At 42.4% G+C, this 576,716-nt stretch overlaps 8 protein-coding genes and 2 long non-coding RNA genes across 19 annotated transcripts in view; 7 read left to right on the forward strand and 3 right to left on the reverse strand.

Moving 5' to 3' along the window:
* Window positions 1-1,069, forward strand: part of FBXO48 (F-box protein 48) — a 2,570-nt gene extending 1,501 nt beyond the window's left edge. Inside the window, exon 3 of the mRNA XM_082755684.1 lies at window positions 608-1,069. Coding sequence (XP_082611810.1) covers window positions 608-769 — 162 coding nt within the window. The 3' untranslated portion in view covers window positions 770-1,069. The remainder of the gene's footprint in view (window positions 1-607) is intronic.
* A 12,112-nt stretch (window positions 1,070-13,181) lies between these two features.
* PLEK (pleckstrin) lies at window positions 13,182-59,436 on the reverse strand. Of its 2 annotated transcripts, none has more exons than XM_082757736.1 (11): window positions 59,219-59,436; window positions 30,096-30,208; window positions 29,620-29,731; window positions 25,887-26,042; window positions 20,503-20,684; window positions 19,177-19,268; window positions 18,694-18,878; window positions 17,109-17,213; window positions 15,634-15,717; window positions 14,321-14,390; window positions 13,182-13,442 (listed from the first exon to the last, which is right to left on the reverse strand). In XM_082757736.1, the coding sequence occupies exons 3-11, from the start codon at window positions 29,665-29,667 to the stop codon at window positions 13,303-13,305; spliced, it is 1,062 nt and encodes a 353-aa protein (XP_082613862.1). In that variant the 5' UTR covers window positions 29,668-29,731; window positions 30,096-30,208; window positions 59,219-59,436; the 3' UTR covers window positions 13,182-13,302. The 2 variants fall into 2 exon arrangements, with proteins under 2 accessions (XP_082613862.1, XP_082613861.1); XM_082757735.1 differs by having other exon boundaries at window positions 29,620-29,789.
* CNRIP1 (cannabinoid receptor interacting protein 1) lies at window positions 36,683-42,615 on the forward strand (the record flags this gene model as incomplete). Its single annotated transcript, XM_082755749.1, has 3 exons — window positions 36,683-36,861; window positions 37,444-37,588; window positions 41,205-42,615. 3 exons carry the CDS (start codon window positions 36,683-36,685, stop codon window positions 41,367-41,369), a joined length of 489 nt encoding a protein of 162 aa, XP_082611875.1. The 3' UTR covers window positions 41,370-42,615.
* Window positions 59,437-71,582: 12,146 nt separating the features above from the next.
* On the forward strand, window positions 71,583-109,193 carry PPP3R1 (protein phosphatase 3 regulatory subunit B, alpha). Of its 3 annotated transcripts, XM_082756233.1 has the most exons (8): window positions 71,583-71,832; window positions 92,507-92,651; window positions 92,756-92,780; window positions 95,015-95,054; window positions 102,578-102,754; window positions 104,518-104,577; window positions 105,543-105,727; window positions 107,030-109,193. In XM_082756233.1, the coding sequence occupies exons 4-8, from the start codon at window positions 95,042-95,044 to the stop codon at window positions 107,075-107,077; spliced, it is 483 nt and encodes a 160-aa protein (XP_082612359.1). In that variant the 5' UTR covers window positions 71,583-71,832; window positions 92,507-92,651; window positions 92,756-92,780; window positions 95,015-95,041; the 3' UTR covers window positions 107,078-109,193. The 3 variants fall into 3 exon arrangements, with proteins under 3 accessions (XP_082612359.1, XP_082612358.1, XP_082612360.1); XM_082756232.1 differs by lacking the exons at window positions 92,507-92,651; window positions 92,756-92,780; XM_082756234.1 differs by lacking the exons at window positions 71,583-71,832; window positions 92,507-92,651 and having other exon boundaries at window positions 92,747-92,780.
* Window positions 109,194-110,675: 1,482 nt separating this feature from the next.
* PNO1 (partner of NOB1 homolog) lies at window positions 110,676-115,111 on the reverse strand (the record flags this gene model as incomplete). The annotated part of the gene is made up of 7 exons (XM_082756897.1): window positions 110,676-110,963; window positions 111,530-111,600; window positions 112,107-112,224; window positions 112,981-113,041; window positions 113,627-113,710; window positions 114,723-114,872; window positions 114,953-115,111. The coding sequence occupies 7 exons, from the start codon at window positions 115,109-115,111 to the stop codon at window positions 110,896-110,898; spliced, it is 711 nt and encodes a 236-aa protein (XP_082613023.1). The 3' UTR covers window positions 110,676-110,895.
* DNAAF10 (dynein axonemal assembly factor 10) lies at window positions 115,110-122,226 on the forward strand (the record flags this gene model as incomplete). Of its 3 annotated transcripts, XM_082756896.1 has the most annotated exons (9): window positions 115,438-115,452; window positions 115,594-115,694; window positions 115,927-116,186; window positions 116,545-116,675; window positions 117,142-117,243; window positions 118,546-118,661; window positions 118,852-118,986; window positions 120,449-120,546; window positions 121,308-122,226. In XM_082756896.1, the coding sequence occupies 7 exons, from the start codon at window positions 116,074-116,076 to the stop codon at window positions 121,513-121,515; spliced, it is 903 nt and encodes a 300-aa protein (XP_082613022.1). In that variant the 3' UTR covers window positions 121,516-122,226. The 3 variants fall into 3 exon arrangements, with proteins under 3 accessions (XP_082613021.1, XP_082613020.1, XP_082613022.1); XM_082756894.1 differs by lacking the exon at window positions 115,927-116,186 and having other exon boundaries at window positions 115,114-115,452; window positions 121,308-122,225; XM_082756895.1 differs by lacking the exons at window positions 115,594-115,694; window positions 115,927-116,186; window positions 116,545-116,675 and having other exon boundaries at window positions 115,110-115,452.
* A 10,016-nt stretch (window positions 122,227-132,242) lies between these two features.
* C1D (C1D nuclear receptor corepressor) lies at window positions 132,243-145,039 on the forward strand. 4 transcript variants are annotated; one of them, XM_082755686.1, is made up of 5 exons: window positions 132,243-132,315; window positions 139,791-139,937; window positions 141,273-141,339; window positions 141,827-141,882; window positions 144,453-145,039. In XM_082755686.1, the coding sequence occupies exons 2-5, from the start codon at window positions 139,791-139,793 to the stop codon at window positions 144,627-144,629; spliced, it is 447 nt and encodes a 148-aa protein (XP_082611812.1). In that variant the 5' UTR covers window positions 132,243-132,315; the 3' UTR covers window positions 144,630-145,039. The 4 variants fall into 4 exon arrangements, with proteins under 4 accessions (XP_082611812.1, XP_082611814.1, XP_082611811.1 ...); XM_082755688.1 differs by lacking the exon at window positions 132,243-132,315 and adding an exon at window positions 132,586-133,140; XM_082755685.1 differs by lacking the exon at window positions 132,243-132,315 and adding an exon at window positions 134,415-134,679.
* A 15,768-nt stretch (window positions 145,040-160,807) lies between these two features.
* Window positions 160,808-432,869, forward strand: LOC309876768. Its single transcript, XR_014317250.1, has 6 exons — window positions 160,808-160,943; window positions 164,790-164,967; window positions 166,211-166,491; window positions 273,695-273,809; window positions 414,354-414,442; window positions 431,397-432,869. It is a non-coding gene; the product is annotated as an uncharacterized lncRNA (long non-coding RNA).
* A 2,142-nt stretch (window positions 432,870-435,011) lies between these two features.
* ETAA1 (ETAA1 activator of ATR kinase) lies at window positions 435,012-443,696 on the reverse strand. 2 transcript variants are annotated; one of them, XM_082757451.1, is made up of 6 exons: window positions 443,475-443,696; window positions 442,631-442,768; window positions 442,282-442,358; window positions 440,613-440,731; window positions 438,160-440,261; window positions 435,012-436,219 (listed from the first exon to the last, which is right to left on the reverse strand). In XM_082757451.1, exons 1-6 carry the CDS (start codon window positions 443,683-443,685, stop codon window positions 436,104-436,106), a joined length of 2,763 nt encoding a protein of 920 aa, XP_082613577.1. In that variant the 5' UTR covers window positions 443,686-443,696; the 3' UTR covers window positions 435,012-436,103. The 2 variants fall into 2 exon arrangements, with proteins under 2 accessions (XP_082613577.1, XP_082613578.1); XM_082757452.1 differs by lacking the exon at window positions 443,475-443,696 and adding an exon at window positions 442,898-443,071.
* The window catches only part of LOC309876769, a 148,784-nt gene continuing 14,724 nt past the window's right edge, over window positions 442,657-576,716 (forward strand). The window contains exons 1-2 of the long non-coding RNA XR_014317251.1: window positions 442,657-442,710; window positions 490,671-490,807. This is a non-coding gene — a long non-coding RNA (uncharacterized lncRNA). The remainder of the gene's footprint in view (window positions 442,711-490,670; window positions 490,808-576,716) is intronic.

Genomic DNA, 576,716 nt, shown 5'->3' on the forward strand with positions numbered 1-576,716 from the left:
CAGGGGATCTGTGAGAAAGAGCAAAATAAAATATAAAAAAAAATCTGGACTCCCACACTTGTTGCCTTGAGCAGGGAGTTGTTGCCCTCCAACTATCTTTCCTCTCTTGCACAACAGTTTCCAAAGGGCTCCCCTCTGGTTCTCTATTTTGCGTCTATTACAAATTCCCCTCCAACAAATACACTGAGCTAGCATTTTCTTGCACTAAAAGGCTGGCTGAGTAGAAGAACCAGTCCAACCTTCACTAATAGCCCAAGCAAGAGGTAGAAGTCATAAACCTAAACAGGAAGAGAAAGTGAAAGCCATTTCTTTTAAAGAGTAAGGAGGAAGATTAATTCCTGTTTAGGGTTTTCATTTCCCCATCATCTTCACCCTCTAAGAATTGAGGCAAGAAGTGACTCTCTACCCAACTTAGGATAGAAAGATGGAAGTAGACCAAAGTCTACTTGTTGGCAGCAGTACAGCTTTCTGGGCTTAGCATCCAGGTACCAGAGACATGTCCCAAATCGTTTTTCTGGCACTACTCTTCCAATGTAAAACTTACTCATATTGAATGCAGCTTGAATTGGTTTACTTCCAAGATTTTTGCTGTCTGTTTTTCCTTCAGATCACATTACTAAGAAACTACTGGAAAAGCAAAGTAAAGCAAGAATGGCTGAGTGGGAAATACAGTAACATTCACTCACAAAACAACTTGCCAGAGAAAAGCATGTATCCAATGGATGTTGACACGTGGGGAGAAATCCTGGAAGCAGAACTAGAGAGATAAGAAGCCAGTACAGCTTCTTGCAACTCAAGAACCTTACATCAACAACTCATGGACAGCCAAACTGTAAATATTTTGACATTTAAATTAGTTGTGTTTGCAAGCATGTGATGAAAGCTCTGAAGAAAAAGAGATACTTTTATTTGCACTTTATTAGACTGAGTGATATGAAAAGTAAATTCTAAATAAGACTAAGTATTCAGTCGTAATTTTATGTTTGTAAATTTTACATTCTGCTGTATTGTTGAAAATGTTGAATGTACTTTCAGTTTGCACTTCTTTTGGAAAAAAACGTTTTTTTAAAAAAAAGTGTGTCACTCTGTGTATCGTATCAGCAGCACAACATGGTGTTCCACAAAGGAAGGCTGGGGGGAGGACAAATCCAGATATTGGAAAGGAATGGGCAGCCACCGATCAGCTGATCCATCCCCAGGGGCTGCATCAAGGGACAGAGCCTTCACAGAGCTTTTCTGAGCCTGCACACGTGGAGGCGCTGGTGCTCAGCAGCTCTGCATTTCTATTGCCCAGCTGTAGGAGTTCTGAATTAGGACTCACAGATTGAAGCAACAGGTAGGACTGAGGCAGCCACTTAATGCCCAGCCTTGCTGTCATTAGCTACACATTTTTTTCCCCCACTTATATAACAATGTGATAGGGAATAAAAAAAAAAAAATCATTTTAAACACAGTAAGTCAACTTTACGATTGTAGCCAGGGTATCTCACACAGTTAAAACATTCAGAAACTTTTTTTCCTGCAGTAGGATCTCCCATGACATGAACTCTGCTTTACCAGCACTGATTTTTGCCACTGACATTAAAAATTGCTCCTAGGAAAAGATATGCCTATTACATTACATAACAAAAAAAAAAAAAAAAAACCTACAAGAACAGTTTATTACAATTTGGTTTAAATGTCACATCATCTTTCCCTACCTACATTTTGCACTGAAGAGTAGAAAACAGTGGAAGAGTCCATATTGGTTTAGGTATTCCTATAAAATTCAGTGACCTATCTAGGTCCAATTTTATATAGAAAATTCTTACTTAGAATTAAACTAAGAATGCTTAGAATATTAACTAAGAAAAAATTTAGTTAATATGAAAAACAAGTTTACTACTGCAGACTTTTGCAAAAGATTTCCTGGCAACACACAAACAAGCATCCTGCTGAGAACTCGAGGTTCACTAGCTCTAGATCCAGCCTTTAAACTAGATGCAAGGGTTACTGAAGCAAGGTCCAACTCTTCCATTAGTAGGGCCCAGTAACACTAGATGGAGCAGTAGAGCAGTTCATCTCAGGGAAAAATAAATGCCATCATCCTCTGGGTTAAGATCCAATACCATTTTTTAAATGGTGGTGGTACTTAGACAACACAACAGTGAGAAAATAAATACAAGGAAATTGTAAATGGTTTTGAACTGTTATTTAACCACTGCAAACTATCTAGTGAAAACTTATTTTTATCCCCCTTTCTTGTAAGAGCCTAGGCTCACAGTCTGTCGGGTAGGTGCCCTTACCAAGGCAAAAGAAGAGCAGAACAGCCAAGTGAAGCTAGTAGTTTTAAAATGCTTCCAAGAGCAATATATTATTTGATTCCCTTCCTACTTTGGAGCATTCAGAGTTGACTAAAACTGTTCCACTTCCCTTAGCTTCCTGTATTTCCCCCATTAAAATAGCTTTTTCAATTCATAAGCAGTGACTTTTCTAAATCATCAGTTAAAAAAAAAAAATAAATTCTAACAGACACTGTTCTTGTCAACAACATTGCATGGCAGGTGATGACCGGATAACGTAAGGTAGCAGTGGACACTGCTGCTGTAAGGTTTATAAGATGCATAGCCTCTCTCTTTTCTGCCTAAAGAGGTGACGCTGTTCTTGTGGGATGACTGCAGCATTAACCGTAATGGGTGCAACACTCAAAGTTCACACTACCACCATGGCTAAAGTGTAATTTGGAGCTAAGTACGGTGGGTGTAGCGCAAAGTTCAATGAACTGTGAACACTGCTTCCTTTATTTTTAGCTATTCTGCTCTAAGACTACAGCTAGTTACCACAGTTTATAAAAAAAATTCCACTGAAGATGCTGCCTTACTCCCTGCTCACCACGTCCCCAACTTCAAGAGAGACAGAAATGAAAAAGGTGCATATAAATTATGAATAACGCTAACAGTATATTCTCAAGTTATTAATTGTAATACAGAAGTGTACAATAGTCTCTCACCGTTCTCCTCAGCTCCCAGCTAGTTATCAGCACCTCCTTCGTGCCCCTTCCCTACACATCAGCTATCAAGTTTTATATCCTGAGACAAACATATACCTCTTTGAACACGTTAGGTGTTAAGCACTCAGCTACACACTTAGACAAGGCCTAGATCTTAACATGGAGTAGCAGTAGTGTGAGCTTCTCACAAACAGCTCCCACATGCTTTTCTTTCAGTAAGCATGAGTTCTCATGAAAATAAGCTTGCTTCCTCTCCCCTCTTAAGGGAGGTTTTAATTCCCTCCTGAGATTTTGTTTAATCTGTTTTGGTCTTCTTCAATCACTTTTGGTCTTCCCCTACTTGCCCTCATACCACCTACTCAGCTTTCAGCCCAACTAGCGGCTGAACACACCCTTTCCTTTAAACACACCCCAGCAGCATCCCTACCTCCAAGCAGCAGCACCTCCTACACCACCAGCTGTCATTCCTGCCTGCCTCTTCACCCTCCTAGCTCCAAACAAAAATGCCTAAACTAGTGCTAATGCTTTGCTCCCTGGGGAGGGATGCCTTTCTCACCTGCTAAGCCTACTCCCGCACAAGCCACCTGGACACGCACCAGCTATCCTCACACCGAGGTGGCCGGTGAAGCCTTCCTTCTGCTTCAGTACCAAGCTCTCTTACCCATAGCTTCTGAGGAAGTGGAAAGTTGTATTTTAGCATACACCACCTACCTTCCCTGAAATACCCACACCACCCTGCTACTCTGAGATTTCAGCTGCAGAAGGATGCTGCAGGCACCCTCTTAGCCACACGGCCTTACTGCCTTTCATCGTCCTGCCCTCCAATCTCCCTCAGAAGAGGCTTTCTGAGAGAGTACGTGAAGTCTGTGTGCAGAGCAAATATCACACCCTCTCCCAGCACCCAACTCAAACCAGGCTGGTTTCTAGGATGAAAAGGCAGGTTCTCCACTGCACAAAATGTCTCCAGCTGCTGCACGCAGCTTAACGTCAAAATACCCAGCATCAAAGCTGAACCTGAGGTAAATATTTTATTTCTGTATTTCCAAAATGTCTGTGGTTTTAGAACCTCCTCTGCAACTACTCACTACTGCAGTGCTCCATTTCTAGAGGGAGGAGCCGTAAGTGTGGCTTTATTTCATCATGGTGCAGGATGTGGCTTAGGGCCACTGGCATTAACACTCAGACTAATTGAAAAAGAAAGCACCATTATGTTTAATTAACACAGACTTTTCTTCATTAGACCAGTAACATTTCTAAGTGAATTTTGTCAGGAAAAATGTTTCTCCAAATGGGCAGGCAATAGCATTTCATATCTTTATCATGTTCGCCTCTGGGATGTTAGTCTCAAGTGAGTTATCCCATCTGAAGGCAGAGCAGTGAAGCTTAAATCCACCCATCAGCATGCCTTGATCACATTTTTCACAGACCTTATGCACTGAGGCAGCTGACCCTGTCCTGAGCCTTTCCACCCCCTATGTTAATTTGGATGGAGGCATTTCAGATTCTCAAGAGTGTCCTGACACTTTTCTGAACAAGCAGTACAATGAGAAACAACTGCAAAGTCTGCCACAAAAACCTTGGACAAAATCACCCACTGTACTTAAAGCTGAGACTCAGAGGCTTCGGAACATTAAAAAAAAAAATAAGAATTATTTGGTGGTGTGTTTTTTCCCCCCCCCCCCCTCTCAGGCCTCAGGGTAAGTGGCCAGTCCCACTTCTATTATTCTGGTAAGCCAAAAAAAACACAAACTATAGCTGTGGGTAGAAGGGTGAGAAGGGGAGAGGTGAGGGACAGCAAAACAGAGGAATGTATCAAGATGAGAACTGGGAGGGCATCTCTATATACCAAGTAGTTATCTGCAGTCCCCTCTAACTCCTAAGAATTGTCCTGTTCTTTAGTGCCACCGACTTTCAACAGCCATTCATTTACAAAGCTGGTTTACGTGTATAAAAACCAGCCTGCAGGGGTATGCAAATCAGGTGCAACATAAGCTTTTTTTGATCCACATTTAAAAATACTGTTAGAACCGTATGTGCTGGTTTTCATGTGTAGTTCTTAAAAAAAAAAAAAAAAAAAAAAAAGCAGCCAAAAGAACTGCTGTTTGCCACTACAGGCCACACAATCTCTTAGCCATGGTACTAAATGCTGTTTTTAAACATCTCAGCGACCTCAGAATACCAAATTCAGAAGACCAAAGGATGTTATCAGCTACTTGTTGGAAGACTCAAGTGGAAATCTGAATTGAAGGTATACATGGAACAACTTGGAAACAGAGGGAAAACAGCAAACAAACAAAACAGCCACCTTAAGCTTTTAACCCTAAAAAAAGGGGGGGGAAAAAGCTGAGAAAAGTAAAAACATATCAGCTACGTAAGATAATGCTAAAAAAAAAAAAAAAAAAAAAAAAAAAAAAAAAGTGTGACAGTACTCCCACAGAAACTTTGTTCATCTGCTCGTTTGAGGAACTTTTTAAAATAGAAAAATAGTGGAAGCTATGATAATGCTAAAGAAAAAAGAGCACTACACAAGTTAGCTAGGAAGATCCAATGACAACATTTCCTGAGATACTACATATAGCCATTTGTGGCATATTGCTGTTATCAGCTGTACTGTCAAGTTTCATATTGAGTTTTGACCAAACTAATCAGCTTCCATAATGCACCTTTATTCTTAAAGACCACCATTCTGTAGACATTACAGATGAGCAGTTACACTGCTCATTAAAATTATAGTTAATGTGCAAATCTGCTACCAACACACGCACTTAAGAGATAGTCATGCCAGGACTTACTCAAATGCTTAAATAAGGGAGACTATGCCACTTGAGACCCATGAAGCAACCAAACATCTACGTAACATAAGCAGATGTGAGGAGATAGAGGAAATTTCTGTTCTTCTAGAGGGGTGACTAAAGACCATGTGGTGATGTATTGTAGGACATCTAAAAATACCACTAGACATTTATGTTTAGGTATCTGAATTTTACTCTGTTTCATCGCCACAAACTCTTAGCCCCTTTTAGACTAGGAAGTTTAGTTCAAAATAACTAAGAAAGAGGAGAAAGGGGAAACAGTATATGTAACTGGAAAAAAAAAAATCCTTCCTTAAATGACAAGATTAATTTTGAAGAAAGGCATTACTTTATTTTACCACTGGTATAACAGAAAAATGAAGTATTTCCTTCTATTAATCAGAAAGCTGCATAAGTGTTAAATATCTGATAATGACAATGGTTCATATTATTCCAAAATTTCATACGTGTGTGTGTTATTGTACTTTTACAATCACATAAAATGCATCTAGAGAGATCCATCAGTTTAAGTAGTTGAGGGCAGAACACCTCCGTTAACACGTAGCAGAAGCACTGGAGGACAAAACTGATGATTTTCTTACCTTGCTGAGTGCTTAAAGAATTTTCAAGCTTCTCCTTGTTATGTAGAAGGAGGTATGAAAAAGCTGATTATGCACTGATATGTATAGTGGATTCTCCAGTAGTCTGTAATAGGTCATTCTTGTAGGCTTGATAAAGAGGCTAACAGTAATACTCTTAAGTTCTTTATGTTCTTTTAATATCTGGGTTTGGGAATAGGAAAAGACTGGGGCACCAAGTTTAGGATTTTTTTGTTATTATTAAACTATATGACCTCCAGTTCTTTCTCCCCTTCTCCTTTAATTCCAGTGTATTGAAGATTTTGGTGAAAAACACACAGAAGGCAAATAAAAAAAAAAATAATAAGTTCTCTCTCTTTCAACTGTTATCAAAAACTATCAGTTTCATCAGCATTTACCTTTGATTGTTTTCCCTCCTACATTCTCAGTCATCTTGTAATGGGATAAAAAACGAGAGGGAAATTGTGTTACCATCTTAGAGGCAGAGTATGTAGGGAAGGGGAAGAGTTTTACTAAACCCTACTTCACTTAAAATGGAAGCCAGCTGAAGCATGAGAAGTGTCTTTCTCCACTCAGCCTTCATACACTGTTACTCTCCCAAATAGAATGGAAAAAAAGTCAGAAGCCTACCAGAGCCAGATACACCGTGGGGAAAGCCACAGTTCCATTTCTAAACACAAAGCAGGAAGTTTTATGTTCCAATCCAGGAAAAATACTTATTCTAATGCCAAGTCAGAACTTCTATTTCAAGAAGTCCAACAATCAACAAGAAAAGAACCTTGTCTTCAGCCAAAGATTTTCAAGGGTGTTTTCTGTTTACTTGGCCTGCAGGTTACCAATCCACTATTTTAAAGCATAAAGCAGTTCCTAAAATAACATATAGCTCCAAAGGGTCATGAGGTAACCACATTCAAATTATCTTCACGCCTCAGATTCACACTTCACCATCCCATACAACAACAAAAAAGCCTGACAGATACAGATAGTTGTGTGTTGGCTCCCTTTCAAATTCTTTTTGCACATCAACCAGGAGTAAGCCTCATTTTCCTGAGGAAGGTATTTTTCTCTTCACCAGTGAATGTTTCCGAAGAGGTGGCAAGAGATGTTCTCTTTCAGGCACCAATCCACCAACTCCTGAGGCCAGGTGGGAGCATTACAAGGGCTCCACAACACAGAGAGGCTCTCCTTGAGCAGCTGAGCCACATGTGGCTGTAAGGCAAAGAAATCTGGGAAGGCACCAGCACATTAGCATTCAGAACACTGATCCTACCCCTATTGCTTGCTTTTTAAGTCATCTTTGTGCTCCACATTGTCACACTAGTAAAACCAGAAGGATAGCAGCAAGATACTCAGCAACCATGCTGCTGGGTAGTGGAGAAAGCAGTTTTATTCATTATCAACATCAGTCCACAAAAAGCAGAACAGTTTTCCACTCCATGTCCTGCTGCTGAAGGGAGAATATCTGGCACTTAATTAAGAAATGCTCAGCATACAGCTTAAGTAATATAAGTATGTAATTGATTACTTATATAATCTAGAAGCAGTCCTTCAAAACAGAAGCTTTTTCTTTTATCATAGCTTTTGAAAAGAAATGGAGAAGAATATTGCAGCATATTGCTAACACGTAAGAGCACATACATATTCCTCTTTTATTTAACCTAGGACAAATTCAACACAGCTTTCTCAGACTGCTAAAACTACCAAACCCCTAACTCCAAAAAGAGAGGCTGTTTGGTGAGAAGAAAAAACTACAGCACGTATCCCCTTCTCAGGCAGCAGGAAACCCAAATAGGAGGGGAAAATTATAAGCCCAGCTTCAAGCTTTCTACTGTGCACAGAAGTTCATACCGAGTACAATCAAACCTCTATAGAGCAACAAGACCACAACAGTTCACAAGCAAAATATCTACACTTTTTGAAATGCAAACTGAAGGCATTTACAGAAATACTGACTGCAAAAGCCAGCATAGGACTGTTATCTACTCCTTTTGTTTTTCATGCTTCACTCCTATTTTCTTTTACAGTTTAAAAGGAAGAAGAAGAACAACAACATAACAACAGTACAAGTTTTTTGACCCTTGCTAAAAAGGACATCTAAGGAACTTTGTTATCATTCAAGCCTAAAACTCAGAAGAAATACAGGCATGTTACAAAGGACAACAGTTACCCAGACCCCTGTACAGCAAGTTCCTTAAACTTAAAATAACCTCTATGACCTTCTAAAGCATTTGAGAACAAGTTAGTAAAAAACAAACAAACAAACAAAAACCTGTTATTTAGCATTTGTAATAAAACAAGATCTAAAACCAAAAACACAAACAGTATTACTGCACTAAAGCATTATTTGTACCATAACCACAAATACAAACCTCATCTAGAAGAAAAACTTGATAGTACGTGCTAAATTATACCTCAGAAGCCTTCACTGTTTTTTCCTCTTCCTTATGAACAAACTTACATTAAAGACTCATAAACAAACAACAATTACACATCTAGAAACGCATTTTCATTCTTTCATGTAGAAGCAAAGACAATACACTGCAAAAAAAACACCACAAGATTAACGACATTTATCAACAAAATAATACTAATCTTACCCGTCAAGAGAAAGTCACAGAAAAAGTAAAAAGCTCTTGAAATCCACTGCTATATACACATGAAAACAGAACTACTTCCACCTGGGGTGGGAGGTTATCAGATTATGGGAAGAAGCAACACCTGTGGCTGAATGATTCATAGGCTGTTGCAGGCCTTAGGGATATTATTTTTTCAGTGTATGCAAAAGTTTTCTATTAAACCACGGAATAAGGAGGTTTGTGTTTACATATGTTTTTTTGGATGCATAATTAATAAATATCCCTGAAAACCTGGCTGTAGTAACCACTTGTTCAGCATTCCAGGGAAGGGAAAACTATGGCAAGTCAAGGACTAGCAAAAGAGGATCTTTCTTGTAGATGATACCAGACATGTCTTATAGTAATTGAAGGCTATAAATATAGTCCTTCTCCACAATGTTTTTGTTTGTACGTTTGGTTGGTTCTTTTTTCTTGCTGTCCGTTAGTCTACAACACAGGAGTAATTCATGTCAAAAGTGAGAAAAGGAACTGGTGTTGAAAGAATATTTGCTGCATGTGTGGAAGTATGATTAAATAGAAGGTGAAAACAGATGGAGGAAGCATGGAACATGAAGGCCTACTCTTTTTTTTTTTTCTCTTGCAGTTATTATTTCCTTGTGCTAGGCCTGCTCTCTCTTCTCTAGTGCAAGCATTCAGTACATGCCTCTTTCCTTCCACATCTCCGGAGTGACTGGACTGGCCTCATAATCTATATACTTGTAGTTGCTTTTTAACATTTAATTCCCTTGGACAAGACCTATTTGGTATCTCTGGAAATCGTACCGGCATAAAACTGATCTTCCTTTTTCCTCACAGACATCTATTTGAGTAGCCTTTGTCACCTTGTTGCAACTCCAGTGGCTGTCTGCTGAATGACTTTATTCCGTTCAAGGGTTGTGACAATTCTAGTCGTATCACACACAATTCTTAAGGTCCAGCTACTGGTGGCATTGAGAGACCTCCTTTGATTTTCAAAAGCACTGCCATGAGTTTGAAAATGGAGCATCTTTGAAAACTAGCCCCATATTAACACCTGTCTCCAATTCCTTCCTTGTGAAAAGCTTATCAGAGAGGTGCCTCAACCAAAAAAAGGCTGGGCCCTGCTGAAATGTACTTTTTTTTCCTTGTTGTGACTGTTTTGAGGATGCACCAGAACACATTCATCCTGGAACATGAAGCTCATTATTCACGTGAAGACTTTTGAGAACTTGATTTAAAGAAAGAACAGTCTGGAGTCATTTATAGTACCAGTGTCAGGCAAATAAAAGCATTTATGGAAAGGAAATGAGAGTAGGGTAGCATCAAACATAAATTTCCAATCCTTCTCCAAGAAAGAAAGAAAGCTTTAAATCCTCATGATGTATGTTAAGAAGAACCACCTGAGGGTCCATATTGAGAGAACTTACTGGCATAGACTGGTGCAAACACCAGAGCTCTTCCACAAATACACTGATTACCATTGCCTACCAGAGAAAACATCACTAGTAAGTGGGCAATTGTACCCTTAACTGGGTCCAGAGAAAAGTGACAAGGTATAATACTAGTAAATTTATTTTTTTTTTTTAATAGACAGTTACACCCCTTGTTTGCTAAGTTGGGTGAGTTTCTATTTTTCATTTTCCTGTGCTGTAGGGTATTTTTGCGTTAGTGAGCTCTGAAGCAAAAATGAGCAGCAACCACAAAGCAATTATCAAGAAAGCAGGGCTGAGCAAACTGTATCTTTGCGCCATGAGGCTTCCTTCCTCAGAACGACAGACCAGGCTTCAGTGATCCTGTCAGCCTCCGTGAGACACAGGAAATGCCTGCTAGAAGCCCATTTCCTCTGATGTCCTAAATGGACGTGAGGATGCTGTCTGTGCCAGCCTGCTGCCTCAGTGGGACTGCATTTTCTTTGTTATTTCTGAGGCGAAACTCAGCTTATTAAAGAACAGGATCTGATCATTTACCTGAGGTAATTCAAGGAAGTGCACGGGGTGCTCTACCACGCTTACAGGAGACCTACCCAGATTCAACCCCAAGGACAAGAAGCTTCTTGAGCAAAATTCATGTTTCCTTTAGGATAATGGACAATTGCCAGTGTTCACTGTGCTCTACCACTGAGGTCATAGATCTGCCAAGGCCTGCAAATCCTGAAATTCCAAGCACTTTGTGGTTAAAAAAATAAATAATAAAGGCCAAACTGTCTGTTGTCTCCATAAACAAAGAAATTGGGGTTCAAGTGAGGGAGAAACAGTACAAAGGGCACCTGAGCTATGAGCCTAATTTAAGACCCAAGACCTTTGGGGCTGGTGAAATCCTCTGAGGTCCAAATCTCATCACTCTGCACTAGCTGATACCTATGGAGTTTCAGAAGTGTCAGAGGAACTCTGTGCTGGGGTGCAGAAAAGAGGCACCTGTTCTTCCGCAGGTATGTGAGACCAATGTCCAACTACATCTCCATGACATGAACATACCCACAGGGAGTTCCTCAGGCAAGAGGGAGAGGCAGTTGCATTAATATAATGTTTGAGGATAATAAGCAAAGGATCTTCAGACATATTAGGCTCACATCTCTTTAGACCTGCTCTGTATGAACTGTTTTTACTGCCTTTGTGAATTAGAAGATGATACATTCATATCCTTTCTCCTCACAATTAAAAACAAAACAAAACAAAGAAAATGCATTTATCCTGAATTACTTTTAAGTCCACATAGTGGTCTGTCACTGTATTTATAGCTTTCCATTGTGTTAATAATTATATTGACCCAAATGCATGAAGTAGATCACCAAAATCATAGTTTCATGTTGAACCTAAGCTCCAGACCCCAACAGGCTTGTATCGCCAGGCTGGTCCAGCAGACCAAGACACAGTCCAGCTACAGCAAAATATATTCATACTACATAACTAAAATAACCAAAAACATTGTGTAACACTACAGCTTCAGCGAACCAGAGAGAGTTTCTTCTTGAACACCAATTAGAATACCCTAGGCTGAAATGACAGCAGCTCCTGGCTTCTTATTCCTTGCTTCTTATATGCATATACATGCATATAAGGGTATAATGAAACAGAATTGAAGGTAAGCTTTAGTTCCACATTTATTTTTAAAGATATCTGAATAAGAACTCTTAAGGATAAGGTACCTTATTTAAAATTTTGAGGTTGTGAAGTTTACTTGCACACAGAACATCCTTCTGCAACAGGAACAGGCTACATGCAGAATCTGGTATTACTTTGACTTCCAGCTCTTGCTTAAAGACTTCAAAGTTTGATGCATACAGTAAGACAAAAAATAAAAAGATTACTCAGGTAACCTGATACCATCAAATTATAACATTTATTTCAGTTACAAAAATAATAAGGTTTCTTTTACATAACTCAGGCACAGAGCCAAGCATTGAATATATTGCTCTAGGTTAAAAAAGAAAAACCCTAAACAGCACCACCTCTGTTGGAAGTTCAGTTGGTAGTTCAAGTAATGCATAGATCCTTTCCCTTCTCCTGCAAGACCCTGAATTCAAATACAGGTCATATCAGCAGTAGATGACGCCCTAGCAACTGTTTTGGAGACCTCGATGAAGAAAAACAATGGTCCTGGAGCAGGGTCTTATGGAGAAATTTAGCAAGGGTCAAAATCAAGTGGATATGGAAGACAGATTGCTTCATGTTTGAAATACCACAAGAGATTTGTAAGTGCTTTCCACATGTTTTTTTCCATAATTGTCTGCATTCTCCCTTTCCTTAACACTAAAGGATTATCAAGGTTTGGTTCAGGTTTTCAAATTAGTAAATTTCTTTCCTCAAACCTATTTTATATTACTTGGATGGGAGAACATGGCAGTAGAAAAACTACTGGCTGGTAAAGAAGCAAGTGTAAAGTTTGTCTGAAGAAGCCTTTGAATTATTAGAAGATACTGAAACACAACACAGGCTGAATTATAGGTGACTAGTTGAGCTCCGTACAGTCAGCAACATGATTCTGTCCCCTGGTAATGGTGAAATTCTTGCTGTCTGCAGTGGCAGCAGGGAAAGGCATAAGGCATAACCTTCCCAAGGTAGACTAATTCTTACAAGAAGCACACACTAATGTGACATGTTCTATGCTGTAATTTAGTAGAGATATTACCATAACAGAAGTGGAAAGTGTTAGCTTGTTAGTGCCCACGATAGAACTGAAGCTTACTACCCATCCCTCCCTCCCGCCCCAACCCACAAGCCTTAGGAGGCCTTTCTGGATGATACAGCTTTCTCAGTGAAATGTTAAAATTCCTGCTTTGTTTGGAGTGATTCATTTCAGTTATCTGTCTTCTGGCTGGTGGATCATCTTCATTTCCCAGTCCTAGAAACTGCCTGAATTGCTTTGATCCACTCTGTACGCTCTGTGGACGAAGCTGCTTGCAAGTAATAGTGGACATCATTTGCTGTGATGATTTCAAACAGGTTGTTTTCAACATCACACTTCTTGGCTACAGGGAAGAAATAAGGAAGTCAGCTATGAGAGAATAAATTCCTGTATGTAAAATGTTTCTTCCTTTGCATCCTGTAAAGAGATTCCCTTCCTTTCTACAGCTGTGCCTGATCATGCCTTTGGAAACCATTTGCAAGATAGGATCCATGAGATCTGTCACTGTCTTGGAGAGAAAAAATCCACGAGTTCTGCACATTTCACTTTCAGGAGTCCTTGTTCAACTGATACCCAACCATGGAAAAATCTGCAGCTCTGCAGAGAGCTTTCATTACCCAAGCCCTCCGGTGCTTTGCCAGGTACAAAAACAAGAGATTTAAGTCATGTCAGAAATCTCTGGCACTTTTCATAGACGGTAGCACAGCCTACACAGGCACTGAGATGACAACAGACTTTCTGGCTGTTGATGATAGCCTGTCTCTCCTGTGGGGCAGAGTATGCATTGAACAAACACTTCTCGTTCCTTGCAGCAACGCTTAACCATTGCTGTTCCCACAAGTTCTAGCTTCGGGAGGGAACAGAACATGTAGAGTAACAAGTCGTTGGCACAACCATTTGTAACGTAAAGCTTCCACATGAAATTCATGAATTAAAATGAGAACTCAGCTTATTTTGTCTAAGGCCAGTTATCCTAACATAGGGACACCATGTCATCATTTTGACAAGTCTGAACAGCTGACAAACAAGATTCCCACTTGCTACCTTTATCACAGTACCCTCCTCCAGTAATTAAGAGAGCCTAGTAATTAGAAGAATTACTGCATCATTGCAAATTGTTTTTGAATAAAAAAAAAACACTTGTGGTTTCAGGCAGATTTAAAGAACGCAGCAAAAACTTGTAACACAAAACCTATAACTCTTTTCAGTAAGGTTCCTTACAGTCTGGCATATCTTCCACTGCTGTCACCACGCAGCCCCTCAAGTGAATTGCTCCGAGAGGATCTTCTCCCTGGGGAAGATAAGAAATCCAAATGAAATACAACTCATCTGAAACTTTTCACATGTGAATATCTGACTAAAACTCCAGAATGAAAACAAAAACATTTGGTGATTTTGTATGTCAAATGAGAAAACCAGGGTATCCTCAGTCTGTCTGATACGGAAGGTAGGAGGTGTGCAAATTTGCAAATAAATAGGAAATCATTCAGAATTTGGAATTCAGGATCTACAGATTATTTACCATGCTCTGAGCAAAGGTGTGGAAAAAAATAATAAACCTTTTGCCACCAATAGTCTTTCCTTTGATGTTACAGTGAAAAGCAGGTTAGTTATAAGGAAGAGATCTTTATAAGTTTTTGTTGTCGTTTGTTTATTAAAAAACAAGCAGCAGGAGCAGATATACATTTGTTTACAATTTTGCCTTCTTCTACACTTCAGGAAGAAGTATTGCAATAGCCAAGGATTGGGTGAAGAAGCACTTTTGTTGACATAAGCCTGAAACCAGCAGTTCCTATGAGCTGACACACTTCAGCCTTTTGGGACAAGAAGCCAGGAGTGGGAAAGATGCTGGAAACAGAGGTCAAACTCCTCAGCATTGATTCTCCAGTACATCTAGGCAGCTTCTGCCAAGCAGGACAGACACAGCCTAGAGAACCCAAACTCACAACAATAGCTCTGCCCCTGCTGCAGTGCTGGGCAAAATAAATATTGTGGTCTGAATCCATCTGGACACTAGCTTTTGTGGGTCAGGTTTTGTCTACGGTGATGCCCCTTCCTTTCTCAGAACTGGCCTTGACCCATAAGAATTACATGAGAAACAAAATGCCATGTTTCAGTCTGACACAGAAAACACCTTGATTACAAACTGCAAAATGATGGTATAGCCTTGATTTGCTCTTTTAACCTCATCCACTTTAATCAAATGGGACCACACATTAATTCTAATTAATCACAAAGAAGAGGTGAGAGCACAGTTCAGCGCTGCCTGTTCCCAGGTCTGAATGTCACATGCCAGCCCCAGAAACCATCCTTCCCTCTGCTTTTCCAGAAGGCAGCCAGATAGTGTGAGCGCAAGCAGCTCCACTATCCTGCTTGACTTTTTCCATCACACATCCCCAAGCAAATACTCCACTTATATTTCTAGAAGAATGCAGCTTTAAAAAATAAAAAAAAAAAAAAAAAATAAAACAACCCAAAACAAAACCCACCAAATAAACAGGGAAATAAACCAAAGTTGAACAAATCTATCTTACTCCAGCAGGATCATAGTAGTGAAGATATGCAGGGTCCTCTCTTAAAACAAACTTCCTCACTTTCCAGTTTTTCCTTCGATGTCCCTAGAAAAATTAAAATAAATTCACATGAGATGTCAGAACAAGGTTTAAATGCCACAAAACATGGCTGCAATATATCCTGCAGGAAGGGTTCAGACCCTAACCTTTCTCCACAGTACCCCTCGCTGGCTGGCTTAGGAAGCTTCCCTGCCAGTTTGCTGCCTTCCAGCAATGCTGTTCTGAGGCACCCAGCCTTTGCAGGGCCTCTCACACAGGTGTAGACCAAGCAGAAAGACAGCAAATAGATTTAGCTCCAAGTGGTATAGGCATCCAAATCACATTAAGAAGTCAGCCTGGCTTATAGTCCACCAACTCCAATCAGTGTTGTTTAAGAGCTTTCAAGCTCTGGGAGATCTCATCCTGGGAGCTCTGGGAGAGCTCAGTCTGGGCCAGCCCACAGTCTCACAGACTCGTACTGGACACATGGACTCTAAGCTCTCATGGACTACATCCAGGTCATCTAGTCCTCCCCTTTCTTCCTAGAAGACAGGAAATTTCCCCTCCAATGCAAACAACCATCCTGCAATTCATAGCCTGAGCCTGATGAGAAATCATAGAAGTTGCAGGGAGAACAGCCTGGGAGACATCCCAGGAAATCAAACCCTGTGACCAGGGAAGATGAAACCTTCTTACTCATTTTACAAAGTAACACAAAGTAACTGGGGTAACAGCACTTCCCAGCAGATCTAGGTTTTCCCCATCTTTTGCTGCAGTCTTGAGAACACGCATTATCTGCAGAAATGGTGACACTCTCAAGCAGTGATCCATAGTTTACTGAAGGTGACCAAATCCAGATTAACTGCTGGAGACTGTTGTGAATCATTTCCTCTCAGTATTTCAAAATATTAGTTTCTCAATTAACTACTGCTGTTTGCAAGAAGTTCCTACTAACTAGACAGAGGTGGATGTGACAGGGTAAACGTTAGCAGAAAGACTCACATCCAGTTTCTTCCGTTGCTTTTGAGTAATGTGGTTGAACAAGAGAAATACAAGTGAGTACCACCAGAAAGTACTTATGGTCCCAACAGATATTTTCTGGTTTCCTTCATGGCACCAAACGTCCAGTTTGTGTAATTTAAGCAGATATCCTTGCTAAAACACCTCCTGCTTGTCACATCTCTTGCTTTAGCACTCTCATATTTAATTAAAACACTAAGCTGTCTTGTTCTGTACTAAGAAAATAAACCATGCAACTCTGGACAAAAGCCCTGCTGCCATGCTACAAAATGGGTTAATTGAGTAAAAAGGAGGAAGGACAAAGATTAAACCTGTCAAATGCAGACATGGCATAAGCTAATTTTTCTCTCTTCTTTAAAACTTTTAGGTATAGAAGAGTAATTTTTTATTTATTGATCATCATCCCAGTGAGAAAACAGAAGGTGTGCAATACTGACCTGTTTCAGTAAACATCCTTGTTTGACTACTAAGCCTCTGAATTCTTCTTTCAGGACCACATCATCGTCACTAGAATTCCCCTCGCAGTAAAAACCACTGTCTGGCTGCATGACCACAAGAGAAAATTCAGAAGTTACACAAATGGTGCCTGTTTATATATATATATATATATATATATGTACAAATCTGGCTTCTCTTTGGCATCCTTTCACCCTGTTTCTGTTACCAAAAAATTAAGATTTTTTTTTTAAATCACCTTTTCTACTGGAAAACCATCCTGTAAAGTTGAGGACCTCACCAAGTCACCATTTCAGTATGAGATAGGACTACACCAGGTCTTAGGGCATCTGAAGGCAGCTGGAGGATCTACATCTACCTCAGTTCCTATGAAGCCGTATGAAGCAATGTTGGCACTGCCAATACCCCCAGGCTGTCCATTCCCCAACCCAATATAACCTTCCTTTCCCTACATCCATCACAACCACCTGAAGTTTGAGAAGAAGAGGAAACTCTCATCTAGGCCATCTTCTCCACACCAGATAAATTGTGATGCTGGTTACTGAAGCCTTACACTGCTCAAATGGTATGAATAAAGGTATGAATAACCACACGTATTGCATGTAGTAAGCTTTTGTGTTTACTGTTTACCTGACACCAAATCAGACACTGACCTGCTACAACCTCCTCACACCACATTGATACTGAATCAAACTAAAAGCAAGCTGAAAGCAAGCAAATTACACATGAGGTATCAAAAGAAGTGTCCCTGGTAGCAAGGAACTGTGATGGCCACATGGCTGCCTTCACCAGCACTGTCTGTGCTTCCATTTCTGCACAGGTAAAGTCTTCCTACCACAGAGGTGTTCTAGGAAAACAAATGAAGTAATGGGAGATTCATTTTTTTCCATGGAGTGATTCGATATGGTAAGTATAAACAAAACTGTAATATTTAAGGCCATTCTACTTAACAGTAAGAAGACCCTTCGTTAGCATCATTCCATAAACCAAACATTTTTTAAAATGTTTGGCTGTGATTGTGGTATTACAAGTTCTACAAATCCATCCACAGAATATGAAAAAATTTGAAAAGGTTGGGTAAGCTACCCAGGACAGGTGTTATCAGGTAGATTTAAAAAAAATAAAACATCTCTTGCTTTTTTGCTCACAGGCAAGCTCTGTGTGTGTGTGCATGCCTGTGCTGAGTCAGATCTGCCAGCTCAGTGCACAAAAATGTGTTTCCAGCTTGAGCCACTCTGAGAAGCCCCATGATGATGAATTACTCTCTTCCATTCCACTGAATCATCAGGGGAACTGGTGGCTAAGTCCTCGTCACTGCCGAAATTACTGGGAATAATGCCCAAGTTAAGAAAATCTCTGCACTCGGTTCAGAGTGCCAGAAGAACTGTCTTGGTTACAGATGTGAAAGTGAGACAGTGTATTCTGAGTGCCACATAAAGACAATTAACATAGATCTCTAGTTCTGTACACTCTTTCCCTCCAGGACTTAAGAATCCCAACTCAAACCTGAGAAGAACAGAGTATCTGCAAGTCTGGGACAAAGGAAAACCAGAATACAACACTCACAAAGTAGTAATAGGCATCGCTGAGATCTAAGAAGGGGGTGTCTGAGAGTCCCTCAGCTGCGGCCTTGGATGTGTCTCCTGCAGGCTGTAGGTAGCCTTCACTCAAGAGGGAAGAGGCGAGCATGAGGCCTTCTTTGCGATTTCGGGTGGAGTTGCTAGACACCAGCCAGTCAATCACAGAAGTGCCTGGTTACAAGGAAATAAACATTATCAGCCACAACCCAAGCCAGACAGGCAGAAACCTAAAAATACTTGCTGGCACTGGCTTAATTTCCTCCTCCTCTTGCTTAACTTGGCAATATCTGAACACTTTCTTAAGCTTCATCCTTTTAGCATCTCTCCTGTTGGTCAAGATGACCTCTGCCAGGTTTTTTCCTAAAACTTCTCTGTGCTCTACAGAGCTTAGAGCTGCTTTGATCTATCTTGAGACTCTTAGCTCTCTGCTCTTTTTATTAAGTGGAAAAGAGGAACAAGAGCTTCTTACCTGTAAAGCAGTGATTGAATACTTTCTTATCTTTTTCCAGTTTCAACTCCTTTATTCCCTTTTCAGGATCTTTCATTGAGAGGTACAAAGCACTGTGCATAAAAAGAACCACAGAAACTGTTAGCAAATAAAAAGCTTTAGCCAGCTGGTACAGTAATATCATTCTCTTTCACAGGGTCTTCATATTTTATGAGCATAGCAATCTTTATAGACCTACAGTATGACTTAGTTTGGTCTCCTGAAAAGTTTACTGTGCAAAGCACAGAGACCTCACCACCTCGCTATCATAACTGTAGGAACAGAAGAGTAACTGCACAAAGGGCTCACCACACCTCTACTTTAAGACTGTACCAACTTGTGATGACTGCAGTGTGAACAGAGGAACACCCACTGCTGAGGCTCCTCTGCAGAGCTTCACAGCCCTGGTGCTTTGCTATGTTCTCCGAAAGGTCCTCAGCAGAGCAAAAACACTGTGACATCCCCAAAACCTGCATGCTCTCAGAGGCCCTGAGTAACTTCAGTGACCCCTGGTCTGACTTCCTTTTTCCCCCTTGCTTTTCACTTGCTCAAAACTAATTGCCCTTGGGGCTCTGAAATGACAAGAAGGACGAACACTAAATGTCACAAGCTAAATCCTTTGGTTCATTATTCAGTCAGGGTGATCCCGCTGCAGAAGCCACTGAAGACAGATTTAGTTGGATCTTGGTCTTGCGCAGTGTTACACAGTGCTTTAAGAAGCACAACGGGCTCACTTATACCTTGGTATTTACTGTGCTAAGACAAAAGTCACAGTGTCCTTATTTTTTTATTTATTTTTTTTAAAGTACTGACAAGCAGATGGCTTTCTGTATGTACTCTTTATCTCTTCTTCTCCCTTTGCCAGTTCCAAGACCTCTGGCAGGCACCACTCTCATCACCATCCAAAAACTATTGCTAACAATAGCATCTGCCTGCAGAGCAAACAAATGTATAAACTATTTCTAAAATAAACTCTATACTGTACAAAAATGCCTCTGCTGAAAGAATCACGCTTTGACTGGGGTCTCCTTTTGCGCTGCAGTATGCTCAGAAGATTCCTCATAAGTAGAATCCTTTGACAAATACACGTGCTTTGATGAAAGTCAATGTATTAAAATGATTTACTGAGCTCTAACCACTAGCTCATTTCGACCATGCTGCATGCTCTAAAACAGTTACACAGAAAGGACTCCAAGGGAAGCTAGCTAGGTAGCAGAAATGGGTATAGCTCCTCCACACCAAGGTTGTGCATATGCCACACTGGGTGCTGATGGAAGTAAACATGGGTGCAGAGCTACAAGAACAAACCTCAGGTTGATTGTTTCAGGCAGTCTGATAGATTTTCTTGTGGATTTTCTGGCAAACCTTTGGCCTCCATCTATGCACTGAATTGCTTTCTTGATATCCCGTACCCAAGCATCTCTCTCTTCCAGGTAGGCAGCTTGAAAAAAGTGGTCCTGCTGCTTGGCTGCAGTGAGCTTGAAGACAAACTGAAAGGATAAACATAAAAAGGATTAAAATGTTTTTTTTAATGTTACTTTGGTGTAGCTGGTTGGATATGATTAACTTGGTATCACCATGGCATACCACCTACCTGTGCCTAAGGGCTACAGAAAGTGCTTTAGAGCCAGCTGAATAAAAATACTCTGAAGAAAAACATGGACACGCAGAGCGGGTAACTAACTCCTTTAGTTACTTCCCAGTGAGCATTCCTGATTCAGCAAAAGTGAGTGGCACTGCTATAACTGGTGATTTGGGAAGTTCAAAACAGCTGAAAGACTGAAATGCCCAGTCCCTGCAGGCTTACAGTGGGCATAAACTTGTCTTAATATATTTAGAGATGTCCTCAGTTTGAGGAGAACAGCAACGTTAAAACAAACAGACTGCATCATGCTGCTTAGGTACTGACTCACACAGGAAGAAAAGGACACAGTCACACTGTAGAGTAACTGAACACATTTGCAGTCTTTTAAGGGCTTGGTAGGTAGATGAAACATCTGACCCTTACGTACACTTTATGATCACTGCTTTTCTAAATGGATCACAGTGGAAAGCCTGTATTCCCCAAGACCCCAGAAGTAAGAACAGATCTTTTATGGTAGGTCTAGGCAGAAAAAGACAGCACCAACCTGAAGAAGAAAAATAATTTAGACTGCTTGATCTCATTTTCATCCAGTGATCTTTTAGATGGAAAATACAGATCTAAGTACTCAGTCAAGAGGGCTTCCATTTCCTCTAAAAATGTAGTTCCCCATAAGTGGAACCGTTATTTGTTCCACTGGTTGTGGAACAAACCAGGTTTCTGGTTGTACTAAAATATATAGACCCAGTGGGCATCTAACTAAAAAGCGCAGTTTAGCAGCGAATCTAAAATACTGACATCAAAACACCAAAGTCTACTGAAGCCTGCTTTTGTAAATGGCATGGTTCTGAACATCCCAAATATCTATCTACCAGGCTGGTAAATAGAAAATATCCTGATGCCCTGAAACCATGCAGAAGTCCCAGTGAGTTCTATGAAAGAGATTTTGAAATCACAAAGCACTGGATACTCAAAATCTCAGTGAAAAGTTAGAGTTTTTATTTCTAGTATGAGGATAAAGGCCTTTCCGAGTCTTCTCTTAACTCCAGCTTTCAGATACCTAGGCCACTAGGCTAGACAACCAGGCTTCCTCTGAAGTTGTTGGAAAGGTTAAGTCTCCAATCCTAGAACTGACCAGTCTTCTTTCTGGAGATGTTTCTGTTTGTATTTTTGAGAAAATTAGAACATTAACTTGAACTAAACACCAACAATTTAGCTAAATTAAGAGAACACCGTCCCTGGGGGTGTTCAAGGAAAGGTTGGATGTGGTGCTTAGGGACACAGTTTAGTGGGTGACATTGGTAGTAGGGGGATGGTTGGACCAGGTGATCTTGGAGGTCTCTTCCAACCCTAACGATTCTATGATTCTATTGTATAAAATGAATCCTACTACGAGCAACCATACATGATAACACTATCCAGAGGAAAGCCAAGGGAAAAGCGAAAAAGAAGAATGGCAGCAGAATTAACATCAGATTAAGTAGTGATGAAATAGATCAACAACAGTGAACAGTGGTGACTATATTTTACAATAAAATCTTCAAATATATCCTGTTCACAAGAGGCTGTGACTGTGTATCTCTTTAACAAATCCAAGGTTGCTTCCTTTTCCCTCAACATCTGCTTTTTGCAGTTGATTTAATACACCAAGTGTGCTGATGATGTGCCATGAGGTTTCAGACAGGCCTCGAGGCAGAGACACTTTCCAATTCAACAAGCCAAAGTAAAATCAGATGAATACAAAAGTCTGCTCACAGCTTGATGGGTCCAATTTGGGGCAAGGACTAAGTGAGAAAGACTAGACTTAAAATTGACCTAATGAGAATTATCCCACTTCTTACCCTACAGAAGTCTTGCTAGAAATGAAAGTTTAGTTTTAGGTCGATATGAATGTACACAAACCACTGCAAAACAGAATAATTCACACAAGAAGCAGAACCATACGTTTTAGCATGTAACCAACTAGAACATAGTATGCAATGCAGAGGCTTTGCATTCAGCTGTAAAATACAGCTGTAAGATTTAAGATACAACAATAATAACTCTGTATTTTCAAGGAATACATGCAATAAATGAATCATTTTGGGCAGTAACCGCTTTTTAGAACAATCCCAGCGACAGTATTGCTTGTACAGATAAGCATGTTGCAGTTTTGGCTGTCTGAACAGTACAAGGTTTCAAAGTGTCTCCAGGGCTGCTGGTCTCTGGGCTTGCAGAAACATACCACTGACCCAAGGAGGATCCGCTCCAACACCTGCTGAAGTCGTTCGTATCACTTCTGCTGACTTCAGACTCTGCAGCAGATCTTCCTTATGAAAAGACATTTTGGGTGCCTTGTCCCCCAAGTCTGACACTGAACACTTCGGACCCTGCCTGAAGTTGTAGAGTGCACACACGCTGGTGAATTATCTTTTCATCACTGCTAAGTATGATACCGTTACTGACGCTTCCAAGCAACCACTACAGAACTGCTTTGATCTTAGTGCCTTTGTGGGACCTAAAAACAAGCAAAACTGTCTGGAAAGCAATACTTTATGAGAAAAGCTTTACTTCTAGCATTATGTTGTAGGACTGTAATACTCTTGAACATGGTACCCTCCTTCCCATGAGTTACACCTCACACAAAGAGTAAGAAGAGCTGTACAGAGGATTGTTAATTAGATAATGTAGAAACACGGTTTCAAATTAGCTGAATCAGAGCTAAATGTGTGCAGATAAACTGAGTTCCTTTATCTGGTTATTTAATGTCCTGCCTCATGCTCTAGTCCTGCATATAGTTATACTTCATCCTTATTATTCACGGTTTGCAAAAGAGGTGGAGACAAGTGCAAAATGCAGAGCTCCTGCCTTGTGCTGGGGCAATCCACTGACACAAAGCTGTGCCTGCTGAAGCAGAAGGTCAGGTGCAAAGCTCAAGGAGTCAAACAGTAAGGATTGCCCAGCCATGGGTGAGCTGTTGGGGAGACAAAAGAGTAAATGGGTTTGATCTCAACTGCTTCTGAATCAATTGGATGCTCTCCCTTGCCAGTTCAGGTAGTGCAATATCTATGACGGGTGTGGGACGGGTTAGGGATGCATGATCAGGAAATTCTCTGTCCAGGCACAATAATGGTTTCCTTCCGTGGGCAACTCCCAGTGCCTACAGAGATCTAGGAAGAGCTGGCAGCTCTTGATGATCCCGCCCACAGTGGGATTTACACAGTAATGGTCCTCTAAAACCTTTTGTCCCCAGGAGAAGAAGCCACCCATCACTTTCCTGACTCAGCCCATGAGTAACAACAATCTTATTCTCTGTTAGTACTGGCTCAAGCAGAGCTTTTAAGTTAAGAGCCTCTAAACATGATCAAGTCTAAAAAGACTCTATAAAATCAACATATTTTTTTCACATAAATATTGGTCAGAGCACAGAAAGAAAGAAAGAAAGAAAAAAAAAAAGAAGTAAAAAAAAGGAGAAGAAAAAAGAAAGTAAGCAGGTCTAAACCCTGGCTCCACTCACCACAGAACTGAAGGACAGGTAATTCTCCTCAGTTTATACATATGAGAAATTCAAGTGCTCTCTGAAGTGCACTCTCTCACACTATTTCTACTTTTCTAACACTCCCTGAGATTCTTTTTGTTTGTTTGTTTGTTTTTCAGTCATCCTCCTGCAAGTTTCTTTGAATTGCAATTGGATAATCTCCCAGATTCTGGGGGAAACTCTCTGTGAGAGGAATTCCTGGGTCTATAGCACCTATTTAACAAACTGAAATTGAGAGTTGTTAAGTTATCAAAGGGCTAAATATATTATTCTTTGCTCATGGAAATCCTGTTTCACCAACAGGATCTTTTCTTTTCTGGAACCCTGTAACCACACACATATGCTTGCATTTTCCTGCATTTTATTTTCTTTCAAATAAGACTCGATTTATGAATATCATGATCTATGCATCTCATTGAGAACTGAGAATCAAAAAATGTTTTGGGTTGGAAGGGACCTTAACAATCATCTAATTCCAACCCCCCTGCCATGGGCAGGGACACCTTCCTCTACACCAGGTTGCCCAAAGCCCCATCCAGCCTGGCCTTGAACGCTGTGAAGGATGGAGCATCCACAGCTTCTCTGAGCAACCTGTGCCAGTGCCTCACCACCGACACAGTAAAGCCTTTCTTCTGAATATCTAATCTTAATCTATCCTTTCTTAGGATAAGGAGTAATGGCTTTAAACTATCTCTACACTCCCTAATACCTTTAGGTACTGGAAGGCCTCTGTAAGGTCTCCTCATAGCCTTCTCTTCTCCAGGCTGAACAACCCCAACTCCCTCAGCCTGTCTTCATAGGAGAGGTGCTCTCTGAGCATCTCTGAGCATCCTCATGGCCCTCCTCTGGACTTGTTCTAATACGTCCAGTTTAGACCTTATCCATGTGCTTGCTGTGCTCGGCCACAGACAGCCCAAATATGTACATCATTTGAACTCATTTCCCCCAATTATTTTCCTCTCTCCCCCCAAGTATACACGTGGCTAGCTCTTAGTCACACACAAAAGCGCTACACATAACCACACAGCGTGCAATTCATACACATCATGTGAATGTGAAATATGTGGGGTCAGGTAGTTACCAAAGGGTAATGAAACAGGAATCACAGCTTTTTGGAGGGGCATTTGTACCACAGCATTTATCTCCCTCCTGTCCAAATAAGGTAGTCATGGCTCTTTGCCATGATAATTAATTATTAATCAGTAATTAATAATTATTTTTTTCTGTTGCTCATGAAATAGTTTTCCACAATTTTATTCTGTGGATCTTAGCAGCTAAATTTATATTTAATATATAAGTTGCCCCACTCAGCTGCTAAGTGTCCCATGACAATATAATTTAGCTCTGCTCTGACAGATTTAGAAGAAAAAAAAAATCCACTGTCTGAATTGCTCCTCCTGAAATATCCTGAGTTTTAACTCAGTCACACCTTTCAAACTCTACGCAAGTCCAGCCTTGCTTCCAACCTTCTAAGACAAGGGAAGGTGACTACCAGGATAAATGTAAAGAATCTAACCAGCAGCCTTGTGCCCCTTTGCTGCCTCCAGGAGTTCAGTTGTACTGTCAATCATTGTTATAAAAAAACTTACTTACCGTTCTTTTACCAAAATCTTGGCATGGGCTGTTAATAGTGCTTCCTTTTAGTGGGACCATCCCTTTGGGGCTGTTGTCAGACTTCCGCTTATAGAATTCAATTCCATCTTCTAAGAGCACGACCCACATTGGCTTCCAGGTATTAAACATGCTGCCCTGCATCAATAAATCATGGTGTACATTATGTTTGATAAATCACTGATTATATGATATCCACCAAAGACCAGGGAACATCTGATTGACTCTAAAATAATTATAGGGTCTCAAGGGAAATAATGAGCCACAACCACACCCATCTCACCATGCTGTTAAAATATGTTGTTATTCTTCTGACAACCATTTATTTCCCCTCCTAGTCACCTCTGCTGTGAATTTTTCACAAATTGCACCACGACCCCAGATGATGTTTCTTTTCCGTACGTTTGTGATTTCAAAATGACCCAGTGACAACACTAGGAACGATCCTCAAAAAATCCAGATGCGAACTGACCCGTTAGGGCTCTCTCATTAACTCCGGGCTTCCTGTGCTGTGTTTAGGACTTGGTGCCACAATACAGTCAGCTCTTGAGGCCTGGCTGTCAGATAAGAAAGCACATATCTCAGAGGACTTCTAGACTTAAGAAAGCAATAGTAAGCATAATGAGTAGTTCAAAGGCCTCGGGCTGTGGATCTCCAACTGCTGCGGTGAGAAATTGAGGTGCTTCGTTTCATCTTTTAAGGCTTTTACTTCCTGTTTCTGAATCACAGCAGTTAGACGTGAAAAATTCAGAAATAAAGCCTGGGCCAGACCCTACGTATAGTGAAACATATGGCAAAATCCACAGGGCCTCAAAGAGGAACGACCTGTGCTCTCTCTGTGCTGAGCACAATTAAGTGCTAGAATTATTAAGACTGTCATGTCCTAGCTAGCTTCCCTCTGGTCCTGCCTGCAGACGGCTTCAAAAATGGTCACAATCCCAGACACCCAAGTGACTCACTGCTCAGCCAAATGAGCACTTAGATGTGCTGAAAATCAACATTTCTGAGGAGTTACTGATCCACACTCGATATTTGTAGGCCTCAAATCAGAGGCTATCCTCCAAAAACATTTGATTTCCTTATCTTTCTAGCATGCAGAGAGACCTCAGTTTATGCTCCCTCTCCTACCATGGTGGCTAAGCAGAGCTAAAGCTGCAGACAGAAATGAGGTGGCCACCATCACGCTGTGCAAGTGGCTTGTTTTGATTTTAAAATTGGCAGTTACTTCTATTTGCATTTCTGCAGAAGTGAACAGGATAGAAACACTGAGTCTTTCCCTCTTTCCCCTCCATGATGAAACCTTTGATCATCATGTCCTTTTTTTCCTGCCTTAGCTGTCAAGAAAGGCCTTTTGCACTCTGAATCAGACCTTACAGGATGGAGAGGAAAAACCGTGAAAGATCTGACTGAGCATGGGACCTGCTTCCAGCCTCTGCAGCGCTCACTGCAAGCAGAAGGTAGCCCACAAGTGAATGCTGCCTTCCAAAGGTAAACTGCTGTGCTGGAGGCTCTCTGGAAACCCAGATGAGCAGAGAACTGAACGAACAGTCCAACCTTGATGTGGATACCACATAGGGATTGAATGTTGTTTTCTTTTGTTTGATTTTTTGTTTGAGCCATAAGAATTTATCATTTTTGGAGAACCCAAATTGACCCACAGGTGGATTTTCTGCTAAGCAATCAAGTGAGATGGGGAGCCAATACAAGAACCACTGCAATTTCCTTTTGCCAGTTTATTGCATCTTACGGTACTTCTGCTCATGGAGAAACAAGTCCAGTACTTCCTGAAGACTCTGACATGCTCTGTCAGTGGAAGCCACTGCGGAGCAGGGTTAGACTGGCAGTCTCGGATCCACACCATCAGCAAGCCTGAACATAGCCATGTCGGTCTCGGCTAAAACAGCTCACAAAAGACAAATGCAGGATGCTGGATTTCATTTTCCCAGACTAAAAACCAAATCATCTCCCTTGCTCCAAAGGCTGCAGATAAAGATGGGTGTTCCCTGAACTGTTCTCTGAAATCATTAGCCACTTTAAAAGCTCACACAACCTCCCTTTGGTAGAACTATTTATTTTTAAAAAAATATCGGTAACACTAGATGAGTAGAAAATGAGCTGTTTTGCTTGCTCAGATGACCCAAGGTCCCCCACATATACAGTGGCTTAGGCTGACATAAGATCAACTCTTAAATCTGAATCCATATTCACTGAAGATCATGTTGTACCAGCCAAAACACTAACCCCAAGCACGTTCCTAGCCTAATGTACATAACAAGAAAATCAGTGAAAAATCACCTCCACCCTTTTAGAAGATGATTGTGGTTGCACAGGTGATTACTCTGGCAGGTCTGATCAGGAGTTTCACTTTACAGGTACAGAGAAGAGGAGGAGATTACTTAATTGGCAGATAAGGGTAACTGAGAACATGCCCATCCTAGCTGGAAGCGCTGGCTGTGGAGTTCACAGCAGCCTCACTGATGGATCTGTGTTAGCTGGTACCACTAAAATCTGCATCTTCTGCTTCTTTTGCCCGCCAGCCTCCCTCTAAGCACACTGCTGCTCCTCACCAGCAGCATAAGCTCACTTCTGCAAAGACAGAGCCACCTACGAGGCTGTTAGAGAACAGGAGCACAATTTCCACTTCCCCGTTGCCATTGCAATAGCACCCAGCTGCAACTTTCCATTAGCAACACCCACAGAGAAACTTCTTGGGGACCCAGAACTCAGAGGAACAGCAGGGACTCACACTGACACGTCTGTATGCATCTTTTCCCTGGCATACCCAGCCAGACACACTACTTGGGATCGTCCGCCCCAGTGTCTAAGTTCCCAGCCACTCCCCTGCCATGGAGAAATATGGATCGTGAGCCATCTGCTTTCAAATTGGGCCATGGGAACTAGACATCTGCAACCTGCTCTGCATGAATTTGGTCGTCTCCTTCCTCATGACGGCGTTGGTGCCGCTTTGAGATTACTTTATGAACTTGCTTCCTCTCAGTGTCGGTAGAAATAAGACTGATGAGTGCCCTTTTTGCAACAGCGGTCCCAGATTAGAGACCCCTCCAGCCAGCAGCTCTGATGAGTGAAATTCTAGTCTTGATGAGCACAGACACCGCAGCACAGAGCTCCAGAACTGACACAATTTAAACTGCTTTACCCCACTACAGATTTACATAAAAATCTTGACCTTATCCTGTGGGCTCTACCACAAAAGACTCCAGAGCAGAGGTTGCAGTGGGGCAGTGACTACCTTCACAGAGGAGAGGTGTGTCCAAAGCCCCACAAACTCTCCCTAGGCCAGACTCTGACCCGTGATATCACTATGCACCCCCAACGTTTAACTCTGATTAAGTGCAGTAAAGTAGGCTGTGGCCATTTCAAGCTGTTACCTCTTTTGCCAAGCTTCAAATAAAGGCATTCTTCAAGAAAATAAGAATTTTTGACCCAGAGGTACATCTAAGATAAATGCAAAGTACCTTATATAGTACACTAGCAAGATATAAGTGCTAGCAAGTACCTCTATAATCACTAATATCACATTGTTCTATTGCTTAAGGAATTGGTTCATTTGCCTTCTTTTTTAGAAAAATAGGGAAAAAAAAAAAAAAAAAAGACACCTCTTCTGTTTAAGTAACTGAAACCAAAGTACATTTACCCATAGTCCCACAACCCATTCAGTCAGCTCCCTCCCCCTCTGTCCAAAGCCACCCCTTACCTTCTTTACCAAGTAGCCCTCTCTTATGCGCATTGGTTCTCGCTCCATGGCTCGGGCGGTCCTGCTCTGAGGTCTATCGGAGACAGCAGTTAGGCTCCTCTGGCAGCAAGGTCTGTGGGGTAGAGTTTTTTACAGCCCAGCTGTGTCACTTTCACAAGTTCCTCTGCCTGCTAATCACATGAAAACAAGCCCATTTCCTCTTAGGGTAAGAGATAGGGAAACGCAGAAGCACGCGTGTATTTATAGGCTGCCTCTGACAGAGCAGGCAGCGGCATGACAGAACGCCCCACTGTATCAAACACTGCCAGCCTTGGTGACAGAGCCCTGGGAAACTGAATAAGCATTTTAATGCCTAATCCCAAGGTCTCAAGCCCACTCTGTGAATACATGAGCTCTAGGAAAACAACAGAGGGTGGTGTACCATGTGGCTGCCTGACGCACACCAAGAGGATCCCAGAGACAGGTTTCTAACTCACCAGCTCTGTCAGTGTTACTTCATCCCATCTTTGAAGCCCGACTCCCAGGGCATGAGCAGGTAGGGTTGGCGGTAAACTGGAGAGCCTTCGCTTGGTTAATGGTGCTGCGCCCTCTGCTGATACAAGAAAATTGTTTATCCAGACCTGGTCAGGTTTGGGAGCTTGACGCTGAGGCTTCCCACCGAGGTTAGGTGTCGAACAGCACAAATGGGTGAGAGCAGCACACTGTGTGAAGCGCCACTGAAGGTCACCTTCTGTGAGCATCTTTCACTTGTCACACAGCCCATCTGGCTGTTTGGTAAAAGATAAGGTAAAAACATTTTCTGGCATGTGGTATAGAGCAGTCACACTCCCCCTTTCCCATACAGGAGGAGGGGTGGTGGGACACAGGAGGCAGTGGTGCATTGCCGAGTGCTCTCCCACATGCAAGACTCCGTATCACTTCACAGCTGAACCCAGTGTTACCTCATCTGTCACCCCTGCTACTTGCAGAGGTATTTCACCCTGACAGGCACAAGGCATGGAGCTTCCTCCCAGCAGCAGCATTGTGCAGGTGACAGCCACTGCGTCCTGAAGTGCTCCATTGCCAAATGCCCTCCCCAAAAACGTGACTTTTTCCTCAGACAAATTCCTGTTCTCCATTTGGCTCCTGTCTTCTCCCAGCTTTTACTTAGAAGTGTATGCAAGTCCAACAAGGTCTACAACAGAGGATTAAAAAAGCTCAGAGACTTTCTCTAGCCATTCTCCAGCAATGCCTATCTATTGGTTTTACCACAGATAAGCGTCCACTCCCTCCTTTGTAATGTTCACTACCCCAACTGCTCAGTGTTTCTCCTGGCTGTCCGAACTGACATTTTCCTGTAATGATTTCCACTCGCTGTAACTTGTCCTGTCCACCACGGGCACGAAAACTGGATTACTCCCTTCTATGTGCCAGCTGTGATGCACAGTTTGCATGCTGTAAAGAAGTCTTCTTCTAGCTGGGATGCTCTGCTGAGCCCCAGGATCAGGTCAGCAATCTGTTTAGCAATTTGTGAAGATGTGACAAGCTCCACAAGCTACCAGACAAGCTCCACAGCCAAACTGCTTGCTCTAATTTTCTCAAACCTTTCTCTGCTAGCTGCTGTTTAAATAATCTCTCTAGGCCCATCATAATGCCTGATGTACTCAGAAGCTTGTGGACTCCTTGTGGACTTTAAAAAAAAAAAAAAAAAGAAAAGAAAAAAAAGGCACCCATAAAGCTACGGAGCCTGGGGGTGAACATTAAAGACCACAAAGTATCTCACAGTTAGCTCTTACTTATTTCTCTACCTTGCTCCCCTTTAGTCCTGAGGAAAGAAAACCCCTTCCCCATCTGGAAGGGCTTATGAGAACAAAGACTAAATTGCCAGTGTCTTTCTCTCTGCAGGCAGCTTTTGTACAGATTTCCCCCTTGGCATCCCTGCCCACCTGCTCCTGCCGGTTTGGTGTTTATGCTTAGTCAGGATTACAGTGATGAACTAATGATATGAAATGCCCAGGGACAGTCCTTTGATAGAGCATCTATATGACCTTATACTAGAAAGTGGTTTACTGTGAAGATAAAAGGATGCTGACCACACCAGTAAGCAAAGGACACTCAATTTCTCATTTACCTGCATAAAAAGTCCTTGAAGATGTGTGAAATGAAATTAGAGATACAGTGGCACCAAGCCAACGACTCCAGAATTTACCATTAGGTACTTAAGCAACTCACTGTCAAGGCATAAAATTATCTTCATTGAGTTTTAGCTGGATGCAGCTACTTTTATAACGTTTATTTTCTCTGCATTGTTTCTCTCATCTTCAAAGCTCAGCTATTCTTTTTGCCCTTCTGACTTTGTTTCATTTATCACCCATCATCACAGGGGAATCAACGCTTTGTCATCCCCGGGCAGAAATGTGCTAATCAACTAAATCACTCGCGCAAAGCAAGATGGTCCTTAACCATGCAGTGACTGTGGCCGATGTGAAGGACACGGTGCTGATGCACATCTTCTTTAACAAGCTGGTCATAAAGAGCAGCAGGCCTAGGGAAGAGGAAGGCCTGCATTCTTCTGGCTTTCCATAGAAGGGCTGATTTCTGGCAGCAAAAGGATCATAACCTGAATTGTGGAAATCTGCTGTAAGTTACCATGTTCTCCCCATTTCTGCCCGAAGTAAAGGTGCTTGATGGCAGATTACAAACATTTGCCACAACAACACAATCTGCAGCAGAGATCACAGATGAATATCTTAGCTCAGCTTATTGGCAACTAAACCGTTCCTGTAAGTGACATCTTGCTGCTGTACTTCCTCAGAAAATTATGTTTCTTTCTGCTACTTCAGGACTCGCTCCTGCAAGCATTAAAAAAAAGCAATCACTTGAATTTATGTGAGCAAGGGATCTAGCTGAGAGACTGATGGGCACTTACACCCAGCCATCTCTCTGCAAGTAAATGTGTCGGCTGCAAGGAACACAGGCAGCTCTTCAGCTTGTTACATCAGCTTTGCTGCTCTCGGTGCTAGCCCTTGCATGGCTGGATTTCAGATCTGCCTGCTGCACTTTAAGTGCTGTAAGCCCACTCCATCTGTAACAGAATGGTTGAGTTCTCCAAAAACATGCATCTCTCCAGCAAATCAAGTCAGATTTCCTAGAGAAATTAAATCAGATGCGATACAATCAAAATGATTGTCTACATTCAAAAACATAACATAAGGTTTGCAAAGGTCCAGCTGCAAGTAAAACCCTTTCTGACTTCTACTCAGAGGCAGCGATCTCAGAAGAATTACAGCATTAAACTGAGAGCTGGCAGATGCACGGCTCAGCACAATTCACTCCATGTGGCACCACACACGGCTATTTTTAGCAAATGAGCGACTGTGGCTTTACATCCACTTCTTGAAAAGAAACCCAAAACCAGAACATTCACAGTTAGAGTGGTATTAAGAAAGGAATTGAAGAGAAGAAAGCAGGAAAATATTACAGGAATTGTTCGTGTCACCTTGGAACCTAAATGCTGCGTGTCGTCTGTCATAAAGGAGCCATCTTATTCTGACCTCTAGGCACATTTCATGTATTTAATTCTTGTAGAGCCATGCAGCAGGATTAACATATTAAATGGAAAATGGGGAGATCTACATAAATAGTGATACTGAAACGTTCATGCACCTGACACGTCACACACAGAATGACCATTTAGAGCGGATTCAAGACACCAGATGGACCAACCCTGAATGTTTTCTAGGCAAGCTGGACCAGCACATAGCATACGCCATGGCTTGCATGCATATAAGCTCTGACTTTTCACTGAATACATCCAACCTCACCTGTGACCTACCTCTTCCCTAGGGTATTTCTCCATCAGCAACACACGTGGGTGATGCAGGCAAAGCAGAGAAGGCCTAGGCACAACAGAGATGTCTAGAAAGGTGAAACTGCAGCATGCAACCCTCATAGCTCTCGGAAGAAAAAGAGATGAGGATGAATGAACACGTTGGTAGTTGCTCACCTGAGGAAGCTCACCGCCCTCTTCATGAGCACTAAGGGGCTCATCAGTGCACATGGGAACTTTGCAGTATCCCTGCCCCCAAAGGAAAGGGAATTAGCTTAGTGTATCCTACTGACTCCAGATAATAGCCTGTGAAGTCTCAGATGCCAGAGAAACAAAAAGCAGACTTGAAAGAATAAAAAATAATAATAATGAAGGGAAGGACACATAAACCTATGTATTTGCTTCTAGAAATAAACTACTGTTGTGACTTAAGACATGGTGTAGGCCCTATAACAACATATTTAATTTTGACCCTTGTAGGGGTCACTGCATTTGCTCTGTGCTCAGAGCAATTTTTCATTTTTTTCAGCAAAAAGCACACTGCCTCCTTATTCCTGCAGTTATCTTATTCCACATGGAAAAATCAAGCATGTAATATCAGGGAACTATGCAGACCAGCATCTCCCTAGGGCCTGGAACGCACAGAAAATCCCTGTGAGAACTGGCAGGGCATTGCCTGTAGCAAAACTTAAGACCAGCACATAGCTCAGGCAAAGACTGAAGACTCAGGACTGACCTGAAATAGGGTCCACAGGTGGAGGTGTGGGGTGGAGAGTCCAGGTGAAGCTAGTCACAACTATTAAGGGCAGTTGTTATGCTGCAGCAACAAAAATAACCTCCCAGAAAGACTTATGAAAGGTAGCCTCTCCCCTGTCATCTACAATGATAAAGAACATCTGGTAGGGGCAGATAAATGTAAGCACTAAAGGCATGTGAAGTTATCAAATCAATAAAAAGAAAGACAATGCTTACATTTAAAACTGCTTCTGCATAAATGCTCCACCCTCACCGCATTTCACTTTCACACAGTAAAACAGTTACTCAGCCTATGTATACGTGATCCATATTACGATGCTTATTAAGTTCTCCCTTGTGTTTGCTATTTTGCCATAGTGGTCTGGAATACAATCACAGCCTGAGCTGTGCCCAGAGAAAGGTGATCATGCAGGCAGAAATAATAAGGGGAAAAAAAACTCGTTATAGATCTGACCTCTCGTGTACTTGGGAAGCTAATTGCAATCAATGCCTTTAGCCACACACAATTTACTACAACATGATATGTCTGGCCTGTGAGGGGAGTAAAACTGATCCCTGGCAATGGCCATTATTCTTCACACCGCTTTAAGTGATGCTATCAGATTCCCAGGTGTAAGGCCTCTGTGGTTTCTTACTGAATTACATTTAAACTTACAGAAGTGGGAATTGCTGCAAGCAAAACTTTCAACAAGCCACAAAACCAGCAGAGTTGTATTCTCAGCAGAATATAATGAAAAAAGGGAAGTCTCTTGCAACAATCAAACAAGATAAGGAGAAATGCACACCTGGTGTTTTCTGAGCCATAAAGTTATATTTGTCTAAATATCACAGGTGCTTCCTCATGTGAAAATCTGTACATACCACTTGATTGATGACTTCCAAGATATTTTCGAGACCATTCACTGCTGACTTAGACAATGGTTGGAGTGTTGGAGGGATTCATTTTACCCAATTTTTGATGTCTGTTCTTGAGGACCTTTAAAGTCAGCAAAGATCTGGGCAGTAAATCGACAAAGTTCAGTGTATGACTTGTGATGAAACATAGTCTCCCCCTGTGGGATGAGTTGCTCCTGGAACTTACTACTTGATTAAATGCAACTACTTTTTGATTAGTTATCCTGTGACAATACAAGAGTCTTAGGTGACTCACCGAGCCCGTAAGATTCTTGTCATGTATTAATGTTGATAATGCAGCTATCTCACCATACATAAAGAACTGGTTTGGTTTGGTTTGGTTTGGTTTTGCTTTATTTTGTTTTTAAATGGCATTTATTTCACTCTTGACTGTTCAGTGGGAGAAGTAATGACTGCATCATGTAACAACTTTCCTATAGGATAATCCCTGCTACCTATGACTGCTACCAAAGGTGGAATGTTATTTACAGAGCTTGCTATATACGCAGTTCTGAGATGTAGGAATCACACCCTGCTCTTATTTTTGTGAAAACCTTGCATGCATAAAAAATTATGAAGCCTATTCTTAGCTGGATAATTAATCAAAGCAAATATATTAAGATTTCTGTTGCAGAAGTCAAGCTTTCAGCAGTATGTGTTATTTGGCTTGTTACAAAACAAATAAAAATAAAAATATTTGTAATTAACTTGCATACAGAATGAAAAGAAGCTGGGTAATGCCTGATCTTCCATATGACTTAACAATACTACATTTTACCACCCTGTGTACATCCCTGCTTTAGGAAAACAAAGAAAACATCAGGCCCAGCACAACATGTAGGTGAACGAGCTGTGCAATGCTCCTAATGAAATCATGAACTGTTGTATTGCTCATTCAAACAAAAAATACATTTATGGTCCAGATCCTGTGTCAGCTGTGAGAATGCTGCAGTTTTAACAGTAAATAGAACAGATATGGAAAAGGAAAAAAATATGTATTCTTTGCAGAAGAATGGAAAGGGTGCCTGAGCCTCCTGCTGCTCTACAAGCAATCTCTGAGCCTTAGGCTGGAACAGGAGCGGCGTAGAGCTGAATTAAGGTAGGACGGGCACAGATCCTTGAAGGGATGGTGGCAGCCATTGGTAAAGGGCTGAAGAATTGCCATGCCGGCCTGACACCGCCTTTGTGGTGGGGTTTTCCCTGTGAAAATAAAGGAGTGGGACGGGGAGGGAGGGAAGGCGCCGGGGATGCCCGGGCTCGGGGCCGCTGTCCGGGGCCGCGGTGCTGAACGGGGCGGGCCGGGGCGGGGGCCACCGGCTGGGAACGGGGCCAGGGGGGACAGCGGGACAGGGAAGGACAGGAGGGACACGGAGGGACAGCGGGGAAGAGGAAACCCGGCGCCCAGACGCTGCGCCGTGATTAGAGGGGAAGGGCAAACTAAATCCATCGTGCGCTGCTTTGGGGAAGGGCTGTGCCGGCTGCGCTCCGGCAGCCCCTCCTCTTCCTCCTCCCTCCTCCTCTTCCTCTCCCTCGCCGCCTCGGTCTGCTCTGCCCTGCTGCGGAGGGGGGAGAGACGAGGACAGCCCCCCCCCCCCCCCTCTCGCCATGGGCGACATCCCCAGCCTGGTGAAGATCAGCGTGTCGCTGCGCATCCAGCCCAACGACGGCGCCGTGTACTTCAAGGTGGACGGGCAGCGCTTCGGCCAGAACCGCACCATCAAGCTGCTCACCGGGGCCAAGTACAAGATCGACATCGCCCTCCGGCCCGGCACCGTCCAGGCCACGTAAGTGCATCCAAAGCTTTTATTTTTAGAGGTTTAAGAGGGTTTCCTGGCAGGCTGACAGCGCGGGGTTGCCGTGATTTCTCCCTCTCCGCCCTCTCGCCGCCGCGTTTCTGGGTCTCTGGGCAGCCTTTCCCTTGCTGGCTCCGCAGGGAGGCTGCGTTTGGGAGTCGCTTCTTTCCCCTTTCCTCCCTCCGTAGCTTATTAGGGCCTGGCTCCTTTTCTCCCTCCTTCCCCGTGGTTTGCCCTGGGGGCAGAAGGATGGGCTCCTCCAGCTCGGGGATGCTCCCAGCCCAGCCCCGCTGCACCCTGCCAAAGCAGAGACCAGCACCGGGGAGGACACAGACAAGAAAATGTCCTCCAGCCACGGAGAAGGGATTCACCCAAGCCCTCCCCAGCTCCTGGGGATCCTCACATTCCTTTCTCACCTTCCTTGGGTGATTGCAGAGCCCTGATTTTATCATTTTTTGGGGGGGGAGCCCCGGTGAGTCAGCAGCACCTGCAGGTCTGCTGAAACCACTGCCACATCCCCGGCTCTGAGGGGCCTGCAGGGCTGCTGAAAGGCCGGATCCTGTCTCTTTGCAGGACGATGGGCATCGGGGGCGTCAATGTGCCACTAGAGGAGAAATCGAGGGATGCTCAGGTGGCCTCGTACACGGGGATCTACGACACAGAAGGGGTGCCCCACACCAAGAGCGGGGAGAGACAGCCCATCCAGGTCAACATGCAGGTACGTGGTCCTCCGCGCACGGAGGGACGAGGGCGGGCGGCAGGGACGTGACGCCCACGGAGGAAAGCGTGGCAGAGAAATATTTCAGGGCAAATCCTGCTCACAGCTGCTGCCCTCTTTGCTTTCCATCAGTCTTCTCCCCGCCCCGATTACAGCTGTGAGGGATTTGTGGTGTTTGTCCTGCAGCTCCCGTACCACAGAGAGGAAACGGAGCAGGATGTCATCTTCGGCTGAAGCCCTCCTAAGGGTCTGCTCTAATTTCTATGAGTTTAGGACCCTACCAAGGTTTCCAAGCCTCCCAGATTTCAGCTTTTTCTCACATTTGCTTGCTGCACTCAAGATTTCTTCTTAACTTTATCTTGCGTTTGGTTTTTATTCTGGAATGTTCTGCCATTTGGCACAGCAATACCCTTCTGGATAACTGTAACAGCTTAATTTAAAGTTTCTGACAATTACACAATGTGTAACTTTGGGGACCAACATCCCACTAACAGTTACCACTCCCTAATCTTAGGCTAATGAGGCTACCCTGCAGTATTTGTCCATGTTAATCCCTTCTCTATATATTTGCCTCCTAACACCCCAAAAAAACGAATGCCTAGGATGACTCTGAGCAGCAGACTCGCTGTTCCTCTAACAAATACAGAAACTATAGGCTGGTGATTTTCTTCTCGGGGGAAGGAGAAGAGTGAGAATTTTTACAGCACCAACATTGAGCAGGGTTGTTGGAAACCACTTGTTCAGCACAGCAGTTCTGTTTCATAATGGCTTTACTCCAGGAGGTTAAAGGGCACTGACCCAAAAACACACGTGCTCTGATTGAGGCAGCTCTATTTTGATATCTATGTGGACTGTACCCTCCACATTACTGAGGTGAACTCTGAAAATCTGGAAATTTAACTTCTGTGCAGAAAACTAAGACCGATAAAACACAAATGAAGGAATTCCAAGCAATGGAAGGAGGGTCTGGTTTTCAGCCACAAGCTCCTGGTTGTTTTCTTGCAACATAAGAACGAGCAGCCACAATATTTATCCAAACAGCAGCTTTACAAATCAAATCCTGATATTCTAAACCATGAAACTAATAGGATTTGCAAGTGTTTAGCAAGTCCTCAACCTCTTTTATGGTTTGATCTTGACAGATTGGTTCTTCAGTACAGACTTAGAAGTCCACAACTGATACTTTTAAGTATCAAATATAGGCACCTCAACAGGGATTTACATGCCTAACTCATCATTTAGCTGCTTAGCTAGCCAGAGCTATGACAGATTTAGGGAACAAGCCTCAGGCACCCCAGTTCAAAAACTGCTTCTAATACCTACTTCCTGAATCTTCAAAACTAGGCTCACTGTACGCTGCTTTACATTTTCCTATTTCTTTCAATTATAAGGAACTTCTGCCTCCACTTCCTTTTCTGTAACTGGCAGGATCATGACATATCCTAGGGAGAAAAGGACTATTTAAAGCTTAAAAGTCTGAACTCACATTAGGAATAGACTGAGAGGTCAGTCCCAATGTTGAGCTGGTCTGATACTGCCAATTTAATGCCCAGAAGACAGAGTATCCATGAAAGTGATAAATGTATTTCCTGTCTGCTCTGAAATTTTAAATGCATAACTTTTTTGTGCTCCTACTTTTATCTTACCTCTTACAGACAGAGTATATATATGTAAAACGACAATCCCATGTGTGGATTCCAGAAAATGAGGATGTGTTGCTGTTAGCTGACTGTTCACTTGCGCCCACTAACCAGAAAACTCTCAACTGTCTAACAGATGGTGTAAACCCAGTTAGATACCTCTCTTTGGTCTGATTTTATTCTTGGTCAGATCAGACCAAGACTGATTAAGAAGCAAGACCTCTCTTCCCATAACAAATAGCCACCAAGTCATCCTAGCACGCAGATTCAGAGGGAACAATTAAATAATTACTCCTGCCTACAGCACCAAGCTGAGCCTGCCCAAGGGTAGGGATACCCTTCTTCCCTGGGGATGGCCACATGTTGGCTCAGTGGAGGAGCCAGGATTAAGTCTCAGGAGCCACGGGAATTCAGGGGAGCTCAGAGGATGCAGAACATTCGCTATGCCACAGAGCTGCTGCACATGCTAAGAACTGGGCTTGTGGAGAGGTACACGGTAGTAGAAAAGCTCTGCAATTTAATTCTTTCCTTCTCCTGGAAATCCCCAGCAGTCAGACAAACTACTCTGAGTAGCTCAGCAAAGTGGGTCAGTGAAGGAAGAAAACTTGTTTTCCTCCTTCATCTCTTCAGAAATTCAGATGTTTCTGTACATCAATGAAATGCAATACTGCTCTTGATCGTACCTCCTTTACAAATACTTTTGTAAAGAAACACTTCTTCTTCTTGATCAATCCATTTTCTTCCTCAGTTTTTGGGCAAGGGTGCTTGGTGTTCCTCCCTACTGAGGATTTCTCCATGTAGGTTGTGCCCAGTAATATTCAATGTGCTTCACTTTTACTATCTTGCATTACTGCTGGTTTCAGGATTACCATCAGAGGGGAATAATGAATCTTAATTAAGATTTTGATTGCTGGGAGGGGTAAAATAGCTTGTATGTCTGATTTTTGCCTCCTTCAATGGAAGCAACAGAAATATTTCAACTACACCTTTAAGGTAACACTTGCAACTAGAGTCAAGTAAAAACCTTCCACTTTCAGCACGCAGCAACTCCTGCCATCATCAGGCTAAATTTAAGATACCACAGTGGGCTGGGGGAGGTTTAAAGCAATGTCCATTAGGTAGCAGCAGCTTAAAAACCACATCTTGGATTAAAAACAAAAAACGAGCAAAAAAACCTCCATGCCCTTCTGAGAAAACTGAGTACAAAAGGCTCTGCTTGCAATTGAGAAAGAATAGAGCTTTCATACTGACTTTGTGAGTGTGATTACCCTAGGTAGATGATCTAAGGTCAGCTTCCAGGCACATGATGAGAATGGAAAAAAGTCAAGTGAAGAGGTTGTCATTAGTGAGTGATGGAAATTCTTGAAAGAAAAAAAAATGTTAAAAAACAAGTTAGAGATCTTATTACACAGAACTTACTACAGCCATAGTCTTATCCACTGAGTTGCACACACAGACAACTTACAGTCAGTGTCTCGCTATTCCTTCACTGTATTAGACTCTTAGCTACTAACGTGTGCTGATCATCTCCTTCCTGCCCTCTGGTACTTGTATCTAAGTTGGAAAAGCTGTGCTACCACAGTACAACTAGAAATTGCAGAAACATAGAAACGGGAACTTTTGCTTAAGTTTCATGTAAAACGTGGAACAAAAACCCAGAGGAGGAGTAAATGCTCTGATAGCAGCAGGTCTCAGTCATGACACTGAGACAGAGGGCTACAAAGAAGGAATCTTCCCTATCCTAACTGCAGCCTCTAGGTATGGTATGTAGTTGAAGCAATAGCCTATTTCACTAGGGATCACTGCTACACGATCTATGGTATATACAAGCCACTTCGAGGTCATCCTGCCACTACTGCTGTGTCATCTTGAGGATTATAGCTTTGATTCTTGCTGTTAGTAACATTTACCAATATGGGAACTTGAACATTTTTACCCCATTCATTATTAACACTGATGCTCCCTTTTCCTCACAGTTTAATGACATTGGCACTTTTGAAACGGTCTGGCAAGTCAAATTCTACAACTACCACAAACGGGATCACTGCCAGTGGGGAAACAGTTTTGGCAGCATTGAGTACGAATGCAAACCGAATGAGACACGCAGTCTTATGTGGATCAACAAAGAGACCTTCCACTGAAGAGAAGTGCAACCAACACTGCTGGACAAACTCCTTAAAAAAAATCTACCTTTTTAAACCAGCAAGAAGCCTTAACAAAGGCATACTGTAACGTCGCTTTGTTCCGTAAGGTTCCAATAACTCAGTTGTATGTACTGGTGGTGCCACTGAAATCTTTGCCTGTTACTGTATTTCAAGTTTACCTTGGCATCTGCAACGCTCTTTACCTATACCCTGGGAATACTGTAGGCATCATGGTAAAGAGTAATTGATTCCTGGGTAGAAAGTCATCCTATCATAATAGTGTCATAACTATCTGGATTATGCCCACTAGATCTAACACCCTTTGTGAAGTGTTTTGCTTTATTGCTTAGAATTTGGATGCGATATCTATCATGTTGGAAATTTCCATATTTGTATTTGTTTGCTCCTAAATGAGTGTGCTCCTTCAGGAATTTTGTTTACATGTCATCCCAGTGGACAGCAAAAAAAGTGCAAATTATGGATGTCTGTAGGTTTAGATAAATGGCAGCTACTGCACTGTTGGTATCAAGGGATGTCATAGCAAGGGATTTGGAAACTCTCCTTTTGTCAAGTGCTGTAAGTTACCCTGGTACAAATTTCCTATTTTGTGAGATTTGGTAAATTAGCATTCTTTGATGTTAACTTTCCCAGTCTCTGAAATAGCTTTAGAGAACACTATAAAACATGCTAACCTAAATGAAAGAAAAGCAATAAATCAGTTGTGGTATTAAAGACATCTAACAACATGGCTAGTGTCTATGTCAAGGTTATATAGTCTTGAAAGATACAGCAGCCATCCTTAATTTAGTTCTTACAGTAAGAGTTCTGATAGTAATCTCTGGTTTTCTTTGAATGAAATATTGCTCAAATCAGTGAAATCACATAAATCAACTTTTTTTTTAAGCCTGACTACTGTATTACACTAAAATCTACAGGATTTCCAGCCAACAAAAACTCCTCACTCATTGTGATCAAACTGCAGATTGCTCTTTCACATAAGGATAAGCATGTAAGCAATTGCACAGTCATGACTAAAGGTGCTACATAAACACTAGGTCAGTGTTTAACATATACAGGCAACAACAACAAAGAAAACAAATACCTTTTCTTTCAGTAAATACACCAGGGAAACAACTATACTGTCCCATCCCCTACTTGGGCTGAAGTAAGCTGTCAGTTCTTGCATATCTGTTACTCCCTTTGTGAATAATTTGTAAATGGTGTATGTAAATGGTAACCATGACTTTTGATCTTTGTAATAAAGGACTTAAAACATTTTTTCTCTAGTGTGACCATTTAAACGAGCAGAAAATATTATATCAAAAATGGCAGTGGTTCTAAAAAGTCAAACAGGAGAGACATAGTCAGTGCTTTCTGAGAATTCAGTCTGAGGCACTTCATGTTCAGTGCCCAAAGCTGCTCCTTCTAGGAAATACAAATCCAATGTGCTAGAATGCAGGATGTGAATGCGATAATGCCCAGTAGAAATTGAAAAAAAAATCAACAGCATTTTGCTGCGCTAACGGTATGGCAAATCAAGATTTAGGACAGAGGTGAAATAATAATTTTTTTTTCACCCATTTAATTCTTAATCAAAAAACTTGACTGTTTGAAATTTCTAGAGACAAAAAAGGCTGACCGTAGCACTGATGTAATATAGTACCAGAGCAGTAAGCTAGGCAGCTGCATCCCTGCTCTGAGGCAGTATTTCACAGGCACATTTCATTGCTATGAAATTCTAGGAAGTATTCTAAGCTAACTTCTTTCCTGGACTTTCCCTAGTCTACAGGCAAATGATGTGGACAAAGGCCCATCCAGATTGGAGGGGTCACCTAGAGCAAGTCAGCCTACCCCTGTATCACGACCACCTCCATCCCAAAAAATGAAGAATTTTGGTCACAGTCACCATGAAGTAGTCCAGTTTAAAATCTTTGATGATAGGAGGAAAACTGCCACTTTCAACCCTGGAGATAGGGAGAGGGGGGGTCCTGCGTGGAGCCAAGAGTTGATGATTCGGTCAATGATTCTGGTGGGTCCCTTCCAACTTGGGATATTCTATGATTCTACAGAAACATTTTTTCTCTGAAATAATAATTCAGAGACATAATAAATAATACCAAATGTTCAGCTGTCAATCAGTTCCATCTCTGCACTACTAAAGCATTATTTTCTTCTGCAACACTTGGTATATTTTGTTTTGTTTGTACACAGAAGCACATCAGCATGAAGTGTTTGATACATAAATTAGCAGTTGTTTTTGTCCTACTAAAATTAAAATGTGTAAGACAGGCCTGCAACTCTTGAGTTCAGCTTCTGTGAAATCCTCAGCCTACAGTATCTGAGCTCTCCAGCATTTATGAAATGTTACAGCAAATCCAGCCTATGCTGACATGGGAGGGATGTTATCATCAGCTAAAGAAAAGCACACCTTTCCCAAGGTAAATACTTACGTCTACATTAATGGCAAATAGGGCAGCTCTTTCTCATGTCTTAGCAAGCCCCTAGCACTTCGACTGCAATTCAGTGCAGAGGGTGGTCAAGAAGGAGGGCAGATGGAGCTGCTTTTAAAAGGAAGGAGAGAGCACTCAGACCAACCGTGTCCTGCAGACTCTGCACCCTGAAACTGAACATTGCTGTCCAGGACTGAAGCCCCCCTTTTAGAGACAGTGGCAGTGATTAAAATAAAATAATTAAAAAAAAAAAAAAGAAAAGGGCGGGGAGAAGTGGGGGGAAGTAGTCTGCTTAACAGCTATATTAAAAAAGGTAAATAACTTTTATCAGCTGTTACTTCCTCCTCCCCTGCATGATTTTTAAGGGTGAAGGAATGTGGCTTGATAGCCTCGCATTATTCCTGCCTAATAAAAAGATTATTTGTGGGGTATTTGTTGTTTATTTATACTGCTAAGGACAACAGCACTGATACTCCCCACGTGTAAAGGAACACAGTCCCACAAACTTCCCCTTCCTCAACAAACATTTGCTCCTAGTAAAGGAGACCCATGTCTTTAAAAAGCATCTCCTTCCAAGTAATCTTCTGAAATATCTTACATTCAGGACAGCTCTGGTAAACGTTCATAAAGCTTGTGGGTAATCTCATAAAGCTTGTGGGTAATCAACTCAAGTAACTGTCACTGTGACAGTTTGATGCATTATTTAATCAGCAGCATTTAATCCCCAGACAAGTTTGTTCTTTACACACCTTTTTCTAATTAGTATTTCCATTTCTTGAGAGAACTCCAAAATTCAGAACAGGACACAATATACTAAGCTTAAAGATAGTTTTTATCATTATCCAACACACTGTCAGAAAATGCTGACAATGTGTCAATCCAGCTGAAACCACAAAGCACTGATACCTGAAGGTTTTCTACATGAAAGCCTTACAGATTTTTCTCTTTTGTCCCTTGTGTTCCCATGAAAGTTTCCAGCTTTCATTTTCATAAGAAAGATTGAAATGAATATATTGAACCTTCCAGAGTTACTTTTTCATCTATATTTAGGTAGCTGTTAGCACTTTCAGACAGCTGAGTAAAAGGATCCAAGAGCAAGTTATTAGTCATGATTATTATGGTTGTAGTCTGGCATAGGGCTTACATGAAATCAGAAGAGTCTGTGCATTGCTTTTTGTTTAGCACAATTACTACAGGCTTTGGATATCTCCTACCATCTTACTATAGCTGAAAAAAATAATACTGCCGAAGTCTCCAAGCATTACTGATCAAGCCAGTGAGGTCTCACTGGCTTCAGCTTCAGAAAGCCTCATTTGTGACATTCTTCCTGTAGAAGATGTGAACAAAACCGCTGTACAATGAAGCTGTAAGTTTTTTAACGCAAGGTTTTCACGTGCCAGCAGAAACTGGTTTCCATTTCTTTAAGAGCAGCTGGCTGATTTGCTATGTAAAACTTTGAGGTATGTGCTATTTTGAACAGTTCCATTTTTCTGGAGCCTCCACATAAGAATAAGAGCATGGCACTGTTGTCAATGCTAATCTTTTTCTGAGGTTTGAAGTAAGTGCCGTGGCTTTCAGAAATCAAAACATTGCCCTATAAGTGTGCCAACCCTGAAGCACAAAGCAGTAGTGTAACGAGTCCTAGAGCATTGATGTTTTCCCTTATTTCGACAAAGCTCACAAGCAATGACTGGGAAATTTGTGCCGGGCAGCTAATCCTAGTCTTGAGCTAGGGAAGATGGCCACTCCTGCCCACAGGCTGCATGCTGCATGCTTGGCAGCTTTCACCAGCGTTCTTTGGACTGCTTCCTCTTCTTCTCTTCCTGAGGCCAGCAGTTAAGGCTTCAAATCCCCGTGAGACCTGGCTTTTGGCCTCAGGAAGGCAAGGCTGCACCAACACAGAAAGAACCACGCCAACTCTCTCCGCATTGCCTTCTCTGCACCTACCCCAAATTTTTTGATTATTTCTCTCAGTGATGGACACAGATTATTTCTGTTCATTCACAAAGAATAATCCCATGAATGATGTAAGTGACCTTATAGGTTACATATAACCTTCTCTGCCTCTTCATGGCAAAGAAATTCACAGACCATATTCCTGCTGTAGAATAGGAAGAAAATGCTCAGCTACCAGAAAAATGAAGGGAAGCTAGACTACAGAAAGCACTGCTGATGGTTAGTGGTGGAAGTCCTGTAGCACCTGCCATTACAGTGCTGGAGAGCTCAGACAGCTACACACCACAGCACTCTCACGCTCCCTGACCTCCTCTGTATAATAAGATACACACAAGTGAGGAGCTGGAAACTTCTGCAAGTTCTCCTGCTGCACTTTGTTTCTCCCCCACTGAAAACAAACACTGCTACTGCCTTTATCCCAAATAGTAAGGAACAATCCAGTGCCCCCACTGGGTAAATTCTGCAGCCTTTGAACCATTCAGAGAGAAGCAAAAACAAGCTATCAGATGATGGTAGTGAAGACAGCACAAGTAAGAACCGTGTGACAGTGCTGGAGGTGAGATGGACCTTCTGCCAATTCTCCCCACACTAACTGCAAGGTCAGGTGCCGTTCTGCTGTCAGGAAGGGACTGTGATAATGCCTGTGATAATACCTACATTAAACTGTGGCATAAAGGGACGAGATGTTCTCAGAAGCTGGAAACAAAACATTATGAGTTTAATTTGAACCCCAGAGGGCTTTGTCTGCAGAGAAATGGCAGTATGATTCTACAATATCAGAACATACACTATATCGACTCTGATGGCAATCTTCCACTCAGTCTATGTTGCTAGGCCAATCAAGTAACCTAAGGTACTTCCAAATTCCAGGGTCTTTTTGTAGAAAACAAGCCTTGGCCAATCCTATGTCCAGTTGGTGGGGATTGTTTGGTTGTTGTTGTGTCCCCTTTTCTAATGATCTGTATGATTTTTACTTCTAGCTTCAGAGACATCTCTCTGCCTAAATACTACACGATAAGCAAGCTGAGAAAATAATGCAGAGAGTACCACTGTGTGAAAACAAAACTGCAGTCGTCCCAGTTCTGTACGGCAACTATGCGCCTGCACTGCAAAGATTTAATGGCACTAAAATGAAGAAATGGCTTCATGAGTCTATCAGTTCTGGTGCAGACTGAACCATGTTCAAGAGGCTGGCAATGTTTTGTCTATCAGCACAATGCAACAGTCATATGTAAGTATTTCTTTTCAAAGGCACAACGCTTACACTCAACTTTGCTACTCTTGAGGTAGATGGTTAAGAAGCCAAGAAAAGGTGCCAAATTCACTCCAGGTACAGAGCTCCCCATAAGGAATGGAGTTAACACAAGGGACAAATTTGTCCCAATAGGCTAAAATGTGGATTAATACTGGCCTTGCTTAAAATAGAACTGTAAGAACTGAGACCTAACCATCTTAATACAAATGAAATACAATCCATTGAGGAAATAGTTCCAAGGGGGTTGTTTAAATACCATGAAAAGATTTCCTCTACAGATCATTTGCCCTATCTTATAAAATCTTTATTTTCCTCAAGGGACCAACTAACACTTTGTGCTTGCATTCTGGCACAAAAATCAGTTACATAATGACCTAGCAGAGCTGAAAAACTACTTCTTGCAGGTTTGGTTTTGTTTTGTTTTTTAATAAAAACCGCTATCAATTCTTACTTGCTTTAAAAATAAAGTCTTATAAGTAAAAATGAACCAAGCATCTTTTTCCACAAACTTCCCATAAAAATGAGAAGTTGAGAAAAATAACTTTGAGAACTTTCATTAGGCTTGCCAGCTGAGCCCTGCGATGCCAGAAACAGAGGCACTCAGGCACAAATAAGCCAGCAAAGGAGGAGCACTGGAATATGCTTAGCTCCAGGACTGACATACGATCTGAACAGCACAGCAAAGAGCGAGTATTAGCCCCTCCATCAGTCCTCCTGTGGCTTTCAGTCTGGAAAAACACATGTAGGATGGGTACGTACACATTCTTGCCATGCACTCCATTGCACAAATCCATGTGTGATCGTGCCTTATCTTAGAAATCAGCTTCTGTCCAGATGTCCAAAGGGAAAACAGTGGAGGGGCATGAACTTGGAGTCATGATACTACAGAAACAGAGAGAGAGAGAGAGAGAGAGAGAGAGAGAGAGACCCAGAGCACAAAGACACTGAGATGTTGCTTCTAGTAAATCCCCAGACAGTTGGGGCACACTCATGAGGAGGCTTCGTATAAAATATAACAATGTCAGAGAACCAGAAGAAAATTCTTTTGGTAGACTCCATCTCAGTCCCCTCTAATACTCCTCCCAGATTCTGCTAGGACTGCAGCTAACCTCAGAAATCTTCAGAATTCCCCACATCTTTCACCAGTAACTAGCTGTAAGCTTCTGGCTTGCTAAGCTCAATGTCAATCACTTACACCACTGATTTCTTGTCGATCTGAGTAACTTCTCCCATCTCACCACAGTGTTCTCCAGGCAGTCAGTAGTTGCTAGTAAATACTGTCATAATTTACTCACCTCCCTCTAATGTTCTGTCTGTCTTTTATCTGTAAGGGGGACAGAGAGAAGGGAGGGGAAGGGGAGAGAAAGGAAAAAGGGAGAGAAGGCTTTCTTCTCTTACCATTTGCTGTTCAATCTATTACTCATATTTGCCTTGAAGGCTCTGCAGAAAGGAGCTATTTATGAAACTTGTAAGGTCCCCAGTCATTCAGTGGCTTGTACTAGAATAATCTGGAGGGGTGGGTGAAGAAGCACCATATTCCATATTTTGGGTTGGGCAAGGGAGCCCTTGTACATCCCCCACAGAGGCATGTAAGGGCATAGCAATGAGTGCATCGACACCCTGTGGGGCAGCACCACTCAGCAATACCGGGAAGTACGCAGAGCACGAGTGTCATGTGAGGCTGGCACAGCACAGACAGGCTGGGTGCCGTGCTCCAGCTTTCTGCCACTTTCTGCTCTGGTTCACGCAGCCCCGCTGCAGCCTTTGAGCTTCCCGTGAGGCACGGCTACAACCAAGAGAAGAAGCAGCTAAGGAAACTGGGGAGCGTGTAAAACTCCTGGGTTAGGGTACAACTCCTGTGGCGTGGCTGAACCCAAATTCAACACCAGGGTAAAGTCTGGACGTGCTCCCTTCCTCCAGCTCCTGCAGCCTGTTTTCCCACAAAAAGGGAAAACTGTTGTGTGTACAACAAGACTGAGGGACTTGCTATAAGGAAGTCTGGATAGAGCACAACGTTCATCTGTATTATATCATGGCCTGGCTTACCTCTTTGCAACTACCTCATCCAGCCTTATTCTCATCAGAACACCAAAACCTAGACATTTGCCATGTTACCACCACAACCTTCTTCCCTGCTGTGATGATTCTCCGGAACAGACTATGAAGAGAATAACCTTGTACTGGAGAAAAGGCACAGATTCTCCCTGGTTTGCTCCCACTACCTGTTTTTACATCTCTGGCTCCAAATAAAGGAGAAATCTAAACTATTTTGCAGCCCACCTTCTGACAAATACTTCACACAACCTACACTTGGCTGTGAACAATCTAGAAACTGGAGTCCTAAAATCAAAGTGGCTAGTCCTGCAGAAGGCATTGTACAGAGGGTAGCAGCCTAGGTCTTTGACATTACAACATGAGGGGAATTCTTCCCACCTTCATTAGATCCCAGGATGAGGCTTAGGTTATGGCTTCTAATGGTCCTGACAGTGAGAAATCCTGTAACCCCACCAGGATCCAGACTGTTATGCTCTTGTCACATGAGACACCAACGTTGCCTAAGCAGGTCAACCTCTTCTGGCCAGTGATGTCAACTAAAGCAAGTCCAAGGATCACAGAAACACCTTTTTACATCACTCTCCCTACAGAAACGAAGTGGAGGCAATGTGAGGTAGCCCAGGATAATTCGGAGACTAATCAACATCACTATTCTCATTTGCTTGTTCTGAAGACTATATTCATTTTCTTTTATTTTTTAACTTAATTTCTTCAAGCTACAAACCTTGAACATATGGTCAAACAGAGCAAATACTTAAATAGCCACCTGATTTTCTCTTTTTCCATACACCCAGCAAAACAGTTTTCACCTGGAGAGAAAAATGGCAAGAACTTACATACTGATATGCAGGTCACACACAAGCACAGGTAAAGAAGTGTTTTGATGTGCTGAACATTAGCCCTAATTCTGAAGACGTTTACAAATTAAGGGCCAAAAAACAAGTTAACAACAAATTCAAGTGTCTTGCTGGAAAGGAAACCTTTCTCCTTTATGCGCTCTTTACAAGCTCCACGCAAACACCTCCCACTCTACGAGATTCAAGCTTGTTTTACTGAACATTTTACTTGACACAAGAGAGCCAGGAGAAAAAAAGCTGGAAACAGTTTTAGCCAATTTCCTTTTTTTTTTTTTTTTTTTTACCTGCTGGGCTTTTAACACAAATCATAGACATGAAGAATTAAGTGACGCAATGGAAGCTGTGAAAAAAGTAAGCTGACTATCGTATCTCAGGCCAGTTATGAGTTACCTGCTGTGTAGCCCCTTTGATGCAGAATTCCTGGAGGACGGACAAGGTTTTATTGCAATCTACATCAAGCAGTCCAAACCAACGCTTTAAGTAATCAATGTAAAATAGCAGAACATTTCTCTGTAACATTGTTTCATCCACAATACACACATTTTCAAACAAGACTTCATTTGGTGTGAGCAGTTGCAAATTATTAGTCATTACAGCTAAGAATAAACTCCCAGCTCTGGTTATGCTTTCTCCCCTGTATTTTTAATCATTATTTCAAATCCCACAGCTCCAGTAAAAGAAAATTAACTGCTGAGGATTTAGGGATTTGAATCAGTGTTCTTCCAGCTCACAGTTGCTTTACAGAAATCAGTGCCATGTGAATACTAAAAACATAGCAAAAAAAAATTTGACTTTACTTTTGTTCTCAGTAATATATCAGAATGAATTGTGGAACTTATGCAATCTAATTTCTTGTCCGTCTCATGTGGATTCTCTTGTGTTTTAATTTTATGGTTTGACTCATACTGCAGCCCTTCTGGCATCATGGATAAATGTTTCAACCACTGTACTGTCTTCAGAGAAGTAACTTCATAAAACTCAAAGCAACTCAGTGTGGTATCTCAGCCTTTCTTTCCATTTTCATGAAAAACATTGAATGTTGTGAGTGGAGGGCTGCGGAGGAGGAAGAGCAGGACAAAGTGTTCTCAACACAAGCTTCAGTTTAAGAAGCCAGGCGAGAATTGCCAGAGGAAAAAAGCAGCAATAAAAAAAAAATACAGCAGGATACCGCTAGATGGTGGTACTAAGAGGAAATATCTACCACGATGGAACTCCAAGGATGCAGGAATTGTCTGTAAGGTGTAAAGCACATCAAAAATCTCCTAATCCCACTCCTGACTGCATCGACCACCTCCCCGCCCACTCAAACACCCTGTGATCCTGCAGGAGCTAATACAAGCACCTACGTGCAGAAGGAGCTACTTTGCTACTGCTGAGTTTCTTTGGATTCAAATGGACACCTGAGGAGCAGCAGTGCTCCGTGACACAGCCGTGGATCACATCTGGATGGAGGTCCAGCGAGCTCACGCAGTACTGAGCCTCGTCCCTGGCACTTCTCCCAGCACCCCGCATTACCCTGATTTTAGCCGTCCTCGTGTGCAGCCTCACGAGGAGTTTCTGCTTTCCTGCAAGTTCAGGCACATGCATTTCTTGACAAGCGTGACCACAGGGACTACTCATCCAATTACTCATCATTCACAGTTCTTATAAAGGAGGATACTAGTTTCTTACAAGAGCTACTATCCCCCACTGCACAGGTAACTCCAAACTGTCTCAAAATGTGCAGATGCACCAGAAATTTCTACAGACAGGACCAAGCCTCACTTCACCATTATATGTTGAAAAAAAAAACAAAAACATGACAGAAGCCTGTGATGTCCTAAAAGCTACGTACCATGAGCTGTAACCCAGCTATCTGTGAACAAAATCCTAATTTATCATTCTGCTGGTCAGCAGGCTCCCAATACCCAATCTCAGGACAGCAGCCTTTTTTTTTTTGCAGTGGATCAGCACTCTGTGCTGTCTCAGTCATCTACCTGCCAATGAAACTGAGATGATAAATGTAAACCTCCACTGCAATGCTAAATGATCTGTCGCTCCCCACCCCCTCCAAAGTGCTTCATTCTCAGGGGAATAACATTAGCATTTATGGAAGCAAATGCCTCAGGGTTTTGCTAATGAGTTAGAACCTTCTACCTTCAGATCACAGGCATGAATCCTACTCATCTCAAAGGTAAAATACTGGGTCTAACAGAAATTTGATATCAAGATGAATTCTAGTTCCAGCTCCTCCATCACAAGTTCATCTTTATGCTTGCTGCGCAGCTGTATTTTGTAAGTCAGATAGGGCTTGGAGCTCAGAGTCTTCTACCAAGGACTCCCAATTGCAGCAAGAACCAAAATCTCTTTGGTACAGATTTTTGGGATACACAGAACAGATTATCTCACTTCGGAAAGGGAAAAATAAAAAGAACTTAAAACCCACAAAACACAAGTTCTGTGAACTGGAATTCACAGATGTTTCAGAAATACTGAGGTTTTTGTATGCATGTAAAATATAAATTTGTATTTATACATAAAATTTGATATAAGCATTACTGCTTTAACACTAAAGATTCCACTGTGGCTGCAAGATGTCATTTAAAGTAGTCAGATCTGCCTACACGCAACCAGCTATAACTGATAAACATTTTTAGAAAGAAGCTCACACAAAACTTGAAGGACTTGCTTTGGGGAAAAAATAAGAGGGAACGGGATTCTGAATTCCAGCATCTGCAAACACCAACAGAGATTGTGCCCCTTTTTTTCGCCCTGATAATTTAAAATCACGGTATTAGGCCGTAACGCTGCTCCTAACCAGTGCAGAGGTTCCTCTCATCCACAGGAGGGAGCTTCTCTCTTGCAAAGATGACGAGCTCTTTTGCAGTTCTCATTTTGGAAATGTGTAGGAGCTCTAAACAGCTCTGGAGGGCCCCACGCCTGACAGCTTCCACGCAGGATTAGCAAAGCAGATTCAAAAGAAAAAAAGAAAAAAGAAAAAAAAAAAAAAAAAAAAAAAAACCACAGAAAACCAAAGATCAAGCATTTCTGAGCTAAACCCTTTCTTGGATCCCTGTGTTATGTCACACTATTAGCACTCCCCATCACCCTCTCCCTAATACAGAAAAAGCAGAGAATACATAGGGCAGAAAAACCTGAGAATTTCAAGTCCAGCGGCACCATTTATGTCCAGACAAATGACTCAAGCTTGACACACAACAACTGAAGCTATCAGCTGACCAGACAGTGCACTTTAGGAGGAACAGTAAGTCCCAGTAATACAAAGAACATAGCATCTTCAGAAGACATTTGGCCTAATAACTGAAATTTCTGAACCAAATTTGAAAATATTTTTTAAAGGAAACAAGCAAAACCAATCCCCTCTCTGGAAATCCACTTACTAATCCAACCTCAAGTGACATTCAGATTTCACTAGAGTTAACCTCAAAGGCAGTTTTTCTCTAGATAAATGGCTCACTTCCACTGCTCCGAATTGTCTCTCACTTGATTTGGAGCACTGAGCTGCAGTTTCTATCAAGGTAGCACTGTGCTATCATCGGGTTTCACAGTTGCTGCTTCCACTACTGTTTCCTTAGCGAAAAAGAAAAAAAAAATCACGAAAATCACAGGTGACAAGCCAACAGGGAGCAATGCTTAAGCTGTGCTGATCTCATCATCTAGTAGCTAGAGAATTTCATATTCCCTGCTGTCTAAGTTACAGAACTGTGGGTATATCCTCCTCCTCTTGTGTATAGCTAATTCCCACTGTCAGCAGTGGGAATAACATAAGCACACCAAGGGGACAATGAGCCCTTGAGGCCTGTTGCAGTACTAATTTCAAAATATCAGAGTAAACATATTTTGCATGAGATAGGCAATAAGCCTGGGCACCAGCTTCTGTGTTTAAGAATGTGTCATGAGGCTGTGCACTCGGATCACGTTATAAACTAGAGGTAACCTAGTCGCCTAGCTCCCAGTTTTGTATGTGTTTGAAGAAATGGTTCTGCCATGAATAACTAACTGCTATTTATACAGTTCTATATATACAGATCTATACGCACAGATCTAATCACAGATCAAAGCACCGTGGAGCCAAATGCGGTGGGAAGGATTAGGTGAAATGCATCTTCTGCTCCAAAGGTCTCACCATCTTGATTTATGACTAGGCACACAAAAAATAGCACCTGCTGCTCACAACTCTCTCCTCCAGGCACGTAAAGTAATAACACCCCCAAATATTGCAGGTCTTCACTGCCTCCAGTACTTGCTGTTACTTCAAAACCAACTATGCTATGACCATGGGTGCTGGGTTTTGGCTCATGCATAAACAACACCAGCAAAGACAGATTCAGCCACAGGCAGCAGTCAACTAAACACAAGGTTAGGTGTTAACTCAGAAAACACTTCTGGTTTGATAACCTAATGTTGATTGTACTTCTTTATCAAAGCCCTATCTAACATTTCTCGAAAAAATACATCCAATCTGCAGACCCCCAGATCACACACACTCTGCTCAGGGTAATTTTTCAGAACAAAACTTTCCCTGCTCACAGGTGATTAACCCTGCAAAATTATCGTGCTATATGGTGAAAGTAAACTGCTAACAGATTATTAATAATGAAACAACACAGGCTAGAGAGCATAGTTTGAGAAAAGACTGCGAGTCCCAGTACAAGCTAACGCAATCAAAGAGAGTCTTGTTTGTATAACACTTAATAAGTCCCAGAGGGAAAAGGGACAGCTGTGTAAAGCTACTCTGGTTGTCCAATTTTTTTTCCACCATAATTACTTGTTACTGATGTTTCGTAAAATCAATTGTCCAGAGAACCTCGTGAAAGTTCAGTGTGAATACTGATAAAGCCTGAACATAGAAACCAAGTAAAAAAGCATCCTCAGCAGTACATTTTGGAACACAGACATGATCTTAGAAGGGTAATTCTTTTCTTTACATCAAGTAAAAATCCTTACTGAGGAACATTGCATTTTCAGCATTCATTTGACACATCTTGAATATGAGAACTTAAAGTGAACCTGATATCAAATTGCTCAGCAGGACCTGCAGCTAACAAAGACAGCATCCATATTTTCACCCGTTCATGATTCCTGTTTTTTTTCCCCTCCACATTTTAAAGAGAAATGATGGATCTTTTAAAGGTCCTGAGAAGAATCATTCTCTTACAACTTGAAACTGCAACTGAGAAACACAAAACACTGGTGTAGATTTTACTCTAAGATAAACAGGCAAATGACAGAGTACAAGGTGGGCAATTACAACTTGAGCCTAGTAAACAGGACTTACTTGGGTTGACTCCAATATTAGTAATCACTCTTAAAGTGATCCAAAATGTTTTGGCCAAAGCTAGATACTTAGATATATAGCCTGAATTTCAGAGTTGCTAAGCACCCATCTGTTTTAATTGACTTGAAAGAAAAAGGGACATGAGGAGATGTAAGAATCAGAGGAGTCCCAGTTCCAAAAAGAGAGCAGTTTTCCCCTGTTATTTGAAGTGTTTCCCAATATTAAAGATATCTGAAAAAAAAATGAGTTATTTTTCAAATAAAGTTTAGCAAAACACATGCCAACTGAAACCTTTTCATTTTCAAGTACAGTTAGCAGAAATGAAATACTTTAAAAAGTTAACCAAAATATTGATTGCTTAACTTGTTTGATCAAGCAGTTGGACATTCTTATAACAGATTTTTTTTTTTTTACAAAAACTGTTTTGGTCTAAAGAGCTATTTCTCTCAAAGAAGCATTTTGTAATTAGGATTGTACTTTAAATAATACTGTAGACTTATCTCTGTATCATTCTTGTAAAATTAACATGGTTCATAGGCATTAGACTGATAAACATCAAGAGCATGAAGAGAAATACTTTTTTCCCTTCTAAGTATTGCTTTCTAACAAGATGAAATGTTAAAATAACCATTTGGCCCTCTAAGGTTCTCATGGCCCTCAACCCGTTCCCTCATTACAAGTTAGCAAAAACAAATGGCAGAGTACGGTCCCTGTAAGCTACATATCTACTAAACTCTGAACAATAATGACAACCAGATCTTTTATCCCAATATGGTTCCTTTTTGTGCTACTCCTGCATAGGAGGCATACCGCAATTTTAATTAAAGCAAAGGGACGTGACTGGAGAATCCAACTGCAGTCTCCAGAGGGCATGATTTAACTCCTGCCTTGCACTCTAAGTGCTGAAAGCAAGCACGGTGAAACAGAATGGTGATCAAGGCTTTCCTGCTCCAGTTTCTGCACAAATCACAGCTCCCAGGACTTAGACTGGTGTCCGATTGTGAAACTTGAACTTGGGCAACTACAGTGCCTGCCACCCAGGAGCTGCAGTCAATGCATGAATTTGGGAGCTCATGTATAGAACACAAAATACTCACATGATGCTTGGACATCACCATAACATGTATGAAGCTTTACAGAAGGCATTCGATCCTATTACATTTTTTTACGAGCCAGAACAGCTTTATTTAACGTATTTGCTCTGCCTGGTGAAAGAAAGCATATGCAACATTCTCTGTAATGAGCTGCCATTTCTAAATAATTTGCATCTGTGAAGCATCAATGAAGACAAAACTGTTCTTACTTTCCATACATTGAACACAACAATTAAATAAGAGCAGGAGCCTGCAAACATGTCTGCATTAAAGTAGAAGCATAGGGAACTAAACATTAAAAATTTCCCCAAAGATGCTGATATTAAAGATATTTAGAAAGCACGTGGGAATCTTTCCTGAGATTTGAAACGTATTAAAACAGAAGAACCAAAATTGATTCCTTTTTAGTAGTTTAGTCCTTCCCTGATACACATGAGGACTGGAGTTACTAAAACAGCTTTAACCTTGTCTAACCTTCCTATACTGGAAAATAATACTAAAAAATAGATAAGTGAAAGTAATTTGCTGTGGAAGAAAGGGCTCAGTCCAGTTGTGATAAATGGTTTCAGACTCTGTTGGGTTCACTGGGATTTGACAGTACATAAACCATACTGAGTCAGGCCAGAAATCCTATTATATCTGCAATTCTGCTATAGTTTTGTGAGCTCTTACATGTTTATTTGCAACACACCAAAAAGCTGGCACAATAATCCCCCCCAAATACCAGTTCTCTCAGCTTTTAAGGAACTAAAAACTGGAAAAAAAAAGTCTGTCCACAGTACAGGAAACAAGGAAGTTTGGTTTCCCCATACACTACTGGCCCATACTTGTTTGACTGGTCATTACAATGTTGAGATCTCCAGCTGAAGATTTTCTTACAAGGGGGACATTAAGGTCTTGCTTCTCTAATTTTTTTTGCTGTCTAATAAAAACAAGGTTTACATCATTCCTCCCCTAACTGGGGATAATAATAATAAAAAAAAACACGTCTCCTCTGCTCTGCAGCCTGTTTTCACACAGTTGCTTAGAACTTAGTATTTTGGAGAATTTTATCTCCAAAAAAAACCTGTCAAATGCAGCTGAAATTGACTAACACGTTCAGGTTTATTGGAAGGGCATACACACCATCATCGCGTACACCTCATTCATTATAGTCAGCTAAAAAAGGCTTCTCAAAATGGCAGTGGCTGTGATATTCCTTCTCTGCCTTTTTTGTTTGTTTGTTTTCCTTTTTTTTTTTTTTTTTCCTCTTTTAGATACATCTTGGCTGTAATTAATGCCAGTAACTATTTGAGTTTTATGTATAAAACTTTAACCAAAAAGGAGCGTGTGGGTGTGGATGTCTAATCCGCAACAGTTATTATAGTCATAATGTAAGCTCCATTGCAGCTCACTGCTAACATACCCTAACCCTCATCTGGGAGAAAGACATTTAGCCTTTGCATCTATTCCCTGGAAGAGTAACAGGAACTCAAATGTTCCAACAACTGCATTCTTTTCATCAGCGGTGCCAGAAATTTAAAGTGCAGAGATCTTCTAGGAGGCTACCAGATCACTCAGTCTGGCTATGAGATGAAAACCTTGCACAGTTCTAACACCACATATGGAGAGCTGTGGACTCCTGTTTTCTTATATCTGTGTTCTCTTTTAAACAGTACTCAAAACATGCACAAAATGTTTTTATTAGAGCCGCAGTCAAGGACACATCAGCTATAATGAAGCAGTAAAATTTAACTGCTGCCAACAACATTCTGCTTTGGTCTACAGTCAGTTGAGTTTCTGCCCAACATCCACTAGCTATCAGGCTCTCATAGAGTGACACTAAGCTGCTTTGTCAAGAGTCTTAAAGTTTATTTTGCTTTTACTGCAACTCTTCACTATGCAGTTGCGCAGTAGTAAACATGACCTTAAGTTAGAGTGGAAGTTTGGCAACAACGTGATTGCAAATGTAATCTACAACAGCCACAGAAGTTAACCAAGCCAAAAGCAGAGTTACAGCTCTTAAAAACTCGGACTATAAATGGCTATACAAGATCACATTTCACACTGTGGTTTGCTAGCATGATTAACTGTAGTGCTGTGTTACACCTGCAAATCATTTATCTTTTTGCAGATACTGCACAAGTCACTTAGATAGTCTAATACCTGACTGTCCTCAAATCAGCCAGCAGCGCACGAAGAGCAATAAATCAGCAGTAGCACTTGAAACATACATTGTTAAGCGAGTGTGCAACTTTCCACGGGATCAGGACCTTGGATGGTGAAGTGAGCTGAAGTGTGCGGGGAAATAAAATGGCAGCATGATTTCCAAGGCTCCAAATGAAGGCCTGGTTAATGTAGCAAATAAAAAATAAAAGCCCTCACCAAGTTTCTAGGATAAATATGTTTTAAAGGCTTGGTCTGTAAAGTTCTGTTCAATACAGTGTAGTTCTAAAACATATTCAACCGCAATGTTTTATAAGGCAGAGTGGCAAAAAAAAATAATACACCTGAGATTTATTTACAAATAAGCTACAGAAATAACTAGACACTGCCTCTGCTGCTGTTACCAAGAAAGCTACAGTGAAAAGATGAGGCTTTCCTCAAAGCAATTGTTTAGGTACAGATATAAAGATAAAAAAGAAAATAAAGTTGATTGTAGCAGAGCAGAATCTACCTCCTGAAGCAAACATCCTGTTAAAATTGTGCGGCCACTTTTCAAAGATTACCACAAGACAAGTCAGCATGTGAGACTTTGAATTTCCATCCCTTTAACATTTTCCTTTCTCAAGGCACCGTTTCAATATAGGCAGAAGATATGCTTGGCTCAGGAACGTGTTGCTGAAGTCACAAAAACACTTCAAAACGAATAGGGTTTAGATCACTTCCTCACTCCGACTAACTGAACTCCCAAGCCAATACCTGTTTTCCAATGATTTCAGCTACCTCGTCATCAGGCCCCAAACAAGCAGCTCTAGCAGCAGCTTCATAATCAGCTTAACTTGTAGCCGTCGGGGAAAGACACCGTCTCTCCCCACACTTCTCACAATTGTTTGCTCTTGTCCCTTCCCGCTGCCTCACAAGTGCTCAGGCAACCGTGTGGCCGGCCAGAGCAGAAAGCTGGTTCGGCACGCGCTGATTTTTGGAGAGGTTATTTTGCAGTCCCGTTGGCTGCCTGATCCCACCGCTTTTGCAGCCACAGGAGTACAAACACTGGCACAAGGAAGAGGTCAAGAATGCATAGCAGGAACTAGCTGTGCCTCAACCAGCTGAGGAACTGCACTTTCATACAGAAGTTCAGGCCTTGGCTCACGACAGTATTTGCAACCCTGCTCAGTAAAGCACACTGACTTGAGGCCTCAGTTACTATGGTGATGAGCATGGAATAAATGTTTATGTATAATTAGATAAATCCTCCCTTCAAGAAACTAGTTGTCCTTCTCACAGGCAGCTATTCATATTTCTTCCTTTTTTTTTTTTTTTTAACAAAGCAGATGTAAAAAGAAAATGTATTAACATTTTAAAGCTTAATGGTCACTATTAGGCATTAGTAAATTAATAATTTAAACCTACAGCAAGAATTAACAAAAAGCATGTGAAAAAATGGGGAAAGAGAATCCCAGCTCTTCTGAAAACTGCCTAACTCCCCAGAGAGGAAGATAATGCTTGGTTTTATGTGTTTTCTCACTTATGAAAAACGGGAATGATTACAGAAAACTTTATTTCATTGTTTAACAGAACTTAAGCCGTAACTATTATTTGAATCAAAAATGAATGAGTCGTTTACTTCTGTGCAACCACTAAATTAATCACCCCTACTTGCAAAACAGAAGCAAAGTTTCCCAACTCTCAGATTATTGTAAAAGCAGTAAGCTGATATACAGATCGATCTAGTTAAAATACTTAGCTCCTAAACTCATGAGTATCTTTCCTTTTCAAAGGCTTATGAATCAGTAATTACAGCAGAACTATTTGCCACAGAGATGAATGCTCTGCCTTGGGTTTGGGGAAATGCTTTGCCACATTTATCATTTATGTCTAACTGACTTTTTTTTTTTTTCATTCAGAAAATCCGATCCTAAAATCTGATCATTAGTTATATTCTCTGGTATCTAAAATTGCTTTAAACTTACGGAATACTAAATTCAGAGCAGACAAGATGGCTTCCTAGGACTAGTGACTATAAAAACTAATGACAAAATTTAACCGAACCCTGAATTCCTCCCTGAAGAAAAACAAATGATTGGCAAAACGCAGTAGAAATGTTGCCAGCTGATGAGCTGCCTCATTCTTTCCACTATGATGCCATCTGTTGCCAGCTCTTCCCTGTCCATTTGCACTGAACTCCCTCTGAATCTCAGCCTGACCCAGATCCAACACTGGTGTCAGAAGTCTGAGAATAAAATCCAGCTTTACCCGCCCAATGGATGTCAATAACCACAGCTGTGGTTGGAGGTGGGGCTTTGGTGACAGTGGGCAAGTAAAGAGGCTTCTGCTCCCAGCCACATATTATCACTCTTTGCTTTCACTGATTTTTTTGTCCATTCTCCCCAGTCCACCAACAGAACTTCATATGCTTTCACTCCCCAACATGACTGTCAAAGTAACAGAATCACAGAATCACAGAATTTTCTAGGTTGGAAGAGACCTCAAGGTCATCGAGTCCAACCTCCAACCTAACGCTAACAGCCCTCCACTAAACCATATCCCTAAGCTCTACATCTAAACGTCTTTTGAAGACTTCCAAGGATGGTGACTCCACCACTTCCCTGGGCAGCCTGTTCCAATGCCTCACAACCCTTTCAGTGAAGAAGTTCTTCCTAACATCTAGCCTAAAACTCCCCTGGCTCAACTTAAACCCATTCCCCCTCGTCCTGTCACCAGGCAGACTTTGGACAGACTTAACTTTGGACAAACTTCAGCTACACAGAGTAAGCTAACACAGATAATATCTTAAGAACTGAGTTAGGAAGCAGCCACATGCAAGTTCATGCAAATAGATCTTATCGGGGAAACTTTCAGTAAGAGGGGCAGCAATGACAACTTGCATATACTCTTCTTTTCCTGAAGCCCAGCAGGAGCCTGGCATCTATCTGAATATTATAACCTCATAGTAAAGAATAATGAGATCTTAACGAAAGCATTGAGTAACATTTCAGCCTTCGTATTTAGGCTGTAAATTCCTCCAAGGCAAAGACTTTCCTCTCTGCCTTGCATACATTGTTGATACACAAGAGATAATACAAAGATGTACAGCTGTTCATGAAGAGGCAAAGTAATTTTGACTTGCTCTAAGAATAGGCCAAGCTCCTTCCTCCAGTTTGTATGCAAATTTATTACTGAAGACAATGTGGGTATTTGAGTGAAGAAATTCAGCTTGGAATCTGAATGCCTCTTCAGGGACCACTGGAATCAAAGACAGCCTTCTCAAGCAGCACGGTTTAGCCTCTTTCTGTGCAAAGACTTGTAAGTGACAAATATTTAAATATTTATAGAAGAGATCCTCATATCAATTGAGTAGTGATAGCTACAAGGAGCAGAGTGCAAAGGACAATAACTAGGCCAAACAATCTCCATTTATCCTTAGAAAACTCGCATTACTCTCAACTCACAAAGCATTCACTGAAGGCTACAGGATAACCCATAGCAAGGGACCAAACTGTGAAATAATACATTGTGGAAATGTTTTAAGTCAAGAAGAAACCTTAACCACTTCTGTTTTTTTCCACATAAAAGTATTTAGGCTAGACACATCAGGTGATGTTGAATATACCATGGTTGGTACATAATGTATATGACATTCAAATATAAGTAATTATGAAATATACTATGGCAATATTGGTACATATACAAATACACTACATATTTGTATAAGAATTTCTGAATCTTCCATCTAGTATTGCTATTGCCTTACCATTGCAGAAGAGCCCATTAAGTTTATGTGCCCACCTAAGATACCTAATGTGTATGGTCACAAAGCAAATGAGTGACAAACCTGGTGATAAAAATCTTCTATTTAAACTTGCTGGCATGAACAAAATATTAGTTGAGGTGTTCCTAAAGCGACATTCAGAAAACCATGCATACTAAATAACTTGTCTCGGAATCATAGGGTCAACACTCACCTACCTCACAGAAGTTAAAATGCCTCATTTTTTAATAGCTGTAAGCAAAGAATCACCGTGGTCCTGATCAAAGTTTGGAATACCCAGCTCCACAGGAAACTTTGTACTCCAGTGCTTGGTAATCCCACAAAACAGAACAGAGTTAATGGGGTGTAAACTAAAGCCTATGCAATTAAGAATGTCTAGAGCTTTTCCTGTAGTCTTCATTGCTACAGCATCAGGTAGGAACATATTGCTACAGGATACATTAGGACACACTGTTCTTTACCCACAGATCCCAAGCACTTCACAGGATTTCAGCTCTGACTGCTTTGATGATGGAGGGTTTTTTTTACCTTAATACCAAAAGCTTTGCTGGATTTAGACATTCTCTGATTTTCTCTAGCACTTTCAGGGACCTTGATCAGCTAGCAGCATTTCCTCTTTAAAAGACCACGCACAGGGTCACTCAGACTTTCCAGCAACTGCGAAGCTCTGAAAGCAGGACAGCTCAGATCTAGGGAAGCCTTTGGTTTTATTTTTAAAACACTGCTTACTCCACACAACTATTTCAAAGGCTGTGACCTCCCAAGATGTGTAACAAACAAACAGTTCTAGGCTATATTCAAAGGTTTCTGAGTGCTGACAACCATTTTATAATGAAAATGGCTTCCCTGGAGAATTCATCTAAAACATGCTCTATTTATTGCACTGAGAACTGCAGTGCTTAAGGAAAAAAAAAAAAAAAAAAAAAAAGCTACCAGCCCACACAAGAAGGGCTGCAGGTTGTTCAGCAAAGGTGGATTTCCATTTATGTGTCTGAGTGGAAAGAAAAAGAGGAAGCCTCCATACATGCTGGCCAAATTCTGTACCAGATGTACCTGCACCTGCCACACTGTTGATCAAGACCACCCTGGTCAGCAGAGGGACAACAGGGTTCACTCCCAAGAGGATTATATACACCCTCCTCCTACTGCTCCCTAACAGCGGTCCTTTTCTCTTTTCCCCCACACCCCGAGCTAAACCTAGTACACTGCCACTGCATTCAATCAGTAGAAGACTGAGCACGTGTTCCCTAGTATAGAGGCATTAATTAGTCCCTTTCATCCCAGGCTAGGATTACAGTATCCAGGCACAGGGAATGAAAGCTGTCAAGTGCTTGCTGCTGAGCTCCTGAAGTATTGCTAGAGTTAGAGAGTTCATATCTAGAAGGGCAAGGCAGCGTTGATGATCTGTATTATTCTTAGCTATATATGTCAAAATCCCTACATAGCGTGCTGCCTCACCGTGCCATGAGGGGTGTTTCTCAGAATTGTTCCTATTTGAAAAAAGGCCAGAACATAAACATTTCCCAGACGTGGCCTACACTTTTAGCTCTGGTGGGTAGCAACAGGAAGGTAGCAAAATACTCCTGTGAACATAAATCAGCCAGAAAACTGCAAATTATGTTGACCAAAAAGCCACTAGAGTGTTGTTTATCCTAGTCCAAAATTGGTGGAGGCCATAAAAGGGAAAGGACACCTGCAATGTCACTAGGAAGGCTCGTCAGAGTGGTGACAGTGTCTCACCCACAGGCTGCTACTACCTTCAGGTCCACCAGAACTGGACACACTGCAGCAGATCTTTGTCCAGTGCAATTGTAGGATAACTCAGAGGTGACATGCTTATTATAACATTAAGCAAGTTTGCCTTTTTCAATACCAAGATTTCCATGCTTTACAGAGCCCTCACAGCACTGGGAAATACAGTTATGTACTTCACCTACTTGTGCATCGGCTCTTTGTGGTAATTTTACCAGCTACCCCTATATCTACACAAACAGTTATGCAGCAACTTCAGATGAATGGGAAAAGGCATAAAGAAGCTGAAGTTCTTTACCAGATAACTGTCTTTTTTTTTTTTTTTTTCCAACACAATACTAATGAGATTATACTACTTAGTTATACAAAAAATTATTAGTCTGCACTGTTCTTTTTTGTGCAACATTGCTCTTTTAAACATCCATTTGGTTATAGACACATGTATCTACACCACAAAATACGCTGTTGAGTTTTCCACCAGCTAAAAAGCACTAGAACCACTACTGGTCTTATTCTTCCTGCATCAGACAAGACTTACAGGAGGTTTTGTTTTTGTCTCTTTTGGTGCTTTTTGGTTCATTTTTCTTTTTTCAGTGAAACCACATTTTATATTAAGAACTGCTTGGAATATCTTATATATGCTGCTCAAACTAGAGACAGCACATTTGAGGAGTTTGTCATCAAGTGGTGAAATTGGTTAGGTTGTGGTTGAATTCCAGTGGTGGGTCTTTACAGCACATAACCTGAAGTTGTTCTCAGTGTGCAAAGCAGGGTGCAAAATACAAAGCACAATCTCCAAACAAAGAGCAGAACTCATCCCTATTGACAGAGGGAAGAAAAAGAGTACTGTATAACTAAGCCACCCAAAATTTCATGGTATTTACTTAGGAATTTATGCCTATCTTTTGTCTGTAGTGGGACAGAAGTAGCGGAGGAAAGTTTGGTAGGAAAGCATGATCAAATGCCTTTGACTTCAGCAAGTCCTTCTGGAAAAGGAAAATCTTCATTCTAGCAACTTCTTGTGGGAGAGTTCAGCAACAGCATGACTGATCAGAAACTGACTTTAAATCCACTGAAGTTACAAATCCATTCCACACCAGAGAGTGGATGGTACTTTGCCAAACAGGTAGGAGGCAGAATGACTTACAGTGTACCACAGTGAAAAGCTGCACCCCACCCCTGGCCAGTGCCCTTTTTCATTAGGCAGTCTTTTGCAACACGGAGGCCCAAAGACTTAAAGCACACAAAATCTTCAGATTAAGAGATTAACAGTGAGACCAGACAAGTTATAATTCCTGAAAGGGATTCTTTACCCTCCCTGCAGAGTAAGAGCTCCCAGCAGCTATAACGACTGTACACAGAACAGTTGCTGTTTCATAATTCCTTTTTCTTCAAGGAAGAGGATGATGCAGGGAAGCTAGATCTTTTAGTTATTCCTTCAGTGACTGTTCTACACTAAATGCATGGACCAAGTATTCAGCAACTAAATCTATCCCTTCCAGCATCACAGTGAAAAGATGAAAACAAGGATGTTGAAACTCTTTGGATTCAGAACAAACCCTTTGGATTCAGAACCTGCTTTATGGGAACAGACCAAGGAGACCCCATCCAGTGAGAGAATAACTTCACTCTTCTACTGAGAGCAGCAGAGCAGGACTGAAATTTCACCCACCACCAAAGAGAAAAAGAGGAACTGAGGAAATTCTCTAGTCCAGTGCTGCGGACATCGTATCTGAAGATTGCTGTTGTAAAAAAAAAAAAAAAAAAAAAAAAGTTGTATCCAATGATGATCAAAACACTGACAGACAGGCACAGTTGATAGACCAGGTGCTTTGAACCTTAAGAGCATCTCCAAAACCAGTTTTGCCATGTTTAAAGTAGTAAAAATTGTCATAGCTATAAAAATATAGGTGATATTCTACATTAGCACCAAATGAGTTCCTCAAGTTCTTAGATGCACTTCTGAATCTCCATGACAAAAAATCGCATCCTGTGCCAGACTTAATTGGCACCCAGGATTAACTTCCTCCCAGTTCTCAAATTGAAGCTACAAACCACACAGGCCTCAATACATGCTACTGAGGAAGTCCCTGCATGGAACTGAGGCACACAATGGAGAATCACACAAGCACAGTGATCAGAAAAAGAGAGAATATTACTTACCACCATGTGGTCTCATCTCCTCAGCTGAGGGGATCTTTAAACATTCATTTACATGAATACATGTGATGATGCTGCATCACATTTTTTCTTGAAAACTCTGGCAACTTCATTTTTCACACAGATGATGGCACTGCAAATTAAAACAGATTATATGAGCACTGAGAACGTGTGTGGCAATCAAAGTTATAGAAAAACACACGGCTAAGATGGACACAATTTACTGTATGATACTACAGCATTTGTTAATGCAACTCTTTTATTCTTCCGTGATGACAGAAGGAGATAACACACATAGAACTCCATACTACATTAATTTAACTCCCCACAACACAAACTGGTATGCTAAAAGGTGTTCTATGTGACAGTAACATCTACTTTGATTAGTTTTGAAAGAGTCATGTAACTTACTGGTATTTAAATCTTGTCCCCAACTCATTAAGGGATCAACAAGCAAGCAGTTCCCCGGTTTTCTCTCTGCTACAAGAGAAAGAAGGAAATTGAGACATTTGGGCATTGTTTCAGTTCAGTTCACTACTAAATTATCAGTCTGTTTGTTATTTAAGTCATCACCTTCAGAATTTGTACTGGCCAGAACCTGAATCAGTCAGCCAGTGATAGAAAGAGGTACAACTTTAATATAATCCAAGTGATTGTTTTCACAATATTGAAGTTATGTTCATTAATAGCTCATTAAAATCCTGTGCATGCCAATCTCTGCTTCATAATCAGTTACTGCAGAAAGATAAAATCTTCACAATGCAGACCAATGCATGCACATCCCTAGTAGAATTAAACATAAGCAACAATCCTTTACACCCATGGAAGACAAGTACATCAGTGAAAAATCAAATGCTGTACTCGTGTTTGCAACATTTACCTCCAGTTGCTGTGAGAAGTCAGCTCACAGTTCTTACCAGAGTTCCCCTGAACAAATGTCCCTACCCACTTCCCCCCAAAAAACAGAACAAAACAAAACAAAACAAAAGCAAAAGTCAGTTATACCAAGCCCAGCTATAGCTGGATGCCATTGAGAAACCTTATCAACTGTTAAGCAAATAAGATAACCATATTAAATTATTATGCCAAGAGTATAGTCTCCAGAAAAAAAAAAAAATGTAAGCTTTTAGTCTCAGCCATCCTTGCAGATTGTTTCCATATATTTGTTCTGCAAAGAGCTATCTGATACAGTGGTATAATCACAAGCAGAGGGGCAAAGATGCAGAAAGCATTTTTGTCCCCAGCTTATCCTAGCCATCAGCACCAAATAAGTATAGGAAATCAGAAGATTAATCTTTAAAACCCAGTTACGATTAAAGAAAAAAAAATACACTCAGTGATTTTCAAACTGTGACTTCAACTTCTCATGAGCCGTTAATTACCACTAAGAGCTCAAAGGGATACCTAAAGAAATAATCCTACTCTCGGGATATTTAATTCCACAACACCTTGGGCAGCAAGATGCACAGATCAGAAATATTCACTGTTTTAGTAAGCGCGCATGCTCAAGACGACTTCACATCCAAGGCAGTTCTAGCAATTTGAAATCTACTGTCCTGCAGTGCTGCAAAATGACCCAACAGGTTACCAAAAATCACCCTTATCAACCCACAACTTCCCAAAGATTCCGTGCCTTTCACCTTGCTCCCAGTTTTAAGACAAGTCCCCTTCTTAATTTTCTAGGTAAAGAGAACAGTGTTCCCCTGTGTCCCCAACCCTTTTATTTGGCCATTTTTTTTCTATTGTACCATACTTGATCTGAGAAGTATTATCTTCCTCTCCTCCCAAATCTTGGCAATTTATATACGCTCTCACAAATATGCAAGAAAATAAGGGCAGACTCCTTTTGATTTCTTTCAACTGAAAAGACAGATGTAGGTGTAAGAGAAATACAGCGAGAGAGGTACTTTATCTTTCCACCTATTTGTCAGTTCCAGTCAGTATTATATCTTTAGACTTGCTTATTATTCTACCCGTTATTACAAATGGAAGGAGATGAATAAATATGGTGCATCAGTTTTACAGACTTAACAATTCAGGATCTGCAGCACCAGGGCAATTCAAACATGCTGAGAAAGGGTAGCTTTCATTTCTGCCTAAACAGCCTTCCTCTTTTGCTGATAAAATATAGCCCTCCCCCCAACCCCTGGTAGCTAAAAGTACGTTCCCTCGAAGTCAGGTCATAAAAGGTAGCTTCCCTTTTTACCTTCTAGAGCATTAAAGAAGAATAATAATTTATTTTAAAACAAAACACCACTGGAGCCAATAAGAACATACAGATGCCTAAAAATGGCATATTTTCAAGCTTTACTGCACTGTCCCAAGAGTTTACCTGCTTTGCTGGGAAAAGCTGCTTATGGCCTTTTAAGGGTCAGGACAGAAGATTATTTAATTAGGTGGCAGCCCTAACCCTGGGTTAGCAGAGAGAAGAATGCTCCATACAAAATACATCCTGTGACATCTACAAGTAACGAATATTTTTATGAAGTCCAGCACAAGGCAAGATAAAGGACATGCTAAAACGATCAAAGATACATATATATATGTATATTTATTTTTTTTCAAAATTAGATAGATGAAGCACCACAAACAGCACTTTAAAAGCATGCTATGAAAAGAACTGCAGCTAGAGTCCAGTCACATAAGCAGGGGTATGGAAATTGTTATCCAGCCCAAATTTTCTCCAGGTCAAGCACCATGCAAACCACATCATTACTGTTTACGACACTGAAGAACCTAAACAGGTACCGAGTTAACTTACTTCTTTATTTATCTGAAACTAAAACAGCTTTCCATCCCATGGAAACACATCTTATCCTAGTTTGAATGGTTGTAATTATTCTGCAAAGGAGCTTTATTAAAAACCAGAAAGTGAGAAAATACAGCATTGCCTGGAACTTACTCTAAAAATACATTTGAATATTGCTATTTGCAAGAATGCATTAATGTTGTCTGCATTTCTGAGTAGTAAAGTGTTAAATGCAAGTCACGGCTTTCTACAGATTGTTAGCTACGCTCTAACAAATGCCATCTTGCATTTTTAACATCTTTAAGAAGCCAGATATAAAGGAAAAGTAATTTTGACACGTCGAGACAACAGAAAAAAAAAAAAAAAAGAATTAAAAATTAATTAGCATGTCTTTGTACTGCATCTAGAGGTTCAAAATTGCTAGCAACAACCTAACTGCATAGCAAGATAAAAATTATATTTTCATAAGCTCTTGGCTGTCTCTACTCAAAACCTAAAAAGGTAACAATTAAGGTATTGTATTCCTCAATTCTGTTTTAGTCCCATTACTTTATGCAATAAAAATTCTAGTCATTTCCAACTTCAGTTAGCTGATTTTACTCCATACTTGCATCTGCTAGATAAGGCCACACTGACAGAGATGTAAGCAGCAAGGCTGTTTGACATCAGAATTTATTTTTCTTTTGGAGTTCTTAAACTTTTATTATTACTAGTTTTGTCTAGCTTTCCATAAAAGTCTAAGATTTTTTTTATTTTTAGACATCCTAACAACTAGATCTATTTATTTATTTATTTATTTTTCCCAGGAGAATGGTTATCCTACACACCTTTATCTGTCTGAGGAGAGGCAGGAACTTCCCCACCTGGATCAGACCATTTCACACTGTGCAACCTCTCACTGTAGCAAGGCTTAGGTTCTTATCACCAAGGCCTTTTCTCTGGTTTTCCTATTAACTTAAAGCTTATAAGTTATGCACTACTGTTTGTTTTGCTTTCTTTTGGTGCAAATTACTTTTTGTTTGATGCCATTTAGTTTCGCTCATTGCCATGTTGTTCATTTCCTCATCTTTGTTATGTTTTTTCTCTGCAATGTCCCTAGCTTACTCTTTATTCTTTTATTTATTATTTATTAAGCTTCTAGAACAAGCTTTTGTACAGGAGATTCCCTGTTCCTCTTCGTATTTACGCATTAGCATTTTAAGATTCTAGGTTTGTCCAGGAACTTTTAAGGTAATGTTTGCTAGCCTTTGACCAGCTCAAACTCTCACAAACACGGCAACAGTGATGAGGCAGTCAGTTCCTTTTCCATAAAGCTAAAGAAAGAGGAAATTACTATTTTAGACTGGGAAGCTCAAGCTCAGCTATGATCCAAATAAATCAGCCTGGTTTTAAACTAATAATCCAGTTTCACCTTTCCCCACAAGTAACGTTGCCATTCACCTCAAAGTTGGCAAGATTGATTTGCCTTTCCCTGGCAAGGCATCTAGTTATTGTGAGCCAAATATCAAATGCCTGAAAAACAACATCAACGTGGTACTGAATCTACTCTTTGGCAGTATTAACGCAGTAATATTTTATATGTAATTATTATTTTCACATCACCACTTCATTTGTCACAGTGCTATGCACTGTTATGGTGCTCCAAAATAAACACATTCAACACTGCGAGCCCAGAGAGAAGAGCAAAAGCAGCAATGAGAATGTAAAATCCACCCATCCTTATTTGCTATTTCACATTACCCTTCACAGAGGTTTTTAAAGGCATCCTCTGGCCTACTTGAAACTTCACAATATAGATAGATCATTCCCTGAGGGTCAGCCTTACTTACACAAGTAGTTACATTGCCCTAAATCTTGCCTCAGAGGTGTTATTAAACCTCTTTTATCTTAGTTTGCATTCAACAGCATCAGACATTTTATTTTGTAAATTATCCAGGATACAAAGCCTAACTACTGGTAAGGAAACCACAGATAGATATGTAAACACTTCAGATTTACCTCATCAAAGCACATCTCTGTTAATTCGGTCTAAGTACCTATTAGTGTTACAGAAACACAATTCACTAAAAACCTGTTAAATAAGGAGCACCTCTTGCAACGTTTATGCTAAAACTTGAGGAAGGCAACAGCCAGAAAATGAGGAGGCTCCAATTAGGAAGGCCTACCTGAGGCTATGTCCCTGCCTGGTTTTCCATGGAGAGAAGTACAACATATTTTAATCTTTAAGCTAGGGCAGCGAGGGCCCTGACAAGGAGGTTTACACAGCAGCTGATGGGGATGAATCTCCATTGAGGTGTGTGGTGTTGGTACAAAGCACAACTGCAAAGCCTTGCAGAGCACCTGAGCAGATCGACAGGGCCGCTCCCTGAGCGAGGGGCTTCATGGAGCACGCTCAAGCCCATCCTGTGGCAACACCCAACCAGCGAAGCTTCCTTACAGTGTGGCAACCTTTCACTTGGACTCCCCACTACCAGCTTTTCATTTATGTGTGTGTATGTAGGTAACAGATACATTTAACTTCATTTTATTTATTTTATTTGCGGGGAGGGGAGAACCCAGCGCAGCACCTCCCCGCCCTCTCAGCCCGGCCGCCATTTTGTGCTCCCCTCCCGCCGCGGCCGCCATGTCGGCGCCCCGCCCCGTTCCCCGTTCCCCGCTCCCCGGCGCGGTGCCCGGATGTGGGAGGCGCCGCCCCCGCCGCCGAGCCTCAGCGCCGCTCGCCCCCGCCCTCGCTCTCCCTCCTCTCCTCTCTCTTCTCCGCTCCGCTCCTCTCCCTGCGCCGCCGTTGCGGGTCAGCGCCAGCCGCTGCCGCAGTGAGGGGGCAGCGGGAGCCGGCAGCGGGCCCGGCGGCGACGCCGAACAGGCTGACAGCGAGGCCGGGGCTCGGCGGATTCGCGACCGCAGGGGGGGGGAAGCAGCGCCTGACGCCCAGCCGCCGCCATGGTGAGGAGCCGAGCCCCCCGCTGCCGCCCCGGCGGAATATTCCAGGCTGCGTGTGAGGGGGGCGGCGGTCGGGGAAGAGGGGGGGATAAAGGGGGGCGACGGCGGCCGCTGCCCTGCCTCCGAGCCGGCTCCTCCGCCCCCAAGCCATCCACGTCCTCCGCCGGGCTTCCCCCTTCCTCCCCTCCCTCCTTCCCCGGGGGCGGGCGCGGCCCCCCCGCCGCCGCCCACAGCCGCCGCCTCGCCCCCGCTGTGGGGCTCAGCCCTTCCCTCAGCCCCCCTCAGCCCCGGGGTCCCTCTCCCTTTCCCCTCACCACCACCGCCACCCACCCCGGGTCTCCCCTCAGCCCCCGGGGTGCTGTGGGGGTGCTGCTGCAGCCCCCGAGGCCGCCCCCTCGTTGCTGCGGCGGCGTTTTGCTGCTCGTGTGGAGGGCGGAGAGCTCCCGGAGCACGTAGCCCATGGCAGGAGCCGGGCGATTTTATAATGTCCACGGGGATTTATTATTTTTTTTTTTTTAGCTTAAAAATGCGAGAGGCAGGGGGTGTTGGGAGCCTGCGGGTGAGGGAAATGTAGGGTGTTCCTGTGTGTGTGTGTGTTGAGCTGCTCTGCTGTTCTTATTTTTATTATTATTATTATTAATAATAATCATGGCGATTTAAATTTCCCTTTTACTGCCGTAAAATTAATCCAGAGATACAGTATGGAGTCCTGTAGTATTTTACGTCGACACTAGGGGTGTCTCCTGCTTGCCACCACTGCCAAGAAATCAACGCCCTTTTTTTTAATAAACATCTATCCTAGCCTAAATTATCCGGTACCCTGGCTTCAGGAAGACTCTGGCAATATTTTGGGTTTTTATAACTGGAGAAATACAGATGGTTTAAGCTTTTCCATTCTGACCTCTTAAAGAGCGAAGCCAGCTGTTTATCACCATTTCACATGAGACCTCACAGGGCCTAGGAGCCAGAAATGGGTTTCCTTTTCTTTTTAAGCAGGGGGTTGCAGCCTCTGCTTTTAAAAAATAAAACTGTAGCCAAAACTGATGTGGCATACTCTTTGCACGTACGCTTCAATGTCTTTTAGATGTGCATTTGAATAAATATTTTGAAACATGCAGAGGTTGGGTTTATTTTCAGTTGTGGACTAAAGCAATGTATTTAACGAATGCCTTTACACACTCTTAGAATAATATAAGGCTGAGAAAAGAAGGTTTGTATTCTGAGAGCAAGAATCAGTGAGATTGAGCCTTGGAAAAAAAAAGTTATGATTAGAAATTATGCCATAGTTGCAGCAATGCTAGTACTGCTGTGAATGTACAGATGAATGGTGATAATGTGCTACACAGTGGTTGGGTTCGTACTGCAATTAGTTGGGTCTTTTGTGAAAATTCTGCTCTCGAAGAGTTGTCTGATGAGACATGCCGACATGCATGAAAGGAAAGAAAATGTTACTCGATGGTGATGTCCATGTGTGTATCGGTGACCTGTAACGAAACTAACTTTCATATATCATTAATTTTATTTTTTTCCCTTTGTTTTGCCTCAGCTGAAGATACATTAGCATCTTTTGCTGGCATAACCATGCTGGTTATTACTTTGACTTCTTGAACAGTGTTTCTATATGATCAATTACCACGTGTAAATACAGATGCGTGAAAAAGGTGTTCTGAATGTTATCTCCACCAGTAAAGCTGTTTCATTGCTACAGTAAGCAGTAACAACAAGTGGAAGGTTTTGACCACAGCTGTATCAGTACATTGTTTGACAGCACCTGATCTTAGGTACCTTGTAAAAATCATGCTAAAAGTAAACAGTTAAATGATGGTTTGTTTCTTCTTTCAAATACATATTAAGTTGCCATTCTTTCTACTGTTGTTACCTGTGGATGTTTGCACTGAAGGAGTTCACTTTTAATGACAAAATAGAGTAGATCTTGTTTCAACTGTTAATTACAATAGAGCAGCCCTTTTTTGCAGTTTGGAGTAACTTTTCTTTTGTGTTCTTGCAGGACCAGGGAGCTGAGAGTTCTAGTGAAGAACAAGAGGTGAACATATTGTTGTGTTCATAGTAGGTAGCTTAAGATAAACATCTAGTAAGTAAAAGAACATAGCTCTGGATGTTTTGGGATAGCCAGTTCTAAAATAATAACCTATCAAGCAGAGAGTATAATATGATGCATTACGTAATTCTAGAAGTAATACAGATGAGCTGTTTATGTCAGAGTTGGCTTAGAAAATACTACTCATAGCAAGACTTACTAGAAAAAGGTAAATAGCGCAGATGTTAATAAACAATCTTGGATTTGGTTAAATGTTTTGTTGGGACCATCTGTATTCTCGTAGGTCCTCGTTCGTATCTAGCTCTTGAGCTTTATACTTGTAGGACGGAAAAGACAAATGCACTGAAGTCACCCAAACCATGTTACATAATGCACACATCTTTTTAGCAAGCCGAGAGAGTCTTTGGAAAATTGAGGAGACCAGTTTAAATTTGGACACTGCTGGTGCTAGACTCTTCTTCGAAGTTGTGACTCACTTGAGTAGTGGTGCTTCTGGCACTTGAGCATTTTCTCCAGATGAAGCGATTCATTCACAGGCTGATCTAGAACAGGGTTTTTAATTTATGGAATCCAAGAACCACCAAAACTCTTATTTTTCTGAAATGAAACAAACATAAATACACCAGAAGACCAAGTTGTGTCTTTCTTTACTACTTATCAGTAAAGGTACTAAATAAGTTCTTGAAGAAAAAACAGCTACTCTGCTGCCAAATCGCAATTTGACTGCTATCATTACAAGCATTTGGATAGTCGTTTGAGTTTTGTAATCATTCTATCTGTGCCTGAGTACAGACATGAATGGTAGGAACAGAGAGGCCATCAAGCAATCCCTCTGTTGTGTTGGACTTGCTGGTGGTCTACTACCACAGGTAGAATAATAGTCTAGGATTCAAGATGGGAAACTCACGTGTAGGTCTTAAGAAAAAAGTATGTGGTAGGCTTATTTAAGCCACTTCGATAAACAGAGGAATTTGTTGTGGCAGTAAATGTTCAGGGGCTGCCTTTTGAGGCTGATTGGAATATTTGAGTTCACTTAGCTTTGTGATCTGCTAAGGAAGAGACTGTTGATTGAGGAAAGAGACTTTTAAAAAATAATTATAATATTCCAGTGGAATCAAAGTGGAATTCTGTCTTTCTGTGGTGCAAGGTGCTAACTTTTAAATCTAAGATTTAAATCTTTAAATACTCCCTAGGAGGGAAAATGGAGTAGTTTAAGGGAAAATGATGTGTGATGGGCATGCCTCAGGAGCTTTATTCATCTTCTAAGGTACCAGACCTAGCACTAATGCTTTAAGGGAGTGAGATGAATAACACATAAATTAGGATTTTTACTGGTATGTTAAAGATGGGGCTGCCTTTTGCCCATCGGTGCTGCAGGAACAGGCAGTGTCAGTAATCTGGTATTTCTGGGGAAACAAATAAGGCAGGTATGTGCATTTTAATGCTAAACTGTTCTTCAGTCTGCTTCTGCCTCATTGTTTCTTCATTTTTTATGTCATGTAGACATACAAAAAGTTGCTGAGGTGTAGCCAGACTAAGAAATATTTATGAATTTTTGTTGCTGTAATAATACGTGCTGTTAAGAAAAAGAAAATTAATCTAGCAGTGAAGATTTTGCATCTTTCCTCTAGTTGGGTATTACAGCAGTACCTATCTGGCAGCATCATAGACAGAAGAGATTTTTTAGCTGTAGGTATGCTTTATAGTGTTCTGCTACTGTAATTCTTAAGTTGCACTTGCGTGAGATTTTTCAACATTACTTTGATTTCCCTGCTGGTAAAAGAATTCCTTTCCTACCCTTTTTTTTACGGCCTGCGATTCTTGAAGTTTTGTTAAAGAAAATTGTATCCTTTCCTAAATTGTAAGTCTGAATGGTGATTTGACTGAGCATGAAGCTGTTAAGACCTTAATTTAGTTATAGGAAATGGTGACCAAAAGTTGTGTTCATGGAAGACTTTTTTTTTTTTTTTTTTTTTTTTTGCAATTTGAGATAATGTATGATTTCTTGAAAGCCGTTTGCTCTTGATTTTCTTGCCCCTTCTTTTTCCTCCCAAGCCTGTTCTCCCTGCTCTGGGTAGTATCTTTTGTAAATTGCTAATAGGGGGAAAAATTATGCTGCACTGTTACTTGTTGTTAACCAGCCAATTCGTTTAGCAACACATCTCCCTATTTTTCCATCTTTTCTTTCATCTGGCTTACATTTTTTTCTTCTCCTCCTAAACTTGATTATTCCTGTGTGTTCCTTACAGAAGGACCACAGAGGCAAAGGGAGCTGTTTGTTCCCGTGCTTCCTACATGCTTGTTCTTTCCCAGAATCATAAGCAGAAATAGGGAAGGTGCTACTGTACAAAGGCCTTGTCACGATCAAACTCCTCTGCTTCTGGAGGAGCAAGTACTGGAAGGATGGGGGAGTAAAGATTGGAGTGATGGGAAAGGGATGATGAGAGGCATGGATCTACATCAGAAGAGAGGAGGGAAAAGTGCTTGCACTTAAAGGGTAAGCAGCTGGAACCTTCTGTGCAGCGTATCGCAAGAAAATAAGTATCTTGTTTTACTTGCGTGTAAGTCTGGTAATTAAAACAGAAAAAAAGTTGGAACTCCTTACTTCTGGAAACTGTAAGAATTTTATTGGCTGACTTGATTGTATAAATTACTTACACATGTTCTTTCTTTCCCAAAGACCGTAAGAGCTTATCTTGCAGTGCTGTCACGAAGCTGGTAAATATTGCCCTTGTTCTACAAATGCAAAAGGTTGAGGTAACAGCCGGGTAATAACTTATCCAAGGCCCTTCTTGTCATTTAGAAGTTAACAGTAATATGTGATCTGGGAAGTGGATAATGTGTTTGTAGTTCTGAAAAAAATGCTAAGTCTAAATCAAATGAACTGCTCAGAAGTTGAAGTCTTGGGGCTGGTGGATTGGTTTGCGTGCAGTCCTGAGGAATCTTGCAGTACGTTGTCCGGTTGGTTTAAGGCATTTGGCATTCACTGTACCTGAAATTTTGGTCATATGCTTCAAGTGTCTTTGTAACCTTGTGTTAGCCATTTTCTTTTAGAGATTAGACTTGGAAATGCACCTTTTATATCCAGTGGAAGCTATTCAGTTGCCTAGATGTCCATGGCCTAAAGTAATCTTAACACCAGCTGTTTGAGAAAAGATCTGCTGCAAAGATTGCTTTGCTGTGGTGAATGAAGAGGGACAGACTTGGATATGGACCAACATCTTTTAATCTGGCATAGATAGATATTTTAGTATATGAGTTCAAGTATTCTGGGGACATTTTCACTGATGTTTCCCTAGATTAATTCTCAGTGAGCTTAAATGACTTGACATTCACAATTTCATAATGATTTAAGTACCGGGCTAGAAGCATTATATACTGCTCTGACATACAATGTAACTAGATTCTTTTGGTCACCATGTGAAACCTTATTTCCTTAGTAATTCTGAATATCAAGATAAGTTTAACCAGAGTTAAACTGTGGCTTGTCTTCCTGTTCAGATGTTATATACAAGTTGAATGGCGAAAGTCTGTGCAGTGTTTAGAGTGGGAGGTGGAGGGGGTGTTCGGGTCTTTTTAAGAATAAAACCCACATCTTTCAAGGGAAGTCACTTCGGGGGTGAAAGTTCTTTTAAACAAATTGGGAAAAATATTGGTGACATTTAAAATAGCTTTCAAAATGCATAACTAGAAAATTTTAGTTTGGTGCCGAACTTTATTAGGCCTCTTGCACATACAGGAAGGCCATAAAAATGTTTCGTGTTGCTTTTAGATTGTACCTAGCAGAGCCACAAGCACTTTTTTTATTATAACTGCTTGAGAAAACTACATAGGTGCTGCAAAGAGGCTGGAGACTGTATCTGGCTTGCTTGTGATTTCACAACTGGTTGAGCCTGCTATTGATACTCTATTCCACAAGTAGTGAACAGCCCCCAGTTATAGAAATAGTAATTCTTACCTATGTTAAGAAGTCTCAGAAGTCATTTAGATGCTTTGGATTAAAGAACAGCATTGCTCAGGAAGTGCCAATGAAAATCTTGGCTTCCAAGCTGTAAACAGGTTATGGCAGCTAATACTCAGGTGAATATTTGTGAAGTCTGTGTTGATGGACATTTTTAAGCAAACTGTTAAGGCAAAGAACCGGAACTCCCCCAGTAAGCTGATATTGTGTCTATTTTGAAAAGCTTATGTAGCCAGCTTGAAGTTCACGAGCACTTTATATCATTGCCAAAGTTAGTTAAAGTAGGAATTAACAAACGGCTTCCCACAGTTTTAGCTGAAGAACTTCAGAGAGAGTTTGGGGGAGCATGGGGATGGAAGGGGTGAAGGGGTGGGATGGGATAGGAAAACAGATAGAAAGCCCAGAAATGAAAACCAGGGATAATGTGTTTCTGGAAAGAAACCAGGCTACTGGAAAAGTGGAATTCAGCTGTGATGTGCACAAGAATATGATCTTAGTTCCCCAGCTTTTAAAGATGATCCTTTCTTCCTTCAATATGTCTATGACAAATACAGAGGCTTCTTACTGTTTATTTTAAGTAGCTGGAAACCTTGGGAAGGAAAACCTCTGCTACAGTATTTGTACCTTTTCTGTCTTCTTACGTCTTTTCATATGTCGTCTTGTGAACAGCTTCTCTGCATTTATCAGGTGTTTTGTTTTCTTCATAATAGGTAGTAAAAGCCAGAACAACTGTTGTTCCACTGCTGACTGGATAGGTTTTGAATAGCATCACTGAAGCTGACACAAGTCACCTGAAGTCCCTCAGCTCAATGATACTGTGGTTAGCAGAGAGAACTTCAAAAGGAACATTTTGGAAACAAATTCCGTGGGGTTGAAACAAACTGCATGATACAACTTCAGCCCCTTGAATTTACAAAGAATAACTCCTCATACTTGGTAGGCATGATGACTGAACAGCTTTTTCAGTGTTGTAATGAAACTTTCAGTGTGTAATGATGTTCCCTTGGGGAACTTTAATTCAGTATTGGGTCACTGCCTAACAAGCTTAACACCTTGGTGTCTGAGCAGTAATGGGTCAGTTTTGTTGGTAACGCTGGAAGGACACTTTGCAGATTTCACAGATCAAAGCTTGATTATATGTAGCCTGTTAAATTTTAAACAGCAAAAAGAAAAAAGCCATGTGAATTAAATAGACTTGATTTCTATGATTGACTTCAGTTGATTATATTGGCACTCCAATCACTGTATTAGACAGGGGTATCTGATAAAAATCTGTTCCTTATATGGATTAGGGTTTATAGTGCCAGCAGTTTTCCCTGCTTGGGAAGGCAAAGTGTTTTACTCAGAACACGAAGTTTGATTCTTCTAATAATGAAACGGATTAAAGCATTTGCATGGGATGTTGTTATATTTCATACAGTGTATTGAAAAATCAAGTTAATGACAAAAGTAATTTATAAAACTTGAAAGTTTAGTAAGTTAAATCTTCTGTAGTTGTGAGCATTGGAGTGCAGTTCTCATGTTAAAACTGAGTTGCTGGAGCTCAGCTGTGAAAAGCTTTCTTTTGAGAGGCCTGAGTTAGCTTGAAGGTGGTCAGATTCCATTTACTGATGAGAAAGCAAAAGGTCATCTGAGTAAAAGGGACTAAAATTGACAGGATGTAGCAGATGATGTTTTTTAAAATGTCAGTGTTGTATATAGTGGCAGCGCTGGATTGTTTTCTTAATATTAAAGATTCCAGGAGAATTTGGAAGAGTTGGTCTGAGCAAGAGATTTTTAGCAGTGGCTTTATTCTGGGTTCTTTCTCAGGGGTATTGTTTAACATCTGTGCTGTTGTTTGTTTTGTAAAGTCAATTAATCCATGTTTCCCAACATCTCTCAAACAGCACTGAAAACACTCATTTTAAAATTAGAAGTGTTTTATCACATGCCTCCATTAAGGCTTGCAAGCAGTAAACTTCAGAAAGCATAGCCTAGAAGAGAGAAGATGGGAAGCAGCAGAAAGACAGTAGTTTGTGGTTCTGTGGGTAAATTGTGTATGCGTGCACAGTTGTGTCAGTCTTCGGGGGATGGATGCAATTATTTGTGCTGTGCTTTGGACTAGGATGACTAGATTCTTGATTGTGAGCCTCCAGAGCAACTGGTAATTATTACTGGAAGTCACTGGGGCTCTGCAGGGGTGCGTCTACTTGGCTTATTTTGGGAGACTGTGGACCCTATAAATAGCAGTAAATTTTTAATGCTGCTTTGTGTGTACTTTCATGCTTGCTTTTATGTGCGTTTACAACTTAATGTTTACAAATCTTTTTTGGGACGGCTGTTTTTAATCTTACTGCTAGTTACAATTAATGGGCTTTGATTTCAGAGAGGTTGAAGGAATCTTTTCTTTACCAGGTGCTATGAATCATTACAAAAATGCAAGCTAAAAGTAATTTAGACTTGTGGATAATTCTTCAAACATCTGACATATCCATCATTGTTTATAAACTACCAAAACACGGTTTGAATTCTCATCCAATCTGTTGAGTACCCTCATTTTATTAGCTTGTAGTAAAGGTGCTACATGTCTGTATTTGCTACTGAATGGTAAATATTTGCATTTCCTTGTATAAAAACGTGAAACAAGTCAGTCACTGCCCTGAGGAACATAACCTAAAATATTCCTTCTAATTGTGCTCAAATATTATATCACATAACTAACTCTTGAATGGATATCACCTCTCCATTATGATACGAAAAAATCAGTATTTCATCCATCATTCGGGTCAAACAACAAAAACTGTGTCAGGCTTTGAAGTGTTCCTTAGCTGTGAAAACCTTAATTGAAAGTAGTGTGGTGTTCTTGTGTCTTACTATTTTTCAGTTTGCATTCCTTTGATCTGAAAGACTAATAATCATAATTGTAAGACTTTGGAAATACGCAATGCATCTTTTTCAGAAAATAAATTCTTAATTTGCTGGAGCAGCAGTACTAGAAATTCTGCAGATTCCCTTAGAAGGTGAGATGGTAATGCGCCCAAAGACCTATTTAATGTTTTGTTAAATTCTTGTTATTTTAATTATACTGGTTTTGATTCCTCTGTATTGGATCACTGTCTTGGTAGGGCCTGTTTTCAAACCATGACTCATCTTTATTCTTTACTGAATTAATTCTTCATGCATCCGTGAATGTCATAAACCAAACCAGAGCTTGTTAAAATGTCTCAGTATCTGACAGCTGTAAGTTCTGATGAAGTTATTTTCTTTTTGGAAGGAAGAGCTAAGTATTAAGATGAGTTTTAACTATTAGAGACAGGAATACTGGAATACAGTCTTTTTCAGATATTGTGTATGAGCAACTGTTCTTCTTCAGCACAGTCTGGCTCTCCTTTGGTTTGCGCATCTTGCCCAATTCTGTGTCTTTGCCTCCTTGGTTTCTTTTCTTGTCAGTTCATGAATCAAATCCTGTTTCTTTTCTGTTCTCAGATGCATGTCCTTTACTCAGTTCTTTGTAATGTTCTTCAGCCCTTTTTGTGACAGATTGTGAAGGACGTTCTATTAGTTGTCTACTTTCTCTTATCTTCTTTTGATGTGCACTTTCCATTTTCTCTCTCTCCTTCTGGCCACCCACAAGACTCTCATCTCGTTTCAAACTCAGACTTCCATTTTTCACTCTAAGTGTGGTATCAAACTCTTTGTAAGCTGCTTAAACAAGGATGGCTGATGACAGCATCTATTTCTGCAGCTTGTTCTGTGCTTGTTCGCTACCATTGATTAAGTACTGTGCATTGACCTGTGTGACTTTCCTGAAACTTTGAAGTTCTTGTGCCATAGCCTTTGTGAATTGATGATTCTCTCAAATTTGCACTTAAACCTCCCTGCTCAAGGACACTTGCCTCTTTTAAACTGTTACTAGGCTGTGCTATGCTGTAGAGTTGCATCAGCTTTCTTTTTCTTCTAGGCCCTCTCAGATCCATTTCAGCGTATCTGTGCAACCGGTTCCATAGCTTTAACTTTTGCAGTCAACACAGTACTGGATAAACTCTTGAAATCTAAAAACTTGAAGTGATCTGTTGGTAGACAGATACATTGGTCACGTTGTTTTTCAGTATTTATAACCTATTTACTTGAATAGGGAGTTACATTAAACCGCAATACAAAGTAGAGCCTTTAATACCAAGCAGTGCGCTATTGCAAGATGTAGAAAAATCTGTTATTTTTGTTTGTTATAGAATGTATCTTCGCTATTTTTTTGCTCTCCAAATACAACTTGGAGCAGTACAATAATATGTTATGTCTAAACCACACAAAAAAAACGAAGCCTTTATAGCTGATTTTCTGATACCAGTCTCCCGTCTTCAGTTGCACAGTTCAGATAAGTGTTTATGGCAAGAAAACTTTGTTTTGGGAACAAATAAGTTAATTTATATGTTTGTCTGCTGTCAGAGGATAACATGCTCCACTTAATTTCCAGCTAGGTTCTCATCTTTCATATTTGCCTCAGTCTCGTACGTACCTCAGATAGATCTGATTAGTCACAAGCAGGACTGTAGCCTTTTCTTGCCAAAGTTAGGAAGATTTGTTTTCTCTCCTGGGAGTTCTCTGACTGCTATAGCTCACTTTCTGCTTTTGGAAAATCCTCTGCAAAGAGAAGTATTATTACTCCTTCCTAATGCTTGTAGCTTTGAGTATTAGTGAAAGTGATCTAATGATTAGCAGTTTTCTTGCTGCATGCTTAGAGTTATGGCTTTGTGTTAATATCTGACTTTGGTACAAGCAAACTAAGGTAGTTCAGAAACTTCAGAAGACTGGACCACCGTTAACTGTGCTCACTTTTTTTTGTATTGTCACAAGTCATATTTTTAAGAGGTAGAATTTTTGGTTCTACAGATACTGAAAATGCTTAGCTACAGCTTTTTCAAAATTATTCCAAAAATAAGTTTAAATTTCCAAACATAGTAACAAATAACAGTGATTTCCACGACATACTAGAGCACGTTTAAAAACAATTCAGAGGATCAGAGGATAAAAAACCTGCTTGTACAGCTCTCATTGATCCTGTGACAAGAGTTTGGTTAGAAGTACTATAGGCAATAAAACATTTTATTTTTTTGTTTGTTTTTTTGTTTCTTTTTTTAACTATTTCTGGTAAATTTGGAGGGAGGTATTGAAATACCAGTTAACTTGGCCGAGTTTTTGTTCAGATTGTTCTTGAGGAGCTGTTTGCTAAAGCTCCCTGGCTTTTTCTTGTTTTTATAGTACCTGGAAGTGCTGAGAATTAAATTGGCATAATTGAAAGCAGCCTCATGAGAGCATCTCTATAAAGCAAATTATAGTTCAATATGGCTTTAGGTCAAATTAATATCTTTATAAAAAGTAACTCTTCTGTTCCTATTTTCTATGTAGGTCAGCCAGTGATTAATCCTCAGTTTTGTTGGACCACTCTTTTAAGACTTCGTGTTGGAGAGGAAGTCTCGAACATTGTCAGTTTTCTGGGAGGTTACTTTGTACAAAAACCTTTGTTTCCAGATGTTTACAGAGAAAGGGAGAAGCTGACAGAGCTTTAAGTACCTACTAAATATTTTACCTGCAAAGCAGGTGTTTTGACTCTTCAGTTTTGTTTCATCATTTGACAGGCTGTAAGATGCTAGATAATAGCTTAAGTGCAATCTGTTTTTTATTACTAGCTGAAATTGTGACTTCTATCCTAGTCTGTCCAATTTTTCAGTGATGCTTGTATACTTTGGCCTAATGTTGAATCAAGTCTTGTTTCCTTTGCTGTACAGGTTACTTATTTTTTCCAAATTGGAAGTTGTTATTCTGTCACACAAGCGCATGCAATTTACTGTTTGCAGTTTCTTGATTTTCCTGTGTTCGTAATCACCAATGAAGAGAAAAACATTCCTTTTTATAAGTCAAAGCTTTAAACCAAAGAAGATTATAAATCACTATTAATGGCCAATTTATATCCACTAATTTCCCTAAGAACAAGATCAATGTGCTATGCTTTGTTTTTCTTTTTTGTTATATATTATCCTATGAAGTATAAGTTGTACTTGCTTTGGAAGGGATTTTTTTTTTTGACATATTTGGTGCCTTACTGTCATTTCTTCACCATTAACTGTGAAAATCCTGTGATACTTCAGTCACTTGTGGTCTTCAGTCAGGTATTTTGCTTTCTTCCATGATGTTAATTACAAGCTTCTGCCAACTTTAAATAAACAAATAAATGCCTTCCTTGAGATGCTCTATAAAACTCTTCAGCACAACTTTGTTGTTCATAAAGATCTATGTAGTTTTAAAACGTGTCATTGATACGTCTGTTTCCTTGTAGGCTTCTCTGTGTCTTTTACCTGGCTTTGTACTTGGATTACAACTTTTCTGGTTTGGCAGTGGGGTCTTGCTTTTGTTTTCCCTGGCATGTAGCACAAGGTATCCTTGTGTAAGGGCAGTGTCTTAGAGTGGGTTGGTGGGGCAAGTCCCTTGCGTTTATCTTTTAAGTCCCTGAAGAAGGCTGCTGTGGTCATTGAGTAAATTTCAGTAAAGAGCATTGTGTGTTTGTTTCCTATGTTTCTGTGATAGCATTCCTAAACAGAAAGGATTGTTAGCACAGTTATCTATCACTAGGTTGTTTTTTTTTCCGACTTTGATAATTTCTTCTATCTTCTAGAGTGAGGTGCTGTTTTGGTGCTGTCTTTTTTGGACCCTCTCTCAAGACGTTATGGTGAATGTGTCTGAAAGAGTGGTTAGAGCCAGGCTTCGGAATGTGGGTGTATATCCTCATCTAGAGTATCAGTTTGGAATACAATTAACAATTTTTGGACAGTGCAAATCTGATTTATTTTGTGGTTTGAAAACAGAAGTTGTAACTTGTGAGAAATCATTACTGTTTTTGAGAGCACATCTGGCTTGCCACTAGCAATTGCCTCTGTTTGCCAAGAGTTTTCAAGCCTCCTCGTGGCTTGTATAGTGGTCAACTGGGGAGAACCAGGGACAATCTGCCAAGCTCTTCTGGATCTGGGGCTTGAACTTGAGTGCCTGGAAGGTCTCCACTGTTCCCAGTAAACCTTGTAAGAAGTTTTATGGGTGCAACCAATATGTTAATGTAATCAGAGCAATTAAATTGGCATCTCGTAAACTTCTTATGCCTTATCCAGTAGCTATGGAGGACCAACCTGCCTTACTCCAAAGACTTCCTAAAGTGAACTCTAAATTGCATCAGAACTTTGATGTAGCGACGACAGAACCTTATTGTTCCCCTACAAAAGGTTGAGTTGCTTCAGCATCTTTCTGGGAAAATGTCCTGTCCTTGGCTTTTGGAGGATTCATTATTTATGTACTGAAAATTACAGGCTTTTGAGTTTTTTTTTTGAGACTGATGCAAGCTTTAGAAATGCTAACTCTGCAGTGATTGCAAAGCAGACTGGGTTGTTGCCTCTGAAGAGCAGTAGCTGGAAACTGCCAAAAGTGAAATTGTCTCATAGCTCATAAAGTCACCACTCATGTTCCTCTCAGTATGTTTCTCTCAAGATTCATTTACAGGTCGTGGTACTTAGGTAGGTTTCTGCAATGACAGATCTTGTTCTGTACGGGAGTTTGATTACTCATGCATATCGGGTTTTCATCTTCAAGTAACGAGGATTATTTGTTTCTTTTCTTAATGTAAGGTAGAGGCAGGATTGTACCATACCTTGTTTTAAACACAGCAGTATGTTTGTCTCCAGTGCTGTTAATCATCTCCCTGCTAGACTTCTTGTAAATGCTTCCAGGAAGTTCTTCAGGTAGACCAGAAGACTTAAACATGTCAAAGATACAACAGTTCGGTTATATTAAGTTTAAAGCAACCCAGTTACCTTTTTAGGTTTTTATGTAAACCTGCATAAGAATACATGCGGGGGTAGACACAATAACTGGTGTTACTGATGCTGACTGTACCCTCAGACCTGATGGATCATTTTCACCTGCAGGCTTAGGAAAAGGACTTTGCAGTAGAACTGTTCTGTCACTGATCGTGCTTTCTGCTTCAGTGGTTTTGTGAACTGTTCACTGGCATTTCTGCTGAGTCCTTATAAATTGGTATGTCTTAGGTGACAGGTTTTTTTCTTGGAGGCACCTTTAGATTATCTGCAGATGAGTGTTGTGTGTGCATGTGTAGATACGATTATTTTACCTTTTAAGATCATGAAAGCTTAGATCTTTTTCTGAAAGCTGTGCAGTTGTAATTATATTTAGATTTTAAAAGCTGTGATGTTTATATGAATATAAATCGTAGTCCCTGCTGTAACTGCACAGATTTTCGATTGCTTTTTTGGTCCTGAACACTTCAAATTCAAAGAAAAAAAAAAACACTTTTTTTAAATTTTAATACATATATGCTTTGTTTTTCTATCTTCCCTTTGACACTAATAAAGCAAGAGGGCATGTTAAAGTTAAAGGCTGAACTTCAACTCTGCTCTTGATTCTTTCAGTTTTCCTGTCTGGTCGAGGTTTTGGCAGCAGCAGCTCTCTCGAATATCGGGTTCACTTCTTGCTTCATTGGTCTAGGGCTTCCCTGTGGTATCCTAGAATAGCTACTTGCCTGTGATGGCCTTAAGCCATTAATACCTCATTTTGGAGGAGACCCCTGGGCAGTGTAGGATTTAAAGCATAGCAGAAGTGACTGGCCAACTGCCAGCCAGAGGACAAGTGGCTTCCCTTGAAATGACTGGCAGAGCCCGAGCACAGCCACGGCTGGTGGTGGCTGAGAAGTAAACTGCGGCCTTACCCTGAGACCTGAGCCATCTTCCTGGCCTGCTGCACCTTGGAGTGAGGGGGGTGTGTGGAGGAACCTGATGTACAAGCAAGAGGATAATCTTCTAAAGAATCATCACCTGTTTCATCGTGAACAAATCAAATTAAAAAAAAAAGGTGTCAAAAATAAGTTTTTCATAATACTAATTTTTTAAATGCGTCCAAGTGAACTGTAACACCTCTTTTTGCATTTGTGCAAAGAACAACAATGCCAGAATACTGTAACAGCTTTAACCTGACTTGATCCCTACAGTAATCCCAAATCCAGCAATCCCCTTTGCCTTGGTTCATTATCTCTGATGTCTGCAATTTAAATGCCATGTTCAAGAATTAGGTATTAATCTTTTTTGAATTCCTTTGGTACTGAAGGTCAGAGTGTTTTCTTTAGAGGCAGGATTAATGAATTCTGGCTTTTTTGTAGATAACACATTTTAAACCTGAAATCTTCCAAAGGTAACTCGAAACAAGCTGCATTTTTTCCTAGCAGTGCCCATTTTTGACTGCAAAATGCTCCTACGGTTTTTCTTGATGTTTGCTGTTGGTCAGTGCTCAGATGGGATGCTGAGTTAGCAACAGCTGTGAGACCTGGCTCTTGGAACTTTGTAATTGTTTCAGTTGTATTAAGATGATTAAAAACTGAGAGCAGGAAGTTCAGAGGTTTATCAGAATTCAAGCAGCTAAACTGAAAGTGTTGAGTGAAGTAATACCGCAGCTACAAGGAACGATGGTTATGGTTGTCAGTGGGTATTTGAGAGGTCACAGTTGATGCTGTGGTCTCAGAGTGGAGCCTGTAGCAAATGCAAGAGAATAATCATTTATTTTTTTTTTTTTAATCCCAAATGAAATGCCTGTTTTTTCTCTTTTAGATTCAAGGTGCGTGTGAGGGAGAGAAGATGTTACTGTCTAAGGCATTTAACAATTCAGTTCTTATCTTGGCCCTTAAAAATATATGTAACAGTTTCGTCAACTATTGTAGAATCAATATTTGGAGAATATTTCTGTTTGAGTAAAAAGTAGAGGAGAGCACATTAGCGGTACCTTGGCAAATTTAGAGTTGAAAAATACTTACTTTTCTGCATGAAGATGTGAGCATTATGTGACGGCAGTTTTCAGTTTCTGTTTTTCTTTATTGTGGGATGCATTTGGTTTAGTGTCCTCAACATGAGAAGCTTCAAGAACTTGGGTTGTAGCTGAGTCAAAGAGATGGGAATCATTAGAGAAATTCCTAAATAAAATAAACTTTTGTACTAGAACAAACAGCCTTTCTGTAACTTCTATTTCTCGTGCTATTTTCCTAATAGGCAGCAGTCATAGTTGGGAAAGCAAATGTATCCCAAAAGCACTTGTTGGAGGAACTTAAAAGCAAATGACTGAAGTCTGGTTTTTGTTTTTTTTAACACTTAGGGAACATCCTAAAACTTGATTGGTTTTAAATCCATTCCTTATCTCTGTATCCCTAGGAGACTTTTCCTTTTATGACTTTTCATAGGAACTGCTCGGTACAGAGACTTCTGGTCAATACGTAACTTCATAGTTCATTTCTGTAGATGTAAGTTCTGTAGATTTTTATTTCTGGTTTACTGAAGAATAAGAAACAAATGGTGGATGCTAGTCTGTTTAAAAATATATATATATTTGCTAACAAAATCTTGCAAAATCTTTTTGGTAAAGACTATGTTCTGTTTCTTCCATGACCGATACCATTCTGTGAATTCAATATTGATGGTAACTCCAGCTTTTGTTAATAATCATTAATTTTTTTTAAACTTGGAATTTTACCCGGAGGAGAGCAGGAAAGCACAACTCTTAAGTATCAGATGAATGCCAGAGTGCTTTACTGTCACATTGGGGGTCTGTGCTACTTACTGGGTACCAATACTGCTGCTTTTGTGATTTTCTTTCTTGCCTTTTTTTCCTCCTCCCTAAGTTTATTTTCTGTAATTTCCTGCTTGTCTGGATACCCTGTAAGAATTCCTTGCTTGTACTTCCTTGCTGCTTAATCCCTTCTGTTGCGCGTGTGGATAATCTAAATGCTCACACCAAAGTGTAACGTGGAGGCCGGATCTGACAGTCCAAATGCCAGAAGAGAAATGAGATCGTTGCCAACTTCCAGGTGCTATATTGGACTTCTGGATGGAGAAGGGGCTGGCCATGAAATAGCAGAGGGATTCTTCCACAGCTTTGAGCACAAAAATGAGGGGCGTAAGCAGAGCTGAGGCTCTGAAAATACAAATTCTTGCGGAGGTTCCACAAGGCATGTTCTGAGTTGGGTTCAGCTTGGAAGTAATGCATCCTGAATTTCTGTCCTAGTGTTTTAGTTCCATGAGTTGAGGGTAGTATTTTAGTTCCATAAGTTGCCCCTCAGAAGAGTAACAGGATTTGTGGATGGCCTGGAAAAATAATGTAGGATTGCCAGTGCAGTACCACTAGGTGATACTTCATTTTGGGAACTTACTGGGGCAGGTGTCAGGCATTTTTATGCATTTCTTTAACTCTTTCTGTGGGTCAGAATCTCAAGAATGAGGTTGAGAGTTTGGAGTAAACAGTGAAGCTCACTGCTCTTGAGTTGCTCCAACTTTCATGTATATTTTTAAGACATTTGATTTCTTGTCTTAACTTCTTTTGCATCACAACATCAAACTCAAAATTCTTATTGTTCTAAAAGGACCTTGGGGTAGATTTATTTGTTCAATATTTTTGGAGAAGTGCCGGAGAGCTGCTAATTCTGAGCTTGTGTTTGGGCTCTGCCTGGTGGACTTCTATGGAAAGCAAGTACGTTGCTTTTATATGAAGCAAGTACTGTGTAGCAACGACCGAGCTATGTTAAATGTTAATGTCTACATTTTGGCAGTTAGTCTGCCGTATTATCAGCTCTTAATTTTAGTCATTGTTTTCCGGTAACTATGCTGTGATATCCCAATTTTAAGTAGACTTTTTTTTTTTTTTTACTCTTAATGGCTGCAATGAAAAGCTTAAAAGGTAGCTTAATTACCAAACACAAATGCTGAATTTGCTGGCAGTCTTATCTATGACATTATCACAAGCAAACTCGTAAAGAAGATCAGTAAGATCTTTTTCTTGACTTGTTGGTCTTTCTGGTATTACAGGCTCCACTCAGGCTAAGACACAACTTCTGTATGTTGAGTAACTTGTTTAAAAACAAAACAAAACACAAACCCTCATCCATTGGATTTAAACAAGAAGTATATTTTTGTGGTTTTTGAGTGGGGTGGGTGATGTTCTTGCTGCTTTTTCCAGTTGTACCTTATTCCTGCTTGTCTTGTTCTAAGCCATACTTCTCTGATTTGTTGGGGTGTCTACAGAAACTTTGGGCGTGTCTTTCCTCTGTGCTGTGGTAAGCTCCTTGTAGGTTTTCATTGCTCTCATAAGTCACATATGAAATATACAAATTACAAAAGGTGAGATCTTGCGTGTTTTTCTGACCGTGAATTCAGATACTTGAATATTAGTGTGTCTTGAAGCCTCTAGGGCTTTGTCTGAAACTTATTTTAACAAATATTTAAACCGATGTGGATGTGTGGCATGTTCTTTTCAGGCAAAAGTTCTTGCAGTCTTGGTAAGAAACACCATTTGTCTTAAATTAGCTTGCCAATTTGCTTGTTGGTTGTTAATGGAGAATACAGTGCCAATCTATATGACAGCCAAAATTCAGGTAACATGTTAAATAATGGTCATTATGTTAAAAAACAAACAAACAAACAAAAACTCTTCACCAAGCTGACAATTCATCATTAAAGCTATGAAAATAGCAATATGTGGAAGATGAGCTTGGAGGAGGAAAAATTCTCTGTAAGAGGTAGTAATTTTCATTAATTGTTAATTTAGGTGATATGGAGAATAAGGAGAAAAGATAGAGAAGCACTTTGCTTGTTTGTGAAGGAGGAGTAGTTCTTTGAATGCTGACTACAAGCCTCTGCTGTCTTACCTTACCACTTGCACTTTGCAGAAGAAATAGCAGATCTTGAACAGCTACTCCTGTGCATGTACTTAAATGTTGACCACTCAGCATTTCATTGAATTAATTCTTGACATTTCAGTGAATTCATTTGTTGTCTGGCTGTAGAACCAGAAGCTTTGAAACAACCTAGCTTCTCACCTCTTGCAGGTGTTTGTACTGGTAGGCACTCAAGCTTAACTTTTTGAGGACTTTCTTTTTAGGACTCTTGCTGACATTTAAAATATTTTATAAAAGCAAAAAAAGTATATGGAGGCTGACACTTCACCCTTTGAACATTTGACAAAAAGATGTGCAGACAAGTTGCATACAAACAGATCCAGAAATGTTACTAATGTAGAACAGTTTTGTTGATTTTGTGAAGTGCAGTTTTGCTTTCGTTTGTCCACAGCTTTTTGTCTTTCAGTAAGATGAAGCTGTCATAAACATAATGACCTTAACTAGCCTGCCATGGAGGAGTATGTACAAAACTGATCTTAAGAAGAGAGAATGATTAGTATTTGAAATAGTTGCTGAAGAAAGGAATCAAGAAACATATATTTTTTTAATGGATGATATATGGGAGAAATAAAGACTAAAGGCCATTGGGTTATCCTTAATCAGTAAAAAGCCAGAGCTGCCAAAAGAAGAGAGATTAGTACAGAATATAACTGCAAAGCTCACTTTTTTCTTAAATGAGCAAACTACATGTCATACGAACTTCTGAAATTGCTTCCGTGGTGTGCTTTGATTCATCTTTAGTGAACTGATATTTCTGCAGCATTCAGAATTCGGTCAGCTTTCTTGTTACTAGACTTAGGACTGTTCCTTGATAGGTAATTATTTTGTCTAGGAGTCATGATGTTGCTGGTGGTTAATGAGGAAAGAACTTGCAGGGATTTAAGAGTGTTCAAGAAGGTCTCAGGACTGTTTCAAAAGGAAAAGGATTAGAAAATATCAGTTGTTTTCCAGCCACTTGTTTTAATCGCGTAACTCAAGAGAAAAGAGTTAAACTCGAGCAGCGTGGAAGTAATCCCCAGATGCAGCTAGGGAAAGCACGTTTTACACTAGGTGTAGGTGCCAAATAAAGCTGGTGGGGAGTGTTGATGCTGTACGAGCTGCATTTCTTCAAGAGGCTGCGTCACTCATCTCTAAATGTGCTAATATGGTGTACATGACAGGATACTCGCTTATGTGAGGTATGCTAAATATATATCTGGCAGGAAGTACTAATAATGTAATGTGCTTTTTTAATTGGCAATCTTGGAGTTTTGTCAGAACCTTTTACGCTACACATTACAAGTATCGCTGCATCAGAGAATAAATGACAGCCTCTGTTTGGAGATTTTACAATAACTTCTGTCTTTATAAATGAGTATCACATTAAAATCTTAGAAATAAAGTCAGTGCAGTGTCGATTTGCTGAATAAGGTTTACAATTATAAAATGTGATAACTGTCAACTTTTCTGTTAGCGTGTGGAATCTAATATTTTCCAGCATTCTGTAGAATACTGCCTGGTGTTAAATCTTAACCCTGCATTAAAACCATGCAAATAACAATGTGCACCCATTTTTTTTCCTTTTCTTAAAGGGCTCATTTGATATTTCATGAAGTTCTGTAGCTGTGCTTACTTGCCTGCTTGTTTTAAGTCATTAAGGTGGGTGTTGTTGTAGGCCTTAATCTTACCCACCACCTATCTGTCATTCAACAGCAAGAAAATATTCAACCTATTTTAGCACTTGTGTTTCAGGGCTTATGTTTCACTTCATGCTGTCTGAACACATGCTGATTGCATCTGGAGACAAATAAGGGACATTTCTTTACTGCTTTTCAAAACGCAATGAAAAATGCCAGCTCCCAAGACCAAATCATTAAACTCACCTATGAGGAAAAAGTCTTTGGTACATTGGAAAACCTTTGTGTTTGTCCAGCTCACAGGTGTGTAAACAGGAATCTCAGCCATGGCATGAGTAGGTTGAGCCTCTATTCAACAAAAAAGGGGAATTAAAACATTTTTGAAAATCTAGTGGATTTTTGGATTCTCCTGTGGAAGTGAACACAGCATATCAAAACCAGGTAACTACTTTTTAAAATACCCTATTCAAATACAGCAAATACTGAATAGTCATATGCTTTGCACTGCTGCTCATTAGATTTTTCTTTTTTTTTTTTTTTTGTAGAGATCCAAGTTCCAGTCCTGGATAGGTAAGTATTCCTAACATTTCTTGTTAGCATTAACTATTTCACAGAAAAACTAAACTGAAGTTGAATCACTTTTTTCTCTACTCTCCAAACAATTCCTAGGCTACTTCACGTAGATAACTTGATTATGGCTTAGCATGTGCATCTAGATGTATAGTAAGACTGCTTATAAACATTATACCTCATTAACTGAAGAAAGCTACTCCCATTTCCTTCCCAGTTTTCAGAAGTATTTTATGCTGTTTTAGCCAGATTGATTTCAGTGGCCTGCACTAGAAATTAACTTTGTCCCAACACCTCAGCAAGTATATAAGTTCCCAGAATAGGCTTTTAACGTAGTTCTGATTGTGTATTTGTATGTGTATGTGCACAAGTGCACTGGTTTTAATTCAACTTTTCTCCTTTAATTTGCAGCCTTCCAGTCTGGTGTCTTTTTTGCCTCTTCATGGCCTCGTGTCTTAAGAGCAGCCTAGCTGGATCCCCTGGTTCCTGTTTCTTCTTGTTTCAAAATTCTGTTTTCCCCAATGTTAAATCCTATACCTTTTTATATTCATATACATACACTAGGCTTTTACTGCTTGTTTTGGTCTTCACTGGTTTTCGAAGACTTCAGTTGGGTTCCATCCAAGATTTTCCACGTGGCACCGTTCTCTTTGATTCCCAGCTGCAGTGAAAGAAGTTGCTCTTGCAGAATAAAGAAGTTTCTCTTGCAGAATATCTCAGTCATGGTTTTTAGGTTTAGGGACCTGACTGTTCCCTCCCTGTCAGTTCCTATTCTGCTACTTTGACTTGCTGTAAGTAGACATTGGGGAAGATGTTAAGGCTCTCTTCTGCTACTCTACTTATAAAGCAAGTGTATGAACTTTTTTAAAGAAGTAAGAAGACTTGTGTGTTATGGGGACATACGGGTAGTGAATGTGTGTTCTGGATGCAAAAAAAAAGAAAAAAGCAAACAACACACACAACCCAACACATCTCTTCTCAGACATGTTTAGATTCATGAGATGTTTGTTATGCCTCTTTCCGTCCTTAATAGGAAATGCAGTTGCATGCTTCCAGGCTAAATGTGGTTCTTCTCTTTTTTTCTTCTGTCAAGTAATCTCTTATTTGTGTATAATTTGCATAATTTTAAGGACTCTTTCTGTGCCAGAGCTCAGCTGTGGAATCCCTTACACTCCACACCAAAAGAGAACTGCTTATGAATAGAATGTGTTCTATATTCGTCTTAAATATGTTTTCTTCTATAAAACATATAGAAGATATACTCAAATAATCAAATAATTTTTGGGAAGGTCTGGTTGTGAATCTCTTCAGCTACATGGTCACTCCTTTGCTGACCGAATCCACATAAATATTAAGTGAGCGTGCATTGCGATCTTCTCTGGCTCCAAGGCATTTGAGGAAAAATACCAGCATATATGTCTACTGTCTTTTGGAATTCATGTTACGGTAGTTGTGGTTTCCTCTTAAGTTCTGTATGTTTCTGTATGATTTAAGTTCAAAGTGACTGTACCCCCATAAAGTTTTAATTTTTGTTGCTGTGGATATTGTAGTACAGCAAGGATTTTAAATCTTAGTGTTTAACTTTCCATTCAGCTACGATGTAGGAACACATTAAGATACAAAATAATATTTGAATGTCAAGTTAATTTCTGGACATGTAAACCTCATTTTCCCATTGCTTTTCCTGTGTGAATCTTTTGGGGAGGGGGAGAACATACACTGGGATTTTCTTCTGCTAATCGGGTAAAGTTTGTCATGGCAATTCATAAGGACATGTATGTTTTTGTTCTTAAAATAAAATGGTAAAGCAGCTTCCATGTGTGTGAAGTCTTGAAGTTAAATCCTATCTTAGCTTGAAAAGTAGCATTTGTGTAATTTGGAAGTAACTGGCGATTTCAGTTTTGGTTTTTACAATACAGGGTTGAAGGTACTACTCTGTATCATGAGGACTGCTGATATTTTCATGGGAATTCTCATCAGAGGGACACATCAGTGGTTTTATATTACTTTGTATATTTCGGTGACATAGAACTATCCAAATAAAATAACAAGCTGGTGTTCTTGGTTTACTGTGTGTGTGTATGTGTGTATATATGTGTGTGTGTATATATATATATATATAAATAAATATGGATAACTTGTATTACCCAAGATACTTACAATACTGAAACTTAAAATAGTTCCTCGAAGTGAACCTGGGAATAATTGCGGCTTTGTTCTTTTTTGTGTTGCAGGGAAATGAGGCAAGCTACCCTTTGGAAATGTGCTCGCACTGTAAGTTTTTTTGACCACTACATTATATTGTTACAGGATATTACTTGTGTACAGCTTCTCATGTGAATTTACAGAATTTGCTGCTTGAAAAGTTAACGCAGTTTATACAGTAAGCGCAAAATTTAAAAGGTGAAAAATTGCCTTTGGAAAATGTAGGCTTTTGCTGTTGGACTGATTTTTTTTTTCTATTTTTCTATGGACTTTATAAGTTTTTCGTACTCAGGTGTCCATACAATGAAGCGTTAACTGGTAGTTCAACCAGTCAGGCTTTTCCACGGGTCCCAATGCCAGTTTCTCAGGGCTGTGGAACAGCTTGTGGCGCAGTATGTGCTATCTCAGGAGCTAAGTATATTGCCTAGGCTGTCTTGGCACCCTTGGAGAAAGAGAGGTTGAAGCTGTAAGAGGATTTTTTTTCTCCCCTTCCTGTGTATGCTTGCAGCCAGGCATTTAGGTGAGAAGCCACTTAAGTTGGTGTTATTTGCTTTTGGCCATGTGACAATAAAACTCATTGCTCTGTCTCATGAGGTTAGGCTACCCTGTAAAAATACTGAAATACTTCTTGCCTAAAGCTGCCCAAAGAAAGGGCTGTCTTGTGAAATGTCCTGGAAGCGTTATGCTGAATGTACTTATTTTTAACTGTTTTTTTTCCTTGACCATTTCAGTTCAGCACTAAATCATGCATAGGCCTGTGCATGTATGTATGAACTCTTAATAGAATTACTATTCTTTGGTTAATTGGTTCCTAATTTGAAGATTTTTTTTGTTTAAAAATAAGAATTAACTTCTAGACTACTTTCACAATGCTAGTCATTGAATTCCAGCTCTCATCATAACTCAAGCAGTAATGTGAAATAAGTAGATGCAGAGGCATCTTTTTCTAAGCTTTTTTTCAGAGACATGAGGCTTTTGTTAATAACTTGCAAGTCTGCAATGCCTAGTGCATGTCCATGTTAATTAGTTTGTCATCAGCTAGCAAAGACTTGCAGGAGCAGCTTACCCACTTCACTAAAGCACTGCACTGTGGTGTTACGCTCTCAATCTATATCTTGTTAAGTACGTGTATGTGGGTAGAACTTCCTAGGCAGTGAAGACATTATCAGTCTTTTTCTGCATCTTGTATCTGCTTTTATGCTACTGCTCTACTGGTCAGATTTTCCTTAGGGACAAGTTGACCTTTGAAGATTTTTATTAGCCATATCTCTCTGTGAGTTGTAAGCAGTAAGTTGCTATTAACTTTTAATTCTGGGACAAGCTGTATTTATTTGTGGCTACTATTAACCTAAAAGTTCATTGCTGAGCTTGTTTACCCACTTCTATTGCAGAGGAGATCATTTCTGTGTTATATTCTGTGGTTAAACAGTATTTTGAGGATATCATGTAAATCTGAGGTTTTGCATGATTAAAACTTTCTGCTCTGATGGACCTTCTCACGGTAGAGAGCGTGTCACTGCTTGTCTGGGCAACGCGACTACAAACAGTGGGGAAGATGGAGTTATTGTAGAAGTCCCTCTTGTTTGTGACTGGTCTCCGGAATGGGTGCACTGTGCTTCAAGATTCTGCGTGCCTGAGTAAAGTGAAAGATCTAGGGATTGAGGGCCACGGGTACAGACTGGACAGTGTTCTTAAAGATCATTTGATAAGGATTTTTGACTGGAAAACTTCTGGGTGACTGAAAGCAGTAACAAATTTATGCTATTCCCCTGGTGGCAGGGTCATAACCCCCCTACCTGGCCCTGCAGTCACTGCTGTCTTGGTGTCTGACTTTATAAGAATTTTGTTTTGAAGTTTGCAGTAATGGAAAGGAAATTCAGGATATTATGCAGGGTATGTATACCATTAACAGAATACTATTATTTTTCTGTAGGTAAATTGGCATTGCTGGATTTCTTAAAAATAAATAAATAAATAATGTTACTTTCTTGGCCATGCTGTTTGAGAAATTACTGAAAATCTACTGCTGTTTCATATGGAAAAAATTGATTTGAACCAAATTGTCAAATTATCCACAAGAAAAAAATATCATAGCAAAAAAACTGAAGAAAACAGTTTTAGATTTATGTTTTGGTTTTAGGTTAAGGAGACTGGTACCTCTTTTCTAACTTAGAAATTGTAATTGACACATCTGAAGTCATGAAAAGGATTAGACCAGCTGCGTGTAAGCATATACAAGACAAGTGGTTGAATGTGTTCTCAAGGGCGTCATCTTTTTGAAATTTGATCTCCAAGACTGAAATGGCTGTCTTGGTTGCTGCTCTGAAACATTATATTCCTGCACCAGACAAGGCTGTGGCTAGACCTTCAGCAACAGCTCTCACCTCTGTTTTATTTTGAGATCTCTGCAGTCCATTCTTATAGAAAATGTGTAATTTTTTTTATCTGGAAACACTTCAAATTTAGTAATGTTCTCTTTCTATAAAGCTTTTTTTTAATGTTTCACAAGCATGTTAAAGCATTAGAAAAGTATTTTCACTGATATTTTAAGAAGTGTAATACAGGCTTTCTGTCACCATATTTTCTCTTCAGTTTTTCTCATTATGAGTTAAAGCTAGTATTTTAAGAGTATCTGAAAAGCCCTGAAAAGCCAATCTTTTATGTGCATCTTTAAATATTTAGATAAACATTTAGATTTCAGAAGTGGACCTCTTTGCTGAGATGTACAGCTTTTCTCAGGTTAGTGCACTGTGCAGATGCCTACATACATATCGTGTATCTGCAACAATGAATGCACAGCACTTTTGAAGACACAAGCAGCTACCCTGTTAAAATATCACTGAATCTAGTGGATTTTAAAGAGATGGGGATTTTAAGGTATTCTTTTACTTGTGGCTCTCACATTAATAGCAAACTAACCATGCAGGTGCACCTTGACTTTGACTGGAAAAAATAACACTAAAACAGATTTTCTGAAATAACTTAATTCGAAGTAGAGTGCAATGCTCTTCAGATGCGCTTTTAATGAGGCTTTTTGAGTTGCTACTTGAATGCCTTTTATAGTACTACTTGAGCATCAGTGATGTGAATAACAGCTTGAAACAAACTTATTTTTTAAAATGCTTTATGGATCATCTTCTCTGCTGTTCTGTGTTGAGGAAAGGAGTGGTATATTCAGTAGTCTGTAGCAGCATATTAGATAGCATCCAGGTAGAAGATAAAGCTGGTGTACTAAAATGGAGTTACACAGATCTGTTCGCATGTTGTCTCATGGAAGTGTGTAGTTCTTGTGTTTTAACCTGATTCATAGCATTTCTAGGTGTACACAAATGAGTTCAGAATATGAAGCAGGTATTGTTGCCTCTGGAATTGTAATACTTGCTTGGAAGAGGAATCTTTTGGAAATACTGATATTTCTTTAATTAAAAAGGTGAATTAAATAAATTGGATTATGAAAAAACTTAAAACTGAATAACTTGATATTTTTAGAGGGTTATGAGCAAAGCATTCTTAAGAAAATCACCAGGTATAATTCCTGGCTAGTTAGTATCTTCTGTAAGGCCAGGCGTGAGCGATAAGCTGATGGGATATTTTTCTGTGTAAAAGCCATGGGAAGCACACAGCCTTACATCAGTGGCTGAGCGGAGCACAAAAAAGGCCAACTTGAGTTTGAGGTTAGAAGAACGCTCGCTGCAGCCAGAGCTCGAGGAAGCTCAGACCACTGTGATGAGTCACAGGCGAGCTCTGCCTCAAATGATGTAAACAAAGCTTGATCCTCCTTATTCTGCTCAGTGATGTTATCACCCTGTTTACACTTTAGTGGACTTGGACCTCCTTGGATTTCCCAGTGTTTTCATCTCTATCCTGGTCTTCTGAGCTTGAGTCTTGTAAAATTCTGCCTGCTACTGCCACCATCAGTCCTTCTGGCTCAAATACCTTCATCAGGATTATCCTATGCCTTGCATTCCAGTAGAGCTTCGGGATGTTTGTGTGAGCATTAGGTTGCCTGTAAGGAGACCTTAGAGAAGAAGGAAAGAAGTATTTTTGTTCAGCCTCTGATAACTTAATTCACTGCTCTGGTCTTTAGTGATAGCTATGTGAAATTCTAGGAGAGTCAGCCTGCTGCTAAATACTAAGGAAAGAGCAGCGCTTGTAAAAAAATAATAATAATAATAATAATAAAAAAAAAAAAGGGTATGTTCATTATAGGTGAGGACTGTTTTGTAGGTGTGTATTTGTAGAGGAAGTCTGAACAAAAAATGCATAGGATAATACTGGAGTTTGCTCTTACAATAAATGTTTGCCTTTTTTCCTTAAAAGCTAGCCAGGCAAAATCTCTACGCGGTTCAGCTCAGCCAGAGAGAATTGTCACAGGTGATGGCTGAACTGAAGGAAAAAGGATAGGCAAAACCTCTTCAAATTTCAAAGAAGGCTTTAAAGTTTAAAATACAATTTGTTTTATTATTTTTTGATTTTTTGAAAGCTGTGTTATAAAGACAAGTATTTACTAAAATATGATTTTAAGTGTATAAGCTCTTTAAGTTAGGCCTTTTAAAAATCTAGGTGATGCTTGCAGTGTATTTAAAGAAAAAATTGTTCTGATAGGAGATGCTCAGTCAATTAAAATTCAGAAACTGATCTGCAGATGCTGATTTTTATCTATACGCTTGTGATGAACAGCAGCTTTTATACATGTGAACTGTTAAAGGAAACTTGCCTGTTCCCATAATTACTCTGATTACCATGAAATTTTTTCTCCCAGTATGCCCATCCATGGTATATCTGCTGCCAGAAACAAAGCTTTGGACAAAACCTATGCATGGCCAGCTTTGGCAGAGATGCAGTTTCCTTACTCCTGTTCTCTGACCTCCCTGTCCCTGCACGCCCTGCTCTGCCCCTCCCAAGGGTAGCACCTCCTCAGCTCTGCACCGCAGGCAAACTCTTGTTTGAATGTGTCAAAGTTAGGAGTGAAAAATTTCTATTACTCCTTTCTCCTAGAATCTCTGCTCAGCATCTGCATTCTGTACTACAATTGAACTGTCTGGAGACTTATTTCATAGTTTGAGTGGTTGCTGCTTTGCCACTGTTCAGCAAAACACACAAAGCATTCTGGAGTAGTTTCCTTAGGTGCCTCTCCAGTGTCTTCACATTTCTGATGCTTGTCTTCATTGTCCTTAATCTTGAAATCCTTGACGGTGATCCTCAAAAAAAGAATAGATTAAAAAATAGTGCTTCATCTCCTCTTAAGTATTGTGATTGTGTAAGTTGAAGTCTCATGCATGACTGGTTAACAGGGGTTTGTACGCCTAGCAGGTGATGTTAGAGCACTGTTACAGCACACAATCCTGACAAGCAGTGCTGTAGATCAGTCTCTGAATATCCTAGTAAGATGTGGCTTTTGAATTCATATTGGTAGGTCCTGTTAAAACATAGAGACTAGCTTGAGATAAAATACCCTTGTAGTTTGCCTTCTTAGCACCCCTTGTGGAAGTTCTGCTCTATCTCTTGGAGCAGGTGAGTGTGATGGCAGAACTGGTCCAGTACTTCAGTGTCATTTTTTGTGTAATAATGGAGTGTAAAGCTGTGTTGGACTGGCTTGTGGATGAGGTGATCAGCGCAACTTAGGGCAGGCTGTTGACAGAACTCTGGGTTTCATTTTTGGTCTCCTCTTATATATTTAAGAGGAAAAATACCATGGACTTCAGCTTCCAAAGGAGGAAATGGACTGGAGTCGTCATGAGACAGGACTCTACTGAATGCTGCTTTGGCATTCTGAGGCAGTGATGCTGTGGCTGCCGGTCTTCAGGCCTGGCTCAGACATCTCTTTGTTTGTGTTCTGGTTTGGTATTTTTTTTGTAGTTGTTTTTGGATACGTGTGGTTTTCTTAAATGTAACTTAATGGTTCAAAACTTGCAATTCATAGCTCATTGATTTGTGTGGCAGGGGAGGTAAGATCAGGTATATTACTGCTTCTTTAATTTTTCTCCATTGTCATTTTGTGAAATTACAGAACTATAAAGTATTTCAGGTTGCTTAGGGAGCAATAGTTCAATTTTAGTCAGTGTTACCCTTTTTATTAAGACTGGAAGTGACAGACACTTCACTGATCTGGTAAGAGGACAGTATTATGTACACAATAGATAATACTTTGAATTTGCTTTTTAGATATTCTAAAGTGAAGTTAAATATTGTTACTAAATAATGCATGTATCTTCATTGGTTGTAAACACTGATATCAAGGAACTTAATTGAAAGTTTGTGACCACTTTGGTAGAGGAATCTTTTGGTCTCTGAATCTGCTACAATTTCTAAACATAAAGTTCTGCATGTTGGCAGTCCTTAAATATCAGAAAGTGCTATTTGTTTTTATGTTGTGCTTGTGCAAAAGCCTAAGAGGGTATTAATGTGATGTGAAATGGATGAGGTGGTATGCCTGTGCCTCACAGAAGTTGAGAAACAATTTATTTTGCTATCAGAGGAAATGCATTAAACACAGCTAAGAAATTTTGAGGAGATTGTTAATGTTAGGAAAGAAACGTGTATGGCAAGCTGGAAACCTTCAGGTGCTGTAAGATATATTTGCTGTGGTTGGTTGTATGCTAGCCACTTTCTAGTACTTCCTATGAACCACAGTTCCTCCTTCATACCCAAACATGGTGAGTAATTTGTGAACTAACTTCAGTGTGTTAAATCAAGCTGCTGATAGGAAATTTCTAGGTTGTTATGGAGAAAAAAATTTCAAGCTTTTCAGCACTGACAGGGAGAGAGAGGTGGGGTGTGTTTTTTTTTTTTTTTTTTTTTAAAGGAGTGATTATGTGCTTATAGCTTTAGTCTACTCTAGAAATCAGATGCGAAGTAGGGTACGAGGTATATGCTGTAACTAAGGGTTGCTTTAAATGTGAAGAGAGGTGAAGCAGAACCTGAACCTGTTCTAACTTCTGTGACAGAAAATAGGTGTACGAATATTATGGCTACATGCGTGTCCATTTCCTATTTGTGATGGACAGACACAAATTATCTTAGATCTGTCAGGGTGATGAGTGAGTAGGTGAGTGGTAGCTGGGCAGCAGCCAGCCTGCTAACCTGCTTCACTTGGCATGTGTGCCAGGAGGTCTCGTGTTTGGTGTGCTAATACATTCACTAATGTAACTGTCTTCATAACTTACTATGTTGTTTACTGTAAACTTAATGCTGGTTGCTTGTAAGGAAATTTGGTCTCTTTTTTTTATTTCTTTATACCTGGTATTTATAAGAGCTCTCTGACTAAGAACTAGGTAAGCATCTGCAATCCTTTAAAATGTTGTGTCAGCATGTGGTGTTCAGTGAGTCACAAGGCTAACTGTATTATGGCTGGTGCAGGGAGGAAAAAAGGTAAGTTTTAATTAAAATAAAATGAAAAGGCTTGTTTTTTTTCAGAGTTTGGCATTATAATCTTCCATGCAAGTGTTTTGTGGTCCTAATACTATAGGAGAAATGCTGATTAGGAAGCTAGGGAGAAACGTGCGGTGGGGTTTAACTGGCAAAGGGTTTACTGTGAAGCCAAAAATACTAAGAATAGGTGTTGTGTTTTTTTTTTTTTTTTCTCCTTCCAGTTGATGCTGATGAGATTAAACGACTAGGAAAGAGATTTAAGAAGCTTGATTTGGACAACTCTGGTTCTTTGAGTGTGGAAGAGTTCATGTCTTTACCTGAATTGCAACAGAATCCGTTAGTACAGCGAGTAATAGATATATTTGACACAGATGGCAATGGAGAAGTGGACTTCAAAGGTAAGATACAATGCTTTCTGAAAGGTGGTGGCATTTTTATCAGATTAACTGGAGACTCAGAATTTAAATTTCACTTCTGTTAAGAAAGGATGGGTGTAGAAAACTTCTTAATCAAAATAAATACTAATTTCTAATGAAATTGAGTGCCAGTAAAACTGCCAGCCAGAAAAATTCTCTGGTGTGTTAGGGCAACGGTTCAGCCTAAATTGATTAAAAGAGCAAAGTCTTTAGTAATATGCTTTCCTGATCCTATTGATTTATGACTACTCATTAAGCATCTCTTACGTGCACTGATTTAGACTTTCAGTCATGGTGCTATCTGAAGTATTATGAAAGAAAGTGGGGTAGACTGCAAATGCTGTGTTTCTGCTTGAATTGTATTTACCCAGAACTTGCTACAAGATATCCTTTGAAGTATTTTGAAAATGTTTTTCTGAATTGTGAAAGTGATGTATATTTTTCTGTTGATACTTCCCTTACAGGAGTCTTTTTTATGGTTTTGGGTAGACACTTGGGGCAAAACCAAGAGCTTTGACTTAGATTTTTCCAAAGCTTTAGATTTATCTTAACTATTTCTGGTTAAAAGAATCAGCAGTCAAAAAACTTTTTTTTCTACTTTGTTAAAACAACCTTACTCTTGGAAGTGATGGTGTCCAAGCTATTACAGGTCTCTTATAGATCATGAATAGAAAAAGTTGTTCAGATATTTTTTGCTTTTTATTTTAAATTGAAGAAAGTTAATAAATCTCATACTGACAGACTGACCTTTCAAATTATTATCCATGTTAATGAACACAGGAAAAAAATAATGACAAAGATTTTGACTTTACAAACCCCCTCAAACTTCTACAGACTTACAGTATAACTGGAATGTTGATTTTCGTGACTTTTTCCATTGTATCTGTTTCCAAAACGATGTTGTTTTACAGTTCAAAATCCCCATGTGAAAAATATGCAGTGAGGAAAGATGATGCTATATTGTGTGTGACATTGAGCTGTGATTAGCAAAATTACCAAGAGCTGTTTCTCTTGGGTGGGAACAGGAAGTTGTCAAAATCAGTTTGCTGTAGTAAAATCATGCTGTTGCAATCAGTGGTAATGAATTCTGCTGTTGTCATCTGGCAAAGTTTGACTCGCTTGACTTCAGCCTCAGGGAAGCTCAAAAAAAAATCACTGGTGTGAGGAAACTTGTATTGCTTTGTTAAAGGACCTGAGATTTTCTTAACCTGTCAGAAACACAATGGTTCAAGAAAGAAAAAATTACTAGCCCAGTATTGAGTTGTTCACTTAATTTCACAAAATTTGCTGAAGCTGTGGCAGGCCTTTCAATCTAATGCTATATTGCCATACCGCTGTTTTTCTGTACCATGGTTGCAGTTTCACACCGTTGTCACTTTCACCATTCAAAGCGCTGGGTAGTCTAGTTATGGGAACTCATCCAGGTGCATCACGTCTCAAGGTTTTATATTTTTGGTGAGAGATTTAGTAGAGATGGGGTTTTATGAGACTGCTGAAAACATAGTTCAGAATTACTTAATACTGACATGGAAAAATCTGTTCAGTGAGTGCAGTGCTGGGTTTGAAGTACATCCCACTAAACAGTGTCCAAGTACGTGAGTTGAAGTGTTGCAGGGTAAGCAATGTATTAAAGATTTTGCAGTAATTTAGAGTCTTAAAATATCTCCAGTTCTGAACACTGTTTCCTTTGGTTTATTAAAAAATATACTATTTTTGTAAATGTTTTTCTGTGCTGTATCCCTTAGAATTTATAGAAGGAGTCTCCCAGTTCAGTGTCAAAGGAGATAAGGAACAGAAGTTGAGGTGTAAGTATTTTGATTTTTCCTTAACAAAACTGACTGCTCAAAAATGTACTTTCATTAGTTAATATTGATAAAACAGTAAGTCCAGATTGTTCTTGAAAGTGGGAAATTATGAAGGTAGTTTGGAAGCTTTTATTCACATTTTTCATTTGTGCGAGGAGTTTGCCAGCGTTCGTTTCTTCATGGAAGGTTTCAGGAGGGTGCCTCAATTGTTTCTGATTTCAGCGGTGGGGGAAGTGCAAATAATATTTAAGTATACTTCAGAAAACTGTTAGCAGTGTGATTTGCTTTACAGGAGCATAAAAATAAGATGGCTTTTTGGATGCTGCAGTAGAACAGCACTAATTTCTTCTTGTTTGAGAACTGCATCTCAGGAACACGTCCTAATCCTTTGGTGTTGGGAGGGGAGAGGCTCAGTCATGGACATAGCTTTCAGTAGCGTAAGACACAATAGAGGTTTAGGAAAGAAATCTGCTCTATTTAAATGTTTAAAAATAAATTCAGTCCTATGTCAAACTGCAGCAAAGTAGCAGGGTGGGATTTTGATTCATCCTTCCTTAGAAGGTTGCAATTTTTTTTGTCTTCCTTGCAAATTAACTGCTACCTCGGTACTTTAATTCTGGTAGTGAAGAGTTTCCAATTTAGTGTTTATAAGGTGGTTCTACTGTTGGGGCTTAAAAACAGTATTAGCTGACATTAGCTGACACTTCCAAAGTATATTTTCTTCTAAGTCCTGTAGTAATACTGTTCGTTTTGTTCCTGATATTTCATGCTTTTTTAGAATGAAACTGAAAAGGTGTTAAAAGTATATCCCACTTAAATTGCAGTATGGTTTTCTGTTTGTGATGACACAATCCTGCACAGCCTTGTTGCAAAGCACACAAATTCTTATTGCTCTTTTCTGACCCCGTTTGTTGTTGAAAGTTGTTTTTTAATCTTTTTTTTTTTTTAATGTTTTACTTCTGCAGTTGCTTTTCGCATTTATGATATGGACAAAGATGGGTATATCTCAAATGGAGAGCTCTTCCAGGTGCTGAAGATGATGGTTGGGAACAATCTCAAAGACACTCAGTTACAGCAAATTGTAGATAAAACCATAATTAATGCAGATAAGGATGGTGATGGAAGAATATCTTTTGAAGAATTCTGTGCTGTAAGTAACCTCTAAGGAAAACTTTTTTAAAATAAAAGGAGGGTAAACAGTATAAAGGGTAAGGTTGTAAAAGCAGAGCGTTTCTTCTGATCTGGCCACAGCTCCTCACAACGCAGCATTATTATAGATGGCATTGTTGTCTTCTGGCTTTCAGTAGAGTGCAGCGTGTCTTCTGATGTGTGAGTCAGTCATGAGTTGGTTCGTTGGGGATGCAATTTTCCCACTGAATCTAGTGCCTCTGAAGGGGAGGAGGGTTTCATTCAGAGAATAGCAACTTTTGCAACACAATTCCTATGCTGTTTTATGGCATACTAAATGCAAGACCAGTCTGAAATAATCTCTAATACAGAGACAAAACAAGCTAGCTTTAAGATGTGTGTTGGTTTCTACCAGGCCTTATGCTGGTAGAAAATAGCAAATTTAAAGATGATTTGCAAGTGACTGGCTTGTCGTAGGAGGCTGGTTTTCTTTGTTTTCAATGGTTTGATTAAAAAAGAAACAGCACTTCCAGTTGTTCTGTCTCTAGCTGTTTAACAGAATAGACTGGAAAAATCAAAGAACAGTGGGCAGGCATGTAAGTCTGCTGAGTGAAGACAAATGCTTCAAACGATCTGGAAGCTGTGAAAGCAGTACTTCACAGCGGATCTCTCTTTTACCAAGTGTCTTTCTCAGAGGTGGTAGCTAGAGGGGAGAGGTGTGTTCCCCAGAGGTTAACTTCAGGTTAATCTCCTGTCTCTAAACTAGGTGTCTGCTCCAAATCACTCTTGAGAAAGGTTTATCTTTGCACAGAGCAGAGAGAGCCTGGGGAGATTATCAGGTCTGCAGCACACAGGGATTTTGCAGAGGCCGGGGTAGTGGGATTTGTCAGTTACAGGGTGAGTAACTCCTTGAGTGCTGCTCTTGAAACAGGACAGGCAGATGAAAGGCACGTCTTAAAAACTGAGGGTGTTGCTTTGCTGTTGCTCCTTGCTTCTCTTTGTAAAGCTGCACGGTTTTGTAGGATGTTTTAGAAATGAGTTAGCGTTTCAGTTAACATGTAGCAGCATAATACAAGGTCAGACTATGAGATGAGGGGGAGGAAAGCCAAGATGGTGTAACTTACATGATTGTCTAACCTGTACAATATAATTACCTTGGGTAATATCTTATTAATTTGCATATCATGCAGTGTTTAGATTGAAGAGGCCAGAGGAGTATTGTGATTATACTAGAGATAAATGCATCTTTTTGAATGAAGCGTGCTTGTTCTGTCTTGCCAATTTTCAATTCTTGCCTACTTACGAGCGCTTGTTTTTCTCCCAGGTTGTAGGAGGCCTAGATATCCACAAAAAGATGGTGGTAGATGTGTGACTCTGTAGGGCACCACCCAACACTTTTGCTTTCTTCTCCATCTCTGAAGATCTGCTCAAGACGTCCAGCAATGCTCTCTGTGTATTTAAATGGAAGTATTTTTCTCTGTGAAGCCACATTTTCCAACATGAGCCTCATGAAGCCAACTAAGTGTTATTGAACTTTTATTCTCTCAATAACTCGGTGTAGCACTTTAAAGTCTGAAGGACAGCAAAGATGGAAAGAGCATATCAGTGTGGTGGAGAAAGGGAAGGGGTTGGCTTTTTAATTTATTTTTCTTCATCTTTTATAACAAGGAAATATCTATCTATATATATATATGTGTGTGTGTATTTATATATAGATATATATGTAGCTTTCTATATGTAGTAGCTAGGTGGGCTTTAATTTAATATACTTGATTCAGAAACAAAACTAGAGTACAAAGTGCCAAGCAGAATATTAACAGTTCAATATATGGATATACATCCTTACTTTTATTTCACACAGTTTTATATATATAGTAGAAGAATGTAAAATTTTAACTGGGTGTTAGGTCAACTCTTTTCCTTTTCCTGTGACTGTTCAGATGTTTCTATATATTGACTGGCTGACAAAGCATTGCTTCTTATTACTTTACCTTAATGACATTTTTTGTAACACAGGAGACTAAGTTTATTTATACCTGTTAATATATTACCAGGGACTGTGTCTCTTTGCTAAATAACTTAGTACAATTCTACTTAATATGAGAATATAGTTTAATGCTACTGCCAAGAACTAGCCCTCATGTGCATATAGTAACTGCAGAATGCTTCGGTGGCCACTAGATTTTGTCACTTAGGGATCGGGAGCAGTTAGAGCTGTCCCACGGTTAGTGCACATCTGCTGTTTTGGATTCATTTTAGATACGGCTGCTCAAGGTGTTAGACACATTCATGATTTTCTCTTGTGCTTAGCTTAATGGAATTAGGACCTACGTAAGTGTGCAGGATTCCCATCTACTTATTTTATACAGTTCTTAGACTATAAAGTGTTCTTGCCATTTAAATTCTGTTGTTTCAACAGTGATAGTTTCCCCTCTGCATTTAAAGAATACTACAGGTAGCATAAATAACTGGTAATGTTTTATATATAATATATATATGTATATAGGATTCATACAGGGGGAAAATCTTGTTAACCTATGCCATAGAGGAGGAAAACTTCACACTATCTAAATTTATACCTCTTGCGGTTCTCCAGTCCTTTGCCTGGAGAATTTTTTTTCTTTTCTAGATTTGTCCATATCATAATTTGTAATGGATGGTAACTTGATATATTTGTGTGATATAAAAGTAGCGAGCCATGTTTTACAACTTTATATCATCCCTTCCCTTTTCTGCAATGGTACTATTGGCTGGAAGACAAACATTTGCTAGATTTTTTAGGACAGTACATCTTTCCTGTATAGTAGTTTTTCTATTAAAAACAATTGTTTTATAATCAGCAGTGGAAAGTGCAGGTTGTCTGAACCTACTTCTATCGAGCACCTGTCTGCCATAGCTGTTCCTTCAACTGAGTGCTGCACATCATGGGCTCTGTCTGTGAGAGAGAAATCCAGGTGCTTGGTGTCCTTGCATGACATGAAGTTTTGCATGTAGATCGATTTGAAATGTTCCTCTTGTTTACATAATTTGCATAATTTAAGATAATGTTGCCAAACTTTGGTAAATGTTAATGTTCAAAACAAAAATCTCCACTACATGTAACTTTCTTCCTCTGGATCAGTACGTGGCTTGTAATCCCAGCCAGTGGTTGTATCTGTTCCAGTGTCAACTGCCATGTGCTCTGCTTCAAGGGGGAACTAGTCTTTTGTGAATTTTTTGTACATAAGTATTTGTTACAAACATTTTAGCAAATGCTTTTGATTTTCTCTTACTTGCTTGTGCATATCTTGGCTGGCGTTATAGAAATTTAGTGCTACCGTTATTTCCTTAGGGGGATTGGAAGGGGAGGGATGAGGTTTTTTAGTTTGTGTGGGGAAAAATGATTTACGTTGAATGTTTAGTTTTTCCTCTGCATGCTACATCATATGTTGTGGGAACTATAAGAACCTTCATACTATATGAATATAAAATAAAATATTTGAACCTTGGCTGGGGTGCTTCAGTACTTACCTAAATGCTTCTTGTTAACCTTAGGGCAGCTCTGCACCCTGCTCTAAGAAGAAAAGTTGTTCAGTTTTTTGTTCCTTGGTAAAGACTGACCGTCAGCGGCACAGGGTGCAGACAGTCCCCTGAACACTCCCAGGCTTTTTGTGTTTCAAGACCAATCTTTAATGTTTTTCATAAAGGCACATGTGAAACTTTGTTAAATGCCCAAATGAGATAAAATACCTTGTTTAAATCTTACTAAATTGGGAATGATTGCTTTTTAAGCTGTGTCACACCGAAACAACAACAACCCTAACCGAAATAGGTGGAAACCCAATGGCAGCTTCTTTCTCAGGGAAATGTCTGAGACCCCTGCTGGTGGAACCAACCCTCCCTGTAGGCAGGTATTTCCTTTTACAGAAGCAGCCCGGGAGCCCTTTGCTCTTGCTCTTTGCGTTGCCTCCGTTGCTTCATGCATCCTAAAAGGCAGCCTTCAAAGTCTTCAAGTTATCTGGGCCTTCTGCATGCTGCCCTGTTGCCTTCCACAGCTTTTGGCCAGGATCAGTATGTACCTGCTGAAGGAGGAGGGCTTATCACCTCTGTGTCCTTGGCTCACTCTCACCTCTTACCTTTCAAGTTAATTGAGATGAATGACACAAGCAACAACCGAACAAACTGCGTTGGTAGTGCGCTGTTTTACCTTGAGCTGCTCGAAGTGGAAGCTCTTTCCTCTCTACAGCTTGGGCTTCAGAGGTAACTGAAGGTAACCGATTTAGGCAACTCAGCAAGTCTTAAATCTCAGGAGCTGAAGGCTTGAATGATTTCAGCTGTAAAAATATTGCTGGGCTATAAAGTGCTGCAGTGTTTATGTGGACAAAGAAATGCTTACTTGTTGATTCTTTTGATAATCTCATTTCACTTTCTGTTTTGATTCACAGACCTAAGCCGAGTTATTTTGCAAGATCTGTAACAAGGCTGGTGGAAGGCAGGAGAAAAGAGCCCTTGTTCAATAAATCAACTCAGTATGGTTACTGCAGCCCCCTGTTCTGTCACATGCAGCATTTTAAGAGGCAAGACATCCAGCACTGACAGCTGGTGGTGCTCCAGTCCCTGGCACTGCCCAGCATCTGGACTGGGAGGTTCTCAGCCTCACTAGGCTGCCCTTGCACATCAGTTCTGAGAACAGAATGAGAATCCTGGTAGGTGCAGATTCTAGAACCAAGTGCAAATAAGCTCTTTACCTCTTAGTCTTCAAACTGTTTCTTTCTGTGACAGCATTGCAGCAGCAGCAGTCTTCCAGCAGCCTGTTGTTAAACTGTGCATTAGCTGACTCTTCTTTTCCCTAGGAAGATGCTGATCCATGCGTGGTTGTAAATGCTCAACTATGCTGATTAGTTCTGGCTCAAAACTTAAAGGCTTTCTGATGTACCGTGAGCAGTCTCTTAATGCTTAGATAAACGTCAGGCACCCACACCTCAGTATAGCACTTTAGATACACAACTTTTAATGGCTTTTCAATACAAAGACTGTTCAAATCAGATGGTGTGCCTGAAGGAAGTCAGACCGCACAAACAGTCCCATTTCTCTTCTGGGCTTCCAAGGCAGAGGGCTGAGCGCTTCTGCAGCCCCCATGAACGCGCAGCTTGTGCTTGTGGTGAGCACGCTTCCCAGCCCCAGTCCTTCATAAAGCAGCCAGACCGCACCTCAGAACCTTTCAGCTGCTCTGCTGGCCACAGCCCTGATATTGCCATAAACTTTTGATGGAGGACTTCCTGCAGAAGAAAAACCAAGTCAGCAAATGTGGTAACACGTTACAGAAACAGCTCCCCTGCTGGCGTGCTTCAGTCTGTGTTAGTGGGGAGAACTTGCCCAGGAGTAAGAGATACTCATGGTCAGCTACTTCATTGATTACTACAAGCTCTGCGTCAGTCCTGCTGGCAGCAGCTCTGCAGAGCAGCACCAAGCACTTTACGGCTGGTAAATGCTCCTTTACAGTGTGTTCAAAACAGCACTGCTCCCTGACACAGCACCCTTCGGGGAATGCAGCAGCAGGAGCAAAAAGCTAAAAATCTTCTGCATCATACAGAGGGCTTTGCAGGCAGAAACCAAGCCCTAGGCTAAAGGAAGGAGGAAGAAAACTAGGAATGAACAGAGTTCCTCCCTGTGTCTTCCCCTGACTTCCCCTGACTCTTAAGCGCAGCAGGCAAGTCTCAGCAAGCTCCACACCCCCAAAAGCAGCTGTGGACACACTAGGGCACAACAGGGGTCCCCCAGAAAGCAGTCTGAAACTGCAGAGTCTCTCTTCCTGTAATGGAGAAGGTTAACTAACAGGACTTACCTAAAATTAGATTACAAATTGCTGTCCGTGCCATTTTGATGTTCTGAAAAGATCCTAAAATATGAATTTTCCTAAGAAAAAAATAGAGCAATGTTAACGGGGGATAAAGATTCTCCGTGGTTGCATAGTTAATAGCACATAGCTCAAGCAGGAGTTCAGAAGTGAGTATAGCATTCTGGATCAGTGTACTACTTTTTTCTCCACAGCTATAATTAAGAAAACTACAGCATAGAACCCATCCTCTAAATCTTTTTAGAAATAGATGTTTACAATTTGCAAGCTTAAGGCTATAGCAGCTTTAGAAAAGAGTGTTGCAGGGTTGGTGGGTTCAACTTTGATTACTCAGAGGAAGGAATTCTTCAGCAGTGTGGAAACAATGCTTGATGAGCTGGTATCATTGTTGCCATAACAAAAGGTCAAATACTCAATTAATGTTCATTAAAAATTGCACTTAAAATATTTGTCTCACTGATGCTCTACCAAAGTTTATGGTAACTTGAACCATGGTGGTTCCTAGGAGACAAGATAGGTCAGTGAAGGGATTATACTGTCGAGAAGGAAGGAAGTCAATACTTACGAGTCAGCAAGAACTATTCGTGTCCTTGTTACATTTTCTATTGTGAATTTTGTTTTTCCACCTTTCCCTGCTATTCTCCCTATTGCTCTCGACAGATGATCTCCTTTCAAAGGTTTGACTAAAATGAGAACAAAACACTCGGTAAAACAGCAGTAGCACACAGCCCTCTGTAATGCTTCCCTCGTTCAAGTTTTTATTGAAATAACTCACTTTAAGTAACACTAAGGCAATTTTACTATTGGTGAAATATTACCTACGTTCACCTGTGTGACTAGAAGGGAAAAATCACACCAGTGATAAGTGACCATGAGGTCTGTCAGAGAAATCCACAACAGAAGGCATTCCCTTTGTTACAGGGCGATTAAGATTGAAGAAAGAAACAAGCAAGAGCACATGGTTAACATGAGTGGAAGTGACACAATTAAGTTTAGATGCTACTCTTCTTGGAGCCAGCTCCCTGGAGTCCCAGTAATGTGCAAAACAAACACTTTGCCTGCTTCCTACCTCTCTGTCATACTTGGAGGAACAGAGCCTGTTCCAGTTTAAAAATTTTAAAAAAATTATATATTCCCCAAAACACTCCTCCATGTGATGTTTATGTTAAAAAAAATAATTCCTGTAACGAGTCACATCAGTGGACGGTCTGACGAAGTGCTATACTTCTAAGGATGAAGATTTTGAGCATTTTCTTGGGAAATCATTAAAAAAATGACAATCCCTTTAAGCCTCCTGTACCTAGACAATAATTTCATGTATTGACATGAAGATTTTCCTGCTCCACAAGGATAAATGACACAAATGGAGCACGGAAAAAGACAGCAAGAACTCGCAGATGGTACACACAACTACGGGAACAGGAGCAGAAGCCACTTACCATCTGTAACTTCAAAGGACTCTAGAAAAAGATCATCTAATCTGATGAGAGCAAGAGCATCCTAGAATATTAAGAGATTTGTTATCAGCACAAGTGTTACAGCACCACAACACAGGGCAAGCTTGTGTTTTCTTTCTCAGCAGATCACATGAATATTTCTCCATTTGATGTCTCAAACAGTTGGCTAAAGCTAGATCAGCTTCTTTTCAGTAGAAATAAAAACTTCTGTGTAGAGAACCCTGGAAATGCTTAGATCCTACAACATTTACCCAGACCCACCTTTACTACCAGAGTCAGTACAAGCCTGTGACAACAACCTGACTGTTCTGTACTACAAAAGCTTTGTTTTTTTTCCAAGTAAAGTTTGAGTTTTGAACACAAATGGCTATTGGCTTGGATGAAAGCAAAATGAACACTCATATACTACCAGGTATTTCCTTCATTTCACAATTTTACTTGTGTGCTTTTTGAAGGCTTTTTATTCTGAATTAGTTTCAGAAATTAGCCTCCCACTTGTCATAATTCCAAACAAGCTTGTTTATAGGAAACCACCCTGAAGATTTTCATTTCTTAATACAATTTCTGGAGAGGCCAAAGATTTCAAGCAAGTTCATCCAACCTCCCAATCCAGCTGCCGGGGACTCACCTCTACTTGGAAGCCAAGTATAAATGCTTTCACAAAATCGGCTGCTTTCGTTAGAGCACTGAGATCCTTTGTCTCCTGACAAGTCTGCAAGACACAAAGTTCAGTTCGCAAATTAAGAACATGCAAGTAGGGTCAGGCCTTGAAAACTGTTAGGATATGAAAGCTAACCATAAAGGACACACTGAGGTAACGCCCCTTCTATGTTGTATAAAACAAACAAACAAACAAAAAAATTAGACCACAGAACAGCAGAGAGAAGAGATGGACGATGGTGGGAGACAATTTGAGGAACTTATTGAGATGCCAGTAGCATTGAGATGTTTTAGCACGTTACAAAACATGGACAGGTTCAATACAACATACAGAATAAAAAGATTAACAAGGTATTTGAAACATGTAGAAACCAACCTAGCAAAGCATCAAATATTTGAGTTTTTGTTTTTAAGTTTTAGACTTTTTTTTCACCCTAGGAGAGGCAGCAGCATCTGCTGTCAGGCAGCATTCTTTACTGCTTGTCCTAAAACTCGGCCAAGGCCTTCTTCTGCTGCCAGGGGAAAAAATTGTGTATGCATCTACATTTACAGACCTCAGGGGTGTATAAACGTAGATGCATACACAACGCAGTAAAAACGCAGGGAAAAGTGAGAAAGCATAGTCACTGAAGCAGCAGAAAAAGCAAGGCAGGATAACTCACAAAACCCACTGTTAACCAGCATTCCTGGATCTTCCGTAAGAAGCCAGAGATATCGAAAGTTTTGGTGCCCCCTCCAAAGTCAGCTGGCTGCTGAGTGCCACATGTGCGCTTAGTCAGCTTCCGTGTCGGGGAAACGCCTCACAAATCACGTTCAGCACAGACACTGGGGCTCTTCCTTAATTCTCAAGTAAATGTTCTCCTATAAAAGTCCTCCCAAAAAAAAACACCACCCACTTCTAGAAGAGCCTTAATGCTTTTAGATTTTACGTGTGCAAATTATTTGCTTCTAAACACGTTTATTTTGGCCGCCGGTGCGGGTTTCCCCTCCCGGCTATGCCGCTGGACGCCCCGAAGCCGCCGGGCCCCCCAGGGGAGCAGCCGCGGCCGCCCCACGGCCCCCACCTTGATCTCCACGTTCCTCGTCTTCAGGTTGAAGCGGATCTGCAGCTGCAGGTGCTCCACCACGGGCGTGAAGATCTTCATCCAGTTCTCCTTCAGCGGCGTGTACCTGTTGGCGGGCACGGCCACCTTCCGCACCTCCCCGCCGCCGACCTGTCGCGACAGAGCCCTCAGGACCCCGCTCCGGGCGCCTCAGCCGGGCCGGCCCCGAGCCCTCCCCGCTCCCCGCTCACCCCCAGGCTCTCTGCGGGCAGCGCGGGGAAGGCCGGCCTCTTGCGGGGCCGCGGCTCCGCCATCTCCTCATCCTCCCCCTTCCTCTCCTCCTCCCGCCGCCGCCGCCGCCGGCTGACTGAGGTGAACCCATCCCCTCCCGGCGCCGCTTCAGTCTCCATGACGACCCCCGTTAGCCGCTCTCCGCGCCCCAACCGCCGCAACGGCCGCACGCGGCCCAACCGCCGGAAAGCAGCCGTGAGGGGGCCGCTTCCGCCGCGCCTCAGCCCGCCCCTTCCCGCCGGGCGCGATGGCGGCGGCGGCCGGTGCGGGTGGTGCGGGTGCGGGTGCGGATCGTCCGCAGGTGGTGTCGCACGTGCAGCAGGCGCTGAGCTACACGCTGTTCGACTGCAAGTGGGTGCCGCGCAGCGCGCGCCTCCTCTGCCTGGGCAGCGCCGCGCGCGGCACCGGCGTCCTGCAGCTGTACGAGCTGCGCGCCGGCCGCCTGGCGCTGCTGCGCGAGGTGAGCGGCGGGAAGGGGAAAGGGCGGGAACGGCCGCGCCTCAGCGCTGAGGGGGGGATAAGGGAGGAGGGGGGGGGGGGGGGGGGTCCTGAGGGGAGCTGCGCGCCCCCCGCTGAGCCCCGCGTGTGCTTTCCTGGCAAGATCGAGAAGGCCAAGCCCATCAAATGCGGGACCTTCGGCGCCGCCTCGCTGCAGCAGAGATACCTGGCGACCGGGGACTTCGCGGGGAGCCTCAATGTGTGGTAAGCGGCCCGCCGCTTGTCGCCCCAAAATATGGGTGCTTCGGTCGGTGCTGCCCCTGCCGTGGTCGAAAGCGCCTCAGCGAGGCCCTTGGGCTGTAAAAGGGGCTGCTGCGTGGGTGCGCGGCTCTAGGAGGCTGCCTCCAGCCTTAATGTGACACCTGTGTTGCATGCACTTAGTGGGATTGATGGGTTTTCCTGGTCCCTCAGTGGTTTGTGTAATAAGTCTTTGTAGGTACGTCAATCATCAATTAAGCAAGAGGGTCCAGAAAGCATTTTTTAAAGAAATTACTGCTGTATTTCATGCAAAGAACTATTGGTTCTGTGTTGGTGGAACACTGAGAATGGTGTGGATCAGTCCCTCCTTGAAAAGAGATTAAAGATGCAGCACGATGAGGGGTTCTCCAAGGATGAGAATCAGCAGGAAAGCCACAAAACCCAGAGGTGGATGCAAAGCTCCTTTGGAGGCCACTTGTCAGAGCTAGGTGGGAATAGGTGAGAGGTCACCTTAAATGCTTGCTGGAAGTAAAGCTCATGAGAGTGTTTTGCAGTAAAGCATTTTGATCTGCAACATGACTTGCTTTGAGCCCAGCATAAAAACCCGTTCCCAAGGGTTGCTGTGGCAAATCCCCGACTGTTTTACAAATAGAGGAATCCAGACCTGAGCAAAAGCTTTCAGACCCGTCTAAAGAATCAGCCAAAAGAATCAAAAACATGTTCATAACATTGACACCCGTTATTTGAGTTCACGTACTTTGTGCTCACATTTAAATTTTTATACAGATCCTGACTGTCAAGGTAAATGCCATATTGTCTGTTCTTTTTTTTTTTTTTTTTTTTTTTTCTTGCCTAGGAATTTAGAAGCTCCTGAAATACCAGTGTACTCTGTGAAAGGTCATAAGGAAATCATAAACAGTATAGATGGTGTAGGTGGCTTAGGAATTGGGGAAGGTGCACCAGAAATTGTGACTGGCAGTCGAGATGGTGAGTTAGTGACCTCTACAAGTCTTTTTAATTATTCCAAGAAAGCAGCCTGTGAGCTGTGATGGCAGGGGACGCTCTGCCATCTGAACCAGTTACAAACCTGTTGCAACTGGTTCTTGTATGAAGTCTGTCTTTTGAATCTTGTCTGGGACAAGGGACATGTAACTCTTGTAGAAGCTGTAGAGAAGCAAAAGATATTCTTGTCACTGAGCGTGGGACAGAAGGAACGCAAAGCAGAATAAACACAAAATACCAGCTAGAGAACATACATCCTTAGCATACTTTTCATTTATTTCTGTTGTTTTGTTTTGCTTTGCTGTCCACTAAACCAGTCTGGCTTTCTGGAATTTAAAGAGATGCTCCTGTGTTTTGAATGACCAGGCTGAAGAGCAAAGGCCTTTCCTGAGAAAATGAGTGCAGCGTGGCAGCGTGTCCCTAATACAGAATCCCCTGCCCTCCTTTACAGGGACCGTGAAGGTGTGGGACCCAAGGCAGAAAGATACTCCTGTGGCTAACATGGAGCCTGTGCAGGGAGAGAGCAAGAGAGACTGCTGGACAGTAGCATTTGGTAAGGTACCAGATAATTACTGTTCCCCCCTCTAATGTGACCTCTATTTCAAGGTGTTATGGAATGGTTATTTGTATGGATGAGTCAGTAGCAGGTTTTGTTTTTCAGCATTATCAAATTACGTGTTTTTAATGTGTTTTTCAAAAGATGCCTGTTTTGTGATACTTGGATTTGGCCTAATTTTCTTACAGTCTTTGGTCAATCACTTCCCAGATAAACTGTGCAAGCTTTATTCCTAGGTACTTCTACAGTCCTAGGTGCGGGAATTTAAAATTTGTGTGTCTAGGAATGTAAAAGCAGACAAGCTGCCTTGTCCTAACGTAGTGTAACTGTTGCAGTGCATGGAGAGCCAGCCGATCACTGGTGTAGCATAATTCCAACTGTCAAGCATTAAGGCATTAATTTAAGAGAAAATCCTCAAAGCTAGGAGCTAATTAAAGACAGAGATGCTTCACTTGGGCCCAGTGTTTTTCCTTTGAAGAGAACAAGCTGTCTGCGTAGTACACGGGCTGGTATTTCTGGATTAGCTCCATTTCTGCCTCCAGACTCAGGCAGTAAGTCTTACAAACTGCGAATAAGTGCATGGATTATAATAACAAAATTGATAGTAGGGAGATGACATTTCTTGGCAAGAAGGTCCAGCTAAGCTATAATGCTCCTTGCTATTGAGACCTTTGTCTTCTGCTTTGACTAAGGGAGAGAAAAGTGGCCTCATACTTTCTTCTGCTTGCTTTTGAGTTCCTGCTGGTTGAGCCAAGGCCGGGTCCATCCCGAGCTATGCACTGTCCATGCAGGTTAACTGCTCCCAGGTGCTGATGCGCCTCCTTGAGCCTGTCTGCTGGGAGTCAGGTTTTGGAGGCAGGCTTCTGTGTGTGTGTCTGAGGGCTACTGTAACACCCAGGGCCCCCCTAAATGCCCGTGTCCTCAAAGGAGTCTTGTCCCTGCAACACTTCATGCATGAGGGACCAGTTAGTGAACCGCTGGACTGCTCTGTGCTGCGGGGCCATTGTCCTGCCTGGGGAGCGTGGTTTATAGCAGCTGAAGCAGTCTGTGCAATTTAGGCAGTGCTTGGCAGGGGAGTAAGAATTTGTTCACGCTGTTTAAAGAAACAGACTGCCAGTGTTGAAGCTGTGTTTGCTGTACCTTTTGGGTTAGAAAACTGGCCTGTTCATTCAGTCTTACTGTCCCAATAGTAATGCTTTTCTGGCGTAAATCTAAGTTGAAATTGCAGACTTAGGAGATCTGAAATTTATAGCCTAAGGAGGGTTTCTGTATTCTAACTATTTCTGTCTCTGTGTCCAGGTAACGCTTACAATCAAGAGGAGCGTGTTGTTTGTGCTGGGTACGACAATGGGGACATTAAACTGTTTGACTTAAAAACTATGTCACTGCGATGGGAGACCAACATTAAGAATGGGGTAAGGTGCCATAAAAATACGGTTTCATTCCAGCTTCAGTGTATTTGTGTTTTTGGGTGATCTCGTTAAGTCCAAGTTGGTAGCGATGTTGTTGTAAAGATAACCAGAGATTTACAGATCTCACACAAAACATTATTTTTAGCAGTGGCTAGTTTGAAGGCTGAATGCATTTAATTTTATGCGTTTCCAGGTCTGCAGTGTGGAGTTTGACAGAAAAGATGTGAATATGAACAAGCTAGTGGCTACGTCACTTGAGGGAAAATTCCACGTTTTTGATATGAGGACTCAGCACCCAACTAAAGGCTTTGCTTCTGTTTCAGAAAAGGTATGTGGAGACAGATAACTTCTTAAGAGACGAACTTTTGCAATATATGCTGCTAAAGTAGTTGGAAGCACTGCAGGTGTAAAATTACTGATAGGTGAGAGATGCCCAGGTTCCTAGGAACAAGCTGTGCAGTGGTGTGGCTGGTGTGGCCCAGGTGCAAGCAGCAAAAGGGCTCCTATCTGTCCTGCCAGTGTTCACTGAAGCTTCCTCTCTTATACCTGGATTTTGGGTCCTGTTGCAGTTTCAAGTTTGTGCACTCAGCTGTGCCCCTAGTCCAGGAGTCTTGTATGTCGGAGGAGTATATCAAAGTGGGATGAGCATGCAGATTCAAATCTTAAATATATCCAAAAATAAAGTAAGCCCTATGCAAATGTTGTTTTATCCTGCATCACAAGACCTTGTATGAGCCACAGAAATCATTATTTCTCTTCAGAACCAAAGGCTTTTGGCTTGCTATACTGAGGATGAGCGAAAGGAATATGTAGGGGAAACTTAGGGCCCTGAAAGCTCTTTAATGTGGAGAACTTAAAATAATCAACAAGAGTGGTCATAGACAGAAGACACAAGGTTGCGAGTTCTTTATAAAGCCGTATGATTATTTTTGGTGAACAAAATCTGATGTCAATTAGAAAAACTAATTTTTTTTTGTGGTTAAGTTCTCTAGGACTGCCTAAATTAGAAAAATCTGAATTTCAGCTGAATATCTTTAAATCCCTATTTAACACATCTCCAGGCAAAGCAGATCAGATGTTGGAAGTATTTTGATTAGATAACACAGAAGTATTTTCCAAATTAGAGTTTGTAATAATCAAAATACGAAAGTAGGATTTGTTATCATTCATTAGTTGCATCTAAGTTTTTTGTTTGTTTGTTTTTGTTTTGTTTTGTTTTTGGACACTTGTAGGCAGGTATGCATAAGGTCAGAGTATGAGTGTTAAGACTTTTCTTCAAGTGATTTCTGTTGCTGTGCGATCTTCCGTGCCCTGGCTGAGATATAAATGTGAATTGTAGGTGTGTGTGTTGTGTTTGCGTAGTGTTTCTAGTATGTTCACTTGCAGTAATGATATTTAAGAGTTGTCAGACGTTGAAATTCCCCTTGTGGTGACCATGTCACTTAAGAGCCTGGGAATCAAGTAGCTCTAGAACTGTTCCAGAGGAACTGCAGCCACTTCACCTCCGTTTAGCTTTGCTCAGATGGCCCAAGAAGCTGAAGTATCCCTGGTGGCCTTGGTAGGGCTGCTGCCACCTTATCTCTGTGGAGGAATGGGGCACATTGGGGACCTGACTTGGCCTTTTCTGTGTGGGGACTGGCAGGAGCAGGGGAAGGGGCCTCAGAATGGACGTTCCAGTGTCCACCGTGAGAAGGATGGGGTCTCCAGTGACTCCAGTTTAAAGAGTCTGCGTCCTTGTGAAGCTCATCTGTAAATGACTTCAGTATGATGCTTTTGTTTTTTCTTATTAGGCCCACAAATCCACCATATGGCAGGTTCGGCACCTACCGCAGAACAGAGATATATTTATGACGAGCGGAGGAGCTGGGACCCTTCATCTCTGGAAATAGTAAGTGATCACTCTCCAGCCTACAACAGGGGAATAAGAAACCAAAACAATAATTTCTTGTTTTAAGAAGGAACCTTTCTGAAAATGGTGAGTTGGGGTCCTGCTTCCAAGCTCAGAATATCAAGTTAAAATTATTGCTTACAGGTACAGTAGAAATGGTGATTTTGGTGTCAGTACCCAATTCAGAATCTTGAATTGATTCCTTAAAAAAAAGAGATTGACAGCAGCACAGGTGAATTCTGCCCTTGTCACTTTTTGTAACATATTCAAGATCTAATTATATCTTCAGTTAACATGGTAATAAATGGAAGAAAATAGGTTTCTTAAAGTTTTTGTATGGTTGCAGTTGCATCTGTGAAAAATATCGAAAGCCTGGATTTGTAACGATCTTGTTGTAATGTTTTATTATATCAAAATAACTTAATCATCCCAAATACAGTGAAGTAGGTGCATCAGGTTTCAGAGGGATAGCTCTGAGATGAAATTTTTTTGCCTGTGGCAAAAGCCAAACTGTTAAAAAATAAAGGGCTATAGGAGAGACATGCCAGGATTCAGAATTTCCTACCTCATTGTTTTGTCATGAAATATTTGCTAAGTATGTACTATAGATACAGCTGGATATGATGGCTCATTATTTGGAAGATGTTTCTTTGCCCTATCTTGAGAACAGCCCCTTTTGTGTGGTCTTTTGCAAACAAAATGATAACGATGTGTTTGTATCGGTAAATGTTAAGTGCGTGTTTTACTTTTCTTATTGCCAGCGAGTACCCTGCTCAGCGCTCCAAGAAGGATTCTGAAGGAGCTGAGATGGGGGTGGCAGGTTCTGTCAGCCTCTTGCAGAACGTGACCCTGTCAACGCAGCCGATCTCTAGCCTAGACTGGAGCCCTGACAAAAAGGGGCTGTGTGTTTGTGGTGCCTTTGACCAAACTGTGAGGGTACTGATAGTTACCAAGCTTAACAAAGTCTGACAGGAGAACTTGGATCTCTGATGAGAAAGCAATATAGTTTGCAGTCTGTAAATATGGTAGGGAGAGACCTCCTGGTTCTAATTTAATTTCTCCCTTATTAAAACTGGATTAAAGAAATAGAAACCAGATCTTTCTATTGAAAGTTCAGATACGTGCACTTAGAGTTGTTTGGCTGATTGCACTGCGATGACTTGAAGTGGCCTGGGCACGCAACTTTCACCGTCTGGAAATGTGAATTTACGTTAAAACAAGATGTGCCTTCGTGTTAACGCAGCCTGTAACTTCAGCGGTAACTTGAAATTGCTTGTGTTGGGTTTAACCGCAGCGCAGATCTGTTGGTGCTTGTTGAATGGTCTGGCTCTTCTGCATATAGTATTGTCCACATGCACTCGTGCAATGGGAACTACTGTGTGCTCCCCATAGGAACTCTTTGTGCTTGTTAGTTAGAATGTTTGTTAAAGTGACTTAGGGGTCTTCAATACACTAGAAACCATAACGAATACTAAAATATTCAGGTTTAATTGAGTAGACTTCTTACTGAAGATGGTATTGCAATTAAGCTATTGAGCAAAATGCACTGTTTAACCATTTTAGTTTGGTTTTGTAACGAGTTTTTATGTTCTGTTGATTTTATATCTGTTTTTAACTTTGTATTCTACAAATAAAATTATATGGAGTGTTGTCTTGATATAAACAAAATATGTTATTCAAACATCCGGACATGTAGGGAAGGAATAGACTTCTGTAGGTTTAAAAGAACAGCCTGTAATAGTTAGAAGTTCATCATTTTGCAGCAAAAGTTACTAAAACTTATATTTTTTTTTTTTTCAAAAGGGAGGTAAGTTTGCCAAATCACTTTTTATTTTTTTTTAACATTCAGTATTTCTTCAAAACCTGCTGTGACAAAGTGGCTTTGTGCTGTAGTTGCACCTGAACTCTTTGTAATTCCTCTTACCCACAGTCTGTTTCTGATTTTAACACTGTATGTTGCTGCCAGCTGTTTTAACAGGCACACCCACTTAGCCTCTATTTGTGCGTGTGTGGTGGGGGGCTTCCTAATTTCAGCAAGCATTAGTAATTTCACTGGTCACTTTCTTTGTCTGGTCTTAGCCTACAGCTCGCTTATTTGTGTAAATGCAAGTTTCAGGTAAAAGTATTCAACTGTTTTTGAAAACAGATTGAGGTGGAAAAATGTCAACTTTGTCCGTGCCAACAGCAAAAGAGCCCTTGTGCCCATTTATGAAGAAGTTCAGTTTCCTTAGGCTTCAGAATGAGGAATTGCTCTCTGACAAATCCAGGTGAGCTGCCTGCATGGCTTTTCCAGCCTGGCTTTCTGCTGACAGCTCCTGACAACCAACTAGAGGCTGCTTGGCAGAGAGAGAGGCACCAGCTGTGTCTGTGCTGGTCCTGCCACCAGCTGGAGAACAGGCAAGATGTAGGAAGAACAGGAAACAGCAAAATGTGGAAGGAAAGTTCTTCTGAGGAAGAACTAAGGAGGTCTGTCCATCTGTCAAAAATGCAGCTCTAACCTCTGGTGTGGCACAGGCATGCGCAGGTTTCATTCTGGCTCAGCAAGCGGCAGGTTGTGTCGTGTGCGAGGTGTGTATTGGCCCGCAAGTGCTCTTTCAAGCAACGTAGGCTAAAGATTTGGCAGAAAGCAGAGATTTATGAGATCCAGCTGTCTTCCTGAGACTTGATGGTTTGCTTGCAAGTGTAATATTTAGCATACTTTTTTTTTTTTTTTTGACACAAGTAATCCCATCTGCTTACATACATAGCATAACACTGAGTGTATCCTGAAATTATTTTAAATGTTGTCCTTTTTAACGTGCATCATGGGGTGGGAGGGATTACAGGGAACCACTGCTCTGCAATCTTGGCTGCAGATTTCTTTGAAAAGCTGGGATCTGAACTTCAAAGAATCAGTTCAAGCACTTGAGTTAAAAAGCATTTTTTAAAGATGAGCTCCATTAGCTTTGTCCTGTAAATGCTTTGTACTCACTGCAAGGTACGCTGGGCAGCACAAGTTTGTGGAAAACAGCTTTTCTCTCTTTAACAGCAATTCGGAGTGAAGTAGAGTGAGGGAAGAAATAGCTCTCACTGTAGGTACCTGTGAGCAAAACCAAACAATTGCAAGTGCAGGACCAGGCTCTCGGTGATATTTCCTGTTACGTACTTAGCCTGCTGCAGCAATTTTCTTTCCTTATACAAGCAACTTCAGGGAGAGCTCCTAGAGAGCCTAGATGATAATAATTAAACAACACTTCTTAGTGCTTCGTGGGCCTCAAAGAAGATTAAATTTGTGCTACCTCTAGATGCTTAATTATGGGATTCATTTTATTTGTTACTTTGAGAATGAAGGAATGGTTTTCCCTCATGAGTAGCTTGTTTCATGGAGATGTGGCAGCCTTGCATGGTGAGAGTTTGCAAAAAACTAAGCTAGAGGAAAGCGTAGACAAATGATGGTGCTGCCCCTGTTCAGGAAAGGTGAGTGGCTGTTTCTGCGTACCTAAAAAATGAAAGGTAGTGGTTGGAAGAGAAGAGCTGCTGCCAGTGCCTTTTTCTATGCTTTATCTCCTCAGCAGATTGAATTTCTGCTTCTCCCAGGCTAAACAAGAAACTTAAGCAGACCAAAGAGCTGCCCAGAGCGGCCTAGCTTGCTCTATTTATAGCTCTCCCCCTCTCTTGCTGAAGACTGGCACCTTGCCTCTGCAGCCTGGAGGCTGAGGAGCTGAAGTGTGTTCTAAATAAAATCATAACGCATCAGGGATGAAATGCACGAGTCCCCTCTGATGCAGTACCGCGGCGTGCTCTGGAAAACCCCTGCTTGGTCCAGGGGCAGGGAATGGAATGTGCTGCTGGGTTGTTTGGCTTTACCATCAGCGACCACATTTACTAAGTATACCTGCTTGGCAGCTCTCTCCTGCTTCCTGTGCAAAACATCCCCATGTGTGCTTGGCAGAGAAGAACCTGTTTATGGGCATGGCTGCAAACAGAACGTAGGTATGCGTCACACAGGTTTTTATCAGGTGCCACCCAGTTATTTCAAATCAGGGGCTCTTCTTTCACATCAGTGACACTGATTTTCATCATTCATACGGATCCTTGGTGATTACAGTTTTCTGTGCAGGTATCCTATGTGAGGTCTATAGCTCATACTTTTTGCCACCAAAAAAATAAATGAAGGCTTATCCATGCTTTGGGTTGAATTTCAAGCAAAGTAACACAGGTGATAACTCTGTAGGGGAAGCCTCAGTACAGCGCCGGTGAGGGAGATGAAACATCACCTTTCGTGTCTGACTTCTGAAGTTCATCCGTGGTATGGAAGGTATTCAAAACCAGCATCAAAAGAAACATCAGACAAAAGAAAAGACTGTGAAAGCTTTTGGAACATGGCAGCATTTGAGGATTTACCCCAATAAAGCAGCCAATGTGCTGGTTGATTGAGGACGACAGCATGAGCAGGGGCTGCTTCCCAGAGGCAGCCTGCACGTGGCAGCCCTGCCTTGGAGACCAGCTCGATTTTAAGGTGGGTCACAAGCTGCCCCGGCTGCTCTCTAAGCTGGGTAGCAAGCCCATCGCTGTTTGCTGGGTACAGCCGCAGTTCCTGGAAGAGGTGTGTGCTCCAGTTTCCTCTACCTCCAAAAGATGCGTGTCCTGCCCACCTGTACTCCCAGGCCTGCAGGATGTCAGGAACTCTCCCCACCCCCAGTCACCATCTCCGTGTGAGGGGCTACGGAACCACGCGGCACTACCTCCAAGTTCCCCTGGCAGTAAGAACAGCCTGTCCAGAAGGCACACACAGGGCTTCCCATCCCACACCAACAGCTCCTTCCTCTCTCGTCAGCGTGCAAGAAGCCTCCCAAGGTTGCCAGCCTCTCAGGACGTTTCCTGATCAGAACATTACACCCTGACCTTAAGCGTGGCAGTGAACCTGAATGTTTTTCATCACTATAAAAAGCCCGTCAGCAGCATAAATAAAACAGGCACAGGCAAGCTCTCCTAGGTTGCCTGGGATTTTAAGGTTACGAAACAGTGAAGACGCTCTGAAGCTAGGGGACGCGTGGTTTGCAGAATGGCAGTAAGGCCCACGGTACTTTAAGTAAAGCACAGATGAGGTCTCTGGGTCCCAGCTGCTTCCAGTTTTTCCTCTCGCAGGTAGGGGCTGCCTACGTGAAACCCCCCTGCTAGCTATGTTTGTGTCTCAGAAAATACTTGGGGCACGATTTTTATTATTTTTGTGTGTTAAAGGTTCTATTAATACAACATAAATGCAACTTCATTCTCACTTTGCACAGATGCGAATGACCACGCGTGGTGCAAAGCCTTAAATTCTTATTTGTGGATTTGCTGGGGGCTAAGGAAGCTGTGCCCTCCTACCCCCTTCCTGATACCCTAGGGCATAACGGGGCTGTGCCCCTCTCCTGCAGCTGTAGCTGTTTCTGGCTCTGATTTTGCTGGGATGTTGCTCCAGCATCTGTCCCTCAGAAATATTCCAACGCTAGTGATGTGCTCTATTTATGAGAGGCTTTTTCCCTCCTGCTATCTTCATTTTTTTTTTGTCTGTTGGAAGATTTCTGAGACAAAGGCAATTTTTTCCTGAGGGTTTCCAGCTTGGAGCACCACGAGGTTCAGGTTTCTAGGCAGCACTGCTGAAAAATAATAAAATGTAGGTGCAGTTAATGAAATCTGCTCAGTTCAGGTGCATCCCATGCTAAACCTCTCATTTTCTGAGTCATCAATCTTCCTGCAGAGCTGACAGAATTTCTCCTTCATGCTTCTTGCTGGTGTAGCTCGGCCAGGCAGGGCTGCCTGCTCAGCAGATGTGGAGACAGACCCCTCCTGCTGCCTTGCAGAAGCGCACGGTGGCACAGGCCTCTGGCATCTTCCTAGCCATCAGTGTTTTCCCTTCCTGACATTCACATTCTCTTCCTCGCACATCTGTTGTTGCAGAACGTGTGACAAACACAAAAGCAGCCACAGTGGTCTTCCAGCCCAGCGTCCTGCCTCTTCAGGGGACGTGCGCAGGTAAATAACTACCAAGGAAAAAATCCTTTAAAATGACAACAGCAATTTGGGTTCTAATTTTGATTTACTCCTGAAATTGTCCCAGGCTTCATGCTAAACTGAAGTTGGAGAATGAAATATATGGTTCTATTGAGTTTATGCACAGAAGCTAGGAAGTGAGAATGGTGGAATGCTAATGCCTTTAGAAATAACATCTCAATTTCTAATACAATTTTCTTTTACAATCTTAGTGAGAGAGACAGCTATAAAAAATTACAGCTTTACATACTAATTGGAAAAAATGCAATCTTGGAACAATATCAGAACAAACACTCCACGCATGGTAGATTGCCTTCCATTTATTTCTCCGGGTTTCATATATAAATACATATAACCTAATAGATATATCTGCATTCATCAAATAAAGCTTTGTACGTGAAGTAACCAGATATGGTACCCAGCACTTCACCACATCCTGTCATTTAATCTCGCTGGCATGAACACAAGCTCTTTTGATCTGTGCTAACTATCTTTATCTCAGCAGAGATCTCAGCCTCCCTATCTGTTATGTTCAAAAAGCTTTAATCAGAGAGTTTAAGCTAGTCTTATTGAATTATATTATTTTTCCTCCCTAAAACAAAGTTACATCAAGCTCAGTTTCCTTCTTTCCATGTACTTTCACATCTGTATTTTGATTAGAAATGTTATGTTTTCAAAAGGGAAAAGAGTCTGTGTTTAGTATGTTTAAAGCCATTCTAATCTAATTTGAGTGCATGGAAAAGAAAAAAAAAAAGATATTTCCAGAGCATTTTAACTGAAAGGTGAGTCTAAGTTCATCTGGGCCTGGGGTGCCACATACACTACCCCCACACTACCGCAACAGGGAAAAAATTGAGGTTACACTTCTTTGCCACTGCCCTGCATTGCTGGCACAGTTTTTTTGTTTGGTTGTTCTTTAGCTCCTGAAGATGTGAGACATCCCTGGGGTTAGCTTCTTCAAGACTCTATTTCCCTCCTCACTCAAGTGGTTGGGGTACAGACCTGGCAGGTCCGATTATTTTGGTCCATCTTCATTGACTCGCTGTCTGCCTTGTAATAAATCACTGAATTCTCTATTCCTGCCTTGATTTCCTGCTCCCTGCATACCTCTGATCTCTGCAGAATGAAGACAGAGACATAAATTACCGTAAACGTGCCAGTGAGCTGCCTGAAATCGTCCATTTGCAAGCGTTTGTCTTGTGATGTGCCAGGGACACGGCAGGTACTCACCCCTTGTCCGCTGAGTGGCAAGCGCAGGCAGGCAGGTATCGGCGAGCAGATGGATGTCGATGCTTCAGCTTACTCCTGCTACATGCTCCTCTGGTAATTGGTTGCTCTGACCATTGAACAGATGGGAGAGAAACAGGCCTCAAAATCACAAAATGCCTGTCTCAGGGATTTCTTTACATGGTTGAGGCCTTCAGACATGAGTGCGCTATAAAGACCAGGATCTCCCAAACTGGTCTGCTTGCCCTGACCTGGAATTTTAAAAGGTATCTTCTGCTACTCTGCGTTTTAATGCCATTAGGCATAACTTTACTTCAGTTGTGAAATGGTTTGCAGGTCAGGTACCCAGGTGTAGACTAACTCATTCTTTAAATAGTTTAAATGTGATGTTGCACAGTTTTACACAGACACACTTCTTTAAACCTAAGCTACAGACTTACCAGAGGTAGCACAACATTTCACAGTTTAGCTTCAAAATATTGTAGCTGTATCCTCACCAAACTAAATCTCATTTTAAGTCAGAATTAGTTTTGCATTTTCAGCACAGCCAGTGAATCTCTGGAGGTTCAAGAGACTGCCAGAATAAAAGGGAATGCTCTCTGTACTGCCTCTCCAGTAATTGATAGAAAGGGCTTGTGGTGGACACCTGATAAAAATATCCACTTATGCTAAATTATTTAATGGAGTATATCTGCTGCTCTTGCTAAGACTCATTAAAAGGCCAAAAGGAGCAGTTAGTGTCGGAAGAGGCTGGACTTGAAAACAAAGTAATACCATTCCTTTATTTTTCTCCATTAGGATGACTGCAGATGCCTTTTCTTTCTGGTCTGTTTTTATTAATTGAACATTTATGCTGCCAATGATTCATTGACCCTTTTGTTACAAGTGGCTTCTAGTATCCTTCTTTGGATTTATACCAGATTCTCAGAAGAATCCTAACAATTTTTGTATTCATCTTGTCTTCTACATGAGAATCTTCAAATGCTGTGTGAGCTTTTTCAGTGGCATTATTTTTCTGGGCCTTTGGAGTTGCCACAGCTGGTCTGTACTTCAGGCTGTGGTGCTTAGCATGACCCAGGCTTAAGTGATCAGAAGTAGAACTGCGTATTTTTGGTTGGAATGAGATTTTTAACTCATCTGCACCAACAAGCGTGATTTGGACATCAGCTACACTGGCCATTTTCAAGGCACCCTGGATGATTTTTTGTTACAGCTTTCCTGTTGCTGCAGATGCAAAGTGGGGGCTTTGTGTAACACGGCCAGGCTCCATAAAATTATCTGTCCGTCCTACAAGCAGGTCTGCATGCAGCCTTGCTGGCTGAAGATCTCATTCCTTGTGAATCTTTCTTTTCCTGAACAAGGTGATCATCCATAACCTTGCTGATCTTTCACAGTGTGCACAGCCACTGCTAATGCTGTGTTTTGTGGCATTAGCTACAAAGGGCAGAAGGATGGTTTGCTGGGAATCCTCACGGTTGTGGGCTGAGCTGCACCCTGGTGGCTCTTTCTTCCTGCCCAGCCCACAGCATCGAGTCGTTCCTTACTGCCTTCTGCCGTTCATCCTGTAGTGACCGGAGTTCTGTGAAGCTCTGTGCTGTCACACCGTTCCTCCTCAGGAGTATGGAGCCAGTGTCAGGATTAATTTCATTTCCCGAGCTGTGATGTCATCCAGCTTTCGGTGAACAGCAAAGGTGAAGGGTTTTTTCCACGTGGTTGGCTGAGCCAGAGTTTTCAGCACGGATGGCCTGCCTGCCAATCCGGATTACTGAGTGATGCTGGAGGAACCTGCTGAGAAGGGAGAGGGGCTGTAACCACCTCTCATCCCCTTCAGAGTAACATGGGATGCCTCAGCTGCCCTAAGTGACTAAAAGCTACTCCCCATCTACATGTATGTAGAGCAACACTGTTACTCTTTCTGCTTTATGAGATTTTAATCGTAAGGCACGTTTCAGGAAACAATGAAGTTTACAGATAATCTGGAGGATTTCATTCTAGTATAATTTAATGAGATTCATTTTGCTTTCAAATGTAATAATGTCCAAAGAAGGAGTAGTGTAATTAGTAAATTGTATCATTCAAACCACAGGAATGCAATTGAGGACTCAACAGACATTACAAAGAGTAGAATAGGGAGAGAATTTGGACATAAAAAATGAACAAACTGCAGCAGACCATTTTTTTTTTGCACTGCTGAAGCTGACACAATCTTAGAATTTAGCCCTGGGGATGTCTGAGGACATTAGGGCAGCTTGCACACAGTGGTCTTCTACAAGGACTGTACAAAATCTGTGTTTCTCTGGAGCTCTGATTTTCACCTAAGCAGTGAAAAGCCTTCTTAATCCAAGGCTCAATGGTAATTTACTTGTAATTGTCAGCAAGTCTTTTTATGTAGTCACTGGACACCCTGGGCTTCTGCTGATATCAAAGCATGTGGCTTCTGTCATGCTTGGAAAGATGACGTCTGGCTGTGACTTAAAAGAATCTCATCAATGTCACTATCCTTGATATGCTGAGTAAGTGCTCTTATTTACCACATTTTAATTGAAAATGCACCTTGGAAATACATTTACCAAAAATGTTCTGTTAATACAGATCAGATACTGTTCCTCATTCTTTTAATCAAAGGCATCAGAAAGCTTTCTTTTTCACAAAGTCTGTGGGCCTCACTCTCCAAGGTGAAAAGTCAAGGCAGTTCAGCAGTTTGAAAGAAATGTTTATAAAATATTACTGCATGTCTTAAATACAGCAAATATGTTTATCTTAAATAATTATCGTCCTGATAAGAATACTGCAAGTGACCTCAGAACAGAAATCCTGCTTACATGTAAGCATTATGGTTCCAGCCAAGTGGAGACTACAGGATTTGGCCTCCATGTCTGCTCTGCAAAGAACGTTGACTTTGAAGGGGTCGATATATAGCGTGTGCAATGAATGAGATACATCATAATAAAGGAGTAATTATGTTAAAGATGCCTGTCATTTTGACTGTTTTGGCAAAAATATTTAGGATTGTTTTATGTTGTTTTGGGAATGATAGAGAAAAATCAATAATCATTCATAGTCCTCTCAAATGAAATGGCTTCCATTAAGTACTGGATGGCTGTATAGCTTTTCCTGGATAGATTTTTGTATAGATATCCACACATAAAATCATAATATACTTTCACAGTGACACCAACATAAAACAACTGAATTACATAAGCTGTATTCAATCATATTTTGGCTGGGATGAAGACAAACCCTTAACTCATCATTCAATCATTCACTGCTCTGAAAAACAAACAAGCATCACAGTCATTTTAGGCAGAAAACAAATACACGTACATATATACCTAGCAACCTTCCTAGTGAACTGCCTCTAGAAATTCCAAGATCTATGGCACTGAAGTATACAAATTCTCGTTACTCAAATAAAAGCATAAATCTGTAGCAATTTGGAGGCAGTAGCAAATCTATAACGTGTGTAAACCACCAGAAGGCGACAAAGAGCCACACTGTATGACCGTGAAACACTCCAACCTGTACTGCATTAATGCTGTATGTGGTTATCCACAGACGGTTGAATCTGGACGTTGATCAGCATGTGTTGCATTTTCCTTTCATCTTGTAACTGGAAAAAAAAAAATATAAGCTTTAGGAAATACGACTCTGGCAGAAATGTCCTACCTAACATTTGGTAAATCAATTAGTCTATCGATCAACTTCCCGCTCTGTGCTTCCAAACCTGTGGCACGTGAATACAAAGGTAGGAAGGAGTTAACATACATCAGGTGTTCTGTGGTTCTTGTAGACACCTTGGCAGTCTGGAAGTGCAAACTTTGTATATTTAGGAGTTCAGGTCTTGCTGTTTTTGTTTGTTTGTTTTTGTTTTGTTTAGTTCACATTTATTCTATTGCATTTCTAAGCCTTATAAACTGAATCCCTCTTCAATTTACTTTTACACAGAGTGCACAATTCTGTAGTTGTACTTGGAAAACTGGACAAGATAAAGGCATTAGGCTGTGTTCTTTACGAAACAATTATGAAATTCAGTGAGATGGGTTATACTCCTCTGGTGAGGGATGTGCAGGCAGTAGGGCTACCCCTCCTCACCCCAGTGTTTCCACTATCCGTGTGCGCATCCCCCATACAATCAGAAGGTTCTTAAAGCATCCCCGTGTTTGCTACTTTCATAAGTAATGTTACATCTGAAAAAGCTGCATTTTCAGCCATTTTGGTAGGAACCGCAAACTTAAACCTCTAAATCTCCATGAGGACAAGGCGGTGACAAGACTTGTACAAGTACAACGCCTGAAGGGCTTTAGATACGCTTCCAACATTAGGGGAAAGACTGGTTTGGGCTCACACCAGCCTTATCAGAGCACGGAGCAGCAAGCCAAACAATTAATAAAATGCTCACGTTTTGTGCAGGAGCCCCCTGAGGGGCGCCCCGCCCCGCTCCCTCACAGGCGGGGCCCCAACGGCCGCCCCTCGCGCCCAACGGCCCCGGTGTGACGTCAGAGCCGCGCGACGGAGCCGCGCGCGGAGGTAAGAGCGGCAGCCCCACCTGGGAGACCTCCCTCCCCCCCCCCCCTTCCCGCTCTGCGGCGCGTGGCGCGGCCGTTGGGCGGCCCTGAGGGGACGCCGTGAGGGGACGGCCCTGAGGGGGGGGCTTCGTGGGGTCTGTGAGGGCGTTTCGAGGCTGAATAACGCTAAAATTGCGCTGCCGCTTGCGGAATGTTAAATAGTGAGCGCTAGTTAGTGATTGCTGTGAGAAAAGCCTGTTTTTTTTTTTTTTTTTCCACGGGAAAATCCGCCGTGCACGTGCAGGCCGTGGGTAAAGTGGTTGAGTAGCTCCGTCCCGTCGGGAGGCAGGCAGCAGTTTGTATAAGAGCTCTCGTGAAGGCGAAGCTGTGCTCTTCCTGTGTCACAGCGTCGTGGTTGGACCTTTAGTTGCCACTAGTGACTTACTAGGGGACTCGCAAACTGAACTTTAGCTTATGTCGGTTAAAAAGCCTTGTTTTTAACAACTTTAAGGTGTTTGTTGGCATTCTTAGGCTTCCTATCAGAAATGCAGGCGTTTGGATAATTTGCAGAAATTGCACAGCCCGTTTTGACAGGCATGTTTCTAGTTGGTTCTTCATGTGTGCGCAGATGATCGGATTTTTATATAAAATGCCAGCGTTTAGCAAAGGTTAGTTTGTTTTTAATAACATCAGTAGAAAAATGTGGGATATGTATGGGATGCAGTGGTGAGCAGAGAAAAGCATGAAGCCCTCCAAATAAAACAGGATGCTGGAATAGTGCTGGTCACCACGTTTGCAGGCTGCAGAACCAGAGCTGGAGAAGGCAGCACAGCAAGAAGAAATAAAGGTGATTGACTGAGGGGTAAGAATGAGAGCGAGGCTTCATATTGTTAACTTCAGAACTGATGCCAAAGGGATGTGGTAACGGACTAGGAAAGCTTTGAGGTTGTAGATTCTACTACATTTGTCTGAGCTTCCTTTGTGCACTCCATTTGCTTTTCTCCATTCTTCGTGCAGGCCTGCTGTGGGTCATCCTGCTGGGCCTTGGGGTGCACACCGCATTTAGTTACCTCTTCACACAGGCAGTGTTCTTCTCACTCACTTGTATAAGCTCAATTTTTCTCTGCTGGAAAATTGTTTTGCTGTGTTCCTTTTTCCATATATCCTCTATTCTCCCAGTTCTCTATTCTCCCTCCTGTGTCAGGCTATCGTGACTGCCATGCACTTTCTTCCTGTGTCAGGCCAGCGCACATCTCTTCTCCATCCTACAAGGATTTCTTATTTAATTCTCTCCTTGTGAAAACTCCAGGTCCCAGGTTAGTTTTCTGTATTATTCACTCACTTCAGTGATATTCTGCATATCCCTTTTCTTTGCTGATAGGGGTTGTTCTCCTTTTTGTCAGTTTATTAGTTATTAGTTAGTGTCTAGAGGAAACAAGTGGCAGCAAATTTTGGTAGCAGCACTAAACTCCATGGTTTGGAGCATATGTCAGCTGCGGACTGGAGGCTGGTTATTTTCGGAGAATTTTGGTTGGACAGAAGTATTGACTGCTGTCACAAACAAATTGGGTTACAGATAAATTGTCAGAGTGGTTCAGACTATGCAAGGGGATAGCATTTTGCTGTAGAAGTTCTTGAGAGGTTCAGTGCGACCAAAAGTATTTTTAGAAACCACTTTAGACATTCAAATTTAACATCACGTTAAAGTCCCAGTCTTGAATTGGACAGTGCTAAAATAGTCTGGAGTGTGAGAGCTCTTTGGAAAACCTCTCACTAGGAAGTGTTCTGGACATACCTAAAGAAAGCTGTCTTTATCCTTGTACTTGTTGATGGAAGTACTAACAGGTTCGAGCTGAGCAAGAGCCAGTGTATGCTGCATTTGTCCAGCAGAGGAAATGATGGTGTCATCAGCCTCGTGGAATCCAGGACAGCTGATGACACTCCACAGAGAATAAAAATGTTTTGGGAATCATACAGATCAAGTTGAAGGTTTATATCAAAGCTGGTTTCTGTGTATATAAGGGGCTGAAGTGAATAAGGGCCAGGATGAGATACCCCGTTTCTCATGTCATATCCCCCATGGGCTGAAGCGTTAAGGCTCACTTGCAATATTAGTCCTTTCCTTGAAATTTTGATAGTCTTTTAAGACAGAGCAAAATAAACTTTGCGGATCCTCTGAGGCTGAAGAAATTGGATCTCAGTGCCATCAGCCAGAGCCTGTGGCTGTGAGCTGTTTAACAGGGTATTTTTGTGCACATTGGGACACAGACTGGAGCCTAGCTTTGGAGGTGGGGTTGAAAATGATTGCTTGGTTGTTGCCCATTTGCATTGTAGCGCAAGGGGCATGTTGGAGAGCTCAAGTTGGGATATTTTTAAGGGGATCAAGGTAAGCCTGTTGGTGCATACTTGATATTTCATGGTAGGCTTAATTGCTTTTGCAATGGAAATCTTTCTTGCAAACAAGACTGTGAGTTGGTGTTTCAAGAGTGCTCTGACTACTTGTACTAGATGCACTCTCCAGCTGCCCCAAGCTGGCTTGAAGGGCATCAGTGGCAAAACAGGTCTGTGGACATGGTGATGAGTAGCAGGTAACTAAGGAGTTGTTACGCTGCAGTAATGCTGAGGAGTCTCTCTCACAGATCAGAGCCTATTGTACTACGGCTTTGCAAATAGAATGGGTATCTCTGTCCAAAATAAAATGGGTTTCTTTGCCCCAAAGAGGTTTGTAATCAAAGAACTTTGTTGTCATCTCTGGTAGATTTAAATTGAAATGCTTGTTGTGTGTTCCAAGTGCTTGGTCCTACAGCTGTGGCAGGGAATTCAGGTTAGAGCAGAAGGGACAGACTCTGCTGTGTTTGCATATCACCTGCATTTGCTGCAGGTTGTGAGTCGGAACTCCAGAGAGGGAGGACACACATTGTCCTGAGAGCTGGTGGAGATGGTTGATCATACTGATGTTGCTAGTGCATTTGATTTAAGTTTGAAAGCATTTTAGCTACCCGGATCAAAAGGGTTTGGGTTTCTTTTGGTTTTCTTCATGTAGCCTGCAGATATTAATGAAAAGGAAGAAAGTCTCATCTGATTTTTGTTAGCTGAATGATCTAAAAAAAAAAAAAAAAAAGATTTGAGCTCAATATGAAGATAAGGCCTTCTAGTGCTTAAAAAAACACAAGAGTTAACATGAAGTGTTGAGATGCAGTAGTAAATGCAAAGGATGCTGAATTACTTCTGTTTTTTGTTTGCTTTTTAGAAACTATTTCAGACATAATTTTTATCCTGAACATGCATTTTTAATTCCAGGTGAAAACCATGTGCGTGACACTAAGAGCATATTTTAATTCTATCTTTTGTGGATTCCTGTTACCACCTCGATCTATGCCTGTAGCTTCTGTTACCTTCACCATGCATCTTCAGTGAAATCTCTCACAGGTGTACCCAGGGCCTAATTAGGGTTTATATCTTTCAGTATGAGAGATATGATTTTGGTCTTGGGGTGGGCAGGAGGGAATGTTTGTTTTTTGTTTTTTTTTTAAGCCAGCTGGCAGTTGATTTCTGAGGCTTGTGCTTAAGCACCACGTAAATTCAGAGAATATTCATAAAAGCCACCTGCAAATTATCCACAGTTCTACTTTTTCCTTTTCTTACCTTTGTGTGCCAGCCATGGTTGTGCTTTTCTTGAAAGGAGGAGTCTGCAGAGTTTTTTTTTCCTTCTCCTGGCAGATAAATATGGACATAGACAGTTTTGCTAATTGCTTTGTGTGTAGTCATCTGCTTTTTTAATATAAAATTCCTTAACGCAGAATTTAATGCAGTTAGATCTTAGATCAATAGCCATGTTAGCACTGCAGCAAACTGCATTTAGTCATTTTTATATAGCCTGCAGAAGATGACATTTCTCTTGCTTTCCCCTTTTCATGTTTCTTTTATGTATTTCTTTTCCAATGTTTCTGTCCCTCCCCCTTCTGAATGCTGAGTGTATTCCTCCTCACTGTTTATACTGTGTTAACGGGAGAGAAAACAAGATGTTCCTTGCTTTCTAAGTAGTTCACATAAATGTAGTCATGTTGGTGAATAAATGAGAATTACCACCTGTGAAAACTCATTTTCTGGCACTTCTTAATCAGACTTAAATGCAATTAAATCCTTTTCATGAGAAAACTTGTTACTTTTGTGATTTAAATTTCTTTTCTTCCTCAAGTACAGTATCTCTTCTAGCCTTTTTTCCCCCGTAAACTACATGAGAGTTTTTGACCTCAGAGTTAAAAGGGAGAGGTGTTTTGGCTGGATGTTATGAAGTCATGCCACGTTTTTCATCACTTCTGGTTTGCCTCATTGTCCTTAATCAAAGTAGACCTTTTCTATTTTATGCTTATGGGTTGTGAACTTTCCTTTCTGTTCTCAAAATTAAAGATCTTATAAAGTACTATCATCACGCAACCGCAGTTTATGCGTTCTGCATTATGTTATTACTTGATATTGAAAATACTTTATTATCCATATTTCCCCGAGTTTTCCCCATTATTCAAATGTTTATCCAGCAAATATTTTCATTATCTTCACTTATCTTAATATTTGCACTATGTCTAATTTTTGAAGTCTGATCTCTGTGGCAAATAAAATACAGTTGAAATCCAACAAAGAAATCCTGTGCAGTAAACATCCACTTCAGGAACAGAATTAAAATTCTGCTTGCATGAAGTGCATAGGGAAACACTTGCAGTGCTTTGAGGAAATCTTGTTTGTGGTTTAATCACTGAAACATAGCTATCGAGGGCAGCGTAGCCTTTAGGCATGTTTACAGAGCCACTGATAGGTCTTAGTTCCTTGCATCCTTGGCTTTGTCATTCAGCAGGTGTGACTGTGCAGTCTGTGTGTTGATTTTGGCAGAAACACTTTCCGGTGTCCTTGTTTTCTGATGCAGTGTAAAGTTTGTTCTTGTTGATTTAATGCTCTCAAAACTATTTTAGGCTGTTGACTGCTGCCGTATTGTTGGCATGTGCCAACGCTGCAATGTATCCTGCTTAGAGATTAGTAATGCTGAAACAATAGTCTAATGAAAAGAGAGAAGTCCCTACACAGCAGGAGGAGGAACTTGCTCTAGTTCCTATTGAAATGAACAGAAAACACAAGTCCAACAAACTCTTCCTTCTCCCAGGGCAGCAGCAGCAGACAGCCTGTGCGTGGTAGACTTCATGGTAACGTGCAGCCTTGTTCCATGGAAGGCTGAAGCAGTTTTTCCCTTTCTTTGCTAATTAAATGCCAAGTAAATACATCATGTTACCAGGGCAGCTCTTTCTGATTCATGAGGCAGCAATCAGAGAAAAATGTATTTTGGGCTGCATCTGTTCTTTCCTTCTATCTTCCTGTAGTTTTTCTGCCTCGTTCTTTAGGTCTAGCTTGGGATACTGAGAAGAATGTCGTGTATGTTGCAGTGCCTGTTTGTCCACGTTTTTTTTTTTTTCTTATCACATTTTTTGTGGTAAAAAAGCTGGGACTAGTTTTGGTGACATATTCCTGCTGTAGGAATTTGCTGTGTTTTTTTTTTTCTGTAGTTGCTGGTGCTGGATGGCCTGATAAAGGGAGAGAGAAAAGTTGGAATTTGTCAGTGTTTTCACGCGTGTCTGTAAAATTTAGACCGTAGTAGATAAGGGATCGGAGAGAATGGCAAAGCCCCATATATTGTTGGATTGGATTACACCTCTGTCCCTGTGTGAGTAAGTATAGTAACTGTGTGCTGACAGATAGCTTCTAACCAGGCTTAACTGTATCAGCAGCTGGGAGAGTCTAGTTCCTTCTGTAGCTTTGCATGGTTTTTGTGCTGTGTTTTAAGACTACAACACAGCAACAGAGACAGTGGACTTGCTCAGTCAGTGTAAGAAGGGTGCAGGTAGCCAGGACAGAATGAAATGCAAACAATATTATGATAAAGGGCAGAAATAACTGTGTTGGTATCTCGCCTTTCTGTGACAGTATCTCGTCAGTTCAACTCAGCTTTCTTGCTCAGATATGCTGCAGGTGGCTGAAATGGTATTTAGATGGAGTGAGTTAAGTGCTGGGGTAGCGAGGGGACCTTCAACAAATTGTAACACTATACGAACTCTGACCAGGATGCAAAGTCATGCAGCAGAGTAGGATTATAATTCTAAACCGTGCAAATAACAGCAGTGGAACTGGGCTTGTTAACTGGCTGATCATATGCTTGGCATCGCGCTGCTGTGGTTAAAAACAAGTTGTAGGCAAGCCTGAGTAAAATAGCTCCACACTGTTTTTCCTCCCAATCTTTGTCCTGCTTGACCTCCAGCAGACAACATAAATAAAAAGAAACCTCTCTCACACAAACCAAGCTCCTGCCAGGAAAAGGGAAGGATCAAACCTTTAAAACAAACTCCAGCGATGTGACAGCTGTTTGCTGTTTCCTTGCTGTTTGCATGGGCTGTATGGCTTGGTGTTCATAGATCAAACTTGCAAAGTGCAGTTTCTCCAACCGATGCTCTCGCCCCCTGTACTCAGCAGCTGGCAGTGAGATTATCACACTGACCCCACGTAGAAGGGGCTGCGGTGCTCCAGGTGCTCACGCTGTTCTTGATGCAGCCCAGCAAATGGGCAGGAAAATGATATATTTCATTTCTTTCCTTGTAACATTTTTTAAAAAATCATTGCTCAATCAGTAGAAGCTGTAGAAAATAACACAGCTTTAAGTAACATCAACTCCCCAAGATAATAAGTGATTTATGATTAGAGAGGAATTAAAGATCTTGATCGTAAGCCAGCAGCCAGATGGCTTGGCAGTAGCCATGCCATGTTACCACGAATGCTGGGATCAAAAATGGAAGGCTCTGGGATTTTTCACATCCTTGCTGATCTCACAGTTGCTTTGCATAGATATGTCCTCAAGATTTGCAGCATATTCTGAAATCAAAATGAGCTCAGCATCATTTACTGGTAGAGTTATATCGCAGATTATAATACCCCATAGAGAATTCCAAAAACAGGGTCTACAAGAAGAGTTTCTTGGACCAAATCCTAAATTTAGGATTGGAAGATGTAACTGACCCTGACATAACTGGTGCTGGATAACTGCTCTGAGGCTGAAGTAATGTCTGTTCCTAAGATGGGCTGAAGCCCTGTCACTGCTTTCTTAGTGCTCTGCCTGTTGCTTGGTGCAGCTCTCTGTGTACCGTGATTTATGGAGCACTTTTTTTACGCAAGCAAATAATTTCTGTCACAGACCATAAAAGTTAAAAACTGGTTTAGGGCTGGTACAAGAACAGGTACTCCAGTCACGTCATTTGTAATGCTCCTTCATGCAGTTCTGCACATCAGTTGAGAGATCCCTGAAACCACAGGACCTTTAACTGTGTCAGCACTGATGTTACTTGCTAGAACTCTTCAGAAGATGTTTTTTGTAATGTTTAATGTATAAATGTTAACGCGTTGTATTTTAAGAGTCTTTTTGAGTCTGTAGGGAGGATTATTAGTTCTGTTTCTTTTTTCCAGATGGAAACGTCAGAAGATGATATTAACGCAGAAGAATATCCCACTGAAATTCATGATTATCTTACAACATTTGAAAAATCTCTTAGTTCTGTAGATGAGATGCTGAAGACAATGATGTCTGTTCCTAGAAGTGAGCTTCTCTACAAGGTAAATCATCTTCCTTTTGACAGCCTTTCTGTTATTAAAACAGGAGTAGTTTGGAACCTGAATTGAATAAAAGGGTCTGTTTGGCTAGCCATTGTACAGACAAATAACAAATATGACACTTCCTACCCTGTTTGAAACTCACATTGCTAAGGTACCCAGAGGGTGTTACAAACGAAGCAATGAAATATATGTTCTTCTAAGGTAAAAAGTGATGATTCTACCAGCAAATCGTTTAGGTAAAGGGCATTCCACCTTATTCCAGATCTTCCTGAAAGTGCATGCTAGTTTTCTGGACTGGAGAGCTCACTAACAGTTGTCTGAGACCTTTTTGCTACAAACTTTCGTGGAACTTGGTTAATACAGAAGGATGCAAAGATGATTTGGCAACACTAAGGATTGATCTTCTGATTCTAGAAGTCCAGACTTGCAGAATCTGATGCTTGAAAACCTGAGCTATCTCCTCTAGCTGTGTTATAAGCACAAGTCTGAAAAATTTGTGTTGTTTCATCAGGACACAAAGGTAGAGGACGGTACTGCTTGAAGACCTCATACAAGCCTGCCTTTTAACATTTAAGATCTAACATGTAACTTCCTTTTTTTTTTTTTTTTTTTTTTTTTTAAGGCAAGAAAAAGCTAACATGTGAGGGAACTTCTTTATTCTCTGAGGATTTCTAACATAAATAAATGAAGAAAATGGTCTTGACAACACCAATCTTTTGACAGTATCCATGTTGGAACTAGTGCGCTGTACAATGATCTTATCAGAGTTTCTGGAAATCCTATAGGACTAAAACAGTAAATTGACTTTGACAGTTGGATGGGGAAAAAAAAAAAAACACAACTCATTACCTTTATTCTTCCTTTGCTGTGCAGCCCTAAGTATTCCAGCATGCGTTGAACACAGTCTAACATGTGTAGTGTTAACGTTCATACTTGCATTTGAGCTTCAGCAATCGTAAGACGTTATTTTTAATTCCAGTGGTAGCAGAAACTATTTTGAATTAAGTTTCTGTGGAAAAAATAGGGACTTTCCCTGACTATGGGAACAATAGTCTGAGCTATGTGCTAATCGATTTTGTGCTTTCGGCTATCGGGGATTGTGGCATTTAATATTGAACTGGAAAAATGGTGTGAATACTTGAAGAGGAGGGAATGGTTCTGTGATGGCAGGAAAGTAGGCTTGGATATGTTCTTAGTGAACTTGTGTTTGTTTTTGTTTTTTTAAGTGCTCATTCAGTGTATATGAATGCATTCATATACAATTATAAAATGGGAATATTACTAAAATCTGTGCACATCTTGCTTAATGTGTAATTTTTTTTTTTTTCATTCTAGTTAGAGCCTCTTGAGCAAGCAAAGCTGGATTTGGTTTCAGCATACACATTAAATTCAATGTTTTGGGGTAAGTATATGATAAGAAATAGTTCAAATGATCACCATTTGAACATTTCTAGACAGCTGCAAACATTAAATAACCATATTTCATAGCCAAATAATTAGAAACTAGTAATTACCCTGAGGACCCAAATTACTGCCATTCTTGGGGTAAATGATGTTGAAAATCCAAATCAAAAATTGCTAATTACAAAGGCTGACTTTGTACATGCATGAAGATCTTTGTGCCTTTTTTTCCTGTTATTGGCAACCTTTTCAGTCCTTCTTGAAAGGACAAGGTTTAACCACGCTATGTATTTTTATTTATTTATTATATATATATGCATTTTTAAACTGCAATATTTTGTGACCGTAGTGCATCAGATACTTAACCATACAGTTAACACTAAGGTTAATAGTTTTATGTGGAAACTACACTTCCCTATATAACCAATTGACTGGGCCCTTGGTCATCACAGCCTTCCATTTCAAAAAAATGTGTTTTCTTCTTGTAGTGTACTTGGCTACTCAGGGAATCAATCCAAAGGAACATCCAGTGAAACAAGAACTGGTAAGATTCTTATGATGCATGCATTGCCATACTTTACTTTCCCAGGACAGTTAACTCACACAGAAATAAATGTATATTTAAAATCTATGTTTAAAATTGGTATGTTGCCATAATAGTGCGCATATGCTACATAGTGTTACATCATTGCCTGTTCATATGCCCTGCTGGGTTCTCTACATTAAGGAAGTCATATTTTCAGTTCCCAACAATACGGTTTAAAGCATCACTGTAGAGCCTGCTGAAATAAGAACAAGATAAAGTGTCATCATCTTATTTGTTCCCCACCTTTGTTTTGAGAATTGAATTCTGAACAGAATAGCTTTTCACTTGTATCTGTTAAATGGAAAAATGTTACATGTCTGATAATAATTTATCACTTCCAATATGGCATTTTTTTCTTATAAATACTTGGAATCATGTTAATCTCTGAGGCTGCCTTTTCTTGCTTTTGTGTGACTCTGAAAGTATAGTGTGGTTGATTTACTAGCAGAGACGGGAAAGAGCCCCCCCCTTCCAAGTCCTCCATTAATTCATTTTCTCAGCAGTAAAGAATCTAGTTCAGCAACAAAGCTAAAAGCTTTTTTGGCACCAGTTGTATGTGTATTGTCCAGTAACTCTGCATTAGTGACATATTTACAACCTATAATAAATCTTTTAGGTTTGTCTCTATATTCCATTTAGATGCATGACTACAGTATAGAAACCCTGGTATCTTGAAAATTCTGCTGACTTTAAAAAAAAAAAAAAAAATCAAATCATTTAGCGTGAAGAAAAAAATAGAAATCAAAACTTACAGCTACACATTTTAATTCCTGTATAAATGAAAACATTAAATCTGGGCAATTGTCATATACTTAGATTAAATGTAATCCTTACGTAACCTGGGCAATGGAAGATAGGACTGAAAAATGTGGAAGGCTGAATAGCAATACTTCTATTTTTAATTTTGTGAGATTTTCAGTAGTCTAGACTGTATCATATTAAAAAATGGATCAGTTAATATTTCATGAGCTTTCAATCAGTTTCTTGTTCCTCCTATATTATATAGCGTCTGAATATTGCGTTAATTTAGCTATACTAAAAATAAATTGTAACTCTTCTGCTGTGGATATTTTATGCTGGTATTTTACTTCACAATTGCCAGTCATTTTAACTTGAAGAATGAGTGAATTATCATAGGCTAGATTCATATCCAGGTTTCTTTTCCTTTTACAAGTATGAAGGTGAATGAATGTGCTTTCCTTCCTTCCAAGAGCATTGTAATGTTCTTATTTGTGTGGAAAGGGAGTAAAAAAGACTGTTCTGTCATGATTGTTTTGCTTTTAGAATTGCTCCTTCTGTATATACAGAGAGTACACTGGAATTCAAACGATATTAATAAAGCTCACGTTCAAGCTATCAGAGTTCATTTCTTTTGCCACTTTGACATCTGTCAGCTCCTTCTTCCCATGCCGATACATGTAGGCTTGCCACCTGTTCTCATTCGCCATATCAGTCACCAAAGAAATACTGCAGTCTGTCATGATTTCGGGCTCTGTAAGGCTGTCTTCATTAAAGCTAGGTTTTTGGTACGGAAAGAGTGTCCAACTTTTTGACAAATCATTTGCTTGTATGGGTCACTGAAGGACTGAAAATCAGTTTTGTAGTGTAGATTTTGTAACTTATGTTCCTGATTAAAAAGGCTATCAATGGCTGTGGGTTATCAGCATGTATTTAGTTATCAGTATCCTTCTATTAATCCACACTTGCACATTACTTTACCTGACACATGAATTGGATGTGCTTTACGCACATATTACTGTTGTTTATTGTTTGTTCAGTTATACCTAAAGACCCTCAAGTTCAAGGCCATAATTGGACTAAACATCTAAATGTGAAATCTGTCAGCCAAGTTATGTATTTTACAGAATTAGTGTAAATGTCCCCTCTACTTAGTGGAGAGTAGCAGGCACTTCAGAGGGTGATTCCTGTCTTAAAGGGTTTTAATTACACCCTCAGAGTACCCTTGTTTATCGATCACGGAACTGGCTGAGGATGACTTGGTACATAGATTATTAAATTGGGACGTGGCTGAATCGGAGCCATGCTTTGTTTAAAAAAGCGCAGGCACTAAATTGTTATGATAGACTAAGGATGACAAGAAAGGAAAGTATTCCCTCGCTTTATGGAATGACAGTGGAAACAGACTTTTTAGTTATTTACAGTCATGAAAGAAACCTCTGGTACAGCTGGAAATCATGGGCCAAATTCCTAATCACGTTCAGTATCTTGTGTTTTAACTTTGCAAGATAAATAAAATTCTGTTGTCTCACTGTAAATTTGTAGTATTTCATGTTCACTTGGTGATGGGTGTCAGGCAAATATTCGTACAGTAGATATCTGTGATGGAAAATCAGCTAAAAGGGAAGCCTGAAGTTTGCAAAGAGTCTGATATATATTTAGAAGATGTGATTTTTTTTCTGTGTATTACGGTCACAGAAGTATGCCATGTGGAGTGCTTCTACTCATTGATTTTACTTTAGCAGCAATCTTGAAAGAATGGTGTGAAATGTGTGTTGTTTTTTTTCTAGGAGAGAATAAGAACATATATGAACAAGGTCAAAGAAATAGCAGACAAGAAAAAGGCATCTAAACTTGATAAAGGAGCAGCTTCCAGATTTGTAAGAAATGCACTGTGGGAACCAAGCCCTGAAAATGAACGTACCTCCAAAACTCCTGCTAAAGGAAAAAAGAGAAAGATGGACTAATTTTTTATAATATAATAAATCCTTATATAATCAGAGACTCCTAGAATTACTGAAATGTGGTTTGTAAGCTGTATGAGTTTAACAGAAGTGCTATATAGCAACATTTTGATGAAGTTATACTTTAAAAAAAAAAAATAATAATAATAATAATTTACAGGATTGTATTTTGTCTAGAAGTTATCACTGAGGTAATCACATTATATGTACATCTGATGTATCAAACGTGCCATTTGATGCTAGAGAAGTAACATTTCATTATTCAAATGATGATGACCTGACATAAACTTGCTGGTAATGGATACTAGTGTTGTTTTGTTATAATGCTTAAGAATTATCTTTTTTTACTGCTGAATGATTGACACTTTTTATATGTATTTAATTTCCTGAATATTAAAACTAGTCTCAAATGATGCTGTCCAGTTTGTGGTGTTTATGTTAATAAAAAAAAGTTTACTTTCCCACTGTCAGTTGTGTGAAATGCTGCATTCATAGTGTATGTAAGGTTTATTCACTGTGTTAAACTGTTTCCTTTTCAGCTTCTGGACTTGAATTTGTGCCATATTCCTTTACTTCTGTTGCCTCTGAGGAAACTGATCTTCAAGGGCTATGAGCAAAGAGCCTGAATTCCACGCTAAGCCCCTGTGTCAGTCAATAGAAAAAAAAAACATAACCCAAGAGGGTTCTTTGTAGGGGCTGAACAAAGGAGCAGCCAGGGGACAGCTATTAGGAAATAGCACAGGCAGGAACTTGATTGGAATTTTGTCTGCAGCGCTCATCTCTCACTGCTGACACAGAGAAATGTGCTGTGAGGTGGTAGGAGTGTGGTCATTCATTGCTATTCCTCAGATCTTCAGTGGGGAAAGCATTCTCTGGTACAGTTCAAACTACTCTTCTGCCTTGCAAACTATTCATTTCCCTCAGATAAATCCAGTACACCTACTATAGTACTGCAAGCTGGATGATTTACAATTGATGACTGTGGTCCTTAGAGTCGTACTGCATCGTGCAATGCAGAATCAGGACTAATTTGAATGAGGTGCTAAAATGAAGGTTCTCTTGTCATTGAATATCTGATGATAAATATTTAAAAGATTATCAAGTTTAATAAACTCAATTGTGTATTGTAGAAACTTTTTCAGTGACTAATATGAATTTACATGTTTTTGTTTGTAATAAAATCTTGAATAAATAGCACTTCCTTCAATCCGGTTAAAGCAATCTAACTAAAGAGAATTTGCTTATATAGATGCTCACGCAGGCACCTAACTGCAGCCTCCAATCTACGGGACTACTTGTGCATATACGTGTCAAAGCCCCGTAAACGTTTGCCAGCTGAAAGCTAAAATTGAGACTGTTTCGTTTCTACAGGTTAATGTCAGAGTTATGCAAAAAAAAGAGCGCTGTTAGACTCATGAGTCTTCTGTTGTGACTAAAGCTAAAAATGTGAAAGACTCCAAGTGTGTTCTCAACAAAGACAGCAATACTCTTGTAAAGCAGCTCTTCTCTTGGTGTGTTCGGATAGGTTTGGGCAATTTATTTGGAAATCTGTCCTGTTCTGCAACCCTTTTGAACTTACTGCTGCAAATGGTGGCTGTAGGATATAATCAGAATTCTGAACTTGTATGGGTGTAGATACTTTCATATGCAAAGCATGAGTTTCAAAATGTCAATCTCAAACACAGTTAATGTTTTTTTTTTTTTTTTTTTTTTTTCTAATTTAGAGGACAGATTTCCTATGAACTAATCAGTAGTAAAATAGGATAGAAGTGGTATAAAGTGGCACAAGCCACAAGCACTATAATACAGAGATTTTCTGGGAGATGGTGTCTTCTACTTTGGCACGCTGTCTTGAGGAAACAGGTAGATCAGTATGTATTTATGCACAATGCTGTTAATTAAAAGGGAATTGAAGGACGTTTCCATTACATGATTTTCCTCTTAAGCTTCTCAATTACCGTTTTTCTTTTAAAAGGTTAATTTCTGAAAAGGATCATAATTCAGCGTCCAGTGAAGTACACAGCTTTCATTGGTAAATGTTTAAATAAGAATAATGCAAGGATATTAGCTAAGAGTTACTGAGGTAGCAATCTGTCTGGTATAATTAATTATTATACAGGTAGCTGGCATTTGTGATAAGCCAGTTTATATACATGTAACAAATGCAACTCTGTAAATGCTTTAGGCTTGTATGGATATTCTGGTGACAAAGCCTGTGTTTGTGGCATTTCCAATGCAAAGAAAACAACCCCTGCAAACGGAGGAGCGTCACCATGGTCCTGTTACTGACTCTTGGCCTTAGTAGAAAGAGGCTTGAAATACACGAGCATGAATGCCAAGTATTTGTATCTATCACTGAAGTGTTCCTAGGAACATCTGAACTTCAGGATATGCATTTAATTTTACACATCTCAAATATGAAATGACAAAACAGAGTCTGTGTGCATGAACGGATGTGAGCCTTAGTTTGTAGAATGGGTCTGAAAAGGCCTGAAAATCTAGGAAAATATCCGGGCAATTTCTAGGCCCGTTGCTTTATGTGTGGAATACGGTGCAGAAATGCCAATTCTGCACTGGTTAATGCAAATGTACAGCATTGCTATTATAAGTTACCGGTACTAAGTATTAATGAACTTAAGGTAATTAAAGAGAGCATTAAGGTACATGTGACACCTCCCTGCTCTATCTTGGTTTTGCTACTGCAAGTACATTAAAGCTTAAAACTGCTGCTTCTGAGAATGTTTTTAACCAATGCAATGAGAAAAATATGTAAAAATCTTAATTTATGTTACAGATCTGTATGTCGTTGGACTAACCAGAGGCTGATCAATGATGTCAAACTTAGATGGGTTTATGTTCAAGTTTCAAATTAAAAGTTTAAATAGTATTTACTTTTTAAAGTTACATCTGTGTTTTGATACGTGCATTTAATATGTTAGCTGCTGGTCTTTGGACTTTTCTTGCTTTCTAGTCTTTGCCATAATAAAGCGATGATATTGCTAAGAGTACGAGAAGTTAGCAGCTATGACTAGAATTTGATAGAAGGTCACTTGGGGAATTTTCTAAGCTTACCAAAGGAAACCTAGAAAAATGAAAATGCAACTCAAGATTTTAAGCCACGCTAGTGTTAGCATTAAATAACTGCATTTAAATAAACAGCACTTGGGGGCTTCCATGGAAGCTGTGTGCATGACCTAATTTGGAGGTCATTAGATGGTCATTGATTCAATCTGCTTTGAAGTCAGTGGGAGAATTTCCACTGACATTAAAGAACTTTGGTCCTTGAATAAGTGTGGCTTCATTGAACTGCTGCAGTTGGACATGAAAAGTAAATTATTCAGTTATCAAATCCATGGCTTGGGACTTCATAGTAGGTGGCTGGCCCACTACTCAAAGTGTTTTTTTTTTCAGTCTGAATTATCTTCTTCTTTAAGTTGCTAATGAGAGAGCCTTTCCCCTCTCCCCCAAACCTGTGCTTCTCAGAAAAATATTGCAGGGAGAAAACTCCAAGTCATTAACTGTCACAGCCATGTAAAGAGATTTTTACCAGAACTAAAAAGAAGTTACACTGTAGAAACTGTCCCCAGCCGTGTGAAGTTGCTGCAGATCTGTTCCTAGAAAATAGCTCTTGATCTTCCTCGAAGACAGTAAAACAGCTTACGGCGACTACAAACAAACGAGGGATCTGACTAGAAATTTAATTCCCATTGTTATAAACGTTTGTCATGAATTGGGAAGTCAACATATCACTGGTGTTCATTTCTATTCCTTCAGTATTTTTATTATTGGAGAACTACATCCTCAAGAGCGAATGTTTTATGTCATCCTAATTTCTCCTGGTCGTAAAAATCAATACTAGCATAAAGCCTTGTCAAAAAGTATTAATGTTACAGTTTCATTGGAAATCTCCTCAGAACGTAGTTATCTGGAATGATAAAAGCTGAAGAAGGATCAAATTACCTTGGAAACTTAACTACACAAATAAACTAAATTCTTAAGTATAACTTTCTGAATTCTTCAGGATTAAGAATTTCCTTGGAATTAAGAGGGAGACCAAATTCTATTCTTTAAACTGTGGGGCTGGGACCATTAAAAATGTAAAGAAAAATCTTGGTTTTCATAGTAAATATCATGGGCCAGGGGTTGATGAGGATTTGGTTCTGCAACCCCAGAAGAGTTGTGGTTGACCTGGATGAAGGCTTCTGTCAGCTGCTGACCAGCTGCTTTAGAGAGCTGAGGTGTAAGGGAACAACAGCACACCATTTTTATGTAAATTGGAAGGTGAAAAAAATTAACTTCAGCTGAACATTTTAGTGATATCCAAATCAGAATATAATTGGAGAAGTGATCACGAGACTTTGCAGAGATGTTCTGCTTCTTCAGCAAAGTAAGTCTGGCAAACTTAAAGCCAAAGATACTTTCCAATTTAGAGACAAAATAATTTAAATTGGTTGCAGCCCAAATGTGGACAGGTTATGCCTTTGTCATAATGTACAGATCTGAAAATGGGCATTTGTTAAAAAAAAACACTGCACATGCACATTTCTTAAAAGTTTAATTGGCAGTGATTAAAAAAAAAAAAAGTTAGGCTACAGCAATTTAAGGGAAAGAATATATAAAGTAAATAATGCGATTTGTCATTTTAGAATTAGCTGTCACGTATTAGGAAAAAATGCATTAAGGTTCTGCACTGTGACACCATCATTTTTCTTTTTGCTTGTTTGCTTTGAGTGCTAATACCTCGCATTGAGTTCCAGAGTATCTATATGAATGCTTTTGTCTTGCAGATCACTCTTATCATCCTCAGCATTTGTGTTTCTCTTTTTTTCCACTTCTGCTTTCCAATATGATGCGTTCGTAATATTTTACTGATAGATCTAATAACTTGCCTTTTTGCTGACTTTTAACCTTCCCTTTAGGAGAAGATTACAGACCTATGGAATACTTAGTGCTGGTGATCTAAGAAGCAGACCTTGAATGGCTCAGTTTTCATCAGCTGTACCAAAGGGAAAAGAGAGAAGGCTTGTTTTTACTACTAAGCTGAGTGAATATGGCGTGGAAATCTTGTAATGGCAAGGTATCAATTTTGTAAAGTGATATATTTCAGAGGGGATACTAAATTTGACTGTGAATAAAAAGCTTTATAAATGGAACATTTAAGAGGCTATCTTTTACTTTTCAGTGTAGGGTTGCCTTGAAATGCATCATTTCAATTTGGCAGTCCCAGCAAATGGATGGAAGCAATTCAGTATGATAATTCAGTATTGCCAAGAGGCTTCTTCTCTGTCTAGTGTGGACACATTCCATGGAGGAATTTAAAGCCTATATTAAGTTATAGAAAATGGGTCTCACTCTGTTCCAGCTTTACACCAAGACAATCTTGATTTCTAAGGTACCTAGAGTGGCTATCTGTAGGGTACATCAACAAAATCACTTCCAAGGTAAGGATCACCTGAAATTCGTGAAACATCTTGCACAACAATGATTCAGAATAGGCAGAAAAAGAAATAGAGTCTAGCTGGGCTTGCAAATGAACTCTTATAAAGTAGCAACTCTAAGGGCAAATTTTAGCAGTGTTTTACCAGCACAGTCTGTTAAAGTAAATAAGCATTTGCTGAGTTACACAAGTAAACTTGCCTGGAAAGCAGTAGTATTTGATATCTTCTCATTTGATATGAATGATCGTTTTCATGAAGATGTTTCAGATTTTATTTTCTTCTGTCTTCCAGAATGTTTATTTTTTCTTCATCATTTCAGTGGTTTTAGCCTTGTGGGAACAAATTTATTGTTGTTTGAAGGCAAAATGTTACTGTCCCTATTATTAAAAGGTGAGAAGGAGAGATGCCTAGTAACAAACGTCATTAAGCTGGACAGCATAAACAGTCTTTTTAATTTGTTGCCCTGGGCTAACAAACCTACTCCCCAACTTGAACACAAGACCAAACATGTTTTCTCGTGCAATGTTTCCATGGAGAGAACATTTCCTCAAGGCAGTAAATCTCACGAGGTGCTGCTGTCTGTGTATGTACACAGTACACATCCACCTGCATGTTACGCATCTCCTGAATGGCAAACAGGTCTCTCAGCGTGTATCAGAATCAAAAGTGTGTATTATTAATGAAATGCTACTGTTGGTGATTGTGTGTAACATCATAGGCTCTATTCCTTTAAGTAACCTCAACTCGATTAAGTTAGAGCCAGAGCAGTAAAAATCCAGCAGAAAAGCACAGAATTTGGTTTTATGTAGGTATGCATGTCTGTATGTATTGTATAGCAAAAACAGCACTAAAATCTAGCTGATTTTAAGTCTCTGATTTCCAGTGAAGTTTGTCTGTTAGTTAAAGGCTGCTTCCTTGATGCAGACAGAGTTTGTTAAGCTTTGTTTGTCTTTTATTATGTAGAGGGGCTTACCACTCCTACTTACGCAGAGTGCCTCAACTCCGTATTATAATGACCCGTTCCCAGACTTATATAATTTAGCCAGCTTTAAGCTATTTGTATTGTTTGGTCTCTGTCATGGCTGTTTTGTGTGCCTTTTTTTTTTTTTTTTTTCTTTTTTTTCATTTTTTTTCCTGGAAAGGTTGAACAGTTACTCTTACAGTTGTGCTCAAAAACGTGGTTATTTAAGTATAGGTTGCATTGCCAATGTTAGCTAAAACTTCTGTGTTTTTCTCCAGGCTGTAACTTTATTTCCTTGAGGTAAAAAAATAAATAAATAAAATTGTCAGGAGGTTAAAGAGAAAAGTTATCCCAGTGAAAATCTATCCAGATTAGGGCTCTAGAGAAACCTCAGAAAATGACATAGTAGAAATTGGCTCTAAATTTGCATGTGTTCCAGCTTTCCCATGCATGGTCATTGGCATTAATGAGCCCCCAGCACAGTTTTGAGGCCACAAACAGCTTTGAGAAGAATATGGGCTCTACAGTTAAATTCCAATTTATCTCATATAATGACAGGGCTCTGTAACATCATGTATTTGCAGAACTGCAGATCTTGAACAACTCCGCAACAGCACTGTGTTAATGTAGCTTTATTCAGATTTCAAAACGAAATCATGTAGACAAATGATGCTTTCCTATGCATCTGTTTAATTTACATTAAGATCACACTGGAGTTCGTATCAATTTAACTAAATGGAATTCATTCGCACGTCACCTTCCTAAGATATAACTCCAGTGAAAGTGTACTTCTTTTCAAAGTTTAACTATGATAAATGTATTAAAAATCTGAAACATGAGTATTCTGTCACAACTTGAAAAATAACAAAAAGAAACTTTACTGTTGTTAGACTTTTTAAAAAAAAAAAAAAAAGACTTTTTTTTTAAAAAAGACTGTGAAGCCAATCCAGGTTTGAGCTGGTAAAATGGAGACTGAACTCTGGTCCATTTAATTTATTTTTTTTGGTGGTGGTGCTTTTCATTTTTTACAGGCACTCTTTTACAAGACGCTGAGGTCACTAAAGACTAAGAAATCAACCTCATTCCTTAAATACAGGATTACACAAAGGAATTTTGGCAGATGAGTCATTTCTGGGCATAGGTGAATATTTCTAGATTCCTTATAGTGATTTCTAGATTCCTTATGGTGATTTTTTTTTCTTCCTGAAACCAGGACAAACTACCCAGATTGTGATTTGGCCCACTTAAAAGTTTAACAAGAACACAACAAGCTTGGAAAAAGTTTTTCTTTTTGCCTCCTGCTATCCAGGTGAGGTTGTACTAGCAGATAAAAAGTAAGGACCAGATTTTGCCCTCAGATTTGTTTGCACAGGTTTTCAAAAGGCAAAGAGGCTAGATTTTGCCATTAGCTCCAGTGACTTCTGAACTGTAGTCTTCTGACCTCATGGAACTTTCAGTCTGTGAGCAAAAAGCCAAGATATAACTGAGCCAAGCCTTAAGTTAATGCACAGTGGTAAATTCATCTCTGTCCAAAAAGAATTTGAGGTTCAAAGTCTTTTAAGACAAGGCCTGTACTGCATAGACTGCTGGCCTCAGAAACCTCAGTGGCTACTAGTTCAGCTGGCAAAGATTAGCAATGATTTCCTCTATTCAAGCATCTCAGCCGAAGACCAACCAACATAAAACAAAAAAGAGCTGATTCTCAGCTGGTGTTAACTGGAGTGTCTTTGCTGGCACTGTGTGTGTTAACACATCTGTGGGCCCCATGTTCTAAAGCTATCTGAGCATTTCTTTGTGACGTAACTGAAGAATGCATCTTAAAATTTAGGTTTTGGAAGACATCTGGAAAATGAACCAGATAACCATAAGCTTAGAAGTTGGCCATTTTTCCACTTTTAGTGAATCTGAGACTTTTAGTAGGTTAGCTTATTTGTATACATTAAAGAGACAGACATTTTTCAGTTTGATTACACCACAACAGTGTGCAAATCCTTTTGTTTAATTACCTTTGTGGTTAAAGGCCATTTCATCTCTTTTTCAGTCTTTCGTCTGCTTTCAACATAATTCAACTGGGTGTCTCTCCTGTCTCTTAGCTTTGAATGAAAGAAATACTGCCAGAAATTCTTCAGGACTTCTCACAAGTTTGGGTTCCTTGGGCACATCTGTGTGGTATTACCTAAATGACGGTAATTGCAACAAAAACAAGATCTATTAAAACAGAGAAAACATCTTATAGTATGTTAAATCAGTTTAAATTAAAAGGAAAGGTGAACAGTGTATATATCCCTTGAAACCAACATACACTTTGATTCCTTTGTAGCACCTGCACAGAAATGTCTCTGAGCTCTCTCCACTAGGCCCCTCCAGCAGGGGCTGCAGCCCTAGACACAAACTACCCATCTGCACATAAAGCAACAAAACAAGTTTCTTCCTTACTCCTCTTCACCTATCTCAACAAAAAGAAGCTGACTCATCAGTGTTGTAATACTATAGACAGATTTTATCTTTCATGGAATATAATCCCCAGTGGTATCTGCTTTGCCATCAGCTATCTTGTTTAAATACATAGGCGTATCATGCATGGTTCAGGCAAACACAACAGGCAGATTAAATGGTTCACTGAAAAAAAAGAACCAGCACTTTTTTTTTTTTTTTTTTTTAACCTATTAGTGTAACAAATTCCCAGTTGAGCAATCACCACAGCGCTCGAGGGAGGCCATTTCCACGTGCCCCACACGCCCTGTCCCCAGTACAGGGCCCCCTGAGGGATGCCCCCCTCGCCGCCATGTTGTGGTCAGCCAGCGCCCAGCCCGGGACCTAAAATGGCGGCCAGGAGTTACCTCACGGCAGCGCGGCTGGGAGGCGCTGTTTGCTTTCTGGTGCGTGTCGCCCTGTCCTTCGGTCCCTCTACAGGAAAAAAAATGAGGATTTTTTCCCCTTTACGCCTTTTATACCCACAAAGCGTCCGCGTGTCACCCAGCGGAGGAAAGCAATTCTGCGGGTACGCGAAGTGAGGGACTATTAGGGAGGAAACATTGTATGCTAAGCAGGCCCTTCCTTATGGCTTTCATTCGAGATGTTTTGTGGAGATAGCGTGTGCTTATTACGTCCCCGCTCCTCATTTTCTATTTACCGGTGCCTGTGTCCCCAGCATGTGCTCGCAGTTGCTTTCGACGGAGGCGGCAGCGTGGCCAAGATGGCGGCGGGCGCCGCTTCCCTCCCCTCACAGGCAGCCCGGGGGAGGCTGAGGTAAAAATGGGGAGAGGAGAGCGGGAAAGGAAAGCGCAGCGAGCCGAGGCCTTTGGCACATGTGCTTTGGCTCCTCGTGAAAATTTTAGCCGTAATGATTCTTTTCCACTTGGTGGCAGCAAAGGAGCATCAAACAGTCCTGAGGCAGCGCCGAGAAGCGCTTTTTTTTTTTTTTTTTTTTTTTTTTTAAAGCCGTAGAAATCCGATCCTGACGTTCAGGGACAAAAAAAGAAAAAAAAAAATCCAACTCCCACCAAACTCTTTATTTAATACTACAGAAATATTGCTTATCTAAGACAACTAAAGCTTCTGCTCCACCCATCAGGTAGTCGTAGTTAAAAATGCAGCTTTTAAAATTTATTTCTTTTTAACAAGGCTGTATAGTAGACTGCACAGTGTCTTTTAACTTTGGCAGATTTTAGCAGCTTTTTATGAGCAAACAGTTAAATTTCCATATGCCCTGCTTAGTTTCTCTCTGATTTCTTGGAGAGGCTTTAAAAACTGTATATGTGTGTGTATATATGTAATGTAATCTAATCTTTGCATGATTGAAAAAATAATACATTGATTTTTAAATTCAGTTGAGTTTATAGACCTGTTTCTTCTCTCACTTACACCTGTTTTATACTCATAGAAGGCTGTTAACACTGATGGGTTTGTTTCTAATTTATCCTGGCGTAAGCAAGAAGCAGATCAGGTCCTTATTCTTCCCCTCAGGAGCCTGATATATTGCAAATATTGACTGGAAAAAGGCAGCATTTCTCAACTGCAGGCTGGAAAAAAGGACCTCAGCTGCTGAAATAAGCCTTCCTCTGTGGACTCCAAAGGGCGATTTGCTCTTCTTTGGGAATGAAGTAATGCAGATTTACCAGAAAGGCTAAGCATGTGTTGACTTGTCTTCCCTGGTTCATGCCTATCAGTCCTAGCTGGCATGGTGTGTCATGCCAGGTGTGTTGTTTGAGGTGAGCACATCTGTGCAGTGCCCCATCCAGATAAGAGCTGTGTCCCTCCCTGTAGGAAGGAAAAGATAGTCAAGGGCTGTAGCCTTGGCCAGCAAAAGTGGATGTTCCTCCGGTACTGGAATGATGCTGGTTTTCACCAGCACAGATCAGTAGTCCCAAACACATACTTTTCTTTATACATCAGTTTGGAAAGCTTTTTGAGGCAAGATCTGATTCTCACTGTTACTCTCTGCTTAGCATCTGTTCACTGATGATTTTTATGCCTCTGCTTAGACTAGCAAATGAACACGTCATAGGTCTAAGAAACTTACCTTTTAAGTGTTGAATCTTGCTTACGTTTATCTCTGTAAATCTTGGATAGCCCTACTGACTCCTGTGGATTTACACCATTAAAATAATATGACATTAGTAAAGACTTATTTAAGGGCTTCCTTAGACCTGAGGTTTGATTCTGCTTTGGCTCTAATGAAATAACCAGTATTAAGTGGTCGTGAAATCCCAGTGGGGGCAATAGACCCTGTGTTCTGTTTTACATTCCTTGAACAAAACTTCTGGTGATTCACCCCTCCGGCCCCAGTTTCCCCCCTGAATTTAGGAGGAATGCAAAGTCAAGTCCTTTAGCTTCAGTCACAGCCCATTGACACATGTAGTTACTTGCACATTGGTCATTCCTTTTTTCTCTCCAGAATTTCAGCGGTGTGAGTCTCTTTGAAGGTTTTGCTCCTGAATCAACCCATTGGTATAATATTACACTGGCTGGGTCCCAAGATGAATTCCCTGTTTGCACCTCAGAGTGTGAATGCAAAATGCTCAGCTCCCAGAAGAAACCCAGTAGAGAATGAATACTAGTTGCCAAAGTCTTTAGCTCTTTTTTCATTTTTTATTTTTTAAGAGGGAAAACAGATTATTATACACATCCACTGAGGAAAAAGGTGTTTTTTTTGAACTCTGCCTCAGTTCCTCCCTTCTGTTTTTCTTCATAAACAATGTGTCTATACCTGTGCTGCCTCCTAAAACACTTCTGAGTAATGCAGGAGGAGCATCAGTGTAAAAATGAAAGGAATAATAGGACACGACATTAAGTCCTCTGCTAAAAAAATTGTTAAAATGGTTAAAAAAAAAAAAAATCTTGTCAACATCTTTAAAGCTAGTTAGGCTTGTTGGCCCCAAGAAAGCTGTTACAGAGTTGTATTTCTGTATTGAAGTTGTTGGTATAATAACCACTTTCTTATTTCAAGTCAAAAGGTACCTATGAGCAACTTAAAGCCATTTGTTCATGTGTCATAGTCCTGGTTTAATTTAAATAGGAAGCCACTCTTGCTCGCATTGGAGTGAAATTTGATTTATTGCAATCTTTCCTATTCTTGGCTTTGCTCTGTGATGGAGGCACCAGGACTAACACTGGTAGAAACCTGTCTGTAGGTGCTGAAAATACCATTTTACCACACTTGCCATCAGGACCCAAGCAGAGTTCTCAGTGACTTCAGCATCGTTTTTGCTACCAGAGCTTTCAAAGTCACTCTGTATCTTAGCTCTGGAGCGCGTGCCTTGAATGCAGAGCTTCATGAAGCTTTCTCTTGTAGTGGGTGCTATTTTCATGTAGTAGAAGAAGCCATTGGACTTGTCAAGCTCGGTGAAAAGGCCTAAAACTTCAGTTTGGGCCCATCATCCTGAGTGATTGGAAGAAAGGGAAAATTAAAGAACAAAACTTCTGAAGGAGGCAAATAGCCAAAGGGGAATAAATATCAGTTTGCCATCTCATCAGTGTTACAAAGTGAGATGTTGCAATGTTACCTACAGGTGCAGAGGCCTAACCCTCCTAACGCTCCCCACAAACCCTCCTGATACCACAGCAAACAACCCTCCTGGGCTTGGATTCCAGCCAGTGGCATGTGTTGCAGAGAAAATCCAATGGGAAAAAAAGAAAGATTAACTCTTTTGGCTCCGTTTCCTTGAAAGGGCAGGTAGGTTCAGCTCTGTCCTGTGCAGATAAGTCCCCCCAGCCCTGTGGTGCCCTAGCAACATCCAGTTGGCAGAACACTTTGCCACTGGGGAATTGATTGTTGTTTTTTCCACAGTCCCTATGAAGCCATTGTTGCTATTGCTGTCTGCAGCAGGCACATGGAAACTTTTCTTTTTTTTTTTTTCTTCAAATTTTACTAAATTAAATCCATTAAGGCAAGATTGGCAGCAACAGTAGAAGTGATATCATTTTGATTACAAGTTTATTATGCTTTGATGACGGATGAGTCAAGGAAACAGACATTTTTCATGACAATGCCAGGTTAAATGGCTGGTTGTAGCTAAATATAATTTTCCAGCTGTCTTCGGTGGTTATGGTAGAAAGGCCTCTTAAGTTTGAAGCCGTAAGTTCTGCTCCTCTCACTGCTGACTGAAGGAGCATTATGTCGAATTATGCCAGTCACAGATGTGGACCCTCACATGTGAGGCAGTGTTTGCAGATGAACCGTTTTAAATAGTTTTTCTGCAGCATTTTAACCAAGTTTTAGCTTAAAAGCGGTGCTTGAGAAGCCCAGACCTTCTAGTCTCAAGGACAAGGCATCTCCTTACACCTACAGCAGAAGAAAGCATTCTTACTGTGTTCCCTTGTCCTGGGAGCCACACAGTTGCCCGAGGGGAGGATGAGAAGGACTGGGGTTAGATGTGAGGGGGGAGGAAATGATGGTATATGCCAGGGGTGGCCTTTCTGTGATGGCAGCTTCTCAGTTACTGGGAATGTGGCAAAGCAATTCTAAACTTTTGTTTTAATGAGAGATTTCAAGCAAGGAAATCCAGGCTTTATCATTGTGTTGGCTGGTGTAGCCAAGGCATGGGTTTTACTTAGTGATACGTGTCTCATTTACGCTGCGCTTCTTAATTTCTGTAATCTGAGTGGTGCACATTACAACACCTCTCCTTTACTGTGCACAAATTAGAGGCGCTTCCTTTTTGAGGGAATGAGAGCTGTTTGGCCCTGCTTCAGCTTTGTTCAAGGACTGTCAAAACATCTGTCAGAAAAAGGTGTGAGAGCAGGTAATGCTTGCTTGCTGGTAGACCACCTAGAGTTGCCTTGCAGGTGTTACTGCTGCTTGCCTAACCTGGCCTTCTGTCATGTCAGTGGATGTTGTTTCCTCCTCTGAGGGGATGTCTTCTCCCTAGCAGCCACCAGACCGTCAGGGGACTTCTGTGTCCGGCTGAGAGCTGTGGAGAAGCCCTTAGTGGCACTCTGCTGACGTTTTGTTTCTGCTCTTCAGATGCATGGTACTGCACTGGGCTCTCAGTTGTGATTTAAAAAATGACAGTAACCCCGTTCCTGTTCTGCTGATTTTGGTTGCAGAAGTCTGAGCACTGAAAGTGTTTCTCCTACTGATACGTTGGGGGGGTTTGTTTTCTGCACTGACACAGGTGAGGATGGATGGTCACCAGAGCCATGTCTTGGAACAGGTTATTGTGTTGCCCTAAGCTCGAAGGCTGTGCTTTTCTGCTGTGCAAATGACAGAACAGTTATCTAATAGTTAATTTAATTGGCTACCCAAAGTGAGCAAATCAGCTTCGTACTGCTGTTCACAGAAGGGACGAGTTGGCTGGGTTGAGCCATTCCAATCCACTTTGTATCGGTATGTGGTAAGAGAAAACACTGCACTTCAGATAAATCTTCCAGTGTTATCCTCGTGCAGATGCTTTGTTCCTCTTCTTTCTTTTCTTCTGTTTCCCTTTGCTTTTTTTAACAGCTACAAACCCATGATCCTAATGAGAAAAGGTAAACGTGGATGATGTTTCTGGGGCCTGGGGGTGAAGGCCAGCACTGCTGTTGTCAAGTAATGTCACTAGAGATTAGAGATGAGGTGAAGAGGTTTGGCCAGAGCTCAATGACTCCTGCATGTCAAGGTGGGGAACCCCACGATGGAGTTGGTATTCAGTTTCCCTGAGAAAACCGAATTGCAGACGAGAAGTCCCTGGGCTTCTCCAGATTTCTCTCCAGATTAAAGCAATTCTTGCTTTTCTGTAAAGGCTGACCATGTTTTGTGGGCTCGCTTTCAGAGGCTGTTGCCTAAAGATCACAAATAATGTTGTAATACTAACAGGGAGATTAAAAAGAAGAGAGTAAAGAATTAGCCAAGAAACACAAAGGAACAGAACACATAGCCACTACTTCTCCTCAGTATTTACCCTGGAGTGTTCCCCTCAGAGATCATCCTATAATGTCAGTTCTGTTTACTCCTTGAGTAAATGTCTGGTGTCACTTTAATAAATCAGATGAACTCTGCTCAGAGAGAGATGAAGCCTGTCATTTGATCATTAAGATTATTTACTGTAGGGTATGTAGCTGAAATACAATAGAAATCTAGACACATACAGACGTAACCTCCCAAGCAGGAAAAATGAAGGGATGAATCCTGCCACAGTAAGTTTCAGTGTAACAGGGTGCTGACACAAATCAGTCAGTACCTGGTTCAGATCATCCTGGTGCTGTTAGATTCAGCAGCTTCTGGATCAATCCAAAATAGTATTCCCTGTTCTAAGTGGATCAACACAATAGACAGGGCGAATTATTACAGGCCAGCTGGACATGAGAGGCTTCTTTCAGGTGTTTCTGCTGGACTGAACGCTATGGGATGGGACTTTTGGGGCATGCTTAGAGTAGCCAAGCTGTGCATTTACCCGTGGGGTTTTCTTTCCTTAGAGAACAGCAGCATGGGGTTGCCACACTCCCACCTGAGGTTCTTTATCTCTCTTCATGGGTGCTTTGCATGTTGTTGAGCTCATTTGCATTTTTGTGATTGAAGTGCTCCTAATAGGTAGGTCCCCAGCTGGCTCCAGAGGCTGTAGCTCTGAAAATGGACTGCAGCAGTAGGAAGAACAATATTAATCAGTGCATTTTTTGTGTGCGTGTACTGTTTGCTTTCAAACTAGACATAGTTTTTCAGTACACTTCTAAATGTAGCCAGTCTGATTCCCCGAGAAGCCAGCAAACACTGACAGAGATCTGGCAGCTCTAAGATTTTCCAGTTCTTGCTGCTTAATCCCGATTGAACTCCTCCGTGGCTGAGCAAGGCTCAGAGCAAGAAGGTGGCTCTGGCATCTAGAAGTGTAACGAGATGGCGTAGAGGGCCAGCCCTGATCCTGAGGGAGGATGTGCAGGTGTTCCCTCTGTGATCTGTGTGCACCCTGGTGTTGTTCAGAGGTTACAGTTTAACTCTGGTGTGGAGACTGATGGAGTGGAGACTGATGGACCGGTCACACGGAGAGCAAGGCTGTCGCTCCGTCTGCAGCTCTTCTGGCCGGGCAGAAGGGGGACCTGCCTGTTTATGGCAAATGTTTCTCCCCCCCATGCCAGGAATAGCACAGGACTTTCCCCCTGTGTTTCTGAGGTCCTCTGAAACAGCCTGGAGAAGCAACCAGAGAGCTGGGGCAAATGCTGTCCTGCTCCCAACATTTTTCTGAGGCCACTGGGACGCAGCTAATGCCCTCGGGGGCTGAATTACCCCGCGGATCTGTTGCCCACAGCACCTCACACACTAGTGGGATCCAGTTGCAGGCCTTAGCTGTATTCAGTTTCACATGGAAGCCGTGTTGTCTAAAGTCTTGAGCCCTGGTGTAGCAGAGCTGTTGAAAATGTGCTTAGCTTTATCCATGTGAGTAATCCCCACCTCTCCTTCCTCGGCTGCAGAGAGAAGTGCTGCTACTGCAGGGAACAGAAGTCACGGTGAGCAAAGCGCCGGCGTGTGCTGTGCAGAAAGCTGTTTTGTGAGCCCTGCTCTATCAGCAGCACGGATTGGTGTCCTAATACATCTGTAAGGTGTGTGATTGAAGTAGGGTTTGGTTGCTGCAACCAAGGTAAGGGAGGGTGGGGAGAAGCGAATCCTTCTATTTGGAAAGAAAGCAGCCGAGGTGTTATATCCTGTGTTCTTCTGTTGACATTTCATGTTTGTAAAACCTCGCAGGTTGATTTGTTGATCCCATGAAATCATCAAGGGAATGAGATTAAAATACCTGGAAAGATTGTTTGACACGAAAGCGGGCTGTGGGAAATGTGCTGGACCACTCTGCTAGGCACTCGAAACAGTAAAGAATTAAATAAGTAAAAGAGGGAGAAAGGGAGGAAGGGAAGTGACACAGCAAGCAGTGGGAAATACCATTCTAAATTTGTGTGGCCTAGGATCTCTAATGATAGGCTTTTATCCCATTACAGCTAATTGACACAGAACTTTATCATTAACAAATTGAGAAGTATTTACTCCCTGAAATATTTGGGACATTATACCGACTTTCTTTTCATGATGGGCTGTTGAAAGGACCATAATGGCCCGGCTCACATGTAGCCTGGGAAAACGATCCAGCAGTCTTCAAAGTTAATGAAATGTCATTTGTCATAGGCTTTGCAGGTGTGACTCTGTTTCTGCGTTATAATACACGATGGAAGTAAGTGGCTGGATTGCAGGCCTCTTGCCAAATGTAATGCACATTCTGTGAGCGTCACTGGTGCAGCATTCCATAAATCTTACTAATAGCGAGAAGTCTTGAAATGCATGATCTTTCTCTTCTAAGGTCGAGCAAGACTACTCCACAACTTAATTTTAGCCTTGCTATCTCTATAGGCAGACGGGAACATTCAAGGAGGCTTTGTTTTTCAGTGCCCTCTTTTGAAGCACTAATTTTGAAGGGCTTGTTTTTATGCTTGTTTGTTTTCCAAGTATAAAGTGAACTGGCTCTGGAAGAGGGTTTCTTCAATAAGAATCTTTTTTTGTTTGCCCCCATGCCAGGCAAAGCGCCACGTGGGAGTAGAAGAGGTGGCATTTGCCCTAGCTGTGTGACTGGGGGAGGGAGAAGTCTGCAGATGGCCAGCAGTAGCTGTGCCGTGACTTTTGCTGGGATATCGCAAAGGTTGAGATGTGAAAGCTGCTGAAGTCACTTCCACACAGCGGTGTGCTGTTTGCCAGAGCTCCAACTGCAGCTAACATCGTGTTCCTTTTAGGGCCAGATGTTTAGTTCGTCTAAATCATTGACCGTAAATGTCAGAGATGTGCAAAAGAGGAAAAAAAAAAAATCCCAAACCCTTCAGTTTGTCTATCTTGTGAAAGATCTAGCCTGTCTTTTCTTGAAAGTGATGTTTTCACATGGTTGCTGTTTGGGTTCATTATCTGTACTTGCTCTCTCTGATGGAGCAAGAAAGCAAAACAATGGAGAGGGCTATGTTTGATCCTTTGGTGCTGCTGATACGCAGGGCTGACACCCCAGCGTGCCATTTTCTGCAATTGTTTAGTCAATTATACTCGAGCCTTAATCTTCCAAGCCTGAAGTGCTTAACATGCTTGTTCAAACATGCAATCTGAGGAACCTGGCAAAAGCCAGTCTGTAGAGCAACCTGGAAATACTCTACTCTTTTGTTTGTTTCTGCTACTGCAGACTTGTGACCCTCTGCGCGATGTTGACTCTCACAAATATGACAGGAATAGCTCACCAGCTTGCTTTGATAGCCTCTTTTGAAGTGACAAGATGAGTGCAGTTTTTTTTTTTTTTGATACTTCTTATCAAAAGATAATGTGCTATCTCTTACTGTATTACTGGGTGAAGCCAGGCCCTATTTCTGTAGGTCCCTTATAATGTAAATGCACGGGAGTTTAATTTTGCCAAAGGCATAGCCACTACGCTTTCCCCCAGGGGGAGTACAGCAGTGCCCTGTTGCATGCATGTTATCTTCTAAGTAATCTTTGTCACACAAAACTGCTTCCACATCACCTGTGGTGCTAAGTTCTGAAGGACAAAGATTGTTTTTAGAGCAGCGTCACGTCTTGCCTTGAAATCTGGTTGTGTTACAATCTGTTGTGTTGTTTTTTTTTTGGGCACACTAGAATTATCATTTTATTCTAACATTTCTTTGTATTTGTTCAGTATACATATTGTTTAAAGATTCTTTTCTAATTTGAGAAGGTTACAGGTTCTGTTGTTGTTGAAAGTTTTACTTTCCTTTAGAGGGGCTGAAAGGACCTTGTAAGACAATGTGGATGTTCTGCTCAGAAAGAATGGCGGAGATACAGCTCACTCATGTAGCCTTATTCTATCTTGTATATTCCGTAAGTCTAATTTGTATTTTTAAAGGTTTAATGTTACAGTCAGCTCCCAAGTAATTCAGTGAGTACCTTTACAAGGAGACAAGTGAACAAAAAACATTTTCTTTTTGCTTTGCGGTCCTGTTTGTCTCATCTTTAAGACTCTTGAGCTGGAAAGAAAATTAAAAAGTTACAAAATGTGTCCCCTGTGGCCCCTCACCTTCCTCCCTCGTTGGTGCTGAGATCAAATTTCAAAAGAATTCTAGAAGGATATTGAATTTCAGGTTTTGTTTTCCCATAGCAGTGATTCTGGCCAAAAAAACTTTTTAATCAAAAGGACCAACTGTAACCTTGTTAATAACTAAGAAAACAATGGCCAAAGGGAAAAGACCTGCCAAAAGCTACAAGTCATTTCTTTTGGCAGAATAATTGGTAGATCGTTATTTTGGTTGAAAACAATGTGATTTGTATTTCTAATTTTGTAAAATTACTTAATTAATAACACATGGTCGACAATGTTGATTGCAGAGTGGCTTTTGACAGAGGACATTTTTAAAGCGACGTTCCAGGGGCAAAGGTAGGATTATGCAATACTTGAGCAAATAAGGCCACAACTGCTGCTCAGCAGATGATTCCGCTTGTCGTAGGAAAACATAAATCACTGCGGTGTCCTTGGCCTGGAAACACAAGCCACTGTTAAAAGGACAGTGGGATATATCCATGGCCGTGGGATCATCAGGGGATTCAAGTGGGGTTAATGCCACTTGCAATGGCAAGTAGACAGTTAGGTGGGGATGATACGTGTGGTCAGTTCTTAAAAGAGTCCTTGTTGCTTCTGAATGGATCCCTTCTTGGCTGCCATGGGGACAAATTTCCAGCACAACTTTCCTCTTCCTTGTTGTTTGTTTTGTGCAATGTGCCTCAGTTCCCTTTCACCAAGAAACCAGCTCACAGTGAGCGGGGTGAAGAGGTAGAGAGAAGGAAGGAAGCAGGATACTGGAGTTTGGCTTCAGCTTGAGCTGTACAACCACTGAGAAACTTGCTGCAGTTATCCAGAGCATCATGGCTCCTGTGAGCATTATGTCTGCTATGTTATACACAGCACTTGATTAACTATTGTTTCACACTGATGAAGGAAGTCATTCTCCCCATGATTCAGATCCTCTTCACAACTCCTTTTCTGTAAACCTCTTCTTTTTGCATTATGCGGTCGCAATTATTTCCTTTTTGTTGAGTGTATAACCTAACACCTATGTACGCTGAGTGCCAGGACTTGAAACTGTAATAAGCTGAATGCTCACCTCAGAAGCCATTATTCCAGTCATTACAACACAGTTTATTCCTCTAGAGGACATTAACATTTGAAAATGTGTCAACTAGAGCATGAAATTTATCATGATCATGAACTACCTGCCAACTAATAAGAATACAACGTTCTGATTTCCAGTACTCCAGTATTAATCTAACGCTTGACAGTCACTTATATTTTTAAATTGTTTTAGTTTCTAGCAAACCTCTTCTGAAGGCCAAAGCAGCATCCTCTGACATGGGAGAGAAAGATCCTGCAAGTAAGGAGAAAGTGAAGCACTGAATGAGAGGTCGAAGTGTCTCTTAGAAAGGCTCAATCAGCAATGCAAACAAAGGCAAAACCACTGGGACTGGAGCAAAAGAGAGAGGAAGGTATATTAGAGTGCTTTATATGGTTAAGAAGTAGTCTAGTAGTCTTTTCCTTTAACTAAAAATATGTCAGATGATGAACTTTTCTGCAAGAGTGGAAGTGGGGCTATAGCTGGAAACAGTTTCAGAGTATTTGCTTTAAAATTTCCTGATAGTCTGAGAATTCCTGGTAACTTTTCCCATGAATGAGGGTTCACACCTTGAACTGGAGTGTAGTTTGGGAGTTTGTTCATAGTTCTGCATATATTTTTCAGAAAAACATTGTTATAATAGTAATATTTCTGGTAGGCATTGCAACAAAAGTTTTGTTTTGTTTTGTTTTGTTTTCAGAATGTGAATAAATGTCATATATGAAAGTGATTAAAGTTTGAGATGACTCTTATAGGTGAAGTTAGAGTGCCTAAAGATATCTTGGAATGTTGTTGGTACCTAAAGATCCACTCAACAGATGATGTTGCAAAATGGTGTCTTTTAGGGTGTTTCAGTTGATTTTTTTATTTTATTTTATTTTTATTTTTACTGAAAGTGTTGTGTGGTGTTACAAGGCTGAGAGGAAGTATTCTTCAGTTTGAAATTGGAATTTACACTTCAGCTGAATACTCTCTCCCTCACCTTTCAATGACCAGGCTTATTTTTCTGTATGATTTACTATACTTCTCAATTTGCTAAAGGCCTTAATATGAAAGGAACATTTACAGAGAGCTACATTGAATCCTGAGTGGTTAATTATTTGCTGTAATTGTGATCTTAGCTGCATGCTTTGCTTTTTCATCACAGCAATTTCTATTAAAAGAAATTAATAAATATGCATAGCACTGGGGTGAAAACGAATGATGGGACTTGCCATCATCGCTAGCTCTGCTCTGAGGAGTTGAAATAGGTCTGAGGAAGGCAACTTCAAACTGATGCGTAAGGAGCTGAATGAGCTGAGTGAGACTAGTGCTTTTCTGTTGAATTCTGCTCAAACCTATAGTTTTCCCCAAAACATTTTTTTTTAATTCTTCAGAAAGAGGGGAAGACTGAGGGAATAATTAACACAAATGGACAGAGCTGTGCAGAAGAATTAATGGCAAGGCAATGGCAGGAAAAACAGGGAAATAATTCCCTTCTTCTCTGCATGAAAAGAAAAGGCTTTAAAACCTCTTCCTAAAGAGAAGGATCATGCTTCAGAGTAGCTTCGAAAACAAGACTTTATTATAAAGGTTTAATTTATAAAGGCTGACTAGATGTTACGTGTGTGTTACAGATGCGAGCACCTCCTAACAAGCCCCCTGGTGGCAGGGGCAGCAGCACGTTGCTCGGGAGCTGTCAGAGACACCAGCAGCTTGCCGCAACTGCTGGATGTGTTACGTGTGGTCCAACTGGCAGCCTGCAGGCCAGCTCCAGGCTGCTGCGCTGATCCATCCGGCCCACCAGCTTCTTCTCTGGAAGAGATGGAGAACAGCTGTTTGGAGCAACGACTGCACCCTCCAGCCGCCGAGCTTGTCCTCCAACACAAAGGCAAAACCCTGCTGCTGTTGACAGGAGGTGTGTGCGTTTGGGAGGAGGGGGAAACAGTGGAGGGGCAGATGTTCATGGGTTTCTTCCAGTATGGGGGCTCCATCAGGCTGCGGTCCGTGGCAGCACCTTGTTGCAGGTGGTGTGTGACTGGCCCCGAGGCTCTCGGCAGTCGCTGCAGAGGCAGGAGAGGGGCAGCCACTGCTGGGGAGGGAGAGGCAGGATGCAACCCATGGTGGGGAAGGTGGGGGGGGGAATTGTAAACCCAGATCCGGCCCTCACAGCTGTTGAGGTTAGACCACCCTGTATTATCTGCAAGAGCAGGGTTCAGTCAGCAGCAGGCTGTGCCTAGCAGGCATCCACTAGAGATGTGGCATCGCATTGCCCAGGAGGAAAGGTCCAGCCGAGAGGAGCACGGTGTTGTCTTTGTCTCCACAAGAACTGTCCCGGCCACCCCTTCCAAGAGAGGGGCATGTGCTAACCCCGCTGGTTCAGCAGCCCAGGGCCCTCCCTTCAAAGAGCTTGTGCCCCACTAAATTGTAGCAAAAAAGCTATTTGCAAAGTGTGGGGTGGGAGGCCTGCAGAGAGGAGCGTGTCCAGCAGGGAGGTGAGACCAGGAGAGGAAACCCGTGCCCAACTTTCCTGCTGAGGTATGCGAACCAGCAACGGTCTGGCCTTGTGACAGGTGTACGGGGAAGGGCACTGGTGACAGGTCAGCTGCCACAGGGGTAAACAGCAGCCAGAACTCATCACAAACTATGAAGAAAAAAGTCAAAGGTGTATTTTATTTTATTTTATTTTTAAATTTCTTTCTTTGTACATCCATATCTGGACAAACTGAGGACAGAAGAGAAAACAGTTTTCCCTGTATCCTACTCAGGGAACACGAATGGGCACCGACACCTGTCAGCACAAGCAGTATGTGCTTTGTTACTGCCTGGTGGTGTCCTCTTCCTGCAGGGACATGGCAAGGGCAATGGCGTGGTGAAGCCATCGGTATAAACACAAGATGACTCTTACATCTGTGCTTCGGGATATGTTTATATTATCGACAATTTATTTTTTGTTAATTGTTATATACGAGCTTGTTCTCTGCTCATCACCAAAGCTACCAGATTTTGCAGCCTGTCATCCATCAGTTTTATAGCAGATAGGACATAAATGCTGGAGCCAGCCCCCTCGCAGGCGCGTTGAGGGCTCCAGCCACCCTAGCAGTAGTGAAAGGAAGAGATGGAAGTGCTTGATCCTGCACTCAACAGTTCTGCTGTGGGCTAGAACTAATCCCTCAGTGCATGGGCTACGAGCATCACATCTACTGTATCCTATAGGGAGACCGTTTGTGAAGGGGTTTCTAGTTTCCCTGCTTTGGAAGGGGAGAAGGAATCCTGCTGTTAACGACTGCTGTCTGAGCCCTACTAAATTAGAGCTACTTATCTGCGTACAGCAGGAAGGCTTCGTTCTTGGCTGGTGCCGCAACTGGAAATGAATGATCCAAGTTGCATATGCTCATTTCCGGGATCACCTGTCTTCATACCACAAGCCTTCTGCTGGATCCCAAACCTTTCTTTTTCCAACATCACTATTCCGATTTTCCTCCTTGCCTGGTGCTGTGTGAGAGCTGGCAGCAGTGGGGAGTGAAGCAGAGTGACAGGCACACTTCTCACAAGTGCACAGTAGTGCAGTGGAGGGGCTGAGGCCACGGAGGGAGCAGGCTGCTCTGTTCTTAAGGGCTTTTTTTCCCCCTCTGTAACTTGCCCAGTTCTGTGGAAAACTTGAGGTTTGTAATCCTAGCAGGTTGATGGCATGGTCACAGCATGTCCGGTAATATCCGTGCTGGAATTTCTTCCTTCTCTGAGTTCATGCGGAGTATGTTGGATTGTTGCTATCGGATTCTATTTTCAGGTGCTAATTTAAAGCACTTTATGTACCGGGTAAAGAAAACAGCATAAAGATGTTTACAAACAAACCCTGTAAACAAGCAGTAAGCAAGGAGTTGGCAGAGGCTTGTGTTGATATCACTCGCTGCTCTGAAGCTCCACTGAGCTCTCCTGGCTCCATCCCAGTTGAGCGAACTCAGTCAAACAGAAAAATCCCACCAAAATATCTGGAAGGGCCTTCTGACATTATTCGTTCAGTGCTGCTACGTCTAGTTGGGGTGTGTGGAAAATGTCCTCAGCTCAGAAGAATGGCGTAGTGTAATGTGATAACAAGCCTTGCGAAGGTTATCAGCACCATAATCAAATCTATCTGTGGGACAAAGACCCTCACTGTACAGCTAATTAAAACTTGTTTCTTCTTCCCCGCCTGTTCCTATTTGGTGGCCATTATTTAGAGCTGAGCTGCAAGGTACTGGAGTGGAAAGTTAACTCTCAATATTTTAAGACCAGCTCTTTTCAAAACCTTGTATTAAAAGAAACTACACACTCTTTTTTCTTGTGGGCTGCATGAATGGCAGGTCACGAAGCCATTTGCAGGTAATTTCTCTCTGCCAATAAGGTCAGTTATAATAGAGACAGATAACAAGGACAAGGTTTTGGTGTGTGTGTGTTTTTTTTTTTTAAAACTTTCTTTGAGGTGGTGAGATTATTGTAATGGAAGTATCGAAGCTTCTATTTAGTGGGCAGCTGGATCTCAAATCAATCTGCAACATTGTTTTCTTGCTTATTACAGTACTATTTTCCCTCTTTCCTCTAGTGTCCAACAGTTACTTAAAAAACAGGGCTCCATATAGGGCAGGAAACTTGTCAGTTTTGAGGCCAAACTCTGTGAATGCGATGCCTGTGAGTTGGGTGGCATATCGGAAGACCACATGAGGTGTTACGTTGTTCCCTGTTCAGCACAAAGAAGAGATCAACACCTGTCACCAGCATGTGAGGAGGTCTTTCTGGTACAGCACTGCTCTGAGTTTTGTTCCCAAAGCAGGATTTGTGTGTAACAGTGAGGCGAGTGACTGATTGCTGGAGTAGGATTGGTCTGTGAATATTATTACGCACAGCATTTGTACTTTCGAAATGCCAAGGACCTCTTGCCCTGCTATGCTAGGCACTGCACAAATGTAGAGCAAGAGTCACACGATGCTCCCCAAGGCGTGCAGAGGCTGATGGAGAGACCTGGGGCAGCAAAGGGCTGTTCAAGGTCATGCAACAGGTTTGTGATTCATCTGGGAGGGAAATGGGGAGGGAATGCTGCTGCTATGGCAGCTCCTCTGTTGAATTTCTTGAAGCCAGGATTTTTCCCCTGGACATTGTTTTGCTTATTAAACTGCCTGACAGCATTTGGGGACCCACTGTGGGCATCCCCGTGTATATGGATTGCAGCTGCTAATTCCTCGTTTGTACCTCAGTCTTGAGGTACAAGACTGACTACCTCAGTACCTCAGTTTGTACCTCAGTACCTGTGCTGGGCTGTGCAGACCTTTCCCTTTTTCACAATTTAAAATCAGGGAATGGCACAGGGAATTCCTTCCTTCCCACCTCAGAGGAGGGGAATGTGGTTAACATTTTTTTTTTTTTTTTGTGTCAGCAGCGGTCAGTATTAGAAATGTCAAGTTCTACTAGCCTAACATTTTTACACAGATAGACTCCTGTGCTCTGTTCTGCTTCCTTTTCCACGCTGTGGTTTCACACCTGTGGCTGTTGATGGCACCTTTCTGTCATCTGGCTTCTGGTGTCTTTTCAGTGGTTATGCAGTCTCCGAGAGGAAGTAGCTGAGATCCAAGGTTGGAGGAGATCAAGAGCTTGCTGTTGACTCAGTTAAAGCCAGAAGAGTTTGACACTGAATATGAGCACAGACTGTGCAATGAGTAGTGATTCTTCCAGGAGGCCTGCAACTTGCAGGGTGTGTGGCATCTCTGCCTTTTTAGGTAGACGCTCAGCTCTGTTTCAGTGCCTCCAGGAGGCAGAGAAGTCAGTGTGTCCTGATGTTGCAGTGTAGCAGCTAATGGCCTGCTTTCCCTTTTTAGAAATGGTCACCCTCATGTTTTTGAATTTGCCCGGCTTTGGCATCTGGCCATTAGACTTTGCCATGCCTCTTCCACTAGATCAATGAGACCCTTAGTACCTGAAATCTGTTTGTAAGCTCTTATTAAGAGCTTATTAAAGGTTTAATGGAGTCCAGTTCCATTTTCCTGCCATCGTTCAGACCACTTGGCGTAGGTTATGGTGCCTTGCAGTAGCCTACATCTCCACCCCTACTTTTCAAAGTGGGGGTGATGATACTCAATGTCTTGCCTCCCCTCTTCCATCGTGTTTATTTTACAAGCTGTTTTATGGCACAGACCTTTTCCTTATGATGGCTCTGCAGCGTTTCTGGCCCATGAGGTCCTGGCCTGGGCTGGGACTTTGGTGCTGTTACCAGGATACAAATAACAAAATCAAAATAAATACATTCTAACTCAGAGCTTGCTATGCTCCCCTCAAGTTTTCCTTCTCATTCAGTTAAGAAAATAGCACATTCCCACAGTGCTACTCAACTCAAATTAAAAAATCATAATGTAAATCATATTTGTATGAATAATTTAATTTCTAGGAAATGCATTAGGGAAACCCTTTCAGATAGGGTTCCAAATTTGCAGTAGTAATGATCTGAGAGGAAGAGATTTTTTGCCATGAAGTAAATTATGCATTAGAGGAGCCTTTTAATATTCTTATTTAACACCTAATATTGATATATTCATTGATCTACAGGAGCTGCAGTACAGTAATATGCTAATCAATTAAAAGTATAATTAAAACAAATATTATGTACAAACCCCAGGATCTGTGACAGTCTATACGTGTATGCAGTCTTCCATTTCCTTACATCTCCACTCTGCAGTGACTGATGCTATTTTAAGAACAAAAGCAACTTCTCTGGGCATAGAGGTTACAGTAAACAGAGTCATTTGGCTGTTAGCCTGGGTGAGCTGTGGTTGATGCATAGCTTCCATTAGCTTTTTTTCTTAAATAAGTCTGCTTAAGGCTTGCCCAAGCATAGAAGGAAAGGCCTGGAAGGAAGGGCATCCTTCACACCTATCGCATTCCCTGTGCGAAGAGCGTTCATTGAAAAAAAGAGCTGGCCCTGCTGGATGCAGGCAGCTGGGTTTTCATCAGCGTGCAGTAGGCAGCACGTCCCCAGAGGACTGTGGTTGGCTCCCTCTGTTTGCTGTGTGTCATTTGCAGCAGTATTTTCAAGCAAAGGCTGAGGACTTCCTTGCTCTAAAAGCCATTATCAGCTAGAGCAGCAGGACGCTGCGAGTTGTGGAGGATCTGGCTCCTTTGCTGAGGTGCCTACAGAGGAAGTGTCTTCAGAAAATCCTGCCTCGCTTCCTCTCCTGTCAGGGGGTAGCTGGGTCATTATACCTGCTCTGTGCAGGTGGCAAGTTAAAGGTAAAATTCTTCCCACCAATTCACAACAATTTCAGAGTGGCCGTTAAATACTTTGCCTTCTTAAGGAAAACAGCAGTAATGTCTAACAGGCACAGCACGGAGCTCGGAAAGAGAAGTCAGGCACTGGGACGGGTTGCCCAGGGAGGTGGTGGAGTCACCGTCCCTGGGGGTGTTCAGGGAAAGGCTGGGCGTGGTGCTTGGGGACATGGTTAGTGGGTGACGGTGGTGGTAGGGGGGTGGTTGGACCAGATGATCCTGGAGGGCTTTCCCAACCTTAATAATTCTGTGTTTCTGTGAAGCTGTTGTACGGGGGGTCTCTGTGCTGGCTGTGCCAGTGGACACAGCAGACCCATGCAGCACGCAGCTGCTGCTCCTCTCTGGCTTTTGGCAGCGTGCAGGGAAGCCCCGGTGAATGCTCCCCTGTTAAAGGTGGTGTCAGTGCTCCCCAAGAAGTGTGATTTTTGGTCTTTGAATCTTCACTCTTGCCTATCACAGACTGGGGTGTGATCCTCCTGTCCTTCTGGAGCAGCACTTTCTGTTTTTTCTGAATGAGAAAACACCAGGAGAGCACCGATGCCTCAGCCTGCACCCTGACACAGCGTCGTACAGAGAGGGCTCCCAGGAGCAGGCTCTTCCTTGCCAATGCAGATGCTTTTCCCCAGCCTTCTGTAACAAAAGGATGCACTCATAGTAGCACTGGCGTAATCTGTAGCAATTTTCTTATCTCCTTCCTCTCTGTAGACTTGGAGTGCCTGTAGGTAATTTCCCATTTATAAGCTTAGGCATTTGAGGTTCTTCAGCAAATAAAATCCTCGCCTGACCAGTCATTAGACTATGGTAAGAATTTTGAAATGTTGCAGAATGGTTGTGCCGAGGATCTGCCCATTGTGTTCTTCACTCAGTTTGTATCGGAAGCGCCCTCGGTGCTTGTGAAGCTGCTTCCTCTCTGGTTGTTTAGCAAAGAGCCTTTTCTTTGTGATGACTGTTCAGCTGACTTCTCAGTCAGACTTTGCTCTAGTAGCTGAAACAATGGATAGATGCAGTCAGATTCCACTTAAATATTTATATACTTGGTGTGTGTGTGTATTTGCAGGGAGATCAACTTTCAAAAACGAGTGTGTAAATAATTGTTCAACATGAAAAGTTTCCGGTAAAATGTCAGTAAACCCAATAAAGTTTCTTTTAAAGCAAGATCGGGTTTTTGACCCACCTGTGGGTAGGAAATATGAAGAACTGTAGCTTTGCTTGAGATGATTTCAGCTGATCAAAGTTGAAACATCATGAGGCCAAGAAAGCAATCCTAGAAAGCAGTCCTAGATCCAGAGGAAAAGTACACAACGTGCAACTCGGTGGCTGGTGGCTGTGTCCTGCTGAACACTTGCTTCTGTCTCACTGGTGGTGGTGTAGGGACGTACATGAGTGTACAGGAAATGTATTCCATGTTGCCCAGCTCTCCTGGGCTGATATCTCTCTAGCAGAGGGCCCGGCCTGGGGGACTTTGTGACATTTGTTGCCAGAAACAACAGTAGAAGCCCACAGAGAGCCTTCTTTGCCACTTCATGCCCCAGGGTTTATAAGAACTTCTGTAGCTGTCTGTCCCCAGCATCACATAACTGATGGTGAACCCTGAACAAAGAGGATAGGAAGCAAGCTTGTGCTGGCTTGTTGTGTTTTGAGCTGGAAAACCAGAACGCTAATCCTAGGACCTTCTGAATCTTGCTTCCTTCACAGCTCCCCAAAATATCTCAGGGGTGTGTGGCAGACTGTGGCCGTGTTCTGCTCCGTAATGATTTGTGGTAGAAGTTCAGGAGATCTCTGGCTTTGGTTCTTGGTTCAAGAACAGCATTTATGGTGGAGTTTGTGTGTAAAAACAGTTCTGCATTTAAAGGTTATTTGGGGGACTTTTTTTTTTTTTTTTTAAAGCAGTTATTACCAAAGTATCTTGAAGAGTTCTAGGGCTCTCCCTTTCAAACTGGTTTGATAGTAAAGTTATCAATAAATGAATTGGGATCCAAGTGATACTTCTAAGTTTGTATCTGAATTGTGAAACCAACGAGTTACCTCAGTGAGATTCAATGCAGACCCCTTCCTCGACCCAGATTCTGTTAGAAAGAAATGTGATTAAAAACAAGTGAAATAAGACCAGGAAGAAAAGGATGTCTCTGTCACAACGTTTGCCCAGAGCTCAGGTCTGCTTGGGATATTACTTAACCTTCAAGCTGGAATATTTGGTCACAAGAAGACAGTTGAGGTGGAATTTCCTTTCATTTGTCATTTTGCGTTAGTCATTCATGCTTTTTAGAGGTTGCGCAGAGTATTGTGGAATCCCTAGGGTCTTATTTTATGAGTTCACTAAAATTAAGCTTGGGGAGTTTTCCGGCCAAAATCTGAATGTCAGGGTCCCTTGAAGGAACACGATAACAAATAGGGAAGGATAACCTTTCATCTGCAGCTTACGTTCCAAGTCCATGTGATTTTTTTTTCATTATTTTTTTTCCCTCTTCCTTCCCTCGATACACCCTCATGAGTCCTGGTTTGAAGTCATCTGCATGAACTGCCGACCTCAATTGCCCTGCCAGATGCATCACGCCTGCGGCTCGCATTTCGGGCTGGGAGGGAGATGGGGAAAGATAGAGGAAAACAAAACAAAAATCAGCGGTGTTGTTTTCCTGCTTAGTTCCTTAAGATTGCCTAACGTGCCCTCAGTGCACGAGGCAAGGGAAGCTGTTCTTCATGTACAAGGTTTGCTGGAAGTTCTGTGCTAGGCACTGAAGCTAAATAAGTAAAATAATCAATGTTCATGGAAACAGAAATTAATTCAGCCTGACTTCCTTAACTAGGTGCCCTGGTGCATGGAAGAGAGATTGTGGAGTCAATGCGCTATTAATCAGGTGAGCAGCAGGCCTATTTCTGACAGAAGTATTTAGCCAGAGACACCTGGAGCTGCAAGTGTGAAATGCTCTGGCTTAATGTAAATGTTTGTCAGTGGGAGCAGCACCTTCTCTTGTCTTGTCCTGTGCGTACACCTTTACCCAGTGTACCGATGCTGAGAAACAGAGCAGGTGAGTGTCCCAAGAAGGGAATTAGGAACTGGGCCTTGTAACTGGCTGGTCTGTGCCAACCAAGTCTAAAAAGGCAGCAGACGTCTGCAAATCTCTGTGGAGATCCCTTAGCTGGCTAGTTTTATCTCAAGAGTTGCTGAGCATGGTCAGGATCCCTAGACTGATGGGTCTGTGTTTGCTCTGGGGGATTTTTTTTTGGATTGCTTTTTGGTGAAAGCTTTAAGAGCTTGACTTGACGTCAAATTCTGGAGAGAGGGAGTATCTCGTGCCAGTATTGGTGTAAACAGCTGCTGGTGGTGGTGGACAGCAGCATAGATTCTGGGAGGGGTAAAAAACAAGCACAAAACACTTTTTTTCGAAGTAGACCTAGAAATAGCAGGCTTCAGGCTTTGGGAGACAACTAGGGTTACCTTTTTTTTTTTTTTTAATGTTAGTGAATCTAAGATGGTTGATGCTGTAACTGAGATGTGAAGTAGGAGACATTGTGAGGTCTTTGTGAGACATTGTGAGACTTTGGGAAGAGGGAAGGAGCCAGCTATCTAGGTGGGTTGGCTGTATGAGGCTTTATGGGAAGTTCAGAGAGACATAAATGGTATCTCTACGTCTTCTGCAATCAATGTGTGAGGGGGTTTAGTTTTCGTACTGATCTTTTTGAAGGTCATTTGTAGGCTGTCCTCTAGGATCAGAGCTGAGAGGTCAAGAGTGGAGGGGCTGTAACCAGTAAAAGCCCTCTTGCTGGTAGCTGGTTGCTTTTTCGCCTCTGATTCACTGGGTTTCCATCCCGGTGGGTTGTGCGTGTTTGCTTTAACCCCCAGACTTGTCATTTTCAACAAAAATGAGATCTTTTCTGTGCAAAGAATATTATAACAAAAAAAAGCTTTTTACGGAAAACTTTCTTCCAGCGTTTAGTGGGAGGATTGATGAATAAATTTTAAAAGGAAAATGGAGTTCTCTGCTGAGATGAATCATCTTACGGGAGAGAGATTTAAAAAGTACAAAGGGATTTTTAGAGCATGATTTCCAAATAAAGTCACTACTTCTTTCTTTTTCTGAGCATGTCTACCTTGTAATTGGACTCTTCTGACCACAGAGGACTCCAGGCTGTAGGGAGATCTCAATTTTCCAGAAGCAGAAGATGCTGGTAGAGGAGCTGTGTGTTTTCACCAGTCTTTGAGAGATGCACACGAGCTGTTCTCTGGCTGGTTTTTGCAACAGATGTGATAACGTGCCCTCGTAGAACTGCTTGTTGGAGGCTACTCGCTCTGCCTACTGAGCAGAGGATGGTGCTGGAGGCATGGGGGGGGGAAGGAGGGTCTGGAAAAGAAACTTCGTTCTTGGCAGAGCTGGGTAAGAAGAAACTGTTTGAAGAAGCTGCTGGCAGGTGTAGCTCCCTGGTACTGCCCGCCAGTACCAGAGACCTGAAGTATAACCGGAGGGCAGGACCGACTGCTGTAAGATGGACTCGACTCCTTATGTGGAGCTCAGAGTTGTTAGGGGAGCATTATTTTCCTATTCAGTAAGGGAAGTTGACTTTAACATGGCTCAAGAAGTGAAAGTTAACAGTTTATCATACTCTTGTCAAAATCTGAGGGAAAATGAACAGTCTCACAGAAGTCTTGCATGTTTATGCTACGTAGGCAGTGATTTGTTGTTTTGTTGTTGTTTATTTTTGAGGGGTAGGTATCTCCCTTTCCTTCTCTAGTCTTTTACTGTCGCTGTTCTTTCTGTGAATGTGGTTTGAGCAGACTTTTTGCCTGGCCCGGTTAATTTTCACAATGGCTTTGCAAGGCTGAACAAACGTAATTACAGTCTTTTTAAAACTCCTTTTCAGGTTAGACTCTGGAACTGTGTCAGCCCTAACGTTCACACTGTGAGCAGGAGGTCTGGGCTGGAAGTGGTCCCGGGAACTCCCACACCTCAGGCTGATGGGAGTCAGACCTGCTATCCCCGTGCCCGTATGGGTCTCCTGGGGCACGTTCTGCATCACTGTCAAATAATAAATAATTTTCTTAGCGCTGTGCTGCAGTGACTGTCTTAAAAGAATGAGAAGTCCCAGTGGATCATGAAGTGATAATCCAGTCCATTAGAGCAAAATCACCTAAAAGAAAGTCACAAAGTTGTAGGGGATGGATCTGAATTCTTCTCGTGAAATGACTTAAGACCACAGCCAAAACACCCAGCTTAATATCCCATTAAGTTCTGTTCACTGTAAAATTCCCAGATGTTTATATTTTAAGACGATTATTGTATGCTGTAAGTACACTTCTGTGTAAGATTCTGGGTTAGTACGGACTCTCTTCTTGAGAGGGAAAGGTTTTTCTCCTGGACCCCTTCATGTCTGAACAACTTAAAACTCATGGCTCTGATTTCCTAAGGAATTTGGCTTTGTTTAAGGGAGTAAATTACAAGTAACACTTTCTAGGCAAGGCTTTATATTCTTCCCAGCTTCAAGAATAACTTGTTTGCTAACAGCCTAAAGTATGGAAGGAAGGAAGGAAAAAAGGAGGTAAAAATGAAATTCTTGGCCTGGACTTCAAGGTCTTTGTTTTTAATGTTACAGTGTGTTGTGATTTTAATAGCTGGCAATGTGGATGCTATTTCAGATAAGCAAATGTGTGGTTTATTTTGATTTATAATACACTCTGGGTGACAATCAAAATAAACTCTGTTCGTGTTAAAAGTAAGTTGTACTGGAGGAAAGTGCTTGGATCGTCACATAGTAGAGTTGGTGTTGGAGCTCTCATACAATTAACCAACCTAATAAAATCCATGGTGGCAAAAGCAGATAATATGCTCATCTCAGTAAGTAAGACTGCATCTGCTTATTGCTTGATGCCATACTTCAGGATTTATCCTGTACCTACATCCAAGAACTATCAGTGTGCGTAGATGCGCCAGCACTAGCTTACTTTCGCTAGCTGTGCAGCTGGTCTGTCTATGTAAACCAGGCCAGGATCCTGTTTCTCACTTGATAGCTTAAAAAAACCATGTTGCTGTTCTTTGCCCATAAAGGTGTAATACCTGGCCAGGTTTGTGCTAGCACAGATGTAGCCGATCACCACACCTCTGACTGCAGCACAGCCATGGAGTGCATGAACATGAGTAATGCCCCGAAGTCAGTAAGAACATCAGCGGCCTTGATATCCTGGCACTGCAGGAAGGAATGGAAACTTCTTACTCTTTTTGTAGGAGTGAGGTGGTTCTTCAGAAATTAAATGAAGACTGTCTGTAACTTTTTGGAGATTTGATCTTACGTTGTACTCCGCAAGGAATATTTTTCTGCTAGTGCTATGAGAAAGCATAAATTATTAGAGTGTAGATGTCTGAAGTGCTTCAAAAGCAGAAGTCTGCTGCCTTCTGTGTTTAGAAGCTGATTAAAACTATTTGTTTTTTCTTTTCTTAAAAAAAAAAAAATTAAATGGAGAGGGTAAATAAGAGGGAGACTGTAGATGAGTTTCTCATGAACTACTGTGCCTAGAGAGCTTTGACTTACTCCATAACAAAGTTAAAATCTTTCAAGTACTGAAAAGCTTTAGAATGTAGGTCTGCAATTATTTTTTTATTTTTTTTATTGTTTTCTTATATTGTGTGGTATACTGAACACCTCGGTGCATTATAGAGGCAGACAGAACATGTTTTCATGTGTGAGTAAATGGTATTTCCTGCAAAGATGAAAGAGGGGGAAGATGTTCTGGGCAAATGACAGTTTTTCCATAAAGGACAAACAAATGGGTGGGTTTTGTAAATCTTCCCAGGAGAGGAATTGAAGCCCATCCTTAACTTGAATATAGTGACAACAAGAAAACTGAGTCCAAATGGATGCTGTATCCAAGCCTAGCGCTCTGAATTCAGACAGGTCAGGTATCTGAGCAGCAGAATGCACTTCATGAACTTTCATTGCCCTCAGACGTACGTGCACATTTTATTTACATATTAACTTGAGACAATGAGACTATAAAGACTGCTAGCTAGCAGGATTTCTTCTAATCTAACATCATGAGATGCAGTAAACGCACCTAAATATTTTAGTACCTCATTAATATCTCAGCCCCTGGGAAAGCCCGTTACATCAAGACTGCGCTCTGTGGAGGTGATGTATTTTCAGGACTGGGTGTGAGAGGGGAAGTGAGGAGACCTGCTTTCTGTTCCTTGCTCTGTCACCAAGTAGTTTGGTTAGCTTGGCACAGTTGTTTAATTTTCTTGTGCTTCTGAGATTTTTGGGTGAAAATATTGTGTGTTAGAAGGGGACTTGTAATCCCTCTTCAATATGTGTTCATGCAAATTTATCCAGAGCTGCCATCTGCTTGCTTCTACAGTACCTAAATTGTTTTCTCCAGGTAACTGGGATCAGGTATGGTTAATGTTATTGCTGACTCTCTGGGTTTGTGTAAGCAAAGTCTTTGCAAGGAGCTCCATCTGCAAACACTCTTGGAAAATTTCTTAAATGAGTCCTATCACAGCTAAATAATAGTATGTACAGAGAGAAAAAAAAGTTAACAATTTAGTAATATGAAAGGAGTGGGATCTAACCTTGTAGCCCAGAAGCTTTTCTTTTAGATACAGCTTCAATCCCAGAAATCAGCCAAGTCTCTTAAAAGTGCAAGTGGATCCCTAGGACCTCTCTGAAGCAGGAATTTGGTTCAGCAACTCTTGTCAAAGACTGCCTGTGCATCCCTTGCCATTCTTTTGACATGGCTGATCAGAAAAGAGAACCCAGAGAACAAGTGACTCTCTGATTTTTTATTTTTTTTTCCCCTATGCCTGTTTTCTTAGCTGACATTTGACCAGACCTGAACCTGTGTAGCTTGTGAGCTGTGGAGGGATAAAAGCATGAGTAACCCTGTAGGGAGAGGAACCAGGTCAGATTTTTTTACTTTAATAGTGCTCTTACTTTACTGGTTTTGAAATCTTTACCTAATGGAAGGAATAAATCACTCTAGGTCCTAGACAAAAGAAGGGATTTACAACCCAAGGTGAATCGAATGCAAACCACAAGGAACTTCAGCACAAAGTCTGCCAAACAGATCTGCGGTCTTATTCCAAGCTCTGGGGTGTTTTCTTCTTATTTTATTTTTTATTTTTCATTGTGCAATTCCTGTGCCCATTTGACCTGACAGGAAATCAAAAGAAAATGGCGTGTAGTATTAACAATATGAGAGGTGGATCACTGACTAAGAAAGTGCTGGAGCAAATGAATGCTTTCACAAGGTTGGTGCATCTTCTCCATCATCTGCCTCCCAATTACACACACGTGTTAATTTGCTGGGAGGATAAAAATGAGAAGAAAGACAATTCCAGCTCTTGTCAAACTAAGGGGTAAAAAAATAATAAAATTCCATGGCAAAATGAGTGACAACGCAAGCAAAAAGCCACCACTTTTGCCTCTGGTGGACAGGCAGGTTTTGTGAGCTTTTTCCCATCCCTTGGCCTTAAACTAACTAACTAAATAAGTACATCATCCGCCCTTATTAACAAGGACTAGGAAGCTGGTGGTTGTAATAATATCCCCCCTTCACCTAGAGCAGGGCTTCTATTCTATTTCCTTTCACGTATATGGCAAAGGTCAGCTATTGAGAGCGACTTGTCGTTGCTGCTGGGAGCGGCTGTGTCTCTCTATTACTAGCTCCTACTGTTTCAGTCCCAAGTGTTTGTCTTTTTTTTTTAAGCTTCAGCATCCCAAGCTTATTGGGAGAGGAAATATATCAGAAAAGCAACCCACAAACAAGGTTAAAAGCACAAATAAAGATGGAGAGAGAAATAGAAAGGGGAGGAGAAAAAAGGAGGGGGGGATCAGTCCAATTTTCTTTGGAGACGTATCGCATTGTTGGGGCTGTCTGGCGGTGTTCCAGTGCTTCAATTGAAAGCGAATTTCTTTTATTGAATTCCATCCAGAGATATCATAACCTCAAAAGGCTACTATTACCCAGAGGGTTTCACATGAAACCATCTGAGCGTGACTTTTGAAATGCAAGAAGTCACAATTGTCATTTGACAACACGGGACCTGTCAAGGCCCCTCTTTCCAGACAGGCAAGTTGTTTACATAATCCTTCCACCCCCCATATTGAGGTGAAAACCCTTCCAGTGCTGGACTTTTTTCCTTAGCAGGTGCGCTCAAAACAGTAATAATAATAAAAAAAAAATCCCATGTGAACTCCATAAAACCATCCCGTACCTTGACAAGTAAGATTTAAACATCAGCTTTATGAATGCACAATTGGAGAGGAATTGAGTAGGCAACTGAAAGACTTCTAAGTTTCTATGAACCGTGTCCCTTTTATTTTAGTAATAAAAATAATGATAATCCAGAAATGAAGTGGCAAGTCAAAGATCAAGATGTTGGAAAAAGACACTAAAGAGAATTCAGCCACAGACCTCAGGGAAACTAGAGGGCAAAACAAGATCAGGTGTGAGCCTTCAGGCTGGTGAGACACGTCAGGCACCTCAGCTTCCCCTGGCAGTGCTGAGAGCGAAACAAAGGTGGCTGCTGCTGGCAGGAATTGCTGTCAGGGACCCTTCCTCTTCACAAGGTGAGGCGGGGTGGCTGTGAAAACTTGAGGATGGATGGCATCCCGAAGGGCAGTGTGTCACTGGGAGTCTTGCTGGTGGTGTGCTGAGGTTATTTGGCAGTTTGGTGGCATTTTGACTCTCTCCACAGATGGTAAGATAGCGTGTGCTTGTGCATGTGTGTGCATGCATGCGTGCACGTTTTCAACAGATCGCTTTTTGACTGTGGCTCACTACCCAGAGAGCCCAAGGTGGGGTTGTAATGATACTCCCAGACTTCCTAGGAGGTTTTGATGTGAGAGGAATCGATATGTGGGATGTACAGTGCCTTTTTTTTTTTTTCCTGAGGGCAAAAGAAGCTAGCAAAAAAGAAGTGGCCACGTTTTGATACTAGCTGCATTCCTAGAATGGGCTTGTCAAGAGGGTGAAGAAGTCTGCGGTGAAAAGGGGAGGAAGTCGTAAAGCATGCAGTAGACAGGCTTCATAAAACTGTTGGGGGAAGCAAATGGAAATAAATTTGACTACGATCTGGTAAGAAAAAAATACATAAAAATGGCATGTGGGAGAAATCTATTGAAAACCCAAATGGAGTACAGTGTTCTCCTTGTGTGCAGTCACAGTCCGGCGTCCTTGGAGGGCTGGGGGAAGCAGGAGTTCACAGGGGTGCAGCAGTGGACAAGCTGGTTCAGAAATCTTCTGGCAGCAGTTTGAAACCAGTGAGCAAAATGACAACCTGCACTTGGGTTACACTACGTGGGTGAGAAGGTAAATGTCATTTATGATTCACTGCTCAGCAAAATCCCTGGTGGAGTTGAAAGATCCCTCTGAAAATACCTTCTAGGAAAAAAGAAAAGAAGGATGGCAAATGAAAGATTTGTCTTCAAGCAGGAGAGACAAGATGTAGGTGCGATAGTGATCAGTTTGAATTCCTCAGCACGCCCACGAGTACTTACTCGTAATTTTTGTGCAACAGAGTGTGATGAAGATGAGAAGTTGAGTTGATGAATGCTTGATAGAACAAAGTGTTTAAGATCGCATGTAGGACAGACTGGTGGGTGTCAAATGAGCGTAGATACGTGGTGGAGTTACAAATGTGTCAAAAACAACAGCGGGTCTTAAACTGGAAAGGCCGAAGAAAGTGGAAGGTAAAAACGAAGCAAGTGTCTGGTCCTTGGCCAAACTAAAAGGAGATACTTGGAAAAGAACACCTGAAGTTTGGGAAATCAAATGAGACTTTCCTATAAGGGCAAAAAGAATATAAAAGAAATCATAAAAATGATGTGCTCCGAGATTCTGTTGGCAAACCTCTCCCCAGCATTGTGTTCTCTATCTAGACACCGATAATTTATCGCAGGCTGCTCAGAACTGGCCTCCCACTCCAGGTCATTCAGAGGCATCAAAAAGAAAACACGAAAGAACACTATGCAGGAAAAATACGCCCTTAAGCAGTAACAAATTATTGATGGTAAAATGCCTCCATATCTTACGGCTCCATTAAGGAGCTTTGGAACAAAGCCTTCTTTAAGACCATTGCAGAACAAGAACTGATGGCTGCTCCCTCTGTAAGTACAGGGATGCAAAGGCAGACAGGAGTAACAGTACACAGAACTGGAATAGGGAGAGGCTTCTTGGAAGAGAAAAGCCTGCAAGTTTATATGTCATAACGCTGAGTAGATTTTTGAAGTCTAAGTGGAGGAAAATATTGATGAGCCATCTAACAGCACCGTAGCAAACCCTGCAAAATCCAGTGCTGTTGGAAATCAGTCAGTGTACGAGATACAATAGCAGATGGAACAGATGCTGGAGTTCCGCTACAAGAGGAATACTAATTCTGGAGATGTGCCTGCTCCAGATGTCCTTTCATAAAGCACAGAGCTGCAGCGACTGCCTTAGAAGTCATAGTAAATCCCTAAATATAATAACGCGCAGCAACAACACAAAATATGCTAGTGGCAAATTTGCAAGGCGCGGTGGTTCTTCTACTCCACCTTCATGTGCACGTAATGCTGTTGATCACTCCTTTTCTTTTGTCATGAGGGGAGATCGGGGCTTTAGCACTGCTCATATTTTCTAATTCATGAAAGCAGTCATACTTCACTCACTGTGAGTTGTATGAGCCAGGTGAGGAGAGTGTTCCTCGAGTCTGCACAAAAGGGAGCTGTTGACTAATTCTACCTGCTAGTCCTGGGGGGACAAAACCCACTATTTTGGGACCCATGGTTTTACTTTTGTGAAGAGCACCCTTGGCAGCACTAGGAAAAGGTGTCATGGCAGAAACTGAGTCAGCTTATTGAGTGACAGGTAAGTTCACTGCGAAGGGCTGGGAGCCCTTACAGCTGTTAGGCATGAAAATCCAACAAAAGCTTTTTTTTTTTTTTTTTTACTTCATACAGAAAGAATTGTTTGAGTTAAAAATAATAATAAAAAAAAATAAGGAAAAAAAGAAAGATTTATTTGTGGTTTACATTTTTCACCATACATTATGTGAGGCCATCGCACTTAAACATGATTTGTGAGCATATTATTGAACAAAAAGTATTCCTGGCAGGAGAAGAAAAGTGATACTTTTCTATCGTGTTCATTATTATTAATATACTAGTATATTTTCCAGTGTAATGTGTTACCACTTTATGCGTGGTCTGCCAGTGATGTAGTAGTTGAAAACTGAAATGTGATGAGGCAGTGGAGTAAGTCAAGTGAACTCAAACGAGTGTTGATCCACCTCGAAACAAGATAATTTTGTTCTGATTATCCTAAAAGAAATAAATGGGAATTTCCTGAATAAAAAGTTTATTTTTACAGAACCTACTTGTTTAACTTGAAGCTGTTGTTGGCAAGTTCCCAGCCACGTGAGTGCAGTGTGATTAAATCTCGGGCTCATTGTTATTATAGCTAACAGTGGTCGTTGGGATTTTATTTTATCTGATGATGTGTTGGGTCTCATTCCTAAACTGCTGCAGAGCTCCTTCAGCACCAGGAGGAGATAATAAAGAAGGGGCAGAGTGCTGGCATGCCGGTGTCTGCGGAGCTTCTTGATTGATCAGTCATGGCTAAATGAGTGCAGCACTTCTTGGTGGCAGCAGTGGGTTTTGTGGGATGCATTTCTTCCCTGCAGATTTTAGAAACAATTTACTCCCGGAGGTGGGAATGAAGCAATTAATTTTGAATCTTGTAAAGCTAAGAAAGAAGAGAACACTGATTTGTGTCTATCCTTAGAAATCTTTCATCAGTACCTCTTTGTATTTCTTGATACCTGTCTAGGCAATGATTTTGGAGTAAATTGTGCATAGAAGCACCATTCTCTATTGCAGGATAACAAGTTTCAGTGCCCTGGGTTGAGAACAGCAGTTTGCTTTCTCCGTTGACTTCATGCAGACCATCTCCTGCGTAGTGAACTGTCTCACAAAACAACAGTAACTACATGGGAGATGCCCACGTTTGGGAGTGATACTAGCTGGATATTTTCCTCTCTGAGCAGAGTTTATATTCCCCATAGAGGAAATATAGTTTGAAACTGATGGTTTGTAAAGGAAGGATGGGGCTGTCCTGCTTATACAAGAAACTTTCATTTGCTGGAACACAGGGATTTACTCACCCTTGGGACTGTGCATTAGCACAACCAGTGTTAGCCTCCAAAACTGTGAATAGCCTGGAGGACTGATGCTTCAAAATACTGGCATTTAATTTTTTGCCATTGGAATTAGTTTGAGCTGATGTATCTTGAACTGTGGCAGAGCCTCTTTGCTATAAGTGGTTGGGGTTGTGAGGGTGATGCCAAAAAGTAAGGGAAGGGAGTAAATCTTATGACTGGTGTTGTACAGAGTAGCCTTTCTGTGGTCTAAGAGAGACGCCAAGGTGCTGTCTTAGGAAAATAATAAACTGATCTCATTAATTCCTTTCCATCACCACTGAATTTTCCAACCACAGGGAAATGTGTTTTTTTTTTTCTAGGGTAGAGAGAACCGCATCCACATACCTGCTGTCAGTGTGTGAAAGTGCAGCAGCAAAAGATGTCTGAAAAAGTAGTGTGTTAATGCTTCTTATTCTCATGGGAATATGTGCTGAGGTGATCTGCAGGTAAAACAGTTGAGTAGGAGAGGTGGTCCCAGGATAAGGGGACTCTTACGTCCTGGCCTGGCTGAGCCTTCGGGTGGAGCCAGGAGCCATGGCTTCGCACTGCGTAACACATGTTGGGATCTGATAAAACAGGATTCACATGGAGTTCCGTGGCAGCAGGTTACTCAGCTCATTTGATCATAATTCAAGCCATTTGTGTAACTAATGATGCTCTCAGATGTTTGGCAGAATAAACTAATCAGCCGTTTAACAGCAGCACAGCTTCTCTGCGGCTCAACGTGGACCCGAGGAGTTCTCCTGCAGTCAGAGGTGCAGCTCCTATCTCCGTGCGTTTTCGTTAGCTGCGTGGTTCAGTAACCTTTCAGCAGACCCAGCTCTGTAACAAATAGTTGAGCAGGAAGAAAGAATGTGCTGGGGAAAAGGCAGTCTCGATCGGTTGCTGCACATCTGGTTTAATGTCTTTGCAGTGAGGCAGTGTACCAAGTCAGCATGTGTTCTGCTAATTCTGAAACAGTGTGAATCAAATAGGCTCATGGATGAATGACCCGGGATGTGGTTTGCAGGTTTTGTGAGTCTCTCATGCTAATCCAAGGCCACTCCAGGTTAAATAATCACACATAACTTGCCTGAAAGATGAACCTGATGATGCAGTCACAGTAGCTGGTTTTCAGCTTTTATATTTCAATCTCTATTTTTTTTTTTTTTCCTTAAGGGAGGACTGATGAGACCTACTGGCCCTTAATAGCGTGGTATTATAGCCCAGATCCTTAGCTGTTATTAATAGGTGCAGTTCTGCGGATGTCAGTGCAGCTGCTTCCAGTTCATACTTGTAAGGAATATTGTTGCCTGATGCATTTAGAAACACAATTTCTTGATTTATTTAGAGAAGAGCAAAGTCTGATAAATGCTTTTTCTTTCTGTAAAGGTGGGAAACCGCCCATTGCCATAAAGGGCACAATCCTATCCGTAAGCCTGGCTGTTATAAAGGAGAGTTTTGTTCTGTTACATCCACTTCATAGGTCACTGAAAATAGTATTTACAATGAGGGTACTGGGTTCCTACCTATTTCCACAACTGCAAACTATCATATAATGCTATTCAAACACACATTTAACACATTTCTAACAACGTGCTACTTTGTTGCTGGAATAAAAAACACAGGTACAGTTAATGACAACTTTTGATGAGAGCAAGATTGCTTTAAAGACAAGGAATTAGGTAGATTAGCTAGATGACTAATTCACCATGGAAGCAAATTTGTCCTTTTATGGGATAATAAGTTTCCTTAGTTTCATGTTTCAAAAGCTTCATTTACGTTTCAGCGCAATATAATTGCATGAAAAGAGGAATGTGTTTCCAATAGAATTAAAATCCTTAAAAGTGTCTTTATAACTGGTGTTTATGCTGTAAACAGAGGGAAGGATGGTTTTATTTGGCCTCTGCTACACTTACGGAGAAATAGGTGCCTCCAGAACCCCGCGTATAGTTTGCATACTAATCATTTTTGTAATTGATCTTTTCGGCTTTTTTCATGCACTGTGGAAGGTTGTCAGATGCCTCTTTGAAGTTAACTAATGATCATGCGAGCAAAGACTCTGCAGTGGGAGCCAGGTCTCTGGCGTTGTAGCAGCACAGCTTCCACATGCTGGCGCTCTTCCGTTACCTTGCGGGATGTTTTTCAGGTAAGCGGGCAGGTAGGAAGCTTGCATTGGCATACAGATCTATGGGGGCAGGCCAGCACAACTTATAACTCCCAAATTGGAGGGGGAAAAAATGCTCTTTTTGCTCTTCTGTGTCAAAAGCTGGCATATTTACCATGCAGAATAAAGCTACGTGCTTGTTCTTTACATACTTTGCACTGTGACTTAGAAAGTCTGAAACTGGTCACAGCCTCATTCTCGCTTGAAGATTCAACCCTGCAGGTTGAAAGGTGTGGACAGGAGCTGCTGGGCTGCCATCTCTGGAAGCTTTCTGATGACACGGTTGGAGTTGCCTCCTTGAATCAGTCTGTAGCCAGATAGTTGCATAGGGAGTCTTTTTTGTTTCTCCTGTCCCCGCACACTGAGAGTGTATGTCTCTAATAAAACACTCATACGCCAGCTTTTGAACAGATCACTCTGTCTCACTTTATTTCTTCTTTATTTTTCCTTTTTATTTCTTTTCTCTTGCTCTGTTCTCTTCTGCTGTCTGTAAGTACTACAGCAGAGCTCTTTTCTGTGCTCTAGTCACCCCTAACCCATAAAATAAACTACTTTTAAAAGGGCGGGGAAGGAACAATAATAGATGGTCTAATAAAAGGTACTGTGTCTCCCTACAAGCCTTCCTTCACTTCAAAACAACACAGCAGTGTGATAAAATAAACTGCTGTTGCCATATGTTTTGCTGAAGAATCCTCCCTCTTTCCCAAGAGGTGACACAGTTACGGTAGTTTTGAATTTGGTATTACTGAAGGCTGACCTTTAGAGCTCTTAGTTTGGAAAATGATCATTCTGGGATGTTTCTGTAAGTATTTTCTACTCACAGCCAGCTCAACTTGAGCAAGAAAGGAGGGAATATATATATTTTGTTATTTACTCACATCATCACCAGAACACTGTTGTGATCTTGCTTGCTTTTCCCAGGTCCCTTATTCATCTGGAATAGATCTTGCAGAGGCAGAAACAGGCTGTGGGAGGACGGGAGGACATTTGAGAGGAAAATGGGCTGCGTGGTTTCCCCATCGCTCTTGCTATTAAGCTGAAACTGTGTCCACATCTGGCTCATAGTTAACATGCCACTGCCACCATGTGAGAGTAGCACCTTTATGGGAGGAGATTTGGGTTCTAGAGACAGCTTGCAATAATTTTTTGTTTTTTTTTTTTTTCTTTCTAAGAATGTACTTCAGGGAGAGAAAACACTGATTTGGGTTCTTTATTTTTAGTTGTAACAGATAAGAAGTCTGTGTATCAATCACAGCACGAACAAGGCTTACAATGTTAGTCTCCGTTAACAAGCCAAAGTAAACTCTCTGCATTTGTCAGTTGGTGTTTATCTAGCCTTGCTAACATACACTGAATTCCTGCTTTCTAGGACTTGACTGGGTCTCACTTTTGATGTATCAAATAACACTTGATTAGAAGAATGTTTTCAGAGGGAATACTTGCCAAATCAGTAAGTTAACCTAGAAATCTTGGTTACTTTTAGTGGTAATTCATCTTTATATGTATTTGGCTACCACTGAAGATCGGTGAAAACATCAGGAAGCTCTCTAGATTATAATCTCTAGAGTTTACCTCTGTGCCTGCTCAACTGAAGTGACAGTAGGGTGTCTTTATGTGGATGCTAATCTAGGCATTAGCAGATCAGCTCCATGCTGCCTGCTAATACCACACTTTTATTAGCTGTCACCAAGCTGAAACAAACCCCAGAAGTCTGTAGTACGGGGTAACTCTGAGTATGATGCTTGGGGCCTGATGTTCCAAGGATCTCCATACTTACTGTCAGTGCTGAGCTGCTGGGAAGTTTCAACCTGCCAGCTGGTTTTCTGGGTTCTCTCTTTTCTGCACTGGTTAGGTAAATGTGCTGGTTGGGTGTATGGGAAACAAAATCCTTGTATAGTAATGGTTCCCAGTGGATAAAGGGTTACATTTTGTAGTGCTGTGAAGGCTTGAGTCTTCAGAAAGGTCTTGTAGTGCTAGGGGAAGGATTTAAATTGTAGAGTAACATTGTCACCTTATTTTTAACAGTCATTTATGTGTTGCTGTTAGTTTTTCACAGATTTTTGGTTTTGTTAGTGGCATTTTGGCCTGGGGAGCATCACCTGCAGCAATGGAGCTGTCCTACAGTAGCGTCTTGTGAAAACTCTTCGATGTCTAAGCTTAAAATACTAATATTTTTTTTTTCCTTCTGCAAATCTGAAAGGAAGGCTTTTTCTTAGGAAATGGGCTTTTTCAGGGCAGCATTTTTATCTACATGTATTCTTCAACTTCTCCTACTAGTTTCCTGCCTTACTCAATTGCACTGCCTTAACTCTAACAGTAGATCTGAAGCTGCACAAGCCTCTGGCATCAATGGAATAAGTTCCTAAAAAGTCATATTGCATCAGAATAGCTGTTCCCAAAAAGGAATGAGAAAAATCTGTTCTGACGTAGGAAAGAAAGAAACAAAACTTGCATGGATCTTTGCTGAATTGACTGCATCCATCTTTAACGCTGTCAGATATTTACAAGGCAGTCTGTCGTTCCCAATCTGAACTATTTTCACAGCACATAGATCAAACTTTACTTTCAAATGTAGAATATAAACGTATGAGGTGGGCTGGAATAAAACCATCTGGATTTGGAACAGACATGGGTCACCAAAAACATGGGACTTTCTTCCTTCTCACTATTGTAGGCCTGTTTCTTTTTTCTGCTTGCTTTTTCTCTCCTCACATAGTACATTTGTTCCTATCTACAGGGATTTTCTTTCTCTCTGCTGCGGGATGCTGCTGACACTGGCCTGTAGCTTGTGGGGGTTCTGGGCTCTTCTGGCACCATTCACTGAGATAAAAAGCGACAGCCTGCGAGCCCCTGGTGCACTCCAGAGCTTTCAGCCTGCAGCACAGGGCAGTATATCAAACACCAGCAGGCCAGCCCCTTTTTGTTGCATTAGCCAGTCAAGCATTTTGTGCTGCTGAATGTCATCTTATTTAACATTTTGTTAAACAACTTCTAAAGGTCTTAACAATATGACAGATGGTCCATTGAATGGATGCTTTAATGGCTGAGCATTAGTTTGCTTTGGTTTGATAGTGTTTATTGTTAGTTAAGTACTGTTTAAATAAATCAATCTTCCCCCTCTCTCTTTTGCAGTGCAGACATAGTCAAGAGAGAGTTTTATTCTTCTCGTGGTGGGTGTGTGTTTCAGTCTGTCATGCAGACAAGATATATGTTGGTCTCAGTTCCAGTCAATCTCTGCCTCATAGGATACAACTCCAAGGTCTGGATCATGTCTGTGAAGGTGAAGGATTCTGTGTAGTGGATATTAGGGCTAACACAAACACAATCTATGACAAAGTATAATTGGGATTGCATTTTTTCCAACCTTCTTTCAAGTTACAACCTTTGTTGCAATCTGACCCATCTCTGGCTTTGTTTTCCTTAACCCCTTAAGCCTGTCTGCTCTTAAAAGTTGAGCCCATGTGAAGGAAGGAACCTTATTCCTTCCAAAGGTGAGAAAACCAAATAAAGCATTTGCTTGCAGGCTGTCCCTTGAGTAGACACAGAGAAGTCACTCTGTCACACATTGGCTTGTAACCCTGTGTTCTGAGGACTTAAAATCCTGAGAGGTGCTGTAGCAGCCTTTTCCTCCAGGAAGCAATGGAGGGTTCATCTAAGCACACTGGTGAACCATAAACATAGATCTGTGTGCATGCCTCTCCTAAATGCTGTGGGCAAGGCAGGGACAGGACCTCCTGGCAGTGTGAAGGTTTTGCTTTATCTGAGGGGACCAGTGCTGCGATGGGGTGAAGCTGGGAAGAAAATCTTTGGAAAGTCAAAGAGAAGCCACCCCTTCCCTGCTGCAGGTGGAAGATTGGCGAGGGGAGGATTAGCATTTCTTCCTGGAAATAGCTGCCATCCCCGTAGCCTCTCTCGCAGCATCAGTGGAGCCCAGCTTGGGGCCCCAGGTTCTGGCGTGGGCATGCTTGGCTGCAGAGCTACAGCTCCTTTGCAGCTGGCAGAAATCCGATGCAACAGTCAAAGTTGCTGACGTTGCCTTTGCAAGAAGCCTGCACTAGCAGTGGAAGTTTTCAAGCCACTGAGAGGAATCACTGAGGTAGGAAACGTAAACAGTGTGCCTCCTCCTTTTTCTGACAGCACGCATTAATGCCAAGTGCCTGTCAGCGTTAGTGCTTGGCTCAAGTAAAGATATCAGCAGTCTGTCTCCAGAGTCTAGAAACTGGATACAAGAGCTGAATCCGAGTCATAGGTGCAGTGTGGCTACTGATACTTGGCTTGTTTTGGGCTTCCGAGGAGTACTTAACTGCCTGTAGTATTTCAAAGTATGGAAAGACTGATTTTTCTCAAGGCAACTGTGAATTTATGTCCTTGATCACATTTTCGGCCTGTGGCGGTTGTTAAGATCCAGTTTGAAGATAAGCAGGGAATTACCTCTGGTGTCTTGACTTAATTTCACTTCTGGTAAACAGTTTACGTGTCCTCATTCCTTCTGCTGCCTCCCCTGGCACAGCTTTTCTTCCTTTCCCTTCCCAGTGAAGCCTTTCCATGGATTGTCAGTAGTGCACAGGTAGTCAGATTTGTTACATTCTGACCATGTCTTTGTTTCACGGTGAAATGTCAAGATGTGACTTAATACTGCTCAGACTGTACGATCTTTAGGGGCTGGGGCTGCTCTTTAGTTTCTACAAGCCTCAGTTTGGTACCCTGAAAGCATGGTCACAAGCAGCAATAATTGCTATGTACAGTATTTCTCTTTAAAGACCCAGAAATTGCTAAGATTAAAATTTAGGCTTTTGATGATGAGTGATGTTAAGTGCTGGGTGCAGGCCTTCATCCGTGCTTAAGGTGGCTTCCAGAAGTATTCTGTAGAAGGTCCTGTAGCTGCTCCTTTGAGCCAAGGACACGAGAAAAAAAAACCCACAGTGGAAGCAGGGCCTTAAATTAGAAGAATTAATCTGAGTTTAGTATGATTTTGTTCCATAGTGGATATCTGTACTGACTCATACTAAATACTGATTTTATTTTCTTATATACGATACACACACAACTGGGGAAGAACATACAGTTCTGTCTGAGACAGCGGCCCAGCTGTGGGCAAGCAGCATCAGTTCCTCTTTGGGCAAATGGGAGCCATTTCACTTAGTCTGTGAGGCAGGATCTATGCCCTATTAAGCCCCTAGACCATTTGTGGCTTAATAGTGTCCTGGTCTCACTCTAAACGCGTTTCTGAAGACAAGCAGCAGTAACGCGTTTGTTCTGATTGATTTGCAGCCTGACTTTTTTTTTTTTTGGAAGTAACTCCATCCCCCAAACTTTCAAAACACTGATCCGAAATAACAAAGTGTTACAGATGAGGTCTTCTGATTATTGCCCTTTAAAGCTTTTTTCACATGGCCAGGCTTCACAAAAACCTATTTTACTCAAAGAAATTAGGTTTCTGGTTAGCAGGAGCCCTAAATAGACATGAATTACAGGAACGTCCTTTGAAACCCCACGCAGTACTTGTTTCATTAAATCCCATGAAGCGACCTTAATTTAGTGGAACACTGGATAGGTTGTTCTTTTAACCTATTAGCACTTTGGCCAGTCCCATAAACCATATTCATGGATGATTCCATCAAGAAGGACAACAGTGGGATTAATATTATTTCAGGATACAGTAAATGCCACAATGATGAAGCTGTTTAAGATCTGGTGCTCACTGTGTCACACTGAATGCATTGACATTTACTCTGCTATCACTTCATTTCCAATATTCCTTCCAAATCAGCCGATGCTAATGTTTCAGCATGTGTGCAGAATACAATTCCATCAGCGCTAGGGACGGGGAGAAATGAGCTTAAAGCAAGTACCTTCTGCCATATTCCATCAGCCTTCTCCCTCCCCATGCCCACCCCAGCTTGGCAAATGGCATATCCGTTGCAACGTTGTCCATGCCTAAGGAGAAAGCAAACACACAGGTGGAAGTGTGAAAAATCAGGACTTTGTGTTGTGTGAGAGTCTGAGCGTGAGGCAGCCGCTTGTGGTGCGATCAGATGTGTGTGTGCCTGTGCAGTTACACGTTTCTTGTCTCCAGTGGACAGTGGGAGAGCCCATTTGCTCACGGTGTTAGAAGTAGGAGCACAGAGGGAGCGTGATGAAAATCTGGCTGTTTTCACAGAACAAGGATGCCACCCGGCTTTGCCTCTTGTCTGTAAGGACAATGAGCTCTTCCCGTATATGAACCCCTTCAACATTGTACTTGAACTCCAGAAGGCTTTAATGGCTTTCCTCCCCATCACTTCTGGAGAGGAAGCTCAGTGCATTATCTCCTTTAGTGGGATGAGGACTCAAAGGAGATTTCAGCTGTAATTCAGCAAAAAGAAATACATTTTTCCAGGGAAATTTAAGCGGGAGCCAAACTGCTCTGACTCAGGCTGTGTAGGAGCCCCTCTGTTGAAAAAAGGATCGCAAATTGCCTTGCTGATGATGTTCACGCAGCAAGCCAGCTGCAGAACAGGGTTTTGCGTGCAAGTTTCCCTCGTCTTTGTCCACGCAAATGGCATTTCTTCATGTGGCTGAGAGGCACTAAGAGGAGCTAGGGGAGAGCTGGGCACGGTGCTTGGCTGATCTGGATGTGCTGTCCTCAGCCATGCTGTGTGGCATCAGCCAGGCTCCTTAGGTTCATCTGTCGTATTCAGTTGCAGTGTGGGGGAGAAGCTTACCCAGCTGCCTTCATTAATCACCTCTACTCCCGCTAATTGGGGGAAGCACGAAAAGTCTGGGACCTCTGCGAGCCACCACAGCAGAGGTGGTACAAACCAATTCTTGCAGCTTCTCCTGAACCAGCTCATGGGTAAGAAAATCCAATAAGAGCATTTAAAACTAAAACCACCTCTGGCACAAGAAGATCCTGAGCTGAAAATTTCTGGAGGCGGGGAGAATGCGGTAGGGAAGCATTTATGTCTGGGCCTCATTTTTATGTTCTTCGGGGGGCTTTCTCTGCTGGCCACTACTGGAGATGGGAAGGAGGCAGTTACTTGCTCTGACTTGGGGTGAGCATTCTGGTACCGATGGATGGTCAAATAAACTCCTCCAGAGAGGAAAACAAGCATTATTTGCAAAGCCAAAACCAGAGAAGAATAAATGCAGAAATTTCCATGAAATCATGTTGGTCTGTTCTGGGGAATTTAAGTAGAAACCAGAACTGACTTCTGAAAGAATCCAAGTGGTTTTCACCTGCTTGGAAATCATAGGCAGAAAGTACAAAATACGGAAAAAGAGCAGCGTAGTCTGTTTGCTCTAGGTTAGGCAAGTAGGGCAGGTCGAGGAAATGCAGTGCTTGTACTTGCCTGAATAGGAAATGTGCTGGGATGAGCTCTGCATAAATAGGAAATGTGCTGAAATGAGCTCTGCGTGCTGGAAATGAACTTACCTATCTGGGCAATCTTTCTTTTGACCGATTCTTTTTACTGATTAATTTTCATTACTCAGTGCTTGCAGTTCTATCAGCCGCCTTGTTTGTCTGCTTGGGAGTCTAGATTAAGTTGTCTTTGACAGTTTTCCTGTGAATATTTTCTAGAGATTTAAAAGCAGATATGTCTTACTCGTACTGCATTGCTCCTCTGGCTTTACTGGAACGGTGTTGGATCAGGTTAGGTAACTAGCTGAGCTGAAAAGACAAAAGATTGTCAAGGATGGTTTAAATGCATTTTTATCAGATTTCAAGGCACAGGCATGGACTAACTCTTTTCTTTAGCATTACATTCCTGTAATTTTATGAAGCAAAACGTGCTAGAGAACTTCTTGCTAAACCCACAGGTCGCTACTGTGCCTTGTTGCAGCCCCCAGCAAATGCGTTTAGCCCCGAAAACTTGTGGACGGTGAAGGGAGGCCGGCTGTGTCAGCCACCAGGCCCCAAGCAGCTCTGAGCTGCCCTCAGTTTTGGTGCTGAGGGAGTAGAGGTGATCAGTGTAAACCTGTCTGCCATGCTGTTTAGAACTGAAATTTATCATTGAAATACATTGAAATGGAAACACATCGGGCTTCAGTATTTTGGCAAGGGTTTTTCCCCTTTCCTTTTCGTAAAGGAAGACTACTCAGCTAATGACTGGAAGTGAGTATTTCCGTGGTTAGATTTCAGAGGCTATGTAAACAGAAGGCAATTTCAATTCGAAGTCCATTTTACCTAGGGCTTTTGGATCCCTGCAAACTTTCTTTCTCTCTTACCGTTGAGCCACGCTGTTTGCACTACAGGCCTTCGGAACGGTTGTTTTGGGTGGGAAGCTGGTGCTTAATTTGCTTCTTATGGCAGGAGCCTGGAAGCAGATTTAAGTGGGGGAGTCTTGAAGAAAGGGCATTTCAGGCCTGGGTCCTGGAGAGAAGCCAGCAGATAGATAAGGTGACCTCGTGACCTCTCTTTACCCTCTTGTCTCTGATTCTCTGCTTGTACTAAGTTTTGGGCTCTTGTTGCGGGATACCAGCACTTCTGAGCAATTAAGCTGGCAGTGGAAACATGATGCTACTGTAAAGCTGTGTCTCTGTCCCATTCTGCAGGGATTTGGGTGCTGAAAGATGGCACGCTCATATTTTAAGCTATGTGGTTTCAGTACAGAGAAACCATGTTGGACTGCATGAAAACTACTCCCCTGCAGTAGATTCATGGCTTTTACTGGTGCAAGCATGTGAATGCTTCAAAACAAAAATACACTTGGATAAAATGGTTTGCCTCATCAGTATTTCTTGTTAGGAGTTCTCAGGAATATCCCAGCTGTGAGTGCTGACAGATTTAATCCTTCTTGTTTTACAGTAGCAGGCGAAATGGTTGTAGTTGTGATATACAACAGAGGCCTCAGCATATGACTGGAAGTCAGGTGGATGCAGGGGACTTTTAATAAACTTGGTCCTGGCAGGGAACTCTGCCTGTGGCTTTGGGCCCTCTGCTTAATCCCTCTGACTCAGTTTCCTCATCTGTAATGCAGATCTCAGAATACCCACAGTGAATGCCCTTAGCAAAATCAAGAGTTGCTCACAGTTACCCCCTTGTTTAAATACAGGATGGTCAGATTGAAGATGGCCAGATTTTTGAACCATCAGCATGTAGTCCCCTTTTCCAGCTTTTTCAAGGCACTGAAGAATAGACAAAGCATCTCATACATTTATATGGGTTGGTACATTGGATGCTTCTGATGTTTCAGCTGCTTTCAGCTTATAATGAGCGTTTTTTCTGATAAAAGCACGTGGACCATCCCAAACATAACCACTTTTCTTTGAGGCTTAATGTGCCGTGTTAAAATTCCGCTCCTAGGCTCCGTTTTCTTGTTTGCGTGTAGGGACTGTCCATGTAGCTGTGGCTGAGGTTTTCAAAAGGCATAAAAGGGGTGCTTTAGTGCTGAATTCCTCCGGGACTTGGTGGTGATCTTCAGACTCCCCTCAAAATCTTAGGCAAGGTTCCAGCTCAGGAAACAAACCCACAAAAGCCACATTCCCACTAAGTGGTAGGACAGCGCAGGGGGGTTCTCTCTGCTGGGTAACTCGGGCCTGATTTCCTGCTGACAGGGGTCTGTTTGCACATGCTGCTCCCCTGCTACGGTCCTGGCCAGGTAATCTGCACTCTCTGCAGAGGTAAAAGCCTGCACTGAGAGTTCACAGAGCTGATTCTTCAAACCTTCTGCCTTTCCCAGCACATTTAGCACTGAAAGCTCTGCTGTGTCCTTTGCTCTGTAAGGCTTTCACCCTTACCAACACTGATTTTTAGTGATTTTGATTTACTGCCACATGAAGAGATCCAGCTTTTCTCAATCGCCTCCTGTGTTTTCTGTGTTATCATCTCAGCCTCGAGTTATTTAATCTGAACAGTTTGCTGGATGCTTGATAATAATGTGTTGTGGAAACTTTGCTGAATTTGATGGGAAAGGGATCATGCTTATAGAGGCACCCAACATTTGTTGTTAAAATGGAAGGAGTAAATTTCCTAGGTGCTAAACAGTCTGCAGTTACACTTTGTGTCATCAGCACGGGACGCTCGTTGCACATGCTCCGTGTGTAACGACAAGTTTTCAATACCTTACCTCAATAAAAGTCTAAAATAAAAGGAGTGGTTTCATCTTGAGGGGATGGCCCTGGACAGAACAACTTGCATCTTTGCAAAAAGTGACATTGTACTGGTTTAAATGAATCATGAAAATGTGACCACTTTGTGAATACATATTGTAAATAATTTTGTGGCTTCTTTTAGTTGGGTATTGTGAAGCGATATTGGATTGCACTGCCATAGAATTAGATTCCTTGGTGATGCACTCATTCCAAACTGAGGTTAAGACAGCCTTTTTATAAAATAAACAGTAACTTAGTAAGTTGGAAGTGTCAGGAAAATTTGGTGGGGAAAAGAGAAGTCATTTTTTAAAAAGTCTGCAAGTCCCTACGTGGGTGTTAGCATCTAACATTAGTTCTTTCCTTTAAGTGCCTGAGTCACACAGCCCTGTCAAATGACTCCGTGGGCACTCTAACACAGAGGTGCTGAAAAATAGTTTGCAATCAAAACAAAAGTCTTTGGTGTCTTTTCAAGAGCTTGAAAGACAGCCAGGGACTTTTCAGCAAAGCCACATGTTACTGTATTAACACCAGACAAATAATCATGTTGATTACAGCAGGGAACACTGTACAGGGCATGCTCCGGAGGGCATCTCTTTCCAACATGGGTGTTAAACACCTTGCAAAGTCAGCGCACTTTCTTCTCTGGGAATATATCTACCCCTATTCATTTTTGCTGATTTCTACTTGATACATTGTCCTTTCTTCTCTGTGGCTAGCTTCAACGTTACTTTGCATGAGATCATTGGTTCATGACAGCTGCTCACAGAACTGCACACAACATTTGGTGGTAGCTGTGCTCGTCGGCCTCCTCACCAACACGCTTTCTTCACAAATTGTAGGACAGCGCTGGAAAGCGAGGGGGGAAGTGGAAGAATGGAAGTGATCAGCTTGCAGCTCGGCACCACTGCAAAGTGTGGCACACAGCACGTGTCCCTTCCGAAAGGTGAGGTGCATCTGTGCTGCCTCTGTCTTAAGGCAAAAGAGAAGAGATGCTGCATTGGGCAGAAATGTGCCTTTGGGCAGAGGAGCTCCAAGCTTTTACCCTGGAATCAGTCCCCATGTTTGCTGAGAGCAGTGGAGAGCTTCCTGCTGGCTTTGCTGGGCTTGTGTTCAAAGCAATGCACTGAGTCCACAAGGAGAAACAACTGAGCCTCCTACATGAACCCAACCTGTGTTTTCCAGTTATTTTGTTACCAGTGCATAGATACTGCTATTGTGGCTTAGCTCTTGGAAATCTGGGGCTTCTAAGGCTTGGCTCTGATTGTCATGGAGACTCTTACTACAACTAGGAGTGGCATCAAAGATCTGGGTTGGCCTTTTTAATGTTGTCAAAGCAAGTGTCTGAAGTTTCAAGAGGTCAACTGACCCGCATGTCTCCCTCCTGCTACCCAGGAGCCCAGCTGACTGCTCTGGATGTCTTTCTTGTTTCAGACTGCACTCCACCAAAGTCAGCCCAGGCAGATGTTTTGCTGTTTACGTCACATTTAGCTGCAGAGGTGCACGATGAGGCTCTTTCCATTAGAAAGGGAATGCTTTATTTTACAACTTAGAAGAAACAGGATGATTTCCTGCGTGAGGATTAATGGCTCTGTCAAGATCCATAATCAGTGGCTTAGCAGAGCTGACACATGAAAGGACCGCAGTGGTATGTGAACCACCTTCAGGCTTGAAACTATTTCTGTAGTTCAGTCCCAGAGAGCTGGAAAGAACATGAACTCAGAATTCAATTACGTCTTTATCAGCTCCAGTAGGGATCCATCTGTATGCCAGGAGACACCATTACTAAGCAAGAATGTAATGCTGCTCTTGTGGGGACCCCATATTAAGACACACTTGTCCTCCAAAGCCTGCGTGTTTGGCTGGAAGGTTTCAAAGATTTTTGTCTACCCAGTGACAAACCTGTCGTTCTCAGCAGTGTGTTGCGTAAGCGTTTTGAAAGCTCTTTCCATACTTTCTAGGGACTTGGGGACAAATCCTGGTCCCATGTGCAGTGATGAAAGAAGCCTCTCCTCCTTGGTTGAGTGGAAGCATGCCTTAGGGAATCTGGGGGGTGAAAGGGCAAAGGGTAGAGCAGGACAGATATTTTTGAGGTCTTTATTTTTTAGAAGGCAGTTGTATCTTCTTGGTCTAGAGATTTTGACAAATCTTTATTCGGGCAAGAGTTTCTATTTATCAGTCTTTTTATGGGGGGGGAAAATATGAAGAAAAATGATCTACATTTAGCTAATAGTATTTTTTTTTTTTTCTGCAATGGCCATGTGTCTTTCAGTCTACCAGCTGGGGGAAAAGCAGTAGACTACCTTTATAGCATTGTAGAAGAGTAATATCGACCATGCTGTGCTTTTGGCTACAGCGTGTAGCGAGCAGAGGTGGTGGCGGTTAATTTTGTGACTGTAACTCTTTGAGAGGCTGCAGGGAAGGGAGGGGTGAGCTGCTGCTGAATTTCACGCGACACAGCCCTAGAACTGTTGTATCTCTGGGCTTTTCAGTCCAGTATCTCTGAGTTTTTCAGTCCAGTAAGCTGACGCAAAAGCCTTTCGGTGGAGTCTTCCACGTATCTTGAATGTTTAATCATATTTCATTTTAACAGTCTCCTTCCTCTGTTTCCTTTGCTAGATAGATTCCCTCATGTGCACTCTTTCGTGGTTCCCACGCCTGGATGAAAGCCCAGCCTGCTCATCTGTGGTGGGAGACTTGCAGGGGGAACCAGTAAGCCAGTGGTTTGTATAGCCAAACTCCAGGCTGGGTTTGCTTTTCCCAGTGGCAGTAAGGAGCCAAAGGGCTCCTGAAACCCTCTGGGGCTGGTCGCTCAGTGCAGCGTGTGATTTACCTGTCAGCCCCAGAGGGTCACCTCCCATCCCTTGGCTGTAGGTAGCTCCTCGGTTTTCGGTAAGATCACCCGTAGCATTCATCAGGACCTCTAAAAGTTGTTGTTAAGCATTTGCCTGCAGGCATTTCAAATGAAACTGCAGTCCAGCTGGGCAGGTTTGCAATTCCCTGAGAAGGGCTGGTGAATCTGAAAGGTGCTGCCTTGGATCTATTTTTCTTTTGGCTCTCCTTTCACCCTGAGTTTTATTTGTATTTCCCCCTGTGGTGCTGACAGGATAATAATATTGTAACATTGTCACATCTGGTTAGGGAGAGGGGCAGGAGGAGGAGGAAATGAGGAACTCTCTTCTGAACTAACCTCAACTCTGCTCTATAAACAAATGAACACAGGAAACTCTGCAGTGAGTGGGCCACAGCCTCCCTCCCTTCTGCAGGGGGATGTCTTGCATTTTTTGTGCACCCAGTGCTCTCATTAACTTCAATGAGCTCCAGAGAGCCTGGCACGTGAAGATCCAGAAAATCATTGCTAATGTAATCTTTCATCTAACGTCTCCTTTCCCCTGAAGTCAGTGGGGGACCTGGATGCACGGGAAAGCCCGTTGGTGTCTGAGCGCTGGGGTGGTTCCCTGCTGCAATCTCTTGGGTCTCTCATTTGGACCCTGACAAGGGCAGGCTCCCAGGGCTTCACTAGAGGACCTGCACGACTGGAGTTCTCAGCGACAAATAAGCAAGATGAGATAATGTTAAAAAAATAAAATAAAATAAAATAAATGAAGAAGAAATCTCCCTGTGAACACATGGCAGCATTCTTGAAAGTTTGCTGTTGACTTAGATGAGATCACTAATTATTATTTGCTTAAGTCAACTCTGAAAATAAGATGGAAGTTTCCAAACTGCCAAAACGAAGCCTAAAGTTTTGCCATAGGTGCCTAAGCTTGGTAAAGTGGGATATCCTTTCTGCTTTCAAAGCTGCAAAAATACAGAGTAATTTTTTTTTTCTTCCTGACAACAGAAAGGATTTTTGAAAAATCAAAACCCTCTTTTCCTACTCTTTCCCATTCTTGGGACTTAATAAAATCCCCTGGTGCCTGCTCGTGTGACCCTTTTTGCTCAGGGGTTCGGTAAAACCCTTCTGTGAAGCGCAATCTGATTCCAAGCCTATTTTTGGCCCCGTTAATCTTGAAAACGCGGCTTCACGACACAGAGCCTGAGCGGGCTCGCCAGCTCCGTGCTTCTGCTGGCAGCTCGAGTTCAGTCCCTCTGTGCTCTGTTGCCAGGCAGCCATTTAGTCAGGTAGAAGTTCAGGCTGTGTGATGTTAGCAAGCAAGTTTCCCTATCTGAGAGCCTCTTCATCTTCTTGATGGATTTTTGTGTGCGTGTTCATATTAAGCATGAGTGCAGCAGATACGGTCTCATTTTTTTTCCCCCTCTTATCCCCCCCGCCTCCAGCCCCTCTTCTGCTGTGGTTGGGAACCCCTTTATGGCAGCTTCTTTGTCTTTGCAGATGTAGCATGGTTGTGCAGCAAGATGAAATGCCTCTGCTGTCAGGGAGCCAGCCCAGCTGGGTGGGATCAGGTTACTGATGGCATGAAAATGCTCTGCTTATATCATAGTCAGGCTGAAGAATTGCATTCAGGTGTTGCACACCAGTTTTGAATAAATACGGGGCATGTTGGAAAAGATCTATAAAGCAGCTGGTATGTGCCAGTCTCCTGTGTTTCCTTTTTTTTTTTTTCTTTTTTTTTTTTTTTTCTAGGTTTGTTTTTGTTTTGTTAAGAGGTTTAGTTATATGCTCTAAGTTTGAGCAGAGGAAGAAGAGTCTGGGAGGATCTGAGGGGTTTCCTCATCCTCAAGCATTTGTTTTACTCCATTTCATCCAAGGAGGACTCTCTCTGGAACCCCAGCAGAGAGGAGACTTCAGTGGCATGGTGCAAAGCTCGTGGAAAACGTGTGCTGAATCTCCTCTGGGAAGACCAAACGTTTGCCCTGTTTCTCTGCTGAGTAGAAGGGTTATGCTGAGCTCTGCTCCTGTGGACTCCAAGAAGAGCATGAGAAGAAACTGCGTGGAGGCCCCAAGTTTCTGGGTATGCTTCCTGAAGATTAATGCAGATCTGGGGAACCTGAAGAGTTATGGGCCCAAGGCTCGCCTTTTTCCAGAAGGAAGGAAACGTTGTTTCTCTATACAGAAATATGCAGAAATTCACAGGGGGAATCTTAGAGGTTTGTTCTTGGATTTCATTATTTTTTTCCCATGCTCAGAAAACATTTTTTTTTTCCTTTGAATTCTTTCTGCGTGGACATGTATGGCAAATTATGTAATTTAGAACAGCACCTAAATTGATATTTCAACTCAAGAGATCAGATTGCGTACACAAATCGCTTTTTAGCACATAGCCAGGCTGGTCCCCACCATCAAGAAGGCCAAGGCTCATCCAAACTTGTAGTCATGCCCCATGTGTACTTCTAGGAAAAGGTAGTGAGTCCAGGGGAATGGCAGCCAATATTATGGGATGGTGAGAAGTGGGCCTCAGGCTCTGAAAAAAGGAACCACTCTGGCTTCTTTTGATGGCTGGGCAGGTGAGTGAAGGGCCAACATTTTCCTTGGGAGGATGAGAGAACTTAAAGGATTACTTTAGAAAAAAAAAAGACATGAAAATCAGCAGAGTATTTGTGGTGCTGTTGTGTGTGGGGTAAAGGTTGTGGTTATCCTGGCACGGAGTCTGGGTGCCACTCTGTGGAGCTGTCAGCAGGCTTGGGGGCGGTTTGCTGATGGTTGGAGCCACTGAGGAGGCTTTGAGTGTGTGTGTGTGTGCACGTGATACATTAGTTCGTAAAGCTGGGGGATAAATGATGAATGCTGTTGCAAGAAGGGGGCTGTTGAACTGCCATCGCTTGTCTGTAGGGCATGGACTATTCCCTTGACAACCAAGATGGAAATGGTCAGAGGTCTGGCAGTGTCTGCTGGCACCTGCAGCGAGAGTTATGTGGGCCACTCTTTCTGGGCTCAGGCACAATTACTGATGGCGTAACACAGAATTGGGGTGCACGAAGGGTTTTTGGCTGCGACTTCTGTGTTTTGCGTGTTCTGGGGAAAATCTTTGCTTTCAGGTTTGCTTTTTACCTGGGGGGATTTTTTCATTTTTTTACACATTTAGCATCTTTTAAAAATCTGACTGTTCACGGTGTACTTTGCATCCTTGCTGTTGGCTCAGTGCTGATCCCGAATGCCAGCAACAAAGACATTAAATGTTATATTTGCTAAACAAAGCTGACACATTCCTACTTTCACACAAGGAAGTAGCGGCACTCCCAATGCTCCTGAGAGTTAAAAATGATCCATTTTATTGAGCGATATAATGACAGCACTAGCTGAGCAGAGTAGTAATTATTATCTCTAGGAGACCCAGGAGAACAATTTTTTAAAAGGAAAATAGTGTTTTTCATGTATTTCTTTAAATTCTGATATCAGCAGTTCAAGATTTGTCAGACGTAACTAAAAATAGGAATTGCAGCCGGGCTTGTTTCACGGGACGGATTGTGGAGGCCTCTTGAAGTCAGTGGGCTGGGAGGCGGCTCAGCATAAAGGTAGGAGCGTTTCTTTGCGTGGTGCAGCCTGGCAGTGCTCAGTGCCTGCGTGAGGGAGGTCTGGAGGAAGGAGAGGGGACAGCGCCGTGGCTAACATGCACTCAGGCCACCTGGGAGCTGGGGGAGGCAGCCAGGTCAGCTGCTTGTTCTCCTCGCCTTTTCCTGAAGGCAGGTGGCCTGACTCCTGCCTGCTCTTGGTCTGGGTGTAGATTTTTAAGGTTTGTATTTTCCCAGGGATTAGAGTCCTTTTAAGGGCATGATGACAGTGACATGATGTGTGAACCCCTACGTTTAGTTTCTCCATACAACAACAAAAAAGCCTAGAAAACTGTGCTGGTCGGACCCTTAGCTTATGTAGTTGTCCTTTCCGAATGAGCTTCCCCACAGCTAAGCCAAATCACAGTAAGTCAGTATTTGGCTCTATATCAGCGTGTCCTGCATTACTTACACATTCCTTCCGAAATTCAACCAGTTGGCTTTTCATCCATTGTGGTTATTTTTGCCCTTTGTCTCTAGAGGCAGCCTTGTCTGAGAGCCAAGATCCAGGTGAATTCTTGGGAGCGAGCCGCAAGCCAGAGCTTAGGGCAGCGGGAGGCGCCAAGCTGGACAAACGAAGTTCCAACTACTCCTTCCCCACGGTGGAAAATCTCCTGCTTGATGACACAGGTCCTTCATCCCCTAGATTTACACATCATTAGAAACCCAAACCTGCTTCCAGGTTTTCAAGAGCTTGTTAGCTCTCTTAAAGCATTAAGAGCACAGCCTAATTTGCCAGTGGGAAAGCTTGGCGAAGGCAATGTAAAGCGCAGAGCTTTTTATCCAGCCTTTCAAAGTGAAGGTAAATAGTGAAGCTAAGACTTCAGGAGAAAAAAAAAAAAGTAAGGAAAAATAAAAAGCATTGGCACTGAAAAGTAATTTTAGTAAATAAAAGTGGTGCTAATTCCTGGCAAAACAGAGTTAAATCAGTATGGAAACAATTAATGCCACTGTCCCCATGAAATACAAGTTAAGATAGCTGATGGTTTGGGATAAAGTTCTTCATCAATCATTGGTTTATTTTATTAGCATTCATACCGCTGCGCGGTGCGATTACTTCTGATGTCTTGTGACAAGCATAATGAGAAAATGCAGGGCCAAACCCAGACCTGGCGCTGGACCCGCGTACACGGCTCTGAATTTGGACTGTAATGTAACACATGTGAAGGCATAAACCTTTCCTGAAGGAACACAGATTCCACCTCAACCTCTGGCCCTTGTCGAGGTTATTCCCTCCGTTCAGATTTATTGGTAAAGCACCGCTGAAACTTTGTCTCCTCTTTTAAAAATTGCCCTGCAAATGATATGCTGAAAAGTCTGAGGTTCCCATATTGTCTGAGCTGTTCTTTATTGTGTGAACGGCCTGCTTTTGCTGACTAAAAGACCAAATGCTTTGCAGCCAGATGGTATTGATTCTTTACAGTTGTGTTCATACATCAGATGTAGATATTGTATTCCACTTCCCATTACATCTGAAAATGACTGGGTCTAATTGACAATATGGCATCCACATTGAGATGTTTGCTTTGTGAAAACTGGCCGCTGCTCAGAATTATTTTGTATTATTAACTCCTGTACATTGCCCCTGCTGTTTGATCAGTCTGTTTCTCTTTGTTCTAAGCCATATGTGTTTTCAAAACTAATACTTATACACCTTTCAAGGCCTCTGATTGTCGTACAAAAGACGATAAATCTCTAGGGGATCTAACTATATCCTGGAGCATACAACCTAATGAGAAAAATAACTTCAGAACACCATGCTTTGGTGTTCTGATATTCTATCTCCCAGCTTTCAAATTCAAACAACAACAACAAAAAAAAAGGAAAGCAAAAGATCTGCTGTGATGAAGCATTAGCTGCATGAATAGCAAGTCTAAAGTTTATATTCCCCAGTGGGACTGCATTTAACAGGGGCATTTCAATTGTTCCTGGATTTCTCATCAGCTCTTTGGACACTTTCTGTAGGTGGTAAATATCCACCCCGTTTGCAAGAGGGAAAGAATGTTGCTTCCACCCCTCTTTTAAAAGACCCTGAAAGGCTTTTTGGCTGCCATCTCTGTGGAAGAAGTAGAGGGAGAGGTACAATTATTTGTGAGTCATAAGTAACTGCTGAATTTGTTTAACAGTGAGCGCACCTCAGAGTCTCTGGAACACAGGTATGTCTGCGATGGGAGAATGACTTGAGTGGGGAAGAGGGGAACAAACTGCGTCGATCCATGTGCCCTATTTCACGTCTCATCCCCAGGTCTCTCGTCTGTAGGAAGGCTCTGCAGGTCTCCGTGGCCTTGCAAGCTGGTGACTGGCCTGAATTCGCCCCAGACTGAAATAAACTGTGGCTGGCAGGGCCTGTAGCAAAGAAGGAGGTGCACCTCTGTTCATTGTACATCTACCTGCAAGCTGTGTAAGTGGCTACCCTTTTACAGCTGCAAATGAACAAAAGCCTTCCTGCCCATGCGAGTAGCAGAAGAACCTGGAGAAGAACCTCAGGTCCAAACTGATGGCTATAACAGGGGCTTGGTAAGAAGAACCCTGCAAAAAATAAAGCATCAAGGAGAAACGTGTCCTGTCGGGGCTGGGACCGTTGCCTGGAAAGACAGAATGTAGGTCTAGGAGGCTGGGGTAAGCTGAAATTCTGTGGAAGATGTTATGCTAAGGGGGAAAAGGTGAAGAAAGCCTTGCTGCTGGTCGGACCAGAGATGCCATGTTCCCCCTCTCTCACTGTTTTTCATTGTTTTCGAATCCTCATCCCTGAGTTGAAACACAAAGCGATGCTGTGGTTGGGAAGGGGGGAGTTGAACACTAAAGTGAAGAATGACTCTGCTCATGTTCAAATTGACTTTCCGAGACCACTGTAATTTCTGCGGGTTTCAGTGCTTTTACACCAAGGCACAAATGGAGGTGATAAGTAACGCAGGTTCATGAGTAGCACAGACGAAGGCTCTGACTTGACTTTTCCCACACACCTGTGGACTATCAGACTCTTTGGTGGGTGCTGCACCTTACTTAGAAAAGTGAGATTCAAAAAAAATGACTTGCACTATGACTGATTAAATACGATTTGCTTGCCCAGTGTGAACCAAGAAAAAGTACTTCTTAATGCGGGGCTGATAAATGTGTTAAAGCTGATGCAGAAGGCTTTCCTGACATAGGTAAAAAATTTTCTTTGGTGGTGCATTTGCGTGCAAGCTGTTACTTTTGTAAGATGGTTTTCATTTAGAAACTGTTTCTGCACAAAGGATTTTCTAACAGTGCAATAAAACAATCTTGCCTATCCATCTTGAGCCGGAAAAACCATATTTAACTTTTGTTAGTGGAAATACTTTAAAACCCCAGGTTAAAAGCAGTTTGGTGATCTGACTGAAGCTCTGAATGAGAAGCAGTGAACCTTGTTTGCTGCTATATGGGCAGATGCCAGCTGGGAAGGAAGTTTGAACCTCTCTCCTTTGTACTCGCAGTGTCTCCATTCACATTTTACGTGAGCACCTCGCATGCTTCGATATATTTATCCTCATCTCACCCCGGTAAGAGAAGGACGTACCCACTTGTGCGTTTGGGGGGCTGCGTCTTGGAAAATCCAAGTGATGTGAAATCGCATTGAGAGTGTTCCCGGGAACTGCCAGTTCAGCCTGTCTCGTCAGAGTCCTGAGCTGGCCCTGTACTCAGACCCGTTGTGGAATCACTACAGCTCAAAATCTAAAAGGTAATTAAAAGATAATGGGATTGTTCTCAGCATCTTCAGGTTAGGAGGCCATTGTTGTGCCTGGTGGCTGCAAGAATATGTCGACTGCGGGCAGTTGCATTGCAGAAGAGATTACTCCCTGAATTAAGAAATGGAGGGAGTACTTCTGCCAAATCTTTTTTTCCAGGGCTAGCTGTAATCAAATTCCTTTCTTTACTGTTTTTTGTAACCCCACTAATTGAGATCACCCAAAATGTTACCATGAGCTGAAGTCAACATCAATTAAAAATCCCATTTATATTCCCTATGAAAACACATGGCCTTCAAAAGTGTTTGATTTTTGTCGGACCTTCTCATCTGTTTGTCATTTAAAGTTCAGGCCATTTTCCATATTTCTATCAAATGCTGCCTCACATGGAAATCTGGCAAATGAGCTTGCAAAATAAGTTATTTGAAGTTATAAATAATCTAATACTTGCCTGAAGTTGACCTCTCTATACAATAATATACAAATTAATGTTCGAAGCTGAGGGACGTACAGTGCTCTAGTACTGGCTTATTACTTAAAGGAAAGGTTGCACTTGTACTGTAACAGCACTTGTGGTCGCTCCCACTGGTGCAGACTTGGCCTGGAAGTAGGAGGGGGTGGAGGAGGAAACGGGGCAGAATCTCTAACACTGGCAGCTCTTCTAGGCAGGGGTTTTGGCTCTGATGTCACTCCCAAGTGCAGGCTGCTTATTTATTTAACAAAACAGAAATGGTGAGCAAGCAAATGCTTTTTTGCTGTGATTGCTTTTTCAGTCACATTTGTTCCTTTAAAGTCCATTCATGTTCCAATCTGGGCACGCTTGTGTTTCCTGTTTTAATAAGGAAATGGTTGGGAACCCATGGATTCATAAGAGATTGGATGGTGAACTGGGAGCCCAGCTGGGTACCGGGCTGCCCTCGCCACTTTAAAACTATTTCGGAGGATTTCAGCTCTCAAGGTGTGATGCATCCTGTGGGTCATCAGGTACAGACATCCCTACGTTGTTCTTCCTTTCTGGGTGAGGAGAAAGGAGCAGCTTTAGCTGGTTACGGCAGCGCTTTTGGCCTTGCCTTGCCTGAAAAACGAAGGTGTTCCCACATAGCCTCAGCTGAAATTTCCCAAGGGTGCTTTTCCACGCTGTTTGCTGAATTCTGTTCTCAGTGACTACCTTTATGCTGTTGCACACAGCGTGTCTTTGAGCCTGGCCTTGGGGTTGGAGTGATACTAACCCAGCAGTGTACCTGATTCCTGAAGTGGGGCTGGGTTTGGGGCTATCCAGCTGGTAAAGCTGACAGATGAGAGCCTGGGCTGCATCCTGCTCTTCCAGAGCAGGCTTACTTGCTGTGCAGCCCAGCCCTGGTGTGCCAGGTTTGGCTCTGCAAATTTTTTGGAGCTAGTCTCCTTCATCTGGTGAGCTGGTCTCCTTCGTCTGGACCCGGTTTCATCTTCAGCATGGACAGGTGAGCTTCAACTTGGAGAGTAACTTCAAACTGCTTACAAATATGAGGTGGAGATTAGTTATCAGATCTCAGGGCTGTTTCAACATCAGGTCACTCCCAGGACCACCTCAGGTACACTGAAGGTGTAACAGATAAGAGTGTTTGAGCATAAAGATGCTGTGCATTGCACATAAAAGTCAAAAAATCTTGTTTCTGAAGTCTTTTGGAATGCTTATCACTGACACGTGCTGACACAAGCTTGGCTGTGCTTCTTCCCTTAGGTACCCGTCTCTTATGTTGATTACACTTTAGCATATTAGTTAAAGGACCTAAACTAATTTCAGGTGCTGATAATCTCCAAATACATATGTATTGTTATCATCTGTCTTAGAGGTCTCTGCTGTCATGAAGCTCTTGTGCAGAGTTTTCTTTCTCTTCTTTTAATCAGCTTCAGACATAAAGTGCTTTAAGTGAATGACCGTATCTGCTAATTAAATTGAGCCTTGAATGACCAGGTAAGCACTCCAGTTGTCATTATGCTCCCCCTTGATGAATGGTATTTCAAGTTACTCTTGAGACTTTCCTAATGGCAATCAGCTTACTGGGAGCTTGACTTTGCTGGTGCACAGGCTCTTGCTTAACTTAACTCATGTAGGTGCCCCTGTTGAACTCGACACATCTCTTACCTATGTGAGCCTTTCTGCGAGTTGTCAGGAAGCAAGTCCATGTAACATACTGGAAAATGCCAAGTGCTACCCAGGCACTGCATGGTATCAGCTCTCCTCTGCTGTGCTGCTGGAGAAAACCATTTTAGCATATGGCAGAAGCGGTCCTTGCAGCCATTTCAGGATGTACTTTACATGTCGTGAATGCCTCAGTGACTGGCTCGTCTATTTTTGTCTGGGAAGCTGTGGGTCTGAGTTGCATTCAAGGAATTTGGCCTATGTTTATAGCGGAGAGCACGGATAGTAGGAAATTGCATGTTATTTGTAAACACGATTTGGGGAACACACAGGTACTGACCGGAGTTTTCCATTTCGAGCTATCACACTAGTTTGATGTTTAGAGTAATGCATAAGGAACTGAAAGAGATCTGTGCTTTGTTTCCCAAAAGACCACAGGACAGGCACAATGTTTTCAAAGCAGTTTCCAGGAGTAGACCCCAAAGGTTTGTATGCTAAGAGAGCAGGAGTCCATTCACATCAAGAAAACTGTAGTCCTAGCCTGTTCCTTTTGAAATTTGAGGTTGTACACCTGAAAAATGTCTAATTTTTCTTTGCTTGCTAAGGTTTTTAGGGAGATCTCTGGGTATGTTTCGATATTTGGTGCTTGTGCATGTATGCTCACTGTCTTTTCTAAAACTTGTATGTAAAGCTGCAGTTGGTCTGCAAGTACTATTATATACTTGATAGGATTAAAATAAAGATTCTACACCTTGTTACTTATATGTCCAAAATATCCTAAAAAGTTTAACAAACGTAGAGGTTGAGAAGTACCTTTTGGATTCTCTGCACTTGCCTTCTCACGTGTTTGAATCTTTGGAATTAATCTTTTTCACACTACTCTCTGAAATGAGGATTAGAAGTTAATCAGCCTTCCCTAAATGTAAGTGTAATCACATGACGGCCCAAACTGGAGGTTTACAAAAGAGCAGCAGATACCACGAGTCCTACGCTAATAAACACGAGACCTGACAACAATGAATTTCTTTGACCCAATGAGAATAATTTAAAGCCATGTGTTTGTAATGCAGACGAGTCACAAATAGGTAGAGGAGCAGAGAGCTCACTGGGGTCTTTGTTGACCACCTGCTATTCTGGGGATTCTGGCTGATAAACACTGCCAGCCCCATCTGTAGATGGGGAGTTATAATTAATTACCTGTGACATTGATAAATTTCTTTGAGGATCTTCTCTTCATCCAGTGGCGCATCTGCATCAGGTCCTCCTTTCCCTCTTCCAACATGAGTCTATTTATGGACTCAGATTGATAATTAAATGGTTCATCTACAAAAAAGAATGGTTCCCAGGAAAATGTGAGCTCTATTTCTGTGCTCGTATTAGGCTTTGTCAGACATTACATAAGAGATTTGCTCATGTTGGCCTGCTGCTCCTGGCTTTTCAGTTAATCCTTTGTATTACGTTTCCAGTGCCTGTAGATAATTTAATCTAACATTTTTCTAAATGCCTGCATGCAGGAAAGCTAACCGTATATGAGCATAATTAGAATTATTTATATACTGTAAAAATTTAACTGAATCAGAATTACTGGAAGATGTGATTTATTTTTTTTTAAAGAATACATTTTGCTGTAATTGAATTAAGTTAAAGCCTTAATTATTTTTCAACTCTTGCCTTATGCTATCCTTTTCCCACTTGATCATGTCAGTTGCTGTAACTGTGTATAAAATTCATTTAGGCTGTGATGGCCATTCTCTTTATCACTTCGTCTCAATGCATTGTTACTCCAGAGCCCCAAAGTTCTAATAAATTGGGTTAGCAGGCCTAAAAACTTGTGCGAACAACGTCTTCGGGTTACTGATACTAACGTAGACTTCCATTTAGATAGCTCTGAAATAAACAGAGCCACAGTCCTTGTTGCTCTAGATACCATTTATACCATTAACCACTGCAGCCTGGCTTGCCTGGGAGGTAAATGTGATCATTGATGGGCAATTAGGAAACAGCTTTGTGGAGATCCAGGCTTTACGGTTCAGGCTAGTGGGACAGAGAAGCAGCTGATTTTTGAAGGTCAGAAGGTGTCATGAGGGGATGAGCTCACACGGGTGAGGAGGGAGCAGACACATTTGAAATTAATGTATTTTGGTGGCATTGGGAAAAGAGGAGGCAGAAGGCTGTTCTTTGGTGATGCAAGATTTATGACACTTGACCACAGAAATTTTGATGCCTTTTTTGAACGCCTTCACAGGCAGTTTTTATTTATATATACATGTGTGTTTATATTTACGAAAATAATAATAAAAAAAAATGCAGTGCTAACACTATGCAGTGTGGATGTTCACCTGGTTTTTGGTGTGCTCTAACATACGCAGTGAAGGCAAAACAAACAAACAAACAAAATAAACCCTTCAGGCTGCTTGTTTGGTAGTTATTTAATTTTTAAGTTGAGTAAGTATGGAAGTATTCAAGACAGAAGCATTGCATAATGAGCAGCCATCCTCTGTTCCAGGAAAGAAGAAAACAGAGAGGGATAAAGTAATTTCAAAGCCTGCGTTTTCTGCTCTGCATAAAAATGTAAAGGACGGTTTTAGTGCCACACTCAGTATAGAGAAAGGCAGAGCAATCTCATTTTATCTCAAGCCTTTGCTTTGATTCTGGAACAAGCCAAGCCTGGACTATGGACCTCCAGAAGCTCAGGAAAACATTTCTGTTGAGGCAGTTAAATATCATGCAGCATGTACTGCGTTAGCACTTAGAATGCAGATGAAGATACGGTGTTAAATAATTAGATTAGCTTAAACCCTGAAGCTTGGGGTTTTGTGTCTCCCTTCCAAAATATATGTTAGCACTTAGCCTTCTCTGTTATATCTGTAGATGCTCTCATTAACCATATAAATGTCTAACCCTGCTTTGAATCTTCTTGGCCACTTTTACATCCTGTGGCAATGAGGATTTGGTGCAATTACAAGTTGTGCTCCTTTTCTTTTTGGAATCTTCTCACTTCTAATGCACATCTCACCCTCTGCTTGTGAGTCAGTAGGCAGAACAAGGACAGGAACTTCAGGCCTTATTTCATGATGTGGTTTACTATCAGGCTTTTGTGACACCTTCTTTGTAATTGTATCTCTTGCGAAGTGTAACCTTCTGAGGCTTTTTGGGCACCATTTGGCATCGTAACCTGGAGATCAGGGATCTCCGCATGTATCATATTCCATCCTCTTCTGAGAAACTATTTTCTGACTGAGAAAACTCGGGGTTGTACCTGGCTTTCCCAAAACTGCTGTGCAAGCCTCGTGCCTGATCCTTGGATTCGGTCTCCTGAGTGACTGTGCAGCTCTCAGGCTGGCCTTTGGGGGTTTAAATCCAAACACCAATCCTACATCTCGGGAATTTGTTAGGATTTGACAACTTGTTTATGGGTGAGCTAGACCAAAAGGAAACAAGCACATCAGCCTGTGTGCAGAATAAATGACTTAAATCCATCGTGCTCTGTAGCAAACAGCAGTGCTTTGACTTGCATGGCCAGAAGAAATGGGACAACTGGGCTGGGCTGAAGCTCGGAGTGCAGTGCCAGTAACAAGCCTGACTTCTCTGAAACCAGATCCTGCCCTGACCCTGATTAATTACTCAGGAGTTGTTCACACGACCAGATTCCTCCTGTCAGTGTGCCCTGTGCCTCCTGTCAGGCCTGCCAGTGGAAATAGAGCAGCCGTAATCCCCGTGAATTATCCCTGTGTCTGGACGTAGTGTCCTAGCGAATGATTAGCATGTGATAGGGCTCCTAGTGCTTTCCAGCTCCTCTGGTTCCCCTGATGAAATGTATTAATACGCTTTTAACATTTAAGATTAATATTCTTGTACGCTATACTTCAGGCATATCTTCTCTGCAGTCACCAGGTACTTCGTGGAGCCAAACCACCCGGTGCAGAACACCTCTTTCTGTCTCCCAAGCCAGGCTTATAGCGAGCGGCCTTCACTGCATCGTTACGCTAAGTAACCAGCAGTGCTCTCAACATGCTAACGCGGACCAGAGTAAGTGTAATGCAGTATGGAGTACACAGCTTCTCCCAGAAGGGTTCTTTCATCTCCTTCAAGTTGAAAAGCAGAGGCTGGGGACTTGCTGTAGGCCTGGCTTGCCTGCTGACTTGTAATGAGCAGCACGCAGCAGCTGCACCGTGCCGGGGCCAAGGCTGGCTGCAGACTGCCAGGCGTGAGAGCCACGAGGCAGCGAGACACCCTTCAGGTGCGTGAGGAGGCGAGGAGCTGGATTTGCTGAAATGATGCAGTTTTGGTATCCAGCAAATCCATTTCTAGGTCTGATTCAAGTCTTTCCAATGTCTCAGTTTCCTTTCCTCTCCAAAATTCCCCGCGTGGCTCAAGCTCCTTAAGAGGGATGAAGCAGGTTTATTGGATTCTATTCTTGTGCTGGGACTTGTAAAGTTCACACTTTCGATTTTCTTCCTTAAAAGGGTGGGAGAAGCACATCCAAAAGAAAAAAAAGGGGAAAAAAAAAAAAGACAAGTGAGATGGTCATTTCTGATAATCACCTGCTTCCCAGAGCTCAAAATGAAGAGCAAAACAACGTGACTGTTAGGTAGACCTGCAGTAAAACCTGCAGGCTGGCAACATTTTTATGAATGAGGGAATCCAGGCTTTTCTCAGCACGATGCTTGCTCAGGATAGTGGTTCCTTGCACAAAGGTATTTGGCTTCGCAGGTTTTACCTCTTGCCAGCTTTTTTGGAAAACATATTAGCTGCCTTGATGTCTGAAATTCCCTGGGGAGTACCCAAAGAGAGCTCTTAAAGTGGCACTGTTTTGCTAATTACTAAGGCCAACTGTTGTCTGGCTGAACTGTCTGCGCTAACAACAGGCTCCCTCTGCTTCTCCTCTCCAGTTTTAACTCTAATGCTAACAGAGCGCTGTGATTATGCTAATAATGCTGGCTTTCCTACATAAGGACATATGTGAGGTGTGCTGTGCTTCCTAATTGTTTCATTCCAGTCTTGCTGGTCCACGTATGATAATTGCAGGTTTTACTCCTTCAGTAAGGAAAGGTCAGCCTAGTTGGCATTGCTACAGCAGGCGTTTCAGGAACAGAGAGCACTGGAAAAATTACAGCTTTAGCCTTAATTGTTACTGCCTAGCTAAGGTACTGATAGGGCCATTCAGGGAATGGTAGCAGGGCATGTCACAGCCAGTGATGTAACCTCAAAGCCTCTTCATTGCATAGAGGAGCACGTTGCCTGGGTGGAGAACTGAAGTGCCAAGTTTAAGTGTTTCTGCTCAAGGTTACCTGAAAAAAGTTCAGTGGCAGAAAAGACATTGAGCAGCTCTCAGGTGTCCTTAAAGAGCCCATTGTCAGGGCTTTCTCCCGGCTGGGAATGCACCAGGAGTGTGCTTGTCCGTAAAGCCACATTTTGTGAGGGCAGAAGACAAGTTTCTCCCTGAGAAACTGGAGCTGTGGCTGAACTTCCCGAGAGAGTAAGATAGCTTCTTTCTCCAGGATAGAGAAACTGAAAGACCAGAGGCTCCCTACCGCAAAAAATTGGCAGAGACTTAGGTTTTGCACTTCTTGCGCATTTTTTCTACTTCAGTATATGGTAAAGTCATATCTCTGTGGAGTATTAGGTATGTGGTTAGTGAATGTATGTAGCATAAACATGACTAATACGGGACTGTTCTTATTGCAATGTTAATTTTGAATCCAGTTATCAAAAATAATTTCACCCAGATTGGGCACATCTGCCTACACTGAGCTGTTTTTGGGCAAACTGGATGAAGCCAAGGCTCTGCTATGTGGCACTTGTAAGATACTGAATCTTCGCAGCATCGTAATCGCACTACAGAGGATTGTTGTGTGTGATTTTTTTTATTTTTTTGCCAGAATTAAAAAATTGTGGCATAATGTGCAGGGCACTTGCTGCACCAGGAGCTGCTAAGAGGCAGAAAGCTCAGCTGCCTTCGGTGGCTGTTCCCCACTACAGCTAACCCTACTGTGGTCCCTCACACATTTCTGTAAGGCACCCTGAACGTGGCCAGAGGAATCCAGTAAGTAAAACGTGAACCATGGGGATTATTGACAGCGCTGGAATTCCTCTGTTGGTGATATAATGACAGTAATGGATTTCAGGCCAATAGAGGCATTAATAGTGGTCATCCCGACCCACAAAATTAACGCTAACCTTTGAAAGACTGAGATGCAACAGGGCAACCCAGATTAGAGCTTTGGCACTGCGACCGAGCGGTCTCGTTTTTGAGGCAGTTTAGAGCAGATTGTTAGCAAATCACTGTTTGTTACAGGTTCTGTGGGTAAGTTGCTTTTTTGTTTCTTAATGTTAGTTAAGGACATAAAAATGAGAAGCCAAAATATAGGTATTTATTTGATTGACAGTAATGGCTTTGAGAGAAGCCATTTAAATATTATTTACATATTATTTGAAGCCATAATAAGCTATCATGTCAATCCATAGCATGGCATTGTTATTAAATGAGTCTCTGGCAGGGTAACTCATAATGGTGTTATGCAAATGAAGCACATTTAAAAAACTTTTGTAAGAACATTACAGTACCAGCAAGGTAACCGAGTTTTCAACACCAGCGACTGTCATTTTAAATTTAAAATGCACAGCCTGTGTATGTGGCTGATGCCTCTGCAAAGCTCTCTAATAAGGGCCAGACTCAGCAAATGCTGGGTATACGTCCCTCCTGATTTAAACAAAGAATTTAGCATATGAAACTTCTACTAATGTTGCTCTGCTGAACTTAAACTAACAGCTACCCTTGTGGGATGGATAGATAGAAAAGGAAAATATATTTTCTCCTCCCCCTGAAAAACTTTGTCTCTAAGACAGACTTTGTAGGTTGAGATCATGAAGATGTGGCTGAAAAGGGGGACGGGCTGTGCTTTAACAAGGAGGTGCGGGCAAGCTTTAAGCATGTGTAAGAGTGACAAATGGCATTTGGCTGTCCGTGGCCTCTGAGCGTGCAGTTCGGTATCAGCCGGGAGCCCCACAGCTGAGAGGTGAGTTCAGCCAGCCGGACAGCTCTGGAGAAAACGACTGCTGCAGGGCTGGTGCTCACCGTCCTCACTGAGGTGCTGAGAGGGCATCGGCGTGGTGTTGTCTGAGCTTTTGTGTGAAAAGACAGCAAAGGCTGCAGTACAGGTGCTCCAGGGTGATGAACTCGTCCCTTTCACTGTGTGAAACACTCGAAATCACCTGGCTGGCCAAAAACAAGCTTCAGGAAAGCCTTTTTCAGAGCTGTGTCATTGAGGCAAATAAATAAGGATGGATGGGTACTCGTCCTGAGCATTTGATAAGAATAATTCCTGCCAAACAGGGAGTGCAGCACTGCTGCTCTTCTAGATAGAGACATCAGTGGGAAAGAAGCATACAGGAAGCTAAATCGCTTTGCAAGGTTTCTATTTGGTCCTTGCAAAGTGTATCATGTCCAGTGTGCACCACTGGATAATAGAGATACCCAGAAGAAAAAGTCAATCTGTTTTTTCAAAAGCCTCCTCTGAAATTTCGGAGTAAGCTGCTTCTTGCAGAAGTTCACGTCAGTATCTGAGGAGCAAATGCAGGGGCTCACCACAGTCTGGGGGGCTGTCCAGCCTTTCTTTTTGCTCTGGAGAGGAGGCTCACCTAAAGCCCTGTGAGAGCCCAGAAGAGCTTCTGGCAGAATGGCACTTGCAAGATGACAGCAGTCATGAAGTTAGGAGGTAGGGTTTCCTCTGAGTCCTGGAGTAAGTCCCTCTCAGTCTGCCAGGGCTGCTCAAAGTTTGCAGAACAAGTTTTCTGCTAATTTTGTGAGTTGGGGCTGCTCAGCAGCGTGTTCTCTGGTACATGTGGCCACGTGCAGGAGTCGAATCTCCCTCTTTTGCCACTGCTTTTCTCTCTGAATGCACACGTTTATGCACATGCGTGCACCGCCGTCTGAAGCAAGTGTTGGGAATAGCCTTCCTGGCCCAGCCAACATGCTGTCAGCACCGCTGGAAGCCAAACTTGCTCAGATTTTTTTTGGCTGCAGAGGTTCCTGAAATATAGAAGAAAGCAAAGCTAAAAGTGTATTTTAACCAAGCGAGGATGCATTCTTTCATTGCAGCCGTCCCATGAGGTTTGGCCAGTCCATCATCGTAGGTTTATGAGAGGGATTCCTGAAAGCAGCTGCCAAAAGAGCGGCTTTGGAGTGTCAAGCAAGATCTGGATAAAGCCACCGTGATGTGTCAGCTGCACATTCTGATGGGCACTGATACCGTGGGGGCATTGTAGGACCCCATACTGACACCTTACTGCTGCCCTGCACTGCCTCCAAATGTGTGGGCATCGGGGTAAGTTCCTGTACCACGGGGGGCCTGTGATTCCTTCGGGATACACTGATGCAACTTCCAGTTGTGTTGGTGGTGAAGATCCTGCAACCCGGGGATTTTGTGAGTGTTGCAAATAATTACACCTGGTTCTGGTTTGCTTCCTAACTGCAGCTTGACTGCCTAGGAACAAGCAGTAACCAAAATGCATTCTGCATAAAAAGACGCACCTCCTCCTCCACTCACTCCCTCTTCCCTCCCCCTCCCCCCCCAAAAAAAGAAACAAACACCCCCCCTTTATTCGTCATTGCTTTTGAATTACTTCCTGCCCTTGCAACCTCCTTTTGATTTCCAATTCAGTTCTGCCAAAAGGCTTGGATTCCAATCAAGCCAGTTCGCAGAGCATTAATACTCAGATAAATAAATGCAACAGGCAATCAAGCTGCTGTGAGCTAATGGCAGGACACTTGAAAGTGCCGTATTTCAGATAATGGTGTCAGTTTCAGAAAGGCATGCAAACTGGTTTAATCAAATGTTACATTTTATTAAATTCCTGACCATTGGGAAGGAGATTGCATAGGAGAATTTAAAAGATTGGGAGTTTCTGGCTTTATTTCTGCACTGCTGATAAGCAGTAATTTTTGCAGAAGGGGAAGAAGTAATCCTCTGCAATAAAACCATTTTCATAATACCATGGGAATGAGTTATTGCTTGAGGTAAGGCACAGTTTCTAATGGCTGCCTAAGCTTTCATCTCCATCTTTCATGGGCTAGTCAGACATTTTTATAGTGCTGACACAAAAAGAGAGCATTTATGTTGCTTCCATTCTCCATCTGTCAACAGTTAGGTTAAAGTGCCACTACAGGAATACTTTTGATCTGATTTCCATTCCAACGTGGTTCATCAATATACAGTATTTGCGCCGTGCGAACTCTCAGGCTCCTAATCACGGATTTTTTATGTACCACTAATGGGTAGCAAACAGGAAACAAAAGTCTGTCTTTTGAATGTGAAGAGGGGTTGGGGTGGTACTTTCTTTTATTCTGTATTTCCCTGATGTACCTCCCTCGCAGTTTCCTAAACTGTTGTGAATTGGTTTTGAGTGAATAGTGTTAAAAGTCAAAATGTGTTAGGCCAGAGAGGAAGTGGACTTTTGTTTCACTTGCATGAGATGCAGCTGTAAACACCGATTGATTTAAGCCTGTGCATCAGGTAGAAGCAAAAGGTAAAGAGGGGAGCATTGCCATAAACCTTCTAATCCCTTTTCTACTTATGATTCCTTTCTGCTGATGAACCTTAATGGCATGATCACAAAAGGTTATTCTGCAGAGGAATTTGCAGACCTCCATGAACAAAACTCTTACCGACTCTGTGCTGGAGCATTTGTAAGGCTGGGCAGGGTAGAGATGCTTGCAGCAAACTGAAGACAACTGTCAGGTGCATGGATTTCCTGTTCCTCTCCAGTCACCCTGTGCTAACTCTGGGTTTGTGACTATCTGGAAAAGGTACATGCAATACAAAAAGAAGAATACAAGGGCAAGAAATTTTACCTTTCTTTTTGAGGCATGTTTTCTGGGCTTATTTCTAGGATCATTCTTGAGCATTCCTGTTTTTTCCCCAGCTGGTCCTTACCTGCCTTGTGGAATAGGACCCAAAACCAAGCACCCCAAGCCCCGCTTCTTTCACTTACAGTGAGTAGAACAGAAAAATTATTCCAGCCCTTTGCAGTCTATCCAGCTAGGCTAGACAGTGTGTGGAAAAAAAAATATCCACTCTGTGATGAGAACAAGGTGGATGGGGGATGGCAGAGTTATTTAAAAACAACAACAACAACAACAAACCCACCCTAAGCTGAAGAGGGGGAAGACAATCTGTTTTTAAAGGCATTTTCTTCCGAGTAGCCCTGTCCCTCGGGTATGCAATATTTGCTTAGTGTAAATTTCTTTCAGCTTTCTCTCAGATTTCCAGTGCCTCATTTTTCTCCAGCTAATATAGTGCAGTTCATATACTGTTTTATGGGTGACTGGCTTCCAGAGGAAGGTAGGTGTGAAAGAGCAGGCAACCATGAAACTGAGTTATATGGAGTAATCACTACAGGGGAGAAGGAATGCTTAGTCCCTTTCCTGTCACAGTCAGATGAGGCTTTCACACTAAGGAGTGATTGTAAAGATCCAAAGGAGATATTACTTATTTGTTTCAGGTTGTTTTTAGCCCATTGGCTGAGATCCCTGGCTTCTGGAAACTTTGTGTTATGTTTCCTAGCAATCCCGAGGATGCTGTTGGCCACTGGAGCGGGAATTATAACTCTTGCTCCGCGCCTGGCTTGAGCCACATGATTAACTTGTTAGCTGTGGTCGTGTAGCCCATGTGTGTGCAGATGTAACGTACCACAGCTTGGCTGCGCAGAAACACACGGCTGCTTTGTCTCAGCACCGTGTGTTGTGTTGCACTTCTTGCTGTCAGAGTCTCCATGCTTGTGTAATGAGGACCGTCCAGCTGGTGCATGTGATTGCCTTTCCGAGCTTGTACGCAGTTGAGATCTCAGTCTGGAATTTTAGGGAATTAAGAGATCAAACCCAAATCCAACGTTCCTTTGGCTTTGTTTATATCCAGAGTTTTGATTTCTTTTGTGCAATGATAGGGTGACGCAAAGGATCAGTATCGAAAAAGTGCACCTATTGGGAGGTTCAAGGTGTCAAAGTTGTGCATATTTTTTTGCAGGTCGAATCCTACAGCTTGCTTTTGTGCGACTGGGAGCCTTCAGTTCCCCCCACCAATCTTTCACCATTCCTGCTGAGCAGGGACCTGAACACTATTAGACATAGGAGCAAAAAATATGCATATTGCACCCTTTTTATTCATATCTACTGCTTTCTGTCTCTCAGTTGTGCTTCTTCGGATGTCTTCTCATATTGTTGTCCACCCTCTGTTGCCTCCCCCAATGGTGATAAATGGCACGCTCTCCATTTTTTTTTTGAACTCTTGGTTTTTCCTCTTAGTTCCTGATTATTTTAATTCTGCCAGACCCTATTTCATATCCTTTCCTCGTCTGCCTCTAATTTACAGTATATCATTTCTCCTTCTCCGACCCCTCATTTCCATTCCTGTAACGTTCCATGTTCCTTCTTGGAGCCTGGGCTGAGCACACAGACCAGTTAAAATGAAAATATACTTTTCAGATTTTAGTAGCCTAATTATTTTATTTTAAATGAAGCCGAGACATCAATCAGACTGTTCTCTAAATCCCAGTCACATCAGCAGCTAAATGAAAATATCAGTTATTCTCTCCCATTCCCAACCCACTTGCCTTTAAATGGTATTATCAAAGCAAATATTAGGAGTTTAGACATGTCCGTAGTCTTTTGTTGAAAAGCTCTTGCAAACGAGGCAAGGGAGATGCATCTGAAATCCTAATATCTCATGAAATAATATTAACAATGGGTCTGGCACATGTGAGTGTTCAGACAGGAGGCTGTCAGATCCTGTGAGGTTGAAAGTGAGAAATATTTGAAAGACAAAGAGCAAATCACAGAAATGGCAAGTTGAGAAAAAGGAGTTTTGCAGGCTGAGCTCTTCAAGCTCCTGGGGCCGGTTCTCAGCTCTGCCATGGGCTCGGCCTCAGCCAGGGATTCCTCAAGAGTCTTGCAGGGCTCGAGCCCTGGAGATGTCCTGTAACCGGATCCTGTCCTCTCCAATGTCTTAAGCTCTTTTTCTAAGTCCTGAAAAAGCTGTGTTAAGGAGATGAACATTTAGGATACAGTTGGTTTAGAGACCTCACCTGAGCAGTAGTACCCCCCATACAGCAAAAGACAGTTTAGTCGAGATTGTGAGATGACAGGGGATGGGGGAGAGGATGAAGTCATTTATGGCCAGTCAGTTGCAGAGTTAGGAATATAATTGCTCTACCAGGCCTAGTCCAGTGCTTTTTTTTCCAGTAGATGGTGTGCTCTCTCCTTACAACGACTTGCCTTATTGACAGTGTGTACCAGTAGCCAGCTTTGCATTCGGGATCCCTTTCTGTTTTTTCCAGAACAGGTTGTGTTTTTGAACTCATCGTGGAAATGAAACAAAGAGGTCTGGAGTTTATATTGCTTCCATTTCTCCTTTAATTCATTATAATTTCTGTTTTTATTTTTCTCCTTTTTTCTTCTGCTAGACTCCAAAGGGATGAAGACACACGAGAGGCAACGTTAAGAGCTTTATCAAAGTTCTGTCTAATAATAATGAGCTTTACAATAGGCTTCTAAAGGACACAGATCAGAACCACTTACCATAATGGCACTACAAAGCAATGAAGATTCAAGTGGTTCTTGTTAGATAGGAAGCTATTAGAGCATTGGAACTTGCCTGGTATCACGTTGCTGGAGAAAAGTCGCTCATCGATGCTGGGGAAGTTTTACCTCTAATTTCTGTTTCACATCCAGGCAAAGCAGCTTGAAGCCTGCGTTGTTTAGGTTTGTAGGACTCCAGGTGTGCATGCTGGGGCTCTCCCTCCCATTAAATCTCTAAATAAAGGTTCTAATAAATTTCCATTAAAATAAGTAGTAACCACATTTAATGACCAGTTTGTTTGAGTGTTAACAGCCTGTTAGCTAACAAACTTGTCATTAACTGGTGCTAACTTCTCCCGTCTTGTTTAAATAATCCTCTTAACATCAGTCTTGTTTGTATTAGGGTGCTCATGTAAAATCTCTGTCCAGTGCTTCCTTTTTTCTTTTTTTCTTTTTAGCTGAGAACTTTATTATCCAGTTTGATGCCTTTTTTTTTTTTTTCCTTTCTTATTTTTCCATTTCCCCTGCTAGTGTTTACTGTTTGTGCACTAGGGTAGCAGAGTTTTATTTTCTCCCGTATTTTTTCCAAATTTATCTTAAAATCTCTGCTTGTTCAATGAATTAGGTGACAAACCCCTAGAGGTAAATTCAACCACGGAACATAAAACTCACAAATCAGTGGAGCTGTGGGCTAAATCCTGATTATGTACGGAATTCAAATGAGCCTGGGGAACCCATTTGTATGCTGTTAGAAGAAGCAGAAATCATGTCTGCAATCCTGCCACGATACAGATAGCTTTCTGTAAATCCACCAGGATGACTTTGGTGTAAAGTTGCGTCACGTTTGCAGGAGTAGATTCTGTGCATCGTAGGCCTAATTTGGCTGTAGCATTTGTTCTATACTGCCGGCTGTGTTGACTTCGTCCTCTGGAAGGGAGAAGAGTCAGCTCAGTTCAAATAAAATCCTAAACTTTGGCTGACATTCAGATCACAGTTGCAGCCATCTCATCTTGATGGCAAGTCATGGTGGGGAAAAAAAGAAGAGTGGAGAAGGGAAAGAGTCAGCACTTAAGATATATTTAGAGTGTTCCCTCTCACTGATGCCATTATAAAACTGGCAAACAGGGGTGGGCAGGACCTCAGGCAGTTATCAGTATTTCTCCGTACCTCAGACCAGGATCAACTAAACCCGTGCCACACCTGGTATGTCTGCCTCATCTTCTTGAAAGATGTCAAGGAGCAGCTGCTCTGCAGCTTTCTTGGGCCTTCTGCTCTTGTGCTTTGCTATTCTTATGCCTGTAAATACCAGTCTGAAGTTTTCTTGCAGCAGTTCAAGCCCACTGGTTGTTGTCATGCTCCAAAGATGTAGCAACAAATGATTCCTCCTTCTTTGCAATAACATGCTATGGACTTGAAGATGTTATTGTATCTCCCCAGAGATGTTTTTCATGTTATCTCAGATCTGTCTTGTCTTTGGCTTCTGTCCAGTTGATCAGTATTTTAAGAAATAGGGCTAAAAACAGGACCCAGTGTCCAGCTAAGTACTAACCAGCGATGCAACACAGATTGCAGCAGGTATCTGAGGCGTTATAACTCTGTTTCTTAACCCCAGGAAGAAGTTTTCCTTTTTCCAGGAGCATTACCACATCCTGCTTAACATCAGCTGCAGCCCTCTGAAGCTCATTTGAAGATCTGCTGTCCAGCAGTTGATCGGCACCCTGTATTCCTGCGGTTAGTTATTCCTGCCTCTATTGCACTTGTCATATGAATTTCATCTCTTCTTCAGTATGTCAAGTTGGTGTAAGGCGGCCCGTAGTGATGAAATTCCCACTGCAACTTTGCACATGCAAAAAATCTGGGTTATTCAGATATGCATGCTTAAATGTGTGTGCTTCCTATCACAAACAGTCTTTTAAGCAGTTTAGTGTCATTCATTGCAGTTTTTACAGCTTAGTTACTGCCTCCCTCAATAGCTAATAAAATAGACTGTAAAACTTCACATTCTGTAGATCAAAATAGAGCATACTCCTGTTGGTTTGTTTTGTTATGAAAATGAGGTTTGTGATTGAGCTGTCCCTCCATCTGTTTGTGTGCAAGTCCCTCCCTAATAACTTTTGATCCTATTACCCCATTAATTTGACTTGGGGGTAGAGGCCTCACAGCCAGGAGTTTGGGGAAAATGTCTGAGTGGATGGAGGAAAGGGAATCAGTGTAGTTCCCCTCCTGCGCAAGGGGCACCAGCCGCATGGCACGTGCTGCCTCGTGCCTGGAAGGGGCCAGGAGTGCTGCTGGGGGAGTGGAAAGGGGGTCATGGTGATGGGTCGGGGGGCCAGGGCTGTTGCCCATTGGAAACAAAGCAGTGGTCATGCTGAAGGAGCCATTTGTTTTGCCTGAGATTGATTTTGCAAAACAAAACTCAAAGCCAGGTTTGCTTGTAAGGGTTTGTTTTTTTTATTCAAGCACTGAAAGGCCCGTGCAAGGCAGTGGCCAGACAGCCGGGTGTTTGCCATCCCTACAAAGCCACGCTGGGTGCTCATTTGGGTACCCCTGCAACAGATAGAAACAGTTGGCTAAAAATCACCACTTCTATACTTACAGCGTTGTCCTGGTTTCAGTTAGCACAGAATTAATTTTCTTCCTAGTAGCTGGTGGAATGCTGTGTTTTGGCTTAGAATGAGAAGAGTGCTGATAACACCCCGATGCTTTAATTGTTGCAGAGCAGTGCTTATACTAAGCCAAGGACATCTCAGCCTTTGCTCTGTCCTGCCAACGGGCAGGCTGGGGGGTGCAGTAAGAGCTGGGAGGGGACAGACCCAGGACAGGTGACCCAAACTAGCCAAAGGGGTATTCCATACCATCTGACGTCATGCTAAACAATATATAGGGGTGGCTAGCCGGGGGGAGGGGGCCGGACTGCTCGGGGTTAGGCTGGGCATCGGTCAGCGGGTGGTGAGCAATTGCATTGTGCATCACTTGTTTGTACATACTATTATTACTTTCGTATTATCACCATTGTATCATCATTATTATTATTATTATTATTATTTTCCTGTCTTATTAAACTGTCTTTATCTCAACTCACGGGCTTCACTTTCCATTTCTCTCCCCCGTCCCAGAGAGGGAGGGGGGAGGGTGAGCGAACAGCTGCGTGGTGTTTAGCTGCCAGCCGGGTTAAACCACGACAGTCTTTTTTGGCGCCCAACGTGGGGCACGAAAGGTTGAGATAACGGCAGATCTGACCAGAGTGTGTTAAACTAAAATTGGTATAAGTATTAGACCTGCTTAATAGTCACTTGTCATAATGCTGATTGCTTTAATCTCAACTGTGCTGCGCCTGTTTTCCAAATTGAGTATTATAGCACGTTATTTTCCGTATGTGCTCTCTGTCATGTTGTTTATCCTCTCCGGGCCCTGGTTTCAGACCATTATGGTACTGTGTGTTGTATCAGTGGCTTATGAGATGATGAAATATCTGGCCATGACTCTAACCTGGTATTTGTACTCAGTAACATCTTCGATTCTATACTTTGGAAACTGTATTTTGGAAACTATTAGCAATTGTATCTGTTGCCTTTTTTCATTAGGGAGTCAATCTGTGGAGGGGAAAGGGGAAGATAATTTTTCTTACTTGATCACTCTCCCTTTCTCCTTCACCACCCCTGTACCCTCCTTGATCACTCTCCCTTCCTCCTTCACCACCCTCTTATCCTCCGAGTTTATTACAATAGCTCTCCAAGATATTGAATATCCTTGGGATACTCAGACCAGCATAGTCCTGTTGTTCTGCCTCCTGAATGCGCTTCAGATTCTGCTTAAAGTTAAACAACTACTTAGGAAGCTCATCCGGAGATCTGCCCGGAGGCAGTATAGTTGTGGGTGGCAGGGAGTATGGGAGGATATGGGCAGGCATCTAGACCAGTTGGCACCCCCAGTGTTTTGGAAATTCACCCCTGAACAAGTGCAAAATCCTCAAAAACTGGCAGAATGCTTGAATAAAAGGTGTCGCGATTCGGGAAGTTCCAAAGTAACACAAATCATTGTAACATGCTGGGGCCTGGCTTACGCCTATCGAGCTGCCATGGATACTGCTATCAACTTAGTGACAGACCCTGCGGCCACTCCAAGTCCCGTGACAGATCCAACGGCCACTGTGACCCCTACGGTGGACTCTGCAGCCGCTCCAGTCCCAGCTTCTGCAGATGCTCCAGTCCCAGCTTCTGCAGATGCTCCAGTCCCAGCTCCTGCAGCCACTCCAGTCCCAGCTCCTGCAGCCGCTCCAGTCCCAGCTCCTGCAGCCGCTCCAGTCCCAGTTCCTGAAGCCGCCCCAGTCCCAGCTCCTGAAGCCGCCCCAGTCCCAGTTCCTGCAGTCGCTCCAGTTCCAGCTCCGGCCGCTACTCCAGTCCCAGTTCCTGCAACTGCTCCAGTCCCAGCTCCTGAAGCTGCTCCAGCTCCAGCTCCTGAAGCCGCTCCAGCTCCAGCTCCTGCAGCTGCTCCAGTCCCAGTTCCTGCAGTCGCTCCAGTTCCAGCTCCGGCCGCTACTCCAGTCCCAGTTCCTGCAACTGCTCCAGTCCCAGCTCCTGAAGTCGCTCCAGCTCCAGCTCCTGAAGCCGCTCCAGCTCCAGCTCCTACTGCTGCTCCAGTCCCAGCTCCTGCAACTGCTCCAGCTCCAACTCCAGCTCCTGTAGCCGCTACAGCTCCGGTTCCTGCAACTGCTCCAGCTCCTGTAGCCGCTCCAGCTCCTGTGGCCGTGTCAGAGAAACGAGCTGTAGCAGTGCAAGTTGACCCTGCAGAGGGCATTCCAACCCCTGTGGCAGACCCTGTAACAAAGTCAGAGAAACGAGCAGTAGCAGTGCAAGCTGCCCCTGTAGAGAAGGTGAAAATATGGTATAGAAATTCAAGTCGTTTAGAACGCAGAGAGTCTTCTGCCAATCCAGGTAAGGCTTCTGCCAAAACTAAGTATAGAGATGACGAAGATGATGACGATGCTGGGCCGTCAAGGATTCAGGAGGAGGAAGATGAGGATGCCGAAAGAGCAACAGTAACTACCCGAAGCCTAAACGAGCGCGAGCTACGAGATGTGCGAAAAGATTTTGGTCGCTGTATAGGTGAGCAGCTTGTCACCTGGCTGCTCCGGTGCTGGGACTCTGGAGCCAATTGTGTGGAATTAGACGGCAGGGAAGCCAAGCGGCTGGGATCCCTTGCTCGAGACGCCGGCATTGACAAAGCAATTGCAGATGGAGCACGACCCACCAGCCTCTGGAGGCGTCTCCTCTCAGCTGTGAGGGAAAGGTATCCCTTCAAGGAAGATATTTTATGTCTACCAGGCAAGTGGACCACTATGGAGAAGGGAATCCAGTACCTGAGGGAATTAGCCGTACGGGAAGTGATTTATGAGGATCCAGACCTCAAACAAACATCCACAGATCCAGATGAAGTCAAGTGTACACGACCCATGTGGCGGAAGTTTGTACGGAGTGCACCATCATCATATGCCAGCTCATTGGCAATAATGGCCTGGAAAGAGGATGAGGAACCCACAGTGGGTGAAGCGGCTAAACAACTCCGGCAGTACGAAGAAAGTCTCTCCTCTTCCTTACAGGCCTGCGTCTCAGCTGTGGAGAAACTTTCTGAAAAGGTTCACCAACTTGAAGAGAATCTATTGTCCTCCCCACCTGAACCAACCAGTGCCCACCGACCAAAGGAGAACACTTGGGAGAAACTTTCTGAAAAGGTTCACCAACTTGAAGAGAGATTATTCTCCTTCGCACCTGTACAAAGCAGTGTCTCAGCTGTCAGGGGTAGGCGTTCACCCACACAAGGAAGACGATATGGTGGGTACTCACCCCGTGCCACCCTGTGGTTTTACTTACGAGACCATGGAGAGGACATGAGAAAGTGGGATGGAAAATCTACCGCGACCCTAGAGGCACGGGTACGTGAGTTGCAAAAGAAAACAATCAGGAAAAAGGGATTCTCCGAAAAGTTTGCTGCTCCAACTTCCAGCAGACAGTCCTTCAAACACAGAAACGAGGAAGATTCTGACCAGGATTAGGGGGGCCCTGCCTCCAGCCAGGGGGAGGAAAGGGACAATCGAGTTTATTGGACTGTGTGGATTCGATGGCCTGGCACATCACGCGCACAGAAGTATAAGGCTTTAGTAGACACCGGTGCACAATGTACTATAATGCCATCGAGCTATAAAGGACCAGAGCCCATCTATATTTGTGGAGTGACAGGGGGATCTCAGCAGTTGACTGTATTGGAGGCTGAAGTGAGTCTGACTGGGAATGAGTGGGAAAAGCACCGCATTGTGACTGGTCCGGATGCTCCATGTATCCTTGGCATAGACTATCTTAGAAGAGGATACTGCAAGGACCCAAAAGGGTTCCGGTGGGCTTTTGGTATTGCTGCCTTAGAGACAGAGGGCATTAAACAATTATCTACCTTGCCTGGTCTCTCAGAGGACCCTTCTGTTGTGGGGTTGCTGAGGGTCGAAGAACAGCAAGTGCCAATTGCTACCACAACTGTGCACCGGCGGCAATATCGCACCAACCGAGACTCCCTGATTCCCATCCATAAGCTAATTCGTCAATTGGAGAGCCAAGGAGTGATCAGCAAGACTCATTCACCTTTCAATAGTCCCATATGGCCAGTGCGAAAGTCTAATGGCGAGTGGAGACTAACAGTGGACTATCGCGGCCTGAACGAAGTCACGCCACCACTGAGTGCTGCAGTGCCGGACATGCTGGAACTTCAGTATGAACTTGAATCGAAGGCAGCCAAGTGGTACGCCACAATTGATATCGCTAATGCATTTTTCTCCATCCCTCTAGCAGCAGAGTGCAGGCCACAATTTGCCTTCACTTGGAGGGGAGTCCAATATACCTGGAATAGGCTGCCCCAGGGGTGGAAACACAGCCCTACCATTTGCCATGGGCTGATCCAGTCTGCACTAGAGCAGGGGGAAGCTCCTGAACACCTGCAGTACATCGATGACATTATTGTGTGGGGTGACACAGCAGAGGAAGTTTTCGAGAAAGGGAAGAAAATAGTCCAAATCCTTCTGAAAGCCGGTTTTGCCATAAAACAAAATAAAGTCAAAGGACCTGCACGGGAGATCCAGTTTTTAGGAATAAAATGGCAAGATGGACGTCGTCAAATCCCAATGGATGTGATCAACAAAATAACAGCTATGTCTCCACCAACTAACAAAAAAGAAACACAGACTTTCCTAGGTGTTGTGGGGTTTTGGAGAATGCACATCCCAAATTACAGTCTGATTGTAAACCCACTCTACCAAGTAACTCGTAAGAAGAATGAGTTTGAATGGGGCCCTGAACAACGACAAGCCTTTGAACAAATCAAGCAGGAAATAGTCCATGCAGTAGCCCTTGGGCCAGTTCGAACAGGACCAGATGTAAAGAATGTGCTCTACACTGCAGCCGGGGAGAACGGCCCCACCTGGAGCCTCTGGCAGAAAGAACCTGGGGAAACTCGAGGTCGGCCTCTGGGGTTTTGGAGTCGGGGATACAGAGGATCTGAGGCCCGCTATACTCCAACTGAAAAGGAGATATTGGCAGCATATGAAGGAGTTCGATCTGCTTCGGAGGTGGTCGGTACTGAAGCGCAGCTCCTCCTAGCACCCCGATTACCGGTACTAGGCTGGATGTTCAAGGGAAGGGTCCCCTCTACGCATCATGCAACTGATGCTACATGGAGCAAGTGGGTTGCACTGATTACTCAGCGGGCTCGAATAGGAAACTCCAGTCGCCCAGGAATATTGGAAGTGATCATGGACTGGCCAGAAGGCAAATACTTTGGGATATCATCAGAGGAGGAAGTGGGTCGTGCTGAAGAAGCCCCACTGTACAACCAGTTGCCAGAGAATGAAAAGAAATATGCCCTGTTCACTGATGGGTCCTGTCGTATTGTGGGGAAGCATCGGAGATGGAAGGCTGCTGTATGGAGTCCTACGCGACGAGTTGCAGAAGCTGCTGAGGGAGAAGGTGAATCGAGTCAGTTTGCAGAAGTGAAAGCCATTCAGCTGGCTTTAGACATTGCTGAACGAGAAAAATGGCCATTTCTCTATCTCTACACCGATTCATGGATGGTAGCAAATGCCCTGTGGGGATGGTTACAGCAATGGAAGCAAAACAACTGGCAGCGTAGGGGCAAACCTATCTGGGCTGCTGCATTGTGGCAAGATATTGCTGCTCGGGTAGAGAACCTGGCTGTGAAAGTACGCCACGTAGATGCTCATGTGCCCAAGAATCGGGCTACTGAAGAACATCAAAACAACCAGCAGGTGGATCAGGCTGCTAAGATTGAAGTAGCTCAGGTGGACCTGGATTGGCAGCATAAAGGTGAATTATTTATAGCCCGATGGGCCCATGACACCTCAGGCCATCAAGGTAGAGATGCAACATACAGATGGGCTCGTGATCGAGGGGTGGACTTGACCATGGACGCTATAGCACAGGTTATTCATGACTGTGAAACATGTGCTGCAATCAAGCAAGCCAAACGGTCAAAGCCTCTTTGGTATGGAGGACGATGGCTGAAATATAAATATGGAGAGGCCTGGCAGATTGATTACATCACACTCCCTCAAACTCGCAATGGCAAGCGCCACGTACTTACAATGGTGGAAGCAACCACCGGATGGCTGGAAACATATCCTGTGCCTCATGCTACCGCCCGGAACACCATCCTGGGCCTTGAAAAGCAAGTCCTATGGCGACATGGCACCCCAGAAAGAATAGAATCAGACAATGGGACTCACTTCCGAAACAACCTTATAGACACTTGGGCCAAAGAACATGGTATTGAATGGGTGTATCACATCCCCTATCATGCACCAGCCTCCGGGAAAGTTGAACGATACAATGGCCTGTTAAAGACTACCTTGAAAGCAATGGGCGCTGGGACGTTCAAAAACTGGGATACGCATTTGGCAAAGGCCACCTGGTTAGTCAATACTAGGGGATCTACCAACCGAGCTGGACCTGCCCAATCAAACCTGTTACGTACTGTAGATGGGGATAAAGTTCCTGTAGTGCATGTAAAAAATATGCTGGGTAAAACAGTCTGGGCTACTCCTGCCTCAGGAAAAGGCAAACCTATTCGTGGAATTGTTTTCGCTCAGGGACCTGGATATACTTGGTGGGTAATGCAAAAGAACGGAGAGGTCCGGTGTGTACCTCAAGGAGATTTAATACTGGGTGAGAATAGCCCATGAACTGAATTGCACCATGTTAAATAGTATATTATACTGTATATTATCACTACCATGATTACTATAGGTGACTAATTAGAATGTATGGAAAAGAGTGTAACCTGAGCATGACATAAATGGTATGGAATAAGGGGTGGATAGATGTCCTGGTTTCAGTTAGCACAGAATTAATTTTCTTCCTAGTAGCTGGTGGAATGCTGTGTTTTGGCTTAGAATGAGAAGAGTGCTGATAACACCCCGATGCTTTAATTGTTGCAGAGCAGTGCTTATACTAAGCCAAGGACATCTCAGCCTTTGCTCTGTCCTGCCAACGGGCAGGCTGGGGGGTGCAGTAAGAGCTGGGAGGGGACAGACCCAGGACAGGTGACCCAAACTAGCCAAAGGGGTATTCCATACCATCTGACGTCATGCTAAACAATATATAGGGGTGGCTAGCCGGGGGGAGGGGGCCGGACTGCTCGGGGTTAGGCTGGGCATCGGTCAGCGGGTGGTGAGCAATTGCATTGTGCATCACTTGTTTGTACATACTATTATTACTTTCGTATTATCACCATTGTATCATCATTATTATTATTATTATTATTATTTTCCTGTCTTATTAAACTGTCTTTATCTCAACTCACGGGCTTCACTTTCCATTTCTCTCCCCCGTCCCAGAGAGGGAGGGGGGAGGGTGAGCGAACAGCTGCGTGGTGTTTAGCTGCCAGCCGGGTTAAACCACGACAAGCGTGATTTTTATACTCAGAGCTTTCGGGTTCAGTCGGGTCTTTCTGCACACTATCAGGCCGCAAAGAAGAGAGGAGTTATTTATATTTTGCTTTATTTCTTGTCAACTCTTAACCACTCATGTCTGCACATTGCTGGACCATACCTGCTCATGCTTCACAACGACAGCATCCAGTGGTTGGAACAGATGCCCTGCGAGTCTCCTGATCTCGGTATGTCATTTGATTTTTCCATTTGCGTCCTGTTACTTGCAACGGGAATTGCACTGGAAATAATTCAGCAGTTGGATGATTTACTGCTGTACTTGAGTATTGTCTGTCCAGCCGTGTACCGTCTAAAGCTCTTCAGCAGCAGACTCCTGGTGTAAATAAACTGTCCGGCTTAACTGAGATGTTTTGTGGAAATAAACACAGTGCTTAGAGGGCTGCATATGCTTTTACAGAGAAGCTACGGATTGGAAACCTATGCTGCGGATTGTCAAATTCATCTTTAGATACAGATGATGCATTTGGATGATTGCAGGCCCAAAAAACTGTCTTGTAAAAACATTTAAGGACACTGTGACTCTCCAGGATGAAGAGGCTGAGTTCTGGCTTTACCTTTTGTGGACGTTCCATAAAGTAACAATTTCCAAGCTGCTGCTTCTTCCAGGAGAGTTCGAATCGTAAGTTCCTGGAACAGACTGAAGGGCTGAGTCCAGCTACTCCAAAATACCCTGCGTATGAAAAAGTAATGAGCTCCTCCGGTGCACTCAGGTCAACTGGTCAATTCAATGAGACCTTGAATCTCTCTGCATCCCCTACCCCAAAAATGGAAAATGGAGTGGCTTCGAAAAGTTCTCCCTGTTAAAAGCCTTGAGAAAACCCTTGAAAGACCCATCTGAAAATGGAAGTTGTGGCAGAACTGTGTCATTTGATAGATGAGTTTGTTCCCTTTTGGTTTGGGCACTCATCAGGCTTTAAATTACATTCCGATGAGGTAGAGAGAAGTTACTTCTGTTGAACAGCTGGGGTTAGAGAGCTAGAAGTCCCTCTTCAGCAAGCTCCTAGCTGATACTGGATTCCAAGCATCTCAGCAGTCTCACTGGACCTGCACCTAGGTGCAAGCTGCCTTGCCATGCTGAGCGGACACCTAAGGACCAGCCTTGCACGGATAACTCGGAAGGTACCAAAGCACAGCAGGCGCAGAGAGGGGCGAACACGGCTGCCGAGTTCGTGGTGTTAACGCTGCTCTTTGTGCTGGCTTACCCCAAGCAGTGACTTACAGATTTTGGGAAAAGGTGGCTGTCTCCTCATCATTGGAAGAGGAGGTGCATGTATTGTTACTGAACACCATCTTCCTCTTCCTTTTTTTTTTTTTTTCTTGGTTGCCTATCCATGAGCCATATCTTCATGCCACGCTGTCACAACTGTGACTTCTCTCAATTTACTTAGGACACAAGCTTGGGAAAAACTAATTTATAACCCACATGCAACTCAGGTGAGGAGGAGAACAGCGAAGAAGTTGCTCCCTGTGCCAGCAGAGGTGGGATGACTGTAAGTGATGCGCCTTTCTGCAGTTTCCACGCTAGTGGCGGCAGATGTTTGGGCCATTCTGGTCACTCTTCACCTTTGTCTGCAAGGTGCATCAATCACTGTAATTATAATGGGACACGGAGCCAGCAACTGAAGGAGAAAAATCAACCCAATCCTAGGAACAATCTTTCTTGATGAATTCTCCCCCCTAAATCGAAACAATTCGCCGGGTAACCCAGCTGGGGTTCATATGCTTTTGATTACTGTGGGCTATTTAGCTTTACAAAATGACATGCTGCTTAATGGACTTTTAATGGTTATAGGTTTCTCTCTCTCTCTCTCTCTCTCTCTTTTTTTTTTTTTTTTTTTTTTTAATGAGCTTCACCAGTTTGTTACTAATGCCCTGTAGAAATCTGGCAAAGGGCCAGATTTGATGTTACAAATTTTCTGGTTTTCATGCGGGATAAGTGCAACCAATGCAGCCAGTGGGGATGTCTGTGTTACCAATCACACTGTAATGCCATTAAATAAAAAGGCAAAAAGAGCTAATTGAGTACCCTGCAGTCCTAATGACGGCATGCTCAGAGATGATACAATTAACACTTTGCAGTCGAAGCCTCCCAAGTCCAGTCTGCTGCTCAACTTCTGACAGAGTGAGTTTCTGAAACTCGCTGTGTTTCCCTCGGCTGCTGCCAGGTCGACGTGTCAAACAGAGGTTATGCCGCTGTCACAGGCAGATAAGGCTCTGCCCTTCACAGCACAGCAACAGCAACTCTCCTAACATTAGGCTAGATAGAAGGGCCTACGTTTTCAGCAGGGGCTGTGTTTCAGCTTTCACCTGGCCCTTCTTTTAAGGGGGCTTGTTTATTTTCTGCGAGTGAATACTCGGCACTTCAGAAAAGCAAGCTTATTGATTGATTGATTTATCTCGGTTTGGAGGAGATTCCTGTTCTGCAGTCACTGACTGGTGCGGTACCAGAGCATGTTGCTAACACCAGAGCGTCTCAATGGAAAGTCTGGGCATTGCTTTTGATATGTAGAAATTTACAGTGAAATAAAATTTAATTGCTTAATCTCTTATACCCTTTTAATTTGCTGATAAGACAGATTTCTTCCTGTTAATTACTCTCTGATAGGGGTGATAATTCTTAATGAATTCTTAATGAATTCTTAGTTCTGTCTAAACCTCTCTTTTGAGCCTGGACCATCAGGATGGCTTGGGCACAAGGCTTGGCTCAGGGGCAGGTTTCAGATGGGCCTGGGGCAGGGGCTTTGGACTCTGCTCCCCCATCTTATAGGTGTGCTGCTACGTGGGTAGGCTGAGCATGGGGTGGCTGTGCCAAGTCCTCCATCATGCCCCAGGAGGTCAGGTTGCTTAGAACAGGAAACTGCTTTTCTCTTAATTAGGAAGTGGATGCTCTTAGGAAGTTGAGGAGAATCTGGTAAACTGCCATCCCAGGACAAATGCAGAGGAAGCATAACAAATATTTAAGCACTTCTTTGGAAAGGAGTAGAAAATCACAAAAGGATGCGCTTCCGGCTTCATGCTTTGAGCCCAGAACATATTTAAGTCAGATCCATGGCTTTTAGGACGGACAAAACTCAGCTGACTTCAACTGTGTTCCTGCTGGAGCTGATTTTTCTCCTGGGCCTTCCAGCAGGCTACAGTCACATGTGAAGAGGCTGTGGTGCTCGTGCAGCTGGAGCCTGGGCAGAATTTTCCAACCACGACTAACAAGAGCAGTGTCACAGTGTATTTTTGGTCCCTCCCTGAGGGCTCTGGTTTAGGATGCTCTTGGCAGCGAGGCCGATTCCCGATAGTTAAATAATTTCTTTGTATGCAAATTGAAGTGGATGAAATTCTGGAATGCCAAAAGCTCTCCAGCAGCTTGCGCTCAGCTCTTGGTTACCAGGGGCAATGTGCCGTAAAGAGCTGGAATAACCTGCACAAAGGAAAACTGGATGCAGCGACGGATACGTGGAAGTTCAGCTCTCACAACATACTTCCAGCAGCAATGTAGCTGAGAAAAGGAATATCCTTGAAACGGGGTAGAAGCCCAATATTGGCCTGGGCTGGGATGTCTGCATAACCCAGCTCTAAGAGATCACAGGGAGTGCTTCCAGTCTTATTTTGGCTCACGAGAAATCAACTGCAGCATCTCCACTCTCACAGCCTGGTTAATTCCCTGTCAGAATACTTCATCCATGGGTAACCAAGAGTTGACCATACTTAACATTTCTTCTTTGTGAAATTACAATTTATTTTCAGTTGACATCATAAAAGAGAACCCCAGTAAATTGATAAAATACCTGTTGAGCCTGCTACTTTGCTGAACAATTGAAGTCGATGCAGGTATTTTATTCCCCATTTCCTTTTGCTCTGAGATTTCAGGACTTCTTTATGGTCAAACCAGGAGAAATAAGAGCATTCTTAGGAACAGCATAAACTCAGATAAATAGTACAGGCACGCTCATTTGAATTTTAAAAATAAATTAGTTTGTCCCTTTTATTTTTGCTACAGAAGAATATTCCCAGCAGGAGACGAATTTGGCCAAATACTCCCAGAAACAGCAAGTTAAAATGAATATCAGAGGTTATTCAAAGGGAGGAAATTTCAAATCCTTAATCTGAGTATCTGTGTCCAGTCAAAATTGTTCAGACTTCCAACGTCAAACATTTCCAGAGATATGCTACTAACCAGCTGCAGTCAGGGATCTTGACGGAAATTGTTTGAATTACCATGATATAAATAACGGTGATGGTGAGTGATGTCTGTGTAATCCATCTGTGGACAAATAAAAAAGAGGCATAATTCACGGGGCAAAACAGTTTTAATTACAGGTTGGATTCTGCGGGAGAACAAACAGTGACTAAGATGTACGGGTCTGCAGGCTGTGTCTCCGTGGGTTCAGCAGCAGTGGATATATCCCCTGCTCTGGATGTCCCCATCCTTTCCAGAGAGGTAACACAGGGTGTTTAATGCCACTTGGATGGCCCCAGCTTGCAGCCTCGTGCTGTGGCACAAACCCTCATCTCCTTGAGGATTCCAGCTGGCATGACAGGCCGTGGCAGGGAGCAGCTGAGCCCCCCGTGCAGCTGGGGCTCCTGTCTCTGCAGCACGGGCACTGGGCGCTGGCTGGGGCTGGGGCAGAGCCGAAGCTGCTGCCCTCAGCTCTGCTACAGCCTGGCTGCCAGGCACCTGAGGGGTGTGTGGCGTGGGCACGGCCTGCTCGGGAAGCAGCAGCAGTAGTGATGCTCATGTGTGGTCGCCGATGCGCTGCGCGGATTGCTCTGCGACGTGGCTCAGATGCAGCAGTAAAAGCCCACTGAATGCAGAACTTTCAAACACAGCCCAAGTGTTTGTACTGAGATGTTTGGAGCCACTGCTCTCTGCTTTTTGTCATCCATGTGTGGCTTAAACTTTGCTCCCTTCCAGCAGCCCCAGGACTGAAGCATGTGTAAATGCATGTTCTTTTTTCCCCTTTCTTCTCTCTAGGCTGTCCTTTAAGGTTTTACATAATTTACATACAAATAATTTGTTCCACATTTTAATAATTTCCTGTGTAAGGAGGAAGAGCATGGGGCTTTTCTGTTGTGCACCAAATGTATCTGCAAACGCATCTCCAGTACATTCACTGCCTGCCTTGAATCTGATCTGTTCAGACCAGGATTTCTCAAAAAAAAAACAACATCTGTTAATACAAGGAGTATATCAACTTCATGGGATTTGTTTTCATTTTTTTAAAAAGCTTTGAAAACCACAGTCATATTCTTAGGAGATCCTAAGGTGGGAGGAGTCAGTCGGGTGCCTTGGATCCTTGTGCAAATGTTCTACTCTTAAGTAGGTGAGGAAACCTTCTACATAAACTCACCTGCATTTTATTTCTTAATTAACACCTTTTTTTTTTAGATGATATGAGGAACACTGAAAGTAATGTGAGTATTTCTATTTAATGACAGTAGGTTTTGGGTATGGCTCTCGCTGTAAATATCCCATCTCCTCCTGGCAGTCTTATTGTCAGGACATTTTTTAATAACTATTCACATAGCATTTAGAGCTCTGCTTCCTCGGTTAAATCAGCCCTCTACCTTCATGACAGGGTTTGAATCTCTCCTGAGTACCTTAATTGCTGCTTCTGTGCCAGCTGGAGGACACAGAGAGTGGTTTCCCTTGCAGGGCAGAGTTTTGGGAAGGAGACCCCCTACCAAACCCAGATTGGGCTTCTTGCAAGACAGGATGTCGCAGTGGCCATAGGCACACGATTATTTCACATTTCACACAGAAGATGGCAATTTTCTGTCTTTTCCAGTGATTTGTTTTCCTCCTCCCCCTTTGAAAGGGCTCTAATATTCTTAAAAACTGACATATTTATTACATTATAGAAGGAGTCTCCCTTCATTCACAGAACAGCGTAATTATATGGGCTGTGACCAGAAAAGCTTTGTGCAAGCCTGCTGGTATTTCCCCATGGCTCAGCTCTTCTTGAAGGAGCACGGCTTGGTTGTTGCACTGGAGGCATCTGGGCTACTGAGACGGGTGGCTGGTGCTGGCCGGCTGGCTGGCCTCGAGCAAGTCTCTTCTCCCCGTTCCTGTGCTGTAGCTGGGAGATGTTTTTAGGGCTGGCTTCAGCTGGTGGCCTTGTGGGTGCCTGGGGCAGAATTAGGTGCCGAACCTACCAGAGGTCTGGCTAGGGGAACCCGTGTTTTGTTCAAGTGGCTTTTTGTCAAGATCGGCTGAAAAATGGAAGGCAGAGCTTTTAATGGAAACGGTGACTTTTTGAAGATCACTTTTACGTGATAAATATTTTTTTTTTCCCTTTAAAGCCCTGCACATGACTTTATCTGTCAGGAAAAGAACTAATCTGTCACTAAATTGTTGCTGTGACTAATACTCTGTGACTAAACGCCGTGAGTCCTTCAGCTCAGGGAAAGTGCTCTGAAAGCCCTGAACCAGGGATCCTCTGCAGCAGGAAAAAAGAAAGGCAGTGAAGATCCTCCCTACTTGTCTGACACAGGCCAGGTTGGTACCGGGGTATGCAGTGCCCAACACTGCCACTCCAGTGATGTCCCCATGTCCCCTTGTGTCCCCCACACTGATGTTACTAATTGATCTGCAGTGTGATATCCCCCAGACGCAGCTCCTTTAAAAAAGTAGTTCTTCCATGAAAATTACCTGTTACATTGTTTTAGAGGTGCTGATTAAAATGGCCTCACTTTGAAAAGGATTTACAGGATTTTTGTGACCCGTGCTCTGGTCGGAGATTTAGGGAAATGGAAATCTTAACTCAGCCACTCCAGCAGACTTCTACCTGTTTTTGTGAGGTTTTGAGGAGAAGTTGGATCATTTTAGCGTGAGTCTTTTCTTAAAGCTAGGAGTTGTCTTGTACTCATACGAAATAATGCATACGTTCACCCAGTTGGATTTTAAATCTTATCACAAAAGGCTTCCTATTCCTATCGAGTGCTTTACCAAATGTGAATTAAATTAATGTCAGGTGGCTTTGAGGTTTACTATGAGCACTGCAGTGCTGTAGGCTGGTGTCATTCTCCTATAGGAACCAAGGAGTTTGTAGAGTCCAATTAACTGTGGAGTAACCTAAATGTAGACAGTAGCCCTTGATCCTAAACATTGTTGTTGGTTTTTCCCCTAATAGGAACCTATTCTCAATCCTTCCTGCAAATGGTATTTCTAGGTTGATGCAAACAAGCTTGAGGCCAGAGTGAGGGTGACACACACCGAGGCTCTTATCCTTCTTCTTTTGTACCCCTTTGGGATTGTAGCATGAGACCCCAGGGTGGGATGTGTGTCGGGTGGACATGGAAATCCTGCAGATTTATTTCCACTTCTGACATGAGAGGCTGGTGTTACGGCCTCCCTGCTGTGGCTCCATCCTCACGCAGTTAAAACCCAGCCCTTTGGGATCCCAAACAAAAATTCTGCCTCGGAAGCATGATTGGAACAAGAAGGTGTACACATCTCCAAGTCAGCGCAGCTCAGCCCCTACCCGGGAAATGCCACATTCCCTCTGGGGGTGAAATGAAGATTGAATCTCCTGGCGACAGAGCTGAACCTTCAAAGCTCCGAACCTCGGAGCTGTGCTCGTACCATTAGCGTCACTATCCTTGGGCTTTGAAAGTGGGTTTTATTTCAGCGCTTTGCTCCCGCGGTGTTTTCTAAATCTCCCCTCATTATGCAGCTCTGGAGACAGGACACCAGCCATGTTGCTGCTTGCTTATTGCAACTCCCGCGCAGTCCGGCCAACGATAAACAAAAGTCTTTTGTATAATATTAATAAGCTTTCAGCACTTCTCGGTGTGGCCTGCTGTCACCAGAGTAAATCACGTGTATCAAAAGCCCTTATATGTGAAAGTTTGGTTTCATAGCTGGCCAGCTTTTCTATTCAGCCCCTTTTATCATCTTGTAATAAATATATTTGTTTGTTTTTTTTCAGTAGTGCTCCAGTCCTGATACAGGAACCACTTCCCTGAACAGAACAGCCCCGTTCTAAGGAGCTTTCTTTGAAACCATTCTGACTGGCCCCTCCTAGCTGCACTTTGAATCCTGTTTATGTTAAAACAATAACAGCAGCTTCATAAATAAACAGGGGCACACATACCTCAAATCCATCTTGTAGTTGAAAAGGCAGATTTTTCCTGCTCAGGCTCTTCTATTCTATCTACCTCCCTGTATTTTTGAGCTTAATTTACAATTAAAATTCTGTCTTTCTGCTTAATGCCTAGGCCATAATCTATTTATAGCCTGCAATGAAAGCTTTGAACGAAAACACCGAGGTTCTGCTATGTCAGTATTTTAGAAACAACAGATATTTGCTAACAAAAACTTTTTCCCCTCTCAAGCTATGGGAATAACATCTTGCCAGTATCTGTGAGTAAATAAAACCCTAAAATTGAGCAGCCTTTTATGTGCACTTGAGCTGTTGCTACCTTTCTGTCTGCTCTCTCGCTTTTCCTCTGGCTGGCTGCAAATACCAGGTGATGGAATCAAGGAGCTGCTAGATTTCATGTCTTGGGTTCATAAGGAGTACGTATGTCAGGGATCTTTTAAATCTCTAATATCTCAGGTTCAATTTTTGCTCCTGGACACTGTAGGGAATTTTTTTGTAGTTAATTTGTAGCCCTTTGGTGTTTTCTTGAGTAAATAGATACCTTAATAGATACCTTTTTTTTTTTTTTTTTTTTTTTTTTTTAATTTTCGGCAGCCTGCATTTAATTTTATGCTGAGAAATAGGATGGAAAAGCAGATAAGTCACTCCACAGTTTAAAAAAGTCTGGGTAATACTGGAATCAGAATTCAGCTACAGGTAAGTCTGCCCAAACCCTGAGCTGACACTGAGTTCACCAGAGAGGTAAGAAGCTGCAGCTCTGCACCTCAGCTGAGGCCACAGGTGTGATAAATGCCTCATCCAAACGTAGGCATTGGTTTTAGGAGCAAATCCTTGTACTCAAATCCGCATAACCACACGTTTGCACCACTTTTCGCACACAGATGAGCTTACCCCAGAAAGGCTGCTTGTTGGACCAGGGCCTTAAGTTGTCAGTTCACTGGCCATGGGCTTCCCAGCATCCTCGCCTGTTAGAGTGCAACGCTGAGCTGTGGGTGTAATAAATACCTCTGGATGAAATGTGCTTTATATTTCCTTCTGGAAAAATATGCCTGTAATTCATAGGAAATTTCTTTAATCAAAAGAAACAGAGTCCTTCAAGTTGCACTGCTTATAATCAAGCTCTAGCCTCAGAAACTTGATAAAATACTTTTAGCCTGGACTATTTATATTTTTCCTCGGTGCAAGTGAAACAATGGCATCTCTAGCTGGCCTGACATTCTTCCTGGCACGTCCAAAGGAGCAGAGGGCTGGGAAAATGGCTCAGCGGTTGGTTCAAACACCCCATGCTTCTCTCGTTAAGAGAGAGGTTTGGAAACATTTCCACAGCTCTAATTTGATCTCTGGGAAACCGAAAGGTTAATTGCACAATGTACAGGGGCAAAATAGATTTCCAAGAACATCTGGCACTATATTATTGAGTCTGAAATGAGATTAAAGCCATTCTTCTGGGACACGAGCTCTTGCCAGCCACCACGGGGAAGGTGTACAAACTTTGACTGGGTTTAATGAAGACATGGTGTGTATATTTATACACACATACACACACACATGCTTACCGCGTAATTTTTTTCTTTCTTTTGCCCGTGGCCTGTTGTAGCTGGGCATGGTTTTACAGGCTTTTCTTTTCACCTCATTTCCACCAGTCCCCGTTACGGGGCATTTCGCTTCCTGCAGTAAGTCTGTGTTGCAGGGTGTGTGGCCCTTTTCCTTCTGTTTAAAAAAGAAAAATCATCAGGCGTCTTCCCTTTCTGTCTGCCCATCCCCTTTGCCACCTAGCAATAGCCTGGTGCTAGGGAATGAGGGAATATCAAGGGGCTTAGCTGCACCTTTCAAAAGTCACCAACACGTGGGACCAGGGTGAACATTTGGCATCTCTTAGACACCAGCTTTAACCCGAAGATGTTTGGGAGTGTGATTAGGGATGGAGGAAACGCTGGCCAGAACGAGTGAGCTGTGCTTGTGTCCAGGGCAGGTGGGGCAGAGGATGCGCGAGAGGTGGCTTGGGGCGGGGGGTGGATGGTGAGGCAGTCCCTCATTTCTTCTCAGGGAGCTTTCCCTCGCCGAGGTTGGCTGTGATCTGCACTCTCTTCTCCAGCCGTTGTAAGGATGAGGGAGGAATCAGGCAGCAGAAGATAGAGCACTGAGTAATGCTTGCAGGATCATCTCTTGTACCGGAGAAGTCCAAGTGGAGAGACCCTCCCTGAGCCAGCCGTTTCCCTGAGCGGATGGCTCGCTGTTACTGCTTATCTGCCTGATATGCGACACTCCGGTATCTTTAATATGTCACAAGTTCTGACAGATTTGGCAGGTCTTTAGCTTGGGGATCAGCTGCCGAGCTGGTGGGATGAGGAGACTGTAGAGGGCAGTCTGAGACCGCCGGTGATGGGACGCCGCGCCTGCTGGAGGTGCGCAGGGCCTAATATCTGCCACCTGTGGGGAGGGCCTTCCAGGGGGGTGAAAGAAAGAAAGAAAGAAACATCTAGGAAAGCTGGGCTGTTGGATTTACAGTAAACGTCTATTTGGCTTCACCTAAAAGAAATTCTTTATGAGAGGATTTTTTTTTTTTTTTTTTTTTAAGCTTCCCCCCTCTTCCCCCGGCTTGCTGTGTTTGAAAACAGCTCAGGCTACTACTGGCTGAACAGCGTGTTTTCACACTGCAATCACTCTTCACGGGAGAGAAGCGAGTTGTGTAAATCCTTCTGCTGACAGTTAAGATGATTTTGAGTCCGTTCACAATGGCTTTGCCTTCGCCGCACAGTGAACGAACATGACAGCGAGCGGGGCCGTGCTCTCCAGACGCGCCAGTGCTGCGAGGTAGGCACAGAAACCCCAGCAGCCAAGGCAGGGGTTTGGTGCTTGACCCTAATCCCTTACTAGCCTTGGTGGTTTGACGCTGCCAGGCTCACCAGGGAGTCGTGGCCTGGCCATGGTGGTGATGTTAAGTGCTTCCTTGGGTGGTTGGAGCCCTGTTAAAGGGGGCGAAGTGCTGCGTGGCAGTGGGGTCGGCAGGAAGGGAGCTGCTCAGCATGGTTGCTCCTCTCTTCTGTTGGCCTCTTGGTGAGGGGGAGGCACGTCTGGGGTGCCTCATACTGGTGAAAAAGCAGCAGGCACGGGTACAAATGAATGGCAAAACTTCTGTGCCTAAAGTCCTTTATAAGAGAACATCATCTGAACTGATAAGCCGGGGGAAGGATTGATCTGATCTGATTCTGAAATTCACAGCAGTAAAGTTTTTAGCCGCTCTTTGCTTCCTGCAATAGTTGGCAGAACAAAAAGCTACCAGTAAGCACTACTGCCCAGTTTCCTTTCCAGGATCTGATGCTACCAGCTTGATTTCTGTAATTACTCTCCGATGGAGTTAGGATCAGTCATGCAGAACCTGCCCCTGTAAACGCTGTGCATATTCGTATTCATGGTAATACAGATCTCTTTGGAACAGTTTGTGCTCGCAAAGTTACCCGTACTCTTCAAAGTCTGCAGAATTTGGTCCAGAACGTGGTTTGCTTTTAAATAGCCCTCCTTTCTAATAAGAATTTGTATTTAGGAGCCTCTGCAAGGCAGGGCTTGTGTGCAGCTGCCCTGGTTTTGAGACAGTCCCTCTGCTAACCGTATGGATGGTATTTCTTGCCCGTCTTCTGAAGGACTTAGTAGTTGCCATTATTAATTAAGCTTCACAGAGTTCCCTCGGAGTGGATGAGTAGCTTCGAGCCTGTGTAAACTGAGGCAGAACAAAGCCAAGAGATTGTTTTCCCTTAGGTCTCACGGCAAGCCTCTGGCAGAGCTGGGAATGCAACTCAGCTTTCCTCGTCCCCAGCCCTCTTCTGTAACCATAGGCAAGCTGGAGCAAATTAAACCCAGGCAAAGGCGGGTACGACTCCTATAGCAAGCAGGGAGAGCTGTGCCCATTGCACGAGCTCTGCGTTTGGCCCACTGCCTGCACGCTCCTAGAATAACAGACATATGGAACATGTTGCCAAGTTAGGCCCTTAAATCAGGCTTTTATAAATGAGTTCAGGAGGAAAGGAGACATATTTTATTTCTACAGAGAGAGGGGGGGATTGAAGGAGGTGGTGTTCAGCTAACCCCAAAGGGGGAAAGTTTATTAGGCCAAGTGGCCTTTTCCTTCCCTGTAATGCTTTCGGTTCATAACTAAGAATTCACTTTGCAAAAAGATAACAAAATACCAGCCTCGCTTCCAAGTAGATGTTAACACTTTCATTTCAGGTGATCGGATTCTGGTGGGGACCCACGCTGTATCCCAGCTGTTAGACCAGCTAAGCAAGAGTCTGCGGTACCGCCTGTGCTGGAGGAGGGAGGAGAGCTCCATTTTTAGGCTGGAGAGCACATATTCCACGCGGACCTCTTTTGCAACAGAGTAGGGGTCCAAGAATCCACTTAAGGCAAAAGAATGCTGCCATGTTAAACCCTTGGCTGGAAGCCTCAGTCAATTGCCAGCATCAACAATTGCTTTTCCCATGAAAAAGGACATTTTCTGCTCTGGTAATGTGAACATTTTATATCGGAGTGAAAAAGCTGCCATAAGGCTTTGCAGAAGCAAATGCCTGCTTTTAAATTGAGGCAGACTGCTGATACAGGGCATAGTTTTGCAGTGCCAACCTACGGTGCGTTAAAGCATCTGCAGACCCTCTCTTCTATTCCTTTTACTTCTGGACTCTGCCAGGGTCCCCTCTGTTTTCTTTTTTCCATCCTTCACTGGGTGTAGACTTCTGAAGAGTCTGCACGTAACATTATGAGTTGCTCAGATGTGGCTCATCTACTTCTGCTTGATCTTGTCTTATTAAAAGTGAGCTTTGGCCGAGGGACAAGTTTTAAGTATACGCACTGCTGGTTTAAAAGACTCCTCAGTCCACTGTTATACCTTCATATCCCGTGTGCTTCTGTAAAGTGACAGGGAGCGAGAGGAAGGGATTCAAGCTGATTTACAGCAGGAACAAGATAGATTGGTTGATTGTTTTTTAAAGCTAAAAAAAGGGAAGGAAAGAATCTAATTTGTGTGCATTAGGATCTCTTACAGCCCTCAGAAACATATAATGTGGAACTACGTGCTTAATGTTGGTGTTTCCAGCTAGAACTAGGGGAGTCCTTTGTGCTCGGTCAATGTCTGAAGGACTGTTGGAGGCAGTCACAGCGTTGTGCCTTTCCTCCACACCACTTTCAGACATGTTCTGTCATACTTAGTGACTTAGTAGGTAGGGCAATTTCATTGCTGTTCTGTCTGAAATTAAAAACCAGAATTAGGTCATTCGTTCGGGGTCTACAGGCCGTGTGAGTACAGTGTGCGAGTCAGACTTCACAGATCTTGAGTGCAGGATGCTCCGAATGCACAACTCAAAAGCATCGTGTTGGCTGAGGTATCTTCACGTCTGTTCTTTGGGGAGCAAACTCCGTGTTAACCCCAAATTGTTTTGGGAATAGAAAAACTTAAGTTGTTTATTCATGGCAAAGAACTTGGTCAGCTCTGTTCCTAATAGCTTCTGCAGATTCCTCCCTTTCTTCATATACAAAAGGAAACACGGCACGATGAAGACAGGTTGATGATAAGAATCAAGCTGCATCAAGGTGTCAGCAGAGGCATCTAAAGCCACACTGACCTATTTACCCCATTCATTAATCTCGCAACCTAAAGGTGTTCTTGAATATAGAAAACAGCAGCAGTTTTTATTTATGCAGACATCTTTATTAGGGACTCCCCATAGCAATCTCCATATGCTAACAAGATAAATCTCATCTCTCTCTCCATTCCAGTTGAATAATCATTATTATAACCATGCATAGGTGGCTGCGTATGCAAAGGTCTAGTGACTGCCTAGAGATGTACAGAGTCAGAGTGAATTACACTTTCCAGAGGAGACTTTGTGCTTGTCTTTCCTAGCAATTGGAACTAAAGCAGTCTTTATTTAGGGTTTAAAACTCAAATCCACCTAAGAACAGGCAAAGGTCATCTTTGGCACTATCAGAGCTGGTGAATCAATTTATTTTTTTTTTCTGGTGAATCATTTGATTTAGCGATCCCTTCCTATTTCTTAGCTAGTCCTGACAATTGCAAATGTGTTCTTTGTTTACGAATACTTGCCCAATGATTTAAGGAAATAAATCCTGAGCTATATGCAGAATACACCCTCCGATGAGTAGCTTTTTGGGACTTGTGTTTGAGTTTGGTTGTCTAGGTCGCATGATACTTAATCGACACCTGTGTGGATGACAGAACTAACTGATACCAAGTCTCCAGCAGTCATAACTGAGTATTGACTATCCTTACTTGCACGTGACTGTGTACGTTCATACAAAGAACAGCTGTTTCATGATGTTAGGCTTCTTCAGCTTTCTTCTCTCTAGCGCTCTCCTCAGCCTCCTGTTCTTTTTCTCCTTAAGATAAAAAAAAGTGGGGCGAGTAAGCTCAGGCCGTTTGTAACACAAGCCATGACCCTACTGAAGAAAATAGCCTCACTCACTGCAGTTACCTGAGTTTTAAAAAGTCCTGCTTAGAACATTCCACAATTACTGCTGAACAGAGGTTGTGTATTGCAGTTACCCTGAGAATAAAAAATACCCTTAGCAGAGCATTTTTGTGCTATTGTTTGGGGAGGTTATTAGACATATCAAGCATGCTTGACCACTTTCTTCTCTGGCCACAGAGCAGTTTGTTTTGGCAATGTCAGGAAGATCCTTGGTTAGCACTGACTTCAGTGCTGATTGAGGCTAGCTGAGAGTCTATCTACTGACTCCCTCAGCGTTTTATTCTTTCTTAACGTTTTGAGTGAATGTTGAAACTAAAAATAAGTAGCGTAGGCTCAAAACTGAGCTTGTTTTCTGTTTCTGGAGAAGTCTTCTCTTTGTTGAGAGCTGGGCTTTCTGCATTCTGTGGAGGAATAAGCTAACATGAGGACTTGGAGGGATCCCTACCTCTCTCCAGTATGTCCCAGTGAGACCTTCCGTCAGTCAAGAATGTGTCTGGAAGGACTTCATGGGACTGATTCTTATTCTTTTCATATTTATGTACACTATGGCCCCTTATATAAGTGGTGACATGCAGAGGTCTCAAGCTGTAAATGACATATTCCTACTGCTTTAGCATTTCTCTACTGCCGAACTCCTGCATGCAGGGATCGATCCTTTCATTTGTACAATTAACAATCAGCTAACTTAACCCCGACCTGGGGATATAGATTTTTAAATAACAAGGGATAAAAATATTTCACACTAAGTAACGAGGAAAAGTAGCATATGGGCTCTAGCAAAAGAGCACACGGGGGTGAGACATCCAGCACGGAGCCGCTGGGCGTACTTAAGTCTCAGGCACAGGGCTTATGCTGCATAGTTTGACTGACAGTCTGTACACATCCTCAGCTGGTGATTGATAATACAACTGAGAACATTTTAAATGAACAAAAGTGCATTTAGTTGTTTTTGGCCTCCTTTTGAAGTGCTTTTAGAACGACACAGAGCTGAAAAGCCACTCCCTGCAGCTGCAGTGGGGACATGAAGAAAGCAGCTGCGAGAGTTTGTTTTCATATTTCGTACCCACATGCCTTGAAAATGGGAGTGCTGGAGGGGAGCTGCTGCGCAGTCGTTCACCAACAGGGCATGGCCTGAGCCTGCAGTCTTTGCTCAGGCAAAAGTCCCATTGAGGGGCTTCGGGGTTTGCCCCCCAGGACAAATGTGATCGTGCCCTGTTGGTGAACGAAACAAAAGGTGGGAGCTGAAGTGCCACACAGCTTGTCTCCCCATCATTTCATAAGGTACCGCTAGGGAGGAGGGACCTATCTTCAGCCCCTGTAGAAGCCAAGGCACAGGTAAAGACTGCCAATTATTTTTAATTTTCATTTCCCCAAGCATATTGGGAGTTACAGACAGTGCTGCCCTCAGCGTTATTTACAGGTGTCCTGTAACCACTGTGCGTAACCTCTGCAGAAGGTGGCATTTCTGACAGCTGCTTATCCCATCTACCCATGAGTGGGTGCTTCTTTGCTTTGTCTACAGGCAGCACCTTGGACTTGTAGCACGAACTTTTAGACCTCTAAAGTAGATGAAAGGAGCCATTCAGATCAGCACCGTATGGAAGGGACATGCCTACAGAAAGGACAATGCCAGTCTTCAAGAATTTGCAAGAAGTTCTGCTAATACCACATGAGGACACTTGAGATGAGGTTTTAATAAAAATAATTGGCCCTACATTTTATTAATACAAATGGAAGGTAAGAAATAGCAGACTGTTGGCAGCATTTCAGTTTTTCTGGGAAGCTGCAGCCTGGGCTTTGAACTGCGTGTGCACTTGCTGCAGTCTGTGTGGTGGGAATGAGTTGTTTGGATCAGTCTAGGGCTAAGCAAACACTTTTTGCTCTGGATGTCTGTTTGCATGGGCTTTGTGCTCTCCCCAGGATGCAGCTATGGTCTCTGCTATCTTTCCTAACCCAAGACCAGTTTGTCTGGCTCAGGGTAGACTTCAGGGAAACTTTTCTGAAAAATGCTTAAAGTTTTCCTCTGAATGCAGCTTTAGTCCTGACTTGAAGACCTCAGGCTAGGTAATATCTCTTTCTCAGTGCATGTATCTTTCTCTGTCCTCCTGTTAACAACCTAGTGGGCAATTTCAATGAAACGTGGCAGAAGGAGTCAAAGGTGCATTATTCCAACACACCTTGTCAAAGAAAGGCAGCCAGGTAGAGGAGGAGAGAGACCTTGGTAGCATCTCCACTGGGGAGAAGGCTGTGGTTTGAGCTCACGCTGTATTCAATCCCAAAGTATCCATGTGAAAGAACATTTGAAAATGCCCCAACCTGGAAGAAGCTTTTACCAGAGCACAGATCTTCCTGAATGTGAAAGAACCTTGCCACGAGGAGCAAAGCCATAGAAAACCAGATTTCACACCCCCTGTTGCTCACAGAGGTATTCTCTTTCTGGGGGGAGTACAGTGGCTGATGTTAATAATAGGACTGGCTCAAGAATGAAATCCACACGTAGACACCTGTGGGCTCCAGGATTTAAATCGGTGCTGGATCTGGACTTCCTGGAATGGGCCCATTCACAAATAATGTTTCTGCTGGTGGCAGCATGTTTCAGATGAGAAAAAGATAGGTAATTCTGAAAGAGTCCAGTGCTCTGTGTTGAGCACTGAGAAATTCCTCCACTCGCTGCTCAGCTCCAGCTGGGATGAATGGATGGGCAGGCTGACTTCCCAGAGCAGCCTCTGTTGAAGCACAGGAGCAATTTCCTTCACTCAGCTTGTGCTAAGAGAGTTTTCCTTCTCCAGCTCACCTAATTAATTTTACCTGAACCTCATCCAGACTATCTGAACTTCTGCTTTCACAACTGCTCTGAAAACCTCAGACTTTCTCCTGAAATTTCCTTTTCCTTATGTGCCTGCATGGACCAGTAACAGCCCAAGAAGAGCCTTTCTTAGGCGTGTTTGTATTGCTGCTGCTTGGTAATTAGCGTGTGAGTTCTTTAAGATAATGATTCAAAAAGAGTTACAAAGGTATTTTTAAATCTTTCCAAGTTGAAAACTTGACTTGAAATTGAAAACTTGAAAAGTCATTAAAGGGAGTGGGGGCTTTTTCTGCTTCTCAGGGGGAAGTTTGGAAGGGACTTTGAGGCTGAACATGCCCGGCTTTCAAAGTATTCCAGCCTCAGTCTAGACCAACATGTTGAGCTTTAAGCTTAGGATTGTGAAATGACTTAAATGCAGAGAACAGAAAGCTCATCGGCTTGTAATGGAGCTGCCTTCTGAAAATCAGGCTGATGACACTGGCTGCCTTTCAAGCCTTCGCGCTGAACAAGTCAACGCGTGAAACAGAAACCGGAGACCTGATTCCCCCGGCGGTACACGGCCTGGGTCTGGGGTGACTTGCTTGGTGATCACACAACAATGCTGTGAAAGTTTGGTAAGCAGCTAGTTGTAGGTATCCTGTTAGCAGAGAAGAAAGTAACCCAACTTCTGGAGTGGATACAAAACCTTGCGGTGATGCACATTTACCCTCATAATGCACTGCATCACGGCAGGTAAAATGGGTGGGCTTTTGCCTTCATTCTTTTCAACTTTCTCTAGACAGGTGTCTTTAATAACCAAATAGTTCTGAATTTTAACCAGGCAGTGTCATTTTGCCAGACATGTTACTCCTTAAAACTGTCAGTTATGAACAAGTTCATACCAAACAAACAAATTTTGTTAGTTACTGTTTTACTTTGAGCCCACTTCTTTCTAATTGTGCCCTAAAATTTTACTGCTTGTTTTTTGCTCATTCTATAGGGGTAGGGGTGTCACTTTTGTTACCTGATTTGACTTTAGTCTGCTTCCCTTAAGCTGTGGGTCATCCATAACACGTAGCCAACACGTCTGCAGCGAGTTGGATGCCCTGCCTTGGCGCTGTTCATCCGAGAAACCTTTTGGCAGGGTTTGTGAAACATCTTCCATTAATCGTAGAAAGTGTATGAAAGCTGCAGAGAGATGGCAGCTGACTCCGCACCGTAACTCCCTACCACAGCAGACACCAAGGGGGAGCAAAGTGGGACATTACAAAAGAAACAAACGTTTGAAATTGGATTCATACTGTTAGGATTAATGATAGGAGGTAGAGGAAAACTGGAGCAGCATTCCTAAGCCAACGCATTTGAGTGATAAATTGCATTAAGGCACTGAAAAGAACAACAGCTGCAGTCCATGAAAAGCCAAATTTATCTAAATTTCTCCAGCTGATCGGTCAAAATCATCATGGAGACTTCTGCTCCGTAATCGCTTTTTCGCAGAAAATTAGAGCAAGCAGGGAAGAAAAAAAATCCCTGAATATAGAGATGTCTTCATTTATTTTGCCAAAACCTTGTAGCTGGTAAGCCCTGATGCTGTGGAATTCCTTCCTGCTGCCAGCGGTGGGCGTTTTGGAGTGGAGCTTGCTTGGGGTAGGCAGCCTGTTCCCGGGAAGGTGCAGGAAGGGCCCTCTCTAAATAAGTGATGACTGCTGCAGTTGGGAATTTGGTATCTAGAGGAAGTCTGGGGGTAGGCTCTGCCAAAGGGCCAGGGCTTCTCACTGGGGAAAATAGATTGCGCTGTGGACATGAGGCAAGGCACTCAGCGAGGGCTGTCTGGACTTTATTATAGCAGCATTTCTCAAGTCTCCATCAAGGTCAGATATAGGAGGGATCGTTATCTGCATGGAGCAGCAGGGGGACTGAGATGGGGGGTGATAAAATGACTTCTCTGAAGTCTGTTTTGGTTAGCTGGAGCAATGCAAGGATTTGAGCCCAGTATACTTGTGGGTCCTGTCCAAGAACGCCTTTTTTCGCCTTTTGAAACTCAGAAATAAGACTTCCCACCCTTCCGTGGTCCCTCTCCCTAACCATATATGACCTAATGCTGAATCACTCTCTTGCTGTCTGTGCCTCTGTTGGGATCTGTGATGTCTGTGAAGCATTTCCATTACAGCTTACTGGAGGGGAGAGTTTGACTCCTGGTCTTCCCAAGGCAGGGGACAGGCATAGGGTGAGCAAGAAAGGAGAGCAAGAGGAAAGGCTGGTGTTTCTCCCCCGTCTATGCCTCCGAGCCCAGGGTGAATTAAAGTGAAGGCAGCAAGTCCAAACCAGAGCTTTGAGCATCCTGAAGGGCTCAAGGGGAGTAGCAGGGGGGTATCTGATAGAAATCTGGCAGACCACAAATTTGTTGGGTTCATCTTCTGCAGCTCCTCCAGCCCCCTGCGTATGTTGGCATGCCGTATACTTGCTTGGGATACCGGCCCTGCTCTGAGCTCCCAGCTGAAATGGTCACACAAAATCAGCGTGTGTCCAGCCCCGAGAGCAGAGCTGGAGGTGCAGCAGGCTAATCGCAGCTCCTGAAGTAAGGCTGTGGCTCATTTTTGTAAGGGAACCTCTTGAGGCAGCTGAGAGGGAGATGCCTGAGCGAGAGGGAATGGTGGTGGCTGCCTCGTGGAGCTCTGATTTACCCGGCCCAGCCTGCTGGCATCTCTCTATCCTACACAATCCCACTGTGGGATCAGGGCCAAGGAAATGGCTAAATAAGTGAACTTGGGTTTTGGGGCCCCTGCTCAGCAGGTGCGTGTGATGCCGCATAAATCCATTTCAGATTTCCTCCAGTCTCTTTCATTACGATGTGACTTATTTCTCATATTTGTACAAGGATAATTTTGTCCTAGATAAGGATATATTTTTTCATCTTTTTATGGCATTAAGTATGTTTTGTTTAGGGCTGTGCGTGTGCATATGTGAATTTTTCTGAGGTTGGCTTGTAACATTAACTTCCCCAGAAGCTTCTCAATTTTGTCTTTGATTACATCTAGTTAAAAAATGGAATATAAGGAGGTCATTTTCCATCACTTGGATATTTTTCTACAAAATACAGCTGTGGATCCCCCTAAGAAGCAGTGTTCTTGTGGTATTTTCTCTCGTTGTGCTTTAGGAAGTGCTGTTTTCTCTTGTTTCCATCCATTACCAGCCACTTAGCCAGCATCCGGAGCCGGGTCAGTGATACAAGGTTCTGGTTTCCCAGTGCCAAGGGAGAGGAAGCCACCCCAAACCTTGACCCCCTTCCCTGTATATTCACCACTTCGAATTCCTGCAGCAGTGCTTTCATTTCCTGACCAGCCCAGTAACGCCGAGAACTGAGGAGTGAGTGGTTAATTGCCTTTTGTTTCAGCCCATGTTGTGTTTATTTTAGTTTGCTCTTTTTCGGTTGCATTATGCAGGGCGTAACAAGGACATATTGAAGCAGCAACTCAGCAGCTACCCCGAAAGGTTAAAACTGCCCACTTTGGAGTTGCGAAGTCACCGAGCATTTCAGCTCAGCCTCCAGTGCTATTTAATGGCTGAAATTTTCTGCTGAAGAACAAAATATTCTTTCTGTTGGACCACATTTACTGAACATGATCAAAGGGAGGAAATACTTGTTCTCTTCAGAGTAACCGAATTTAAAAAAAAAACAAAAAAAACAGCATATTTTGATTTGCCTGTGTTCATGTGTGATTCAATCTTGAGGGCAGATTTTAATCTAGTCTAAACGTGTGTTAACTCCATGAACCTCACTGAAGTTGTGCTGATTTATGGCAGCCAAAAATCTGCCTCCTTGTGCTCGTGTTCCACCAGCGTTTGAGTGACTGATATTTGCAGGAATATTCAGGAAGGACAACACACATACTTGGTATGTTTGTTTGTATTATTTGAGATGTCTGCCGCGGTACTTGGATGACTTAAGTCTTGCAATCAGATATTATGAAGGTCATGAGATAGCAGCGTTTTAAAAACGCGGCCTTAGAAGCAGAATTTGACAGATTTTTTCCAAGAAAGCTGACATGTCTGCTTCAATGGAAAACGCTTTTCATCAAATTGGTGGTGAAAAACAAAAAACCCAAATGAAAAAGAATTCAGCATGTTACTTTTCCATGGAAAATTAAAAAGGAAAAAAAAAAAAAAAAGAAAAAAGTGTGCTGGAACAAAAAAATATTTCCTGACCAGTCCTGCTTAGAAACTCTTTTTCTTAGCATGCCAGTGCCATCCCTCCCTTGCAGGACTCCTGGAAGAGCTGCTGGCTCTGCAAGGCACTTCTGTGCCTTACTTCTCGTAACGGTGCCGTGAGCCGTGGCACTGGCCGATACACCCTGGCCATTAGGTTCAATCGCTGGACGTACACAAAGATCCCTTTGTTAGCTCTCCAGAAGAAACTCACAAAGGAAATCCAAGTGTAATTAGGATTAACAAATCGGCTGCAGAAATTGGTGGTGTTCAAGCCAGCCCACTCCTCCGACCAGTTGGGAGCTGTTGTTTCCCTCCCTTCAGTTTTGCTGCCTGCAGCACCGGAGACCCTAAACCTTCCCATTTAGGAAGCAGTCGGAGCAGAATTAATGTCCTTGCCAGCCCTCTGGGCACTTATTTGAGACAATGTGGTTTTGTCAGGTGTTGTATTTGTTTTCTCCTTCGTAGCACTTTACGTATCAGTAGCAGAATCCTTTTTACTTCGAGTTTCCAGAAGCCCCAAGGATAACCAGTTTGTATCGGACCCTGTTGTTTGGAGAATGGTTTTTTAGTGTCTGCATGCTTCTGGTGTTAATGTCTGTGCTTCTGTAAAATACGAGGCCCTCATTTTAATTTCACTTCTGCTTCTTCAGATCAGCATATTTACAGTTATCTAAGTACTTTACTCTGAAACCCCTCGTATTTTTGTTAGAAATAATCAGCTTTCATATGCGGTATGATTTTCTTCAGATGTTTCAGTGGTTGGGATTATTGTTATTTCTCTCACAGGGCACTCATGTTTGTAGAGTTAAAAAGTCTGCTTTGCATAATTAACGAACCTTCTGTGAATTAATTACTTGCCTATGGTGAGAAAGGTTGAGGAAAAACACTGTCGTTTGACCACGGATAGCAGCTGTAGGCGACTGAGAGGAGAGGCAACTGAACAGGCTGAGGTTTTTCTTGGCCAAGTTGTTAGAGGGAATTAATCCAAAATCTGTGCCTAAGAGAGGTGGTTTCAGTGCTCATTTCAAAGCCTGCCTGATGAGGATCCCGAGTACTCCTAGACACACGTAAACACTCACTGCACAGCTAGTGGGCTCATTTCCTTAGCTTGGGTGCAATCTATTAGTCCCTCAATAAGCCAAGCCACTGTCTTGGAACAGCAACAAAAGCCCCACAAAACAAACAAACAACAACAAAAAAACACATAGGGTTTGTGGGCTCGTGGCTAAATCTGTAAGTGTGCAAAGTTGAGGAAAAATGAATATTTATGCTGGATCTTGCTGAACGTAGCATACCTGTGGCACAACCATGTTGTTAGGTGTGATGATGACAGGGAAGATCTATCCAGACAGGCAGGTTTGTGTTCATCCTCGGTCACTGTAATCTCTTCTGTGCACTTGCAATAAATGGGGTAAATATTCTTGTAAATGTTTTGCGCACGATAGTTGTAAGATGTGTCTCTCTCCTGCTCAGTGTTACATTTGTGTACACGTGTTGAAGAATGAGTGAGCCTACCTAGAAATGGATTTGGCCATGTAGTCCAAAATTTTTGAACAAATTTCAGTGTTCACTTAGGAACGTTATAAACAGGGTAAGATTTTCGTGAAGCTCCTGCAGAAATCCTCATATACGAAAACTGAAAGGTTGGTGACCAGGCTCCTTGTGTAATGAATGAGAGGTCAATCCCGATGACATAATTCAGGTTTGAGTTTTGTGCTTAGGTGTTTACCTGCTTATTCAGGCAGGGAGCAGGAAAAAAAACCACACCATATGATTTCTGTGTGGCTGCCTCCTCCTAGAAGTGGCAGCAACTAAACACTTCCAGACAAATCTTTATCACTCCTTGGGAGAAACAGCCAACGTTAAAACTTGAGGTGATATTTGCTATGAATTATTCACCTAGTACTAGAAAATGAATTCTTAATCTACCTCGTCATAGCTATTTGAATGTGTGTTTCCAGAGTCTAATTTTAGATTCAGAGAAAAAAAGCTTTTTACTTGATTCTTCAACATGAAGAATGGGATTTTAGCAACACTGCAGACTGATCTCCCTTTGGCCTTTATCATGAGATGAATTCTTGGCTCCCCTGATGTCAGTGGCTGTTGAACTTAAGTGGGATCAGGATTTTACCCACAGTGTTTTAAGAGATAACGCGTTATATCAAAACTACACGCACTTTGCAAATCCCTGACTAGATTTTTACCAAGCTACTTCATCTGTAGTTCCAAAGGATTTCTGGTGATCTCCTTTCTGGCAAGCTGTTTTGACTCAAACACTTCAGACAGCAGCCTAGCAATATTACGCTTTGTCTTGCCCATCTTCCTGATTGGATTAGTTTTACTGATTTCAAACCTTTGATCCTTGATATCCTGTTAGCTAATAATAATGATCTACCTACATCGCAGTTTCTAAGGAGAAGCAGCTTATAAATGAAGTATATACATCTCTTACAGTGTTATATATCATTACTTTATCCAAAGTGACATTGAATTTTGCATATTGGGCTTCGTCTTATTATTGACTAGTATTACACATTTTTTAGAAAGCAACCGTAGCCAAAAGTTACACCCTGAAATAATCCTGCTGTGCGTCATTGCTTGGTTTTGGCCAAATTATCCCTGGTCTCACTCCAATCAGGTCAACAGAATGAATGACTTTGTCCCAGTAAGTGAAAAGAAAAGGAATTTACCCTGTGGTGGAGCAGCAGAAAGGGGAAACAGAAAGACCACGGTCGCCTTTTCTGTAGGAACCTATCGGCCACTCGTCAGCCTCGACTGGAGCTCGGCACGCAGTGGCTCACCCCTCTTTAGGCTGAGTAAGAAACTACAAGTGGGAACCCACACTGTTGGCACTGAAGTCGCTGCTCTTGTAAGTCTGGCATCCACACAGTTCTTCCAGTTTTTCTGTTTTCAATTTGGATTCATCTCCATAAAGATAAAGCAATAACCTGATTTCGAGTAGTATAAACTGTGCAAAATTAAACCTTGAACGTGGACTTTGAATGCTGATATCCTGGTTTGCTATCTAATGTGGAAGGTGAGGGGAAATGAAAGGAGGAAACATATTTATTTGAAACGAGATCTGCCCTTACGCCAACCCCCTGCCCCCCGCAAGCACACAGCAGCTCATTTCCAGGCCAGGAGTGCCTAATGTTACCGCAACCTGTTTGGCCCTGGGGAAGGAAGTGTGTGTGGTGGGGGAAGGCTTTGATTTTGCTGACCTGCGAGAGCTGCAGGAGCCTGTCTTCAATATTGCCTTCAGTAATACGGAGCTTCTCCGACATGCTTTGTCTCTGCCACTGGCTATCAGATCTCCCCCAAAAGACTGTGTCAAGATGTCAAGCCTAACAAGTGGAAATCACAATCGTCAGCTTTACCTCTTTTGTTTTTACTTATATCCTTGTAGCAAGTGGCAGCTCCTGCGAGCGCTGCTGTACGGGGGAAATGTGCTTGTGATGCAGATTGCTTTGATTCTCTGAAGGGTTGCACAGCCTCTGAGCCCGGCCCTGTAGGGAATTCTACTTTTCAACTCTCCGCACAGCGTGTGCAGCTTTCTTCTGATCCAGGTCGTTTTATTAATTAAGATCTTTGTGCGGGGTATCACAGCGGAGCAGATCCTGCTAGTTTACAAGGACCTGCTCGCAGCGTAGAGGAGGTCTCGCTCTCCAGCAGGGGAATAAAAGTGTTTGTATATGGAGGTGGACGCTAGGAAATGACAGATAAGAGCAGGACTAGATGGATCGATGGGAAATTGTATAGGAAATGATTTACTGTAAGACGATTTCTGGAGTGTGAATGAGAACTGATGTCTATAGATCCCCGGTGGCACTTCTGTGCAGCAAGTTTAAATTCTGTTAAACCTGACCTATTTCAACAGGTCGAATTCAACATTTTGGTGTACGAAAAGGAAGCGTGAAATCGGCAGAATAGGTTTCGTTTGTGAAAGACCTAGTTTCTGTATTTTAAGTATACTTGAGGTGAATTATGTCGAATAAGCACGAACTATTTAGGGACAGAATCACTGAGGATTTTATTAAACAAAACAGCAAGAAGCTTTGTCATTCCAAGCTGGAAATGATGCCTAGCTGAGCCAATAAAACACACATCAAAGGTGTACATATGGGTTACATTTTAATATTCTTTCTATATTATTATAAAGAACTGTTACTAATTTTAAACTGCATTGGTAAAAACGTTTTTTTCTTTTTTTCTTTTTTGTCTTTTCTTCTATATTGCTAAATGATGTAAATCACTAATGTCAATTTTATGCTGATTTATGCCAGCTGAGGATCTGGCCGTGAGAGCCGTTTCCCCTCCATATAATCACCCCAAATAGGGAAGGGAAAAGAGGAGGAAGGAACGGTGTCATCTGGATATGTGAATATTTTGGCTGTAATACAACGCTGGAATAGGCTCTGATACAAAGATGGAAATATGGGGATTATCGTAGAAACTCTTGAGATAATCCTATAAATAGCAGAGGAAATTCTGGCTAGAAGTTGTCTATTGAAACCATTTTGGAATGAGACGGCTGACAGGAAGAGAATTTAAAACCAGAAACCACAAGGCAGATCCTCACCTGGTGTAAATCAGCATAACTACATTAATTTCAGAGGCATTGACTTGAAAGAACTGTAATGATCTCCACCAGCTGAGGATCTACAGCCATAGGTACTGGGTGCCAAATGCTCTCACTCACACCAGTGTAAATCTGGAGTACCTCAGCTGACTTGGTGGCGTTATTTTGGATTAACGCTACTGTAAATGAGTGTAGGACACAGTCGTTTGTGTTTGGAGAGTGAAGACAATCGAAATGTGTGTTTTTAGATCAAGGAATACATTTACTTGAGAGATTGTTTTAGTCTGGTATTACAGATGGAGGCTGTTTAACAACCAGGAATTTCCTCATTCGCCCTGCTGTTACAGAAAGGTGTTGACTCCGTACAAGCATTCACCGTGGTCTTGGCCCCATCGCCAGCACATCAATAAATAAGCTAATAAATCCTCCAAAAGGGGAGTGGAGAGCAGCGTTTCGCTTCTACGCTTCCTGCGTTGCACTGGGGATGACGGCAGGATGTGGCCACTGAGGCTGACTGAGGGCACCAGCCTAACCAAGGGAGAACCTGGCCCTGCCGTGAGTATAAAGGAGATTTTAGTGGGGTCAGAAGTGGGGCTTTGTTACGTACGTGTGTTCACATGTATGTAGGATCGGCAGTCCAAATTCCGCACATCCGAACACGCTGACGAGAGCGGAAGGCTTGGCTCTTTGTTCAAAGCTCTTGCTGAGGGACAGAAGAGTTTTAAAGCATGTTTCCATTTAGGAGAATGCATTTATGGACACATCTAGGGGGCTCTATTTCCTGATATCTTCCAGGAATGTTACATCTATTACCTGCTATCTACTAGCACGTGGGAGCTGGATCAGGCCCTGGAAAAGGTCATGTGTGAAATGCTTCCGAAAGGTCACCCAAACTCTGTCCCGTGTGGCTGCTTCCCCATCCTGCAGGCAGAGGGGCCGTGCGAGCAGCAGGGAAGGACCTTCTTCAGCTGAGACTGCCCTGGCAGGAGCACAACGTGAGGCTGTGCGTTTGCAGCCGGGAATTCCTGATGGATCCATTATTAACATTACTGCATTATTATCCCCTGTGAGCTTGCTAACGTGAAGCGATTTCCAAGCCCCGGCTGGTTATGCGGTGCCTTTAGCTGCCTTAGTGCGCTGCTCTTTTTGTAAGCGGCACGTTTTTTAGCTGCTTCCATGTGATAAGCGTGTTTCAAGGCTACAGGAGAGTTTACACCAGCTGCTTTCATCACTGGAAATAAATAGCATCTAAAGCAAAGGGTCCTGGTCTGGATTACTGAGGCTATATGGAAACATGAGAAGAACCAGAAAAGATAAATATTTCATATTGTATCCGGAGCATTTCCTGTAATTGCTCTGTTTCCTGCTCCACTTCCTACAGTCCTTCTCTACCCTCAACTGGCCTTTGCTTCCCGTTTATTCTATTAACCTCTGCCCAGTGGCCCTGAGCATCTGGCTGGTCCCGGTGGCATCCCAAATCCCTCGGCTCGAGGTGCCTGCCCCTCGCTGTGAGGGGCACTGGTGCCAGCAGGGCTGTCCTGAGCTCAGCTGCGGGCTCTTCCAGGCAGTATCACATAATAACAGCAACAACAACAATAATAAATGGGCTCTGGATTTATTTTAACTGCTTTTATGGGAAGAGTGGCATCCATTTTCCCCCCAAAGCATTATTCTTCCCCCAAAGCATTATGTAAAACTTATGTTTCAATAGCTGGATCTCTTTACCAGCTTTGATTCACCTGATGGTAAGAAGAGACCGAGGTTGCATCTTCTGTGTCTTCCAGGCCTTTAAGAGGCCTGTTTTTAGAGCCCTTTACATTTTTACTTTTGTTTCTCACTTGCTGGTGACCTTAAAGGAACTGTGGGCTGGGTCACTGGAGCCTGACTGATGATTTTTATCAGCAGAGCCACTGAGCTAGGGTTAACGTTAGCAGCATTCCTTACTATTGAAGCAGCTGTACATTTTGATATTATTAATCCTAACTTGGCACTGGCTGGGGTTTTGGTATGGGTCTGCGTGTACACCCTGCACGTGTACACACAAACACACACCCCTTTGGTGTTCCCATAGGTTGGAGTTTACATCACCGATATAGTTATGGGAAAAGTAATCCAGTGAGGAGGGTAAAGGGCGATGAGCTGGTGGAAAGAGGCTGGTTGTGAGGCTGGGGAGAACTATTTATTTTCTGTCTCTGTCTCAAACGTTTCCTTCTGCAGACTGCGTTGGGAGGGATTCAAAAGGAGGACTTGTTCGCTGTTGTCCGCTTGAGGACAAGGGTACCTGTGATCTCTGCTGCTCCTTTTTTTTGTGCCGTTGGCTGCCTCCAGTCAAGCTTTCCTCAGGCCTACCAGGAAGTTTTGCTCTTGCTGAAAGTCAGTGGCAACCAAGTGTTTAGCTCACGTTTGATTGTGTCCCTTTGAGGAGGTTTGCTTGATCTTCTGTTCTGCCCAAATGCAAAAGGAGGATTTCCTGTTGCCATCCTCTTCAGGTTTGGACACTGAGAGGCAGCACCTGGAGGGCTGTACAAGAGGAGAGCAGTGACGTGGCCCATTTGTCTATAAATATTTCAAATGGCATTTATTAGTAGCAGTGGTGCTGCTGTCTCTGGTTGCTGGTTGGGTTGGACCTTTTCGTCCGTTCTGGGTGGGATTTAGTGCTCCAGCCTTAGGCACCAGCAAAACTGGATTAATCCCAGTCTAAATCAAGCACCTAGGCTATGAAGGTTGTGGGAGGAATTTATTTTTATTTTTATTTTTATTTTTATTTTTATTTTTATTTTTATTTTTATTTTTATTTTTATTTTTATTTTTATTTTTATTTTTATTTTTATTTTTATTTTTATTTTTATTTTTATTTTTATTTTTATTATTTTATAGGAATCTTACACATCTAGAGTGGAAAACCTACTGTTCCTTCACACTGGCAAACCTCCCCTTAGCATCGTAGCCCCTCCTGCTGCAAACACAGGACATTTTTGGTCACAGAAGGTCTGATTTTAAACCAAATCAACAGTGATAGCAGAACGTAGACGAGTATGCTATTCCATCTGATTCCATCCGTGTTTTCCCAGGGAAGTTTTACAAGTGTTCTAGGATCAAAATAAAGCTATGTTTATTTTACTTTTTTCCTGCGAATAGACAAATATCTGAATAGCTGGTGTAAATAATAAATTAGCATGGTAAGGTGATTTCATTCTGCTCTTAAATGCACAGGGGCTCTTTGGGGATTTTGAACAGGAAATTACTACATTTTTCATATCGCTGCAGATAATTTTACATCTCAACTGAGTGAGGTGCGGTTAAAAAATAAAAAGGAAGCCAGCTGCATGCATAGATATATGTAGGTCTCATTTAAAACATCGTCATTATCTCTCAGTACTGCTGATTTCTCCAAACAAAACCATGTTTGTGAGTGCTTTCAACATCGGAGTTGCTCTCTCAGAAGAGTTTAATGAGCGCTCCTTACTGTGGCTGCTGCTTGCCTGCATTTCTTGTTTCCATTGTGCATAACTCAATTTGTGTTTGTGGCTGTGAGATGGAAGGGATCTGACTGTGGGGAATTCAGGTGGGATCTAAGCAAGAGCTGTCTGTGGGGGAAGAACAAGAAAGAGGTAGAGGTAATCTTGAAGAAGTGTTACAGATAAAATGGTGAAATGCAGAATCATCTGTTGTAGGGAGTCGTAAATGAAAAATCTGTTTCAGATTCTCCTTTTTTTCTTTCCTGTGGAAGTTTTCAGAACACCTCCACCATCTCTCTCATACCACAGATGAAAACGGCTCATCTTCTGTGTGAAAACTGGCCTGATGTTTGTAAAATCTAGTGTTGTGAAGCACAAGCTACTACATGCAATAAATAACAGCGGTACTTATATATTTTGTTCACAAGAGAGAAGTCAAACCTTAGCCATTTGGGGTTATGCCCTCAGTGAAGATAAATGACGATGCTGTTTGCTAAAGCAAATTTTTAATCATGGAGATCTTGGTACAATAGGGTCACAAATGAAATAAGATTAGAGCTTTATTTATGGATGTCTCACATAAACCTCTTCATCAGCTGCTCCGGGGTCTATATGGCAGCAATTTTCCATGGAAACATCACACAAAAAGTTATGAAGAGTAACTTGGAGGGAGGAGGTAGGCAAGAATCCCTACAACATTAGGGGCAAGCCCTGGGCAAGTCTGTGGACCGAGCTCTGTTGCTCAGGAGAGAGCAACGAGAGACAAAGCAAAGTAATTATAGGCATGATGATTAGTTCTGGAAAGAGGTGATGCGACAAATATTTATCATTCCCGAATGACGGGGAGGTCTTTCACCTTAGGCTTTATCCTCAAGGTGAACTCTTAACAGCTGTAGCACAATGGTGCCAGGTGCTCTTTGGATCTGTAGATATTGATTACCTCTCATGCAGCAAATTATCATTACAAGTCCAGAAAAATGTGTCTGGTGTTTTTTCTCCATAGCTTTCAGAGAGTTTCTGAGCTGTTCTGGCCGGGGAAGCCCCGCACACACCCGGAGTCAGAGCTTTAGATACAAGGGGAAGCTTGCAGCTCTGCTGGGAAGATACCTAGGGAGATCTGGAGTCACAGTTTTGTCTTTAGGCATGCAGCTTATACCTAAATCATCCACTAGATTTTGCTCTTACATAGTAATAGCACATCAACTTCTTTGCGAAAATGGGTTTCTGTGAGGAGTGCCAGGTCTTGTGAAGAGCAGGGAGGAAAATTCTGGGTTAGCATCAAGCAGCCCCATGCAGCTTGATGCTAACCCAGGAGAACTGGCTGGTGGGGAGCACTGCAGGGCATCCTAAAACAGAGTTCGGGAGGGTGGACCAAAAAATATCCCGGAGGAAAACTGTGTCAGATTTGAATGTGCTGTGCCTTGCATTCTGGTTTACAAACAACAGCCGGGAAGGTTTCAGGTCTCACGTATAAAAGTGGCAGAGGGCCTGAGCAAACGGAGTTTGGTGGCTGCGTGGCTGGGCACAGGCGTTGGCAGCACAGTCATGAAGGCTACTGGGAGTGTTTGATTAGAAAGGGACTGCTTGAGGAGTGTCAGATTACCAGATATGAAGGCCAGACCTTTAGGGTTATCTAGGTTGTCTTCTTATATGAAAAGAATTTCCTAATTATTTTTACTGCGAACCCAAGAATGTTAAATGTAAGCTCTAATGCAAAAAAACAATAGGTAATCTGTCACACATACCTTTGTGAAATAGCCATGCAGTTCAAAAGGCTTAAAATAAGCATGTTTAAAAGCCGACTGTGATTTTTTTTCTCTTCATAAAGATTTTTCAATTTTGTGCTCAGAGAAGCTTTTTACTCTACAGTTTCTGATCTGCTCTTGGTTATACATTTTGTGTAGGAAGCGTTACGTGCTGAAGGAATGCAGAAGACAGTGCTTGGTGTAAACTGGCATTGTGAGTGAGACTAATTGAAATACTTTAATGTTTCATCATTCTCCAGCTACTACCTGTTTTCCCAGAAAATATCTGATATAAGCTTCTGGTCTGAGAAAACCCAGGAAGGTTTGTTAGTCCTCATCCTCACACAGTGCATGGATAGAAGTCAGCTCTTAGAAGGTGAATCCTCCCTTACGTGCACTGGATCACTCCAAGGACGTACATGTCTCTGGTAGGGGACTGTAGCAGATAGGTGAACCCTGAGCAGTTAATTAAACTTGCCCTGTAGATAATTAGGTAGGACAAATCCAGGATGAGGTGTTTGCATTTAAGGTCTTAAAGCAACACTTAGACTACCTGCATCTTTCAGATGGTCATACCTAGGAGTTCTTTAAGAGATGTCTCCTTTGGAAGATCAATCCACGGTGCTGACATTGATGCAACCAGGATGCTGCCCAGGTGCCCTGCTGGCCTGTGCCCAGCTTGCTGTCCCTTACATGTAGAGCCAGTCCCCAGTGCACAACATATTCAGGGGCTCTTCCTTCCTGGGACAGGGCTTTCCCTTTTGTCCTTCCTGAATTTCACAAAGCGCCTCCCTGCCCTTTCCTCCAGCCTGCCTGTGTCCCTTTGGATGGCAGCCCCAGCCTGGGGGTGTATCAGGAGATCCCCCCACTTTGGTGTCGGTGAACTTGCTGAGGGTGCTCTCCATCATCTCCTGCAGGTCTCTGACAAAGATGTACAAGAGGTTAGGTCCTAGAGTAGGCTCCTGTAGCACCCAGTTGTCACTACGACCCAATAACTAGTTCCTTCTGAGCACGGTCAGCTAGCCGGGTTTTTATCCATCTAGGTGTCCTTGTAGGTGAAATTGAATTTCTGGAATGTGGCATATGATTAGTGATGCCATGTAAAAAAAGTAAAAAAAGGGAAACAGTTAAAATGCAATAAAAGGAAAAAATAGCTTTTTATTTTTTTTTCTTTCCAGAAGGCTGCGCAGTGTATCTGTTGCATTTAAACAGATTTCATATATTTTTTCCCGAACAGAGGAACAGAAATATATTTCCAATGTATTATACAGAAGAACATAATACTCATCAGCTGCTAAAGAAAAACACTTGTGATACAGGCAACATGTATAATATTTAAAAGCTCTGTCACTGATAATCTTGCTTTATGTCATTCAAAGCTTTTAAAGCTGCTCTCTGAGTAGGGATCAAATTCGTAAATGATATTCATGTTACAGTCAGTCATATAACTCTGATTGTCACCGTGATTTACAAAGAGAAGAGTATCGGCATTCACAGCAGCCTAAATAGTATTTGCTTTTTCTCTTTGTTACAATCAAATGCTCACCTTTAGATTGAAAAAAATCTAATAATGACTAATGGGCAGTGATCTCCTGGATTAGCAGCAGTGCATTCAATATCTCTTTGAGCAGTGATTACCATCTTTTTGGGGGGGATATCAATTTAAAGGTCAAGTGCTTTCATAAAAAAGGTGATTATCCAGTATTTCATATGTTGAACAAAAGCTTAGCAGGATTCATTGTGTGTCAGTTTCTTTTGTATATAGCATATATGCAGAGGAATGGATCACTTAATTATCTAACTATCTGTCTTCGGGGAAGGTATGTGGCCATGAATAGAAGCTGTCAAATAGGTACTCTGCTTTGCTTGTGATATTTAATCAATTACGGTAATGATTGCAGATTATAAATTGGCTTTTAAAAACAGGCAAAAATGTAAATTACTTTTGTGCCATCAGCCGGTGATTTGGTTATAAATGGGCGATTTTATCGGGGAAAGGAACGTGTAACAGAGACAAAGAGGGAAAAAGGAACAAACAAAATGGGGCCAAACTCGTAGCTGATCCCTTTTTCTTCCCCTTCAATTGCACTGTTCTTTTACAGCCTAGAAAAATATTCCATTTCTCAGATGTGATAAAAATGGCTAGGGCTAAATTTAGAACTAATCCAAGCAAGTGAACTGGAAGCTGGTTTTAGCTACTTTTATTTTTATTTTTGTTTTTATTTTCCAGTGGAGTTTTATCAGTTACTTGCCCAGTTGAATATAGTTGAGCTATATTAAATACATTCAATTAAAATTTCTAACAAAACTATCACATTTCTATACCTTCTACCTTGTACTTTTTCCCTCCTGTAAAGTAGCTTTCTTACAGCTGAAGAAATTCTCATTTGTAAAAGTGAATTGCCACACTAGCTGGTACTTTTGCTCTGTTTGTGGATTTGTTTTTTTGGATCAAATCCTTATTTCTACTGATGTGCCTGCCATTTGCCAAATACCTCACATGTGTCTGATTACTGCGTTTTAAGAAGCATTTCCCATTGCTGATTTACTGATTGTTATTTGTGGCATTCCGTTGGTCATCCTAGTTACATGGCAGTGTTGCTTCTCCCTTCGTAATACTGAATCTATTAAAATAAGATAGTAGGAAATGATCCCCAGATAATGCACTGGAAGCAATGAACTGTTAATTCTTGTTCTTTCCACAAAATTTGGTGTAAGTGGGTTAAAGGTATTGGCATGAAGTACGGCTACTGCTTGGACTTAAGTAGGGAGATCAACATTGGAAAATAAAAGGTACGTACCTGAGTGACCTCATGCTAGGAAGATTCTTATCAAATGCTTTTGGCAAGTCAAGTGGTTCCTGTCTTTTTTTTTTTTTTTTTAGTAATAGTAATAGTTTTTTTTTAATAGTAAGATGTCTGTAAATACATAATTTCCAGATCAGAAATCCTAGTGCTCTTTTATAGGGTATCTCATTTGAGTATCCCAAGCAGGCTTGGAGTTGTAATCTCTCTCTGATTTTTATGGAATAACTGAGGATAACTGGTTTTATTTGGGGGCTAGGGGAGATGAAGGAGAATGATAGTTCTCTAACATTACTGATCAATATGAAACAATAACAAAACCAACCAGAAAGCAAACAGGTTTTTATTAATGTTATTATATATTATTCCCACTCCACACATGAAAGTTTTTCTTTAATTATATGAGAGGTGAGTATCAGCACAGTTAAGATAATTGACTTGATGTACACTGCCAAAAACCTGTGTTTGGTTTGCAGTCCCTGCAGAGTGTTATTACATAGTTCCTAGGTGAACATCCACATTTTAAACAATAGGCATTAGCTATTCTTGAGCTTTGTTGTTTTTTTTTTTTTTTCTTCCTTTTTTTTTTTTTTTTTCAAAGGGTTTTCCTTGTGGCTGCACACATGGTAAATCTTTAGCTTCAAGTGTCCTTCTGTGGTGACCAACTAAAATATTAGCAAAATAAATGTTTTATGGGAAAACGTTGGCAGAAACCCCAGCAGAAACAGGTGGTATTGGGTTATTTCAATATAATGTAATGATGCAGCCAGGTTTCCATCTGGACAGCATGTGGTTGTGTCTACTTAGAGAGTATCAAAGAGTGTGAGTATGCACCAGGGATAATGGTGGTGCACCAAAGTGTAGCAGGATGGCTACTTTACAGAATAATAGGCAGGGTTCTAGGTCCTCTGGGTTAAATACTTTTACTGTCAGAATCTGAATTTCTTCATAAAATATTAAAGATGAAGCAAACCTCTGACATGCAATACTGAGCCGTGTAATTATAAGGCAGTTCCTGGAAGCCAAGTATTGTTCACATTATAGCTAGGCGTTTATTATAAAAGAGTTCATTACCCTTGGAAGCTAAGACATATTTCAAAGAGAGTGCCCTGGAACAGAGGCACTTCCAGCAAGCTTTACTAGAGGAGGAAAAAAAGCCCCAAGCAAGCTGATCAGAATAGAGCTGGGAAATGGGAGGGGAATCAGGGGCTGCGTGGCTGCTAAGAGCTGAATCTGTACGGAGTGGACCAGATACTCGGCTGGAGGAAATGGCTCCATCCACACTGACTGAGGTGTCGTCATGCTGAATTACACCAGATAAGGCATTTTAGCCTAATACCAGAGATGATTTTCTTTGTGGCTGGCAGATGCTTTCACAAACCAGCGGGCATGCTCTGCGAGGATGCGCCACAGACTGATCTTCACATCTGTGCGCTCTCTGTACGGGGAGGGAGGCTCAATCTGATTACATGGGGCTGCCAAGGCTTAGCTGTGGGCAGGACTTGGCCTGTTGCATGTAAGGAAAGATTTGGAAGATCCCTTTGTAAAATCTCTTCTTGTGGGCAGCAGTGTAACGAGGGAATTTGAGGGGTAAGAGAAGGAGGAGGAACAAACTCAGACTCCCTTGGGGTGGTCAGCAGGAGCAGGGATGACTCCGAGCTGTCTCCGTCACTTGGAAGCGTGGAGCAGTGTGTCAGCTCTGCCCCGTGTAACGAACACACGGGGCCTGATTCTTCACTGCCTCTGTATTTTGTGCACGTTTATTCCTGGTTTACAGTATCAATCAGCCTGATAGCATTTGCCACCCCGTGTCATTTGCTCAGCACAAGTGTAAATCAGAGACGCCGGGCTGAGGAAAATTAAGACCAGGTCTTAGGCTGCTGTGAATCACACAGCCTTGTGGTCTTCACTGATGATCCAGTGATTTGCACCAGCTGAGCAACTGGCCTAGACACCCTTTCTCCGCTGATATATCACCCCTCTACATGTATGTGTTAACAAATCTCCATTTCTCTTTTTCCCTTGCTCATGGATGACCTGATTACGCTGGAAGCTGTTCTTTTTGCCCGAGTGAAGAACCACCCAAAAGTTCAGGGTGCCGGCCAGCAGCGCTTGGCAGCTGGAGATGAACGTGCCGCTGCCATGAATCGGTAGTACCACACACGGGTGCCAAGAGCCATGCAAAATGAGATGAAATCCAGCAACTGATGAATGTGATGATTAAGAGATCAGCAAAATATTTGATAAAAACGGGTAGCGGACGGTTTTTGGAAGAAACAACCTTTTCCTTTCCATTTGGTTGATACTTAAAAAAAAAAAAAAAAAGAAAAAAAAGAAAAGAGACAGAGAAACAGGCTGATTTTATTACCTGATGCTGGGTTAATAGCCCTTTGTGTCACATGTAGGTCCTGTTCCCATTTACTGAACAAATCCTACCTCTAGATCTCATTCGTAATGCCTGTGCAGAGAGGAAAGATAGTTAGAACAGGTACTGAGGGCCAGGCATCTCAGGCTTGGATCCAGCAAAGCGCTTGGGAGTATTCGTGCTGTGAGTGGCCTCCATGTAACCAGGTGTTGTCTCCCTTACACTGCCACTGCAGCGTGCCGTTGCTTAAACACGTGCACGTGTTGAAATGCTCCGTGGGATCAGCGTACCGGCTGGCTCTTCTGGAGCTGAAATGTCTTGATGCGAGCCATGTGATGATCCCGTCTGACTTCCTTGTTCAGCCTACCCATCTTTGCAGTGCCTCCTACGGGATCGTGCCTTGGTGTACTGAATTCATTTCCATTCACGTCACCCTTTGAGCTCTGTGGATGAGCGACACTGTTCAGATTACTTCTTACAGGTGTTGGGTTGTGCCTTTCCTTCAGCTCTTCAACAAGCTGAAAAGTACTAAAGATTTACTGGGCTCCTGCAAAGCCAGGCCTGTTGCTACTCACGCCATGGGTTTGTGCAGCCTCTTGCCTTCCTCTCTGAAAATCAAGCCGTGCCAGAGGCAAGGCTAACGTGTTCCTCCCCTTGTCATAAGACTGGAGTTGCCCAGGCAGCTGAGAGTTTATCCAGAGCCAATTAAGGGGAAAAAAGCAACAAAACAAGTTGCAAATGGTTCTTTAAGGCTCCAGAGAAACCTCAAACGAATGACTTGTGACAGCAAACAGGCTGGAGGTACGGAGATTATAGATGGCGATGCACATGGCTGTTCATCTGCATCCTGATTAGGGCACTGATTTAAGGGGTCTGGTTCAGGGCTTCTTGGCTGCGGGGGCTGATTTGAATTTTGTTGTGCTGAGGTTGAGAAGAACTAGAATGTGTCTGATCTGAGGGGGGAAAAGCAGGGAGGAGAGTGGAAATGCCCTGCCTGTCTCCCGCCCCCATCACGTTGCAGGAACGGCAATTTGTCGCTCGCTGCTTCCACGATGGGGACGCTGTGGGATGGGGAGCCTGAAAGTGTTAGAAGAGAAGAGATGTGGTTCCCATTCCTCTCCGTGTTGGGAGTTGGTAAATGTGAGATTTGTTTGGAAGGTGCAACCGGTTTTGAAGGGAACAAACAGCCAGAAAATGCACGCAAGGAAGGATTTTTTTTCCCAAAGCTATAGGATTTGTCACAGCCTTGCCCCACGTCTGGGGATGTTCTAATTTAGTGCTAAGGTTTGGAGAAATATTCAGGTAGGAAGCTTCCATTTCCTCTGCTGAACTGAACCCCCATCCCTCTCCATCACCACAAATGAACCAGTGAATTCGCAGCGCTTTTGTTTTCCGTCCCAATCTGTCGTTTGACCTAGGTAAGTAGTGCTCTAAAAAGGACGTAACCTCCGGGTGGTCATGACCCCCTGAAATGCCCACTGATGATCAGGGTCTCTTTATGCTCCAGAAATCCTGTTCCTACCCAAAAAAGCGTTGGGTATCAGCTGACCTCTGTTCCAGTGTGAACCACAGGCAGCCCAGGGCTCGTGTCCCGATGTGCGATGTGAAGCAGTACGGGTCGGAGTGGGGCTGCCCCATCCCGTCCTGTGCAGGAGACCTTGAACTTGAAGGCTCTCCGCTCCTGTTGCAACGGGTGTGTAGCACCTGCTGTCGGCCGGGTTGGGTTTGTGCCCTACCTGCCTTCCTCGTTCGGAGGTCTGCGCCTCCACGAACCTTCGGTTCATTTTGGGTCTATCTGGAGTAGGGAAAGTCTGGGCAGCTGGACTCGTGCCAAAGCAGTTCATCAATCCGTAATGTTTTCAAGAAAGTTTTATTTCGCCGCTGTGTCTACTAAAGAGTCGAAGGCTGCCCTGGCAGCGGATCAAAACCTGTGTTATTTGGTACTCCACTGACTTCATAAGGGTTTGCAGCATGGACTCAATTAAGTCTGAAAAATCAGGAAGGTGTGTCTCTCCGGCCTTTACATTAAATCCATACCGGGTCTCAAGCATTCTGGGGTTGAACACTTGCCATGTTTTGAAGCCAGTCTATTTGAAGGCCCACGAAGAAAAGTGCTGCGCTCCATGCCATACATCTCCTGGAAACAGCCTTCTGCTGCCGTACAAGACGCTCGTAAGTATTTCCACTAATAGAGCACATAAAGGTGAATCCTAAAAGCAAGGGCAAAGAATCGCAGCGTGCTGTTATTTATCATTGAGTAACATTGCACAACTCTCCGTCTTCATTTCACTGGAACGCTGACTGGGTGTTGAAAGACATAATAAAAACAATCAGTATATTCTCATTTTTCTGTGTGAAAAGATGAAGTCATGGCATATGGTCAGCTCACCAGTGCTGTTAATAATAAACCACAGATAATTAAGCACTGATTTATTCCTCTACGTAAGTGAAACAAATTGCTTTAACGGCTTTTGCTGAGGACCATCTAGTCAGATGGATTATGTATAGGAAGTTCAAACTAAAAATTATTAGAGATCATATTTCAGCGTGCTGGAGGTTTATGGTAGAAACAATTAGAAACCTAACAGAATGTGTCCTGTATTCTCTTTGATGGAAAATCAGATATTAATCTGGGGAAAAGTCTAATTCTCAACACAGCTGCTCCCCTAGCTCTAATGCTGCGGCTTTAGGCTGGGAAAAAAAAAAATGGAAACATGTTTAAAAAATTGATCATAGCTTATAATAGCAATAATCACCTTGAAATTGGTTGTTACTACAGTTAATGAACAGAGTATTAGAGCATAAAACGCCCTCGGATTCCCTCAGGCTATTAACTAACGAGCTGGTTGCTCACTGCTGGTCAGATAGTATCTTTATTCGGTGGCTGGCTGTCAAAAGCTTGGAGCACGTCCTGGGCAAGGTGCTTACAGGGCTGCAGTGGCAGGAACTTCAGGCTGATCTTCCTGTAGCTGTCCTCCAGCTCCTCTGGAGCATCCTTACCCCTGCAGGTGAAAGCTTTTTCCCCAAAATGAAGCGGAGCAGCCCGTGGTGGGGCACTGGGGGGCACAAGCAGTGCTGTGGTCATCCCAGCACAGGGGTTTGGCTTGGCTGGCTGGGACTGGGAGAAGTCTTCTCTTTCTAGAAACGCTTCCTGGCACATCCTGCTTGTTGGCACTAGCAGTGCGTTGTGACAGCAGCAAGGATGGCAACAGATAAAAAGCCTCAGGTAGGATGCAGAAAGAGGGTGGCTTCCAGGCTTTGCCCCTAAACACGTGCAGCAATAGGTGAGGTCCATCCACAAGAGCAAGCTCCAGCTTTGTAGAGCTTTTCACTGCCTCTGTGGCTGGATTTTTGCTTTGTGTGTTTTGCCTTCATCGTTCATGCGTCTTGTGTTCAAGCTGAACAGATCACCAGGTCATGACACAAACCTTTGCAAATTGTCTCCTGTCTTTGAGTAAGAACATTTGCAGAATGATGTGGTTGCAAACAAAGCTGGGAATAATTTGGTTTATCATACTTAGCTTGGTGTAATCTACATTTCTTTTTTCATTGTTCACACAGTTACTGACAAAATCCCTTCCAACGCAGAGATGCTTCACTTTGGATGCTCATTGCTAACTGAGCTGTAAAGTAGTCAGCTAATAAAATGATATCACAGGAGTTGCCTCCGCTCACCTAAAGATTCGGTGTTTGCTGGGGCTTTCTGGTCTTTGTAAATTTATAGTTTACTAGTCAAAGCTTTGGTGTCTTTGGAAAACTTCATGTCAGAGAGCATTTATGACTAACCTGGTGTCTTGATCCCAGGAGTCTGAAGTAATAGGAGCAAATTTCACTCTTGCACGTGGCTATATTTAGGTATTTTTTCAGCACTGTTGGGGCCCTTGTTCCCAGAGAAATAGCTCTTAACCAGAACGAGTTGAAATTTGTGACAGCAAATTTTTTCCCGTGACATGTGATGTGTCCTCGACATTAAAAACGCATATGGAAAAAAGTGGGTGACTTTGATTAAATTTCTGAGTATTCGATGGGAAAGGTTAAAACAAAACATTTTTTCTTGACTAATACCTGGCTTATAGCACTAGAGAGATTTCTTGCGCAGACCACCACAAGCTTTTTATGGGGCTTAAAAGCAGTTTATATCATGCTGCAACTTCAAATATAATTATGCTAGCTCAGAAAATGCTTTGCAGACATAAAACTCCATGCGTCAGCCCATAGTTTCTGATGTCTTAGGTGCAAGAAAGACTGGCTGCTTCGACAAGGTATTTCTAGCCCTTGCTCCGAAAGTCGGCTCGTTTCCAGTTTGCAAATACTCTGCGGTCTGTTGCGACCTTTTAAACTTTTCTAATCAAATTGTAGAGAGGCACCTTGCTGAATATAATCTCTGCAGAGTGGAAGACTTAAAATAGCACGTTGTTTTTTTTTTCTTTCATTTCTTTTTCCTCCAATTTCTGGCATGAGATAACTTAATTTTCCACGATAGCATCAAGCACTCTTTTCTCCGCCATCCTGGGCCATATTCTCCTGTAGGGTCTGCAGGATCTGGAGCAGTGGGGCTGGCTCCATGGCTGGGAGGAGCTGAGGGGTCACTCCACGTGGTGCTTGGCTAGGGGAAAGCTGTGGGGCTCAGCCCCATGGCACTCAGCTGGGGCTGCTGCCAGTGGGATGGGACACAGCAGCGAGGCAGGGCCAGGAAAGATGCACTCAGTCCATCCCTAGCAGGGCCAGGTGGTTACGAGTCACAACTGAGGCCCATCAGGGCAATTAAGGCCCCTTAGTGCCCTCAGGAGGCTCACGCTGTGCTGGAGTTTTAATTTGGCCTGGCTCTCTTCCTTGGGGAAGTTCCATCTCTATTTAAAAACAGGAGATTCCCTTTTCTAAAGGGAGAGAAGGCTGTGCTGAGGGTAGGTATGGAGAGGGGCCTGCTATACAGATCATAAGGGTCCTATATAGACCTAAAGGTCCTTCTCTATGATCTGCTTAAATTTTGATGTTATACTATTGTCATTAGTAATGTTGAGGACAGTGAGAGTAATCTTGCTACCTTTCTGTGTTTTATTATGATGCAGATGGAGGAGAAGAGAGAGATGAGCTGAAATCTCCCTGTGTGAAAGTGAGGCTGTGACCCCAACCTGCTGCCTCCTCTCTACTTGTCCTGGGCTGCAAAAAGAAGAATCATCCCTGGTGAGTCTGGGTCATCTTTATGCCCTGCTTTCATTTCTTCATTGGAAATGTCAAGTGAAATGGTGTGGGTTTTTTTGGAAGTCTGGTTTTGTTGGCTCAGTGAGATAAAAGTTAAATCCATTCAAATTCAATTCAGCCTGAACTGAAGGGTTTTTCTTTTTTTACTTTACTTTTCATTCAGTTGCCAAATTGAAAATAAATGATTCACGCAGCACTACCTGACAGCTTGTTGGAGAAATAGTCTCCTGAAAAATGCAAAAGTGTGTTTTGTAAAAGATCTGTGGTTTGCTCTGTGGAAGACAAAACACTTCATCCAGAATTGAATGAAAACTCTGGGAGGATGGCAGTAATTTTAATAGGTTTTATCCCAAATCCTGTAACATTTTCTCTGTAGGTGTAGCTACTCATACTACCTAATTAGCTCACTGTGCTGATCTAAATGCCCAGACTCAAATGCTGTTGAAAGTATAATGACGTTGTTAAAATGTAAACAGGTTTTTCTGTTTCTGTATTATAGATTACCTGAAACTTCAGCTAAATAGGTCATTCAGTTTCTGCTGTGCTGTGCTTGGGGTGATGCAGTTTGCTGTAATAAGAAATGAAGTGTGTTCTACTTAATCACAGCTCAGTTGTGGGGACAGATCAAGTCTTGTTTGTTTAAAACCGTGGTTATTAGTGAACAAAACTATTGTAATTAAAACTTCTCAAGAGAACTGGGTCTGACTGTCAAAGTGCAGGGGGGAAAAAAAAATCTGCCTTCTGACTTAAGGTAAGTTTGGCAAATGTTCTGAAACCAAAGTGGAAGCCTGTTCAGGCCAACTGATCTTTCTGATTATCATATTTTGATGCAGAGAACAAAACCAGGATATGAAGCATCACAGAAAAAGTCACATATATATATATATATATATATATATATAAAAACAACTTTAAGGGCTGAATTTACTTCCAGTTCTAATTTTGAGTAAGAATTCCCTTTACAAATAGCCTGATTACTTCAGTGCCTTTATAACCACAGGATACTTTAGTGTAAGCAGGGCTGGTTGATCTTGCCTCCAAATAAACTTGGTTGTGGTTTAGCAACCCTGTCTCTTAGTGTGAGTACCTCAGAGTTTTTTCTGGTGGTGTTGAAAACTCAAGAAACACCTTTGTTTCTCCAGACTTCTAATATAATGCTAAGAGAACTGCTGCAATGTAACAGTTGTTACATCTTCTCATCCCCTCAAGTATAATGAGCTGGCATTTTACTACTTTGCTGTTTCCTCTGCTAACTGTCTGCATGGAGATATTTTCTTGAAAGGTTCCTGAAACCTGGAGGGCGAGGGGGAACAATTCAAATCCTGAGAAACTGAATTTACTGTTGTTTTGGCACCATAATGGTGTGTCTCTTAGTCACTTTATTAAGGAAGCAGCTTTCTGGGAAGAACTGGTAGCACAAGAAATGACATCACAGGTCAGAAAGGAAATCCAGGAATTGGAATGGAGAAACTGCAGGGGCCTCAGTTGGAGGTAAGGAGATAAGAAAGTTGGGAGAAGTTTGAGCCTCTCTAAGCTATGCAGAATAGAACTGAAAGAGACAAAAAGGAGGTCAATGCAAATGTTATTTTAGAAACGTTTTTCCCTGTGAAGTTTAAAACCCTGCCTCAATTCTGTGCGGCATGCATCTTAGTTGGAGTGGGTGAATGGTAGGCTGGAAAATCTTCAAGTTTTTGATGAGAGGCTCATGGTGAGATGTAGAGCTCAGGTTGCAAAATAAGAGCGAGGCTTTGAAAAGATAGCCTGCTGAAACTCATGTAAAAATCTATTCTTTAAGCTCACTTTAGGAAACCAGAGGTGTCAAACAGTTGTTGGTTCTTTGTTTGACCTTCGTTGCAATAGTTCTGTGTTCTGGCTTAGACAAAAGCCTAATTCCCCCATCGGCTCTGTTTTGGGAAAATGAGAAATTGAATGAAATCCCGGTGTTGAGTCTTATTACAGTTTTGCTGTTCAAGAACCCTGATGTTAGCAATGCTTTTTTCAAACTGCTCTGTGAGTATTTTTCTTCCCCAATCACTTTCTTCTTTTTCTTGGGTCTGTTTCCAGCTGAGTTTCATTGTGTTTTCACTGGAGTTTTTGGCTGAGTACCACTCCTACTTACCCAGTCCTTACAGTAGCATAGATCGGTTAACTCCTGCTTTGTGCTTTGTCCTCTGTACAGTCTGTGGCTCATACGTACATCCTCTCAAGAGACCTACCTGTGTGAGTCTGTACCAAGTGGCTTCGTGAATCTGTACACACTATTGAGTGGCTGTAGCTGATAGTAGCAAAGGCAAACCAGCGGGGTGCGTTGGTGGAAGTACAGGCTTTATTAAAACTAGCTGCTTCAGAGAAACTGCAGGTTCATGTTAAACTCTTACAGTGACTGTTCTCCTGGAGCACTCCGTTTCTTCCTGTAGTGGGGTTTAGATCTGTACTTTAATTTAAATTTCTGCCCATAAATAGTTTATAAAAATAATTAAAAAGTGCTACAGGTATAAACAGCCCAGCCTGCGGCATAAACTCTACACAGATCTGAGAATGAAGTAACCATCTACACAGACATACCTCACATCTGTGTTTTAGACTGACTCACCTCTCTGCCTTACCTTCCGTGCCTCTTCACAAAACAGACATGTGGCCATACAGCCGTAATGGACAAATTGCTCCCCGTGGACGACAGACATGGCAAACAGCTTTTTTTTTTTTTCTTTTTACTTCTATTATAGCTGAGTCTCTCTTGATAATAAAACCGAGCTTAACTAGATCTGAACTTTCTCACCCAAGTCGTGTCCAGCAGAGCAACGTAACATCTACTGTTAAAATCATGCCTTACTCAGGCATGTTGCATGCATTATAGTGGTTCAATGCCTTTACTGAGATGGCCTGATGGGGGTCATTATGAGAAAACAATATACTCATTGGATCTGCTCACTTAAGGGCTGTCAACACCATGCTTATGGAACTACTCCATGGATTTGGATGAGGGAAGTCACAATCACAGAGTCACCCAGGTTGGAAGAGCCCTCCAAGTACTCACACAACCCCTGAGAACTGGCAAGAGTTGTTTATTGCCTGGACATCTCACAGGCAAGCCTGTGGTGTTGGGTGGCTCCAAGCTGATGCTTGTGATGGAGCCTGAGCAACGAGTAGGGGGCTCTCTGAGCACTCCTGCGATGCCGCTGGTGCTCTCGGATGGCAGAGCATGAAGAAGTGCTGCAGTCGTCCCAGGTATGTTCTGGCCGAGGTGGATCCACTTCCATCTGTTCTTCCATATCTGGTGGATCCAGCTCCATTGGCTCCGTGGTGTCGGGCAGAAGGCTTAGCCTTATCTACCTTGGTCCACACATTCCACGTGATGTTTTCCAGCTCAGGCTCTAGCCTCTGATCAGTGTAACACGGAATCATTAAGGCTGGAAAAGACCTTCAATATCTGGTCCAACCACCACCCTGCTACCAATGTCACCCACCAAACCATGTCCTTACACACCACGTCCAACCTTGCCTTGAACACCCCCAGGAACGGTGACACCACCACCTCCCTGGGACAGGAGGGGTCCTGGCTGCTCAGGGATAGGCTGGCCATCTGCCTCTCTCTTCATTTTCTACATGACAGCCACAGGCTCACCAATTCTGCTCTGGCAGTTCTTCACTCTTCCTTCTAAATGGGTTCTGCTGTGCCATGCTCACACTTGTGCCTACCTAAGGAACCCCCAAATCATCGCGAGGCAGACCCTGTATCAGTCCATTACACCAGCAAGTATGCTTTTCATCTGTGTTCTCCCCTGTAGATCTGGTGACTTTAGCTCCTCTTACTTTACAACCATCAGGCTCTTTTCCTTGTTAATGAGTTTGCATTGTTACCTACTGGAGGGACTCCCGTGTCATTCAGGCTTGGAAAAATGTTCACCCTTGATTTTGGCCTGTAGCTGTGGTGCTGGGAATGAAAAGGATACACGTGACGCTGTTGGTAGCACAGGAACAAGAAAATGGCAACGGTCTATAATAATTGTTCCTTCTCAGGAGCAGGACTCGCCATTTCAGTGGAATTTAGTAAGTTGTAAACTTTCTCTTAATTAGAGTCAGCAGGAATTAAAGATTTGAAGGAGACAGCCTCTAACTTTATAAGAGGCCTGAAGCACCTAATTAATATTCTTTGAAGAATCAACATTAATGTTTCAATTTGTCTTTTACCGAACATAATATTGTTTAAAATGTTAAAATCATTTAAATGTTCTGTGCACCTCAACATTTCTCTAATTGAGGAACTTTTGCACCCTGCTTGGTCCAGGACTGGACTTTGAGTCCCACAAATGCTGGTGCAGCTTTTGTGCTCGGTGTAATTATGCATTTGGCCAACACGTGGGGAAGTTCTGCTACTCCCTCAGACAGTAATTGTCTTCAACCTCCATGTTCTGAAGACTTAACTAATGATCCCTAAGATGGACTTCTCCCCAACCTCGTTAACGAATTAAACGATTGAAAATAAAGAGTTATTCAGGCTGCAGAATATTGCTGAGAGGGCCTTTAGTGCAAGCACGAGCATTTCTGCAGAATCCATAACCATTAGAAAACAGAAGCACGATGCCCCAGACAGCCCTGGCTCTATCCCTTCAGCACGCTCTGCTGCTACACCTTAGCAGGTTTCACAGAGCACCTCTCCCCGCTGGACGGGTCCCCGTGCCCCTAGGATGTCACACGTTGCTGCTTGCGGCTCTTCTTTTCTCCGGGTCAGGTTCTGCAGCGAGAGCAGTGGCAGAAGAGGCAGGAGTGTCGCTGGCACCTTGCTGCTCCGCTGCAGCTTTCCTGCACCGTGTTGGTAAGCCTGGGCTGCCTCAGGTCTGCACAGAGACTTCTTTGTCTTCCTCTCGTTGGCAGGAAGAGCAGGATATCAGGGGTTGCTTCCAAAGTTGTATTGACAGCTAGGATGTCAGCTCTGTGAGCTGCAGTTCCTCCAGTATTTCCTAACATATAGGTGAGCTCCTTCCCTTTAGAAAGGGCTGATAGTCTGAGGGCTCTGTAGCTACATCCAGGACCACAGGGACCTCTTGCCCCATCTACCAGGTGGCTGTGTTATTTTTCCTTGGCAGGGTGGCGTGGATTTCAGCCGTTGCTCTCTGTGCGGTGAAATTCAGTTTTTCCCTCTCCGAGGAAAATTCTTGAGTGAAAACTCGCTTCTGTCTCTTCTCACTTTCATCTGCGTCAGCTTTCTGTGACTTGCCTTTTTACATCACAGTGCTTTAGGAATTTGTTGTGTGTTTTATGAACCAGGAGCACATTTAGTCTATTGCTTGATGCGCTGTGGCTTCTAATTAGCAAAAGAATTACATGAACTTTATCCTGGGGAATCAACCAGCGTACTTGAGGAGGAGATGCTGCTGATAGCGGACTTGCTGTCTGATCATTTCACTGAAAACGTGAACATTAAGTACGTTAACGGGGGATGTCCTGCAAAAGATGTCATTGCTGCTACCTTAATACTTTGACGAGAATAAGAATAGGGTGCACTCCTTCCTCTGAGCAGGTCTCGCAGAACAGCACTGAAAATCTGTCAGACCCTGAAAATCTGCCTGAAGGGAAAGGTGAGGAAGCACTAACATCATTAGAACATTACCATGTGCAGGGGGACAGAACGTGGGGGGAAACATTTGTGGCAGGGATGTCCAGTAGGGCGTGCAGCTTGCCTGGGCTCTGCTGAAGGTCTGAAAATGGTGTGACCATGGCTGGAGCTGCCAGTGGCACACGGTGTTTTGACAGTGATGTAGAGAGTGACTGATTCACGTATCTAAGAAGGGCTAAATACAGAGTTAAGTTAACACAAAAATGCTGTAGTTTTTACCCTCCCTAGAGCAGGCAGCCCCTCTTGAGTAATTTTTTCTTTTTGGTTGGTGCCAGACACGTCTGAAGAATGGTGGAGAGTGACTGAGATGAGTTTGGGGCAGGTAAGGCCAAAGTTTGAGTAATTGGTGTGGACAGATGGAGAATGAGCTGAGTTGCAAAACGCAGAATTGGGGAGTCCCTCACAATTTGCTTTGCTCAAAGTGCCCCTGTGTTTGGAAAAGCAGCACCCTTATCCCTGGGGAACACAACAGCTTTGAGGCAAATTCCAAGCTGAGAATGGTCATTTAAAGCACCAAAACAACTGCCTCGAGCAAAGGAGGTACGCCAGGCTTTGCAGTAACACTTGTGGATCTAAGCCTAATTTTATTACAGCTGCTGGAAAGCTGTGGGCCAGCCCTGCTCCCCGCCAGGCAAGGAGGAAACAGATTTTGGTTCGGTCAGTGGGGTGAAGGATGAAGGAGAAAGTCTGTCCCAGCACCTTGCCCGCACGGATCTCTGCCAGTCCTCTCTTACGTGCATGCCTGAGGCTGTCTGCAGAAGTTGCAGCCCTGCTTGTGTACGTTTTCTGACTCGTTTCTGTTCCAATGCAGCTTGGTTGAGGATCTTTTTGTATTTATTTTTAAGCTGCAGAGCCGAAATCATAAGCTTTAAATAAAAGGTCACTTTTTATTTACATGCGCTTTACAAGCGTGCTGTTATAGGATGTAATAGCTCTTTGGACGTTAACTTTTATTTATGCTGAGCTTTGATGTAGCCATATGCAAAACATTGGGAATGCGGGAGGGGAAGCAGAAAGGCTGGGTGAAAAATAGCCACGAGGCTGAGCAGGGCGCTTAGCTTTAGAAAATGCCATTTTAGGGAACGGGAAGTATTGGAAGTTGCCTTGCTGTTGAAGGGTCTCTAGAGAAATTGTGAACAAAATTAGTGCACCTGAGTGTGTTGCTATTCCTATAATTCAGTGATCCTAACTTTCATGAAAGTTGTTGTTGGTTTTTTTTTTTTTTTCATTTTGCCGTGACAAGCACCATTTAGGAAGGAAGGTGGGTTTAGGGTATATCTCCAGGACTTCTAATGTTTGTTACCATCTTTTCTTTGTTCATCTGTATGAAATGCTAACCAAGGATAAGCTGTTCAGTGCCATAAAGCAGTGAAAACTAAAATGAGAGCAATCATACTGAATCAGGCCCAAAAGTTTGTGTAACTACTCATGCATTTGGTGCCAGGCCTTGACAGGTAACTGTGAAGAAATAAAAGAATCGAGCGTAAATCTTGAACTGCACATCCCACGAAAAAGTAAACAGCAGAGCTCATAACTTCGTTTTGAGCAATTGTTATCTGTTTTACTATTATTTATCCACACAGACACGTACATTTTATTAAGGGAGTACTAAGAAGGCTGCTGAGGACAGCTTTGCTTACGCTCAGCTCATGAAGGCTGTTGCACTGACAGAGTTGGCTCCCGAGCCAGGGTCAGATTTTCAGCGATACAAATCCTCGTGGTTCCACTGACTGGAGAAAGCTGTGTTGATCTGTTTGGGTCAAGGATGTAGCCTGTAACTTTTATGCCATTACAGCTTATCTAAGTTTTCTATTACTCCTCGTTGGGTTTTATGGCAATGTTTTTGTAATTACACAGATCCTCAGGGTAAGCTCCAATCTGATAAGCCTTTTTAATGGGTTTTGAGTTCTGTATTCCCCTGTAGCCTTTCTTATGGGGCAGTAAAGTCCATACTTGGTAATAAACAACTGAGTCACTCAAAGGGGACACAAGCACTTGAAAACGCATTATTCTTTCACATTGTTCTTTGAACTCAGTCTCAACTTCTTGACTCTTTCCTCGTGGCAAAGATTGTGCTTGCTCAGTGAAATCCGTTTTTCGCCTTGCAGTCTGTACCCCTCTGTGGCGACCCGACGGAGAGAGTGCTCAGTCTTTCAGGCTGCCAGAGCACTTCATCGGGGAGCTCGGGGGGCTTTGTGGGGCTGCCCCTCTCCAGCCACAAAGTGTCAGGCAGAACTCACTGCCATCAATGGAGAACTCCACAAAATAGGGGGCCACGGAAATGAGAGGTGGAAGAGGCTTACTGAAAAACCATCTCTTCTGCTCCTCGCAGACGCGGGACTCTACCATGCTGTAATTCTCTCTTCATCCTTTGTCTAGGTAATTTCAGAAAGACTCGATCAATAGGGCTCAGCCATTTCCCTTGGGAGATTATTCCACTGCCTAATATACCTACTTTTGCTAAATGTTTCCAGATATCCATCTCTCCCCCCGCCCTCCTGTGCTCAGTTTCATCCCATCACTTCTGGTTAGTTATACTTCCCTGAGCCAGCTGATAGAAAATCTTTCCCATTCACAGGAAAAAAAAAAAAAAAAAAAGAAAAACGAACAACTTTCTTCTTTAGGAGGCAGAACGCAGGGCTTGACTTAAGATGAAGCTTATCCCTTTCCAAGTATGTAAGGAAATTCTTTTCTTTCGCGTTTTCTGGCAAGAGATGAGAAGTGTTAATAGCTGGAGATGCTTCATGCAAACATCCTGAATAATCTGCCTGCAGATTACTGTAAGTACAGGATTTTGCTATACCATTAGGTAGTTACAGACCAGTAATGAGTACAGCCTGGACGGGACCTTAATAGGTCTTCAGCCTTTAACCTTTTGCAAGGTTAATCTATATCTCTGTCAATCCTGCAGTGGAAGCCCATGAACACCAGCCTCACTTCATTAGTCACTGATTTTTTATTTTTATTTTTTGAGAGTATGCTACCAAATGCACTTGAGCATCCGGACAAGATGAATGTAATTCAGTTGTACCCCTTCAGCACGCAGGGCAGTTGGTCCTGTCCCAGGGCAAAGGGGTGCTTGTTTCCTCCACAGAGATTTTAGTCTTAGAATAATGAGTTTTGGCCAAGCACAGAAATGCACAGAGATGGCTACAATTTCAGACTTTGTTGCTGGAAGTGATTGGCTGCTGGCTTTTTATTATTATCATTTTGCAGCTACTAATTAATAAAGCTCACCTTGAAGGAAATCTGAGACAGGGGATGTTCTGTGTATCTTTGTCTGTTTTAAATATAGCTGCTCATTTTTATTTTCATTACTGGAAAACTTCTATAAGACACCACAGATCCACTGAGGTATCTTCAGGCAGTGCCCAAGATCCCCAAGATCATGGGGGGAAGCCTTGTGTAGCTTTTTTTTTTTTTTTTCTTTTTCTCCCAGAACTCTTACAAATATCAAATATACAAACAGCTTTCAACACAGTACTGATGTCTGCTTTGTACATCATCTAGGGTTATTTCTGTGGAGTGACCATAATGTCAAGAGTTATAATGGGATGGTGGAGATGGAGAACAACACAGTAGGACTTATATACAGCTGCTGGGCAGGAAGATGGTGCAGTCTTCTCCTGGGACCGTGTGGGCCTGAATGTTAACCTGAAATCAGATGGCTAACGCTTGCCTTACTGTCCAGTGTCATTTCTCCTCTGTTCATCCTCGATGTGGCTCCTGCGCTGCCCTTTGTTGCTGGCTGGCTTTGTGAGGATATTCTGGTGCCCCAAAGTGCTGGCTGCTGCCTCCCCGCGGTGGGGCTGCCTGGGCTCATCTCTTCTCCCAGAATGTGGGGCTGAGCTGAGCTGGTAATGCTGCCATTTTCTTACTTGCTTTTGAGTGTCTTGATTTAGCCTGACCTTGCCACGGGGTAGCCTCTGGGGTTGGGAAGTCTTGCAAGCTCTTGTTGTTGGACGCTTTGCAGCTCTTGGCTGCTGGAAGCGAAGGTGTTGAGAGGATTTGGGTGGCTTTGAGGTGGTGTAGCAGATGCATGGTGGCCTTGCATGCATCAGTGTATCATACTTCATGTAAATGAAGCTGATAAGTAATCAGGTTTGGGTGCAGCTCTCTGAGTACATTATATTTTGACTGAACAGTGGTAAGGAATCGCATCGGGTTTTTTTCCTACATATGAGTGCTTTCTGCTTTTGTAGACAATCATTTGAACCTACCAACACTGACTTACTCAAATCATACTGCTGAGAGCATTGAGATCTATCTTACTTTCCTCCAGTTTGGCTCCCCTTTCTGGGCTTCTCCCTTTTATGTAAGAGCCAAGAGGAATGATCTCCGGGAGGAAGAGTATGTCCTAGGAGATGCACTTTATGTACTTAATCAGCCTTGGAACTTTCCTTTTGCTAAAGGACTGAAGTGACAGCCTTTAGAGAATAATTATATGAAACACCATGTGTGAGCAAAGTGTGAAATGTCTCCAGTACCAACCGAAGCTATAGATATTTTTATTAAATATTAATGCCATGCATTTATGAAGGGTTTGCCAAGCAGATGTTAAGCTGGTCTTTGTGGTAATTTAATTGAGCAAGGAACATTTCCTGCCATTTTTATCAAAGTCAGGCTTTACATGACATTTTAAACTAAAAATATAAAACAGAGAGAAAGAGAGAGGAAAAAATAATTAATAATCAGTTTCCATTCATGACTATCTGTTAATATTTCCCCTCAGAGGATTTAATGTTTCTCCCGAATGTTTTTCTTGGAGGCCAACGTGAATCTGAGCTAACCTAGACTCTGTGCAAATTCTTCCACAGGGCCTCCATCTGGAGCCTGGCCCACTCCTGCGAGCGCAGCTCTTGCTTTTCTACTTGTAAAGAGATGATGATGATAAAAGGAAAGCCTAAATTATTCTGAAGACTCCGGCCATCTGGGGCTCTGCAAATACCTGCAGATAGCTCCCTTCTCCCCTACTCGGGGCATTGCTTGATGTTTAAGTATCACAGAGGGATCTTCCTGCACAAACACCCATAGATTGATTAAAACTTAGGTTACACCCCTGCAGAATGAAGTGTTTTAATGAGATTTAGCATCATAAAGCGTTTGATTATAAGCAACTCATTAGGCAAAAGTAAATAAGAAAAATAATAAAATAAAAATGCAATTGAAATATCTGTAGGTCAGGTGCAACATAATGAGCCCATTCATGAAATATCACCGAGGGCCCCCTCCTCACAAGTATGACATTATTTACATGGAAAAAGTGTGATCACACTTTTGCCTCATGTGTGTTTTACATTTATGAACCTGTTTTTTCCCCAAACGTAAGTGGGCTTGTCTCAGTTCTCTTCCCCAGGGCCAACGTCCGTGGTGGGGTGATCCCCGTGCTTCAGGTGACCGCCTCTAGCTCGGGCAGAAGAAGGAAAAAATAAATGGTAATAAATCACAGCGCAGTAAAGCTGAGATGAAATGAAAAATCACCAGCTTGGTTTGCGGGTTTGACCTGTGTGCTTATAATGGCACTGGCTTCCCATCAGCTCTGGGAACTTCTGTAGGCACTTGTGAAATGGGTTCCAGCTGGTTACAGGACCTGCACGAGTGCTGAGGCCCCAGCACCACGCTTCCAACCCCTCCGTGGTGTGCTGTGCTCCTGCCACAGAGGAGGTATTGCAAACCACCTTGATGTGTTGGGTGCACAGGACCCTCCAGCAGGGTCCTACGCAAGGCAGAGAAGGTGCTGGCTGGCTGCTCTGATGGGATGTTGAAGATCCGATCCAGCAGAGAATCATCGTGCTCACTCGGGGCTTCCCTTCCAGCTGGTCATGCAGTGCTTTAAGCAGAAGAGCGAGGAGGACACACAAAGGGGAGAATTTCTCTGCTTTTACCTCCTAAAAACAAGTAGCTGGAATAAGCTTAAGGGTAAAGCAGTAAACATGTCACCTTCCTTTGGCTTAACCCCCCTGTTAATGCTGGTTTGTGTGCATGTCCCCAGGATTGCCCACAACGAGGGGAGAACTGGAGGGGGATGCACTTTTGCAGGCTTCTCCAGTGCCACTATTTACTGCTGATGTGGGAATGCAGCACGTGTTGACTGCCAGCGTTGTATTTAATAAGGTCTGTACCAACCCCAAATGTTATATGGAAAACCTGGTGTGTTATGCGTGCAGCACAGAAACATGGAGTTTCCCATATTTCCTGGGGAATAAACTTCATTTCCCTGCAGTGCATGTGCTCAGAGATAAAAACGCTCATTTCTCCTTAGCGCTCTGTGCAAGAGGCAGCAAATCCTACATGCTCTGAATGGGGTTCTTGGTGAATTCTCTGACTAGATTGGTTCCCGATCAATAAGTCTGCTTGGCAGGGTAAGAATGGGAAAGCTATTTATCGGAGCTGGAAGCACATCAAACTATTTATTACTATTTTGAAAGGAGGGGAGGCTTTGCTTAGTTGACATGCTTATTGTCCACTTAGCTTTTTCTACTTGTTTGAAGACACGTCAGCGTGCTGAACAGCATGACCGACCTGAAAATAATAACAAAATGCTGCACAAATACCCGGTGTTCTGCTAAGTGGCAATTGACAGAATTATTCCCCAAACTCTGCAAGCTGACTTTGAGTTCTCCATCGTGCCTGGCGTCTTTCCAGCTTCCCTCACACTTCTTTAATACCACTTGACTGTATTCATAGCAGTGTCTGCAGAAAGCGCTCAGAGAGGCTGCAGCACAATGGGAACACTTTGTATGCTGTAGGAGTCTGCGTGCTGTAAAGAAGCAAAAAAAAAACCAACAAGGAAGGAGCAGGCAGAGCTACCGCGCGTTGCAAATATCTGCTGACCTTTTCGGAGACCAAAGGCTCAGCTTGTAGCTCGGATCTTGGGTTCTGGAAGCGGTCAGCAGCCGTTTTCCCAGCTGACTTTCTCCCCGCGAGCCTGGCTTTAAGTTGTGTGGCTAATGCTGAGTCAGCATCTCCAGACCTGTGATGCTGTGGATGAAACGGGCTTAAAACCCCACAAAGCTGCAAGAAAGTGACTCGCCACTGTCTCTTCCAACCTCTCTGTCTTACAAGCACCTGGGATTAAAGGTTCTGCTGGCTCTGAAAGCTGAGCCCTTCCTTTTAGCAGCAGAGCCGTGTCAGTAGCAGGTGGAACTCCACATCTTTCGCTTTGCGTGTCTTGTCACTTTTATTTTTATTTTTTCCGAGCAGAGTGGAAATGGCTTTAGGGAATGCAGTGCTTTCTGGGCTTTGATGCAAAGCCTGGAGGATTTAGGATTCTCTTAGCGGGGGTAGGACAGAATAAAAATGGGGGGTGAGGGGGGAGGATGTTAAATATCACGTGTTTTCCCATCTCTTTCTGAACTCTAGCAAACTCCTGGAGGTTTTTCAGGAGGTGTAAGCCATTCGTGCCTTGCTTGATCTTGTCAGTCTCTGGGTAAGGAGGAGCTCTCAGTGCCTAAGTAGGAATTCAGGCCCCGTGTCCAGCTGTCCTGTCAGGTATGGCTTCCCAGCAGGAGGGAAGCCAGTATCAATTGTTTGGGAAATGCTGGGAAACATCTGGTGCATTTTGCTGTTCAGAGTTTATGCTTCCCATGCGATGGGCACACAGCTCCCATTAACTTTTAATGAGACTTACGTGCACGCGGGGAGCGTATAGGCCACATCGTGAAGCTCTGGGCTTTTGCTGTTCTGTGCTCTAGGCTGTGATTAAATTAATACGTATCCGATCTGCCTACTTGAGCCCACCAGCTCCGATGTATTTTGCTGTAGTTATTTGACTCTGTGCTGTCCGTTTTGCTCAGGAGGCTGTCGTGATGGGGAAGACATGCCAAACGCCTTGGCCAGAGGCTTGAGTCTGACTGAAAAAAATGACGTGGGGTATTGAAAGGTAGTTAAAGGACACTGTATGCAACCCAAGAGACTGTATGCAGTGTGGACACTTGAGGATACAGGTCAGTGTTTGTTATTTCTTGCCCTGGTCCATGACTCCAGTGCTTTGTTTCTGAGCAAAACACTGTTCAGGCAATCCTTCCCAGCAAGGCACTGAAGAGTTAAACCCCGAACCAAGGTATTGCATGAGAATATTGCTCCGTGGAGTGCCGGGGAACCTGGGGATTTGACATCATGCTTCCAGCTTCCAAAGGATAGGCTGTAGGTTCAGCATCACAAAATAAAGATCCTAAACAATGAGCATCTGTGCCAGGGAGGTCAGGCTGACAGTGCCTGAATGTTGCTTGGGTTCAGAGGCCTGACCGGGCACAGGGAATCCAAAGCACGGGGCTGGAAGCGCAGGCTGGTGTCTGATTGCAGCAGATAGCGCAGCCAGGCCTGTAAAACAAGCCCTCGAGCACACACTGATGGGCTGCTGTAGGTTGCAGGATGCGTGTAAATCAATGGTAAGGGTGTATTACGTGTCCCACCTTTGGCACAACGGGGTATTTGTTCCAGGGTCTGTCTGAGAGTGTTAGTGCAAGCAGTAACGCCTCATGCACATCAGCTTTGGACATCTTCAGCTCGGTCCCAAGGCAGGATGCACAAGCCCAAAGAGGGCTCGCATTTCTGCTGTTCTCTCTACTGCAGCCAGGACTGGGAATTGAGGGCCTGGCTTGAAGTCTGACAGGGATAAAAAGTAATTTCATTTTTTTTTTTTAAATGGAAAAATACAGAGCCATTAATACAACCAATAAAGCAGTTTTAAAAGGAACACTGAGTCAAGCCGAGAAACTGCCCTTTATTCCTTAGGGAAGCAGCTGTAATCATCCTCAGAACTAACAACATTTTTTTTTTCTTCTTTTGCTAAGAAAATCTGAAGAGGGAGCATCACCCTTTAAAACAGCCACGAAGTGACCTTGGCACAAGCTGTGCTCCTCGTCTCTTGCGTTATCTTGTGTGCCGATGGCTGTGTATGTTTGGGCAGATGCGTACTTCAGGATGTGTAAACTTCCCTTCTGAGCTGTTGGCAAGGCTGATCGTGGGGTTAGGAATCCCTTTTGATGCAAGAAGGTGGTGGGTTTTTTTCTTCCCTTCTCAAGCAGAAATTGGACTTAATCTCGTAGTTACGTTGCTCAACTACGGAAGTTTAGACAAGATGTTAACGCTGGTAATTAGAAGATTAGCTAAATGAGCATATGGCTTAATAAGAAGGAGGTGTTGTCCAGCTCTAGGCAAAGACTGTGGTCTTCTAGAGTGGAAAAAATGAGGCTGGGAAAAAACTGGAAAGGGAAAAAAGAATCAGGGAAAGGTAAAGAAAAAGTTGTAGCCCGGGGAGAGATTACCTCAACAACGTCAGCACGTTCATGGCCATTATAGCAAGTAAGTTCACAGAGCTGCTGGGCTACCAGACCTTGGTGCAAAATCCCTCACCCTCATTTAAGAGTAGGATGTGTGTGATCTCTTTGCCCAGATAGTCACGCTCATTTACACATACGAAGGTCAACGAGGTAAACCCTAGGGATGAAAACTGGTTGCATGTTTGTCTCTTGCCAGAGACTATATTGAAAAAAATTCTTGGCTGCTGCGGTAGCAAGAGGAAAAAAAGACGCCATGGTTTCTTGTCCTGACATGACTGTGTGCTCTAACCTTTGTTCTTCAACTGGGGGCTCCAAAATAATCAGGAACTTGAATCTGAATGAGCCACTTCACTCAGAGAGGATGTGACTGACCTTAGTGTTAAGGAAAGAGGTGACTGCTTGGTGCTGAAGTTCCTCATGGTGAAGTATTCTCCTTTTGCTTAATTTTCTGGAGGTCTCGGTTTCATCCCCTTCATGAGGATCAGATCTTCCAGAATTCGGGTGCCCTAGCATCTGTCCTGCACAGCCCCGTTCTTGGAAATGCTCAGTAGCTGTTGAACTTGCAAACTGTTCCTCTGGAGAAAAGGATGCTGTTGGAACAGGGAAGGGGGCCGGGGGAAGCAGTGACCTGCCTCCTGGTGAGGCTCATCCTTGCTGCAATGGGCTAGTGTCAGGGGAGATGTGAGGCCGCAGAGTCTGCGGGTGGTACAGCTCTGAGCTGGGGGATTAACCCCTGGAGAGGAAGCAGAGCTCCTTTGGATGTCTAAAACCTTTGGAGTTCAATTCTATTTTAACTGCAGGGAAAAAAGCGGTCTGCATAGGAAACAATTTTAGGAAATGATTTTTGACATACTCTTTTTTTTTTTTTTTTTTTTGTGTGACAACTTTAAAAAAAATTACTTTTTTTTTTTTTAATGAATATTGTATGTTAATGTTGGAAGTCAGACATCTCCATCAGGAAAAAACGTGTAAATGGCTTGGTTCAAAACTCCTCTCAGGTATAACACTGATTTTTTTTTTTTTTTTTGATTGGTTCCTGAGGCACTTGAAGAATGTTGAAAAATGTTGAAACTGCAGGATTGTCAACTCAAACGTAGTTGGTAGTCCTCAGCTTCGTACAGCCAGAAGTCAGAGCTGTGTTGCAGCCAACTGAGAGGTGAGGAGGTGATGCTCCTCCACGAGGAAGGTCCAAGTATTGAAAGCTTCCTCCTTTGTAAGAATCCTATCAGTTGGCAAATCGACCAACCCAAATCTTCCCCTCCTTGTCCCATGGGGTGAAGTTTCTACCTGCCGAGGTTTGTCATTTGGCCCAGAACAGCCCCTTCTGTTACGGGGCTGTGCTCCAGCTGTAGGAGGCTCCCCTGCTTGCCCCACGCAAGGGGGATCGTTCCTGTACCAGAAGCTCACGTCTTCTAGACCAGTAATAACTTCTTTCTTCAAAAGAACAACTAGAGCAACAAAAAGGCACCCCGTTTGGGAAGCCTAATTATAGCCCTGAGATCGATTTCTGTTCCTCACCCCCAGTTGCCCTGCAGAGGTGACTTTGAGGCAAATTCTCCAGTTATGCGAGTGCATCTCTCTGGAGTGAACAATGCCCTGGCTCTCAAGCCCTTGCATTTTCCACATTTCTGCTTGTATAAAAATTTCTTTGTTAGTTTCAAGCACCCTCTAATAGGCAAAACATCTTTCTATTTTCCTAGAACTACTCAGCTGCATCCTTTTGACGTTATTTATTGGAGGCAGATACATTAACAGTTAACACTGGGTTTAATTTCTCTTTTTCTCCCCCCCCCCCCCCCTTTCACAACAAATGTTGATTCCAGCTCTTCTGATTTTGATGAAGACTGGCTTTGCTGGCAGCCGGTGGCTGGCACAACTACAAAGCTGATTTCGGGAACCTTAGAGGTTTATTTAGATTCCTTAAATGTTTTGGCTTGATGGTATCATGGGTATTTTGAAACTTTTGAAGCCTTTTCAATTCCTAACAGCACCGGGCAGGCAGGCATAGAAACACTGCGAGTAGGAGCAGAGTGCCATCCCTGCTTTGTTCTTCAGCCTTGTAAGTATCCCCCAGTGGGCAAATCAGGCTGAGCACAAAAAGAAACAATAATAGAAACTGGTAGATGGGGACCACATTTTTTCCCCTCCCTCGGGAGAGGATAGAGGAGGAAAGATGATGCTTTGTGTGCCTCCTCCAGTGTGGTTCGCACTGCTGGACGGGGTAGTGCAGCTGGGAAATTTGGAGCCTGTGCCTAAAAGCCGATTCCCAGGAGATCAGGTACGAGCATGAACGCTGCCTCCCAGGGCTTGGCTTGCCTTTCGCCCCCAGGTAGCAAAGTACTTTTCTTCTGTCCCTGTGCTATGTGCTGTTTGGATTTGTACACACACAACAAATTCCTATCTCCTGCTGCCTCACCAGTGATTTTTTTTTTCTTTTTTCTTTTTGTTTGGCTTTTCTGGGGGGAGGAAAAGTCTTGTGAAGAGCATGTGGAGGCAGCACCCTTTGGCAACACGTTTCCAGTGTGCTACACCTGCACCTTGGGTACTGGAAAATCATGTGCTGCTGCTTCTCGAGCTGAGAGGAGGGAACAGTTTTTGCATAACAGGGATGTTTTTATACTTAACGTTACAAAATCGATTTTCAATGGAGTGACTGAGCAGAAATAGCCACAAATACTTCTGATCCATTTCGAGCCTGCGTTTAGCTCCTTAAAATCTTCCAGCGCTTTCCTGTTAATGCGGTGAGCAACACTAAACACCTGAGCTCCTGTGGAAGAAGCCAGGAAGGAACAATAACGCTGCCTGGGGCCACAGGCTGAGGTAGGGCTTTTTGCCTGCCCTGTTCTTAAGTGATCTCGTTCCTGCCCTCTGCCATTACCCCCACACTGTGAGAGATGTGCTCTCCTTGGGGTAAAAAACAGCTCTGACCAAAGCCACTTCTCTGCACGACTGTGAAAAGGGAATGAATGGATGCAGTCAGCCTCCAAAACGTGAGCGTTTGCCCTGCTGGGTATGTAGCTGAAGGATTTTGACACCAGCTGATGTAGCAGGGTTTGGAATGACAGTGGGAAGTGTTTCCCTCACAGCCATAGACTTGCTCCGTTCCTTAGGAAAGTGTTTTGTGGTGTGCAGGGAGGATGAAATCCCCATCCAGGTGGAATTAGAGTGTCGCTGGAGCTGGAGGGGCCTGGTGATGAGACAGAATATTTTCTTTTCTCTGTCTCATGCAGAATCCCGGAGGAAGAGTGATGGTGGTTACCAACCAGAAGAAGGTTCCTCCTCTTGAACTAGTTAGGCAGTGCCTGCCCCTGCTCTGAAACACGCCATTAGGCTTTTTGGATGCGTGCTGCAGGCCAGATCTAAAAAGCTTCTATGTTTGTCGTGCTGGGAAACCCTGAAACAGGCACTTTGCATACCTTTCGCAACTTGGCAAACTAAATATACGAAGCCAGCTGTGGGAAAGGTGGGAGGATGTAACCGCTGGGCTGCTCGGGCTTTCTGCTGGCTTCCTGCAGAGCAGCAGCGCCCAGCCCAAGGGTGGGCTGTCAGCCTCCTGCCTGGATGCACACGTGGCATCTCGGGGAGATGCTGCATGGGGAGCAAGGTGGTGTCTCTTCCTGTCTTTGCTGTGTGTTTGAACACCAATTGCTGCCTTGGCACTGGCTTTGCCTCTGCCCAGACAAGGATGCCCGCAGGCACTTTGCCCTTTGCTGTTGTGCGCTGGGTGCGGTGCTGCACAGAGGTGACTCCGCTCTGACCTGGCCATCTCTGCCTGGGTGAGGCTGCCCCGCTGTGCTTTTTCTCTTCTTTTCCTGCTGTGCCTTTCCTCTTCAGGCTGAGTGTTGGAAGTGCTGCGTTCGGGAGGTGTTTTGAATGGGACTGGATGGATGGAGCAAACTCTGCTGCAGAACAGGCGACTGTCCTTAAACAGCCACCAGGTTTCCCTGAACTGGCACATGCATCACCAGCAGATACCTTCCCTTAAGGTATGCTGGGAGGCTGTTAAAATCGAAATTGATTTTCCCGTGCGAAAGAGTGATTAGAAGCAGAATACACGGTGACTGCAGGTCGTGGTGGTTAGGGCTGTCGCCTGTAGTTAAACCAGAACCGCGTGGGGACAGGGCAGGCCTGAGAACAGAAACAGGAGCTGTAGCATTGAAAACTAAAACATTCCCCCACCCCCAAGCCCCCAGGTCGCTGAAGATATTGGCAAGGACCCCGTGTCAATTAGCTCCAGTGACCACTGGATGTAGCTGTTGCTTCACAGAAGTAGAGCCAAGGAGACACCTTTCTGGCTCTTTTGAGATGACTTGACAGAGGTCACTTTCATGTGCTATTTCTAACCCTGGCTTCCTTTCTTTCTTTTTTTTTTTTTTTTTCACTCTGTGTATATTCTCTTTTTTCCAGTGTTCCTTAGCATATGCTCTCTTCCAAGTCTCTTATGTTGATTCTCCTTTTTTCCATGGATGTTCTTCTTACCAGCAATGAGGATGACACAAGACTGCAGTGACTCTTCTAATAATGAGATAGTTACCTGCTCACAACTGCGCTCACCTCTTAAGTAAGACCAGAAGTGGTACAAACTGTGTAATGTTACAGAAGAACAAGTTGATCAAATGCTGGCAGTGGCCTAATGGTATGGAAATTAAAATATACTTGGTTATTCTTGTGACAAGCATCTCAAGCAAGATGAGGTGCTACAGCCTTTCTTTAGCTGTTTATACCCAAAAGGTGTTCTCCACAGCTGAACACAAGCTCTTATTTCAGAGGTAACAACTGAGTGTGTGTCTGTTTTGTAGGTATTCTGTGGAGAGGCAACAGATCTAGCTAGCAGTGAAAACAGAGGTTGAATCATAAAGGGGGAACAAAAAAAACCTCCCTAAAGGCCATTTAAAAATAATAAATAAAAGCTGATGGAATCAGAAGGCCCAATCTGAAGCTTGCCTTCTGTATTTAAAAATGCAAGGCTCGGATATTTCTAAGACAACTAAAAATACCAAATTATTCCCTTGGCATTGTTTGGAAAACCAAGGGCCAAGTTTCAAATGAAGGAGACCACAAGCATTCAGATCTGTTTACCTACCTGTACTAGTGGTTGGCAAACACTCCAAAGCTTTCTGCTTTTATTTGGCAAGATGCAAAAGTGACTAAAAACAATAACAACAAAACAACAACAAACCTCAGCAATCAGGGAGGAATAACTGACTCACTGTTGCAGCGGATACACGTGATAAATTTAGCTTAAACTTGACAACACCATCTTAGTAGTGGTCTAAAGAATTTATGCTGATTCAGGATCTGGTCAGAGCTGCTGAGATTTTTCTTTTTGCTCTCTGTAAGTGCTACCAGCTAGGCTGGGACTTCCTAGCTTTTAACGTTTGTTCTTATGTGCTTTGTATGTTATACCTACACTTGTATGTACCAGGTAGTGACAAATACTGCTCTTTGTGTAAGAAGCCTTCCAAGGACAGCACCATTTTTTCTTACAGTCTTATTCCTGGGGCCTGAAATCGGAAACTGGGGAGGGATTATCAGCACCCAGCTCCGCTCAGGTCTAAGCAGCCAGGGGATCAAGGCTCCTGCAGACTTCTAGGTCAGGATCTGTAGAATAAGTTTCTCACTTAGGTGCTATTAAACTCTTTCTGTATACACAGAGTTTACCGGGCTGCCCTACTAGAAGCTTGTGCTTTTTTAATTCTACCTAGTTTAGTGGTTGGTATTAGTATAGCAAGATGTGTCACTGAGCCCCAGCAAACGAGGCTAGAAAGGACAATAAGTTATTTAGCCTCGTCTCTTTCCCCAAGGCAGGATCAACTAGATCTAACCCTCCTTGACAGATATGCAGCAAACCTGTTCTTAAAAACCTCCTGGAACAGAAATCGGACACCCTTCCTCAGGCGGTCTGTGCCAAAGCAGGGACTCTTCTTACTGCTTGAAAGCTTTTCCTAAGGACAAGCCCCATCTCCCTTGCTGTAACTTAACCCCTTGATATCTTGCCTTATCCTCAGAGGACACAGAAAAGAGTTTTTTCCTCTTTGCAGCAGGCTTTTGGCTGATCTCAGGCAGTGCAGTCACTGCCTGTCCTCGTGCTCTTCTGTAGACTCTGCATACCAAACCATGTCCCCCCCATCCTGGTGCAGTCCCCCCAGCCCAAGACCACATTTTCTGGATCCCTGATGGCTCTCGCTGTTCTCCTGTGGGCTCTCTCAGGCCAGCGCAGTGTGGAGCAGTTTTTTTTCCTTTGCTGGAATGCCCAGGGTTGTATCTCAGCCAAGGCACACTCGACTTTCAGCAACTAAACCATAATTTTGGTTTAGAAGGCTTTAGGGAGACAATGCATAAATAGTGTCTTGCTACCACTGTATACTCACTGAAAGGGGAAAATCTTGGAGAGTTGCCTGGCTGGGTTTTACAAAACAGGATTGCTTGGGTGTTTGCTTCCCCAGCAGACAATAGAGAATAAAGCTCTGCAACAGGAGAAGAGGGGAGCTATATGAGCAGTGTATTGTGCCCACATGCGAACTTAAGCCCTCCGGTGCTAAACATGCAAGAGGCATCTCCAAACAGTGCAGTGTTTGAGCCAGAGCGCAAGTAGAAAATTCCTGGCATCCTAGTGGCCGGGCTCCTCCATTCAGATCGCTCGCATTAGCGAGAGCAAACACTAAAAACATCCAAGAAACGAGGCTAAAAGACCTCAAACGCAGCGTCTCTCTGAGCTGCTCCTTTTTAATGCAGCTTTATTTTTATATGACTGTGAGCGTGAATATGAGAAGGATCTTGCTTTCCCCCCGCCGCCTTCCCTCCCCTTTACCACGGTGCATTTTAAATCAAGCTGTCCTCCGTAGCTCTGCGGCAAATCTGCACATTTCTGGTTTTGCTCTTTCAGAGGATAATTTCTCCTGTTTAATGAGATCTGAGAATGAAGTCAGGCATGAGTTGGAGAAAGGTCACAGCATGTGCTCAAAGGTATATTAACTACTGTTGGAGCTGGCATCCGTCGACTTCCATGAGGACAAAATTAAGCAGCAAACAGTAAATACTTCCACTAGCACTTTATTACAAGCAGGACCATTTACAATGAATAAGAATTTGAGGAGCTTCAAGGATGAAATGGGGATGCTCACAAATAAAAAGAAAAATCTTACTACTTAGGCTTAGAATGCGATTCCAGTCAAGGTTAATGGGGAAACAGTTAATGAGGGGTACAGAATCCAAAGGCTGCGTTGATGCCATATTGTGTCTTACACAGGTAATTAATGCTACTGACTACTGCTAAATGGCTCTACCTGAGCACATTTTCTCTAACAGGAACTTTAAATCCCCCACACTGTATACAGGAGCACTCTCCTGATGCTTTACGACTCCCACTAATGCTGAACAGGCTAAATCGGAACCAATTTCTTCCACTCGTTTCCAAGATGGTGATTTGCATCCGTCACCACCACAACGCATCCATCACTCCGGGCCCAGTGGTGCAATGGCAAGTTTGGCATCGGCTTCACAGGGGGCAGGATCAGACCTTGAATGCATGGAGCGAAAGAATAATGACATTTTGCCACTTAGGCAGCATCTCCCCAGCAGGAAGTACTGTGGAAAAAAGGCAGCTCCCTCTCTGCGAGGCTTTTCTCTATTGTCATCTTCCCCTCATAATTTTTAATTTATTTTTTTTGGGAAAGTCGCTTTTCTACAGCGTCCAGACAAATGTTGCTGCTCGGTGGCCAGCCCAGGGAAAAATGAAAAGCAGCTGAAGGCGGAGGAGGCCTGAGAGTCGTCCTGTGCCCAAGCAGAAGCGAGGATGCAAACCCCACGTAGTGCCCTAAAACCAGCTCCCTAAAACCAGCTCCCTCCACTCGCGTCTGCCCACAGAGGCTGACCTGTGCTGAGTGCCAGGCATGGGAAGAGGGGAGAGCAAGATGAGATTATTTTGAGGGAAGGAGGGAGACTGCGTAGGACCGACTGTCTGGTTTTGTTGTTTAAAAATATTTTGTTTTCTCCTCCTCGCGCCGAGGCTTTAAATAAAGTAGGGCATTTGTATAGCCTGTGCTTTCCAGCCAGCGCTCATCGTATTGACAGGAATCGCTTCAGCTGAACAGTTTCATCAATGTGCTCGAGCCTGTTTGTAGGTGGCATCCGGAGGGCAGATTCCACCCTGATCCAAGACCTCGTCCTGTTCCATTACCGCCTGTAGAAGCAGCGCCCAGGTGCACTTAGGCGTTGCTTTTTTCCCCAATCCCCTCTTCCCCCTCCTCTTCCCTTCCCTCGTTTTGAATGAAGCAGTTTGAAAGGCCCAGGCCAAATCCTCGATTTCTCTGGGGCAAGGAGCAGGAGCTTCACAGGCTTCAGCCTCCAGGTTCCACCTGCCCTTGATGTCATATGGGTATGAAACCGGGCAGGGGGGACAGTCGTCGTGGTGCCAAGTCACTGCGCGGCCCCGACAGCTGCCGAATCGCTCCTATTGATTGTGGTGTAAAGAGACGGATTCATCAGCCTTTAATTGGGCTGGTTCCTGAACGGAATAGGGTCAGAGTGACTCAGTGCTGCTGAGCCTAAACAGCCGCACCAAGCAGAGGTAAATATCCCATAAACAGGTCACAATTTATATCCTTTTTGAATTCCTCGGGATCTGGGATTTACAGCCTTCCTGGAAGTTTTGTGCTCTGGCTCAGACGACCAGAAAACTGATGTAAGGATTTGGGTGCAGTTCCAGCACGTGTGCCTTTCCCTGCCTTTAAGTGGTATTTCATTTGTTTTTACTTACAATTATGCACTTCAAAGAGCGCCTGTCTGTGTCCTGCGTAAAATACACAAACCTACACCAAGCTAGGAGCTTTCCCTGTGACATCCTAGCAAGTCTGACTCCAGACAAGCTCACCGCTGCTTTCGTCTGTTTACAGGATCTCCCTCAGCACAGTTCCGCCTTGCCACAAAGCAGCACAACAACTTGAGTCAGAGCAGCCTGCACGAGCTGAAAACTTGTCTTCAGCAGATGAGGGGACGTGATGGATGGCACGGTGTCTTTGAGCTTCTTGTCTAGCTTGCTAGAACTTCTGACTGTGGGGTTTTATTTATATATTCCCCTTCTTGGGTTCATCCATTGAATCTGTAAGCCACCCCTGAATGCCAATTCTGGTGATGGTTTTCTTTTCCCATCCCTCCCCTTGTCTCATTTTTAAGTGCTGAACTTTGAAACCCCAGACTGAGTTTATACCACTTGAGCTACATCAATATTTTCAGGGAGCAAACTTCATTTTGCAAGCAGCTGAGTGTTTTTTTTTTTTTGACTTGAAGAAACGAGTCAGAATTAGAAATTCACTTGATTCCTTTCCTAATGTGACCCCTTTTTTAACACAACTACTAATTGTGTAGCACTGGTGGCGTAAGAGGCAGGTGAGATGAAGGTGCTAATAAGCAGAACGTGTTTCAGTATGTTGGGAGCTTCTTGTGCAATGAAGTTTGGTCGTGCTAATTCTTCTGCCCAGCATCTGACCCTCCGAGTTCATAAATGGAAGGGCCCTGTGTATTTCCTGCTGTAGCTTAACCTGCCCTAGTGCTTTTCCTGCCAGATTTTTTTTTAGGACACAACCTGTTTTCAATAGTGTTTAGAAGCAGTTTCAACTGTATGAACTCACGTCCTCGGAGGATTTAATCAGTCAATGGAGCACAGCGTTTGGCCCTCTCTATTCTAAATGCTGACAGTAACAATCCTGTTCTGGCTAAACTAGCGTGAGGTTAAGGTTAATGCAAAGCAAAATAAATAAATAAAAAGCAACATGCTCTCCCCCGTCCCCCCACCTTGCACTCCCAACTTGCCTGGCAAGTCTAGGAGGAATGCTTGTGAACCTGCTCGGAGGCTGACTAACGCGCAAACCTTTCTAATCCTGGCGAATTTAACTTGCTTACATTCCTTTGAAGGTCTCCCTCCTTGGTGGGTATTGAGGCTCTATTGCCATGATGCATTTTTATACTGCATTCCCCAGGAGTTAGCACTTGCCATGGAGACCTGCACTTTGTCTTTTAAGCAGATAAAAAGAGAGGTCAGTCAGATGTAATTCCCCAACTCCTCGTATAAACAATTTAACTGCTGCGGCAACATACTTGCTTGGAATTACTCCCTCAGATTCAATTCCCTTTTCCTGCTCCACTTGTAAAAATGGTTAGTGTCCTCTATAAACTGCTGCTCAGCCAGGTCCAAGGCTTGCTGTGGAGTTGTAGAATAAATGTTAATCTAATACAGGTTACTGGGTCAAATGCAATCACAGGCTTGTGGGAAAAGCTTAATACTGTTCTGCTTCTTCTAACACAGTAAACCTGGATATTATATGATAGGTTAAATACCACTGAACCATGGCGAGAATTTTCTTGAAAGTAGGATTTAGTACAAAGGAAACTACACTGGAATAGTGACCTAGGATTGACTTTGCTCTCCGAGAGCATTCTAAGAAGCTGAGGTATGCTGTGAAAATTATCTCCCTGAAAACATTAGGTACAAATATCCCTAGGTCAGGGATACGGCAAGGGTGATTCAGCTAATAAAAGGCTGTGTATTTTTATACTGCTGCCTCCTCTCTGTAAGAAAGAACATTTTGCTTTTTTTTTTTCCCCCCTTGTAGCAACTGTGAAGCCAGCATGATGCGGCTAGCTCCAGCTTCTGATATCTGAGATTGTGTAAATACACACTTAAAAATATATATCTTTATCACTCGTATGAGTGCTGACAGTTGCTTATTTCCTACAGGCTGTCTCGTGTTATCCCTTGCTGTCATTTACCTCGCTGTCCTGCAGCGATGTCAGTTGGGCACCATATTTCACCGTCTTTAGTGCAGGTTTTGTTTGTGCTCAGTACTGCTTGAGGTCAAAGACCGAGTGAAGCCATTTAAGCAGAGGATCGAGGACCAACCCTACGCAAAATCCTGCCTCCGTACGCAGTGATCCCCAACAGCCTGGGCAGGTCTCTCCGTGCTGCACGTTGTCTGCTTGTCATTTAAGGAGTCATCTGTCGTCCTTCTGTTGGGTTACAGACTGCAGGTGAGCAGGCACAAAGATGAGAGGTGTTGGGGGCTCCACCTCACGCCTGTTACTTGAACCAGCTGAACGATGAGCCGCGTTAGCGGGAGGACGCTGGGCGATGCACGGAGAGAGGCCAGGGCTGTGAGAGCAGCTGAGTGCAGTCATCTCTTGGATCAGGCTGAACTGTTAACAGAAATGAAGCAATTAGGCTGTGATGAAACATGCCACGTGGATGTACAGCTTTAATAGGCAGTTAAAAAACACACACACAACAAAACACACACACACAGCCCAACCATCCCATCGTACCACAGCAGCGTAGTGTCGGAGTGCTGCCCCATCAGCCATGGCTGCGTTTTCAGGGTGGTGTCAAACCTTGTTTCTTGTGTGGGTGGTGAGAGCCGAGGTCAAAACAGCCTGTGGCAGAAGCAGGAATATAGCTGTTTGTTTGTTTGTTTGTTTATTTATTTACTTTTAGCTCTGTTGCAATGTTATATGCTCAAGACCAACTTCCTGCGCAAGATTTTGTATTGAGCACCATGTACAGCCAGCGGTCTGTACCGTAGCAGGGCTCAGGTTGCTTTTTTTTTTTTTTTTTTGGACTTTAATCCAGAGATCTGACTTCATTTCTTCAGTCACCAAAGGTGTGTAAAGAGCCTCCAAATGCAGGTGGGAGTGGTGTCAAGGGCTTTACCTCTATTTCATAAAAGAGACAGGCGCGTCCCCCTTATTCGTGCACAGAGTTCCAAGTTTGGGGTATGGCAGCCCCATGTGCCAGTCAGTGGCGTGTCTCCAGCTATGCCCTCCCAGATTTCCCAAAGCCAGCAGAGCCTGGGCTGCTGAAATGCCATCCCTTAACCTCATCCTCTGAGCTCAGGCTGAAAGCTGATCCCCGGGTGTCAGCGACAGGACCTGGGAAGCGCAGGCACTGCTCGTGCACTTGGTGTGGAGAGAGGAGGTGGGGGAAGGATCTGAAGGACACTGAGGTTTTGGGAGGCCTTTGAGCATTTCAAGCAGAGGGTTTGAGCTTTCACCAAATTATGTCAGAGCTTTTACACAAATGTGGCTTTAATTTTTATTTTATTTTTATGCTGAGGGTGACTGCAGATCTTTGCTTGTCTGGGAAAATGTAAGAGCGTGCTGATCAGAACTCTGCTGGATGAGAGAAAATGCTTTGTCTGTGCAATTTGCTTTGTGTTAGCCATGAGCCCCTGTTAACCTCCAATTCCCAAGCTCTATCCTTCATTTCATCTTCTGTAACCGCTTTTGCCAGCATTTTATTACATCCGCCCATCTCCTTGTGAATACCCAGGCCGTCTTCCCCTTTCCAACAACAATGGCTGGTTGTTTTCTCTCCCTGTCCCATTCTAGATCAATACGTACCCTTTTCCCTCCTCTATATTCTTCCTCCCACCATATTTCCATCTTCTGCTCGTTTCTCATGTCTCTTATGTGGGTGTCAACGCGTTTCTCGTTACTGGGTCTCCTTTGTCCCGACAGCCCTGATGCATCTAGCAGGCGGCCCTCCTCCGTGCTCCCAGGACGCACCTGCCTCCGTGCAGCTGAGACAGGAGGAGGAGGATGTCTGAAGTGCCTGCTGCTTGGTCAGCCCTTCCTCTGCTTCTCCTCTTTACAGCCAACTTCATAACCTGATTTTTTTTCTTTCTTCCTTGGCCAGTCGATGAAGAAATATCAGCTGTTAGGCTGGGTTCAGAGGGGAAGCTCTGATTCTGCTGAAAACTGAACTCTTCCTGATTTTTTACCTCTGCTCTCTCACTTTTTTCATACTGCATAGTACTGCTGTGTGCTTTTTTAATAGGACAGCCTTGGTCTGTGACACGTACCTCTTTACTTCCTAAATCCTTGCTCCACAGGGCACGTGTGCGTATGTTTAGTTTTTTAAATAAATCCTATTCTTTTCCCCAGTCCACCTTCTTCCTAACCGTTCAATAGCCCAAACCCTGGCGCACCGAAAGGTATCCTAGTTTAAGCTGGAAATGCTGGCTGCTGTGTAAGCAGGGCAGGAACCATCTGATGATTTTTCTTCTTCCCTCCAAAAGTCAGAGGGGATACTCGGGGTGAACGGCAGTTCTGATCAGCCCCTTTATACCTGGTGCACTGGTTCTGTCTATTAAAATTTCTCCCTGCTTCTCCAGGGGGGATGCTGCTGGCACAGTCAGTGCTTGGGGAAGGTTCACCATGTCTCACTGGAGCAAAGCATGCACAGCTCTGTGCCTTGTCAAGCCCTGAAGCCGATGCACAAAAGGCCGAGAGAAGATTGCCCAAAGCAGAGGGCACTGGGACGATTTTCTAGATGCTTGCAGGGGTGTTACTTTTCCCTTTAAGGAATAATTCAAAAAAAAAAAAAAAAGTGACATTTTAGAAGGCCATTTGCTAAGCTCTGCATGTTCTGTGTATTTTAGTGTGTGAACAAATTAGATTATGAAAGGTAATGTATTAGTGATTTGACAGTAATGTGGAATCTTGGAAGCATTAATCGCTAATGCGTGTTTCATAACTTCAGCTAAATGATCTCAGTTGAAATGCAAGAGAAGCAATTGAAAAATTCCTTGCGATTGCAGTGAAACCTTGTACTGTAATGCAGATTACTTTGATTTACTGCAAAATACTGCAAGGCAATAGGAAATGTTCACAGCAGCTGTGTTTAATAGTTACAGTAGAGATGTGTGATGAAATGGTAAATTCATGTGTGTATTTATCCTCTATAATACAAGCCTCATTCATCATGGTCATGTTACATATTTTTAAAAAACAGCAACAACAACGACAAAACCCACAACAATCTGTAGAGTACCACACAGTACTCTTATAATTTGTTTGTATTACTAAAATATCTAGAGACCCAACTGAGATCTTGGCCCCAGAAATGTAAGGGCCATTCAGGTACCGGAGAAGAGCCGGTGCTTGTCCTGAAGAATAAAATGGGGAGGGACCCGAGCTCAGCTCTGGGGCTGCTCCCACCAAACAAATCCACGAGCCTAGTCGTCAGTGTAGATAATCACTGTCCCTGCACTAATGAAGGAGGGTGACATTGGCATTCGGCAGGATGGAAGCCACCTGAGTTCAGAACCGACGCGGAGGATGTGAGCTGTAGATCACCAGGTAGTGCGCAGTCTTTTGGAGAAATACCCCCAAGATCAGCAGGTGGCTGCTTTTTGTTCTGGTTGCAGTGGGGTGAAGCCACAGCCTGACCTCTGCACTGCAAGAACAAGGATAACTCTAAGGGGTGAGAAGGTCCTCTGCTCCTGGGTGACTTCCTCAATTAGCTGGGAGGGTCAGGTTATGTCTTTTTTTTGAATGGAGGCAGTGAAGTTGTTTTAATCAAGGATGTTATTTGCCTTTGTGTTATCATGCCAATGCCACTGTGTGTGAAGCTGGGAACCTGTGAGGGCAAAAGCAGCTGTATTCTGCCAAGTTCTGCTTTGCCAATACCAAAGTGATCTGCTTCTGATGGCAAGCTGTGCAAATCCAAGCAGTGATGTCTGTCCTCCTTTGAGGGACTCAATCAGCAATGAGAGTTGACCACAGCGGCACGTAAAGGGGCACAATTAGGTTTCAGAGGTAACACAGCAGCACGGTGAGTTCTCACCTCTCACAGCTCCCAGCAGATTTACCCCTCCTGTGGGCCCATCGTGTCTGTGAAGTTAGTCGTGTCTGCTCAGGCTACAAGTTTTTGCAGCTGAGGGGCCAAAAAGCTTTATTTTACTCCAAGTGGAAGCTGAGATTTGTAGGCCTCGCATCTTGTCTACTGTGCAGAAAGACACCTGCTTGCTGAGCCATCCCCAGTGTGTGGTGATCATCTTCCACGTGAAATGTTTCCAGAATCTGGCATCGTGCATGGATTAAGAGTTGAGGCTTCCCTGGTGCAGCACTTCTTCAAGTAATCCTCGTTCTGCTGAGTAATGTTGGTGACCTCAAGGAGACTTCGCTCCTGCCTCTTTCACATAACGCCTAACGCACGAGGCAAGGTTTATTTAGGAGAGCAGAGGTGAGAGGCTTGGGCTCTGTTCCAATGGCAGCAATATTGGCTGAGAAGTGTTAAGATGATGTCTGACTCCTCTTCCATCAGAAACCATAGAGTACAGCTATTTAATGCATGTTAAGTAGTGGAGGGGCATAAAAAATAAATTTCCACATTGAAATGACTTTATTCAGCATGAGGAAAAACAAGGCCAGCCCTCATAAAATCAGAATTCTCTTCAAATCAAGAAAATATCGTGCATAATGTTAAAAAACTAGCATGCTTACTGCTGCTATGCTTCTACCTCACTGTGAACAGTCCCAAGGGTCTGTATTTCCCAAGTTAATTCCAAAAGACCAATAAATAAATGGGCAACTACTGTTTATAAAGAAATTCCAGCAGAAGCAATATGGGCTCTAATTTCCCTCCAATGCTAGCAAACTGACGAGTTTCTTTGTGTAAAAGCCTCTGAGAGGACTCGGTGGACCCTTTAAGTCTGTCCAAAAAGAGCTTTTCAAGCCAGCCTATGAAGTTATGATTGTACGAGTGACTTCTATAAATGTCTCTCTGTATCACCATCCCTTTTGTCTCGTGCTGCTGAGTCTTCAAGAAATGTCAGAATTCCTCATTCTCCTCTCTGAAGCGGATGGTGCTTGAAAGAAAAAGGATGTCTCTGCGCTTCAGCTACAACGCTGAAACTTCTTGGAGGTGCTCATGGCGCAAAGAGAGAGCAGAGAGAGCAGAGATTTGTCTTCTAGTGTAACATTTTTCAGCACCTTTAATACGATTCATTCATTTTCCTACTTGATTGGTTTCACAGAACCCGAGGAAGCACCTGGTGCTTTTCAGATTTCGTAGAAGGCATCTTCTTCACCTTGAAGAGTTCTGTTTTTCCCACTGGGCATGTCTGTGCTGGGTAATGGAAAGCAGACTCCTGAGCTAGCAGATCGCTGCAAACCAAAAGCAATATCGCTGTAAAGTACCGTGGATGTGGTAGTTAATTTTGCTGAGACATATGGCTTACAAGTTCTGGCCAAGTGCCACGTGAACGTGGCCCTGCCACTTCGGAGCTACGAGTGAGTAGCTCCAGTAACTCTGCGCGGGGTGGGAGCTGTCAGGCTCTTGGCAGCAAGGCGAGCAGCTGACCGCGCTCTTTCCAGCGAGGTGCAGACACAGCGACATCGGGGTGCTTCTACCCAGATCCGACTTTCTTGGATCAGAAGAGATGGCCCCCGTCCTGCAGTGGAAACAACCCCCCACTTTCTCCCACTCAGCTGAGGCTTTCTCATTTTGGTCTTCATCTAAGCGTTTCCTTTTGCAGCAGGAAAAACTAGGCTTTCAGAAAATGCTTTAAAAATACCTGAAGTGTTTTGGGCATTAGAAGTCAATTTGTTTTTAACACAGAGCTATTATTATTTATTTTTTTTTAACAAGATGTCATTTGTGAAATGAATGTACAGAAAATATTTGCATTCTTGTGGCTCTTGCAAAAAGTAAGTTGGAGGAGAGACAGATAACCCAGTTACTTGCATCCTGGAAAGAAAACAAAAACAACAACAAAACAAACAAAACCCCCGCTCCGAGTGGAATAACACCGCGTTGTGTGGTTTTGCACATGTGGGCTGAGTTCATCTGCTGCCCCTGTGCTCTCTTTTCCTGCTCCATTTCAATCCAGAATCAAGTTGAAGGTTTCACTCCTGGTACTTAAGCCCCATGGGATATGGGTGTCTGAGAGATCGATATGGCACAGCTGTTCTTTCTAGATGTGTTGCAGCAAAACAGCAAAACTCCTTAAGCAGTATTGAGGGGCTTGTGACTATGCTTGGAAACATTTGCTGAAATGGAAAATAGGAATTTTTTGCAGATCGAGGTCACTTTGCAAGGCGGTCTGTGTAGTTTACGTATGTAAAAGCAGAAGAACAGCCAGGTTTTCAAGCAGCTGTAATGAAAAATGATTTTTTGAAAATCTGTAAGGGCAATATGACAGCTAATGAAAAGTTTTCGTTGCAAACAATTAAAAACAGTACTGGCAATAAACCTAAAGCAAACCTCAGCTTTGCTGCAGAAAACAAACAAACAAACAAACAAAAACAACAACAACAAAACACTCTGAAAACTTGAAAACGAGTGTGCCAAAAATGTGTATTTTTAAACAAAAGCAATGAGACTTTTTATTTTTTATTTTTTTTTTTAAATTATGCAGCTTAATGGGGGTAAGGACAAAGGACATAACAAAGAACAAAACCAGTGCTGTAATCAGCAGCTTCCCCACACCTGAAAATGTGATATGGATTGAACCCATCTCCTGGAAGGCTTAGCTTTTGGCTCAAGGTGTCAGTCCAGGGCATGAAAGGCTTTTCTGGAAAGATCCTGGGAGTTACGGAAAGAGTTTGAGAGAAAATGAAAATCTTATTTAAATATGGACAGGTTGAGGCTAAGCTCTCGAATCCTGCTTGAGACTCGAATCAACCCAAAGTAAAAACCTCTCATTTCCTCCTTCTATTTAAGGAGATGCTGCATAGCCTGTACCCTACTCACCCAACAGATACCCTTCGAGCTGCCTGCAGAAAGTTTCTTGAGAACTGGTTGGAGCAAGTCACTGCCTGACAAAGTTTCTTCTGGTGGTTGGAGGTACGTGCAGTTCTACCAGCAAGGCTTTGCCATGTAGCCAAACACACAGAGTAGTGTTCCTGCCACCTGCCAGCACGCATGAGTGGTGAGCAGACAGTGGCTGTGCCCTGCGGGAGGCACTCAGTGTACTGGCTGCTCTCGAGTGCACAGGCACAGCAGCAAACATCTGGATTTTTATATCCAGACTGTGGACGGAGGGACAACCTCAAAAGTTGTGCTGTTCTTCATTTCCACATACTTACACTTCGAAAAGGCTGGTAGTTGATGGTTTGTGCCAGCCTGCACAAATTGCACTCTTGCCCTATAGGAGGTGTGCTCAGAAATCCAAAGGATCCTCAGCTGCCCCGAGCCACGTCCTCACTCATCTCCTCCAAAGCTGCACTAACGTGCAATGGAGAATTGTGTTCAATGTTTTCAGGATGCTGTCTCATGGGGACAAGTCAAAAAGTGCAAGCAATGAAGTGCCAAAGGGTGAAATACAAGGGTAATTATCTTCATAATTAAGAAGAGATTTTTTTTTTTTTTTTTTAGTCAAACCTGTAAATGGTGCAAGGCAGGCGGGGAGGGGAAAGAAGTTACACGCGATGATGTCCTGAGCCTTCCTTCCTTGGAAAACCAATTCACCTGCTTCATTTGTTGTTTTGTAATGTGTCAGCCAAAATGCATGATCTGATTCAAGGGGGAGTTCAGGAGGTCACACACACCTACACAGCACGAAGCCTCCAAGTGGCTGTGTTGTGATCCCTGGCCCACAATATCTCCCCCCAGTATCCCCCAATAAAAGCCATTGCTTTAGCAGACAGCGGTATGGAAAGGTCCAAACAGTTGGATGTGTAAAATAGATAAATTTAGGCTAAAGAAAAGATGCACATTTTTAGTAGTGAAGCTAAATCATCGGTGGAAAAATTTCCCAAGAGATGCGACAGATTGAATATTCAAATGAAGACTTTCTGAATGAGAGAAGTCCCTGAGGTGGATTCTTTGGTCTACATTAGAGGGAAGGTCAAATGATTATCTAGATGATAAATGGTCCTGTCTGGCCTTAAAATTCATGTATTTATTAAAAATAAACAAAACCCAAACAGATTTATAGCCTCATTTTCCCTGGTACTTTGGCGAAGAGAAAGAAAGGCAGCACCAAGATACATATATTGTCTCAGGGCAGGGGAAAGGAGCAGGGCTGGCAGGGCTGTCCTTGCCTCTCAGACAGCAGGAGTTTGTTGGTGTGCGTGTGTATAAGGCTTGGCTGAGGTTGGAGCCTTTCTAAAAGTGTACCTAGTAATAATTTAATAATTTATTGAGCATGTTTTGGGGGAGGTCAATCTTAGAGGTGAAACAGGCTGTGCTACGTTACCAGAGGCTTCCTGGCATTGTAGTTTTGTTGTTGCTTTCTTTTTAAGACGTGCGTGTACGTTCCTTTATTTATGATTTATCTGGTCCCCTTACATTATAGGTTGTTCACTGGGTGCTCCGTAAGTGAGACTGGCTGCGTGATACGCAGTGAAATTCAGATATCTTTGAAATATCCGAAGCTGAAGGGCCCGTAAAGAGACACCTGCAGTTACTAGTTACACTAAAATGTGGGCACCACCTTTAAGCACAATCCCAGCATCAAGCAGAGGCTGTTATGTCATCCTCATGGGGATAGCATCCCAGGAATCCAGCCTGTGGTCTGTTTGATGTAGGGAGCATGCAGGGCCCTCTGAGGCTGCTGAAAACCTGTAAATAGCACTGGGATCTGAAACATATTGCTAGGCAAAACTTGTTCTGCCTCCCAGTAAGCAGTAATTTTCTGCCACCAGATTTGTGTTAGATTAATCTGTATGAGATCCAGGTGTGGACAAATTCGAAGTTAAATGGGCATCTCACTGTTGCTTGGCTTTAAATGAGGTGAAGAATAACGCATTAACTCATCCAAATAGCGTACCTTATAAATTGAAACCACTTCAGACACAATCTCTTAGGGCAAGGTGTTTTTTTTTTTTTTTTTTCTTTTTCTTTCTTTCTTTTCTTTTTCTTTTTCTTTTTTTTTTAACTCTCTAGCACTTAATTTCGTGAAAGTGTCAGGTAGCTGCAAACCATTCTGATTTTGGAGATTTCAAAGCGAGCGCAGATTTTGGTTGCTGAGTTGGTTGCAGTGATAGCGACACTGCTCAGTGTTACCTCCATAAATACCAGTAGGCTGCTGCATTGACATAAAGACAGAAACGAGCTCAGCCCTAGATGAATATGTAGCACGATGTTGTGAATTTGGTAATAACAAATTCTCCTTTTTCCTTGGAGAGCAAAAGAAAGGTGAAGGTGTTTGCATTCATTCTTCTGAAAATGCCATTAAGCTGTGGCAGCATGTACGATGTCTTCTGTTTCGATTTGGGGGAATCATTTATTTATATGCATTAACTACTTCTCTTGCCTGAGAATTTGCTTGTTTGAAGACCTGATCCACCATCCATTGGGGTGAACGGAAAGCTCTTACAGCTGCAAGCAGCTGGATTGCTGTTGGACTAGGCAAGTAGAGTGAATTCAGGGAGTGGCTCACAGTCATGCTCAATATGGTAAATTTTTCATCTTTTTTTGCTCTTGCTGTATCAGTTTTAACTATCTCTCTTGAAAGGAAGCTTGAGATTTTAGTTTATTTACAGAACGAATGTCAGACTTGAATCAAATTCTTCTCTTAGATCTTTACGTCTCATAAGTATGTCAGAAATAGCAACAAAACCACCTGAAGCATCCGTTCATATACCTAGAAATAGTTTATGGGAACACTGAAAGACACTGATGTTATCTTTTTAATATTGCGAGGAATAATCCTATTAAAGAAGGAACAAGGAAAACTGTTATGCCCACAAGGCAGAATTATCCAAAGTTGATTGGAGCGGCTCAGGTTACTCTACAAAGCCCGATCTGTGCGCCGGCCTATCTCTCCATCAGGGCTTGCTGAATGAGCAATAATTTGTGGATTCTGCTCATCTCTCTTTGCGAACTTTGTTCTGTGGAATTAGATACAACTTTGACAAATTAGAAGTGCCCCTTAGCCCACTGTCCCTGCCCCAGCACAGTCTTCCAATTGTGCCTGCGTTTCTGAAGTTTAGCCGTGTCAGAGCCGTCAGTGGCAGCCCTTCCACAAGGCTACACTTTTTAATAAGCGGATCTGTCAGCGCTGGCTTCGCCGGGTCTTGCAGCCTTCTCTTAATCCTCAGTGCAAACTGCCCTTCCCTTTGCGTTCCCGCTGTCGCGATGTACTTGGGCTCTGAAATAAATATCCCCTTTGTTTACAGCGTGCCCGCAACAAAATTAACCTTTGGGATTAATTGCAGCACAGAACGGGCTGTGTTTCATCTTTCTTATGGCACAGGTTTGAGATTAAATAAAACTCAGCCACCTGCCTAACCAACGTCTGTTGCTTTTCTCCCTGCATCCCTGGTTTTGCTCACAGTTTCTTAAAACGTGGTGCTGGATCCTGAGCTTTTTTTCTTTTTCAGAAAAGTTGATGGAGATTTCACCCAGTGGCATTCAGGACTGATACATCTGCAGATGACTCGAGGCAGAAGGAGAGTGGGATTGGGATTGAGCAGCGTGTCTCCTAGCTCTGCATAAAGTCCATGATCATAACTGAGCCGAGAGGTTTGTGATTCAGCTCAGGAACACAGCACCGCTGAAAAGGCTGCTGCCACTGGCGCATACTGCCCAGTAGCACTGGGAGAAGCAGTCTGGCCCAGTATTTCCTAATCTGCAGTGTGCCTTTTGCCTTTTTCTTTGCCTCCTGTTCAATAAGGGTGTCAGACAGCTGGGACTGGGAACTAGAAGGATATTCTTCGTCCCAGAACTGAAAACCACGAATTCTTTGCTCTGCCCTGACGCTTCTTGTGCCCCCTTCCTGACATGGCTCTGGGCACTGCCTGACGGGGCTGGGAAGTTCATTTCTGGCCCTTGTCTGAGTCTGTTTGCTAACATGGCTTGTTGAAACCCACTGAAGTAATGAAATGTTAGCATCTGCTCGCTAGCCTTGCACAGACTACCACGAGGCAGGTACTTCAGTTCTGCACAGGCAACTGAAATTCTTGCTTGGTCATTGTAACACATTTTTGTGTGTTGCCTTTGGCTCGTGGTATTTCCACAGTCCATCACCTGTCTGTGGGTCTCACTTTGTATAAAATTCTAGTGTTGTTCATTCTTACATCCATACAAAAGAAGAGTGTCAAGCTCAAAGGTAACCAGGTTCCCACGATGTTGGGGAAAGTAAGAAGCTGGATAGGGAAGAGAGGCACTATTGGAGCCTTTATTGAAAGCATGGTTTCAGTGTGAGTTCATATGTTATTTAACACCAGAGAATCCACACAGGAAGGAATCTCATAATACTCCTGCTGCCAGAAAGCCTTCAGTCAGACTTCAGTGCTGTCGTAGACACAGAAGTCAATCAACCACAAGAACCAAATAAGAAAGAAACCAGACTTCATTAGTTCCAATCCTCCTGGTACTATTTCTTTCATTTATGGTCGTTCTGGAAGCGGAGATGGCTTCCCAGTGATGCATGTGCTCCACGCCTTCATCACCTCGGGGTTAGCGCTCCGTGCTTGGGGCCGCTCGAGCAAAGGACTTGAGCGAGTACAGCCTGTAGCAACCTTTCTCTTGAAGGTCACCTACTATTAGCCCATAAATCTTGAGCTTTGTGCTCTGTTCCGGCTACCTGTTTATTTCAGGATATAATTCAAGGTGTTGGTTATGATCTTATTAAGCCCTTAAAGGCCTGGGACAAGGTTAGCCGAGAAAATTGCTTCTCCCTCCCAGCCCCGCTTCATGCCCTATCATGGGAGTTATGATCTGCTGGGTTCCTGTGATTATTCTCCCTGCAGCTAACAGCACGGCTTTGTCAGCGGAGCAGCCGGTGTGCCTCCGAAACCCACGTCTCTGGCGGCCTGAAAGAGTCCAGGTTTGGTGAACGCAATACAAGGCAAATCCCGTGTTTGCCCCTCTTGCCTTGTTGTGGAGCGCCCAGCTGCTGCGGTGTACCCTTTTGCAAAAGCGTAATGCATAAAAGCTCATGGAAGTGTTAATGCTCGTTGCTTCGCGATGAAACGTGGCAGATGAGATCGTGCCCTGGGATTGCTGTAGCTTGGGAAACTTGGAGCAGTGAAGCCTGCGAACCGAGCTCTGGAGACCGCTGGGGCGATCCTTGAAAGGTCACCGGAGAGTGCCGCAGGACGGGAGGGCTGCTCTGCAGGCTGGGAGAGGCCGAGGAAGGCATGGCAGGAAAATGAAGCAGTGAGGCAGGGAGAAGAGAGAAGGAATGGGTGCTGTCTCCAGGAATCCCTTGGAAGGTCCCTTGAGGACCTTGTTAAGAGAAAGTTCACTGCAATTCCTAGCACAAAAAAAATGTCCTGATTATGCAAATGTCGCTTCCTACGTTCAACCTTCAAGGTCCTTTGTGTCAACTCTTGTAGGCTTCAAAAAAAGGTGCTTAAAAAAACAGTACAAAGCCAACAAAAAGATGATTACTACGTATTAAATTCTTCCTTTTTAAATACATCTTTACCTTGCCGTGGCTGATCTTCCTGTATGGGTAGGGTTCCTTCTGCGGCTGGTCCACTGCTGAGCATCGCACCACACCTGTTTGATTTGCTTGTGTTGGGCTGCTATCAAGAAGGAAATGAGTAACAATATTTTACATTTTAAAAAGGAAAACGTTATCCTTTGCACTCCCTTTGTGCACGATACGATGTTAAAGCTCTCACCGAAGCTGGTGTTGTAGCTGTGGATTTCGTATCATTGGGTGGTCTCGACTTAACATTAATGTACTGCCAGTTCTGCAATACTTAGTGCCGGCACACAGAGCCAGCAATAGCTTTTCAGTGCGGAGCCAGCCAGAGTAACAGCGTTTGCAACAACTTTTGAGCTCTTAAAATATTTTTCTGCATCATTAGAACAGAGGCAAGGGCTCCTGAGCATTTCACAGGAGGGAATTTTGTGAAAGAAGGCGCGTTTACGATTTCTTTCCTTCCCCGTGATGCAGCGGTCTAGCCCAGGCCTCAGAGATCTTCCTTTTGAAAACTTCTCTGAAATTGATATCTCTGTGAAACGTTCCAGCTTTGACAAAAACAGCATATTTTGATCAAAAAAATATTTTGCTAAAAATTGTTCCAGCCAGCTCCCCTCTGAATGACTTTGATGGCTCAAGTTAACTGTTTGAATTCAAGTCAGTTTTCCATGCCAGCAAGCTGTCTGCGGAGCAGATCCTGCTCCTGCTGGCAGAGGAGTCTTTTCCTTCCTTTAGAGCAACATCAAGAGCTGTCCCTTATTACGTTTACCCCGGGAAGAATTTATTGTTCCATTATTCCATCAAATTACGTAAATGAAATAGCGGTGATAATTGTAGCTCATCAATAGCAATACGTTTACTCATTATCTATGCCAGACTGAAGGTACATAATTAAGCTATATGAAGGACCTTGAAGTGATGTTAGCATTTTAATATGGAGAAGTGGAAAAATTCATGGAAGGCTGAACCTCGATTTGTAATTTTACTGAGGTCACTGCAGAGCCTGTGACCATGTGTGATATTAGCTGCACTTACGGGCAGCATAACGAGCCACACTTAAGTTCAGCTAAAACCCTGCAAGATGCTGGCAATCAAACCTGCAAGCACTTGCAGAGAGGTTATTAACAACTCAAAAACGATCCAGTGCTTAAGTAGAAACTGTGGCATTACTTCTGCTTTTCTAAATACTCCTCTGCTGAAGGAGCTTTGACCCACTTTTGATGTGCATGAGCTCGGTTTCAAGTAACCGCGAGCATTAAAGTCACACCAAATTAGGAGTTCTGGGTGATACTTTAATGAGAACCCGGTGGGAGGCTTGACTGTTCTGACCAGAGACTGCTCAGGGAGCTGGGGCTTGTTCTGACGAGGAACGCAAAGGAGAAACTCACAGGTTGCAAATCCGTGTGGAGGGAAGGAAGCGCTCACACCGAGTTCAAATCAAGTCTCACAGGGCTGTTGGGTTGGGTCCGCAGCTCGGCTCTGCCACGAGCTTTCTGGCCTGGGGGGTTTCTCAGATCCAAAACCCGAATGTTCCCTTAATAAGTACCTGCCTCTCCGGCCCAGGGAGCCGACACTTCAGGTGGAGAAGGCTTGGCTTGCAACAACCTACCAAGCAAATGTGTTCCAGCACTGGGTTAAAGCACTGCGTGAGCCAATTTGGGAGTTTATGCAGTAATTCAGCAACCAGCAGGCGTTGTGCTCAGTGCTGGCTGCACTTGGGCTGGTGATACATTGGAAAAGGCCAAACCTGGCCACGTTCTCCTTTGAAATAAGTGGGGATTATGTCACTGATGGACAGCGTCGAGTTCTTTAGTGTGTCATCTTGCACTGGCCTACGTTTACGTGCAGATTATGTGTAGCAGTGAGGATCAGTGTTGTTTTATGCTACAGATGAGCTCTGTGTGGGCTCAGCCTTCTCAGTTCAGGCGATAGCAGGGAAAGGCAGTGGCTCTTCAGCGCCTGTCGTGATGGGGCCTTCACATCACACCCGGCTGGGAGCTCTGGGGGATTTGGGCTCAGGTGCTGTCCCTGAGAGTGACGATCTATGTAGTGTTCTCCTGGTAGCGACAACAGGTTCATATTTTATTCAATCCAACTGCTGAGGCTGGGGTGGTGCCATTGTTTTTGTTTGCGTGTTTATTTTTAACTTGCTAAATTCTCTGGCCAGCTCTGTAACAGCTGTGGGGAACAAGTTATCTCAGACCAGTGCTGCTGCGAAAGATCACCGAGCGTCCTGCGGTCGCTGCTGTAAGCACCAGAAGCAACGTGACGTGCACCTAGCCAAATGAAGCCCGTGGTGGTGTGCTGAGAGGCGCTGACGTGTTCCCAAAGCTGCCGGCTTGTCCTGCTCGCTGCTGCCCCTGTCCACCCTCATCCAGTGCTTCCTCCTGAATTGTCGCAGGAAACGGATGCAGATGGGTGGCAGGGGGGCACAACTCCTTAAAAACGGCATTTTATAAACCGGAGAGTTTCTCATCCATCTGCAGCTCAGGGGAGAAGGGACTTAATATACCTGCAGTAGCTTGGAGGTGCAGAGGGAGAGCAGCATGGCCTTTATGCAGCTGTTAACTCGCTGCTCTCAGGGTACGTGCAATTCCTTTCCCCTTTATTTCCTTCCCTCGTGTCTCTGAGATTTGGATAAACTACATGTATTTCTGAAAACAGTTCTCCCCTCCTTGCAATACAAAGCAGCTGAGCAATAAGCAGCACGCAAGGATTGTATAAAACTGAGAGCTTTGGCTCCACACAAGGAAGGAGATGAGCATTTCCTCGTGGAAGCAGCATCCACCTTGCTGTCACATCTCTCTCTGAGTGGCACCGAGCGCTTCCCTGAGCCAAGGACCAGGTGATAAGGGGTGGGACAAGAGCAGGAGCGGTGAGCACTGCCCCACAGAAAGGACTGATGATGAGCTTTTGGGGAAGAGGTCAGGAAATTCTGTGCTGACCTCTCTGCCTTTGAACTTCTGATTAATCTACAACCAGGGAGACAAGAAGTCTTACTGCTCCATCTGTTTTTTGTATCTGGTGCTTCTGATATGCTGAGCTGGACATTACGAGAGTTGTGAAAACTACCCAAGGATGCGCTCTCTTCTCCCGTTTTACGGTCTGTGCTTCTGAGCTCTGTGATTCCCCAGCTTAGGAATGCTACAAGTGAAACATGAGGCCTGCTCAGGCTCATCTGTGCAGAGTTTACTTTCTTTTCCTGTGCCACTGAGCCATCTACCCCATCTGGATACACAGGCCTGGAAGCAGGAAGAGGTGGGGTACTTGGAAGAAATAATGGCAGAACAGTGAGGTTCTTGATACATATTTCTTATAAATTGATGATTGTTTCTGAATTTATTTGCATGTTGAATTTCAAAAAGTATCTCCCAATATTGATAGGTGAGTTGGACAGCAGTGCTGCAGAAAATTTTGCTGAGGCATATTAAGGAAAATTGAAGCATGTAGATTATGAAGAATCATTTCTGAGGGGCAAGTTTCATCCAAATCTACTGTAATCGTTATTTCCTTCTTTACCTGAGTAGTTCTGCAGCCTCAGAACAAGTAGAGGATACTGCAATGCTGGCCAGGCACCACGGTTCAGATGTGATCTGAGCTGGCATATCTGCAGATACCTGCACGTCTCACTTCCCTGCAGCTGCTCGTCAGGTCAGGACACACTGTATGCCATGGCAGAATCCCCTGATCTCCGTGCTGGAGTTGTTAAGTTGATCACAGAGCTTTTGTTACAACTTCTGACTGAAGACAGAACTGTCCGGTATAGAACATCCGTTCCTGGTGCCTGAGGTGGTGTAGTTAGAATACGTTCTCTTATCTCCATGTAGCACCACACCGTGCCACAGAAAAATATGCTTAAAGTGTGACTTCGGCAACATCTGGCCGGACCGTTGCCACTTGAAGTTATCTCCCCAGATGCAAAAAGTGGCAGCAGTCCAAGATCCAGTTTACTTTAACAGCCTCGTGAAATACTGCTGCACTCTGCCTTCCAACAGCCTTGGTGCATCTTTCAGCCATTTGTGAGCTTTAGCTTCAAATCCCCCCCGTGAAGTACGAGCTCTGTTCGCTAACCGGGGACTCGGAGCACGGGGCAGAACAACACACTACCCGCAGGTAGGTGCAGATATGTCTCAACTTTGTTTGTGGCCGTAGTGAGCTGGCAGCTGCCTGCGCTGTGCTGCACAGCCAAGCTGTAATAACACAGAAAACAGACAAACGACTCAAATCCCAGTGCCCAGTCAAGGCCCTCTTTGCCAAACCAATCCTATTTGTGCTGCCCAGGGATCTTAGGGCGAACACCTTTCTTAGTGGTTCGCTCTTCACTAGGAATTGCACTGCTGTGATTTTTGCAGCTGTCCTTGTGGCCGTGCTTATGTTCACAAACCTCTGCAGGACGTGGCTCGGGATTTCCCACCTTCCCAGCCCTCCTGGACGGAGCTGTGAATCACAAGGGGTTCTGGGCGTAGTTACTCATCCTTCTGAATCGCCTCAGTGACAGCAAGGACTAGCGATGACAGCCTGATTTAAAGTTGTCTGTAATATAATGAGCATAACCATAAGTAGAGGGGAATTAGCCAATTACTGCTGCTTAGGGATTGCTTTGTGAGGTTACTCTAAATTAATTGTTTGGGAGCTGAATTAACGTCAGATGCCACCAAGGGACAAGTGGTTAATTGTAATGAGTTTTTGTGCTCTGCCACTCCCTAACAATAAGGCTGTTCTTGAGAACGGGGCACGTTGTGTCTTGAGAAGGTGAGGAGCATAAATAGGGGCTGGAACGAGCTCAGGCTCAGTAGTAGAGGCAGCCTGGAGACAGAACTGAAGAAACTTTAATATATGGAACAGATGTTTATCAATCCCCGCAATGGGAAGTGTTGGTAAAACTTTTAAAGGAGGGAGCCTGTCCTCCTGCCTCCCCCTCGTCTTGGATGGCAGCTCCCATACATACACAAACCCGAAACATCCAGCTGTCCCAGCTGATGGGCTGTGTTGTGACAAGTCAGCTCAGATTGTGTCAATCATGGTGCCTCATGCTACGTTAAGTGACATGCTGTAATGTGATTGATACAACGTGAAATGACACGTCATTGTGCAAAATATCATCTGGAAAATTCAGGAAGCTACTGAGGAGCAGAAGCTGATCTTGGACCGTGGCCTTTCGTGTTTGGAGGCAGGAAAGCTCAAGAAGTAAAAAAAAACTCTCTGGAACCAGACCCGCTGCTGCCATTGATATTAAGGTCAAGTGTGCTCTTCTACCTGAATCTTTTCATGGGTAATTAGTGGCTCAGTTTTAAGAAATGCTCTCGTTCCTTGGGGACTGACAAGTATCTGTGGGCCTGAACTGAATTTCCGTGAGCCACTTGGCACATCATTAATCATTAGTGGAGCTGCACCATGCAAGCAGGGCTGCGGGCTAAATGCAGCCCGTTGCAGTTCGGGGAGGAGGGAAGCCCTTTCAAAAGCAACCCAAACCGCTTCCTTTCTCCATCTGGATTCTGCTTTCTTCCCACTCCTCCTGTTCTTCTTTCCCTTTCCTTATAGCGAGGGAAATCTCAAAATACTGAGCTGTCTCTAGACCCTATTGGTGTGGGGCTTTTGTGCCTGTCTGTGTGGGGTGCTTCGTTCCTCACCTGCACCCCATGGCCTGGCCCACTGCTCTTCGCAGCTGCAGGCACCCGAGGAAGCTAACCTTGGGAACACGTCTTTGTAGGAGTCTATTACAGCGACTGCTGCAGTTACTGAAGCACAAATTGCCAAGAACCAGGAGTTTGCCTAAAATTCATGGAGCCAGCAGGAACTTTTGCAGCAGGTCAGCTTCACCAGGAGTCTTGCTAGTGGTGTTTGGAGAGCGCTATCTTCCTCTTGCTGGGAAAAGTTGTCCAGGGACTGAAGTTTAAGCATAGCTTAGAGCTCCCAATGGATAATAGAAAGTAGAATACAACCAAGTATTTTGAACACACAGGCCATCATCTACTCTAGATTTTGTCAAAAAGAAATCATTAGCTATCTATTTGTCATATTAGAAAATACAACAAAAATAAAGGGACAGTAGTTAAACACTTCTATAAAGTCAGATATTCAGTAAGATTTTTATAAGCCACAGAGTCCAACATTTTTCCCTGGTGGGGAAAAAATAGTGAAACGTTGGCCTTGTCAGGGACAGGGGGGCTGTGTCAGAGCTCCTGTTGTTGCTGCCGCCTCCGAGCCCAATTCCTCCTCTGCCTGGAGGATAAAACAGGAAAAACAGACAAAGGTGGACAGTGAAGTTGGGGGAGGTATTTCTGTTTGACGCTGACTGTTGCCCACAACTTCATGTGGCATGTAGATGAGACAGATGGACCATGGTCTTGTTCCTCGGCAATTTTTATCTGCCGTGGGCTGTTCAACATTACCTTTTCTCCAGCATTGCCTACAGCAGTTGGCAAGCCCAACAGAGCTGCTCCTGAAAGAGAAAAGGACAGAAATTATATATATATAAAAAAAAAAAAAAGCAAAGAAGCAGTTTATCTAGAGACAATTGCAAAAATATTAGTATTTGCATTGAATGCAGTTTGTATGAACTGCTAGCAGCAGCCTCAGTAAACTGGTTGAATTGTGCCTCGTTAATTCAAGCAGCATAGGATTTATCTGGCTGGCCCAGGCCAGATTTGTTTTGGCGGTGCCATCCAGACATGAGACAGGACAAGCACGGCAAGGAGAAGCAAGGCATTTGGGCTCAGCACTGTTTTAAAGGCTCATCTGGGCAGCTTTTGATGCGTCTCCAGCCAGCTCTGAGCACAGGCAGAGTAAGCTGGGTCCTTCTGTACCGCCGTATTGCAGAGACATGGTCTTTGGGTGTGGGCTACAGGTTTCTGAAGCATGCCACCGGCATCTTTTTATGCCTTTTGACCCTTCCTATCAACTGCTGTGTGCGTGGAGTTTGCTGCTGTCAGCCACAGCCCGAGTCGCTGCTCTGGCTGCGGGTCAGGAGTGCCTGGAGGGTGCAGCTGGAGGTGTGGATGGTGGGTGTCTGCAAGGGCGTGAGGCTCTGCACAGCGCTCACTTCTTTTTTGGAGCTTATAAAAAGCTTTTCTAGCTTATAGTCAGCCTGGAAACATTTATCAGGGCAAGTCTGCTGCTTCCTGCTTCAAACTGGGTCAGAACTAGGGCCCTTCCCCAGGTACCCTGCTGCGTCCTTTCCTGCAAAGCAGAAAATCTTTACAAGGTTAGTGCGTACTGGAGGGTTATGAGAGTAACCAAAGTCAGGTTTGTAAAAGGCTGAATTTGTTTCACTGCTGCTGGATGGCTCTGTCCAACCCCAGGTAACGTGTACCTGGGTACCCATAAAAATATTTGCAAGTCCAAACAGTTTCACAGTCTTTAATTGGGAGCTCATTACTAATTCAATAGTGAACGTTATCATTCCTCTGTGAAAAACAAAAAGAAAAAGAAAGAAAGAATCAGTCATCTGGTGAAGCAGTGGGAAATATGCTATGTAAGCAGTCTTATGGCTGGAATTGTTACCAGCAATTAGGTGAAATGGAGCCTAGGAAGACTACGCAGATAACTTGTGAACTTGGAGACTTAAATATACATCGAGCTTAGTTAAATAAATCCAGCGTCACCAGAGACAATGAAAATCCCCAAGCAAGCTATTCTTTTCCTTAACCCACAGCACCGTCTTTGCATTGATGTGTCATGTGGTAACAATTTCTAAATTCATTAGTCGCTTGTAAGAAAAGGCAAATGGGTGAGAAAGGATACAGGGCACCTTACAGGGTTTGAGCTGCTGAGTGCCACAGCCAATTTCTCAGCTGCTCTAAGCTGGCAATCCCAATGAGCTGCAGTGGTGTATTTTAAAAATTTGGCATTGGTTTCTTTTTGTTCTTCTCATACGAGATGGCTAGTGCTGTGTACAGTAACTGTTTGCTCGGTAATCGGATGCCCACACGAACTAATTTAATAAATTGATACAGTCTTCTGCATTTTTTTTTTCCTTCTCTGCATGTCAGTGCTCTTTTTCTGAACGGGGTTCAATTATTATTATAGCATATATTACTTTGGATCATTTTACTGCACAATCAATACGCGTATCTGTATAATAAATATTGACATTACTTTAATGTTCGACAGTGTTCAGTGTGTCAAGACCATTTCAGTCAGATGCCACCCATTACTGCTTGTTTCTAACATTTCCTGTCCGTTCAATGTGAAAAAATTTCCTGCTAAGGCTTGTCTTCTGCCCTGGTTTCAAAAGATAAATGGAGGCAAGAGCAGTGCCCTCAGATTAATGCACTGGGCGAGATGAATTGGGTTCCTTGCCTCTAACTCCTGCGTGTATCGTTTCGTCTTGTCTCAACTTTTTGTTTCTCCTTCCCACTATTTCTCATCTCACCTGTTAGAATTGCTCATTGCTGGGGACTGTCTCCGGAAATGTATTTCTACAGAGCCTGGCACAACAGGGCTGAGATTTCCCCTGTAACTCACCTAATAATGCTGATACATGAGCTGCTACAGGAACAGTGATCAATGCATGTGAGAGGCAGCACAACACACGTGGGCATGTGAAGGATGAGAGGTGAGCAGCGGATTTTGGTACTTCTCCCCTGTAATGCCCTACGCTGCTTTCAAGACTAGAGGAACTAGGGGAGAGATGTACCATAAAACAGCGTTAGATGTTGTGCTCCCAACGGCACAAACTATCAATTGGAAGAGCTCTATAGCATCCTTCTCAGTAAACAGAGGCAGATTTTTCTCTTCTTTTGCTCTGATGCAACTGCACGGATTTCAGCGGGCGCTGGAGGTGGTATCTGGCTCAGCGTGCTCAGTGAAACACATATGGCTAATCAGTCAAGTCTGAAAACACTGGATCACGATTCTGTCTGTGTTGTGAAAGGCATGGCAAGAGTACTTGATGACTGCATTCATGTTGAAAAAAATTGCCACTTTTGGTGTTTCCCATCTGGGAGAATGCTGCCTTATTCATAATATCTGTCTGGCATATGTACCACGTTAACACAAACATGCACATATCTCTGCCTATGGAGAAGAAAATATCAAAACTCCACCATCTCCACGGTGGAGTATGGCAACGTGTCAGTAACAAGTATGAAAAATCATGGTGTGTTTACATACAAACACACATATAGTATTTATGTCTGTAAAAAGCCATTTCTATTGCTTGATCTTCCAGGTTACCAGATCCTGGCTCCCTCTGCAGCCTGCAGGTGGAAGCAATCATGATGGCATAAGCAAGGTATCTGCAGTAAGGGACTACATGAAGCCTGAGAAGGTGGCAGTAGGGCTGTCATCTGAATCCTGGCCTCCTAATAATGCTTTACCCAAAAGTTACAAATTTTTTTTCCACCCTTTTGCAAAGTGCAGGGAGGACAGTCAAAGAGCTGGAGTTGAAAAAGCGTGTTTAAAATTGGTAGGATGTCACTGGCGCCTTGGAAATGCTGTTCCCAGGTGGCTGCTAGAGGAAAATCTGCATCAATATGTTCCTGCTGGAAGCCACAGGGAGATTCCTCGCTGAGCTGAGGATTTGGGGGCTAGCAATCTTACTGGCATCATTCCTCCAGTCTTTCCCATCCTGTGCCAGTGTTTAAGATGCAGTGTACCCCAGACAGCTGTTGTTCCTGCATTGCTTATAGTTGCTGGGTTTTTGTTGTTCATAGCTCTGAATTATCACAATTTTATACAGGCCGTATTTAACTGTAAAGCTGATTTCTGTATGGGAGCACACACTATTTTGTACGATTTGCATGCATTCTCCCTGCACTCCTCGCATGCAAAATAGCAGTGAGCTACTAATTCGTTGCTGCTACCGATGAAAAGACTTAGTAAGCTCTGTGGGGGGCAAAGAGGGAGCTGTTAGCAATGTATATCTAGTAAGGCACTTAACGCTGACGACAAGAAACGAAGTGTTAGGTCAGTTTTTCAGAGCTGAGATCTCTGATTTCACCGTGACCTATTTATAACTTTAATTGAAACACGGAACGGGAGGGAGCAGCTACCCAAACCAGTTCCAGTTAGGTATGATGAGTTCAAATGAACATGTATTTGCATCACCGGGTCCCTTATAAAAGCCACGCTCTGTTCTTTTAATATGGCTTGGATGAAAGACTGCGAAGGTTGCTGAGGATTCCTGAGTTAACCAGGAAATGCCTTCTTAAAGCACCTTGTTGATCTCATCCCTTGATCTGACATGCAGCTCGCAGCATCTGTCTCTGGCCTCCACTCTTGTGCTTACTTAACTTTATTTGGCATTTTGACTGCCCCCAGCTTTTGTGATATCTAGTTCAAAGGGTTTGGAACATTATTACAGCATTTATTGCTGGGCCAGCATTACCTTTTGCCCAAGTGACAAGCTGATACGGACCCTATCAAAGACAATGTCAGGAAGTACATTTATTCAGTGTGCCTCAGAGAAGCCCCAGGTCCCTTTTTTTCTCCTTTTAATTTTATGACACTCCACTCTGAGGACGATCAGGTTATTCTCTGCTCCCAGAGAGACATTTTGAACTCAGTCCTCTTGAGTTGTAGTATTATCTTTTTTTTTTTTTTTTTTTTTTTTCCTAGGCAATGCTGATCCAACATTTCCTTTTTACTGAACTTTGCTGACATTGGTGTTCATAATCTGGGAAGGTATTTCTGTTTTTCCAAGGCAAATGAAATTCCATGGACTATTTCTTCCTTCCTAAAAGCAAAGGCCAGCAGAGTTAATGTCGCTTCTCAGCACCAGAAAAAGTGCTGACCCAGCTAGGGGCACTGGGATTCCAACTGGGTCCTCAAGAGCAGATGGTTTAACAGGCTAGCCCATTAATCAACTCCACTTCCCCAAGCACTATGTTGTACTTCTTGCTTTTTTTTTTTTTTTTTTTTTTGGTGATCAAGTGCTGGGTAAGAGAAATGTAACTTGATTTTTCCTTTCCGAGAGATGGCATTCAACACGCCGATGCCGTTATATTTCTGTTATTTACACGTACTGAGCTAAAATGCAACAGATGTTTATAAGTGATTACAACTAAATTCTTCAGTAAATATGCTGAATGAATCCCATACATCTTCAAATGCTTTGAGTGCTTCGCAGTGTGAAAACAGAATTTAGTTCAGGTGGACAGGATAACCCAGTCCTGGGATTTACTGGTAGTAACCAGAGGTTTAAAAAAAAAAAAAAAAAAGGTAGCTAACAAAATCTTTAGCACAGTCAGACAGGTAGAGGAGTCCCAGAGCCTCTTAATACACATAACCTATAATGAATTTCTTTCATTTCTGGTTAAGCCCCTGAATACTTGTATAAATGCTTGAAAAAGAATGAAAAGATATTGAAGGAAAAGAACATTTCTATTGCTCCCTGTGAAGGGTCTTTAACTGAATGGGAACGCACTCCTGCCAGGCTGCCTGTAGAAGTAAGCTCGTGTGTGATAATTCCTTTACATTCGCAGCCAATGGCTCGTGGACCCAAGGGACGAAATGATATTTTGATCTGACTTTGTTCCCTAACCCCTCTGCATACCAACACCACGCCTGAATGCCTAGAAGCGTGCTGTTTCAGGGCAAGGTGGGCTAGCGCTGCGGATGCTTGTGCAAAGAGTCCTATGTGAAACCGTATCAAATGGTACTTTTATAATGGCTTTTGTTGGTTTTTAAACACTGGAGGGTTTGGAGATTTGTGGAGGTGGTGACTTCCTCAGCTGGCACGTGCTGCCTGCCTCTGGTCCTCCCCAGCTTCTTGCAGCAGGGATACCTTTCAGAGGACAAAAATAGTCTTAAGGATAGCCCCATCCATCTCTGCCCCCGCTGCAGAGACAATGCCACGAGGTGTGAGGAGTGAAGGCATTCCGGTTATCAATATCTGATATCAATATTGATATCGATATCAATACCTTTACCTGCTCAGAGGAGATTAAGGTTATCCAGCAAGCATCCATTCTCCAGTTAGTGAGCTCTTTAAGGCAATGTAGGCTGGACCAGGCTGTACAACCCAGCGCCACACTTGCAGTTTGCTGAATGCACTGCCAGTGACAGTTTTTCCCCACTGAAGGACAGCGTGTATTCCAGTGCTCATGTTCCTCCATCAAGACCCACGTCCCTGGTCTGTCAGATGATACAAATAAATGTTGTTCGTATCCTTCTTTGTTCTAAACAGCTGCAAGGTAGGCAAGAGAAACCCGTGGGGTTGTTCTTATCCCTCAACAGTAGGAAGGAATAAAAGTTGCTCTGTAATCAAGGGAGAAAAGCAGTTTTTTTGCTGAAGGGCCAAAAAGATTACATCAGGAGACTTCTCTGTCTTCATTGAGCACGGGGGGATCCTCAGCTCCTAACTCAGGTACCTGAAGTTAATTAGGTGGTAACTTTTTGGAGGGCAGATTGCATACAGCCAGTCCTTGCTAAAGGCAGGTACTACACCCAGGTCTCCTGCGTTGCTGTGCTGATCTGGCCACTCTCATACAACTGACCTGAGACCGAGGTGAGTCATTACGTGAATGAATAGCTGGAGTTCATGTCTCACAGTAACCTCATGCTGCTGGGTGTAGGCTTTGCCCAATATTTTCAGTCTGTTAGATTAGAAATGCCCAAGGCTTCATATAATGCCGTTCATGACTGACTGACTACTTGGGTCACTGAATATTCAAAGCAGACAGCAGGTAACTCTGGTTGCACAGTTTCCTCATCACTGCAAGGCTGAACTAAGGTACTCTAGGCTTCAGGCAATATCTCGTCTCAGGTCTTATCCTGAGCCAAATTTGCCTGGAAGAGCCCAGGCAGTTAAAACCTAACTAAGTGAAGATGTATCTAACTTCAGTGAAGACATAACCCTTGTATCAGATGTCAGTTTGACCCAGAATGTGTTTGGGGTTGTTTTGATCTCTCCTGTTTCATTTTATTTCCATTTTTGACAGTCTCTCTCCATGGTTTTGCAGAGCAGAGCTGTAAAAAGCTGCTAAACTTGAGGCCTTCCAGGCACTCGGCAAAAAAAAAAAAAAAGAGATTAAGCAGATGGGATTCTGGAAGGATGGTGAGGTTTGGATGGGGGAGAAGTAGTAGGAGAAAGTGTCTGTCAGGGATCTGAATGCCTCTTGATGCATGAGTACATTGCTGCTGCTGGAGTTTTACTCCATCATTCATTGCTTAAGCGTTCCTTGACTATTTTTTTCTAAACATATGAATAAAATTAAAGTATTTTTGTATGAGGGATGGAGATTCATTCTGTAACACATTAACCACAAGTAGTACACAGGGTAGTTGTAGACGTGGGAGCTCAGATTGCAGAAGAAATTCAAGCCTCCCGAGAGGAAAAGTGTGAAGTAAGTTGTGAACCTCCCAAAGAGATGCTCTCTGCAATGACTGGATCTGCATAAGCCCCTAACGTCTTAGATCCTTCTAAGAGGTTTTGTTTGTTGCTATGAAAATGTGTCCAAGCCTGTGTGAAATAACGAAGCTGCTGAACACCAAGTGTGGCTGGGATGGGCAGGTTCTTCCTTGGAGACCCCTTAGTAAGGGATCTCATGAAAATTGAAGTGGTAATCCTGGTGACAGCAGGTGAGGATCTTAACCAAATATGAGAGATTCAAGACTGTTCTCATATGGCTTTTTTTTTTTTATTAAATAAAATATAACAATAAAAACATTCTTAGTCTTGAAAGTCAAAGGGGGCTCTCCATTGACTCTAATGGCAGCAGGCTCTTGCTCTCAGCCTTTGGTGGCTTGAAGTCTCTGCCAAGAATATCCCGAAACACCATTCCCACTTCATAATGGAGTGGGCTTTTTCACACTGTGATGCCATGGTGGAGACTGCTTCCTCTCGCAGTCCCTTGGAAGCCAAGATTGTGAAGAAACTAGGCAGAAATCTCAATTTGGGTCAAATGACCTGTGTAATTTTAATATTTACAATAGATTGTAGAAAACCATATACTAATGACTTTATATTTCCTTGACTCGGAGACGGCCAAAGAGTATTTGTATTTGAAATATGGCATGAAATATTCCCAATCGCTGTCCTAAGTAAACACAAGAGTGTTTGCATTACCTTTTCACCTGTAGCAGATTAAAGTGCTCCTTAGCCATTGGCTGTGAGGGAAACCAAGATCAATCTCTATAATTCTGCAAGCCTTCGTATAAATATGTTCTGACTGTGTTTTTATACATTAATCACAGAAGATTATAAGGCACATGCCATATTGTGCATATTTCTTGCAAGCAAAATAGAACTGTCTGCAGTTCTCACTGCAAACTTACGGAATGGACTGAATCATAAAAAAAACATGCAGGAAAATCTGCTATTTCAGGACAGCTGTTCAGTATTTTTGGACAGCTGACTTTTTTTTATATATATACAAAAATAAAGCATGGATATTTTTTTTACTAGAAATAGTGAGCCAAATTCATTAAGGGGATAATTTCAATTCACAAAATAGATCATTTCCTTTCTTCCCAAATCTTGCTGAGTAAACAACATTCCTTATTGCTATTCCCCAGACTTCTTCTGAGTTTCCACATCCAGGCCCAGCAATAATATCCCGTTTTCAGACATAAATGGCAAGGAAGATGAAAACAGCTTGCTGCAGTTGTAACACCATGGTCTGTGACTGTGCTCTCCCAATCCATCACAGCAGACACTACCACTGGTTGTGGATGGGGAGCAGTGTGCTGAAAAGGGAGCCTTGCTGGTAGTACGAGCGTGTTGTGCGCTGCCATATCATGTGTGAAGATCAGTAGCAGATAGAGCAGATAGCACAATGAATATGAATCATTGTGGTTCAGGCTAGAACCTAACCTCTGACAAGGGATTTTTTTTTTTTTAATAAATGAATTGATCTGCAAGACTGCATGCTCATTAGAATAGTTCCTTGGAGGAGTTAATTTTGATACGGTCTTGAGGGACGCGAGGGTGTGCTCTGAGCTGCTTTGACAGTTTCTGTTGCTGTTTTGATGCAAGCATTGGGCACGTTAATTTGTCTCACCTGCTTTCCTCCTCTGTTATGTCTGGTGTTTTATCAGTTCAGACAAGGCAAGGGCTCCCCCTTCCTCTGTGCTGAACGGGGCCTGGAAGTTTGTATTCTAAGGATAAGCGTGCTTGTAAAGGGATTTTAGTAGTCTGAGGGGGAGCATGAGTTAGGAGGGTTAAAACATGTGCTTGCGGAGATGGTGTCTCCTTAGATCTATAGGAAAGTGGCTCCAGCTTTCTGCCATGTAATGCCAAGGCAGGGTGTAAAGTCTCAGCGGAGATGTGAGGATGTAGGTCCTGTTGTGGGAGGGAGGCAAGGAAGGAGAATGATGCTGAATGAAGCACAGGAGTGGCAGGCCTGAGGACAAAACCTGTGCCGGGAGAACAAGGAGGTATGGTGGTTTTCCTCCCCTGGCCAGTAGCTCGTTCTCACTCCCTCTTTCTTTCTGTCACATGCCACCCCATCATTACCTTAACCACCAGGCAGTTATGCTACATTACACTGCTCTACTGTCAACGGTCTCTGGGATATTAGGATTACCACAGCGCTTTTATGAACTAAATCTTGGAAACCGCAGTACATCCCCATTACTGGAATGTGCCTTGCACAGCTTCTAACAAAATGCTTTCAAAATCAGCTAATTAAGCAATATGGAAATGGACGTTTAAAGAGCAAACCATGTGTATGAAGGGTGTTGAGTTAGCGGGGTTTGCTCGGTGCTCTGCTCTGCACGCTACTTGAGGAGTCCAAGCACCTCCTGCACCCATTCGGGTCATGGGAAGCTGAGGGTGCTCAGCACCTCTGCGCAGCTGGCTTCAGCAGCCTGCACAGCACTCAGCACCTTTCTGTACACTCTGCTTCGTAACAACACTGTGGGACTTGGGAGGGGACATTTGTACAGAACCTGGGTCACGCCAGCTTGCTTTTTGGCCCTTACAAAAGCACCTGGAAGGTTCACAGCCCAGTTCATTGCTCTTAGGCTACCTCAGTGGTAAAAATGCCTCTTGAAATCGTTGGAAGATGACTGCTACAGAGTATCCCTGATTATGTTTTATTGCATTAAATTTTGCCATGAAACCCTTTCAGAAAATGGAGCCCTCTTTAGGTCAGTCCTTTTTGCATCTCATCAAGGGCCTCCCTGTTTGAAGGTTTGGGGTACAAGGCAGGAATAAGAGCTGAGGGAGAGGTCTTACTGCTGCTGGAGGTCTAAAGGCCAGAAGGTTGGAGTGATATTGCTAGAACCGAATGGAAAACCTGTGACAAAGCCATTGTATTGAGCTGTAATTTCATGAGTTGCAGATAAATAATATCCCTCCGGGCTATAAAGTTGACTCTCCCTGTCAGCTGAGAATGGCAAATGTTGTGGACCAGTGGAATATAAAGCACTGCAGGAAAAACATGGGGCAGAGTAGAAGAAATCTGTCTGGGGGATGTGATAAGGTGTGAGGAACAGAGGAAATAAAAGTGAAAAGGACTTTTACTGTAAATCCTACACAAAACGGGGATGAAGAGCAGAATGACAGAAGCAGCCACAGTGCATTTATCAGGCCCTGGGGAAAAAAAAAATAATAATAATTGTTGCTGCAAAGCAGCCTTTCTAGGAGGGATGGTGGCTCCGGGAGTCTCTCTCCACCCGCTTGTTCTACCATTCATCGCTGCCTCCAGAGCTGAGCCACGGTGTGGTGAAGCTGAAAGTGGCTTTGCAGGTGTTTTGTGATGACTTTCCTCACTCACGAGACTGTATCAGACTCAGAAGCAAGCTGGAGTGATTGCACGAATAAAGCTGACGTCTGGCAGGGCAGGTTTTGTGGTGTTTGCACTGCTCCTAGCAGTAACGTTGTATGATCCTGCAGTTTCCTTGCCTTTGTGTTATGGCCCCGTTTTTATATGGCTCAACAGCTGACATAGGCATGTTGTAAATATGTTTGAAAGGTGCCCTAAAGGCAGCCGAGCACCTCTGCTGGAGGCGCCTCGGTGGTGGGCAGTTCATTGACTATCACAGCGAGTTCCTCATCTGTCACAACGCAGTTGAATCACGGTCCTAAGCCCTTACAGGCTATTTAGATTTGGCTCCCTAGCCATGGACAAAAGGTAGTCTCTGATATTTTAAAAAGAAGTTCAAAAAACAAGTAACATCAGCTTTCTTATAAATTAAGCCCTGTTTTCAGCCAGCCATTTGGTTTGTCCGAAGTACTTTGCTGGAGCATGCCAAGATGCTTTGCCTTGGAGGGGTTTTATTAGAGGCTGATGTCCTTCTGGCACGGGGTAGGTTGGGCAGCAAGTTGCTGTCTGCCACCTTCCCATCAGAAGGGTAGCAGGAGCGGAAGGAGCCCATTAATCCATCCACACTAATAATGCCTTTTTGGCCTTAAAATCTAATGATCTAATTCAGTGCTTTGTCCTTGTGATCCGAGCACTTTGGCAAAGACATTTTTCTCTTGTGAAAGCGTTCTGCCTACCTGGATGTCCTTGGGAAAGGCTTTAAAGCCCAGGGCTGCCCCGTCAGATCAGAGCCTCATATTGCATCATCGGCCTGTCCTGGGTGCTTTTTGTGTCCAGCTCTGACTTGTCCCGAGCAAGACATCCATCACGCTGCAGAGGATTCCCGGCTTCAGCGTGTCAGACAGTGCCAGTTATAATTATAGCCAATAAGGTCCACACCAAAGGGGTTAAAAGGAGATGCTGTAAACTTAGACAACCTTGCTACTGTTTCTCGGGGCTAGATTTATTCTCTGGACTACTTCAGTCTCCCTCCAGAGAGTTCATTGTGTAAGTCAGTATGACAGATTTATCCATGCTCACAGAGACGGTGGCTGTTTTCTCACTAGGCAGGTGGAAGGAGAAAGCAGCATAAAGACAGCTGCCAGCTGAGAGGTCACAGTTGAACTCATGCCATGGAACGATCATAAATTATAAATCTTCTGAAGAGTTACAGCTTCTGCTCTTATTTCTGTCTTGTCCTAAATTTCTCAGCTGCACTTCTATTTATTTTAGGCATGTCGTTATCGTCTGAAAAGGTCGCTGAGTGATTGCTGGGCAGAGTTTCACCCGAAGAGTGCAGGGCACAGCCCCTGATCACTGAGGTTTCACACCGCGTGGCTGAAGTCTTTCTGTCGTCCTCCCTACACCTGCACTGCACGTACCTGGTGCATCCCGTTGTGCTTGGCATCAAACTGTTGCACTTTTACGGCTGCAGTTTGTGCTGATAGGGAGTGGTGTCAAAGCTGTCCCTGCACAGTAACAGCAGCTACTCGGTGGTAACTGGGGGAAAAGTTGCAGCTGATCGGACTGGATATGCTCATTTGAAGTCCACTTCCAACCCTTGCTCCTGATCAAGGTCTGCCCTGGCTGTTGGTGGAATTAGGCCCTGTGCATATCATCGTGCACGATGAAAAATGCTCCTGCATGATGCAGGGCTCCTGATCCTTGCTGCTAGCAGGGGAAGGGAGCAAGGAGGGGCTGCATTTCAACCGGTGTAGATCAGCGTGGCTCCTTTGAGGAACTGGCACTCAGCACCTCGACTGATCGTGCTCTTCAGTCTGCCTTTTTTTTTTTTTTTCCTGGTAGCATCTGTGCATATCCTTCAGTATTTACCACCTTTGAGTACTTGTGCACTAAGTTTAGAACAGCCATTCTGAACTTCTACGAATAGCAGCTGCCCCATCGCTGCTCCAAGTGCCGTCTATTCTTAGGAGAGTGAAATTCCCCGCAAATTCTTTTAAGGCCTGACTCTGTCTTTGCTTAAGTGCATGTCATTGACACCATCTCTCTCAAACATTAGCCCTTCTCCTGCTCAGTTTGCTATTTCCATCGAGATGATGCATGCTGTAGGCTCAGTGTAATTGCTGCGTCTTCACTGGGTCAGTAGCATACGTACTCAGATGTAGGCATCTCAGCGACTCTGTTGGAGCTGGTGGGATCGGCGCATGCTTCAAGCCAAGCTGGTGCATGCAGGACCGAGTCCTTTGGGGTCTGTAGCCTTTATGGACTGAGGTCACAGATTTTTCCAGTTTAACGTGGATTCTTTCTATCTTTGTGATGTCTTCTGTTTTCTAGACCCGTAACAGACCACAGCTGAAAGGCAGAAATGTGCATCAGGAGTGGTACAAAGCACTGCAGCTCCAGCGGGGGATTTGTGAAATGCTGGGGGGAAGCACAGTGGCCCCACAGCTCCTTGGGAATATTCCTTCCCAGGCACCCTTTTTGTCCCAGGCTAACTTTGCAAAAAGCAGGTGGCGGAAAGGAAACTGGGCAAGCAAGAAGGAAGCAGAAAAGACTGGTCTTTTTTATTGCTAGTAAAATTTCCTTTACTGCCAAAAGGTCTTTGAAGCAAAAATACCAGCTTGCTGGGTGGCATCCACAACCTGAATTTAGCTTTAACCATATGGTAGCACAGTGTCAGGTTTCTGCCGGCACATACGGCTTCCCGCCAAGTGCTTTCCAGGTTCTCAGCATCTCTGCACTATTTCTTCCCCTCTCCCTCAGATTTTGGGATACATCACGTTTGCTCCTGCAGGTTTTTTTTTTTCAGTTTCCCTACATTCCACTCTCCTGATCACCAGCACTGGTATGATCTTGATTTCCTTAAGCATTTTTCTTCCTCCTCTGGGAAATTTATGTCTCTTTCTGGCATCTGTCCCCTCTCCTCTCTGTGCACATAGGCGAAGAATTCATTTCATTTTTTCTCTTAAACAATGCCCTTACTACTTGTGTCAATAAATTACCCTTGCCATTTTTAAGAGGCCCTTCTGTCTCCTTCACTGCCCTCTCCTTCTGTATGTACTTAAAAAATGTCTTATTTATCTTAACCCCTGCTGTCATCTTGCTCTGTTCAATTCCCCATTTTTGCCTTTGTTATCCTATTTTGCACCAACTTTGCCCTCTGATCTTTACACTCCACTGCTAGACCCCATATTTTATACAGAATTACGCTCATTTTGTAATTATAATTAATCCTACCCAATCATGCGATTCATTGTGAGCGCTTTTTCAGTGCTTTGTGCTTATTTGAGATTAGCAGCCTATGTTTGTCTTTTCTATCTTCTGTCCTTTCTTTCTTCTCTCTTACTTGGTCAAACAAACTTAAGCAAATTCATCTATGATTTTCTGAAATCCTTCAGGCATAGCTCCTTTTGCTTAGTCATTAATTGTAAGCCTCACCACATTACAGATCCTGCTATTTCGCAGCCTTTCTATTCAGGCCTGAGTCTGCAAGTCATTTGAGCAGTGTTTTAAAGTGCAAAGATGGGTGTGCAATAATAGATTATCTTCATCTGTGTCTTTAACACTGAGAAAGCCTTCTGAAGGCTAGCAAATGTCCCTTTTCCATTAAACTGTACCTACGATAGAAGGGCTCTGACCCCTCAGAGGAGATGGAAGGTACAACTGGAGAGCAAAAAGTCGTCAGGGATTTTGCACTACACCCTCATAGCTGTGTGCAAGACAGTCAGGAGCTTTAAAACCGAGTGCATGAGATAATTTGCTCCTGTGATCCCCTCATTCTTCAAAGGGACAGGGTGTCCACGGGAGCAGGGACAGGAAGAAGTGATCTGCCCAAGGGCGGGCGGATGTGGTGCCGTGCTGTGAGTCTGGGGAGGCCCAGTTCAGTCACCCAGCCTTGCAACCAGGGCAGTAAAGGAGCAGCCTCTGCTGCCAGCTTTCCAGTCCTCTCCTCGATTAAGCTTGCCATTTTCCCTCTGTGCTGAACAAGCAGCGCTGGCTGACTCTCACAAGTGTGCCTAGGCAGCGTGTGTTTGCATGTCCCCCAGGTAATGTTCCCCACAGGCAGCGTCGCCTTCCTGCTGAGCCTTCACAGGGAGAGCGGTAGGCTTATCCCACGTGAAATCCCAGTGACAGATTTGTAGGTGTCGTTTTGGTTCTGAGCTTTATCCCAGAAAGCCTTGCTGTAGCAGGTGAACCTGCTCATGCATTACCTCCTGCAACTTCACGTGGATCTTCAGAGCAAGCCGGCTGCTGTAACAGATCAGGTACTGGTGTCTCTGAAGGTGCAGATTTGGTGCCCGCCTCCACACTCCTCGTACTTCCTACTCTGATTCACCTCCAAAAATTGTGGTGTATTTCCCTTCCTTAGGAGAGGACACAAGCTGCAAATGATTGAGTGGCTCGGGCCCTGACGTAAGGGAAAAATGAATTAAAATGCTCTTCCCAAGCTTTCTCTAATTTTACAAGTCTTATGTGAAATGCCTTGTGGTGCACAGCAGGTCCAATGTTAGCCCTGATGTCAGGGGAATCCACGGCAATTTCTTTCAGATTTTAAGTGCTGCACTTTCCTCACAAAGAGCTTTATATTTGTTAAATCCCTTAATTCACAGTCAGAAAAGAAACGGCATCCAGAATGAACACACATGTTTTTGCCCTTTACATTTGAAGAAAACATGACAGTAGATTCTCGAGTCTAATTTTAACTAGACACTTGGTTTCAACATGGGTCTCCCCTGATGCCTTCCAGCCGTGAGTCCTTCCACCATGTCGGATCTGTTACACTGCAGCCATGGCCTCCAGACCCACAGCTAGACGTACATCAATGGCAATACCAGGCAATTGGCAGCTGCTGCTGCTGTCAAAAGCTGTACGAGGCAATTGAAAGCAATATGGAACAGAAGAGAGTAAGAAGTTTTTCCCTGCAAACTTTCCTTCAAGCCCTGCTTCTTCCAAGTGAGATGTTTCATGTGTATGTGATCAGGTGTAAACAATTTCAGAGTATGGCTGGGTCACTGTTACTTTCCTACTGAAGATTATTCACACACCCTGATCTGACAGGTGTTCTGCCGTGTTGTATAGAAAAAGCTTTTTTTTTCCTTTTTTTTTTTCCTTTTTTTTTCTCCTGACAGTAATAACGAGGGAAACTTCCCACCCTTGTCCTGTGCATCCTGTCTTAGAATTTTTTTAACATCCCTTCAATTTCCATATGGTTGGAGAGATGCCAAAGCTGAATTCAATCTCTCAGAAATCTTTTTATCCTCTTTTTTCATCTGCTTTGTGTTTCTCTCCAGCCCCTTCCCCACTCCTCCACATTAGGTAATTATAGAGCAGACTCCATGGTGGGCATCCAGAGGACCATTTCAGATAAAATAAATCATTCTTTTCCCCACAAGGGCGTTTTAGAAATGCCAAACAGATACAAATCTACAAAGGCCTTGTTTCCCTTCCCCAAAATATAATTATTTACCTATTCAATTCACAATCAACAGGCCGATGTGGATTTGCAGCAAAGCTGGAAGTAGCTGTAGTTGCTGTTTTGTTGGAATAATATCAAATTTCCTTCTATGCTTTGCATAGCTGTCACCCAGTGATATGATAGGTCCGTGATTTATTGACCTACTAAAAGCACTTTCACTGACTTGTCATAATAAACTTTACTTAAAACATTAAAACATAAAACATCAACCAGCAGCTCAAACAGAGATGCCATACAAATACTTTCTAATTTAGTTAAGCTCTGGTGCAGATCCTGAAAACGAAGACCCCAGCATAACAGTTTTCTAGGATTTGTCATGCTAGGATCTGTTGTGTTAAGTAACAGGAATTATAAATACAAATGCCTTGAAGTATGAAGCGCTGACAAGAAGCTTGGCTCAATCTCAAACCCTCATCATTTTTGAAGGTCTTGCTGAGACCATGAAGCTGAACCCAGCTGTAGCAATCACGATAGACTCAAATTGCCAAAAGTTCTTGGGACTGCAGCTTGCAGGAGTTGCTGCTGGGAGTCGTGCCTACTGGGTACGTCCCGGTGACCATTTGATCGATGGTCTGGTTTAGCAAAGCCGTTGTGTTTAAGAGGCAGGCTGCAGATGTGATGTAGACCACGGGCCCATATCTTACGTCAGGGCATTACCTGCTTGGAGATGAGTTCCTTCAGCTTCTTTGATGTAGCTGAATTTATTTATGGTCCAGTTGCCTGGTTCTTTAGTAAACACCAGACAGTTCATTTAATCTTAAGTAGACATCTGTGATGACAAAGAGGAATTGTCCTTTGGAAGCGCGTGTATCTAATTGGATGCACATATTAGTGTTTTTCCAGGACTCCCTGAGGTCAGATGAGAAGATACCTGCTGGTTCCAGGTCTCACCAGGGTCAGTCTCACCCAAGCGCAGCAGGATCAGGGATGCACCGTGCAACCCCACACTGGTGGTGGCAGTGGTGTGCTAGAGCTGTCCTGTGTGTTAGCTGATACCCCTCGTGTGATGTGGGCTGCACAGGTCGCGTGTCACTGCACAGCGTTCTCATCAGCTCCCTTGTAAGTCCACCCAAGCATTGCCTGCAAAGCTGGAGAATTATATGTTCCTATTTAATTATCCTCTTTGGTGAGCTGCATTCCTCATTTTGAAAGGCATTAAACTATGCTAAAGTTAAAGGTGGACCCTCTCTAAGAACTAGTTTTGTTACTGAATCCTCAGTATAGCTTTGGTAAATGCTAAATAATAGGATAGCAAGGTATGTTCCAACTTTGTTTCCTTCTCTCTAATCTTTATATTTTCTTTCACTTTTTTTTTTTTTTCTCGATAAATTAAATTAGATCATTCCACAACCATCTCTGAGACAGGGTATGCAGCTTTCTGGATGATCCAGAAGATGCCTAGGGATTACTTTTTGTGTGTAGTAGTCCACAATTCAACATATGTCAGCTTTACAGACCCTTTCATGTTATCTGATCCATGGAATCCCATGGAGATTTCCTGAGCACATTCTAAAACTGGTGAGAAAATGCTGCAAGAAAAGTATGCAGGTAACAAATCAGGGATCCACAAATACTTTTGTCATCGTGTGACTGCTTGAGGCTGGTCATACACATGTAAAACACTGGTGATGAAAAAAGTACAGATGGGTACGTAGCTGGAAATATCAGGAAATAATAACTGCAGCTTTCTCTTCCAAGTGAAAGGGGTGTTAAGACTGGATGTTTGCCATAAGAGGAAAAGAAAAATGCAGCAAAACTATGTACCGTCTCTCCCGCATGCAAGTGCATAATGTAACAGCAATAACTGTTTATTTCTGCAGCTCTTCTGTACTAGTTAAATGGAAAATGGATGGGGTACTTCAAGTGTGCTTGCAGTGCTGCTGCTTACAGTAATACAAACCAAAGTAATCGTTTCTGTTTTAGTTTTGTAAGACACTCATTCTTTCATCGTTTACAAACAATGATGATCAACCACCTATTGCACAAGGATGCTATGGCTCGAACCAATTTGCAGCCCTGCATGAATGAAATCAATGACAGCTCCGTGTTGGACAGTTGCCCAAACAGATGCTGGGAGGAAGGTGATAGGGGTAAGTGCGTGCAGAGCCTGATGGCAGAGATTACTGCCCAGAAGCTGATAAAAAGGTTTTCTACCTCAGTCAGCCATGCACACACATTGCGGCATAGCCTTGGAGGGCTGGTCATGTGTGGGCATCTACTTTAAGGGCCCTGTCTAGGAGCCAAACTTGTGTTTCTGGACAAAAAGACTCCCCTGGAGACAGGTGAAGGGCTCAACCTTCTGTAGTAACCCGTGGTCAGATGGCACGACTCCTCTCTAATCTCTCTCTCTGTGACTGCTATCCCTGCCCTGCTGCAGTCCAGTTCAAACCATTTTGCTTCACATCTTCAAATATTCTCTAACCTAAAACTAGTTTATTAATTAAGGATGGCCATTTTCTAATAGCGTCTTTGCCTGCTCTCAGTTCTCTCCCTCTTCATTCAGTTTCTCAGGGGTGAGGTCCTCACTAGTGATTTGGTAAGAAAGGAAACGTTTCAGTCAGGACAAGGATCCCAACCAATGGAAAACCTAAAATTCACAGCTTGGAGCTTACGGTATCGAGAGCCTCATCCTGAAGGCTTTCCATGGGCAGGTCTTGTGCCAACTATGGTAAGGTTTTCTCACGTGGAAAGGGACAAGGTAGGAAGTTGAACACGTTAATATTCTTAATACCAACCAACTGGAGGTAATATTATTATTATTATTATTTATTATTATTATTTTTTTTTCAACCCCCTTGAATTCACTTTTGGTGAATTTTCAAATGGCCAAATCAGACCAAATTTTTTTCCATCCAGGTTTTTTGTCATGAGCAAAGTTAAGAGAGAGCTCACAAGTTGTATCCATACAGGTTTATTTATCATCATGCATTGAGTTTGTAATTCTGTCACAGGGGGCGTGAGCAGTGGGGTGGGGAATGAAGCCCAGCAGCTTAGATTCAGAACAATAATGTTATTGGAAGAATTAGATCGTGATATCAGTGGGTGAAAATGAATTTATATGTAGAGGGTCAGAAGAAGCTAGGCAGTATCTTGTACTTTGGACTGAAGATTTTACGTGGTGCTGACTCCTTTGCCAAGGTTTCAGGATCTGATGCCTGCTCTGCTCCTTGTTTAGCTGTGTTTGGTGAAACTGTAATTGTCACATGCTGATAGAGAGGGGGATGTTGGTTCATTTCCTTCCTTGCCTGGTTTTTGTAGTAGGAGGATGCATTGATTTTATAAAATGTAATTGCATTGACTGCTCTTGTTATCAGGATCGATTGTATTGACTTGAGTTGCATGTTGTTATTTTTTCACACTCTTGCTTTGAAATATAGTTTTGCTGTTGTGTTTTTCCTCCATTTTGAGGTTATTTATAACACATTTTGAGTTAAGGTTCTTCTGCATGTGATTTATCTGCTTGGATTGCTTGGAAATGCCATGAAAAGTATTCATAGTATCTACGTGACTGTAGCCACTAGAACCAATTGCTGTTGACCCCAGCCATGTCAACCATCGTAACCTTCCCTCAGGTTAGGAGGTTGAAGCTGGGAAATACATTTTGGCTTCTTATTCCTGTGTGTCACGTCCTCATTGCAATCCATTTCAATTGTTCATTAGGGAATTGGGATAGTCGAGAATACCACGGTGAATAAATAATAGCAGCTAGAATTGTGAAGAGAATGACGCTAGCAGCAAAATGCAGGGTCTGTGCCATTGAACCCTCGAGGTGAAAGAAATTACGAAGATTTCATTTGAGATGTGGCAGTACTGCATAAGTTATTTGTGGAAGTGTATATTTACATGGATATGCATGAGAAGGGCTAGGGGGTTAAGGCTGACATTTTTCAAACTTGGACACTCCAAATGAGGTACTTAACCCTAAATATAGGTACTTCAAAGCAAGTAGTGTGGATTTAAGAGCTGATAAATACTGAAATTATTGAAGTCTGGGAGTACTCAGTATCTCTGAAAATAGGCCATTTCTATTTGGCTGCTCAAACATTGTTTTAGGGTATGATTTTCAAAGGCATTTTGGCAAGTGTGACAAAATGCCGTAGCCTCTTTTGAAAACCTCCACTCGAAGCATCTGATTTCAGATACTGAGGTGGAACTTGAAAAATTGCACAAGCTGCTCTAACTTTCCTCCTATTCATACCAACAGGGAATTTACCACTGATTTCTGTGGGAGCTGGATTACTCTGATATGCATGTAAATATCTTCTAAAATGAGCTTAACTCTTAAAAGCCACATCCGCTTTCCTTTGTGAACCCAACTGATGCTGGGTTTAAGGAATACTTACTCAATTTCCCCACAACGGGAATATATAAAGGCCTTTTGGATACAGTTCATTAATGCAATTCCTCAACAAATAATGCTTGAACAACAATAATGAAGGGAAAACTTGGCTTTTGCGTAGTTTTTGCTTTTGCTTTCTTTAGGTTAAATTTTCACCCTTTCTCCCAGTTTGTGTTTGGTAACATTTTGAATTCCTTCTTTAAGTTCACATATTTGCAAAGACTTTGAGGAAGAGATCTAAAATGCCTTGGAAAGAGCTGCTAATAGCTTCAAAGACCAGATTAGAGGACATATACATACCGTCTGTGTCATATTAGGTCTCAAGTAAAGTCTTGTTTAAAGTAAAATACCAACTGTCTTTTGAAATGCCATCATTCCCCAAAGTCCTGTTACAGAGCCCTAAATCCCGAATACAGTATCTCTACATCTACAGGCAAAGGACAAAGGGTCAAAGACATAGTTTCTCCTTATTTAAGATTCCTCTTTCATTTTATTACAGGACCCTGGGGTAGACTCTCTCTTCAAGTCCAGTCTTCACCAATCACATGCTAATAACTTCAGCTGAAAGAGGGCTCTACCCTAATGTCATTACACTCCCCAGCAATGATTGATTGTGTTATAGTATGTTTTTGAAACCTAATTACTGTCTCAGTTTGTATTTGAACTCATTAATCTTCTAGCCTGTAAATAAGTAAAATTGACTAAATAACTGAATTTCTTTAATGATGGGTTCAAGTTATCCTTATACCTACTGTTTTGTGTTAACCTTTTTATTGCCAGAAATGATTTTTTTTTTTTTTGTTGTTAGTGTTTTCTTCAGTTCTCATAAGCTTGCATGGCTGGAGGTGCACCTGTTTCAAACTCTTGTCTCATCAAATGTGTCTGTGGTAGTGAACAGACAGACCCAGCTTCATTTGTGGCCTCCTTGTCCCCCTCAACACAGGGGCTGCTCTTAGGGTCCTGCAAGAAGCAGTCCTCCCTAAAATTGCACAAATCCTCTGTTTACCTTAAGAACTGGATAGGAGAAGAGAGGTATTCCTCAGAAAACCTGTTTATTCTGTATCCTCTGCATTGAAAGCATTCCCTTTGGACTGATCGGCAGTGGCACCCTAGCGATGCTAGATGCCCATATCAGTAGCAAGCAAAAAAATTGCAATCTGCCCTTGGGGAGAGCAGCAAGACCAAACAGCCCACTGCTTAGTCCTTAACTCTAGGACCTTAGCCACGTGTTCTGCCAAAAAGCACCACCAAGTCCTCGTAGCAATATAACCTTATCCTGTGGCCTGCCTGGAGTGGCTCCTGAGTGTGCAGCTTTCCGCCGCCCACCTCCACTGCAATATTCAAGCCTCTGCTAGGTTCAACCATAGTTGCTGGAGAGGTAAGCACTCCCAGCAGTCTTTTTTCCTTACAAAAGCTTCATCTGCTGGATCCTAGCCGCTGCTGACAAATAAATGAAAGCTCTGGCAGGAGCCAGGCTAAGGTTGTGGAACAAATTTCCAGGAAAAACAAGCATGACCACTAGCTTCAGCACAAGCAGAAACATATGGCAACTTCATCTCCTTGTTTTGGTTCCCTCAGTAAACTGATTTAATTCACAGATACCTGCACCTACTCAAAGCCTCTTTCTACGTGCCAGTCAGGAAGCGACGAAACGGTGATTGATTATTTTCATTTATTGGGAAGCACTCGGATAGCTTGGACGACGGGGACTTCATAAGCGCCCAGGTGGACGGGACATCTCAAATGCTGTCGCGCTTGCCAGATGCGTTAGCTATGACTCCAGGCCCTGGTGAGAGGCTTCAATTTGATCTGTGTCTTGCTGGAGCACTTAAGCATATGCTTATCTCTAGATATATGAATAGTCCCTTGAGAATGCCCGTGTGCTTAAAGTTCGGCATGCATTTAAGTGCTTTGCTGGAGCAGGCTCCTAAGTCTTTCTGGGGATAATTAAGTCATGCCGAAAGCTATTTTACTGCCACATTTTCTTTCTGGTTCACAGGATGAGAAAATCCATTCTCATCAAAATACCAAGTGGATCATTTTTAACCTGATTATTTGTTAAAGGATTCATGTCATTAGAGCGAACTTCTCTGCTCCTTCCTTCCATCCCATTCCTTTCGGTGGGTGCCTGTATTTTTAATACATCCTCTGCTGCTGCTCAGCAATGAGGTATGCTGTAATGGAGCCAAGCTCTACTTATATACCTGGCAGTGCTAATGCAAGGTGGTGACCTTTGGCCACTCCTCCAGTAATGAACTGCTCTACAGTAGGACCAGATGGTGCTTTCACTTCCAAGGGTGCAACATTACTGAGGTTATGCAGGTGCAAGTGTATTTCTGGAAGGGTTTGCTGGCTGGGGGAGTGACGCAGTGGGATTGGTAGCCAGAGGCAGAAAATAGCCTTAGGGGGACAAATATAAAAGAAACATGCTCAGAAAATGGAAAATTGCATTTGTAGCATTGGCATTGCGGAGAGCAGTCTTGGTGGTGACTGACTCAGTACTTGCCTTCTGTAATAGGGACCCGAATACCTTCCCAGCTCACGGGCAGATTAAGGGGGTCATTCACTGCTCTGAAAGGTAAGAGTATGGGACCTCAACACAGTCCTGCATGGCCCCCCGCATACCGCTCCTGGAGCGCATCAGGATTTTCGGTGCAACCCCAACGAAGTGGAGGAATAGGGACAACTCCGGGTTGGGATTTTGGAAAGGAGCAATAGTCCGGGCTTGGACTGAACACCTCGCTTTACACAGGCGTAGCCAAAGGCTCTTGAGCAAGCGCACGAGGAGCAAGGTGAGGTGAGCAGGGCAGGGAGCCACGGGGCTCACTGCGTCCCCCGGGCATCTCGGCCTCCAGCCCAGCGGTAAAAACAAGCCTGTTCCGCTTCGTTTCCTGTTTTGGAAAATTGGGGGTGGAATGCTAAAAGGCTAATTGCACATTGTTTTTAAAAATTAGTTTGATAATTCATCATATTGTAATTAAACTAATTAGAACACTATTCATTTCCAACCACCTTAATTAGGCCTCAACTTGGCAGGGAGCCCGTGAGACCAAAATGTTGCAATTTGTTAAACAATCGCAAAGACTTTGATAACAAATGACTGTATTCAGCTACATTTTAGTTAATAAGATTTATATATTAATCTAGTTATACTTTGTTCCCTCAGAATTTGGCAGAGCTCGCAGGTCTTCTGATCCCCCTACGAAATTCCTGAGGCCTGAGTTAAAATAGCTGGAAAATGTTCTGAACCTAATGGACTCTCCGGGTTTTTTGCACTGCAGCAGGCATTCCTAGGGCCCTGAGGCATTTTATACCCTCCCGATCCCCCGTTGTTAATCGGGTAAACAGCTCTTAAAATCAAATAGCTCAGCGCGGCAAGCGCAAGCCGGGGCTGTAGGCCGCGGTGCCGGGCGGCTGTCCGGCTGTCCGTCTGTCTGGCTGGCCGTGGGCTTGCTTTTGGGGGCGCTGTTGGATCAAGGTTGTGGTTGTTCGCCCAGGAGACTCGGCTGGTGCCGTTTTTGGACCCGCGGCCCCGGTCACCTCGCTGTGACAGACCCCTGGTGCGGGCACGGGCTGGCAGCCCGGTGGCACGCCAGAGGTGGAGGACTTGGTGGCGTTGGGTTCATCAGCGGTGCGTTTGCCGCCTGCTCCCTTTGACAGCGTAATGAAGTGATAATTGCCTAAATGAATAAATGTTGATGGCTGAGATAAATATGCACGTTCCCTTAATCTATTTTCCTCTGAAATTGCGAAAGGAAATTCGGCTTTAATGGGGGGTAGATGTCAATTTTTACAAATGATTGTAAATCTGTGCAGAGAGGACTTAGACGAGTCAGTCTCTGTCTGAGCAGTAAAAGTTACTGGTGTATGAAGGTGTAAGATGGACAAAAAAATTGAACACGATACTGTAATAATTACGCTTCTCTGTGTCACTACCTTTTGCAACATCTGTTTTGTTTCTGCTCTTTCCACATCCTGCAGATGTTCCTGAGCACATGAAAAGCACTGACAGGAGAATATTTTAGCCAAGAAGCAATTTCAGTGAATAATATAAAAGGGTACCCTCTTAACTCTCCAGAAGTCTTTGCTTACTAGACTTTGAGTTTCATTGCTAGTAAAGATCAGACCAATAAGCAAATGGGCCAGGGGCCCTCTAAAAGTGTCAGGAATAATCTGTTGTGGATGAAACAGAAAAGTATCTGGAAACAGTACGAAATAATAAATCCAGGTTGAGTCCTGTTCTGACCCCCTTCCTGAGCTTTACCCCTCAGTATCCCTACTGACAGCAGAGGCTTGCATTCAGGCTGCCAGTGTGGGATTTCCTTCCCTGTCCACCTCTGACTTGTACAGCAGAGGGGAAGGGAGTGTTGCTGAAGGAGGGGGGCTGGTTCTGTGCTTTGCCTTTGCATAAGCGGATCTGGGTGCTGAAGCTGCCCTTAGCTCTGCCCATCTCACCCGAAGCTTTGGAGAGGGCTGTGCCCGCTCAGGGGAGGGAGGATCAGGCTCCCTCAGACCTTTGTTGTCCAGCAGAGCTCTGCCTGGAGTTAGCACCACCGTGCTGCCGAGTGTTTAAGTCCAGAGGCTTGGTGCTGTGGTACTAGGGCTGCTCTGTCATCTTTTGCACTGGCATTTGTGTTTTGCTGATCCTGGTGCAGCTTTCCCCTTTGCGTCTTCCCAGCCAACTGTGTATGAAAGCGTAAGCTGATAGCTCCAGCGAGGAAGTGTGGTAAACTCTGAACCGTACCAAAACTGCCCAGAAATGTAAAAAAAGTAAGTGGGTGTGGGCAGAGCTCTAATATTTTCATTAGGCATGGATTTTTTAAATCTGTTTAGTAAAATATGATAATAAATTTAAAAAAAAATTATAATGGTGCACAAATATCATGGTCTGTCCTACAGAAGGCACAGGCACCTCTTGCCAGTGAAGTGTCTCAGAGCTGCCCCAGGCACAGAAGGGGATGGCCCCATTGCAGGATGCTTGGCACGCTTTGCTCTGCCAGTACAGGCAGTCTCAGGAGAAATCACCACTCCTTACCTGGGCTTACCACACTTTGCAGTTTGGGGCTCTTTTTCTGCATATTCTGAAAGGACATATTTTATTCCAGACACTCTTGTGCGATACTTAAATATTGAGCACTCGGGAGGCTCAGATTTTGTTTATGTGGGTTTATACAGAACAGAAAGGGTACTGCCAGGGTGGATTGACATCACTGGGTTTCCAGTTTGCAATCTTCTCAACTGTATCTCTCAGAAATAACGATATGTGAAGGGTCCTCCTGCTCTATGCAGCACACTTTCTCAAATGGAAGAGCCCCGTGCCCTGCATTTCCTCTGCGTTTGCTCTCGGTTGTGGTGCGGCGAGCGGTCTGAGCTGCTGGTAACTTAATTTGGCTGAGGCTGCTCAGTAGTTTTCCATCCTGATGACCTGCTGCATCACCTTGTTTCTCTGTTGAGGACAGGACAAAACACACATCCCATGCGCCTGCGCATCGGTGTGGTGCCTCTGACCAGCTGCAGAATAATTTAAAGGTGAGTGGAAAAGTACGTGCCTGGACGAAAGGCCAAGTGCCCGAAACGGGCACCCTTGCTGCCAGAGAAACATCTTCAAAGCCTTTTTCTTTTATGCAGATGAGCATAAATCAAGGGTTGTTTTTCAGCAGAGAAGCAGCGGTAGATGGGAAGGTGCATAAACAGGTGCATCGTTTCTCTCCTCCCCTCACAAGCAGCTCATTTTAATATATGCCAGTTATTGCTGTGCATAATAATGCACATCTGTCAAATGCCCTCCATGGTGCATGAAAACACACTGACAGAGCTAAAAGCCACGAGCTGCTTAGCTGCACTGCTCCCTGCATCGCCAGCGATGCTTCTCCAAGTTGCAGTCCCTCCTTCCCACACTCTACCTCTTTCTAGTGAAATATGGCATTCCTCTGCACGAAAAGTAAGGAGCTCTGGTGACCAGCCTTGTCCCTGCTGTAATTCCCCAGAAATCCCCAGCTCCCCAAAATTTGAGGCCCTGAGCTCTCTGGAGAGCCCCCCCTTCCCGAGGAAGCAGGCTCCTGCCAGGAAAGAGTGAGGTGCGCTGGGGCAAGCTCTCCTCCCAGATAGAGCCACTGCAACCCTAATAAAGGAAATGAGGTTGCCAGGGTGTGGCTGGAGAGAGAATTTGGCCATATTTGAAGTGTATGGAGTGACTCCAGGATGAGATCAACAGTTGGCCTCTCCCCCTGCCCCCTTTAATATTCCTCTTTCTAAAGCACCATGCGCTGCCTCACGCTCGCATTCCTCTAGCAGAGGCTAGGTCCAAAGCCCTCTAAAGAAGTTAAGAGTTTTCCTTTTGGAGGCTGGATCAGGTTACTGGAGAAGACACACTATCCAACTGCAATGAACTAATTCCTTAGATGTATTTTTGTTCAGGCAAATCGCAACCTTTGTGCTCACAGCTGAATTTGCAAACTCCTTTTTGCTTTTACTTGGCTCCACCAAGAAGTAAAGAGGAGACGCAAAAAAATACCCCCAAAAGAAAATCCAGCGCTCGGCTCCGAGAGCCTGTGTTGGGTTGATGATGCTTTGCAGAGGTCACGGGGATTAATGAAAAACACAATTAGAACAACATCAAGCTGGGGGCCCCGCTTTGGCACTGAAGGATCCATTTGGGTATATCGTATTGCATTATGTGATGTAAGAATGTGGGCTAGTGTAATCAAAATGTAACTGCAATCCTTACCAAAAACACCTGTTTAACCTCAGCTAACCCGAGAGGAGAACTTCAGCCTTTTTTTTTTACTTCTGAACCAGAGGCGTACTGGTGCACGCACAATAATGAAGCTTCTGTTCGTAGGTCTGGAAAATGCAAGGGTTCAGAGCCTGCGCTCAGCCCGGCCCAAAATCTATTTTCTGTTCTTTAGCTGTGTTCTCATTTAACTTTGTGGGAAAACGGCCGAAATGAGGGAATTGGAGGCTGAAGATGAAAATATTTCACCCGAGATTTGATAAATTGTGCTCAGCGGCCATACAAGCATCTCCTGGCCCGAGAACAGAGGACTGCAAGGTACCAACTGCCCCGACTTGCAGAGGCAGCAAAGCCTTTTGGCACTTCTTGGGGAAAAACTGGTTTCAAAGTGAATCAAATGACTGCCAGTGACCAGAGCTCGGAACCCAGACCTGAGTTCGAATTGCCAATTTTAGCACTTGGTGCACTGAGCCCCTGAGGGGAGAAGAATGAATGATTCCTGTGCCCTGTTCTGCTGCTTGCACTTTTTGTGTGTGTGAGAGCAGGAAAATTATTTGGGGTGCAATTGATTCCACCTCCTTTTGGCTGTCTATAATTTAGTTTAGTTTTTGTTTGTCAGTTGATGAAACTGACTCTTTAGTACCTGCTTCTGTGGTTACTTGAGGATGGGTTGATTTATCTTCTGAAGGCATTTCTCTCCAACAAGGAGCATTTATCATGACCTGAGCTGGGATGCTCAGCTTTTAGTTAGCTGACACGAGGCGAGGCGAGTCACATCTTTACTTCTGGCACCCCACACGGGTTGTTTGCTTCTGCAGAGCAAGGGTACTGACCCTTCCCTGTTTCCTCAGTGTAAGTGTTTGTTTAAAAGGAGCATCTTTCTAAGAGTATGTAGATATCTTTGTAACAGGCAAGGGGTTTGGGGAGTCAGTGGGAAGCACTCACTCGTTTGTATTTCACAAAACAGACACCACAGATCCTGCAGATCTTTTCTTCACCTCTGTGCATGTGGATGCTTTCCTCGAGGTCTTGGTGTTGAATTGCTGCATGTAGCATGAGCATCCTTACCCACTTTTGTCATGCTGTGGTGATAAATTTAGGGTGCTCGCTGCCCTGCGTAAGATCAGGAGTCCCCAAGGAGATGTCAGGTGTTGACCTAGGAGCCCTGATACAGAATTCAGGTGGCTCAATGAAGACACATGGAGCTGCAACTAAGGCTGTGTCCTGAGCAGGTGATAAACCAGTGAGCTTTGTTGGCACCAGCAGAGCTGTTGCCTTTATTCCAGCACAAGGTACCTAGTGGATGTGTGATCATTTTGTACTTCTGAACAGAAGCCTGAGTGAAGCGTTGAAGGTTTTGCAGGGTAAAGGTGTAGTTCTGGAACAGCGGTCAGTGATGGAAAGTTAAAAAGGGATTTCTGGAGCAGTGTCAGACAAGTGAGAGATGTGGACTATGTGTTTTAAAGGTTCAGGGAAGCTGCTTTGATGAAAAGGCTCAGGGCTCAGAGGCCACACTCGTGCAGGAGAACAAACCCCATTGCACCACCACCCCTGGTTTGCTGTCCTCCTGTTCTGCTCTGTGATCCACTGAAGCATTTTCTGCTTGAATGCATCCTGAGACCTTGTGCAGGGCAGGGCAGGAAAGAGAACGAGTATTAGCATAAGCCGAACAAAGTACTGCCACCCCCACGCCACCACCAGACCATGCTGTAGGGTTTCTTATAGCGGGTTCTGGCCTTGGTACAGCAGTAGAGTTTCAGGGCCTGTAATCATTGCACAGAGAAAGTCTGCACGGTGCCCATCTGTGCAGTGACTGGTTTACCCAGCACTATATACATCACTTGTTCCCATAGGCATTGGATTGCCAATATTTTTTAAGCAGCTTACCAATTGTGTTTTTTTAATTAAAGCAAGGTGAAACAACTTCCCATGCTCCACTGATGTCTTGTTTCAGGGAAGGGGTTTATCTGAGGCAGACAAGAGTGTATTGAGTTCTCCACGGGCTTGTCAAGACAAATACTTGTCAATGCTCTAAATACTTTTGTGAATATTAGGGAATAATCTTGCAAGAGGGATAAGAGCACAAGTTCCAGCTGACCCCTTCCGCCCCTTTCCTCAGCCCACAAAACCTGGAGGGATTAGTTGCGTTTTGAAACAGATGCCCCTATAATTAGGTAGGAAGAAACATGACTGACTGCTTGGAAAAGACACCTTTGGGTAACATATCAGCGGACCCACAGATCCATTACTGAGGTACAATCTGACAAAACAGCTTAAGGTCTCAACTCGCTGCTCCTCTTTCATGCCGGCAGTTTATATCAATGAAGATGCCTCGTAGTCCTTCAGCCTGCAAAGGTTCAGACATGGGAGGGCCTGTGAAAAAATTTACAACAGCCAAAAAGCCCGGTACTGAAATTTCTTTAATCTGATCAGACTTGTTCTTAACCCTGAGACATAAATATCCCGCACATTACACCTTTGATTTACTATTATGCATGTATCAGAGCAACAGTGGTCCTCTTGAATTATGCATTCTCTTAACAGAACATTAAACCTTATGGGGAGCTGGAGTGGCCCACCACATAACTATTATCCTGACAGAGGGGAGGGTGAGATCAAGAGTAATGCTCCCGAGCTACAGAAACCCAGAGTTTTTGTTGGATTGCTTGAATGAGCATTATAAATAGCACTTTGTTCCCGCTCGTTAATAAATAGTGTTTAGATGACTCACAAGAAACCTGATAGATAGCTCATCAAGAGAAGGAGGAGGGATTATTGTTTGACACACAAGAATAACAACATCCCCAAGTCCCGAAACTTGCCCTCAAGTCTTAAAAGCAGGCAGCAGGACGGTTCCTGAGCTTCCGAGGAGAAAACATCCCTTTTAATAACTCCATAATCCATTTCTTATTGGTTCCTCAGATCAAGTTATGACCAAAAGTGTTACTACAGTACTACAGGAAATCAAGTTTGATTTTGTAATATCATCAGATGAGTACTTTGGAGTGCCATGGCTAAGATCAATAAGGAAGCAGTAACTACATTTGCTGTCATATGATGATATTGATGTAAAAACATAATGGTCAAAATTATAAAATCAATTTCATAATTTAATCAGAAATGTTTATTGATACTATTAAAGCTGAATTCAATAGCTCCTGGTATGCAGTTAATTTCTTACCTGTCAGAAAAATGTATTGAAATGTTCTTTCTTTTAAATGCTTGGAGTTAATTCACTGAAAAAACAGCCGAGACCTGCGGCTGCAACAGACGGGGGGACACTTGTGAGATCGGGCGGTGGGTGGAACATCTGCAGCAGTTCGTACCAAAATGCTTCATGCTTTGCAGAGCCCTTGTGTTTATGTGTGCATACACACACGTGTACTGCAGTTTGGTAATGGCTGGGTGCCGGTAAGTGCAATATCATGACATGAAGCCCTGACACAGGGGAAGGCAGTGGAAGCTCTGCCATTGAATCCAGCCGAGCCGGACTGGCTGCTGGTAAAGGCTCGGAGATTTCCCTCTGCCTGCACGACTGTGGGAGCACAGATGGGAAAGGGAGGGTCCAGGCTGGGTTAGCTGCTCGTCCTGTGCATCCCTGGGTAGCTGCTCCTCGGCGGTAGGAACAGAGGACTGGGAATTGCAGTAACTTTTTTTTTAATTTTCTTTTCATATGGCTAGTATAAGATTAGTACTCCTTCTGGGGCAGTGCAAAAAAATTACATTATGACTTCCTTACTGTGATTTAAATTTTATTTCCATTCCTTGAAGTGAGTGCACGTAGAGTGTTTGTGTCATGTATAGGACCAGATACAGGCATGCACAGATTCATCTCTCCTGCATTTTGCATTCCTCATGACTTGAAATCCGGTGGGAAGCAACTTTCAGTAGGTCAATAGCCAGCTCGCTCTGTGTCTCTGGGCTGACTGAAAAAGAAACGTGACTGCTGATCACACCTTCCTGTGGCTTTCATGGCACTTTGCAATGACGGAGAGCAAATTTTATGTCTGGAACAGCTAGGTGTTGAGAACCAAGACTGTTTGTAGGAGGCAGTTTTTTGATGGATAAGATGTAGCTGTAGTTGCTCCAAGTCTACTTAGCTCTGCTACAAGGTTTCTGCAGTAGCTAACCTGCAGAAGTTTTTGTGAAAGTTCTTTTCCTTTGTGAAGTACCAGAGACCATTGGAAACCAACAATGAAATTTTCTACTGTCATTTTTTCTTTCATTGTATTTATCAGTACAGAATCATAGCATCTTTTCTCCTTCCCAGCCTAGACAATCATAGGAGCGAGCATAAGAAATCTACAAGTTTCAAGGTTTGTGATGTAAGGTGTTTTTAATACGACAAGCAAGAAGATGGATGAGACATATTTCAAAGTGAAAGCAAAGTCACTAAATCACACAGAGCAAGAGCCACCTTTCTCAAACATTTCCAGAAATTTCTCAACATCCTTGAAATGTGACCCTAAAATCTGAGATCAGAAAGAATTCTTTCCTCTTAAGAATTACATGGAGGATTTATATTAAACTTGGCGAGTGAGACCATTTCTTGAGAATGTAGGCTCATCGTACAGAACTTGAGCTAATGGAGAAATACAAGAAATGCCAGAAAGTGCTTTTTACCTCTGACATCTGCCATAGCATGGGGTGGCCCATCCTCATAACACTCTTTTGGTTTTCGTGGAGGGAGTAGATTAAGCACAACCCTGGTTTTCATATGGCTATAGGAGAACCATGTGACCATAGATTTTAGAGGTACACCGACCCAGAGATGTTTTAAGGTAGCAACAAGTGACCTACAAAAATCAGGAGATTTTGATACCTATTAAAATGGGATTGTCGTCTCAATGTGTAAGGCTTTTGTATGAGATTTAACGGAGGGAGTGCAGCCAATTAGTTAAAGATTAGAGCATGGTCTAAATGAGGCTAAGGTCTTTTCATCACTCTGGCTGCTTTTTGGAGTGCTGATTGCTTGTCTAAAGTTTAATTTTCCCTAGCATTACTACTAATAATGTGTAACTCGATGATCTTCTGTAACTGAATTTGGGAATGATCAATAACCACTGTACTATTTTGGGTTGGTGTGCGATCGAGAATTGGGAATGGCAAGATTTGTTTTCATAAAACAAGTAGCTGAGCCTTTGACATCTGATTTGCAGTGTTCTTCTGAATTACACATATTAGTATAGCAATTTGTATCCATTTTATATCTGAGAAACTGGGATATTTTCTGACCGATATAACCGATTAAGAAACAGACTCACCAGATTGTAGTGCATACAGTAGGAAGGAATGGAGCGTCTGTGCTGTGCCAGGGCTGGGGAAAAGTGGAGACTTTTTCTTGGAAATGTTCCGACGTTTTGGAGAAGCATTTAGAGAAGAAGCCACAGGAATGCCAGGATTAAGAGCCTGAATGCAGAACATAAGCTTAAGGAGATGGTGATGGATTACTTAATTCTTATATTAAGACCCCATGCTGTGTAGTATTTGATATAGGTTACCATCGTTTTAAAAAGATGCAGTCATAACTGAGAAAGGACAGAGAAGGGCTCTGAGATGCAACAAGGACCGAAAAGAATAGGAAGATTGAATACAAAATTTAGTTTTTTAAAGGTAAATCCTGTGTGGCTCAAGTAACCTGTATAAAATTTTAAATCATATAGCCACACCTATGCATGTACCATGGTGTCATAAAGCCCATAATAAACATTTGGTTCTTGTCTGCCACGAAAATGCAGTGCTGGTGCATTTTGCTGTGAAATGTGGTAGACTGAGATTATGGAGATATTATCAGATCTTTCATCACCATGCATCCAGGCAAATAAAATGTGAAAATCAGTTTTCAAAGCTCAAACCTCTGAAATGTCACAATGGTTTCTGAATTTGAAAGCTTGAAATTGCAGCTCTTAGTGAAATGTCTTGTTAACATTTGTTAGATGGCAGCAAAAAGGCCACGTGGAGCAATTAGGAAGATTTTGTTTGTGTTTGTTTTCATCTTCTGTTAGTCTGTGACAAACTATGAAATTTGCCATTTTAACCATAACTGCACCATTAGGTCTGTCATCTCTTCCCGTGGATTATAGGGAATTCTGAATTCGGAGCAGCGCCCATCTAGATGACAATCCTTGGCCTAGCCCAGACGGTAGAATATGACCAAAGGAAAGTACATCCATGACTAAAAGCACGTGGTGAAAATCTGGGCAATGAGAAATTGGGTAATGTCAGAGCATCATGCTCAATCTGCTGTGACACCAAGCAGGGCAGACTGGGTGATACAAACCTATTCCTACGGGGAACTCTTCTACTGATTAAAAAGAAACAAAAAACCCCAAACAAATGATAAAAAAAAAAAAGCCAACAAAAACCTAATAAATACCCCTAAGCAGGTAAATAGCACTGTTGTTAAATTAAACAGAGTGCTACTTTAGCATGGGGGAAAGTCAGCATATGTAAACATACAAAAGAATATTTAGTGTCACAATATGACTTGGGAGTGGTGCTAAAGCTTAATCAGCCATTTATTTACAAACTTTCCCGGAGCTAAATTGATGGCCAAACCTAAAATAAATTGTGAGTTGAGCTGAGCTGAATCTGTGAATGCTTACGTGGATCATCTCTCTTCTCCTAAAAGCAGGAAACAATGAAGATGAGAATTTATCAGGGAAGTCCCATAACTTTTTTGAAAGAGCTGAAAAAATTGCAAGAATGTTTTTGTAGGGTGTTCAGTTTCTGGAGCTGTAACATAAGAAGGTCTAGCAGAAGAAATGTTAATGCGAGATTAGTCTGACAGCTTTGATCCCAAAAGTGAAAAAAAAATAAATTCTGATTCAAAAGATTGTCTTCAATTTGGGGTTGACTTTTGAATATCTGAGGAAATTCACATACATTTAACACCTAGAAACTTGTAGTCTTTACCCTAATGATGTAGGCTCTGCGGTAGTTGTTGGGAGAGAAGTGATCACTTCCATTGTGTGATTCATCCGTATTGTCTTTGTTAGTTACTTTAGGATGGGCTGAATCATATCCTGAAGATACCTGTCCCTCTGTTGGCTGGAGGCAGCCTTGATGACTGACCTAGACTGAGACACCTAAGCTCTTGAGTGATGAAGTATGTCCTCCCTCAGTCACTGTGCAAGTCCATCTCTGATCCAACACGTCTGCTTTTAATAATCCAAAGCAAAAACCCTCCCCTCCTTGAATGCTCATATTAATTAGGTGTGAAAAATGACTTTTTAGATGAGTTCACTAGCACTTCAAGATTGTTTAACCATGTCTAAATGACCCAAGGCGGCATGCGAGCCGATACACACCGAGTAGGAAGAGGGCAGCAGAAGCACCGCTTTTTGAAGTAAGAATGGGAGGAAAATAATTCCTTTCCATTTGGTTTAGTACTTGCTTTTGTTCATCTCTTGAACTTGAAAGTCTCATCAAACAATCTGTCAGCACCTGCACGGTGAGCAGGGCCCTTTAGCAGAAAGGAAGCCATCGGTAGTGGGTCCTGCTTGTAAATGTAAGCATATCATTCAACCCATCTGCACCAGCAGGACTTCTCTTGGTGGTCGCTGAACGTGTGCATGGCTGTGAAAAAGGCTTTTTCCTCCTTGCTTATATGAATGGGAGTAACTTAGCAGAAGGCAACTGTGTTGAGGTGCCCTAAATACCATCTGCATCCTTTACCTGGTCAGTGCAGAGAGCTCGCTAGCCTCAAAAAAACAATGCAAGTCTGCTACATAAGGTACTGGACGGGGAGCTGCCTAAATGGGAAACACTGGGTACAGTGCTTAGGGAACTGGAAGCATTTTTCAGCAATAAGGAACAGTTCTGACCAAGGACAGGATGTCTAGAAAATGGTAAAAATAAAATAGAATAAAATAAAATAGAATAGAATAAAATAAAATAAAATAAAATAAAATAAAATAAAATAAAATAAAATAAAATAAAATAAAATAAAATAAAATAAAATAAAATAAAATAAAATAAAATAACGTACAGTACTGGAGGTGCTGGTGTGCACTCAGTATGCTGTTGGGTCCTGCCAAAGGGTGGATTTAGTCCTGGTGCTTGATTCAGAGGAGTGACACCAGCATCATGGTGTGGAGAACCAGACAAGCAGCCCATGTGCCTGCCAGTACTTCAGTTACTGAAAATCTGTTTCATAAACACTTTGTAAACCTGTGATGGTGGAGCTGTTTTGGTGAAGTACTTCCAGGACATCACTGCAGTGGATAATTATTGTTTACAAACCAAGCTAGTGACTGGCAGGAATAACAAAAAAAGCTCATGCTTCTCTGCCTGGGGTTTCCTGTGCCTGAATAATGTAAGTTATAGCAGATTTTAGCAAGATGGCCAAAATATTTTGCTTAACATGAAGTTTGCTGAGCTTTTCTAATTGGTGGGGGAGTCCTTAAGATGACATTATGTTTCTCTTGCTTGGCAATTTTACAGGGTTTTGTTGCTTAAAGGATGTTACGGTCTTCTGGCAATGCTGAGCTCCTCGCTGTGAACCTGCAAGATGCAGATTATTTTGCTTTGACCTGGAATTTTAGATCTTGGGGATGAAAGTGACCCAAACGATTGGATCATCTAATGCACACCTCTGCCCAGAGCGGAACTGGTTCTGGTTTTCTGGATAGTTTGTTTAACTTGTTCTTACAAATCCCCAGTGCTGAAGGCTTGCCAATGTGCCATTCCTCCCTGGAGAGCTTATTTAAGAGTCACCACTCTTAGGATCAGAAACCCGCTCCTGATATCCAACCTGAAGCTCTTATGCCTGTGGTTTATGCCCATAGCTTCTATTTTATCCCACCTGGAAATAGAAAACAGATTATGCCTTTTTTTCGTTTGTTTTCCTTTCCTATAAACTCTTTGATTCACCAGGTGGTCTCACCTCCTTTTTCGCTCAGGACTACTTGACTCCTCTTTCTCCCCAGTCAGAGTAACTCTGGGTTAGATGCTTTGTGTCAAGGGCATCAAGCTTTGTTCATCCTTGCCTCTCATGTAATGAAACACTGCTCCTGTCTCCCCGTCTGTGCAAACTTAGTATTCTCCAGGCAGCAAGCAGTACAAGAGCTGACTCTGCTTTGTGCTGGTAGGAAAATGCAGTCTGCTTCTAGAGGTCCGAAGAGAGATCAGGCAAGGTTTTTTTTTTTTTCCTTCTAACAATCTGCCTGCCTATGGGCAAGCTTTTGCCAAGATTGAAGTTCGAAGCTTGTGCTCATGAAAATGTGATCCTTTCTGAAAAAGAGGAAACTGCGATCTGGTGTTCTGGTTTTGTGCTCTTTTTCACTTCCTTTTGATTGGCAAGAAACGATTACACACTTTAATTACATCTGGCCTTTTTACAACATGACTAAGCTGTCCAACAGATGTCTGCTTCGGGTCCAAACAGCATGAACATATGACAAGGAGGCAAACAATAATCTGGGGGAGTTTCATCCCTCTTGTTTTTCGCACAGATTTGGTCACACTATGTCAAACGCCTTTGAAAGTCCTTTATTCTTTTGGAAAGTAACATGGCCAACAAGCAGCTTCTGAATCTGCTCTCCTCTTACGACTTGCGAACACCGAAGCCCTCTCTGTGAAGATATCCCCAGATCGCGTCTAATTGCCTCTCATAACCTGATGATGTGCACGGGGCTCGAAGCTTTATAGGCCACACTCCAGCAGAAATCCTTAAGGAGGGCTAGGAAATGGATACCATCAGGCCAAATTTGGAGGGCTGGAAATAATTTACCCATAACTCTTGATTTAATCTATCTGTCTGTTCAAATTCATCTCTCATCTAATCAATCTGAACAAGAGGACTGAAATTCTGGAAATAGTGTGTTTATTAGTATTAAAAAAAATAAATAATAAAAAAAAAAAGTTCTGGAAATATGTGTTTTAACAAGTTGTTGAGTTAGCAATTCTTTCTTACTCTACAGCCCGTCTCTGCCACACATACTGTAACTTTCATCTCCAGCCAGAAAACTTCAAAGTCCTTCTGAGGTCAAGGGCAGCGTGGCAACATGTATTAAATCAAGAGTTCCCAGATCAGCGTACGTTCTTGGATGTGGACATGGACTGCAATGCACGATGACATTGTAGAAACTACGCTAAGCTAGCCACTTGGAGAGATTAATGATTCAGTACCGTACCAGCCTGGAGAGCTGAGAGAGATTTTTTTTTTTTTTTTTTTTGGTTTTAACTACCGTGATTTAAAGGGCAGAAGGCATGTACGTGCCTTCAGTATATTGTTCTGCAGCTTGCGTTATTAGATCTACTGATTGGTGAAAGTCATGTAATGCTGCTGCACAATCCAACCGGTAAGCAAAATCCTCGCTGAGCAGGGAAGGAAAACAGTCCTTTTCCAAATGCAGTTTATCAGAAACATAACGAAAACCTGGTTTGTAAGGTAAAACACCCATCATAATAATAGGAAGCTTGCAGCGATGCTCTGTAGCAGTTGGGTTTGCTCCCACTTGTAGTTTTTGTTCCACTCAGTATAATCTCATTTTCTGTTCATAACCGTCATGTTCTGTCTGTTCTGAGAACGACGTGCAAGCTAGTCCTTGCCTGATGTATTTCTGCTCAGAGTAACGCAGGGGCTTAACTTTATTAGGCAGCGATAATGGTTGTTGCTTTTTTTCCTACTGGGCTAGAAAGGAACATACTGAACTATTTACCTGTTTTGTTACAGAAACGAAACCAAAGCCTGGCAGGAGTTTGCATATTATCAGATGAACTAATACTCTGAAACTGTCTCCTTTGACCTTGAAAAGGTTGTGGTGATGGAAAAAAAAAAAAAGATTTTTTTTCAAAAATGAAGCTGCCCTTTAATCCACAAAATAATATGTGTATAGGACCCACTTTCATCCCTTAAAAATACCAGTACTTAAATAAGGTTTTATATAATCTTTTACCTCTACTGAACCTAGAGGGAGCCTATAGTAACTAAGGAGATGGGGCAGCTCAGCGTTTGGGTGCATTAAATCATTCCTTGGAGTTGCCCATCTGACTTTGGCACTTGACTGAGGCACACACAGCTCGGAGCGGTGTGTTCAGCAGAAAAAGCACACAGATGTGCGAGGTATGTGCGATACCTGGCTATCTGCTTTGTGTGTGCAACAACTTAATTTTGTCTAAAAATGCAGAAAGGGTAGGAAAGAAAAATCTACACACTGTTTACGTGAATTGCACGCATTTCCTAATTTTCCCACAAATACTATAAGGTGGTACATTATATTATACTATATATAATAATAATAATAATATATATATATATATATAATATGTGTTTAATATTTGTCTTTAAAAGCTCTCCACTTCCAAATTGATTTAGGAACCTTGATTCTCAGGGTGAGATTAGCTAACTAAAGAGGGACTAATAAAATTAGTTCACAGGAAAGATAACTCAGGTTCAGTTTCAAATATCCCCTCTAATTGCACCAACCTGCCAGGTAACCCAGTTGGAATGTCGATTTCTCAGAAAATACTCCTCCGAATGAATCACCGCCGTCTTTGCTTCAGGCAGAACTTCGCTGTTCTTCGAGTTTCCCATCCAGCTCCTGGCCGGTCATAATTTGGTATGGGTGCCAATCCGTCATAATTACAGTGGGAATATGAAAACACAATTCAAATGAACTTAAATAATATTGCTGAACTCCGACTAAAGCGTGGTTTAGATTTTCAGCCCAGATTCAGGTAGTTTCTATTTTTGCCAAACAAATTACCTCATTGCTGAATAAAATGGCTATCTTGCTTCATCAGCATTGCTCTGTGAAAAAAAGAAATTAATCAGATTTCCTGCCATTCCATTAGCTATTTTTTTTTGTTTCATTTAATATTTCAGCTGCCTCCAGAATGGTTTTTCTAATACAAAAAGGGCTTAGTCAATTTTCAGGACTAACTACTTGCAAAATGTCAGTTTAATAAAGCAGGTTTATTGCTGGAACTTGGCACAGAAAGAGAAGCTGAAGCAATGTAAAAATGTATTTTGATGAACTTAAAAAAAGAAGAAGAAGAAGAAAGGCTGTGTGTCAGTCCTGGTTATTTCTGAATGCCCTTCATTTTTCTAAAAACCGAGTGAATTGAGGCTACTCAGCATTTTTTTTTAGTTATTATTATTTTTTGGTGTTTGCACTCTTCAGATACAGAAATCAGGAGGAAAACTGGAATGCACAAAGTGACAGACTGTGCAGTCAGTCCTCATCCAGCCCATGGAAACGTTCAGGTCTCCAGAGCAGCTTCTAATCACAGGACGCTAAAAGGCCAGTACCACCACTGTCAGCAGAAACGTTCTGGTTTGGCATCTTTGTAGCATTATACAGCTCAGCTTTAAACTTACACAGTTTAAATCCATCCACTGATCAAAGGTTTGGATATAAAGTTTGACGCGGAGTTTTCTCACATGGCTCATGTTCATAGATAGGGAGAGGGCAACATTTATTGTTGAGTCAGTTTATTTGCACAGTTGGAAAAAATCGAGTTTAAAAACAAAACTTTATACAAAAGATACAAAAAAGTTTAAATCTCTTAAATTTCTCATTCTGAAATAAAGTTTCAAGTCCAAATTCATTAAATATTAAAAAAGAAAGCAAATAGAATCAAAACAAGAAACTCCCTTTGAAAATCAGACATGGAGAGGAACGCTGATGTTTCAATTAGCCCACTCAACTGACTTTGCTGTTTTATTTTACGGAAAAAGCCCACTGAATTTAGGTCAGCTCCCAACAAAATTTCTTTCCTTCTGTTTGTGGACTGTGACCCTAAAGGGACCCATCAGGCCTCCGGTGGCCAGCAGTGCCCGTGCTAGGAGCCCTGTTAGGGCAGATGCCAAGGCAAGGGACAAGCAGCTCTTTTGTTGAGGAGAGGTCCTCTTCGCCCCTCTGTAGCCAACCTCCTACGGTGAGAGTGAATGCTTAACTTTCCCAAACACCCCTGGGACTTGTGAGCCTAAATCTCTTCGTCTCCAGCTTCTTTTAAGCTGCTAAATGAAGGAAATGGGGATGGAGAATTCAGTTTTGCGTGTGTGTTGGTTTGGCGTGAAAAACCCTCTCACCTGCCATTCATCAGAAATAGTCACCAGCTGCTCCCAGGCTAACGTTACAGTGTCAATGGGAGGTCTTTAGCATGAGAGGGAGAAAAAGGTCTTTGCCAAGATGTTAAAAAATGGAGTACAGTGAAACTGGAAACTTCCCTTGATAGTGAGCACATTATCTAAGCATCTTATTACAAATTACTGAGAGCACTTTTAGCGATTTTTTTTTTTAACGTCTTAAGGGGATTTAACTAATTAGGCACAAAGTCTTATGCTCGGGATTTATTCAATCATATTTTTTCACTTAAGGTATGGCGAGTCGTCTGTTTTTTTCATGTTCTGGTGGTCATTTGTGGACGAGGCAGACTGAGCTGGGAGGAACCCAGCTGCAGTTACTAATAATGCTCAGCGGTGCTGACTCCCCACACGGGCTGTGCACGAACTCCTGTTGGAGTCAGCAGAAGACCTGCGTCCTTGCTAGTGAGCAGATTTGGCCTTGCTGCTCAGATTCACACCGTCACATTGCATCCTGTATGGCTATAAGATTAGATTTAGTCAATGCATTCGAAAAAGCTGTGCTTTGAGTATGTGCTTTGAGTATGCAAGGGCAGCAAAGCTGGGTCATAAATGGAGAAGCGCCTCCTCTTGTTTGGAGAACAGGAACTCCCCACCTGCCTGATGGTCCTAAAAAGCTGCAGCTTGCAGTGGAGGAAAAACAACAGTTCGAGGACCTCGATAGGCAGCAGGGAGATGCCTTTACAGAACAGCCCAGAGTACCAACATTCAGGATCTTCGCTTAGGTGCTTGAAGCAGGTAGCATGGGGAGCTCAATTCAGTGTTGGATCGCTGTGATGCTGTAAAATACATCTCCTCTCTTACCTTGTATTACAATATCCACAGAAACAGTGTCTGGCCCTGGACTGCTGCATGCGGGAGTCCACAAGTATCCTTAGACCATAAATGACCTGTCACTAGGAAAAGGAAACCTATTGTCCGTGGGTTTTGGTACCATTTTAAAAGCATAGAGCTCTGGGGATAGATGCAAAACCACTGTTAATCCGATGGGTCCTGCCGTTTTCATCGAGACCTCTCCAATCTCATGAGCATTTCCACAGCAGCTGGTAGGAGCACTCAGATCTTTGTAGCTGAAGTAGGATCATACAGCAGGGGAGCATAAATCGAGCAGTACCAAGTACTGTGTCTACAGCCTCTGGCACTTGTGGTGGGGTGGGGAAAGCCGCTTTGTAGACTCGTATACAAATGTGCCAAGACTAAAGGGCCCTTGCTCACATATCTGTCCATAAAAATTAACGCTGTGCTCTGGGCTGCAGAAGTGCAGTTGATGGATGGATTTGCTTCTCTTTAGGATTTGTTCCCATCAGATGTTGCTTAACCTATGAAGGCTTCTTAAGGAGCATTTTTGTTCTTAAGGAGTCAAAAATGTTGCTGGCTGCACTTCCTTTTCAGGGTCAGTTAATTCAGTAGTTTTAAATCATTTCTAAACCCATTAGTTGTCAAATCCTCAAGTTAGTCTGAATTCAGCAGAGGTGAAATCTGCAGTTGTTTTGTGTGAGGCACAGGCTCCTCCGTTAACATCTTCTATAGTCTTCCCTTGGTTTCCTGCCCAGCAGCTAACTCAGAAATGGGGCCGTGTTCTGCCGAAAACCATCTCGCGTTCCTGCAGCAGAACCTCATCCTCTCTCCAGTCAAACACAGCAGTGTCAAGGGCCACGTGCAGGTTTCTGCAGAGCTCCGCTTCGTGTGAGGTGCAGGGAGACGCTGCTGGTGCCTTCATCTAACCCCCAGCTTGGGTTAGCTTAATTCAGAAAACCAGGCTGCAAAAGTGCTAAAATCTCACTGCTCTCGGCTTTTACTGAACACGTTACATGATATCTCAAACAACCAGCATCATCTGGCACCAACTATGTTTGACTTACTGTCGTACTAAAAGGTGTATAGGAAAAATCAATATCTGTTTTGTTTCACGGTAGAAGATCTCAGCATTTTGCAGCCTAACATATATTTTAGTGGTTTCATTGCACCACTAAAGGTCAAGTACCATATCTGTGCCTGTGATTTCCTGTGCTGCTTTAAAGCACATCCAGGGCCTGTAACTCTTTAAGCTCTTTAAGGGTACAATCTGGTTATGCTGAAACAAATGGAGGGTGTTTTTTGTTTTTTTTTTTTTTTTTTTTTGATAGCCAAAAATGAAATGTTAAAAAAATAAAAATTACTTGTGCGGTATTTTTGTAGCTTTTCTTCATCTCCTTCATGTTTTCACGTGTCTTGCTGTGATTCTCTAAACTACATGCTTACTTTTAAGCTCTTGGATCAGCCCATACTATATTTTACTGGGCCAGGGACTCAGCTACAAGGGGTGAGATCTGAATGGTAACAGATTATCTTTGTATGAGATTTTTTTTTTTTTTTTTTTTTGATTGTACATGTTACAGTGCCTTCTAAGGAATTTCAGATTTTGCATATTTTTTTATTTTGTGTTGTTTCCTGACTGTTTACGCAAGCTGCACTGTATCTCCAGTTTGTGTTATTTACATTGTCCACCTCTTCTATTTGTCTATTGCCTCAGAGGTTTTATTGTCTTATTAGGAACTTATCTGGTAAAATACTGGACACCACAACATCCCTACAGCTAATTCCAGAGAAATTTATAAAAATGAGATCAAACCTATGCTTGTTTACTAACTGCTTCTGCATTTTATTGATATTTCTGGTTCTGCCTGCTTTCCTTCTTTATTTGCTGTGACTAAGGCTTTATGCTCCCTGATTTATTTGGTGTAGAGCACCGTTCTACATATGAAAGGTACAATATAAATCAATAAATAATAATGACAAATAAAGTGAAGTTAACATTTCGCTTTATGATTTTCTAAGCATCAAAACCTGATGTCTCTGTTGTCTGTCAGGCATTGCACCAAGCAGGAGGGAAGCCTGCCACCACGCACCTCGTGCTGCCCACTTGATGCAATTAAACCCCGGGCTTACGGCTGGCCTCCCAAGACTTTATGACACGTCTTTTGTTGGCCTATCTTTTACTTTTAAACTGTATCTTGTAAATCAATTTCTATTATAATTCTCATAAAAGAGTATTTCGTTCAATAAAGTTCATGCTATGGCGATATCGGATAGCAATACCCAGCTCCCCTTAGCTTGTCTGCCCGAGCTGTGTAGGACGTGCGTATCCCATAAATTGCTCTCCCTGCTTGACAATGTGTCTATGGCTGCTTGCAGGAAACTTTTTTTTTTTTTTTCAAGTCGAGGAGCCTGTAATTCTTGAAGTGATCCCTGAACCTTATTTAATGCTGCAAAACCCTACAGGAAAGGGGGTTGAACTTTAATGTCTGCAAGGGGGAAAGTAATAACTTTCCCCATCTCTTCTGTAAGTGACTTGGGTTATGTGATGAATGCAGAACCTTCACTCACAAGGTTTTCCTGATATTATACACTTGTAGCAAATAAGGTTAGAACCTTTAAAATATAGCATTTAGTAATGTGCTGGAAATAGCTTCTTCCCGATTCCTTTAAAGGTCACTGCATTTGCTTTTCAGTCGTAATTTTAGTTCAGGCCTCTACAGAGTAGAACTGAGAACACGCCTGGCAATGTTCTCTCAATTTCCCCAAGACTGAAAATAAAATGGCATGGGACATTCGTATATAGTGGACAAGCGTGCATTTGGCATGTGTGTGTGCTTGTGTGTACGCAGATGGAAAAATCCTCAAGTTGGGGAGTAGGTTACCAGACCAAATAATCAAGCATAGACATAAAACACAAGGAAATAATCAGTTTAATATCCAGTTTCCCTCAAATCCTTCTCGGCGTGACGTTACTCCCTTCCACCACCCGGAGCTCACATAGCTCCATCCTCCGCAGCCAAAGGACAGGCTTGTTACCGACATCGTAATCACGTTTTGCTTAATAATATGGCTTTGATAGGAAACAAGATGTGCACTCCTCTAACAATTCGGTTAGTGCATCTAAAATGAGGGAACACGCTGAAGAGCAACGAGTGGCTGCAAGATATATTTTCCCCTCAAACTTAGGAAATATGGATAGGAGAGCCCTGTGGTGTGTAATTAGCCTGAATCTGCTGATGCTGCTCATGTTCAGTAAGAATTGAAGTTTACGTGTTACGGATGTCATACTTTTAATGCATTATATATTTGAAGAAGGTTAAGAGATGGATGTTAGGAGCATCTGCAGAGGATGAGGTGGGGGAAGTGGCATTTCACCTAAAGTGACATGGAAGAGGAGCAGCAAAGAAGAGTGAATCCAGTGAATATTTAGGCTCCAGACTGCTCATTTGAGTACAAAGTGTAGGAGCCGCAGTAGCTGTCTGGAAAGGGGCCGTGATGCCAGAGGTGTGTGTTTTGCAATACCCAAGCTTCACAGATTCCTCCGAGCTGATGCTGTGACCCCAGGCCCACACGCCTTTGGCTCCCTGCGTGGGGAATGGTAGGCAGCTGAGCAGAGGATGTGCGCTTTTTGCTGAAATAGGTCCCGAGCCTTAATATTTTTTACACATGAACTTATGTTTTAAGGCTCACCCTAGGCGTATAAAACAAATGCTTTTTTTAACACACATAAATCAAGTTGGATGCCAGCTGGATTTTCCCAGGAGAATATTCATATTCAGTGACTGAAAGGATTTATTCTCTGTTTACATTTATGAGATTTGGCAACAGTTAATGGAAATAGAAAAGTCAGCAATCTTCCTTTATAGCAGGTAAGTATATCTCTTTGGCTGATCAAGGCTTACAAACATCTTCCCGGTTGATTTATTCGTGTTAACATCACTACCGTTCTATTTTGAAACTCGGGAGAATGATGCCAATTTTCATCTCCGTAAATGAAGGGGGAGAATTGGTTTTGTCAGCTACCAGCTAATAACTTTCCAAATAGGATGTTTGGAGGGTTTCATTGGAGCGTTTGGAAGATGCTTGGCCTGTTTTGTATTAACCAAAGGACTCAGGGCTGCATTTTCTGCAGTGACCACTGAGAGTACCCGATAGTTTAGGTGTCCAGCTGAGCCATCTGGCTTTTGGCTCTTAGGTGCTCAGTGTGTGGAAATCCACCCTCTTTCAGGTCTCTCTGCTTGAATTGCAAATTGAAATATTATGAGCATTATTTATTCTTTCAACCAAATCCATTCTCTCTGCTCGGAAAGCATCTGCACTTGAAAGCCCCGCTGGACCCCTGAAATAAGGCACTTAGTGTAGGTGAGGTTTCTAATGCGGTTGTTTAGCTGCTGGGGATGGGAGCAGACTGGATCAGGTTGCAGAAGCACTTGATCCTAGCAGTTTGGTGCATGACCGCCTGCGTGAGCTGATGACCAAACCGCACCAAAATATTTGGAAGAAACCTCGCTGTCAGAGCTGTGGCACTCCCAAAAAAGCTTTTATTTTTTTTTTTTTGTGCTTGTGGCAGTCCAGGAAGACAGTGGTTCCCGACCATGTATGTCTGTGTCATGCCCTGATGGATCTGGTGGAATAACATGCTCTCTCCTGGGTGGGAAAACACTGCTTTTTATGGACCCTTGCAGGGTATTTAAGGAGGTGTTGTCGAGCACAAATGGTGCAGGATCACACTGTAAGAGATCACAAATTAAGGGTATTAGGCTTTTCTGGCAGATTTATTCATTTAAGCTCTGTCTTGGCTTATGTGCTCTGCATTCAAACCTAACTTTAGAATATACCTGATTAATTACCTCAGTGTATTTGCTGGACGAGGCACTTCACGACTATGCTGAAGTACAATTACCACTTTAAAAAGCCCCTAAACCATTGATCCTGTCCTTCTAAACACACTCGGTGCCCCAGCCGGAGCACAAGCCACTTTGGAGGTTGAAATGCAGTCATATATTTTCCTTTGCATCTATAAAGGACTCACAACCTCAAGACAAATTTCTTCACCAGCTTCTTGAGCAGAGGAGCTGCCCCTGCTTGCTGTCCCTCACCGTGCAGCGCGCTGCCTGCCTCCCTGCGCAGAGGGGCCGTAGGAGCTATTATTGCATTAAAAATTGTCTGTGTTCTCCACTCTGCATAGTAAAGCAACGGAGGAGATGGGTTATCTTCAGCTGGGGATGCTAAGTCCTTATTACGCCTTTTTTTAATGTTTATCCAGGGCGCTATCCACTTTTCATTCTCCAAAGGTAGCAATCAACAAAGATAAATCGAGTGGCAGAAAGCAGCTACTCAACTCACCGCTTTCTCGGCTCGGCTGAATTCAGGGGGCTGGATTCAGCAGAGGTGAGGCTCTGAAATGAAAGCTGGAGGAGGGCCTGGGAAGCGGAATCCAGCCCACTGAGATCACAGAGAAAGAGATGTTAATGGCAAAGATCACACGCAACAAAACCAAACAAAATGAAGCAGCTAAAGATGGTGATTATATAGATCTGAGCAGGCTGTTGACTATGTGGAATTGCAATTATCTCCCAGGCTCCTGGGACCCTGCTCAGGGAATCATTACTACAAAACTAAGAAGATTGTTCTCAGGTGCAGAACGTATTGATTTTGCTGTTCTCCAGCATCCTGCAAAGCAACTGACCATGTCATTTAAGTGTTCGTTAACCAAACACATCAATAAACATAAAACTTTCGAAAAAGTAAAAATCACCTCATAAATAATTATAAAGGAGTGAATTATTACCTAGGAGCAAGTGTAATTGATGTCATTATAAATAAACCACAAAATATATCCTGTCCCAAGCTTAAAAATGTATGAAGGCATCCATCTACCTTGTTAAAAAATGATAGTTTATCTTGCCAGGAGGACAGCTCTCAGAGCTGCCTGATTGGAAGAGGTGTGTGCAAAGAAGAGATTACATTGTAAATATTTTTTATTTGCTTTATTTTTCCTTTTTTTTTTTTTTTTTTCTTTTTTTTTTTGGTGATGGGAATTCAAAGCTCATAAAGAGAGAGGGACAGATAACATTTGTTACAGCCCAGCGGCAGGGAGGGCAAGAAGAGTTTCTCGGTGCGGTTCACATCAGCCCTGACCTGCAGCGCTCCGACTATTGTAATCCTTGACCTTTGAGGAGCAGCTGTCAGTAAGAACGAGCTTTCTTCCCCCCAAGTTTTCCTTTTTTTTTTTTTTTTGATCTGACCCAAGGACTGTGGGGACAAGCAAACTTGTTTCAAATGTGTGATGTGAAGTAATCAGCAATGGCAAAGCGCTCGCCGCCTCTGTTCTCCGGTATTGCCTATTCACCCAGAACCGCAATTAACACTGGGGAGATATTAGTGAGGGAGGAAATGAGACCCTTGGCTCTCTGTTGACCAGTGTCCCAGCGTATCTGTTAATCAGGGGTCCCTTCTTCTCCAAACAGGGAGGCAGAGACAAACCCACAGGGTAGGTCAAAGGGGTAAAGATGAAGGCTTTAGATTTGTGCTGACTAGTAAGTGAAAGGGACAGATGAATCCGTTTGGTAATGGTCTTTTACCTCGTATTATTTCATACATGAAATAAAACAGTTGAATACTTTCTTTGTGTGTACACTCATTTAAATAAGCGCAAATCCGGGGCTGACCAGCTCCCAGAGAAGTCAGCCGAAGATGGTCACTTGGGTGTGAGATCGGGCTCACATGCTGCCTGCAAGGAGAGCTTTTAATCAACTTGGAAACTTCCACAACTTGTCAGCCAAAGTGGACGGGCAAATTTATCCATCCCCCTTGCTCTGGCATGGTCCTATGCCTGCCCGGGGCTGCCGGGTCTGGGGCTGCTGGATTTGAGTTAGCCAGAGGTATGGCTTCACAGTGTACGTTAGCTGAAGGACGATTTTAGTTACTGTGGGATTTTGTGAATATGCATGTAGCCGGTATTTCTTTATCAGAGTGGGCTGATGTATTAGAAAGCAAAATATTTTCTGATTTAAAAGTCCCAGCAAACAATTTGAATGAAAATTGGTTTTATTTGGATTCTGGATGTGTCCAGTGATGTGTTTCTTTTCAAGTCAGATTAATGCTAGCTCATGGCTTGCTTGAACCATTGCACATACTGAGAGATTTCAGAGTCAAAAGGGGCTGTTCTTTGCTCTGACTTCCCATCAGCTCCTGCTTTGGGTTATTCACATTTCTCTTCTCTCCTGTGTTGCCTCCCCCAGCTTCTGGGGAATCTCTTTGCAGCTGTATTTTCACAGGAGTCTTGAGGCTCCTGTTCACAATCAGATCAGATCTCTGCTTTCTCCAAGAAGATATTCTGTTTTTTTCAGTGAGGTTCAGGACCAAAGCCAGTGTCAAAAGATCAGACTTTCTCACAGGGCTTTCAGCAGCCTTTGCTTCCAAAGGCCTTCCATAAATCTGGAGTCCCACTTTGCTGTCTGCTTTAGCCAAGCTCAGGAGCACACAGGCACTGCCTTGGAAAGATGAGAGTAAGAAAAGCCAGAACTGGAGGCAAGTAAGGGGCTGAGATAGAAAGTCCCAAGAAAAGCCCCCTGGTGACTCCATGGGGTTTCCCATAGATTGGTCTGGGTAAAGGGATTTTATTCAGAGAGGTCAGGGCAGTGTTTGTCCTGCTGGTTATTAGTTTTATTTCCTTTTCCCACTCATACTCTTTGTTTATTCATTTATTTTATTATATCCCGAGCATCTGGATTGGTTTGGTTTTGACAAAATAAATTGGGAGATGATATTTGTGCAGGAGATGATTACTGACAAAGGAAGAGTGGATACTGCTAGCAGGGGAGGGAGGAAGAAACTTGGGGAAAGTGAAAAGGGAAAAGAGAAGTAGTAACAAAAAGGATGGAGCATGAGACTATGGGAAATTGGTGTTTCTTCTTTAAAATAGATTTGCTTTTCTCTTACAAAGAGGAAAAATGCTGGCTGACACGACTTTATTCTGTCTGTGTGCTTGAGCCTTGGTTGCTTCCATGTCTGACACTTGGTTCCCAGCTCATGTTGACCACTCTCTCTAGTGGCACTTCTGGAGGAGTTACTGAGTTAAAAAAAAAAAAATAGTAATAACGATAGCTATGATAGTGATCTCCTTGGAGATATATCAGACCTGGTGGTTCATCCATTTCTCTTAGACGTGTACGCTTTTCTCTCAACATGCCTTTTCAGTCTTCGTGTACTTTTCTGGGAATCCACGTTACCAGCCCAGCTTGCCTTATTTTCACACAACTAATTTTTTAGCATCTGAAGTCAAACCTACTGTAGAAGTCCTATTCCTTTTGTAGAGCTCACAACTGTGGCAAGCTTTAAGCTTGCACCGCATGGCACCGGATCGCTTAATTAATAGAGTTGGCTGATGCAAGGTCTCAGGGGTCTCACTCCTGCTGGATGTGCGTTACTGTAGCTGCAATAATTTAAATGTATTGGAAATCTACAAAAGAGGAGGAGGAAGGTATGGAGCACAGCTGTCAAAAAGTAAATTCAGTTCATTAAAAAATGTGATCTGGTCGTTTGACTGATTTATCAGTTGACGAGGAACAGGAGACGGCGCGAGATGGCAGCTAACCTGAAGCAGACAGCAGGGTGAGGTTCGGCATGGCCAGCATTGCCGTCGGGTGATGGAAGCGGACACTTGGCCTGTTGCAAGGCTAAAGCTGAGCAGCAGATTATGCCATTGAAAAAAATATAGGGAGTTGACTTGGATCTGCAGAGCTTCAGTTTTGAACCTGGAGCTTTTTCCCCCCTGCTTTTCTGAACCATCCAGCACTCCCTCCAGCTCCCACAACATTTCCTGGCGTTGTCTCCCTGACTCGGGTTGGAGGAGCTTATCTAAAGCTCTCCGCTGGGGAATGGAAATAGTACATATAGTGCAAGTTCCTTGGCTCATCACTGACTCTGACAGCAACCACAGCAACAACAAGAAGCTGGACTTATTTTTACAACTTGGCAGTGCAACAGCTTTGGGAAGAAAACATTTCTGAAATTACATTTTCATTAAAATTTGAGAAAACATTTGAGGGGGAGCACAAGGAGATATACTTAATGGTACATCAAGGCCTATTTTCAGCTAAACAGAGGCATGCTTGGGAATAAAATTTGCCCTCGGACAAATCCACAATGCAACAAACTTGAACTGAACCTGCAATTGAATTTCATATCCACAAAAGTTAGCAAGTCATGCCAACAAAGAGGGAAGGGTGGCCTTTGAAATATGAACCAGGATGAATCTCCGTTTCATCTATAACATCTCAGTAAATAAGTCATCATTTTTAGCTTCTAGTCATGTAGAAATCTTTTATAGCAATTTGTATCTTTTATATCTTTCCTAGAATAATGGGAGGTTCTGCATTAAGGAGTGATACCATACTGACTCACTGGTTAGATATTTTGGACTGGCTAATTATCGAGATGATAAGAATAGTTCCCACACTCGGAATAATAAGAAGAAAAAGGAGCAAATTAACATTTATTAAGTGCATTTGAAAAATAATTGTTATTCATCACTTCTTGCGGTTAGCAGTACATTAATTATATCTGCCTAGCTCATTTGCTCAGTCACACCTAATGAAGACAGCTGCTTCTGGAAACAAAAACTACGTCTATTGAGAAGATTAAAACTATTGGAGGAAGTCTGAAATTCATTCATTTAATTCTGCTGCCTGAACTTATTCTAAAAAGAGTTTGTTAAGGTAAAGGAGGAGATTCTTCCTTTACTCCAAATTTGCAGAGCTTGAAATGAGAGCAGACTCTGATACATAGGGCTTTGGGATTTCTTTTATGTGGTGGAACATCGTGGTTCTACACAAAACCAAAGTTGGCCGGTTCCCACATTCCTGATGATGACGTGCAAGAAGGAGTTTAGCACGTCGGCTGTTGATTTGTCAATAGCTTAATTCTCCATGACAACCTCCCCAGAGGAGTGAGAAAAGTCAATAGCACAAAGTTCACATCACCTTGGATAGCTGATGGGAGGCAAAACACAATAAAGAAGATAGAGGCCATAAACTGTGATAGGCAGTGATTAACCCATCAAACTGGAGAAATATAAAGAATCATTAAAGTGACAAAATGCGATGAGTCATTTGGTGCTGATCTAATTAAATAATATTCCAATGTAAATCAGTGAGTTATAATCTGAGAGCCAGGGGAAAAAAAGCAGTTGGTCTAACTGATGGGTTTCTGAAAAGTCCCTGTAGTGATGTTCTTCTGCTTGACAACATCGTCATCTACCTGTAGCTCATTTCTGTGAATTCGGTTTTGGTCATGACGAGCTTGATCCAAAGCCACTCAAAGGCAATGGAAAGACCCTGACTAATTTCAGTATGCTTTTTGGCACAGTGTGACGCAGATACGATGATCAATTTGGCAGAATGAAGGTTTTTTTCCAGTTTGGGAGGAAGATTATTTTACCCTGAGTGTGTGTTTGAGTCTGATTATTGTTTGAAAGCACGTTCTTTATTTCTGATGGCAGTGGTGGTAGCTGTTGTAAGAACATGGAAGTTTAGATTTTGCTTTGCAACCACTTGAGACAGGAAAAATGGTACGGATTTCAGATTTATTTTACCCAGGCCCTGGGGCTGTAAAATTCTTTTCTTTAACAGGAAAATCAGGGAGGATTTGTTTTTGCCAGGACGTAATTAGTATTATTTTGGTTTTGTAACATGCGAATGGGCTGGGTTGCTTCAGGTTTAGCTTCCATTTTATCTGCATGCTCCAAGTCTGAGGATGAAAGTGCTCAGGCATTTTCTAATCTTTTGTTGATTTCTAGTAAAAAATAATATTTGTGAACTTAATTCTTTGGAATAAGTGGAAAAAAAAGCAGATGATACAGATTTTTATTTCCTGCTTCTTATTTGACTGTTGTTACTCTTGCTCTTTTGTGTCTTCCACCACCATTACTCCCTTATTTCTATCAATCTAGTGCTATGTTAGCTCCTTGTGAGTTTAGCAGCTTATGAACAGTATGGAATGGTATGGAAATTGATTCTTCTGGTTTCATTTCCTGCAGAGAGCCAGCACTTTGGACGTTCTGGTCTCACTGTTTGCATGGAGGCCAGGTATTGTTAGGTAGCCATGAAATGGGGTCAAGAAGACTGATGACCAGCTCTTAAGGATGTTTTAAAAAATGTCCTGCTTTAACGCAGCTGGCCATATTGTTCCCAGTGTGTGGTATAGTTTCACATGAGTTCATGTCACTATGTTGTTCTCACCAATTTATTATTCATCTGCCATGGCTAAAATATTTATAGGCTGTAAGGTCTGTTTCTTCCCAAGCACCTGTAGTGCTTATGCACAAGAGTAACTTGGGCATCTGTCACAGCAGGCGTATTTGGTGGTTTTGGCTGCTGTTCCACCATCAGTGACCCCAAAGGCTCCCTAAATGACCTAATTATGAAATGATGCTGACCGGTAGCACATTTACATCACTCCGGGAGCGGCATTATTTTTAGTGTAACTCGTTCACTTACTGTCCTTCTGATCAATTAAGCACGCCAGCGTCTGCCGTAATGCATGTCAGGTCCCCATCAAATAAACCCCTCTTAGCCATTAGTAATTATTGGCCACGGCCTTCATCAGAAAGAGTGAGCTGAAAGTAAATGTTCGGCTGGTATTATTTGACTAATGTACCACTTCAGTCTGACCTCTTCTTCACTGCGCAGTATGGGCTGATAAGGAGTCTTTCAGAGACTTTGCTCCCTTCTGGTGAAACGTAATCTCTTTCATTAAAGTCTGAGTTATTTAATCACATCCTTTTCAATGAGGCCAGCTTTTCCTGCAGTCCCAGAAAGGACTGCCATTGTTAGGTGCTGCTTCAATCCTTCCAAACCCTCGCTTCCTTTCTTCTTGGTTCAGTTTCCATAGAAAGCCCTTACAGTTGTGGTTTTGCTATTTTCAAGCTAGTTTGTCATTCAGTAAAGCTTCCCCTCGTGTCTGTCTCCGTGTATCTCTTGGCTATTGTCACCCTTGCTCTGCCTTACTGATGATGCTGAATTTCAGGGCTGATAAGACGGGTGGTGTTTGGCAGGCAGTTCAGGGAAATCACAAAAGTTGTGTTGTTCCACAGACGAATATGGCTCAAGATCTTTCTTCATGGACATGAGGGCTCTCACTGCGCTTCTCTCTGTGTGTAATAATTTTTAGTTTAGAGTTAAAATTGTAAGTATTTGCCAGGAGATTATGCTTCTGCTTTTACATTGCCTGTAATGGAATGTGTTTGCGATTAAAAAAACTGAGAGCATTCAGACAGCTGCAAGTGGCCTCAAGCTTTACCTCCTATTACCCATATTTAAAATTTCTAAATTGCTCTTTCTCTTCAACGTGATCCCTTTCCACTGAAAGCATCTCACTTTCAGCTGTAAATTTCTCCCCCCTGCCCTTTTTTCCGGGATTTTCCTCTAGGTATGGTGGCCTTCTACTCATCAGAGAGACTGGAAAACACATCGTGATTGTTTTCGGGATTGGGACCGTCTGGCAATACCTGCTTGTCTCTCCATCCCTGGTGCTGTTCCCTGGTAGAGAGGTTTTCTGTATATCCACTTGTGTGTTAGAAATAAAAACCTGTTTCACCCAACACCGTGGGGCTAAATAGGTTACAAGTGAGCACTCTGACTTTGGAATATGTCCTCTGAGCATGGCTGGGTGGTTACCGCAGAGCTGACCTGGCTGGTTGCCATCCAGATCAAATGCAGTCTTCTTTGGTTAGGGGTAATGTGTAGCAAGCAGGTAATTCAGAGGTAAGGTCTTCTAAAACCCACTTCCCAAAGCATACAAACTCAGTTGTCTGGAAATTAGCTGAACTGCAGTTGATGTCACTGTTTGATATCGGTTGGCAGATTTTACTGCTTATGACTTTACCTCCACTGGCCGTTATTCCTACAGACAACCCCACAGACCTCCCTCATTACCTTCTACCCTGTAGATTAGACACATAGAAAGAGTTTGACCTCTTTGTTGAGTCTCCCTTCCTGGAGAACTCTGCCGGTAGGTGCTTATCTGGAGATGTCTCCAGCCTCCAAGACACGGGGAAAGGACAGACCGGGCTGTACGCACAGGCTCCGGCCCACACAAGTGTTCAGGTCTCGTCTTAGCCAAACTCTTCAATACTGGCTGAACGTTAAATCGACAGCAGTAGGCCCGTTTCACATGCATCAAATCAGACGTGTTTTGAGAGCTGTGCTAAATGGAGACCTAAAAATGTGAGACTTTGCTTAGTGAATGGTGGTGTGCGCAGCGCACCTCTGCCTCTGGTGCCAGGCAAGTCATGCTGGAAAACAGCTCAACAAATGAAGGCCTCTTTGGGAGCTTACTAGTGATTCCCTCCTGAAAATGGCAATAGCCAACATCCAAACTCTTCAGTGATAGGACTACAGGTTTGTCAGAGACCTGAAAGGGGTAACAATTTGGAGCAGGCGCTCCATGTAGCAGGGCTGCCCGTGCTGCTGTGGTATCTAGTTCCAAGCCAGGCGATTTTCTTCCCTGTAGCAGAGAGGAGTTGAGAATCAGAGAGTGATTTAGGGCTGGTGGGAGGGACAGATGCAGGAGAGTAGCAGTTCTGGCTCTAACACTGTGCAGCCTGTTGTGTAAGATTAATGACTGTGGACTACTCTCTATTTTTCTCTCTCTACAACTGTGAGCAATCGCCTCCAAAAGCAGCCTGCTGCTGGCTAGCCAGCAAATAGATAATAAGATCCCTGTGTGTTAAATATGCACAGCTGCACGTCTGACATTGCTGATCCATCTGCACTCCGAGATACCACGTGCCAGCTGCCTCGCTCGGGGTGAGCGAGGAAGGGATCCATTAAAGACAGAAAGTCTGCGGCGTAATCTCGGCCCTCTCCCCCTTGCCGTCACTGGGCTCCGTTGCTCTGGGCTCCTGGAGTTCCTCTCCCCTCCCCATGCTCCTTTGGCTGGGGAGGTTTGAAAGCACCAGCCGCTTTCACTTCACCATTTCAAAGGTGAGTTTGCCAGGTGGGTTTTCTCTGAGCTCCCACAGTGCTAATTTTCACCTCCCCAAGGTGGCGATTCACAGAAGCTTGGCCAGTCAAGTGAATGATGGTGCTCTCCCGCATCCCTCTTTTGTTGCCTGACACTTTGATTTGGTAAGAAGACCGAACAGCCTTGGCCTTGGCTTCCTTCTGTCTGTGTCTCCCCTTCTCCATCCTCAGCCCCTGGAAGCAGCTTTGTTTCTGGCAGTATTCGGCAGCTGGGAGAGCAGAAATCCAGCGTGTTCCTGCCAAGGTGTGTGCTGGTGCCTGCCCTGGCCATAGGGGTCTGAACACAGGTGATGAAGGAGATGGCATCATCTCCTGCCATGGGTTTCAGAACCTGGAGCCTGCAGCACTGCTCTTGGATCCATGTTCAGGCACTACAGACAGTGGGGGCTGCTCTTGCTCTGTGCTTCGCTGGAAGTCAGGCTTGCTTCACACTGGTGCCAAGGTGGAGATAGCTGGGCCTTCCTGTGGCTCCACCGCCTTCCTCTTGCTCCCCAGGGCTGCAAGGCTTGGCCGTCAATGGGGGAAAGAGCAGAGGCAGGGGAGGATGATGCCAAGATCTCTCCGGGAGCCACAGGCTTCCCTGAGGAGTGTCTGGCGGTGCTCGCGGGCCCGGTGCCATGCTAAACACCACTCTGCACTCACTGATCCTCTGAGAACCAGCTCGCTTCTGGCCGTGCTGCATGACAAGAAGAACACACTCGTGTCCACAGCCAGAAGGACATGTCACCCCCAGACACGTCCCCAGCAAAGTGCCCTTCAGGGCTCTTGCTGGAGGAGAGAGCAGGGCATGGGCATGCCACAGGCTGCAGTTACCTGCAGGGGCTCTTATTTAGCCTTACCCTTAATCCTTTCTTTCCAGCTGAAGCTGTGTGCCATGCTCACAAATGAGAAATGTCATCACTGTCCAACTGACAGATGTATAAATCCCTTAAACCATGAATTTATGATGTAAACTTTCTTGCCACTGGCATCCTGTCAGTACTGGAGTGGGAGGGCTTTCCTCCCCAGGTGTGACTGTGCAAACATTATGGTTATGGCACCAAGTGCAACGTGGTTAGGTTCTGTCACATAAATATACAGTGAGTTAAATCAAACACAGCTTGCGTCCTGTTGGGAAAGCCCATTTGTATGCGGTTGTTTGAGATCTAGAAGATAACCCGGTGTGTAAAGATAGCCAGTTCCGCTGAAGCGCTGATCCTGGGAAAATGTACAAGAGAAAATCAGTAATTAAGCTGAAGCTAATAGGTGAACTATGCCCTCGGATTTTATATGCCTGGATTTCCACCACTCCCCCTTTTTTTCTTCTCTTTCTTTTTGTGGTAAGGAACAGTCCTGTAAGTGAAGGAATACCCAGAATCTGGGAGGGAGCCCTTCCAAAACAGCATGTTACAGACGGTCACTGTCTGGGAAAGTAGGAAATGATAATACTTCGGAACGGAATGACTTTTTGTGTAGAAAATAATGGAATTGGCAAAAGCATCATACAAGTGCACATGCTTCAGTTTATGGTGAAGTGAATGTGGGAATGGATCCCCTCCTCCCGGTCACTCCTGTGTTTTCAAGTGCTAAAGCATTAGTGATATCTAAACCCCGACTGGCACAGAAAGGTTTAGCAGAATAAGCTAAAATGGATATAAACAATTGCGGGGAAGTTAAGTTTCTCACAGTCTTTTGGAGAATTGGGTTTGCTATGACAATAATATAAGATACTGCCCCAAAATACAAAAAAACAAACACAATACCCCATTCGTGCTTGAAATATTTTGGAATCTGCGGTGATTAAGACATTCTTGTTCCCCTGATAATACAGACAGCCAAATAATGTATCAAATATACTTGCAAGTATGTATTATCATTGCTAAAATTTTTCTTCATGCTTCACAATTTATTTTGTTAGATATGTGTACTGGGCCTGTTCCTGAGCTCAGGCAGATTTTCAACGGGCCCGAGTGTTTCAGCCGCTGATTATCACCACTGTAAATGAGAACGGAGTTGAGGCAGCACCTAGAAGTGAGTGAACCAAACTTTGGCATTCATGGTTTGTTTCTTTTCTTTAATACTGTTTGTAAAAGCAGCACCCGTTCATAAAGGAGACCTAATGCAGCAGTAGGTGTCTTGACCCAAGTCTTCCGATGTATTTAGGCATCAGTATCCCAGTAAATTACATTTGATAACCGTGTAGGTATAGATTGAGCCCATCTGACTTTTAGCAGTTACAAGATGTGCCTAAATGCCAGGTACCTCTCTAATGGGAATAGAAGGGGGGTCTCAGCTGGAATAAATCATCATCATGGAAAAGACCGTGACTCTCCATTGATCATAAGGGCAGTTTAAGATGATTTAGGCTTCTAAAGTGGGCACTGTGGTTAGCTGCCCAAAGTTAGGCAGACCTGTGACCTTTTCGGAGGCATTTTCGACCCCAGATCTCTCTGGTTCCCACCATATCTACACAGTGCCTAGCAACTCAATCAGATTTAAAAGCCTACCTTAGATAGGAATGTTTGGCCTCTGCTCTCACATGGCTGTGGAAGACACAGTTTAGAGTGAAAATCATGATTATTATAATTTTATGTATCAGGTTTTGTAATCTGTCTGTATACACATGGTAGTGAAGAGTGTGTACATAAATTAGGTTGTTGAACGCAAATACAGCTAAGTAGATATCTAACTGGTTATCTGGCAGACATAACTCAGGACTGATTTATGCCTGCAGTCATTAAAGTGGAATGTACAGTTGTTAGGAGGCCAGAAAAGTCCGAGAGTTTCTTTCTGACTTCAGTCAAATTTAGGCTAAGCCCCCTGTAAGTAGTGCATTTCTTCTGCATTCCCAATATAAAAAGCTTGGCTTCCCTCTTCTTTACCAGAATTTCCATTAAGATATAGATGAAGAGGATATAAGCGATCTCAGAACTCAGTGCTAAGGAAAATGGAAGCACTGGAAACAGGAAAATACCTTTCAGAGTTATGAAACCATAAAATGTTTGCAAAAAGCCAGAGAACATATGAAAGTAGTCTGGTCGGGGGGGGGGGGGGGTTGTTAAAAAGAGAGACTCGGCCAAGATTCATTCAAACATTTACTGGGTGAACAAGGCAACTTGCAAAAGTACAATTAGCTGCCAGGAATTTTTGTTTGTCTGGGGTACTTGTGCTCCTAAGACTTTCAGATACGTTCTAAAATCCAGATAGTAAATATATCTGGGTCCCTCGCAAACCCAGAAGCCAGATCACAATCCAGACTTCAGTACAGCTCTAAATATTGCCAGTTTTGGCAGATCTGCTCTTCTTTTCTGGGCCCATTACTAGCTGAAATCAAGGACCAGGCTGTGTTCTTGCTTCAGTCTGTGTAGATCTAAAGTAATATCTTTTGACACAGTGAAATTATACTGGGATAAATGAAATTTGAATCTGGCCTTAGAAGCAGCGCGTTCTGGAAAGCCCTGAGAAAGGTTACATCTACATGTTGATGTGCCAGTATACCACAGGAAAAACTGTTATTCTCGGTATATTTCTATACAGCCTGAAATTCTCATCAGAGTGCCTGTCCAGTTTTATAGCCTTATGAAGGCAGATCATAAAAGTTTCAAATTAGTGGGACACCTCAGGTAGCTGGCTGTGTATTCGAAACACATTTTAAGAGGTGCGTCCCATCATTGGTAATGACAAAATCAGCTTTATGCATCTCGGTACGTAAAGAAAAATATGTGTGCTACTGAGATCTGCTTTAGGCTTTTTTCACCTTCGTGGTTATGTGTTTATAAAAATCTTTTACACATACCAAGATCGTTCCGCCTATATGTTTACAGGATTTTAAAAAAGGCAGTCACTAAAATTAGCAAGTGGATGAAATAGTGTAAATCCCGCCTGCTGTCTGCATTTGGGACAAACTCAGCTTTCGAGTACTCTCTAATGAATGATGACATTTTGCATTCAAGGAACAAATGTGACTTTTCCTGCTGGCCAACGCTCTCTTGCTTTCTCTTTCTCTGCCTTCTTTTCTGGTACATATAAAGGGAGCTTGCTAAGAAGGAAAACAGCCTTAAGTGAATCCAAAGTGAATCCATGTATATATATTTCATTAGATATGTAACATTGTGGTCATTAATTAAAAGGTGAAAAAAATGTGCAGAGCTGGATAGTGGAGGCGGCTTCCTCATCACAGTGGGGAGCAGCAGTTAGGAGTCCCTGGAGCCACAGTTGCAGGGAGGGAAACTGCAAGCAGCAACAGCATTCTTCGTCTTCCAGATCATTCCTGGTAAGCATCTGACATAAAGATCTGCCGGTGGAGTGGCTTGCATGGGATGGAGGCAGCCTGCCTCAGCCAGCATGCAGGATGGCCTGGGTCTGATTCTCAGCCCGACTCAATCCTCCTCGCTGAGCTGCTGCCCTCGCAGAGGTTCAGTGTCCTCTCCACTCGTGTCACAGGTGAGGTGCCCCATCGTCTTTGGTCGGCTGCACAGCTGACTGCTCGATTTGAGAGACGGGCTGGTGCCTCTCTGCCATTCCCTCATCTCGTCCTGTTGCCCTTGGGGGTTTGTGCAGCCCCGAAGCGGTGTCTTCATGTACTGACGCGAAATGCTTTTACTTATTTGCTTTTAAAGGGAGACAGAGGTTCAGGGACTCCACACCTCTGAAATGCCAAAATCCTCACTGCTTTTAATGTGGGAATGGCAAAAAATAAAAGTGACATATTTTAATTATGAAGTGGGGTGGGAGCGGGGAGGAAGGAATAAAACGCGATCCAGCAAAGCCAAGATTTAGGGTGACATCACTTTCTATATAATTGCAATGCCAGCAGACACTCAATAAACATATCAGCATTGTTAAAATGATTTATGACTGGAATAGTTGAATATAAAATATTATCAATAGATGTGTCATCATTGATCTTTCCCGGGGCTAGCAGCTGAAGGATGGGAGAGGGAGATGATTTTAACAAACAATCCTTGACAGGAATCCAAAGGAAACAATGTGCAGGGACAGACAGCTGACAAATTCAGTATGGGGCCATTAAAACATGTGATGAATTTGCTGGGAAAGTATATATTTGTGGAAGAGGTGAGCTCATATCTACCATAAATTTGTCAGCCGTGACACAGTGTTCTCAGGCCTGGCATGAATAATGCCTAGCTATTTACAGGCTTTGTCTGGCAAAAGCTCTATCAGTCACTCCAGGGTTATTTACAAAGAAAAGTGTCTATCAGTTACAAGGACATGACTTTGCCACTAAAAGATAACAAAAGAGGAAATCAGCCAGTGGCCTCTCGGCGCAAGATGCATCTTCTCCAGAGAAGCTCTGGACTGGAATGAATCGGATGGACTGCAGTAGGACCTCCTGGCAGAGTGCCTGGCATAGGCTGCAACAGTACATTTATCCACACTGATTAGATTAGAATTATTAATAGGGGTCTATGGAGTGGAGCAAAGGGTCATTTAGAGTTTAATTCTGTTCTCAGATAACTTCATTTCAGCTGATGGGATTGTTATTGTAGGGGTTTTATATGTTTATAGGAAACAATATACTCAATAATGAAGTCATGCATCCTTCTGCAAGATTAGGAGAGCTATTGTGTAGCTGGAGTGAAGTCTTCACAATTGTGTTAATTAAGTAATAGTGATTTGACTTTGTCTCCTCATGAAATGCATTTAAGAAGTGACTAAAAGCTGCTGAGAAAGTGTTCCCTCAATATAAATATATAGCAAAACAAGCAAGAAATGAAGGCAGCCTTGGACTGAGTAAACAGAATTGCTGACACGACGCGTTTACTTAAGACAGGCAACGACTTGGCCCGGAGTTTCATCTTTCTGCTACCTTAATATAAACGAGTATCAATTCAGCATTGAGTATAACGAGGCCTTTTTTCCTTGTCCTCAGTCCCGACAGAAGTTGAAGGAGAGATTATAGACTGTGGTATTTATGGCATGTTTACGTTGGTCAGTCATTCGTTTCAAGCTTCAGACCAGAAGTAGCAAAGGGCTTTGAAGTTTGAGATCACGTTCAGCTTCTTCAAAGTGGGCACCCAAACTTAGACGTTGAAATCTGCGTTTCAGACAGGAGATTGAAATGGCCTGATACGGAGAGATAGCAAGAAGGGCCAGTGGATATGTTCATGGCAGGATTCACAAATGAGCGGTGACAATGAAGCTACTCTCTAAAGGAAACTGAGGAGTCAATCTGGTATCAAACGCTATGCGCCGAGCATGTTGACCCACATTCTTTTCTGAGATGTTGTTGTCCTGATTTCACACAGTGTGTCATGCCGTTCCTAATAACACAGTGATGGTTTTGTCACTACGTGCATTATCTTCAAGGGCTTAGAGTGTGGTGATAAAATTTTTCTGAGAAGTTTAATTTTGCCTGTTTTTCAGTGGCAGGGAGCCAGCTTCTTACATGGTGTAAATTGGACTCTTTCCATTCACTTCAGTGGAACTGTAGTAACATACACCATTTGAAATCAAATTAAGCAGTAAGCATGGAATGTGAATATGCAGCATATTAATGCTTCAGGATAGGATTTCAATTGCAAGTGAAGGAAGTCTCTCGTTCATGACCCCAGGATGTGACCACAGAACAAATAATAAAACCTGACAACAGAAGACACTTCCTTATCCCTCTAAAGGTAGTGCTGTTATGAATCAAGGTCATCCCATCTTAGCTTCTCAGGCACAATGGTATGGTTAGAGGTTCCTTAGGCAGATGTTTAACGTGATGGGAATTGTGGTGGTGATGGTAGATAAAGGAAGATAGGGCACTTCCAAAATGGCCTCCGAGCTCGTGCAGCAAAGGCTTTGTAGAAACAAGTGTTTATCTTGCAGGCTTTGCAAGCATTTGTGACAACCCCAGTGATGTGATGAACTGTTAAGTGCTCCAAAGGAGCTATCATGGTCAATTGTGTCACCGATATGCTGACTCACTATGATTTACTGTGCATGATACACAGAATGACTGAAAGGAGTTGCTATGGCCAATTGGTCAAATGTGTATGGACCAATGTATGGACCCCAGAAAAGCAGCTAGATCGAGAGCCAGTCTGGACCGTCTGACCATCTTTGTTACCAACATGGCAAAACAGATTGCTGTGACTTGAAGCAGCATATTTTCAGGCTTTTAAGTGGCCATGAAATCTGTTTGGAGATCACTCTACTACTTCTGTCCATTTTCTCTTGAAGTTTATTGTCTCCTAGAAAGCCAAAGCAAAAGCTAAAAGGCGTTCATAATGTGCTAGCTCAGAAAAGGCGATGGAAAACAAGGTGGGTACACCAGCCACCATCCTTCTCCTCTTTTTTTCTTGTGTTTGGGCCACAGAAATTTGTGCTGGCTCAGGAAAGAAAGATGCACTTCTTACAGAGTAACCGTACTTATCTTGTTGTGCAGGTCTGGTGTTCATTTTTGGTGGGAGATGAATGCTCTAAGGGTTTGGGAACTTTTGTTGTAAGGACTTGCGCCATCCACTGTGGGAGCAAAAAGGCTGGAGATCTGGTTTTGTCTCTGTCCTGAGCCTGCTGGGTGTATTTTGACAACTCTGGCATCCATCTGAATTTTGTCCACTCTATGTGTGTATGTGTACAAGGATTTATGCCTTTTCCTGGCTCCGTGTCCCATGACTTCAAGAATTCACCAGGCAGTGTGAAGATTATTTTAATGAAAATCTCTTTCAAAATTCAGTTTCCACTACAGGGGCCCTACCTCAAGCCCTGTCGGTTCCCATTGACTCTAGCAGGAGCCGAAGGAAATAGTACTTTGAAGAGACAGCTTTAACAGTCAATTCAAAGCCCGTAAAGACAAGCAACAAATATCTTCCTTCAATAAACTCTACATCACATTTTCAGAAAGGTGTAATCCCACATATTGTCTTGGTAGGAAAATGTTGCTGTGTTGGCCTGGAAACTTCACATATGCCTCCTTTTTATTAGAGGTATATCCAGCCAGCTGTTCCATCGAGCTTCTTACTTTCTTCTGAGGACCTCGTTGGCTGTGTTTCATTAGATTTTATCTAAGCCTGCGCATTTATGAAGGTAATGGTGATACAGTGACAGACTCGAGAGCCTGTAGGTGGAATTTTAGGATGGTTCATCTGTGGAAATTTCCACGCCGGGCTGTAGCTCTGCTGGTACTTCTGTGCAGCCCGGTGTCTCCAGTCCTGCGCTGCAGGTAGGGAACTGAGCTGTGCAGGGCAAAACGCCTCGCCTGGGAGGTGGGACAGCATCTCACCCCTCCAGCCTGGCTGTCCCTCTTGGCGACTCACATGGCAGCCTTGCATTTTGAAACTTGCTCGGTGTTGTGGTTTTCTGTTTTTCTGCCTAAATATAATTCGGCTATAAAAAAGAGAACCCTTAGAAGCTCCGAAGTGGCCAGAAGGATTCATTCCTCTGACAAGTAACTTTAAAAACATGTCTTCAATTGAGTCCATGTGTCTGCTTTCAGACAATTTCTACTGGAAGTGCATTCACAAGTAGAGGCATTGCTGTAAATAATCAGATTTCAAACACTACAACTCCTAGTCATTTCGAATATAGTCTTGGAGTAGGAATAACAAACATAAAACTGGCTGCCCTAATACAGAAAAAGGAACTGTAAAGCCATCAGCAAAATCCAAACCAGGAAATGCTGCCAACTTAAGGCAAAGTAAACTGAGAGCAATAAATCAAACTGAAACACATATTTTATTGTGGACTGAACAATACAGGGCTTGACGTTTCTACAGGCAAGGCACAAATATCCTTTTACTATCAAAAACAAAAGCTTTTAAAGCTTCAAAAGGAGCTGCAGGCAAAGGAGCAAATAATAAATGACAGGCAGAGCTGGTACGACGGGACTTTGCAGGCTGTGTTATGTAGGTCTTAGAAGATTTGCAGATGTCAACTCGCCCTGCAAGCATCGCTGCTGACCGTGTCATCCCCAGCTGCTACCACTTGCAGCAGTTTGGGGCAGGTGAATTAAAACAGCTTAACAAGTCATCTTCCTTCAGCTGAGCTGCTGTGTGTGCCCGTGTGTGTGTGCCTGCAGCCTGCCTCCATTGCGAGGAAAAATGTCTTTCTTTCGCTGAAGATGCTAAATCAACCTTCCAGTAAAGATTTAAGCCAACAGATTTTGAGCTGGCAGCAGGGGCTGCTGGCAGGGAGTGCTCAGCTGAGGGGAGATGCCTCCTTGAGCTCTCCTGGCTTGGCCGTAGGTGATGGTGAGCTCGTGCCCAGGCTGTTGCTGTGAGCCCTCCTTCTGCAGCGTCCGTATGAGTAAGAACGTGGATGAACCCGGTGGGTGATGCTAGATTTTACTTTTTAACTTAATTTTATTCTGTAGTTTAGCATGTTATTTGCTCTGAAACCATACACACACAACAAACACCCACTCGGCTGCTGCAGAGCCTGAGTTTTCGTAGCCAAAGGCAGGCGGCTTTTCAGAAATCGGGCAAAAGGGATCCTCGCTGCTGTCCCCTTCTGCATGGAAAAAAAGCAGAGAGGGCACTGGAGCATGTTACACTCACACATGAGCAGCCCAAACACTTCTTCATCCTTCTAAAACACACTTTAGAGCTCTTTACCAGTTCCTCTGCCCCTGGTTTGTTAGGCCAGCGGCAACCTTCGCCGTGCCTCCTGTCCCCAGTGCACAGGGGCTGCCGTGGGTGACGTTGGGCCCACACAGGAAGATAAGAATTAAGACTGAAAGGAACTTCCTAAGTCATCAAGTCCTGTCCCCTGCTGTTGAAGGCAACCACATCATATGATGCCTTTCAAACACTTATCTAGTTGCATCTTGAAACCATTTAGGTTTCTTGCCCTCACTACTCCTACTGAGAGGCTGCCTTTCTTCTGGTGGTTATAAACCTTCTTCTCATTTCCAGCCTGAATGTGTCCAGGGCAATTTATGCTGTGTTTAATAGATACTGAGAAAATAAATTAGTCACCAACTTGCTTTTATTTATGTATATCAAGCTTTTGAAACACATGTATAAGGCCCCTGAGCTGCCGTCTGTATTTTGTGCTTATGGGAATGATGCTGGGCGAGGGGGAAGGGGAAAAGGATGGGGATGTCCTCGTGGGGTGGCTGCTTTGGGATGAGGGAGAGAGCCCAGAGCAGTCAGGGCAGAAGGGAGAGAGCTGAGGAGGAAGGCGAGGAATGGCAAAGGAGAAGATGGCCATGCTGGGGTGAGGATCAGGAGCAAGGTGGTGGAGGAAACAGGGCCAGATAGTGGGCAGGGCAGAGGTTTTGAAGTAGAATATGGGGGGAAAGGAAAATACTCACGGAAAGGAAAATACTGATGCAGGTAATATGTAACCAGTAAAATAATATTTAGGCAGGGAGGAAAGCAGATGGGAAAGGATGGGGGTAGAAGGAGAAGATTCAGGAAGAGTTTAGAGCAAGGAAAAAAGAAACAAGAAACAAAACTGTTTGACACTGCTGCTTGTTGGGGCAGGTGCCCAGCCAGGCTGGGCCCTTGTCCCAGCTGCAGGTCCCAAGAAAGAGAAGTGCAGACATCGTCTTAAAGGAAAAAAGTCCTGTAGAAAGGCAAAGCTGTGTTTTCTAGGACTCTTGTTATGTTATTCCTATAGACACCGGGAGCTTGAAGAAGGAGTGAAGGGTACGGAGGGGTTAGTTCCTGCGGGCTGGTACCCAGAGCAAAGCTCTGTGCTGCGCTGCCTTGTGAGAAATTGTCATCGTTAATATGGCAAATGTGAATGCTAAAGGAGCAGCCTCCCTCTTTGTCAAAATGTGCTCTAAGTAGAGAAAGACAAATCTTAACGAAGTGGATAATTTTAGAAAAGGACAGGGCTTTTCCCCACCGAGGGAAGGTTTCTGAGGCTGGCACCCTGTGCTACTGTTATGCGTAAAAAGATGCGTGGATGAGGAAAGAGAAATGCAGGTAGACAGGCACACACGCAGATGATGACACAGATCTTTGTACTGAGCTAGCTTTAAAAGTTGTGCAAACAGCAGTATTTGCTCGTAGCTCATGCCAAGCACTCATTATATTACAAGTTAGGAGAAAGCTGAAGCTGGTGGACAGGGGCTGTAGCTCCGAGATAACACGCTTCAGCTTTGTTAAGCTGTGTTAATAGCCACTGAGGATCCTGTCATGTTCCCGTGGCTTTCTGCAGAGTGAACACTCGCACAGGTACCTGCAGCCTGTGCAGGAGGACTGGAGGCAGCCCAGGAGGGTCGGCAGCAGCCACCTCTGAGCCTGGCTGGGCTCTGCAGAGTCGAGACCCTCGTGCATGCTCTGCGCGTGGCGCCGCCGTGACATTAAGCAGTGGGAATACAGCCAGGGGTCAGGATGAGAATGGCTCTGGCCCCGCTGGTATTTATTATTAACAAGAAATGGAAATGGAATTTCAGCCGTCAGCTGGAGATGGGGCGGTGATAATGGTGGCTCTCCTGTGAGTTCTCCTTCTTGCCTTAAAAGCAAATTCAGAAGCTTCTTTCTCCTTACCTCGTGCAGGGATTCAGAGAGAAGGGACCTTTTCTGATAGCAGTTCCTATATTTCCAAATCGAGTCTTGAAACACATTTCCTCTCAAATGCAGAAGAAGCAAAGCCTTTATGTCTTCTAGATGAGACTGGTGTTTGCAAGTCCAACCCCAATCTGCAAATTAGCCAGAATTCATTCAGGAGCATTAATCTTGTATTACTGTGGGTTTTTTAGAGAACTGGAGGTTGTTGCTGTATTTTTTTTCTCCCCAGATGCACACACATGAAATAGATGTTTTCTGTCCTTCTAGCAAGACAGCGAGTTTCTATCAAGCCAATTAATGAATGGGAGGCAGCGTTCAGCATGTGTACCAGGGGCTGCCGTCTGATCGGAGAGCTGGGGGCATTGCCTGGATCTTAGTACAAGCCATCAGGTGGCAAATTCACCAAGGAGTCTGCCAGCTGTTTGACTTCATTACAGTTTATCATTATGTCTGCCTCCTTTTTTATTTCTGCGTTTAATCACCTAATATCATTTTTATCGGCTTGTCAGGGCGTGGGAGAGAGCGGTGAGGAATTTGTTTCACTTCTTTATAGTACATGTCTATTTTGGTAAAATATTATGGCAACTTTATGTCTGTCCTACTTTGAAAAACAAGATTCGAGTGAACTAATTAAGCCTGTGAGTACCAAAACATCTGATTAGTATTAACTCTCACCTGTAAAACCATAATAGGTGTCTTCCCTGCAAGATACATTTCTGTATTGTTTAAAATCCATAATGAACCGATAATGAGTAGCCAGGCAGCTGCTTAACGACACTTTCACAGCTCAAATCCTTCACTTGGTTTTGATTGAAGCGTGTTGCTGCCGGTATGACAAGACCTGTCAGATGCTATCAGAGGGTCGATCACCAGATCCAAAGGCATCTTCATCTGCTGCTTGATCGCACATCAAGCCCAAGTGCTCCTGGTGCCTTACAGCTTGGTGACCAAAAAGGGGGACTTCTTCCCCGTGTACCATATGTGTGTTCTGGATGAGGGAACGCACTGAAATTTGGGTGGAGAGCTACCATCCTTCGTTAACTCTCACAAGGTTTTAAGCGAGCAATTAATAGCAAGGTTGGAAATTGAAATCCTAGCTGGGCAGCACTTGCCGTATATCCCATACAGACCTTGTTTCACATGCTGTAGTCACAGTGGAAGTACATTCTTGCACGTACATCAGTCTAGAAATAGCCATTGTTTAAAAAAAAAATAAAAAATCCTCTAGGCTTCCAAGGTATCCTTCCATCAAGATACACCATAACACTCTGGATTTATGCTGACACCATGCATGCAGTGGCTTTTATCTTTCGATTCAGAAAACGGCCAGATGGGCACACATCAAGGTGAGACCATCACGCCTCCTTGTTCCAGAGCCTATTTCGCAGCAGTGACCCAAGTTTCAATGGAAACTAAAGTTCGTGACTAGATCGTATAAATTACATTTTCCCCATCTCCACTGCCAGCTCTTCCATCCAGCGGCTGCATTTGGAAAATTACCTCTGTCCAAGAAGGTCAGCGTGAGTCCTCCTGGGGGTGAGGTCCCTTTCTGCGGCATCTCCAACCCGTGTCCCCGAGGGCTGGGGCTGTGCTGCCGGTGCTGCAGACCGCCGCGGCTCCCTCGCAGGCGTTAGTGCCTCCAAACTGCTCTCTGCTCCTGACCTTCTCAGATCTCTCAGCTGGCAGTTGTCCACGATGCCATCAAGCTGGATGCTGTAACCTTTTAAAAAATGTTGTTAACGTAGGTTAAAATCGCAGATGCGTTTTAGGTTTGATTTCTCTGTTAGAAATTCCAAATTACGCCGCATATTGGAAAGGCCTGGTTTGGCTCCGAGCCATTCTGATAGATGTCATATTGCTAAACAAGATGGGCTTAGAAATATGCCTCGATGTTTCCTTTTTTATTTCAAACAAATACAAGCAGTAGATTAACATTTGGCTGACCCTGGCGGCAATCGCTAAATGTAATGTTTAGAGCAATCTAACACTCCGGTACTCTGCGGCCCTCCACAATGGAACATTGTTTTCAAACAGCTCTCCAAGTTGTACGGAGCGGGGGCACTTCTACAACAGGAGCCTGACGTGCTGACCGCTCAATAAAGGGTCCCAAAGGGTTGATAAAATGCGGCCAGCTGGCATTTGGGGGGCTGCTCGACCCCGCTGGGTGGGGAGCGGCGAGGTGTTCCCGGAGCTGCCCGTTTGCTTGTGTCGCCGATTAGAAATAGCACTTTTGTATCATTTGTAAAGTTTGGGTGAAATACAGCCCAGAAAAGCTTTCGCCGAACGGGGAAGCCATTGCCAAAAAACGTGTAAGCAAGCAATAGAGGCAAATCATGGGAGAGAAAATTAAATTTTCATGTATCGTAAATGAAATATACATTAGGGACTCTCTCCAGCGACCTCCAGATTCTGTAATTTTTGGATTGGAGCTAAGGACCTAAATCATGTAGCCACGATGGCCTGTAACACATATACAGAGGGTATTGCCTTGCTACAGGCCTGCAACAGTAAACAAATGGAACTAGTTTTGGAGAACTGCTATTGACAGTAAAATTCTAATTTTGCTCCAGCTCCCAGAACAGATGTACCTCGGAGTCCATAGACTGCAATACTTAACTGCAGCTACTCAGCTGTGACCTTCAGCCTCAGGCTCACTGCAATAAAATTTTCATGCAACCATATGGAAGAATATTTTAATAGAGATTTACTGTCAGTAACTGTCCCAAAGGAGCAAATAAGGAAGCTGTAACATATTGCGTACAGTAAATCAAGGGGACTTCAATGGAAAAACGAAACCTCCCTGAGGCAAGCATCTTTAAAATTACAGGCAACACTTTGTACAAATATGTGTACAAAGGACTAGATATGCACTCGGTTAAGCAACTCAAAATGGTTTTGATTTGAAGATATATTTATTAGAATTTATTTATTGTGTTTTGTAAGCGGTAATGGGGGAGGGGGTCATCTCGCCGGGCTCTCCAGCAACTGCTGTGCAAGTTTGGATCCATCATCCGTGATGCAAAACAGGCAAAAGTGGAGCGAGGCGGGTGAGAGAGTAAGTGAGAGCGCCGAGTCGATGAGTTCACGTGGCAAATTGCATCTCCCAACAAACGCAACTGCAGCAGTGCTCTCACCGACCACGCTGGAAGATTTGGGGGAGAGCAATTACCTTTGCAGGAAGCAGCCGGGCAATCGCAGCCTCGCGGAACTGGCAGGGAATGAAGGGGAAATTCCTGCTGGAGTGCGCGGTAGGGAGCAGGAAACAAAAATACCACATCGCTGGAGGCATGGCACGGCTGTTGCCTGCCGGCAGTCCTCTGGGGATGTTCATACAGGATCTGAGAAGCACAAATGGATGGCGATCCCTCCATTTGGAGGTGTTTAGAGACTTAACAATTCCCCCGTTAGGGCTCCATTCTCATACCTCTTCCTTTGATAATCCTCTTGCAGGAATTTGTGCAACTGGGTGAAGGCGAAGAGGAGTCTGAATTTCCCCTCTGTTCTCACACTGCACACGCACTTACTCATTTCATTCCTCTAATGAAGCTAATAACATGACAAGGCAATAAATCAGGAACAAATAGATTAAATGCTCGCAGAGGTAAGACTGAGTTATCCTTTATAATTCTCAGTACTGAGTGTCATGTAGAGAACAGCCTACCCGAAAACATACAGGTGTACACCAAACACACTGAATCACAATGTATGTGATGGAAGAGAGGCAGAGCAAGACCCAGAGCAGCCAAGCAGCAGGATGCAAATCTACCATTTGGAATGAAAAGTGGAGTGTTGCATCCGAAGGCCACTGGGAAGCCACAACAAGGAGACGAGTCTCTGGAGGTGATGGCAGCTGTCAAAGGCAGACGTAGTGCAGGGTCCCCCTGCAGCTCCTGGCTCCCCCATGGTCATTTCTTGATGTCCAAAACCATGAAGAAGAGAGTCGTAGACAGGCAGCAGGTCTGTGCCTGTGCAGTGCTGGTGGCTAAGCGACCATGATTGAAGAGAATAAGGAAAAGCATGGAGGCAAAAATGGAGCTGTGTTTTCTTAAACAGAGTGCTCTGCAAGACCCCGCACTTTGACTAACTGCATGCACCAAGGTGGCCACCGAAGTGCAAGAAGCTCTGTAAAACAGTCTGTTAAGTCTGGACTCTGGAAAGGTTGCAACTCTATGCTTTGCGTGATGACTTTGGAGGCTGCTGTTCTATCAGCAACCTAGTTCCAGAAGAACTTTATGATTCGCGACACCTATTTCAAATGGAGAACAGGTTTAGCCTTAAAACATCTCATTCCTACTCTGGATAGCAATTACAGATGTTAAAAAGGACATTTTTACCCCCTAAAAAAATTTTTTTTCAATTGCATTTTTTAAGCCATTTCTTTTGTTGTGCTTTGAAAATATTTTTTCCATGATCTTAAATAGGGTAGGAAGTCTCCTAGGAAGCAGCGCCGTGACCTCTCCTGTTCTCCTTTCGCACAGGTCTCTGGATCTGTGAGAAGTTCTTGCTCACCCTGAGCGTGAGCACTGGCATTTCACTTAACTCTTGCTCTGCTGTGAAACATCTGCTCCCACGGCTACACACATGTTGGAAAAATTGGGCAGAAAGCAGCTTTTAACGAAGTACAAAGATCTCCCAGTATGTATTGGTTTTGTTTTGATTCTTTTTTTTATTTTTTCTCATTTTTTGGTCTAGCTCTAGTTTCACGTTTGGACTACCTGGAGAAGTCCTTTAATTTTTTTTTTCCCTTTTGTTTCAGTGCCCCTATTTGCATCTTGAGATGCTCTGTTCAGACAGTGCCCAACCAAGAGGATTAGGAAAGTTTTGTTTTGCTGATCCGCTGTTGACAGAGCCTTTTGAGGAGAGACGAATCCCTGCCAGTCTCTGAGCATCACAGAGATTGTCTCTTCTTAGCTCAGTACCATTTAATCACCTGCAGGCATCCCAATTACCATAAGCAGAATTACTATCCCAATTAAGCAGCAGTCCCTGCCACTTGGTGTCATTAGGCTTAATTTGGTTCCTTGGGAAGTGTCCTGATTAAGTTGATTACCTGATTAAGTGGGTGTACTCTATATGATGGGCCTGATGCATCAGTGCTTTATGCCAGTTCTGCTTGTTGATTAAAGTGCTATTATGGCAGCGAGGAAACAGAGCAATGCCAAGGTGAATCTGGCCCGTTGCTTTGAGCAATCCTTGTCCAAGCTTGCAAAACAGTTTGTGTTTTGAGCAGAAGTCACTGGACAGAAATCACCCCTGGGATTAATTCTCCGTTTTCGGAGGAGATGAAACTGGGGTGAAATTGGGCAGTTTTTATTCTCATACTAAAAAGCTGGAATTGGTTGTCAGGCAGATATAAGGGAAATGTACTTGATAAATGTGAAATAGAAATGTGTAGAACAGAAAAAATGTTTCTTTTAGACTTCTGCTTTATGAATAAAAAAATACGGGTTGCTTCTTGGGCATTTGATGTGACCGTGACACATGATGGGGTTCAAAATTCGCAGGTTCATCCTTGAGCGTTAATATTGTACCTGAATAACACCCCTAATAGGGTTAATCTCGACTGGTTTTGGGCATGTTTGTTGGAGAAGTCTGCACGGGGACGTTGTGTCTAGCCTTCCTCCACGGGCAAGGAGCACAAACAGGAGCTCCTGGGGTCGATCCGACCCGATACAGCTGCCTGCCTTAGGACTGTCCGCGTCAAGCGAGGCTCTTGAAGTAGCTCCGAGGTTAATGCCTACGTTGTCAACACCCGCACCTAGCAAGGGGAGCCAGCCCCTTCCCCTTTGCCGGGGTTGCGCTACCGAGCTGCAGACAGGCCCGTGGCTTTCAGCAGAACGTGTTGAGAAAAAAATCTGTCCATCTGGTGTGAGGTGGAGGGGCAATATCTCCGCTTACTTTTATCTCTTGTCCCTTTCATCCAGAACATATTGCTGCAACTGAAGTTAATACAGCTATTGGCAATGATATGAACGTATTCGATTTTTTTCCTCCCATTAGGTTTTCTTGGAGGACAGGAAGCAATTTTCCCTTCTGTCATGCCATTTATCTAAGGATAAAGGAGGAGGGATGCAAACCTGCATTAAACTATCTTTGCTAACAGAAATCAGTTGTCCGGCAATATCTGTTTGATCTGTCCAGCTGATGGAAGAGATACAGAGCTAACTAAGCTGATGCTATATTTTCCAGGCTGTTAGCCAGCTTTTATCCATCTTTTGGTGCAACAGGGGGTCTGGGCAGTCAAAGGGGGAGAGAGGGAGGCTTGTCCAAAGGGCTGATCAGAGTGGGAGCCTAGCATAGGTGCTTTGAAAGCCTCGGTGTGATGGATGTGGTAGCGGTGGATGCTCTCCATTTAAAGGATTCTTAAAATAGCACGCAGCCATTGTAATACCTGTGTCTTCCCTTCTAAAATAGTCCACTCCCTAAATAGTCCTGCACGAGGACTGTTTAGGGAATGGAGGGGTTCCTGTCTTCATTTAGCAGGCGATTTCCAGGGAGCCTCCTCGTAACCAGCCTGGAGACTGACTTCTCAGGTTGATCCTGTCTGTGCTGGAGAGGTGCTGGGTCCCACCAGAACCACGTTTTCCTGGCCATTGTGTGTGTGTGTGCCTGTTTTACAGCTTCTTCTAAGCAAATAGTCTAGCCCAGACAGCAAGCAGTGAAATTATTAGTTTGGACCACAGCATCCAAAAACGCCTTTCAAGGTACCTGTGAGGTAGAGGTGTGTATTGTCAGCAGCAACGCACTTAAATCTTGTTTTCCTTCGGATAATTCAACCCCACATGGATAATTCAACCCCACACCCGCCGTTCTTATCAGGACAGTAAATAGCTTGGGCTGAGGAATTTATTCTGAACCTTATTTGTAAGCATTAGTGGGCCAGATTGAAAACTCGGGATCCCCATTATGGAGCTGGGCTGATCCACAGCAGCTGGAGAATCTGGCCCTTTGTACTGAGAGCCCGTCAGCATGCATGTTCAGCTGTTGTGACCTGAGCATGTGCAGCGCATTATTTCCTCTATCTTCGCAATCTGGCAAGAAACTGCGGTGCCCTGAAAGGTTACAGATGTGGCTATAAAGTTTGCAGAGAGATTTGCTCAGCTGCATGCGTCACAGCTACACGCGCCTGATGCCTCCTTGGAGTCGCGCGAAGGAGGGGCAGGGCTTTGCATTGGTCAGCGCACCTTTAAATGAAAAACATGAGCACCCACCTCAGCACGGGAATCCCCTGGGCTAGCCAGAATCCGGGCTGGAGTTTTTGGGGCAGAGATGTGTACGGGAGCATTACGTGCTGGCACACCCAGCTGTCAGTGGTTGCTCAGCCTGCATGCGCCGGCTCTTGGTTCTCAGCGCCGTCAGCAGTCAGCACAATCCACCAGGAGGCTCAGGCTCCTGCGCTTGCACCACAAGTACCTCAGGTTGGCTTTTGCTAAATATTAGGCGTAAACCTACCTCGTTCTGCTGCTTTGTTCCCTGCTCCTGAAGGTGTGATCCTTGTCCTGCTGATGGCAGTGATGCTGCTGCTTTCTGCAGCAGGGGCTGGCAGAGTTACCCCGTGACTCTTTGAGTGTCTCTGCTCCCTGAGCAGGAGCTGATCCATTCCTTGGTCCCAGCGGACCAACTTCAAGAGCTGTTTGGCTTTCTCTAGCCACACAGGCTACAAAGCATCACCACACTGTGACTGGATAAACCCCGCGTTTGGGAGCAGGCGTCTAGTTGGGATATTGGTATCAAACAAACTGAAAGCACTTCCTAACAGTTCTCCCATGCTTCCTTAGGGGTTGGTCACCCTGAAACTTGTTCACTAGAACACTGACAGGAAGAAACATGGAAAAGGTGAAAACATAATGCAATCCAATTGCTTTAAAACTGGAATGAATGAGTGAATGAATGAATATTGCCATAAGGTATTTGCAGTAACCTCCCAGATGTCTGTCTCATACTTTGGATGAACTTGGCTCAGAAGTACCTCTTCTCTCTTTTTTTTTTTTTTTTCAGATTTTGCTTTTATTAAGTTTTTGAACAACATTTTATGACCAATAATAAAAAGGAATATTAAATCTGATACAATCTTTCATAGCTGATAAAGGAAAAAGTGTGCTGTATCCTACTAATGCATCATTTTCTCTAGGAAAATGTTGGTGCCTTAGAACAGGAAATGGGCCAGAGCCCCAGAATCTAGCGATTCCCTGCATTTTGTGGGGTAGAAGATTTGGAGACGTATATTCCTACAGCTTTCAGTGAGATAATGAGAACCCTTGGTGCTCTGTCATGTATTTGTAACATGGCACAAAGCGTCAGGATGTGTCTTAGGAGATTTCCACCATGACAGACCTCAGAAACCTCATGAGAGGAGCTCATCTCCCAGAGTTCTTGTCTCACTGAGGTCAAAATCTTGTAAGAACACAGCTATTCTAAAGAATTAAATGTGAACCCGATGTTAGCACTGATTTAATCTTGCTCATAAACTTCCAACTCGAGCCAAAAGCTCTCTACATGCGGATAGCAGGAATGACAGCTTGATGGATCTGAAACTCTAACAGTTGTGTACAGTTGGGATTGCTAAGCAGGATGAGAGACGTGTGGAACCTTGGATCGTCCTGTAAGGATATTTAAGCCCTTCACAGCCTTGTCGAATGAAGAGCAAATATGGATTTATGTGTTGGGATGAAAGAAACAGGAACCTTCCTACCAGTGAAGGTTAGGGAGCCTCTTATAATTTTCTCCAGTGACGTGCACGCTTGCATAAGCCAAGGGGATTGAGAACTGATGTTCTGCAGGCCAGAAGAGAGAGCTAACGTGGTTCTGGGAGACCTCTGAAAAGGAGCGAGACGTTCAGGTAATAAAGCATATTACTAGGGATTTTTTTTGTTTGTTTGTTTTTACAATTAAAGGAAATTGAATCAAAGCCCTAGCTTGATTTCTCATCATGGATTAGTCTGTGCTAATTATTGCTATTAATAGAACTGTGAGCACTCGAGATCCTGAACATGCAAAGACTTGTACAGATATTTTACATGCCTATTGAATCCCAAACTGACAAACGACTGCCTGCAATGTTAAATGTACATGTCTTTGCAGGATTTGGGCACGAGAAGGGGTTTGGAATCACTGTTTTTCTAAGAGCCCAAGCAAAACAAGGGCCGGTGGCAAACAGAAAAGTAATTCTCTTCGTTCAAACACAACTCCTGATCAATTGCTATCATTGAGACTCTCTAGCTACGACTTGTACGGGAGAAAGCAGTAAGGAATCACAAGTGAATGACAAAATCAATCAAAGGCAGGAAAGAAAAACAGCCTCCTTGCTTATGATAAGTATCAGTTCTGCTTCCCCTGCGCTGGCTTCCTCCAAAGCCTGCTATGATCAATAATAGCTTTCTCTTGACTTCAAAGCACTTTGGGTGAAAGCCTGTTGCAGCTGCAAGCGGCCACGCGTCTCTGAGCAGGGCTGTGGGATACGACGAGCAGCGGTGCAGCCGTCCTGCGTCTCGTGCCGTGCTCGGTGTCCTGCAGGATTTCAGAAACAGTTTTGGTGCTTCTGCCACGTGCACCGTTCTGCAGAACCACCGAATGCCGTTCCCCTCCGTATCACTTCTGGATTGAAGGAAAAATGTACAGTGAAAGGCATCTCAGGAGGTGTCAATGCCGGCTTCTTACTAAGCTACAACCTCAAGGAAGTCATTGCAAAGAAGCGAGCTCACCTGCCGGGTGGCCTTGTCTCTACAGTCTGGCCAATCTGGTTGGGAAATGATTGTTTTTTTTCTCTTTTCTTGTAAAAAAGCTCCCCATCGCCTGCCCACCGCGCATAAGTGGTCATGAAAGGGTTTTGACCCTGCTGTGGAAGAGACCGGGAGAAATGTGATTGGTTTTGGTAGATGCCTGCTTTTCGGTTTCGTATGGAAACGCTGCAGTTTTAAATTACTGGAAAAAAAAAGTCTCTCTTTTTAAAAGGGAAGGAGAGGTTAGGACATGAATAAAAATAGAAACATCATACAAAAGGAAATGTAAACCTTTTTTTGGGGGGATGAAAATTCAACTTCATTTCCTTGTTGTATCTCTTTCAGTAGGCAGGCAATCCTGAACAGTGCTTCGTCCAGCTGGTTGCATATTGTGTAACCAGAGAAATGTGACTTAGAGGGAGCAAAAGGTACCTGTGGTATGTTACAGTATTGGGCAGAAGGAAAAGTTGAGGACACAATCCAAGCTTTGCCCTGAAGGGCTGTAGGGAACCCCCAAAGCATGGATGAAGGGCAGCATGCTTCATGCTATTTTGGGGTCCAGTATGTGAGAAATTGGCTTTAAATACCGGTCTTATTTCAAGAGGCCCTGTTGTAGTCCCATCATATTTGTCATCAGCTGGGACTGGGTAGAAAGCAAATAAGGGGGCTCTCAAGAGGGGCAGGGGACCTAACTCAGAGTTTTAAAATTCTTTCTCAAGAACCAAAAGAAACTCCAACAAAACTTTAAAAAATACTTTGTGATAAATTCAAATGCTGCTCAGGCATGGTTAGTCTGCTAAGACAACTCTCCCACCACGTTGTTATGTATGTGACAGTGGGATGTCCTGATTAAGAGAGCTATAGGATTAAGAAAAGGAACGGTGACTTGCAGAGAATAGTGGGGCTGCGTCACGGAGCTGTTCTTCTGAAACATAACTTGTCACTAAAAACACAGTGCTTTCTTTGCAGGAAATCATGGAGTGCTTTGGAAGGCTATTGGTGTTACTGATAGGTGATACTTTTTGCAAATGGGAAATGAGGAAGAGAAAACATAATTTCCTCTGAATTTGGCATAAATTCTCTGCCATTGTCCTGCAGGCCAATGGTACAGCTTTTCTAAAGCAAGTTTCCTTGCTTACAGTTTGTTCTTTTGAATCCCCGTATTGTTTCTATGGAGATGGGTGAAAATGGCTGGCTCTTCATGCCTATATAGGGAATGTGACTGAAAAAATTAAAAAAGGAAGGTCAAGGTAGGATCTGAACACATCCTGAGGTACCAGTGACTTGGACCCAGTGTCTGCAATTTATTTAGTGATCAGGCAAATTTGATTTCAATTCCTGCTTCCTATTTCCATCTCGTTGAGAGAAGTGCTGGAAGGAATCACGGACACATCTTCAGACATCAGCTGAGGTGAGGATTTCGTAGTGCTGGGCCTTACTTACAGTGAAAAACTTCTCCTGTGTTCCTGTATCAACGCTGTAAAAGGCTTGTTAGGGTTAGGAAGCGGTGGCAGTCCCCCAGGGCAGAGAGGAGATGGAGGTACAAATAGGTTGTGTGGCATTTCATCAGGGGCCTCTGCCAGAACCAGGAGGTGCACTCAGACCCTATTTTCTTCTCTTTGAGGCCCGTAACCCCAGAAGAGCTCCTTCTACCTTCGCCTCCCTCACTGACTTTTATTAGCTGGACCTTGGTGTCCAAGTCACTCCTGGTAGTTATTCAGCAGCACCTTGCAGGACCTGGAACTCTGAGATCTATTCGACATAATGTATATAATTTACTCTTGAAAGTCAGAAGGGAGAAGGACCCCCTAAGTTTTGATTAGACACTAAATTCATTATTTCACATTAGAATTGCCTTCACTGGAGGACCAAGGATACTTATTTGATTCAGTAACGAGAGCTCCAAAGGGTACTAATTTAGTAAGACTATTGACTGTTCATTACTCTGATGTTGCTCAAATAGCTGAGAGCATGTGTGGTGTTTAATGTGATCTTAAACATTACTATCTACGGTAAATCAGAAACAGGGCACGAGTGCTATAGCTGCTGTTTAATGATGTATGAAAAAGCTGCCTGGTAAAGTGCACCATTAAGAAAAGCTAAAACCAGTGCTGAACAAAGACCTGGTGAAATATTGATACCTTTAGAGCCAATGCCAGTTCTTCTTACTCGGAAAGTGACTCAAGTCTGGTTTTCTGAAAAATCGCACTTAACTTGAGCAAAGCAATGCAATCAGTTTGATGGGAGCAAATGATGGGGGAAAAGAAAACAAGAAAAAGTAATGCACTTAGTCTTTAATACAAGTGTGTATGTAGCTTATGGGCCCGAGACTTCGAGTTCTGCCATCATCCCCTCTTCATTAAAATCATGAACTTCCCCCCCACCCTATCTCCAGCTCTTTCCTCCAGTTGGAGGAGGAATCCAGTTGCAAAATATACTGACCAGGAAGACAGCCTTTTCTAGAAGAGGAAGAAAAGGATGCAGACTTCACCCCACCTCTCAGAAGCGTAAGACCACCCGATGCTCAGGGAAGCTCTTCCCAGCCAGATGCCATTTTAGGCTCTTGGGATGAGCATTGCTCCTTTGCAGCAGACCTTGCAGGAGGAGGCTCCCTTTCTCTGCACGTGTATGGACAAGAGCATGACTTCACTCGGTGCTGTCACTGACACTGGTAGCTAACTCCAGACCAGTCACTTGCATCCCACTTCCCAGCATTTCATCCCGGAGCTGGTTTGACTGCTTGCGGACCTGACCCCAATAAAAGTGGCTTCATTTCTTTTAAGCTAGGAAAGCACGTCTTCAACTGTTTGTGACCTGTGGCTCAGATCTCTGTGCAAATTAGGCTATTTTTATTTTAGTGATGGCTGTCTGCTTTCAACTTCTCTGTTTCGTTTTCCCCCTTCCATAAAGCTTGCCCCTTTGTGTAACTGGGGCTGTGGTGGTTCTGCTCGGGTGCCCTCCTTAGCTGCCGAAAGGGTCTTGAACACAGAGGTGGGATGGAGGTTTTCACAAGAGATGGCTCTGTCTGAGCTGTGGGAGCTGGCAGGGAGTGCAATATCAGTGTGTATTGGTTAGAGTGTCTCTCTCACATCAACACCTTCCGTTGTTTTTGTCGGTGAAGACGTGAGGTTTTTTCTCTTTGACTGCTGAGTGTGGACTTTCCTGATCCCACCCAGCCCTGTGGCTCTTTCAGCCTAGAAATAAATAAATACAAAAAATGAGAGGGCATCCAGAAATGGTCAAAAGGAGTTTTTTTTTTTTTTTTTTTAATACCAAAAAAAGGAAGTGCTTTTTCACACAGGCATAATGAAATTGTGCTAGTCATTGACACAGGATGTTGAGGAGACCAGAAGTATAAATCTGATTCGAAATAAATAAAATAATGGGATTAGGCAACTTTATTAGGAGAGCTCGATTGAATGGTCATTAATAAACTGAGTGGGATCTCCAGTGCAGAAAATCCTGGAGTCGTTGATTTTAGGAAACTGGACAGCATACCAGGAAAGGATTGTGCTTCCCTGGCCCCATTTTTTCCTCAGGTTTCCATCACTGAGACCTGCTGGAGGCAGCTACCAGAGGTATGGACCTCAGTCAGAAGCAGAGTAGCCCTTCCTAACATGAACGGCCTGAAACCATGAGCCTGACTGCATCCAGCTGCCATCCCTAGGTCTGGGCTCTGACAGGGAGGTGCCCACCTGCACAAAGGACAAAAACCAGGTTGGATTTCAAGATTTGGCAGGGGGTTCTTATCATTTCGGGTGGGCTCACTCCACTTTGTTGCGCCGAATTATTTTGTCCTGGATGTGGTCCAAGGCACTAGAGAGTGGATCTAGGCCCTGTATAGATCTGCCCACTCCTCTACAGACAATAAATGTGCTTGCACATATGCACGTATATATGCTGACTCTGAGAAATGAGCAAAAAGGAAGAATCGTGAGCTAAAGCTGTGCTCCAGCAGCACATCAAGTTATTTGAGGGCTGTAGCCAAGCTTTCTTGCAAGTGGGTATTTTAAAACTAAGTAATAAAAGGGATTGCTGAGATAATTGATGTAGATCTGTGGCATTGTGCAAGAAAGTGCCCTGAAGAAAGACCCTGAGACAGGCAGCTCATTCAGCTTGTAATTAACTCACAAAGAGCAGGTGAGGGGAGGGACGAGCCTCCAGCCTTTTCACTCTTCTCCTTAAACAAAGAAGACCTTTACAAATATGTGTGTATTAGAGCCTTTGGTCTGCAAGTTTCTCTCTCACTCACACCATCATAAAAGATTCAGAGGGCTGTATCTTTTTGATTACTAATTTATGCTGTTTACAGACTGGGTAAGGGGAAAAGAAGAAAAGCACTGAAAACTCTTAAGAGCCCTGCTTTGCTGGGAGGAGAAACTGGCGTTCAGCAGACGCTGTTGTTCAACCTGACAGGGGGTTTTGTGTAGCTGGAGAGGAAGGACCTGAAAGCAGGCTGTGCTCCATCACGGTAAGGGCCCAGTTCAGCAAAAGGAGTTCTCAGGAAAGGAACTGGGAACAGGAATGGCAATGGGAACGATCCTAGCTGTGGGAATGTGCACTGAACAACGTCTGGCTTGAGGAGGAGTCAAGCCCTGATTTTGATCAGTGAAAATCAGGGATATGAGGGATGTAGGCGAGGGATGTAGGCCCAAGCCCTCCATGAGATCCATGTGGGACCTCTGCAGCTTCAGTGTTCCCCTTCTTGCTCTTTTTCCTTTCTATTAGCCAAGCAGAAGTCTGACTTTCCTCCTCCATAGCAATGCAGTCAGTACATCAAAGGTCTACACATTATAATTTCTTCCATTCACATCTTTTTCCTGGATTTTTTTAAACTCGTTTCTCCATCTAAATATGTGAGCAAAGCCTTTCCTCCCCTTAACTCAAACCCTGAATGGATCCAGACACCCTTAAATTAAAATAAAAATGGCATCGGGATGCTGTCACTGTTTGAGAAAAGCCAGAGGAATCAAATTAAGGCCATCACCATCCCTAATTCACACATTTGTGGGAAGGAAAATTGAGAGTTCAGCACCATGGCTGAGAGACAGAGTCCCGGTTTGTCATATTCTCGTCTTAAAAAAATACATCTTGGTGATTTGAGAGATCACAGAGATCCTTTCCTGTGAAACAAAGACGTAGGAGATACTCTTGGGTTGGTGGTGTAAAACGGGAGCCACAGCAAGCCATCCAAGGATGGGTCCTCCGCTGAGCAAACAGAAAGTGGCCCAGGCGTAGCCTAAAGGGGAAGATGTGTCCCTGAGAACATGAAAGAAGGAGCAATATCAGGGACATTCGCTGGCTCTTGGTGCCCGTGTGCCAACCATCATTTAGGGTGCCGGGTGTAGCTCTGGTAGCATGTAAGTGGGCTCAGCTACTCGTTGGGGCTGGGGTTTGGTTCACGAGTATGCACGCGGTCTGCAGATGCTTTTCAAAGTATCCCCAGATCTGTTCTCTTTAACCTGCGAGGAGTTTGGTGGGATGACTACCAGAATTAACCAGCTTCACAAACAATTCCCTTCTCTTTTTAAAATTCAACAGAGCTCAGAGAAACGTTTTGCTACAAGCTAAGCCTGGCTTTGACATCTACGGAAGGAGGGAGGAAAGTAGCTGTCATAAGTAGGTCTTTGCTTTTCTAAAAGTTGAACAGAGCTGAGCGGATAGGCCCGAAAATTTGCACCGCGCTTCGCAAACGTGCTGATGCACGGCCGCACGCACACATGCAGGCACAGAAATCCGCCCATAATGCCAACACATGCTTCCCTCGTTCAGAATAACCTCCTTCCCTGAAGGGCCACGTGCATCAAGTGCCAGTACAGAACGGCTCATGTAACTGAATTTTAAACTCCTGAAAATAGCAGCTTAGATTGGAAGTGCTGACATAGGCTTAGTGACAGCAGTGCCAATTTAACAGTTGTATGCACTATGGAGTGTTCTTGCAACATTCCTCATCTGAAAGACAATCTGTGCGTGGTATAGACTAGTATGGAGGAGAAAAAAAAAAAGAAATAGGAAAAAAAAAAACCTGTGGTCTTGGCTGACAAACTCTGTCAACCAATGCAATCTGTGCTCCTGATGTTTACTGCTTGAAGCTAAATAGGATATTTAGCCAAATTTCAATTCCTGCTACAAATAAAGCTCAATTTGTGTGTGTGTGTATGCATGTGTGAGGGAGATGATTGCTCATTTAAATGACAACTTTATATATGATAATTACAGTCATTAATGAAGACACACTTACTTTACCATAGATTATGAGGATAAAAGAAGATCGCCCAAGAATCACGTTCTGCTATAGACTAGAGTCAATAAGAAAATTAGTCCAAATACTATCCGGAAAATTGTTCTTAAATAATGCCCTAAAGGTTAAAGGAACAATGGGTGTAAAGGCGAGGGAAGAAATTTCGAAAACACACTAGAGGTCACTGTTGCTACTTGAGCAAAAGCTTTTTCTGTTTCTTTTAGTTTAAGACACTAAAGAGCAAACATCTCAGGAGGAAAAAAAAAAAAAAGTACTTCAGTTTCTATATATTTCAAAACATGTACAGTTTGATATCCTAAAAAAAATAAGCAATATATTGATACGGAATGGATGGTCGTGTTACGACTGTGGAAACAGCATGTGCTGTATGTAGGAAGAACTTGGAGTGGTAGTACAATGCAGCTCTATTTTGTGCAGCATCTTTCATACAAATGGCATCCCCAAACACTTTATAGCTTGTAGTATTAAATAATATAGCTTTAAATTACACAGATAAATAATCAGTGGGAGAGAAATTAAATGTTATGGGCAAGGGACAAAAGAAATGTTCTATATCTGAAAGCTGTGCAAAGGCATAAATTACAAATCAGAGCCAAAGATAAATGAAGGAGCCAAACAATTAAGTCTTGTAATGCAGGAGAAAATACCTCAGTCTTCCCAAATTATTCATGAGCTGGGTATAAAAAAGGAAGCAATCGTTTTATATCATAAATATAGTCCTATGCCTAAATGTATTTATAAATATATACGTCTGTGTGTGTAATGTGCATGCCTCTGTATATATATTTATATCTGCAGCAGAAATCCCTGTGAATGCCCAAGGGTGTAGACACTCACTATAAATGCAGGACTAGATGGTGGCACGTTGCATTTGTTACAGCCTTCAGCAATTAAAAGGGGCTGGTTTTAGAGGAACGCTTTTACTCCTTGATGTGGTGAATAAAAACCTACACTTCATGTAATGGGAGCATTCCCATGGACCTGGAAAGCAGATGGTGAAATGTTCTTGCAGAATGCAGGTCGTCTTCTGTGAGGTGTTGGACACCTCTTAAATGCCATCGCATTTCAGCAGGCAAACAGTTTCTCCAGCAGCTGGAGGAATTATGCTACCAGTGTAAATAACAACAGTAATGAGCGGTGAAAATGAGTGAGAAGGCAGATGAATTGTCTGGTGTTGAAGGACATCCCTTTTTGTTCCATCTTTGAGCTCTAACTATCCCTTCATCTTCCAGAAATGGCGCTGGTATTGGATATGGGTTAAGGAGGTTGCCCAGCGGTGGCTGGTTGATCCGATGAGTCCCTTACCTGCTAATGTCACTGCCATCAGACCTTCCAGCTCCCTGAGAACAGTATGAGAGCTTGCGATATTTTTTCAGCCTTACCACAGGTAGTCTTTCTGAAACCCTGCAGATTTCACCCCCCTCCCTCTGTTTTCCCTGCAATCAAAGAACTCAAGAATTACAATCTCTAATAATGCTGTCATTTGTAGTGATAAGGCATATCTTTTGCAGGCTGTCTGCTGTCTTCCTGCCCCTTCTGTCTGTATGTCTGGGATTTACAGATACCTGGCAGTCCCCTCGGCTGCTGTACTGACTGGCTGCAGGGTGCCTGGACAGTTGGCCCCAGACACGCAGATGGAAACCCTATCTCCTGTGCGTTGGTGTCCTGGCACCGCTCTGCTCCAGGATCTTCAAACGTTGCCAGCTCAGGATTATCCCAAAAATACGACAGAGAATTAAAGAACTAACAAAGTAGCAGCAAGAATTTATATTCATGTATTTCTGTATGTATACAATATCAATTTATAGATTTACTACAAGTCAGGGCCATGTTAAAGCCTCAGGCTGTTCTGTCTTTTTTTTTTTTTTTTTTTTTTCCCAGAGTTGTAACCCTTTTTATTTTTTTTTTTTATTTTTTTTTTTCCTGAGCCAATTTCTTCTTAAAGCATTAGGTATGGCCACATCTTTTCATGTGACTCCACCCAGACCTGCAGTGCGTTATATTTAGACATCTAAAGCACTCCCTGGTTCCAAAGCAGTTTTATTATTACAAAGTGGAGGTTCCTTTCTGGGGGGATACGTTGGCTGAGTGACATTGGGCCAACACAGGCAATTCATCCAGAAATGGTACGTAGGAACTTGGACGTTCAGAGGTACTCTTGGATGCCCAGTCGGAGGCACTTTATAGGGATCTCACTGCCCAAACAGTGAAAAAGCATCTTGTGGAAACCCTGTGGATGTGAATTTAAAATGTCCATGGCCTGGGAGCTAGGAGGGAAGGAGGGAGTGAGTAACTTCCAAAGGCTGGCAGAAAAGTTCAGTTCTCTGCTCTTGATTTGTCTATTCATGCTGTTCTTCGCTGATATTTTTGCATTGCTCTTTGTAACACCTGGCCTGGAATCGTTTTCTTTGGTCTTCACCTGGATGCCCCTCTTCTCATCAAAGCCAGTAGGGAAGAGGGGATCAGTAAGGGAGAAAAATGCACTGCAAGGGGAGCCCTTCCTGGTTTAGGACAAGAATGAGAGATTCTGCAGAATAAGAAAGATTCAGTGGATGGTCCTGCCCTTTTCTTGCTAAGAGAAAACACAGGCCAAAGGCTAAGATGTTTTGCCATTAGCTTTCATGCCCAGTTTATCTTTTCCAAGGTTAGCAGCAAAGCTGTGTCCTTCCTTCCTTTTGAGCCTTCCCTTCAAATTCCACTCAGCCTGCGGTGACTCTTACAGATGGAGAGAGAAAATCCTGTATCCCCTCTATCTATCATTCATCTTCTGAGATGTCTGTATTTCAGCTGTGGGCGCCTTCTCCTCTTGTGTCTAAACCAAGACCAAGCTACTGTGGTTGCCCATGAATTGTAGCTGGCTTTGGGAATCAGCTGGTGAACAACTGGTGAATTTCCAGCCCAGCCGCCAAGCTGGGCAGGTAATTTCCTGATCCTGCTTTCTCTCCTATCCTCCTTTAGTGCTGTAAATTCCTTAGAACAGGGAATATCTGTTGCTCTGTGAACACACAACACCTAGCGTAATGGCTGCTAGTCATTACTGCAGTGCATATTGTAAATAAGTGGAAGATGATTTGGCGTTTTCAAGGACTGGAGCATTTATTTCCTTGCCAGCCTTTATTCCGTGGCCTTTTCTCTTTGTCTATTCAGAGATCACTTTCTCTGAGAGAAAGCAGAGTTGTACTTCCTCTTTGATGCACACAATGACAATGTGAAAACTCGAGCTACTGCCTCTGTATTACTGAGGAACAATAAAAACGTGGCCTGGTATCTAGCAATCGCTGCTCGTGGGAGACAGGGGCAGGAAAGAAGAGAACCGTGTTGCGTGCTGTTCCTGAACAAATATTAGCTCTTCAGGGTCCTGTATTATCACAAAGCACTTCACAAATCCGAATGATTATAACAGTCTGTACCAAACTCACTCAGTTGCTTCCCTATCACACCGGCTCAGCCGCTAATGTTAGTTTAATCAAAGATTTGATCAACAATATTAGGCAGATAGTTAGCAGAAGAAAATTAACACATACACGTCTCACTAGGGAGGAGATTATTATTTTTAAATCTGCATTTAGTTTCCCCAGGGTGGTTTCTTTGGAGACAAGCACCTCAGCCAAAGCGCAACGTGCCCGGTCAGCAGGAGCAGCAGTCCCTGCACCCAGAAGCTCGCCTCGGAGTCGAGGTTTGCCTGAGGCCTCGGGCTTTTCAGGTTGAGGTTTTTGGAGGAAAACAGCCGCCATCGGTTTTAACATGTGGAGGTGAAAGAGCTTGCAGCTTCGCAACTTCAGGGCCTGCTGCTGGACAAAGCCTATTTCTTTGGCAGTAGGATTTGTAGGGTACATCTTATTAGGCTTTTCAATAAGCCCAGGTAATGGAAAATTATGCTTTGGTGGTAAGAAACACATGCTTGAACCTCCTCCTCCCAGGCAGGACAGCCCAGCCAGGTACTCCTGCCTCCCAGGGACATTAGGGGGTCTTGGGGAGGCCCTGGGGCAGCTGCGGAGGGGCGAGCCCAGGTACCACAGGCAGCAGTTCTCCAGCAAAGCCCCTCAGTTCCCCTTCCCCTCTGGGAAGAACTCCCCCAGTCTGGTGCCATGGCCTAGGCCAAGCCAGCAGCTGGGGGAGAAGCCTGGGGTCAGCACAGTGCCCTCACGTCCAAGGGGCTGGTCCCGAATCCTCTTAACAGAGCCTGAGCGTGATGGCCCGAGGCGTTTCACTGATGGCCAATGTAAATCCCCATTAAAAAGAAGCGTTCTCTGGTCTGCACCAGGCCATCCATTCAGGTAATCTCATTCCATATTTCTTTTTATTGCTGAAAGAAGAAGTAGATTGATGGCAGGAGGAGTCCCAGCAGAAGGAGCAGGCTCCTTTTAAGGCAGGGCTGGGGGCGAGATGGCGGAAGGGGTAGCGCAGGCCGACGTTGTTGCCAGAGAAAGTTGCATTTGTACCTTTTCTGTGTGAAAATCCCTAACCCAGGTCAGCATCGCTCAGCCAAATTAACTCCATCTGGACGAGCGGAGCCGAGGATTACCTGTCAGGCCTAGCATTTCGTAACCTCGTGCCACGTTTTGAAAGCCTCTGGGTGACGGTGGCGGATCCGTGCGGACGAGGGGTGGGTGGGAGAGGTGCAGCCAGGGCTCCTCTCGCACTGCAGTGCCGGCATGGAAAGGTTTGAACAATGCCTGCTTGTTCAGAGCTCTCTCCCGGCTAGTCCGCCCCGGACTTGTTGTTGCCTTTTAGAGAAATATGGTCATGATTCTTTATGGTCTTGAATTAATATACAATCTTGCTAGACAAGTGAATGTTTGCTATTTGCACCGCTGTCAACACATGATGGTTAGTGAGATTCCTGTGATGATTTCTAAAGCCTCAGGCACTGGAGTCACATGAATATAGACTCATCCCTAGCTTCTTCTAAAGAAAAAATCACACCAAAAAAAAACTAGAAAAACTAAAAAACCAAAAAACAAAACCCATAAACAAAAGCTTTGATCTACATGAGTGCAGAAGACAAGGACAAAAGTGCGGTGCCAATTGGCCTGTTAAAAACAATACATGGCAAATGAAAATAAACAATGTATTTGTAAAAACCTCAGTCTTTAAACTTGTCTCATGCCGGAGAGAGGAGGCTGACGTGGTCGCTTGGAGAGGATCAAAGCACAGCTGTTGGGAAGGCTTTGGGTTATCTAAATTTCTTCTGGGCAGCCACTTGTGGGTATTTGAGCTCTGGTTAACGTGTAGGACTGAGGCTGTCCACACAACCTGTGCAGGCAGGTACACAGCACAAAATTGTGTGCAACCTCAAAAGCTCGTATTTTAAGTAAAGAATTCCTTAGCTACTGGACTCCTGGTGGCCACAAGAAACCAATGAGAGTGACTGGGAATGGACCACGTCCTCTGAAGGTATGCAGAAGCCCAGTATTTAAGGCATTCCCAAGTCAGTACGTGTTTAAGGTTGGTAAAGAAAGAGGGGCTTAAAATGTTGGGTATGTGTATGCAGAGTATCACATAGGGTGTGGACAGGAAGGAGACATGGTCATACATTGTCGTATCCTTGTCCTTTTTTGTACACAGCTTTTTTTTTTTTTTTTTTTTTTTTTTTTTTTTTTTTTTTCTGTTAACTTCTGAAAATGGAGATGTTACATTACGTTTTGAGTCAGATGAAACTTTCTGTTACCCTTCTAGGAAAGTGCTTTGGATTTGGGTGGAGGAGGAGGAAGGAAGAATGTTTTGGATCAACTTAAGCAGGTTTTATTTTTCCAGTTCAGGCGCTGAACTGAAAAAAAAAATAAAAATCAATGATTAGTACTGCCCTAATCTGGAGATGTATGTTTTAGGGATCACATTATGCTGAATGTGTGCATTACATACGCAAAGTAAAAATCCATGCCATTATTGTGCCTGTTCAGTAGCCACTTTTCAAATTGAAATATCTCAGCCATTTTAAATGACGTTTTTATTTTTGCAAAGACGCTAAAAGCAATTAGAGGGCAATATTGACTGTTCACTTGCCAAATTCTACTGTTCCAATGAAAGCTGCTTTTGAGTTACTGTACGCAAGTGCAAAAAGCATCCCAAATCATTTTACATACATTACAAGCAAAAACAAAAAGAAATCACCATTTAAAAGAGAAGAAAAAGCCATTTATAAAAGAAATGCTGGCTCCCAAGTTGAAACCATGTGTCAGCCTAGAGCAATCTGTTAAACTTGAGTTATGAACCCCTGGAAAAAAATAGTTGTTTGCAGTGCAGATGCTGAGACTCACAATTAACGCAGGGGCATTGTGAGGAGAGGTCGCATGGTGATGTTCTGCATAGGGAAAGTTCTCAAAATACCAAAATACCTTAGGTGGGAGAGGTGATACATTTGTATCTCCTCTGTCAGTAGCATTTGTTATTTTAGCTGTCTCTGTCTTAACGAAAGAGAGAAGCTATGAAAGTCTTGCCTGTGACCATGTACACATGACCAGGATGGATTGTCTGTAATTTTTAAGAATCCTGATAAACCCATCTTTCCAGAATTGAAGGCTACCTCCAGTTCACCTGAAGGGCTATTAATTTCTGCCCAGCATGAATTCATGCTGCAGGATCCTTCTTAGAAAGTTGAGTAAAGGCATAGATAAGTCATCTCCAAACTTTTCTGAGGAGCTGAAGCCCAAGGTGTTGTTCACATCCAGAGAAAAGTGTTGGGATCCCATTGCGAGGAGGCTTTTGACTTGAGTGCTAGGTAGTTATCTGGGCTGACCTGGCAGGAGATTGCAGCAGATGCCACCATCCCTTGGGGTTTGTTCCCTACTCCCACCTTGTCCATGCGGTGTCAAGGGCTGCTGCTTTGGAGTCCAGTTCTCTGGCTATAAGCTGTGCTACAATCAGTTGAGTTACGTGGTTGCGTTGAGTCGTAGGCTCTACGCTGCTATCTGCCATTAATTTATCTTTGGGCCGTGAGCCAACATCTGTCTTCCCTGCCTCAAGGCTTGATTCTCATTAATACTGAGGCCTCTTTACACCTTCTTGGCAGTGAAAAATGGCCTTGCAGCAGAATTTTATTTACACCCGTTTGGTGGCCCCTTTTCGCTTCTGACACACTTTTCCTCCTTCCCAATATGTGCCCTGAAGAACTTGCGAGAGTTTTGCTCTTGGATCTGTGTTTCCAATACTGTGTTGTCTGCCTTCACACATGGAAAACAGGGACCTTATCTGCCAGAAATGAATGAGTTTTTATCATAATGGTCCAAGCAAATGTCATGATTCAGAGTGCAAGAGGATCAGCAGCGTGGCTGAGTTGCACAATAAGTCTGTATAAACAGAAGTCAGGATGTGAGGAGGAGGAATGGCTTCCTTTCCTTTCAAGGAAAAGGTTACCCTAGAATCAAACCAGGGGTAAAGTTTCCAAATCAGGGGAAATTCCCCATGTTTTCCAGGGACGAGTCATATAACTACAAATTTCTCTTCTCTAATGTCTCCTTTCCTCCTCCACCTTAGCGGAGCTGTTTTTTTCCTTCTTTCTTTTTTTATTTTTTTTTTCTCTCTCTCCCCCCTACCCTTTTTTCTGGGACATCCCAAACAGAATTGATATATCTCTGATATTTTCCAGTGTCTGAGAAAACAATTTTCTCCTTCATTTCAGAATAACGACTGAGTGCCACACTATGCACCTTTGAGATATGAGACAGGGTAACCCCATTAAGAATTGAGCCACAGCCATGCAGAAAAGGAATGGTGGTTATTTTGGTGTAGCTAACCAAGGGTGATGGTTAGTAGGCTGCACTGAGCCGTTGTTCATGGGAACATAGCCTTTATTTATAAATTATAAGTAAAGATCTGCTAACTGCCCAACTGAGGACACTTACTTGTCTCTGCACTTCAGTCCAACTGCAATAAATACAGATCAAGTGTTCACTGTCCATATAATAACAAAGATCTGATCCAAAGCACATTTTTGTTTCTAGAGGGCTACCTTAGATCATGTCGTCTTTTAGTATGTTATATATGGATGTGTTGTTATTTAAAGGAAAATAAGGGACAGAGCTGAAAACAACTGTCATTGCCAGTTGGAGCTCTTGATGCAACTGGAGACTCTGTCTGAAAAGTAACACCTTAGCCAACACCTATTAATATACTTTTTTCAGAATTTACAGTGCCATTTATTTTACATGGCTTTACAGTGTCTTCAGTTAGCTATTAATGTTTTGAAATAATTAAAATGGAAAATTTAAGAAAGCCTACTGTCAGGGATTTAAAATAATGCGCAAAGCTTCTACTGACTTCAGTGGAAATTATAGGTGCTCTTTGGCTCTGGGAGCACAGCATTTGTATTTTGCTAGGTAATCATGAAAAAACACATTGCATGGAGCTTCGTGCCAGATTTCCCATTATGCTGAGGGAACGTCCCGATTGCAAAATGACGAGCTCAGAAACCAGGGAGCGACGTGGTGTGTGTGGCGATGGGGCCGGCCTAACCTTTACACCTCTCCCTTCCAAAAATGCATTTTGACTTGATCTTTTATTACCTAGCCATTTACTGCTTTTACACATTGAGAGCACCAGATGGATGGTGCATAGCCAAAAAAGCAGTTTGTTCAACAGTCCTTTTGCACGCTTGCCATTGAGTACAGCTTTAATTTATTATATGTCATTCATATCTGTGTAAAATCAGTTGTGGCTTTTTTCTTTTCTTCAATAAACTTCCCCCCAGTGCCCATTTTTGCAGGATCTGAGCATATCAAAATCATTGAAGATTTTCTCTTTTGACCCAGCCCTGGCAGTATGCTTGTTCCCGAATTCTCATGCATGGACTTAGGCACTTCATTTTAAGCATAAAAATCTCCTCCTGCATATATTCTGTGCAGGAATGTTGGTGCCTTTGGAGAGAAAGTGAGAGTAGACAATAATTAAGGCTCGAAGTGGAGTCTGTGGCCATCTGCCTCTCCCCCATTATCCTCGGGCTGTAAGGGACATTCGGGGACAAGAATTTACTGGAGTCACAAAGCACCCAAAATACCTAGGAATACATTAAGACGTTATCTCAGGGAACTTAGCCACTCCAGGGGCAAATCCTACTATCCCTAGGTGTCCTCCGTCACTCGTGTCCTGGAGCTTAGCATGCTCGGGAGCTCCGGCAGCAGCAGGGATGCAGCGTGTGCTCCTGGGCTACCTTGGTGCCAAGCCAGCAGGTCCAGCTGCCTTCCTCATTGGTTTGCCTCAAGGCTTTGAACCGCACCAAAAGCAACCTGTGTCCTGTCGAACGGCAAAACTCCGGGACAGGACTTCTCCACCACAGCCACAAAGTCAGCTTTTTCTTGCTGGACGTACCTTTCTCCATCATTGCAAGCCACACTGCAGCATCCCTAGGCTTCAGTCACCACGTAAATGCAAGGCAGAAGCAGAGATCCTCTCAGTGCTGTTTAATATATCCATACTCCTCTTCCATCTCTCTCTTACTTGGTAGCTTATGAAGCAAAATCATGCAGGAATTGAAAACAAAACAAAACAAAACAAAAATCTGTCAACTTGCTCCTCCACTCCTGGGTCCTAAGGCAGATTTCTCTAGAGATTTTGTTTTGTTCTGGGTGGAACCTGTCTTGTGTCATTTTAGGTGCTAGAGAAGTAAGTAGGTGGCTGGCTCAGCCCGTCATTTGAACGCTGTATCTGGTCAGTGGTGGGAAATGCACTCAGCTCACAGCTGATTCGGCCTCTTTTAGACACCTACCATAGGGAGGGATGATATATATGCCCTTGGAGTGCTTATTTCTCTCCACTTGCTATAGAGAGAGCCCAGATGACTGGCTCGGAGCTGGATGCCTGCAGCCGAGCATCTAAAATTGGGGTGGGCTCCCATTATTCCCAACTTTGGGGTGTGTCTGGCATATTTTTGGGCCCCCGCTCACCAGAGCACCAGGGCATATGCCTTGCTTCAAAGCGGCGCTTCCAGGCTTTGCTGCAGGGAGGTGGCGTGGAGCGCCCGCCCCTGTGCCAGCCAGAAGTAGCTCCTTAGTGTGCTTTTTATGGGGGATTTACAAAGAATAGCAGAAAATATTCCACTGTCTCCAGCTGTGTGCGAGACAGTAGAAAATTCAGTGCAGATCCGTTCAGCTGGACCAGACTCGCAGTAGCGGTAATAAAATTAGGACGCCTAAAGTTGGCTTTTTCAAAAGGTGCGTGTTGGGTCCTCATCTCTGTGGCAGGGAGGGTCTGTTTCTATCACAGCTGCTGCAGTTTTCATTTGTCTTTGACCAGTTTTAAAAGTCCTTTTTGCACCATCAAATCTAATACAGCAAGGCACTTTTTGCAACTTCAGGGGCATTTCCTACAGAAGTTCCCCGCTGTCAGCTATTGCCATCAGCAGTGACACCCATAAGTAAGAGAAGGTACAGAAAAAAAGATGAACGTTTTCTTTGCAAAGAGTATCACGGCTTTTTAAGCGCAAAAGAAACAGAGGCTTTTCGTGCTTTTGGGGTTTGAAAATGCCTTTAGTTAAACCGGACAATGTATTTGTTTTTTCTGGAACAAATCTTCCACGTTTCACCTAGAAAGGGGAAAAAGCCTCAGCTTTAGCTTCTGTATAAATATTTGCACAAAGTTAACTCTAGAGTTTGTGTGTGATCATCTTTAATTGCTTTAAATAATCATAATAAAGAAAAGAACCCCTGAATTTTCACAAGAAGAACTGCATGCAATTATGGACGAAGTTTGAAGCAGTGGCTTAAATGTACGGAGCTGGTTGAAATACGGAAGAAATGGATTTGGCTCTACGAGTTTGAAATGAAACAGAGCTGTTTCTGGAAAGCCATTACGAGCGTCAGTTTGGAAACCGGCTATCTCTGCACCTGCTGAAGAACTGCATTAAGACCAGCTTCCACTGCATTCTCCCTTGGCTCTACAAATATGAACGGCAGTAACAAATTTGGGGCTTCGGAAGACCCTACGGACAGGAAAGCAGGGCAGGGCGAGGCTGTGCTGACACGAAACAAAAGGAGGAAAGAGTAGAGCAGCTGAGAAGGGGCCCACTGCGTGTTTGCAGGGTTTTGAAAACTTGCTGCAGGTTGTGGGCTGATGTAAAAATTTCACAACGTGAGCTCGGAAAGCAAAGGCTGCCATTGATGCAAGCGGGAATAACGGTGGACACCCAGCTGCTGCACAGCGTGCGTTCCCCCAGGAGCTGAGCTGTACGCAGCAGTTGCACCCAGCACTACTCGGGTGCAGCGTTGCACCTGGTTGTAACCCTGCTGATTTCTCCTTCTCCACCTTTAGGGCTAGGCGATGGCTGTTCTTTGCACGGATTAAGTAGGTATCAGCGTTTACTAGGCTGTGACTGTTTGCTTTTACAAAATCGTGTTTTACTTTAGTACCTTTGTTTTCTTGGTACTCTTGAAAGAGTCAAGAGCTGCTTAGGGCGAATATCACCACCTTCTGCTGCTCCCACACCGACGTCCACACAAATACCAAAGGAAAGGTGTCCAAGCCCTCGAGCTGAAGGTAGCTCTGAATTTCAGGAGCGTCCCCCACCCTAATTGCAAGCCGACCGAAAGTCTTGTGTCTGAGCAGCTCCAGGCTTTCTGGCGTTCGAAAGCTCAACTCAGATCTGATATTTGGCCCGGCGTCGTAATGAAGATGGAAAATTGCATTTTGAGCCTCGGCCTTCCTGAGGAGCAGCCCGTGCCAAAGCCGAGGCGCTGGAGATAAAAACAAGGATTTGCAGGACACCGTGTCCCATGGCAGGCAGAGGTCAGCGGGAGTTTGGAGCCGAGCGGGACTGGCCCCTCTGGCTGGAAACTTTGCTTTCGCCTCTGAGCTGCGCGGCCACTGCGGTTTGAGACGCACACAGGTGCGTGGTGGGGAGCGAGCCATTCGTTTCACTCCAAAGGGGATATTTGGGACCAGGGAAATGGCGGGTTTCTATGCGCTCGCATTCGTTGTTTCCTTCTCCAGCAAAAAAGGGACCTTCAGAACGCCAAAATCTTGTCTTAATATTTCACGGAAGCAAGTGTTTTATAAACGCACGTTGCAAATGGCAGTATAAATTCTCCACTGTGGAAAATTGCTATCTGGTTTGAAACTAGGCAGGATAAATAGAACTATAAAAGGTTACCTGGAGTAAACAGATAGGGTTTCCAAAATGTACCACATGAGATAGATTGGAGCTCATAGTAATCTATTTTCCATGCTTAACATACGCTCAGCATCAGCTGAACTCTGTAACTGAGCTGCCATCTGTATCAATCCTGTTCCTAGATGTCACGGCCCTGTTAATGAAATCTGGAAGTGAAATTGTAAATGGATTCAGTGAATGGTAGATGTCAGCCATTGCGTGATGGGCAATCATCAATCATCCGCTGTCAGTTATTTCTGTCTCAGTGAGTAAGCCTTTATTTAAAGCATAAAGTAAGAATGTTGCCAGACCACAGGAACAAGCCCTGAGCTGTTTGCAGGTGCTGCTATTCACAGCTGCCAATTAAACCCCTGACATTTCCATAATGGCCAAGAGGCAAAGCATATGCACTTGATATAAACATTTTTGTAAAAATTAATCTCAGTTTATCAATACTTCACTTTTTTTTTTTTTTTTTTTTTTTTTTTTTTTTCCTTTTCCAGGGCTATGTACAACATCCTACTTGGCCTATTGTTTGTTTGCTATAGAGAGAGAAATATGAGTTGGAAAGCAGCCAGGGCGTTCATTTCCCCAGGATATACAGTAGATTCCAGTGGCTCATTTCAACCCTTAATTGGGGAGGGAAAGCGCAGTCGGGAGGAATCCCACCTTTGGAAAATGTCGTGTGTGTGCCCATTGCCTCCCCAGCTTCGCTCTGTACCCTGGCCCTTAGCTGGGTGGAAATGTAACGCTTCATCCGGCCAACGCTGCCCCTGAAGGTACCCAGCCCAGTGGGGTTCTTGGCCCCTCTAAATAATTGCCTCATCTGGAGGTTCATACAGATCTCTGGGTGCATTACTGCTGCCTGGCCCTTTTTGTTTCCCCTCTACCACCTGAAAAATGAATAAATAAATAAAATTGCAAGCGCCTTTTAATATACGCATTCTTTTCTTTGAGGCAGCAAAAAAAAAAAATAATAAAAAATTGTCAACTCAACTTATTAAAGGCATTCATCAGTACCTGCTGCAAAATTATGTATATATTTCATATAATTGCCAGTGACGAGCTAGCTTTTTGTGTGTGTGTGTGAAAATATTTTCATGGAAAAAAAATAATTATATATTTCTACAGAAAAATAAACTGCCTAGCATTGCCACCTGACATTTATAGTTTGGAGGACATAAAACTTTTCTGAGGTCCCTTTATTTTTTACTCTCAGCTGTTTATAGTTCTTCAGGGGTACACTGATCTGTAAGTAAATACAGAAAAAGAAAGGGCTGCTTTCACATTTTCAAGGAGATTTCATCACATACTGATTGCTCTAGCCCATTTTGCTGCAAAGTCCAGATGGAGCAGAACACTAAGGGAGAAACTGGACAGCACTGGGGCATTTTGAAGTTGTCTTCTTCGTTCTTCATGGGACTGATTAAGATCACCTAAGTCAAACAGCGATTTGAAGTGTATTTTCATGTATTGTGCTACCTGGCTGTAAAATTATGCACTGTTGGATGAAATTAATTTCTGAAACCTGTAGGCTTCTGTTAACATGATATATTGGGAGTTGGTGTTAGAGGTCTTGCTGGCATGTGTGTATTAAATTGGATATGATTTTTTGCCAGATAGCTGCGCTGGTAGAAGTGCTAATTGTCAGATGCACATATACTGGTGCAGCTTTTATTAGCATCACTTATTTTATTTCACTTAACTGAAATAAGCCATCCTGCCTTAAGCACTTCCCTGACAGTGGAAATGTGTCTATATCGAGAAGTTTTTTACCTAGCAGTGTATTTGAAAGTGTAGATTGATCTTTGTTCAATTTGCCATTTCCTTTGTCCATGTAGGTGCCTTGTGAAATTCCACATTGCTCCAGATTTCAGGGATAGATGTTGCTTCATGTACCCAGGACCTGTTTCAAATTCAGCTAATTGAGGTAATTTTCTGACTTGTTTCTTAATTTTTAAAGCATTTTTTTTTCCCATTCAAAACTATTCAGTATGTTTAAGATCCACAAAAAATAAGTCTTTAGACATTAGAAGAGAATGTTACAACCTAAGTCATGCTGCTCTGGATTAGGTCTTTTTAGAACTCGAAAGACCAAACTAGCTGAGTTACCCAGGATAGATCAACTAATCCCACTTGTATCTTTGTGGCCGTAAAGTAATCTTGGGGGCTCAGGATGCCTACGTGCTCATTATCAGCCAAGATGACAGTCTAATCTATGGACGTTCATGCGAGCAGAAATAACTGCTGAATTGGGTGAGGTCATGCTGCAGTGCTACCACATCAGCCTCAGCCTCTCTAGGCTGAGCTAAAAGGCAAAGGTAAGGGTAACTAACCCACGTTAGGCTCAGTTCCTGCACTCTTGTAGATGTTAAAACAATAATAATAATATTGCTCCGAGTATGTCCACATGACAATGTAGAAATACCCAAGCTAGCTGTAAACGAACTATTGTGGATACTGGACGCAGTCTAGATGAGACAGCAGAGAACACCGAGAGGACTAATTTACCCTGCTTTTTGGCAGTGTTAGCTCCATATGGGCTAATTTATCCTGCCAGAAAGCAGGCTCATTTATGGCTAGCTCATTTATAGCCAGCCTGAGTACCTCTTCCCTATACTGGAATTTGCAATGTAGACGTACTTTCTATTAAGCTGACAAGTGTGTGATTGTAGTAAGTAAAAATATGAAGGTTGGGATTTTGAAGGCACTGAAGGGCTTCCTTCTAGGGTGGTTTAAGAGGTTACCACCTACAGCAATCTGCTTTGTGACTTCTGCTGAAGCTAACTTTCCCCATGCACATGGGATCTCGTGGCCACTTCTTGAGTTTACAGCACAGTATCTTAGCTTAAATCATTGAAGAGGATGTGCTTGCATTAAGAAGCTAAATGATGAAGTGAATCAGAACAGATGTGTCTGTGGGTATTGCAGTAGCAGGGCAGGCAGCTTGGGTGATAATGCTCAGTGTTGTTCTTCTTAGAGAGCCCAAAGAGAACTGGGCACCAGGTCCTGTGAAAATTACTGCAATTTCTGCTTCAGAGTGCAATAGGAGTTGGGTGTCTCTTTCTCCACAAATTCCTTGAAAAGAGCTGGCAGCAAGATGTCTTTTTAGGACTGCATAGATCCAAACATCGCTCTCCGGTCGTCTACTGTAAAGTCTGATTAGGTCCATGATCCAGTAAAGAAGCACAAACTTAGCTTTCCAGTACAACCAAGTGAGATTTCTAAGGTGCTTAAAGCTAAACATATTTTTTAATGAAGGTTTGTTTGTTCAAGCTCTACCTCCATTTACTTCAGGGTAGTTAATACGTGTTAACACTTCTGGTGCAAAGGGAAACCAGCCTTTAGAGCAGGATTTGGCTTTCAGGGAAGAAAATGGATACCGGCAGCAGTTCTTACTTCTGCCGATGCAGTCACGTACGATGTGCTCCCGGCTTGTCTCTTGCTTCCCTGCCTCATGGGCTGCCCAGCTATGATCTAGTGTGCTGACCTTACAAGCCAAGTAATGACTTTCATGCTGCTGAATCCCATCAGGAACTTCATGTCTCTTGTGGTCGTCTTCATCCATGGCTAACTTGTATTATCATTGGCACGCTTAAAATTGTGATGTTATGTTTCAAATGTTTTTAAAGCTGAAACACACAAGCTCTTTTATTTCTCTTCTGCCTAGTAGGATTATTTCAGCTCCACACATGCAAAACCTCATATTATGCAAGAAATTAATCATATCAGGGTAAAGTAGCTACTGAAAAATTGCCAAACACCATAAACATTGGTCAAAATGCAGGCCAACCATTTGCACAGCAAGTAATTGAAGCTAGAGGTTCATTGGAGCGACGCGTAACTTTTCATTATGAATTAGAAAGCTTTTCAAACATAAAATGATATCTGAGAAGACTGCACCACCTAAAAGGTTTCAGTAAACACTGAAAAAAAGTGCTAAAATATGCTGGAGAGATCAATCATGCTTTATGGTTACTTGCTCCACGTAGTTTCGCACACATTCTCTGATAAACAATGTCCCACACGCTCTGCCCAGACCCATTATTTTCTTCAGCACCAAAGCGTCAAGGGCCAGATCCTCATTTGGTTTAAGTCAGCAGAGCTCTGCTGAGGTTGACTGCTTGCCGTTGATTTATGCCAGCTGAAGATCTGGCCTGAAGAGTGACAAAAATGTAATTTTATGTTTTATTTATGGGTGTAAAACAATAGTCCTAAAGGGAGCAGATGTTCCATGTCGAGGGAGGAGGTTTATGAAATGCAATTCCAGACACAAAAGCTAATCTCTGTGGTCAGGGAAGGCATGAGGCCTGTTTTACATGATGAACTTTAATTGAAATCTTGCTCTTTTGTGTTCATTTATTCCTTCTATTTGGGAGCCGACAAGCATTGTTTAAATTACTTACCAGCTGCCAGACACCTTAAAGAGCAATAAACAGTTGACTTAAACACCTGGAGAAGGTTGGGCAGTCTTCACTTGTCCTCCCAGTACCTGCTGAAGTGGTATTAATGTGGTATCACATATTTTTAATTAAGTGGTCACTTTGCTGAAGAAATTTCCATCTGTTTCAGATGGAGCTGTGGGGAAAAAGATCATTCAGTTTTATGGAGGGTTTTGCAATTGTAAAATGTCTGTTTTTTCCAATTTGGAATGAAAACCAAAGCATTTTGAAATTCTCTAAAAAAGAGAAGGGAGCGTCTGCTTCTAAGGCCCAGGCCCCAGACCTCTTATTGTCCCCACTGCCAAAACTATTCTCTTTGCGGACTATCTTCCCTCTGTAGATCCCAGAGTAGGAGTTCCTTGGCTGCTCTGAACCACTTGCCAAAAATTGAAGTAAGGGAGCTGAGAGAAAATCAGTGGTAGCAGCCTGCTCGCAGGGATGTCGTGGCTTTTGAAGCACCTCTTCATCATGTTTTCTTTCAATGAGCTGACATTTTTGTGTCCCACACCACCACACCTCTCTAAAAAGGAGAGTGCATTCATCGATGTGCCTTCACCTAGCTTTTCTGTGGCAGAGGCACATAGCATGGTGAGGTCTGAGCTCTTCAGAAACACAAAGCAGCAATCAGCAGAGCAACACTGATTCACATCAAATGAATTTTGGACCGAAAAGTGTAAGGATGAGATTTTGTGCATGACCTTTCGTGTCCCTCCCCACACCCATGAGGTCAAGTACAGTGCATGGAGATCTGGAGAACAAGCTGACCTTATCAGAGGCTAGTAGTGACATCTGAATCGCAGTTTCAGGAAAAGAGGACAAGTAGAGCCAAACTGGAAGTGGATATTCTCATTTTCTATTAAGAGTAAAAGAGTGAAATAAAAATAGGTTGAGGAAGGCTGGGTATGAAGAACAGTATGGATCGGGAGCTAACTTTATCTCAGTTTTGTTGGAAATCCCAAACGTAATGTGTGATTTTGTTCTGAGGCAGGGTAAGTATAAGAAGTTAGAAATTCTCTATGAGCCAAAATTAGAAAAAGAAACCAAAGGCTGAAAATTGGATTGCAGGCAACACTGAAATATCTCATTCATGTTTCAGCATAATTTTTGTTAATTCATTTTAGAGATCGGGTGCATCTTCATTGTAATACTTTTCAGCACAACAGCAGCAACGACCACAACTTTCCATTCTCAAAATTTCAAAACGGGAGCTTCCAAGGTTATAAAAATGCTTGATTTTTGTCCACCTCCCCGAATAAGAAGTTAGCACAGTAAGTTTTGCAGAACAGTTTAATTTTGTTGGGTATGTCATTTGTTCCCTCTGAAAACCTCTCAGACAGACATTTCCAGGCGCACATTTCCAAGGGCCTGATTCACGTCACGTAACAGGAGGTGTCTTTGGGTGCAGTCTTTGCAGCCACCCCAGTCACTCTAGACTTCCTTTAAGCCTCCCCAAACTACTTTTTTTTAACTGAAAGTTAGTCTAAGGTGACTAATGCCAGGGATCAAGTGAATCCTACCCAAATATTCTTGTTGCTGGGGGTAGCTGCTGTGTTACACTGTGGTGAAGCAGTTCATATCTCCATACACCATATGCAGGCAAACGAGAGAAATGTTTACGCATTGAAATCACAGAAGAGTAATAAAATGCTCAAAAATTTGGAAGGACTTAGTTGGAAGGAAATCGGAACGCACCTAACCAAGTACAAATGCGGAGTGCAGGAGGAATACGTTAGATCCTTACTTATCACTCAAAATGTGAAAACAACTTAAGGGGAATAAAAATTAAGGCTTTCCAGGGGAGCCTAGGAAAGAGGTTGGGTTGTGATAAAGGGGGAAATAATTTTCTTATCAGATGATCTGTTTAGTCTGGGGAGTAGTTTTCAGGAGATGCAGTAGCCTCAGAGTTTGAGTCATTTCATACCAGAGCTTGGAAATGCACAATAGAGATCCCTCCTGTCTAGGCAGGGAATGAAAAAATAGGGTCTACTGATCTTATCCAGCCCTCACTTCATTCAGCAGGAATCTTTTCCACTGACTCAAGCAGGATTTGGATCAGACCCTTTTTTACCTCCTATGTTGATGGCTGTCTGAAAAGACTTAGGAAAAGACACAAACTAGAGCCCAAGTATGGCACTGAGAATGGCTTTTTTGGGCTGCTGTAAGGAAAAATGCAACTCTCAGAAAAATTATGTAGAAGGCGGCTGGCAAATCAGAGGGACTGTTTTATAGCTGGGAGCTGAGTCAAGCTCCAAAATGTATTTACAGAATTAAATGACATTAAGCTAGGGTGTTGCTAATTCCCTTAAAACCGTAAGGAAACACTTCTCAAACAGCAGCTAGAAGGGCAGCGTCATTGCTTGGCAGGTCTTGCTTTTGCCACAGCAGGGGGATGGCTCTACATATCCAGTTCATTTTATTTATGTGCCCAGCATTTGAGAGTGGTTTTGTTGTGGGTAACAGAACATAGCTCCATTTTACATCTAACTCAAAGAAAACAATAATAAGAGAAGTGGGGTAACATTTTTGTATATGCCTGAGTGATTCCCTTTGCCTGTTTCCAACCTACCTAACGGCAAACCTCACTTCAGCCTACGCTGGTCTAATTAATTTGACAGGACTGGAAACTTGCTCTTCCTGTTCACACTTATTATTCATCTCTTCAGAATGCCCTGTAGGGAGCACGAAGCACAATAAAGCAGTATTTACCAAATCCCTCAATGCTAAATACACCTTTTAAGCTGACTCTGCACAATGCCAGCAGTGAGAAGATCTGACTAAAGGGCAGCCAAAGAAAAACAACATTTTCCAGAGCATCGTCTCCTTACACATGGCTAGCAAGTCTTAGGTAAGGAAACTATGTCTTTTTGCCCCCCTTCAAATTCTGCAGTAGGCTCTGGGGATCCCAGCTTACTCCTACTGTATCCGAAACCTTGGCTGTAGCCAAAGCAAATGACAGAGTGATCATACTCAATAAGATATGATGTTAGTTCACAGGAGCCACTGAGTAATTTCATACAGGCGTATCTTTTAACCTTTCATCACCCAAATTAGAAACATCATAACACAACATAAAACACATCTGAAAAATCCATCGGAGACAGGAACTCAGAAACATGTACAGTAGAAATAAGCGTTTTGAGAATTAGAAAGTGTTTTGAGAAAACACTGAAATTGAATGTTAGGTTTCCTTCTTTAAAATTCTCACTGCAGAAAGGGACCTTTTACAAACACATGAGGTGATTAAGGAATTTAAAAAGTGAAACACGCTTATTTGCACACAGTAGGGAAGAAACTCAGACATTTCATATTTTAAAAGTGAAGGATCTATGAAAGAGATTTTCAGCAGCAAGTTACCAGTTGGGTCCTCAACTGTAATCACCAGCTCCCTTTGCACCTTTATGCCTCTGTAAATCTCACCTTACGTGAAGTTAAAGGTTAAGTTTTCAAAGTACCCGAGAAAATTTCTACACAGCATAGGGCAGCACTGCACAAATATACCCACATCAGCCCTCAATGAACTGACTAAATACCAAAAAGGATGGAATCACAGCAGTAGTGCAGTTTTTCCAGCTTTTCGCTCTTAACCTCCAAACGTTGCTTTGGGTGGCGTTCAGCCAGAGTTAGATGCCACAGTATGCAAGTCACTTTTGCAAATGGGACCTAGAGCCAATTTTCAAAGACGTGTAAAGAAAAGGATAGGAATTCAGTGGGATTTTTCACGGCACCTGTGAAAATGGAAAATGAGTAACTGCATAGGTGTTTTGGAAACGAAGTACTAAAACTTCTGAAAAATCTGAGAATTAGATTCCTGACCTGCTTCTGAAAAATTTATGTTGAGTCATTTTTCCTAGATCCTGAACCTCCTTATTATTCATGCTGGAGAGCGGCAAATCCCAACATGTTTTACGAAGGAGTATATGCACATACATGCAGGCTTCCTTACTCTCTCGAGTCTTTGTTCTTCTCCATTTATGCACTTGTTGACCTATGGAAAACATAATTCTTCCTCCTTTCTCAATCACCGAGATCTTACACCGATACGATGTTGTTCATCTCCATAGAGGTATTTGGGATTTAGAGAAGCACGCTTTCCTGGCCATGATGCAAAACATAATGAAGACAAACAGGAGACTCCCGCCAGTTCAGCTCCGTTATATATCAGACTGTAATAAAGAGAGGAATTGGGCTCATTGAATTTTAGATAGAATAACAGCTCAACTCCTTCAGGCATAACTCCTCTCTGTGTTGCCGTAGAGGAAAACCCACTCTCGTCAGACTGAATCTGGAATAAAACCTTGGATAATTGGGAGTAGAAAGGGTCCATTGGCTTCAAGGGGAACTACTGCATGAAAAAAAGGTGTTCTGGCATTGGCCTTTGCTGTGTTACATGAGAAAGATGGTTCTTGAAACTAATTAATCCTTGAAAAGATCAGCTGACCCATCTCATTGTTAGCAATACATTTTTAATTATTCATTTTAGTCAAGCATCATTTGAACACAAGTCAATTTGCAATTTCATTAGAGTACAGAAAAGGCCTGGGGTCTATTCCTGGTAAAAAGGAAAAAATCTCTGGCAAAATTTCATAAAGGATGTTAATCCTCTAATTAATTTTATGTATCAAGCAAGAATTAATGTGTCCTGCTATTTAAGCAGAAGTCATCTTGCCAAGAAGTGCATTTTGTCATACCTTCCCCTCCAGGAAAACCTCTTTACAAGCTTTGTGGCAAAATACCCTGGCAACTAATGACTAGCTTTGAAGCAACATTCACAGACCATTTGCTTTGATGACATTTGGAGCTTTCGTCTCCCCCCCTCCTCATTCCAAAGTCTATTGTAAGTGTAGTGCTCTCACTGCACTGCCTTTGAAAACTAATCAATAAAGTAAGATTTGTCAGGTTGCATCTGAGGAGTATCACATCTTTTAACTCCTTTCTTGGTTGAGTTGCTGTACACATTTTTAAACTAAACCTTATGAACAGATTGGAGTGTGTTATACTTACCATATTCACAGGCACGCAAGTGTGACGCGTTTCTTTTTCTCTCTTATATGAACTTCAAAAGCTCCAAACCTATGTCAGTTAACCTTCCATAAAACTGACATTATACGGTCATCGTACATAATCAGATGATGGATTGCACGTCAAAAAGTCACAAATAGGGAATGTTTACCCCTGCTACAACTACGAGAATTGCTGTATTGCAAAAATGGAAAAAAGTGACTTCACCCCATGCCGAAGAACTCCAAAGAAAACACATCCATGGTAGCAAATACTGAAACGAATCACCCGATTCTGATTAGTTCACCAGCATCGGTATAAATCTGAGAGCAAGGCAATCTGTATGTACAGCAATGGATGGGAGATCAGAATATGGGCCCCAGTTTCATCTTTATTGTACTTTGGACTTTGCTTAATCAATCAATGCTAAAATCTTTAGGTCTGATTTCTCATTTCAATGGCTTTGTGTAATGTGTCTCAACCGTACCTCATCTAATTTAATAAGATGCAAGCTAAGGAAGTACTTAAGTTACTTATCAAGGGTTTCAGATGACACATTATTATTGTACTCAAAAGTCAATATTTGCTAATCATGTTAGTACAGGAACTGATCCAGGGCTCCAATTCTTGAATTGCAGAGGCATTTAAGATTAATTAAACCTATCTCCTTCTCACTCGACACATACACACATCACAGCCCCCCTTCTGGAATGGACAAATCAGCGTCTCCACAAGGAAGACCTGTCTAGGCCACGGCTTTAGGATGAAAAGCTACTAAATTTCTCAGCCTTCTCCCTCCACCTTTGGTCCAGTCGGTCGGTCAGTGCCTGATTTCAGGCACTGGGGAGGCTCGTGCTCAGCATCTCGGGGTTGTGCCCTTTGTCTTTGACACCGGAGCGATAGCAAACCAGTCAACTGCAGCTGAAACTGGGGGAGAGCTGCACGCTGAGCCGAAGTCGGGCCGATGTGTGCCTGGTGTGGGGCAGGCTGAGAAAGCCTGAGAAAGCCCGATTGATAGCTCATTTCGTTTCGGTTGGGGTTGCTCATGTAACAGGCTCGTGTGTTAAGGTATGGAGGTGTTGAGCAAGCCTTACTCCACACAGTGGCAGAAGAGCAGCGAGTTGATACTGTATTATGCATCCTTACTTTTCTTTTACATAATGGGAACGGTTAAAAATAGGATCTGTGTTTTTCTTTCTCCGTTTTAAAGCTGTTGATGAACTTGGCGTGTATAGTCTGAAAGATTTAGTGCATTTCCTAGGGCTAGGTACAGTGTGAGCAGGTGATGTGCAAGCTTCCACATGCAGGGCTGCCAGTACACTTTCAGGCTGGATTTGCAGCCCTTCTGCTCTGCCAGGCTCCGTCTCCTCCGAGCATACTGTCAGCTGCTCAGGGGCGATGTCTGCCTGCGTACATGCGCACAGGAGAAGCGGCGTGGTGACTTCCTGATAGGATCATATATTTATTCAGAACCTGACTTAGAATGAGATACAGATTTGCCTTGAAGCAGGAGTCTCCTGGGGGGCTGAAATGTGCCTTACCTGCTACCCGTCATATATTACTGTCATTTGTATACTATTGTGGTTTTCCTTTACTCCTTTAAGCCATTATTACACTGGTCTAAACAGTGTAGATGAAATATTTAGATGAAAATAATGGAGCAGAGTGGGGAATCAAGCTCAGTCACGTTAGGCGAGATTCTGATCTACATAGCACAGGGGTGAAACACAACAGCGAGGCTATCTCCGCTGGATTAGTCCAGATTTACACTCGTAAATGGGACGGTAGAACTGGAAATCACAGGTCTGATTTACTGCAGAGTTACTGCTTAAATTGGAGTAACGTAGAGGCTTATAAAACAGGAAGAGTTCTCTGTTATCAGGATGTTGAATTGAAATGTGTATTGAATCATACAGGGGTCTGCATGGGTTTTGATCTAGACATGTCGAGTATCAACATGCAAATTAAAATAAAAAAAAAAAGGTAACTACTCTGAGTACTGCAGTACCCAGTCTGCTTCCATCTCTGATCAACCCAGATATTAAGTAAAACCCTCACATGCCTATTTGACAAAATCAAACTGACATATTCTGGTTAATATTCCAGTTACTGTTGAACTATTAATTTGAAGGTGCTAATAGTGGCTGTCGCATAAGTCCAGCTTCGGAAAGCCTCGAAGCAATAATCTAGTATCCTCAAGTCATTTTTTGGTATTCATTCAATTTAAAGTATAGGACGATTTACCCTTTAAAGGTATTTTTTTTTCCTCTTTTTTTTTTTTTTTTTTAAACACACTAATTGATTTATTTGGACCTGTCACACACCGGCTGAATTACTAATTCATTTTATTTATTTATTTTCCCTTAAATCATTAACGATGCTGTTTTTAGCATCCTTTCCAAACAGTAAAAATCTCAGCTATTTCTGTGTGCATCTCTCTCTTTGCCTCGGCTGCTTGTTAGGACAGGGAATGTCACGCTTACCTTTCCTGGTCTATGCAAACTCACTGTGATAAACTTAGCTCATCTCCCAGCGGAGCGAGTATCCGTGTCACGAATGTCACCTTTGAAACTGGCACTAATTGGCATTCATGTTGGAAGTCTCAGCGGAATGGCCATAGACACAAGGTGAAATTTTGGCTCTGTTGAAGGCAACAGGAGTTTTGTCATTGACTTTAATAGGGTCAGGGCTTCTTCCAGAGACTGAACTGCCTCTCATGCAGATGTTCATACTGGGCTGGGAGCTTCAAACCCTCTGTGTTTGCTCATGACTAATAAAATGTGTTTTGTTGCTAACTTTCGTCCTTCCTGTGCCAGGATCAAGTCCTCTCTTCTTTAAAGACAGAGTGAATAAGCCCAGACACGACCTCCAGCTTCTTCCACTACATTTTTCCCCCAACCCCTTCTCTTTTCTTTCTATTTTCCAGACCCAGTGCAAGTTCTCTGTCTTTGGTTGTGTGTCAGTTCTTCTTCTGTTCTTGTCTATTTTTAGCCACTCTTGTTTTCTAGACCCTCCGCCTTCAAGCATGCTGTTGCTCCTTTGTCTTGAAGAACAAAATTCCTTTAATTCAGTCTGCCTTTTCACAGCCCACTGATTTCCTCATGCCCTTCATCTCCAGATTCTCAGGCGTTCCTGTTTGTTCCCACTATCTTAAATACCTTCTCTTTTCTTTGCTGCCTCTCATTTATAATAAATAGGCTTCTCAAGCTGCTGTACTGTATGAGGACAATCTTTGCCCTTCTTTTTTGTCTTCTCTCCCTCGCAACATTTGGCTTCTGTACTTCTCTTTTTCTCCTCCCTGGTTTTGCTGTGAAGATGCACTCTTGCTGACAGCTCCTTGATTTTTTTTTGTGCCTCCCTTTGCCACTTGCTCACCCCTCTGCCCTCGCAGAGGTATCCATGTGAGAATCCCCAATGCACTTGGCCTTCTGTCTCTCTCTGTGTCTGCCAGTAATGCTCTTGTCCAGGCTTTCATAACCATCTGCTACTGCACATCCCGCTGCCACTTCAGTAACGACTTGAATTCCTAAGGTTAGTTATTTACCATTTCTTCCTGATTTTTAGCTCTCCATCTCCTTTAGCAGTTCAGCAGCACTTGCCATCTCCTGGGCTGTCTCCTAGGTGATACTTTCTTCCATCTTGCTGTCCCTTCTCCTGCCATTGGTCTTCTTCTCTGTCACAATGGCCATCATGATTTTTTTCATCATTAACAAGCTGAAAGTTATGATCATCTCAGTTCTTGATGGATGATGTCTGCAAGTTATCCCCACTTCCTCCCTCCCGTGGGAGCTGCTGCTTGTCAGTGCCACCAGCCAGCAATGTCCTTGGTGTTCTACTGCCTGCTAGAACTAATTCAAGCTATTAAAAAAACCCTGTGAAATCTATTGCTTCGAGTTCTCTTCTTGGTTATCTTCCACTCCATTTAGCTGACTGCTTCTCCCATCTCTTTCACAGGTTTCCTCCGTCCCCTTTTTCCTCCCTTTGCACTTTCTGCTGGGCCACTCCATAGAAACAGAAGGATGTTTTTGGTGTCATCCAAGAGTAATCTTTTCTTTTGCTCCTGCAATCTTTCATTAAAACTCACCTCTCGGCTCTGGTATCATGAGCTTCACGTCAGACCAGTGTATTTGTGTTCTGCAAAGGACTTTTTTTTTGTGTCAGGGTCATGAAGTAGTTTGGAGCTGAAGGATGTAAGTGGTGAGAGCTAAAGAAAAAGGAATGGAAGAGTCCTGATTCAGTTCTGCAGCGTGCTTTCATGTACACGCACGCCAAAATCTTGATGGTGACCAAAACTCCCCCAATGCAGGAGTCCAGATTAAATGCTTCTGTTTCGGAGTGGGTTAATTACCACAAATTCCAGACTTCCAAGCCCATCAGGACTACTCAAAGCTCATGACTCCTCAGTGCAGCAGTGGATGGCCCTGCAGTGCTGTATTTATCTGAGAGCCCTGGAAATATGTGTGGCTCGCCCAGTGCAATTTCAGCAGCAAGTAAATATTTCCAGACACGTTTAGAATATGCCTTAGAAAGGACCTTACAAAGGCATCTCTCTTACCCAATGGAACGTTGCAAATACCCATCTTGAGCAATAAAAGGTGAAGCACACCTATGGGGCTGGAGTGAGAAATCACAAGTTTCCCACTGAGCTCAGAAGAAAGTTTTGCACGTTCCTGCTGTGCAAGGACATTTCATGGATTGGAGGCTGATGTTCTGTGCATTCAGAGGAACAAATCCTCTGGTCGTGTAAAGTGTCCCCAGCTCCACAGAGGAGCTATGACAATTTACACCAGCTGAGGTGCTGCTCAGCGTTTTTGGTTACGGGCCTTATTTACTCCTGGCTAGTTAGAGTTCCTCTGAAGCTGTTGCAGCACAGTGTGGGTGTAAATCTTTCTTTAGATGCCTTTGGAGCCCTTAGCAGATAGCATGCCTGTCTATAAAGTGGAAGCATCTTTAAGCATATGCCCAGCATGACCTTACGATAGAATGGTGCCATAACAATCTGTAATACAGCTATTTTTACCTAAAGGCAGATCTGCAAATACAAATGATGTCTACTAAAAAGTTGCCACACAGGATAATTAGGTAGTGAAAAATCACTTTGTGTTTTCCATAGTTCATTTAGTTCGTGTCTACCTCTTTAAGGACTTACATCCCAGAATAGCCCTAGCTCCTCATCTGCCCAAGAGTGTTGTACCAACTTACCCATTTTTTTTTCTAGAAATTGTATGGTCAGGGAATGGGGCAGCCAGGCTTTTATTGGAAGAAGTTTGTTAAACAGTTGAACAGCAGCTTCAAGGAGACAAGACCTGAGGTACTGTCACAGAACAGTAGTTCTTACTCTTTGCAGTAAATTAGGATCAATGTAAGTAAGAATTTAGTTATATGGCTGGAGTGTGAAATAGCTAATTTTTGTGTATTCACAGAATTAATTCACATCCACAGCTGCCTCACACAGGTTGGGTGGCATTTTCATGGCCAGGCCCTGGAATACGGACAACCCTCCTCTCTCTCCCCACACCACCATGATGCTGGCCTAAAATTGGGTAAGGTCAACACAGGAAACCATGACCACCGTTTCTAAACATCCTTGAGATCAGCATATACAAAGCCAGCAGTGTGGATGAGCAAGGAAAAGCTTCGTCTCCTGAGTCCTCCTCTATTCTGCACTCCCCAGGGCAGGTTGATCTGGCAAAGCACAGCATTATATTTCATTGTATTTTAGAGACTTGGTATGCAAGTGTTGGGGATACTAAACTGTCCTTTAGAAAGACATATTTATATGTAACATAGAGGGGAAAAAGTAAGTCCCAGTGAAAGAAAAAATATTTCCTTAGCAGTTTCTAGCTTTAAAGGTATTAAATTACAATGCAGCTTCCCAAGAGTATCCTTGCAAGTCATTTATACCATAACACATAAAATTAGAGTAAGCCTCCATCAGTGCTGTGGCTACTTTTGTAATCAGTTTTGAAGAATGTGCTCCATCAGTGGAAATATTTTGATTTAAGTTCATATTGAGGAGCAGTCTAAAAGTTACACTCTAAATTGCACTTTAAAATAAGTCCCCTGGTACATTCATACAATATATATCGTGTGCTGACTCTGTGTAATTAAATTCTTGTCTAAAGTTGTCATTAAGTTGCAGTAAATATCGAAGCTAGCTTCATTGTAGAATTAGATTTACTTCTTGATTTTAGCTGATAAATATTCTTGTATAGAAAATTAATTAAATTAGGCATGCATATATATAAGAGGGCAGGGCTGGTGTTTGAGGTGTTCGGAGCAAGCAGGCTGACAGTGGCCTCTACCAGCAGCAAGAGAGCTGGCTGGTAACAGGGAAAAGCACAAGGTCCTACACAAGGCTTGGCAAGGAGTGAAAGCCCCTTCTCTCATTCCTAGGTGAGAAATAACACCAAACTGCTTGCTAATTAGTGAACTCCAAGAATCCCTATGAATACAAAAAACTGGATAGCTTTGGAGGGTGGAAGTAGTCTTGTTTTGTACACACTCAAGCCATCGTGGGTTCAGCTCTGCCATTAAATGAAGGGAATGGGGAAATCTCACTGAGTAGATTAGGGGTCAGCTCTATAGAGAATCTAAAAAATGGTGATTTTCAGAAGTTTGATTACAATGAATGGTTTGGTGGAGGAGAAGGTCTCAAAAAACCCCGTGTCTCCAGAAGAGTTCAGGTGTGCATTCATTCTTATTAGTCACTGGAGAACCCGTGCTGGATTCTCCTGCTATAAATGACTCAACCAAAGACGCCTCAGTTGGAACTTGCATCTTTCAGAAACTGCATTAATTAGTCTGTAGGAAATCAGGCTTGATTACTTTCAGTGCTCACAAAGCTAGTTGTGTTTTTTCTGGAACATGGACAGGCAAATTGCTGCGATGACATATATATCCGACACGTCTTCCAAGAATCTCTCTCTCCCTTTCGCGAATGTTTGAATCTCTCCATTTCCCAAATGTACGCTTGTTTGACATTTTTATAACTAACAGGTGTTTTAAGTAGTTTTGTTGGTGCCTCAGACTTGCTCAAGAAAGTGAAAGAGGAGTTGTCGTTATCTGCTCTAGGCTGATTGACATTATCTCATATCATCTTCAAATTTCTTTCCATTCACCTCCATAACTCTTTCTACAGGCTGTCCTCCAACTTTTCCTCATATCTGTATGGTTATCTATTAGGAAACTGTCACTTAGGCAGACTCTTTTTAATGCATTATATTGTCAAGATTTGACACTCCAATGCAGAGCATTCAAACTTTTTTGATCTCTATAAATTTTTCATCGGGGATGTGGAGCCTTTCATAAATTTCACCTACATAGATTGCTACAGAGCATATATGAGCTTGCTGTTGTCACTCACCCCACACACCTCCTTCAGAAGCCATCCAGATATTCCCCCTACACGTCCACAGATTACAGGCTGTACAGCTTTAACACATGAAATGCAACATCCTTAAATGTCAGGAGTGGATGACTTACGCCTTAGAAAATATCTAGATCTAACTATCTTAAGATCTAACTAAAAGTGAGAGTAAATTTGAAATGTAGGAGATAGCTCCAATCCCCTGTAAAGGAGCAGGAGCCTCATGTTGTGGAAGCCTTAATTGCACATGATTCCTAATTGGATCTACTGAGCACGCTTAACAACCCCTTCAGACATTGAGGGGTGATAATTACTGACGGATGGAGAGGAAAAAACAAGAGTTTTGAAAGGTCCGTGTGACATGTGCATGGCAGTGTCTTCTGTGAGGGTCCCATGTCAGCCTTTGTTACTACAACCAATGAACCTATGAGCCTTACACCCCCAGCCCATGAACAACACAGCTTTCTTCCTTCTTACTATTGGTTGGAAATCTGGTGTTACGAACAAATCTTCTGGGGTATTCAGAGGTTTTATATTGGGCGTTTTGGTCCTGGCTGGTTTGACTGTCCTTCTCAGGAGTGTTTCACACGGAAGTTGCACAAGGCAGTATGCTGAAAATTGAGCAAATGGCATAGAAAATATTTTTCGTCATTCTGTAAAATTCCGTTTCCTTCATTCTTTGCTAATACCTATTCAAGTTCAGTAACAGAACAGTTATTAGGATTGTTGTCAACTGCTTACACAGCATTAAAGCTTACACAACATCTGGCCTTATCCAGGTATGTTGTAGCCTATAAAAAGTAACCTGGAAGACAGGAATTCAAATTTCTGATATTTCTAAGCATACATTTCAGGTTTTTGCTGTAGAACATGAGAGTTAAATGTGAGTCCTTTGCAAGTCCTTACTGGTGGAGAAAGAGTTAACAGTTAATCTGCTAAAATGTTGCCCAACTGTTATGCAAGCCTTTGAGAACAAATTTTTCTTTCTATCATTATGTCCTTTATTTTTTAATTTAATTTAATTTTATTTTTTTGTGAGTGAGGTTTGGTTTTCTATAGGTCTCTAACATCCAAAGGTGCAGCTAGGTATCTAATGGGATATTCAAAACGAACTGTTCATCAAGGTCTTTTTAATACCACTTGAATCACCAATGTGACTAGCCATGAGTAACTTTCCCAGGTGCTTAAATATCCATACATACTTGGCCCTACAGCCATGGTTCTGCAAAACATGCCAGTGTATACTCAGCTTTAGGTCTCCCCTGCACCCCCCAAAAAAAATAAATTAAAAATTAAAAAAAAAAAAATCCCTAAAACCTAACTTGCTGTGTTGAGTTCGAATATCACACTTCATTTTGACTGACCCAGCTTCTGTTCACAGAGAGTGCAGCAGTGCGCGCCAAGCTTCATTCCCATGTCTACACGTAGTTTTCTGGGGTTAAAGCCTGAATCAAGTTTTTCCTTCAGTAAGGACAAGCTGCAAAGAGCAGACAACCTCATTAAAAAGGAAATCTATAAATCCAGTAATCCTCTCCTCACCTCTGCTAACTGCATGTTGGAGGTGAAAGCTGTTAACTGCAGCTTTTACAAGCTATGCATAAATGCAACCTTTTCCCACCAAAAACTTTGCAAGTGCGCATAAACAATAACAATTTCTGATAAATGCAATCCTGTTTCACTAGATTTATGTGCTAAAGATGAGAACTACTTAGGGTAATGAAATGCATGGGCTTGATTCTCCGCTCGCCTGAGTCATTCCATTACCTCCAGCGCTTGAAGGAAATTGCAGCAAGAGTAGAATCAGGCCCTTAATGGTTGCAAGCTGCCATACTGACATTACACGCAGACAATAGTCAAAGAAATTTATATTTAGTTCCACAAGAGCAGCACATTAGATATTCTTAAGTGTTTTATGAGGCAGGACTTTTCTGACTATTCTGACAAAACCACCAGTATGCGTCGTAACCGGAGCTTTGAACAAATATTGCAGTTATGATTTACGGCACAATTGCCGGAGTCTTCCTGGCTTCATCTTTGATGGCTACTTACTCAGGCTGTCATTTTTTGCTCCACAGATTATATCTGCCTCGGCCTCTTCCGCAAACACTGGATTCACTGGAGTGTGTTACAGACAATACGGCTCTCAAACAATGAAGCATTTGTGTTCATTTTCTTCTATTTTATCTTTGGAATTCTACTATTTAGGTCACTATCTGTTGCTTCCAGCTACTCTTCCCTGACAAATTGTAGCTCTTTTTAGGCTTAAAAAGATATAATCAATGAATTCATCTATGTTATTCCTCTGGGTATAAAGGTCTAGATGTAATAAGTGCTGCACATAGTCTAAGATTACATTGCCATGCCTGAACTGCAGCCCCAAGATTAATTGTGCATTATAGGCCAAAATCTGAAGAGCTGCTGGATGCTGACCTCTTCAAAAATCTGAGATAAATAACACAATAAAGAACATTATTACCAAATTTCTCAAATGCTTTAAACATGGTCCCTCACCAGCATGAGCAGGAAGGATGCGAATATGTGTATGTATATTCCACAACACATAATTTTATATACAGATAACGATGAATGGATCCTTCGCTTGATTGTACCTGTCTTTGTAAAAGAAAAAACACCACAAGTTTTAGTTTAGACAGGTAATCCTCGGGTTTTAGCGAGTACCATCACTCATAGTGAGATTGCCCATGAAATAAAAATGATCCTCAGGTATGGGGATGTACAGGAATTCCATTTTCATTTAAAGTCAAGCTCACTGATTGCTCTGCTCATGTAAAAAATTGCTGTGCTCTGAATGAAACGAAGATGAGTGCTTAAGCAAACAGTTACAAATTAATTTATAATGAAACATGACAGTCATAATTTAATTTGGAATGTATTTAGGATTGTTGTTACTATTTGTATAGGCCCTTTTTGCCTGGAGGAAGATGTGACTTCATAGTGAAATGTCAGCTATTGAAATACCAAACTTTTTACACGTACACATGTATTAATTAATTAAAATCGTGTAAATACTTTCCTAATGAAGAACTGTTGTCTGCTGCAAGCAGTCAGACAAAAGCTTGCAGATCGAGGCTGGCACATGCAGGATCAGCGGGGCACCGGGAATTACCAGTGAACACCAGGGCTGCTGAGTGTAACCTGTGGGGTCGTGTGGCTGCCGCGCAGCTTCTCCCTCGGTGGAGAGGAGAGGGACCTAAGACAAGAGCAAGCAGGAGGGATGCAGTTTTTGCACCTCTCTGCTCTGCAGAGCAGCTGCCGAGGCCCAGCACCACGTACATCCCTGCAGCATCTGCTAGGCAGAAACCAGCTCTGTGGTGTGTACTCTTATTTTGCATGCATAGCTACAGTTTATTTTTTATTGTGTTTCCTCTTTGTTTCTCCCCAAGCAATATAAATGTATTTCTTATTCAGAGATTAAAAATACCTAGGCTGTGGAATTTCACCTGTGATGCTGTAGAGGTTGCTGTTCTTTATAGGTATTTCTGAGCCCTAATAAACCTTCTGCCTGCACTGACTCCACCAATGAAACTGTACAGGGTTGAAATATTTCTCAAAGTTTTTCACTTTTACCAGATTTGACTAATAAAAATGGTATAGAAGGGTTTTAATTCTAAGGCAAGACATGATTTGTCTGTTTCTAATATCACCAAGTAACAAAAAGAAGCTCTATTCAGTTTGTTAATTGGAAGATGATATGATAGGGCATTTGGGGACAGTCAGCGAGGGTGTGACCAAAAAAAAATCTTACTTTGTCTTGACTTCAGTTAAGAAACCATGATCCCAAGAACTTGTGATTTCTATTTGGAAAGCAGCGTTTGAGAAAGACCACATTACAGGCCTTGAAGCATAATATCCCTGCTGAAAATAGGTATTTATGGAAAGTAAAATAAAAGCCAAAGCCCCTCTGTTACGATTAGTTTAATGGGAGAGGGCAGTAGATGTGTTAGCTGTCAGCTGTCAAAAATGAGATGTTTCACTCTCGCCAGCAGACAGTTTCTTAAAATGCGGTGAAGTACTTAGATAAGGAAGTGACAGTAATTTGTCTAAAGGTAGTTTGCATCTTCCTCCAGCTGGAAGGTTTGTGAGGGGTCCTTCCCAGACCCCTTGTGAGAATGGAGTTCCCCTTGTACACAGAGCCCTGTTCTGCAGCTCGGAGGGCAGGCAGGTTGGCTCCTGTGAAAGAAGAGCGAGCGTGCTCTTACCCTGCTCTGCGGGGAGACCAGCGGTGGCATTTCAGGAGGGCAGCTCCAGGGCCTTTCTCTCGTGGGCACCTGAGAAAATCAGTGTCACCTGAAAGGGCAGTGAGCTGGCTTTAAACTCTGGGGTGCACTCAAGGACACGCAGTGGCACGTGTTCAGAGTGGTGTTTTGTGTGCTGAGCTTGGGTAGCCATCATGTGCTCAGCCTGTGTTTCGTGTTATGTATCTTCTGTTTATCCGCACTTCAAATTTGATTTGATCCTTTCACATCAGGGAATGAAACCTTCCTAAAAAATACTCTCCAGTTCTGACAATCAGTTTTTTTCTCTTCTAGTTAGTTTACAGTCTCAAACCAGAAGAATGATTAACCACACCATCCTTGAAAACAAACATTATCCTGGCTCCTTTTAAATGCAATCATTTCTAGAGAAAAATCCTGGAGAGGCAAGGGTTGATAAGCTGAACGCTGTCCTAGCAAAAGCCTAACTTTGTCTTTTGCAATAGGATTTGACATTCTTGTGTCAATACCTTAAAAGCCAGCCTTATAATTTTCGTATTTAATACTGATGGTAGAAGTCTTTTCTCGTAGCCACTTTCTTGGCCAGTAGTGCATCTGGCAAGTTACCTGATGGTTTAGATTTTCCTAGAACACCACGAAGACAAACATCCCTCAGATACACAGATCAAACCACATTCTCTGGATAAACGCAGTTTTTGCAACCACTGCTACTTGTGTTGCGTTTATTTGTAATATGGCCATGCAAATCTGCTGTCTTCTGAACCATCAGAGCACTGCCAGCAGAGGTTTGACAACACAACAGAGAACCTCGCTATTTCATGTTATAGTATCTGTGTTATTATGGTGAGCTGTAAACATTTTTCTCTGGGTTAACTTTGTCAGATCAGGAAGCTGATCCAACTCATCGTATGTTGCACAACAGCTGGAATTGGCAGGACAGGGAACTGCAGCCAGAAACTGTAAGTAATGCTCACTTGGCACAGCATCGCCTTCGGTAGACTTAAGGATTTGATTTTATAATCCAGCAACTAGCACCAAGAACGGTGGCTGATATAAAAGCACCTCCAGTAGCTTGAAAACCAATAGAGCTTACTGTTTCAGGGCTCCACTGCAGATGGTTATGTTTACAACCAGTGCCCCCACAAAGGAGTTTTAGTTTAAATTGACCAAGAGAAGCACTTTGCCACCACTATAGGTGAGTGCATGCAAAATTGAGGTGTGGAATAACTGAGTAAGTTAGTAGGCATGAGAGAACTGTCAGGTAAAGTCAGGATGGAATTCCCATCCCACTCCCTTTTACCAGTTTCTGCATTGTAGTATTTCCCAGAACAGAGTAGAGAAATGTAAAAAAAAAAACAAAACAACAAAAAAACGAATTTAATGATGATTTACAAATATACAATACTTACATTTTTAAGAGTTACAAAACCAGTACATATTACAGGAACCAAAAGCTTCATCTAGCCTTTGGTACATTTTGAAGTTATTTATTTACAAAGAAAAATCACAGTCACTTTTCATAGTGTCACATGTTTACATATAGGCATTTCTCAGTTGAAAAATATCTTGCAGCTTACCCACAGGCACTTTTTGCAGTTTGAGCTCTGCACCCATCTATCACATCGAGAATTCTATCAGCCCCCGTTAAGCTGACATGACCTTGCATTATTATGTTTTAACAGCCTTTAGTTTGAAAAATATGTATAACCCATAACACTAAACTGATTCACAGTTGCTGACATTTCACCTGGTATATTTTGTATTGCTTACAGTTTGGTAAAATGACATGGGATTCCTTTTTTTAAAAAAAAAATAAAAAAAATGCTTGGTAATACTTGGTTAGAAAAAGGTGGTCTAATTTTGGTAGTTATGATATTTCCAATTCTTTGTGGAGGAAATGAAAAACAAAAATGTCCTTTCCAGGATGTTATTTCACTTTACGAAACTTGCATATTAAATTATTCCTTCATCATGTACAATTCTTACCTTAAGAATTAAGGTAACAGACACAAACTGAGCAAGGTTTCTAAAACCTATTAATTTCCAATAGTTTCCCCAATGACAGATGTTTTCTGTACTTCCTTTAAAGCAAAACTTTAGAACTTTCACCTACCTGAAAGCAAACATTGTTTAGTCCATGTGTGCTCAAGTGTCTTCCTTTAGATTAAGATACTCCTAATAAGAGAAATACAGCCAAAATACATACAGTCTGTTTTTGAAGCCTTCTGCTTATTTGGGTCTGCAAATGCTTGCACGTGCTCATGATTTTTACAGTATACAACTTCAATGCATAACAGAACATGAACTCAGTACAATCTTGAACTTCATTATGTTGAAGATATTTGGGACTAGAATTTTACCACTGGTATTTTTTAGATAAGACTAAATACCACCAGAATATTAATTGTGGTTCAGGATCAAGATTTTTTTTTTTTTTAATATCAGGAAATAAGCAAAGCTTGTTGTCAGTAGCCATGAACACAGTTTTAAAAAGTCTTCCAGCATTACAATATTTCCCTCCCCAAAACTTGGTAACTCCTGTCAAACTCAAGCATCTTTTAAGAATGCCTGCATTCTGGATTTTCTTCGTGCAAGAGCTTCTTGTTTCTTTCTTTCAATTTCTTCTTGAGAACATTTCCTGTTTTTTTGTTCCACCGCAGCCACTGTAAATAAAAAACATGCATTAGGAGCCTTCAAGTTTGTTCAATATGTATTTTAACTCATCTGTTTTCGGTGGCTGAAGATATATGGCAAGAGCACACCATTCTGACATATGAGGCACCCAAGTTAAAAATGGCTCATCTATCCTGTCCCCAAGGCAGGAAGGGGTATAAGATGCATGACCTTTGTAGTGCTAGTGATTACTGCCTCCCAATGAAAGTACTGGGATGCAGACATTTGCTTCAAGGAAATTTTACTTGGCTGCCCTTCAAGTGAACCTTGTGACATCAGGAGTCAACACAGGGGATGGCAATGGGTTAAGAAAATTAAGGCTATCAGAGTGAAAAGGGCTCTACAATTTAGTGAGTTAGGTAGAGATATGGGCACGGAGATGGTATAGACACAGGGGTCAGATATAGTACAGGTGTCACACAAATAAAACCAGAAAGGTTGAAAAAAGGTCAAAAGTAGCAATAAAAATCGGCAAAGGAGACAAGAACATGATAGCCAAACGTAATATTTTATATGTTGTGTTACAGAACTATAAATTCCCATACAATAAAATCCTGACCTCATTGGATCCAACAGGAAGACTCCCATCATTCTGCACGTCAAGTATTTTATTGTTTTTATGCACCAATTTCCAATTAATCTATTTTTAATAAGTAGCCTTTCAGACTGGGTAAATAATGAAAAAAAAAAAAAAGGGCCTGTTTGCTTCTTAAAAAAAGATTAATTACAGATATCCATGACAAATTTTGTATTAGTTTTAGAAGAGATTGCTTAATGGCCATCTTTTTGTTACAGCAAGGTCCTTTTCCAAAAAAACTTAAGATGAGGGAGGAATTTTGTTGTTTCTCTTAAAATAGAATCTATGCTATCAGGTACTTTCTATTTCATTCATTTATTCTCTGAAACATTCCACAGAATGACTAGTTATCTCTCCTCTCCTCCCCACCTGACATCCAAAATAGCTACTTTCCATTTACTTGTTTCTACGCTGGATACAAAACAGATAAAATACTGATTCTTTAGGTAATGCTGGCTGGTGGTATGCAGGAATTATTTTTTGGTTTTGTAACAGTGCTTCCTGAGAATGGAGGTTGGTATAGTACACTAAATTTCAAGGCCTATTTTATCAAAATGAATATTGATTAGTACTTCACCAAGCAATTAGGTCAAATAAAAACAAGAACTGACTGAAACTTGACTGTCTGCATTTCCCTAGCAAGTAATATCAGTGCATAGAATATACAGATGATGGACTAATGACCAACTGCGAGGCTAAATGAAGTGTTAGTGTTTAGACTGATCACAAAGAGTATTTCATTGGCAATTCTGTTCACAGAGCAAACAACAATACACACCTACTTTCAGAACGATTTGAGGTTCCAATTTCCAGGTATACACTAATAAAAAGGAATTGGCATCCCATATCATCTGCTGCCATCTTTCCCTGCCCCATCATTAACTGGGGTTTTATGAATCATGGCTGAAAAAGTAATTGTTAATGGCTTTTTTTTGTTTGTTTGTTTTTATTTTTCCCAAAATGTACTGTAAATTAAAGCACTGACTTGCACTACAGCATTTACCGTGTATCAACAGTTTTAAGCAGGTCAGAATATGGTATGCTGACTGCCGCATCAGGGTGTACTTGATCCTAATGATTCTGAGCATTTATGGAGACCGTGAAGTATTCTGAGAAGTGGAATGAAGATGGGGAAGTGAAGTCCCTAACTACAAGAATTCAAGAGATGTGTCAGGATGATTTTAGTTCGGAGAAAACAACCTCCAAGTTCTCGTTAGAACATTTACTAACACCTAAACTGAACAGATGAACATTGAAGCCTACTTTGAAATATGGTAAAAACTTCTCCTTTGACTTTCTGATTACAGTAAAAAAACAAAAACGGTGTAGCAGTAATGGAACAAAGACACATACCTGATGTAGACAGTGCAAAAGACTCTGAAAGGTGCCTCTTGAAAGGTGGTTTTGTATTCTCAGGTTTGCTGTACAAAGCCACATGCACCTGATTCTTACTTCCTTCCAAACCCTGCGGGGCAATTCCAATGCCAGAATGACTCCCTGGATTTTCTGAGCCTACATGAAGAGTGTTCTGAGAACTGTTAGTCTTTCGGAACTTAAATTTTGAAGGCACAGCTGATGTTTTGTTACCAGAATTGTTATTTGTTGTCTTTCCTGCATTATTTAAGAGATCTTGGCCGTCTAATCTTTTGCTACTAAAAACATTTATTGTGTTAGCTGGACTTGTTTCAGAATGAGTCTCTCTTGCTGGCACAGAATTTGACCTGTACCATTTTCCTGAAATACTCTTTGTAGTATCTTCAGAAGCAGCTTGATGATAGTTTTTAGATAGTGTATATTTACAGTCCATAGAAGTACCCGAGATCATTGATAGAGGGCTTGAAACATTTTTACAGTTCACGGTCTGCCCTGTTGTAGTCAGTCCATATGTAACCCTTGAGAAGTTCCTACCGGAATTGTTTAGTGAAAACCCATCCTGTTTTGCATTTGTTTTTTGGGCCACGAAGCAATCAGATAGTCCTTGTTTAGATGCTGTGAAGCCACTGTCAACATTCGTTCTGGAGAGATTACTGGCTCCTTGTACAGTTTTAGCTCTTTCATTTCCTTGTTTAGCATCCTGGCTCCGAGTCTGCTTTTCTATATCATCACATACTTGATACAACAATTCATCATCCTCACAGTTTGCATCCCACAGACTATCGGATTCACAAAACATGTCCAAAACCTCATCAGAGAATTTTGGTTCATTCCAGTCATCAAATGACGGAGTACTTTTCTTTGGTATTTCAACTGGATTTACATGACCTGTATTAGCTTGGTTAACCGCTTTAATTGCATCACTAGGTTTAGTATTGGTAGAAATATTGGCTGATTCACAGAAAATATTGTGCAAGTTACTCCCAGGTTTTTCAGTCCATGGTCTGTGAGGATTAGGTCTTGATGGGAAAAGAACAGGGTTACCTTTAGGCTCAACAGTTTCATTTCCATTCTTCACTTGAGATTGCATTGAAACGGGAATATAGCTAAAATCATTGTTCTGGGCACTTCTCCAAGTAGAACCAGTGGTTGCCGTCTTTGAGTTTTCCATCTTATTAAATGGCTTTTGTAAAGAAAGAGACTTTGCAACATTGTGTGTGTTTTTATTAGGATGCTTCAAAGGTGAAAACTGAGAACTTTTAGATTTGTGTACACCCTCCAAAGAAATTACTGAATTGCAGCTACTTCTTTCCTTTGTTCTGCCAGCATCGCTGAAACCACGCACAGAAGTATTTATAGGAATTGTTGCAGCTTCTTCAGTATTAATCAACTCAGGATTTTGGGTTATTTGCATCACAAAAGAGTCATCTGCCAAAAAATCTGTATCCCAATCATCAAAATCATCATGAACTACTCCAGCAGGCTTACTGGAGACCACCACTTGTTTCTTCAAAGGAGTATTTTTTTTTGTCAGTGTGTTAGTATCCGTTTTTGGAAGAGTCTGGTTCACACTTCCTAGTGCATAGAGACTATGTTTTTGACATGCATCTGAATTACCATGTTGTGTATTTTTAATTTGTTCAGGAAGGTGTTCCTCCTCCAGTGTCCTTTTGTTTTCATGGAAACTATTATTTAAAGAAATACCTGATAGTCCTTGGCTCAACTGTCCAGTACACTTCTGGGTAGAGCAATCAAAAAGAGCATGAAGAGCTATTTCGGCCTCAAGGTCTACAGAGTTTTGACTGCTAGACAGACAGGGCTCTGCAGCGGTGATGCCAGTGCTTTCTGCAACTGGTTTCAGGGACAGAGCAGCACCTGTTTCAGAAACTTCACTAAGGAGTGATTTCAGGTTCTTCCTATTTACTTCATCTTTGTAACTTTTTAAAGAATCTGAGGCAGTCTGGATAAAGCCACGGCCAAGCTTCTCTTGTTCCTGAACAGCATCTAGCTCTACCAGATTTTTATCAAATTCCTTGGCCAATTTCATGAGCTCCTCTTCAGGATTTTTTATTTTAAGATCTCTAGATTTAAAAAAAACAAACAAACAAACAAACAAAAAAAACGGAGAAAAAAATCAGATCTACTGAGAAAGTTTTTCCAACTTCAACTACACCATCCTACATGCTGTTTATTCTCTAGGTTACCAAGCTACAGCGTATGAGCGAATCCTACTGCTTTCAGTGCAGTCAGCATGCAATCCTTTTGATAATTCCCAACGATAACTACCCCATTAGCAAGAGATAGCAAATGCAAAGCTAAAAGCATTCTGTATGCTAATGTACAATTACATGGCTCACTATACATAATGGACCACCACATACCCTTTTTCACAAAAACCCAGCAGTGATGGGCGAGACCAAACAGTAACTTACCTTGTACAGCTTAACTTTGTCCTAGCTCGTACTTTTACTGCTCCAGGTGTACAGGGAATAGCATCCTCCCCAATCCATGTCCCTAAAAGGGAGCCTTCGTTACAGGCTGCTTTTTCATCCTGAATGATTAGATTTGTAATGCTTAGCAATTTGACTTCAGATAAAGATTGGACTAGACACACACCCTGCGTTAAAGTTGCTAAACCAATTAAACTGGATCAAATCTGTTGAAAGCCAAAGACAGGAGCTAAACCAATACAAGCTAAGCAAGATTACTGCAACACTGTCTACTGATAGTTGTATCAGTTTAATTATATCAATTTAAAGCAGGAACTTCAATTAAAATAATTGAATTTTACTTTGGTGCTCAAAGCTAATACTATATTTGCTTCCCCAATCAACTTTACACATAATTTGCAATATTCACATTACAAGCTGTGATTAGTTTACCTCCGTATACTAGTGAGGAGCTACTTGAGATACCCTGTCTTTATCCACTTAGAGCAGCATTAACAGATCAGAGAATTTGATATAAATCATATTCTGTATGCTTCCTGGAAAAAATTCTGACTTCTTCCATTACAACTATTTTATCCAAGAAGCCTTTAAACAGAAACAAATGAAGTTCAGACACTGAATGAGGATGTTTCAGAGCTTCAAAGTTCAGGCTGCATTCTAAGTTCCCAAATCTAAGAGATACTCTATTGCCATGATAAAACGTACAGAGGGACAGAGCAAAATGTTGGATGTGAGAAATTACTGCACTTAAGCCAGCAAAAGTAATTAGAACTTTTAACTGCCAGGTAGATTTAGGTAGGTTTTATTTTTTTTAATTTATATTACAAAAAAATAAGACAAGCAACAGATAGCAGCAAACCCAGTATGATCTTATTTAGTCATGATAGGGCTGTCATACTTTAAAAAGAAGCGGCATCCCTCATCAAGGATTTTCCATTTCTCCCAAATACTCAAAATAGTGAATACATTTAACTAGCTCTGTTAAATACTAGCTCTGGCATATTTTGCAAGCTGAATACTACAGAGCTCTTTTAGGAATGACAAGTTCTGCTCTTGCACTTAATAAAAAACAAACAATAAGCCTGCTATTGCAACACTAGCTTATTTTCACTTTTAATGCTGTGGACATCAGATTCACAGCAGAAGAGAGACATCAAGAGCATGGACCTTAGGGTAAAAAGGCAGATCATTTAGAATAATGATGCAACTTCACTATGTTTATATTATTATGGACTTTCTCATCTGAGTCTGTCAGATTTACTTTCCAAGTAAATCCAGTACATGATGAAACTATACCTTTTAATAAGGATAAATAAATCATAATAGATTTCCAGAGATCAGGGGTAATAAACTACATTCTGAAGATAGAACTTTCTAAACACAGCTGCCACAAGTCCATTTTCTTCATACTTTATTTTTACAGCATCTTTGACTTGAAAGAACAATGAGTCAAATGCCATGCTTATGATTTTAATTCAGTCCAGTTTTATAAACACGTTACTAGTTTTCTGCACACTTCTGATAATTCTTCTTACCATGTTAAGAGAGACTACTGTAACTGAAGTTAAGTCTTTACTAAAAGTGAATAGCGTGGCACTGCCCTGTTTGATTCCTGCATATAAAGAGCATTGTTTTAGAAAGTCACAGTTACCTGAGGAGCAATACGATTAACAATTTCTGAAATTTCAACTGCACATCTCCTGGTAGAACGTTTGTTTTTTTCATTGCCTAGGAAAACAAAACAACTTTGAAAAACACTACAATTTATAAAGTGCACTGCATCTTAAAGCGTACAATTACACTTGCTGATCAGAACTTGATGCAGCACTATATTTAAGAATTTATGGGATTTTAATAAAAGCAAAACCAAACCAAGCAACCTAATTACTTCTGGATTCCCCAACTGCTATCATAACAGGAGGAGGCCTTTTTTCAATAAATGTGATAACTCCAATTGCATTCCTCAAACAGGCACCCTGAAGTCTGAATGTTAATATTACCGAGTCCGCGTGCAATTGGCGAATGAGGATCCCAAAAGATTTCTTGCTGTATGTCAGTGTCATTAACAGGAGAGCTGAAGGTAGGTATTCTGGATTTCCTACTCAGTGATCTCTTTGGAGTTTTATGTAAACATGGCTCTGTGTAAAGAGAAAAATGATCTTTGTTAAACAACAAATGAAAACCTGAAATAGCTTAGAAGATAGAACAGGGCAAGGCACGAAAATGATGCTTTAGGAACTTTTTAAGAATCAAAATGAAGGTCATACTCATCGAGGTTCCTCTGCTTAGAAGGGTATTTTTCATAACTGCACTTGCTGCAAAGTCTGATGCGATCTTTGTCAGTTATGTCACCCCAGCTAACAGTTACAGGGTGCTGACAGCTGTATGCTCGGCATCGTGGTGCTAAGGATGAAGATCGTCTATCCTACTGGGGGGAGCGTTGGCTTTAGTGTATGTTAACAAAAATAAGAGTATATATGCTTATAGGGGAGAGTGTTTTGCATTCTGATTTGCTCTGTGTTTTTCACCCAGACTCTGGTTTGAGTCAAACCTTCTGCGGGCCCCTGCAGCACCGTGGGTCACACCCCACCTGCCTACGCTTCCCCGATGGGGGCTTTGCCAGGTCGGCCTGACAAAACCAAGCCTCCAGCTGCAGAGCAGCATCCCCGGGGCTCTCGGTGAGCCAACCCGAGACGCTTCACCCTGCCCTTACGAGTACAGGCGTGCAGGCCTACGGGAACCATTTTCAAGCTGTTAGCCCTGCCTCAGCGGCCCCCCCTCCCTGGGCAGCAGCGCGGCCAGCCCCGGGGGCAGCCCCTGCTCCTGCTGCTCGGCGCCCGGTACCTGCAGCGCCGCGCCCCGCCGCCTCCCCCGCGGCCAGGCCCAGACCCAGGCCCGGAGCCGGGCTCGGGCTCGCCCCGCCCTCCGCCGCCGCCGCTCCGTCCTCCGCCGGCCGCCGGCCGAGCCCCTCGAGGCCGCCGCCGCCTCCGCCTCCGCTGCGCCTCCTCAGGGCGAGCGGCCTGAGGCAGGGCTCGCGCCGCCGGCTACCGGGCATCCCGCCGCCGCCGCGCCCGCCCCGCCGCCGCTGCCGCCGCCGCCATTTTGCCGGGGATCCCAGCCAGCCGCCGCCGATTGGCCGCCGCCGCCCGCGCCGGGCGCCCATTGGCTGCGGAGCGCCGAGGGGGCGGGAGCGGAGGGTTGGCCCCGCCCAGCCTCGCCGCAGCCGCCGTGAGGTGCCTGAGGCACGCGCTGGGGCCGTTGAACGGTAGCGGGGGGGGGCGCTGAGGGGGCGCCTGTCCTGTCCCCGTCCTGTCCCTGCGGGGTGGCCTCAGGGCGAAAATAAACCAAAAAATAGAGGCAGCCCCTGCAGCCCGGCCCTGGGCTGGCACGCAGGGACCTCCAGAAGGCGAAGTGGGTAGATAAGGGCTGACCGCCAGGTCCCTGAGGGACCCTGCCCCTACACCTCTGACCCCACAGCGATACTGCAGGCAGTGTAAACGCAAGCACATGGCGTGTGGCACTGTGGATATTTCCTCCCCACCCCACTTCATGAAACATATAAACACATCTACCAAGTGTACGGGTCAAGGAGTGAGCTGCTTACACAGGTCAAGGAGACAACTGCATGTGTGCTGGTCGCCTGCCTGGTTTTCATGTAATCATTTTGGACTACTTCGGGGTCACACTTCATCTCTAAGGCGTGAGCGGTGGATTTTGGTCTAGGATCAGGAGCGTAAGGAGTTTTAAAGTCACGAAAAATGGATTCCCTGAGTTGAGAAACCTCGTTCCGCCCAAGGCCTCAGGCAAGCAATATGGTTTTCCACTTCTCTGTTCTCAAGAGCGTAATTAAGCCAATAGAAGACGTTTTAACAAGGAAAAAATTAAGTGCTATGTATTAAACAGAGAAATTGTTACATACATGGCTAAAGTATCACAGTTAATCACAGAAAGTTGTGACGTTTGAGTAATCCCTTTGTTTATGTCGTACCATCAAATGTAACTCAGAGATCAGCCTGAACAAATGGATCTAGAATTAGGCTCCAGAATCCATCACTGAGCATCGAAGCGTGGCTGCTGGCTTGTACTCACACCAACACGGGCAGATCTTTGCATTGGTCTAAAGCCCGGTGAAGATATGTGTGCGTATGATCACTGGTTGGCAAGACAGTAATTAAGAGCTGCGATGCATCATGCAGGTACAAAAATGGCCTTACCTGGGCTCTCTGCCCTAGGTGCAACATAGATTTCTTTCCCTGTTGTTTCCAGGTGAGATGGATGCTGAGGAGAGATTCTGTTTACAGTGGTAGTTGCAGGATAACGAGGCATTAGAATTAACACACTTGTTAAAAAATGCTACTAAAATATTGGTGTCTTCTACGACTTCCTAGCGTCCAGTTAGCAGCTGGGTACTGTGAAGCAGTCTGCTTTCATGCTCCTGTATGTTAGCAAGTGTAGTCTGAAATACTGTCAAAAATAATGAAAATCAAGTGACATCTGTCAAATTTACCAAGTGCTGTGAATTTTGCAGTGCTCGCTTTGATTTCTTCTTTTCTCCCTGCTTATTGTTCACGAACCTCCTTCATAAAATGTGAATATTTGCCACGGGTCTTTCACTCACTAGCGAGATTTTACTTGTACAGTAAATGCATTTTGAAAAATACATTTTAAATGTGTGGCTACTTCTCTATGAAACATGTTGGTACATCAGTTTAAGCATATGCAAAGCCGTGGTTCCAAAACTTGGGAGAAAAACACCAAACCAAATCAAACAAAAACCTGTACTCTACGGAAAAGTTGAACAGCAGGTACATGATGGAAGAAAACCCCTTTCCTAACGAATAAAAGTGTGGGTATTTCATTGGAGCTCAAGAACTTCGCTCTGAGCTGATGCTGTTTATTAAGTTAAGAAATGTGGTGGAAGTCTGTGATGTTGAAGGGTTTCTCTGTGGAGCTGTAGCCTCAAGGAGGAGGGAGTTTGCATTCCCTTGTCATGGTACGAGCAGCTGGATCAATGGCTAATTGTGGTGAGGCTGCGTTCCAGGGACTCGCAGCAAACTCCTAGTGCTGCACTTGTGAGTCCTACTTTCAAATCAAGAGGGATAAATAATGGAGGAGATTGAATGAATAATAAAGTTAGTTCAGTTTTTAATAGTTCTATAAACTGCCTGAGAACTTTTTCCTGTATTTTATGAGACAAAGATCTTAAATGAAATAAATGTGGAAGATCTGAGAAGTTTCCTAAGAAATAACCATCAGTGTAATGAGAATATGAAGTGAAACGAGTGAAAAAATGCTCCTCTCTAAAATCCTTTGAGCACAGAGCTTTAAAGTGAGCATTTTTATGTTGGGAAGACTATGTATCATTAGCGAGATTTTTCAAAGTATCTCATACATCACATTAATGTAACTAACAAAGAGAAGTTACTTGTTGTAACTCTCATTCCATAACATTTCATTCTGTAACTTTCATCTTTCATTTTTGTCAGGGGCTGGTAAAAAGGAAAATCGATGATAGTGGAAATATCAGGATTTGTTGGAGAACGGAAGTTATTATAAATAATTAATTTAATTTGACAAATAATATCTTTTTCCCAGGATGTTTTTAAATGCCCTGTGACATTTTCAGTGAACTATCTTGGGCTTTTGTGTGTTTCCAAACTATATTTTCATGTCATATTTTTCTTGTCTTTACTTGTCTTTTTTTTTCTACTTTATTTTCAGTGCTTACAAGCACAGAAAAAGAGATAAACAAAACACAGACACGCACTCATAGCTTGTCTCAAATGAGAATGTGTGTATGCATGTTGATTACCTGAGACCAGGTGAAATAAAAATTTCCTGAGCCATATGTTACTTGGATAATTTGTTTTAAAAAATGGTTTGGGTACAAACTCTGCAACTCAATATGTATTTTAAGCATAAATGAGTTTTCTCCTAGGGAAGGAACAGTTAAAGAGTGTATGTAGCTGGGTAGCCACCTGCTCTGCGTACGTAAGGAAACCAGATAAATAGGTCATGGTCTCTCCTCTTCCTCTGCAGTGTGACTGCTGGCAAGGCAGGCATTAAGGCAAGCCGTGGGCTATTACACCTGTCAGAACCTGTCTGTTGCTTCGGTTGTGTACAAAAACAAAATACAAAACCAGACGTCTACAAAAGCAAGATGTATCTGCGTTTATAGCACAACTTCATTCAGCCTGTAGTTCTGCAGACATCCCAAAGAAATGTCAGTGGCCCCGAGATCAAAAGCCTCTGGCCATACTTCCTTGAGTGGACTGCCCTCAGCTTTGTCATGGATTTCTGTAGAGTATGGCTCAGTGAGGCTCAGAGGTATGCAAGGGGCCACCGAACGAGGTAGTTTTGAAATGTCCTAGCCAGCTTTGTCCACTCAGGGCTGGCCTGGATGTTTCTGTGCAGCACCGCCTCATGCCACGCAGCCGTGACCTGGTGTGTAAGGGCATTCACGCCTGGCAAAAGGAGATGCTAGTATGTGTGCTGAAGCATGGGTTGTGCTGGGGAGAGCCACGGAGTCGTGGGATGCAGCAGGGAGGGGAGCTATCCAAACAGAGAAGTGAATTTAGATGCTTAAGGTAAGACACGTATATAAATGCAACCCCCAGGACCCAAAGAAAAATAAACAAAGACACCTGTATAAAACTTACCGTGAAAGCAGAAAATTCTAGCCACAATTTTCCACTTTTTTTTTTTTCCCCTCAGAAATCTTGCTCATCCATATATTCTCTTAAGAAGCCTTGGAGTGTTTACTAAAATGGAGCACTACATGACAGCAGATACTTCATGCAAGTTCACTGAAAGAGATATGTGTTCTGTTGCCTTCTTTGGGACCTTAGGAAAAACTGAGAGGGTATCTGAAATGTTAACTTAATGGACAATGATTTTTTCCATCCATAGGGGAATGTGGGCATCGTGCGTGTATTTTTGCTTTTATTAATAGCATTTTGATAGCACAGTTGTAAAGCTTGTCCTTGGCTTGCCTTGAAATATCATACTGACTTCACTTATTACTTTAATTTTCCAAGGTGAAATGTTCACGGAGCAGAAACCGGTGAGGAAAATATGGCCCAAACAGTTACATATACCTTTATTTTCAAAGTGCTGTCCAGAAGGGTTTGCAGCGCTTTTGGCTGATGCATAAATTGACCTAGACAGTAAATGATACATGACCTTAAAATATCTGAAGTAGCCTTGCTTGAGAATTTTTAGTAGAGAGTTATTAAATGTCAGAGTAATTTACACAAGCATAGCCTAGTTTATGCTTTTGCATTCTCTTTCCCTCTTTCTTTCCACCATGCCATCCAAGAACCATAGAAGCTTTAAAAATTTTACATATATCTCCTTTTTTTCTTCTTTTATTGTAGAGGTTTATCTTTTTTTTTTTTTTATTTATCGCACTCAGAAAATCTAGTCAAATGTGAGTATAATATAGCTCGCAAAGGCCTGATCCAGCAGAGCACTTAAGTACCTGCATAACTTCATCGTGATGACATTTTCCATTGCTCATTAACTGGCATTTAAAGGAAATTTTCCATTGCTTGGTGTCTGGGCATTTAAAGGAAATTGTCAGCCAAAATGGGCCAGCCCATTTTGAAGAAGAATTAGGTCAGGCAGCTGTAGGGAGCCCTGGAGGTTCGGGCCCTGTGCTGAAAGCTGGTGCTAGCCACCAGGAGGGCATCCTATTAGGAGTTCATTGCAGTGAGCCTCAACTCCACAGCTCTTCAAGGGTGCTCAGGGTGAGCTATGCTGAGGAGATGCATCATGGTTGTGCAAGACTGGGGAGACCACTGTTAGTAGAACTTCTGCCTAAGATTTTAGCTGGGCCAGGTAGCTTCAGCACAGTGCTGCTGGCAGGCACCTCGCTGCCTTCTCTCTCTGCAGCGGGTGCAATAATCTGGGTATCTTGGAGCTGTGCTGGCTCATGCTGCATGGGCTTGCAGCAAAGAACAACCAGGAGGAGTCGAGGCAGCCGTGCCTCTCTGCTCACCTGTTTGCTACATCTGGCTCTGCTGCCCATGGAGCTTTCAGAGCTTTTCAGTATTTTTCGCTCGTGTCTTTGCTCTCATTGTTCACTACCAAGGAAGACATGCAGCTAGGGTGATCTCCCAGCTCAGATGCACCCTCTGCTACCTCATTGCTTATATGTGAAGAGAAGATATAAATGAGGGTAGGATCAAAAAATGTTCATATAAATTACAGCAGCAAGATTCTCTCTCTTTTTTTTTTTTTTTTTTTAAATCTGTTGATCCTGTTGTTTCACAGCTCCAGGCTATCAAGGAATGAGAAATAGGTTTTCTGTTCTGCTCTCTTAGTTGTTGGATTTTTTTTATCCCATATGAGAAAACAAGTTCTAAGGTTCTTTAAAGAATAGGAAGGAATAGGTTTCTGGCTTGTTTGGGAAACCTGACATGTATTAATCTACTTTGTATCCTGTAGATGATTTCTTTCATCAGTGACAAAAACTGACCTGTATTTGGAGATCTAGGCTTGCTAAAAGTCATATGATGCAGTATAAATCAGTAAAGTATTTAGTCAGCAGCTACCCAGCACAAAGCAGTCGATGGCCAGAGAAGACAGCTTTTTGATCAAGCATTCTGTAGAACTTATTTATTTAAAGTAGGCTTAGCTTTTGATTGATACATTTGTTCCAGGAGAATGTTTACCCTGCGATCCTAAATAGCTTACTGAAGAATCAGTGATCAAACTAGTATGAAATTCTCCAAGTGCGGTCATTCTCCGGTTTTCTGTGACGTACTCAGCGATTTCTAGATAGACTATTTTTATGTCAAGTGTTTGTAGCTTGCAGTTGAAAAAACAGTTCCTGTTACCTGTTACCAAAGTGCTTTGGGGGGGGGCTTTCCTTTTATAGATTCTATACATTATCAATTGAGCCTATATCCTGGTAAGTATAAGCCACAGTTTGCATGGAAATGCATAACAACGAAGGTCCATGTGCATCTGTGACTTATTGTGCAGCATATACTGCTGCTTGTTTTGATGTTGGTGTGATTGGAAGTTATTCTCTTTTAGCAGTACTTTTGTCATCTGTGTGTAATGGGTTAGAGGTTCTGGCCAGTTCTGATGCCCACGTTACAGGACCATTGCCCTGTGTGCGCTAGCTGCCGTTACGGGTTGTTTCAGGGACAGGACCATGCTTGGGGCACATGTGTAGTTTTGGCCTTAAGTCATGGAGCTGTAGTTGTGTGACTGAAGTGAGAGGGAAGTTAAAATCCTTCCCCAGAACCATCATTTCTGGCAGTTCCCTCAAGCAGGACTGAATTCTGGGCCCAGGGTCCCTTCCAGCTTTACACACCATGGCCTGATGGTCCTAATTCACAGAGTGAGCAAACAAGTGCCCAGATAAGAATTAGACACCCTTTTGATTATTAATTTTTTCATTTATTTTCAGATGGCTTTTCCTTTTGTCATATTGTTCACACATAACGCGTCTGACTCTTCCTATGTCACACTACATCTTCGCAGTAATTTTCTGCGCTGTTCTGTCCCTCTGGATTTTACAGCAGTGGATCAGAAAGGAAGTGCAAGCTCTAGCAGAAATAATAAATCCACTGCAGGTCTTGAAGGTACTAATTTCTGCAAAACAAAATACTGCCTCAATTCTGTTATGGGCTAGAAGGGGTGATCAAAGTGAAATACATTCATTGTGGAATTGGTTTGCACAGCCTGCTTCTAAACCATTACACCCTCCTGGATTTTTTTCTTTTTTCTGCACAAGTAAATAATACCGTTGTGTCCAGCCTGATCTGTAACACTGAATCCCGTGCAGGTGTCAGGAAGTTCAAGGAACCCTTCAAAACCAGATCTGCGTCCCAAGACAGGAATGGGAGCTGTGTCGGCGTGGGGAAGGGGTCACTGGATAATCTGAATGTGGATAATTTATAGGGGATCTTTGGGGGGCTGCAAAATGTGGGACTAGTGGGCTGTGTTGGGAAGCATCCACGCAGCTGCCACACTGGGGTGCTGGGGATTCATGTCCTAGCGGCCAGCTCCCCCCCCAGCACCCCGAGTCTGTGGCACACGTCCTGTGAGTCCCAGCCAGAAGATCGGGGTGGTTGGGCATCGCTGGAGTAATCTGACATTTGAAAAAAATATTTTAGGAACTGTCCTGTAATTGTAGATATTTCTAATCTATGCAATCTTATCTAATTAGGTTCAACCATGCCCACCCAATTCCTTGTCTGATTGCCTGAGCCTTTCCGCTTAACCAGTCAGGTTTATTCAATAAGGTGTCCTATAATGTTATTTCCTTCTTTGAGAGTATATGTTATCATCCCTGACACAGACTTAAGAATCCCTCCACTTCTTCTCGTTTTAACATCCTCCATCTCCACAGCAAAGCCCTGTGCTTTAGTTAGGAATCACCTAGCAGAAGAGGAACCTTGGTGGGAGTTTGGGTCTCATTAGTTTTAATTTTAAGTACCTACAAGAGTCTTAGGAGACACAGCAAGTATAGAGAACACACAATATAGGTAGAATCCCTGTAAATTGAATACAAGTTAGTTTAAATTGTGGATTCAAATAGTTAACAAGATTAGAAATAAGAAATGAATACAGTTGCACAGGCGGTTGACTCACTATTACTGTCATTTCCTTTTGGCTTTGGTCATGGGGATAACAAGGTAAGAAATAACTGTTTGTTTCCTTTTATTGATTGGTTTGGTATTTGAAATAAAGATGATCTTTTTTTGTCTGAAGAAGTCTTTTGTAAGTTAATATTATGTTAATTAGAATGGATGTCTTCCTGAGCCTTATTTTCTCGTTCATTTGATCTGATTAGCTGATTAATTTTTAATTGCCTACTGAGAGATCTTTACCATATTGTGATTTGTGTTTTACCTTTACATTTGGAAAACAATAGTACGCCTAAAATGACTCTAAAGTATTGTATTGAGGTATTTCTATGAGGGATAATTGCAAATTATGATTTCTTCCTGCTTCCTAATTTTAGTGCAATCTACTTTGAGTTAGGGCTCATTAATCAAAAAGCTTTGCATAGTATGGAGTAGTAAGAAGGGGCTTTAGTTGGGCAGGCTTCATGGGAGAGAGTCAGACTTGATGATCAAATGGAAATGAAATCTCTTGGCTGTGTATGAATACCGCAGCGAACGCTTCCCAGCTTATAACGTTTATTCTTTTTCTCCGCAAAAATATTCTGCGGTTCTCAGAATGAATGTATTAATAAGCTTAGAAATAGAGGTATAAACTTCTAACAAGGCCAAGTGTTGATTAAAATATATTTTCCAGCAATGGAAAATAAATCACAGTTCTTGGCAAGTTATTTCGAGTTATTCCCTGAGTGTTTAAAATTTGCACCTCATTCTTAGACTGAATTTGTCTTGCTGTAACTTCCATCCCTTGGATTCTGCTTTTGCCTGCTAGATTGAAGAGCCCTCTATTATCAAATTTTTGTTCCCTATGGTAAGCACTTGTAGACTGTGATCAAATCATTCTTTAAGTTTCTCTTTCATAAGTTAATTGATTTTGCGCCTTGAGTCTCTTGCAATAAGACGTGTTTCCTAATACCATAATAGTTCCCCTGACTCCCTCGGAATCCGTGATTTTTTTTCACAATCTTTCTTAAAACGGCATTGTGAACCCAGTCGAACTGCTCGTTCTTTCACTGATGCCAAATAAGACAACATAACCTCCCTAATTTTCTTTGTTATTGTTTGTATGTCTGGTGAGCATAGTAGCTTCTTGTTAGTGCGCTACACTACAAATTCATAATAACCTGGTTACTCACCATGGCCTTTGTTCCCCGGTCCTTGTCTCCTCTTTAGGATCTCTTTTTCCCAATGTTGAGTCCTCCATCATTAACTCTGTTTCACTGTTCCTCTTCTGAGATCCATGGCCTTCTGCTGACTATACTGAAGTACACAGTGTTTGGTTATAGCCACCTAACCAAATGAACCAAATGTCTGTTTCATTATTTACCATTTTCTAGTCATTTCAAATATTGTGAAAATGATTTTTTTTTTTTTTAAACAAAACAAAAGAGCGTCTAGGAGCCAATAATCAATACTGATACAGGTGACTTGTTCCCCAGTCATGTTACGATGGCTTAAACATATCTGCTGTGTGGTTTTTAAGTAGTTTAAGGTGCTATTCTGATTCATCACGTCTAATTCTAGTCATCCAAAAATGAGCTTCTCATGGTTGGTGGTTTTCTAAGCTCTTAATAGACAATGGGGAGAGGTGGAGGCCTTTATGGAAAGATGTAGTGGACTTGCATGAAGAATCATACATCATTTTCAGAAGATATCTTTCCACTTCCTATGATGGGAGAGCATTGAGAATCTATCCCATCTTTTATGCTTTTTAGCTTTTTGGCAAACCTATGGTGTGTTACACAGCCAGTTCTCTTACAGACGTCTATCAAGATGGTTGCCTTTAGCAGTTCCATTTGTAATCACATCAAAATATGATATCAAGTTAGCTTGACAAGATCTATTTTCCAGAAACCCATGTGGATCAGCTTTAATTAGATTATCCCTTTTAGTTCTTTATCAAGTTAGTTATCACTTATATGCCTCTTTTGCTTTTTTATCAGGTCTTTCTATCAAATTCCTACTTTTTCCATTTTAATATTGACACACATCCAAATGGTGAAAATTCTGCGGCACTGGTGTCTTAGTTGTTTTTGTTCATTTGTTTCTGTCCCATCTAAATCAGACAGGCTTTTCTGGGAGGCGCTTCAGCTCTCCTACATTGGTTAGGGATACAGCTGAGGACGACTTGGAGCCATCTCTTATAAGAAGATTTTCAGAAGTCTCTACCATGCAGCCTGCCCAGATAGTCGATTCCTGCAATCTGCACAGTGGAGGGTGGGTTTTATTGCCTTTTCTTTTTGGCAGGACTTCAAATGAAGATTCTTGTAAATGTGTTAGGTTGGGTGCTTCTCTTTAAACTCACATGTTTCAAAAGGTTTTTAACTATCTGAGTGAAAGTTGCTACATTTTTGGTTCTTCTTCCTCATTCCTCTTTTTCCTCTGTAAAAGAGATGTGCAGATGTAAGCTGAGAGACCATAGTCTCCCATTGCCTTCTGCCTGCAGAGTTGGTACCAGGTGTGATGGGAAAGCAATAACTTTGCACAGACTAAGTGGTAAGAAATTATAGCCAAGATGTTTTGCTTGTTTGTTTGTTTGTTTGTTTTTCTGTGATATTTTTGCATGAGGAAGGTGCTCTGAAATAAGGATTTTTGCTGTCAGCTTACAAAGATGATTGCAGAACAAAAGTGATAGGGGAAAATGTACACAATGTTGGTTTTTTTTTGTTGTTGTTGTTTTGTTTTGTTTTGTTTTGTTTGTTTGTTTCTGAACAAGGAGACTGCCCCACCCAAAACTTGAAACTCTGTCTGACAGATAAGAGATGCTCCTGCAATAGAGTTCATTTAGGTCAACAGGTAATTCAAAAACTACTGGTGGCATTTTAAGTGTCAACACACTAAGCTAACTGGTACCAAAGCGGTGAATGGTAAAGGCAAGTCAATGCTGTCCTGTCCAGCCTGAGCCTTCTGCTAGATGTTGAGTAGCATCCTGAAGGACAGTAGGTCTCATCTTCCATGCCAGCCACCTCTGCTCTTCTTCTGGAGGGATCTGTTGCCATTGTAGCAGGGGCTCATTTCAGAAGATGTGCAAGGATTGCTTGTACCTAAACAGTAGTGGCTGCAATATCACCAATTATAGGAATTACTTATTTTCAGTAAAGATGGATTATTGATGTAATTCAACGACATGTCCTTTTTCCTGGGTAATCCAAAATCCAAAGCCAGATTTTTCCAGGAAGGGAAGATGGTGTTATTTTTTACAGACTACCTCTTGATATTCCAGTAAATATAAGGGGAAGCAGTTAACAGCTAGTGTGACCACCCACTGTTGGAGGTAGCTTGCCTCAACTGGAGATGTGTGGAATTTTCTTTCTTCTCTTTTCTTAGTCTTTTCACTTCCTTCCTTTTTTTTTTTTTTCTTTTTTTTTTTTTTCTTCTTCTTTTCTTTTTCTTCTCTGCTGTATCTCCTCTGCATTTGTCAGAAGTAAATGTAGTAGTTATGCAGTAGCCAGACCACCAGATGGGCAACTGGGAGAGCTTCAGTTCATTAACAGACCGGGAGTGTTGGTCTTTTTAGGTTCATACTTTCCCAGACGAGTATCATATGGGACATTTTGAGAGAATATTTTCCAGAATGAGCTTTTATAGTCCAGAACTAATATCTTATAACACAGCAAGTGCTTCGCAGGCACACTACATAGTTAGCACTACAACAGCTTCTACATCAGCGTAGCAGAGTGCTTGCACTGCAGCCATTTCAGATCACTGGGACAGATCACACTTAGGCTCATTATAGGAACTACCTAACCACAATGAGTTGCATCTCAACGTGGAGGTATTTATGTGATTACTTCTTGGGAGGTGTTCGTCCAAGTGTAAATTGCTTTGTCTCAGAACAGATTTTAGCTGATACCGACAGCTTGGTTGACTGGCACGTTGTCATTTTCATAACACACCTGAAAGGAAAGTGCCAAAAAAATGTAAGTGGCTTTGGTGCAGTGAGAAATTTTAAGTAAAAATTTGTCTCAAGGTATATCAGTAGAAATAGGTCGGCTTCAGGTAATATTTGAGATAGAACAGGATTAAAACCTCCAATTTTTCTTTCACACTGTTTCTGGGGGGATCTCAGTTCATGTGAAAACAGCGCACGATGCTCCTGCCATGGTAACACAGAAGTGTGGTTGATTCTCCTTCTTCTACATGCTTGTCATCTTTTCTGTTACTTTCAGGTACTTTTCCCTGAAGTCCCCTTCCCCATCTGTGCTGGTGTCATGAAGACAGCCGACCTTCTGCCCTCACCATCCCATCAGAGTCTGCATGGGGTGAAACTTTGTGCTGTTATTTTGCCCTGGTTTTCCACGGCAAACAAGGGTTATGCAGTCACTCTGTGTGCCAGCTAGGCAGTTGTTTTTCTCCCTTTCTGTTGTTCACTTGTAACAACATTTGACAAAAAGACCAATCTCTTTTTGAAATGAAATTCCTGCTAGCATTATAAAAATTGGTGGTTAGGAAGAGCAGACAGACCCAGTATATCACCCCTGTTCCTTTCTCCTGAGGAGAGAATCGCCACACTAGAGTGATGCTACATATGCTCCAGAGTTCACACATTACTAAACACATCTCACATGCGCTTTATTAGACAGAGTATAATGCGACCATGGGATGCAAAATCAAAGCGAACCACACTTTGTAAGTTTACAGCTCAGGAAATGGAGAGAAGCTGCTTTCCTTCTGCTCACTGGAACAGAAATCCTTTTGAAAAGAAGGTTCCAAGCCCTGTTTTGCTAGTGTGCTGCATGTGATTTCATCCCATTAGCTGTGATGGTCACCATTCAGTCCTCCAAGTGATGACGTGATGTACTGGGGGAAAGGGTTGTTTTCAGTGTTATCAGGATAAATCTTCCTATGAACACTTGACCAAGAACACACATGTTTTGCAATTACGTCTGTTTAACGAAACCAGTCATTTCCCCACAGTACTGTAGAATCCTTTTTTTCTGGCAGGAGATGTGAAGAATTTGCAATTTCTATACATTGTAATAGATTTTAATGCAGAAATGGTTCAAGTCCAGGTTTGTAAAACGGAAGGCATGTAGCCCACACTTTTGTTTGTTTCATTTATTTAGCATGGCATGGCTAGGTCCTGGAACTAGCTTATATGAGGTCATTACCCTATTGATTAAATAGTGTGATGAAAAGGGCATGATAATACACTGCTGGGAGATTATTGCCAGACACTTTGCAAACAAAGCTGCTGAAAGGAGAGCAGTTGTGAGACCTTCAGCGTGGTGGGTAATTAGCAAGCAAGTAGGAATTAAAATAAAGGATACATGGCGTGATATAGTGATTATGTGCAGATAACTAATGTTTTGAATACTCCCTTTTGGTAACTCTAATGAGAATACATCTTAGTACAGGAAATGTCTGCTAGGACTACGCTATCCAGAATCCTTAAACAAGCTGTGCAGTTATGTTGTCCCTGACAGTGAAAAGAAAGCGTGGAAGCAGTGCTACAGATCTCTGTTTCTCCTCAGACCTTTCTCTCTGGGTCTTTCTTTTCTTCTAAATATCTTAATGTCATGAGTCATAGAAAAAAAAAACAAGTAAACCTGTGCCACATCCCTGGGGTGGAGCACCATTTATTGAAAACAAATTAAAACAACAACAAACTATTTGGTCCAACAACTGGATCCAAACTAGCTGCCTTTTGAGTGGAAAGCATCAACCCCTACCAGATGGAGATGTCTAGAACTGGGATGTCCAGGTATTAGCACGTACACGCCTGTTGCATTTAGACTAGCCTCCCCTCCGCCTCCCTGAGGGACACAGATACGCCCGAGTTCCTGGGATGCATCTGGGCATCTGATGGATTCTGTGGCACACGTTTCACCTCTGCAGCCTTCTCAGACCTGAAAAAAAAACAAGAGATTAAAGGCCTTTCAAACAACAGCTCAGTTGCCTAAAGGGGAATGAAATGAAAATGTTCAGAATATGGCATTTCCCTCTGTAGAGGGAAAGATGGCTAGACACTGGAAGACATCTCACCAGCCATGTGTTACTTCTTTGCCCAATTTCAAGTTCCTTTCTGTCATGACATCCATGACAAGACACTGACAATTTCATAAATGTTATTGTCACTATAATTCTTCAGAGCCCTTGCCCACAGCGTTACAGACCAGGGTGTGAGAGCTCCTGTGTTAGACTGCCTTCTTTCACAAGTCTCGAGCTGCATCTTGAGTACACGGAAGGAGAGTTGAACAGCCATCACAGCAACAACGGGAGGGAAGAGGGCACAAGGCAAAGACAAACAGAAGGGAAGGGAGCTGAGAGAAAAGAGAAAAGAAGTACTGTTGTGGAGGAAAGCATCTACTGAAGGCAAAAGGGGGAAGCATCTACGGTGAGGGCAAAGTAAATGGGGAATTCTCTGTCCAGCTCTATTAACCTTAATTTTAGTTCCTCTTTTCCATTTCTCAGCTTAAGCAAGCAAGCATATAGCCATGTTTATGTAATAGCTGGAGTAATGAAGATGGAATATACCAATTTGGGGCTAATTCTCGCCCTCGGGAGAGCAGAGGGACTGCAGCTGTGGCCAGCCCCTACCGAAAAGAAGTGGTGAGGAGAACAGCTCCTTGTGTCCGACTTCCCATTACATCCTCACTGGGGACCGCCATAGTCTAGCCCTTAAAATAAATAGATGAGGTTAATTTTTCCAGCGGTAGAGTTGGTTTAGCAGCTCCCAGCACTGGTTCAGTTATATTCCTGCTCAAGCTAATGAAGTGGTTCCCCTGAGAACAGCTGGACCCACTGCAAACTTTCTGAAAAGGCCATTTATAGCCATCTCCAGTCAGCGGGTTCTGAGTCTTGGGACCATCTTTGTTCTTTTCCTATTTGGTATCTTCACCTTCCAGACCATAACAGGCAAGGTTTTCCTCAACCTTTATCATAATGCCATTCTGCAGCCCTTGCCGTAGTGTCCTTTGATTAGAGAGCGTGGGAGAAGCGTGTACCACTGCACATTTGACCACATCCTCTGAAACTGAGGTTGTGGCTGAGCTAATTATTTTTACGACTGGAAGAGAACAGGCAACGCTGCCTAAAGAGTGGGCAGATATGTGTCTGTGCGAGCGTGTGTTTGTGTGCTTACACCGTCTGGCAGGAGCAGATCCAGAAATACTTCCCCTTGGCATTATTTCGGTGCAAATCGTCGGTAAAGATGTAAGCGCAGAAGCCTCGGTTCTCCGCCTGGAGCCCGGCGTTCGCCTGAGGTTTGGCGTGCTGGGGGCTGCGTCGCGGTGCAGAACCCCTGCCCTCGTGAATTCCTGTTCTGCCATTCCCCAACTGCCGCCCTGTGCTTCTGTGGGCAGGGGGGAAGTTGCCCTTCCTCCGCGCCGCTTGTTTTTGTAGCGGTAGCAGTATGAGGTACCCTTTATTTATAATCTGAACGTTAGGGATGTTGGGCCAATCTGGTGCTTCCAGCTGGCTGAACACTTCCTAGCGCTTTGGATGCCAGATATAACATAATTTATTGTGGAACACAGTAGGGGTAATACACTTCTCGCTATCAAAGGTTAATGTAGAATATCAGCAGCTCTTCGGCAAGGATGCATGTATTGTGGGATGCTCTGTGATTATGTATCTCTTATTAAAACAGAAAAACAAACTGCTTTCCTTTTCAGTGCTGCTGTCGGCCGGTCCCCCCTCTCTTTTCCCTCCTTCCCCTCAGTTATTTTAACTCCTTCATTGCATCATGCAGTTTTCACACATTTCCTCAGGGAGAAAAGAGCAATTGTACTTTGTTTCTTTGGCACGAAACTGAGCAAACGAAGGGGGATTTTTTTGCTTTGTTTTAACTAAAACATTCATTTCTGTGCCAAGACAGAGCGAAGCTGCTGAGTTAGCCAAGGCTGTAAATTGAACTGGTCCTTTTACCTCTAGAAAATATTAAAGCATCCTTCTGCCACTGAGCTGGCACCCGTTGCTGGATCAAGTGCTACTATTAACGGGAAATCGGGAAAGTACATTATCACTCCAGTGCTGTCATTACCACAGGGTTTCACTGAACTATAGCGTTCAGAAAAGTGAGACTGCAAAGACCAGAGAAAAATAGAGCTGGGGGGGGGGGGGAAGAAAGCTTCAGACGAAAAAACTTGGAGATACATTAAGGGTTTGTGAAGGTACCCAGCATGGGAGGCAAGTGGCTGCTTCTCTGAAAAGGGATATGATAGGTAAAGCCCCCCATTATTCTTCAAGTACAAGGTTAGAAAGAAACTGGTGTAGACTTTTCTAAGGGGCTTGTCTAATCAATTCTAGAAGATCTGAAACCTGTCAAGGCAAGATTGTGTCTGCCTGAAATCTAATGAGGTACATTCTGCACCAAGAAAAACCCCAAAGAGAGGTTTTTATTGTGAACTTTTTTTTTCTTCCCAGTAGAGTAAGCTCCTTCTCAGGAATTCTTCTGTTAAAGGGAGATTTTTTTAATCATCAGAAATACACAGTAAACTGCATTGACAGTTCAGTTAAAGAATATAATGGAAATTTATAGAATAATCAGTAAAGGCTGTGGTTATTTAAGATGTTAACTTACCACTTACCATGGGTGTTGCCAGGTCAGCAGGTGAGGAAGCTGCCTTCTTCCTGTGAAGTCATGCTGAATTCACTGGCTGTTCTGGCATCAGAGCCATCGGGAAGACTTAGGTAAACATTTTTTTATAGTTCACAGTCTGGGCTGCATCTGACTTCCACTTTATGGGATAAAAAATGAGAAATAATACGTAAATTCAGTTCGTTTTGCTTCTCCTTTTCAAAGTTCTTTAGAGACTTGAAATAATCTTCCTGACACCCATGCAAGGTAAGCATAGCTATCGAGTTTTACAGATGTGGAAACTGAGGCACGGAGGGGTTAAATAGTGACATATCAAAATATGGGTGCCTCAAATAAAGCAAATTAAGCCTGTGGCCCAAATAGCAGAAGTTCTGAGCTGATTTCACCAGAAGACAAGAACGCTCAGCATATCCATGGCGTGGGCCATGCGCTGATGTGCTGAGCTCTGAGGGCTGCAGAGCAAGTATGCCTCAGGTATGGTTCCCCAGCTTGGGCTCACATCACTAGACCAGAGCGGTCCTGAATAATTTCCAGGACCCATGTTTTTTTTTCTAGCCCCACTGAGGCTCTGGGAATCTGACAGCCTTACTGACTTTTGCTTCCAACTTAACCTGCTCTTGGTCAGGTCTCTTAACTCTATGCCTGCTTTTTATTTTGTAAAAGGTCTCCCTTATGGACATGATCAGCTTCGTAAGAAAAGCTCTATATGAACATAAAATATATTTTTGATTTTGTTTCCTGGGATAGGCTTCCCTCTGAGAATTACTCATCAAGCCATGCATTTGCTTTGCTCAGCACTACTCCAGTAGAAATATTTCTTGTTTATTTAGTCTTGCACACTGGTCTGACGTTCTCTTGTTACCAGAACACAGTCGACTGAGAGCTTGCAGTGCCCAGGGAATCCAAGATTATGGCCCAGGGGTTCAAAAATGAGCACGGATCTTCATTGTGTATCTTCTGGGGCTCTGGTCAGGGCATTGGTGTGCTTGATTTTTCAGCATGTCCTGAGCACTGAAGCTGTGCTGTGGTTGCTCTGGCTGTCTGAGAGGCAGCAGCCCCTGCAGTACACAACAAACATCCCCAACCTGACGCTCCCAAGGAGCAGATATACCTTTGAAACTGTGGTTATTTTGACCGAGCACTTATAAGTTTGACTAACACAATTTCTGTCAATTCATGCTATCAGTAAGTTAAACAATATTGAGCTATTATTTCACAGTTCTTAGCAAAAGCGTGTATTTCCCAAGTCACAGCAACAAGGAATATTCCACACTCCCACCCCCCAAGTTGTTTTCAAAGAGGGTTCAAAAATCATTCAGATAATCAGACTTCAGTGCTGTGAAATTTTATCAAAGGGCATTCTTTCCCTGGACTCATATATGAGCCTATTTTGCCAATCAGATAAAACTTCCCAAGCTTTTTCCTAGCAGCATCGGTGGTTAACTTGATCTTATTGCACTGTAAAGGATTTTGTGCTACAAATCATTTCTTCATAGAATCTCTTTGTTATGTTGGGTGAACTCTGGACAGATTATTTGTGAGAACATTTCCAGGAACATTAGCAGCACGGTGTAGTCTCCAATGAAATAAAAATGACTTTTAAAAGGGGGTTCTTTTAGATTAATAAAAGCGAGAATATATAATGAGAAAGGCTGATATGGAAATGTTTAAGTGTATTAATAGGCAGAAGAAATACCTATTAAGCAGAATAGTGTCTGTAGAGCAGCCCCCCTTCCATTTAAAATTGTATATATTATTTTAGCTGGTGGGACTCCTTCCTTCCACCTTGTGAAAGCTGACAATTTTTACTTACAGCCTGGAGCTAAATACTGCAGTGCCTCAAAATGGAAGATGAAACAGGCCAACAGGTTTTCTTTGTCTTTTGAAAAAAATGGAGTGTCATTTCTTCTCCCTCCCCCTTGTGTGTTCCTCCCCCCGCTACACCCCTACTAGTATTAGCAGCTTTTCCTCCAAAAAAGCACTAGATGGTGCCCCTTTTCTTTGAGTGCGACAGAGCTGGATTTCCCAAGAGAGGTGCTACTGCCCTGCAGTGAAGATCATCAGGCACAAAAACTTGTAGGGTCTCCTTGCCCTTTAATATTATTAAGAGCCCAAGATAAGTCTCTTACTTCTTTTAAGCCCTCAAATCTGAAGTAGATCCATCTTCAGGAGACTGTCTTGTTAAGGATGAAGAGTGAGTCATGACTTCTAAGATTCACGAGCAGTAAAATGCAAGAAAAAAAATGGTTTCAGACCAAAGGGGAGAAAAAGCAGGCTTTCTTTCTCCCCGTATTTGTAATTTCTGGCACCCCAGCACTGCAGCATCAGAGAACGTTTGCAGTGTTCTTGGCTGCAAAGAAAACTTTTCAAGTCAGAGATCTTTAATTAGATGTTACCTGGGCAATCTGATCGATATAGATGTTAATTTTATTATGACCCTTTGCCCTTAACTGAGCAAGCAGCATTTTGTAAACAGAATTGATACTACCGTTCAATATTTATCCTTTAAAATAAAGTGCCTCACAGGAGCATGGCCTAGCCTTGTATTCTGCGTGTTCTGTCAACTAACACTGTATCTTTATTAAAAAAAAAATCCTATTACTCTTGGTTAGCAGATTGTTACCTAGCCTTTGAAGCTGGAACAAATGATTGGTTAAAAGGATATTATCTATATTATCTGCATCTACATTTCCTTCTGCTCTGGAATAACCATTTACTAGGTCCATGTCATCTTTGCGTTTAGATGGTTGATATATTCTAGACCCTCAACAGCAGAAACAGATAACATGACATTGAAACAAATTAAAAATCAACAACAAATAAAATGCCAGCTTGCTGGGAATGAAATCTGAGGCAGATATCAGCCCCCTCATTATGAAACTCCTAAAATGTAACCGAAAGGAACCACTTCTAGTGATCTGTTTATTTGTGCATTTGAAATGGCATAAAAATAAACATTCTTTGAAGTCACCCAGGATAAATTAGTGCAGGTTTGTCATTTCTTACTATTTTTGTAAATGGTCCTTAGAAAATTAGGTCTGTTGGCATCTGGGAACAAAAATTCAACTGGGAAAAGAAGCTTTAATATGAAACAGAAAGAATTATTCCCATGCTCTGGCTGCCCTGTCATATGTCATGACATGTGGCAGGTTGACTGCTCATTAATTCTATTTATATCAGTATGATAATACACCCCACTGAGTACACATGTGTTAAAATATTCATAAATTATGTTTAGTGCAAGCAGATATACATTACATGCCAAAAGAAGACTATTATTTAAAGACAAAACTGGTAAACAGTCAAACACGAAAAAGTCTTTTTAATGTTGGTCCGGTACATTGTGTATCATCAAACTCGCATTTAATTGCCTTCACTTGCAAACTGTCTCCAGCAATGCAGTGTCCAATGCACCTTTATATTTTTTAACAACTGGCAAAAGAAACAGCTTCTGCTGAAAGCGATTGGAATTTCAGCAATTACTGTAAATGTCATATTATCTCAAAGCAATAAGTGTAACAATTTGAAATATTTAAAATGAAGGTTTACTTTGACCTTCACATATTTTGAGGTACTCTTTACACAGCTGAAAGCTCTACTCTAAATATTAAACAATTCAAATGCAAACTATTTTCTAAGGGAAATGCAGTCTAGCTCCCAAAATAGTTAATCTTAGTTAATAGTTAATTTTAGGCTAAAAGTAGCCCCAAAATAGTTAATCTTACAATGCCGAGGATATTTTATGTTACATGTATATATTTCTTAAACTTTTAAATGCCTTTTAAAGGAGCAAAATTAAAAATAGTTTTTAAAATAATTACTTTTTTTTTATAGCATGAGAAAGTAATTTCAAGAAAAAAAGTAGCTGTATCTGTGTCCTAAAATCTGTTTATTCAGAATCAGAATTGCTAGGTGCAATTGACTGTGAATGTGCTTATAGCACTGTGTTAGGATTAAGAAGAATATTTAGACCCGTGCTTTTTATCTAACAGGAAGCCATTATGAATTGTGCTGAATCTCTTCGGTAAAAAATCTTAATAAATGATCTTTGAAATGTAAAAATGCATCTCAGAGCTTCAGAAATTATCACAAATTATCGTGCACAAATGTCACAGGTGTTAAAATCACTGCAAGTTTCAAAATTATTACCAGAAGGTATGACACGGCACACATTTATTTGCAGTTTTTGTGATAGCAGTTATCCTCCTAAATATTCACAAACCAAGCTGGTTTTGATATCCTGTTAGTGCTTCACATTTGGAAAACAATTTCAAAACTTTTAAAACATCAAATGTTGTAATGGGGGCAGGGAGAAGGGAGGAGGGGGTTGCTTCATGATGAAATTTAAAAAAGATATATGATGAGAGTCAGAGTTTATGTACTTCATAAAGGGCAAATAGTTACCCTGTTTCTACTCAGTTTTAAGGGATCTGAACAGGGGCAGGATAAAGTGACTGACCGTAAAGCATATATAACCTTTCTAATCACAAAACCATGCTAATGTTTCTAGCAGCAGTGAAGCATGGTGACTTCTGATAAGGGACGAAGAGGGGGCACAGGAACACGGTATTACAAAGCCACCTCTTCAGCACGTTTTGTGGGGATGGTGGCTTGCCCGGGTGTTCGTGGGCAAAAAATGTTGCCCCTTCATTTTGGCTGCGCTGTCAAAAGTGCCAGCTGAGTTGATAGATGCCCAGCCATACAGGTGGCTCAGTTTTACCCATCAGTGAAAGGGTTAGAAGGGGTTGGGAATTTTCTGTTTCTTTGATTGAAAAGGCTGGTTTGAGGAAACTGAAACTTATTTTGCAGGCAGGTATCAGTTTCAAAGAAACTTTCATCAGAAGAGATTTGTCAGCCGTCGGATGGAATTTCTGGTCGAGACCAGAAGGAGATGGCAAGGTTGGAGTATCAGGTAGCGCCACGGTCGGGGAACTTACCTGGAATGTGGAAAATCAAGGTTCAGGCCTAAGGACTTGAACGTGAGATTTACAAAGTAAGTGCCCTGAACGTTAGGCTGCTGAGTTGTTTGCTTGCTGTGCAAGCTTAACTTTATGCAAAGTGGAGCAGCGCTAGCAGGAGATGGTGAGACACAACGTGTCAGGCTAGCCTGAGCCCTGGTGTAAAATGTCAAATGGGACAGTGGCAAAGCGGGCAGAATTAAGGGGGTCTTCACCTACCGAGGTTTTACGGAATGCCTGTCCATCTCATTCTAGTGCATAAAATTCACAAAGTCTTGGTCCAAGAGGGGAATGGGAATATTTCTGAAATCTCATAAAAGCTTTGCAAAATGTGAAATGTGCTCCTTCCATCCCGCTGCTGATCCTCTTTGCCATAGAAACAAATTGCAAAAATCCACTGAATTCCTGGGAGCAAACTGTGCCTCATGTAATATAATTTGTCAATAGCTAGGGAATTTACTAGATGTAAGGTTCATTGTAACTCTAAAAAATGCGGTCTCTTAATAAATGCTTCCTGAATTTTAAGAAACTTTGTAATAATATAAAAAAAGCTTTTAATCTTGGTAATGGTAACGGCAAATTATATACACCATCTAATTTTATCAGACGATAACAGTTGTAGTTTTTATCTTCAAAAACAGGTTGTGAGTGCTAGAGGGGAATAACTCTTCATAGCAAAAGCTAAGTTAATTTTGTGTTGTCTTATGTTGCTGGCAAAGCTGCCTCTTTTTTTTAGTTCATCCTTTTTTTTTCTGATTTTTCTCTGAGAAAAGGAATCATTTCACACAGTTTACTTAAACACACACAAAAAAAAAAAAAAACACGTTAAAAAAAATCTCTCATTATAAGCTTTCTGAAAGTTTGCTATGCACTTTCATGTAAAACTTGGCCTCAGTACAGAACTGCTGTACAATCATTTTCATCTGAGATTTGAACATATTGGAAGAACTAGAGCAGTTCTTTCTTCTATCCTGTCATTTTTTTCCCTTGGAAATGATGAGCATATGGCAACCACCCTCACTGGATTCTCAAACAACAGGAGGGACCTTATTTCGATTCCTACATCCTGTCATCAGTGAATCCCATGATATTTTGTTCTTGCAAGGCTAAAGATGTGATTCGCATTTGCCATAAGGACAGAGCTTAATGTGATGCCATTTTACCACAGGAGCCCTCAATCAGTTAATTAAACATGATATAAATCACTGCATGTATTTGTAAAGTAAGATTAATATGGCACAGTCAGAGTAATGAGGAATCCTCACCATTGTCTGTGTGTGAATCACTGATACGAAGATTACCCTTTTTGAAACTGGATATCTTTGAGTGGGTTTTGTTGGCTTAATCCCTCAGACTGCTTTGTGCAACCTGAAACCCAGAGCTGTCATCTTTAGCCAAAATTTCAGCCATAACTTCCTCAGCTTTCACCCAATCATTTAAATCAGCATTCATAATACTTAGAAAGATCAAGCCTTTCAGCATACCACAAGGCTTCTTCATACCACCTGGGACACTGGCAACATGTTTAATAAATATTTCATTTCATTTCATCGTGAAGATTCTTCTTTTTTTTTTTTCCTTTTTTTTTTTTTTTTTTTTTTTTTTTTTTCTGGGGGATTTACAAGGTACCCGCAGCAGCACATTCCATCACTGCGGTCACTTAGGTTTACAGCCTTAATAAAAGGATTTTTTTTTTTCTTTCTTGAAGTGCTATGGAGCCTTGTTAAACTAGAGCAATTACAGACGCACAAGATAGGTGCTCTGGAGAGATCAAAGCCCCCCTAAAGACAGCTCTGTAGGATTCTGGAGCTCTCTTTGAAAAGCGCTCAGTTTACAAAGTAGAGATGTATTAAACCACGCATTAAAAAACCCATGTTCAAATAACGCTAAAGGCCTGACTTGAGTTAGTGCGGAATCCACGTTAGCCACTCGCTTTTCACATCAAACTTTGAAGCACTGCGAAGGAAGTCTCTTGGTATATCAGCATGCTGTGGCACTGTGTGCATCCTGTGACATGCTGTCTTGCATGGAAAACTATCCTTTTGTTATAGAGCGCCCGTCCTGTACTTTGCTATTCTAAAATACCAGATGTATGCTACATGTGGTAGGCAGTCTTGACCCTTGGTATTTCACTTAGGAGAGGGGTGTGTGTGAAAGGAAAGGAAAAGGGAAGAAATGATGCCGTCCTTGTTCTTGAACTGAATCCCGTGCACTTCAGGGCAGCGGAGATGGGGATCAGGACAGAGGTAGGTACAAAGAATGGGAAAGGTGCTGCAGCACTGGCCTCCTCGAATAGGACCCTATGCTGGCGACCTGTACGGTGGCTGGAGAGTGTTTCAGAAGCACTTTGATCCCATCAAAGGAGCTAGCAAGAGAATAAGACTGTCAGAAGTCCTTAGTGCTTTCCAGAATTCATAGTCTTTACTCAGAAGATGCCTCCATCAGCTGGAGGTAGATGCCAATAGCCGTACTATAAAAGAACTAAACAATGGGTACTGTTTTAGGATGCTGGATGCTGGGATATATGGATGCTGGATGCTAGAAATAAATGAGTGTTGAAGAAATAAACTTATGTCTCCCAGCTCACAGAAGACCTTGCTACTGCTCCTTCATCAGAAAAAAGGAGGAAAGTAAGAAAAGATATGGGTGCTTTCTGCATGTCCTAAGTCAGCAGCCTGTGATTTCAGAGCATGCAGAGCTGAGCCCTAAGGTCGGGGACTTGTGTGGCTGCAAAGGTCAGCTCCTGGCTGACCTTTTTGTCTGTCCTGGTGGCCTTCAGAAAACCAGTGGATCCCGTGCAGCTGGAAGCACTGTCATTGCCATCGGAGTTTTGAAAGGCCTGTGTTTGTGAATGCCTGGATGATGAAAGTAAGAAAGGTATTCCCTGTTGTATTCATAACTTTACTAAGCTGCAGGTGCATAAACATAAACATTCAAGATGTGCTGATCTCCTTTTTGTGCTCTGCAGTAAGTTAAAATAGTCAAAATTGAAACTGAAGTGAGAAGCTCTATTAGAGTTGAGACCATGTTTCATCTGTGGTAATGTTCTTCTCTCATTCATGTTCGTTTTCAAGTTCACAAATTCAGAAGATTTGCTTTTGGCGCAGCAGTTAATAAATATCATTGTGATGCTGATTTGTGGATAGCTATTTGAGTTTTAGCTTAAAAAACTGTGCATAAATTACCTTACAGTACCTTGAAAAATGGCCTGTTAGAGGAACCTCACTTTTCTATGATCACTGTCAACAGAATTTTCCTGAAAAAAAAAGATTGTCATTACATGAAAATAGTATAGTTCTGAAGGGCTATCAGATAAAAGTTGTGTTTTCCTTTGAAGTCTTACAAGTATTCCTAAATCTGTTATGATGGAGGATTTTTATCATAAATAGGTTAGTTAGAAAAAATGGCTAAAAAAAAGAAAATAACAGAAATAAATATGTCAAGCTAAACTTAGGAAGCTGTACAATGCATGAGACAAATCCCTGGATGTGGGTTACACCTGTAGGCAGATGTGCTGAGCATTTGCTCTGATCATTTGTGGAGTGTTGCCACTGTTCTCAGAAGCTGCAGGATTTTGCCCATTTATATGTATCACTGAAGTCCCTAATCAGCAGGTTGGCCATTTCTGCCCGCTCCAATGTCCTGCAGCAGGACAGAACTGCCCCACATTTTTTTTACAGTTTTCTGTTTAGAGTTGCTTCTTTTCCTACTCAGGGAATCCATCACTGTCATAAAACTCCAGTTACAGCTGCATTTACTTACTGTGTGGCTTGCTTTTACAGGTCTTCCAAACCTATATTACCTTTTATAAAACCTGCAGCACACATCCCCGTGTTCATGCTTGTTCTTATTTTTGCCCTATGGGTCATATTGCTTACTTATCCAGTGTTGTCAGACCCTGAATAGCTTTTCTTTATTTATTCCTTTCTTACATTGTTGTGTTTTGTGTTATCTCTAACCTAAAATTCCTTGTCATTTACTATGAAAACTTGCAAAATGCGAACAGTTTACTTAGAGGATTAGGCTTGATGTGGAGGATTAATGCAGAGCTAAGGAATCTCCCTGCAAGATATTTGGATCAGATCCAGCCTGCACAAGTTTCCACACGTTGTAGTGAGCAGGGAGAATGTACATTTTCATTGGTTTGTGGCGTATTTGTGTACAATCACTCAAATCTCGAATTGGTTTTGTTTCAGTCCGGTTTGTAAGTTTTCAGGGCAGAAACACTATGGTCAAGTTGTTTCAGCATGAGCGTCCAAGTGAATTGTGGAGTCGGTGCCTGAGCATTCAAGGAAAATGGAGCCTCTAGGAAGTTAATATATGAAGTAGGAATATTTGTGCGCATGTCCAGCCAGGAAACAGAAACGATGCCAGCACGCAGGCAGAGAATTTGTTTCTGGAATCAAACTGCTCGGTTCCCAACCTTTTTCAACAGTGTAGGAAAGGTGGTAGCACAGGCGTCACATCCTGCTCGTGGCTTCTCCCCAGAAAATTTACCCAGAGTCAAGGTTCCTTCAAGGCATGTGTTGATCATCGCCTGTGCACTGCTCTCTTGTATCCAGCAGTGCTGGCTGGTGAGCTGAAAACTCCTGCGTGTAGCTGGGAGGGGGCTAGCTCTGGGTGCCTGAGCAACCTCTTCTCAGGGTATGCGAAGGCTGGATGGTGTGGGAAGAGTGGTGCAGGTTCCTTAAAGCCAGTTTGCAGGTGAAAAGGTGGTCTCAAGTTCCTCGTGTTAAGCAGTCATATCCCCCCGTCACTGTTATTACATAGTACATTTAATTCTGAGCAGCAAATGTTGGGGTAGCTTCCAATGGAGTGTTGCAGGAATTAGAGCTCAAGGATTAAACCCTTTCGCTGGGCAGCCTGTGGTGCCAGTAGCTTTGTCTGCTGATCCAAATCTTTGATGGAGAAGTGGAAGAAAAAGATGAACTTGAAAAGCAATCAGGACCTCTCTGTTCATATGCTTTACATTAAATGTGTTCTAATTTCCTGTCATGTTTTTTTTTTTTGTAGCTCTGTAATCCCTCTTATTGTGAGATTAAGGTAGGCTTATGGGGCTGTGTTATGGGGCCGTGTACCTGAATTTGCCTTGAGAAGAGCCGGTGAATGCAGTCAGGGCTGCTGCGTTACGCAGGCTGGAGTGTGTTGAGGATCTGACCCAACTTTGGTATTTGGTGGTAATGCTCAAGTAGGCTTTAGTGGCTTTTGCTCTGCCTTGTAATTTCTTTGCAGCATAATAAAAAGCTCTTTAGAACATTGCTACATAGATTAATATAGAAAGTGCTTGTGATACTTTTATACACAGGGAGTTTAATACTTAGATGCAAGAGCAAATTGATTGCAGGCAATTCTGCGCTCGAGTACCCAGGAGTGAAAGGAATGATTACAATAACCTCTGGGATTTCTTCTCAGAAGTGGTTCCTGAAAACACCCACACCCACAAAGTATTGGGCACAACAGAGTATTGTTCCCTTCTGATGTGGAATCACAGAAACATATTTTACTTTGGGAGGTGGGAGGGGTTGAGGGGGAAAGGAAACTCAAGAGACATTAATGTTTAATGTTTTTAATTTTGTAAAATGAACAACAAAAAAGGCTATGGTTTGTGAGTGCCTCTGAGATTGTTTAAACTCTGGCAGCTTGCTGTCAGATGAGATGCTAAAAGCCAGAAAGGAAGAAACTGGGGGGCACAGTGGGTAAACTGCAGCTCTCTCACCTTTGGCACCCTGGTCTGATGGAAGAGTGAAGCAACGGTGAAACAAACTTGGCGCACGTTGCTGTGGTCTCCACTAAATGACTTGTGCCACCTTGACTTGCATCAGGTGGGACCCTGAGTTGCAGCCAGCAGGTATATTTCTCTTATTTGTGGAGGGTTCTAGCTGTCATACAGCTCATTTTCCTGGCCAGCCCCTGGGGTAAGGTCTACATGAATTGTGCCTTTGCTTCATTTACCCTTTCCAGATTGCCCTTTTCTGCCCTGACAGAGAACATGGCCGTGGCTGAGGGCTTCCAGGCAGACAATTCAGCATCTCTCAGGGCTGGGGAGTAATTCCTGGAGGACCTTAACACCTGCTCAGCTTACCGCGGGTGAATTAGCCTCTGGTAAATGCTGCAGAGTAACACAAGTTACACAGGTTGCAATGCTGTCGATACAGGCTGCTCAGACGTGCTCAGGAAATGCTTTTCTGGGGCAGAGGCTGAAACTTTGGGGTGGGGGAGAGTGACAGGGAAGTGAAAAATTGATTAAGGAAAAAAATCAGTTTGTTATCTTACATGTACTTTGCTTTGATAAAAAACTTAAAGCTAGACCTCTGGTATTTTAAAATAGTAAATAGATAATATCAATGTTGGTAGTTTAACACAATGTAAAATAAAAGTGAAGCAATAAAATTGAAACAAGAATTATTGATCCTAAAATTGAACAATTTTGTATTTTCAAAGTGTGGCATTGAAGCTTTTATTGTGAAGCTGAGTTTTTGGCAGGAAAAAAAAAAAAACTGCCAATATTTCTTGCCCCCTCTATGAGGCTGACTGATTGCTTTAATTTGTAGGGTGTATGTGTTTAAAGTGCTCAGGTTGGAGGTATCCATCTGGTGTATACAACTCTCAGTGGTCAGGGCAGTATAATACCGTGCCTCACTGGAGATTTTCCTGGAAGGGGATGTAGGAGTTTCTCCAGCACAGCTCTGACACTGGTGAGACTGTGGCAAAGGAACAGATGTTACTGTAGGTGAATAATAATCTGCTGTTACGGGGGGTGGGAGGGTGAGCGCACTACAAATGAACAACACAGAGCTCACTTAGGTGTGTGCTGGTTTATATTGCACCTTCATTTGTGCCATCTCTTCTAGGAACTTTCTTTGTTGTTTTGTTGTGGTAGAGCCCCAAGACCAGGGCCTGCTGCAGGTCAATAAAATCTGCAAGAAAGTTGGGAGTAAAGGAGCATGTCTGTTGGTGAGTATCTGCTGTGTGGAGGGGCCAGGTTACCCAGAGAAACTCTGCAGGACTGTGAGAGGTTTAAGCTAGCATGGTTCATGTCACACTCACTTTTCTGTATTTCCATCCCCCCCTCCTGCTCTGGGCCCCACGTACGGGCCCAAGAGTTGCTTGGACAGCCATTCCTGGGAGACCGTGGGATGCAACAAGTGTGTGACAGCCAGGACAGATTCCTACAGGAATTCATGTTATTCCTCTGGCAAGTGCCTGGGAACATGCAGAGGATAAAGCAACACTGGTATTTGTTTTACAGTGAACTAAGGCTGGGAAACTCCACAAACTGTTGCCTAGAATAATATGGGGAACATCCATTGTCAAGAACTTACATTACCTTTCTTTTCAGGGTGACTGACTACTGTTTTTTTCCCCTCTGAGTAAGTGGAAAAGCACCAGGCTCAGCACCTGCATCAGTCTGCTGCCTAACCCAGGGACTAGCTGGGTCAAAACCAGCCTGCAGGAATAAAGACATTTAATTGGTTTTCTCGGGCAAGTTCTGCTACACCGATATCTCCAGTCTCTTCGTGTTTGATGACTGTTGCAGATTCTCCCATTTTATTCAGATGACGTAGGTACACGATATTGACAGCTGCTCACTGCAGTGTTACTGAAGAGCTGCTGAATGTTCTGACAGGCCTGATGGGTAGGTCTGTGTTTTTCAAGCAACAGGAGAGTAGCTTAGGTCTACAGAAGTGGAGTTTTTAAAAATAAACTGTGCTCCTGTGAATCAGCTTGCTGCTAACTAGTTTAATTTAGAAAAAAAGCCTCTTCAGCAAATGAAATGTTATGGCACATTTCCAGTTGGTCTCACTAGCCATACAGATTCTGAATAGCAGCGAAGGTCAGAATTCAACCTGAACTTTGCAGGATGAGGGTGGCTGGTATTCAGCTGCTGTGAATTCAGTGACAAGCAACTTCAGAGGAAATGATAGAATAGATTAGAAATCCAGAGCTGGGTTTTGGTTCGAAACTGTATGTCAATTACCTTTCAAACTACATTTTGAAGTGAAGCAAAGGATGGGATCAAAAGGAACTCATTGTCAGCAACCATTAGGCCTAAAATTAAACCTATGGTCTGTTCAATTTACAGGCATGCACAAGCGTGTTGGGCTGCTGCTCTTCCCTGTACCAACATGCAGGGTGAATGCAAAAATGTCTTAATACCATGTCTACTTCCGTAGCCACATTGTCCCTGAAGTTTTTAAGACCTTTCCATCCCTTGTCAGCCAGCTCACCATTCCTGCCGCACAAACTCCAGGTACTGAGCGCTGCGATCTCACCATGTGGGTACAGCTGCCTTTTCTCAGTCAGCTCCAGCTGTTTGCGAATGGTACAGAGCATGACCGAAAATAGATAGAAGCTAAACTTTGAAAAGTCCAGCTTATTGCCTGGCTCTTTTCCTTTGGAGCTCACTGACAGCTCTGAAGGGAAGAAGAAATTGGTGCACACAGTGACAGCCTACAGCAGTGGCTCTGCTCAAGGCATGTGACAGACCGAAGAATTTGGGAGCTGAGTGACGACAGAGCTCTCCTGGAGGAAGGAAATCTTTCCTAAGCTAAAGAAGGTGGTTCTGTCTCTCCTGCATTTTCTAGGTGACATTATGAGGCTTGTCATAATAATCCTATATCTGGGAGCCCAGATTGCTGTTCCTTAGCTAGACACTTCTCTTTGCTTGCTTAGGATGGGCCACTGCTGTTCCTGAGTGAAAATCCACCAATGAAATGCTTTTGGACATACAGATCTTCCCCAAAGGACCCAGCAAGCGATCCTAACCCATCTGTCTGGAATCCCCTTCTGCAATAACCCATTCAGATCTCCAGAATGAATCTCATGAACACAGAGCTGGGTTAAGGCTCAGATACTCTCTGTTGATTTAACAAGCTTCTTGTTGTTAGTCGTAGCCTGATCACACTGCTTTGATGGGTTTACCTTGCAAGAGGCCTTATGTCATGTTTCCATTGTGGCCAGCTAAGCTTGCCTTGCTTGCCGCTAATGTTGTCCTATATTTAGTGTTTTGACTTTACGTGACCCTGACACTGTGTAGGGGGAGGAGGAGGAAAAAATGTATTGCTTATGGCTAATCCTATGCATTGCTCAGAGACTGCGTCCACTCCAGCAACCTTTTCTCATGGTAATATTTTTTGTTAGCAATAAAAGGATTAATTCTAGAAATCAAGCTCTTTGATTATGATAAGCATAATAAATATCTTAGACAAATTGCTATCCTTTTAAGAATATTAGTAAACGAAGACCTTTGCTCTCCTTGGCTAGGCTTGAGTCTGCTGGTACATGCATTCATACCATCTGCACTGTGTGCTAATACAGCTCCTTGTTGTCTGGTCTTCCTGGGAATGCATTATATAGATTGCAGCTGGTTCAGAATGCAGCTGCCAGGGTCACGACTCACACTAAGATTAATCATTACGCCTGGGTTAGCTTCATTACTTTGACTACCCATTACATTTAGCAGAGATTATGAGATGTTGCTTTTAACTTACAAGGCTTGGGTCTAACACCTACTCACCTCAGCAACATGCTTTTATGGTATGTTTCTCTTGGTAAGGCTCCTAGAGCAGCAGAGAGCCTCTCTAGATGCTGTGCTTTCAGCTTGAGGAGGAAACCTTCCAGCGTGACGTGTATGAGGCGGCATAGTGTGGGATTCTCACGGCTCTGAGCTCGGTCCTCTGATGTGGAGTGTTTTCTTCCCAGTGCATACTGTCAATGCCGAACTCCTTGCCAGAGAAAACAATACAATGAAGAGGAGGATGAAAACATCATCGCCACCCCATATATAATTAACCTTGCAACCTACCTACTTCTCTGGATTTACTGCCAGGTATTTTGGGTGATAGCCATCCAAAGAAATGTGGTTTCCTAAGAAGGAAAGGGAGCTAGTGTGAGTACTTCCACTGCAAATGAAACTAAGATCATGAAACAATATGACATTTCCCAACAGAAGCCTACAACATAAATTCAGCTAACGGAAATGAACAGAATAGTCTAACCCCGCTGCATTCCCTGAAGCTGAGCCTCTGAGGTCTTCTCAAGCATAAAGGGGAAAAAAGCCAAACGTACAGAAGACGTTTGAAGGACAATTGAGTAAATGTGCCTGCGGTATTCCACATCAGAGCTATGAAGAGGAAACTTGAGGTTACCTTTTTTATGTACATATGGTTTGGGTTCCTGCCCCTGGGGTTATGGCAAAAGCTATTGTTGTTAAAGACAACATGATTCCTCATGTATACTGTAGAAAGTAAAAAAAAAAAAAAAAAATTAAATTATTTTACATGCTTTAATTACATTTTAATGTCATACAGGCCTCTACCTCACCACATTGCTCAGTCCTGAATACAGTGAGAAAAAATGCTGCAGTATCAGAGAGCCAGCATCTGACAGCTCATGAAACAAAAACTCCCTTTTATAACAAGAGGAAACAACTTTTCAGAGGTGTTGTTTGGCAGATCATAGAGGGGTAGGACTTGTTTCCTTGGTAAAGAAAAGTTCTGCTTTCTGTTGGACAACATAGCCAGAGATCAGTTGCTTGCCAACGTTGTGGAGAGGGTCAAACTCCCTAAAAGACATCTTGTGGTAATGGGCCTGCTTTATCCTACACTGAAATTAAGCACTTAGTTGAGGTGCTTAAGCCAGGAGTGTGCTTGCTCTTGGCAGCTTCTCCCATCAGTGGTAAGAGAGACCCTTCCTCCTGAGGGCAGCTGTGCCAGCAGGCTTATTCAGCCATCCTCTGTAGGGGTCTGTCCCTCATCACAGGCTTCCAGGCTTAGAAAAGAAGCACCTCAGGTTGTCAGCCAAGGCTGAGCAAGAAGAACCCAGCTTGCAACATAAATATAGTTCGAAGCTATGAAAATCATGCACAGCAAAATCAGGCCCGGTTGGGTTGTCCTAATTAAGCACTTGAAAACAAATGGGCCTCACCTGCTGGTGTGAAGGTGATTGGGGCAGAGAATGTAGAAGAGGCAGAAGAGCAGTACTTCACCCCAGTGCTGCAAGCAGCCATGCTGTGCCCTCTGTGTGAAAAGAAGCAAGCTCTGGGGAGCCCTGCCTGAGGCTCTCCTGTCCTTGTGAGAGCTGGGAGGAGTCCTTTCAGCTGGCCAGGAGAGCTCTCAGGGCTCACCTGTGGGGCTGCAGGAGCCAGTCAGGCATTAAGCTAAGCTGCAAAACCTGGGGAAGGATCGCCATGTGCCTGAGGTCTGGCCTGGTCAGGGACTGATCTTCCTGTGCTACTTCAAGGTCAGTTCAAGCACTAAGCCCTAGATGAAGGAAAGAGCTCTTTCAGGAGGTATGTAACAGAGTTATGCTCTCATAATGCCTTGAATATTTGTTGGCAATCAAGGGACAGCTGTTGGGAGAAAAGGATCAAAAAGATCCTAGCCTGCTCATTGGAGATGTTGTCTGCCCAGACTTCTGCAGTTCAAGGTGCAGTAATTGTGGGTAGGCTCAGTGACTCAGGGGTCCTTTCTACATCCTGTATCCTATTATCATAAATCCAATTTTTCTGTCTTTTTTTAATTGTCTCAAGATTATTCTGTTGTGCATGACTAACGCTTAGCACTTAGTCATACGTTTTTGGATCAGAAGTGTGTAGTAAGCAGCTCTGGTGAGAACTACAGGGCTCTTTGATGTAGCAACTTCAGGAACATCAAAGATGGCCTCTTTGATGCGATACGTCTGACGTTTTTGCAAACTTAGTCCTTTCTTTGATTTTAGTCCTTCAGTGTTTCCTGTGTTTCTGGGTGCCCAATAATTCTGTAGCCTTGCTGTGTTGGCTGCTGTTTCTCATGCAGTAACGTGAAGGAATCTTTTGCTTTCAAAGCAAAGCTGCCCTCCTTCAAGACCTACGTGTAAGTGTACTGAAGATATAACTCCTAGTTAGTCATATGTATACAGCTTTATTTCTTAGCGTCTTGCTCCAGTTCTAAACCCCTGAAGCCTGTGTTTTTCTCTCCCTTTGTAACAGAAGATGCCTCAGTTGAACCTATGCTCCCTGAAAAAAGGGTAACATGCAGGGTTCACGCTGGCCTTTTTAAAAACTACTTTGTGTGTGTGTGTGCACATATGTATAGGAAGCTTACAGCTGGGATTGTGTGCGGTTATTAATCTCCACAGAAATGTGCATTAAGTGTGGAGCTGAAGCACAGAGGTAAGGAGCAGTGATCAGTAACTTAGCTTGTTGCCTAAGGGATGTATGGCAGAAGGCTGGGCTGCAACTCCACCGTCTGTCGGGAGATTTCCATGGGATGAATCTTATTCCACTCCAGGTTCCTCTGAGATCTGCCTGTAAACCTGAAATTTATGAAGTTGAATGTTTTGGGGGTGAATTACAAGCCTCTGCACCTGAAAAATACGATGGTGATAACTCAGGCTCCTTCTGTATATTTGAACCTTCTTGTTACCTGCTTCTAGCAGAGGAAGATCCTTTTTCTCTTTGACTGCATGTTAGTTTTCTTTCTAGCTCAGGTTATTTACCATCTTTCTATTGTGCAGTCATAAATTAATAAAGCAACGGCTTCCCTTGCAGCCAAGAAGCTGTGCACTTTGGCTTCTTCTAATGTGAGCATTCTGGAGTAGGAAGAAAGGATGATGTTTATTAGATGATGTTTCTTTAAATCCCTTAAGATTCAGATTTTCAGCTCGGTCCCCACCAGACCTCTTTGTAGGTCACTTATGTGCGATACCCCGGTTGCACCCATGATTTGGAGATGTCTGTATTCGAGTGACCTAAATTGCATCGAGGGAGGCAGGGAAAGGGGGAGGGAAGGACTGGGGGATGGTGGGAACCAGTCTGTCTGAAAACTCAACAAAATGCGGTTCCCCTTCCTGGAGAAATTAATTCAGCAATCAAATAAATGGATTTAATAAATTCTCAAAATATTAAATAAATCAATTTAGGTAGGAAATGCAGATCATGTAGCAGGTAGGGTTGTGTCCAGAGCTAAAAAAAAAAAAAAAAAAAAAAAAAAACAAACAAAAAAACCACGTCTGGTATGGCTGCAGAACACGGAGGTAAAAGAGGCTTTGCAGTGAGGTGTTTGGCACTGTGTGATCCAGTAAGCAAGCTGAAATTGGCTGCGTTGGTACCAAGTCCATACAAGTGAAGGAATCTTCTGGAAGTGATGGTCCCATTAGCGAGGTGATACGCCTTTATTAGCGTTACGCAGCTGCAATAATCTTAATGGAGCAATCTAGTGTTCTTCCCAAAGGAAGATCTTATCTCATTTATTAATTGTCTTTCGAGTAGTTATGAGTTCATCTGAGCTGGGGAAGTGTGCAGGCTGAGAATCTTGATGCTGCAGACAGGGAGCGAGCCTAAGGCTGGATGTTGGGAGCTGGGATCTCAGCAAGGGCTTGGACAGAGCAGCGTGTCTTGCTGTATGCTTCCTGCGAACCTGACAACTCGCTGTGTAAATACTCGGTGTGAATTGTTGGCTGAATTAGTCACCTCTTACTGGTGCACAGAGCAAGCGTGTCTTCCTTCAAAGCTGGCAAGTGACATTTCAACGTGCAGCAATCAGGATGCATGAGAGAGAGTAGTGCGTTGTGCACATCTCCAGTGGTGGCTCTGGCTAGAAAAGATAGGTAGTGATTAACAGAGAAGGCAAAGTGTGTGCAGTTATGGGAAGCTCCCTTGTTGAACCTTGAAGTATCCAAATGTTTTTCTCTGACCTGTACAATCTTGCTGTGTTTATTTTTTAGCAGGGAACAGCGTAGTGGGAATGGGATTTCTCATTTTCCCCCATGACACCTGGTTAGAAAGCAACGCAATACCTGCCCTCTGTCGTGTCCCCCCAGTCAATGTGTGGAACAGACTGGTCTGTGTTTTACATAGCAGCAATTTTCACTGAATCCTCTTTGGGGAGGGAGGGTGGTGGTGCCAGCCTATCTTGGTACGCTTGGTGGCACTTGGTAAAACCACAGTGGTTTCTTTTCTGTGTAGAGAGAACCTGTCTGGGGACATGCGGGGAGGCAGTTTGGGGAGTCATTCTCCTATGCCTCCCAAATCAGCTGGGGCTGAGCCACGCTGGAGGTGTGAGCAGAAGATGCTCATATCTTGTGCACTGATAGATGAGCTGCCTCTCTTTGGTATGGATTCACCCCTTAGCACAGTGAAGGTACCTCAGGGATTGAGTTGAGGCTCTTGAATCCCTCTCTGGAGTCCCCTCGGTCAGTTATGGAGTTATTTTAGCTTCTAATCTTGATTTTTCTCCCCCTTTCCCTCTGAATCTCCCCTCTCTGCAGCAGGGGATTTGGATACCCGTAGCAGAGGGCAGAATACCACCCGGTAAACTCTCTGGAGTACAGCTACTGCACAGCCTCCTGCTGGGGAGCTGAATGTATGGCTTATGCCCTAAAGCAAAATGTATAATGCTTAGAGAACAGAGTGCATTTTTTTTCTTTTTTCTTTGCTGCTGGAATAAATTATCATGTTGAAGTGCTGTGGTTTGGACTTATCCCTAGATGGGCATCACCAGTGGTGTGCATTTAGGAAATAATAAGTTGAAAAGATGCCTCTTGAAAATTGTATGGGTTTGCAACAGATAGAAGTCTTCAAATGCTGTTATTTTTCTGATCCCCCTCCCTTCCCCCAAGGTTAACCCCACTGATGCTTGCTTCTCTGCATTCTTCAGCATGCTTTTTTGTAGGTCATACCGTGCTGCCCTTCAGCCATATGGGTCTGTTAAATTTCCTAATGGAGACTAATGCTGCTCACATCGGGTGAAAAATCCACAAGAAAAATAAAACCTCTACATCCCTAATATTCCTTTGTGTCTTAGTCGGCAAAGCATGCTATTCTCTGCGCTTATGTGCCTGACACAACACCTCTAGGTCCGTGTACAATATCCAGTATAAACAGAGGTGTTCTCGAGCTGTATTTATGACCTCTTGTGTCCAGTCGTACACGTCCTTGAGAAATTTGTCAGGCCAAAATGTAATGTGAGATCCAGGGGGGATAGATACAGACCTAGAACAACTGTAGAACACAAGGAAAAACATCTCATTTTTTCCACAGACTTAGATTGCAGTATTCGTGCCACATAGCTAAAGAATAATTGAGGCTAGGAAGCTAAGCTTGGGGGACTGTTACAGAGTGAGGGCTGACTAGTGTTTACAGCTCTGTAATGCTGTTGATACTGCAGAAATTATTAGTTGTGAAGGAAAGTATTTGTGGGTTCAGGGTTTTATTTCATCCAACTGAAGAAAGAAAAAAAAACAGTTGTCTGCAAAATAATAGTTTCTTTCCTTAGACACACAGAAGATGTTAAAGTTTCTGTACCTCAGGTATATTTATGGTGTTCCTCAGTGCTATGGGGGCAGAGTATATAATCAGTGTATAAAGAAAAAAATATCGGAAACATCTTTAACTGGTAGGAGAAATAAAGGGAAGAAAGTCTGTGCTGTTGATCTGCATCTGTTTAGTTGTCATGAATAGAATTAGGACAGAAGTTGGCTTAGGTCCAGGTTGCAGCAGCTTAGCAGCTTTAAGCACCTATTCTTCCACAACTGCTAGTTGAAGTAGCAGTGTTGCTGGCAATAATAGTTGAGCAGAAGTGCTATTTCCTTTGCTAAAATTGCATGCAAATATTTATTTATTTTTCCTCCAGAATTGGGTACCCCACAGCAGAAAAGATGATGTGGATTACTGAATTTGGCAACAAGGCTCCTTTAATCTCTCCAGCTTCCAAACTGATTTATTTTTCTATTGGCAATTCATATTGGCAATTCATATTTTCTTTGATTTCCTTATTTTAATAAGCTTGTCCAGATCTTGAACAGTTCACAATGACAAACCAGGTCAACCCATGCAAAAAGGTTAAAAGGGCAGAAGGGGAAGGATAGCTGAAAATCTTAAGCTATCGTGTATCTGCAGAGTGGCCTTCTGTGAAACTTACACTACCATTCTCAAAAGAAAAAGCAGTTAAGTTACTTAAGAGGTTTCAGATTGGCTGGCTGATCAATATCAAGTATTAGTAATGCTGTATTAGAAGAGACCTATGCTATACACTCAGGCCTTATTACCATGATGTCCTTTTATTGATACTAACACTTGATCATATACAACAAATTATTTTGAAGTTATTTTTGATGAATGTTGTTCATATGTGGTATATGGCTTGATCTTGCAAACCTTTACTCGTGAGGGTAGTCAATTGTCTTCAAAGATTTGCAAGAATGGCCCATGTGCAATACAACCTCGATTATCCAAATGTCAGGGGAGACATTGAATAAGTTCATATAATCGACATTTTGAATAATGAGGAAATTTTCAGTGCAATTAATAGATGTCAGGGGACATGACCATCTTTCAGATGACAGGGAGTTTTCAGAAAATTTAGATTTTGATAGCTGAGTTTCTAATGTATGTGCCTCTGACAGACCTGAAATTGCAGAACATCAGAAACGTGTCTAGATATTCCTTAATAGCCCTTCCTGGGAAACCAGCCTCAGCTCTATTTACTGTGGCATTTGCGTTGCAGGTAAAATCGTCACAAGCGCTTAGCCTAACGCTGCAGGAACTCTGCTATTAAGGGTTAGATTCCAAGAACACAGCATTAAATCAATATTGGAACTGTCTGAAGGAAAATATTATTTAGGAATATATCAGCGTCAACTTTGGGAATCTGTTTTTTATTTAAAACAAAACAAAAGTCCTATAATGACATGAGAGTAAATAAAACTTAAGGAAGGAAACTCCGGGAAACAATGACTGGGGAAGAGAGAAATCCAAACTCCTTTGTGTGAATGTGGAAGTACGCCAGAAAGCATCATTTTGAATGACTCTTTAAACTTGGGGTTGGTCAATCAAAGATAATCCAAGGCCGAAATTCCTATTTTCCGACTCCTGTTCATCTCGGCGCAGCCAACAGAAGGTGCTGCGGTGGGAGGCACTAATTTCCTTCCTCCCCAGATGGCTGCACATGAGCACCCAGGGATGCATATGGCTCTGCTGGCTCCCTGGGCAGGGAGCCCCGATGGTGGCTCTGATTGCTTGTCCGCAGGTCCGCGCCGCCGTCATCTGCATCATCAGAGTTAGTCTTTAACAGTGCTAATGAGCAATACGGTCTTGCTAGCTTCCCCCGTGCAGGAGCACCACATGACTATTGCAACCAAGGGGGTGCAGGGAGTGTTTGTGTTTCTGTCCTGAATCACAGCGCTAATGTTTGTGGGAAGCTGAAACCGATGCATCAATTTATTTTGGTGGAGAGATGAGCAATCACTTGTTTCCTAGGAAACATGGGGCTGCGCATATGCAGCTTCGAATGCGCGCCCTAATGTTTTCCTTCATGGAGATGGAGTAGAAAGTTTGTCCGATGAGATCCGTTGTGCTTAAAACAGAAGGGAAAATAAATTTGGAAAGTTGCACTATTTAAAAAAAGAAAAAGTAGCGATACTGCCAGTCGTAAGAAAAAGGCAGAAATAATTCAAGAAAATAACAAAAATGTCCTTTCTGTGTCTCTCATCTAGGAATCTCGAGATTTTTATAGTTGTAGGGCCATCTGCTAAGTTTCATTTATTGTGCAACTTTGCTACCTCACCATCATCTGCTCATTAATCTGCCTTTTTTAGGTCTACTTCTGAAATTCTCAACCTCTGAGCATCTGTCAAATAGCTACCATTGCTTTTAAAGCAGTAGTATGATGCAGTGTGAAGATTAATATGGTAAATCATCTTGTGTGATGGCAACGTTACTCAGCAAAAGCTTAGCCATTCATAAGATGCTCACCTCAAGCTCGCCACTAAACCACTTCCACCACACCCTGGCTCTTTGTATTTCTGCCTAGAAGAGTAAATAAAACATAACCTGTGGTGTTGTGCGCTGTGTTTCAAAATGTCTTGGGCTGCATGGCAGCATTTGCTACTCCTAGGATCTGAGCAGCGATTGCCAGAAAGGACTGAGGATCATTAGCACAGATCACTGACCCCAGCAGGAGTTTTACCATCGACTCAAATGGCTGAGACTTGGACCAAGGTCAGGGAGTTCTGGATGTTGGACCTAGCTTCAATGCTTCCATACGGCGTTTTCAGACCTGGCTGTTCTGCTGTAGCCTGCACACACATTGCTGAGATGGGGGGGGAGCCTTAACGTCCACATTCCTGACAGATGTAAAGGATTCACTGTATCTTGTCCCGCATCCTTCAGAGGTAGCAGAATGGCTCGTTCTTCGTGTTTATTGCTAACAGGAACAGGAGAGAACTCATCTGGCTGCGGTGCAGGCCTGACAGGTGAGTCTCGGTGCATCTTAGGAGAATCGCTGCCTTTCCTTTTCCTGCCTTGTTGTGGCAGGAGATCCAACACGTTACCTGATCATGCAGTTTCAATTCAAATTCTGTCTGCCTGGGCCCGCTGGAGGCAAGGCAGTCCATGAAGCCCCAGGAACTGAGCAAGCAGTGGCTGCCTGTGTCAGTAAGCGCTGCTGGCAGCAGGTATTAGCAGGTCGGAGGGACTCCAGTCCTCTCCTGCCAGGTGGCTGCCAGGATGTCATTACCCTGCGTGGAGCTTATGGATGCTTGTGTCGTTCCTGCCCCGAGGTTCCCTGATGCGTTTTTTCAGGCATTGATTTCATTTTGCCTGCTTTAGGTAAATCTTGGTAGCAGTGGATGATTCAGCTCAAGAATTGTTTTCTTTGGGGACTAATCATTCTGTCCTGATCCACGCTCCTAAATTTAGAGGTTAATCTCTACAGGCTTCTTCTGGGGGAGGCTGAAGCTTCCACTCTGAAACCTCCTGTGAAAGGACTAACCCTAGGCATTTTGAATCACACTCGGAGTCTTTTTCTCTCTTGATTATGTATGGGACTAAGGAGACTGTATTTCTAATTTAGGCAGTTACAGATGAGGTACCACAAGATGGATGAGCTGATCTAATAGCCTGCTGATACTTCCTGGCCATGTGTTCCTGCTGTTCCGCTTGCTTCAGCTTGGGTGCTTGTGCTAAAATGGGAGCAAACCACACCAAGCAAAGCAAACGCAGCGAAGGCAACCTGAGCCGCCTGGCTAGGATGAATGTGGTGACCAGACCCTATGGCAGAAAGAGGGTCCCCTTGTAGGGTGGCGATACTCACCTGGCTGGGATCCTTGGCATGCTCCTGGTGTAAGATGTTACTTAACGAAGAGTAAAGATTGTTGAATGCTGGTATTGCTGTGACTTTCCTCAGTCCTTTTGACAGCAGCAGCACTGCTGTTTGGTGCTGTGCTCCTGTCCCTCCCAGGGACCTGTAATTGTGCAGACTGTCAAGGGGCCAGAAGAATTGGATCAGCCAGCAGTGCTGCTGGGCTAGGACCACGGATGCATCCCTGCTGCAGGAATGCACTTGAATTACTGGGGGAAATGGCCAAAAATGCAGAATTCCCCTTTTTTTGGAGATGAGTTATCCTCCTCCCATGCTGAAAGATGCCTCAGAGGCCAATTACATGTGCTGCCTCTCTGAGACAAGAGTCCTGTCTGCCAGTAGCTAACCCCATACAATCATCTTGACAATAGTTATTGTCACTTTAAAAGCCAGTAATTGTAGAGTTAATAAACCTGAAGCCCCTCAAAGCAAGCTTGAAGAAGTGCTTTTTGCCTGATCCTTAGGGATGTAACCTCTGCAGCAGAACGGACAGAGCTGTAACTCCTACCTGGCATCTCCCTCCAGAACAACAATTCATAGTGGTACAGATAGAAAAGTAGAAACTTCTGCTGAGAAGAAAATACCTTCTGTTGGGTAGAAGCATCTCCACTTTCTCACAGCAATACTCTCACTCAAAGGTTTCCACATCTTGAGTCTGAAGTGGCTGGCGTGGTGGGGGAATTGAGAGCTGGGCTATCGTCAGTACATTGGGAGTGGAGCCTCCAAGCAGCAGTGCGAGGTCTCTTCATCCTAAGAAGCGATTTAGCGTTTTCCATGTCTGTTTGTGACGGATGAATTGGAGGAGCAAACTGTGAGGGGAAACACATCTGAAACAGGACAATGAATAATGAATTGATGACCTTAGCCTTGAGGTCTAAAATGAGAGCTCTGCGTTGGGCCAGAAAGCAAAAGTCCAAACTCTGCAATTAACGTTTCAGACCTGAGTCAGGGCTTCTGAAGGTTACCTCTTGTGTGACCAAACTGGTGCACGTGCATATGGCTCAGCGGGGAATGAATTGCGCTATGGATTAATTCTGGGCCGTGCAGTCAGATTTTAACAAATCCGTCCAGTCCCATGCTGTGGAATGTGTGGACAAGGTTCAAGTTTGCACTGATGGAAGTGGAAGCCTGTTGCTATACCGAGTTCAGTTTGTTTTCACATGTGGTGTGTTGTCTATCTGGTATGTCTATTTTATTTATAGCTGTATAAATATATTAAAGAAAAGCTAGTTGACGATTTTCACATCAATATTGTGTTTTCAACAGAAAATGGCTTTTTAGTCAGCAGAGGCTGCTGGCACGGTTTTATCGTTTTGATCTAAAATGTTTGGTTTTAATGAAATATTGGGAAATGAAGACACGGAGTTGTGTTTTTCCTGAAAAATCATGAAGAACTTTATGCATTTGTTAACAAATCTTTTTTTTTTTTTTTTTTTTGTTAAAAATATTTTGAGTGAAAGTATATCACAGCTGGCTGAAACATTATGTATGCACTATAAATGTGTTAAATTTTCTCAGCTGAGACCCTGGAAAAGAACTTCTTTGTGGGTCGTAGGGAAAACTGGGTTTGTATAGGGTGGCTTTTGTTTTATTTCTTATTTCTTCCCTCTTGTTTAGGGATTAAAAAAAATAAACACAGGTAAATTTGCCAATGTTTTCATTAGATTTGGCAGCTTTTCTTTGAAATGCTGAATTCCAAGCGGTGTTCCCTGTTTGCTTAGAGAAAGCAGGGGGCCCACTTCACAGTGTTTGCTCTGAGGTTGGTGCACTGACAGGCAGGCATTTGTCCACATTTTTTTATTATTAACTAGAATAAGCAGTTTAATAACTGGGATTAAACCATCAGATCATGACAGAGTAGCATTAGCTGCGGGAACCAAGTTGGAAAGGATTCCAGATGTGATTAGATGAATACCTGCCCTTTAGGGGAAATAGTTAAGTGGGCCTCTGTTTTTATTGGTAAGGTAAATGTTTCTTGGGCCATTCTAGGCAGGTATCCCGGGTTCTCATTTTCACAATGATGTTGCAAATCCCTGGTGCCAAGGAATAGATTGTCTTCTAGACCTGAGCCAAAATTGTCTCCCTGATGAGAATCATTGATTTTGCCAGAACACACAAGATTCTGCTATTGCCTCAAATCATTTTCCTTTTTTGTTATAAATGCAAAGGAGCACTTAAAGCACACCAGGAGATGAATATTTCCTTTGTGGAGGGGAGAAAAAGGGAGGAGAGTAGGGGAAAAGCTGTGGTCAGAGAGCTCAGCTGCATCCCAATTCAGGGGCGAGGTATCTTCCCACTGAAACAAATTGCAAAACTTCTACAGATTTTACCAGGATCAAAAATGATCCTAAAGTTATGCTCCCTCCTTCCAGTATAAGTAAAGGGATGTTTAAGTGTGTTTTACACGATTGAGTTTGTAGCATATTGCAAACAGATACGTATTTGGTGGGATGAGAGACTGTATGAAAAATCAGAAGTATAGAAATGATTTTTGGACAAAAGTATGTTTTCTATCAGTCTCTTTAGAAACCAAAGTAATGTAATAACCTCCTTGTTTAACTGCAATACAGAAGTTCATTTTGTTAGAAGCTGGCAAATTCTGCCTTGTTCTTTTGGGATCACTGCTGAGAATGAATATATTTCCATTATTAACCACTTCGGGCTGTCTTTGCAGCGGTATCTAAGTGCCAAAGTAACTGTGCGAATCTGGCCCTGGAGCACTCCAATCAACTCCCCCCAACTACATGGAAATACTGTTCCAGCCTGTGATGGGAGATGTATTGCACAAAAAGCCCTCACAAATCTATCTGTAAACAGCTCTACTGTCTGCCTAGCCACTACATAAGAAAAATGAAATGGGCATAGGGTACAGAGTTAGTGAAGAAATAAAATGTTAAGTTAGAGTAGATAATCACCTTAAAACTTTCCTTCCTGATCAGTCTTGAGCACTCAGGCTAATAGTGCAAATGTGCTCTGCCTTACAAGGTGTTTAAGCACCAGCGTAAGGCTTTGAGGGAGCAATTGAAAAGGTGACTCTTGTGTCCAGACAAGCTTATGTAAGTCTTCCAGAAACTACCAAAACTGGCAATCTGGACCTTTTACATTTCATTATTGATTTGCTCTCCTCCACTTAGAGGTTATGTTGGTGTAACTTAGTCTAGTGCACCTGGAGATTTGCACAAGGGAACACTGAGGACAGAGAATGGTGAAAGCTTTGATAGCTTCAGTCTAATCAGGGAATGCTATGCTTGCTCTGCTGGCAGTTTGCTGCATAAAAGACACCAAACCTTTGCTTCTATTCCCCTGTGGTGTGTGGTTTCTGCTCGCTGCAGAAATCCTCAGTGAAACTTGAAGGCTTTGCAGCATGGTATCAAGGTGGTCTTCCCTAAGAGAAGCACACAGGTCTGGAAGAGTCAAAGGAAGAAATCCTGCACCGTACTGAGGTTTACAGGTTTCTCTTCAACCTAAGATGAAGTTTGTCTGCATTTATTGCAAGTTCTGCATTTATTTGTGACCTGATGCAAAGCTTACTGAAGTCAGTCTTCCCATGAACCGTGATGGGCTTTTGATGAGCACTCATAGAAAACTTGTTTTGGCTTCTGTTATGGAGAGATTTACCTGGCTGACATGAGATTAAACGAGGTCACGGAAGGCGCTTTATTTCTGTCACCTACGGGGGAAACCATATAGAATTTGTCTTGAACTTCTCAACCCTCGTTTCTGAAATCCTTCCCTACCACACAGCAGAGTGTCTGGCTGTTTTCCCAAGCTCAGAGTGGCTCTCTGCTAATGCAAAGCACAAGATCCGCTTAGTTAAGCGGGTGGAGGAGGCGATAACAAAAGGAGGAGTGTGGGTCAGAAGGAGAGAGCCGTCTTGGCAGCCGGTAGGTGTTCAGTAAAATGGAAAGGAAGCGAGGTGTAGCAATATTCAGCTTGACTGCCTTTCAAAATGTCCATGACCCTTTTGGGAGAGGGACTTTCCCTGAGAAATCCCCTCTGCAGCTCTTTCAAAATGCATTAAAAATGCACTCTTTGTGGCCACGAGTTGTCTGCGAGCGTTTGGACAACATGCAGGGTATTGCAGAGATGAGCCTGGTCCAGATAAACTGAGGGCTCCCACAGGCTGCAAAAAGGTATTTTTACAGGGGGAGAGGTCGGTGACTTGAGGTTGAAAGAAGTGGCACAGCACGACAAAGTGTCCCCAGGATGGGTCTGACAGCCCTCGGCTTAGACCTCTTACAGGGGTTTCTGTTGCAAATCTAGGGCCGCATTTCCAAAGCTGGTAACCTGCATTTGATGTCCCAGATGTGAAATTAGTTCTGGAAGAAGTGTACAAGCTACAGATAATACATTTTTAGTTTAGTGAACAATAAGTAGATTTAAAAAAAAAAATAGACAAGTATTTCAGTCTTCTCTTGAATGCCCCTTGGCATTGCAAAAGACTAAGTGGCTCTGATAAAAAGTGAGATCATGACAGTAATGAGGTAATCCTTTTTTTTTTTTTCATGTCTTTCTCTGTATTTCTACTGCTTCCAAAACAAATATTTAAGTTAAAAAAGCAAACAAAAATCCCCATCCGGGGCCTATAGGTGAAGTAGTCCCTAATATTTTTATTACTGCTCTAAGTAACAGTTTTCCCCACACCTGTGGCTTTAATGAGGCTTGAAAAAAATGTAGGAAAACATCAATATGCTTCTCAGGCTGAATAAAAGCATTTTGTTTTTTTTAAAATTGGTCTGCAGCCTGTTGAAGTTGCTGAGCCCTTCCAGTGGCTTTTGGAACAGACCCCAGGTTTCTTAATTTTGGGGAGGGGGCTTAGGGGAGGGAGATCACAGATGCATGTGGGTGCTTCAGGGTTGAGTTTTGGAGGGGCTTTTGCAAGAGCAAGCTATAGGAGAGCCCTCGCAGAGAGGATGTACTTTTGCTCCCCGCTTACCGTAAATTTGAGGTAGGAGCAGCTGCGAAGGAAACGCAGCAGGAAAACCCAAGTGAGGGAGTGTCTTTGACCTCTTCTGCTGCTTTGTAACCCCTCAACCCACCCCCTTTGGCCCCCGGAGACACACAGGCTTCCTGAGGTGATGGATGACTGAGAGCAAGAGGGACTTGAGCGTGGCTGATGTGATACTTTTACTTGGGAAGTTGCTTGAAAGAGGAACTCAAACCAATTATTTAAAAAAATGCAGTTTTCAAGTCTGGGGATTTTTTTTTAATTTTTTAATTAAGTGTTGTGCTTTTTTTTCCTGACTGTACCTTACTTGGCAGAAAAAAAGGAACAACCAGCCTTTTTCTTCTTGTATATGTCCTGAATTACATTATATAAGCAGCTGCTGACAATAATTGATGGAGATAAATCAGTCAACCTGTGGTGACTTAGAAACAAAAGTAAAAAGGCATTCCTTATTTTAATGGCTTTGTCCTTAAAACCTTAGGTATGATTTCTTTTTTTTTTCTACCAGCTGCAATCAATATAGATGCTTTTGTCTCAAAACAGAGATCCAAGTACCAAATTGTTGAACAGATTTCTCCTTTGAAAATGCCACTGTCACTTCAAAATGCCATGTGTACAATGCAGCTGTCTGACTTCTCAGGATTACAAAGAAGCAAGACCACGTGAAGCCTATAAACAAGCTTGTAACTCAATGTGTAAAATTTCAATGTTTATTTCGAATGTTTTGAGACTCTCCTTTGCTGTAAAGTTGTGTGTTTGCTTGCAAAAACTCCCACCCTTCGAGTGATCATATTGAATTTTGTAGCTTTTGTCATCACTTCTGTTCACACACTCTTCCACGAGTCTGAATAATGCAGTATGTTTTTAGTGTCAAATTTGTTCTTGCTTTTCAGTTTTTTCTTCTTTCCCCACCACACAGTTGTATTTTTTCCACCTCTTTTTAGTCCCTCCTAGCAAGTCTCTTTTTTTCCTTTTTAAATTTTAAACCATCTCTTCCTCAGATGCAGGCTTCTGAGTTTCACATTCAGAGCCGCACTGAGATGCATGCTTTTAACACATTCTTATCATTTAAAACAACCTTTTCGTGGCTAATTCAGTGAAGGGTAGGAAGTGACCGGCTGCTGTTGGTGTTGATGAATATGATGACTGTATCAGTTTGTCATCTGGCATTACCATTGTCCTCTTCTTCAGCTGGTGTTCATTTGAGTTTATGATCTTACAGAAGTATCAATATGTGATGCTTTTACTCAAGTTTGGCCAAAAGACATCTTTCAATAGAATAATAAATTCTCTTTGTTTCAGCTCTGTGTATATTACAACACCAGCTTGTGATATTGTGATGAAAATTCTGTAGTCCAAACAGATTTGGTTCAGATCAGTGGTTGTGTAGCAAATCTCCAAGGAATATTTATGAACAGATGACACCCTTACCAGAACCAGATCGGCACATGAGAAGGCCTTTTGCTCCTGGAGGTGCTGTTTTTATAGAGTGAGATGTAGATGTGTTTAACACTCATATCCTCTAGTCAGGAGGAGTTAGATTTTCAGAGGATCAGAGCCTTGGTCACTACATTTCCCAAAAAAACATAGCACAGTACCTGCATCTTCTCTTTAAGCTGGAGTTGACCTTCCAGCTTTAACTGGAGCAGTTTTGAAAGGCACTAGACAGCTGCTATGTTGCAAACCAGAGCTGGCTTCAACCTCTTCAACAGTCTTGGCAATGTAGCCCAATGCTTTCAGAGAGGGAAGTGTAAAGGATAGTCCTTAGTGTAGAACAAGAAATGATCGGTAGGAATCTTATCGATAACTGTTTGTTTTTCTTTCTCTCTCTTAGGTCTTAGATGCCCTTGCTAGAAAAAAAGATGGTAGTTTTCAGAATTCTCCCTTGCTTTGCTTTTTAAATTCTCCAATTGCTGCTGCTGACAAGATGGACATCTCTACTCTGACATAGCCAGTGCAAACTCTGGAAAGGTATGTTTGCCGATTTTGTTATGTTCAGCATATCCTTAGCCAGGCTGTGGCCCTATGGATGAAGTAATGGATATTTTACATGCAGCTTTATGGTGTGGTTAGGTAAACCATGCCTACCTTTGTAGGTTATTTCCAGAAAGACTTTTCGGTCATCAGTAAATGTAACTGCTGCGATTGTCTGTGCCCTTCTGTTACATCTTGCAAATGAGAGAGACTTTAGAGTGACCACTGCTATTTACCTGGTGTTGGGACCCAGAAAGGGCCCTCAGAGCATGCCACAGCTATGGATTACTTTATTTTCTTCCTGTGTGAGTTGAAAACTGGTCTTTGCTTTGGTCGGAATTCTGGGGAGGGGACAAAATAAACAATGTTGGACTTGATGGGGCTTTACTTCCTAAAGCATATGTAAGGGTAGCAAACAAATCACTCATAAAAATGTTTCACTATGGGAAACTTTTTTTTTTTTTTTTCCAATAACGCTGGCTTCTCTGCTTTCAAATAGAGACTAAAGAAAGGGCTTGGATGAAGACAAAGGTGTGGCATTGCTGAGAGATCTGTAATTTGCAAGCAGGGTGTATGCTGGTAGCTGTTTCTTCTCACAGTTGAGAATGCTCATCTCACTGTGTGAGCCAAGCAGAATGCAGTGCAGCTCCTTTCTGGGCCATGCTTTTTTGGGGTGGAGGAGCAAAAAGGTTGATGGTTTGATCATGGCCAGTGTTAGTCCAGACAGCCCCTGGAGAAGTGGCGTGAGGAGACTGAGCCTGCAAGAGGTGCTTCCTGGCTACCCTCAAAGGATCTCTGCGTGTGTCAAGGCCTGTCCAGTCCTGTGAAGGTAGGGGGGAAAAAAATTCAATCACTTCATGAAGCTGAGGAAAAGCAAACTGGATTGTGCAATGTATCTAAAAAGTAGGCTGAAGTCAGCTTCTAGTAGTAAAATAAAAAGCACGCAGCAAGGGCGTTTTAGAAGCTACTTGGTTCCTACTTCACTGAACGATGGTAGCTCTTTTCTGATTTTATGGACATGTTTTTTTGTAGGTACAGTCTTCACAGGCAAATAAAATGTGGAAGGGTGATACAAGGTTGAGAGTTTATGTGGTCAAAAGCTTGCCATGGGTTGTATAGAATGTCAATTTATTAGTACGTCGAGCGTTTTAATATGGAGCTATATAGAGTGTCTACTTTTGTTTACTGCCAAATGTCATTTGTTTTATAAATCTGAGGAAAGCTCTTACAAATATCTATGAGGTCAGAGCATTTACATAGGCAGGTCTGCAGCTTACCTCATGTAGTAACTCTTACATTTTATACTGAAATATAAAATAGATTCCTTCCAGCTAAAAGGAGCAGATAAAAATGAAAAACTTCTAGTTCATTAGTTTTCAGCCAAGTTGAGTAATTACAGTGTAAACAGGTGAAATACCATATGTGACTTCACTTTTTGTTTATAATTCTAAAGAGTTTACACACTTCCAAGAAAGATTTACATGAAGAACACAGATAAGTAAATAAATGGAGTGAGTATATGATTAATGATTTTAAAATAATAAATGCTTCCAATTTGTAACATTCTTGAAATAGGTTGGCCATGCAGGCCATGTTTTTCTTCCTGCTTTACAAGGCTGTCTGTGTTTTGTTTATTTACAGTACAAATCTTACGTTCAATGCCTCCTTTTCTCTTTAATCCACAGGAGAATGTTGGTCACTGGCAAGATCATTAAATTGTATTAATATATGTTTAATTAAATCCTTATAACAAAATATATATGATAAATTGCTCTATGTATAATTAAAAGGAATGAACAAGTTGAATAATGACAAAACAGGAGAATGAAATTACATTTGTGAGATCAAACATAATGCTAGGAAAAGGACCTAACATGGGCATACAACTTCAGTTTTTTGAGCTACTGCAGGCCACAATTAACAATGCAACAGATTCATCCTGTGATCAGGAGTGTGTTTATTAATGCTTAATATTGCCAGCTTGCTGCTGTCTTCATGTGTTGCTGCTCGTCTTGTACTATGCCCAGAGCAGTGGAAAAAGTACTGTATCTACCTGTTGTTGCTTCTGTAGGTTATAACCCTGACAGCTATGCAGTGACTGTAAGGAGATGGTAGTGGGACAGTTCCTGTGGTACGGAGTAAGAGAAGTTGCTTGCTGGGAAATAAGGAGAGTAAGGAGTCCATAGAAGAGTACTTGCTGTTATTATTCCTGTTGTCAGTGACCACACCAGGAAAGTCTTCATACTTTGCCCAAAGTTGTGTTTTTGGCCGTGTAATGAAATCCTGGTTCTGCAGGGGACAAAAGCCCCATGTGCATATTCAAAAAAGGTGTTCCAGTGCTCTCCTGAGCATTGGCCCACAACCAGGAATGTAGAATTGCCTCTTCGGTTTGGATGAACTGCAGGAGCTCATCTCCTGGCTGTTTCAAGGAAGGCAGGGGGAACTTTGACTAAACTGGAACCGGATGAATGCAGGTAAATGGAGTGGCTAAAGAATACTTCAGCTACAGAGGGAATGAGTAGATCAAGACTGAAGGGAAAGGTCCTTCCTAACAATGTTTAGTATCAGCAGCACAGTGGTCGCTGTTTCAAGTTGAATGGGGCATGTTCAGAACTGCAGCTGGGTAGAACGTCTACTAGAAAACTGTTGGGGCTTCTCAAATGCACCAGTGCGAGCTTGGTTACAGGCTGGCTTACAAACAGATCGATATTCCCATGTTCTCGCTGAAATTTGAGAAGTCCCAAGATTTTTAGCGCTGGTGTGATGTCCCTAGTGAAGTGCTCCCAACTGTGTGAAATAATATTTTGTTCCAAAATGTTCAATTAGAAAGAGTAGCTCAGGAAGAAGCAGTTTTGTTGGAGTCTTATTTTAATAAACCCAGAACAATGTCAGAGGTTTTGATTCATTCAGACAAACAAGAACAGAATTTTCTTTGAACAGAAACTGTGTGTTTTAAATGCGTGTTTACTGTGTATAAATCTCTAATTAGAAAAGTCCTGCGCTGTGCGTGGATCAAAGCAGGCTTTTAGTCACTTAGTTCCACTGTACCTTTTGTCTTTGTTTTAAAAAGCAAATGAACAAAAATGCATGGGTCTTAACCACTGCTGGCACTGCACTGGGACCTCTGTCCTGTCCCTGCCAAGAGGGAAGCTCATGTCTGAGAAATCCATGTTCTTACTCTGTGCCTTAGTTTTCTTCACCTTATAACAGAAATGATGGTATTGAGGTGTTTTGATAGCTAGGGAGAAGAATGCTTAGTGTATAAGCTGTTTTTTATAATTATAGAATAGTCTGCCTTAATACCAGCTCAAATGCTGCATCTGAATGACTCAACCTCTAACGTAACAACCTGCATAATATTACTTATATGGTGAAATTAAGTGGTTTTGATTCTATGACTCAGTTGCAGTAAGTCTATATGGGGGAAAAAAGTCTTAAGATAGTGAAGGGCATGATTCAGAACTCTGAATCGCTGTTTAGGGAGAATGCCTTTCGTTTGGTTAAGCTGGCACAAAAAGAGGATTCTCCTTGAGTATTGCTGTGACCTCTTCTACCCAAATCTTTCAGCATTTAGACACAATCTTCAAACTTAACTAAACCCTCTCAGATGTGGGTGGGGTTATTTTGATGTCCAATATAAGCCCCCCCCTTGAAAAAAAAAAAACACACAACAAACCTACAACAATAACAACAACAACAACAAAACCCACTCCAATCTGAACACTGAGTCATTTTGAGTCTTGGATTCATCCCTCCATAGAAAGGTGCGAGCCATAAAGCCCAGATTAAGGGGCTTGAAATGTCTTTTAGAGCTGTGCTGTATTTGGCAATTTGTGTTCCTTTGGGGTTGACAGAATTTCTTTGGCAGTTAAGTTTTTACTCCCTGAGTTTTGCTCTGAGATTCAGGTTCAAATAAATCTGAAATGTGGAACAGAATTCAGTCCAAGAGAGCGAGTTTCCCAGGGTTTCTGTCTGAAACAATAAATCCTTCCTTGGAGAAAGAAGGGCAAACCTCCACCTTGGTTCATCCAGAAGAATTGCAGATGCTTTTATGAGCCTGGGTTTAGTTTGGGGTTAGTAAGAAAGCCCTTTCCCATTTCTCCAACTCCAGGGTATAACCCTGAGTTAACATTTTTTTTAATTTTATTTTTTACTCCCATTTGCAGGATAGGCAGCATTTCCCACCCTGAAGTTCTGCCTGTTTCTGTATATTTTCCTTGTTGGCCAAAGCTAGTAGGTATTTTTAGTGAACCACATTGATTTCAAAACCTCAGGTTTTTATGCTATTCCTCTTGACTCTATTACAACTGGAAGCCTATTAGCTATCCAATGTACTAATGACCTGGTAGATGACAAAATTAAATTGAGGGCATTTTTTTTTTTTTTTTTTTTTTAAACAAAGACTTTTGACTGCCTTGCAAAATTCACATGCCCGCTTCCCCAGCACTCCTCGTACCATCTGTATGCACAGCACACGGCGTACCTTTGGATTTTTTTTTAAAAAAAGATTGTTCTGCTCTCTAACCTGCAGCCTGCTGTACCACGTAAACTGGAGGAAAACGTCTGTCTAATCGATCCTTATTTAATAAACAGTGCTATCAATGCCTTCGAGACAGCTGTACAGTGTGTGACGCGGGGACATCAGGACACTTGCTGGCTTGCGTTAATTGGCATGGCAACGTTGCTTTTTGGCCTGGCACGCCAGATCGAAAATTGAATTTACAAAATCAAACTGTAGTTATCTGCATTCCTTGATGTCCTCCCAGGTGAGCTACTGGGCTTCATGCTAATAACTTCTAAAGCAAGCAAACTTTAGCTAATTATGTGCTAGTTTATTCTCCCTTGCTAAATTTTGGCAGGTTGCTTCTGTAAATTATGAAAAATAAATGTGAAATATGCAGATGTCTTTTGTTTGAAGCAGATGTTTGGTCCGCCTTGCCAGAATCTAATCAGCTGTTTCCCCTGAGTTGTTTTTTTTTTTTTTTTTTTCTTTTTCCCCCCACCCCCAATATTGTCCAAGAGCTTTTTGAAAACACGCAGGGTTGGGGGAAATGTAGAACAATAGGATGCTGCTTTATTTGCCAGCTACCAAAGTTCAGCGTAACTTGGGGTAGGTTTTAGGCTGTTGACTTCTCCGGCTAAAGCCACAGCAGATGCTGGCGGAGGGCCCAGAAGGCACAATGTTGTCTGAGGACGGGCAGAATGCAAATGCAGCCTTGTGTGTGTCAGGGGAGGTGGCGGCGAGCTGGGAGGGAGCCAGCGAGAGCTGGCTTTGAAGTCCTGGTGGTACCGTGCGGCCGAGCCCCCCAACTTGTGTGCTTCCCCTGTGGGGAGCCTCACAGATGGGAGAGCTGCGGCTCTCCAGGAGCCCAGGGCAGCTGTGGAAAAGGCAAGGCAGGTGGCAGATCTGTGTCCTTCCTCTCGCCCCAAATCATGACGTGGCTGGAGGTCCAAGTGGCTGGTGTTGCACCCTGCGCTGCTGGCTCACCGAGCAGGGGTGCTGCAGCACTCACGGCCATCTCCTCCGGCCCTACCCTGCAGCATGGGGTCTGAATCAGTCCTGCCTGCTGTAGCTGCCTGGTTATAAGGGCTTCTGAAAAACGAAGCCCTCTCTGGAAGCCTGCTCCATGCTGTACCTTGTGTTTTGCTCTTGGCCTGCTGCGTAGCGTGGCTTGCAGTCTATAGCTGTGCTGATGGAGCAGTTGTGGCTCCCTTGCCATGGCACTGTACCCTCCAAAGAAGCATTTCTGTCTCAACAGTAGCAGTTACTACAGTTAGAAACTAACAAAATGTGAAGAAAAGGGTCCAGATGAAGATCCGCAGAACCATCCTCCCTGTCATTACAGCTCCAGCAGGCTCATCAGAAGTTCAATAATAAGAACAGTAATTATTTTTTTAACACAGTGTCAGCACCTGCATTACACTTTCCATTTAAGACTTTCACAGCACTCCTGATTGTGCATGGATTTAAACTTCCAGCACTCCTACAGGGTAAGTGTCATTATCCCTGCTTTGCTGACAGGGAAAACAGACTAAGTGATTTTTTTCCTTCCTTTTCAAAAGGAGAGAAGACATCTTTTGTGTTTAAAAGACTTTACTGGGGGTTAGCATCTAGGTTTTAGTCTGTGTCATCCTGGAAGCATTTTTCCAACTTCAACGGGGCTCCTGTTGTAGGTCACTAGAGAGGGAGGTATTCCTGCTACGCAGTGTTGGTGTTTGGCTCTGGGTATATCAAAGCACTTTGTTTTGGGGTGAATCAGCTAATGGATTTCAGGACCTGTGTTCTGAAGTTAGGTGTTTAAAGCTGGATAGGATAGAGAACACCTGCCTGAACTGATAGCAACTGAGCATCTCTGGGAACCAAGAGCTTCAGAGAGGTGGGCAACTTCCGAGTGATATGTACTTGTGTTCTATGGTACTACTTATTTTTATCATGGCTGAAGCACAAATCAAGAGCCTGTTGTGATAGGTGCTTTGGAAGCAATTAAAATGAATAGTCCTTGCCCTAGGGACACAGGTTTTGAGACTGTGGTGAGATGCTCTTTACTTGTAAATAGATTGCTGGAGGGAAGGATAATTCAGCAGTCTAAGACTGCCTGGGAATTTTTTTACAGTAAAACTGAAGAGAGAAAGAACAACTACCCTTTTTTTTTTTTTTTTTTTTTTTTTCAGTTATCTACATTTAGGGTTAAAAAAATCATTTTTTGGTCCCTACTACAGCATTTGTTTAATCTGACTGCATCATCAAGGAGTATTTTTTCTAAATGAAGCCTTGTAAGGCACTATGAATATATAGCCCTTTGATTATTCAAAAAAAAAAAAAATTGTACAAATCAAAATAAATTTGCCTGAGCAATTTAAAATAATTAACCTTTGACAAACCTCCCTCTCTGGTAATGGAATAGTAACTATATGAATAAAAGATAAGTCGTGACATTCAATGAATTACAATATTCATCCCATAAATTACAGGATAAGATAGCAGTGTGTTCTACACTTTTTGTAACTGTAAAATGTCCTGAAGAATAGCCCCCTGTGCCCCTGAGGTTCATTTTCAGCTTAACTACCATATTTAAATTTTGTTCTGTTTCTTTGAGGTGTTCAGAACCTTCTGTATGGAAAAATACCCGAGTGATGCTGAGCTCCCACGGCATCCGTACGGGCTGCAACCCAGGCCTTCCTTCCCTGCTCGGAAAGAGTCTTTGCCATAACGGGAAACCCATGCTACAAAGGGATTCTCCAGAACTGTAACAATAAGTGCAAATTATGATCCTGGGAGTCTCCTGCTATATAACCAAGTACAATGCCAATAAACCAGGGGTGTAAACCACATGAGCATATGGACAAAATATGGTCTGAATGGCATGATTATGTTTCTCAGGCCATAATGAATTCATCCCAAGGTGCAACTGTACATCTGTTGTTATAGTGTTCATGATAGCAAACACTACAGTTAAGGTTGCAGTTTAACTCAAATTATAGCCACCTGTTTCCGTTCACTAACAACTTTCTTAAAAATGATTCCTTCTGGACAGATTCACATCAGTCCTAAAATGGTCATTCACTTAGTTATTTAGGGGGGAAATCTGCTTGATTTATAGAGGAGGCAAGCTGAAAGATCTACCACTGCCCCCCACCCCACTGAATCAGCTCTTACCAACGTATTTCCTTACAAATAAATCAAACCCTCTGGCTTTTAGGGGACTGATCTAATGTGCGTTGAGTTTTTTGGTGAAGAGTGGATTGGGCTTTTTGCAATTCACTTTGTGGTTGCAAACCTGGTGTAATGTTGTGCAGAAACAGATCAGAATAGCGCATGTGAAGCTTTAGCTACCTAGAAGTTGGGTGTCTTGTTGAAACTAATTTTCCAACTTCTCATCATGCAGTTGATGAATGTGGCTTACAGGAGGCAATTCATCCCATCATTCTTTAGTTAGGATAAAAGCAAACCACTGTCTTTAGAGAGGAAAGCTAGGATGCTTGAATCTTGACAAGTGGTACCAAGGAAGGTATTTCTTTCCTAAGGTTTGGCACCCACCTGGGAGGAACGTGATATTAAAGAGACTTTTTAAAACATGGCAAAAGAAGAAAATCTGTTTTCAGGTCTACAGACATGATGTTCTCTTTCAGTGACCATCTTAAACTATTTTAATGCAGAAGTCAACTTCCCAAATGTGAATTCCAAGTTAAGATATGCATATGTTTTGAGAGTCTCCTGCTGATACTAGCTTGTCTGTACATTGTAAGTTTTGAAGTATGTTTAATTACTCTTGCCTTGATGCAAAAGACTTGCTGTAGGAGTTTGTCAAAGAGAGCTGAAGATGTTGACTCTTTTGTGATCAGGTTTGCAGCGTTAGCAATTGGCCTAGCGTGTATCAGTATGAAGTTGCATTATGATAGAATCACAGGATGTTTTGGGCTGGAAGGGACCTCAAAGTCCATCCAGTTTCAATCCCCTGCCATGTCCCCTGTAGGGACACCTCTCTCCAGACCAGGCTGCTCAAAGCCACTCCTGGAGACAGGGCATCCACAACTGCTCTGGGCAGCCTCTGCCAGTGCCTCACCACCCTCTTAGGATGCACTTTCCCTGAATAAAGGGAAAGCCCTTCAACAGCAAGGGATGCTGGCTACATGTAAAACACTTTGAAATGTCAGTGAGTCTGAAAGTGATAGATTACCATTAAGTAGCATTTCTGAAGCTGCTTCATTTTTTGTAAGTCTTCATCTGTTATTGAATGTCCTCTGTAATGCCTTCACCCGAAGGAAGTAAATATGACCATGGTTTCAAGGCTTTGTTTTTTCAATTCTATATATTGCTCCTTGAAATTAGGACTTGCAAATGAACAAAAGGGCTATGCTGTACCATCAGCATATTTTCTACCAAGCTCCAGCTCTCCTGGGTGGGACAGAAGAAGATGCTGGCAAGATGGGCAGATGGATGGCAAGCTGCCACTCAGCCTTGAGCTTGCAGTCCACATTTACCTAGACCCAGAGGGCTAAGCATGGCATGATTTGGAGCCTAAAAGAGGAAGTCAACTTTCAGTGACTCATCTCTAATAATTCTTTTCTTTACCTTTGTTAAAAGGTACCTTGGTTAAACCTGTTTTATCACAGTTATAAAGATGCATTGATATAATTATGTAGTAATTGCAGCAAATTATCAAGATGAAATCATTAAAACAGCTTTTTGCATTAGTGCTGCTAAGTTAGGTGTCTCTTTATGTTTGGGAGGGAAGAATAGAGGAATTTTCTTGACGTTTCCATCTTGCTAAAAATAAAGGAAGATTGTACGCTGCTGCTGCTTACTGATGCTGTCAAGAATAATGTGAATGAAATGGAACCAAAGCAGAGAAAAGTGTGTTCTGGCCTGAACTCTAACTGGATGGCATTACAGCCCACTTTATCAGGCTCTCAGTTATGAAATGGCCTTTTTTCTTGAACTTGCAGGCAGAGAAAATGGCTTACTTCACTGAATAAGGATACTTTAATGCTTCCTGTTTGGCCATTCACAAGGAAAATGTTATTTACGCTGATGAATTCATGGGGGAGATGTGAAATCTGCCATTCTTTTCTTTCCTCATGTCAGTCTTGTGTGGATATTCTTGTTTTCTATTGATGATGTAAGAAGAAAGAAGGGGCAGTATTGCTTCAATCTGTCCCTCCTAATCAGATTTTTTTCATAGGCACAGAGTCCAGATAGTCCAGTGGTAGCAATGATATACTTGATTTCCAAGATTTGGTTTGTAACAAGATATCAGTAATGACACAACTTGTGCTTTTTCATTTGTGTTTACTTCTGTGCATCTTTATTCATGTTTTCAAGGCAAAACTTAGTAGTGGCTCACTCAGGGGATTGGTAATTGGATATAGAGCCTTTCACCTCTAGGTCAGTGGTTCAGATTTGTTACAGGTCAGTACTGCCTGGGAGTTGTTACCATGTGACAGCTGCTCAGTGGCCTTTATGAAATGAGTTGGTGGTCCCAGCTCATTTCCTTGAGAGCAGGTGTCTTCAGCACGGATCAAACTTGAGGGCGGCAGTGCAAAACCCATTGTTGGTGGAAAAGAGGAATTGCACTTGGGTATAATGCTCAGAGCCACACTTGGTAATTTGTATGAACTTGGAGAAAAAAATGCGCAGGAGTAAATATACATCTTTAGATCCTCAGCTGGTGTAGATTTGGCACAGATCCATTAAGTGTGGGTGCAGCGATTATCACCAGCTGAGCATCCCCAGACAAATGTAAATCTCCAAACAAAAAATGTTTCCAACATTAAAATGGAGTTCAGTGGGGGAAATGTGTATTAGTAAGCCAAAGGCTACTGATGTTACAATAATATTTTAATTAGCTAAAGACCAAAATTGCAAATCTGAGTACTTTAAAATTAAAATCACATTTAAAACAAATCCAGGCTTGCTGAAATTTGGAATAACATTAATTCTACCTCGTGATGCCCTGAGATAACCATACAATTATGGTTAATGCATTTTATGGTTTGTTGTCCCAGAGGAGATGAAATTGGATTTCAAAGATACATTAGTGTCCAACTTTTAATGACTCTGTGCTTTTAACGGCTTTGCCTGCGCTTCTGCCTAAACTTCCAGGGCAGCAAAGCCAGGCAGGCAATTCTGAACCTTTGAGGTGTGGTGATGGCAGGAGTAACATCTTGTACCGAGGGATCTCCCTAACACTAGGGGAACGTAAATGTCTCATAGCAGTTACTTAAGAAAAACTTCTTACAGTCGAGTAGTAGTTCAGTTATCTCTGATATGATGAAAGTCTTATTTAAGAGGAGCCTCAGTCTGGTCTGATAGCATCTAACAGGAAGATAAGAGAACCATTTGCTCTAGAAAAAAACAGTTTCTGTTATGCTGAGATTTCACTGCAGTGTTTAAAGCCTGAGTTATTCTAGTAATGATATCAATTGGGACAATAAAAAGGCACAGGGTGTCTAACTTTGTCTCAAAAATGGGCTTAAAGTAAAATATTTATAAACTCTCAGAAAAGTAGTTCTGTGCTTTAAAGAGCAAGTGCTGTGTTTGGAGAAGATGCATTACAGAAAAGCTGGAATTCCTTGAAATGCAGACTTCAGCCTTAATTACAGAGCAGTGTCTAGCACTTCCATTGCTTTAGGCTTAAAAATGATGGAGACGGACGAGTAGCCTCTTCTCAATAATTGCTTTCCTTAATAATGTGTATCGTATGCTTCCTTTCTTTAAACCCACTCGCTATTGGTACGCCTCGCATAATTTAAGGAGCAGACTAGCTGACTGGCTGTGGCTATTCCTTACCTCAAAGCTGTCGGATGAGGGGAAGAAAAGGCAAACAAGGAAAAAGTATACAGGAGAGGGAAGGACTGGAGGACTTGCCAGGTAAACTTAGATGAGAATTAATACGGAAAGGAAAGTGTCCTAATCCTAGCCTGACTGCCACATTCCTTCAAGAACTTGCTCTTTGTGTCATTCATTCCTTAGTAGTAATTCTGTTTATTTTCTCCTTTAAATCTCGTCCAACCACTGTCTAGGAACAATGCAATGGGATTAGTAGTGACACGATGATACAAACACAGTATCCGAAGTCTTTTGTTTCGAAAGGATCAATTTAGATGTTTACAAACAACGGAGGAGGTGGGATTCATCTACAGATTATTCTAATTATCAAAAAAGAAGGCAAACATTGCTTGTGCAAATACTCCTGCATCTAGATTTAAGAAACCAAGGCTCTGGAATAAGGGCAGCTAAGACTTCCAGCTGCCTCCTTTCTAGCTGAAACTTGGAGGTAGAAGGGCATAGCTAAGTGTACCTTATTCACTCACCCAGAAAAAGACACCATTTGAATGCACTCTCTGAATAGAAGGCACAATGATAATAGCAACGTCACACAACAGAATGGCTACTGCCAAATCGCTTTAGCCTTTCTGCGTGATCATCAGGACCAGCAATCTGTTAACCAGCCCATTCCCTAGTTTTTGTTTCAGCAGCATGCTTTAATTTGAGATTACTGTTAAACTTAAAAAGAAACAGTCCTTGAGAGAGAGTTTAAAGGCGGGAGAAAAATCAACAAAAGAAATCTCAGAATCCAAAAGAACCAAATATTGGAAGGTGAAGGGAAGATTAAAAAGAAATTGCCTGTTACAGAACTTCATTAAAGTCATTTATTAGCTTTGTAATGCCTAACAGTCTGCTGGCTCCAGAATTTTTTCATATAGGGGGGTGGATAAGGGAGCGTTTCACTTTCATTTGCATTCTTGATCCCTGCTGCTCTGTTTATAGCGTCGATGCTATTCATACAGTCTTTGCAATATTAATTTTTAATTTATGATGCTCATTAGGAGACACTTAAAACAGAACAATTATCATTTATCTTGATATATTATTTACTAAGACTTGCTGTCATGGTTAGGGACTTGTGATTAGTGGGAGGGGAATAAAAAAAAAACAGCTTGGAAAGGTGCTTGGCTGAAGGGATTGGGGCTTAGGAAACGTTGTCACCACCGAAGGCCTGAAGTTCTGATGTCTAAGCAAAAGACTTGCAGCACCTAATCAAAACTCGGGAGGAACCTTTGGAGATGAGCCTGGGACAGTGCTTAATGAACCTGCAGGATAATATTAATGAAACTCACTCGTAAACCACCAGCTCATCAATTATTTATCCTGCTATCGTCCTGGTACTTCACTGCCTTCCCTTTTTGTCTCAACGTGATTACCTTTTTTTTATTCCCTGTACCCTCATTTTCCTTTTTGTGGATTTGCTGACGTGTACCCCTGGTAACGCTTCCTCCCAGAGAAACTGTTCCTCAAGGCAGCCACACGGTATCCACAGGAACGAGAAGGGTAAAGTGCGCTCTTTGAGGCATTTGGATAAATGTGCCAGGTTTATTAAGTCTTAATAAATCAAATCACTGATATGACAGCCCTGGATAACCTGATTTGCTAAAAGCCACCATATTGGAAGCTCAGAATCATCTTTGCATTTCTTGATTAATTTGTAGTATTTAGTAAGTTATTGTGATGTGCTGTCTGTATAGAAGTCTGTACAGCAACACAACTTCTAATAACATGACATAGTAGGAGTACGTAGGGGTGCCCTGGCATCCTTATTTTCCCCCCTCACCCTCTCAGTTGCTCCTCAAATGAGACATCTTGGAAGCCCTGGATTAGTCTCTGAGTTTCTGGAGCTGTTTATCATCTACTCCTACACAGGAGAGAAGGCAAATGGGTTGTTTTGGAGCTTGGTAACGGTGGCTCTGCATCTGAAACAAATTGTTTTATTTTTAGCTGCTTTGTTTTATTTAGTTATTTTTAGACTTCCTGAAAGGGGTTTCTGTTTGTTTTCTGTTTGACATCAAAGCAGGAACAACAAATTATTAATTTTGTTACCTATTCCCTGGACACTTGGCTTTCAATTTTTTGAACCATTGCACAGCAGCAGTGGAACTGTATGCACAAGACCTCCAGGTCTGATACCATCAAACACCTTCGAGCCGCACGCACCATTCCCTGCCTCTGTTCTGTGGAAAACCTTGACACTGCAACTAATCTTAAAGGCAACCACTGTATCGATAAACTATATTTTCTGGGGGAAAGGAGAGGGAAGGAGTTATAAATTCTGTGCATCAGTAATTCTGGCATTTTCTTTTTTTCACCTTCTGGATTTTGCAATCCTATGTTTGTAATATATTTATCCGGAAAGGAGCGGGGAGGAAAAATAAAAACACAACTGCCTGGTGTTATGGGAAAACTGATACAGTAATCTGTGATGACTTTTTCCAAGTAGTGTAATGAAGACAACGTGCAGTGATACAGCTTGTGTTTATGCTTTGTAGCACTCCTCATCTCCAGGCCAGTTTAAAAACCTTAGCAGATTGATCTTCATAGCACCCCCTGTGAGCGAGGTATGTAGGCATTGTTAGGCTCTTTGTTGTGTTGTATCAGAACTTCATTAGGCCCTTCATTTTGCAAATGCAAAAGGCATAGGAGGAAGTATTCAGCACACAAATCAATTGCTTACGTTATTTTGCACCCTGTTATAGACTTAGATCTTCTTGTACAGAAAGCACTGCATAATGACAATTCCCTCCCCCTCCCCGGCAAGACCAGCTCTGGCTAGTGCTGTAAATAATAGGTGGTGCTTGCAATTAGTCATGTGCTAAAGCCAAGCAAATTTATCTGACAATATTTTTGCTTATTAATCTACAAAACATCCCCGAAGAGTTCCCTATTTGTTATGTTCTGTGAACTCATCTAGGTGTAGGATTTTGAAAACCGTTAGCGAGACTTGGCAGTGTAAATCCGATGCTCTGATGTGACATAAGTGCTCAGAGCTGTAGCCTGACCCACGTCTGTGCGAGCTGCTACATTTACATGTCAAACCGTAACCCTACAGAGGAGCTAGCCGGCTTCCTGGAAACCCTATAGCTGTGTTAGTGTGGCGTGCTCCTGGGCTCACTGTGACGGAGCAGGGGGGACGAGCAGACTTGCAGTGTTACGCTGATAGAGTGATAAATTGAGGGTTCCTCGCTGACCTGTGTTGCTTTTTGTAAGCCAGGGCTCAGACAGCCCTTTTGAAAATAGGGGTTGGATTCAGATCACTAAGGCACTTCATTTGTTTCTACCCATTCTAGCTTGTTATATAAGGTTTCATTCATCACCTCTAAATAACGTTTTTTGGATTAGTCTTACATTTTTCCAAGCAAATCCTACCTTTGCTACTCTGATAATTTAATGTTGGAGTTGCAATTTACTATAAACCTTCTTAGCAGGCAGGTAATCAACTTAACGGAGCTTATTGCACAAGCAGCTGTTCAGCAATCTAATATTATTATTTTTTTTACCTGTTATTTGCAGCTACAGAACAGGATAAATCCACATTAGTTCCAGTCTCTGCCTGACAAACAATCTCATCTCTGCTATGTTCTAATTTTCGGTAACTTTCAAGAGCTGGGTTCTGCAAACTATGAACTGCATAAATTGAACACAATAATTTTGAATGAAACATGCCTGCCTAGTTTCCCTGGTCGTTTACATGCCGAAGCATTAGCATTTATATGGTGCGTTAGGTTTTTTTCTTCTCTTTGTTGAAAGGGTTCACCTAGTCAAGTTAGTGGTTAACAGAATTGCTCGTGTTCCTAACACGATAAGAAGAATCACCCCAGGTCCTCATAACATTTCAAACGAGGCACAGCAACAAGCTGAGATGAATCGGCGCGTTCCTTCTGGAGAGGGTGTGCGCCGTACGCCGCTGTAGTAGCAATAGCAGGGCTTTTAAACCACAATCCTATTTCCCTAAAGCTTTCTTCCTGATAACGTTCAGCTCTTTCAGCTTTCATTGAAGCCTGCAAGGGGGGAAATTGGGTAGCGTGTGTGTCTCAGGGTAGCGTGGCACAGCTCTTTTAATGCTGGCCCTTTATAATCTCTGTAAGGTCATGTAACTTTTCTGATTTTTGCCTAGGGATAACTTTTCCCTTATTTTAACATATTTCCTTTTGTCTGGTTGGGCCAGTAATTGACTTTGTCCTTTTTTTCATTTATTTCCCTGCCTCCTGGTTGTAGCATCTTCTCCCTGGAGTCTCAGGTTAGAAGTTTTCCCTTTTGTGAAACCATGACAGGTGCCTAATTGAATGATGAATGTCCCTTTATTACTCTGTAATTGAACTGCCAGCTTTTTGATTGGTTTGTAGAGATGCTCCACTCCTCATCAAGCACTGCGGGGGGCTCCGTGGCTGGCAGGCTGGGCCTACCCTCCATCTGTCTAATCGCATCTCTCCCCTACTTGGGCTTTGGGTGGGGAGGGGGCTCTGGGGGAGGAAAGTCATAATAAATTATGCTAATTCGGCGTCGCTCTGACAATGGGAATATCGCATTGTTACGTGCGCGGTGGCGGCAAATGCGAGAAGACGTTTTGTCGGCGTGGCTGCCCGGCCTGACAGGCCCTCGATGAAGATTAATGGCCCTCACCTGAGTGACAGAGCGGGGGATTGTGGGGCAGGGAGGGTCATTCATCATACTCTGACAGGTGTCATTCACTCCGACAGCCGCACCACCAGCGCCTGCCTAGCGGTTCCATTTTTCTGCCAGTTAAGCAAGGAGTTTAATAACATCCCCAGAATTAAAACTCATTCTTTGTAGCAGCTCTGACAGCTGAAAATAAGAAAATCAATTCTTCACATGTTATAGCCCAGTTAACTGACTAGGGCTTTGACTTTAATTTAGTCTTTGGGCTGAATTTCAAGTAGGGTGCTTTTGTAAGATATCATCTATTAAAATTTACCAATAGCGCTAACTTCACTGTTATTATTGTGGCTAGATTAAAATGCAGCCTTTAATAGTGGATGTCATCTCCATTTGGTGCAAGCTCAAGTGCGTGCGGCTGTAGTTTGGGATATTCCACTTCATCCTCATTAGTGATGTTTATAGCTTCTCTCTTCATTAATATTGATCCCTTAAACTACAGAGAAAAACAAGACAGACACTAATTTGAGCCATTTTGTATCATTAAACTGTTTGGATTTCTTGGTTTCAGTAGTTCTGGTGAGCTGAATAAAATATTTCAGAAATAAATGAAAAAGGAGACAGCACAAACTTCTGGCAGCCTCTTGCTCCTGTTGGTAGGAAGAACCACGCTGGTCTCAAGGCCCTGTGCTGCTGAGGGTGGCGTGCACCTGCCTGGGGCTGGGGCTTGCTAATCCAGGGGAAGGCTTGGAAATAGCCCCTGAGAAAACAGTTCTAAAACAGCAACCTTAATATGTGTTTAATATCTCTTCTAGTGAAGCCAGGACACAAATGTTTGTTGCCTGTTTCATTTAACTCATTAAAATTGTTGTAGCCTAGGGGCAGGCATGACTAGCTGGAAGCTCCTCCATGGAAACACAAAGGAAGAAGAAAGACTGATGTCTGTTTGGCTAAGTTAAGATGACTGTGAAGCATCAGTGTGATACCACGATGAAAAATGCCACTAGGACCAAGGAAGCAGAAGGCCAGGTATTTCCCGTGGACATGGTAGCCTTATTGCTGTTGTATGAGGCTGTATCTGCAGTAATGCATGCGTTGCAGGTCAACTTATTCAAGGAAGATTAATTCAATTGGGAATGAGCACCAAGAAGGGCTACTAGGGTGATCAGGAAAATGCTGAGCTGTCTTACAAGGAGAGAACAAAGGACCCCAGCTTGTTTGGACTAGCAAAATGAGGGCTGAGAAGGACTGTGATTGCTCTCTACAAATACTTCAGGGGAGGTAAACACAGGAAATTGAGGAGAACAGAGTCTTGATGTGGTAGCCCAGGGCAGTGCTCCCAGTCCTGTGTTCTTATAAAGCAACTATAATTTGTCTCCATGTAGATAATAAATCAAGACCTGTGAGAGAAATTGCAAAAATAAAGAGCAGATTCTCATACGTTCTCAGATAATCTCACCGAAGCCATTCAGGTTGAGGGGAAGGAAAGGTTTTGTTCAGGGCTGGTGGGGGAGGACAGGCATAATCACACTTTAGGAAATTTAATTCTGTCTCTCTGTTGCAAGTGGAGAGGGAGCGTAGGACAACCAGGCTCCTCCACAGACATCTCATTTAAGTGCCTAGAATTATATAGGAGAAGTCTGTACTCCTCAGTGAAATGCGAGTAAGGAGTTTAGCCCTAATTTTGTTTTATAGAGAGTATATTATAGTATACTTCAACATCTTGTAAATTCTTCTCTTGATATAAAAGGTTAAATTTTATCCTGTGGATATTACATTGCTTTGGAGGGAATATTTGCCTCTCAGTGCTTGTTGTCAGTGATCTGCGTTACGTTAGCATTATGAACGAATTGCATTTAAACAAACAGCATGGAGGCAAACTGGGTCCATACGTGTAGAAAAGCAATTTGACTGTCCAAAATTGCAGAGAAGAACATTTTGCAAGTCCCTGTTTGGTTGTAGATAGCTGTGTGTATGTGGTGTTTCTTTCCAGTGCATTTTCAGGTGAAGCTGCATACTGTATGAGAAAAGAGAAAACAGAGAAAAGGGAGTAGATATTTTCTAGTAGGCTCTATGATAGTTCTTGTCTTCAGTATTGTTCATAGAAATCAGAGCTGTTTTAAAAGCATGAGAGTCACTATTTAGAAAGCAAATCTTTTCATTGAAGCCAGGTTTTTCATAAAGCAACTCTAAATAAAGTAATACTTATTGAGAACTTAAATAATAATACCCTATAATAATTTTTGCCTCATTTAATAAGAGAAATATGATCAAAACGTTCCTGTTACCTTACTAATGCAAATGCTTCTGTGTTAAATTATTTTGATTTTTTTCCTTCTCAATTTGGCTAGATGGGTCTATGCTCAGGACAGCAGATTCAATGAGAATTGCACGTGCAAAATATTGACTTGGCAGTCAGAAATACCTGCTTTTGGAAATAAATTAACACAGATTTTCTCTTCTAAGCTACAGCTATAAATCTAAGTTTATCACCTCTCTTTCTTCATCTTTATTTTCCGCCATCGACATTCTAATCCGATGACAAACCGTTGCTCTAGAATTTCAATATATTATTACGTTACTGCAATTTATGTGCTCTGAAGCAGCCCATGACTTGTCAAGATGACACTGCAGTATCTTGAAGGAGTTTTATCCTGAACTGAGAGTGACCGCTTTGGTTTTGTGCTTTCAGAGGGAATATTCCACGGAAGTTTAGTGATATGGTTTCTTAGTGATACAGTTTAGTGGAGGACTTGTTAGTGTTAGGTCAGAGGTTGGACTCGATGATCTTGAGGTCTCTTCCAACCTAGAAATTCTGTGATTCTGTGAAGTTCTTGAGCTGCAGATTGTGCTTGCTAGGCTTACTCCATCACAAGTAAGATACTTTTATCATCTGTATGTAATTAAGTCTGTGTACTAGTAAATTATTCTAAGAACGGTAGTAACAAAAGGGCACTGGAAAGTTTGAGACACTTTATACAAGTGGCAGCTGAAGACAGAATATAATGTTACAAGGGAGAGGTGGGAAAAGCAATGCTGGAGACCACTGAGTGAGTGGTTGACTACTATTAGTACAACACGCTCCATCAAAACCTGACTGTTCTGCTTAATTTAACAGCAAAAAGTAACAATATATAGAACCTGCTATGCGACATCATCAAATGGGACAGGATGCCTAATTCCAGTTTAGTAAGTGCTGACACTGGTGAATTGCGAGGCAGAGATGAAATTAGCACCCTGTTCTGCGTTCCCTCAGACAAGCTGGCCTACTTATCTTAAGACGTAAGAATGTATTAACCAGTGCAAATAAAAATAGCATAAGGAGCCCTAAAGTAGTTTCTACTTAGTTGACTGTATTTGCTGTTCTAATTATTTTCACTAAGCCACTTCCTAAACCATTCCAATCGTTAATTCTCTTTTTACCCCCATGAATCCTGGCATCTATACATTGTGATGTTTTGGGTAACAGCACCCATACTAAAATCTTCACAAACATTTTGGTTCTAGAGCGGATTCCCATTACGGGACTTAAAAGAAATGAAATGGGTTTCTAGAGTATGTCCAGGTACCTGGCTTAGGATGGAGATTTTATTGACTTTACAGAGAGCCTTGCTGACTCAATGGAACTTCTTAGGCATTTGAGTGAATTCCTCTTCTGCCTTGTTTTCCACAAGGTATTTAACCTCTCCAGAATGCCTAGTGGCCACAGTGGAAAATCGTGATAGTTTTAGAGAAGAACTTGAAGACAGCTTGTACTATGCCACAAAAGACAAATCCTGTGATTCTTCTAAAATCAACAAAGTCATCTAACTTAGCTAAATGGATGGATATTTAATTTTGACATAAGATATTAACTGTGTCAAATGCTTCGTGGTTGTAAAAAGGCATTTCATTTTTAGGTAAAAGAGATTGTTTTTCTAAGATAGCTTCCAGTGTGCAGTCACTGACGAAACAGCATAAAGGACAGTATTGCAAGTTCGACATAAGTGTAGATGTTACAGCAATGAGAGCATGAGTTAAAGAGGGGGTTACATAGACAATATGATTGTAGCAGGCTCAATTACAGTAGGAGTTAATTTGATAGGGATCATAGACCTACACTGTAGCCAATTAGTAGAATGGAACCAGAGTACACACAACAAAAGGCCTTGATAATAAGCAAAGTGCTTAGGAACAGAAGCCAAATGAAAATGAAATAAAAGGCTGTGATCCAAAAATCTATGGTTGTGAGAACATGGGACAGCCTCCAAATGGATGATTATGGCATTTATCGCAAGGTACATTGGGTCAAAATACCCATTAAGGTTGCTACAGAAATGTCATAAACAGGAAACTGCACAAAGAAAAAGGTGATTTGGAAAAGGAGGAAAATGCTAATCCAATTTGGTACCCATTCTCTTGGATCTACAGAGGTAACATGCAGGCTTATATTCATCCTGCCTAACTTTCAGACCATAACTGCTCATCTGAGTTACGATCCTATTTACCTTAAGTTTGGTCTTGATGTTGTCATCAGAGAGAGGTATCTCCAGAGGCTGGCCCAACACGCAGTGGTGTGGGAGTCGCTACACTTTGGAGGTTTTAATTTCCCCTGACAGGGACCGCAAGGTGGCTTTCAGCTGAGGTACATCAGTTTAATTCCAGAAGTTGGAAATTTAGGCAATAGAGCACGTTATGAAAGGGAGCTATTATAACTGTAAGAGAGCAAGTGGAGGGATTGGTGCTTGATCCAAACATAGGCACTACATGTCCACGTGACCTTACAGACAGATGCACCTTTAAGATGTAATGGCACAAAATAATGTGTATAAGGTATAATACTTTAATACGACTTTAGCATGCAAAAAGTCTTACCATAATCTAAAAGAATTATGATAATAAGGAAGGAGTTGCAATAAATGATCTAAACCAGATCAGTAATAGAGGCAGTTGGTTAGTCGTTGTAGAAACTGGGCTAATGGCACAGAGGTGGTGAGATGGTGCACCAGTGAGGCCTCGAGGGATGCTAATACTCTGAGAAAGAGCAAGGCTCCAAAAACCTTGCTGCAGAAGGAAAGAGAATGGTGTTATAAGAGGAAACAGCAAGAGACAGACCATACTTGGGTGGGACTGACAATTCTGAAGGTGTCTGAGAGTGCTGGATCAAAGACAGTCCATTTGAGATCATGTCGATGAACCCCATATGCTACACATTGGAAACATGCAAACAGATTAATTCTAAAGCCTGGAAAGACCATTATGATTATTGCTTTTAAAAGCCATAGAGCCTTATCTTTTAATTTTGCATTAAACTGCTAATGTCTATTGTGTAAGCATACCAGCTGCTTACACTAAGAAAGTTTCTTTCTAATAAGATTTCAAATAGTAAAGTATCCATCATTTTCCTTGCTAGAGTATTCCCTTTATTAGTTATTAATTTTGTCTTTGTGACTACCATCTATTTCATCATGTTGCACGTATTTTGTTCTGATTTAGAGATTAATACACTGATATCTCTTTCATATTCAGAAGTGGATAACTCTTCCTCCTGTGATAGAATAAACAGACTTCTAACCTTCTTTTGGATAACCCAGCCACCTTATGGAAGTGTGTCAGGTCAACATAATTACCTTTAACCAAACCTGTAATTTTATTAGTGATTGCTTGGTTGATAAAACATGTCTTTTTTCCCTTCATAAACTAATAAAGTAATTAGTATTAATTAGCATTAATTATATTCTTCTTTATTTTCATACTTATCTAATCCAGTATCAGCCTTTTCATGACTTTTCATAGGGCTTATGGCAGACTGTTCATCCCAGCAGTATCTGAATCATCCTATTTACATTTTAAAGAATACTTTTCAGACATTAGCTTTCTTCCAGACAGTGGATGAGGCAAATCAAAGCCATGGATAGAAAATCTGTGGCAGGCATGCCACAGTGCTAGGAGCAGTTAAAGAATTAAGGTAAAGAGCTCCTGTACCATGGCTGGGGAAAAAAGCCTGTGGTTAATCCTATTATGCAGGTAAACAGTGACCTGCTCATCCCAGAGCAAGTATTGGGAATCTCTCAATCTGCCATGAGAAACAGAAAATGTACCTACTGTGTTGTATTGTGGTTGTGGAAGCAGAGAGCCCAGTAGTTTACGTTTAGTTTTGATTGTGGCTGTCTTTGGGTTTCAGAAGGTCTCTAAAACTGAGGATGCCCAGTCTGGAAAGAAAATATTGCAAGTTAAATTGATCTTACACTTGACATTCTTAGGTTTTGTTGTTAAACAAAATTAATTTCCTTGTTAAGCAAAAGCAACAATTGCTTAAAAAAATATTCCAGGGTTTCCAGTTCAAAGCCTCATGGGGACTGAATTTGAGTTCATGCCTGTTGTGGGTAGGGGTCACCCCATAATGTTCTAGTGATCAGACTAGTTGAAAGAGAAGAGTAAGTCTTTTCGCACATATTCTTCTTCTTCCATACGATATAAAAAAATCTGTATCTGGCTGGTGCAGGGTTAGTTGATAGTGTTTTATGGCTGTACATCAAGTACTCGATACAAATTGTTCAGAATAATTTGCCTGGTATTACTCAAGGTAAAAACCCATATAGCCTGTGTTACTGGTTAGGCACAATGCTGGGTTTACACCCTCCTGTTACATTTCTCAGATGGAGAGTGGATCTTACAATCTAGTTATCTTCACTTATTTCAGGGAAGGGAAATGATATACCTTTTTTTTTTTTTTTTTTTTTTAGATTAATTTGAGAATCTCCTTCAAGGAAATGGTAGGGATAGTAGATATTCCCTATTTCTTGTGGGTAACAGCAGATTTATTTATTTTTTGCTATTTTTCCCAGAATTTTTAACTGCAAGTTCATCTATTTAAGGATTTGACACCTGATAAATAATCAGAATCAGATATACAACGTTAGTCTAGCAGCTTGCAATTTTCCACAAGGACAAAGAAAAAATGACTGCTGTTTAAAATATTCCTCTGAGTTTATGGACATCAGATAACACTGTAGAAATATACTAACTCGGTTTGTAATACTACAGGAACCACTTCAAATATCATTGCCACCTTAATTCTTGAGGCATTAATTATGATGAACATAAAAAAAAAAAAAAGTTTTCGATTTGTCAGAAGGAATAAGTATACTCTGTTGATGGAAATGCAGCAAATGCTAGTAACTCTTTCTTAAAGGCTTTCCATGGTGAACTACTGAATTCCACGTCCTTCTTACATGCTGAAACACTCGGTTGAGTTTCATGACAATTGTCCCTTTCTCCCTATTGTCCAGATTTGGGGTGTAAATGAGTTGTGGTGCCATACTGTCTCTCTGGACAGGGTGTAATATGTAGAACAACTAGGTTCCTAATTCAGCCATTTCAGTGTCTGAAGTTAGGAGAAATGAATCTCTGGACTTAAAACTTCCTGACTCAGTGTCCTCATCAGCAAAATGAAGGTGGTTGAGAAGAATGTCCTGATTCAACAAAGCTTAAATGAGATTTTTTTGTCAAGTTAATAGAAACACAGAATAATTTATGTTGGAAAGGAACTTTGGAGGTCATCTGTGCATTGGCTCCCCTGTGCTCAAAGCAAGGATAGCTGGGATCAGGCTGTTCACGGTCTCATACAGTCAACCTCTGAGTTTCTCCAGGACTGGAGATTCCACAGCAGGTAAGTTTTGCCACCCTGCCCTGTGACATAAATGTTAGTATTGGCCTATGGTTCTGCATGTGCCTTAGTCTTTAGTTGTTATATTCCTTTATCCTCAATATCTGTGTGGAAGTCAATGAAAACAGTAGCTTACAGAGCAAGTATGGAAAGAACAGGTCACTGTTCACCTGTGTGATAGGAGAGAAATTCAGATTAACCAGTTGTGATTCTGGTGGGTCATCCACACAACTTGATAAACAATGTCATGGTACGATTACAAAATAAAATCAAGTGTTTTTTTTTTCCCTTAAAGTTCCTCTATATTCAGATAATTTATCTCTCTATAAGAACAGCTGAGTTTATGTAGTAGATTGATTTCTGAAGGTGAGCAGTGTGGGATAGAGTAAAACTAATTAAATGAATTAAAATTGGCACAGGGACAAAGTGTAAAAAATAAATGTAATCACGAGGGAAAGGTAATTCTAATTAAATTGTCAAAAATGTCAATTAAAAACTTTTTTTTCTTGTTTTTAAATATAATGTTAAAAGCCATGGGGAAGGTCATCAAAAAGTAACTAAATAAGCTGATGAAGAAGAACTTGAGCAGCAAAGGTGGTTATCTGCAGCCCCAATTACTGCAGGATCTGCCTAATGTGAAGTCTTTGAGATCACTCTGCTATTGAAATGAGTGAAAATCTGTGCAACCACAATGTAATGGCTCTTTCCCCACTCACATGCATTCCTCAGATGAACTCTCATTTGTTTTCACTGAATATGAGTATTTTGTTTTAGGAAACTAAACAAACAATGATGTTTAAACTAGTGTTTTAAACAGCACTAGACCCAAATAGTCCCCAGTGACTGTGGCAAATTACTAACAAAGCTGTCCAGATATATGTTGATAATAATATATTGGCTGGAACTGTACAGTGTGTACAGTGCAAGTGCAGTAAGTGGTGTTGCTTCTGAACCAAGGTACGTCATCAGTGAATTTAATGCTATCATAACCCATCAGGAGCAACAAACACAAGGCTGGGGAGAGACTGAATGAATTAAGGGAGTTTATATAGAAGACTTAAAAAAAAAAAAACAAAAAAAAAAACAGGTGGTGACAGCATTATTCTGTTGTCTCAGAACATTGTCTTCCATGTTTAGACTTCAGCGTTCATGACACAATGCATACTGTGCCTTACACTAACTGTTGTCTGGCAACGCTTTGCTTCCATTACCTGTCATGTCTATCCTTGTTTTGTAATCATTCTTAAGAGCTACTTGTTGTTAGGTTTCTTTTTTATAATACAACACAGGAGAGAATTTCTTGGCTTCCATCCTGGGCTGGTTCCAGGGCATTTTAGGTAAAAGCTGATATGCTTTAACCATTCTGTGCAGCCCAGGTGTTAGCCTAAACTCTGGAAACAGTAACTACCTGGTTAAGGCTTTAGATGATGGGAGCAGCTGGCACAAACTTTTAAACCGTGATTTTTTATTTTTTAAAACTGTCAGTCTTGGAGTTATGAAGTACTGCTGCTAGAGAGTGGGCACAAGGGAAGCTGCAAGTGCTCTCCTGTGCCAGCTGGTTTGGTTTGTACAGCTCCAAGGATTTGGTTGCACCTCTCTCAGGTGCTGTGATAGTTCACTTATCTAAAAGTGCCTTGGAGTTTGCAGAGTGCCTCTTAAAAGTAGGGCTGAGATACCCCGATTGCTGCTGCAGTTGGCACTGCAGCCATTTTTAGAGCTCTTCTTGTTCTCACTTTAGACTTTTCTTTAGCTTGCTGTCAGAAGTTGCCTCTGCCTAGTTATCTTCCTTCATACATTGCAGTGCCCATGTTTGCTACAGATTTGGGAAGCAGTGGTTAAATCCTTCCCTCCCTCCACCCTCCTTTTGGTCTATCTTCAGGAAATAACGATGCCATTATCTTTCGACAGCAGGATCGGATAGCATTAGGTATCTCCATGCATTCAATGAATCAGTCAAAGAATATATTAGATAGGATCACAACTTTATCTGCCCAATACGTAATATACCGATGTAGCACAAGAAGGGCTGTTCAAATTGATTGAATTGGGTTTTCCTACAGTGCTGCTTTGTGTACGGAGGGAAATGCACTGTATCAACCCATCTACAGGAACAGCAGTCGCGCTGTGACTAAGCACTACTAACACTGAAAAATCTCAGGAAACGTGAACAGGAGGATCAATGTCCTACTCACTTCGTATAAATGGTCTGTGTTATAAAAGCCACCGGATAAAGGTTAGGTGCTGCTGCATTCAGCCTAGCTTATGTGACACGAGTAAGGTGTTTCAAACACAAACCCCGATCTTAACAAATATTTGTAAGTGTCCTTAGATTTAGGTAGCTAAAGCGATCAATACAGGTGTCAGCCATCTTCAAATAAATAAATAGAAGGCTTCTGATTGTTTCACACTGTTTCTTGAACAGTCATCTCCACATAGATTTTTTCATTATGGACTTCTTGCATCCAGCCCTTTAAAACTGTAAGTTAGTCACCTTGATCAACCACAGAGGACAAAGTGTTTGAAGACTCCGTGGTGATGGGAGATTGTCAACACCAGCCTTCAGAGGAGAAAATCACAGAAATGATGCCCAAGGGAGCTTAAAATGAGAGCTTCTGCTAGGAAAAGCTTTCAGATGAAGAAAGCTCCTTTTAGCTTCCTCTCACAGTATCAAGTAAAGAGTTCATACAGTTTCCTTTTCCAGGTCCTGCAAGGCCAGAGCTGGTGGCTTTGATGCACCTTAGCTCAGGCAGGAGGGAAGATAAGCTCCAGGGATTTGCTTTCTTGATGGAGGTGGTGTTTGCTGTGGTGGGAGGAGAGGGCAAGGAGTAGTGACCTGGAGAAAATGTCTGTTTAGCTCCCAGCCACCACCGCATTTCTGGTAGGCTCTTCTTACTTGTGCTTCAACAGCTATGTCAGCTGTTCAGGAGGTTGGTATATTTTTTTTCCCCTTTAAGCTCCAAATGAGCTTACAAATAATGCTAATTCCTCCTCTGCACTAATTCTGAGCTGTTTTAGTCTTGTACTGACTCTCCCAACTGCTGTGCCAAGTCAGTGCTGCAGTGGGGCATAGCCAGGGCAGCCTGTCTTTTACTGATTTTTCCCCTGTTCCATCATGCTAAAAATCACACCGAATATAACTTTTTGATTTAGGCCCTTGTTGCCTCAAAGAAAGAGGGAATTATTCGTAATCAGAGGGGACTGGGTTTTCATCACTACAGATTGATGCATGTTTTAGAGCATTCACCTTTAAGGTATCCAGAATGCAATCTGCTTGATCCTCTGTGGATTGTAAATTTCTAGAGTTGGGCTTCTTTGTTCTTCTTGTCTGCTGAGGAAAGCTTTATGATCACTATTACATTATCTTATCTGTAGCACTGCGGAGCTGGGACCCTTCTACATACTGGGAAGCTGTTTCTTTACTTTTGTACCAATAAAGTGATTCTTAGACCAGGGTTCATCCCTAATAAGCAACTTGAGAATTGCACCTGAACTAAGAAATATTTTTCCCCTCTGTGTGCCCTAAGCTTCAGAATATCAAGGAGCCTACATGCTTTGAATCTAAGACAGAGCTTACAGTCTAACAGCTTTTTTATCACCTTCCATCAAGCAAAAAAGCCTCCAGGTGGATTAAGCTGTGTATGTAAGAAGCTTACAAGGTAGCAGGTGTCAAGTCCCAGTAAAGGTCATTCCATTAGGGCTATTCTCTTCTCAGACACAGCTTTCCTTGTGGACTTCTGTAAAAAAAACTGCCACTGAGATATCGGTACGCTGCTTTACAGACCAGGGATGTTCTGCAAAATGCTGAAGCATGCACGGAATATTTGCCTGGGGATTTTAGGCAGAAGTTTAGCTTTCAGAGTGTGGTCCACAGAAAATACAGTGATGTGGCTAGAGAATGGTAGCAGGGTAGGAAGAATGTTTTCCCACTTTTCCTGTGCAGCCATCCTTGAAGGTCCAGATTAGACAGACAGGGAGCTGACAGCACACCACAAAAGAAGAAATTTGTTAAAAAGAATTAAAAATCCAAATCCTCTACTGCATTATGATTAAGAACCTGGAATGAACTTGATATACACTCGGTGCATCCAACGTCTATTGTCATTAGATCAAAGGAGGAAGAGGTGCTGTAAAACCCACGTGACAACTCATTTGGCCAGACGTTTCATAGCCTGAGCAGACAGCATTCAGTCAGCACTCTTAGATCATATTTCTGATGCTATCTTCGCAACAAGAAGGATCAGAAACAGAATTTCCTTTCTTTCTTTTCTTTTTTTTTTTTTTTTTTTTTTTCTCTCTATCTCTCTTTTTTTTTTTCTTCTTTTCTCCATGGGTGTGATGTAGCTCAAGGAGCCCTGGCCATACACAAGTGCCTCTCCTGTCCAAACTGCTCCATGTGTCTTTGCTCCTGGCTGTAGGCTTACGGGGAGGTGAGCGGGAGGTGAAGGGTGGAGGGGGCCTGCAAACATGAGGATATTTCCAACTCTTGATAAAGCTGCTGTAGCTGACATCTCAGGGGGGAATAGTTTGGAAAGCTTAGTCAAACGCTTACTGTTTCAAAGCATGCTGCATGAAGTCCTGCATGCCTACCTAAGGCTAAGGAAGTTAACTGAAGCAGACCGCCATCCTTCACAAAATGGAACCGCAGTCCTGCCATAGCCTTATAGAAATGAGACTCTTCTGCAGGAAGGAAATGTTGGAAAAATCTGAAATCTGTACGAACGACAAAGAATTCAAAGTTCCAAAGTATGTTTGAGGCAGAAAGCCTGCCAGACAATTATGAAGGTTAAGGATATTGCAGAGAAGTCAAATGATTTTGCAGCTTCTGTCTGCACTTCAAAGATCTTGAGCAAATACCTACTTTTCAGGCAGTAAAGATGAGCCATTCATTGATTGACATGTCAATAGAAGAAATGTTACAGCCAGCTGATAAATCAAAGGGCAGTAAATCATCAGAAAATATATACCTAAGAGTTGTGAAGGATCTTAAAATAGAGCGGCTGAACCACTGGGGGAAAAAATGCAGTCTTGTTAAAGTAATCTATTATACGAGAAGACAAAGAGGAGCACAGGTTTATCTATAATTTAAGTAGGTTTCAGTAGGGATTCAGGGAATTTCATGATAGTAAGCTTTGTTTTGGTACCTCACAAATTGGTTGGACTGACATTAAAGACCGTGTTATAAAATAATGGTCATGATGTTAGTTTCAGTCAGCATAGTTCCTCTGGATTTAATGTGGTTAGAAAAGAACCACTTGGCAAGTTATTTGGGTTTCAGAAAATCTTTGGCCAGCGAGCAGCTTTACTGCCAGTTTTGTAATGGGCTTTTCTGGAAGCGAGAAGCTCGGTGGTGTGAGCGATAACAAGTTATTGAACATCAGCTGATCCAACGGTGACTGCCCGTGCTCATGCCCTTCACCTGCAGCAGTGGCGAGGAACTCGGAATTACACGTGTCCTCCTACAGCAGTGGTCCCACTCTGCTTGGTTTTGTAGAATGGTGCAGAAAAGATGCCTAAAGCATTGCTGTATGTTCCTGAGTTATTTCAGAAAATTAAAGGAGAACAGGTTGAAGTGGCCCAGAATGAATGTGATGTAGGCAGCGCGCAAGTAACCTGGTGGAAATGGGTGGTGTGAATCCTCACAGGCCTCATTTCTAGGTCAGGTTTAGACACCTCTGTGTAGAACAAGGGCTTGCACATTGGCATTGGAGGGAAATAAAAACAACCCTGAGGGCAAACAGTCCTTCAGGTTTTGGAACACAAACTGTATTCTGAACAGTGGGATGAGGAAGAAAATTCCCAAGTAGGAAGGCTAGACCCTAGAGGTTTGCTGGAGGATTTCCTTCACTTAACCGCGGCAGTTTTCTGTGTTGGCCGCTGTAAGAGGATCCCTGCTAGACGAGTCTGATCCAGTATGACAATTCCTGCGTTTTTTCCTCGTGTGATGTAATGACTATCAGTCGAAGCATACATTAGATCATGGCACCATGGAGGACTTCTGCATGCTGTTACTGAGCCTGACATTTCAGCAGCTCCTCTGGCTCCTTTACTTGCTAAATTCTGAGCTCCCTGTTGATTTGGTGGTGCAATTTTTCATGTTTCTTATAATCACGCTTTTCATGTTGATCCTACTTGGCAAATGATAGCGAGCTTCTGAGCTTTGAAGGCTGGCTTGAAAACTGTGAACTCTGAAGATCTTTTCCCTGTTTTTTGCTTTAAATATTTTATCTCCCAGCCTGGAATTATTCATTGGATTAATGTGCGAGCTGCTCCCTTCGGAAAGAGACTGGCTGTGAGGACTTCCCCTCTATTTCTTCTTGAAAGGAGACAGTTTATGTTGGGAACCGCTGTTCTTGCAGCATGGCTGGTTTCGAGAGAGTGTTTTCTCCAGAGAGACACTCTTTGGTTGGGAGCAGCTGCCGCTGGCAAGCCCGGCTGGAAGAGATCTTGTCTCCGGTGGTTTGGGCTGAGTGGAGACCCTGTTGCGGGGAAGTGCTGCTGCTGGAGCAGGGCCAGAGCACAGCAAGCGAGAACAGGAGACGTAGTGGGAGCGACTTCCCTCAGCTCCTGCAGAGCCCGTCTCCGGTGTCCTTAAACCCAGCGGCGCTCTGGGGCCGGGACACGGGCTCCTGGAGGGAGGGTGGCTGGTGGCATCTCCCTGGGGATGGATCCAGTTGCTGGGATTTGTAACAAGGGCTTTGTGCGGCTTTGTGGGGGTTGAGTGTTTGTTTATATTGTCTGTGGACGATTTGTATCGCACTTGGAGTATGTTTGATTTAGTTTTGCCTCTGTTGTCTGTTTAGTAGTGTGGTGTGTATTTAATAAACACAATGAAACCTGCACTACTGTCCACCTCCATTAGGCAGCCCTGTCTTCAGGAACCACTTTAAGGGATCCCTGAGGTTTCTCCTGCAGTTTTCTCTGACCTTTTGCTAAAGATGCCCTCAGCTAGGCTACTGATTTTTACTGCTCCCTCGAGTGGACTGCCTACGACAGGCTTCAGTCTGTTTCACTAATCATTTGTTATAACCTCTGTGTGCGTGGGTGTTGGTGTGCATAGTCTTCTGGTTTCCTCTGGTTTTGCTGATGTTCTGGAGTTGATTTTTTATCAGGTGGACCTGTTTTATTCTGCTTTGGGCCTCTGATCAGTAACAGTATATTTCAATTATTTCCTTTCAGTGATTCATTTTGAGAGAGAGGATATACCTCATAATGCGTAAGTCTGCTTGAATTATATGATGTTAGTTAATTCACGTTTTCTTTAGCGTTCTTGGTGCTGTTGTTAATTATTCTACCTCCCTACTCCATTCTTCATTTCTTGCCATTTCAGTTTCCGATGAATGTTCTGTATAATTGTGGATAGCACATGTCTGGGACTTGCAAATGATTTTACTTCCAGCACAATAAACTTTCTCTGTGTTTTATAAGTACAAAAGTAGTGCCTAGAAATTCAAATGGAGATTTTATTGTGCTAGCTACTGTATCTATAAATAATAAAAGAAAATACCTTCCTGATATGTCTTACAAGTTATCTGCAGAGAAAGACATTAATATGCTCCTAATTAGATAGCAAGGGAAACTGGGAAACATGTAGCTGCTACCTATTCACAGCTAATTTTAGGCTTTTGTTTAGCCATGCAGACACAGAGCGGCTGATGTACCTGTTCAGAGCCCTGGAGGGTGCATCAGTCTGAGTAAGATGCTGAGCCCCACGGCAGAGAGCTCTAGGCAGAGGCTGGACTGGAATTTGGACTCCCAGTCACCTGCCTTGAAACACTGCTGAGATCCTCGGATTGCAGCAAAGCATTTGGGGGCACTACATTAAAGACCTGGGTGTTATGTATGGGACTGTGCTCATTTTTTCTTTTTCTTCCCATGGGGACGACCCAGAACCTCATTACATTAATTTAGTTCTCAGTTTACTCCTGGTATCGATTCTACATGGCTGAGCCTTTGTTGGTTAGGTGGCATCAGTCTAATTCTGCCAATGCAAGCTAAACAGATTTCTTATTTTTGTTCATTCTCCACATGTGGATATATCTGGAGATATTGGAAAAGGTGAGGCAGAAAACAGTGCCAACTCTTTCACAATCTCCTTTTCAGTTGGGTTTAGTTAAAAGGATTATTCCAGAGGCAGGAAAAAATCTTTATCATGGTGATGGTTTTAATCTGTGATGCGTACAGATATTTATTTCAGCTTCACTGTAGCAATATGTTGGGGCTTGCTGATTTGGAGGGGGACCAGCACCCATGCTCTGATTGAAGTAACCAAAAAACGTGGATTTTAGTAACTCCCAAAATGGAGACGTTGATGTAGGTGTCTGTGAATATACTTGAGCATCTAATGCTGCATTTTTTATTATAATTATTTCAAAGGAATGAAAGAAAGAAAAAGGAAAACTTTGGCAGTAAGTGCCATGAGTCACATTCTGGCTGCGAATGTGTTTGTGCCAGTGAAGAAGGAATCCAGGAGAGAGTCTGAACGGTGAAACAGCCTCGCTGGTTCTGCAGAGGCTTTGCATAACCACTTGCTTGGTCCTCCCAGTGGCAGGAAAAATGGGGCACAGGAAGGGGGAATTGGTTGTGATATGCATATATACATACGAACATGCAGACATTTCCACATGAATGAAGCCATGGTGCTTACTAGAGCTGCCTACACTGTCCCAGGCTAGATTAGAAATGAATTTGCATGTATTTTCTGTCAGGATCAGTTCATTTGGAAAAATAGGGCTTGAAATACACAAAATAAATTCATTCCCTAAGCTTCACTCCCTCCCTTGTTTTCTCCCTTTGAAACCTGGTGAATCTCACCTGTAAATTTATAATCAAGGGCAGGTCTTGTTAGCTCACTGGAGCTAGAGGTAGAACCATTGTAGCATTATTATTTGACTTTGGTATGTCATCTTGGGGTATCCAAATAAAAGAATGAGTTGGAAGTGCTTCTTTGAAGATCTTGCCGTTTGCTACATAAAGGGATAAAATTTGCTCAAAGAATTTTAATCTATTAAAAAAGCAGTACCAGGCAAGCAAATATCTGTTTAACAAACAAGCACTGGCCAGACTTGCGAGCAAGGCTGGTCTTGAGGGCATTCGAGGTTTGGGTTAGACCTTCTGTACGTCTGTAGTCCCCATTCACAGCACAGCGCATAAATTATTTCTGTTTTACAGGAACAGTGTGTGCGAAGAGCCTTGGGTAGGAGTTAGGTGCATCGGTTTGCCTGCTTTGCTATGTCCTCAGCACCAGCCAGTATTGATTATTTGTATATCACTACATTCAAATTCTTAGACACATGTTTTCACACACAAACACCCACATACATATGTTATTAAAAGCCAGCCATGAATTAAGGGCCTAATTAAAGCATCTTTTGACAGACCTGTTATTTCAAGACACGCTGTATGGAATCATTTAGATTGGAAAAGACCTCTAAGATCATTTAGTCCAACCTTTAACTTAGCCACTCGTTCTAGATGGCTGAAGTTCATCTGCTCAATGCAATTGTTTTCTTTTGACAGAAGGACTCTCAATCCCATGGAAAACTGGGTTTTCCTTGTAGAAATAAGGACCCAACTAAGTATTTTGTCATGGTTGGTGACACTGATAAGAAAAAACCCCGCAAAGCATAAGATGGTATCAGAAATTATCTCCTTTTTTTCCCCCTGTAACACATGTTAAATTAGCCAATAAGCCTTGAAGCTGTGCATACCTGATGATTAATTTATGTTATTTTGTGTTTCTCTTTTTTTTTTTTTTTTTAAAAAAAAAAAAAAAAAAGGTTCTATCAAGCTAGATTTACAGCATTGCAGAGTTTCACAATGTTGCAATGCTGTCTTCAATTCAGCCGCCTCATATTGAAATTTCACACACAATAATTGGCTGACCTTCACAGCTATGGCAGAAACTAATTAAAGCTGTAAGGCTTTGCTAGCTATGCTTTTGTGTGAAATGTGAAGTTTGGTGATAATGAAATATGGGGTGCAGATGTTATTGTCTCAGATAGTCTGTGCCCTTGGTTCACACTAATGAAGAACAGCAATTATTAAACAAAAAGTATTTTCAACCATTAATTATTTGTGTTTTGATAGACTAAATGTCCCAGCAGCAGCTCCTTCTTCTTCACTTCTTCAAAAAGTCATTTAATGTCATTGTACAAGCTAATGGGGAGGTCCCCAGGATGCTGCATGAGACTTTTCCCGTATTTGTAGGATTGGGTTTGGACTCGGTGTGTGCTGCATTGCACAAGCATGCACCACAAACAAAGGACTGGTTTAGATGGGATCCTAAAGTCCAGGGGGCTTCTCTCTTCTGGACAGGATCTGTTAGTAACACAGGCACTATTTCTTTCTGTTACGTTCATATAGCAGGCTGTGGGATTTAGTGGGTGGATGGAAAAGGGATAGATCCTGCAGTCTTGTCTTCTGTACCCCTTCAACTGAGCCATCTGTGATCTGATTTCCTTCAGCAGCAGTATGTAACCACCTTTAGTTACGGTCAGTCGGGGAAGCTGCTCAGTTGCCCTCTCATTGCCTTGCAGAAGGTTGGGAGAAAAATCTTAAGTTTTCCCCACTGAGGTGAGATGCGGACTGTTCCTGCATAGCCCTCTCTGTCTCTTTGTTACACTTGTGCATTTTTTTCCAAACAGAGCAGCACTGAGCACAATGGTTAAGGACCGCTGCAGGTTGTGTCCTCCAGTCCCTCCATGGCTTTCTCTTATTTCTCTCCGTTCTTCCTCTGTGCATCTCATTAGTGCTTCCAAGTGTCGACTCCCCAGCACATGGGAGGTTCATGAAGAGCCAGCCCTCCTTCTATACGCTAAGGGGATCTGTTTAATGTCAGTGCCGTGTGCCCCTGCTCTACTCCAGGGTTATTGCCCTGCTCAGACTAGCCGGAGGAACGACCTCATGCTTCCCAGAGCCGCCCACACAGGCCAGCTGCAGCTATGGGGAAATAAAGCTCCTGAATCATTTACACTTGATTCACATTTTCAAATTTGAGTGTTTTTAGGCCTATGTTTTCTCATGGGGTGGGGCATGCGGGATGTTGGGTGGGAGTGGTGTTCTTTTTTGTTTGCTTGGTTTTGCTTTTTTTTTCCCCTTTTTCCCCAAGGACAACCCTTACCCTTCTCCAGTCTGATGCTGTATAGCTTCCATGACTGTTAGGAGAAGCAGGGATAAGTCTAGCAAGCTGAAGAGGAACATATGCAGTCTGAGATGACAGGATGGCTACAGCTGACACGTGCATGCGACGACCTGCACTGCAGTCATGAATGCTGTGGGCTGACACAGGTGTATCATGTTAGTGGGATGCTAAAGGCAGGAAAACAATGAAAATCTGGGAAATGCCATTAGAAAGTGTGGCTGGCTGTTCCCCTTGCTAAAGATATTCCTTGGGTTTAAAAAAAAAAAAAAAAAAAAAGCTATTCAAAAGGCTTTGTGACAATTCCTACAGTATTTCTTAGAGACTGGATGAGTCCTGTGAAAATCTCAGTGTGGTCATTGGTCAGCAGGGGTCTTCCATTAGAGTAATATTTTGCAGGGACAAAAGGATTAAAGTATTTGCTCTTTTACCTTGATAGTTTCTCCTTTTGTAAGTTCTTGTAATCTGAAACATGAGCTCTTTGGTGATGAAATATATGCAGTGATTTTAAAAGATGAAACTGTTGTTAGGGAGTTACCATTACATTTTTGTCCAGGCTTGGAAATAGAGGAATATTTTTCTGCCTGACAGCCATGATCATACCAAAAGACAACTCTTTATAAAAACAATTATTCCAGCGGACTCTTTTGGGTAAACATGCAATTGTGTTCTTGTAGATGATGATATAACTTATCTGCATGTTATATTTTAATGCATATGAAATCAATACTGTTACCCATACCTAACAATAGAAAAAGAAAACAAAAACAGAATTGGAGATGACTTAGCCCTTTTCACTTGACTAATTTCCAAGAGTTGCTCAATGTGATGTATTCTCTGTGGGCTGTAGCACTTTAAGTACCTAAATATCCTCAGATCTCTGCCACGCATTCTTATTTGGGAATTTTGCATTCCCCAAACTAGCCAAACCGCAATGTATTCATGATTGTCAGTAACATTGTTGACTAGATTTTGCTGCCCCTGGGAGTCCTCCGCTGGGATTTAGCGCCAGAGAAGAGTCCAGAAGTTCTGTCAGGTCAGTTCAGATCCCAGAGGATGTGTCCAGCTTGGCTCCAGAAGATAAACCCGGGTCTCAGCCAGGGGTGTGGGCCACCCTCTCAGTCAGACGGGGCTTTCTGTGTTCAAGCATATGGGATGGGTCCGTGCGTTCTCCACCAGCTGCCTGCAGAGCAGTGCTGGGTGCAGAGGGTGTGCATCACATCGCTGTTGGCTGCAGAGGGCTTCAGATGTGTGTCCATTGTATATGCACGTAGTATCCTGTACATACAGTTAATGGCAGATAGACCTTGAAATATACGCATGAAAAATAGGAGTATCATCAGTCAGCATCCACAATTAAGAGTGCAAGGCAGATGAATAATGTCTGTATAAAAAAAAAATAATAATATAAAACTGAGGTTTTCTAGGCTTTTTCACTCATGCCTGTTCCAGATTTTCCACTATGTTTTGTGGCATCTTAGCTGTAGCGGTTTGCTCTCTGAATGCACACGTGGAAAAGCACAAAGCTAAAGACGCCGTGTGTGTGTGTGCATGCGTGTCTTTGTACGCATGCATGCAAATTACGCAAAAAGACAGTTTCCTATTAGCTTCACTTTACAGCTTCTGATGTTTACTGTGACAAATTTCAGTAAGAGGGGATTTTGTATGCTGATTTATTTGAGGCCAACTGTATGACATTAATATATTGCATGTTTTTCGAGTGGCTTGCTTTTTGTGACTTTTTAAAGAGATCCTGACCTGGGAGGGTGAGATGAAATGAGAAGAATAATTCATCTCTTGCTCTTGGAGTTGAACTTATCAAAAGCTTTAGTTGTACCTGAACAGTATTAAAACTATAGCAGGAAGATGAAATTCAGTGCTCCTGATGCAATCTGACAAACACATGGAACACAATTGCTTGTAATAGTGGTGTTTACAAGGTGCAAAGATGTCAGTCTATGGGGTAGAGAGGCAAGAGCTTATAGCTCAGTGAAAAGGATATTCCTTGTGATGTAAATATGTTAGCAAGCAGGACTTTAATAAAGCAATACTAATGAAAGACCAGCAAAGCACTAAACTTCTAATCCTGGTAAATAAATAACTGAGCTTTAAAAAAAAATAAAAAAGAAAACAAACAAAAAAACAACCCGTAACTATAAAGAAGTTATTTCCAATTGTTTGGCAAGCACTGCTGTGTTACTGTTGTCTTTCTGTTAGAATATATAAATTTATGTGAGTAAATGCATTACATACTTGCCAAATATATTACATACATTGTCTTTCTCATGCACAAAGAGAAATGAGAGACTGTGTAAGTAGGTGCTTCTGACAATGCATATTTCAGTTCCTTTAAAATAATTCTTTCAATTCCTTCTCCATTTGATGACACTTTAGCTCATATCATGTCTGTGGAAGAGTCCGACGGTGGGGCTGAAATCTGCTGATTGCTGCTATTAGTTCAACTGTTTCAAGTACTTGAGCTCTAAAACTCGCAGCTTCTCTTTCTTGGAGTGTTTTGACAGTTCCAGAGTTAAGTAGTAGTATCTTCAGAAAGCTCTATTGTGAGGCTGAATTTTAGTAATTGACACCAATAACATAACATTAAATCATCCACCTTTTATATAGTGGATAAGCCAGTCTGCTTGTAAATATGTTAAGGGATAGCATGTAGGTGGCAGAAGAATTATGCTACAATTTTAACAGCTAATAAATCTTTATTTAAGCAAGGGACCGCTAAAATTTAATTAGGCATATAAAAGCAGAGATCATTCTAAGGGTAAAAATATGCCAGTTCTCACAAGAAAAGACATCTGCTTCATGGAAAAAGTGTAAGTAAGAGTGTACTCTGGTGTTACTATGTCAATAAGAAAGCTTTCGTAATTGCAGGGGTCTAAGTTTAAAAAAGAGAAAAAGAGGAAAAGATTTTTCAGGGTGTGTGCATGGGTATATATAAAAAAAAGTGCTATCCCATTAGTAATTGTGCCTGCTGTGCTTGCTAGTGGTACTGTCAGCATAGCATCTCTGCTTTAGGAAGGACAGTCCTTTTGGACATACCATCTCACAACCTGGGTGCTTGAGTTCCACAGCCAGGCCTCCGTACTTGGGCAGTCGGAGCCTGTTTTACTATCGGCTGCATGCCTTAGAGAGAGGGTGCTGTTCATTTAAACCTTTGTGCACATCGTGAAATAAATTGCGAGTGGCATTAAAAGTCAAACTAAGTCATTTTGGAAGATGGAAATGACATCGGACAACACACTGCTCTTGGCGGCTTCGCTCATGTGCCAGCCAGTGTGCTATTAGGTAGTAGGGAAACGAGGGGATTTCCTGATTTTTACATGTGACTTCAGTTGCTCTTCTGGTGAGCGATGTGCCACCGCCACTGTCAAAACAAAGCACCTCTTTCTGGCGGCTCACCACTACCAACTCCTCTTTGAGGTTTTACACCTTCTTAACCAGTTGTTTTGTGCCAATAACACTACGCTACTTTACGTATTAAAGGACCTCTTAAATTTACAAATATGTAGAAAGTGAAGAACAAAGTCCTCAGTACGCCATGTTTGTTGCTGAGTTTGGTCAGCCTTATGGAAGTTATCCCAATTTTTCCTAGTACCTGAGCTAAAAACCCAGGCAGTGCAGGCAGCCCCTCTGTTCGGGTACCAGCCGCATGTGCAGCAACCTCTGCTCTCTGCACAGGAGCCCGGCTGTTGGTCAGCACCCACGAACGCATTGCTTTCATAACATAATCATTAAATAACGAATACTCTTTCATTTTACCCGACTAGGATGGTCTTATTTGACCTTTCCTACTCTTCCTGTTATACTAGCCTCTAAGCCTTTTTGAGTTTTTTCATAGCTAACGTGAGATGCTCTACAGAGTGCAGACACAGCTCCATGGTGTAACAAATTGTCTGGGTATATTGCTGAATCCATGCTGAGGATTTTGAAGAGCAGCTTATACAAATATCTGTCAGAAATAACACGGTGCAGCTCGTCCTGCTTTAAGGGCAGGAGAAATAATGTAAATGACCTTTTAATCAAGGTCACTCTGTTTTCTGCATTTGTTTGATTGATGCTAAAACTGTCTGAGGACAAACTGTTATCTTAAACAGAATGTATTTTTAAGCCTGCGTTTTGCCAAGTGAGGGGTACCAAAATGACATAGTGCATGTTATCTTAAAGGCCTTCTCCTCAGCAAGGGATATGTTTGTGTTGCTGCCCATTCATCTTTTTGTTTTCTCCGTGAACATGACACAACCCAGCAAAGCTCGCTCTGCAGGGCAGACCCTTTTAAATGCCACATGCTGTATGCTCTAGGCAAGGGTAGTGGCAGCTTGGCTAAGGAAGGTGTTTCTCATGTCTCAGCTTTCAACATTAATTTGCTCTGGCAAGAATGTTGTATGTACACTGAGTTACTCACATTCATATAAGGAACTGAACTTGTGATAGGATCTAAACGCTTTTGATTTGACTCGAGCGTGTATATTCTGGGATTTGCCTTCTCCATGGCTGAGAGAAACCATGATTTCATATATCCAACACTTCCAATTTTCTGAGAAATGAAGGAATGTTGTTAGTAATGCTTGCACAGGCAGGCTTACAGTTCTAGTCCATCCACCCTACACCCCCCTCCCCCCCCCCCCTTTTTTTTTTTTAAATCAGCTATCTTAATTTTCTTCGTTTTGTAGGGTAGGCAAAGCTTGAATGACTCTTTTGCCTACAGTTTGGGGAGTTAAAGCGTGGATATTAATCAGTTGGTAGCAGAACAATTTTGTCCTGCAGAGTCTCTGATGGACTTGCAATGTAACGTGAATGGACTCCTGTTAGCGGTGATACAAGACCAAAGCAGATATCTTGAACCAAGCACACCGGACAAAATGGGCCACTTTCTGCTTTCTGTTCCATCTGCGCGGTCCCGTAGTGGCCTGCCGGACAGATGGTTTGGTTATGACATGGTGAATTGCAAAGATTTTTGTTCCTCCAAAGTCATTGTTTGTACAAATCACAGGCTTTGTATGCGTAAAATTCTAGCCAGATGTTAGAACCAGAAATGAATCATGTCACCGCCAGTCATTGATTTTGCTGGGAACTGTGGCGATATCTATCACGATTTGGGCGTGTTAGTGAGAGCAGAGGAACAGCACCGACTTCCCTCAGATGCATCCTTTGTATTTAGAGATGTGTTCTGCTATTGCTGCTGATTTACTGATGCTACAGGCTGAATCATTCACAGTTTGAACTGAAATCTCCTGGACCTAAAATACTTGAACCTACTGCCTTATCCAACATAGCCAGTTCTTGTTCTAGCTTCTCTCTCTTTTTCACTTTCTTCACCTCCAATGTATTCTGCATGACTTTTGTATTCTTCCTCTGCTCACATCTGTAGCTGAAAATTACCCCTGTGTGCAGGAGTGATAATTCTCAATACCTGGAATTCTCCTGTTTCTCCTCGATTGCCTAGTCATTTCTTTCCCCGCATCTCACAAGGACAGTGAGGAAATGTAGCTTGCGTGTTTTAACACAGACATACCTTGCAATGCAGTGGTGCTTGATTGGAGAACCTAGGAGCCTAAGTATATGAGATGGCTACGTAGTGCTTGGCAGATTGGAGATTTTAGCGTCTTCCAGCAGGGATGTCTGCAAGAGTGTGAGGACAGAAGCTGAGAAGAAACTCTACAAAGACTAGCAGAGGAGTAACTAAGGTTAGAGGCGACGTTAGTTGGAGTTTACCCAGCTGTAGGAAAGGTCTGTGCATGGATAGTTATCCACGTGTGGCATCTTGGAAACCCAGCACTGGGCCATTAAGAGTCCTGACAGAAAGCTGGGAGGAGCCATCAGTGAAGAAGCTGGGGCAGGACTGGAAGTACCTCATGGAAGAAGAATGTGGGTGTGAAGATGATCTGTCATGAAGAAGACCAGGCTGGGTCCAGGCTGAAGGACTATATGTAAACTGTGAGACTTGCAACTGTTTTCTGGCTTTGAGCTCCGGATGTGCATCCTTGTCTGCTCCTGGCTTTCTGTTGGGATGAGATCCAGGCACTCTCCCCCATCCCCTGCAACCTTCCCCTCCAGTGCCCCCACTTCCATTGGAGGGAAGCCCAGGGATGAAGCTGGGGTTATCCCTGAGCACGCAGGATGTTTCCACCTGGGAGCTGGGACAGACGAGGTGGAGGAGCTGGCACCAGGGAGCAAGGGTTTCATCCAGTCATCCCGCCTGGTCCCCAGCCTGGGGGGAACAAGGCACATTCTCCACCCACCCGCTTTTAGGCTAGGCACCAGCCTTATGTAGCTGCTGAATGATTCCCCAGGGCTTTTCATTTTTCCAGCATTGGGAAGCAACAGGGATGAAGCTTGGGTTGGAGCTGTGTGGAGAATTTACCGGATTAGCAATAGGCCTTGGCCCAGCTTTTCAACAAGTGCCTCCTGCTTTTAAATAAATTGTGAGCAAGGCCATAGTAGAGACAAAAAACATTTTGGGTAAAGCAAAGGCTTTCTGTCAGGGTTGGCAGTAGAAGGATTGTATCCCTCTTTTCCTTGTTGGCCTGTAGCTTTGAAATGCTGTTTTTTTGCACTTCAGTCCTTTCAGGAGTGAAACTTTGAAAAGGTTACGTGTCCCGAGAGCAAGCCAGGATCTAAATATAGGAGACAAAATAGAGTGGTTGTCTGGATTTTGAGAACTGCGGCTTATAACCCGTCCCCTGGAGCTGACGGCCCCTGCTGACTAACAGACAGGCGAGGGAGGTATCCTGTCCCCCTCCCTCCCCAAAGCCTGCCGCTGCCACTTCTCTCTTGCAGAGGACAGCCGGTGTAAAGGACAAAAGTTGAGGGGAGAGAGGTGACTCCCGTCCAGTAATACGATCCCTTTACAACTGCATTTAATGAAAACTTTTTCCCTTCTCCTCTGCTAACACAAGGGAAATGTTTGTTTGCTACGCACGCTGTATTTAGATGAAGGAACAAAGGGCGACAATCTTACCAACGTTTAAAAATCAAAGAGCTTGGAGTCTAATTCAGCCTGTTATTAATGTGTTGGTAAATAGAATTTTAATATTTATGCGATGCTACTAAATGTTTGATGGAATGAAGTTTTCGTGTGTTTTTTTTACCCTTGTGCTACAGAGGAGCAGTAACTGGCTGAGCAAGAGCCCTCCGCGGCATATGCAGCCCCTGTTTATATAGTTCAAATGTCAATTTCTTTCTGCGTTGTCTGCAAAAATAAACAGAATGAAAAAAATGTGTCAGGCACAACATTTTGCAACTTGGAGAAAAGCATTTGAATTACCAGCAAACTTAACCCCATCACACCCCCCCCCCCCTGAAATCCAGTTTAATTTTACGTGTGTCTGGCTTTTGTTGCATACAGCTGTGTTATAGCATAAAACAACTCATCTTTTTCTTGCGACTTTTTCTTCAATATTTTTGGTTTACAGGAACTATTAGTTGTTTGAACACATCTTGCAGCACATTTTCCTGCTTTAATTTATCCCCAGAATATGTAAATAAGGGTTTCATACTGGGAATTTCTATCCTGAATTGTATTTGAGGAATGCTTTTTAAAGCAAACTCTGAGCAAATATTTAAGACGCATTCAGCTGATTTACGTAGAATTAGAATCTAAATTTGCTGCCTCAGAGTTTTATACTTGCTAGGAAAGCTTTTGGCTTTCTGCACGTGAGTGTTACGTGTGTTTGGGGGCTTGGTTGCTCCTTGAATGTGGCTACTGGCACATCAACATATCCCGGTTCCTTTGAATTTTATGCTGACTTAGAGTTTGGGGGAAATCTCTGAGAAATCCACAAAGAATATCAAAAATGGAGACTTGTGGCGTTCCCTTCATCTCGGCTGACCAGGCTGCATGATTTTTCAGTACAGAGCAGAAGCGAAGACTCCAAGAGGAGTTTAATTTTGGGAGCTGATCAGAGCGACGAAGGCGCTGCGTGCGGGGCGCTTTGCTGGTGCTGCTGGCTGGCACATGAGGCTCGGAGACCCAGCAGCCCAGCAGGGGGTAGCCAAGCACTGGTAACTACCGAGGCGGCCAACTTTGAAGTCTCCTTCATTAGAAGGACAGCGAGAGCGAGCACACGCTCTCTAAACAGATTTTGCTTCCTGAAGGCTTGGGTTATTTACCCTGGTGTAGAGAGATGGTGCTCTGTTTGCTGGGAGAAGCCATGACATGTGAATGCACTGCGCAGAATAATGTGCCTTTCTTTTTTTTTTTTTTTCTTTCTTTATGTATTTTCTGTAGGTTGAGATTTTAGATTGCTCAGGTAAACATTCCCTAGTTAAATCCTTGGAAGGCAAAGAGGAGGGAAAATCGTCGTCTTCCTATAACGTCCTCCTGTATTTTTGGAAGTATTCACATTTCTTGGCACGAAATACATCTTTTTTTTTGGTCAAAGCTGCTTGCCAAACGTGTACATAATTTGCTATGCCTATGGAGTTGCATTGCTAAGTGAGGAAGCTGTGCTTTCCAAACGGAGACTGGCAGCTGGCAAACATAAAATATCTCAATGGTGGTGAGGTCCCACAAAAAAATCAACACCTGGTTTTGAAAAATCCGAGGCCTGGCCTTCATTTAATATAAAGCAAACTGATCTTGAGGCTCTGCTCACTTGTCATTGCTGGGAACGTGGTCACACCGCTCTGTTGCATTCTCCTGCTGAATTTGTCTGGGGATGGAAACAGAAAAGGGGCATTCTGCTACCTTTTCGTGGCTGCAAAAATGCTGGACAATGTCTCTCTCTTTCTCTCCCCTCCCCAGCGAAATAACAGGACTTGGCTACTGAGCCAACACACTGCAGAGTGCAGAATGTAGCTGCTTATATTAGAGAGAGAGAAAAAAAAGAAAAAAAAAAAAAGAAAAACAACAACAACACACTCTGCTTTTCGCTTGTATTGCACCCAGGCACGCCAGCTTAGAACAAGTGTCTGTCTTGCTAGGCACTGCATCAGCCAGACTTTCTTCTCAAAGACTGCATGGAGACAGACAGCAGTCCCAGAAAGGATTATTAGTGTGAGATTTTGTTCTTTGTCACATGGTTCGGGGAGCTTAAGTGTCTTTGCAATGTGCCCAGAGAGGTCTGAGAGGACATGTGGTTTGTGATCTGTCTTGATGCCGCAACTGGTGGGCCTCTTGGTGTGCTGGCGCTGCAGTCATGTTGCAGAACATGCCTGATGGAGAATTGTTGGATGCTGCAGCCGAGCCACAGATCCTTGATGCTCGTCTCGGCCTCTGCTTTGCCTGGCTTTGCTGGCCCAGCCTTGTTGCTGCCCTCCTCTCCTCCTCTCCCTCCTTTCTGCTGTGAAGCGCTGCCTGCGTGACTTGTGTGCTTCAGCCATGGCCAGAGTGAGGGGGGCTCCAGAGGCTGGCTCAGCTCAGGCTCTTGAGAATCAGGAGGGGGTAGAGCTGCAGCCTTGGAGAAGGTGAAGGAAGCAGCAGCAGAGTGCATGGCGCCGGTGGGAGCCGCGGGGGTGAGAGGCCCCAGGGAGAGAGAGGACTCTGTCTCCTGCTGAGTCTGCATTTGCTCAGGGGAGCATTAGGAGGGAGAGACACCTCCCTTCTCTGGAGCTGCTGTGCCCTAAAATTTTGCTGGTTCCTTCTGGAAAAGGTTCATGGTGTGTCCATACTTGGGAACATTATGATTATTTTTTTTGTAACTATTATTACCGATAAAGATGCAAATGTTTGCTGTCCTTCCTATCCTAAAAACAAACAAACAAAACAAAAAACCACAAGACATTCCTGGCTGCACAGTCTAGGAAGTCTCATCCCTACCCTTTGTTGTATATAAATGTTTTTTTGTCTTGTTTTCAATTTATTTTTTTTTAAGAAACCACTCTTGAAGGGAAGAAATGCTGCTTATTACCTGTTTGAAGCATTGTTAATGGAAACAACCCTCAGTTTCCCACAGCCCATACTCACCTTGTTGCCACCTACTCCAGGCTGCTCCTGCATTGCTTTCCTTTGTTCTGTTTTCCTCAGTGCAATGAACCCTTACGTTATGAGTTTCTGCTGTAGTTTTAACCTCTAATATGCAACCATTACAGCTTATCTCGTCTCCTAAATTACTCTAAAATCCAATTATAAAATCCTCTTTCCCTCAATAGCACACAACTTGCCACATTACTGAAATGCTGGGTAGCTCTTTTGTTTTTCTAAATTAATAATAACTACCATTTTCCGTCTGCTCTTAGTATGGAAGTCTTTTATATCACTGTGCTGCTTTCCCATAATACATATTATGGTTCTTTTTATATGCTAGTTATGTTTGGAAAAAACTAAAAAGGTTTCGAAAAGACATGCCAGTCAACTTATGTGTATCGAAATATGACAATGAAAATCTGTAGTGGAAACATAGGCAGTAAATTCCTCATAGCGATGTATCCTGACAGAGGAATACAGCAACTCATCATGTGCTGAAACCTTCACTTTGGGCAGGATTAGTTATCACTTCAAAACAGTTCTTAATGATTTCAAAATACAGACCCTGAGCAAACATGTCAAAAGAAATGCAACAGGGTAAATGCTGAGCTCTATATTCAAAAGCATGCAAAAATCTTAGTGTCTTACCAGTGTGGTTTCCAAGTTTCTAGTAGGCTTTGTTCTTGCTTTTTAAAAATTGAATAATAAAAATAGACGTGCTTTACTTTAGAAGTTTATTAAATGCATATCCCGAGTTCTCAGGTTTTCCTTCTTCAAAATGCCGCAGTTTCCATATTAACAACCCAAATGTTGATTGTGTCCTGACACAAAATCTGTTGCTTTTAGAATATTAACTATGTTGATAAAACTGCTAGCCTGTTTTTAATAAACTGTCTAGTACTGGAAGCATTTTCTGAAACCCAGTGTGATGATGTAGCGATAAAAGGGATGCGGTGGAAATAAAGATGCGCCATTCGAGCTTGTGTCTTGAGTGAGATTTACCAGAAGGGCAGGCTAATCGGTAAATAACATAATCACATGTTCGTGCACACACATACATGCGCATTTACACACGCAATCTGATGCTATCTAATAATTAGTCAAGTGCAGTAAATTAAGGAAGGACTGCACGCAAATGAAAGAAGGCTTACCAAGGGAGGAGTCGTTTTTCCTTATAGTGGCCACCAGAATGGTGATAATCAATCCTCAACCCTATGACAAATTAAAGAGAAGTATTCACTGATATTCTTCTCTCTTACAAGCCAGTGAGATTATACAAAAGAGCACACTGAAACTGTTGGGCTTTATTAGATCCCGTGCTGGAAGAGAGTAGCCTGGAATTAAAAGGATTTTTGCAAATTTCCTGTATAAGATGTAAGACCCCAGGCAGACATAACTGTGTGTGTTGTGGAATCCCTGTTCACCGTACTCATGTGAGCTGCTTTTTGCCTTTTCATAGGAATTACATACGTAAGGATCAGAGTGTTGGCTCGACTCTGGGAATTTTCCCATACTATTTAATTGGACCTCAGTGCTGAAAAAGGCTTCAAAATCCAATTTCTAAAGGGACTGCATGGGTCGTCCACAGGTGAAATGAGTGGCAAAACTCCAGCCAGTTCCAGCAGTGGCTGCCCATACTCCAGACCCGATCCCTTTGGTTGAATGTTGCACACATCTGCGTCCTCTTTCCTAGGGGTGGAATGAAGCATGTTAGAACATTTTGCTGTTTGGCTTTCTGGGCTGGTAAATTCTTGGTTGGTGTGTTATATTTCTTCTACACTCATGTTTTGAGGTTATGCTATTTGTTTTGTTTTTAATTGTACCTGCTCCGTAAGTGATTGCTTCTTTGAGCTTGGGAAATATTTCACTTTATTTATCATGACCTAAAGTAAATTAACCTGTATCAGCACAGAGGTAAAAGACATTGAAAATATATTTATATTTTAAATTGAAGTTCAAGGTAACATTTAAATGAATAATTATTTACTATGTTGTTAAATGCTGACATATATGACAGCAATCATATATTAGTACAAATGCTTTTCTGTTTTGAATGGCTCATTAGTTGCTTTGTAGGGCTGTACTGGTTTCTTAAGATTCAGATTCAAAATCTCTTCTGATTTCTGCTGTTTGGTTTTTGGCAGTGGGCCAGCCGCAGATATGCATAATATTTCACTGTTAGACCTTGCAAACAGAATATCCTGCTGTGCTAAAGAAAACATTGTGTTTCTTACCACATGAAAATAATCCATCACTTTTCAATCAGCACACATGCATACGCTGGCGCGCACGCAGACACACACACAACCCTCTACCTGTTCTTTCCATCAGACTCCAGAAGAAATTAATGGCTCTGATGTGAAGGGTGGACTCTTTGTACATGATCCATTAAAGTACAAACTAATCAAAATATATCTAGCATCTGATTTGCAAAGCAACGTGGAGCCGGAGGCAAGCTGCAGAAATAGACCATCTGAAGACCTCGCTGACCTTGTTCAAGTAGCAGTATCTTTTTGTTTGTTTTAAATATTACATGGAAAGTGAGAGCACAAGTATAAGACGACCTAGAACATCCCTTTACACAGCTCATGACTACCGTGTAGAATGTGGTTTATATAAAAAGGAAAAAAAAAAAAAAAAGCTTGTATACTGTACATCCTGCAAAGTACAGGTTGGCTTGTTTAACATATGCAGCTGATCAGTAGTGAAGTTTTCCTCCTTGAAAACAAATATATTGCACTGGAGGAAGCTCTTCCTTGGTGGAGCACACAGAATCTGTGGGTGCGTGTGCACGGGCTGTGGGAAGAATAAAGTAAGTTTTCTATTTTTGCAATGCTCTGTCAGATATTACTGTGCATTTGTGGCTTTTCTTTTGTGCACCGGATGTCACTAAAATCTGGAAGTTTACCAAGGGCAGTGCACAGTCTCAACAATTTCCCATTCCAAAAATGGATAAGAAAAAGAAAAAAAAGAATTTGATGGCTACCATACTACTCTGTACTGTGTCTCTCTGTGTTGTTTTCTAAGTCATCATTTGTATACAGACTGACAGCATAATACATGCCAGTACGCAAACAGTATTGAATTTTTACTTTCTAGTGCTGAAGCAGTGATCAATGAAACTAAAGTTCTTTGGGGTAGTAGGTGGAGTAAAGGTAGTGGAGTCCTTACATTCCAGAAGGGCTGATTTTGTAAGTGAGATATGTAAAGTCCTGTTTCAGCTAAGCATTTAGGCATCGAGCTCTTACTTTAAAATGAAGTCAGAACTCCAAGGAGTTGGAGTCCAGTTTTCTGCTCCTTAAATGTTGCTTTTTTTTTTTTGCATATAGTCTCTGTAGTATATGTCTAAACAGAATTGAGAGGAACAGTGAGGAAGTGCTTTGCATCACCTGTCATGACTAAATTACAAGCTTGAAGTTGGGTGGGAGGAATCGTAATGTAGGACTAAGATTATTTTGTTGAAACTGCCTTTCTTCCCTCTGCAATCCTCAGTATTTGCTTGAATGGGAGTGGATACGGAAATGTAAGATATGGCATGTGTAGTCTTTGTTTATGGCTATCAGTAATACTTCAAACTAATGCAAATGGACCATTGAGGTATGTCATAGGGTCTTGGGAAGAGTTTTTTCCCCTGATTCACAAGGTCTTAATATTTTTATCCACGTGTGCCATAGACCTAAATTTGAGGCAATAGGGCGTAACAGCCGAAAGAGCAGGTCTAAGAAGCATGTGGTGGGCAAGGTTAAGCAGCAATCCCGTGGATGAGAGAGTCATGCTGGCTGAAGGAACCTGGCTTTTCATTTCCGAACATTCTTCACCGCTGCCCTTTGAAGCACTTTTAGTCATGCATTTTTCGACCAGTGAATTTTGAACTTCTGGTCACCCCTTTCTTCCAGTTGTGAAAACAAGAGCTTGTCAGTGGAAAAAGGAGTTCTCAACAGAACTGTCAGGGTGTAGTTTGTGACATGAGTCAAAAATCAGAGCTCAGCTCTGTTGCCACGATAACACTTGATTAAGATGACTTGCCAGGCTGTCGGTTCAGCGAATTTGTTGCCACCCACTTATATTTTACTTTCTCTATTATTTTTTATGCTTTATCTAGGTTTTGGAGATTGCAAATGGATGCAGCACATTCTGGTATCTAAATAAAGCATGAGAATGTTTGGCCAGCTTTTTCAGGATTGTTTTGTAAAATAAATGACTTTTGTTTGGAGACTCACATCTTTTCAGCTCTCTTTCCACTTTTCATTTTAAACATGGAGCTGTAAGAAAGAGAACCAAGGAAAGGGTAAATAATGAGAAAAGACTAGTCTGGGGGTTGTAAAGAGAGATGATCTATTTTCAGCTGTGATAACTCACATGCGACCTTGGCAAGGCTGTACTGATCAGTTAACTGATATATGAGATAGATAAAATGAGTTGGGATATACTGTCTTCAGTTGAAATAAACAAAAAAATACTTATTTATAGAAAAGACAAGTGATCTTGTCAATATTTTCCCTATGGAATGACAAACGTTTTTCACTAAACCAGCAAAAACAGTTGTGTGGCTTTTCAAAGGTATTACAAGTCCAAGTGGAGTCAACTGAAGTTGTGTTCGCTCCAAAAGCTGAGGAACACCTTTTGTAGGGGTTCTGGTCGTAAATGTGAATGAAGTTTGTGCACTCTTGAAGTGATCCATTTTACTTTCTGTGAGTGAAGAGGACAGTTTGCTTTCCTCGCACACGCTATACTTACTCTGTGGACTTAGATTTACTCTCAGAGACACATGCATTTAAACTGATCGCTTTTTTGAAACTTAGATCTTCATGGGCCTACCTCTTCATTGTCTCTGTATCCTGGTTACAGAAGAACACAGCCTTTTAGCAACTGTAGCAGAGAGGAAATGCCTGAAAAATTTAATCTGGGGAACTGCTTTTGCATGTGGAATTATTTTCAGTATTCTTTGAGGATGGCTTGCCTAGGTTCACCTTAGAAAATTTCTTACAGTACAAATTGTTAGCCTTTTAACTCAAAAAGCTCAACAAAGAAAAGCGTAAGGTAGAATCATGCATCGGGCAAGTAAAATGCTTTACAGCCACAATGTGTTATTCTGTGTACTGCCAGGTAGAAATCACAACAGAACTGCTTTACTGTTACCCCCTGCTGTGAAAAGCTATCTTGGTTCTCAGGGATGAGCGTGGACCCTTTCTTTATCTCACAGCCACTTCAACTGACTCAGTATCACTCCCAGTAGTTTCCAGAGAGGTCTCCAAGTCTTTTCCTTGTCCAGAAGGCCTGCTGCATGACAGGAGGGACTTTGAGAGCAATGGGATGGAAAGGGAAGAATGAGAGGAGGAGAAGCAATCTCTTATTATTTACTTCATGAAGGGATGGAAGAATCTGAGGCTACTAGCAGAAACAGACAGGAGGTCAATGGTGGCAAACAGGTAATGAAGATACTTACAAAGCATAGTGAAGTGAAGAAAAAAGTGGAACGCGTGGAGCCTGGTGGTACCACCACAGACCACCAAGAAACAGGTAATGCAAAAAGGGAAATACCAACAGTTCCCAAGTGAGAGGCAGAGAGATGAGCCATACATAACCAAAAATTAAAGCAAAATTCAGGCTTGCCAAAGCAACATGAAGAGAAAAAGAGCCAAGTGCAGTCAGCTAGTTGTTCCAAACACCTAAAAGTGCCAGCTGGCATCTTCTGGAGGAAGTTTCCATCAACACAGTGAGTTTTTTCTTCTTGTTCATTAACCATAGTAATTTTTGTCCAGGTATTTGCTATGTCTCTTATATGAATATTAATCAAGAAGAGGAAAGCAGTTCTAAATTGCCCTGTACAAAAACACTTAAAGCAGCGGCTGTCTTTCCTTTTTCATAAGGAGGCATTGAAACCACAGAAGGGTTTCCAACTGGAAGAGGCAGTATTAGCAAAGAAGCTGCAGATAATGAGGAAGGAGTTGAGAAAGAAGACTAATTGGAAGGGGTGCCTCCAGCACAATTCAAGATTAATGTTCCTCCTAGTTTATCTTGTATTTCTTCCATGGACGAGGTCACATCCTATTTGTATGTTGAACATGGAGTAAGGAGCTTGTGAAGTATGGAAGCCCGCACAGTCTGCTGAATTCTTGCCATCGCCATTTCTGCAGAGGGGAAAGAGACAACGTACCTGATTCTCCACACGTCTGCACCAGGATGAATGGGAAGTTAGATGGATTAGCTGGACAAGGTTGTTTTTGCTGCTGCTTAGCATTGGCCAAGGCAGACCACACTTCTGCATCGTGTGACAGAATTGCGAGCCTACAGGCATCCATCCACGTACACTGGGAGCTGCTTCACTCATAGGGGAGCTGGAAGCATGATTTCGTGTGGAGGGATGGAAGGGTGACCACTTATTACAATGATTGCTACACCAAATGGAATCTGTTGTGCTGAAGGTCTGATAAATCACAAATGCTGTAATTAAGTGCAGCTTCTTGACGTACTTAGAGATAGTCTAACTATTGAAATTACCTATTATGCTGGTAATTGCTATTAACTTTCTTTATTATAGATGTGTTTGTGTTGACGATGTTGTTTGCAGCCTTCAGTCTGTTAAGAAAAAAGGTCACAATTAACCAATGCTAATGTGCAGCTGCTGTTATTTTATTATTTTATTTTCAAAAGTTGTATGCTTGACATAGGGAAGTTGCTGGCTTCAGCCAGAGGTACCACTGGAGTTAAGTGCCTGGCAGGGGCTGCTGCCCAAAGGGTGAGAGAGTGTAAATGATTCCCTTTAAAGTTACTTTTTGATTTTTGTGTCCCATGTTGTGTTAAGAGAAGTCCTATTTGGGGAACAAGCTCATATAAATAAATTTTTATATATCTTATTGTTCAGTGTGTAGAAAATTACTAGCAGAACACTGTAAGCACCTGAAAAGAGAATCGATGGAACAGGTGACCAAAAGTCTGGTTGTGCCATTCATGATGTGATTCACCGAATATCCGTAAGCACTGTCATAGCAGAATATGTCTTCCTGCCTGTCCCTTCCAGTACCTTTTACAGCACTTTGTCCAGTTGTAAATGAACTAGTCAAAGAGAACATCATCATCTTTCTTGCTGGCAAATTTCTCATTCTAATCTATTTCACTAGTAGGACTGTTCTTCACGCTCTACTTTCTCCTGTTTAATTTCATCCCATTACTACTGTTTGCATTTTAGTTTAGCTTAGCAGTCTTCTGCTCACATTTTTTTCCTCCATCCTTCTTCATCCCTCTCTTTGACATCTGTCTTTGTTTCTGGAGCAATCAAATGAACGCTTTGTAGGATATACAATGAAATTCAGGGCTTGTATGTTCCCCAGTTCCATAGCTGAAGGGAACAAATTTTGCTATTCAGGTCAAAAAAAAATATTATTTTTGAATATTAAAGCATTATGTTATGCTTGCTAGAGCTTTACTCAGAAAGATACCTTCTGGACTTATTTATTTCTCTGTAACAGAGGTCCAAATCTTCGCTCTTTCCACTGTTTCTATGGTTGCAATGCCAGAGACAATATTTTCTCTCTGCCACACAGGGTTTAGCCATGCATCTCCTCTTCTGTGTGAGATTTTAAAAGGTACATTTTCCTCAGGTAGAATTTGATACAAGTTTATACTGATGCTGACATTTTTTATTTTTCATCCAACTTGTGTTTGTTTGTTGTTTTTTTTTGTACTTCTGAGTTTGTGCTTGGAAGCTGATTAAAACCCTGACGGCTTACCACAGACTAATGCTTTTTTTTTTTTTTTTTTTTTCTTCCCTTCTTTAACTGAAATAACAGAGACTTTGAATGTGGAATTTACTTATATGTAGCAGATTGGCACAAGGCTTAACATTCACCAGAAATCCTATGTATGTCCTCTGATTTACTGTGAATCACTTCTCATTTACACTGGAAGTACAGATAAAATCAGATCCATAACACTGTGATGACTGTAAGTGGTCTGTTTAGTTGCTTTGTAACAGACAGTTGAATCAAATCATTTTAGAAATAGTGTACCAAAAATTGTATGTGTTTTGCTTTCTCTCTCTCTCTCTCTCTCTTCCCACTACTGTACATTTTCTGCTGGTTAGAGCAAACTCAGTGTGCTCAATTTCACCTGATATTCTGTCATTGACATCAATGTTTTATTTACCGAATTACATTTGTGTTTGAGGTTTCTTTTATTTCTGAAATGTTTTCTTAAAGTCTTGCCTACACTAGGCATTCTCCTTTCCCTTTCTATAAAGCATTTCATGATGTGCTGATCCAGTAGGAAATTTACTTGTAAAGTCTGGCAGGAGCTGCCAATAACTTAGGGCTTTTGGGGAAGCAGTGCAAACTTTATTGTCAGACCTATCACATCCCCTTTCGTTTCACCTGCTGCTTTTTTATGACTTAGAAATCACAATGCGTTGTTTATGATGGCAGTTTATTATAGGGTAAGAATATACCAAAAAGATTTTTTCAATTACTGAAATAAAATACTGAAGATTCTGCCTAGGATACGGCTTAAGGAGAAATGGGGGAACATAATTCCCCTTGAGGAAGCAATGCAATTAGTTTAATAAATAAAGGGAGAGCAATTAGATTAATAAATTAGGAGAGACCCTATTTGTCAACAGTTGATTATAGCCAGCTTTTTGTTTGAGTATTATTTGGTCAGGAAGGGCAAGTGTTTCTGCAATAGCAATTGCTGTTATTCTTGATTCAAAGAAATTTTATTTCAGTCTTCAGGATCTTGCCATGTTGAACACAGTCAAAATGTCATCTGAGTTCCACATATTTTAACTGACTTGTTTACGGGGCTCACAAAACCCTATAGCTGAATATTGCGTATGATGACTCTCCACAAATATTCACAGTGATTTTATTACTTTCTTTTACTAGAGGTAATGGCCTGCTGTTAACAAATAAAATACCTACAATCGCTTTGTCTATTGGATTACGCACAGCAGGGCAAATACAGCAAAAGCCAGGCCACTTAGTACTTCCAGTTGACCAAAATATGGTGCTTTTTATGTATGCTCATTGCTTATTAAAACAGTCGGTTTGGTACTTTGTGTTCATGTCAGTGAGTGGTGGTACAGTCCCATAGACACACCGCAGGCGTACACTGCTCTGATGACTGGGTGGACTAGTGACAGTTTTCACTTAATTAACATTGAGCTGAACCTCTCAGCTGCTCTCACGTACCAGTAAGTAATTTACCAGGCAAACGCCTTTACAACATAAGGTAAATTAACTCACATACCTGCTTAGACATATTTAAGTACACGTTAAATTAAATATTATTACATAGCTAGTGAAAAATACATATATTTTAGCACCAATGAAATGGGACCGATTACAAATGTTGATATTTAAAATACTTGTTTTAGTAGGGATAAGAAATAAGCTTGTTTTCAGGAGTGTTCCTTCTCACGTTTGTATTGCGCAACTGAAACACATCCAAGAAATAAGTTAAAATATGCAGTTGTCCCATAGTTGTTTATTTCTGAAATTCTTCAGTTGTGATCTGTGGTCCAGTATCAGCTGTCTGTAGGGCACTTGCTGGGAGCTTGGGGAAAGTAACAATACTTTGTGAGGTTGGCCTCTTAAGGCTCCATCCAAACGAGATGCTTAAGAAAGAATTAAGTTAACAAAGTTTGTATGTAAATCACATCAGAGTGATCACCACTTTCTAGAGTGCTCCTTATGCTCATCTGCTTGACTTTGCCTCTCTACCCTTTGCAAAGGGCCCCCAAATAAATGTGAAAAAAAACCAACACCTGCCAATTGATAGCACATGACTTAGTTGCTTTGTTAACCTGGGAAACATCAGCTCAAAGCTGGAGTCTGTTTACACTCTCTGGGAATTTGCCTACTAGTGGTGTGGGTTAGCCCATTCACCTGGTCGGTACTGCCTTTGTATTAACCATATTGCTCCCCCCCAGTTGCTGGCATTATTAATCTGGTCTTGCTACTGCATTGCCACTGTGGCTGTAGGAATTACATGGCCAATTGTATATCTTCTTTCCCTTTCCAGTTTGCCACCTGTGTAGTAATTATGGAGTCAGGGTGTTCATTCACAGATGGGCTTGGTGTTTCATTTTTATCATGAAAATGTAAATAAAATGCTATACAATAAAGGAAACGTAGTGTTTAGCTTGAACATGGACACATAAAGATGTGGTAGCTGTAAAAACCGTTATCTTTTAGCAAACAACAGTCGCTTATCAAATGAGACAATGATTTTAATGAAGAATCATTGATAAGGATACAGTAGCACATTGATTAATGCATACAGCAACTTCTCCTGAAACATGACTGCATTAGGTCTTTACTCTTTTGCGGTGATATGCAAGCTGTAATAAAGCTTTTACAGTTATTCAATATCATGAATAGTATTAGCAGCATGGTCTGAGTTTCTAGTTGAAATGGATGACTGTAGATGCTGGACTTCTTTAAGTTCTCGCTTTTTCATGTATACCGACATTATTGTTAAAGATTTAAAAAAAAGAAATGTCCATGAAAGAACTGAGGGGAAAAAGGTGAACAACATATTATTTTCAGTTATGGTGCAATGTATCTTGAATATATTTAAAGTAATTAAGAATTGCCTAATATAATCTACAGCAGCATATAAAAACACAGCACCATGTCATTTGGCTCTGTTTTGCTTTTGTAAGTGTGCTTTAGGAAAAGGATATTTGTCACCAGTAAAAAATATTTGAGTCTTTATAGCTGTACTGATTTATTTTTGAATGTAGGGCAATTGTTAAATATCGAATTATTTTTTTTCTTTCTTTCTTTGGATGTAGACCATACATCACACTTCTGTCATGGAAAAGAAAAAACTATATGTAATTCCTGGGGCAACATGTCCCCATTTCCCCTGTAGATTTTTCTGATCATTGAACCCTGCAATAAAACGGTCTTGTGAACAGGTGGCTGACACATGGACAGAGCAGTGCACGTACCGCAGTTTGAAGTGCTGAAGTAGAGGTGCTGTGATCTCACCAGAATTTGGTAGGGCAAAACTTGTTTTAAAGGGATGTTGATAAGATCGAGGTGGGATCCCAGAGTTTGAGAATGATCTTAATTTCAAATCCTTTTCCTGAAGTAAATTATTCTTTAAAACAAGTCCTGCAAGTTATCAAGGACACAAGCTGTTTTATTGTACTGCAGATGCAGTTGCATTTAAGAAGGTTTGTATTTGCTTGCAGGAGTAAAAACGTGCAGTACGAGACTTCTTGTTTTGATTATCTTTTGACCTGCTGGCTTACCTGAGATGAGAGAGAGAAATAATGCAAATGGCTGTGAGCTCCAGCGTGCTGTGTGATGTGTGAAGGAAGCACGGAGCACATGTGCTTTGTTAATGTGAGTTTCTCAGTTAGTAAGCCATCACATATTAGCAATGTCATCATTCAGGACTAATTAATGCATCATAATGGGCTTCTAAAAGGCTTTTGCCAGTGTGATACTGAACATGCGTTGGTTAGTATTTGTTCTGGAAACGTGTTTTATTCTTATTGCTCTATTGTAATTTGAAAGCTGATTTGGGTGTCTTGAATTGCCCTCACACCCCCAGAAGCATTGTTCTAATAGGAAATATTTGCAACTGAGAATACCAGACATACACGACTGATGAAAAATGTGCAGTGGGCCATTCTCTAATCTACAAGCGGATGGTTTTGCTGACAGTAGAGAGAGACAGATATGGCAGCTTGGTTGTTCTGACAGAGTTTGTCCCCAGCTCCCAGGGGCAGATCTACCCATCCTTCTTAGGCCTACTTAGGGTCTTGTGGGGCATGCACACTTTTGAGGATTGGATCTGAAACTCTTCCCAAGGAACATGCTTTTGTAGAACATCTGTTTTGAAAACACAAGGCATGTGCAAAGCAGAGTAAGACCAAGGTCATCTGAAGTTTAGCGCTCCTCTACCCAAGAGCTGCCTGTAGTCATTTTGCTGGCTTTGTTTTCATCTGGCCATGCATAGTAAAAATTCTGCTCATAAAGCAGTCACAAAAATTGTTATGGTCCTAAAGAATGCTCCTTAAAGCAAATAAGTGCTGTAGTTTCCAGATTCCATCCCTAATTAGTAAGAGGGGTCAAGTGTCAGGTCCATCAGTGAGCTGTAGTATTTCAGTTTTCCATCAGTGAGGGTCATTCATTTTAGAAGACAAAGAGGCTGAGAATTTCTTTGTGACATTGTTCTGGTTGCCTTTCCTCCTCATGTTGTTTCTGTCCTTTTCCTGATAGTTTAGCTTTTTTTTTTTCTTTTTTTCTTTTTTTTTTTTTTCTTTTTTTTAAAAACTAGTCTCTGGATAATACTTTAGTAGACTCTTAAATCACTGCTTTTTTTTTCTGCCGCTTGGCAATATAGTGGCTTCCTTTCCATTAACCTAGTGCCTGATAACACCAACTGTCTGAAATGCAGTTAGAATGACTGCCTATGATCTTATCTGACACTAACATCTCCTTCCAGTTTTTAATTTCATTTTAAGCACGTGGAACTATTTGAAGTTCCTTTTTGCCCCCTTTATCTAGATTCCATTTTCTTAAATGAAATCATCCAGCTTCTCTGAGGGGAAGAGTTGAATTGTTCAAGGTGCATGATTTGCCATGACCTTACAATTGTGCAGGACCACAGTCCGTGGTGTTCCATGCAAGTGATCAGAAGGGGCCAGGCTTGCCTTTGAAGTGGGGTAGCTTATTAGGAATGTAGTAAGTTGTATCAAACTTTCCTTCCAATTAACTGTGTCTTTTCTACATAAGCATGTTCTTTGTGTTGTGGGTTGGGTTTTTTTGAGTGAAATTTACTGCCAAATCTATGTTTTAACTGACTAATATGAAGTATTTTCATTCCAACCACCTATTGATTCATCTAAGTTCATAGCTGAATAGTCATAACTTAGAAAATTTATGGAGTTCTAGGTGTCCAATTTATATGGCTTATTTGTTTTACAATAAGGGTGTGGGTTGTTGGTTTTCTCTTATTTCTTTCACCCCCTTCCCCCCCTTTTTGGTGTTTCTGTTCTGCTTTACTTATTAAAACTGTTGCTGGTATTCTCCACTGCTTCCATGGGACCCATCGTATGATTTGGCTTTGTGTGGTTTTGATTTAATCAAGAGGCAGATGAAAGTGGGTGTGTGTTACTTTCAACTCCTTAGCCATTTTGCCATCCATCTTAGTCAATGTGTGGTTGCCCAGGACACAGCATTAATGATAGCTGTCAAAATAATAGTCAGAAGGTTAAAGGTCAAGAAAAATATGTAAAAGACTTCAGGGTGAACCAGATGATAAAGTAACTCATTTAGGCCATTAAATGCTGGCATAGTATGGACTTGATGGGTTCATGGGTTACTAGAAGCAAGAAGAGTAAATGGGGACATCTTCAAGTAGTTTACTCTTGTTAAAAGATGAAAAAAGATGATAATAGCATTACCAAACAAGCGCACTAAAGGCAATTTTCTTAATTACCGTGCTGACCCAGCAGTGCACAGAGAGAGGTCTTGTTATTAGAATGAGAGCTTTTACTTTCAAACAATATTAACCCTTCTTGGTACCGTATGTCTTAATTAAGAGTATTCCTGGAAGTTCTGCAGCTGTCAATATTTTTACATTTCTCTTTGGGTTTGCAAACCTGTGGGTCAAGAAACAATCCATTGTGACTGACTGCATTGTTTACGTAGTCTTTATTTCATTTTAGTTCTTTATCCAATAAAGCTATGAATCTTATGTTTATGAAAGGGGCAAGCCTGAACAGCTAGCTTGCCTCTTGCTGTATGTATTCACACAATTTATTTATACTTTAGCAGTCCTAGATGTTAATTAATCAAATAAGAGCTTATGTGATATTATACTACACAGAAGAACTCCATCAAAAGAGAAATTGTTTCTCGTTTCCTTATTTTTCAACAATGCTTTTTATTTAGAGTTGTTCAGAAAACAGTATAGACTTATTTTCCAGAATAATCTAGGTAGATAAGTTCTGGAAACTATTAGACATTTCTTGAACAGTGAAATTCCATGGGAAAAAAAAAAAAATCACTATCTGCAACTGCAGGACATGAATTAGTAATTTCCTCAAGCACTTAAAAAAATTACAGCAAGATTGACATGTTTTGTACATGTTGCCTCACTTCTGTTACCTAGCTAGTCATGGATTTTGAAGACTTCATCCAGACTCTAAGACTTTTCAATATGTTGACAGCCTTTCATGCCAGAGAGGCTGGTATTTTGACTAGTTTCTTAATGTGTCTTCTCAGTAGTATTACTTTGGTCTTATGTAGGTTTAGTTAGAAGTGATCCTATGTCAAGTCCAGCTATTTTCTTCTTTTGGTCATTGTGTTGTAGCTACGTTTGGTGGAGAGAAAACACAAATCTTGGCATTGGCAATTGTCACCAGGAGTCCTCTTTTGACATCTAAATAAAGACATGCAGATACAGAAGACTTAAAGGAGAGCAGTGGAATGTTACTGGGAAGATTATTAAAGAGAAAAGCAGCAAACGTTTGCAGTTGTCTGAAGTTACGTCATTGTACTACTGTGCTGAAATCACAGTACCATGTAATAACATCAGCGGTACTGAAAGCTTTGGGAAAGTCAATACCGCTACTGTGACCGTCATCCATTGCTTTGAGAAGGCATTTCATTAGTATTGATAACTTGAGAGGGGGGAACCAATAAATCCGAATGCAATGATTGGTGCATCTAGAGTGTCTATAGGTCTAGAGCATCTTTCTGCCTACATCTCATTTGCCTTCCCATCTGCCATCAGAGGACTTTTCAGCGACTGTCCTTCACAGTAGCATGTCAAGCAACCTGTTTCCGGTCTTGGAAGCTAGCACAATTATTCATAGTATCATAATGAGACAAAAAGCTATCAAGGGATTGGGTTTATCTCCCCATACTTTCTTATCTACATCTGTCTTTGGAGCATAGATCTACTGCAGAAGCAAATGCTCTGATTTTTCACACTTAGTTCATGTTTGTTCAGTTCATGGTGATTTTGGTGTGGGGAAAGCCTGAATTCCTTCTGGAGGAAAATAAACTGGAAGGTAAGTTCCAGGTGCTCACTACCAATGGACCAAGCTTCCCACATTGAATAATGACCAATCCCCAGACAACTGTGTAAGCATTAGGGAAATTTGGTTCAAGGAACCAAATAAAATCTAGGTCAAAGTATACCCTCTGCCCCTCAAAATGCATGTACTACAGATGTAGAGCCCTCAGCACCAGCTGCTTTAATCTGTTGATCTGTTCTTTTCACAGCAAACCTCTTCGCTAATATAGGCCAAGCCTATAGCTGAGGCATCTAATCTGATTGTCTAAACTGGCATATTTTCTGTGTGGCACTTGGTAATTATTTTTATTATTATAAATCACTAGCATATTGTACTAATATTCCAAATTCTATTTCTGTTAGTACCGTAATATCTCTCATAATCTCCTACTAATGTCACAAACTGCTGGGCTTGGCACTGTAAAGAAATAGGAATTTGGGCAAGACCTACTTGAAAGAGCATACAGCCTACCTCAGTGCAACTGAGTGAAAAGTGTGGAAAGGAGGGTTTTTCCTCACTTCCCTGGGAGACAGTTAAAGTGTTCTGTCCAAAATTAAACAAGAAATATCAGGCAATAATACTTATATTGAACCCAGGAACTTTGAAAATTATTCTGGGACCAAAAGACATTGGCAAGCTTGTTTTCTGTGGGCTTGTAAACTATAACTGTGCTGTGGCAATTGGAAACAAACAAACAAACAAAAACTTGATTAACATAAGGCACGTTTACACTATCTGTAGGTTTATAGGAAAGAATTGTACTCCAGCATTATAGGGAGTTTAAAATCGTATATCTTCTGATGTCTGGTTTGCAAAAATTGTTAGCTGACCAGGCAAGGAACATCCGAATGGCTAATGGAAACTTTCTCTTCCCCCTAAATGGGGCAGTTGTCTAATTTGTTTAGCTAAACTACATTAGCCATACTGAAAGTTTTATTATCACAGTCAAAAGCAGGAAGCAGGGAGCGGACATGCTGTATTTTTAAAATTAAAGCAATTTTGAAAAACAAACTCAGTTTCTTATTGATTAGTTCAGTTGTTAGATTAGAGGCTCATTACTTTTAATAATAGGATAATAGTAGCTAGAAATGGAAGAGATCTATTAGATCAGAGTCCATCCCCATTACAAGGGCAGGATATAGTCAGGTAGATGTGGATGGATGTATCAAATATTAAACTCATATGACACGGTAAATCCTCCGTTTCCTTCACAGAGTGCTGATGCAAAGAGCTTTGACACTGAGTTGTTTACTCTTAAAAGCAGCTTCTGAGCTACCTTCTGGCCAGCTCTCAGGCAGATGTTTAGTTGGGACAGAAGGATCCCAGGAGCCCCGTGAGGAATAAGGGCATGGCTTTGCCTTCTTTTCCCTCTCAAACGTGTCTGCCTGCAGCCGCTGGGAAGCGTGTTTCAATGTGTGCTCAACGCAGCCAAGAGATGCCTCTACAGGACTGAAGTCCTGCTCCAAAGTTTTGTTTGGGGAGTGATAAATTGATTGTCTGTAGAGCCTTGTTTTAAAGGGCTTTCCGTAGGGCTTCTTTTCCAGCCAGTCCTCCAGGCGCCTCATCTCAGTTAGCTACATAACCACTGCCTTTTTCTCTCCTCGTTAATACCGAGTTGCTTTTTCAGAGCTGTGAAGAGGAGCAGTGGGACTGAGAGGTAGTTCCTCTTTGCTCTGCAGTGACAGTGGGCTAACGGGGTGACATGGGAGACCAACGTGCCAAATCCAGTGGCATGTTAGTTTTTTATGCACAGTGCAGCATCTGCCACGGAGACATTTTGAGTCAGGTGAGATGCACAAGAAAAGAGTGCATACTAGATGAATCATTTTTCCCATCTGCTCAGCACCTGGCTTCAGGTAATTGATCTTAAACCACTCCAACTCTCTGCACATAAGTTTCGTAGCAAACAGGCTTATTTGGAATTGCAGTCCCCCTCCCCAAAGAGCCAATCCCCTTCCCCATAAACTTGGGTTGCATTTTTTGCTCCATTATATTTATGGGGAGTGTATGAAGCAGTGGGTTTTTTGTTGTGATTTTGTTTGTTTGTTTATTTTAAATTTTATTTTGTACGTGTGAACATTATGCAAAGGCAATGGGGGTGGAGGTCTCCTATCACATGTCCATGATTTAGCTTCTGTGAAGCTTCATAGGTTAGGAAACAGGAAGGTTTTCCCAAATGTATAAAAATACCCACTCTCAAGAGACCGCCTTCAAGGCAGTCAAATTTATTGGGCATATGGGGGTCATACTGACTCATTGTGTGTTTTTTTTTTTTTCCCATTTATTCCCTACTCTACAGTTATGATGGTGGAGAATGGGAAGGCCTTCAGCTTACAAGACTACTTCTTGCACTGCTTTATCTCCAAAAAATGGAGACTGATGGTGTGAAACAGTCACAGTGGGCTGTTGAGAAGTGGTAGTGTGGCTAGTTGGTTCAAGTCTTACATAAACTCCATACCAACTCCTATAGTTCACTGCCAATATTAATACCTGTGTCTGTAAGGAGTCTTTTTATCTTCTGTATGACTTCTGTAGATCTACCCATGTGTGGAAGAGAGTAGCATCCATTTAGCGAGACTACTCAAAACAGGTGAGGAGGCACATTAAATTCAAAAAGACTGGTCTGTGCATAAAGATTAATCATGTCACTAAGCACCTGAAAGATTTAAGGAGGAAGTCAGTCCTTTTGATTCTGTCCTCATATTGATTTGGGGGAAATTGCTAAATTTAGAGCAATTAGATACATTGAAAGTAATTAAATGCAAAAGTGCTGTAGCAATTAAAATGTGAGTCCAAGCTGCATGTAGAACAGTTCAAATATTTTATAGTGTTTCTTGATTTCCTTACAACTGCGAGAGTTTTTCCAGATTGATGCCTTCTGGAATTATGAAACCCCCATTTGGTTCTTCAAATTTTTTCCATGGCCCCCCTCAGTGGTTTCTGCTGTAAAGTGATTTTTTTTTTTTTTTTTAAGTAAGCATGGATGTAATAATTTTAAGTTGCAGTGCACTGCACATGCCCAGAAGAACCTCGATCACTTCCAAATTCAAGGACTAATAAAAATTGGAAGCACTCCAGTAATTTTAAATTACTTTGCACACTGAAGAGTGATTTAAAATCATTGAACTGATTCAATTTTTTTTATATATGCACTTCAATTTGGAAGTGAGTCAGATGGACAGCAGCATGCTGGGGAGGTTCAAGACATATTGAAATAATTTAAACATTTTTAATTCAGGAAAGAGAGAAAGGAGGAGTAATGAGGTTCCTAATAGGAACCTGGACAACACCCCCAACTTATTGCCACTGCTTGATTCGGAGTAGGGTGATAAAGCAGTGAACGGGTGAGCAACATGATCAAAGAGTCATTCATTCTAGTATTAGAGTGGTAGTAGCATAAAGAACCATCAAAGCTGGTGGGATCTGGACAAAGCCCTGTGGTTATGCTGTATTTATTACTGCTGTTGTTTTCAAAGAGATTTACACTTCTGTGGGTTTTGTTTTTCCTCTTGCAGATCTAGCTGACAGAGAGGACTTGAATGGCTTGGGGAGAAACACACACGTGTGCATACATGTATGCAAATGTAAGCAATGTGTAATTTGGCTTCACAGCATTTGCTACCTGAGATTGGTGTATGTGCAGAAAGCAAAAGCTGGCATATGGGACTGCCTGGCAGAATGTGAATATTACTTCAGCATTCATGCACATATGCATAAAATTAAAATAGGAAAATGCCTCTATTTTGCACAACAAAGACAGGAGGACCAATCTAAGGTTAATATTAGTAAAGTTCCTCAATAAGAATTTATCACGTTATTCTGCAGAAATAACAGAAAAAAGGGGATTTTTTCCATCAATAAATTGCTTCATTCCTGCATAGCATATCCACTAAGAATGTATGCTATTAGTATCATAGTTGGTGGGGTTTTTTGAACAGAATGACAAACTAAAGCATTCCTATGGAGGGTGCATGTAGAGGGGGATGAAAAAAAAAGAAAAGAAAAGAAAAGAAAAGAAAAAAAATCAAACCCCATCTCAAATGCAAAGAAACAGACATGTTTCTATGATTCTATGTTTGTCTGTTCTAGAGGAATCAAAGGAAAGTGTTAAGAGCAAGGTGTTCAAACTCATGCTTTTCCTTCGAACACTAAATCATACTTTGAGTAGGATTTTGGTTCAGGGGTTCTGTTTCAATCCAAACTGACATTATCAGCAGCAGGGTCTCATAGTAGTCATATTAAAAAATATAAAAATACCTGAGATAGTATGCTCAAAAGTGCAATAGCAACAGAAAGATGGGATTTCCTCTTTGCTTTCTATCCTGTCTTACCTTGCATTTTTCCTTGCATCAAGGGAGTTTCACTGTGGAACAAGCAGGATCCATTAAGTCAAAATCCCACTTTGACAATATGAAGCATACCATGCATCTCGGTGTTCCCACAGAATTTCTTGCTGTGGTTTATAGTTGGCATAAACCCCAGGTGTCTGCCTTCGCTAGAAAGACAGGGTACTTTCACACACAGTCCTGTACATTTGGATGAACTGACTGACCATTAAAATCGACTCAGCAGTCATTGCAGACCTATTTAACTTTGTGTCAGCTGGGCTGGGGTGAGCCTTCCTCTAACCATGTATTTAACCGTGGCCAACTGACAAGATGTGAAAGATAGTTTTTCTTGCACAGCCACATTTCTTTTTTGTGTTGCCTTACTCAGCTTCTTTAAGGTGTGCTCCGGGATGACCTTGCACAGTGGTAAAACACCCAGTTCCTGAGGGAGGATTGCCTTCTCCATATTCTTTGTTTTGCTTTTTCTATCCAGTATACCCTTCTCACTATGAAGAGACCCAACCGTTATCACACGAACTGGTCTCCATGCTTTTCCAACAATCTGTTGAGATAATCATCTTTTTACTTCCAGCTACAAAAGGGCCATTCAGGAAGAACTGAAGTCTCCCCTGGTGTCCGGAGTACTGGCAATCTCAGGTTTCTGACTGTCATCTTTTTTATTTTTCTCACTTTGTGAATTTCAGTTCATTTCTGTGTTTTTCACTGCTGGATCAAATCTTGTATCCATCTACCTCCACTTCTGTTCAGTAGTACCTATTGGTTCCTGGTTACAAACCAATTATACCCCAGAGTCCACGTAATAAACCATTCTAAGACGTCAAGTGGAGGGTTTTCATAGGCTGAAGACCAGGCTAGGTATGCGACATAGAGCTCATCCATGCCTACCGAGGAAAGATCTCTGATGTTCCAGCAGTAATTCGCTTTTCTTTGGCTGCTTGAGTCTGGACGTAAGCAGGAAACCCAGTACAGATGGCTGGCACATGGAGGCTCAGGATTCCTTGGTAGAACGCAGATGCTCCCAGATGATGAGTAAAAACTGAAGATAAGCATTAGGCAACCATCAATGGCCTGCTCTGGTCTGAGTTGCAACAACTTATGTTCAGCAAAAGATAGCTTCAGAAGGCCACACTGCTGTTTATCATTCTGTTTTCATTCATTATGTGCAGTTTTTGATCCTGAGTATATATTTCATAGGGTGAATTCTTGTTCTCATATCATCTTTTGTTGTGTTCCTGGAGTTTTGACAGTAAGTGTTGTGGGTTTTTTTTTGGTTGGTTTGTTTTGTTTGGTTTTTTTTTTTTTTTTCGTTTATATAAAATTGGATAACCTCTCAGACATTACCATAATTATTGACCTCTTTAATGAACACTTTACTTGAAGTCATCAGAGAATTTTGCAGTCCAACAAAATACTTAAGGAATGACCCATTGACAGGTCCCTAATACTAAACATTCAGTAAGGGAAATGCCTCAGTCCTCTGTGAATCTCATTGCTGTCCTGCCCTCACATGCACAGCAATCAGACACTTTCCTGGTCTATGCAAGAACGTTTGCTTTTACACTTTTCTCAGCAAGACTAATAATATTTTCACTTGAAGAATCAAACAAACAAACAAACAAAAAGTTAAAAACTATTCTAAATATGGAAAAGCCCCCTCCCACCCCCACCCCCCCTGTCCCTGGTAGCAATTTTTCAAAAGTAGGAATACATATATCTGGCACTTGGAGTAAATCTCTCCACTCAAACCCAGCAAAAATAGCATTGACAACTCACCTTTTGAAACTACTTAGGGTTTCTTTAAGGAAGGTGGTCTGTCTTGCAGAGGCAGCAAAACAATGCAGTAGATGTGGTGGCTATTCATTTTCATTTAGCAGATAAATCAATACTCACATAAAGCCTGAGTAACTTGTTGGCACTAAACTATGCAGCTCCATTTTCACTGAAATTTGTCAAGCTTCAAGCATGTGGGCTTCCTTATTTTTTAAAAAGGGATACATGTTTTCATGTTGCATTACATGAAGTTGTAAAAATAAACAGTAATAATCAAGTTATTAATCCTCTTTGTATATTCCAAGAGGAAAAGGTTTTCTTAACATAAATAAAGTAGAAGTCAAAGCAAAAAGCCCTGCTAAACCTTTGTGTGGGATTGAGAGGGGGATGTTTCATACTGTGTAGTTTACAGGCGTATGTTATACTGTACACAGCGTCTGCAAGCACTTTAGAAAATCCTGGATGCTTAGCATAGTCTTAAATCAGGCATATTGCCAATTGTGGATTAAGTAGAGGATAGCTGGGTCATTTTCCTAGGAGTTCCTTTACAGTTCAGTCTCTTTTCTTGGTGTTAATGCTTTTACCGCTGTTGGGTGAAGGGAGGAGAGGCTTGGAATACCCTGCCCCAGGGCCTCCTAAACTGTACATCTGTCATGGATCATGTCATGGAACAGAAATGTTTGTTTTTGCTCCCATTCATTTCAACTGGCAGCCAGTTATTATTAGAATGAAAAATTAAGCTATTATGCAGTGGAAGCCTTGCTGGCTCTATCAAATTTATGGAGTTAATACAGCAAAATTATCCTTTATAGTGGGTATAAGCAGCTGTATATATAATGCAGGCCCTGTCTTGATCAGTCCAAATACAAAATGGCAGCCTTGTTTTCATTATCATTGCTAACGCTCGGTACCAATGGCACCATATTTCAGAAATTTCAAGGGAGTGGTTACTGAGTTAAGAGTAGCGTGGGCGACTTGGTTAAACATACATCTCCACCTGATCTTTAGGAACTGCGGACATAGTGAGCTGTTTTCAGAAAGGGAGAAGTAATAGAATTTCTCAGGACTTCCCAAACATTTATTTTCAAGAGTTTGTATCTTTTTGTCTGGCTGCTCTTTTTGTTTTGTTTTGTTTTTCTCCGGTATAATGAGGTAATTTGCTGTATCTTTTACTAACAAAAGAGGCAAGTGTTGTGTTTTTATTTATTTATTTATCAATGCTTCATATCCTCTTGAGAATCTGAGGTCTGAAATCCTAATGACTCACACACCCTTTATACATGAGGCATTCTCTAGGAACAAGGTGCCTGGTGAAAATAGAAGGGAATGAACTAAGCAAAAGACAAAGATAAATGAATAAAGGAAGACACATCCAAGGGGGAGAAGAATTTTAATAGTACTTATGTGTCCTTGAAGCTATACCCTCAACACTGGATACCATTAACATTAATTCTGCAGATGGAAGGCAATTCTGCTGTTCTAAATTCGGCTTTTTGTTAAGCTAAAGAAACGACCTCTGTATTGCACACACTTTTGCTAGAGGTGTTTATGATGCCAAAAGTTCACCCCCACTTTCTCCCATCACCCCAAAAATAATTTTAGTGAAGTTGTCAAGATGGGTTCGATGGACTACCTGCCCTGTTGTGGAATGGGGCATGTTCTCCAGATCACCATTTCTCGGTCTTACTGTACTCACTTGCTGTGAATAAATAGACCAGTCATCTTTGGAATTAAGCAGTCCTTTTACAAAAGCCGAATCACAGGAAGAGAGAATAGAGAAATAACCAGCACTTGAGTGAGAGAAAAGAAAAAAAAGATATTCAAAATTAAAAGAGCTTTTTGAAAACCTTATAGAGATGTAAAGTACTTGAAATTCTGAGTCATTCAGTCATTCCGCCTGAAATTATCCTCATGGAGTTTATCAGTCTGTGTGTACCAGTATCATAGGGGACCAATTAATTGCACTTCTAGTTGCCTTTGAGCTATTTTGAAAGTAGGAAGAACTCATTTTGTAAATGGTTTAAACAGCACTACAATCATTACCTACAGTTTCTGGCAGATATTGTCTTTATAGTAGATGGAAGGATAGAAATATTGTTATACTCCATGATTGCTAATGAATTTTGAAGAGAAACATCATAAAAAGAAATTACAAGCTAGCAATTAAATACAATATATAGATATTAAAAATAAAAGTGAAACGTGCTGTGCCACAGCTCTTGTCCAGAACACATACAATCTGAGTTCCTTTCTACTGCTTAAAGAAATTGCTATGAGGGGCAGTCTTGAGGAAATAAAGTTTAAACAAATAAATAAATAATAATTCTTAGCTCTAACAAGTGAAAGTTTTTTGGAAAAGAAGCAACAACCTCATAAAAAGCAGAGCTGGCATTCACAATTCATTGGGAGCCAGGTGTGGCTCATCTTCTAATGAAACCCATGGTTAGCTCAGGCCTGGAGATGTTAATGGAAGGCAGCTGCATATCTACTACAGTTCTCTGCCCCTACCTCATTTTCCTTCGTTTGAAGTCCCTCTCTGACCAGCTTCCTGAGGAGCCAGGTATGCCTGAACTCTGCTCATCTTCTCTTTGCTGCTTCTCTTTGTTATGGGGAAGGTGAATTTTCCCTGGTGTCCTTCTGAGAGGCCGCTGTCTTTATCTGCGGTGTGCAGACCTTTTCTGGGTGTGGCAGGGTAAGGCTGAGTCTAGTTTGGGAGAACATTATTTGTTTTGCTGCTGGCATCTTGGCTCTAGTCCTTGGCAGGTGCTTCTTGGGGTAACACCAAGTATAGAAAACTCTTCTAATCCTGTTAAGCAATAAAGAGGGAGGCACTGAACATTTCCTGGCCCCTCTGTAGGATTTGGGAAGATCAATACCCGGATCTGGCAATCCCTTTCAACAGGAATTACTTGCTGGCTATCCAATTCGGTATTTGGAAAGCAATCCTCATATCGTTGCCTTTCATTTATATGAGAAAACCCATGTGAAAGGAACATGGAGATACTGATTCTGGTTTCTATTAAGAAGGCCTTTTGCACAGATTTGGTTCAAGATATAAAACTTTGGCCCTAAAGTAGTTTTATGCTAGCTTAACAGTTCCTGCTATCCTATCAGAGCTGTACAAACAGGCTAAAGTGCTAAAGACAATCAGGACTAGGGTAGTAATAAAGTAAAATAATTATTTCTGCAAATAACTATTGGTGATGGGCGCAACAGCTAAGTAGCAATGTTTGGTGGTGCTGCTGGCCACAAAATACAGAATATTTTATTCTCCTTCAAAAATGGTAGGAATGTGGTGGGATGCTTGCAAGTTTTAATACAGGAGCTAATTTCTACTAGTATCTTGACCTTTTTAAAAGGTATAATGAAACCTTTAAGAAGGTTTTAGATCAATTTGGAAGGATTTACCTACTGAGTTACTAATATCATTCCCTTCTTAAATTATCCAGGGAGACAACAGAGGTTTTGCATTCAAACACTGCCATAGCCAGTTCTTGCAGTGATCATGGTTTTTGTTAATTTCTTATAATCCAGAATTTGTAACGAAATGAAAGTCAGGGTATCTTTCAGATTTAGATGAATTTTAAGGTCACAAAATGATGATTCATAGAGGAATGACAGTCTTGTGAGTTTTGGAAGTGCATAAATCCTGGGGATTGTGTTACTTCTGGCTTAACATTTTTCTGTTCATCTTGAAGGGATATGTTTTCATTTTAGCCTATTAATCTCAGTATATCTTTTTTTTTGACACAGATCTATTAGGAATTTTAGAGAGTACAATATAGACTCCAGATGCTAGGTGTTCCTTCATCTTTTTGGTACACACTTTAATCCATAACAACCAACACATTTATTTTATGAGCCTTCACAATCAAGAGAGTCTTAATATCCTTTCTGGCAGGTTTTCACTCTTTGATTTCACGTTATATGGGGGACTGGTTACTTTGAACATACTTTTGAAAGCCTCAAAAGTAACTCCTTTATGGTAACTTTTTTGTATCTCTATGGTAAATTCTGTTTTGCTTTTAAAATATGCTCACAAGCACACGTTATGGAAACATAGCAGCATTATAAGCTGAATGATAGCGCGTGAGATTGTGCGCTGGCAGTGTGTCGTGGGTTGACAAGGTTGAGTGTTTCACACGGAGTGACCAAGCCTCATTAGAGATGTCCATCATCCAGGCACAGCCTCCCTCTCCTGGTTTCATGACAGTCCCAGTACTCAGCAGTGAAATGAAACACATGCTGATCAAACCGCCGCGTCGTCCTGCGCTATCAGTTGGTGCTTGCAATATGTCTCTGCTACAAAACAGCTCTGTCACTGGGATCTGCTGTTACTGGGAATGTAACCATAGGTTTTCTCTTCCTGGAATTTCAGGCTGTACATTCTCAATTCAAACTATGCTTTTTTTTTTTTTTATTATTTTTTTTCCATTTATTTTATTTCTCTGAATGAAGTTCAGTTGTATGCTCATTTTCACTAGGCTGTCTCAAGTGATTTTAGATTACTGCAGGCTTACCAAAGTGCAACTTTGAACAGATTTTGGCTCTTGCTAGGTGGAAAACTTCCCTTCCTTTTTCTCATCTCCAAGTCTGTGCGTGCCTCTGTATCTCCTTCAGAAAAGCAACTGTTGGAATTTGTAAATCCTACCAGTGAAAAAATGCGTGCAGGGTAAAGCAAGCATGTTTACCCATCACTGAGCTCGACAAACATCTTCATTTCAGCGATTCAGAAAACAAATCAAATGAAGAAGGAAACCCTCTGATGAACTTCTCCCTTGCTTCCCTTCATCCAGCTCATCTAATGCTGAAATGAAATACATTTCTACAAGTACAGTCAAGCCGTAAATCGAACAATGAATATCTTGTCCAGTAAAGCTCATATCCCAGCTGGGGTTTTCAGCAGCAGCTTGAGCAATGTTTCTGAGGGGAAGACCTTTATGAAGGAGATTAAGGAGTGCCCACGTTCAGCAGGCACTGCTCTTTTCTCGTCTGACTGAAGGAGTAATGGCTGGGCACGAGACCCTGGCTGCTCTCCTGCATGCAGAGGAGAAAGTGCCAGCAGATTCACACTATTTATACGCTCACTCTAGGAGCTTGGGAACACTCATGGGTGAGTGGGGCTGTAGGGTCACCTCCCTTTGCAGTGAGTGGTTTGGGGCAACAGAAAGGTACTGGGACAAGTTTTTGAGGGTGTTTTTTTGCCTTGTTCTCTTCACGTTTGTATCATTAAAAATCTGGGCCTTTCTGCTAGAAAGTACAGGTGTAGTTGGCCTGTTGCTTGTGGCCCCTGTAAGGGATGGCACAACAGGGATTTTGTGCTGGATTCTTGTCCAGACTGCAACTTCATCCTCTCAAAGTCTCTAATAGTGCCAGGGGTACAGAGGTGCTATGCAGATCTGCTTTTGAAAGCCCCCTCCTCATGATGTGATTTACGCATGCACTAACGCAAGTCTTTTGAGTCTGCTGTGCGATGGAAATGCAACTGACATACAAGGCAATTCTAGTATGCCACTTAAGCTGCCATTTTACTCATTTTCATACTTGTTCAGCCCTTTTTATTGCTAAATAACTGGCTTCTGCATCCATATTGGTGGTCCTAAGGGGGGCCGGGGAAAGAGAGAAATCTTGCTGAATGTTGCATACTAAGAAAGTCCATGCAATGCTGCCCACTTTTTTTTTTTTTTTTTTTTTTTTTTTTTTTTTTTTTTTGGAAACTGCTTGGTTTCTTGCCAGTGGCTTGGGAGGAGGCTGGATTTTGACTGTTGCATTTTTGTTTTGCAGTCAACAGAATGTGTTTGAAATTTCTTAGTTTTGTTTCTGATGAAAATCAGGAAAGGAGGGGCGCATGGCAGCAGGTTCAATGCTGGACTGAAGCTGCGTTGGTTGAAATGCTTTTGCTTTGCAGGTAGTTGTCCTGTTCCATTTGGTAGTTGCAAATCCATACTGGCAAGCACCTTGGAATTGTAGTGGAGTGAGGTTTGCACGTTATGCGCTGATGGTACGTGAGGTGAGGTGTGCCCTACATGCTCAAGGGAGAGCCTGAGCTGAGCACCAGGTTTTAATGTGCACTGTAACTCAGCTGATACTGGATTTGACTTCAGTGCCTCAAAAGGAAGCTCAAGACCCAGATCCGCAGCCCCATTGCAATCTTCAAAGCCTCTCTTTAAAGCAAGCTAGAGATAGAGAAAGCAGCAACAGGACTAAGAGACAGAGGGTCTGTGTCAGATTTTCCCCCCATGCTAAGAAATCTGAACGTGATTCATGTTAACACTACGTGTCCTGCAAGTTTGGATGGGGATAGCTTGTAAACTTCAGTGTTTGTTCTGGTAGTGGCTCTTTGGTTTGGGGGCTGGGAACAACTAACCCAGGGTTTGCTGCAGCCATCGCAGTATGCTAGCAGAAGCAGGGAGGCTTGTGCATTTTTAGCCATCTATTCTGCACGAAGACATGCAGATAACGTCACCCACATCTTGCCCTGGCTTCAGGACCCTGAGCTAATTTTATAACAATTGACGGTGACTTAAACTAATGTTGCTAGGGTGCTGTCAGTGATGCTGAATAAATAGGGAAGGACTTGAGGAGAACAGCAAACAGCAGCTGTGATGACTTTTGTTCTGAAGCTACCTCTGCATGCCAGATTTTACCCTCCAGGCACAGCAGCAGAGCACGACTCCCACCTGTTATCTCTCACCATTGAGGCTTGCTTCTTTCTGTTTAAGTTAGGTTAAATATTTCCCCTTTTCCCAGGATTCAGAGCTCATCAGCCCAGCTGTGGCGCACAGTCTTGAAACACAAAACAGCTGGAGACATAATGTGAACAAAGTTCACCTTTTCTTGTTTACATTTGAAAGCTGCTGCTCTGTTTATGGGATGATGCATTTGTTTAAATGAATGTCCAGCTATTATTGATTTTTCCTCTCCTTTTTTTTTTCCCTTTTTTTTTTTTTTTTTTTTTTTTATGGTTGTGTCACTAGTGTCGTGCAGCAGAGATCTCTCGCTTTAGCACACCTGCACACATATTGACTGTGGAAATTAGGCCGGGCTCTCCCTTCAGTTGCCGTGGTGAAACTCAGGCATGGATTTTACCAGACGGACCCCATGGAGTCTGTCCTTTCTCTTGGCATCCCCATGGCTCTCTTAGTAGGCATGCTCCCACAGCACACCAAAGGTCACCTCGCTATGTAACCCCCTCTTCTTGCCTTCTTTCTACTCTCCCTTTTACCCCCTCCCCTGCTTGTATTTATATCCTTCTGTGGTGAAATTCTGTAAGAGGAAGCAAGAAGCTGGGACAGCAATTGAGAATTTCAGCCTCTTGGTGCATGTGGAAAATCGTTAGCTCACAGATTGCAAGGCCTGCAGGCACCATTAGCATCATCTAGTTTGCTCTACTGCCTAGCACAGGGTGTAAGACTTCCAGCCAATAATTTATCTGACAAGCTCAACAACCTGCATTGAGCTGAAGTTTCAGCTTTAAGAAAGGCATCTAGCAGTGCTGCCCCTTCCAGAGGTTCTCTGTAGCCTGATGCCCTTACAGTTAACGCCTTGGTTTTCTTTTGAATTTGTCTAGCTTCTGCGTTGAACTAAGTAACTTCTGGATGTTTGGAATATTAACACAGATCCAATTTACTGCTGTGATCACTTCATGTATTTTTAATACTGATCTACAAAGGGAGCTGTTGGAACTGCTGAAGTGTTGTAGGTCCAGTAAAGACAGGTGGCCTTTAGCTTGCATTCTTCTAGAGGAAGTAAAATCCCATTGTGCAGGGTCTATCCTGTGTCAGGAGAAGAAAGAAGTACCTGTGCTGGGCAGTTCAGCATATGAGATGTCCATTTCTCTGCGGAGGTGGCCTGTATGATCATAATTGGTTAGACAAGGCACTTTGCCATGGTTAGAGATGGGGAAGATCTCTCTCACCACTACAGAGTAACCTACTTAGAAGGAAAGTTACTTCCCGACTTCTCAGAGAAAAGTTGGCTTATACCTTAAAACCAGGAGATTTATGTTCTTAAAAATGTGTGTGGGTTTTTTAATCCTGTCTAATGTAACTATAGATGGTCTCCATAACCATATAAATCCCCCGTTATTGTTTGATTCCAGCCAAGACCTTGGCCTCAGTGATATCTAGTCGTAATGAGTTCCACTGAGTTACAGTGAAGCTAATTGTATTTGATATGACTCCAGTGCTCAGTACAGGGAATAAACTCACTAGGCATGGAATTCACCTCTGTCCAAAAGACTTAAATAGTATATCGTGTGGGTCTTCCGCACAAGCCAACATTTATTCTTAGCAAGCTAATTGTACACATGACCTGTCTCATAGTCTGTTTCCTTCTTTTACGGATGCATCCTGCTCTCCCAAATGGCAAGCTAAGCAAATGAAGGTTGAAAATACTTGTTTAAGATGTGGGCTGAAACTTCTCCAAGTGTTGAATTTAATCTATGGGGAATATTTCCCTTGAGAAACTTTGCTTTGAAAAGAGAGTGCGTGTGTATGTTTGTTCTTAATTTTTTTCTTTGTCATTTTTGTCACTTCTTGTCTGGGTTCCAGTCTAATTACAAGCAAGAGCTACCAGAATAATAATTTTTGGAGATATCACTTCTGGGAAAACTTTTTTTTTTCTCTCTTTTAAAGAGTCACAGAGGTTAAAGACTTATGCTTGTCGTGTGACACTAAATCAATGGTCTATCCCTCAGACCATTAGAATGTTGTGCTTTCCAGTGGAAATTAAGGGAAATCTGAAGTTCTTTTTTTTTTTTTTCTTGGAGAAACTTGAAGTTTCTTGTTTTCTCCTTAAAGATCACTTCATCAACCCTGATCTTTTGCAATCTAACTAATGAACTTAGCACTAGGAATTCCAAGGCAAGTAAGTGTGTCTTCCTGATGGTCATTACAGTTGACATAATGCATGTGTCCTCTGTCTGGTGGGTTTCATATCTTGGAGAATTTCAGGGGATTCTTCAAGGTGATACTTGTCGGTCCACCATTTTTCTACTGGCCCGGAACTTGAATACCATGAGAATATTAACTCTATGTAGTTCCCTGAGGCTGAAGACTTAAAAAATAAAAATAAATAAGAAAATCTCAATAGAACATATTTGAAGCATGATTTCTCATGCATACCTTTTGTTCCTCATTGTTCCTGTTCTTTAGCCATGAAAACATCAGATTCCTGTAAACATGACAAATCCACGTTCCAGTGAAGCCTGTAAAAGTCATTGAAAGGCCATCTTCTTCAAGTTATAGTAATGTAAATCTGGAATAACTCAATTTGCTTAATTTGAGTTGCGTGAGTTTACATAGGTGTGGTTGACACGGGAAGTTGGCTAACAGTTCCGAACACCAGGAAATAATGAGGTCACAGTTGCTTCTTGTTCCAAAGACAGCTTGGTCTTAACTCCAGGTGAAGCCCCACCAAAGAAGTAATTTAGAATTGTTTTTTGCACCTGTAATGCAGCCACAATTAGCATCGGTATAGAGATGTCAAAATACTTGGAGCCACAACAGCAGGTTTAATCATTATTTCAAATGCACATAAAATTCCCTTTCCCTTTTCTCAGAGTAAAAATAAGAGTTAGACATGTGAAAAGGTACGCTGAAATCCGTATAAAAATCAACTGCATTTTTGAAGTCTATTTGAGAATTTTATGTATTATTTCTAAGTATTTTCAAATCAGATTCTTTCTATCTTCTCTTTTCCCTTAGCACTGCGAACAAGTAACTTGAGATTTTTATAGGAAGTACCATATAAATGAACTAAGTTTCACAGAACTGTAATAAAACAAACCAGACTCAAAAAAAAATATAACTCCAGCCTTCCCCTCCATACACTCCTTGTAGGCTTAAAAATCCCAAATCGCCAGCAATAGTCAGTGTGTGACTGCACACACAGACAAAAAGTAGGAGGTGAAACAGCCCAACAGTTGTTCTTTAAAATAATCCATTTTTTTTAAAAATGTGAGGAAACCCACCACGTAAAGGACAGATTGAGACCAGTAGTTGTGTGGCTGAGGAAGTGTGTTGTTCTCCTTCATTTTTATGAAGGCCATTCATGAAATTCTTTCCTGAAATACTTAACAAATATCTCCAAATACCATTTCTGCAGAAGGACTTGGAATCATTAGATGAGATTTTCTGAAATGTGGTGAACTCATTGGCAAGATTATTTATTTTAAAAGAAGGATTTCTGTTTTGCTTTGCAAGAGAACTTAGACCCTCAACTTTTAAGTTTTTTAAGAATGTGAGTAATCTCACAAGCATTTACACCTTAACACTTTCTATTCTGCATTAATGCACGCAGCTATTGATGTATTAATTCCGTTGCATCTACTCTGAAAAGGTTTTGTATATACAGTTTCTCGGACATTGGCTATAAATTGGACGTGCATGCCCTTATTAGTCTATCTGTAGGATTTTTCAGCATGTATCCATATGCTAATAGCAATTTCTTTATGAAATATAAACACTTTGGTATTTCATATTAGATATATTATTGTAAAATATTTTAGTAAATATACAAATATTTCATAACATTAATTTGAGGATTTGTGCATTCAGGGAGTACTTGCAGTACTGAATTTTCTTTTTTTTTTTTTTTTTTTTTTTCTTTTGAAATGGAAACTGCTTTGTGGAGCACTAAGCTGGGCTGAGCTTCCCCTTGTTTACTTTGGGCAAGCTGAGTGACAAAATTAGACTGTTTAATGACATTTTCTTACACCAGACAGTTTTCATTACCCTGCAATACATTTGCAGTATGGTGACATAAGCTGAAATAGATTGGATAGCCACTACCAGTGTTAGTAGAAATATTCCATTTGCAGTATTTCTAACGCTGCAGCCCTTGGTTGTGTTGCCAGTGGGATTTTCAGAATGTGCATCACTGACACAAGACCTCTGCAACTGAAGTCAGTGGAAATCTTAAATACTGAAATAAGAGCTGAGTTGAGTGAGCAAGAACTCTGAAAATTCAAGAACAGGACAATGATGGTGGTTTATTAAATGGATTGTGCTGTCTAATGGAGTTCCATGAGCATTCTTAGAAATACATGCAGTTATGCAGTTACATAGCTACTTTACACTGTTGTGACCTTTCTTGGGGTCTGGTTGCCAAAATTATATCAAATATGGTTTCTCTGCCAGTATGGTGAAGTTAAGGGTAAGTCTTCCTTGCTTGGTGATCTTCTCTTAAAGTCATTATATTTCTTCTGTGCTTTTTGTGTTCAGGATACAACCTAGACTCATTCTGGGAATAAGTCAGGATTATGTAAAGAAAGTGGATGTTATTTATGGAACTTGTGTTCACTGGTGAAGCACATGAAGTGTATGCAGCCAGTGCAATGGGAATGGTGAGGAGGAGACCCTCGAGATCGCAGGAGACATTTTCATTTTCTCACTTCCCTGCCTGGCACCTGAAGAAGAAATTTTAAGGAAAGCCCTGCTTTGTCTCTTCAACTTCAGACAGAAGCCAACCCACTGGAGATGCAGGCAGGAGAGAATTTAGCTGCTGAAGTCAAAGAAATATTTTCTGATTAGGTGTGAACTGATTTTATTATTTTTCCCTAAAGGCTTTTAAGTTGACCAACTGTAGGTAACTTTTTATGAAGTACCAAAAGGCATTTATTTAATGCCAGAGCAGCTGCTGACAAATTTCAAGCTTTTATTTCAAAGCATGAAACAGTTAAGTGGTTGGAAGAATATTTTTAAGCATGAGAAAAACAGAGTAGTGTGGAGAGCCGTGCATTTATTTTGAGATGTCTGTAGCCCCAGTTCTCATGGATTTTAGTTAGTGTGATGAGCTGGCCAATTCATGTGATACCTCCCAGCTTCCACGTCAATATTTTTTCTGCCTTAAAAAATAAAAATAAAATTAAAACACCCAAATCTGAATTTAAAATAAACTAATGTCAGATGATCTGTATTAGGGATGCTGTGTATAATCCCTGTGCTTGCAGAAACAGCAGGCAGCTAAAATTCTGACTTTGACACGGAAGACCAGAAACAGATCCAGAAGAATCCCTGCATTTGCATGGGGTCAAACTTCTTTCATTTTGGATAATGGTAAGAGAGAGAGTTCCTCACTGGCAAGTCCAATGTTTTCAGAGATAATCTTGAGGCTTGGGTATTTGTGAAATACATCTGGTTTTGAGACTGTGTCCAACATATAAAGAGCAAAATTTGTAGTAAAATTAAGCAAATTTGAAGGATGTCTCCCCCCCCCTACTTTTCAGCCATGACTAGTTAATTTCATTTTGCTTCTCAGGGTTTTAGGAGATCAGAGGAAGGCAACTTAAAGGAACAAGATTTCAAAAGCTTTCTGGAGTAGCTGCTTATTGGCTTTCTGAGATGTCTTTTGAGCTGAACGCTGCAAAAACTAGGCTCCTAAAATCACTGGGAATATGACTTGCAGCAGTTTATCTCTCCAGGCCTAACTTCTCGTCCTCCCTGAGGAGGATTTCACTGGGAACTGATTTGATCTTAAAGAAAAGTAATTTGTCTAAAGATTCAAATGACGTGTTTTTTTTTTTTTGTTTGTTTGTTTGTTTGTTTTCACTTAAAAAAAAAAAAAAAAAAAAGTTACTGGAAGTATTCTTGACCAGGGTTTGTGAAGCTGCTGCTGCTGGGCCTTCCTGAAACAGTCTCTGTTTTTTAAGTCTCTTACGTGAACTTAAATTTATAAACCAAACACATTGCTTTGATCAATAATCAGGATAATAGAATATTTTTAGGAACACTTAGAAAATGTAACTCAATGTGACGTGATTACTCATGCTCACTTTAAAAAAAAAAAAAAAAGTCAATCAATACTAGCTATCAGATTTTCTACAAACAAGAATGGTGAAGAAAGGGAGAAATTGCTTATAAAACATAGCTACAATGCAGTCTTAGTAGTTGTTTGGAAAATGCAGACTTAACTATCAAACAAATATATCTATTGACTCGCTGCACTATCAAGGCTGTGTTATCAGCAAGCATGCACAATAAATGACACAGCACTTACATCTTGAATGTGGCAGTGTAATTTGGATATTCTCCTGATAACTGATCATAGCATGATGGATTAATAAGTTATGAACTAAAAATACTTCTCCGAAGAATGAATCTTGGTCATACTAGATGGAGAGGGAGAATGATGATTGAGTTGTGCTGATTCTGCTAAAGAGCCCCAGTTATATATTAAGGCAGTAAAACTCTATATGAAACATGGGAGGAATGTATTACTAGTTAATTACAACAGCAAGATATGCCATTGAAGGGATTATTACCATATTTTATGATGACCGTTTTATCACCTCCTTGTTTATACTTTCCTTTGGTAATGAACTTTTCTTCTGAACTTTGGAATGCTGAATATTTGAGCGTTAAGTATTGCATACATTGTAATTGATAGGAACAGTTCTTAACATAGGGAGTAAGAATATAAATGCAGAGTAATAGAAAACACAGAGGGGGGGAAAAATCCTAGACGTTTTCTGGAAGTATATGTTGTGTCCGTGCAGCAGGAGTGTGGTTGGTTAGGTTTAGTTTTCCTGGTGGTGAGGATGTTGTCTGTAGGGATGTTGCAGGGACTACAAGGAGGTATGGAAAGCAAGAGCTAGGCTCATAGCGAAATGCAGCCCTGACCAGTACGCCCTGCGAAGCTGCTGTTGGATTTCCAGGCTGGTTTCAGCAGCACCTCTTCAAATGCTGATGGCTGAAAGATGAACATCTCTTGCTTTAAGTAGTTGGACAACTGTTTGATTGCTCCTTTCTATAGGAAAATAATCTCTTCATGGACGGCTATAAGTGGCATCATTTTTCCTTTGGGTTCCCATTGCTCTCTCTGTATATATTACACATCTGGACTGTAAGCGAAACTTGCTCATTCCTCTGAAACATCTGTTGTGTACTGCTGCAGAGAAGGCCTACTTATCTGCTGCTTTTACTGTGCAATGTGTAATTGTATTAAGTCTTTGTCCAGCAGCCCCCATTATAGCTACAATCAATTCATATCACAAGAAAATAGTTCATATTTTCTGAAAAAAAAAAGGTTGTCTTGGTTCAAAACTGGGCTGTTTTTATTAAATTGAGAAGAAAAAAAAAAAAAGCAAGTTGGGGAAAAAGGTCAGTGCAAAAACAAAGAACTTCTTCTAAGGAAAAATGGTAGGATGTTTCCAGTTAGAAAAAGACTATAGCTTTCTTCAGTTTAAATTAGCAGCCTGGTTATCCTGTTTATGCAGCCACTGATAGAGAGGCCTGCACAAACACGGAGGGAAATGCAGTGGTCCCTTCTAGAAAGAGGAGGAAGGAGAAAGGGAAAAGCAAACAATGGTGTCGCACATTCTTGAGGCTGAATTCTTCCACTTTTGCTCACCAAATTAGCATGGTTGTTTCTGCTGCTGAACCCTGGGAAGGGCAGAAAGAGCTGGGATGACTGATACAGAATCACAGAACTGTAGGGGTTGGAAGGGACCTCGAAAGATCATCAGGTCCAACCCCCCGCCAAGGTAGGTTCCCTAGAGCAGGTTGCCCAGGTAGGCGTCCAGATGGGCCTTAAATATCTCCAGAGAAGGAGACTCCACAACCTCCTGGGCAGCCTGTCCCAGTGCTCCGTCACCCTCACCGTGAAGGAATTATTTTGCATGTTGGTGCGGAACTTCCTGTGCTCTATCTTGTGACCATTGCCCCTTGTCCTGTCCCTGCAAAACACTGAAAAGAGGTTGGCCAAATCCCTCTGTCTCCCACACTTCAGGTATTTATACACATTGATGAGATCCCTTCTCAGTCTTTTCTGCAGGCTGAACAGCCCCAGGTCTCTCAGCCTTTCCTCGTAAAGAAGATGCTCCAGGCCCTTTATGATCTTTGTGGCCCTCTGCTGGACTCTCTCCAGGAGATCCCTGTCATTTTTGTACCGGGGAGCCCAGAACTGGACAGAGTACTCCAGGTAAGGCTTGACCAGGGCAGAATAGAGGGGGTCACCTCTGGATACAAGTCACTTCTGGAGCTCTGAGCTTAGTGAGAGATGCTCAGCGCAAGTGATGACAGAGAGAAGCCTTTTATTTGCACAAATGCTTCTCTGCACACCCAGAGGTTGCTCTGTGTCTCACTGCCTGGAAGACGGTGTGAGTTGCCCCGTTCTCAGGGCTCTGTGCCCAAGTGCTAGCTTTTTCTTGCATTCCTCAGGCACTGGATCTTCACATGAATATTTTGTCTGCTTTGTAGAAGGAAGTAAAAGAAAGCAGTTAATTCAGACTGGGGTTCAAGGGTCTGGAATTTGAGTAGGAAGCTTATGACTTTTTAAAGGAGAAGAGAGAAATCCCTTTGCCCATTTGGGTAGTGTTTGTGTGTTGCTTTTTGTTTTGGTACAACACAATGGAGGGATGAGTCCTCTTGATGTGAAGGATGGGGACATCAGACGTCACGGTTATGAGCTTGTGTGGGTTTGGATGGGTGGTTTGAAGCACCCCTTTGATCACCATTCAGAAGGATGAAGAACATGGAGAAGTTACCTTTATTTTTTTCTTCCTCCAATAGCAGACCAAAGCTGGGGAAATAAATGGAGATGCTCACGCAAAGGACAACTGGCTGCATTTCACAAATACCCAAATTGCGCTATCAGAGCATTAAATATTTATCAGCGAGTGTCTGCCCATTGAGTACTTTGGTATATTTAATTTTTTTTATTGTTATTGTCTGTCTGGACTTGGACTTATCTCCTTGGCCAAAGGTATAAGATGATTTGTGTCATAATTGTATGGCATGTGAAGCAGTGCTTAAGTTATTCTTGAGATTCAATTAACGAGGTAAGCAAAAGGCAGAGGTATGGGAGAAGGCTTTGCTAAGCTGCCTTTTGAATTGTGTACTACATTGAAAAGGCAGCTCTTGCAGAAGTTGTTTGTGTTTCTGAAGGGCTGCTCCGTGTTAGCAGCACAAGAAGCAGCTGCCTAAAATAGGCAAATAGGAGGAGGGTGTTTTGGGCCTGCTTACAGAGCGCGAGGCAGCGAGCTGGGGGCTGTGCGTGTTTCCCAGGCTGCTGAGGGCAGCAGGGACCACGGAGCTGGCTCTGATAAGGGCTGGGTGATAACACACTAATGCACTTTTCCTTCTCTGCAAAGTAAGAAGGCTGGGGAGCTGCAGACTGTTTGTGACACATGGTAATTTGCTGAAAATTACTATTTGCAAAATAGAGAGGACCCGTTATATTAGCAGAACTGACAAGAAAATAAACAGCTGCTTTTGTTGCCATTGGTCTAAAATAAAAAAAAAAATTAAAAAAAAAGCCTTTGGAACTAGGGAAGATAGATGCAGCGTTGGCTATTATTTACCAAATCCAACTTATTTAAATGCACTGTCTTTGATACTTAATAAATGTTGTAGTGTAGCTTTTCGTGGCTAATAAAACTTGGTTTACATTACACCCCTTGTCTGCTATGATTTGCCTCCTAGGGCTCACTTAGAGTGCATTAAGAAGCTGCACACAAGATCAGGGTGATTTGCTGCAAAACTTAAATAATTCATTTATGCACCACTGCTCTCAGACAGTGTTTTTACAAATGCTATAATGAGACAAGCTGTGAAATGTTTTACATGGCGGAAATGAGGGCTGCTGCTCAAGTAAAGTCTTTCTGCATGGATTTTATTCCTTGAAGTCTGCGAGAAGGACTTTCAAAGCATCACGGTGCTGACCTCCAAAGCACGCTGTCCTGCTGGTAAGGCTGTTTGTCCTAACTCAGCAATAACATTTTTGCCACATCCTTTCACTGGAGGACCTGAAATGAGTGCAGAGTGGAAACTACAGTTTGTTATTCTGCAGAAAAGGCCCTTTTCTGACTGTGAATACGCCTTCTCTGCCGTAGTGATGCTCTTTCTTCCTTTGCTTTCTGCAGCACACTTGGCTTTTTTTTGTAAGAGGCATGGAAGGAATTGGAATGATCAAAGTTAAAGTATACCTGAACCGAGCTTCACTGTCAGTGTTGCTGACAACTCCCATGATGTTAGCTCTAAATTCACATCCTCTGGAGTGAAGTTCTTTTGTGTTGCTATAACCTTCAGTACCCCCTCCAAAAGCCTTGTTGACATGAAGAAGAGCTCGTAAGTAGGTCCTGCACCTGCACTCTCAGGAAACAGTTGTCCAGGCATGTAAAATAGCTCTATTATTTATCCTAAATGTAGAATAAGTTTTGTTTTTATTCTAGTAATTTGGATGGAGAAGGGGGGATAGTACTTGTGGCTGGCGGAGCTCGTGTGACCTTGCCATCATGTTTGTATGCATATGAGGATGTAGCTGTTAACTGCAAGATCAGATCTTATTTGTTCTACAGGAAGAGCAAATTACAGAAGAATTAAAACATAAACAAATTAGTCTTAAATTAGTAATTGGGTAAGAGTAATCTGTTTACAGTATGTCTGACTTTGCCAGGAAGAGTATCCAACAGTTTACATTTCCCATGCACATCTCACCACTGACTCACTCAGTGAGCTTAAGATGAGATAGGTCAAAAACCACTAGGTGTAACTGAAACTGCTGGATGGATTTGGTTGGAAACTAACTCCTTAGCTGAGTGTTGCTAGGACCCACTCTTCACACTCCAGTCTCTTTTCTTAAGTAATAACTGATCTACATAATGTAAGCACTGCTTTTCGTATAACATGCTAATTGAAATAATGCACAATTAGGAGCAGATTTTATTTTTAGGAGTAAGGTAAAAATGCTCTGTTTTTTCCATGCTTTAAGAAGTTAGGAAAAGATTTTTCTAGCAAAAGATTCTAAAACACTTTGCAATCATTTGTATTTTTGCTTGGCTGTTGTGAAATCTTGGAGTGTGTAAGGGTGATGATTATTTGACAGAATGAAAGCCGGAGAAGAAAGAAAAAAGAGGATTTTGAAAACAGAGTGCTGGGTTTGCTACTAGGTGGAAGTCCCTTTGAAATTGTTTGCATTTCTGTGAGCATTTTCTCCCCACTTTTCAACCAATTCTGAATCTGAGAAAATTACCATCTGTGCATAGATATGCAGGAAACGAGCTAAATTTGTAGTGTAAACATTTTCAAATGAATATTTGCACAGTACAGTCTCTCAGCAATGCATTATCCTCTTTTATTTGATAATCAGCACATATCCCTTATGAGTTGCGTTGAAAGAGAAGAGAATGACTCTCACTAAACTCTAATTATCCTCTCCATTCTCCTGGGAAGAGCTCTCCTTAAGCTCCCTTTTGTGATCTGTTCGGGCTTTCACAGTCATTCCACCTCTTGATCGCTCTTTCTCCTTGTTTAGCCTCAAAGTAGGCTCTTCCGTGGGCATAGCACGAGCCCAGACAGCTCCGTGTAGGGACGGCGGTTGAATTTCTGTAAGGCAGGATTGCCCAGGCCAACCCCCAGCCTAGATTCAGAGCAATTAACTTTCAGCTGAGGCTTTATGCAGGACACAAGGTTGTGATGATACGTACATATTTCTAGGTTTAGGACCGGGAGAAGGACATATTTCCATTAGCCCCCGAGTACTTTTGACTCTATTCACTCTGTAGCAACATGAGTCAGCTGTTTAAGCTAAGCAGTGTTTCTAATTCACCCTTTTTCTAATAAGCACGTACACATAACGTGAGCTTCCTACACCGATTAATCCGTGTTTCCTCCATATGGCTTGTAGATTTTTATTTTCTTTTAATTCAGTGCAAGCTGCTGAATAGTAAAATGCAGTCAAGATCTTGTTCTAGCAAAAAAAAGAGACCCCAGATGAAGTTGTCAGGGAGTTGCCAAGATTAGAATATCCTGGTTGTTTTGGGAAAGGAATTTTTCAGCGAGTCACTGTAATTTTAAGGGCTTGAAAGCAGGCAAAGTCCTTTAGTAGACCCTTGCGGGAGGCCCTGCGTTTTCCTGGGAAGCTTTCTGAAGGCAGGGTTTGTAGAAGAAGAAAGGTGGATCAAACCTTGCAGAAGTGGTTCAGAAGAACAAGGGAACCGGGGTGCGGAGCAGTCCTGAAAGTCTTGAGCTGAGATATTCCATGTCATGGAGAGTGGGGTTGTCATAAGACTGGGGAGGAAGCTGCCAGGGATGGTCTGGGTTCGGCATGACATAGGGCTTGAAGGGTTTGGGAATACGTAATTGGTGTTTGTGAAGGGTAGGAGTTCAGAGTCTGGCTGTGTAGAACAGAATGGCTTGATTTGCTAATTTTAATGTGAAGAAAGCAGTGCTAGAGTGATACTAGCAAAGCCGTGCTGTTGCTACCGCTAGGCTGTCGGAATAAAGCCACGGACCTGTTCATGTGCAACCACGTACACGGAGAACATGCAGATGAACAAGGGTACGCAGGTGCATGTTAAAGCACTGCAAAATCTAACTTATCCCCCGCACACACACACTAGCAACCTTGAATATATATATTAAAAAAAAGTGGTTTTGTTTTTCTTTTTATAAGTACCAATGAAATCTAATGCTGCAGTTTTTCTCCTTCCAGCAGGGAGAATGTTAATTCCCGGAATGCACTTTATACAAATTAAAGTCCTTTTCCCCTTCCAAACATAATTCTTACCAGAGGAATCAATCTAGCAAATCAAGGTGAACAAATATATATATATTTATATAAAATAATTAAATTGCTTTTTTTCTTATTATAAGAGTTTGTTTGGTTTGTAAAACCAAGCCAGAATATTTATGCCCTTCCTCTTAGGGAAGGTCAGCAGATATATACTCAATTACCTATTTGTGTGCGTTAAATCAAATGACTCTATATTCAATATTTTGTTTTTTAATTTTGCCTGAGCAGGAAGCTGGAAATCCAAATTAATGACTCTTCCCCAGTGACATAAATTCTGCGAGGTGTTTGTAGCTTGCTTGCCTTGTTAAAGTGCTCTGACATGATTGATAACAGTTGTCCTCTCCGACAGTGAAGCCTACACAGCAGTGGCAAGTAGAGCAGCAAGCATGCAGGGAACTTGCACTAGGATCAAAATCCGAGATGCTTTCATTAATTTTACTTCCAGGTTAAGAGGAATGGTGGTTTTTAAATGTGCTGGTATCCTTCTTGTCTCCTAACAGCTGCTGTTAGACATGATAATACACTGAAGTTGCTGCAGCTGAGCAAGAAAAAATAAAGCTTGTTTCTGTGGTGTGTCTG

Source organism: Aythya marila, assembly GCF_965140915.1.
Source record: "Aythya marila genome assembly, chromosome: 3".
In the NCBI taxonomy this organism is placed as follows: domain Eukaryota; kingdom Metazoa; phylum Chordata; class Aves; order Anseriformes; family Anatidae; genus Aythya; species Aythya marila.

Coding starts and splice junctions, on each gene's coding strand:
- PPP3R1 (XM_082756232.1), top strand. Junction 102,755..104,517: donor TGGAGAAGTGGACTTCAAAG/GTAAGATACAAT, acceptor TGTATCCCTTAG/AATTTATAGAAGGAGTCTCC. Junction 105,728..107,029: donor CTTTTGAAGAATTCTGTGCT/GTAAGTAACCTC, acceptor TTTTTCTCCCAG/GTTGTAGGAGGCCTAGATAT.
- ETAA1 (XM_082757451.1), bottom strand. CDS start 443,685: ATGCCCGGTAGCCGGCGGCGCGAGCCCTGCCTCAGGCCGCTCGCCCTG. Junction 440,732..442,281: donor TTAATCGTATTGCTCCTCAG/GTAACTGTGACT, acceptor CTAATCATTCAG/GATGAAAAAGCAGCCTGTAA. Junction 436,220..438,159: donor TTTTGCACTGTCTACATCAG/GTATGTGTCTTT, acceptor TTTTATTTACAG/TGGCTGCGGTGGAACAAAAA.
- C1D (XM_082755685.1), top strand. CDS start 134,638: ATGTTGGAGAGCTCAAGTTGGGATATTTTTAAGGGGATCAAG. Junction 134,680..139,790: donor ATATTTTTAAGGGGATCAAG/GTAAGCCTGTTG, acceptor TCTTTTTTCCAG/ATGGAAACGTCAGAAGATGA. Junction 139,938..141,272: donor GAAGTGAGCTTCTCTACAAG/GTAAATCATCTT, acceptor TTTTCATTCTAG/TTAGAGCCTCTTGAGCAAGC.
- PLEK (XM_082757736.1), bottom strand. CDS start 29,667: ATGGAGCGAGAACCAATGCGCATAAGAGAGGGCTACTTGGTAAAGAAG. Junction 19,269..20,502: donor CCTGAAACAATCAACCTGAG/GTTTGTTCTTGT, acceptor TTTTATGCACAG/TGCTTTGTACCTCTCAATGA. Junction 15,718..17,108: donor AAGGATGTTTACTGAAACAG/GTCAGTATTGCA, acceptor TAATTTTTCTAG/GGACATCGAAGGAAAAACTG.